The 550,177-nt window shown below is 41.5% G+C and overlaps 6 protein-coding genes across 9 annotated transcripts; 3 read left to right on the top strand and 3 right to left on the bottom strand.

Moving 5' to 3' along the window:
- The first annotated feature begins 366 nt into the window (after nucleotides 1-366).
- On the top strand, nucleotides 367-100,878 carry SRPX (sushi repeat containing protein X-linked). 2 transcript variants are annotated; one of them, XM_067722586.1, is made up of 10 exons: nucleotides 367-556; nucleotides 45,064-45,123; nucleotides 51,310-51,501; nucleotides 53,424-53,600; nucleotides 64,937-65,063; nucleotides 68,503-68,624; nucleotides 69,351-69,530; nucleotides 70,979-71,112; nucleotides 88,239-88,360; nucleotides 100,347-100,878. In XM_067722586.1, exons 1-10 carry the CDS (start codon nucleotides 460-462, stop codon nucleotides 100,528-100,530), a joined length of 1,395 nt encoding a protein of 464 aa, XP_067578687.1. In that variant the 5' UTR covers nucleotides 367-459; the 3' UTR covers nucleotides 100,531-100,878. The 2 variants fall into 2 exon arrangements, with proteins under 2 accessions (XP_067578687.1, XP_067578688.1); XM_067722587.1 differs by lacking the exon at nucleotides 45,064-45,123.
- Nucleotides 100,879-108,832: 7,954 nt separating this feature from the next.
- Nucleotides 108,833-329,822, bottom strand: SYTL5 (synaptotagmin like 5). 3 transcript variants are annotated; one of them, XM_067722582.1, is made up of 19 exons: nucleotides 329,637-329,822; nucleotides 230,141-230,619; nucleotides 198,575-198,784; nucleotides 178,187-178,302; nucleotides 176,652-176,760; nucleotides 173,349-173,483; nucleotides 161,757-161,898; nucleotides 155,781-155,910; nucleotides 154,033-154,139; nucleotides 152,406-152,498; nucleotides 151,500-151,565; nucleotides 147,612-147,790; nucleotides 145,456-145,555; nucleotides 143,695-143,856; nucleotides 135,006-135,114; nucleotides 133,331-133,466; nucleotides 130,319-130,527; nucleotides 129,244-129,388; nucleotides 108,833-109,959 (listed from the first exon to the last, which is right to left on the bottom strand). In XM_067722582.1, the coding sequence occupies exons 2-18, from the start codon at nucleotides 230,257-230,259 to the stop codon at nucleotides 129,246-129,248; spliced, it is 2,265 nt and encodes a 754-aa protein (XP_067578683.1). In that variant the 5' UTR covers nucleotides 230,260-230,619; nucleotides 329,637-329,822; the 3' UTR covers nucleotides 108,833-109,959; nucleotides 129,244-129,245. The 3 variants fall into 3 exon arrangements, with proteins under 3 accessions (XP_067578683.1, XP_067578685.1, XP_067578684.1); XM_067722584.1 differs by lacking the exon at nucleotides 151,500-151,565 and having other exon boundaries at nucleotides 329,637-329,821; XM_067722583.1 differs by lacking the exon at nucleotides 151,500-151,565 and having other exon boundaries at nucleotides 155,781-155,913; nucleotides 329,637-329,821.
- LOC137217386 (E2F-associated phosphoprotein-like) lies at nucleotides 217,823-219,219 on the top strand. The gene is given in 3 exon segments (XM_067724153.1): nucleotides 217,823-217,995; nucleotides 218,120-218,156; nucleotides 218,158-219,219. Coding segments are annotated over 3 exon segments (867 nt in total). The 5' UTR covers nucleotides 217,823-217,927; the 3' UTR covers nucleotides 218,920-219,219.
- Nucleotides 329,823-379,062: 49,240 nt separating the features above from the next.
- On the top strand, nucleotides 379,063-389,733 carry DYNLT3 (dynein light chain Tctex-type 3). The gene is made up of 5 exons (XM_067724695.1): nucleotides 379,063-379,200; nucleotides 381,649-381,690; nucleotides 386,728-386,851; nucleotides 387,509-387,586; nucleotides 387,884-389,733. The coding sequence occupies exons 1-5, from the start codon at nucleotides 379,171-379,173 to the stop codon at nucleotides 387,958-387,960; spliced, it is 351 nt and encodes a 116-aa protein (XP_067580796.1). The 5' UTR covers nucleotides 379,063-379,170; the 3' UTR covers nucleotides 387,961-389,733.
- Nucleotides 389,734-418,578: 28,845 nt separating this feature from the next.
- On the bottom strand, nucleotides 418,579-454,562 carry CYBB (cytochrome b-245 beta chain). Its single transcript, XM_067722838.1, has 13 exons — nucleotides 454,380-454,562; nucleotides 452,108-452,203; nucleotides 450,373-450,483; nucleotides 441,090-441,174; nucleotides 440,278-440,423; nucleotides 437,479-437,669; nucleotides 433,806-433,935; nucleotides 431,595-431,687; nucleotides 428,499-428,752; nucleotides 427,485-427,647; nucleotides 425,685-425,831; nucleotides 423,270-423,394; nucleotides 418,579-421,330 (listed from the first exon to the last, which is right to left on the bottom strand). The coding sequence occupies exons 1-13, from the start codon at nucleotides 454,422-454,424 to the stop codon at nucleotides 421,204-421,206; spliced, it is 1,713 nt and encodes a 570-aa protein (XP_067578939.1). The 5' UTR covers nucleotides 454,425-454,562; the 3' UTR covers nucleotides 418,579-421,203.
- A 34,712-nt stretch (nucleotides 454,563-489,274) lies between these two features.
- XK (X-linked Kx blood group antigen, Kell and VPS13A binding protein) lies at nucleotides 489,275-542,305 on the bottom strand. Its single transcript, XM_067724637.1, has 3 exons — nucleotides 541,258-542,305; nucleotides 534,022-534,284; nucleotides 489,275-493,329 (listed from the first exon to the last, which is right to left on the bottom strand). Exons 1-3 carry the CDS (start codon nucleotides 541,500-541,502, stop codon nucleotides 492,503-492,505), a joined length of 1,335 nt encoding a protein of 444 aa, XP_067580738.1. The 5' UTR covers nucleotides 541,503-542,305; the 3' UTR covers nucleotides 489,275-492,502.
- Between the last annotated feature and the right edge of the window lie 7,872 nt (nucleotides 542,306-550,177).

The following is a 550,177-nucleotide window of genomic DNA, read 5'->3' on the forward strand; positions in this document are numbered from 1 at the left end:
CCTTCTCTTTCCGTGTGACTCACGTAGCTTTCTGCACAGATGACCTTGTGGTAGGGGCCCCGGATCTGGGAGGTGTTTGGGCCACCAGTGTGTGTATTCGTGGTGAAAGGGCGCGCAATTGGGGAACAAAAAGATATTTTAGGATAATCTGGTTTGCTAGGGCACGCCCCTGGCGCGCTCAGGCCCCCAGAGCGGGTGCGGGAGTGTCAGCCCCGCTTCCAGAAGAAGCGCTGGCACAAAAAGAGGGGGGTGGGTCGGAGCCCCAGCCGCGCCAGCGCTCCGGGGAGGCGGAGGAAGGAGGGCCGGCCCCGGGCGGGCGGGAGGGAGGGAGACAGGCGAGAGGAGGAGTTTTCCAGCTTGGCCTCCGCGAGCCGCGCGCAGCCCCTCGGTCGGGTTGGTCTCCTCCCGCCCCCGGGAAGCGCGCCGCGCAGCCGAGCCGAGCGCAGCGCCGGGCGCGCCATGGGGAGCCCCGCACTCCGGCCCGCGCTCCTGCCGCTGCTGCCGCTGCTGCTGCTGCTGCTGCTGCTTCGAGTCCCGCCGAGCCGCGGCTTCCCAGGTAGGGTAGGCGGGCCAGCCTCCCCAGCTGGGCGCCGGGACCCTCGGCTCGGTCCGGAGGGTGGTGCGGGGCGCCCTTTGTTTGCGCGGACTTCGTCTTTCGCCGCCCGGGGGAGCGGGGGACGCGGAACGGGGCTCGCGTCCGGGCACCAGGAGGGGAGAGCCGACTGTCATCCCGTCGCCGGGCGCCGTGAGCTGGAGGACCCTCTGCGCCTGGGGTTCCAGGGGGACCAATCAAACCCCCGTTGGCGCTGGAGGCGACCAGGAGAAGTTTGGCCGCGGGTTACTTTCTCACCCCGCCGGAGTTTTGCCTCTCACACAGTTGCCTGCGGCCAGGGACCAGGTGGCTGGCAGCTCATCCTGGAAGGAGCCCCTACCCCCTCCAACTCGAGGCCCCAGGCCACCCCTTGGGGCTGCAGGGCACGAGCCACAGTAAAAGACTCTCGTGGAAGGCCCGGGCGGAGCCTCTCCCGCATCCCCCAACCCCCCCTGCTGGGGATTCCGAGAAAGTCTGCACCTCCGGGAGAGAGGTGCCAGCTGAGAGCGGTGACATGTGGCAGTCGCTTGGTTAGCCCCAGGGAAAGAGGACTACACACGCGGGCTCTGCTAGACAGGGGGTGTGGCTTCTTGTTGCTGGGGGGCGTGGTCTGTAGCATCTAAGGGGACCCTGGTACTTATTAGAACTCTTCTGGTGTGGACAAAACCTTCTTTGGAGATGCCCTTTAAAAAGGTCCAGCTGACTCCCTCATCCAAGAGTCTTAAGATAGCAAAGAGCTTCGGGGGAGCTGGGGAACATGGATGCACCCCTGTCGCCCCGGAGAGGAAATCCATGGACACATTTTAGTTTAGTGTTAATGGGAAAGTGGGTGACGTGGCGGGCAAATATCTGGCTTTACTTTCAACACTGTGGGTGGTTTAAGTCTGGGGTCTGAGAAACGAACCTACCGAGTTCTGGGTGAAGGATGGAGGGGGGAGGGTTCCCAGATGGCATGCGTGGGAGATGTAGGGATGGCTGCTGGAAATTCCTTGCACATCCCCTTATGAATGAATGAATCAAACGTGTAAAGTGAGGAACATTTGCGTTTTGAACTGTTGTAAGTGTTAAGCTTTTTGGTAGGAACTGATTCAGGGCAAAGTGGAAAGGAGACTTTATCCTCTGTGCCAGGCAAGGGCCAGCCCCCTGTTCCCCGGGCAGGTTAGTGCCCCCACCCCCCAAGCAGGAGTCGGGTTAATATGAAGGTAGAGGGGAGGGGCAAGCCAGTACTGGACAGGGTGCAGGGGGAGAAGTTGAGAAGCTAGAAGCAGCCTTTCCTGCTGAACTGGGAGGCGTCTCTAAGCCGCCTGTACATCTGTCTGGCAGAGCCTTCCTCAGTCAAGGGGCCTCTTCTCTCTTTCCATTTGACCTTCCTCCCTTCCCTCACCCTGCCCTCTGCTCTCCTTCCCTCAGCTTCTACCCTTATACAGCGTAGCTTGCTGCCAGGACCCAGCCACCCACAGAATCGTGGGTTTCCAGCTTGGGCGCTCACTACTTTTGGGAACTGGCCCTGGCTGGCCCAGCTCCCTCTGGCGCCAGCCTGCAGGCTTCCCCCAAGTTGGCACATCCCAATGAGGTCTTTCAGGAAATGTGCTCTGCTGGGGCTGTTGATTCCAACGGAGGGTATTTCAGTCCAAGCCAGAGGTTTCGGAAGGCTGGGGAGGGGAGACTCTCTAGGCCTGTGGGTCCTGAGGCGAATCATGTCAGCTGAGTTCACCCTAAGTGCTGTGTGACAGAGAGATTTTGAAGATCATTTCAGAGGCAGTCTCTCAGCAAGTGGACATTGTGTCTCTGGTAAGAGGCCTGGAATCAGGAACCTCTGAAAGAGGGAGATGGGGATCTAGGGCCCCATCGGCATCTCCCCTCCCCCACTTATATAAACATCTGAGATTTAATAGCAAATCTGTCAGAGAGAGAGTAAATCATTCCCATTCCCACTTCTAGAAGGTCTCTGGAGTTCTTCCATCTTTGAATCTGATGCAGCTTTTCTGGCTCTCTGATTTATTCTTTGTGGCCTAGCAAAGACGCAGTGTCTATAAAAACCCACATGAAATGTATGGAAAATTCATAGCAAAGTTGTCTGTGTTGGATTGCGTTTGTATGCCTATAAGATAGTATTCTTACTCTGTTCTTTGGTTTTGCTTTTATTGAGGTATAATTGACATATAACACATTAGTTTCCCGTGTATAACATAGTGATTCGATATTTGTATGCACTGCACAATGGTGACCACAGTAAGTCTAGTTGCTATCGATCACTGTACGTAGTTACAAAATTCTTTTTTCTTGGGATGACTTTTAAGATCTACTCTCAATACAGTATTATTAACGATAGTTACTATGCTGTACATTACATCCCATGACTTATTTATTTTAAAGCTGGAAGTTTGTACACTTTGATCCCCTTCACCCATTTCGCCCACTCCCCACTCCCCCTCCCCTCTGGCAACCACCAGTCTGTTCTCTGTATCTATGAGCTTAGGTTTTGCTTGTTTGTTTCATTTTTTAGATTCCACAGTATATTAAGTGAGATCATACGGTATTTGTCTTTCTCTGACTTATTTCACTTAGCATAATGCCCTCTAGGTCCATCCATGTTGTCGCAAATGGCAACGTTCCATTCTTTTTTTTTATGGCTGGATAATATTCCATTGTATGTGTATACCACATCTTCTTTATCCATTCATCGGTTCATGGACACTTAGACTGTTTCCGTAACTGGGCTCTCGTGAATAATGTTGCAGTAAACATGGGGATGCAGATACCTCTTTGAGATCCTGTTTTCATTTCTTTTGGATAAATACCTAGAGGAGGGATTGCTGGATCATATGGTAGCTGTATTTTTAGTTTTTTGAGGAACCTCCATACTGTTTTCCATAGTGGCTGCACCAATTTACATTCCCACCGACAGTGCACAAGGGTTGCCTTTTTTCCACATTCTTGCCAACACTTGCTGTTTCTTGTCTTTCGGATAATAGCCATTCTGACAGGTGTGAGGCGCTGCCTCATTGTGGTTTTGCTTTGCATTTCCGTTTTATTATGTTCTTAAATGAACTCTTTTTATTTTATTTATTTTTGGCTGCCTTGGGTCTTCATTGCTGCGCACGGGCTTTCTCTAGTTGCGGCGAGCGGGGGCTACTCTTCGTTGCAGTGTGCGGATTTCTCATTGCAGTGGCTTCTCTTGTTGTGGAGCACAGGCTCTAGGCGTGCAGGCTTCAGTACTTGTGGCACGTGGGCTCAGTAGTTGTGGCTCGCGGGCTGTAGAGTGCAGGCTCAGTAGTTGTGGCACACGGGCTTAGTTGCTCCGCGGCATGTAGGATCTTCCCGGACCAGGACTTGAACCTGTGTGCCCTGCATTGGCAGGCGGATTCTTAACCACTGCACCACCAGGGAAGCCCTGAACTCTTGAAGCCTCATTTACATCTGAGATTTTGGAGGTTCACTGCACCTCCTTCTGCAAGCAAGGCTGAAGATGGAGGATGAACGCTATGGCCAACTAAGAAAAGCTCCATGAATCTGATGCCTGGAGAAAACTGGTAAAGTAGTGTGGTTTCACCAGCCAGGAAAACCGAGTGGGGTTGGCTAAAAGCCAAACCAGAGCACACCAGCCAAAGCAGTCTTTTAAAATGCCACATTTGGAGATAAGTATTAGGAACTGAACACCTGGCTCAGGATATACAATTAAAGTCACATTAGGAGCAGGTTAGGCTAGATATTTCTATTTGGGTTTAAAACATGTAATCAGCTGACAAAATTCCTCTGCATTAAAAAGGAAAATGCTGGGGAGAGCAGGGCATTTTCAACTGGCATTTTCTTATTGATAACACTTTCAGTACGGTATCCTGCTATTACTGTTCCTCATTTCCCAGATTTGTGAGCTGAAAGAGACACCAGAAACCATCGCTAAAGCACCGTCTTCAGACCTTCCTCACACTGTAGTTGAAATATTGCCCTTTTCTTTTTGGTGATTTCTATAACATTCTCACTTTTAGTCTCTCTTATAGCAACTCATTCTACTTTTTATGGCCAGATACTGTTCTTTTAAGTACAGCTTTACTTCAGTACTGTTTTTTTTTTAACATTTTATTTCTAATTTTTAAAATTGAGGCAACGTTAGTACTGTTTTGATCGCATTGCTCTACTCAAAAACATAGAGCAGGACTTCCCTGGTGGCGCAGTGGTTAAGAATCTGCCTGCCAATGCAGGGGACACAGGGTTCGAGCCCCGGTCTGGGAAGATCCCACATGCCGCGGAGCAGCTAAGCCCGTGCACCACAGCTACTGAGCCTGCGCTCTAGAGCCCACGAGCCACAACTACTGAGCCTGCGTGCCACAACTACTGAAGCCCGCGCGCCTAGAGCCCGTGCTCCGCAACAAGAGAAGCCACGGCAGTGAGAAGCCCACACACCACAACGAAGAGTAGCCCCTGCTCGCCGCAACTAGAGAAAGCCCGTGCGCAGCAACGAAGACCCAACACAGCCAAAAATAAAATAAATAAATAAATTTATAAAAAAAAAACAGGGCAGCTGGCCACAGCCTAATTTTCCAGTCCTTCTCTCCTGGCTTCCTAAAATCTGGCTAAAGTAGACTACCTGTTTTTATGCACCTGGAGTCCCATTTTCCCTCTTTTTGGTGATTACTGCTTTCTGCACCTGGAATGCTTCCCCGCAGCCACATGTGTGTCTAAATTCTGCCCATTGTCCAGCGACACCCCCCAGTTCGATGAAACTTTTACTTGATCCTTTGATTGGGAAGCTTCTGCCTTCCTTTAAACACCCACGGTGTTTCATATCTCTCGTGTGATATTTATCATACATGCCATACCTTACAATGAGCTACGCATTCCTTTACGCTTGTAGATTCTGAGCTCATGAAGGAAGGGCACTGCTCTGTCTTACCCCTCTGTATTTCCCACGGTGCCTAGCCAAGACCCTGGAGCCAAGTGGATATTTGTACTTATCGAGTTAATAGTTCCTGCAATTCGGGTGACAGACCATTGGCCGGAGGAGCTGAGAGAAACACGCGTGCAGGTAAACAGGGCTTGTGCCACCATGAACCTACATACACAGGGACGATGCCTTGCTGGCTGTAGACGTTTGCTTTTAAATCCGTGAACACCCTCCCTTTGAGCAATAACCTTCTCCGCTGGGGTTTGTAAGATGAGAGACACTGCAGCCACAAGCCGGAGTTTGCATTTATTATTTTTGTTGGCCGCTTTGCTAGAGCCCCTTCCAAAGGGGTTGAATGGTTTCCTTAGTCAACGCAAATATGTGTGCTACATCAATTCCCCTTTCAGAGAATGCAACTCAAATGGGTAATTGAAAGTGAAGATCGAGTTTCACGAGAAGAAGATTGACTTGCCAGGTTGTAACGTAGTCTGAAATTCTAGCAGCCAAATTATGATCAATACCCAGGTTAAGGATTCATTTCCAAATAGCAGTGTGAATAATCGCCTTGCCTGGGTTCCAGTTCATAAGGAATTTCTCAAGCCAGCCCTTCTGTTCTTTTTTTTTTTTTTAACTTTTATCGGAGTATGGTTGATTTACAATGTTGTATTAGTCCTCAGTTCTTGATTGTGTGATTTCTTGACTGTCGGCTTTTATTGGCCATTGTTTATGGCATCTTTTAAGCCTGGATCTTTCTCTTGGATATATGAATTCTGCCTGCTCTCTTGGAACCTTGGCTCTATCCAGAGACTTTCTTTTTAAAGTGGACATGGAAGGATGGAGTGCATGGGATACTAGGATGAAAACGGTAGGGAATTCCTTCTGTCAATAGCTTTCTGTCTTGTGGGGAAATAGACACCAGGTTATCCATGGGGGTAAATATTATAACACAGATGGGTCCACAAGCCCTGTGAAGCACAGAGAGGAGCCACGCAGGAACCCTGGGCCCGGAGATTGCAGAGTGATGTTGAGCGATGCTGATGCCAGTGGTAGTGACAACTACAGGCCCAAGGAAGGTTAATGCAGGGTGTCTCTGGGCTTCCTTCTCTAAGAACATTTTGAAATTGGAAACAAAAATCTGTGTGGGTGTTCTTTTTCTGGGGAGAAGGCCCTATCCCAATTCAAAATCACTCCTCACCAGATACTTTTGTGAATTCTATGAGAGAATGTGCACTTAATGGGCACAAAAGTCAACATAGAAAGTACGATGAAGTTGCCAGAGTAGGGGAACTTTGAACCAATGATCAGGTGGCCTCCGGAATTATAACCAGCGGTACAATTTCCCATTCTCCTCATTTAAAAATTGACACCAAACAAAACAGTCCTAATCATAGGTGGTAATTACCTGCAGGTCTGGGCTGGCATCTTGGCACAGCACGGTGTCACTTAGCACAGTGTCTGGGACTAGGGGCAGGATCTTTAGTGGATATTTGTGGGTTGATTGAATGATTGAGGTAATTGTGACAGGGAATCAACACATTCTGTTTCAATATCCCTGCAGGATTTAACCAGAATTTCCAAGCTGCTAATCCCCAAAGAGAAAGAAAGGCGAGGTATCAGAGGCAATTGGCAGGACTCTGAACGAAAGATCCATTTGGACAGGCAACAAGTTGGAGCATAGTTAATTGCTGAGGCTCTTGAATTTCAAATCGCCCCAGGACAATCTTCTAGGAGACAGAAACACCAGGGACTTTGGGGGGAGGGGGCAGGATTTTTCAGATAAAAGATTTAAGGATAAAGCTTCTTTGAGAGAAAAGTCGCTGGTAGCTTTGCTGAGCTCCCAAGTTGCCCAGATGATAATTGGTTGCACGTGGGTCTTACGGGCACACTCTAGGCTCAGAAACTTCTGGAGTCATCATTCCCGAGCTGAGTGATTCACTGCCCCGTAATCCTTAGCTCATACTGCATGCCTCTTTATACGTTGTTCTCCAGGGAGAAGATAAATGGGTTTGGACATAGTGGCTTGGATTATCCCAGAGGTTTGGTGTTGTAAATTGAGTATATTGGTTTTAAAGCTTTTTTTTTTTAATGAGTAATAGATCCAATTATAGAATTTGGGGGTGGACTTTCTGCCTTGGCCTTGGAAGATCGTTGCCCTGTTTCTTCTGCCCTGCTCTTACAGTGACCTGTTGTGTGATGGGTTCCATGCTGTTCCCCCTGTTGTCACTGGCTCTTTGCAGCGTCTGCCCAGTTAGGGCTGATGAACATCTATCTCTTCCATACCGAGCGCAGCCCAGGACCCTCTGCTGAATGCCTCTGGCCTGCCGCTAGCTGTGTGGGTGGCTGAGCTGATGACCCTACCAGTCCCAGGGATTCAAGAATGTTCCAAAACACTGGTTCAATGAGGGCCATGGGGCGAGCGAGAATTGAGCCGAGCTTTGGCAGGCCCCTGGTGGAGGGGTGAGGAAGCGGTGGCCTGGCCACGTCCCCGGCCTTCTGAGACTCTGCCCCCAGTGTGGCCGTTCCCTCTAGGAACTCTGACAGACTTGTTGCCACTGACTCAGCATTTGCCACACAAAGTCTCCGGTTCCTTTAAATATCTGAGGTTGAAATCCTGTTTCCACTTCGACTCGAAGTCCGCTTTTCAAAGAGGAGGGTCATACTATTTCACCAGGAGCTACTCACGGACCCGACGGCCTCAGCCACGTGGGCAGGCACTGGGGTCTTGTTCATTCTGTGCCCTTGTGGCCGAGCAGGGAGCCTGGCCCCCGGGGGACTCTCGGTGGGTCTCGGTGAAATCTGTAAGGGAGCACACCTCTGGCCGGGACTGACCTGCTGATTGGGTGTCTCGGGCTCTATCTAGATGCCCACAGGAGCTTCTCATCCACATCCAGGCTCCCCTGCATGGGCCACCTAATTCATGTGGCATCTCAGCCTGGGAGGGCGCCCGAGACGGAACTCCCCACGTCTCAGTGATGAGTCCCTGAGGTTCAGTGAGTGGAAGGGATTTGTCTGGGGTCACACGGGGAGTTAGAAGCAGAGCTGGCCTTAGAACTCAGTCCCCCGACTCCAGGATTCCCTTTCCTCCACAGGCAGGGACAGAGTTCAGTTTCTGAGCAGCCACTACACATTAGGCATCGGGCCGGGCACCAGGGATAGGCAGGCAAGGATCAGTGGCACCTCGGGCACTCCCAGAGCCGCGCCCTGGTGTATTTCCGCGTGGTTGTTCATACCAACACTTGGCCGCAATCTCAGAGTCTCACACCCGGGGCTGCTTGGGTGTTCCTCAGGGCTCTGAGAAGTTGCTGCCCCAGAGCTAGCCCTTGCCCCGTCTTGTCGAGGTCCCAAAGGATCCCTCTCTATGCCACTTGCTTTGAGCACCCCAGCTGATAGGTCATGCTGTTTTTAACAGCATTATTGTGATATTATCCACATACCATTTCCCCATTTAAACCACTTCAGTGACTTGTAGTATATTCAGAGTTGTGTATCCATCACAGTTTTAGAACATTTTCATTACCCTCCAAAGAAACTCCACACCCTTTAGCCATTGCTCCCCACACCCTCTCCGTAGCCCTAGGCAACTGCGGAAGTACTTTCCGTCTCTAGATTTTCCTATTTTTAACGTTCCATATAAATGGAATCACACAGTATCCTTTCGTGTCTGGCTTCTTTTGCTTAGCATAATGTTTTTAAGATTGATCCATATTGTAGCAGGTATCAGTACTTGACTCCTTTTTTATGGCTGAATTATATTCCATTGTATGGACAGACCACATTTTATCTGTTCATCAGTTGATGGACATTTGAGTTGCTTCCATTTTTGGGTTATTACGAGTAATGCTGCAGTGAATATTCATATACAAGTTTCTGTGTGGACTATGTTTTCATTTCTCTTGGGTAGATCCTTAGGAGTGGAATGGCTGGGTCATATGGTAACTCTGTGTTTAGCCATTTGGGGACCGGCCAGTCTGTTTTCCAAAGTGACTGTACCCTTTTACATTCCCACCAGCAGTGTGTGATGGTTTTGATTTCTCTACATTTTTATCAGCTCTTGAGATTATCTGTCTTTTTGGTTAAGTGATGTCATGAAAGCTCAGTTCATTAACAGCATCCACTCAAGGGTTGAGTGACAAAGCAGTGTCTGTGCTGCCAGCTGTGGCAGGATATTGGCGAGAGTCATCTAAGGATGCCTGCCACCCTCTCACTGCTGGCTGCAGGGCGCGGCTAGTCCATAAGGTGCCTTTGGGTGGATTAGAAAAAGATGCCTTGTCTAGGCACGTGTAATGCGTGGGCACAGGGCTTGGTCAGGGGACAGACTTTGTGCTGAGTAGGAAAAGGATAGAGAGGCAGGCCCAGAACTCAAGACTTAAAGAGTGGAGGGCAGCACGGTGTGAGACCCCGCCTGCTCTTTGGACGGGTGTGATGGTGGGTGCTGTGGTGTAGACAACTCCCTGGACACCCATCTGTGCTGCAGTCCTGGGTGTCCGTAGCTCAGCCCCAGGTGGGAAAGAGCTGTGGGCGCCATGTGCTTTGACAGTTTGCTTCTATTAAAAAGAAAAACAAAACAAAAAGCTGTGCTTGTGTGTCAGCGGCATCCTCGCGAGCTTGAATCCTTGGGTCACCTGGGAGCCTAGCAAGCGAGTCAGAAGCTCAGGCCCCACCCGAGACCTAGTGAATCAGCGTATGCATTTCAACAAGGTCCCGCAGATGATTCTTATACACAGTGAAATTTGAGAAGGACTGGTCCGCTGGGTGAATTCAGCCCTTTGCCAAGACGGAGTGGCTGGCCTGTTTATAAGGGCCGCCAAATAGCTGTCCTCCCTCCTCTCTCCCTTCTTCCCTTGGCTTTGCCGTCATCATGGCATCTTCTAGACTTCCTTTCCTAAGTCCCCGACATTCCTGAGATAAGCGTGTACAGACTTTCGTTTTCTGCTCCCTCTTCTAACTCAAAAACAAACCCAACTCTTCGGGGTGCACTCGACTTCATCTCCTTTGAAGTCCTCCTGCCTGGAGTGCGGCCAGCAATAGCAAAGCACATCTTCGGTGATGGGTAACAGGGTCCTCACGTGCCTTTGCCCAGCAGCTCAGCTGCAGCTTAGAAATAACTGCAGCTCTTTAAGAAAGGCCACACAGGGCTTCCCAGGTGGCACAGTGGTTGAGAGTCCGCCTGCCGATGCAGGGGACACGGGTTCGTGCCCCGGTCCGGGAAGATCCCACATGCCGCGGAGCGGCTGTGCTCGTGAGCCATGGCCGCTGAGCCTGCGCGTCCGGAGCCTGTGCTCCGCAACGGGAGAGGCCACAGCAGTGAGAGGCCCGCGTACCGCAAAAAAAAAAAAAAAAAAAAAAGGCCACACGAGTGTGATTAGGGCGGTCCCTGCCTCTCTAGCAAAACCCTGTCCTGGGATTGAGAATTTCTGCAACTGACCAACCCTTAAAGACACAGGGGCTACACATCTTTGTGCCAGAGACCGACGCCGCCGGGCTTAGGGAGAAGGCAGCCCCTTGGAGGATGGGTGAGATTGACACCAATGGGGAAGTCAGGACAGCACACCCCACCCCTCATGTGAAGCCCCCCAACTCCCCCTGAACTGGGCAAGTCAGGAAGGCTGAACTGTTAGCACTAAAAGGGGGGCCCTCCCACCGTTTCAGGGCTTTGAGTGAATAAGTAGTTCCCAGCCCAGCAGTGGTATTGGCTTGGCCCAAAAGTTTGTTCGGGTTTTTCCGTAAGATGGTATGGAATAACCCAAACGAACTTTTGGGCCAACCCAATATCTGGACAGGCTTCATCGGGATTACCCAGGGAGTCTGGTGAGATGAGGTTTCCCTGATCCCCCCTCCTCTGTGTGTCTTGCTTTGGCAGACCTGGGGTGGGGAGAGCAGCAATCTGTGGTAGGGGTCTGCAAACTAAGTCTTGCCAAGCCACAGCACCCCAACTCCTGGTTTTGTATGACCAGTGAGCTAAGAATGGTGTTAAAATTTTCAAGTGGTTGAAAAAAATCAAAAGGAGCCTACTTCGTAACACGTGACAGTTATCTGAAATTTAGATATCAGTGCCACTGGAACCCAGCCACACTCATTTGTTTGGGTGTTGTCTGTGGCTACTTGGTGATAAGTGGCTGAGTTGAGTAGTTGTGACAGAGAACATATGGCCTGCAAAGCTGAAAGTATCTGCTCTCTGGCTCTTGACAGAAATAGTTTGCCAACCCCTTAATTAGGGCCTTGCTACTCAGAGTATAGACTGAGACCTGCTTGGCCAGGGAGCTCTACAGTCATGTAGAAACCAGACCTATGAAATCAGAGCCTCCCTTTAACAAGATCCCTAAGTGTTTGTGGCTCCTGCGCCTTCACCATGATGCTCAGCTCAGGACTCGTCTCGGCCTTAGTCAGGGGGTCTTTTAAGATGCCTAGGCCCGCATGCTATAACTAGCCCTGAACACATTTATCTGACAGATAACTGGGTGTTTCATTCTCTCTGTTTGAGGCTTGGTAACCTCCTGATAGCCTCTAGAAACTGGGACCGTTTATTCTCACCAATTCTTGGCCAAGGCCTAGGGTCCTGATCCAAAGCTGTAGGCAGACTGGCCTTGGCTACCTCCTGAAACGTCCTGGATGCTGCATGGGTTTCTGGACCGCAGGCTCGGGGCTCTCCAGACCTGCTGCCCTGCCACAGTCCTGCTCTATGGTGTGGCCTGAAGCCCTTCACTGCCCCTTACCCCGATCGCTGCTGAGGCTTTGACTTGGCTGTCTGCCTCTTGCTGGTGGCTGTTCCTTCAGGAGCCTGTGATCTTTCTGCTGGTCAGGACCATCCCTAGTAGAACATTTTCCCAAAGTGGCTTCCTTGAAGCGCTGCTTCCCAGAGAGATTCCTAGATGTTCTATGGGCAGCAGAATGCATGGTAAATAAGTTCCGTAGGTTTCTTTACTGCAGGATGGCTCAGGGTCATCGATATGCTAACGTAATTGTTCCCCTCTGGGAGAGAACAAATAACAAGGACCACAGAATCTGAAAGTGTGGTCCTCAGACCACCGGCAACAGCAGTACCTACAAACTTAATAGATGCATAAATTCTCATGCCCCACCCCAGAGCTGTTGAATCAGAAGCTGGGCCTGGGGGAAGGTAGGCCAGCAACCGTGTTGTAACAAACTCTCTAGGTGCTTTTGATGCCCGCTCGAGTGTGAGAACCACTGGTGTGGACATTTCCAAGTTATTTTCTCACAGCATCTTAATAGACTAGTGTTTCTTATTTGTTGTTTTTAAAGGGAACTGTGTTTTGGGTTTCAGCACAGGTCCTTTGGGAAGATGACATTGAATTGCCTGGAGCATTTACTGGTGGCAGTGAGCACTGCAGGCTATAAAGAGGGGAAAGAACGAAAAAAAAAAATCTTTGGGTAACACCATCTGTCCCACTTCTGGCCTGCTAGGCAGTTCTGTGCCTACTTGGTTAAAAGAAGTTTACTCCAGTTGAAAGCTGCCAACGTTTGGCTGTTGTAAACGTTGTGTTCTTTGCAACATTTTTGTGTATTAAAATGTGAAGAAAGCTGGGAGCAGCCATTGGGATGTATTTCTCTCCTCCTCTAAACATTGTCTCCTTTCAGAATACTCTTCTTTCCTCTTCTGCAGAATTTCCTCGTGCAAATCCCAAACCCATCTTTCCAAGTCAGTGAGGTCCAAGTGGCTTTTGCTGGTGCCCTTGCCCACAGTGAGTGGCCCTCTTTCTGTCCATGGAAAGTCTCAGGAAGCTTTCAGATCTGAGGAAGTGGTTTGTCCCCAGACAGAGCCTCTTAGCCCAGGGTAGCTGTGCGTTCCTTCTCAGAGCTCAGCTCCCTCCCTTTCATTCTAGAACTTTCTCCTTTGCTATCAGGGCCAGTGGTGTTACAGCCTTGGACCTGCAGGTGAACGCTTTTCATTTCTTTGCCATCAGAGAGTTTGTCAATGCTGTACTGTCACTTAGTTTGAAAATCCCAGTGGCAGTGAGGCTCGAGCTTGAAGGTGAGAGGAATCCCCCGAGTTCTGCTGCCCAGATCTTTTCTGTATCTTTGTTTAAATGGAGGTGAGGCAGCTTCTCGATGCGGTTTCGCCTTCTGAGCAGAATTGTAAAGAAGCAGAAGCACCACGTTTGCCAGGAAACAGAGGTGATGTGATGGCCCCCCAGTGTGAATATGGAGCAAGAGAGAGCTCGAATCCAGCCTCAGAGTCTCCCTCAGCCAGTGCCTCGATCAGGAACCTTCTGCTGAAGGCCTCGCTGCAGCCTCGCTCCCTTCTTGGATTTTGACTGTGTCTGTGTCTCAGTTGACCTCTGTGGAGGACAGTTGAGCCTTTGGAAGACCACATACGCTGTTGCTTTTGTTCCGCTGTCTGGTTTTACTTTAAAGGCTAGACCTTTTTTGGTTCTGACTGTGTTGAATGCCAACAGTCAGCCTCCAGGGCTTCGGGAATGCCCTTGGTGGGAACCGGAGTTGGCATTTGCTGAGGGCCTTTGCTTTGTGCTGATCTCCACAGAGTTAGGTGCCTTTTTCCTGTTTTGCCTCTTTTCCAGCTTTAGACAATGAGCCGAAAATTAAATAATAGAAGGAGACTAAACTGGGAAAAAAAAAATTTCCCTTGGACAAGGGTAATGCCTTCATTTATAAAAGTTATCCTTTTAACTTTCTTTTTGTTAGCCGTGTAAAATATGACCAAAATTAAAATGGCGCAAGCCACATGCTGTCTTAATTGTCTCTGCTAATTCAAGGCGGAGGGCCTGGGGACGGTGGGTACCATCAACTCTGCCTAAAGTTGTCCCTATGGGGTCTTGTGCAAAAGAGCTTGAATGGAGGATGGAGCATCCTCTCAGGTGAAGCAACTGTAGAAGCAGGGACATCTCTGAGACCTCATGCCTGGCGGGGGTCACTCTCTTACCAGTCCCCCACCTTACCACTATTATTTTCTTTTCCTGGATGAAATAAAGTTAAAAGTGGAGGAGTAGCCTTAATGGGGAAAGAAATTACATAAAGCTGAGGTTTGGATGCAAAAGAGGGAGGAAGAGTCCCCAGTAGGATGGAGCCACGGTTGCCCAGCCAGCGGTACGTTTATTGAGTTTCCTCCCTTCCCTGCCTCTCTTCCCCAGTCTGTCATTGTGAGTGTGCCTCCCGGGATGCCTCCCAAATGAACCACCTGCACCTTATCTTAGAGTCTTCTGGGGGCATTCACACAAATAATGGCTCAGCTGGAACGTAACCCAAGATTCAGAGTTCTTTCTACTGCTGAATTGATGCCTGCTGAATAGAGCTGTCTAGGTTAGGAAGCGAACTGTAAGGCAGACTTCTACGAGGAAGCTTGAGGAGTGTTTCAGTTAGCTATTGCTGTGTAAGAAACCATCCTAAAACTTAGTGACTTATAACAGCAACCACCATTTATTTGTCCATGGTTCTGCAGTTTGGGCAGGGCTCAGTGGGGATGGTTCATCTCTGCTTAATGTGATGTTGGCCGGGCCAGCTCATATGGGGCTGGCAGATCCAAGATGGCTCCCCTCCTGTGTCTGGCACTTCATCTGGGATGACCGGAATGGCTGGGCCGGCTGGGCCTCTCTCTCTACCTCTTTACAGTCTCCTATTCTCTATGTTCTCTCTCTCTCTCTCTCTCTCTCTCTCTCTCTCTCTCTCTTCCCCCCCCCCCCCCCACAGTTGCCTTTCTCCCCAGCAGAGTAAATGGACTTTTTAACATGCAGATGGCTTCCCAGGGGATGAAAGCCAAAGCTGCCAGGACACTTAAGGCCTAGGCACGTCAGTCACTCCCGTCACGTTCTATTCATCAAAGCAAATTGCTAAGCACAGCTGCTTTCAGGGTGGTGGTGGTAGTGGATAGATTCCACCTCTTAAGATGGGAAGAGTGGTATACATGTGCAGGGTGGGAGGAATTGTTGGTGGCCAACTTTGCAAGCAATCCACTACAGAGCTGGTTTGGAAGAGTGTATTGGAGATGTGAGCTTAATTTCCCAGGATGTTTCCTGGGAGCATTCTGATTAATTGCTGGACCCCAGGTTAGCTATCCAAATGTATTAGGCTGTTTAGCTACAGGATGTGGCATGCCCAGATTCATTGCAGGTCCATAGAACGGAATAAATGCGGAGTCCTGGGAATATCCAAGGTCCATTTCCCAATGCTGACTGGTACTGGCGTCACCTTTGTTCTTTACTCCCTAGTACTTCTCTCCTTTATTTTCATCAAAGGCACACTTTATTAAAGAAGAGGTAACTCAAAATAGGTCATAGATTTAAATATAACACTACAGCTATAAAACTTCTTGATGATAATGTGGGAGAAAATCCTTACAAACTTGAGTTAGACAAGGCTTTCTTAGTTATGACACCAAAAGCATGAGCTATAAAAAGTAAAAAAAAAAAAAGAAAAAGGGGGGCTTCCCTGGTGGCGCAGTGGTTGAGGGTCCGCCTGCCGATGCAGGGGACGTGGGTTCGTGCCCCGGTCCGGGAAGATCCCACATGCCACGGAGCGGCTGGGCCCGTGAGCCATGGCCGCTGAGCCTGCGCGTCCGGAGCCTGTGCTCTGCAACGGGAGAGGCCACAGCAGTGAGAGGCCCGTGTACTGCAAAAAAAAAAAAGTACTTCATCCAAATTTAAAACTTCTGTTCTTTGATAGACAAAGTTAAGAGAATGAAAAGACAAGCCACAGACTGGAGAAAATATTTGCAAAGACATATCTGATAAAGAATTTTTATCCAGAATATATAAAGAGCTCTCTAAACTCAATAAGAAAACAGGTAACCCAGTTTAAAGAGTGGGGGAAATATTTTAACAGACACTTCACCAAAGAAGATATATGAAAAGATGCTCAACATCATTATTCACCTACTAGCTGGATAAACTTGACCAAACCCGTTCCTGCTTTTATCTGCCAAATGTGAACAATGCCACCTGCTCTCCTAGGGGAGTGATCTGTAATGCACTGTGCAAATATAAGTTATGGTTAGAACTTCCAAAAAACAACTTGCATACATTTCTGTTCCTTGTAGAGGGCTGACTAGCCATTTTCTCTCTCTCCCTCACTGGACTTTATGTGACAGACACCCACAGATTGCTGACCATGACTGTTAGGTAACCACTGGCCACTAGCAATTTGAGGCAGGTCATTTACTGTAAGCTCAAGTGGACGTGGGTGTCTCCCACCATGCTTTTCCAAGCCAGCCTGGTTTTTAGGTCTCCCTAAAAAATCTCCCACTACCTACTTTTTTCTGCCCTCAAGTGTTCTTATGTCCTTTCATTTCAAGGAACTTGCATCATTTGTGCCCCTTAACAAAGAGCTTTAGTTGTTCCTTGGCACTATCAATATCTAAGAGATTTACTTTGACCTTAATTTTTTCTTTGAATTCATTTGTAATCTGAAATGGATTATTTTACATTTTCATATATTATTTTTTCTCCAGGACCTAATGTTAAATTCAATGCTGAATGCTTAATAAGGACACTGATTACATAAGGAGTAAGTAACAGAATATTTTTCACCTAGTTTCTAAATTTGGATAAAGAAGCTTGGATGAACAGCTGCAGTATCAAAAATAATTTTCCATTTCTATGAATCCCAAAGGCCCCCTTCATGCATTTAACATTCCTGAAATTCCTAAAATGAAAAAAAAAAAACAGTGAGAGGAATACACAGGTTTTGTTTTGTTTGAATTTATTTATTTATTTATTTGGCTGCGCCGGGTCTCAGTTGCAGCACGCGGGATCTTCGTTGCCGTGTACGGGATCTTTGTGGCGTGCGGGATCTTTAGTTGCAGCATGCAGGATCTTTAGTTGCGGCATGCAGGACTGGATCTAGTTCCGAGACCAGGGATCAAACCCGGGGCCCCTGCATTGGGAGCGTGGAGTCTTAGCCACTGAACCACCAGGGAAGTCCCTACACAGGTTGTTTTTTTTTTTGTTTTTGTTTTTTTAAAGCAGCTTTATTGAGGTATACTTGACATATAATAAATTCCATTGAATTCACTTTGCACATTTTTCAAAAATTAATTGGCAGGTTTTTTGCTGATTGTTTGTTCTTTATTCTGGTCCATTGATCTGTGTGCCTATTGCTTCAGCAATACCACGTTATTTTGATTACTGTAGCTTCGTAAATAGTCTTAAAATTGGGTAGTGTGCTTCCTCCAGCTTTATTCTTCTTTTTCAAAATTGTTTTGGTTAAAAATTCCATATAAACTTTAGAATAAGCTTGTCTACATCTACCCAAAAAGCCCACTGGGATTCTGATTGGAATTATGTTAAATCTATTAATCAGTTTGGGGAGATATAACATCCTTACTATTTTGAATCTTCTAATCCACCAACACGGTTATCTCTCCATTTATATAGATCATTTTTTATTTCTTTCATCAGCATTTTGAGGTTTTTTGTATACAGGTCTGGCATATGCTTTTTTAGATTTATATAGTCATCCTTTGGTATCTGCGAGGGATTAGTTTCTAGGACCTGCCGCTGATACCAAAATCTGTGGATGCTCAGGTCCCATAGTAGGCCCTCCATATCCGCAGAATCCGTATCCATAGATTCAACCAACCACAGTTCAGAAACATAGTACATGATATGGAGTTGGTTGAATCAGCCAATGCGGAACCTACAGATATGGAGGGCTGACCATATATTTATTGAAAACAATCTGCATAAGTGGACCCACACAGTTCAAACCCGTGTTGTTTAAGAGTCAACTATACTTAAGTATTTTGTTTTCTGGAGCTATTGGAAATGATATTTTTAAAAAATTCATTTTCTAACTATTCTTTGTTAGTATATAGAAATACAAGTGATTTTTGTGTTTTGACTTTGTATACTGCAACCTTGCTAACCTCAGGAGTTATTTCATAGATTCTTTAGGATTTTCTTTATAAATAATCATGCCACCTGTGGATAGGGACAAGTTTACTTCTTCCTTTCCAATCTATGTGCCTTCCTTCCTTCCTTCCTTCCTTCCTTCCTTCCTTCCTCTTGTTGCACTGGCTAGGACAACCAATATAATGTTAAATAAGAGTGGTGAGGGTGGATTATTATTTGCATTTATTTTTGCATTATTCCCAGTCACAGGGGGAAAGCACTCAATCTTTCACCATGAAGTATAATGTTAATTGTAGGCTTTTTGTAGATTTTCTTCATCAGGTTGAGGAAGTTCTCATCTCTTCCTGGTTTGCTGGGAGTTTTTGTCATGATGTTAAAATTTGACAGATGTTTCTTCTGTGTCAATTATATGATCATGTGAATTTTCTTCTTTAGTCTGTTAATGTGGTAGATTACATTGATTGATTTCTTTTATTGTTTGATTTTTTTTTTAATTTTGCGGTACGCGGGCCTCTCCTGCTGTGGCCTCTCCCGTTGCGGAGCACAGGCTCCGGATGCGCAGGCTCAGCGGCCATGGCTCACGGGCCCAGCCGCTCCGTGGCATGTGGGATCTTCCCGGACCAGTGCACGAACCCGCGTCCCCTGCATCGGCAGGCGGACTCTCAACCACTGCGCCACCAGGAAAGCCCATGATTGATTTTTTTAAACTATTAAGCCAGCCTTACGTTCACAGTGTATATGACACTTGATGTTGGTATATTATCCTTTTTATGTACTGCTGAGTTTTATCTGGTAATATTATATTGGGGACTTTTGTATCTATGTTGATGACAGATATTGTCCTGTAGTTTTATTTTCTTGTAATTTCTTTATCTGGTTTTGGCATCAGAATAATGTTGGCCTTGTAAAATGAATTTGGACATGTTTTCTCCTCTTCTACTTTCTGGAAGAGATTCTGCAGAATTGGTGTTATTTCTTCTATACGTGTTTGGTAGAATTCACCAGTGAAATCACCTGGACCTGGAGACTTCAACTACAAATTTAATTTCTTTAATATTTGGAGACTATTCAGGTTATTGATTTCATCCTGGGTGATTCGTGGTAGTTGGTGATTTCCGAGGAATTGGTCCACTTCATCTAAGTTGTCAAAGTTATGTGTAGAGTTGTACATAGTATCTGAAGTGATATCCCCTGCTTTATTCCTGATATTGGTAATTTCTTTCTTTCTTTTTCTTTGTCAGTCTTGCTAGAGTTGTATCAATTATATGAATATTTTCAAAGGATCGACTTTTGGTTTGATTGATTTTTCTCTATTGTGTTCATTGATTTCTGCTTTTACCTTTATTATTTCCTTCTTCCTTTGTATTTATTTTGTTCTTCTTTATCTAATTTGTTAAGGTGGAAGCTGCGATTATTGTTTTGAGACCTTTCCTTTTTTCTAATATGAGTGTCTAGTGCTCTAAATTTCCCTCTAAGTACCGCTTTAGCTGCATCCTACTGCACTTTCTTCTCTCCTTCTTGAACTCTGATGCCTTGAATGTTAGACCTTTTGATCTTGTCCTACAGTCCCCTGAACAATAGAGAAAAAAGCTTGAGAAAAATAAACCAAGCAAGGGGAAGACAGAGAAGGGCAAAAAGCCATGGGTGATCTCCCCACCCTCTTGAGACCACAGCTTCTCCAATAAGAAAAGTTCCCCTTACCCAGAGTCTTAGGTGCCTGCAGACCTATGTTGCTATTGCTATAGCTGCCCATTGCTACCACAAGATTACCTGGGGACTGGGACACAAGAAAACAAAGACAGCAAACAAGCAAAAACTGGAGAATTTTCCCCACTTTCTCTGAGCATTAGGAATCCTCTTTCCCACTCTTTGAACCAGAGCTAGAGAGATTCTTCTGGAACCCTCTCAGCATCCAGTGTCTACTTCTGTATTTGGGCTGACTTGAGTTCTTCCCAGGGGAACGTCACCACCAATTCAGTGGTACTTCAAATTCTGCCTTCTTCTCCACGTTTACTTTTCAGAGTCCTCAGATAGCTGTTCAATGCACTTTGTTCAGGTTTTTTAGTTGCATTTGGTAGGAAGGACGAGTTGGAGTGTGATTACTCCATCTTACCCGAAATTGGAATCTTGTGACCTGTTTTTCTAAAGTTACATGATCATTTTCATGGTGGTCAAATAGATCATTTCCTTCCTTCTTTCTGTCTCTCTTTTGTTTCTTCTTTTCTTTCTTTCCTACATTTTCTTGACTGTGGTACCAAGTAGATTATTAGACCATATAACTTATTAGACCAATAACTTTTGATTCGACTTTGTTGCAGATGGTGAAAATTCTTTTGCATGAGGTTTTATAAATATTACGATTTAGAGAAATGATTGGAATGCTTATCACTGGAAAACACTTTCTGCTTTCCAAAGATATATCTACTAGGATGAGAGAATAAAAGAATCATAATTTAAAAAGTGGAGAATACTGCTCTTATGGAGTCACACTGAAAGTGCAAAAGGATCATGTATCTGTATCTGACACAGGTATAAGTTACTTTTGTTCCTTTAAGCAAACCCAGTTCCATCCAAAGCTTTTTTTCTCATGAGGTAATGCCAACAAATATATGTTAATAATTAAAGGAACATAACCATGCAGACTGATTATGCATCCAATGCTGTGTGTCCTATAGTAGCGATTGAACAATCCTGCCTTCAGTCTGAGAAATGGAAATTGTGGAATTGGGAGAGAGTCAGTAAAACATAATCTTTCATGCAGATGAGGCTTCGGGTAAACTTTTCAATTAATTGCTTTTCTTTGGGCACTAGTATTTGTAAGCAGCTTTAAAACACAACTGAAAGTATAGACACTTATCTATAAGAGTGAAGTATGAGGAAGGGTGTGGCTTCTCTGCGCAGGTCATGTACGAGGTGGCCCTAGCACAGTAATTAGCTCAGCTTCCTACACCACCCAAGCTATTTCTAATCACAGATGAACCAGTCACACATCCTTATTTTGAGCAGATGTCTGAAAATGACTGTAGCATAATTCCTCAGTGATAGCTGAGGTTCAGAAAACAACATTAGTGTTAACATCCAAGTTCTGTTGAAAACATCCACAAAGCCAAATCCCCCAATTTAATAGGCTCTTTTGAAGTCTTGTCTTGTGAACCAACAATGTTGACATGTAATTCATCATTAGCTTAGAAAAACACTTTCGGACTATAAATCAGGCTTGAAGTCTAAGATGGAACGATGCTCCTTTCAACTAGAGCATCCAACACTGTTATCTGAGACCCTCTCTCCTTTTCTCCAGCAACTGTCATTTATCAGTCCCATCTCCCTCTTCATCTGTATCCTTTTGCCCACACTCTTTTTTTGTTTTCTTTTTAAAAATTTATTTATTTTTGGCTGCATTGGGTCTTTGTTGCTGCGCACGGGCTTTCTCTAGTTGCGGCGAGCGGGGGCTCCTCTTCGTTGCAGTGCGCGGCCTTCTCACTGTGGTGGCTTCTCTTGTTGCAGAGCACGGGCTCTAGGTGGGCAGGCTTCAGTAGTTGTGGCACGCAGGCTCATTAGTTGTGGCACATGGGCTCAGTAGTTGTGGCTCACGGGCTCTAGAGCGCAGGCTCCGTAGCTGTGGCGCACGGGCTTAGTGGCTCCGTGGCATGTGGGATCTTCCCGGACCAGGGCTCAAAGCCATGTCCCCTGCATTGGCAGGCGGATTCTTAACCACTGTGCCACCAGGGAAGTCATGCCCACACTCTTGAAATCAAGTCTTTCCCTCTGATACAATGCCTGTGTCTTACTTTGAAAATCTTCAATAGAACGCACCGACCCCACGTTTAAACAGGAAGAACCCAAAGCTCTGAGGGGTGGTGGGGCTGGCCACAGGCACACAACTGGGTGGTCGCAGAGGTGGATGAGGCTTCCTAACATCCCACTCCATTGTTTTACTCCAAGTCTTCTAGAAAGGCACTGTGCTGTTCGCAGAACCTCACCTCTCAGGACACCACATTGGATTTTTAATCCACTCACAACCAAAGATACCACACTGAGTTTTTCGTCTGCTCTCAACTTTCTTTCCACACTTTTCTTTTTTTTCTTTTTTCTTTGTTGGCCGCGCCACATGGCTTGCAGGATCTTTTTTTAAAATTAATTAATTTATTTATTTTTGGCTGCATTGGGTCTTTGTTGCTGCACGCGGGCTTTCTCTAGTTGTGGTGAGTGGGGGCTACTCTTCGTTGCGGTGCGTGGGCTTCTCATTGCGGTGGCTTCTCTTGTTGTGGAGCACGGGCTCTAGGGGTGCGGGCTTCAGTAGTTGTGGCTCGCGGGCTCTAGAGCGCAGGCTCAGTAGTTGTGGCGCACGGGCATAGTTGCTCCGCGGCCTGTGGGATCTTCCCGGACCAGGGCTCGAACCTGTGTCCCCTGCATTGGCGGGCGGATTCTTAACCACTGCGCTACCAGGGAAGTCAGGCTTGCAGAATCTTAGTTCCCCAACCAGGGATCGAGCCCATGCCCTCTGCAGTGGAAGTACGGAGTCCTAACCACTGGACCACCAAGGAAGTCCCTCTTTTCTGCACTTTTTAAGTATATGAAAGGAAGTCACCTTGTAATGGTGTCAGAAGTTAGGACAGTGGCGTGATCCATTCCTTGATCTGAGCGCTTTGACCTGGGTGTGTTCAGTTTGGGACAAGTCATTGAACTATGCGCTTTTCTTTAAATAAAACATTTATAAAAAGTCTACAGAATAGGGATGACTGGTGGTGGACAGGTTGGGAAAAGCATAAGAGGAGACCAGTAGCATAGGGCATGAGCCCTGATTTCGTGCCTGGGCTTCCAAACTTAATATTCTACTAATACCCTTTATTGTGCAACAAGTCACCTCTCTCATCCATCTTAAAAATTCATTTCCCTGGGCTTCCCTGGTGGCGCAGTGGTTGAGAGTCCGCCTGCCGATGCAGGGGACACGGGTTCGTGCCCTGGTCCGGGAAGATCCCACATGCCGCGGAGCGGCTGGGCCCGTGAGCCATGGCTGCTGAGCCTGCGCGTCCGGAGCCTGTGCTCTGCAACGGGAGAGGCCACAACAGTGAGAGGCCCGCATACCGCAAAAAAAAAAAAAAAAAAAAAAAAAAAATTCATTTCCCTCTTAAAGCCCTTTTATCCTGTTCTCCAGGGTACTTTTGCTTCCTGGCACCTGCATAATCTTTGTACCATCAGCGCTGCTGAATCCTACTTAAAAAGAGGCATTTGCTGTAGCCAAAAATCAGACCGATAATCATGCAGGGATCTTAGCCCCACCCTGGGGTTCTTGCTTGTTTAATATTTGCTGTGCACGCTGCTAACAAGCCAGGGCACATCTGGATTTATAGTTTTCCTGCACATTGTGCTCTGAGGCTCCAACAATATAATATGTGTGAGAGGCTGTAGCTTATTTTTAAAATGGCAGCGCTGACACCTCTTGTTTCTCTGCTTTTACTTTGAATCTGAGATATAGGAAATGCTTACTTGTTGAGGCTTCTGTCTCCCCCCCTTCCCCACCTTTATTTTACAGCAGCAGAAGGGGCAGGAGCCCAAGTGTGTAACCAACAGTGGATTGAAAGCCATAGATCCATCCCTCCTCCCCAGAGCTGATGGAATGATCTTTTCTAGGTGTTCAGCACTCTGCCTTTTAGTATTCCTCTCTCTTATGTTTAGAGTCTTCTTTTGTCCCTTCCTCCATCTTTCTGCCCATCCCTCCCTCCCCAAAGGTTGTTCTTCAGTGACATAGGTTGATCCGGGGATCTGTGTGGGAGACATCATTGCTGCGCGTGGGCTTTCTCTAGTTGCGGCGAGCGGGGGCTACTCTTCGTTGTGGTGCTCGGGCTTCTCAATGCGGTGGCTTCTCTTGTTGCAGAGCACAGGCTCTAGGCACGCGGGCTTCAGTAGTTGTGGCACGTGGGCTCAGTAGTTGTGGCTCGCGGGCTCTAGAGCGCAGGCTCAGTAGTTGTGGTGCACGGGCTTAGTTGCTCCGCGGCATGTGCGATCCTCCCGGACCGGGGCTCGAACCCGTGTCCCCTGCATTGGCAGGCAGATTCTTAACCACTGCGCCACCCGGGAAGCCCACAGAACCATAGACTTTAACCTTGGAAAGGGCCTTAGACCTCCAGCCTAATCCCCAGAGTAGGAACCCCATCTCACTTGCCCCACCAGCATCCTCCAGCCTTGTGGGAACATGTCCAGGCTCAGTGAGCTTTGACGGTGTCCCAAGATGGTCTCAAAGCCTTAGAAAGTCCTGCCTCAAATGGAGGTGAAACCAGCCTCTGGATAACTTCCAGACACTGTCCCTGGTTTTCACTTTTGGAATTATACAGAGTGAGTCTCCTTGTCTCTATTTTTATCCAGGAGAAATCAAATCAAAACACAAGGATTCTATTTCCCTTAAGTCTAATTTTCTTCAGGCTATAAATCTAAAGTTTCCTCACCATTCAACAAACTTTATTCTTTTTTTTTCTTCTTTTTTTACTTATTTACTTGCTATGAAAGGTAACCCACCTTGGTCATTTTTTCGGTTCTTCTTTCTAGCATCTTCCAGCACATCTGTGTCATTCTCAAGTGGCCCCAAGAGTGAACCTAATTGGTATTCCCAGTGCAGTTGGTTCAGTGTAGGATAAACTAGTCTTCTGTGGTTTAGTGTCTGTCTTCTTCCTGGTCACTGTTGCTTTCGCTTTTGTTTTAGAAGCGGCTTCACCTGCTAGCTTACAATCTGGGCAACTAGTTGACCATTCCCTCCCAAGTCTGCCAGTTCCCCCCATACTGGGTATGTAGACCTTAAAGTGGGAAGAGGAATACAAGACTTCATGGTTTTTTTGTTTGTTTGTTTGTTTGTTTTTTTGCGGTACGCGGGCCTCTCACTGTTTTGGCCTCTCCCGTTGCGGACCACAGGCTCCAGACACGCAGGCTCAGCGGCCATGGCTCACGGGCCCAGCCGCTCCGCGGCATGTGGGATCCTCCCGGAACGGGGCATGAACCCGCGTCCCCTGCATCGGCAGGCGGACTCTCAACCACTGCGCCACCAGGGAAGCCCCAAGACTTCATGTTTATAATCTCCTTGTAGGTGTCCAACCGGCTACTGCCTCTGATGATGTCTTCATCTGTCCTTTTTGCCCACCCGTATCCAATGCACCACCACCCCCGCCCCACTCAGCCTACCTGTCTGTCTTCCTGCAGCCCAGGTGGACGGTTCCCACTCTTGGGGACGGCTCTTCGCCTCAGATGTCCTTGTGTCTGAGAGGCTCTGCCTGCATGCTTTCTCCAGTGTTGTGGGAACTTGCTCAGCAGGAGGTTCTGGAAGAGTAGGAGGTTTAACAGCCCTGGGGCCAGCCCTCAGTCAAGGCAGGGCAGGAGTCAGTGGATAAGTGCCCGAGCTGCCAAGTCCCGTTGGTTGCAGTTCCCCAGAGGGTCCCCCATGGGAATGCATCCCGGTTGTCCCCAGAAACAGCCTGCTCTGTAACGCATCATCATGGACTTTTCTCTTTTTTTCTCCTTTGTCAGTTTCCCTGCTTCTGCATCGGGCTTCCTGGGATCACCTCCCCAGTGACCTACCCACGTCCTTGTCTCAGGGCCTGTTTTGGGGGGAACACAACTAAGATCCTGTCCTCTGCAGCTTTGTATCTTCTCCCAACTGTTGACTGAAAAAAAATGCACAACCTAAAAGTTGAGAATTATGTTTTATTTGGCCGATTTTTTTGAGGAGTTAAGCCCCGAAGACAGCCTATTAGATCGCTCTGAGGGACTGTTTCCAAGAGGTAAGGGAGCAACAAGGATATACAGGAGTTTTGCAACAAAAACCAGGTAGTTTGAACATCAACATTAACATTACTGTTAATGAAGGAAAACGAGCCATCTCAAGTTACTGAATTTAGCGCTTTTCTATGTATGGGAAGATGCAAGGGTCTGGGCTCATGGAAATCATTCCTTAGATATGCACCTTAACTATCTAGGGCCAGTATCCTGCTTTTCTCCATCCTGAGGACCCTCAGGGTGCACCATTGGGGGCGGCTGCAGTGGCTGAGGGCTGGAGGGCTGCACCATCCTTTGTTTACTGATATGGCAGGTGACATTCTTCATCCACAAAATCTATTCTTCTTAATTCTTCTTTCCCTCGTAGTCTACACAGAGCCCTACAGCACATCTCCTGAGTGTTACGCATTTGTGGCTTATGAAGTCCATTTAGTGGGTCATGCCAGCACTTTTGCAAAACTTAAATGGAATAGAGTAGAAAATACAAGAGGGCATCACACCTTAAGCATTGCTCTGAAGAACTTATTTTTCAGTCATACGAATGTATGTGTGTACTGACATAACATTTATTTCTTACTGTGGGTTGTGGTCAAAAAAGCTGAAAAGTCCCTGCTTTTACAAACACAGTTTATAAATGAATATTTCTTTAGGGTATTTACAGCCACTGAACATATTACCATCCAGTCACAGGGATGTAAAATGAGGGTGTATGTGTCTTGATGCAAATGAGATGCCTTATATCAGAGGAGACATTCTCTTGAGTAAACGAAGGAAATGAGGCTAACCAAACCTCATTCCAAAGTATCACCATTTAAAAGAATTTAAGAAGATACATGCACCCCAGTGTTCATAGCAGCACTATTTACAGTAGCCAAGACATGGAAGCTACGTAAGTGTCCATCAACAGAGGAGTGGTTAAAGAAGATGTGGTACGTATATACAGTGGAATATTACTCAGCCATAAAAAAGAAGGAAATAATGCCATTTGCAGCAAGATGGATGGACCTAGAGATTATCATACTAGGTGAAGTAAGACAGAGAAAGACAAATATCATATGATATCATTTATATGTGGAATCTAAAAAAAAGATACAAATGTACTTACTTACAAAACAGAAATAGACCCACAGGCATAGAAAACAAGCATATGGTTACCAAAGAGGAAAGGGGAGGGGAGGGGTGAATTAGGAGTTTGGGATTAGCAGATACAAACTATTATATATAAAATAGATAAACAAAAAGGACCTACTGTATAGCACTCAGTCTTTTGTAATAACCTATAAGGGAAAAGAATCTGAAAAAGAAAAAAAATATGTATGTGTGTGTATATATATACACACACACACACACACACACACACACACACACACACACATATATTATATAACTGAACCACTGTGCTGTACATCTGAAACTAACACAACGTTGTAAATCAAGTATACTTCAATAAAAAAAACAAAAACAAAAACCCCAAAAAATTCTTCCTATTTTTCTGTTTAGTAATATGTTCTAAAATAAAGCCTAGGGTGGAATTGGAATTTTTCATGCCTATAGTTTCCACACTCCATATTTTTACCTGTTTGAAAATTGCCCATCCTTAGTTTTTGATACTTCTTTGGTTTTCTTTATTATTTCCGTGATTGTGAGGGATAATTCCAGTCTGTCCACTACATTCTTTCAGGCCCTGAGATGTAGTTTCCCTGGATCGGAACATTTGAGTTCAGGTAAAGCACCAGTTGGGGTCTCACTGCTCTTGTTTCAAGACCCTCGTCCTAATGTGGGGCTTTTCCTAGTCTGGCGATGGTTCATCTGCATAGAGGTGACATGCACAGCAGGAGTTGAGAATATCTGGTTTTAGTCTGCTAATCAGTTCATGTTTCCACCGCTTCTCAAGTAGTGTCAAATTCATCTTGATATTCTCATCACTTTAAAACTCCTCATTTGCACGAAAATATATGGAATCTGGGCAGTTTGCGTCCTAACAGGATGAACAAGATATTGCCCTGGTCTTGTGACTCATTCGGCAATTCTGTCACATGGCTGTGGGAATCGCAGGAGAGGTGGGAAGCTGCCAGATTCCTTGGAGGCGTGACTGCGTTTAGGACTGGGGTCCTGAGAGCGCCTCAGCATCAGCAGAGGGTCCGGACCACCCACCTGGGCTCTGGGCTTGCTTGCTCTCTGCCTCACTCCCAAACTAATCCCCTTCCTGCCTTCCATTCTTGATACTCTCTAGTTCTTTTCTCTATTGTTTTTTTTGGAAATAACTTTATGAAATAATTGTAAAAGTAATACTGGGCCATAGAAAAACATCTGAAAAGACTGAAAAGCATAAAATACAAAAAGAAAAGCTGATCGCCTTAATCTACCACGTGAAGATAACCACTTTTGTTTGTTTTGTTTTTGTTTGTTTTTTTGGCCGCCTGGCCTGTGGGATCTTAGCTCCCTGACCAGGGATTGAACCCACACCCCCTGCAGTGGAAGTGGGGAGTCTTAACCCCTGGACCACCATTGAAGTCCCAGAAGATAACCACTTTGAATATAGTTGTTTATAGGCTCTTCCACATACACGTTCACACAATTAAAATGATGTTATTTATCCATCTATTTTGGAGTCTTTTTGTAAACTTAAAATTCTTGGTGGACATCTTTTCATTCCAATTAATAGTGTCAACAAAATTTATTGACAGAAATTTCAAACACACTGAGAAGTTGAAAGCATTTTTATGGTGAACCATCATATGGTACCAACTAGATTCTACAGAGAACATTTTACTGTACACGCTGCGTTGCATATGTGTCTATCCCTCCACCCATCTAGTCTTTTTTTTTTTTGCTTTTCTTTTTTTTTTTTTTTTTTTTGGCCACACCGCATGGCTTTCAGGATCTTAGTTCCCTGACCAGGGATCGAACCTATACCCCCGGCAGTGAAAGCACCGAGTCCTAACCACTGGACCGCCAGGGAATTCCCTCAATACATCTAGTTTTTAAATACACTTCAAACTTATAGACATTAGCACCCCCATGCTTTAGTCTGCAGACCAGTATCATCTCAATTACTATTTGTGTCATTGCTTTTAATAGCTATATCACAATTTATTTAACTAGTCCCCTTTTAATGGACTAGTACAGTATTTTCAACATTTTGTTAGTATTAAACACCATCACAACAAGCATCCTTGTTTATGCACACTCACCTGATTGTCTCCTTAGGATGAATTCTGGAAGTGGCTGCCTTAAGGTACATGTGTATTTTTAAGGATTTTCACGTGTATTGCCAGTTTGCTTTCCGGAAAGACCATTCCCAATTGTCCATCTGTAAGCAATATATGAGACTATGTCCCCATACTCTAACGGACACTAGATATTACGAATCTTTTAAAGTTTTCCTAATCTCTTTGGGAAAATATAGTTTCTGGATTTAATTTGTTCTTTCCCAGACTTCAAATCCCTTCTCATCCGGCTGTGGCGGTCAGTGCTTGTTGGTCCTCCTCCCTTGGTCAGTCTAGACTCAGAGGCCCGTCTTCCCATTGCAGAGATGGGAAGTTCCATTGTCTGCTTGGGTGACTTTATGGATTAGACCCTGCCTCCATCTGACTCAGTTTTGTTGCCTGAGCCCCAAGAGGGCCGTTCTTTCCACTCTGATATAGTGTCATCCCCCCTTTCCCAGGTTTATCTGACCCACACAGAAAGCTTCTCCTGAGCTCTGATCGTGGCAATGGTAGGATATTGGCATACGTAGCAAAGCAAGAAAAATTTTAAGTGGACTTTAAGGAAGAACTTTAGACCATCATAGAGATAAAAGTTGAGAGCTTCTTGATACTAGGCTGGGATGTCTACGTCTCTGAACTTTGAGTTTTCATTGGGACGCTATCAGTCCTTGAGGCTGCTCTCTGCATCAGATTGTCTTCCGAGGGCATTTCCAGATCTAAGGTTCTCTAATTTTATTGGCAAAGCATGCCTTTTAGTTGAGGCCGAAACAGTCATTCTTAACTTCAAGGACAGACAAGTTCTTATCATTGCAAACAAATGAGAAGCCAATGTAATAGAACAAACTTTTTACATCATAGACATTATAATTGCTCTGGTTTAAAAAATGTTTTAAAAATTAAACATTGAGTAGAACAAAAGAATATTTATATAATATAGATAAAGTAATAAAAAACCAAATACTTCTGTGCTTACCAGCCAGTTAAATAAGAAGAACATTACCAAAAAAGAATATAAGGGGACTTCCCTGGTGGCCCAGTGGTTAAGACTCTAGGCTCCCAATGCAGGGGGCCCAGGTTCCATCCCTGGTCAGGGAACTAAATCCTGTATGCCGCAACTAAGAGTCCACATGCCGCAACTAAAAGATCCCACATGCGGCAACGAAGATCCCATGTGTTGCAACTAAGACCTGGCATAGCCAAACAAACAAACAAACAAATTAATTAATTATAAAAAACCAAAAAACATAAGTGTTACCTTGAAGTCCTTGTTATGCTACTCCTGGATTCTAACCCTCCTATCTCTTCAAAGTAACCAATATCCTAACTTTGGGTTTATCATTCCTCTGGTGTTCTTTATAGTATTACTGGAATATGTTTGTATCTATAAAATATATTATTTACATTTGCATGGTTTTGACCTTTGTACAAATGGACTCATACTGAATGTATTCTTCTGTAACTTGCTTTTTTCACTCAATATTAGATTCTTGAGATTTGTTCGTATTGTTGCATGTAGTTATAGTTTAGTCACATTACTATATGAAATCCCATTATATAAATATGCCATAGTTTATTGATGCTACTTTTTTTTTTTTTTTTTTTTTTTGCGTGGTACGCGGGCCTCTCACTGTTGTGGCCTCTCCCGCCGCGGAGCACAGGCTCCGGACGTGCAGGCCCTGCGGCCATGGCCCACGAGCCCAGCCGCACCGCGGCACGTGAGATCCCCCCGGACCGGGGCACGAACCCACGTCCCCTGCATCGGCAGGCGGACTCTCAACCACTGCGCCACCAGGGAAGCCCTGATGCTACTCTTGATGTGCATTTGGGTTATTGCTAGTTTTATGTTATAAGAAACAGTGCTGTTGGGACGATCCTTGTTCATTTCTCTGGAGCGATGTGCAGGAATTTCTCTAGGATAAATACTTAGGAGTGGAATGGCTGGATCATAGTACATATATAACTTTGACTTTCTTCAGTAATACCAAATGATTTACTAAAGAGATTGTACCCATTTAAAGCACCAATGTGTGTTTCTACTGCTCAACACCCTTATCAGCACTTGATCTTGTCAGATTTTCAAATGTTTGCCAACTTGGTTTGGTGTGAAATGGTTATCACTGTGGTTTTCACCATTATTATTGAGATTTTAGTAATAATATAATAGTCATAATAATGTGGCTATGAATTCTCATGGGAAAGTTTTTTCTTCCTCCACTCAGTGCCCATGTACAAGACAAGAACTTATCTTTGTAACCCTGGTACACAGGATGGATTTATTTCTAGTTCATTATTTACACTGAGTGTGTAGACATTTGGAATATCAGCTTTGTGTAGGGAGATGGTGAGGGGAGTTGGGACATCTTTTTTTTTTTTTTTTAAGAAGACAATCATAGCCGCCATTTATTGAGAACTCTTTAAGAGGAGGTCTTGGCAGTCTCTCTATATAAATAAGTTTAGTTTTCATAGTTTTTATTTCTTTTAATTTTTTCTTTTATTTATTTCTTTTATACAGCAGGTTCTTATTCGTTATCTATTTTATACATATTAGTGTATACATGTCAATCCCAATCTCCCAATTCATCACACCACCCCCACCCCCGACCCCTGCTTTCCCTCCTTGGTGTCCATACGTTTGTTCTCTACATCTGTGTCTCTACTTCTGCCCTGAAAACTGGTTCATCTGTACCATTTGTCTAGGTTCCACATATATGCGTTAACATACGATATTTGTTTGTCTCTTTCTGACTTACTTCACTCTGTATGACAGTCTCTAGGTCTATCCACGTCTCTACAAGTGACCCAATTTCGTTCCTTTTTATGGCTGAGTAATATTCCATTGTATATATGTACCACATCTTCTTTATCCATTCATCTGTCGATGGACACTTAGGTTGCTTCCATGACCTGGCTATTGTAAATAGTGCTGCAATGAACATTGGGGTGCATGTGTCTTTTTGAATTATGGTTTTCTCTGGGAATATACCCAGGAGTGGGATTGCTGGGTCATATGGTAATTCTATTTTTAGTTTTTTAAGGAACCTCCATACTGTTCTCCATAGTGGCTGTATCAATTTACATTCCCACCAACAGTGCAAGAGTGTTCCCTTTTCTCCACACCCTCTCCAGCATTTATTGTTTGTAGATTTTTTGATGATGGCCATTCTGACCAGTGTGAGGTGATACCTTATTGTAGTTTCGATTTGCATTTCTCTAATTATTAGTGATGTTGAGCTAACGACTCTCTGCGGCCTGGGGGTTGGGGACCCCTGTGTTAAGGCATTATGTAAGTATGAGAGTGGATAAATGCCTTAGTTGATAGGTATTACTTTATCAAAGATTACTTTAGCAAAGATTACTTTATCAATTTTTAAAAAAATTCCTTTATTAAATCAAAGTTGATTATCAATTTGGAATCCCTAGGTAAGTCATGTAATGCACTTATTTTCAAATTCTTTCTATTGCTACCAGCAGTAAGAAATATATTTTACATCACAGTCCAGAGCACACAGTTGCATGTGCACACACACTAACACACACACACAGTATGTCATCACACCTAAGACTCCAGTGGTTGTCAAAGGCATCGTTATTTTAAATACCACTAAGAAAGAAAGAAGTGATGCCAATTAAATTACGCCATTCCATCGATTATAAAGGTCATCGTGAGTTCAGAGAAATTAAAATGTAAAAAAATGCTTTTTTAGAATCAGTGAAATATTATATATATAATATACATAATTATATTACTGAGCCAGAAGTTTCATAAACCTTTAGTATATACAGTGACTGTTTATCCTCATTCTGATCTAATGTATTTTATTAAAAATAAAGCTGATCTCCCATAAAAAGGAATGAAATAATGTCATTTGCAGCAACATGGTTGGACCTAGAGATTGTCATACTGAGTGAAGTAAGTCAGACAGAGAAAGACAAGTATCATATGATGTCACTTATATGTGGAATCTAAAAAAAAAAAGGATACAGGGACTTCCCTGGTGGTCCAGTGGTTAAGAATCCTCCTTCCAATGCAGGGGACATGGGTTTGATCCCTGGTCGGGGAACTAAGATCCCACATGCCGCGGGGCAACTAAGCCTGTGCGCCACAGCTACTGAGCCCATGTGCTGCAAACTACAGAGCCCGTGTGCCACAAAACACAGAGCCTACAGGCTCTGGAGCCCACCCGCAGCAACTAGAGAGAAGCCCGCACGCCGCAACGAAAGAGCCCACATGCTGCAACGAAGATCCCGCAGCTAAGACCTGATGCAGCCAAAAATGAAATGAAAAATTTTTTTTAAAAAAAGGATACAAATGAACTTATCTACAAAAGAGAAATGAGAGTTACAGATGTAGAAAACAAACTTATGGTTACCAGGGGGTAAGGGGGGTAAGGGATAAATTAGGAGATTGGGAGTGACATATACACACTACTATATATAAAATAGATAATTAGTAAGGACCTACTGTTATAGCACAGGGAACTTTACTCAATACTCTGTAATGGCCTATGTGGGAAAAGAACCTAAAAAAGAGTGGATATATGTATACGTATAACTGATTCACTTTGCTGTACACCTGAAACTAACACAACATTATAAATCAACTATACTCCAATAAAAATTAAAAAAAAAAAGCTGATCCCACTAAATTTGTTGAACAGCACACGAAGCTGTTTTAAATATGAGCTACACTATTGTTTTGAAATAAGGAATTGGAGGTTATGTTCTGAGACTGATTTCTTATCCCAAATCAGAGGTCGTACCATATCCTTTGGTCATTCATTTCATTCAAATGTGAACCGATGGCCTGCTATTTAAGTCAGACCTCTTGATGGTAAGTGACAGAAACCCATCTTGAACCAGCTTTGGCCAAAGGGAGGTTTTGTTTTCTGTAAGGGCAGGGGTATGCTGGTGGGCCCAAGGCATAATGGAACCAAGGGCTCAAATACCGTGAGATCGCTCTTTCTCTCCCTCTATCTCTGTTTTGTCCCTGCTTTTCTGCGATGATTTCATTCTCTTGGATTCGCATTCTCTACGAGACTTAACCTTTGTCATTGGCATATACAGGGATCATAGCTTCTTTTTACCACTGTATTTTCCTTTTACCATATTTTACGACCAGAGAAAAATCCTCTGAAGGATCTGATCGTTCCAGCTTGATTCCCGTGATTGTCCGTGTGGTCAGGGGTTAGGAAAAAGCCATCTCCGCTAGAAGCATGTGGGTAGCATGGGGGAATGGTACAGTTCTCGAGAAGGAGGGGTCCTGTCTCCCTCAGAAGAACACAGTGGATGCCCAGCACACCTAGAAAGGGGTGGCATCAGGCATTGTGCATTGGCGTTTAGCCACTCCCACGAGGTAGTACACGAGGCTTGCTGATTAGCATGTTGAAACCCAGAATTGCCATCAGTTCAGGTCCACCTTCTTTTCTCCCCAGAGTTTGAGCCTCCCAGTGAAGGTAATAATAACTGACAGCAGCCAGTGTGTGACTGTCAGTTCAAGGACACTGGGTGGAAAATCATGCTTTCAAAATCCAAGAGAGAAACTACCTGGAAGAGAAACCATTCTACTTCTCATCACAGCAGAGCACGAAAGGCTTCAAGTGAAGTCCAGGTTTTCATCCTTGGGTGATGGTGTTCCATCCTCTGTCAGGGAGCCAGAGAATGTTCCAGAAGGATGAAGCCTCAGGTTTCAGCTGAACAGGCTGCAGCCTGTCACAGACAATCCTATGATGTTTATTTAAGGGATGTTTTCTGGCAGTGTCTTTCCTCACTTCTCTCTTTCTCTCTCTCTCCCTACCCCCGTCCAGTCTGTCTGCCTGTCTCTCTCCCTTTAATCTACATTTTATCATTCTACAGCCATGCAGTTAGATGCTTGCCCTACTACCCTCAGTACACACTGCTGCAGTTTTATTTTATTTTCTTAGTATCTCTCTTTCCTGAATCCTGTTCTTCTCAGTTTTGCTACAATGTTCCAGAATTTTGTAAATTATACCACTGGTTTACTGCCAAGAACGATGTGCCAATTGCAGCTTTATTTGGGCAGCTTTTTTGAATCTTAAATACGGTATCTGTTTCTGTAAGTATAGCCTTCACTCGGGGAGATGGTGTCTCGCTTTGTTGCTGGTGGAACAGCTCCAGCAGATCAGGGGTATGTAGACGAAAGTCTCGAGGGGAAGAAGCCTTTTGAGGAACTCTGGGTGGAGCGGTGCTTTGTTCACTGAAGCTCTAAGAGAGCAAGGATGTGTCTCCCAGATCCTCTCGATCAAACAACAGACAAGAGTTTATGAGATTTGTGGATGTGGCTTTTGTCTAATGGAGTGAACTCCAAGAGGTTCACAGGAGACCCACAAAGCTCTTAATGAGTTATATATTCAGAAATATTATCAACATAACTTCCCTGAGAAGTTTTCTGTCTACCTGGGAAGACAGAACCTACACACATCTGAAACAACTTCTGAAAAATCCAAACCCGTATAAGATCAGTGCTAATCCAAAAATAGGACAGAGCATGTGATTGTGAATAGAATTTAAAGTGAAGATTAGAAAAGACCAACTTAGAGGAGCTAGGCTTTGAAATAGCTTTTAAATCAGCAAAGGGGCTGAGAGGAGGGGAAGGGCTTTTCAGGTGGGTTGTGTAAAGGCAGAGAGACAGAAACAAGAAGTTGTGAAACGGCACAGGATTTATGATCAGAAGAGTTCAATCCTTGTTTGCCTTGTACTTGATATTCATTTCATTCTCTGAGCTGACATCAGAGCATGAACAAGGTTGCAAAGGGTTGCTGCCCTCCCCACCTATACATGCTAGTCCCTGAATGATACCTCCCTCATGGGATTGCCCTAGGCCTTACTTATAGAGGCAATGAAAATGAAGGAATCTGGTGAAGGTGTCATGCACCATGCTCATGGTTTATTACCAGTTGGAGGAGAACTACCATGATCCCAACTAGAGGTTGACTATAGCAATGTTCAGAGGGGACATAATTTGAAAACATGTACTGCACTCTTCTCCCCGTTACTGTCACTCCCTTTTACAGATGAGCAAACTGAGGCTCAGGAAAGGAAAGTGGCTTCCTCAGTCAATACCATAGAATTAGTGGAGGAGCTGGAACTTAATCCCAGGTCTCTTTCAATTGCATCCTACCAGAGAGGATGGCCAAGCGCGATTGAGGAAGCTCAGTCCCTGCTTGGCGTCTCATGGGCTATAGAACATCCAGGTCCTGAACAAATCAGGGTGAAGCAAAGGCTTCCCTTACTGCCCCCAGAAGCCTTTCTCGGATAGTCAGGTATCTTCCTTTGGAGGGAAGAAACAGAATTAACTAGACAAGGCTCTTATTACCTATGGGTGTTTCAAAATATTCTAAATCACTGTTTTTCCAATTATTTTGACTAAGACCCATAAGAAGAAATATATACCGTGACCTATTATTTGGGTTAATATAGTATGTATTGTCCAATCAGAACACTTTTGAGTGTGAGGGCGTGCTAGTGATAATAATGCCGGGACAACAGACACAAAATCAGACTGTCTCATGCAAACTGGGGATGCCCTACTGCACGTACACCTATATAATTAAAACATAAGTTGCACAAAGTAGTATTTATCTTTAATATGTGCAATGAACCCTGACATTTTCAATTCTGTTCTATTTCCCTCTGAAAATACTAGTTACGACATTAAATTGGGTCAAAAGTTTGAAACGCTACTCTAGTTGATTGTTGGTACATGTGAGGGCTTTGGGCTGGTGATGGGGAGGGGAAAAGAGGAGGGTGTATAGTGAAGTGAATGTCCGAGGTGTACTGTAAACTTGTCCCATCTGAATATTTTCGCGGATGTTCTCCTCCAAGAAAAATACTGGTAATAAACATTGCCTTCAGTCTACTCCCCACGATTAGCAAAAGGTTTATTTAGATCCATCTTTCTGGATCCCCTTGTTCCACTTGGGACGGGCATCGTCTCTGTGTACTTCCGCCACCCCCTTTTCTTACCCTTGGGCTTTTATCTGTTAGTCTGCCCCTGATTTAGAGGTGTAAAGCTTCCAAGGAAGAGGGTCTCATTTACAGTATCTGGCCCTCTGTGTACTCGCTCCTATATCTTGGAGTTGAAGCGGATGCTCTTGAAAAGCTAAATTGTCTTCTCTGCTCCACTCCTTCAAACACACACATTTATACACAACTCCTGGACACCTCTCCTCTGTCTCAAAACTTTGCCAAGACATAACAGAGCAAGTCTTGCCTGCCAGTCGGGCACGTGAGACTCACATCTGGGCTTCTTCAATCAATGGTCCCCCGTATATTAGGACTAGCTAAGAAGCCCTTGCAAATTTACCCACGGAGGAGAGAAGGGTTACCACTCTACCCTCTGTCCACCCTTCCTCAGGCTCTCCCAAAATGTTGGAACGCTTGTAAGTGTTAGCAAAAGCCACAGAATGCGAGAGACTCAGAAGTAATGCTTCACAGCAGTAAAATAAGGCTCCCATTTTGTAAAGATCTTTAGGACGTGAAGACATATAGAGAAACACAGGGGTTTTCCTGCCTCAAAGGATAAACTATGTAATATCTTGAGACTGAAAGTCACTTATTCCTAAAGCAGATTTTATCACCCAGTCATACGAATTCACGGACTAAACTTGACAACAGTTTATTTTACTAGAGAGGATTGAGTATGTGGCTTTTCCTGGTGGTTATTAAATTGAATGTATATATATATTTTTTCCTAAATCGTAACTCATACAAGATGGTTTAGACAGAGGAATTTAAAAACACACAGAGAAAAATTTGGTGGCACTAAGATTCCTGACTATGCTTAATGGTTTAAAAGATTCTTGAAAAACATATTAGCCCAGATATAAGTTTGTCTTATTTTAATATTTTTACCAGAAGCTCATTTACATGCATAGCAGGTCAAGGTAGTAGAAGCCTAAAATATATACATACTAAATTAAATAGAAAATGTGATTAGGAACTATCAAATGAGAAGTTTGTAAAACAAACCAAGAATAATAGTAATTATTTTAATATAGTATTTTAGAAACATATACCTATGCCATTTAACCTTTATTTTTTAATTTTTATTTTATTTTATTTTATTTTATTTTTGTGGTACACAGGTCCCCCACCGCTGCGGCCTCTCCAGTTGCGGAGCACAGGCTCCGGATGCGCAGGCCCAGCGGCCATGGCTCACAGGCCCAGCCGCTCCACGGCACGCGGGATCCTCCCGGACCGGGGCAGGAACCCGCGTCCCCTGCATCGGCAGGCGGACTCCCAACCACTGCGCCACCAGGGAAGCCCTAACCTTTATTTTAATATAGTATTTTAGAAACATATACCTATGCCATTTAACCTGTGAGGCACGGCCAATTGGGGTATTTGAGTTTTAGGGAGATTCAGTTGCTGTCTTACCTTGGTTCCCTAGAAGCAGAGTCTGTGATTCGCAGGGGGACTGCTCTCAGGGAAAAGATGTCAGTGAAGAGGGGAAGGGAAAAAGACCCAAGGAAGGATACAGTCTCAGGTAAAATCTATCACCGTAAGGTCCTCAGCCACATAAATCCTGCAGGCTTGTACTTCTACCCACACCCCCTTTTTTGTTTTTAAAACAAATGCTGCTTCTTATATCAGAATTTGTGTACATTACAGTCTGGTCATGGCTTAGCTGGCTCAGGGTTTCTCATGAGGTTGCAGTCAAGTTGTTGCCTTGGCCTGAGGTTTAATCTGAAGGCTCGACGTGTGTGTATGTGTGTGTGTGTAGATCTTCTTCCAACCTTATTCACATGATTATTGGCAGGCTTTGGTTCCTCACCACATGCGCTTCTCCATATGGGACTCCATCAAGACTTGGCAGTTGGCATGCCCCAGGATGCGTGATCCAAGAAAGACAGTGAGAGAATGTCCAAGATGGAAACCACAGTCCTTTTATATCTCAGAAGAGATATAACATCCCTTCTGCTATATTCTTTTCATTAGAAGCAAAGTCAATAAGTCCATCCCAATACGGGAGAGTTATACAAAGGTATGAATTCTGGGAGAAAGGGATCACGGGGGGCTGCGTATCACAGTCTACCCTCTGGCACCCAGTGATCCATGTCCTTCCCACATGCAAAATACACTCATGCCCTCCCAAGGTCCCTAAAAGTCTTATCCCATTGTAGCATCAGCTGGAAGTCCAGAATCTCATCATCTCAATCAGGGCCAGGCGGGGATGAGGCGCCTTCTATGTACTTCCTTAACTGTAACTGCTTGAATACAGTTCTCCTCTATCTGTAGACCTCTATCTGTAAAACCAAAGAGGTATCTTCTCCCCACATACCCAACCTACAATGGTTGAATAGCCGTAATATAACTGCTGTAGAGATTCCTGTTAAAAATGGGGTTAAATGGGAGGCATAAAGGAGTCACTGTTCCATAGAAGTCCTGAAATCTAGCTGGCCAAGTTTTGGTAGTTCTTTCTTCAGGCCTCACAGTCTGGAAAGAATTCTTTATGGTTCTCTGCTCTATTCTCTACGCTCTTGATTCCACCCTCTAAGCAATCTTTCCTTTTCCAGGAAGGGTAACACCTATTTACAGCTAAGCAGCTCTATGAGCCTGTTTCCTGACAGTAGAATTCTGGGAGTTCAAAGGGCTCTCCTCACTCTATAATGTCTCTGTCCCCCTCAGTCATGTTGGTAATATTTCTGAATATATACCTCATTAAGCACTTTGTGGGTCTCCTGTCCATTAGACATTCTGTCCATTAGACAGAAGCCACGTCCACAAATCTCACAGACAAACTCTTCTCTGTTGTTTCTTTGAGAGGATCTGGGAGACACACCTTTACTCTCTAAAGGGACTCTTGTATGGCTGAAAGTACTCTGAAGCACCACCTTGACTTAACAAAGGATTTGACGGTCATATCCTTGGCTTTATCTGTAGGCTGTGTTTTCCTGGCAGTGCCCTGGATTTGATCTTTGTTCAGAAGCCATTCAAATGTCCTTTTGACTTTACTACAGTTGCGGTGTAGCCCCTTTGGCAAATCATTTGCTAGCACTAAATCATCTGGTTCCCGTAAATGAATACCCTGTGGCTTCCAACAGTGCAAAATACCTTTTCCTTTTTCTTAAAATTTATTTATTTATTTTAATTTATTTATTTTTGGCTGTGTTGGGTCTTCATTGCTGCGTGCGGGCTTTCTCTAGTTGCGGCCAGCTGAGCTGGGGCTACTCTTCATTGCAGTGCGTGGCCTTCTCATTGCGGTGGCTTCTCTTGTTGCGGAGCACAGGTTCTAGGCACGTGGGCTTCAGTAGTTGTGGCACGCAGGCTCAGTAGTTGTGGCTCGCGGGCTTAGTTGCTCCGCAGCATGTGGGATCTTCCCAGACCAGGGATCGAACCCGTGTCCCCTGCATTGGCAGGCGGATTCTTAACCACTGTGCTGCCAGGGAAGTGCCCAAAATACCTTTTTCTAAACATCCAAATCTCCAGTATTGTCACCGTTCAAATTTATATCCTGAAGCTATACTGTGTGGGATAAAACCATTCCAGACATACGAGCATAATGGCACATGATTTATATGTCATAAGAAACATGAGGCAGATTTTTCTCTTTTTTTCCAACATTTGTCAGCTACCAATTCTGAATCATATGCTAGGTATACAAGGCAAATTAGACATGGTTCTCACCATTGAGCAATTTAGAGACATGATTTATCTCCACAAAATATATATTTTTAAATTAAGTCTAGACCTATGCTGTCTAGTATGGTAACCACTAGCCACATGGCTGTAAAAATTTAAATTAATTAAAGTTCAATGAAATAAAAAATGTATCCCCCCAGTTGTACTAGCCATATTTCAAGTGCTTAATGGTCACACGTGGCTAGTGGCTATCCTATTGTACGGCATAGATATAGAGCATGTCCATCATTGCAGAAAGTTCCATTGGATAACAATAAACTAGAGAAGAAAGCAGTAAGATCTAATAAAGATAAGCACTTATCCTTGTTTTAAATATATTTGTCCCTCCTCTCCCATACTAAAAAGTTTCAGATGTCAAGGAGATACTGCATACTTCTTTAGTAAATACTCTAACATGCTTCATAATAAAGAATGCTGTAAAACCATGATTCTTAATAATTTTTTGGATCACAGACCCTTATTAAAATCTACTAAAAGTTAGCAAGTTTTTCCCCAGGAAAGTATATTCATGTACCAAACAGCATGTCCAATTGCAAGGGGTTCATGGACTCCCCCAAAGCGCTTCCATTGTTCCTCTAGGAGGCCAGGGACTCAAGTTAAGAATCTTTACTGCGAAGTGAGTTTGATTTTCCCATTGACTTTCAGTATAAAATTGATGATGCAGTTTACTATTAAATATGATGACTCCTGATAGTAATAAAATTATTATTAGAATAAGGATGATGAGGGGGAAAAACAAAAATTTCTGACAAAAGTTAAGAATGTATAGCTATCTTCAGAATAATTAAAAAATAAACCCAACCCTTTGAGCTAAAACTTTAACACAGAACCAGCAAACCTGTCAACTTGCATCATGTATCACAGTCAATACAGGAATGTAGTTTAGCAAATGGGCTACATCTTCCATTAGTTTCAAATGCTCCCTCTACCCACCACCGTCACAATGAAAAAACTTCTAGGGTGATGAAAAGAGCAGTCTAGCCTTCTAAATCTAAATCCCTGGTGTAATTCTAGTACATTTAATAGATATTTCTTAAGAGTGTGTTGGTTGCCTCAATGGTGTTAACTACCTGGACATACTGGATGTAAGGGTGGGATTCAATGGACCAGGAAGACCCTTCTTTGAACTTTGGAAAAAAAGGAGTGACTATTTCTTTGCTAATCTGTTGATTTAGATGAAGTTTCTGCAAGGAGAGCAGAATTATAAATGGAATTGGCTCCAGGTATGGCTGAGGGACAGAATCCTACATGGCACTGAGTTTCTGATTTCTGAGCCAATGTAGAATTTGTATTTGTGTAGAAGAAGCACTGAAGCATTCTTTCCAAAGAGTGGTAATCTGAACCACATGAGGACTGATTAATGGTTTTCATGATAAAACCTCAATTAACCAGAATTCTAAAGGGACAGCCTTTTGTAAATAAAGAAGAGTTTGTTAGGAAACCTCCCTCTCTCCTTCCCTGCCAACTTCTCTCTCTCTTTTTATTCCTTTCTTTCTATTTTAACCCTGTGGAAAATCTTCCTCTAATATGTGTGAATTTCCTTTGCTGCTTTAGTGAGCTTTAATACGTACAGTCTGCTGAACATAAGTTAGTCAGTGGTCTTTGATCTTATTGTATCCTTCATGATGTCCATTTTGTAGACTAGTCATCATTTTTTATAGAAGTGGATATATGAGTTTAGGCTGAATATAAACTGGGATTCTGGGGGAAGGGGTAGCTAATATCCGTTTATTTTGTATTCTCTTATCTCCTGTCAGTAATAGGCAGTAAATTTCCTGTTCATTTGTGAATCAGTTTGAATGCATTAAGCTGCAAGTGACAGTGCTATTCACAATGGCTTAAATTGAAAGGACATTTATTATTGACCTAGCAAGAAGTATGGAGGTAGGATGTCTAGGGTTGATTTAGTAGCCCAATAAAGTCATCACAGACCCCAGGTTCTTTTAATAGTTCCACTCTACCATCCTCAGCCAAAAACCTTTTGTCCTGAGACATCTTACCTCATGGTTGCAAAATGGCTGCTGTAGCTTCAGGCATTTATCCTTACACCATAGCTTCCAAAGCAGGAAGGGAGAAAAGAGGGCAAAAGAGTTTTCTTGTGCACTTTTCTCTTTTATCAGGGGGAAAGTCTTTTCCATAAGCCCTGTTCCCCCAAAGCAGACATATTTTTCCTTGTCACTGGCCAATACTGGGTTTCATGCCTACCCCTGGAACAATCATTGGCAAAGGGGAATTTATGACTTAGAGTCATCACAGTGCAAGATAGGCAGAGAGAGATAATGAGTGGTTGTGATCTAAGTGGAGGTGGATGGACCAATATAAGTGTGCTACTAATCAAGTTGCTAATCAAGGTAACCTCTTGAGATCATCTGAGCTGTCTGCCTTGCAGGCTCTAATTTAAGTAAAGGCAGTAGTGAGAATGCCTGGTTTGGGGTTTCAATGGGCTTTCCAAAGAAACAGCTGAGGGCTTCCCTGGTGGCACAGTGGTTGAGAATCCGCCTGGCAATGCAGGGGACACGGGTTTGAGCCCTGGTCCGGGAAGGTCCCACCTGCCGCGGAGCAACTAAGCCTGTGCTCCACAACTACTGAGCCTGTGCTCTAGAGCCCGTGAGCCACAACTACTGAGCCCATGTGCCACAACTACTGAAGCCCGCACGCCTAGAGCCCATGCTCCGCAACAAGAGAAGCCACCGCAGTGAGAAGCCCGCGCACCACAACAAAGAGTAGCTCCCGCTCGCCTCAACTAGAGAAACCCACGCGCAGCAACAAAGACCCAACACAGCCAAAAATAAAAAAAACAAAGAACTGAGCAAGCCAAAACAAGATGGAGCAATAGTTAAAAAAAAAAAAGAAACAAATGAACAGAAGAGCTGCTTTACTCTGCCAGGGACGCTGCTACCTTGGGGGTGGTGACGCGAACCATCTTTATATCTCCTTTTGACTCATTGTAAAGACTTGTCTCATGGTGTAACCAGGAGGGTTCCTCTCTTTAGGCAAACATTTACCACTCTTCAAATGACACCAGAGTTGAGCTTGTGGTCTTGAATCTGTGGTTTAACAATGCATGTAGTTTATTCCTGACGTGCCTGGTGAAGGCAAATGGAGAAAACTCAGAACCCAGAGTATAGAAATCCAGTTTCTGACAGTCGGCCCTGAACTTGTTTGTGTAACAATCCTCTTAGATGTGTAACAAGGCTTTGGCATGTGAGGACTTGCAATAACCTCGTAAAAGAGAATGTTCTTATCTGTGATGGTTGCGGTCCCTGCTGGTAAATGTGTGATCAAGATGGTGTTAACTCAACAGTCAGTGATCAGACTAGGAAGGCTAGGAGGAAAGATCTCTAAATGTAAGATTATCGCTTTGAAGTTTGGGGCCTGGTACTGCTTTAAAGATTAAGTATCTACCATTTACTGGAATTCAATATTTAACAGGTTAAAAATGAGTCAGTTCCAACTTCCAAATGAGTTTAAATTTTGAAATTAAGCACAGACTTTCTCTATGAGGCTGTTGTTTTCAAGGGTAGCAAGACTCATCACGCAATTTGACTTTAGCCATGCCTCGGTGAGAGGTTTTGAATAAACAGCCACATCATCAGTTTCAACACTCATCTCCTACAGATATACCAAGACAGCTTTATATTTCTTTGTCATTAAGATAAGACATTTGATTTTCCTCCTTATCCTCCACCCAAGTTCATTTCATACAATGGACTGATTCTCAGGTAACATAAACGCCCACTTCTACCAGGTTTTCCTTGATTGCTGGAGAAAGTCTGGGCCGTATCTGAGTTATACACATTTTACTGCGTCTCCTCTGGCATGAGACTCATAGCCATCGGCCTCTTCTCAGAGTGAAGTTGACTTTCTTTCAATTCCGAGTCGAGAATTTCAGTTGGCACGTGGTAATTCCAAAACCATTTGAGGCTCATCTTGATTGGCTCTGGTGATCTCAGCCCAGCCAGGTTCACTCTGAGAGGTCCCCTGTCCCTTCACGAATGGCCACAAAAGCTTTTACTCTTGGCTGTGCGTTCTAATAGCCCCTCTTGCATGGACTGTGCCAAAGCAGTGCTTCAAAAATATTCGTCCGTATCATGTGGCTTTTCTTGCTGCAGTTTCTGTTCTTTTTTATTGTAGGATCTGGAGACTCACCACTAGAAGACGATGAAGTCGCGTATTCACACGCTAGATATAAAGGTGAATGCTTTGCTTATGTGCTAATGAAGACCTGCTGATGCCAGGAGGACTTTCCTTTTTGCCCTGCAGAGCAGACTATAATAAAGTGACCAGACAACACATTTTAAGTTCTAATTACCTGTCGAGAAAACAAAATGTTTTAAAATTAATATGCATACGCTCCCATTTGAAAGAAAATACAGAAAAACAAATGAAAGAAAACAAAAAGCATTTGGAAATATCTGAAGTGCTGTCCTTCAGCACCCCAGTGGTCATTTTATTCTCATCAGTTTCTTTACTGTCCTTACTTCTGCAAAGCCAAGCTCTAGCTGATTAAAGTGAAAATCAAGCCATGAGTTCTACCTGATTCATACATTACAGCCAGAATCGTCCAGAGTAAACCATCCAAGGTCAAATTTGGACCCAGTGCTGCTAATGTACTGAGATGAATGAGGAATGAGAAAACTTGATTTTCATAAGCTCATTTCATTGTGCTCTTTCTGAGTCTGGCTTGGCTCCTGAAATGATGAGTAAAGTGTGTTGCCCAATGAAACTTTAATGATAAAGAACTCCACCTGTACACATTTCCAGCAATCCACCCCCTCCAGCAGGTATAAAAAGCCTAAACAAGAACCTTCTATGCAGGCTCAGGTAAGTATGTCCATAAATATTTTCTAATGGTGAGTCGTTTCTCTGAAGCTTTGGGAGCCCTGAGAAAAGTGAGGGTAAATTTAGATGATTTCTCTCTGAATTCAGTTCCTTTTACAGTTGAGAAATAATTTGAAGACCATTGATTAATAAAGTTCTATTGTGGCATTTTGCCCAGGAAATGTATCTGCGTTCCGGCAGGAGGACACTCCCCTGCTCTGTCGTGATATGTCTGAGTTATAAGAGAATCAGGGTAGTACTGGTCAGCCTTTGGTTGGAGAGAGTCCGTTGTTTTCCACACAAGTGAACAACCTTGCTAATATAATGACTGGTGTCTATGTCCAGGTGTTTCCCACCATGTTCCACGCTTGCTTATGACCTGTGAATACAGATACTCATTCCTATCCACAGCTCCTATATTACTGCCTCAGGAATTAACCAATCCAGCAAAGCACAAACTTGGTAATTAGATGTTTGGGGTAAGGTGGTATTCTGATTCCTAACACTTTTTTTTTTAACATCTTTATTGGAGTATAATTGCTTTGCAACGGCGTGTTAGTTTCTGCTTTATAACAAAGTGAATCAGCTATACATATACATACCTAACACTTCTTAATTGAGAGTTTTGAAAAATCTTTTTTTTTTCGAGTCCCTTATTGAAAAATCTTCCTAAAACACACGCGTGCACGTGTGACCCTTCACATGTCCAAGAGGGGTTATATAGTGCCCTCAGATTATTGTTCTCAATGTTCATCCTTGCTTCGCAGCACTGCAAGTGTGGAAGGTAAACCAGATGTAGGAAAATATGTGCCTGGCCTAGAGCTTACCCGGAATGTTTAAGAATAAATACTTCTTAGGAAATTGTTTTCATTGTCATTTTTTTTTAGTTTTAAAACTTAGAGGCAAACCATTGTCCGTTGGGAGATTAGTTCTAGATCCTTAGGCCCCTATACAGTGTCTGGCACATACTCAGTAAATGTTTTTTTTGAATTAAATTGATAATTTATAAAATTTATCAAAGAAAAAAGAAAGTGAAGTGTAACCAACATTTAATGTGGCAAGCATTGCTTTTGATTCTTTTACTTGGAATGCCATCCTGTCTTCACACTAATTGAGGGAAGGAGGAAGGAGCGTAGAGATATGTTGTTATTATTTACAGATGAAGGAACCGCAGAGTAGAGAGGGGAGGTGACTTGCGCAGACTCACACAGCTAGCAAACGTTATGTTTGAGTCTGAAATCCAGATGTTTTAGCTCAACATTTAGAGTTCACTCCTTGGTCTGCTACGTGACACTGCTTACCCCAGGAGCTCCACAATGGCCCAGGGAGATGAAAAATTTTTCCTGAATAATCGATTTAGATGTCTCCCTAAATAAACCCTGTCTTAATTAAAGCAGCATAAGAGCTTCCTTTCTCTAAACCTCTATGTTAAATGTTTCGCTAATTCACTTTTAACTCATGCTATTTGCATGCACTTCAAATTCAAGTCACTCACTGAATTTTTAATTCTTATCACTGCAGAGCTGTTAAAATGTCAAAATATCTTCCAAAGGTTTGTCTTGGAAAGTAATCCAAAAGAAATTCCTTTTGCAAATAAATAAAAACAAGATTTTTTTCCCTCCACATGTTGACAACAGCACAGCTCTTGGATGCGTAGGCAGCTCCGCTGGAAGGATTTGAAGACTCAAAATAGCTGAGTAAAAAAAGTCTGCTAATTGCATGGTTGTACTGAAATATGCGAATTTGTAATATATGTATATGCAGGTCATTCTCTAATGGACCTGCTGCCTTAAATATTTGTCCTGGGCACATTTGTGGAAAAGACAACCATAATGTGTGTGTGCTAAGAATCGCAGGTCTGCTGCCTCATATTAGTTTACTCTAAAATCGTGCCCCTCGGGCTTCCCTGGTGGCACAGTGGTTAAGAATCCGCCTGCCAATGCTGGGGACACAGGTTCGAGCCCTGGTCCAGGAAGATCCCACATGCCGCAGAGCAACTAAGCCCGTGCACCACAACTACTGAGCCTGTGCTCTAGAGCCCGCAAGCCACAACTGCTGAGCCCGCGTGCCACAACTACTGAAGCCCGCGCACCTAGAGCCCGTGCTCCGCAACAAAAGAAGCCACCGCACTGAGAAGCCTGCGCACCCCAACGAAGACCCAACGCAGCCAAAAATAAATAAATTTAAAAATGAAAAAATAAAATCGTGCCCCTCCTAAACTCACGCCAAAGTCCAGAAGCTGGAGGATGTGTTTTCAACATTTGAGCGAAAAACAAGTAGAGAATTGGACGCTCTTCCAGTTTGTACATCTGTGGAATTGTGATCAGGACCCAGAATGTAAAAAGGATTTGCCTTTAGCTGAAAGGTTTACAAGAGACTATCCAAAGTTATCAGTCAGAAGAAGGATTAAGGAAGTAGGCATGGGTGTGAGAGGGGTAGGAGATCAGAGAGGAATAAGAATTTGAATCATACAACTTCAAAGCTAGATGGGACCTTTTTTATTTTGACATTTTAGCACCTATATAAATATAAAATTTAATCAGAATAAAAATAACCATTGTAGATGGGACTTTGAAAATAATCTCATCCATTCCTCTCTTGTATAGACTATGAATGTGGGTCCCTGAAAATTTTTTTGAATTGTCCAGGTTACTAGGAGATGATAGATAATATCTGCCCAGGCCTCTTGACTCTGCCCAGTATCCACCATACTCCGCTAGCTCACTGTTTTCATTGTCTCCCTCTGGGTCTCCCATATTCATTCTCACCTCATCACCCTTCTGCCCTCTCCAATGGGGATTTCATTTTCTCTCTCTGGAGCCCAGTTCTCAATCAAGGATTTCACAGTTTGGCCTGTGAGATGGTGACAAAAGGGTAGTGAAGGGGACCAGTTGGCAAGAGAAGAAGAGGCTAAAGCTGGGGAAGCACAGAAGCCTTGCAGTCCAGCAGGGGAATAGGGCAGACAGGGAAACTAAGAGGAAGTGAGGCAGTGGGGAAGTTAGGAGGAAGGGGTGGGGGAGAGGACAAAGACAAAGAGGTCAGGCGACAGATGACTTTTAAGATTTAACACGGTGAGGGCTTCCCTGGTGGCGCAGTGGTTGAGAGTCCGCCTGCCGATGCAGGGGACGTGGGTTCGTGCCCCGGTCCGGGAAGATCCCACATGCCGCGGAGCGGCTGGGCCCGTGAGCCATGGCCGCTGAGCCTGTGCGTCCGGAGCCTGTGCTCCGCAGCGGGGGAGGCCACAGTGGTGAGAGGCCCTCGTACCGCAAAAAAAAAAAAAAAAAAAAAAAAAAAAAAGTGCTTCTTTGAGCTTGAAAACACCAAGTGCATTTTGGAGTTTCCTTGTGGGTGGTCTTTCCTATTACAGTTGGAAAAGAGGCAGAAAGAGAGAGGGGGAGAGAAATATACCTCACTTCTAGTAGTCATAGAAGCCAGTAGGTTCCAAATGTTAGTTTAATTTGAGTGGTAGGCATCTATGGATTTTTCCAGAATTTATCTTAAGGACTTTTGATTATAGAAGAAATATCCACAACTTGGCAGTGCTAAGCAAACATACCCCAAACTGTGATCTTGAAATCTCTTAGCTTCATGGCTTACCTGGAGCCATCACCAAAGAAAGAACTGAAACATTTAAAATTAGTTCAATAATTCTTTATAGGACTTCCCTGGTGGCGCAGTGGTTAAGAATCCGCCTGCCAATGCAGGGGACACAGGTTCGAGCCCTGCTCCGGGAAGATCCCACATGCCCGGAGCAACTAAGCCCGTGCGCCACAACTACTGAGCCTGTGCTCTAGAGCCCGTGAGCCACAACTACTGAAACCCGCGAGCCACAACTACTGAAGCCCGTGCGCCTAGAGCCCTTGCTCCGCAACAAGAGAAACCACCGCAATGAGAAGCCCGCGCACCGCAACGAAGAGTAGCCCCCGCTTGCCACAACTAGAGAAAGCCCGCGTGTAGCAACGAAGACCCAACGCAGCCAAAAATAAATAAATAAATTTTAAAAAATTCTTTTATACTTAGAGGAAAATAATGGAGATATGTATGCTGTTTTGTACTTTACTTCAGGGTCCAGATTTTTTCTCATTTAAAAATGTTAGCATATACAGACTAGATGTATAAACCCAAGAGGAAGGAAACTTTGTTCAAGGAAGGCCTGGAGGCCTAGCGTAAGCTCTTGCAAGACTGCATCCAAGAGATCAAACTTAATCAGCTGTAGGCTAAGCGTGGGGCATCACTTCTCCCCAGAAAGTCCAGGAAATACTGCTTGAGTCCTGACGGTAGCACCCACTTGAAGCTGTCTGCAAAACATTATATGATGAAAATATTAGGCAAAGGATATGTCAAAGCACATAAGTAAAAAAAAAAAAAAAAAAAAAAACAGTCCACGCACGAGACCTGGACAGAACTGTTGGTTTTCATGGCTGAGAAGCAGCCAGAAACACATCATCAGAAGAGAATTCCTGGTAAAGTCAAACAGGGGATTTCCTCCTTCTTGGCCACATGATGGCGCACGAACTTCACTCACTGTCAGCTCAGGTGCTGGGGTGGAGGGAGAAGCTGGCAGCCCTAGGGAGGGGGCTCCTGTTCAAGGCGTGGAGAGCCTGACAGGCTTGAGGGAGCCAGTCTCTGGTCCTCATTGACTGTACGGTGGCCACTGTGGGAGCTTTCGAGGAGCTAGTCTTGCCCTACTAATTTTATGGCCCTCAGCGACACCTTCCAAAGGCCCAGGGGAGAGGTTCTGCTTTAATAGTGTCATCCTAAGCTGTGCTCTGGGCAACTACGAGACCAAAATCAAAACACCCTGGAACTTTGCCATTGGAGAAGGATGTCATCTCTTACCTAAATGGGGCTTAACTGGGGACATCTGAAAAAGGAGGTCGCTTCCCAATGGGGAGAAATTGTTCTGTGACGTTAAGCCCAAATTATATCCTGTGGCAAAACCCTGGAAATTGTTGCTTCGTTCACATTGATTAGGATCGTATTAAATGCTTTTACAGCGAATATGATACAGACTTGGAAAAAAATCTAAATTAACCAATTATTGACTCCCCCGCCACTCTGTATGGATGGCTGGGGTTAAGGTTCACAATGGTAACAGTTGCTCTCAAGGGAATTACGTATCTAGTTAAGGGAAATATTCAAAAGAACAAGCATTCATTGAACGTTCACTATGTGCTAGGCACTGTGCTAGACGCTTGATATGCATTGTTTTCTCAGTCCTTGTAAGAGGACTTGTAAGAGTCCTATGACATAGGTAGAGGTATTGACTCAGAGAGGTTAAGTAACTTGTCCAAGATCACACAGCTACTAATGGAGGAACCTGGACCCATATTCGTATATGTCTGACGCCTACTCCCATGATCATAACCTCCCCACCCAGAGACAACTTAAAAGACATGGGGGGGGGAGGGTGGGGAGAAAAAAAAAAAAAGACATGGGGCACTATTTGGAGGTCCAAAATCTGGAATGCAGCCAGCCAGGGGCTTCGAGAGTGAAGAGACACATTTTCTGAAGATGTCACTTGCTAGTTCTCCTCTCCTTTGTTTCTGCTACCTGTAGATACCCCGTGGTGCTCCCCCATCAAGGTGAAGTACGGGGATGTGTACTGCAGGGCCCCTCAGGGAGGATACTACAAAACAGCCCTGGGAACCAGGTGTGACATTCGCTGCCAGAAGGGCTACGAGCTGCATGGCTCTTCCCAGCTGATCTGCCAGTCAAACAGACGGTGGTCGGACAAGGTCATCTGCAAGCGTGAGTAGCCCGGCCCCATGTTGGGGCCTCGGGGCCATTCGGGGCCAAAGTTCTTTTGCTCTGAGATCAGGGATTTTTACTGAATGCTTTGTGGTCTTTGATGAGAAAAACTCCCCTTGTGAGCAGAAGCCATGCGTTAGTTCCTAAGATATGGCGGAAGTAAGATGACACATTTCAAACAGAGGGGTGCGATCAACTGTTTGGAAAGGGGGAGAGAACAGAGGTCTGTTTAGCAAAGTGCTGGCCCCAGCAAAGGGTTTGGGGATTGAAAAACAAACAAGACACACAGGTAAAGACACACTCTGCCATCAGGGGTCCCACAGAATAGCATTAGAGACAGACGTGTAAAACCGACCATAAGAATGGTGCTCTGCCATGGACTCCTGGTAGTAGACACAAGCGTCCTCCCAAGGAGTGGAACTTAGGGAGGCAAGGAGAGAATTACCGCGGAAGGATGCTGATTCCATGAAAGGCGCTGTGCCTCGGGGGAGAAGGTTGGAAGCACATTTCAGGGGCTGACTTTTAGCTTCCTGGAAAGTCATCTCATGTGGGAAACTGCAAGTGACACAGCATCGTTGAAGTGCATTTTAGAGGCCATTGCCGTTCAAAAAAGCTATGATGGAGCGCCTGCTGCGTGCCAAGCATTTCACATATGTGCAATTTTTGCAACAGTGCTGTTGATATGGGTGCCATTACTTTATTGTTGGGAAACTGAGGTTGGGGTCTGCAGCCGTGTGATCCAGTCTAGGCAGACTACGCCTCTGGGTGACTATAGTGAACACTTTCAGTGCTTCCCCCACATGTCCCTGGATGCCCTGCTACCAGTTCTGTGTGTCCATCCCCCAGCTTCTGGGCGCTTTGCTCTTAATGACTTGCACCTTCGGTTGATCTTCTACCAAGGAAGAAGAGGCTCTGCGCCTTCAGAGGACTGCTTTCTTCGTTCTGACAGGGAGAGCATTCCCCATGGGCAGCCTGTAGCTGCCCAGTACTGACTGGTAAAGGATTAGGAAAGCCCAGCTGCCCTGCCTGGAGGCAGGGCAGACTCAGGCATCACTCACGCTCCAGATCTTCCCTGCAGAATCAGGCTGAGGCTGACTTTGCCTGAGTTGCTACCTTGCCCCGCTACCTCCCCTCCCCCGTCCTGCTTCCCCCACCCTTCACTGGTCTCCCCTGGGAGCACTTTCTTAATCACTTGCACACAAATCCTGGTCTCAGCGTCTCTTTCTGAGGAGCCCAGCATAAGACCGTGGTTTAGCTGGGATGCCAACCCAAGCCAGTCTGGTGTAAAACTTTGTGTCCCTTCTGTGTGACATGCAACCATGGTTACCAAATGCAAGTTCATGTGCCTGTTGCACAGTGAGGCCAAACAAATCGGAACATCGGAGTTTGGAGCAGAGAAAGGTTATTGCAGGACCAAGCAAGGAGAACGGGTGGCTCGAGCCCAAACCCACCGCCCCACCAACTCCTTGAAAGGGTTCAGCACAGCATTTTTAAAGGCCAGGTGAGGGAGGGGTGTTGCAGGGTCCACAATTCAGCTTGTACACAATTCTCTGATTGGCTGACGGTGAGGAAACGGAGGTTAACATTCTAGGCGCCAGAAGGTCTGGGGGCTACGTGCTCATGATCATCAAGTAGTTAATTTCTTCCATTTGGTGGTGGTTTTAGCATCTGAAAAACTCAGGGAATATGCATCAGGTGCTATTATCTGGGTCTTCAGAGAGGAGCTACAGCAGACGGTATGGGGGAGGGGTCTGCCCCGGGAAGGGCCCATAGGGTCCCGCTCGGTTACACTATCTATCATTTCTCTACTTCTATCAGTTATATTTCAATTAACTTCACCCTATGCTTTCAGAGCTTCCGGACTCTGAAACTCCGTGAACAAAATCTAAGTAATGCTGAATCTCTGGTTTTCTCTTTCTCAGAAAAGCGATGTCCTACCCTTGCCATGCCAGCAAATGGAGGGTTTAAGTGCGTCGACGGTGCCTACTTTAACTCCCGGTGTGAGTACTATTGCTCGCCAGGATACACATTGAAAGGGGAGCAGACAGTCACGTGTATGGACAACAAGGCGTGGAGTGGCCGACCAGCCTCCTGTGTTGGTAAGAGAATATCGCCAGCCCTCAGGAGGCGCCTGCTTTGGGAGGAGCAGGGGGTGTCCGTACAGTGGATTTTTAAGGAAGCATCCGTGTCCCGAATATAAGGCATAAGCACCCCGTTTTGCTTTCAGTGGTTCTCTTCATCCCTATTTCTCTGGCTCAGCGCAGACCTAGCCTCAGTCTCTACGCTAGAGTTGACTTCACGGCTCATGGCTTTCCTCTGACTTTTGTCTCTCTCTTGGATTGCCATTGAGGCAGCTGGAGGCTGGCAGAGGTACGGGGTAATCCCGCTGCTTTAGTTCAGGGATCTGCCCTGTAGCACTGAGCAGAGTTTTTGACATTGGCCGGACATTCCCGCAGAGAGCATCTCTGTGTCTTTCAGCGGGCAGACGTAGTTCCGTTGTCATCGACTCCGGTAGTCAGCAAACACTCAGTTTGTAAACTGGAAGGGATTTGGCTATTTTACCTTAGTCTGGATTTGTTGGGCAAATAGTAGTTCTTAGTTCTTTTTTTTTAACATCTTTATTGGAGTATAATTGCTTTACAATGGTGTGTTAGTTTCTGCTTTATAACAAAGTGAATCAGTTATACACATACACATGTTCCCATATCCCCTCCCTCTTGCGTCTCCCTCCCTCCCACCCTCCCTATCCCACCCCTCTAGGTGGTCACAAAGCACCGAGCTGATCTCCCTGTGCTATGCGGCTGCTTCCCACTAGCTGTCTACCTTACGTTTGGTAGTGTATATATGTTCTTAGTTCTTAGTTGTGGTTCGGGGAGCTGGAAATCTTTACAAATGCAGATTCATGGCTCCACCCCAGACCTGCTGAATCAGAAACTCTGGGGATGGGCCCCAGCACTTGGTGCTTTCATGAGCCTCGCAGGGCATTTCAAAGTGCTTTAAGAGAGAGCCGCTGATCTGAGGCAGTGCTTCTCCAACTTGGGAATCACCTGGGAAACTTGGTAAAAATGCAGCTTCTGATTCAGTAGATCTGGGGTGTAGCCTGGGATTCTCTAGGGCAAGGTTTCTGAATCTTGGAACAAGGGACATTTGGGGTCAGATAATTATCCGTCCTGGGGTCCCGTCTTTTGTACTCCAGGATGCTTAGCAGAGCCGTGGCTTTTACCCACTAGATGCCAGTAACATCTCCCCCCAACTCCCACTTGTGACAACCAAAAATGTCTTCAGACGTTGTCAAATGTCCCCTGGAGAGAGGAGAGGAAGGAGAAAAATCACTCCCCCCAACTCCTTGAGAATCACCCATCTAGGGGCAGTGGGTCCCTTCTCCCCACCCCCGCCCCTGCTACTTATTAGAATCACCTGAGTATCTTTTCGAACCTAGCCATGCCTTGGTCCAACCCTAGAGATTCTGATTCAATTAGTCTGATGTGGGACAGCTGGAGGAGGTGAGGGGCATTCTAAAAGCTTCCCAGGTGGTTTTCATATGCAGCCAGGCTCCAGGACCATTGTCTGAGAGCAGTAGATCTGGTCCCCTGATCAGAAACATCAACATCAGAAATGCAGATTTCCGGACATGCAGGATTGCTGGATTCTGATGCTCTAAAGGTTGAGAACCTGCCTTAGAAGATCAAATTTGGGAAGAACTTTAGTACCTTTTTACTCAAAATAGTGCCCAGCAGTTTCAGCACCAGCAGGAAGCCTGTTGGAAATGGAGAATCTTGGGACCCATCCGAAGCTGGCAGGTCAAAATCCATATTTTAAGAAGATCCCCAGGGGATTCCTATGTCCTTTAAACGTTGGGGCAGACTGCTCTGGGACAGTGGTTTTCAACTTTGGCTACCATTTAAATCTGAATATCTGGGGCCCTGGTATTTTTCCAAAACTCCCCCAAGTAGTTGAAAACCGCTGTCCCAGGAGACTATTTACTCATAAAGCGTTAGAGCTGCCAGGACCCACCGCAGCAGAACATTCTAGTCCAATCCCTCGTCTACGGATGAGGCCTGAGAGGTCACCTGACTGGCTTGACGTTGTGTAGAGCCAAGCCTATGTCTCCAGGCTTTCAGGCTCAAAGTCCCTGGATCCGGAGACAGCTCTGGCACTGAGGTGCCGAGGCAGCTGGCCACAGGAGCCTGGCTCCTGCCCTGCTTGGGTCTGCCCATCCTCCAGAGAGTCCTTCAGCTCAGTCTGCCCGTGTGCTTTACCCCAAGGACTCCTTCCTGACTGCTCAGAGCCTGGAGCAGATACTTCAGGAATGAGACTGAAACTCGATGCTACCCTCTGGGGGCAGTTGTACACCAACTCCTCTGGCCTTGGTCCCCAGGGTGTGTTCATGATGGTACCACTGTCCACTGTATCCCCTGGCAGCATCAGCCGTTCTTACTCTGCAGTTATGTGGTTAATGAGCTATAGCCAGGGGACCTGGCCAAGATATTCTTGCAGGAAGGGGGACCCCTTCCAGGGCCCGAGCGTGGGCTCTTGTCTAACACCCGGAAATGAGTTGTCCGAGGAGATACACGTGCTGACAAAGCAGAAGAATTTATTGGGAAGGGGCGCCTGGGAGGAGAGCAGGAGGGTAAAGGAACCCAGGAGAACGGCTCTGCCACGTGGCTCGCAGTCTCAGGTTTCATGGTGGTGATGTTAGCTTTCTGGGTTGTCTCTGGCCAATCATCTTGCTCGTGCTTGGTCTGACTCAGGGTCCTGCCTGGTGGCGCACGCATCTCTCAGCCAAGATGGATTCCAGCGTGAGGGTTTCTGGGAGGTTAGGGCAGGACATATCGTCTCCTCCCTCCTCCTTTCAGCCCCTCCCGAATTCTTCCAGGTTAGTTGTTTTTTTTTTTTTTTTGGCTGCGTTTGGGTCTTTGTTGCTGCGCGTGGGCTTTCTCTAGTTGTGGCAAGCGGGGCTACTCTTCGTTGTGGTGTGCAGGCTTCTCATTGTGGTGGCTTCTCTTGTTGTGGAGCACGGGCTCTAGGCTCGAGGGCTTCAGTAGTTGTGGCACGTGGGCTCAGTAGTTGTGGCTCCTGAGCTCTAGAGCGCAGGCTCAGTAGTTGTGGTGCACGGGCTTCATTGCTCGGCGGCATGCGGGATCTTCCCGGACCAGGGCTCGAACCCACGTCCCCTACGTTGGCAGATGGATTCCTAACCACTGTACCACCAGGGAAGTACCCAGTTTAGTTTTACAAACATACTATGGGCTGGCATGTCTTGTCCTCCCTCCTTTTGGCCCCTCCCGAATTCGCCCGGTTAGTTTTCAGCAGCAGCGCTGCGTTCTTTGTCGGGACCTCCTGCTGTGAGACAACCCAGGCAAGCGGTTGTCATCGTGCCTGGCCAAGGCAGGCAGTTTTGGTCAATGGTTCCCTACCAATGCGAGCAAAAACCTTCTACATCAGAGTCACAGCCTGGACCTTACCTTGTATCCATCTGACAAGAGCACCAGGTCCAGATAATTACTCAGATAACCGACTCAGATTTATTCCGAGCTTCTCTTTTTCTAGGATTTAGGTAGGAGTTTGAATTGATCGGTAACTGGGAAGACAGAAACCATTCTAGGTATTTCCAGCAGAGGAGAATTTAATAAGGGGCATTGGTTACAAAAACATAGGAAGAGCTGGAGGAGCAAAAGAGGAAAAACATTGTTACGAGGGATTAGTTACAGCAGAAACCCATAGCAACCGAGGGCTAGGGGAGCAAAAGTGGCCTGGTAGTGTTACCCCAAATCCAGAAGCTCATGCTGATGTTGACATGTCTGTACCTGACACCATCATGGATGGGAATGAAGCCAGGGGCCCAGGAAGCCCTCACTGAAGCCCCTACCAGAGCATAATGGCTTCCATCTTCTTCCTGCCTTCTATTCTCATGAGAGTGCCTCCCATTGGCAAACCTAGCTGGTACCCAGCTGGCAGAAGGAGTCCAAGAAATGTCATTTCGTGACTTTTAGCACAGGCAGTAAAAGGGAGATGATAGAAACACTGAGCACCAACAGAATCTTCGGCACAGCAACCATTTGCTGAGGTCTTAGACATCTCCCCGTGAATCGCTGTACTTCTCGGCAAGGAGAAGAACGCAGAGCAGCCCCGCTCAGCCAGTGCAGGTAGGATAGCGCCCAGGCTGTGAGCTCTGGACACGCTCCTTTGGAAGGACATGACTTCAGGCCAGATGTTCAGGTCAGAAGAGCCTGTCGCAGATGTTGCTTTCACTCTCTCCCCTATGACTTGGTATGTGCAAGCTAGCTCTTCGAAACAAGCCCTCCCCCCCATTTTGGACTCTCTCTTTCCTCACATTGGAAGGGCCAGAGGTGATGGGATGGGAGGAGATACACATCTTCATGCTGAGCAAGCTTTGGCAGAATCTTCTAGGGATCACACTGTTCAGATGTCCAGATTGTGTGCAACAGTGCAAAGAAAATGCTGATTATTCGCAAAAAGCAACAAGCATGTCTTAAGCCAGACCAGATGTGCCTGGAACCTTCCCAGAGGGAGAGAGAAAGAACTAAGAAATGAACCCCAGTTTCAGGGCATTTATCTTAGAGCGGGCCGGGGCAAGGTTCAGGCATCTTTGGGGGAAGGGGAATTTGTGCGTGCAGTGAGGGGGGGGTGGGTAATGGTGAAAAGGGGACCCGTGAGCCACAAGAGAGCAATGAGCTCCCAGGAAAAGGAGAGAAATGGACAAAGCAAGCAGGCAATTCTTTCTTAGATTTTGTGACAGATAAGCTGGAGCTTGTCCCCGGTGAATTTTACTGCAGGGCTGTCATGGATACTTTTGGCTTTAAATGTATTATTAAGTTCGTTTAATGACTTTGTTTGTGTGTTGGCAAGGCTCAGGGGTCCTTGAGCACAGCTCAGAGCCTCAGCCTAGTTTAGGAGCTGACACATGGTGGCCGAGCGTTTCCCAGATTTCCACACAGCCTTGAACAGTGCCTCTGGGCCAGAGCTGTACTGAGTGCTGAGGAAATCGTCTCAGTTCTCCTCCAGATCTGGAGGGAAGAGAGAACACTGGGCTTCCTTTTCACTCTGAGGTGGTGGTCTTTTCACTTTTCACTCTGTGGTCTGGCTAATTTGAAAGGACCGCAAGTTAAAACTCATTCTCTTAGGCAGCCCACACTCTGGCAGTGGGCTCAAATCCATGGTTATTTCAGAAACAGATATAGATAGAAAGCAGTCAGTGTGGGAGAGACAACATACTGCAAATTGCAGGAGGGTAAAATATTTAGAGAGCCGCAACTTCCATTGATATAAAAAAAAGTAAACCATAGAATGTAATAACTATTGTTTGGGGGGATTTTTTTTTTCTTTTTTCCATTTTTAGTTCATTTCGGTTACATTGGCATTTAGATAGAACAATGGACAGTTAGAATTACAAGGCCCCATCTAGAGACCAGATTTTGAGTAGACACACGATTTCTCCTTTAGACCAACGGTTTTTCCTAGGCCAAAAGAGAAAGAGACCAAAATTCAAGTAAGTTTAAAATCCATGGGCAATGAAAACCGAGCAGGTATCTTTGGACATGAAGGGAGCCCCATTTCGTTTTTTTAACAGAGGTCCACATACAAACCAACTTGGTTTTTGGAATTACTCTTTGCTTGTTTTATATTTCCTACAGAATAGAATAGTTGGAGAGTTAACACAAATGGAAGTCTGGAATAAAAAAAAATCTGTGATTTTAGATATGAAAATTGATGGAATACGTTTCTGGCCTCCCAATCATCTGACAGCTGGGTTGACCCAATGACCCACAAGGAAGTTTGCTGGGCTGAATGGTATTATTTCCCGAGATTCAGTTGAGGATACAGATATCATGGGGCTAAGAATAAATGTGTCAGTGCGTTGTTGTAGATGCTCTTAACTCATATTGAATTTTTCCTGGGTTGACAAATACACATTTTCTTGCAAACTTTCAGGAAGCTAGTTTCAGCTTTGCAACAAGTTGCAATTTTTAGTTTGGTATCTTGCTTCTGGTGATAGTGACTTCTAATTGTGGAGTTCTTTGCTTCTCTTCTAGACTCTTCTGTCCATTGGGGAAAGTTTTCTAATACCTCATGGTGCCAAAGAAATGGAACCACATTCCAGAGACATCCGCAAGGATTACACTCTAGCTGGGGGAGGCAAGCAATGGGGCAAGTTTTCCGTGTGCAGGTTTGTTCTGCCTCTGCTCTTTCTTCCTGTGCCCCAGGAAATGACCGCCTCCTTCCTCCATCACCAACCTGCCAAAATTCCCCATCCAAACAACCGTGAAGAATACCATGGTTGTTTGAAACCACTAAGTTTTGTGTGGTCAGTTGTTTGGATGGGGAATTTCGGCAGGGCTCGGTGGCTCACCTCTGTTCCACATAGTAATGGCTGAAGTGCCTGACTGGGGCTGGAGGATCCAAGTTGGCTTCACTCCCATGTCTGGCATCTCACTCAGAGGCGGCTGGACTGGCTGGCATTTGACTGAGTCTCTTTCTCTCTCCCTTCATAATTTCTCAGTTTCTCCACATGGCCTGTCCAGTCAGATAGTTGGACTTCCTTAGATGGCAGCTGGCTTCTGAGATAGTGAACAGCCGAAGGTGCCAGACTCTTTAAGGGCCTACACCTGGGACTGGCGTAGGGTCACTTTCCCTGCATTCTATTAGTCAAAGCAAGTCACAAGCCTGGCACAGATTCAGAGGGAGGGGAAACAGACTCCACCTCTTGCTAGGAGGAGCTGCATGTATATAAGGGGATTATGGGTGGCCATCTTTGCAGGAAATTCACCAGAGTATCCTTTGTTAGAAATCAGAGCTTAGAAATCATTAGTGATATACATCTTGGAAGATGCTATACCAAATTTGAAAAAAAAAAAAGTGTGATTTCTTGTATCCCAGTTCACGTACTGTTAACAAGGCCAAAGTCATAATGCCTTAAACAAGATAGAAGTTCTGTTCTCGTATAAATGTTTGTCCGGGGCAGCGTCCTAGACCCAAACTCCTTCTCATTTGTCCTTCCATCCTCAACTTGCAGCTTTCATCCTACAGTCGAAGATGCTGTCCCGGCTCCCCACCCCATGGACATTCAAACCAGGGTGGAAGCGGGGGTAGCCACACATACTTTTTGAAAAGCACATCACTTCTTCTGACGACCCACTGGTGGAAGCCATCCCATGGCCACACCTAACTTCAGACAAGCCTGGGAAATATAGTCTTTATTCTGGAGGGCCACAGGCCCGGGGAAACTTCTTTTGTGCTAAAAAAAGAAGGGAGATGGGAGAGCAGGTGAACACATCGACTGTACAGATTGAGAAGAAGTTGGTGTAAAAGATCAAGGGAGAAAAGAAGGGAGAAAAAGATTAGTTAAAAAGCCAGTTGGTGTAAATCAACTATACTTCAATAAAATAAAATTTAAAATTCAACAAAAAATCATATTATATACCGTATAGGTAAAAGTATTTATAGAAACAATTTGCATAAAAATTGAGGTTCTCATTGCAATAATCAGTTGTATTTAATAAAGAAAATGTATAAGATAGTTCCCAAACGTAAATCCAGTTGGAATGAGTTATGGAGGACATCAGAGAGGAAAGGAGCATTAAATGGAGTCTGCTTGCTGTGAGCAGCTGTGATGATCCTTTACATTCTTGAGATAAGAATATCACCTTGGGCTTCCCTGGTGGCGCAGTGGTTGAGAGTCTGCCTGCCGATGCAGGGGACACGGGTTCGTGCCCCGGTCCGGGAAGATCCCATGTGCCGCGGAGCGGCTGGGCCCGTGAGCCATGGCCGCTGAGCCTGCACGTCCTGAGCCTGTGCTCCGCAGCGGGAGAGGCCACAATAGTGAGGAAAAAAAAAAAAAAAAGAATATCACCTTGCCTTAGAATGAGGTGGAGGGAGTGAAGAACGCGCATCCCCACCCCAGGTCAGGCAGTCCCAGACACAAGTTACTGTTATGTTCTGAAGCACCTATTCTTCATACCTCTAACAGTCATGTTCAAACACAGGTCTCCACTGGAAAACATTATTTAAGCAAACATTTTAGGATGCAGTTAATTTATAACCTTAGTTTAAAGGGGTTTTTTCCCTTGTTATCTGTTGGCCAGAACATTGCCCTTTTCACCCTCTTTCTTATTTCCACTACCTACCACCTACCACCTACCTGGTTAGACGTGTTCAATATTCCCAGGTATATAGTTAAGCTTCTCAGATAAACAGTAGTTGTTAGAGTGCAGTATATTTGTTTCTGATATTTTTATATGCAGAGAAGAAACTAGAGCACAGAGGAGGGAGACAGTTTGTCAAATGTCTCCAGTGAGTGGGGCAGAGGCCAGGCTTTTCTGTGCAGAGTTGCACAGTTGCCACACAATAACTGGCTCTGTGGGCATCCTGACTCAACAAGGAATCATGATTATGTTTCTATAGTAACTTCGTTTATTTCATTCATGGAAATTTATAATAACTTAGAAAAAGCAATGATGGCCATGGCTGTATAATAATAGGCTTCAGTCCTGGAGCATCTGGGGAAGGGCAGGCCAGCTGGTCTCTTGAGCTGAAAGAGAGGCCATGACGCTGGAGGATGCAACAGAGTTCAGTCCTGCTGCCGCTCTTAAAGGATGTAAGGGGAAGCTGGAGCCGGCAACCGTGGAAGAATGTGTGTGCAGAGGATGGAGGAAAACGCTAGGTCAGCAGCAGGCAGACATACAGAAGTGTTCGGCTGATTAAAATAATTGAAAAAGATGCGATCATGGCTTAGAATCTCAGACCACAAAGAAATTCCAAAAGAGAGGAGATGCTTCCCAGTCTATAAATGGGGATGATAATAACAGTACTTAGTCTAGTAGGTGGTGGCGAGAATTCAATGAAATAATGCAGGGATAGTACTCCGCCTGGGGTGGACAGGTAGGAGGGTTCAGTAAATATTAGCTATTATTTTTAGTGCTTTATTTCTTCTTGTTTCTGGCTTGGAGGAACACCACTTCTGAAAAATTAGGCCAGTTTCAGCAGATCATTGTTAGCTGTCAGAAGCTGGCTTTCAGAAGCTCGGAGACTCTTCACCCAGATAACCTAATTTGGAGTGCTGTTTGCTCAGTGACAATGTCAAGTTTATAGGGAAAACAACCCAGCCTACCATCTAGCTGTTTAGTTTACATGACACAGAGGGTAAGAGTATCTCTTCACTCTGACAATGTCACTCCAAGAAAATCTGGTAACACTAAGTAATTTTACAGTGAAATCTATCTCCTCTCCTCAGGCCCTCCCTTTCGGCTTTAAATTTTTAAAAAATAAATATGCCTTCTATTATGAGGTTGCCAACTGTATTTGGCCAGCAGGGGGCAGGTATTGTACACTTGTCTTCCTGATTCAGCCAAAGCTGTGAAATGTTCATCTGAATTGTAAAGTATGTCTTCTATTACCTATCATAGTAAAACCAGAAAAAGGGGGATTATTTTTAAAAACATATCAACTGAAAATAGACACCTCTAATGTATTTAAAGCAGCTTCCATTGCACCATCACATTTATAAACTTTATCAATTCTAAGAAGCATATTTCTTTTTCACATTTTACTATCCCTGAAATTAGGATGCATCTCACAATCGATAGTGACTTAGATTCAGTAAAATATGGTTGTTATTCAATTTAGGATTAGTGTATTAGGGCTGTAAATTCACACTCCATTGAAGCATGCCATAGAATGAAAATGAATTTGGATAGCTGAAGGCAAAATTGTTTAACGAATTATTCATAATTTCTTACCCTAAATAAAATGAGAAGTTATTGGACAAGACACAGGAGAAAGTATATGAAGACTTTACTTGGTGCATTTAGTCTCTCAAAGATGTTTGTAATTCAGAATCGAATGACATTTCATTTTCATTCAGGCTGTAGTAGCATGTAAATAATTACCAGCTGACATGTAAAGCAATGCAAATCTACATGTCGTTAATTTACTCTGCCCTCTTTAAATACATTTCTCTACCTGTTCAGAATCATCCAGTAGAATTTGCCAAAGTTTGAATTCCCCCTTCTTCTGATTTCACTTTAGCTATAATAAGATGAAATCTAAGGGAGTAAGAAATTGACATCTCATTTATTTCTAGCCCTCATTATCAACACAGCCTTGATAGTGAGGGGGCAGAAATTCTATTACCAGGTAGGGAAACTATTTGGGAGGTCTTTGGAGGGTCAGAACCAAGGTAAAACTGCTGTCCCGAAATACAAAACCATAGGTGTGGTCCAGTGGCCGTTGGAGGGGAGAGTGGACCCAGACAGATCATTGTTTAAGATATTGAGGAGTATGTTGGGGATAGACATAGCCAGGAGAGAGAGAGCTGGTTCCAGGGGTAAGTGCTCTAATTTGGGCTATAATTCACATTATCATTATTTACATGCCTGGCCTTAAATAAATCGCTCTGAGCCTCAGTTTCCATATCTGTAAAATGAGAGCATTGGGTAATTCTTTTAAGCCTCCATAGCATTTACTTTTTTTTAAATAAGTAAATAAATAAATTTATTTATTTTTTGGCTGCGTTGGGTCTTCGTTGCTGTGCACAGGCTTTCTCTAGTTGCGGTGAGCGGGGGCTACTTTTCATTGTGGTGCGTGGGCTTCTCATTGCGGTGGCTTCTCTTGTTGTGGAGCACGGGCTCTAGGCGCGCGGGCTTCAGTAGTTGTGGCGCATGGGCTTCAGTAGTTGTGGCGCATGGGCTTAGTTGCTCTGCAGCATGTGGGATCTTCCCCGACTAGGGCTCGAACCCGTGTCTCCTGCATTGGCAGGCGGATTCTTAACCACTGCGCCACCAGAGAAGTCCCTATAGCATTTACTTTTATGTAGCCTGGGGCAGTGTCATTTTATACCTCGTGTCATATTTCACATATGGTAACATAATCCCCCAACAGACTGTAGACTCTGAGAAGTACATGGTTCTCTTGCCTTTGTGCCTGCCCAAACCCAGCAGTTGGAATGATGCCTTGGGGAAGGCAGGTACTCACTAAAGATTTGTTGCCTTGAATTGAATGGAACTAGATGATACCTAAGGCACCTTTCTCTAGTCTCTTATGACGCTGTCTTTAAAGCGGGAGGGACTCACAATGGCTGAATGACTTCTAGTTGAGTAACTGCCATACTGCCAAGTCAGCAGGCAGAGTTTGGAAGTCTGGGGAAGAAGTTGCTGTAGCTAATAAATTACCCCACGAGACACCTAGCAAGGCCAGCTGATTGCAGGTTTAGCAGTGCACAGGTGAGTACTCAATCTTTAAAAATCAGCAGGCAAGAAGGGGCAAGATGAAGGGAGGGAAGAGAAATACAGAGGGGTGAAGAAACCCTTCAAAAGTGGGGAGCACCTAGACCTTTGGGCATGTCAAATGCTGGGTGTTGAACCCCAGGTTGATGAGATATTCCCTGCTGATGGCGAGAATATTCTGGTTCTGTTTGCAGATATAGAACCTCCTAGAATCAAGTGCCCAAGTGTGAAGGAACGCATTGCGGAACCCAATAAATTGACAGTCCGGGTGTCCTGGGAGACCCCTGAGGGAAGAGACACAGCAGATGGCATTCTCACTGAGTAAGTGCAACTTGGCAGCTGGAATGATGCTGCCTCTTTTATGTGAGACATTCACTACCCAGAGTCAGGAAGTGTATCTATGCTGGTCAATTTATGCTTTCAGACTCAGTACAGCACTCTTTCAGCCATTCCTCATTCATTTCTTTATTTTTCTTCACCGTCCGACATACTATATTTTTCACTTTCGTATTTGTTTATTGCCTGTCTCCACTACAGTATGTTCGCTGCCATATCCCTAATGCCCAGAACCATGCCTAGCACATAGTTGGTACTCAGTAAATATCTGTTAAAGGAAAGAAAGGAAGTAAGACGATGAGGTGGTGGGAAGAAGGGAGGAGAAGAGATGGAAGGAGGAAGAGGAAGCCAACTGGTAAATTCAGGGATAGACTCACCCCCATTGCCTGCCAGGGGCCCCTCCCCAGACCTTCCTAAGCCACCACCTCACTGGGAACCTCTGTGTCTCCCAGGTGGAGCCCGATGTTGCCCCCCTTGTGCTCTGTGAGTCTATCCCTTGTGTTTTGGCACCTGCTTCTTTCAAAACATTTGATTTTTATTTTTTAAAACTTGCAACCACATTAAACACTTAAAGAAGCAGCTTAAAAAAAAAAAAGAGACGGGGGCTTCCCTGGTGGCGCAGTGGTTGAGAGTCCACCTGCCGATGCAGGGGACACAGGTTCGTGTCCCGGTCTGGGAGGATCCCACATGCCGCGGAGCGGCTGGGCCCGTGGGCCATGGCCGCTGGGCCTGCACGTCCGGAGCCTGTGCTCTGCAACGGGAGAGGCCACAACAGTGAGAGGCCCGCGTACCGCAAAAAAAAGAAAGAAAGAAAGAAAAAAGAGATGGGGTCTTCTGCCTTCTTCCTTTCCCCCATTCTCCAGGACCAACTGCATGAGTAGTTTGAGATACATCCCAAATGTTTTTAAAAATGGGTGGTTCCCTTCGGTGAAGTTCAGCCACATGTTGTTCTAATCTAGCATATGGGCCTATGCCCCTGCGGCTATTTGCTGGGCCCCCACCTTCCCTGAAGGCCACTACTTCATGTCAGCACGTTCACATCCGTGCTTTAAAGTTCACCGTCCTGCTAGACCTCCTTACCGAGTTTCCATCTGTGGGCAAAGAATACCTCTGACTTACCCCCTGGTGAGCCATACAGCAGGGAAAGACTTTCTAGAATCCTGTCAACCCAGGCTGGGCAAGAGGAAATGTTTTAAAGCAATTATTAGCCATAATAGAACATCTTCTACCAGCAAGAGCCTGAGTCTCTCACCCGTAGCAGGACATTTTGTTCCTGCAGCCTGATAATGATCTCCCTGTGCACCATCTAGCTTAGATCATAATTGTTATGTTTCCCCTTGTAACTCCTCAAAGATAAACTTTGAGTATTAAGAAAAGTATTTATTTGTTGTTGTATACACATGTCACAAACCCCTAAGGAGAAACTTTAGGCAATTGGGATGAAAAAATAAATCACAGTTGATAGAATCAGGGATTGGCTTTTAACTATTGTTGAATCTTTTGGGACCCAGCATAATGCCTGGCTAACCCCTAGCCCATAATAGGTTCTTACATTTTTTTCACAACTGTGATCGCTATTGAAATCTGGTATAATAAACACACAATATCAGGTCATCAGATGACTCTATCAAACAAGGATATTCACCTTGGCATGTCTGTGGGTAACCTGTGTGTTATGGTTAGAAATGTGACTTTTTTTTTTTTTTTTTTTTTTTTTTGCGGTACACGGGCCTCTCACTGTTGTGGCCTCTCCCGTTGCGGAGCACAGGCTCCGGACACGCAGGCTCAGCGGCCATGGCTCACGAGCCCAGCCGCTCTGCGGCATGTGGGATCTTCCCGGACCGGGGCACGAACCCAGGTCCCCTGCATCGGCAGGCAGACTCTCAACCACTGCACCACCAGGGAAGCCCAGAAATGTGACATTTTGAAGGCGCGTCTTAGTAGCCCCGACGCCTCTGTTCAGAGCAGCTGTCGGCTTCCTGAGCTCTACAGCTCAGAGCCGGCGGAGGCGTGGAGCAGGACGCTTCCTTGGGCAGAAGGAGGGGTTCAGAGAAGGCCGTCTTGTCCCCTTTTCAGCTCTTGCTTGGCCTCCTTGCTTCTCTGACATTTCTCTTCCCCATGTGTTTTGGAAGCTCCTGTTATATAGTCCCCTTCTAGGAGGGAAGGTTCTAGTGTCAGGCACTGAGACAAGTGCTTCCTGTGAGCTCCCTTAGTTACTCCTTATGACTGTTATTTGCATGTCAGATGAAAGAGTGTCTCTAAGAGGTGAGCAGCCACTCACATTGGAAGTCTGATTCCTTTCAGGTTCATCTGCTTTTAAATTGTGCTTCTTGAGGACCTTAAAGCATCTAAGGTTCAAAGTGACGCGTCTCTAATGGTGGGATTTCTGGCACTTTCCTAACACCCCTCACTTCACCCTTTTACAAGTAAACAGCTACCTTGTCCACCTATGTGGAAGGTTCTCCTCAATGGTGACAGTGATAATTTCACATGCCTGTTATTAGCCAATATTTCTCATTATTTCTAAGAAGTATAGAGAGAAGGGAAATTATCTATTGAAAAACAAACAAAACCTGGCATTTGATCATGTTGTACCTACTGATGTTCTTATCAGACAACCAAGAAGAAAGATGCAGGAGTCACCCATGCTGTGTGACCTTGGGCAAGTTCCTTGATCTTTTGGTGCCTCAATTTCCTCATCTGTGAAATGGGGATAATAATGCCTACCTCATGGGGTTGTTGTGAGGATTAAATAAACTAATATATGTAAAATGCCTAGAACCATGCCTGACATGTATAAGGTTTATGTACGTGCAAAGAACAATAATAATAATAACTTATTATTAATAATAATAACTTAAGTTATTATTATTATTAGGATCACCAAGGAATCACAGTGAACTTGCCTTTTGCTCAGGAAAGGTCTCCACCCAGATAGAAAAAGCAGAGAAAGTTCTAGCGCCCCCTGCAGGCCCAAGTTGCCAATGAGTGCTTGGACTTCCCTCTCAAATGATTTTCCTCACAGAAAATTCCTTCATTCTCCCAACAGGGAGGCAATGCAGGTCCCCCTTGGAACAAAGGAAGGAAGAGTTGGGCCCTGGGTTCTGAGCATCCCCCATCCTCTGTTCTACATTCCAACGAGAAAAATAAATCTGAACTTCCCAGGAATTGGGGACTTCCATTTTTCTGGTCTCAAACCGCTCTTCCAAAACAGAGTAAAGCTCAGGAAATTCTATTCTTTGAGAATTCAAGTAGTAAAACTGGTCTAATGGCTGTCCCTTGGAGTCTCTGTATCTTGGGCAGAATGGGTACTCAACAAATGCCCGTGATGCCCCTCTTTGATCATTACGCCCATCACGGCCCAGTTGTTGTTAGGCCTACAATGATCATCTTTGGTGTTTCTGATTTTTTTTCCCCCTTTAAGTGTTATCCTAAAAGGCCTACCCCCAGGCTCACATTTTCCAGAAGGAGACCACAAGATCCAATACACAGTGTATGACAGAGCTGAGAACAAGGGCATTTGCAAATTTCGAGTTAAAGTAAGAGGTAAGATGACTGGTTCTTGGCTTTTTTCTCTCTTTATAAGAACAAAGGGAAACAGAGCCTTAAGCAAGAACCCTCTGTGAGTGGCCACTGCCAGAGGGAGACTAGCCAGCTCTGGATTCGCCTCTGATCATGAGGCTAGGGGAAGGGTGCTATCTTAATGCCTGAATTTCACAATTCCGATCCGGATGAGGTCCAGTGCTGGCAGATTGAAGGAGTCCGAGAGAGCAGTGAGTTTGTCTCACGTGAGCCCACAGCTGGCTGTCCCAGAAGAGTATTATTCAATAACTTTTCCACCCCTGGGCTTCGGTGACCAGCTAAAGCCTGTAAGTCCTTCTACTGATATGAAGGACGTTAGGAGAACCCCCCGCCCCAGCTGGGGTCACCAGGAGACCATGTTCTTGGTGTTCTAGAACTCTTGGTCTACCTGAAAAAAAAGGTTTATTTTATGCCTCAATGGGCAGTTACTTAACTAACCATCCTTCCTCCTTATTCTTCTGAGTTCAACCTCCTCATCTGGAACACAGGGGGCTAAATCAGTTCATCTCAGTGGTCTTGTTAGTATGAACAATGACCATCCCAAGGCCCACCCACTGGCCAGAGAGCTATGCCTGCCCCCATGCCTGCCCCCTCGCTCGTTTTCTGGTGCTTCTGAACCCTCCCCTTCCCTGGTTACTTTGTGGCGGGGAGCTCAGCACTGAGCCCCCTCTGGGCTTGTGTCCCACACAGTCAGACGCTGCGGCAAACTCAACGCCCCAGAGAATGGCTACATGAAGTGCTCCAGCGACGGCGATAATTACGGGGCCACCTGTGAATTCTCCTGCATCGGAGGCTACGAGCTCCAGGGGAGCCCTGCCCGAGTGTGTCAGTCCAACCTGGCCTGGTCTGGCACAGAGCCCACCTGTGCAGGTACGAGGGCAGCCCTCTCTCCAGCCAGCAGCAGACCCTGAAGACCCTTTGGCCCAGATTTCCAGTACAGGGAGGAGGGAGGGCTTCGTTCTGTATACCGTGAAAGGTTCGGTGCCAGCCCTCTTCATCGGATGGGTGAAAACAGTCCTCGGATCCCCGGGCAGCCCACCTCACCTGCCCTCCTCCTGTGCCTCTGCCTATCTTCTGATTTCTCGCTCATGTCCTGTAAGGAGGAAGCTGGAGGTGGGAGCCCAGAGCCCATTATGAATCAGCACAGTCTGTACGCTTGTTCCTCCCTTCTACAAATGTAAGGATCTTTTTTACAAAGCCAGTACACTGCTGCGCACAGATGATAGAATGCCTGCTTTGCAGCACTGGCTGGAAAGTCCCGCAGGCCTCGGGCATTTGGAATCTTTCCTCCTAATGTCAAAGGAGGAGGATAATACTTTGCCCGCTCCTGGAGTGGTTGTAAGTATTACATGAGGTCATCTATTCAACAGTGGAATTGAGCGGGGCCTGGCACAGGGTAAACGCTCAATACCTGTCAGTTATTACTGAGGAACACAAATTGGGCTGGGTAGTGACCATCGTGTGAAATTTGGGCCAGAAAGTTCCAGACATGTCCTTTATTTCTATACTTCACTGTTTTCTCGTTTCCTGGTACTTCCTCATCTTTATGCTTTCCCTTTAATCCCAGCCATTCAGAGTTAGCTGACAGACAGAGACAGAGAGACACAGACACATAGGTCAGCTAAATGCCTGGGGCTCTTCAATTTCATACATCAAAGTACAAAGAACATCCCTCTTTCCTTCCCTGTCTCATTTCCTGAGGCAGGAGAGGAATGCCCACCCCCCAGGCCTAGCACAAATACCCACATCCTCATCCCCAGAACCTGTGAATATATTAGGTTACGCAGCAGAAGGCACTTTGAAGATGTAATTAAGTTAAGGATTTTGAGATGGGGAGAAGAGCGTGGATTATCCAGGTGGGATCAATGGAATCACAAGCGTCCTTATAAGAGGGAGGCAGACGTGCTCTCAGAGTCAGAGAAAACGACGAGGGGAGCGGAGGTCGGAGGGGAGAGAGGCTGGAAGATGCTATGCTGCTGGCTCTGAAGGTGGGGGAAAGGCTACGAGCCAACAACCTCGCCTTTACCCCAGTGAAACCCGTCCCAAACTTCGGACCGCCAGGATTGTAAGAGAATGTGTGTTTGTTAAGCCACGGGGTTTGTGGTGATGGGTGATAGCAGCGAGAGGAAACTAACACACTTCCCCACTCCCTAGCCCAGTGCTCCTTGGGAACCACCTCCCGAATAAACTAATATTTCCAGTTGAATCTTTATCTCAGGGTTTACTTCTGACACATATGGTTCTGTGTCTCATCACAGGCTGTGTTGAGTCAGAACCAGTAGAGAGTTTCTGACCTGTCTGGCCATTTCTGATTACAGCCATGAACGTCAATGTCGGCGTCAGAACAGCCGCTGCGCTTCTGGATCAGTTTTATGAGAAAAGAAGACTGCTCATCGTGTCCACGCCCACAGCCCGAAACCTCCTCTACCGGCTGCAGCTGGGGATGTTGCAGGTGAGTCCTTGCAGCAGGGCCAAGGCGGGAGGGAGACCTCTGCACAGGAAGGGCCCAGTCATTTCATTAAAAGCAAAGGCCAGATTCAGTGCCTCATCCATTTCCCGGGAGCTTCAGGAACCGGCACTTCAGAACTCCCCCATTCATTTCTGGCTCTGGGGCGTAACCTAATTAACATTGACTCCCCAGAGCTAACCCAATCGTTTTCCAACTAATGAGGTTTGGTCGTCTTCACTAATAAGCCTAATTGACATGCTGTCTAGGTTCAGCCAAAGAGCAAATTGTCTTTGCTGAACCCGACCAGGATATGACTGCGAGGGAGGCGATCGAGCAGTTGTTGGCCCTAAAGGCTGGCTCGAGGGATGAGAGGGGTCTAGGAGCCCTCAGGCCCCACATCCTGCTGCAGGGAGCTTCCCCAGCTCTCACGGAGCTCCTCAGAGAGGGATAACCATCCTTTAGAGAAGCGGTTCTCCAGGTGTGCTCTGTGAGCCAGCAGCGTCAGTATGACCTGGGAGCTTGTTAGAAATGCAAATTCTCGACCCCCATCCCAGACCTGCTGGATCAGAAACTACATTTTAACAAGACCTTCAGGTGATTCCTAAGAACTTCAAAGTTTGATGGGGGGGCGCTTTGCTAGGGAATGTGCCCTTTTTAGCTGTGTAAGTTTTGTAGCTACAGAATGAGGCAACCAGTGTCTTTTGGGGAAAAAACCAAACAAGCTAGAAACTGAAAGGATTGAATTAGAACTTGTTTGATTTCTGTCCTGAAGCGTGTTGTCAATAAGAGTGGCCAGTCTGATTGAATGCTAAAGAGGTAGGATGCTATGCTGGGTCATGGACACGGTGCTGCACATTTTGGGAGGAGTGTTTTATTCATGTATTACAGTGAATAGAACTAGGTTTTTAGAACAATCTTGGTTTAATCAAAGGCTACAATGTAACTTCTCGTTTCAGCCTTAAGACAATGCATAATGATAAAACTTTGTTTATTCTCCCCACGTACTTGGACTTCCCATGAACTCTGAAGAGCCATATAAAACATTTTGGGCTCCTTTGATAGGAACCCAATTCATCTCATCTTTAACCCCAATCCCTGCCACCTGACGTCCACCTTGTGTCGCCTCATCCCGGCTAGGGAGTTGCTCTTTGGTTAGCACAAGCCCGCACCACTCCATTGTGTGGGAAATTGGCCTTGCAGGCTCTATTTCACAACCATACGTTTCCTGACCTTTTCTTTCCCTCTCTCTTTTTTTTTTTTCTTTTGGCTGCATTGGAAATTCGTTGCTGCATGCGGGCTTTTCTCTAGTTGTGGTGAGCAGGGGCTACTCTTTGTTGCAGTGCGCAGGCTTCCCACTGTGGTAGCTTCTCTTCTTGCGGAACACAGGCTTTAGGCACGCAGGCTTCAGTAGTTGCAGCATGCAGGCTCAGTAGTTGCGGCACGCGGGCCCTAGAGCATGTGGGCTTCAGTAGTTGCAGTGCGTGGGCTCAGTAGTTGTGGTGCGTGGGCTCTAGGGCACACGGGCTTCAGCAGTTGTGGCTCGAGGGCTCTAGAGCGCAGGCTCACTGGTTGTGGTGCACAGGCTTAGTTGCTCTGTGGCATGTGGGATCTTCCTGGCCCAGGGATCTAACCTGTGTCGCCTGCAATGGCAGGCGGATTCCCAACCACTCTGCCACCAGGGAAGTCCCCTGACCTCTTCTTAGTTCCATGGAAAAATGAAAAAGCCAGACAACTTGCTTTTCCTCTGTTTGGCAAACTATGGCTTTTGTAAGTAAAATTTTATTGAAGCACAGCCGAGGCTCATGCGTTTGTGCATTCTCTATGGCTGCTTTAGCACCACAAAGGCGCCGCTGAGTAGTTAGGACAGAGACCATCCAGCCCCATGAAACCTAAAACCTTTACTATCTGGCCCTTTACAGAAAATGTTGGCTGACCCCTGCCCTAGTCTGTCCTATTCCTTCAGGTACTTGCTAAATTACTAATCAACTAGTTGGATAAGATATTTGCTACCAAGGTGTTTATATATGACCCCCTCAACATATTTACATTGGCATTTTAAGCAGAGCCTTCAAGGAAAGGTTTGATTGGCTTATGTGATTCAGTTAGAATAATAAAAATGTATATTTCTACCTTTTCTAACTTGTCTACCAATTCTGTCACCCCAGAGATATTTCAGTGGAACTGTAATAAAAACTTGGTGTTCTAATAATTCAGCAATTTAAATTTTCTTTTCCCATTTAGTCATATTCATCTTAAATTACTTTTTTGTTCCCTTACTGCCATTGGCATTCCCGATGAGATTTTCTGGCATATGGTTGAGTGGGTCACGTTCCCGAGGCTCTTGCCAAGAGCCAGCTCTGGGGGCTGGAACTTTTTTTTTTTTGCGGTACGCGGGCTTCTCACTGTTGCGGCCTCTCCCGTTGCGGAGCACAGGCTCCGGACGCACAGGCCCAGCGGCCATGGCTCACGGGCCCAGCCGCTCCGCGGCATGTGGGATCTTCCCAGACCGGGGCACGAACCCATGTCCCCTGCATCGGCAGGCGGACTCTCAACCACTGCACCACCAGGGAAGCCCCATTTTCTTTCTTTTAAAATTGAGGTATGATGGACATATAACATTAGTTTCAGGTGTACAACATAACGATTCAATACTTGTATATATTGCAAAACGATCACCACAGTAGTCCATTTAACACCCATCACCATACCTAGTGGCGAAAATTTTTTTCTCATGATGAGAACTTTCAGGATCCACTCCCCTAGCTACTTTCAAATATACAGTACAGTATTATTAACTAGAGTCACCAAGCTGTATATGGCGTCCCCATGATTTTTTCATTTTATCACTGTAAATTGTACCTTTTGACCCTCTTCACCCATTTTTGCCCAACCCCCAGCCCCCACCTCAGGAAAACACCAATCTATTCTCTATATCCGTGAGCTCAGTGTTTTTCTTTTTTTATTTTAAGATTCTACACATAAGAGAGATCATATGATATTTACCTTTTCCTCTTTTACTTCACTTAACATAATGCCCTCAAGGTCCATCCATGTTGCAGATGGCAAGATTTCACTCTTCTGTGGCTAAATAATGTTCCATTCTACCTATCACATGTTCCTCGTCCATTCATCCATCAGTGCACATTGAGGTTGTTTGCATAGCTTGGCTATTGTAAATAATGCTGCAGAGAACATGGGGATGCTTATATCTTTTCAAGTTAGTGTTTTTCTTTGGATAAATACCCAGCAGTGGAATTGCTGGATCATATGGTAGTTGTATTTTTAATTTTCTGAGCACCCTCCATACTGTTCTCCATAGTGTCTGCACCAATTTACATTCCCACCAACAGCACACAAGCTCCATCCATGTAGAGCAGCAGTGCTGTTATGTGTCTTTTTGACGATGGCCGTCCTAATAGGCATGAGGTGATACCTCATGATTTTGATTTGCATTTTTCTAATTACTAGTGATATTGAGCATCTTTTCTTGTATCTGTTGGCCTTTCATATATCTTCTTTGGAGAAACGTCTATTAAGGTCTTTTGCCCATTTTTAAATTAGAGTATGTATTTATTTGCTATTGAGTTGTATGAGTTCTTTAGATATTTTGGATATTAACCCCTTATCAGATACATGGTTTGCAGTTTTTTCCCCCCATTTTGTAGGTTGTCTTTTCACGTGTTGATAGTTTCTTTTACTGTGCAGAAGCTTCTTAGTTTGATGTAATCCCACTTGTTTGTTTTCTTCATTTTGTTGCTAGTGCTTAAGGTGTCATATCCAAAAATCATTGCCAAGACCTATATCAAGGAGCTCTTTTTCCTGTTTTTTCATCTAGGAATTTCATGGTTTCAGATCTTACATTTAAGTCTCTAATCCACTTGAAGTTCCTTTTTATAAGTAGTATAAGATAGGGGCTTTTTTTCATTTTTTTTACATGTAAATATCCAGTTTTTTCAGCACCAGTTATTAAAGAGACTGTCTTTTCTCCATTGAATATTCCTGGCTCTTTTGTCAAATATTAGTTGACTGTGTATGCTTGGGTTTATTTCTTGGCTCTCAATTCTGTTCCATTTGATTTTTTTGTTTGTTTTTAGGCCAGTACCATACTGTTTGAATTACCATAGCTTTATAGTATAGCTTGAAATTAGAAAGTGTGAGGCCTCCTGCTTTGTTCTATTCTCTAAGGATGGCTAGGTTATTTAGGGGTCTTTTGTGGTTCTCTACAAACTTTAGGATTGTTCTTTTTTTCCCTACTTATGTAAAAATGCCATTAGAATCTTTTGGCTTTTCACCACTGAGTATGATGTAAACTGTGGGAGGTACCTTCTTTGTCTACCAGAGTTTTTTTTAGTCATGAACAGAAGTTGTATTTTGTCAAATACTTTTTCTCCATATATTGAGATGATTTTTTTCATTCTATTAATCTGATGTATCACATTGATTTGTGTATGTTGAGCCATCAATGCATCCTAAGTATAATTCCACTTGGTCGTGCTGAATTATCCTTTTAATATGCTGTTGAATTCAGTTTGCTAGTATTTTGAGAGTTTTTGCTTCTATATTAATCAGGGTTATGGATCTGTATTTTTCTGATAGTGTCCTTTTCTGACATTGGTGTCAAGGTAATGCTGACCTCATAAAATGAGTTTGGAAGTGTTTCCTCCTTTTCTATTTTTTTGGCAGAGTTTGAGGATTCGTGTTAATTCTTCTTTAAATGTTTGGCAAAATTCACTAGTGAAGCTATCTGGTCCTGGGCTTTTCTTCACTGGGAGATTTTTGATTACTTATTTAATCACCTTACTAGTAGTTGGTCTATTTAGACTTTCTATTCCTTCATGATTCACTCTTGATAGTTTGTATGTTTCTAAGAATTTTTCCACCACTTCTAGGTTGTCCAGTTTACTGGTGTAGAGCTCTTCACAATACCTTCTTATAAACTTTGTATTTCTGTTGTATCAGTTGTAATGTCTTCTTTGTCATGTATAATTTTGTTGATTTGAGTTCTTTTTTCCTTGGTTAGTCTAGCTAAAGGATTGTCAAATTTGTTTATCTTTTCAAAGAACCAACTCTTAGTTTGGTTAATGTTTTCTATTGTTTTTCTGTTCTCAATTTCATTCATTTCTTCTCTAATCATTATTTCCTTCCTCTTGCTAATAACTTTGGGCTCAGTTTCTTTTTCTAGCTCCTTAAGGCATAGTTAGGTTGTTTATTTGGGAAATTTCTTGCTTTTTAATGTTTTTATTGTTGTGCACTTCCCTCTTATAATTACTTTTGCTGCATCCCATAAGTTTTGGCATGTTGTTTCTCCACTTTTTGTCTCAAGATACTTTATTGCCCCTTTAATTTCTTTGATCCATGTTATTCAGGAGAATGTTGTTTAATTTCCATGTATTCGTGAATTTCCAGTTTCCTCTTGTTACTGATTTCTAGTTTCATACCAATGTGGTCAGAGAAGATACTTGGTATGATTTCAGTCTTCTTGAATTTTCTAAGAATTATTTTGTGACCTAACATATGGTCTATCCTAGAAAATGTTTTGTGTGCACTTGAGAAGAATGTGTTTTCTGCTGATGTTGGATAGGATATTCTGTGATTATATTTGGTCTATAGTGTTGTTCAAATTTGCTCTTACCTTATTGATTTCTCTGTCTGGATGATCTATCCATCGTTGAAAGTAGGGTGTTAAAGTCCCCAACTATTACTGTATTGCTGTTTACTTCTCCTTTTATTTAGCTCTATTAGTTTTTGCTTCATGTATTGATATTTCAGTTTTCCAATGTTGGGCACATCAATAATTATAATCTTTATAACTTCATGATATATTGATCCCTTTATCATTATAAAATCACCTTCTTTGTCTTCTTTTACCGTTTTAAAAATTAAAGCCTATTTTGTCTGATTTAACTACCCCTGACTTTTTAGTTATTTGCTTAAAATATTTTTCCATCCATTTACTCTGCCTATGTGTGTCTTGAAGGCTAAAGTCATTCCTGTAGGCAGCATATCATTGAATCTTTTTTAAAAAAATCCATTTAGCTATTCTGTTTCTCGTTTGGAGAACTGAATCTGTTTACATTTAAAGTAATTATTGGTAAATAAGGACTTAGGCCATTTTGTTAATTGTTTTCTGGTTGTTTTCTAGATCCATTTTTCCTTCTTACCCTGCTTTCTTTTATTGTGTTTTGATGTTGTGAGGTACTAGTATGCTTTGACTTTAGCATATTCTTTGTAATTCAGATGTATCACTTGTTACCATGAGGCTTACATTCTAAAAAATCTTAAAATTAAAACACACTATTTTAAACTAATACCACCTTAACTTCAATAAAGTCTTAAGCTTTATACTTTAACTTCTCCTCCCTTCACATTTTAGGTTATTGATGTTACAATTTTTAATATTGTGTACCTAATAAATTACTGTAGTTTTAGTTATTTTTACCATTTTTTTTTACTAAGTTACCTTTTAAAAAATTTTTATTTTATATTGGAATAAAGTTGATTAAAAATGTTGTCCTACTTTCAGGTGTACAGCGAAGTAATTCAGTTATACATGTTCCTATTCATTTTCAAATTCTTTTCCCATTTATGTCATTATAGAATATTGAGCAGAGTTTCCTGTGCTATACAGTAGGTCCTTGTTGGTTATCTACTTTAAATATATCAGTGTGTACCTGTCAATCCCAAACTTCTACTCTATCCCTTCCCCCTACTGTTCCTCCCTGGTAACCATAAGTTCATTCTCTAAGTCTGTGAGTCTATATCTGTTTGGTAAATAAGTTCATTTGTATCATTTTTTTTAGATCCCGTATGTTAGCAATATCATATGATATGTCTTTCTCTGACTTACTTTACTTAGTATGATAATCTCCAGCTCCCTCCATGTTAGTGCAAATGGCATTATTTCTTTCTTTTTAATGGCTGAGTAATATTCCATTGTATATATGTACCTCATCTTCTTAATCCATTCATCTGTCGATGGACATTTAGGTTCCTTCCATGTCTTGGCTATTGTAAACAGAGCTGCAATGAACATTGGGGTGCATGTATCCTTTTGAACCATGTTTTTCTCCAGTTATATGCCCAGGAGTGGGATTGCGGGATCATATGGTAGCTCTGTTTTTAGGGGTTTTTTGCCTTATAAATTTATTTATTTATTTATTTATTTATTTATGGCTGTGTTGGGTCTTCGTTGCTCTGTGCAGGCTTTCTCTAGTTGTGGTGAGTGGGGGCTATTCTTTGTTGCGGTGCACGGGCTTCTCATTGTTGTGGCTTCTCTTGTTGCAGAGCACAGGCTCTGGGCATGAGGGCTTCAGTAGTTGTGGCATGTAGGCTCACTATTTGTGGCTCACGGGCTCTAGAGTGCAGGCTCAGTAGTTGTGGTGCACAGGCTTAGTTGCTCCGCAGCATGTGGGATCTTCCTGGGCCAGGGCTCGAACCCGTGTCCCCTGCATTGACAGGCGGATTCTTAACCACTGTGCCACCAGGGAAGGCCCTACTTTTAGTTTTCTAAGGAACCTCCATACTTTAAGTTCTCCATAGTGGCTGTACCAATTTTACATTCCCACCAACAGTGTAGGAGGGTTCCCTTTTCTCCACACCCTCTCTAGCATTTATTGTTTGTAAACTTTTTGATAATGGCTATTCTGACTGGTGTGAGGTGATATCTCATTGTAGTTTTGATTTGCATTTCTCTAATAGTTAGTGATGTTGAGCATCTTTTCATATGCTTCTTGGCCATCTGTATGTCTTCTTTGGGGAAATGTCTATTTAGGTCTGTCTTCTGCCCGTTTTTTGATTGGGTTGTTTGTTTGATACTGAGCCGCACGAACTGTTCATAAATTTTGGAGATTAATCCCTTGCAGGTTGCATTGCTTGCAAATGTTTTCTCCAATTCTGTGGGTTGTCTTTTTGTTTATTGTTTCCTTTGCTGTGCAGAAGCTTTTGAATTTAACTAGGTTCCATTTGTTTATTTTTATTTCTATTACTGTGGGAGACAGATAGAAAAAAATATTGCTGCAATTTATGTCAAAGAGTGTTCTTCCTGTTTTCCTGTAAGATTTTTATGGTATCTGGTCTTACATTTAGGTCTTTAGTCCTTTTTAATTTTATTTTTGTGTATGGTATTAGATAATGTTCTAATTTCATTTTTTTTTACATGTACCTGTCCAGTTTTCCCAGCACCATTTATTGAACAGACTGTCTTTTCTCCATTGTATACTCTTGCCTCCTTTGTCATAGATTAATTGACCATAGATGCATGGGTTTATTTCTGGGCTTTCTATACTGTTCGATTTATCTATATGTCTGTTTTTGTGCCAGTACCATACTATTTTGATGACTGTAGCCATGTAGTATATAGTCTGAACTTAGGGAGCCTGATTCCTCCAGCTCCATTTTTCTTTCTCAAGATTGCTTTGGCTATTCAGGGTCTTTTGTGTCTCCGCACAAATTTTAAGATTTTTTTTGGTTCTAATTCTGTGAAAAATGCCATTGGTAATTTGATAGGGATTGCACTGAATCTGTAGATTGCTTTCGTTAGTATAGTAAAATTTTTTTGAATTATTGCTTTCTTTCTTTATTTTTGGCTGCATTGGGCTTTCATTGCTGCCCGCGGGCTTTCTCTAGTTGCGGTGAGCTGAGGCTACTCTTCATTGCGGTGCACAGGCTTCTCATTGCGGTGGCTTCTCTTGTTGCGGAGCACAGGCTCTAGGCACGTGGGCTTCAGTAGTTGTGGCACACAACTCGAACCCGTTGTGGTTAGTTGCTCTGTGGCATGTGGGATCTTCCTGGACCAGGGCTCGAACCCATGTCCCCTGCACTGGCAGGTCGATTCTTAACCAGCGCGCCACCAGGGAAGCCCTAGTATAGTAATTTTGACAATATTATTTTTTCCAATCCAAGTACATGGTACATCTTTCCAACTGTTTGTGTCATCTTTAATTTCTTCCATCAGCATCTTATAGTTTCCAGAGTACAGGTCTTCTGCCTCCTTAGGTAGGTTTATTCCTAGGTATTTTATTCTTCTTGATGTAATGATAAGTGGGATTGTTGCTTTAATTTCTCTTTCTGATATTTCATTGTTAGTGTATAGAAATGCAACAGACTTCTGTGTATTAATTTTGTATCCTGCAACTTTACTGAATTCATTGATGAGCTCTAGTAGTTTTCTGGTAGAATCTTTAGGATTCTCTCTCTATATATATCATGTCATCTGCAAACAGTGACAGTCTTCTTTTCCAGTTTGGATTGTTTTTATTTTTCTTCTCTTATTGCTGTGACTAGGACTTCCAAGTCTATTTTGAATAAAAGTGGCAAGAGTGTGGGCATCCTTGTCTTGTTCCTGATCTTAGAGGAAATGCTTTCAGCTTTTCATCATTAAGTATGATGTTAGCTATAGGTTTGTCATATACGGCCTTTATTATGTTGAGGTAGGTTCCCTCTATGCCCACTTTCTGGAGAGTTTTTTATCATAAGTGGTGTTGAATTTTGTCAGAAGCTTTTCCTGCATCTATTGAGATGATCTTATGATTTTTAATTCTTCAAATTGTTGATGTGGTGTATCACACTGATTGATTTGCAGATATTGAAAAATCCTTGCATCCCTGGGATAAATCCCACTTGATCATTGTGCATGATCCTTTTAATGTATTGTTGGATTTGGTTTGCTAGTATTTTATTGAGGATTTTTGTGTCTATGTTCATCAGTGATACTGGCCTGTTATTTTGTGTGTGTGTATGTTATCTTTGTCTATTTTTGTCTAGTTTTGGTATCAGTGTGATGGTGGCCTCATAGAATGAGTTTGGGAGTGTTCCTACTTCTGCAGTTTTTTGGGAGTAGTTTCAGAAGGATAGGTGTTAACTCTTCTCTAAATGTTTGATAAATTCATCTGTGAAGCCAGCTGGTCCTATACTTTGGTTGTTGGGAGTTTTTAAATCACAGTTACAATTTCATTACTTGTGGTTGGTCTCTTCATATTTTCTGTTTCTTCCTGATTCAGTCTTGGGAGGTTGTCCGTTTCTTCCAGGTTGTCCATTTTATTGGCATATAGTTGCTTGTAGTAGTCTCTTATGATCCTTTGTATTTCTGTGGGGTCCATTGTAACTTCTTTTTCATTTCTGATTGTATTGATTTGGGCCCTCTCCCTTTTTTACATGATGAGTCTGGCTAAAGGCTTATCAATTTTGTTTGTCTTTTCAAAGAACCAGTTTTTAGTTTCATTGAACTTTTCTTCATCTCTGTTTTATTTATTTCTGCTCTGATTTTTTCTTTCCTTCTGCTAACTTTGGGTTTTGTTTGTTCTTCTTTCTCTGTAGTGGCTTTAGGTGTAAGCTTAGGTTGTTTATTTGAGATGTTTCTTCTTTCCTGAGGTAAGATTGTATTGCTATAAACTTCCCTCTTAGAACTGCTTTTGCTGAGTCCTATAGGTTTTGGATCATTGTGCTTTCATGTGTCTCTAGGTGTTTTTTCATTTCCTCTTTGATTTCTTCAGTGATCCATTGGTTGTTTAGTAGCATATTGTTTAGCCTCCATGTGTTTGTTTCTTTATAGTATTTCCTCACATTGTGGTTAGAAAATATGCTTGTTGTCAATTGTTGTCAGTATGTTGTCAATTTTCTTTAAATTTACCGAGGCTTGCTTTGTGGCCCAGCATGTGATCAATCCTGGAGATTGTTCCATGTGCACTTGAGAAGAACATGTATTCTGCTGCTTTTGTATGGAATGCTCTATAAATATCAATAAAGTCCATCTGGTCTAATATGTCATTTAAGGCCTGTGTACCTTATTGATTTTCCGTCTGGATGATCTGTCCATTGGTGAAAATGGTATGTTAAAGTCCCCCATGATTATTGTTACTGTCAATTTCTCCTTTTATGACTGTTAGTATTTGCCTTATATATGAGGTGCTCCTATGTTGGGTGCATATATATTTATAATTCTTGTATCTTTTTCTTGGATTGATCCCTTGATCATTATGTAGTGTCCTTCTTTGTCTCTTGTTACAGTCTTTATTTTAAAGTGTATTTTGTCTGATATGAGCATTGCTACTCCAGCTTTCTTTTGATTTGCATTTGCATGGAATACCTTTTTCCATCCTCTCACTTTCAGTCTGTATGTGTCCCTAGATCTGAAGGGGGTCTCTTGTAGACAGCATATATGCGGGTCTTGGTTTTGGATCCATTCAACTAGTCTGTCTTTTGGTTGGAGCATTTAATCTCTTTATGTGTAAGGTAATTATTGATATGTATGTTCCTTATTGCCATTTTCTTAATTGTTCTGGATTTGTTTTCGTGGGTCTTTTTTCTTTTCTTCTTTTGTTCTATTCTCTTGTGATCTGTAGATTTTCAGTTTGTGGTTCCCATGAAGTTTTGATACAGCAGTCTATATATAAACAAGGTTGTTTTAAGTTGCTCCTCTTAATTTCAAATGCATTTCCAGTATCCTGCATTTGTGCTCTCCTCTTCTCACGATTGCTGGTTTTGATATATTTGTGTGTATGATTTCCTACCTTTACTGTATGCTTGCCTTTACCAGTGAGCTTCTCCATTTGTAGTTTTCTTGTTTCTAATTGTGGGCTTTTCTTTTCTGCCTAGAGAAGTTCCTTTAGCATTTGTTGCAAACCTGGTCTGGTGGTGCTGAATTCTCGTAGCTTTTGCTTGTTTGTAAAGCTTTTGATTTCTCCAAATCTGAATGAGATCCATGCTGGGTAGAGTAATCTTGGTTGTAGGTTCTTCCCTTTCAGCACTTTAAATATATCATGCCACTCACTTCTGGCCTGCAGAATTTCTGTTGAAAAATCAGCTGATAACCTTATGGGGATTCCCTTGTATGTTATTTGTTGCTCTTCCCTTGTTGCTTTTAATGTTCTTTCTTTGTCTTTACTTTTTGTCAATTTGATTACTGTGTGTCTTGGCATGTTCCTCCTTGGGTTTATCCTGCCTGGGACTCTCTTCACTTCCTGGACTTGGGTGACTGTTTCCTTTCCCACGTTAGGGAAGTTTTCAGCTATTATCTCCTTTCTTTTTTTTTTTAAGAAGATGTTGGGGGTAGGAGTTTATTAATTAATTTATTTTTGCTGTGTTGGGTCTTCGTTTCTGTGCGAGGGCTTTCTCTAGTTGTGGCAAGCGGGGGCCACTCTTCATCATGGTGCACAGGCCTCACTATCGCGGCCTCTCGTTGCGGAGCACAGGATCCAGACGCACAGGCTCAGTAGTTGTGGCTCACGGGTCTAGTTGCTCCACGGCATGTGGGATCCTCCCAGAGCAGGGCTTGAACCCATGTCCCCTGCATTAGCAGGCAGATTCTCAACCACTGCACCACCAGGGAAACCCCAGCTATTATCTCTTTAAATATTTTTCTCAGGTCCTTTCTCTCTCTCTTCTCCTTCTCGGACTTCAATAATGCTAATGTTGGAGCGTTTAATGTTGTTTGGGCTGAGGTGTCCCAGCACTGGAGCCTACAGCCTGTTGTGTGGGGCCAGCTGTTGATGAGAAAATGGCGTCCTCCATGAGGGCTCACGCCAATGAGTACATCCCAGAACTACTGCTACCAGTGTCTTTGTCCTCGCAGTGAGCCACAGCCGCCCCCTCCCGCCCCCGCCTCTGCAGGAGACCCTGCAATACTAGCAGGTACATCTGGCCCAGTCTCTTATGAGGTCACTGCTTTTCCCCCTGTGTCCTGGTGAGCATGAGACCTCATGTGTGCCTTCCAAGAGTGGAGTTTCTGTTTCCCCCCAGTCCTGTGGAATCCCTGTGATCAAACCCCACTGGCCTTCAAATCTAGATTCTCTGGGGGCTCCTCCTCCCATTGTCAGACCCCCCAGCTGGAAGCCTGATGTGGGACTCAGAACTTTCACTCCTGTGGGAGAACTTCTGTTGTATAATTATTTTCCTGTTTGTGGTTCACCCATCCAGTGGGTATAGGATTTCATTGTGCCCCTCCTACCATCTTGTGGCTTTGTCTTTGGATGTAGGGTATCTTTTTGGGTAGGTTCCAGTGTTTGTTTGTTTTTTTAATTTATTTTTGCTGTGTTTGGTCTTCGTTGCTGCGTGTGGGCTTTCTCTAGTTGCAGGCGGGGGTTACTCTTCCCTGCGGTGTGCAGGCTTCTCATTGCGGTGGCTTCTCGTTGTGGAGCACAGGCTTTAGTAGTTGCGGCATGTAGTTGTGGGCTCAGTAGTTGTAGCTCATGGGCTCTAGAGCACAGGCTCAGTAGTTGTGGCACACGGTCTTAGTTGCTCTGTGGCATGTGGGATCTTCCCGGACCAGGGCTTGAACCCCTGTCCCCTGCATTGGCAGGCAGATTCTTAACCACTGCGCCACCAGCGAAGTCCCTCCAGCATATTTTTTGTTGATGGTTGTTCAGTAGTTAGTTGAGATTTTGGTGTTTTTGTAAGAAGGGGTGAGCTCATGTTCCCCTACTCTGCCATCTTGTCTCCATTGACCATGTTTGTTTTGTAACTTTTAAACTAGAGCTGTAAGTGAATTACATACCACTATTACCATATTACAGAATCCAAGTTTGACTATATTTTCCATAGCAGTGAGTTTTACACTGCCTTATGTTTTTATGATGTTAATTATCATCCTTTTTATATTTAGCCCTCAGTATCTGCAGGGAACTGGTTGCAAGACTTGCTGGGGACACCAGAATCTGTGGATGCTCATGTCCCATTGTCAGCCCTCTGTATCTGTGGGTTCCACATCCAAGGATCCTCCAGTTGTACACATAGTACATGGTCCACGGTTGGTTGAATTTGTGGATGCAGAACCCGTGGATATGGAGGGCTGACTGTACTTCCACTCCAAGAACTTCCTATAACGTTTCTCGTAAAGCATGTCTAGTGATGATGAATTTTCTCAGCTTTCGTTATTTAGGGAAAGTATTTATCCCTCCTTTATTTCTGAAGGGGAGCTTCACTGGGTGTAGAATTTCTTGGTTGACAGTTTTCCCCCCAATATTTTTCTTTAAGATTTTTTTTTCATGTACACCATTTTTAAAGTCTTTATTGAATTTGTTACAATATTGCTTCTGTTTTATGTTTTGGTTTTATGGCTGTGAGGTATGCAGAATCTTAGCTCCCTAACCAGGGATCGAACCCACACCCCCTGCATTGGAAGGCAAAGTCTTAACCACTGGACTGCCAGGGAAATCCCCCTCCCCCCTCTCCCGAGTATTTTGAATATGTCCTACCATTCTCTAGTCTGAAAAATTTCCATTACGAAATCCACTGATAGTCTTATGGAGGTTCCCTTGTATGTAACTTCTCTCTTTTCTCTTGCTGCTTTTAAAATTCTTTGACTTTGACTTTTGAAAATTTAATTATAATACGTCCTGGTGTAGCCCTATTTGGGTTCACCCTATTTGGGATCTTTTGGGCCTTTTGAATCTGGATGTCTAGTTCTCTCCCCAGGTTTGGGAAGTTTTCAGCCATTATTGACTTAAATACACTTTTTGTCCCTTTTCTCCTTCTGGAATTCCAAAAATTTGAATATTTTTCTTTGTGTACCATAAGTCCCTTAGGCTCCCTTCCATCTTTTTTCATTATTTTTCCTTTTTGTTCCTCTGACTGGATAATTTCAAATGGCCTGTTTTCCAGGATTTGTTTCTTCTGCATGGTTGAGTCTGCTTTTGAAGCTCTCTCTTTTTTTCTTCTTAATTTATTTCAGGCTGCATTGGGTCTTTGTTGCTGTGCGCAGACTTTCTCTAGCTGTGGCGAGTGGGGGCTACTCTTTGATGTGGTGCGTGGGCTTCTCATCGCGGTGGCTTCTTTGCTGGGGAGCACGGGCTGTAGGTGCGCGGGCTTCAGTAGTTGTGGCACATGGGCTTCAGTAGTTGTGGCTCGTGGGCTCTAGAGCACAGGCTCAGTAGTTGTGGCTCATGGGCTTAGTTGCTCCACGGCATGTGGGATCTTCCCGGACCAGGGCTCGAACCTGTGTCCCCTGCATTGGCAGGCGGATTCTCAACCACTGCACCACCAGGGAAGTCCAAAGCGCTCTATTGAATTCTTTGGTTCAGTTATTCTATTCTTCAGCTCTATGATTTTTTTCATGGTTTATATTTCTTTGTTGAACTCATTTTGTTTACTTCTCTAATTTCATTTAGTTGTCTGTTCTTGTAGCTCACAAAACCTCTTGAAGATGATTATTCTGAATTCTTTGAAACGTCATAGCTCTCCATTTCCTTAGGGTCAGTTATTGGCCCTTTATTACTTACCTTTGGTGGTATCATACATACTTGCTTTTTCACGATCCTTGATTCTTTATACCAGTGTCTGTTCATTTGAATAAGTGATCTCTTTTTCCAGACTTTCAGGTTTACTTTGGCAGAGACAATTCTTCACCAGTCAGCTCTGTTTAGGTTTCTGGACATGTCTGCTGGTAACATCCTTGGGCAGGTGGAGCCCGTTATTAGGGTCAGTTTGGTCAAGGCATCTGTTAGAGCTCTGAGGTTAGCGGTGGGGGCGTGCCACTGGCTGAGAGCAGCTGAATAGGTCTGCTATCTTGGTTCCCTGCCCAAATGCAGCTGTAGGATGGGCTTCATGACTGTGTGGATTCTGGTCAGGCTTACTAAATGCTTTGTACTGGGTACTACTATTCCCAGCAGTAGGTGGGGCTATGAACTAGCTTCCCTGCCCTGGCAAAGCAGCAGGACGGGACCCAGGGCCTGCGTGGCTCATTGTCTGGGGACTCAAATCAGGCAAGAGTGTGCACTGAATATTTTGGTTAGGTGAGGCTACCAGTTTTCCTTTGCAGACAGAGAAAGCCATGGGCTGTACTCTATTCAAGCGCCACCGTAAGCATGGCTGTTAGATGGGCGAGGCAGCTTCCTGTGTGTTAGGGTTAGGTTCCTTGGTCAGGTGGTCTGAAGGTATAGTATTCAGTAATAAGTGAGGTTGTGAATCAGTTTCCCTTCCTGGGCACAGCAGGAAAAACACCTCAAATGCCACTAATGCTCTTTGTTGGCGGCCTTGAGTCAAGCCAACTCGTGCCGCAAGTTCCCTGGCTGAACAGGGCCAGTTTGTTTGCCCTGGCAGCCATCAGTTCTGCCCACCCTCCTCTCAGCTTAAGAGTTGCTGGGTTACACAGCTTCCAGGTGTTCTCACAAACCCTTCCTATCAGATGTGGGCCACACTCCACAGTGCCTAGGGCTATAACTTGGGCTCCTGCCTGGGTGGCACTGGGAGGGCCCACTTGAGGTAGCTCTCAAATTTTCCCAAACAGGCTTTCTGGTCTGGAAGGGCCAGGAGCCTCAGTCTGTAGTGGGTGGGACCATGTATCACCTCCCCTGCCTGGGTGTAACAGGGAAAATCTCTAGAGGGAGAACACAAAGATGGCATCCCTGGCCTGCATTCCCCAAGGGCCTCTCTATAGGCCTCTAGATGTACGCCAAGCCTGAAACCTGCCCTTAAGTTTGATGATCCAGGACAAAAACATGAGGCCTCTTCCACAGACACTGGGGGTGTGTTTCAGTCTGCTGTCTGTGCAATGCCCCAGGGGTGGTAGCCCACCAAGAACTGTTAGAGTCGCATGGGACCCAGGAATTCCAGCCCCGCTGGTCACCAGAGCCAGGCCGTCAAGGGCTCTCCCTGGGTGGCAACCGCCAAGGCCAGGTCACCAGATGTAAAAATCCAGGGCATCAGATGAGGGTTGGAATCGCTTATCCTTATTTCTTCACCATGCTCATGTTGCGGGGGGCTTCGGGAAGGCGGGTGTGAGGGGTGAAAACAAGGGCAGATAGTGGGACACTGGAAATATTCTTTTGTCCTTGCAAAGACAAATTAGAATCCTCTGGGGGTGGTCTTGGACACTTTTTAGGAAATTTGCCTCATGCAAAGTCTCAGCCCATCTGGAGATACATACATTGCCATTTTGCTTAGGTTTTCAAAATCTCACTGCCAAGCCATTTCTGAATGATTCCTCTAGGAAGCTATTTAGGTTTTATAGCCACTAGTTGAACTCGAATTTCTCAGCTATCTTCAGGACAGTTTGGAGTGGGCAAATAAACTTCCCCAAACAGAACAGTGCTGCTCCTGTGGGTCTGTAGTTTGACATGGAATTTTCTTTAGCCATGCTCACACCTCCCTGCTTGGGTTTTTTTTGTTTGTTTATTTTGTTTTTTTTTTTTTTCCAGCAAGCACAATGTGGCCTGGATCTTCGACACATCACCGTAGTGGAGCTGGTAGGTGTGTTCCCGACCCTCATCGGCAGGATAGGAGCAAAGATTATGCCTCCAGCCCTAGCTCTGCAGCTCAGGTAGGGGGAAGTTCTGTTCTTAAGTGTTATTACCTATAAAAGTGCTTTTCTCTGATCAGGTTCCCTGATTTCTCTCTATTCAGTCTTGATTCCAGGCAACCTTCAACCTTTAATTACTTTTATTCTGGGAGTATTATAACTATTAATTGGCATGTGGCTCCTTGTCCGAATACATGATGCAGTGGGTAATTACCAGGGTTCCTTCCCCTTCCAGGTGTTTTTGCTTTGTCTTTGTTTTTTTTCCCTTGGTGGGAGTGGGACGGGAAGGGGACAGAATGCAAAAAGGACTTAAGCAATCCTTGGTCTTCTTAAGAGGGCAGGCCTCCAATTTAGCCTTTCCAGGCTTGGCCTCTTTTTCCCCCATGCTTCCAGGGCACTGGTACATAGTCCCATTTTAACAACTTTTGGTAACACTTATAAAGCCAGAATCATGGTGTTCAGACTCTGAGTAATGGTGCATTAAAAAAGCAGAATTCAACAGCCAAAAGGTAATTTCAGAGCAACCCAAATTTTTTTTTTTTTTTTTTTTTTTTTGCGCGGTACGCAGGCCTCCTACTGTTGTGGCCTCTCCCGTTGCGGAGCACAGGCTCCGGACGCGCAGGCTCAGCGGCCATGGCTCACGGGCGCAGCCACTCCGCGGCATGTGGGATCTTCCCGGACTGGGGCATGAACCCGTGTCCCCTGCATCGGCAGGCGGACTCTCAACCACTGCACCACCAGGGAAGCCCATAGTCTTTGTTTTAAAGTCTATTTTGTCTGATATAAGAACAGTGATCCAGCTTACTTTTGGTTTCCATTTGCATAGAATATATTTTTCCATTCCTTCACTTTGTGTGTGTCTTTACATCTGACGTGAGTCCCTTGTAGGCAGCATATAGATAGGTGTTTGGTTTTTTCTTATCCATTCAGCTACTCTTTCTTTTGATTAGAGGATTTAGTCCACTTAAATTATTGATAGGTAGATACTTACAGCCATCTTGTTAATTGTTTTTTGGCTGTTTTATAGGTCCTCTGTTACATTCTTCTCTCTTCTCTTCCTGTGTGATTTGATGAATTTAGTGGTATGCTTAGATTCCTTTCTCATTATCTTTTGTGTATCTATTACAGGTTTCTGGTTTGTGGTTACCATGAAGCTTACATTTATCAACTTAAAATGGACCATTATAAATATAACAACTTAAGTTTGAAGGCATTCTAAAGCTCCACACACGTTTTGTTTTTGATGTCACATTTTGTATCTTTTAATCCTGTGTATCCCTTAAGCAGTTATTGTAGTTATCTTACCACTTCTGTCTTTTAACCTTTATATTAGCTTTATAAATCCACTACTTTTACTAATATATCTACCTTTAAAATTAAAAATCTTTTTATTTTAACCATTTTTAAATTGAAGTAGTTAATTGACAATTTTGTTAGTTTGAGGTGTACAACAAAGTCATACAGTTATACACATATGTATTCTTTTTCAGATTCTTTTCCATTATAGGTTATTATGAGATATTGAATATGGTACCCTGTGCTGTACAGTAGGTCCTTGTTGTTTCTATCTGTTTTATATATAGTAGTGTGTATGTGTTGATCCAAAACTCCTAATTTTCCCCCCTCCTTTCCACCCCCTACTATCCCCTTTGGTAACCATAAGTTTGTTTTCTATGTCTGTGAGTCTATTTCTGTTTTGTAAAAATAAGTTCATTTATATCATTTTTTAAGATTCTACATATAAGTGATGTCATATATTTGTCCACCTTTGTCTTTCTTCACTTAATATGATAATTTCTAAGTCCATCCATGTTGCTGCAAATGGCATTATTTCATTCTTTTTTATGGCTGAGTAATATTCCATTGTATACGTGTACCACATCTTCTTTATCCATTTATCTGTCAATGGACACTTAGGTTGCTTCCATGTCTTGGCTATTGTAAATAGTGCTGCTTTGTACACTGGGATGCATGCATGTTTTTTTTTGTTTTGTTTTATTGGAATATAGTTGCTTTACAATGTCATGTTAGTTTCAGGTGTACAGTAAACTGATTCACTTATACATATCCATATATTCATTCTTTTTAAGATTCTTTTCTCATAGAGGTTATCTCAGAATATTGAGTAGAGTTCCCTGTGTTATACAGTAGGTCCTTGTTGATTATATATCTTATATATAGGAGTGTGTATATATTGATCCCAAGCTCCTGATTTATCCCTCCCCCCACACTTCGCCTTTGGTAACAATAAGTTTGTTTTCAATATCTGTAAGTCTGTTTCACTTGTAAATAAGTTCATTTGTATCATTTTTTAAAAAATTAGATTCCACATGAGTGATATCATATGATATTAGTCTTTCTCTGTCTTACTTCACTTAGTATAATAATCTGTAGGTCCATCCATGTTGCTGCAAATGGCACTATTTCATTCTTTTTTATGGCTGAGTAATATTCCATTGTATATATGTACCACATCTTCTTTATCCATTCCTCTGTTCATGGACACTTAGGTTGCTTCCATGTCTTGGCTATTGTAAATAGTGCTGCAGTGAACATTGGGGCGCATGTATCTTTTTGAATTATGGTTTCCTCTGGGTATATGCCCAGGAGTGGGATTGCTGGGTCATATGGTAGTTCTGTTTTTAGCTTTTTAAGGAACTTCCATACTGTTCTCCATAGTGGCTGTACCAGTTTACATTCCCACCAACAGTGCAAGAGGGTTCCCTTTTCTCTACACCCTCTCCAGCATTTATTGTTCGTAGATTTTTGATGATGGCCTTTTTGACTGATGTGAGGTGATATCTCAATGTAGTTTTGATTTGCACTTCTCTGATAATTAGTGATGGTGATTATCTTTTCAGGTACTTTTTGGCCATTTATATGTTTCTTTGGAGAAATGTCTATTTAGATCTTCTGCCCATTTTTTGATTGAGCTGTTTGGGTTTTTTTGATATAGAGCTTCATGAGATATTTGTATATTTTGGAAGTTAAGCCCTTGTTGGTCACTTCTTTTGCAAATATTTTCTCCCATTTTGTGGGTTGTCTTTTCATTTTGTTTATGGTTTCCTTTGCTATGCAGAAACTTTTAAGTTTAATTAGGTCCCATTCGTTTGTTTTTGTTTTTATTCTCATTACTCTAGGAGGTGGATCATAAAAGATATTGCTGTGATTTATGTCAAAGAGTGAGTGTTCTACCTATATGTTAGTCTAAGAGTTTTAAAGTGTCTGGCCTTACATTTAGGTCTTTGATCCATTTTGAGTTTATTTCTGTGTATGGTGTTACAGAATGTTCTAATTTCATTCTCTTGCATGTGGCTGACCAGTTTTCCCACCACCACTGTTGAAGAGACTGTATTTTCTCCATTGTATATTCTTGCCTCCTTTGTCATATATTAACTGACCATAGGTGCATGGGTTTATCTCTGGGCTCTCTATCCTGTTCCATTGATCTATATTTCTGTTTTTGCGCCAGTACCATACTGTTTTGATGACCACAGCTTTATATTGTAGTCTGAAGTCAGGGAGCCTGACTCCTCCAGCTCCGTTTTTCTTTCTCAAGATTGCTTTGGCTATTTGGAGTCTTTTGTGTCTCCATACAAATTTTAAGATTTTTTTTGGTTCTAATTCTGTGAAAAATGCCACTGGTAATTTGATAGGGATTGCATTGAATCTGTAGATTGCCTTGGGTAGTATAGTCATTTTGACAATATCGATTCTTCTAATCCAAGAACATGGTATATCCTTCCATCCATTTGTGTCATCTCCAGTTTCTTTCATCAGCGTCTTAAGTTTTCGGAGTACAGGTCTATTTATTCCTAGGTATTTTATTCTTCTTGATGTGATGGTAAATGGGATTGTTTCCTTAATTTCTCTTTCTGATCTTTCACTGTTACTGTATAGGGATGTAAGAGATTTCTGTGTATTCAGTATCCTGCAACTTTACTGAATTCATTGATGAGCTCTAGTAGTTTTCTGGTAGAATCTTTAGGATTCTCTCTCTATATATATCATGTCATCTGCAAACAGTGACAGTTTTACTTCTTCTTTACCAGTTTGGACTCCTTGTATTTCTTCTCTGATTGCTGTGGCTAGGACCTCCAAAACTGTTGAATAAAAGTGGCGACATTGCACATCCTTGTCTTGTTCCTGATCTTAGAGGAAATGTTTTCAGCTTTTCACTGTTGAGAATGATGTTAACTGTAGGTTTGTCATATATGGCCTTTTATAATGTTGAAGTGTGTTTCCTCTGTGCCCCCTTTCTGGAGAGATTTTATCATAAGTGGGTGTTGAATTTTGCCAAAAGCTTTTTCTGCATCTATTGAGATGATCATATGGTTTTTATTTTTGAGTTTGTCAGTGTGGTGTATCACACTGATTTGCAGATGTGAAAGAATCCTTGCATCCCTGAGATAAACCCCACTTGATCATGGTGTATGATCATTTTAATGTATTGTTGGATTCAGTTTGCTAGTATTTTGTTGATGATTTTTCCGTCCATGTTCATCAGTGATACTGGCTTGTAACTTTCTTTTTTTGTGGTATCTTTGTCTAAGTTTTACTATCAGGGTGATGGTGGCCTCATAGAATGGGCTTGGGAGTGTTCCTTCCTCTGCAATCTTTGGAATAGTTTCAGAAGAATAGGTAACAGAATTCGCCTGTGAAGCCATCTGGTCCTGGACTTTTGTTTGGAAGTTTTTAAATCACTGTTTCGATTTCAGTACTGGTGATTGCTCTATTCATATTTTCTATTTCTTCTTGGTTCAGTCTTGGAAGGTTGTACCTTTCTAAGAAATTGTCCATTTCTTCTAGGTTGTCCATTTTATTGGCATATAGTTGCTTGTAGTAGTCTCCTATGATCCTTTGTATTTCTGTGGTGTCCATTGTAACTTCTCCATTTTCATTTCTAATTTTATTGATTCCAGTCCTCTCGCTTTTGTCCTTCATGAGTTTTGCTAAAGGTTTATCAATTTTGTTTATGTTTTCAGAGTCAGCTTTTTAGTTTTATCTTTTCTATTGTTTTCTTCATCTCTATTTCATTGATTTCTGCTGGTCTTTCTTTCCTTCTACTAATTTTGCGTTTTGTTTGTTCTTCTTCTTCTAGTTGCTTTAGTCTCTTAGACTGTCCTCATTTCTTTTCATTTTTTATTCTGTTCCACGACAGTGATTTCCACCATTCTGTCTTCCATCTCACTTATTCGTTCTTCTGCCTCAATTATTCTGCTGTTGATTCTTCCAGTATATTTTTCATTCCAGTTATTGTATTGTTCATCTGTTTGTTCTTTAAATCTTCTAGCTCTTTGTTAAACATCTCTTGTATCTTCTTGATCTGTGCCTCCATTCTTTTTCCGAGATCTTGGATCATCTTTACTATCATTTTCTTTTTCAGGTAGGTTGCCAATCTACAGTTATTTACTTGTTCTTGTGGGTTTTTATCTTGTTCCTTCATCGGGAACATTTCTCTGCCATCTCATTTTTTATAACTTTCTGTGTTTGTGGTCTCCTTTCCACCGGCTGCAGGATCGTAGCTCCGTTTTGCTTCTGGTGCCTGCTCCCTTTGCTTCTGGTGGGTGAGTTTGGTCCTGGGGCTTATACAGGCTTCCTGCTGTGAGGAACTGATGCCTGCACACTAGGGGGGGCGGGGAGCCGGGTCTTGTCCCTCTGGGGGGCAGAGCCATGTCAAGGGGTGTGTTTATTGGTGGCTGTTGGCTGAGGACTTTAGGCAGCCTCTCTGCTGATGGGTAGCACTGTATTCCCCCTCTGCTGGTTTGTTTGGCCTGAGGCGTCCCAGCACTGGAGCCTGAAGGCTGTTGAAAGGGGCCAGGTCCTTATGCCAAAATTGCGACCTCTAGGAGAGCTCATTCTGACAGTATTCTCTGGAGCCTCTGCCACCAGTATCCTTGGTCCCCCCCCCCCCCCGCCCCCGCAGTGAGCCACAGCCGATTCCTGCCTCCCCAGGAGACCCTCCAAGACTTGTAGGTAGGTACAGCCCAGGCTTATATGGAGTTCCTGCTTTCTGCTGGGTCGCAGTGTACGTGAAACATTGTGTGTGCCCTCCAAGGGTGGAGTCTGTTTTCCCCAGTCCTGTGGAGCTACTGCACTCAAGCCCCACTGGCCTTCAAAGCCAAATGCACTGGGGCTTCTTCCTCCTGATGTCAGACCCTCAAGCTGGGGAGCCTGATGTAGGGCTTGGGACACACGTTTTTTTGGAGAAACTCTGCAGTATAATTATTTTCCAGTTTGTGGGTCACCCACCTGGCGGGTATGGGATTTGATTGTTGCAAAACCACCCCTGTTACTGTTCAGTTGTCATTTCTTCATTGTCTTTGAATGTAAAATATCTTTTTTGGTAGGTTCCACTGTTTTTTTGTTGATGGTTGTTCAGCAGTTGTGATTTTGGTGTTTTCATGAGATGAGGTGAGCTTAAAGTTTTCTCCAGTTATGCCTAGGAGTGGGATTGTAAGATCATATGGTAGCTCTATTTTTAGCTTTTTACGGAACCTCTGTACTGTTCTCCATAGTGGCTGCACCAACTTACATTCCCACCAACAGTGTAGGAGGGTTCCTTTTTCTCCATACCCTCTCCAGCATTTATTATTTGTAGACTTTTTTTTGAGAAAATAATATTCATATTTATTTTACTTAGTATAACTGGAGAATACCGGCCATTATCATTTGCATTTCTTCATACTGTTCATCTTCAATACATTTGATATTTTAAGAACTTTGCTAAGTCATGGCCTAAGAGTTTTATAGATTATAAGGTACAATTGACATACAATGAACTGTACATACTTAAAGCATAGTGTGATAAGATTTGACATATGTAAACACCCATAAAACCATCGCCACAATTAGAGAATGAATGTGTCTACACTTTCCCCAAAATCTGTAGACTTTTAATATAAATTTATTTATGTATTTATTTTTGGCTGTGTTGGGTCTTCGTTTCTGTGCGAGGGCTTTCTCTAGTTGCGGCGAGCGGGGGCCACTCTTCATCGCGGTGCGCGGGCCTCTCACTATTGAGGCCTCTCTTGTTGCGGAGCACAGGCTCCAGACGTGCAGGCTCAGTAGTTATGGCTCACGGGCCCAGTTGCTCCGTGGCATGTGGGATCTTCCCAGACCAGAGCTCGAACCTGTGTCCCCTGCATTGGCAGGCAGATTCTCAACCACTGCGCCACCAGGGAAGCACTGTAGACTTTTTGATGATGGCTATTCTGACTGGTGTGAGAACTCCTTTGTAGATTTGATTTGCATTTCTCTAACAATTAGCGATCCTGATCATCTTTTCATGTGTCTGTTGGCCATCTGTATGTCATCTTTGGAGAACTGTCTATTTAGGTATCCTGCCCATTGGGTAGGGATATTGGGTTGTCTTTTTTGATAATGTGTTGTATGAGGTGTTTGTATATTTTGGATATTAACCTTTCGTCACATTGTTTGTAAATATTTTCTCCCAGTCCATAAGTTGTCTTTTCATTTTGTTTGCAGTTTTCATTGCTGTGCAAAAGGTTTTAAGTTTAATTAGGTCCTATTTGGTTATGTTTATTTCCATTATTCTAGGAGACAAATCCAAAAACGTATTGCTGTGATTTATGTCACAGTGTTTTCCCTAGGAGTATTCTCCCTAGTGTTCTCCTCTAGGAGGTTTATAGGATTTGTTCTTACCTTTCAGTCTTTAATCCATTTTATTTTTGTAGATGGTGTTAGAAAATGTTCTAATTTTCCTGTCTTACGTGTAGCAGTACAGTTTTCCCAGCACCATTTATTAAAGAGCCTGTCTTTGCTCCATTGTATATTCTTGCCTCCTTTATCATAGTATACCTACCTTTTAACAGTGAGATTTATACTGTGATATTTTTTCTTATTACTAATGAGTGCCCTTTTCAGCTTAAAGAAGTCCCTTTAACATTTCTTATAAGGCTGGTTTATTGGTGGCCTTCCCCTTAGCTTTTGCTTCTCTAGAAAACTCTTCATCTCTCCAATTCTGAATGATTTTGTTGGGTAGTATAATATATTCTTGGTTATAAGCTTTTATCTTTCAGGAGAATAAACGGTTTCACTCCCTCTGGCCTGCTACATTACTGCTGAAAAATCTGATATTTTTATGGGATTCTCTTGTGTGTAACATGCTGTTTTTTCTCATTAGATTCTCTCCATGACTTTAAGCTTTTTATATTTTAATTATAATGGGTCTTGGTATGGGTTTATTTAGGTTCCTCTTTTTTGGAACTCTCTTGGCTTCCTGGATCTGTGTTTTTCTCCCCAGGTTAGGGAAGGTTTCAGCTGTTCCTTATTAAAATAAGTTTTCTGCTGCTTTGTCTGTTCTCCTGCTAGGATCCCTATACTGTTAGTGTGCTTGATAGTGTCCCATAAATCTCTTAAGTTATCTTAATGAAAAAACAAATTCTTTTTTCTTTTAGTTCTCTGGGTGAGTTCCACTGCCTTGTCTTTGAGTTTGCCAGTACTTTCCACTGCTTCACCTGCCCTTGAACCCCTCTAGTGTATTTTTCACTATAGTTACTGTGTTCTTCAGCTCTGTGACTTCTCTTTGGTACTTTTTTATATTTTCTCTCTCTTTGAAGTTCACCATGCTCACTCATTCTTCTGAGTTTGGTGAGCATCTTTATAACCATTACTTTTAACTCTTTATCAGGTAAATTACCTATCTTTGTTTCGTTAAGTTTTTTTCCTGAGGTTTTTCTGTTCTTTCATCTCCTTTTCCATTATAGGTCACTACAAGATATTCAATATAGTTCCTTGTGCTATACAGTAGGTCCCTTTTTATCTATTTTACTTCAGATGCATTTATTTTGCTGAGAGTGAACTGGTAATAGAAAGACATCTCATAGCATTAGGAATTGTAATTAGCTATTCCTTGACTGTCATATCCTGGAACTTGAGGTTGGCTTAGCATGGTTGCATTGTTTGGAAAGATTTGGTGGACTTATAGACCCAGGGCCAGTTTCATGGGTGTGTGACCTGTGCAAGCACACAGGTCCCACACTGAAAAGGGTCTTGTGTTTGGTTTAGTGGTGTGCTGTCACCATCTTGACCTTCTTAATTTTTTTTTTGGGGGGGGGGGCTTGAATTTTGGCCTGAGTTTTTATTTAGCTTAAGTTTTGACAATCGCCTTATCTTTTTACATTTTAATTTTATTGGAGTATAGTTGATTTACAATGTTATGTTTCAGGTGTACAGCAAAGTGATTCAGTTATATATATATGTGTGTATGTGTGTGTGTGTGTGTATATATATATATACACATTCTTTTTTAGATTCTTCTCTCATAGAGGTTATCAGAGAATATTGAGTAGAGTTCCCTGTGCTATACAGTAGGTCCTTGTTGGTTATCTTACCTGTTTATCTATTTTATTATAGAAGAACATATTCATCTGTTTCTTCATTTTACTTGGCTCTCTGTTGGTTTCTATGCATTAGAATATGCAACAGCCGCTTCTGGTCTTGAAGGAGTGGCCTCAGGTAGGAGATGAAACTTATTATCCAACCCTGCCCTAACTCTTGTCTCTCAGATCTTTGTGATTGTCTATATAGCTTATTTTATTTGTAATAGCTCCCAGAGTTTCAGGGTGTGCCAAGACCTGTTAGTGCTCCAATGGAGAGGATCAGTCAGCACCTAGATTCAGGCTGATTGGAAGGCAGACCCTCAGGCAGCAGCTTAGCAAGTAGACGCAGTCCTGAGGGTCTGCAAGCATAAGGCCTGTTGGCCACTGGAGCCAGGCAAGAGAGAGAGAGATGTAAGGTGCTGCTGGATTTAGCAAGGCAGGAGGAATGCAAGAAGATGTCTCTGCTAGATGGAACGTAAAGGTGGCAACCTGCTGGAAAAGAAGAGATTAGAGATGGTTTCTGCTGGCTTTTAGCAAGGTGGAGGGAGAGTTTGAAAACTGCTTCCACTGGCACATCCCTGCCCCACTCTGATGCTTTAAGGTTATTGAATGAGCCTATTCACATAAAGTGTGGGTACTTTTCAAACGGATGCTTCTGCACTGTGTCTTGGGGTGTTTCTGAGTTTGCGACAGCCCAGCAGATCTTGTGGGTGTGAGCCCTGTTGGTTTTCAAAGAGATATCTTGGGGTTTGTCTCTCAGGCGTGGGTCTTAAAAGCTGGAGTGCCTGATGTGGGATTGGAACCCTTTGCTCCTCAGGGAGAAACTCCAGGTTTCCAGTTCCCTCCACATGGGTGGGGGCAGTGACTGGGGCTGGATGTATTGCTAGGTTTTTGGACAAGATTGTGTCTCAGCCTCTTCTACCCACTTTGGTGCGATTTCCTTCTCGCTTGCCTGACATGCAAGAGTCCTAGTTTTTCGCTTTCTGGCAGAGAATATTGTTCCATATGTAGTTGTAGATTTGGTGTGTCCGTGGGAGGAGGAGGGTTGTATTTTTTTTTTTGTCTAGTTCTCTAGAAGATTCTCCAGGAGTTCATTTCAGTCTGACATTTGTGTAACTCTGAACTGTGGCTGGTACCACCCCTCATCCATTGGGTGTCTATCCATCCCCTGAATTTCTGTGGTCTCTTAGCCATGGCGGATGCATTTCTGTACCTGTTGGTAGCCTGCTGCCCTGACCACTCATCTCCTCTCGTGGCAGTTTTCCCTCATAATATTCTGTTAGTCAGGGCACAAAGCTCACAGGAGGAATGCGTGTGGTAGATGGTAGCACCATTGGGGGGGGGGGGTTCTATCCTGACTTAAGTACTGGACCACCCCATGCTCCAGGTCCTTTCCCACAGGTTCCAGCCACCACAAAGTTGCGTAGCCTTTTTTTCCCTACAGACTTTCCTATTTCTCTGTTTTCCTGGGTCACCCCTGCCCTAGGACTTCCCCCTTCTCCCCCTGCCTCCAAACTCTAAATATTCCTCTTCTTAACATTCTCACCTCACTTTCATGCTTTACGTTTACATGTTCAAAAACTCATTAATGCACTTCTTGAGGTCCCCTCTTCTTACCACAAGAAACCAGTGCAGACACTGTAACGCTTTTATCTCTACTCACTAGAAGTGGATTAGCAATTTAGTTTCCCATGGGGATAAGATAGAAAGTATTCCCTTCTTCCTTGAAAGTCCCTCATAAAAGGCATAAGAAAGTGTCTTCTCCAGATTTTGTTGTTCAGTTTAGCTGAGTGTGCTCTTTTTTCCCTTGGTCTCAGCTTATCTGTTTGTTTGCTTTCTCTGGCTTTTTTCATCTAAACATGGTACTGAAGTACATTCTTTTTTACAGTTTCAATTCTAATGGGGGTAGAATAGAAAAAAACAGGCCCTTGAAATCAAATGCTTTTTGAAATTGAGGTATAAAAAAAATTCTAATTAACCAAGTCCTTCAGCCCAGGGTGAAGAGCCAGTTCGATTCCCTCTATGCAGTTGTGAGCTCGATGGGCCAGAGCTACAATGTTTGGAACGTCATCTCAATCAGCTTCACCTGGGCCAGGGTTTCTCAACCTTGGCACTATGGACATTTGGGGCCTGATCATTCTTTGCTGGGGAGAGGGCTGGTCTGTGCATTGTAGGATGTTAGGCAGCAGCCCTGGCCTCCAACCACTAGAGGACAGTAGCACGCCCCCTGCCATTGTGAACACCAAAACTTGTGTTGATAACCAGTGATAACCAATGACTCTAGTGGGTATGTGGTTGTGCAAACCTAGTCTGCGAATGGGGGTTGACTCCAGTTTAATACAGAAAAATTTTGTTAGCATTGTCATACATGCCTTGGAGCACCTATTGGTACATAGCACCACTGCAGGTCTAAAGTCTTCCTGGCCACTAGACTCTAAAGCCATGCTACTCAACCTGTCACGTGCACACCAGTCTTCAGTGGCTCTTACTCATCATATAGATTCTAATCCAGTAGGTTTGAGTAGCAAGGGTCTAAAGGGTAATTCAGTCCTTTGTGGTATTAAGCCTTTCTCTGCACACAGTGTCATTCTAGGACTCTAGTGGGTCCACCAGAAGCCTCGGGGAGCCAGTTTTGACCTAGGCTTCTCTTTTCTTTGCCCTAGGCTGTTGCTGAGAATCCCACTCTACTCCTTCAGTATGGTGCTAGTGGATAAGCACGGCATGGACAGGGAGCGCTATGTCTCCCTGGTGACGCCTGTGGCCCTCTTCACCTTGATCGACACTTTCCCCTTGAGAAAAGAGGAGATGGTCCTGCAAGCTGAAATGGGCCAGACCTGCAACACCTGATGTGACGGGTCCTCTCTCGGCAGTTCCCCTTCTCTTTCTATATCCGTGCTATGCACACAGGAAGGCCTGGAAAATATCCTTGATGTACAGATTTTTATTTGTAATTTTTAAAGTCTATTTTATTATAAACTTTCTTTGCACTTAAAATATTAACACTGCTTTTTGTACTTTGAAGTATTCCAAAAAATATGAATGGTACTCTTAACTCCATCATGGCTGGTTAATTTGGCAGAGAAAATAGAACCTACAACCATACACATGCTTTCAATGCCTTTTCTACAGTGTGACACATCTCTATCTATCTATCTTTTTTATATAAAACTTATTAATAAAATATTTGGGAGCAAATTTACTAAAACTCATTTTCTTTTTCAAGCACTAGCCATACTTGCTCACTGTGGTCACAGGTTTTAGGACTGTGATTCTTGGCGTTTGTTTTAGGAATGGAAAAATGAGTCTTGTCAGGAGGAGCTCAGTTGAGCTGGGAGAGCTGAACATGGAAGGGTCAGAGAAGCCAGTTAAAGCAACAAGCCGAAAATGAAAGAGGTAAGAATTTAATCACTTACTGTGATGGCATAACCAAGAAGCTAAAACTGGAAGTTCCGTTGTATATTTCTCCATCTTCTGTTTCCTCCAGTGGACCAGTGCACCAGTTGAAGGTCACGTGGCTCACCAAAGACATGGGGTTGTTACACTGTTGAAGGAGACCCAGCTGTGGCAGTTTGATGCACCCTGGGGTCATGGAAGGGCGAGGGTCTAGGAGTGGAAAAGTACTGGATACTGAATCAGTGGGGAAAAGTGTCTTCAGATTCCCCTCTTCCTCCTATAAGGTCCCAGCACAGGAGCGTGAAGACCTCTGCCCAAGGCCTCAGAGACCTAAGAATAAACATCACGTGGGCTAGGAATGCAAATATGTGAAAGGACATGAACAGTCCTTGGCTACAGTTGCAGCCAGTGACTGTGATTCATTGACTGTATACCAGTCTGTGTTGGGAGAGCAGCTTTTCCTTATGAGACCTTCCAGGCGAAGCCTTTGTAACTGCCTAAGGTTGGGCCTGAAAAATCATAGTTTTATAACCAGGAGTTGGACTCTTTTAGCTTTGCCAGCCAAACATTGAGGGGAAATTTCCATCTATTCCTGAACAAATAACAAAATCAATGATGGAAAGTCCAAATTCCAACAGGAAGGTTTAAAACGAGAAGCAGATTTGATACTTCTGAACATTAGGCAGTGACTGCTATCCTGTGAATAGGGTTATATTTCATTTACAAATATGTTTTTTCCCCCCACAAAGCACACTAGTAGGTGCTTTGACCTCTGTCTCCCTCAGATGTATCAGATAAAAGGTCACTGACATGGTTGGGAGAGGAATGTTAACCAATGACTAGTTTGTTTCAAAAGATCATTTGTCACACAATTAAGTAAACATATCAGCCCACATTAAAGCTTCCTGTCTGTGAAAAGCCAGCTTGTGCCCTTTGGCCCATAACCTGGAAGCTTCAAGCCTTGAGGATGAGCTTATGTTTAAGGACCGCCCTGATTTCTTCAAACAAGTCTTCCTGATGAGCTTAGAATATTACAGACACTTTGCCTAATGAGATACAGACTATTTGAAGAATAAGTGTACTGTGGTATTTTAAAAAATTACATATCCAGAGCCACGTCAGCATCATGGTAACATGAGCCTTTCCTTTTTTTCCTCCCCTCTAACGTGTAATTGGACATCTGTAAACAAAAGCGCCCCTGCACAGCACACCAGGACACCCGAGAACTCCATCTATCTGTGCATACGAAAGTGGGTGGATAGGACCTCAGAAGAACGCCATCTATCTGTGCATACGAAAGTGGGTGGATAGGACCTCAGAAGAGCCTACAGAGCTAAGGGAATTGCAGAAGCAGTAGTGGCAGCACCAGCGGTGACCTCTCTAGCAAACGAGGTGAAAAGTAAAAGGGGGTGAGTGCAAGGCTATCAGTCCCTGTGGGCTGCAGCTGGAGGGTCCCGTTGCTCTTGAGCAACACCCTGCATATCTGAAGAGAGATATCAATGACTGTGGTGAGGGAAAGGGAACTGAAGGAATATATCTCCTGCTATCTGCCCTGAGATGCCAGCAAGAGGTCTGCCCATGGACTTCTGGGATCCAACCCCCCCCTCGAAGAACCCCCTACCAGGCCATGGGCACACCCAAAGCCCCAAATTTTAAGCACACATCCCCTCACACTCTGCTGCCACCTTTTAAAAAAAATCCCCCCCGTTTTTTTCCCCCATATGTACATTCCCAACCTTAGTAGGGAGTCAGCGCCCATTAAGAGAAACCAAAACGTTTGCTATAGTGCCACCTTCTGGAAAACAAAAGGAAGGGTCTTAACTACCAACCTCCTGAATTGAAGTAAACAAAACCTTACCTAAATAAGACAGGTGCTCCCTATTCCAAACGCAGCAGCAGAGGCACATTTTATCAAAAACTATGGAAAAAAACATAGTTAACAGGGTATCACAAAAAGAAAATGACAATTCTTCAAGAACTGAATCCAAAGATACAGAATACTGCAACCGAACTGATAAAGAATTCAAAATAGCTGTTAAGAACAAATTCAATGAGCTGCAAGAAAACTCAGAAAGGCAATTCAGTGAACTCAGGAATAAAATTAATGAACAGAAGTAGTATTTCACCACAGAGACTGGTTATTTTTTAAAGAATTTCAAACAAAGATTCTGGAGCTGAAGAACTCAATAAATGAGAAAAAGAATGCATTAGAAAGCACTGGAAACAGAGCAGATCAGATGGAAGGGAGAATAAGTGAGCTTGAGGATAGGAATTTAGAAATGATTCAGGTATAAGAGGAGAGAGAATTAAGATGAATGGGTATACCAGAGGGAGAAGAGAGGGAGAAGGGGGCAGAGATCTTATTTAAAGTAATAACAGGTGAGAACTACCCAAATCTGGGGAAGGAACTGGATTTACAAGTCCACGAACCTAACAGAACACCTTATCATCTCAATGCAAAAACACCTTCTCCAAGACATATAATAAAACTGTCAAAAGTCAATGATAAGAATTTTAAAGGCAGCCAGAGGAAACCCCCCATTAGGCTATCAGGAGAAACAATGGAGAGACAAAATAACCAGAAGTCAAAAGATAAAATTGGCAGTAGTAAATCCTTACATATCAATCATCACCTTAAATGTAAATGGATTGAACTCACCAATCAAAAGGCACAGAGAGGCTGGATAAATTTTAAAAAAATAAGACCTAACTATATGCTGCCTACAGGAGAGTCTTTTTAGCTCTCAAGACACACATAGGCTCAAAGTGAAGGGATGGAAGATGATACTGCAAGCAAGTGGAACCCAAAGGAAAGCAGGCTTAGCCATACTTAGACAAAATAGACTTCAAGCAAAACAAAATGGTAATAAGGGACAAATAAGGTCATTATATGATAACGAGGTCAATACATCAAGAAGATAAAAGAATTGTAAATATATATACTCCCAACACCTAAGTTGTGAAATATATTCAGCAAATACTATTATGTCTTAAGGGATAAATAAGAGTAAAGTAATAGTGGAGGGCTTCAATACCCTGCAATCAGTAAAGAACAGATCTTCCAGACAGAAAATCAATACGAAAACATTGGAAATGAACCATAGATATAGAACAAATGGACTGAAGAGACATATACAGGATATTCCATCCAAAAAGAGCAGAGTACTGATTCTTCTCAAGTGCACATGGAACATTCTCCAGAATACATATATGACAGGACACAAATCTTAGCAAATTTAAGAAGACTGAAGTCATACTAAATATTTTTCCTAACCACAATGGTATGAAACTAGAAATCAACAAGAGGAAAGTGAAGAGCTCTACAGATCTGTGGAAACTAAACACCCTTGTAAATAACCAATGGGTCAAAGAAATCAAAAGAGGAATAAAATTGTCTCGAAACAAATGAAAATGGAAATACAACATATCAAATCCTGTGAGATGCAGCAAGAGCATTTCTGAGAGGAAATTTTATAGCAACAAATGCATAATGCACTCAATCCCTTGGTATCTGCAGGGGATTGGTTCCAGGACCCCACTTGGATACCAAAATCCAGGGATGCTCAAGTCCGTTACATAAACTGTCATACTATTTGCATATAACCTCTGCATATCCTCCCATATGCTCTGGCATATCTACATTACCTATGATACCTAATACGATGTAAATGGTATGTAAATAGTTGTAAATGCAAGGTAAATGCTATATAAATAGTTGCTGGCATGTAGAAAATTCAAGTTTTGCTTTTTAGAACTTTGTGGAATTTTTCAAACAGTTTTGATTTATGGTTGGTTGAATCCCCAGATCCAGAACCCATGGATACAGAGAGCTGACTATATTAAGAAATTAGAAAGATCTCAACCTAACTTTACACCTCAAGGAACTAGAAGAAGAACAAATTAAACCCAAAGTTAGCAGAAGAGAGGAAATAATAAATATCAGAGTGGAAATAAATGAAATAGAGACCAGAAAAACAATAGAAAGGATCAACAAAGCTAATAGCTGTTCTATAAAAAGATAAACAAAATTAACAAAACTTTAGCTAGACTTAACTATGAAAAAAGAGAGTAGACTCAAATAAATTAGAAATGAAAGGAGATATTATTGCAAAGGATACCACAGAAATACATACAATCATAAGAGATTACTGTGAACAATTATATGCTAATAAATTACATAAACTAGAAGAAATACATTTTTAGAAATACACAACCTACCAACACTAAATCAGGAAGAAACAGAAAAACTACGCAGACCAATAATAAGAGATTGATTCAGTAATCAAAAACTCCCGAAACAGAAGACTCCAGGACAAGATAGCTTACCAGTGAATTCAACTAAACATTTAAAGAAGAATTAACACCTTTCCTCCTCAAACTCTTAAATACTGAGGAGAAATGAACACTAACAAAGTTATTCTACAAAGGCAGCATTACCTTGATATCAAACTAGATAAGGATACCACAAGAAAACTATAGACCAACATCCCTGATGAATAGAGATGCAAAAATTCTCAACAAAATATCAAACTGAATTCCAGAACACATTAAAAAGATGATATACCATGATCAAGTGGGATTTATCCCTAGGATTCAAGGATGGTTCAACATATGCAAATCAAAAAATGTAATATATCACATCAATAAAATGAAAGATAGGGGACTTCCCTGGTGGTGCAGTGGTTAAGAATCCACCTGCCAATGCAGGGGACATGGGTTCAAGCCCTGGTCCAGGAAGCAACTAAGCCTGTGCGCCACCAGGGAAGTGGCGCGGAGCAACTAAGCCTGTGTGCCACAACTACTGAGCCTGTGCTCTAGAGCCCGTGTGCCACAACTACCGAAGCCCATGTGCCTAGAGCCCATGCTCCACAGCAAGAGAAGCCATTGCAATGAGAAGCCCGCGCACGGCAATGAAGAGTAGCCCCCACTCACCGCAACTAGAGAAAGCCCGCACGCAGCAGTGGAGACCCAACACAGCCAATATAACATTTATTATAAAGAAATAAATAATAAATAAATAAAAAGAATAAATAAAATGAAAGATAAAAATCACATGATCACTTCAATAGATGCAGCAAAAGCATGTGACAAAATATAACATCCTTTCATGATAAAAAACCTTTAACGGACCGGGTATAGAAGGAACATACCTCAACATAATAAAGGCCACATATAACAAACTCACTGTGTGGAAGAGTGAATCTGAAATGGTTCAGTAAAAACATAAAAAAGATGTTTTTGCTGAAGAAGAAGAAGAAAGGAAAAAGGCCACTCCAAAAGAAAGCTAGTAAAGAAAAAAGAAATCCTGTCCTGATAATGTAGTTTCCCTGGCTTGCTCATAGTGGACTGTGGAGCAGGAATGGCTCTGGAGATGTTTCAATTAAAAAATATTCATAGCCCAAAAAATATTATACTCAATGGAGAAAAACTGAAAGCTTTTCCTCTAAGATCGGGAATAAGACGAAGATGTCAACTCTGAACACTTCTATTCAACATAGTGGTGGAAGTCCTAGCTAGAGCAATTAAGCAAGACAAAGAAATAAAATTCATCCAAATCAGAAAGGAAGAGGTGTCACTATTTGCTGTTGATATGATTTTATATAGAGAAAATCCCAAGGAGTCAGTTTAAACTGTTGGAACTAATCAACGATTTTAGTACAGTTGCAGGATACAAAATCAACATACAGAAATCAATCACATTCCTTTACACTAATGAAGCAGCATCTAACAAAGAAATAAAACTATCCCATTCACAATAGCATCAAAAGCAATAAAATACTTGGGAATAAATTTAACCAAGGAAGGGAAAGTTCTGTATAATGAAAACTACAAGACTTTGCTGAAAGAAACCGATGAAGACGCCAACAAATGGAAAGACATCCTGTGTTCACGGATTGGAGGAATTAATATTGTTAAAATCCCCACACTACCCTGAGCCATCTACAGATTCAGTACAATCATCAAAATACCAAAGACATTCTTCACAGAAATAGAATAAACAACCCTAAAATTGGTGTGGAACCATGAAGACCCCAAATAGCCAAAGCAATCCTGGAAAAAAGAACGAAGCTGGAGGTATCAGACGTCCTGATTTCAAACTATACTACAAAGCCATATTAGTAAAAACAGTACAGCATTGGCACAAAAATGGACACATAGACCAACGGAACAGAGAGCCCAGAAATAAATTCCAGCATATATGGTCAACTAATATTCAATAAGGGAGCCAAGAAGACCCAATGGGGAAAGTATAGTCTCTTAAAAAAATGGTGCTGGGAAAATTGGAGAAACACAAACAGAAAAATGAAACTGGACCCCTGTCTTACACCACTTGCAAAAATTAACTTGAAAAGGATCAAAGACTTAAATATAAGCCCTGATAACATGAAACTCCTAGAAGAAGATGTAGGGAAGAAGCTTCTTGATATTGGACTTGGCAATGATTTTTTTTCAACATGGTGCCAAAAGGACAAACAACGAAAGCAAAAATCATCAAACTCAAAAACTTTTTCACAGCAAACGAAATCATCAGCACATTGAAAAGGCAACCTACTGAATGGGAGAAAATAATTGCAAATCATATAGTTGATACGGGGTCAACATCCAAAATATATAAAGAAGTTACTCAATAGCAAACAAACAATCCAATTAAAAAATGGGCAGAAAATTGGAACAGACAGTTTTCCAAAGAGGACATCAAGATGGCCAACAGGCACACAAAAAGATGCCCAATGTCACTATTCAGCAGGGAAATGCAGGTCAAAACCACAAACAGATATCTCACACCTGTTAGAATGCCGATCCTCAAGAAGACAGAGACAACAGGTGCTGGTGAGGAGGTGGAGAAAAAGGAACCTTGTACACTGCTGGTCCGAATGTAAGTTGGTCCAACCCTATGGAAAACAATATGGAGGTTCCTCAAAAAATTAAAAATAGATCTATCATACAATCCAGTAATTCCCCTTCTAGGTATATACCCAAAGGAAATGAAAATGGGATTTTGAAGAGATATAGGCACTCCTGTGTTTACTGCAGCATTATTAACCATAACCAAGATATGAAAATAACCCAAATGCCCATCAACAGATGAATGGAAATAAAGATATGGCATATATACATAATGGAACATTATTCAGCTGAGAGAAAGGAAGATACCCTGCTATTTGTGGCAACATGGATAGACCTTGAGCACATTATGCCAAGGAAGATAAGTCAGAAAGACAAGTACTGCATGATACCACTTACACGTGGAAACTTAAAAAGTCAAACCTGTAAAAAACAGAGTGAAATGGTGGTTACCAGCGGGTAGGGGATAAGACTGATGTTGTTTAAGGGTACAAACTTGCAATGAGTAGTAAATAAGCCACAGACATCTAATTCACAGTATAATGAATATAGACAAAAATATATACTAAAATTATGTAAAGTCATAAATACTGCTACAATCGCAATCATGTTGCAATATATAAATATATCATAGTAGCACATTATACATCTTAAATCCACAAAATGTTACGTGTCAAATTTATTCAATAAAAAATACATATATATACATGCATGCATACATACATAACCTACACCAAAATTTGGGGCCATTTCAAAGATTAATAGGCTCTCTTCTAGAGGACTGGTTTTTCACTGCAAATCTTACAGGACTTTTCTATGTGTCTTTTGGACCCCATAAAAACAAACAATCCTCAGTTCTGCTTGGTCATACTGTTTGGTACCGCAGCACTTTTACATGTGCATGCGTGTGTGTGTGCGTGTGCGTGTGTGTGTGTGTGTGTGTGTGTGTGTGTGTGTGTGTGTGTAATGAAGCAGCAGGCAATTAAATTGGCGGAACTCAAGCTCTGTTTCGGTAGACAGCAGCTGGAATCTCAGTTCAGTTCTTTTAAACTTCCCTGGGCTACTTGGAACCTGCCCCTTACTCCCGGCCTGCACATGAGTGGTACAGTGACCAGTGAGAAATTTAGGTAGTTTATATACAAAATCTGGAGCTCCCCTTCTCTGCTGCCCATTTCTGGTTATCTCCTTTCTGGGATTTCCCTTCTGACTTTTCAGTTGCTATGGTTGCTCCTGCCCTTTCCTCTGGTTCTTCAAACCACTAAGACTATCTTCATTTAAGCCTCCTCCCCAACCCCAGCATGGTGCATATAGCAACCTGCCCTTACACAAAACCCAGCAAACCCTGATGATTCACCTAGCATACGTACCCCCTTCCAAGTGATGACCGCCCTCTGCTATCTGCCTGTTTTTTGGTCGCTCTTCAGTACCTTCAGGTAGTTGTTTTCTTTTATATTTTGTCCACATACAGTTGTCTGTGGGAGGTTGGTCTAAGAGGAACTGCTTGACCATTATCAGAAGGCTTAGTGAAGGCTAAGCCAGAAGGTGGAAGAGTCCAGGCCATTCCCAGAGAACTGCAGATTTCACCTCTACAAGCCGTCAGCTCTTGGGCTTGAACTTAGATGAATGGGGTGGGGAATAAAAAAAGGCAATGAGATCATCCAAAGCACATTGAAGAAAAGATTAATGTCCAACATGCTGGTAACTATATTATGCATCTACTTATGCATTAAAAATTACCCCAAAGCTTAGTAACAACATAACAATAAACATTATCTCTCACAATGTCTCTGGGTCATGGATTTGGGAGCAGCTTAGCTAAATAATCCTGGCTTGTAGTCTCTCATGGGGTTGCAGTCAGATGTTGTCCAGGGCTACAGTCATCTGAAGGTTTGATTGAGGCTGGAGGATCCACTTCCATGGCAGCTCACTCACATGACTGGCAAGTTGGCAGTGGTTGTTGGAGGAGATCTCTGTTATTCCCCAAGTGGGCCTCTTCACAGAGTTGCATGAGTGTTCTCATAACAAGGTGGTTGGCTTCTTCCAATGGAAGTGATCCAAGAGAGAACAAAGTAGAAATGACAATATCTTTTATGACCTAGCCTCAAAAGAAGGCGGTTACTTCCATAGAATCCTACTCATCACATAGGTCAGCCCTATTCAGTGAGGGAGGGGAGTATACAAGGGTATGGATACCAAGAGGTGAGGATCACTGTGGTGGGGGGGGGGCAGTTTGAAGACTACCTTCTACAGCATCTAAAATCTTTTATATTAGAGACTCATTCAGTGATCTTTAGGACAGGGGCAGTATGGTCGATAATGTATATAGGTTTGCTTAATATGTATTCAACCCTTTTTAGCATGTAGATGATGAAAGACATACAAACTATTATATTCCCCAGAGTCCTTTGCAGCTACAGTCTGAGAAGTGATTAAGATTCCATCAGTCAAGGGGAGGTTGGGGGAGGGATGGATTGGGAGTTTGGGGTTAGCAGACGAAAGCTATTATATACAGGATGGATAAAAAACAAGGCCCTATTGTATAGTACAGAGAACTATATTCAATATACTGTGATAAACCATAATGGAAAAGAATATGAAAAAGAATGTCTCTATATATGTATAACTGAATCACTTTGCTGTATAGCAGAAATTAACACAACACTGTAAATCAACTATACTTCAATAAAAAAATTTAAAAAGAAACAAAAAAAGATTCCATCAGTCAGAGGCACTCAAGTGTGACTTGGCTGTGAAACTAAATCAATGCGTGGAAAGAGAAGATAAATGCAGAGCATGCACATTACTGGAGGTTGTGCTTTATAATGTTGTGTTAGTTTCTTCTGTATAACAAAACGAATCAGCTATACGTATACATGTATCCCCATATCTCCTACCTCTTGCGTCTCCCTCCCACCCTCCCTATCCCACCCCTCTAGGTGGTCACAAAGCACCGAGCTGATCTCCCTGTGCGATGTGGCTGCTTCCCACTAGCTAGCTAGTTTACATTTGGTAGTGTATATATGTCCATGCCACTCTCTCACTTCGTCCCAGCTTACCCTCTCCCCTCCCCTTGGGACCATGGCTTCTTGATGGTAGCAATAATGGAGTAGTTCTACAACAAGCAAATCAAATGGTAGCTTCCCAATTTGGTAGGCAAATTCCTGATCTTATGGCTTCTTGGCAGCTCCCTTGGCAGTCCCAACTGGTTCAGGGAGGTGTTCTCCGAGTTCAGCATAAAGTATATTTCTTCAGTCTTTCACCTCTAGATAAGGAGGAAATCCTTTCTGTTTAACTCTAGCCGTAGTAGATTCTATTTTCTGAAATTAGATCTTGAGTGATACAGCAAAATAAAAAGTGTAGTTTGCAGGGACTTCCCTGGCAGTCCAGTGGTTAAGACTCCACACTTCCAATGCAGGGGGTGCAGGTGTGATCCCTGGTCAGTGAACTAATATCCCACGTGCTGCTGTGCAGTGCGGCAAATAAAAAAAAAACCTGTAGTCTTCAAACACTAGATTTGTTGGACTTTTCTTCCTTGAAATTCTATAGTCAATGGAGATATTCAAGTACCTCTTGGAGAAATATCACACAAGCCATCATGAAACCAATCAGCACAAATGACCATTTTTCTTCAGCAATGCTAATCGTCCAGGTGGAGGAAGACAGAAGGCATGTTGGAGAACTGATCTAGGGATGGAAGGTTGTGCTAAAGGTGGCAGGACAAGGTTGAGGGAGTTGACTGTAGGACTGAGAAAACGTGATGACCCAACGAGGTCCAGGATCAGTCTAAAAAGAAATAAGGACAGTAATGGGACTAACATATTGAAAGAATACAGGGAAGGGCTAGTGATCCCCAGGTGGTGGAACATTGAGTGTAATGGGTATAAAGATAGGAGGCATTTAGAAAATAGGTGGTGACAGCCAAAGAATGGAGGAAAACATCCTTGGAATTGGGATGTTAGAGACTTGGATGGGTTGTCCACATGAATGATAAGACCTCTTGGCAAGAGTTAAGGCAGAGAAGATAAATGAGATTCAAGTTCCAAAGGCTTATATAAGTGTGGAGGAGAGAACAGAATGTAGTTTGGAGGCTGTAAGGGGAGGTTGATGGAAAGTCATATGCTGGGGGTAGGAATCTCAGACAAGTCTTTTGCTTAGGTTAGGTCAAAAATGAACAATAATTGGAAAGGGCGGTGGAGAACTGGGAAGATATCAGCAGTACCCTTCAACCAAGAAATATTGGAGTATGAAAGAAAGAACAAAGGAAACCATAAACAAGACCAAAAGACAACCCTCAGAATGGGAGAAAATATTTGCAAATGAAGCAACTGACAAAAGATTAATCTCCAAAATCTACAAGCAGCTCATGCAGCTCAATATCAAAAAAACAAACAACCCAATCCAAAAATGGGCAGAAGACTTAAATAGACATTTCTCCAAAGAAGATAAACAGATTGCCAACAAACACATGAAAGGATGCTCAACATCACTAATCATTAGAGAAATGCAAATCAAAACTACAGTGAGACATCATCTCACACCGGTCAGAATGGCCATCATCGAAAAATCTACAAACAATAAATGCTGGAGAGGGTGTGGAGAAAAGGGAACCCTCTTGCACTGCTGTTGAGAATGTGAATTGCTACAGCCACTATGGAGAACAGTAATGGAGGTTCCTTAAAAAACTACAAATAGAACTACCATATGACCCAGCAATCCCACTACTGGGCATATACCCTGAGAAAACCATAATTCAAAAAGAGACATGTACCAAAATGTTCATTGCAGCTCTGTTTACAATAGCCAGGAGATGGAAACAACCTCAGTGTCCATCATCGGATGAATGGATAAAGAAGATGTGGCACATATATACAATGGAATATTACTCAGCCATAAAAAGAAACGAAATTGAGTTATTTGTAGTGAGGTGGATGGACCTAGAGTCTGTCATACAGAGTGAAGTAAGTCAGAAAGAGAAAGACAAATACCATATGCTAACACATATATGGAATCTAAGAAAAAAAATGTCATGAAGAACCTAGGGGTAAGACAGGAATAAAGACACAGACCTACTAGAGAATGGACTTGAGGATATGGGGAGGGGGAAGGGTGAGCTGTGACAAAGCGAGAGAAAGGCATGGACATATATACACTACCAAACGTAAGGCAGATAGCTAGTGGGAAGCAGCCGCATAGCACAGGGAGATTAGCTTGTTTAGATGTTTAAAAAAAATGTCATGAAGAGCCTAGGGGTAGGACGGGAATAAAGACACAGACATACTAGGGCATGGACTTGAGTATATGTGGGGGGGGGGGAGGGTAAGCTGTGACAAAGTGAGAGAGTGGCATGGACATATATACACTACCAAACATAAAATAGATAGCTAGTGGGAAGCAGCCGCATAGCACAGGGAGATCAGTTCGGTGCTTTGTGACCACCTAGAGGGGTGGGATGGGGGGGTGGGAGGGAGGGAGATGTAAGAGGGAGGAGATATGGGAACATATGTATATGTATAACTGATTCACTTTGTTATAAACCAGAAACTAACACACCATTGTAAAGCAATTATACCCCAATAAAGATGTAAAAAAGAAAGAAAGAAAGAACAATATCCTCTTTGAAAAGTGATGCAGGAGAAAGTCAGGATTTACTTAGGATCGTTCTGAAAAGATACCAAAGATATAGGAAGGTTAGCTTACTATGAAGTGTGTGTGTGTGTGTGTGTGTGTGTGTGTGTGTCTGTGTGTGTCTGTGTGTGTCTGTGTGTGTCTGTGTGTGTGTGGCAGTGGTGCAGAAGGCATCAATCACAGAAAGGTCCGGGAGAGAGTTCAGCTGGGGCCTACTCAGAGCAGTATGAGAATAACAGGACAACAGAAGACTAGTGAGAGGACTGGCAAGACGTCTCATGCTTATAACTGGAGGATTATAGAAATCAGCATGGATGAACTTGACAGGCTTTGAGGTTCCCATGCTAGGGTACAATGTTTTGGGGCCAGAACTGACTCCCTTGGTGATTTCTAAGTATCCTGTCCTAGACTTCAAGGCAGGAAGATCTAGGTCCAGCCCCCCACCCTGGTCAGAACTGGCTCTATGGTGAGGGCTGGGCCCGGCTCTTCCTGTTTCAGGGTCTAAGAGAGGTTACACAGATTATCATCATGAGTTCCACAAGAAGGTGACAGGATTCCCTAGAGAGTACAGCTGACTCTTGAACAATGTGGGAGTAAGGGGTGCTGAGCCCCCCTCCACAGTTGAAAATCTGCATATAACTTTAAAGTGGGCCCTCTGTGTCTGTGGTTCTGCGTCCATGGATTCAACCAACCTCAGATCATGTAGTTAGTTCTGTAGTATTTACTATTGGAAAAAAATCCACATATAAGTGGACCCACACAGTTCAAATCTGTGTTGGTCAAGGGTCAACTGTAGTTGGTTCCATGTATGGGGCAGGAAAACTCAAAAGGGAGCCTGAGACATCTTGTTGTTTTCAGAAGGTCAGAATACTTTCAGAGGTAACTGAGGTAATATTTTTTTTAAGTGAAGATAAGGAGCCCCTGCAAGTGAATAATAAAATACAAGTTAAAAAGTTAGCAAAAGAGGGCTTCCCTGGTGGCGCAGTGGTTGAGAGTCCGCCTGCCAATGCAGGGGACACGGGTTCGTGCCCCGGTCCGGGAAGATCCCACATGCCGTGGAGTGGCTGGGCCCGTGAGCCATGGCCGCTGAGCCTGCACGTCCGGAGCCTGTGCTCCGCAATGGGAGAGGCCACAACAGTGAGAGGCCCGCGTACACCAAAAAAAAAAATTAGCAAAAGATTGAATCAGACAGTTCAAAAAGAAGACATATGAATGCCCGAAAGCTCATGAAAAGATGTTCAACATCTTTAGTCATCAGGGAAATAAAAACTGAAAACCACAATAAAATACCTTTGGAAAAACCGGTAATTTCTTATAAAGTTAAACATACTTCCCTAAGACCCAACGATTCCACTCCTTGGTATTTACTTAAGAGAACAGAAAATAAAGCTTCAAAAAGGCTTGAAGCTTTATTCATCATAATCCCCACTGGAAACGGCCCAAGAGAATATATAAACTGACTAGATGGAACACTGCTCAGCCATAAAAATGAACAAACTACTGATATGTGCAACATAGAGATGAAATTCAAAATCATCTTGAGTGAAAGAAGCTTGACCCAAATGAATACATATTGTATATAATTCCCTTTATATGAAATTTGCAAACAGACAAAAGTAGTCTGTAGTGACAGAAATCAGCACAACGGTGGTTTCATCTACCAGGGGAGAAACTGATTGCAATGAAGCATAAGAGAAACATCATGGGGTGTTAGAATTGTTCTATCTTGATAGGGATGTGGGTTGCACGGCTGTATACATTTTTCAAAACACATCCAACTGTACACTTTAAATAGGTACATTTCATTGTAGGTAAATTATTCTTCAACAAAAAAGTAAAAAATGAAGGAATAAATAAGTCTGAAGAAAGAGCTAATAAAGGCCAACTGCTTACAGTATGAATACCAAATATATGACAACGATCTATGTCAACTGGAACTATAAGTCCACAATGATGTAAAATGGTCAAAAACCAGAAAGCATGTTTTAAAAAGACATATATAATGATGTGAATCAATAACAAAATGCAAGTACAAGCAAAGGATGTTAGACAGAACAACATCAGAAGCACATAGATAAGACAATCTAAAATTAGAATCAGTATGTGGATTGTGGGAAAATAGAGTTTCTAGAACACGGCACAGCTGGAGGAGGACATATTTTTCAAGGACATGGTATTGACTGCTCTCTCCCCACAGATGAGGACATGGCCTTGCTGATCTTGGTTCAAATATGAGAAAAGACAGTAATTCCATTTCATTTAACAGCAGTGTAGCTCATACCATACGAACTCTCCTGCTGATAATTATAAATCTGGAAAAACAACAACAACAAAAGAAGTCACCTGAGTTCACTGGAATTCAACCAAAAGCAGGCAAAGACTACAGAAGATACGACCCTCAAAGAATGGAAGCACACTGGATGAGATCCACATTTAGTGGGCTTTTCCTCAGAAGCCTCCTCCATTTGCTTGGTGAATTGGACATGGAGCTCAAGCAGAAGGATGCAGTCTTACTGAGCTAAGGATTCGCAAGACAGAGGTAGAGTGGCTAGAGAGGCTAGAAATTGAGGAGCAGACATGAGAGAAGAGAAAGCCACAGGGAGGGAGGCTCCACATATGCCTCTAAATTCAGCTCAAATCCTTAACTGACCCCTGAAGTGTGCATGTGCAGAGCAAAGTTCCAAGGAGTCCAGGGGCAAAACAACAGCTGAAAGAATAGTTGAACAGACATCTCAGTAGCTGGTCAGTGCCAGAGACTGAATCAAGCAAGGTAAAGGGGCTCTTTGAACAAGTTGGGCTTCCACTGAAAACCCAGAAATAAAGACTAAGCCTCTGGTCTAAGGTAAACTGAAATAGATCTGCTCAACAAAGCCTAAAACCAAACCTCCACAAGATCAAACTGATGAATTAGTAATTTAACTGTGCAATAGCGAAAATGAGGCTAGCCTATGTGTGTAAACATTTCCTTAAACCAGTAGCTCTCAAACCTTTGGAGGACTCCAAAGCACTTTCATTTATGTTAGTTACATCTACCAATATATACTGTGCTAGAAATTAAAACTGAGAAGAAATCAATCCCATTCACAATTGCACCAAAAAGAATAAAATACCTAGGAATAAATTTTTTTTTCATTCATGTGTCATATTTATTGAGCACGGCACCTTTTTTTTTTTTACTTGTTTAAAATTAATTTTTATTGGAGTATAGTTGCTTTACAATGTTGTGTTAGTTTCTACTGTACAGCAAGCAGACGAAGGCGCAAGGTAAAATCCCCCAAGACCAAATAAATGAAGAGGAAATAGGCAATCTACCTGAAAAAGAATTCAGAGTAATGATAGTGAAGATGATCCAAGATTTTGGAAAGAGAATGGAGGCACGGATCGAGAAGATACAAGAAATACTTAACAAGGACCTAGAAGAACTAAAGAACAAACAATCAGTGATGAACAACACAATAACTGAAATGAAGAATACACTAGAAGGAAACAAAAAGATCCTAGGAATAAATTTATCCAAGGAGGTGAAAGACCTGTACACTGAAAACTATAAGATATTGATAAAAGAAACTGAAGGCACAAGTAAACAAAAAGATATTCCATGCCCATCGACTGTAAGAATATTGTTAAAATTTCCATATTACCCAATGAAATATACAGATTCAATGCAATCTCTATCAAAATTTCAATGTAATTTTTCACAGAAACAGAATAAACAATTCTGAAATTCATATGGAACTACAAAAGACCCTGAATAGCTAGAGCAATCTTGAGAAAAAGGAACAAAGCTGGAGGCATCACACTCCACTCCCTGATTTCAAACTACATTACAAAGCTATAGTAATTGAAACAGTACGGTATTGGCCTAAAAACAGACACACAGACCAATGGAACAGAAAAGGGAGTCCAGAAATAAATCGATGCATGTATGGTCAATTAATTTACTATAAAGGAGCCACAAATATACAATGGGGAAAGGACAGTCTCTTCAATAAATGGTGTTGGGAAAACCGAACAGCCACATGCAAAAGTATGAAACTAGATCACTATCTTACACTGTACACAAAAATCAACTCAAAATGGATTAAAGACTTAAATGTGAGACCTGAAACCATGAAACTCCTAGAAGAAAACATAGGCAGTAAGCTTCTTGACATCATCTTGGCAATGATTTTTTTGGATCTGACTTCAAAAGTGAAATCAACAAAAGCAAAAAGAGTCAAACTAAAAAGCTTCTGCACAGCAAAGGATATCATCAACAAAATGAAAAGGCAACCTATCAAATGGGAGAATATATTTGCAAATCATATATCTGATAAAGGGTTAATATCTAAAATATATTAAATCATACAACTCAATAGCAAAACAACAAGCAATCCAATTAAAAACAGAGAGAAGATCTGAATAGACATTTTTCCAAGGAAGACATACAGACGGCCAATGGTACATGAAAAGATGCTCAACATTACTAATCATCAGGGAAACGCAAATCAAAAGCACAGAAATATCACCTCACACCTGTTAGAATGGCTATTATCAAAAAGACGAGACAGATAACAAGTGTTAGTGAGGATGTGGAGAAAAGGGAACTCTGTGCACTATTGGTGGGAATGTAAATTGGTGCAGTCACTATGAAAAACAGTATAAAGGTTCCTCAAAAACTTAAAAATAGAACCACCATATGATCCAGCAATTCCCGTTCTGGTTATTTATCTGAAGAAAATGAAAACACTAATTCAAAAAAATACATATTCACCCCCATGTTCATTGCTGCATTATTTACAATAGCCAAGCTATGGAAACAACCTAAGTGTCCACTGATGGATGAATAAAGAAGCTGTGGTATATACAATACAATGGAATATTATTCAACCATAAAAAAGAATAAAATAATGCCATCTGCAGCAACATGGATGGACCTAGAGATTATCATACTAAGGGAAGTAAGAAAGCCCAAGAAGGACAAATATTATATGATACCTCTTATACTTGAAGTCTAAAAAACAAACAAACCCCAAGCTCAAGAACAGACTGGTGGTCACCAGAGAGATGGAGGTAGTTGGTAAAATGCGTAAAGGGGGTCAAAAGGCACAAACTTCCAGCTGTAAAGTGAGTAAGTCTTGGAAATGTAATAACAGCAAGGTGGCTATTGTTAATAATATTGTATTTCACATTTGAAAGTTGCTAAGAGAGTGGATCTTAAAAGTCCTCATTGCAAGAAAAAAAAATTTTGGTAAATACGTATGGTGACAGATGTTAACTACACATATGGTGATCACTTCACAATATATACAAATATTGAATCACGTTTTACACCTGAAACTAATATGTCAGTTGTACCTCAATTAAGACTCAAAAAGTTTTAACTAATTTATATTTCAATTCATTTAGGAAAAAAATAAACTCATGTTGATGTAGATAGCACATTTTTTAGAAAAACTACATATGCTTCTCAAACTTTTTAAAAAAGCGAGATGTGTGGCATCATTTTGCATGATTGCAAGTCTCTTCAAAGTGCGCCATAAAAGCAGACTTCTAGATTTTCATATATGCTTTTCCATTCAGTCTGTTGCAGTATCAATGTTGTTTTGATTGAAGTATATGAAGAAAATCTGATTTCACAGAATCATATATTTGGAAAAGAGAAATAGTTTAATAGCCTTATTTAGATAACTGTGGATGGTTTTCTCTTACATTTCGCCAGAACTCAGCAAGTGGTAGTTCCTTAAAGATTAATGTCACTATGGGGAGGGGGAAGGGTGAGCTGTGACAAAGCAAGAGAGCGGCATGGACATATATACACTACCAAATGTAAGGTAGATAGCTAGTGGGAAGCAGCCGCATAGCACAGGGAGATCAGCTCGGTGCTTTGTGACCACCTAGAGGGCTGGGATAGGGAGGGTGGGAGGGAGGGAGACGCAAGAGGGAAGAGATATGGGAACATATGTATATATATAACTGATTCATTTTGTTGTGAAGCTGAAACTAACACACCATTGTAAAGCAATTATACTCCAATAAAGACGTAAAAAAAAAAAAGAAAGAAAGTACTAGACATAAAAAAAAAAAAAAGCAGGAGGAATAGGTGACACACAACGCATCTTCAAGGATATGCATCCTCAAGTACCCAGGAATAACTTGTAATAGAACACAGGAGAGATCTTAGGAAAGTGAATTTAATGAAAAAGACATTACACTTTGCACTAAGTACAGAGTGGCACAAAGCTTTGGTCTGGGGTGCATATTCCATACAGAAGCTTAGAAGTAGGCATGTTAAGTGTTTAAGCATTGCTACTAATTTTGTACTAAATGTGGCAAAACAAGTAAACAGGAACAGTAATTTGTAGCCAACAACAGAACCAAGAAAACTAGCAAAATGAATGTAGACCTCCCATTATCTCCAGGGAATTTTCTTTTTTTTTTTTTTATTTTGGCCGTGAGGCTTGTGGGATCTTAGTTCCCTGACCAGGGATCGAACCCGGGCCCTTGACAGTGAGAGCACGGAGTCCTAACCACTGGACCGCCAGGGAATTCCCAAGGGAATTTTAAAAATATTATTGTTTCTTAGATCTTTCAACCTTCTCTCCATCTCCCTCCCTCCCCCTCTCCCTCTCTCTCTCCCTCTCTCTCCCTCTCCCCCACTAAAAACAGTGATACTGTATCGTGCACTTAAAAATTTGTTAAGAGGGTAGATCTCACGTTAAGTGCTCTTACCACAATGAAAAAAAGACATAAATGAGTTACCAAGCCACAAAAAGGCATGGAGGAACCTTAAATGCATATCGATAAGTGAAAGAAGCAAGTCAGAAGAGGCTATATCCTGTATGATTCCAACTACATGACATCCTGAAAAATATATAGACACAGTAAAAAAAAAAAAAAAGGAGACCGTAAAAAAGACCGGTGGTTGCAAGAGGTTGGAGCACAGGGGATTTTTAGGGCAGCAAAATGATTCTGTATGATAATGTAATTGTGGATACATGATATTAGGCACTTGCTAAAACCCATACAACTGTAAAACACCAAGAATGAACCCTAATATAAACTATGGACTTTAATTAATAATAATGTACCAATATTGGTTAATCAATTATAATAAACATACCGCACCAATGAAAGATGTTAATTACAGGAGACACTTGCAGGGGGAGGGGAGTGGTAGTATATGGGACTCTTACTTTCTGCTTAATTTTTCTGTAAACCTAATACTGCTCTAACTTCTCAGTCTAAAGTCGATTAATTTAAAAACAAACAAAGAGATCAACTTCGTATCAGAGCAGGAGCTTAGGAGAGTAAATTGGCAGCCAAAGCAGGCGGGTGCCAGTGACAAGGCAGATATAGGTGACCTGGTCACTGGCAGAGTTTGGAAAATTACCGCTCATACTTCTTCCCAAGGAGAGCTGCCATTCCAATGTCCCAGGAACCCAGTGATCCTCAGCTGTTCTTAGGGTACTGAAAGTGTGTCTTCCCTCTCCAGTCCACTAAACCCTTGGACTCATCTTCAGGCCCAGAGCAAAACAGCCTGCCTGTGACAGCTACACTCAATCCAGGAACGGGGACCTAGCGCATTCAGAGTTGGGCCAGTTCTTGCCCCGATGATGTGGTGCCCGTCTCAGAGGTTTATTTACACTGTTTATTTTGAGGAATCCTGCCTGGTGGAAGGGATAAAGGATATCTCCAATGGAGGGGAATCTCCAGTGGAGGCAAACCCCCTCTCCCTATGTCCTTAGCAATTCATGCCTGGCCCAAGTTATATCCCCCATTCAGCAAAACAGAAACCCTGTCTCTAATCAGACCTGTCTTTCATCAACCATGAATTGCTCTTCAGCTATGGGGTCCCCTCCTCACTTATCTACTCAAGCAGACATTATTTCTTCCTGCTAATACCATACTTTTCTTGAGAGGAGTTCCCTACCTCATTACCTTTTCAGGGATGTTTAGTACCCCTTAAAATTTGACACCCTGGGAAGCAGCCAGGGCAACCCCCCTCACCCCAACCCGGCTTTGCGAATTCAGATGCTTTGCAAAAAAATGACTCTAACAGAGCTGGATTCGGAGGTGATAGGAAAGAGCTGAAAATTAATAATAACATTTCCATTAATCCAAGTGGCATAAAGCATTGAGGGCATCTCCTAAGGTTCTGGGCTGCACCCCATCAGTCAGAGGCACAATGTAAGACGATATTTAGGAATCAAGAAGGACTAATTAATTGTGGGTAGTGAAGAAGGTCAAAAGCAAGAAGATTCAGGAAAGTCTAGACATTTCTTTCTTCATATCAACTGAAAGCCAATGACCTCTCTTCAAAAATGTCAATTTATGAATAATGAATATTGGAAAGGATGGAAAAGAAAATATATTCCCAACACTCAATCACTCTAACTACAGTTCAAACATAAATGATTGACATAAACTGTTTTGTGGTGGAATGGCTCCCTTCCTTCCTTGTTTCCAAATGTGAAAGATTCAAAAAATTTTACTGTTAGGACTCATCAATTCCCATGGATCTGCACGAACAAGTTTCAACTTTCTGAAGACAAAATGAACCTCTGGCTAAGTAGAAAAACATGCTTAGAAAGAAGAGTCAGATTCCTTTCCCAAAGTAAGCAGATCTAACAACAAAGGGATAAAAAGAAAATATTTTGATTCAAATCCATATCTACTTCTCTGCTCTTCTATGGACTTTTTTTCCTCAGCAAACACCCATGATTTAAACTTTGGCCATAACTATTATAATAAAATATTTTACTTGTTTTATTAGTGTCTGCCTCAATCAGAGAAAAAGGAAAACGATTAGAGACAATTATCCTCTTGTGCTGAAATACTGGAGAGAAAAATATGATCTATTTTGTCACTTATAGGCAATACTAACTATATACTCCACCTCCCTTCTCCAAGTATGAAAGGAACCCTCTGCCAGAATAGTTTAATAAATTCTAATGTGGTAAATGAGGTCCAATTGCTAATCTGTGAAACACTACGCATTCCTCATAATGACAACAGCAGTTTGTATTTCTATAGAATTTCTTTTGAGAGGATGGTAAATTTCCTTCTGTGGATAAAAAGTGTGATTCTGAACAACATCCCTGTGAAGAAGGTAGGTGTGATCTCCCTGACATAGGGGAGAAGCAATGGGCCATAGAAAGAGACGGTCATTACACTGAAAGAACGTTAAGGAAAAGGGTGGAAAGATAGTTGGCTTATGGGTTACACAACATCTTAACAAAAAACGGACCAGTTTTTCTCTCCCTCAAATTAAACACTTTTGCAAGACTTACTATCTAATCAGATGCAGTAGGAAATTCCACAATGCGTGACATAACAAAGTAAGGGTTTTTTTTTTTTTTTTGTATTGTTGCTGTACACTGGAGACCACTTCATTGTACATAGAATGATCAAGACCTAGCCAAGCACCCAGGAAAAGAAGGGCCTAAGAGATTATGAACTGCAGATTGCTATCTCTAGATCACTAATAATGACCTTTTCTGTTTTTCACAGTGGGTTAAAATTTACAAAGCATATTCACATATATTACCTCATTTGATATCTTCAATTACTACAAGGCAGCCCAATTATCCCTATTTTACAGGCAACTAGATCAAGGCCTAGATTGGATAATTAACTTGACTGAGGTCACATGCCTGGTAAGTAGTCAAGACTTGAGCTTATGTCAATCCGAGTTCAAGTTTGGGCTCCTTCCACCTCACCATGGTTGCCTTGCAATTAATAATGTCCAAGTTAGCCAAAGCCAATCTGTCATCATGATGTAGAGTGGGTCCAAATAATAGAGTCAAGATAATTTGTCCTCTAATGCAGTCTTTCTCAAACTGTGATCCACTTTATTAGAATCACCTAAGAAGCTTGATAAAAATGATGAAGTTTTCTGGAGACTTTGTTCAGTAGGTTTGGAGCAATGCTCTGGAATCAATGTATTAAATTCATACCCCAGATGATTCAGATAATCTTTTGGAATCCTTGATGTGGCCCAATTTCCACGGCTCTTTGCTCAAACCTTGCAAGATCTGATTTTTGTTATAGTTTTGCCTATATAAACTTCCTCGTCCTATTTATTTTCTTTAATTTCAGAGGCCATAAATATACCATTGTGGGAGGAAAGCCCTTCTGCCAGCTTCTAAAAGCAATGCTCAGTTTAGGGTGAAATATCTACGTGGAAGAAAAAACAAACACTGATCACAGCCCAAAATGCCACAGTATTTCTTTCTGTGATGCTTCTGGGACTTGATATCTTCATCCACTTTGCTTCTAAAAGTGGGTTTGCCCTTATTTTTTCCACAGGTTTCTCCTCCCCCGCACAACAGAAACGTTGGGGTAGCAGGTGATGCTGCTGCTGCTATTACTGTGAATCGAGGGGGCTCAATTCACACATTAGTTATGTATCAATACTTAATGATGACTGGTCATATACTTGTTTAAATTTCTTAAGGAAAAGGACGCCAAAATAAAAAGTCCCATCAAAATATCTTTGCTGTTGGTGCTTTTGTGACCTGGAAAATCTACCTCCTGATAATTCCAATGACAGTAACAACATAAGCAAAATGAGAGCCGATTCACTGGATCTTCCACATACCCTGCGGGTGCTATTTACAAACTGAATGGATCAGGTCAGGCCTGTAAGGTTGCCCATGTCCCTTTACAACTTGTCTGATTCAACTGAGGGAAAATTGAGGGCGCTCCAAATAAGGAGTAGGATCTTCCAGGCAAGGCCATGGTCTCTTCTTCTGAGAAGCTGAGATGCTGGGCTGGAGAGCTCACTCTGCTTTTATCTATGCCAAGAGAAGCTGGAATGAGCTGTTTAGGTTTGTAACTAAAGTACTTACAGAAACGTTGCTTTTAAAAGATCAATCGGCAATCACAGTCGGAGATTTTTCTTGATCTATGTGGGTCCCAGTTTCCTTATCTGGTCTCACATTCTCTGATGTTACTTTTTTTTTTTTTCATTTTCACTTAATCCACAAATATTTTCAAATTACCTACTCTGAACTAAGCACAGGGGATATAGCTGTGAAACAATTTAAATATAAATATTGTCTCTGCCCTTCTGAATCTTACATTCTAGGGATGTGGTGGGGAGTGAACTGACACAGGCATTAAAGGACTCATTACGTGAATCATTTATGAAAATGGCGATGTATGTAATGAAGGGGAAAGAGAGGCAGGCTGTTGTGACCTAGTCAGGCAGAAGGGGGTCAGGAGAGGTTTCCCTGAGCAGGTAATGTTCAAGACCTGGATGATGAATGGAAATCAGGCCAATGAGGAGAACAAGCAAGCAGATTCCTTTGCAAAGGCCATGAGATGGAGTAAAGGCTGGCACGATTGAGAAGCAGAAAAATGCATTGCGTGGCTGAAGAGCAGGGGAGAGAGAAAGAGGCATGGCCCGGGGTGAGCTGGAGAGGAGGAAGCAACCATCTCAGACAGGGCTTGGCAGGCCCCGAGCAAGAATTTGGATTTTATTCTCAGGGCAATGGAAAGCCACGGAGGGTTTTAAGGCATGATCAGATGTGCATTTTTTTAAAAGAGCACTTTGAGGATGTACAGATAGACAATGATGAGAAAGTATAGCTAGCGGTAGAAGTCGAATTTAGGTGGTAGGTATAAGGGCTCACTGTAAAATCATTTCAACTTTTCTGCATGTTTGAACATTTAAAAATAACATGCTGGGAAAATCTGGCCACCGTATGGAGAGTGGATTGAGGGAGGGCAAGAGTGGTTGCAAAGATAGCGGCTAGGAAACCTGTAATAATCGTAGAGAGGCATAACGGTGGCTTGTACTCGGGTGGTGGCATGGAGATGGTGAGAACTGGACAGGCTTTTGAGATATTTAGGAGGTAGAATCAATATGATGCCCTGATTGATTTTGCCTCGGGGTAAGGAAGAGGCATAAATCAAAGATCACTCATTTGAAAAGATATATGCACCCAATGTTCACAGCAGCACTATTCACAATAGCCAAGGTGTGAAAGCAACTTAAGTGCCCATCAACAGATGAATGGATAAAGAAGCTGTGGTAGATATATACAATGGAAAAAGAACAAAATTTTGCCATTTGCAGCAACATGGATGGACTTGGAGGGCATTATGCTTAGTGAAATAAGTCAGAGAAAGACAAATACTGTGTTTTCACTTATATGTAGGATCTGAAAAATAAAACGAATGAACAAATATAACAAAACAGAAACAGGGGACTTTCCTGGTGGTGCAGTGGTTAAGAATCTGAATGCAGGGGACACGGGTTCGAGCCCTGGTCCGGGAAGATCCCACATGCCGCGGAGCAACAAAGCCCGTGCGCCACAACTACTGAGCCTGTGCTCTAGAGTCCGCGAGCCACAACTACTGAGCCCACGCACCACAACTACTGAAGCCTGCGTGCCTGGAGCCCATGCTCTGCAACAAGAGAAGCCACCACAATGAGAAGCCCACGCACTGCAATGAAGGGTAGCCCCCGCTTGCCACAAGTAGAGAAAGCCTGCGCACAGCAACGAAGACCCAACGCAGCCAAAAATAAATAAATAAATAAAATTTAAAAAAGAAACAGTTCACAGATACAGAGAACAAAGTAGTGGTTACCAGAGGGGAGAGGGATGGGGGGAGGGGCAAAACAGATGAAGGGAGTTAAGAGGTACAAACTGCTAGGTATCAAATAAATAAGTTACAAGGATGTAGTGTACAGCACATAGAATATTCTCAACGTTTTAGAATAACTGTAGTATAGAAATATCAAATTACTATGTTGTACAGCTGAAACTAACATAATATTGTTAAGTCAGCTATATGTCAATAAAAAAAAAGATTACTATCCAGTGTCTAGTTAGCATAACCTGGTGGACGATGGTACCAGGTACTGAGACAGGATGTACTGGAGTAGAAAGACATGGGTGTAAGAGAGAAGGTAGAATAAAGAGTTCATTTTTGAGTCTGTCAAGAGCATGTGCTATCTTGGTGGAGATATCATATAGGCGGTTGGATCCGGGGCTGAGAGGAAGGATCTGGGTTCGGGATGTGAATCTGCAGTTATAAGCATATAAGTAATCATAAAACCATGAGCATACAATACATGATAATGCCGGAGAGGATGGATAAAGGGAGGAGAAAAGAAAGAACAAGCATCAAAGAATCCAATGTTAACAATCTTTAACAGAGAAGGAAAGGGAACAATTAATGAAACAGAAAAATTAGGCATGTATGATATTGCCAAAGGCCTCTATTGAAGGGCTTTTGGGTTGTTTCCAATCTTCTGCAAGCAATACCCTTGTATGTACTCATTTCTCACATATGTATCTATCTCTGTAAGATAAATACCCAGAAATAGAATTGCTGTGCAATATACACATCTCATTTTGAATTTCAAAGTGTTTAGTTTTGAAAAAAAGATTGCTTAGAAAAGCCACCAAACATAGATAGCTTAGTTAACCATATTTAATGTGGCATTTGATAGGACTGGTTAAATAAATTTAATATATCCCATAATGTAATACCCTGTTGCCATAAAAAAGAATGAGGCTGTCAATATATACTGATACGGAAGAGGAAGGGGTAGGACTTAATTTTCACAATTTTGAACCATTTGAGTTTTATGCCATTCACATGTATCACTTAGATTAAAAATATTTTTTGTACTTCTACACTATACTTAAAAAAGAGTAACCTAAAGATCAATTTACCTTTTATTTTTAAGAGCCACACCAACGGGTTTCTGATGGACTTAGGCACACCTGGGTCTTGCGTTATGGAAATACCCAGTTAGATGTTGGATTTTATGAAGTCACGACACAGAATTGCTCTGACCGTGGCAAAGGTCTGAATACATAAAGTTCATGCTCATCTTGAGTTCGAGTTATAAATTTTGGAATTGATTAATTTTGCCACTTTTATTATTAGTGAATAAATCTGCCTCATTTTGTCGACTTTAGAGGTGTCTCCAGGCTTCACCATCGCCACCCTCTCTCACCTCCCCTAAAATGTCTCTGAAGACATACTCAGTCGTATCAAGTCTGAAGACAATTTATATTTCCAATATAGGAAGTAGTGATGATCGTACACTTTTTGTTTTCCGTTTTTAAGAAGGGCAACATAGAGATATGGGTGTGAGTTTAAAAAAATGTACCATATGCACTAAGCTACACTAGACTAATAACTTCAATTTTCTAGAATTAGAGAGGCTGTTTTTTTTAATAATAATGAATATGGATTGCTTATTCCCCTTTCTAAGAATAATGCTAAATATATTCTTAAACCTGTTTTCAAAATTCAAGAAGAAATTCAGAATATGGAACAATTAGCTAGAATAAGCCTGAAGACGATTCTAGCTTTCCTACTAGTAAAATTCAGTATCTATCCTTTTAAGGATTTTATCAATACATGAATTCGAGTGAAAAAATGAGCTGAGGGGTTAGAACATGACTCCAGAAGAGGATTGGGTCAGTTACGTTCATACACAAATAATCAGACTCTGCTCCACCTCCCTTGGTCTAGGTCCTCCTGTCCATCACGATAAGCATCGGATCACGCCAAAGACCACAGTGAAAAGAACACTGGTCTAGGGGTCACACCCTGGATTTAAGTCTGGATACACTCACAGCTTCTATAATACCTTGGGCAAGTCATTTCTGCTTTCTGGGCTGCAGATTTGGAATCTTCAAAATGAGGAACCAGGTCTGAGGTCCCTTTCAGCTTTAACTCCCTTCATATCTAAGTTTGGTGGCTAAAGTCTCTGGAATCCCAGGTGACAGAAGGTAAGGTAGATTGAACTCCTGGCCACATTCCTTCATTCCTTCCTGCATCCTCGCTCTTGCCCTGGCTTCAGTGTGAGTAGAGTATGTTCCCCTGCCTCTTGATTTGGGGCTTGGCCATATGACTTCCTTTGAGCAATGGGATATCGTAGACATTACACAAGTAGGGGCCGAAAAATGTGCATTGCTTCTTATTCCCTCTTAGTTAATAGCTTAGAACATTTTATAAAATAAATGTCTACGATGGCTAGGTCATAATTAGGGTGACTCTACCTCCCAAGTTTGCCGGGTCAATCCTGGTTTACATCTATTGTTCTGGTGTAATGATTTAGCTCTCTTCACTCCCAAAAGTGGGATGATTTACAGTAGCAATTACATAGTCACCACAGAAAAACCTCAGTTCACCTTGAAAACCTACCCGGTTAATCCACAAGTTGGCCACAATAAGAGGGCCATGCCCTTGCCCCAGAGTCCATACCCACAATGCCTTCTTTGGATCATGGGGATTCCCACTATCCCCTCTTCTTACTCTTCAAGTGGTCTACATTCCAAGTGGCCCCCTTTTCCCTCAAACCTTGAGAAAACGTAAAGCCACTCACAATTAGAAAAAGTCTGGGGACTCCCAATCTCAACTGCAGCTTCAAATAAGCACGCACCATTTCCCCTACGGTATAAAACCTATGAATCATTGCACAATTTGCTTGTTGACACGACAGTGTGGTATACTTTCTATCATGCAATCAAAAAAGCCCTGGCCCATGCACATAGAGAGGTACATGCTTTTTCACACACCCGGCAAGACTCTAGGTGTTCATAACACTGATATCTCTCCTCTCATGTCCCAATACCCTCAGGTAAGAAATGGCAGGGAAGCAGACTCCAGGTCCCAAGCCTGCTACTGGTAGGAAATAACACCCAGACAGTCCCAAGAGGCCTCATTTTGGAGAACTGGTACCTTCAGAGCTTACTCTTCCCCATGCTGGCACGGAGCATGAGCACGCCCTCTACCAGAGTCCCAGGATTGTCTACCATCTTCTGCCAGAGGCGTTGCTCTTCCCCCTGAGAGTCCATCCAATCCACGGTCTTCCCATGGCTCACACCTAAAGAAGGGAAAGGGAAGCATTACACTTTACAAATGAAACGTTTTGATCTTCTGGAAGACACCTATCAACCTCTGAGGCGGACCCGCTGACCAGAGAGCCCTTCAGTGGCTTGTTCTCACCATATCTAGTGAGTGGAGTTAGCATGGACTACATCCTTTGTAGCCTGCGTTACTCTCCTCTGCCTAGATGATGTGGAACAAACCAGGATGGCCCTAGGGGCTCATTTCTCCCTCACTTTGGTAGTTTAAGTAGAAAGCTGGCTCATCTAGACTGAGTTAACACAACAGAAGAACAGGCTGACTGGGAGTTTTTGTTTTAGTGGCAGAGCTAGTCCTGGCTCTGCCGAATCTATACACGTGCTCTACTGCTGTAATTCCCCCCACCCTCCCCAATTCGCCCTGTTAAAGCTGTGTCTTGTGGAATCAGTGGTGTGTTTCCATGACCTGTTTGAACAACATGAGACATTATTTTTTAGGGGAAAAATGGATTTCCTTTCGATTCAAGCAGTGTAATGGCTGCAAGCATGGACAAAACTGAGAAGAGGTTGAAGTCAAGTTCGTCTTGGAAGTCCTTTTCTCCCCGGTCAGAAGCATGTGCTGTCTTAGTGATCCTCTCCAGAGAAAATCCTGAAGTAAGGCTCAAGAAAGTAGTTGAAATTCACTTAGACTAAAGTGTAAATGGTATTTTATGAAAGGACTGAATATAAGCATTATACACCCCACACTTCTAGCTGAAGGATACAAAGTTACATAGTAGTAATTTTAACAATGAACCAATCCTTGGCTAAAGTAATAGAGCATCTGTGGAAATTTCGAGAGTCGGCTAAGAGGAAACTACATATATACTTAGGACACATCAAACCTGCAGGAACCACTCCCCTGCCCCATGCCAAGTCACAGACTATCTCAGGTTTACCAAGTCCCTCACCGCTTCCAGAATTCAAACGAACTCCTCCCAGAAAGATGTTGCTGGAGAAGGCCTCCTTGTCCCAGACGGTAAGTTCTAGGCAAACATTCTTTATATCCTGGGGATGCAGGCCAGTGAACACGAAAGTATGATTCCACTGAGGGTTGACACTCTTTTTTATTACCAGAGTTTTGTGCTTGGTGGCTTTGCTATCATCAGGGAGCAGGTAGCTGCAGGAGAAAACACAATCAAGCCATCAGTGAGACAGTAAAGCAGAAAAAGGCACCCTTGCGTAGTCATGTCAATTTCCCATAATTCCTCGTGTGTGTGTATGCGTGCATGCGTATGTGTGTGTGTGTGTGTGTTTATCTGTGTCTATTTGATTTTATTTCCCAGCATCACATATGCTTAAATCTGGGTTTATTTAGTGGAATGGTTTATTATTTCTTTTAAGTGGGGCAACAGTAAAATGCCCACACTCTTTTTTTAAAAATATTTATTTATTTGGTTGCACTGGGTCCTAGTTGCGGCACGTGGGCTCCTTAGTTGTGGCAGGCGGGCTCCAGGTGGCTCCTTAGTTGTGGCAATGCGAACTCTTAGTTGTGGCATGCATGTGGGATCTAGTTCCCTGACTAGGGATGGAACCCGGGCCCCCTGCATTGGGAGCGCAGTCTTATCCACTGTGCCACCAGGGAAGTCCCCCGTCCTCTACTTTCTAATCCTGTATTGGTCCTTCCCTCCTACTGAAATGAAAATACCTCCTGTGGGAGACACTATGTAATAATGTTCTGCCTCCTATTACCTTTGGCCCACCTCTGAGGTGACATGAAGCCACGATGAGCACTTCCTGGCATGTGGACAGCTTCCTACTTCAAGTGCCTGTGTCTCTTTGCTTCTCTAATTAAGGACTTTGGTGCTCTGTGAGCTGACTCAGCTTCTGTGCAGGAAACCCTGGAATTACTGGGAATTTAATGTCCCCAGGAGCAACCCTCAACCAATGAGTTTTAGAAATTGGTGGATGAGTCTCCCAGCTTCCCTGTCCCTTGAAGGGATGATCCTAAGGTACATTCCACAGAGTTCCTTCCTAAGTGGAACTGAGCCCCAGTTGCTCACAGTGGTAACCTGCCTAGTAACATATTTTTATCAGTTTCCCTCCCTTCACTGTCTCATTTTCTCTACTCTGTTTTTGATCACAGTACCTGACGAGTCAGGGAGCAGACTTTAGGGAAGGAGACTTATGGGTATGAAATTAGTACATCAAACCTGAAAAAGACCACAAATGACCTTACAATAAAGAAGACACATTATGACACTTGAGATTTCATTTCCTGTACCAAACGGAGACTGCTTACCTCCCAATTCATTCTCTCCCTATTTTTCTAAAAAAAAAAAAAAAACAAAAAAAACACACAAAAATCCTCATTTTTTTAAAGTTAGGCACAAGATTGTCCAGAATAAAGACTACATTCCGCAGCCTCCCTTGTAGCTCACATAGCCGTGTGACTAAGTTCTGGCCAATGGGATAGCTTACCTTTAGTCTTTGTTTACATATGAGAGAAAAAACTTTTGTCTTGTTTAAGCCACTGTTATGTTGGCTCACGGACAGACCTAATATTTATTGATATATAAGACTAAATGTTACACAAAGGTCTATTCTTGCTCTCTCATGCTCTTTTTCAAAAAATCTGAGGTCCCTTTAAAATCAGCTCAATGTTTAAGTGTAACTAGGGAGAGAATTCACTAGAAAGTTACTGGCCTTTAAAAAGGAAAAAAAATATATATATATATATATAAAAAACAAAGATACTGTCCTTTATTGTCTCTGCTTCATAAATGTTCAACATGATAAAGTAAAAACTATTCCGGAAGATGTTAAGTCATCCGTGCAAGCCCACAATGAGTTCATGGGCGAGAAGCCATACCCTTATCCCACCAGTGAGCAGGAAGCGGCCAGAGCTAGATGGTAGGGCTGGGGAAGCAAATTTCAACGGCAGAATCCACAGAAAGCATTTCTTCTGTGCTTAAACCTCCTGGGAGAAAGAGTCAAGGACAGATGGACCAGGATTCAGGCACACACGCTCACCAGTGGGGAAGCCCCAGACATCTGCTTCTCCTTATTACCGCCCTTACCAAAGTTAGACTGTGTGAGCATAAAGGATTGACTCATTTCCTTGTAGGAAAAATTACACTTTTCTAAGAAGGATTGAGGAGAAGAATGATACTGTCATCTGACTCAAAGAATTAACCTCACGGCTGGCATCACGGGACTTTTTTTACCTTATGCATTTTGTGATGCTCTGTGAGAGCAGGGACCGTGTCTTATTTTTGGAACTGCAGGACTTAGTGCTTGGAACGTGTGCATGTATGTGTTTGTTGCAATGAATGAAAAATATCCTGCTGGTTCTAGTTCTTCTAATTATAGGAGAAAAATCTCAAATAGAAATCAGGAGGGATTTGTTGTTTGGGTTGCCTTGAACGGGTAAGAATGTCCATTAAAAGGGCTGCATTCCCTCAAGAAACTGCCCAGGGCTCCACAAAGTGGGCACAAATGCCCAAGAGGCAGTCTTGGAGTTTCCCCAAGGCACTCTCCAGTGGGTATCTCTAGGGATGATGCTCTGACATCTCCACTTTTTACAATTTCCCCCAAGAGAGCAAAATACCAAGGATCCAATATTTTTGTTGACGCTGCATACAGTCAGCACCAAAAGATAAAAAAGCACAATACAAGTATATTACATGTAGAAAATCATACTTTCTCCTCCTGTGAGAAACTAACCTCACAGGAAAATTTGCCAGTCTTGAGGGCGAGAGTCACAGGACATCCTGAAATATGCTAGAAGCAGGCTGAGAGCTAGAATAAGCAGATCTCTCTTGCATTGTTTTCAATGTAAGCGCCAGCAGTGAAGGGGAGTTCTTTCCTAGCACACATTTAGAATAAGAACAACACGGAAGCCCCACAGCCACCGTCTCATGGATCACAGACCTTTTCATCTCCCATTAAGTACCATCGAAAATGAGCTCAAACAAAATTACCCCTTCACAAAGCTATCAGAAGTGCCTCCTGATTTCACGGCTGTCAAATTCTTCGCCTCTTTGATGAACACTTCTAGGATTCCTCCAGAGATGACAGGAGAATCCTTCTTCTTTCCTCGTTTAAAGGGCTTCTTTCCTGCATCAACCATCAGAGAAAAAGAGAGAAAGAGAGCCAGAGAGAGAGCCAGAGAGAGAGAGAGAGAGAGAGAGAGAGAGAGAGAATGAGGGAGGAAGAGAGAGAATGAAAGAGAAAGAGAGAATGAGAATGGGGGGGAGGGGAAGAGAAAGAGAAAAGAAGGGAAGAGATAGATCATGGATTCCATTTCAACATTTACAAATAAAATCCACAAAGATTTATTTCATTTTCAGAGTGAACGAGATCTTTACATTACTGTATACTTTTCCATGTAATCACTTAAATGCTTTTACACCACTGCATTCCTTCTGGATATATCTTTCAGTTTCGTTGAAAAAAATAAGCAAATAAATTAAAAAAAATTAAATACTCCCCGATAACATATAAAGGGATAAAATAGAAAACACCCCGAGAGCTGCCTGGGCCACATCCCTGCTCTCTGTGAGGAACAGCTACAATGAAAGCCACACACATGTGCCAAGACCCCCAAAGAGAAAATTCCTAACTCCCGTCTTGGATATTTTAGTCGCGTACACTTTCAACTCCATGCTGGGCCAGCTCTAAAGGCTATAGCTCACACACAATTACATTTGGGGGTGAGAGGAAACTCTTCCCGCATCACATTTTTATTCTGATGACATACGCTCGACATGAATAACGACCGCCTCCACCACCACCTTTATTTAACACTGTTCTAAGTGCTTTGTATGAATGAACCTATTCAATTCTTGCAATATCCCTAAGAAGTGAGGCAACTGAGGCTGAGAGATAGTAATTTAGTTGCACAGGGTCACAATGACAAGGGTGATAGGAAAAGAAAGATAAAGGAGGCTGCCTGTAGGAGTTGAAGAAAGAAGAAGGGCAAAAGGGATTTAAAAGTTGACTCCAGGCTTCCCTGGTGGCGCAGTGGTTGAGAGTCCACCTGCCGATGCAGGGGACACGGGTTCGTGCCCCGGTCCGGGAGGATCCCGCATGCCGCGGAGCGGCTGGGCCCGTGAGCCATGGCCGCTGGGCCTGCGCGTCCGGAGCCTGTGCTCCACAGCGGGAGAGGCCACAACAGTGAGAGGCCCGCGTGCCGCAAAAAAAAAAAAAAAAAAAAGTTGACTCCATCTGGATTTTTCCTTTGTATTTTTTGTTCCAGGTTAATTCCTTTCTCAGGATGCCCTGAGCAGCTGTGAATGTCATAAATCCAGACAGCATCTTTCTGCACCTCCCCTCTCAGCAGGCCATCCCCCATCTCCCCCTAACCCCCCCACTCCACCCGGCAGGGGGGAAGATCCTATATGTCCTGGACTTCCAGGAAACAAATCTCAACATTAAGGTTGGTCTCTAAGTATGAACTCTGTCCTTTCCTTCTAAGAATCTGACACCCTTCCCCATACACAGTGTATACTTTTCGACTCTCCTTAAACGACAGTGACACCTAAACCTTTCCATTTCATCTGTGTAATGTAAAAGTAACACAGTCCCCTGATCCCTATTTCCACACTGCTAGAAATGGAATGTCCCTGATCAAAGTCATTGATTGGTTTTCTCTACCTTGAAGCTGTCCTAGTGGAGGTGTCAGGTTCTCCTCTGGGGGTATGTAACGTAAAACGACTGTCAGCTCTCCTTTGTACTGAAGGCCGATATCCTCAGCAAATTCCACCTGGCCAAGAGGAGACAGGTGAAAAGAAAAAGTGAGAATGCTTGGTTTGTAATTTTGTAGCCCATATTTGAATGTACAGTATTTACTTGGTAGCGTAAATGTGACAATTTATTCCCATTCAACTATGTTGGCACTTACTGGTTCAAGAGATGCCTCAGGCATGAGAAAAGAGAGGCTGGAAAACTCTATGAAGCTATTTGAGTATAACATTCAACGCTAAAGGGCTTCCCTGGTGGCACAGTGGTTGAGAGTCCGCCTGCCGATGCAGGGGACGCGGGTTCGTGCCCCGGTCCGGGAAGATCCCACATGCCGCGGAGCGGCTGGGCCCGTGAGCCATGGCCGCTGAGCCTGCGCGTCCGGAGCCTGTGCTCCGCAACGGGAGAGGCCACAGCAGTGAGAGGCCCGCGTACCGCAAACAAACAAACAAACAAACCCCCAAAAAACATTTAACGCTAAAGTAAAAGGAATTTGAGAGGAGATATATAACACACGTTCGGTGAATCAATGGACACTGAGTGCCTGTGATGGATTGAGAACTGGACCCATCATTGAACATACCCAAATAATTTGGGGTATGAGGCAGGAATAAAGATGTCACTGAAAACAGCCCCAGAAGATTCTTCTCTCTGTCTGTCCTTGATGTCTCAAGGCCTTCCTAAGTGTCCAAGAAGGGGCAAGTAGGCAGTAATGTCTGGTTCATATTGGGCTGCCAGCCACCAACTATGAAAAGCTATACTGGTAATTCACATCATTAAAACTCAATGAGGAAAAACTGGTTCACTCCAACATTGCTGGTGGGACTGTAAAATGGTTCAGCCACTCTGGAGATCAGTTTGGCATTTTCTTAAAAGACTAAACATACAACTACCATACACCCTAGCGATTTGCACTCTTGGGCGTTTATCCCAGAGAAGTAAAAGACTGTGCACACTGAAAAAAAATCTGTACACACATATTTGTATCATCTTTATTTGTTACAGTACAAAACTGGAAACAACCTAGATGTCCTTCAATAGATAACTGGTTACATAAACTGTGGTACAGCCATACCATGGAGTACTACTCAGCAAGAAAAAGGAATGGCTATTGAAACACACAACAACTTGGGTGACTCTCTAGAGAATTATGCTGAGTGAAAAGAGGTCAGCTTAATAGGATACATACTATACGATTCCATTTACATGACATTTTTGAAATGACAAAATAATAGATATGGAGAATAGAGTCATGGTTGCTAGGGGTTAGGAATGGGGGTGGCAGGGGGGAGGTGGGTGTGGTTATAAAAGAGCATGAAGGATCCTTGTGGGGATGGACCCATTCTGTATCTTGGCTGTAGTGGTGAATATACAAAGCTACACATGTGACAAAACTGCACAGAAATAAATACACGAACACACAAACGAAAACCGAGGAAATCTGTATAAGATGAGTGGATTGTATCAATGTCACCACCTTGGTTGTGGCATTGCACTATAGCTTTGTAAGATGTGACCGTTGGGGGAAACTGGGTAAAGGGTATATAGGATCTCTCTGTATTATTTCTTACAATAGCATGGGGATCTACAGTCTTCTCAAAATCAAACTTAAAATTTAAAAATGCAGTGTGAGCACATACCCACAGCCTCTGTTCTATAGGTCTCCCGTTTGCCACTGAGTCAACGGAACTTTGATTTTTCATAAATAGGGTAAGAAAAGTAGTGTACTTTCCTCAGACTTTTCCTGCAGGAACTTGACTGCTGAGCAATGAGTCAAGGGCTGAGAACTGCTCTCTTCTGAGAGAGGGCAGACTGAAAGAATTCAGAAACCCCAAAACCCACAAGAAAGCCCAAGGCTGTTCAAGCCTCAGCAAAAAAGACTGATACCATTACAAAAGGAATCCTTGCCTTACTTTGCTTCCTCTTGGTGGTGCTAAAACTTATTAGTAAAGGTGGGGAAGTCATTTGAAGTATTTTTTTCAGCTATCTTGCCAGGGGCACAAATGATATTAGATGGTGGAACAGACTATCCATCTAATATTTAATTATTTTAACTTGAGTGCCTTGTAAGAGGACTTTTCTAATTGTTTTGATGGTTTCAGTAAATTTTAGTTTATGTGAAAGTCACAAATGGAAAATTAGAATGGATATTATGACAGATAAAAGAGATCAACTGCTTTTTTGGTACCATGGCTAATGAGAGGTGAGGTATTTGTCCTCTCTGGATCTGAGTGGGCTCTGCGATTGCTTTGACTAGTAGAATATGGCAGAAGTGATAACGTACCAGTTTTTGGGCCCTGGCCTTAAAATGAACGGCTTCTACTTCTTCTCTTGGAATGAATATTCTTGGGATTCTCCCTCTGGGAACCCATGATGTGAGGTCCAAGTCACATGGAGAAGCCACACGTCAGTGCTCTAGTCGGCAGGCCTAGCTGAGTGCCTACCTAGCTGGCAGCGAACATCAAGTATGAGACGGCCAACTGGAGCAACCAGCCCAGTCAAGCCCTCAGATGACTTCAGCCTCAGTCTACCATCTAGCCTCAACCGTATGAGAGACCTTAAATAAGAACCACCTAGCTGAGTCCAGTCACCCCACGGAATCAAGAACGATAGTAATAAATTGTTGTTTTAAGCCACTAAGATTTAAGGTAGCTTTCTATACAACAACAGTTAACCAGTGCAAGCTCTGTTTGCTTTCAGCTGAGATCTTTGGGTAGGAAAATATATTGGCAGAAAAAATTATATGTGCAGGTGTCACATACTAACGTGTAGTGTATTTGTAGAGATCAAAACATGCATTATTGGGATTTATTAATGTTGCATTACTTTCTAGCTGAAATTCAAATACACTGGTGACTTGGTATAAACACAGTCCTCAAATCTTGTGGGAGTAGAAAATAATAAAGGTGAAGTCTTATGGCATTATAGCCACACACGAAAGAAATCCAAAGGAGGGAGTCATCTTACAGTCTGCACATAGCTAATATCTTGGGGTATTTTTGGTACGCTTGCAAGGAAATTCCAAGGCAACATCCTGTCCTGGCATACTACCATTTTACATTAGTCAACCAACTCCTACTCAGAAAAAGGTTGCAGAATTCAATACAGTTTATTCAATTCTACCAACACATAAGGAATGGCTTCTTGTAGTAATGATTTTAAGGCATTTTGCTAAGTGCTACGGGGACACGGAGAGAGACCCGGCTTTCAATGAATTTTCATTCTATCCAGGAGATATATATTCAACGGAAGCTCTGTTCATCTGCCCGAATGCTCTCCATTCCCAGCGAAGAGCAGAATCCTCTACAAAGACCGTGCGTGCCCGCTCCCATCAGCTGAAGTGCATGCTTAAGTCAGCTGCATTAGTCCCCGAAGCTCTATGCCAGGCCTATTTGTGGCTGTAATTATATAACTGAATGTCACAAATTGAAGAGTCCCAAAAGACAGCTGCTACTACAAAAATTAGGTTGACCGACTTATCAGAACTAAAGATTTGAAAATAAATTTGCTATTGGATTATATTTGGGCTCCAAGCTGTAAAAGATTAGGAACAAGATGGTGAATATGTAGAAAGGTTTTTGCACTTGGTTGACTTTGAAAGTACTCTCAAGTTTTTGTTTCACTTTAGAGAAACGCAAACTAGCAACTGTTGATTAGGATACATTAGGGTCAGAATTTATGCCAGGAGGATATGACAGAATTGCAATCACTGAAACCATACTCAAACAAAACAAAGTGCCCGTATATTAGAAGACCTGAAAATGAATGCACATGTATTTAAGTTAAAATACATGATTAAGAAATGCACTGGGGGAGCGGGTATGTGTTTGACTTCCGTGACTTAGTCTATGAACTGACCTACTATTATTGGTCCTGATTGCTGGGAGAAGAGGGCTTCTACCACACAGCAAGCTCAATGCCAGACAAATGATGACAGTGGCTCCCAATACAAGTACAAAGAAACTACTGTGGGAAGAGAATAATCCAGAACGGGGTGAAGAGGGGGCCCGTGTCTGGTCCTTAAAGGATGGGAGAGATGATGACATACGAAGGGGGGTGGGGGGAGATGATTAGTCTGGGTTAAGAAAGCAGGATGAGCAGAGTACAGTGGGGCTTGCGCAGAATGTGTCTAAGGACTGGTAGGGAGTCAGGTGTGATCAGAACTGTGTGTGCAGGGAAGAAGCAGCAAGGAAGACGTAAACAAGCTGTCTACTCTGGGGTCCTGAGGAGACCTGAAGACACGAATTCCTGTTATCGTGTTTTATTAGGGTGGGTAGTAGGGTAGTGGGCCCACAAAGTGAAGAGAGGTTTACCAAGGTTGTGATATGAGGCAAAGTTTCATGGAGAGTAACTTTTGCTCAGTCCCACAGGGGAGCTCTGAGGATAAGACAGGTCACACCTCAGAGCTGTCTCAATCAGAGGCAAGGGAGTCACCCATCAGTTATTGATCAAGGGCTCTGCCCTCAAGCCCCAGAAGCCTTAAATACCTAGGCTCTTCTGGCTTTCCATGCCCACACTCCAAGCCCACTGCAGCAGCCTGAGGACGCCTCTCCTACACAGATTGGTAGGTGCTGGCTGGCAGGAGGGACAGCCATGGGGAGCCATGTATGCATGAAAATGGGGATATAGGTAAAGCACTGACATCTTCCTCTGCTCCAGAAGGCTTTTTGAAGAGCTAGAGATCCACTTTCCATCAGAGTAGGAAGCAGAGTTTCCACTCAGACACTTACAGGTCTAAGGTGGGGTCATGTATCATGGACATAAGTCTGCTCAAACTGCCACATAAAGAGAGAGCCCTTTAGCTAGGCAATCATTTCACGGGACCTTATATTACACTGACTCTGCCTGAAGGTGGGATGGCGAAGATTTCCTTGGAAAACCACTTAAGCTTGCTGTTGACTTTCAAAGGTCCTTTATATAATCACACCTTCTGGGAACACTCGAAAGGCAATTTATACTGACAAACTCTTCTTGTCTAACTACCTAACATGCCTTCCGGTAAGATAGCGAGTTATAGCTAATAAACAGTCCCACGTCATGCAGTAAATGGGAGTTAGACTGTGAAACTACTTTCTAGTAAGTACATCTGGCATCTTGAGTTCTTTCTCCATCTGCGTTGGCCTCCATATGGGTTGTAAGACCCAGCAAAAACAAAGGAAGGGGCTTCCCTGGTGGCACAGTGGTTGGGAGTCCGCCTGCCGATGCAGGGGACACGGGTTCGTGCCCCGGTCCGGGAAGATCCCACATGCCGCGGAGCGGCTGCGCCCGTGAGCCATGGCCGCTGAGCCTGCGCGTCCGGAGCCTGTGCTCCGCAATGGGAGAGGCCACAGCAGCGGGAGGCCCGCGTACCGCAAAAACAAAAAACAAAAAAACCCAAAGGAAGGTGTCCAGGGACTTTTCACCAACACAGAGTCGATAAGCAATAAGGCACTGTGTCTTTCCAGCCTTCCCACTGCCAAAGGATGTCAGTATTTCTGAATGTTTAAAGACTGTTAATTCCGATCGTCTATTACTAAGGAAATTGGTCCCTGTAGCTCACACTTCAGCTCCTCAGCTGGATAATCTACAAGAAGCATCGAGTCTCCAAGGCTGCCCATGCTCTAGCTGCAGCTGATGAAGTGACTCCTGCACTGAAATGACTGAGGGGCAGACGGAGAATGAAATGACAGTCCTCAGAGTCGGCTGGTAATCAACCAGAGGGAGCCCAGCTCAGCCCGAGGACGAGCCACTCACGAAGCAGGAGGCGGCGTACAGAGCATGTTTTGGTATCCTGCCTCCCTGGTTTCGGAAGGCATGGTATCTAAGCAAGTCTGAATAATCTGCAGCCTTTCCTCTGTAAGTGTCAGAGGGAGCTTGGTGGAAAAAGATGACAGGGATTAGAGACACCAGTTTCAGTTGCGCTCCCCAGAAGCCAACCCTGAGGGGAGGATTCTTATGCAAGTGACTTATTAAGCAAGTGCTCCCAGGACAGGCCAGTGAAGGGGTTGGGGAAATAGGCTGGGGAAGAGGAGGAAGCCAGGCAAAGGTGCAGCTAGATCCAGCAGGAGAGCTCTGGAGTATAACGCCTCAGCGCTTTTCCCACTCAGTAATGCAACGGAGCTTTCAAACTCCCCCATCTATCAGTTATTGGCTAAGGGTTGCCTTGTGGCAGGGGGTACATACGCTCCCAGGAATTTCTGGCTCTCTGCCTATGTGGGAAAAATTTACAATAGCCTGAGGACAGACTTGTAAAGAGAGCCTCTGGCAGAGGACCAAAGGAGTTCCAGTGCCATTAAACACCATCAGGATGTTTCCACTTTGAGCGGCCTCAGAGAGATGCTTCTCCCTTATGATAGAAAGTCAAACCACTCAGTGTCAATGTGAAGGTGATTACCATGGAAAGCTGTTGACCCCGAAGCACAGAGGATGCTTGGGAGAGGCCTGGGAGAGCTTTGATATCATCTCAGTGCAAATTCTCCAACCATTTCCAAGAAACTGACTGGAAACCCTCCAAGCTGGTTTCCAAAGAGCCCCTCTGTGCTTTCATGTTATATTTCTGACAGACAAATTAACTTCATGGACTAAGATACATGTTACTTGTCCTTCATCAGTGTCACGCATCGTATGATATGTCGGACATTTTCTATGATTCTTTGATGCTCACCCATTACACAAAAGGAAGCACGTGATAGGAGACTGTTAAGTCAGATTAATTGCTATCCTTTATGTTGAGGCTTTTCATTGAATTCCAAGAAACTTAGTACTGTAATGACCAAATATTTCTCATATTTAATGTCAGAGAAATGTTATGCTATCATGGACTTGTTAACACTGCACTTCCTATCTCTACCACATTTACGTTAGTCATGGGAATGAGGTTATTTCCTGTTTGAGGATTTCTATTTCATTGTCCATTTTCCCCATAGCCCAATTAAACCTCCTAAAGATTTTCCATGAGTTATTTACACCAAGTTTAAGGTCAACACTTATAAAATCCACTAGAATATTGTATTTAATTTCTGAGTCTCAGTCTCCTTATATAAAATGGGGATAGCTATGCTAACCCCACACTGATGGTTGTAACCATGAGACGTGAACGACGCTGCTACTGATGATGATCAACAAGTGTTACTGACGATGGTCACTTGTTTTTTGCTGTCTAGCATCCACTCACCATTTTTTTTTTTTTAGTACTACTGTACCAGGATTTCTCTGGGGGCAATACCACCTTCAAGACCAGAGTTATGTCCTGATTGTCTTAAGCCACTCAATGTATCTCACCTCCCTAGCCAGAATGATTGGCTCAGGATGGGCAAATAATGTAATGAGAATTAGGAACCAGAGCCAGGGCATTGGCTGGACTATTGGGAGGAGGAGGAACTCTCTCCTCTCCTGGACAGTGTGAGGCAAGGATGAGAGGTTTGCAGCTGTCATGGTGTCCAAGAGAAGCAGACCTGGAGCTAGTGAGGGAGGTCCACACTGCATGAAGTCTGCAAGTGAAGCTAACACAGAGAAGAGAGACCAAGAGACTCCAGGGCCTTGCTAAGATCTGAGTATCTGGATTAAGCCACGCTTGATAATCGCTGGCCCATAATTTCCTTTTATTTTTTTGAGTAGCATGAGCTGGGGTTTCTGTTAATTGCAATATAAGGACTCCAATGTAACATAAATACTACCTAGCATTTAGTGAGAAGTTTACAATGTGCCTGACACAATACTGCAAGCATCACATAGCAGGCTTCTTCAAGCCTCACAGCATCCCTATAACTGATGTCCAACTCTTTTATCACCAGTGAGAATACCAAGGCCTGGGAAGTTAAGTAACTTGCCCAAGGTTACACAGAGTCGCGAAGCCAGGATTGAACCCAGGAAGTCTGAGCTGCATCCACTATCTTTACCATCATGTTCTTTTTGCCCTTCTCTCTATAAAGAACAATCTTTCGTTACGTAAATGTGACCTTTTTTCCACCTCACGTTTGACTTCAAAAATTACTGTAAATGTAGAGATACCAATTGCATAGAGTGAATCTCAGGTACTGTTGGTTTCGTTTAGAACATACTATAGTAGCATTTAATTTCTAGAACCAGCTTTGAGATTTCTTTTTCTGACTATAACTCAAGACCTGGGTTCTGAATCTCAAAAGTAGGAATGTAGGAAACCAGATACTTTAGCTGCTGGTCACTTCCTCATGTGAGCTAAGGCAAGAGCACACCTGCTCATGTCTGAATTGTGGAGAATGAGGAAGAGAGAGAACGTTTTGAGACTGATCGTGCTCTCTGGAGCTGTTTTTGTCTATGTGAAAATGAACGCTTTCTCTTTCTAATAGGATCATAGAATGTATTCTTTTGTTTATCCATGGCAACCTTCGAATGATGACTACATTTTTAGTAGATCAAATTAATAAGATATATGACTATGGGGCTTGATTTTACAGACAGTCTGTATCGAAGAAGAAGGCTTTCCAAAAGAATGGATTTGCATTTATTATATTATTCCCAAATTAGCTGCACTAACCTTTTCAGATTATCGCTTGACAACTGGAAGCCTTCAGATTCTTTAGGCCTGTGACATCAGTTTTGCTCATTACTTGTGTAACTGTTTGACTCATCTGGAAGCATTTCCTACCTTGGGCTGAAGCACAAACCACTCATCACTTGGATTTTCGAAGTTCCATGAGTCAAAAGGAATCTCCACCTCCCCGAGGAAGCTGTTTCGTCCAAATCGATCGTAATGCCAGACTGAGAGCTGCAGAGTTCTCGTTTCCAGCTGGGCATGGCTGATGGTATACTGCAAAATCAGATTTACAACATCACACTCCATAAGGAGGGCTCTGCCCACTTCTAGGACAGGTTGAAATTTACTACCAGCAGCTTTCAGATCAAATACATTAGTAATATGAACAAAACAAACCCAAGAGAAAAAAAAATCTTCATTTTTCTTCGTTTCTGCTACACCCGAGGTTCTATTCCATAAAATCATTTTGTGTGAGCCTTAGCACTGAACCATATATCAACAGACTGTTTCGGGGGGGAGAGTCGATACATTTCAGATATTGTATAAAAAGTGTCAGGTGATGAAGCTTGTCCCCTTTTCAGTTTTACCTGCTTTTCATTTGCCTAATTATTTTGTCAACAACTACTTTGTAAGCACAATGTTTAATATATGAATTCTCTAATTTATCTGTCTTATTTTATTTATAACAAGAAGCCCCAAATCCAGGATAGTATTGACAGTGAGAAACTTGCAAATGCCAAACCTCATAAAGTTCAGCCTAAGTGCAGGGATGAATCGATATATACGTAGGTTGAGCAGAAAGGAAATATTGTTGGCGTGGTTTTGCCTTTTCCAGCAGAACATTATCCAGGGCCACAAGCCCATACACCCTCAAAACCTCCTGATTATCCTAAGCAAATGACCACCTGGGACATACTTCAGACCGACTGACTCCTGATCTCGGATTTGCGTCTACCCCATCCTTGCTGTTCCCGGCATGATTAACCTGGGCCCCCTGCTTCCTGGATCTGCCATGTCACTTTGTTTTTCTCTTCTGCTTGGGCTCATCTTTGCTATCTTGCCATGGCTGCTGGATTCACCCTCTGCCTATATTCATTCATTTTCACTTTGATCTGTTTTGATATTGGTTCCTTCTTTCACATATGACCCCGCTGACACATGCCCCAGCTCACCAACTTCCTCCTATGATGGACTCTGACTCCATCATTCTGGGCACAAGATCCATAAATTACTCTGCGACTGGCAATAACGTCTACATCCCCATCTCCCTGGATCTTTCTTACCAGGCTAGATTGGTCCAGGGTGAGAGAAGAGGTTACATGGAAGCCTATAGGGAAAAGTCATTTCTCTAGAATCGGGGCCTCGGTCATCTCTTATCTGGGCCACCGTCTCTGAGAGTTCTGGAATCCAGCCCTGCATCTCCACTGTTCACTAACCACATGCTTAAATTTAGCCAAATTCCAAAACCCTTACAAGAAACAGCACATCTTCACGCTGTGTTAGCAGAACAGTGAGTGGGTACAGACCTGCTATGTTACTGTCAAAACTGTGACAAACTTCTTTTAGGCGAAACTAGAAAAAACACAGTTTTCCCAAGGGTGAAACATACTTTTTGACAGGATGTATCAGGTCCGATGTAATTTTCCTGGATTGTCTCTACTTAGGGTGCAATTTCAGGAGCACCAGAGAAAAACAGATTAAGAGTGGTTTACATTTTTCTTTTCCAGAAACAGAAAGCCAAGGGTATCACACTAATTGATTCAAATTCTACTTTGCTAAAATACATATAAGCCTTGACATGCAAATCCTCAGTAGTTTCAATGAGGCTGTAAACTGTATCACTAAAGTTACTCTGAGAGAATATTTCCTTACCTTTAGTGTTTCATTGAATTCTGGATTGGTGCCTGTTCTGATTCTGGTCTTGCGCTTATTATTTCTAGACTTGTCAGGAAGAAGGTATGACTTGACATAACTGTAGATGGTAAAAAAATAAAGAAGTGAAAATAATTCTTGGGAAACATCTACTTTGCAAGAAATGCTCGGGGACATCAGTGAATAAAAGAGGCAAAGGGAATAGGCTAGTGAGTATAAGAGACAGAACCAAAGGGAATGTTGTCTACATAACAGGACACCTTGAAATATAACTCTGGACCTTCAATAAGAGAGAAGCATTAAAGTCGAGTGGTAAAGGGTGTGGGCTCTGGAGTCAAGCCAGCTGGGTTTGAATCACTCCAGGCCTCACTGGTTTCGGTGAACTCAAGAGCTTACGTATGGCACTGTGAAGATAAAATTAGCTGAGACATACAAGAAGCTGACATATTATACTACTCAATAAATGTAATCTATTATTATGATCAATGGTCTCACAAAATATGGGGTTATTTTCCTCTCCACTCAGATGTCACGACTTCTGATGGGTAGAGTCAATGGCCATGGATGGATGAAGAAAAATGGTGCAAAGAGGAAATGAAAAATAACAACCTGAAATCACAACAGCAATTCTACCCAATACCTTGCCTTGAGCGGTCCCAGGAGTCTCTTGGAGCGAAGCATCATGGCAGACTCAGAAATGTACAAGATTGAAATGGAAAGGATGCTACCAGAGTCCTGAAGCACATCTTCAGGATGGGCTTTAGATGATCCCTTTCCATGCTAGTCTAAATGACGGTATTGGTCCTGAAGCTCTCTGATATTTAGCTGAGGAGGTAAGTGGACCAATCTGTACTCAGAATCCATCTGTGTGTCTAATTTGGAAACAGCTTTGCTGAGTTGTTTACTGAACCTAGGTCATCTTTACGTAGAGAAAAGGTGAACAGCAGGTCTGAGACTGCTCTCCTTAGAAATGCCTGCTTATAAGCTCGGCTCTTGGCTGGCATGTGGGAACCTGGATTTCAGGAGGATTCTCGTCATTCCCAGAACAGATATAAGTGGCTCACTGTGACTAAAATATTTGTGGAAATAATATGGCTTCTGCTGAACCCCTGCTTTCCTTCTGAGAGACTGGGAATTTGTTGTTATATGCCCAGGTGAGTCTCTCAATGAGCTTCCCTGGTAGACAACACTTCACATGTGTTGGCACAATTCGTTGCTGGAGGACTTAAGCACCTTAAGCACATCCCATGTGACTCCACTGAGAAAGGATACTTGGAAGCTTAAGCCTGGATTCTTTAGAACTTTGCCACATATGCCTTTTCCCTTTGCTGATTATGTGTGGAGACCTGGGAGTCCTCCTAGTGAATCATCAGACCTGGCAGTGGTCCTGGGAAGGCATGGCATATCTCTGTACCTAGCTTCTTTCCAATGTGCTATACTCATCCTTGCCCTCCTGGGCTCGTCCCTGAAATCCTGAGAGCTTCAAAATTGCCCTCTCAAGTTGTTCAATTGGGTGAACAGCTTGGTAATTTTCTCTGGAGTGTTTCCCAGAACAAAAATTAACAGGATGCTCTTATACATCCTGGGGTGTGCCAATGTGTCAGCCCTCTATCTCAAAGAGCTGCCTCTGTGTGAACTACAAATCTGTCAGTCCTGAGTCACACTGAGTAATAGCTTTTTAAAAATCTGGAAGTTCCCTGGTCATCTAGTGGTTAGGACTTGGTGCTTTCACTGCCATGGCCCAGGTTCAATCCCAGGTCGGGGAACTGAGATCCCACAAGCCGTGCAGTGCTGGAATGGAATGGAATGGAATAGAATGGAATGGAATGGAATGGAATGGAATGGAATGGAATGGAATAGAATGGAATAGAATAGAATACAATACAATACAATAAAGTAAAATAGAATAGAATAAAATAAAATAGAATAGAAATAAAATAAAATAAAAAAGTAAAAATCAGGTAACCACAAATGCAACCATTATACATGCACATCAAAGAATATTTAGAAGTTTGGCACAGGAAGAAAGTGACGATCAACCTTCTGAATCTAGAGGAATGCTAAGACGCTTCTGAAAAAGAAACACACATGTGACAAACACACATACTCACATATGCAGTGACCGAAATAGTCTGAGGAATATGGTGTATGCTTACGCATCTGTCCTCTGTTTCTTTTCATCTCCTATGGCCAGATTTCTGCAATTCTTGACAAAAATGTAGAGCCCGCCAGTTTTGTAGCAGTAGCTGATGTGGAGAAGGATTTCCCCGCTGACCTTCACGTTGCCATAGTCTCCTGTTTCACTGTAAACACTCATCATGCTGTTCAGGCTGGTCTGAAATAAACAAGATGAAAAGAGGCATCTAGTGTTATGCTAGTGATCTCTTCACAGAGGTTACCTCCCTTCATTCAGTTACAGTTCCCATTGTCTATAACGAGCAGGGAAGTTTAGGGTGAAAGGAAGAAAGAAAAAATCGCTTGTCTTTCTGGTACTGTATAAAATCCAAGCCTGAAAAAGGACAAGAGCTAGGACCATTAGTAAGGAAGTCAGGAAGCTTGCTGAGAGGGGAAGCATTATTGTCTTCTCGGGTTAGTGAATACCCTGTGTTTATTCACTGCTTCTAATGAATACAGGGTCATTGAGGCATTTCCCATCATATCTCTTCTCCTCATCCCTGCAGCATTCTCCTTTTTCACTGGTAGACTCAAGGTCAGTCTACTTCAAGGTCTAGAATGCATTGACCAGGACAAAGAAAAACTCATTTCCTATTTCTGTGCTAGCATAAGCCACAAGCCTCTGTCTCTGACATCTACCTAGAGTACCCCATCAGTCTCTGGGAAGCCAGAACTCTAACGGAGCAAGACCCTATGGGGCCTTCCCAGGACAGACCCGCCCCCATATCCTCTGCTATAGCTCCTCTCTGAAGCACCCAGATAAGAGTATCAGATGCACACTTCCTGAGTTGTTTTACAGATGCTAAAACTCCCACCAAATTGGAAGACATTAACTACTTGATGACCATGAACACGTGGCCCCCAGACCTTCCGGAGCCTAAAGACTGCACACCTTCAACCAGTCAGAGAACTGTGCCCAAGCTGATCACATACCCTGCAACCCCCGTCCCTCACCTGGCCTTTAAAAATGCTTTGCTGAAACCCCTTGGGGAGTTCTGGGGTTTATAGAGCACCAACCGCCTGTCCTCCTTATATTGGTGCTCTTACAATCTACACTGTACTTTCCTTCACCACAATCTGGTGTCAGCAGATTGCCTTTACCGTGCCCAGGCGAGCAGACCCAAGTTCGGTTCAGTAACAAAACTGCATCTTTAACAAGGGCATGCCAGGAGAACGTCACATGCCTATAGCTGTCAGGCTCCCCCCTGAGCAGCCGTACAGCCACATGGGTAGTAATAAGACCATGGCTTTGTACGCATCTATAAAATAGCAACCCACAAAACAGAACACTGAAGAAGAAAATAACACAGCAACCAATAAATAAAATTAAAATGTAAAAAGAAACTCTATCCAAATGTACCAGAATGAATGAAGTTTCTGATGACACACTAATAGCAAGAGACATGTTTTAAATTAAATGTATCAAAATTATCCTGTAGTACCAGCAGCACAAACTCTATGTCTTAGCAACACGACTGTCACAAAAGGCCACCTGGAAGGCTTTCAGGAGTGACCCAGGAGTTTCAAAAGCCTGTCTGTGAACCACTGGGAAGGACTATGGTGAGTGCAAAGAGAGTTTAGACTTCCTACTTTTTATACTTTTTTGTTTATACATAAAACAAAAGTCATTACCTTCCTCCAATTGCTCAGAGTAGAGACTGATCAAAAAACAGGAAGTGGGTGATGTGGCTAGTATCTATTCCAAGCTTAAGTCAAGGGCAAGGGCAAACCAAGGATTCCATAATTATGTGGAGATTAAAACTTAAAGAAAGCCAGTGAGTGACCTACTTCATCTTTTTTATTCATAAAACAAAACATCAAAATTTTCATGATAGCAAGTGTCTTTGAGCAGTGCTTTGCAAACTTCCATTGCATATAGGTCGGGACTTCCCTGGTGGTCCAGTGGGTAAGACTCCACGCTCCCAATGCAGGGGGCCTGGGTTCGATCCCTAGTCAGGGATCTAGATCCCGCATGCCTGCCGCAACTAAGAGTCCACATGCTGCAGCTAAAGATCCCACTTGCCACAACTAAGACCCGGTGCAGCCAAAATGAATAAATATATATATTTTTAATTGCATACAGGTCACCTGGGGATCTCGTTAAAATGACGATTGTGATCTATTCAGTCCCGGGGGGGTCTGAGATTCTGCTTTTCTAACAAACTCCTAGGTCCACAGTTCCCAAACTGTGTGTCTCGGCATCCCAAAGCAGCAGAGCCAACTCACAGGGGCAAAGCAGGATATTTTAAAATTTCAAGGGAAACACAGCGACAGCTACCAGACACCATGCAAACTACGAACAGTGGTTCACAGTATTAACATTAAATTCCACCTTATTCTTTTCAATGAAGTCCTATCTACGTGAAGCTGAGTTTGGGGCAGTTGCTATGACAAAAAGCAAGTATTGCACAAAAATCAACGGGGAACAGGAAATGAAAATGATGCTACCCAATCAGATTCCAAGATCTGACAAGTCATGTAGTGCCCATCAGGCACGCACATCCCATCAGGGGCTATTTAAGACTGGAATAAAAATATTATTTTTCTTTCAAGTTATGTATATTATTTTTTCAAACGGCTACTAAGTTGTTAGGACCCCAGTACTTATTAAATTTGTTTTTCAAGCTAACTACTTAATAAATGGGCTAGTCAGGTATTACTTTGGGCCTAGGAGTGCTATGAAATTATCACTGAGACACTAGCGGCTCTGCGAGCTGACAGCGTTGTCTAGTCTCTGTCCCAGGTGCTACAATACTGCTGGTCCACGGACCATGCACTGAGCTTCAAGGGCTTCAAGAATAAGCCTCAACCCCCTCATGTTACATATAAGTAAAGTCTCGCTCACAGAAATTGTTGGCAGTGCCAAGAGACTGTGACATAAAATTCGTATTTTATGGCAAGATAAGAAAAATTTAAACATAAAAAATCTTCTTTACCCTTTGGCCTCCTCTCTCCCCACACTGTACATTGTGTATCTGTATTATGCATCGACCAGACCTCCCCCATTGGCAGAAATAACTGCTCAACCACAGAAAGCAACATTCTCCTAGCATCAATAAGAAACTCAGTAAAAGATAACATTCCTTCTTGCTCTTGTAAGGGGGCATGATGACACTTAGATCTGAATTGTATAAACTGTCAATAATACATCATTTAATGTACAGCCCTCTGTCTCAAAAAACTTAGGTAACTGTGCCTTGAGTTCACAAGGGTGGAACAGTTCTTGGAGCTTTTGGAGATGCTGTTTCTGGGTTATAATCCCCAATTGGGCTCTAATAAAATTTCCCATTTCTTTCTTAGACCGACTGATTAATTTTTTTGTTGACAACATAAAGCCAAGATTTCGAGATTATTAGTCTGAGGACCTCTCCACCATACCTCACTGCCTCCTTGTATCACTGACTCGTATCTACACCACATTCCTTTGTTGCCACTTCTTCAAAGAGGGTCCTCTGTAAGCACGACATCCATATATAGAAAAGACAGTTTAAGAACCCACAACTGCTGACGCTTGGGAGAAACTGAAGAAGTTACAGAAATTTTACTACTAACCAAACTTTACGCTCTTAACCAAGCCAATGCTGTGAGTTAAAGAGAGATGTTTACTCTAAAGGTGGCTTGTTCGTGGTAAATCATTTTAGACCATGTATCTTTTCACTGTTCCTGAGATTCTAATGTTTAACAAATGTTCTTTCTTTGGAATCCCTGGATTCCGATCATGTTATTTACCTTTTAAAAGAGAACCTCTGGTTAACTGTACACAAGCCAGAAAGAGATAAATGCTGGAAAAATTGCCTACCTAATTAGAGTCCCTGTACCATGAACTTTGTGAAGTGTGGTTGGAAAAAAGGAAAAGCTTGAACACTCACAGTGTCTGAGTCAGCGTCAGGCACACTTAGGTAGGTCCACTTCCTGTCAGAGCCTGCTTGAGAATTCTTTAAGGAAGCCACCCAAAGGTCAAAAGAAAAAAGGGTATTAGAGCAACAGACAGAAATCAGAGAAGCAAAGACAAGACTTGTAGGCATATAGATGGGTATAAGGACACGGGAGCTCCTAACGCTCTCTCAAAGAAGGGTTCAAACACCAAAGTAAGAAGGGATTTTATTCCGCAGGCAGTGGAAAGCTATGGACTTGATGTGTGAGTAGGAGAGAAACCTACTTGGGTACATGTTTTAGGAAAGTGACTGGCGGTAGAGTAGAGGATAGTTGGGGAGTTGAGAGAATGGTGGCAGGGAAATTTAACAGCTGAGAACTGAGATAATTCATAGGCTTCCGCTGATGAGACCCTGAACTAGGGAGTGATAGGTTTTAAAACATGGGTGAGGGGCTTCCCTGGTGGCGCAGTGGTTGAGAGTCCGCCTGCCGATGCAGGGGACACGGGTTCGTGCCCCGGTCCGGGAAGATCCCACATGCCGCAGAGCGGCTGGGCCCGACAGCCATGGCCGCTGAGCCTGTGCGTCCAGAGCCTGTGCTCTGCAATGGGAGAGGCCACAGCAGTGAGAGGCCCACGTACGGCAAAAAAAAAAAAAAAAAAAAAAAAAAAACCTGGGTGAGGAGAGGTTTTTAAAGTAGGAGAGGGAAGGAATCAGAAGCCTTAGGAAAAGCCACCACAAAATTTGAGTGAAAACTACTCTGTGCACAAAGAGCAAGCAGGAGACTATAATGACTTTTAAATCACTATCATGCGCTTTTGAAGAACATTATTCTCTCCTTTGGAAATGCACAGAAAATCACCGGAGGAAGACTCTTCCAGTGCATGCTAGAGAATTGCTTACGGCTGACAGGCCGCTTGCTAGACTGTGGGTGTTTGCAGAAAACCGAGAGGACGCTAAGTCATCAATGCCTTCTTCTGTCTCTTCCAAGTAGTCCTAAGGAAGGATGGGAAAAAATATCAGTGGTTTGGTTTCTTTCTTTCCTAGAAAGTCTTTTCACTTAAAAAACCACTTTCTTAAATACTTGAAAAATCAGATACAAATATCTAGAAATCACCCCATTCCTACGTTTTTCTCTTTTGCCTTCCACTCTGATGGTACCTGAACTGCACCATCAGAGGATTGGGGTCTCCTTCCTAGGGATGCTTGCCTTATGGAAAGAATACGAAATTTGGAATCACACAGACCTCGGCGTTCAATAACTACCTCCCTGCTCACTAAAATGATTCACTTTGAGCAATGTACTTAAAGTTATTTTTTAATTTAAAAAATTGGGGCACATTTGTGTGTGTGTATATATACCGTCAAAATGGGGAAATGTATCTTGAAAATCTCTCCAATAGAATAAACTATTTTAGATACTAGATTCTTGTCCAAAATCCCAGATTCTACTTTTCTTCTCCCACCGTTTATTTCCTGGTTATTTAAGTAATACATTTTTATAGCAAAAAGTTTAAGCAATGTAGATAAATTTCAAGTAATATAAAAAACTTATATCTCCACTAACATTAATGATCAAACTTAAAAAATTTTTGATGGTATGGATAGGATACACACACACACAAATGGATTATATCATGCATACTTTTTTTTTTTTAAATCATGGACACCTTTCTTTTTTGCTTCTCCTCTCTTCCCTGGCACTCCTCTCACCCCACATGTGAAACTAATATTTTGCATCCTGTTGGAATTACATTCTCTTTTATTTGATGCTCCATATAAGTGAGGTCACACGGTATTCGTCTTTCTGACTTATTTCACTTAGCATAACGCCCTAGAGGTTCATCCATGTCGTTGCGAATGGCAGGATTTTTCTTTTTTGTAGCTGAATAGTATTCCACTGTATACATATACCACCACTTCTTTACTCATTCATCTATTTACTGATGGACACTTAGGTTGTTTCCATGTTTTGGCTATTGTAAATAATACTGCAATGAACATGGGGGTGCAGATATCTTTACAAGTTAGTGTTTTCATTTTCTTCAGATAAATACTCAGAGGTAGAATTTCTGGAGCATATGGTAGTTCAAAATTTTGCAAATTTTTTGAGGAACCTCCATACTGATTTCCATAGTGGCTGCACCAATTTACATTCCCACCAACAGTGCACAAGGGTTCCCTTTCCTCCACATCCACACTAACACTTGTTATCGCCAATCCTTCTTTTTTGAATTTTATCTTATTTATATTTTTTATACAGCAGGTTAATAGTTATCTATTTTATACATATTAGTGTATATATGTCAATCCCCATCTCCCAATTCATCCCACCACCACCCCACCCACCTGTTACCTTTTCTAAATTATTCTTTGGCTGTTTTTGTATGTTAGTTGTGAAGACTAATAGGAAGAAATTATTGTATATCCTCACTTCACTCTCAACTCATCCTCACCTCAAAGTGGACAGGTTTGGAACAAGATTGTGCCCTTTCTTCACGATCATTAGACTCTCCCGCACCCAACTTACCAAGTCTTTGTCTGAAGTCCCAGGGACAGACTTGCTTCTTATGCTTACAGTATCCTCTAAGTCTTCTGTAAATGACCCATTCAAATCTAACTCAGATCGACTCCGGTCTGGAGGAAAGAAAAGGAAAGATGTGAATCATCTTGTTTTGTTAGAAGGGTTCGCTTTTCATTGTGAATGTTTCATCGTTATTCCAATTCTTTCTTGGCATAGGGCATAGACAGTGTCATGAAAGCAACAGAGTCAGTAACTCCGTGCTGTTTATGCTAACATACTTCCATTTTTTTTTCATACTTCCATTTTTTAACAGTATTTTGAAATTTCCTTGGACTGACTTACCAACACTGATGTGTTCATTTCTCCTTTGAGCATAGGAGGGCAAATGCTCTACTATAAAATACTAATGTTTTAAGCTGTTTAAGGTTTCTGCTTTGCTCATACACTTTGGAAAACTCTCACAGGATGGGCCCTTAAGCTTACCAAAAAAATAAAACATTAACCATTCTTTATTTAAATATTTAGAGAATCTACTGTGTTTCCATATCTGACATAAAATGCAATGAAATGATACAGCAAGTTCCTTTCACACAAAAAGGGAGTGGCTGTAGGGAAACTGAGAGGAAGTTCTATTTCTTTAGGCACCAGAACATTCTTTCATGAGCAGAATTTCTTGCTTTTAGAAATATAAAGAACAATGCAAAACTCAGTAATGCTGTGGATAGCTTACCAAGACACAGTTTATTTCCATAAAACAGTTCTATATCAAAGCACTGCTGAGATAGAATAGTGGCTTATAAATGAGAAAGACTGAAGACAGCAAGAGAGCAATTAAGTTTGAAATGATAAATGACACAGAACTGCTTAGCATAGCACCTGACACAGAGTATGTACTCCAAACACAGGAGCTATTGAGTAGAAGTAGTAGAAATGCACTCTATGAGGTTGGCTACTTTAAAATTTTTCATTTAACGGGTGAACCGATTTTCTAGTCCTGAACAAAATGCAACAATAAGCATAAACATTTAGACAACCCTTCAGAGCTACCTGGCTGGGAGAGGCTCTCCAACTCAGCACAGAGAATCCAGCCTTGGGCTTTAGGTAAATATCATCAAGTAAGTGGCAATTTCTTTCTGCTGAGGATTTTGTCATGATTTCAAATCTACACGTGGGACACAAACTTCCTAATTATGACATGTTTCTCTAAAGAGTTTCCTTATTTGTAGGTAACAAAATCGCAACATAAATAATCTCTGCTTCACAGGGTTGTTGTGATACTGAAGTGAAATGATACTTTTGAAGGTGTCATACAAATGAAAAGGGTTATTAATAATCCCTTAACGTTGCTTGCAAAGAACTCTATTTAAACCATGGAATAATGATTAATCTGTCAAGATACAGGGCACTTCTGACGCCCATATCAATGGAACTATCATCGTCTTGAACTCTGGGCATGTGTCTTTATCTTTCGTATCAAATGGCCCAGCTCTATTTCCTGCACTCCTCTACTGACATTTGGTATAGCTCGGACACCTGGCAGTGATGACTGTATACTGTATACTCCCGCCAAATCCAAGATTCATGGATTTTGCATGGAATGCAAGAGGCTTTTCAGCAGTTCTTATGGAGTGGGCCTCCCTCCATGAATGATTATTTTCTAAGGCATGAAACATCCATTTAATGCCACACAAGGGAGTCAACTCCACCCGATTTATTCCTGTTTACAACACAGTAGTCATGTGGCAAATACCCACCTGAGGAGAGGGAGGCCGTGGACACTGCTATGGAAGGTGCGCCGGAAGTTTTTCGGTGATGACTCTTCGTGTGATCCTCGGAGGTGCTTTCAGTGGCAGCCAAATCCATGGAATTTTCAAAACCGTGCTCCTTCTCACAGAGTAGAAATGAAAAAAAAAAAACACCCAAACCCGTTAGATTGACTGTAACTGACTTCCAAATCCTTCCATATAAATATATACCAGTATAACCGCATCTATGTCTATTACTCTTCAGGAGGAGCAAGCTGATATCTGGAGTCCATATAACACTAAAACTTACTATCAATAATTACTCTCTAAAATATATACTAAGAGGTTTGCTAACTAGCACAAAAGGTGTTTGAAATAATTATTCATTGACAAAATGAGTGAGTGTTCTAACATATGGTTAGCAGGAAAGTTGGTATTAATACAAGTACCTCCAAACTTAAACGAACTATGTATAAGAATCTGGCAAGCTTCATAGCCTCAGAGTAGTGCTCGGGGTTAGAACTCTGTTGGGTCCCACATTTGTCCTCACGGTCAACACGTTCTCTCCTCAACCACCCCTTCCTTCCAGCACCCCTCACTTAACAGAAGACCATGCCACCTTTCTCATCTAGTAAGCTGGATGATCAGAACATGGTCGCTTACGTCATTATGGGAATGAAATTTCATGCAAGGCACTTACTAAAGTTCATAAAAGGATAAAGAATGGGGACTTCCCCAGCTTACAGGAATAGGTGATTTATTTTATTTTTTTTGGAACCTGCTTGCTAATACACGCTTGTGCACGTGACAGAATTCAGACACTTACTTTCATTATAAAGGAAAATTCTGTCCCGACTTTGCCTGTGCCCACAGGGGCTTCACAACTGCATCATTCCAAATTTGCTTGAGTTTTGAAAAACTAATTTTGGGCTTCTGAGAACTGGGCTGAGGTTAAGTTTCCATGAAAATGATACCACGGTGTGATAATGATCGAACCTAAGAGAGACTCTTTCGTTCCCCCTTCAAAAGTCCTACAGAAAGGCATTCCCTTCTTGTTGCCCTATCTTTTCCCCATGCCTTAGACACTGAGGAGATGTTAATGAACTCATTCGGGAAAGATGGAACTCTCACTTCCTTAGCATGCAAATCAATGCAGCTTCAATACAGACTGGTTTTGATCTTTGAGTATCCTCCAACACATACTACCTGTAGCAGGAGGAATCTGGCTCCTAACTTTTCTAATTGCTACAGACCACTAAGGTTTATCAAAAGGCTGTGATGGAGGTCAAAAGGATAGGTCCGTTTTCAACACCTCTTCAAAAAGTTGGTCACACATGGATTTCTCCAAAGAAGCGAGACCAACTTGCAATTACGTTGACAGCAAATTTTCGAACTGGCACCCTGCAGTATCATTAACATTGAGCACTAACGGGCCAATTAATATTGTACAGTGATGAACATGTAACACATACCCTGAAGATTCAGGATGTGAAGCCTGAAATTAATAAGTTACATCACAGCAGAGGACAGGTTAGAGACTTTCATGTTCTAAGAGTTTTCCATTTTAAAAATGTACTTCTCACATACTAAGGCAGACAAGAACACTGAAACAAAGAGATGCTGAGAAATGGGAGAAATTGAGAAGCTGTGACCTCGATTGTCATCTAATTCTACATAGGTCTTCCCTTCATCATGAAAGAGCAAACCTGTTTCATAAAGTACTGTGCTGTATTAAGTCTATTCAACAGAAAATATTTCTCTTTGTGTCTCTTTTTGTCTTAGAAAAGACCACCTAGATCAGCTGGAATGCAAAAGTGAGATCAATATAGACACTGCCTATATATATGTATGTACACACGGTTGTAGGGAATTTCTGTTAGGGAAACCTAGGTGTTGCTTAATAAAGTATTCTTGTATTTGCAGCAACATGGATACAACTAGAGATTATCATACTAAGTGAAGTCAGAAAGATAAATACCATAAGATATCACTTATATATGAAATCTAAAATATGACACAAATGAACCTACCTATGAAACAGAAACAGACTTACAGACATAGAGAACAGACTTATAGTTGCCAAGGGGGTGGGGGTTGGGGGAGGGATGGACTAGGAGTTTGGGGTTAGCAGATGTAAGCTCTTACATATAGAACGGATAAACAACAAGGTCCTACTGTACAGCACAGAGAACTATAGCCAGTATCCTACAACAAAGCATAATGGCTATTCGGGGTCTTCTGTGTTTCCATACAAATTGTGAAATGTTTTGCTCTAGTTCTGTGAAAAATGCCAGTGGTAGTTTGATAGGGATTGCACTGAATCTGTAGATTGCTTTGGGTAGTAGAGTCAATTTCACAATGTTGATTCTTCCAATCCAAGAACATGGTATATCCGTTTTTCTTTCTCAAGACAGCCAAAGCAATCTTGAGAAAGAAAAACGGAGCTGGAGGAATCAGACTCCATGACTTCAGACTATACTACAAAGCTACAGTCATCAAGACAGTATGGTACTGGCACAAAAACAGAAATATAGATCAATGGAACAGGAAAGAAAGCCCAGAGATAAACCCATGCACCTATGGTCAACTAACCTATGACAAAGGAGGCAAGGATATACAATGGAGAAAAGACAGCCTCTTCAATAAGTGGTGCTGGGAAAACTGGACAGCTACATGTAAAAGAATGAAATTAGAACACTCCCTAACACCATACACAAAAATAAGCTCAAAATGGATTAAAGACCTAAATGTAAGGCCAGACACTATCAAACTCTTAGAGGAAAACATAGGCACAACACTCTATGACATAAATCACAGCAAGATGCTTTTTGACCCACCTCCTAGAGAAATGGAAATAAAAACAAACAAATGGGACCTAATGCAACTTAAAAGCTTTTGCACAGCAAAGGAAACCATAAACAAGACCAAAAGACAACCCTCAGAATGGGAGAAAATATTTGCAAATGAAGCAATTGACAAAGGATTAATCTCCAAAATTTACAAGCAGCTCACGCAGCTCAGTATCAAAAAAACAAACAACGCAATCCAAAAATGGGCAGAAGACCTAAATAGACATTTCTCCAAAGAAGATATACAGATTGCCAACAAACACATGAAACGATGCTCAATATCACTAATCATTAGAGAAATGCAAATCAAAACTACAACGAGGTATCACTTCACACCAGTCAGAATGGCCATCATCAAAAAATCTAGAAACAATAAATGCTGGAGAGGGTGTGGAGAAAAGGGAACCCTCTCGCACTGTTGGTGGGAATGTAAATTGATACAGCCGCTACGGAGAACAGTATGGAGGTTCCTTAAAAAACTAAAAATAGAACTACCATATGACCCAGCAATCCCACTACCGGGCATATACCCTGAGAAAACCGTAATTCAACAAGAGACATGTACCACAATGTTCACTGCAGCTCTATTTACAACAGCCAGGACATGGAAGCAACCTAAGTGTCCATCGACAGATGAATGGGTAAAGAAGATGTGGCACATATATACAATGGGATATTACTCAGCCATAAAAAGAAACGAAATTGAGATATTTGTAGTGAGGTGGATGGACCTAGAGTTTGTCATATAGAGCGAAGTAAGTCTGAAAGAGAAAAACAAATACCGTATGCTAACACATATATATGGAATCTAAAAAAAAAAAGATTCTGAAGAACGTAGGGGCAGGACAGGAATAAAGACGCAGATGTAGAGAATGGACTTGAGGACACGGGGACGGGGAAGGGTAAGCTGGGATAAAGTGAGAGAGTGGCACGGGCGTATATACACTACCAAATGTAAAATAGATGGCTAGTGGGAAGCAGCTACATGGCACAGGGATATCAGCTCGGTGCTTTGTGACCACCTAGAGGGGTGGGATAGGGAGGGTGGGAGGGAGACGCACGAGGGAGGAGATATGGGGATGTATGTATATGTATAGCTGATTCACTTTGTTATACACTAGAAACTAACACACATTGTAAAGCAATTATACTCCAATAAAGATGTTAAAAAAAAAACGTATAATGGGAAAGAATTAAAAAAAGTATATATGTATAACTAAATCACTGTGCTGTCCAGCAGAAATTAACACAACGTTGTAAATCAACCATACTTCAATAAAATAAAAAAATAAAGAAATATTCATGTAAAGGCTGTTAGTTTTGAGGGTACTAGCACATGACAAGGGTGATTCCCTCCCACCCCCATCCCGCCGATGACGGTACTTAGGAAGGTAAGCCTTGTTTTGAGAACGAACTTGACTAACTTACTAGTTACTGGACTGATAGTCTGCTGCTACCCATGGGTACAGCTGTACCAGCTGTTCAATTTTTTTAAATACTTCTGTATCAGTTGGTAAACAGAGCTACTCCCAGTCCATCTCCCCTTCCCTGTGCTCCCCTCCTCCACAACCGTAGTTCTCCCCGCAATCCAGGATACTGCACGGCATGGAAGGGCCCCCAGGATGCTGCCCAACCTTGCGCCAGGGTCTGTTCTGATGGCTCAGTGCCCATGCCATACCAGTTGCTAAATATTTTGAATACCATTCCTTGTTAGGTTGCCAAAGCAGTGAGTGCAATCACCAACTGTGCGCGCCCTTTTCTGGACGTACTGCTTGCTAAGCTTAGTATAAATATTGATAAAAGTTTAAATATGCCTTTTATCTTATCAGCAAATTTAGACTATAAGTATTTAAAGACACTTATTAATTATTATTCAATCTGTCTGAATGCCTTTTGGCTCTTCCTTAAAAATATCTATATTTGGATGCTCACAACCTCCATGTCTATCTCCCTGTTCCAAAGCTCAGTTTCTTGCCTGCAGTAATGCGATGGCCTCCTTCTTAACTGGCCTTCTGGCTTCCACTCTTATTTCCCTACAGCTGCTTCTCAGAAAAGCCCCCAGTTCCTGTATAAACAGAAGCCAGATGATCTCACTGGTCTGCTGAAAACCCTTCAACTGCCCCCGTCTTATCCAGAGTAAATGCCGAAGTGCATACGGTGGTCTCCAAGACCCTACCTGGCCCTACTACCCCTCTGAACTCATTTCCTAGTACTCCTCCCTTCGTTCACTCACAACAGCCACGCTGGCCTCCTTGTTTGTCCTTGAACACACCAGGTATGCTCTCACCTCAGGATCTTTGCACTGGCTGCTCCTCCAGGGGCATTAGAGATCTCTTCCACACTGATGAAGTAAGGGCACTGACTATGCAAGATGGAGGTCAGCCATAAAGTGACTGGAACAACCTTCCTGTAACGTACTTGCTGAATATCAGTGCTGTCCCAGCATGGATGAAAACCTTGCCCCAGACTCCTGCATGGCTAATTCTTCCACTTCCTTCAAGTCTTTGCTTGACCAGGGCTTGGCATATAGTAGGCCCTCATTAAATACTGGCTGAATCAAAGAATTGTAGTTTGTATATAAAGATTTCTTAAATATAGATGTCAGCTATATATATGGAGTTTCCTGCTTAATCAAAAAATCTAGTAGATGTTCATTCATTCAAAAGAACAGCTTATACACACACACACACACGCACACACACTATGCGATTTAAGTCTCCATTATGTGTTTATTTTAATGGATGTATAGAAAAGAAAAGGATAAAAATATTTCAAGAGTCTAGGTTTCCTAATTTTAATTGGTTTGGAAAATTTTTAGAACAGTCAAGATCTTGACAAGCAACGTGGAAGATCAAAATCAGAGACTGCTGAACATTATTTATATTTTATTGAAACCACATAGCTGTCGATACCCCCATCAAATTCCACCTTTGAACCTGCCCTTTCCCTTTCCTTCTCACTTGAGGCCTCCTGCCAGGAGCTAAGGATGCAGGAGGTTCAGTCCTGATAAAGAAGCATCTATGTTAAACAAGATAAACAACATGGTCTCAGGTACAGAGAGCTGAAGCCCAGCCATGCCATGGTGGTGAGGCTTAGTCCCAGAAGGGGGAGTGTTCCTTCACATCCGTGTACTTACTCGACTGCTGACTGAGGTCACGCTGCGTGTGCTTGGCGCCGGTGACCTCTGAGTGACTGGGGTCACACCACTGCTCCGGATACTCTTTGGAGTTCCAGGACCAGCTTCCTGCTCGTTGGAACCTGATGAACCAGTGCTTCCCCTAAGTGCGAAAGAATATTCTGACTTTAAAATGGAAGCAGAGCAGCGACGAAAGACACAGTCAGGGAAAAGCTTCCAAGAAAACAATGGCAACATGCGAACACCTTCAGGGGCTCATGTGGTTCAACGTCATTTGTCTGACTCCAGGGTCTTCGTAATTGAACTTACCTCTCCACCCTTTTTTCTTCCCACTGCTCACCAGCACACTCCCAGCCAGCCCAGGTTCCCTACAATTTTTTCAGCTTACCATGCTCGTGCTCATGCTTCCACTTCTAAGGCTTTTGCTCACGTTCTCCCCACCTGATACGCCCTATTTGCCATTCTCTGTTTATCCAAATCTTCCCCATCCTTCAAGGGCCAAATGAAGTCCAGCCTCCCCAGTCATGCCTTCCCTGTCTATCACAGGCCTTGTCAACCTCTGCTCTACTCAATTTCTGGTAATTTACAGTCTTTGCCAAACTATGTAGAAGTTGCCTACACAATGTCTTGTTTGGTCTTTAACAGATACGTGGGCGTTGGCGCCTCTTTCAACTGTGACCTCCTTGGGGACAGAGCTGATGATATATTTATCATGATATCTCTAGCAGCTTCACAAGATCTTGGTGCACAGGAAGCACTCGGTGCCTATGTAATCAAAGATTGGCAATTATATTTTCTCAGTGTTGTTTTTAGTGACTGACTCATGGCGCACATTTAATGAATGTAGGATAAAAATAATGACATTTTGTTAATGGGTTTGATTCACTTTCATGTTTGCTAAACCTGATTCAATGCCATTCAATAATGATTAATGAAAAAACAGTTCCTGCCTGGAGGTGATCACAATTTTCTTATTAAATGGAGCTTCGTAAGTAAATAAGTTTTGACAAATTAGTTTAAGAGAAGTGTTTGTTCTTCTTTTATTCTTTGTTCTCAGTGAGTACAAAATATGCTAAATGGGAAAATATAAGCCCTGATGAATTTCACTCTTTCAGTTACTATTTTAATAAGTTATAAGTGCACCTATAATAATAAACATCTTCTTGTTAAAGCACAATAGTGATTAGCGCTCACAGTTGAGCCCATAAGAGGAGAGACTTATAGGAATAAAGGAAGGGGACTTTTTAAAAAGAATGATGGCGCACGGGTCATTACTAGAAGATAAATCTGACAGAAGAAAGAATCAGCAATGACCAGCGGAGCTGTCAACCACAGCTTGTAAGTGTTTTCAAGGCTCTGCACCAGAGAAGCCACCAAAACCAAATATGTCCTAATTGATACGAGCAGCCACCAACACTCTCGATAATTATGCAAATAGCAGCTGCATTTACTGAGTATTTTCTAGGTGGTTGACACTCCCCATTCCGCAACATCCATGTTAAAAAAAAAAAGGTATTAACGTCCCTATTTTGAAGATAAAGAAACTGAGTCTTGGAGAGGTTAAGCAATTACTCCATACATGCATGCGTGTGTGTGTGCATACACGACAGAGTTAGTTTATGACAAAGTCAGGATAAAAACAGAACTGTCTGCTTATCCAAAGCCTACACTCATGCTCATGCTAGTTTCTCACATTGCTTATTCATCATTTCACCAAGATCAAACTGTCACAACCAGGCAAGTTCTACATGGACAGAATGTAGAAGGATGCTATCAAGAAGAAGATAACGAAAGGATCGGAGACCTGAGAGTCTGTTTCTTACAATTCGATTAAGAGAGCTAGGAAAGTTTTCTGGGTAGGAGTCCTTCGATCCTACACAGAAACAGAGCCTGCTGCTTCTTTCTAGAAGCAGTACTTTGAATAAATTATAGTACTGTGGACTCTGCTCAGGAGGGGTCTATGACTGTGTCTTTTGAGTCTAACAACAAGAAAATAAAATTTTGTGATTAAGGACATTGATACAATTTGAAATTCTCAGTTCCTTGGTGATTTACCTGAGTCCTCCTATCTCGGGTGCTACAGTTCTACATTTGACAACAGTTAAATATATTCATACCTTTCCCAAGTGATGCTACTTATTCTCAGAAGTCCAACTTAGAAGGGTCTTAGAGACCTACCCAGTGATCCTGCCCTGTGTTCATAGGTTCTCTACTCTTATAACAATACTACAAAAAGGTCTCTCCCTCCTGTTTTAGGTAAAATCTCCTTAAAAAATAAAGGCTAGGACTGAATCTTGCAGAAAGGAGCCCAGACGTTATGATCCAAGGGGATTTATGTGGGTATTTCTGCTTGTGTCTGTGCTGAAGGTCCTCTCAGACCCAGGTAGTTTTGGAAAAGTCCCCATCACGGATTAGCCTTGCTAGGACCCAAAGTCCTATTTATGTGGAAGCTCTGGTGGAAGTTGATTAATTGTGGTGATGACATTCAAGAGGCTATCCTGTAATAAGGAAAAAAGTCTTGGGATCATAAGCCAGCTACTGGAAATTACTGTTGCCAGAAGCATTATCTCAAAAATGGCATATACTTTCACATTTATCCCTGACATTCACTGTAAGCTTCTTAAAAATATTTTCCTCTCAGTTGAACGTTTCAGTTGATTAAACTAGAAAAGACTTAGTCTAATGAGGCGGAATATCGTAAATATTTGGGTGCCAACTCTTTTAGACATTATGTAAAATCTGACATAAAATACATGAATCTTCACCTCCTAAATAGAAAGAGGATAAAAGCTTCCTCAAGCCTAAATTAGAGAAATTTAAAGTTCAATTAAGAAAGAGCTATTTCTGATCCCGATATCTTGTTACTGATATTTAAATTAGAAGTATTAGCAATCAGTGCTACCAAACCTTGAAGCTGAACTCGGCTTAGGGGGAAACCGACAAGAAAAAGATACATTTATCTCGTTCTAATAGGGCCCGAAGTATGGGGAATATGACACTGTCTGGGGAGCTTGGAAATTCTGAGTTACTTGAAAAACACATTCCCTAGGGTAAAAAAGAGTGTCATTTACTTTAGCTTACAAGATGCTTTTTAAAAGCCTTCTGTTTTGTTATCTCTAATTTCATGCTGGCCCAAAACCTGGAAAATGGCTTCCTAGATATATCCATTTCTAGATAAAGAATCCAAGTTTAGGGGACAGAGACTCTAATTTAACGAGTCGCCTTTCTGGTTTACAGAGAAGTCTCCCAGGAGTTGGAGCCCGGAAAGAATTTCCCAGGATTCAACCTTCCCAGAGCAGGCTGACAAGGTTGAGCCTGTGCCTACCTGGGTAAATGAACGCTCCCCTAACGACCAGCCGAAGGCAGCATTAACCTGAGAGATACGACACTCGCTGGGACAATGAGGCTAGGGCGTAACATGACACAGAGGTGGCATGACATTCGTTCTGCAGTTTACGCGCTGTCCTAACTTCTTTTGGTTATTTCAGATCTGAAATAAGTATGGAAGGGACAGGCAAGGGAGGTTGTACTTAGAAAGTGACGTGAGCCTGTTAAATGGGAAAGAGGTGTTAAAAGGAGAAACAAAAGGGAAAAAAGCTGTACGTGGCTCGACCTTCCAGTTTTTGGTGATCCCCAAATGCAATGTCTTTGTCAACACCGTCGTACGTGAGCTGGGTGGCCCTCACCCTTGGTTGCACATCGCAAACATCCGGGGAGGTTTGAAACATCCCGATGCCCAGGCCACACCCAAGACTAACCACATCAGAGCCTCTGGGCACGGGATCTAGGCATCCACGTGTTTTTCCGCGGCTCCCGCGTCCCCTACCACCAGCCAAAGCTGACAAACACTGGCCTAAACTGTGGATGACTTTAAATTCATTGATCTCAGGCGTCTCTCCAACCGCCTTGTCGTTTCCTCTCACAGCACGACTTTCTTTATTCAGCACGGTGCTCGCATCAAGAGAGCGGAGCTGTCCTCACAGCTTAGATTGTGAGGAAGGGAAGGACGCTTTCTGTGTCAGTGAGTGGATGTATGGCATCAGGGGTCAGCAAACTATGGCCCCTGTATCGAACTGGCCCACCACCTGTTCTTGGAGAGCCCACGAGCTAAGAGCGGTTTTACATTTTCAAGTGGTTGGGGAAAAAAAACAAACCCAAAACTCAAAAGAAGAATATTTTGTGATGTGCAAATTATGTGAAGCTCACGTTTCAGTGCCCATAAATAAACTTTTATTGTAATGCAGGCATGCACGGTCACTTTTTGTTTTGTGTTCAGCTGCTTTCATGCGCCTGCCAACTACAAATTGGCGCTTGCCATCTGCCTCTACAAGGATGACGTCACTAACCACTGCAGCCACTGATCTCCAACACCCCCTGAAAGGAATTCAAGGTGGAGATCAGGAATGAGGCCCTCCGTGCTCTGGGCAAAACTGGCAGAACAGCTCTTCAGAGAGTTAGATATTTTCAGGAGAAGATTTGATGAGCCCAATTCTTGCATCTCTTTGTATCTAGGAAAGCACTAGAATCCTTCATGGTGACGTCTGCTCCTCGTGACTAGCAGCCAGCCTCTGCCAACATGTGTGCTTCACTGCACGTCCCCCTTCCCTAAAGTCACATAGTGCCCTGACCTTCCGCCTGTCTCTCTGCAGCACTTCCTCAGAACTCTCTGAAATGCCGTCTCCAAGACGACAGACCTCATTTTGCCCCCAGTAAAACTTAACTCACAACTCTCAGGTTGTGCACTTTTTTTCAGTCGACACTACAACAGCACAGTGAGTAGTTGAGACAGAGACCATCTGGCTCACAAAGCCAAAAAATATTAACTATCTGTACCTTTACAGAAAAGTTTGTCGGCCCCTGTGTGTGTCTCCATTTAAAAACCAAACTCTTTGGAGAGGTCAACACACCCCAAAGGAATGAATTTCTGGTACTGGGTGTGTGTGTGTGTGTGTGTTATACTTAGGCACAAATGAACCATCCTGAGAGCTCTTGAACTCTGAATTAGAGAAGCAGATAAAAATGGACGAAGTGGAAATTCATTAAGCAGTTTCTCTAGCTGCAGTTTCCTCTGAAGCCACTAGCTTTCTGTGGCTGAATTACACGTGTTTTCCTTCCTTTTCCTTTTTGGAGAAAGGACAAATATAATACAATGTGGTAGGTGCTCAGTGAAATCTTGTTCGATGAATCTTAGTGTTAAGTATGTAAAGAGGCTTTATCGTTTGATTTACTAAAACAAAAGCTGATTTGTTTGATGGTTTTTAAATGTTTACGGTTTCCTCAATGAATCTGTTTCCTTTAAAAAGACTCTCTAAAATGGAGCAGACAGTCATCATGAGGGAAGGACTCTGGGTATGAGGGAAAAGAAAATTAAGAACAGGTAGAACTCTCAGTCTGACAATATTTTGGTTGTTTACAATCACAACAAAATTCTGTTCCCATGTCTAGTTTCTAAAGAATGGCTGAGGCTTCCCTGGTGGCGCAGTGGTTGAGAGTCCGCCTGCCGATGCAGGGGACACGGGTTCGTGTCCCGGTCCGGGAAGATCCCACATGCTGCGGAGCGGCTGGGCCCGTGAGCCATGGCCGCTAAGCCTGCGCATCCAGAGCCTGTGCTCCGCAATGGGAGAGGCCACAACAGTGAGAGGCCCGCGTACAGAAAAAAAAAACAAACAAAAAAAAAACGCAGAACAAGGTCATCATTAATAATTAGAAGTTTCCTATCAGTCCTCTTTCTTCTTTAAATCATATTTCCAGTCCACTTCCCCAAAGAGCTGTATCCTAATGTAATACATATTTATGCTATAAAGTCTTTTATTAATCATTCTGTCATACTTCTATATGACAAATGCACCCATATGGTTTTAAATTCAATTTTTAAAACAATTTTCTGTGACTATAAGGTTGTCAGTATTTTTTTAAATCCTTTAGATTGAGTTATAGCTACAATCATTAATAATAAAGATACCTAGTAATAACCAAATTGCTTAAATATATGTAACTTTTGGTAAATAATTATTAAACATACCCAGTAGATTTTTGGAAATGAATCTATGAATGAGATGGCTGAGTAAGTGTATGATGGTACCTTGAGTAAAGGAGGATTTCAGTCATTAATATTTTGAATTCTGTTTTGATTTGGCATAAATGTGTCTTAGAGGAAAACAGAGGCAAAACACTCTATGACATAAATCACAGCAAGATCCTTTTTGACCCACCTCCTAGAGAAATGGAAAGAGAAACAAAAATAAACAAATGGGGCCTAATGAAACTTCAAAGCTTTTGCACAGCAAAGGAAACCATAAACAAGACCAAAAGACAACACTCAGAATGGGAGCAAATATTTGCAAATGAAGCAACTGACAAAGGATTAATCTCCAAAATTTACAAGCAGCTCATGCAGCTCAATAACAAAAAAACAAACAACCCAATCCAAAAATGGGCAGAAGACCTAAACAGACATTTCTCCAAAGAAGATATCCAGATTGCCAACAAACACATGAAAGAATGCACAACATCATTAATCATTAGAGAAATGCAAATCAAAGCTACAATGAGATATCATCTCACACCAGTCAGAATGGCCATCATCAAAAAATCTAGAAACAATAAATGCTGGAGAGGGTGTGGAGAAAAGGGAACACTCTTGCACTGCTGGTGGAAATGTAAATTGATACAGCCACTATGGAGAACAGTATGGAGGTTCCTTAAAAAACTACAAATAGAACTACCATACGACCCAGCAATACCACTACTGGGCATATACCCTGAGAAAACCATAATTCAAAAAGAGTCATATACCAAAATGTTCACTGCAGCTCTATTTACAACATCCAGGAGATGGAAACAACCTAAGTGTCCATCATCGTATGAATGGATAAAGAAGATGTGGCACATATATACAATGGAATGTTACTCAGCCATAAAAAGAAACGAAATTGAGTTATTTGTAGTGAGGTGGATGGATCTAGAGTCTGTCATACAGAGTGAAGTAAGTCAGAAAGAGAAATACAAATACCGTATGCTAACACATATATATGGAATCTAAGAAAAAAAATGTCATGAAGGACCTAGGGGTAAGACAGGAATAAAGACACAAACCTACTAGAAAATGGACTTGAGGACACGGGGAGGGGGAAGGGTAAGCTGTGACAAAGTGAGAGTACCATGGACATATATACACTACCAAACGTAAAATAGATAGCTAGTGGGAAGCAGCCGCATAGCACAGGGAGATCAGCTTGGTGCTTTGTGACCACCTAGAGGGGTGGGACAGGGAGGATGGGAGGGAGACGCAAGAGAGAGAAGATATGAGGATGTGTGTATATGTATAGCTGACTCACTTTGTTATAAAGCAGAAAGTAGCACACCACTGTAAAGCAATTATACTCCAATGAAGATGTAAAAAAAAAAAAAAGAACAAGTGGAGAAAACTGGAATGTGCTTGGGCAGGGGTTGCTGGGGGGGATATGAGAAATTGGTTGGTTATCAGAAGGTACAGGTTCCCATGGTTAAATGCTTGCCGTATCCCCCAATGTCATGATAGAAATGCTGCTGAGAAGCACAGCAGCATCCTTTATCCATTTGTTACTGAACAGAATAAATGTTCACTTCCAAGTTCCACTTTTCCTTTCTGTCTTTTAGGGGACACTACTGATGTCGCACCCAGATCCCCTCAGATCCATTGTACCAGGCTCCACACACGCATCCCTAGCTTCTGGGTGCTTTTCTGCTAATGGCTTGCACCTATGACCTTCAGAGATTTGCCTTTAGCACTGGAGGCCAAGACATGCCTTAAGGTATGCCTCGCCTGACCCTCAGTTAAATCTGAATTTCAGATAAACAATCAAGAAGTTTTTAGTATAAAAATATACTACTATTTACGTAGTATATGAAAATAAGATTTCATGAAACATGCTTTTTAAAAAGTTCTTTATCTGGAACTAAAACTTACCTGGGCATCCTGTGACATTATTTGCTAAATATGGAAACCCTGTCTAAGGGAACCTACAGACAATGGCTGATTGGGACAGAAGTGCAATGGTTCAGTTGCTCAAAATGGAAAAACCTTTATGTTCCAGAATCCCTTGCAGGATCAGGCTGTGTTCTCAAACTCAGACCTCACCTGAGATAGCACATTGCTTATCTTCCTCCGTTTCTTTATTCTGTCTTTCTTATTCCCTTACTGGTTCCTCCTGGAATCATTTCAATTAACAAATTCCTCACTTAGGAATCCTTGCCTGAGGGTTCGTTTCTAGGAGAGTAAGATTTAAGATAGATATCTCACAAATCACACCATATCGACAAGTCATCACAGCGTGAAAGGAATTAGGAATCACTGCCCTGAAGAGCATTCTGTTTATTAATTATAGTTCACACTTACATTCTTTTTAAAAAATCTCATCTGCCTCATGTGTCAAGTCCCTAGCAACCAGTGAAGAGCCATTTGCCATGTTCCTCTGAGAGGCTGCTGAGGCTTGACTAAGCCATTCACACATTTCCCTGCTTTGAAACTACTGAAAAGAAATAAACTCTAACCAGGCATCTACTAAAACATCATTTCTACTCTGATATGTTATGAGTTTTAAAAAAGGATGCCCAAGCCCAACTGCTTCAGGAAAAGAGCAACAAACTATGAAGAAACATGCACTGAGGAAGAGAAAGGGGAATTAATTGCTAAGCTAGGTCAGGTAATAGACCAAAGAGACCAGAATCTTGCAGTTCTCTTTTGGGGAACGTACTGTTCCATATTAAAAAGGATTTATAGGGAGGCTGCAATTCTGCTTGCAGAACCTAAGGAGAAAAGAGTCTGCCAGCTTTACCACTTGGCTTTGCAGAATTATTGCAGCTCCAAGCAAACAAAAAGAAGCTAACATCTTTACGTGACGGGAGTGAAGAAAAGATGGGCCACCTCCTGCCCCAACTTTTCTAAGGAATAATTTGGGGATAAGGTAATTCATCTTGCTATGGCAGTCCATTAATGAGTCATCACTGTGATAAATACATGTTCTAGGAAAAGGACATGTTGTTCTACTGATCTCCCAAACATCCTCACTCTCTTCCTTCATGCGAAAACGTTGTTCTTGGCATGCTTCAGCCAAAGCACCCTGACTGCTATATTCTATCTATAAACCATCTCGGGTATTCACAATTTAAAATATAAAATCTACTTAGGGACGACCTTCCAGTTTACAACAAGAAAACCCCTGGGTCAATGCACCAGTCTTTGGTGAAACAAGTCCATATGGCTTTATAGCTTTAACTGCATGGGTCCGTTTATACACGGACTTTCCTCCCACAGTAAATACTGTATACACAGTATACACACAGTTGGGTGAAGCCTTGGATACAGAGGAACCGTGGATAGAGAGGGCTGACTGTCAAGTTATACTCGGATTTTTGACTGGGCAAAGTGTGTGTGTTGGGGGGTGGTCGGCCCCCTAACCCCTGTGTTATTCCAGAGTCAACTGTATTTATACCCAGCAGTAGTTAAGACACAAGGAATAAACCTAGGCAGGTAGATTCTGAAAGAACGGCGTAAGCAATGGGATACTGGAGAGCATGCCCCTTACTCTTGTTGAGTAACTGTAAGACAAATTAATTTAAAATGCAATAATTTAATGTTTGTTGGGCCAGGAGACTTTAAGTGTTTTTAACGGGGGACTCCATCTTTCCTCGTTATGTATATATATTTTCCCTTTTAAATGCCAGCCTGAAATATGAACCAAGAGGGCTCCTCCACTGAGTCCCCACGAGGCTGAACAAAGATAGCAACACTGGGCCTCCCTGGTGGCGCAGTGGTTGAGAGTCTGCCTGCCGATGCAGGGGACACGGGTTCGTGCCCCGGTCCGGGAAGATCCCACATGCCGCGGAGCGGCTGGGCCCGTGAGCCATGGCCGCTGAGCCTGCGCGTCCGTCCGGAGCCTGTGCTCCGCAACGGGAGGGGCCACAACAGTGAGAGGCCCGCGTACCGCCAAAAAAAAAAAAAAAAAAAAAAAGCAACACTAAGCGAGATGCTTATCATCTCTAAATAATCTTGATCACTGTCTGAGAGTCAGGAATTCAGCAATCAAAACCCAAAATGAGCTTTTTTCTTTATATAAAGTTTTCGTGGGACACGACAGGGGGCTACCCCAAGGGAAGTCAAAGGAAATGACTTCAAGGACAAACGCAACCAGGGTTTAAAGTATTTTTTTTATCATAAAGGAAATAAATCTACATTCTTAAAAATTTGGAAAAGAGTGAATACAGTGATAATCTTTTGATAGTGGATGAGAAGTGATTTATTTTATGCTTATTTTTTTCTGTGCAGTTTTACATAAAGTGACACTGGTTTAGAGGAATGCTACAGGGCAGGGGTCCAGTAGCGGTCCGCAGCCTGTTAGGAACCGGGCCACACAGCAGGGGGTGAGCAGCCGGCAAGCGATTGAAGCTTCATCTGCCGTTCCCCATCGCTTGCGTTACTGTCGGAACCCCCGGGGAAAAATTGTCTTCCACAAAACCAGCCCCTGGTGCCAAAAAGGCTGGGGACCGCTGCTATAGGGAAAAAGGTATCAGTATAAGAGTAACTGTGCTCTTAATGAAACATGAGGGTAGATCTTTTTCTCATCGTTGCCTTTGATAATACACCGGTCGTGAAAATAAGCCTTGACTTTATGCCCCAACAGGATAAAGAACATCAAGCCTGATATGAAATGACTACGCTCTTGGCTATCCTTTCTCTCTTTACTTTTCTTGACAAGGTGATAGCTCTATGCATAGGAGATTTGAGGAGCTGGCCCACTGACAACAAGTTAGAGGTGGTGGAACTAGAAAGAAGTGGAATTTATGGAAATTCTCTGAGGCAATTCAAATGAAATTATTTTTAATTTTTTAAAAGCTGCAGGGGACTTCCCTGGTGGCGCAGTGGTTAAGAATCCACCTGCCAATGCAGAGGACAGGGGTTCGAGCCCTGGTCTAGGAAGATCCCACATGCTGCAGAGCAACTAAGCCCGTGTGCCACAACTAATGAGCCTGCGCTCTACAGCCCGCGAGCCACAACTACTCAGCCCGCGAGCCACAACTACTGAAGCCCACGTGCCTAGAGCCTGTGCTCCATAACAAGAGAAGCCACTGCAATGAGAAGCCCGCGCACCGCAACGAAGGGTAGCCCCTGCTTGCCACAACTAGAGAAAGCCCGCGTGCAGCATCGAAGACCCAACACAGCCATAAATAAAAAAATAAATAAATTTATTTGAAAAAAAAAGCTGCAAGGAATGTATGACACTTAGAGGTTTCTTTTTCAGAAGCTTAAACAGAAAAATATCAAGAAATCAATGAAAATAATTTATTTTCCTGGATCTCTCCATCTGAACTGCAGCCCTGAGTCTCAAAACATCAAGTCTCAGCCGTGCAGGTAACACAGATGATTTCAATAGCTGTAATTCCAGAAGTGTAAGTGCTTTCCATTTCAACTAAAATATATCCTCCTGGCTTTTCACATTATGCGTTAGATCTCTGAGAGGGAATACTTTACAGGTGTCCAGAAGCACTGTTTGGATGGAAATTCATCAACCTTATCCTCAGGCTATCCCATTGGCCAATCTGTATGTGTCTTACCTGTCTGAACCAGGGGCTGACTTTAAGCTCCGAAAATTTTGGCTGTCTAAGTCCAAGCTGTAGCTCCGCCCACTTTCAGTTTTTGAAGTTACAATTTCTCCTCTGGTTGCTGATCTGAACTTGCTAAGAAGAAATCTGAAATTATACATATATGTATATATATATATATTTAAAAGCAAGACAAGAAAGCATTTAAACATATCATTTCAAAAATACCATTTCTTGTACTTTCAACAGTAAATAATTCTTCTTTCAAGCAGACTTGGGGCTGAGAAATTCTGGACAGTCCCCAGGGCTTCTGCAGTAGAGTGTCAAAGGTTCTGGTAGGCTCCCAAGGCTGTACCAGTTGCTGGTAAGCCAGGCCTCTGTCCCTCCTAAGAAGACCATTGACTTTGGGGACTCGCCACTGTCACCTGAGAATGGAGAAGCAACGCCTGGGCAGAGCCTGTTTATAGGATACTGAGAAAAGGGAGCTTGAACTCACCTTGCTCAGAGAGGAGAGCTAGGGTGATCCTCTGAGACCAACTGAGGTAGCAACTTATTAGACCGCAGCTCCCTGAGAGCAGCAACTCTGTTCTTCTTGTTCCCTGCTAGGTCCCCTGAGTTTAGAGAGATGCCTGGCACGTACTAGAACCCAGACAATTCTTGTGGAATAAGTGACGGCACCCATGTCCCTGGGGTAATAAGTTTGAACAATGGAATGGCTCATACCAGATGAAATCTGATCGCATGCCCATTGCACTAAATTACTAGGAACTTAAAAAGAGCTTTTCAGAAACCAAGATTCAAGTCACAATCCAGGCTACCAAAGGCCTCAAACATGGATCTTTCCAAATGCACTTGGATTAAAAAACCAAATGCACTTGGATTAAAAAACCAAAGCTATATTCTTTTTGTGATGGTATCTGAAGAGACCAGTTCGTTTACTTTACAGGCTCCAGTTTTCTCAGGGGGAAAAAGTATTCCAGAGGTACTGGGACAATCTTAATAGAATCTGCCGAGTTGTTTCTGTTTCAAAGACCACTAGAAGAATGTCTCGTCAAAGTGTCAGAAGCTTTCATCTAACTGGAAAATTACATTTTTGGTGAGAATAGCAGTTAATATAATGTCAATTTATGCTGCTCTGAGAACCACCTTGTGCATGTCCTTACCTCTGCAGTGCTGCTTATGGTGTCTCCTCCACCTGGAATCACTGTTCCTCCTCTTTTGTTATCCTGGCCCCATCCATCTTTCAAAGTCCTCATCAAGTCCCACTTAGAATTTCATGTCTTTCCCAATGGCCCCTGTGCCCTCCCGACATCAATGATCTAAGCCACTTATTTAATATTTAATTCATTATTGGGACTTCCCTGGTAGTCCAGTGGTTAAGAATCTGCCTTCCAATGCAGGGGACGTGGGTTCAATCCCTAGTTAGGGAACTAAGATCCCACATGCTGTGGGGCAACTAAGCCAGCATGCTGCAACTACTGAACATGTGAGCCACAACTAGAGAGCTCGTGTGCCGCAACTACAGAGCCCACGCACGCTGGAGCCCATATGCCACCACCAGAGAGACGCCCGGAAGAGCCCGCATGCCGCAACTAAGACCCAGACCCGATGCAGCCAAAAAATAAATAAATAAATTTAAAATTTAAAATTTAAATTATTTATTTCCATATTCTATCTCTTGTAGTTAATTCCTTGTCTTGTTGTTTTAGAAAGGCTTTCAGGCAGCTCATATTGTCATCTTATGTTTTTCTAAAATCCTTCTGTACAAATTAACTTTTCAGGTGTGGACCTTTGAACCTTTTCTTCCCGACTAGGTGTTATATTCCTTGAAGACAGAAGCATCCCATGCCAGTTTTGAGTTCTAGCAGGGCTCACTGTTGTCTCCTAGCTCCAAGCCCACCATTCTGTAACCCACACAGTGATGCCTGGCCTGGGGTCTGTGCACTACAGCTCCTAGAAGCACTTGTGGGCTCTGAGTTTGATTCAATCAGACCACTGATTCTTTTCGATGGGCCAGGCACCATGCTGGATACTGTAGCACAAAAGCAAAAAAGACACTGGGCCAGCACTAAAGGAGCTTACGATTAAACGGGGGTGGTACTGAGCGAGACCAGTTCATTTACTTTACATTCTTGTGCAGGGAGGGGCTTTGTGTCAGAGCGCACCAAGTAACGAGTGAGAGTGACGAGTGACGCATGGGCACAAGGCACCGAGTGACGAGTGACGCACAGGCACAAGGCACCGAGTGACGAGTGACGCATGGGTACAAGGCACCATGGGAGCCTCGAGGAGTGACAAATGGGTTTAACGTGGTAGGAAGACTCAACACATAGGATGTATGGTCCCTCTAGGCTATCTTTCCCGTTCATCTCTGCTAATTAACAAAGACATGGTTAGTCATGAGTCTTTGAGTCAAATGACATTTAGGTTTCATGTCTACTCACAGTTCCAGATTCTTTAAAAAACAAAACAGAACAGAACAAAATGGACTTTCTGTAGCGACAGATGAAGGCTCAGGCACTGGCAGCCCCTCACATTGGCTCCTGCTGAGAACGAAGCCACACTACCCAGAAAGAACCATAAAGCCACTTGGTGTAGATTAGGATTCTCACTCCCTCGGCCACAAAACTGGCCACCAGTTGCCTGAGAAATGGAGACTACAACAGGCAGGGCTGTAAGGCAACAGTTTGCTTTTTGGGTCCTTATGACCTGCATTTTGGGGGCCACTTGACTCTCCCTGATGGAACCTTCTCACTCCGAGTTTCCCAGCGCCTCCCTGAATCTTGTGTCCCTGTGTGCCTCCCATTCCTATTCTCAACACTTGACACATATTTGCTTTCTGAATGAAGTCAGTGAGGTGGGCAAATGATTTCTTCCTTAAGGAGGCCCGCATTTCAAAGAGGGGAGACAATGTTTTAAGCCCTATTCATAAATCTCTGATTTGGAGGTTTCAGTTTGCGTCAGCACTCAGGTTGGGTGCGGGGGAGGTATGTTGACCCTACAACAAAGGCAGCTGTCACCTCCTTACAGACAAGACTGGCCCTAGCATGAAACCTTCTACCCAGAAGTAAAGGACCAGATATGTCAAGTGAAGGAAAAACTCTTACAGGTTCAGGTCAGAAGGGACCTTTATCTAAAACTGAAAGTAATTAAAACTGCATTTCCTGAGGAGAATGATAGGAGAAGGTTACCTCGGATGAGTCTGTGACCTTCTCTGGGTCACTTAGGTGACATTAGACTTGAGAAACTAAGGCATCTATTTCACAAGTGACTGGAACAAAGGTCAAAGATTCCCTTGAAGAGGCTGGGTCTTACCCCTTTTTCCTGGGCCCATCGTGGCTGGCCTTCCGCCCAGCAGAAAGCGAAGCGTCTGACTTTTCTGCGTTCTGGTGGGTTTGTTCTTGGCTTTGTATTTCTTCAGCTCCTCATGAAAGACAACCAGAAGACAAATTTACATATGAAGTGGCCAGAAATGAGAGCAATTTTCTATTCTTCATTCACTTTCCTACATTAGCACAGGACACAGAAGTCTAAAAAACTGGCAGTGATGTGCCCATCCATGTTTCCCGGTCACGCACTTATTTCTAATCTGTTGAGTGTTCCACAGTTAAGTGAGGACTAAGATTGGGGCTCATCTGTGGGAGTTTTGCTGAGATACGCTTTCTAGGGGTGACTGCAATGGAGCAACTATACATGATCCCTCTGCAAATATTTTTAGGGAAGGGGAGCCTGGTTCATGAGAACTCCAAATCCCTAGAGACTGAATTCTAGCATGGGATACTAGAAACGATCCCCTGGTTTTTGAACACATAAGCCAGACTTCCCGGGAGGCCAACACCTGTGCACACACCTCGTGACTTGAGAGACAGTCTACACTCTGGAAGGTGCTGAGGTTTGAGCGGAGGAAGCAGCCAGAGCTAACTGCTTACTTCTAACTCCACTCTGTCCCACTGTGGCATCAGACCTGACGTTACCCACCTGGGAAAGCCCTTCCTTGCTACTGTGACACCCAGAAGTGGCACTGGAATCAGGTCCAAGCCTCCCAGCCCTACCCGCCAGACTTAAAAATAAGGGCATTTGTCTCCAGTGTCTGAAAGGGGAGATACCCTAGGAACAGACCAAAAGACACCTGCTCCACCTTTACTACAGCATACCTGAGAAACATGGTCCTAAACACAGGTTCACTCAATATTTAACCAATTAAATTGTAGTCTCAAGGCACAGAGTAATGTTCTCAAGGGGGGGTGTTATTTGCATTTGGTGACAGTATAATTCCTCATTGAGTGAAACCGTCTTGCGCAATTTCAGGCCATTTAGCATCTCTAAATGCCATTAATTCCCCCATAGTCATTGGGACAATCAAAAATGCGCCCTTGCATATCTCAACACTCGCCTAGCTTGACGGAGGGGGGCACAGTACAAAATATCAGCCCCTGGTTGAGAATCACTGGATGAGAAAAAACAACATTTAAATGAAATCTGAAACACATCCTGTTGAAAAACCAAGGATTGCTTTCACAATGTGAATCATGTAATTCACCTGTTTTATGTCACTTTCTTAAATGTTCAGTAAAATATTGGAAGTGCCTTCAGGAAAAGACCCGTCTGTGATGAAGATAAACGCCTCCCCTGGAAATCTCCGTGTGTCACGTATATGAAAAATCACTGTGGGTTTTATTTTCTACCGACTTCCTCTTCCCTTGTATGAACTGCAGACTTAGATTTCATGCCACTGAGGTTTGAAATGACCCAAGGCATTCAGGAAATTCAACTGTTCTCATTTGCTACATAACATAGGGAAGGTATTTAGCCTGCCAAAATGAAGGTCAAAACAGTTTTGCTTCAGTTACCCGGACTTCTTCTTAAGATGGACTGCCGGACAACATCAGTGCCCAGAACGCTGACGTGCTTGAAACGCTTTGCCTTTTCTTCAAAAAACCATTCGCCAGTTACAATCCTTAGCTGCCTACTCAAAAGAAAAGAGGACAGCATTGGAATTCAATTCTTTAGCCAAATAAACTCTCAAAAATCCTTAATTAAGTAAAAAATAGCCTATAGTTATTTATAGCCTATAGGCTAAAAAATAGCCTATAGTTATTTATAGAGTCCATCTCGATCTTTGGAGTATATTATGGTGATTTTAATGGCCACTATTAGTTGCATACGTACTATGTACCAGGTATCTGCTAATTGCTCTTCATACTCAGTATACTTTTATCCACATAACAACCCTCTGTAAACATTATTATCCCCATTTTATAGAGGAGGAAACTGAGACTTAGAGCAACGAAATGATGTGTCTCACACGTAAAGCCAGGATCCCATCCCAAGCAGTCTGGCCTATAACTCAAGTTCTTTTTTTTTTACATTTATTTTATCCAAGTATAGTTGATTTAAAATGTTGTGTTAATTTCTGCTATACAGTAAAGTGATTCAGTTATACATATATATATTCTTTCTCATATTCTTTTCCACTGTGGCTTATCACAGGGTATTGAATATAGTTCCCTGTCCTACACAGTAGGACCTTGTTGTTTATCCATTCTATTTATAACAGTTTGCATCTGCTAATCCCAAACTCCCAACCCATCCCTCCCCCCTCCCTTGGCAACCACAAGTCTGTTCTCTATGTCTGTGAGTCTGTTTCTGTTTTGTAAATAAGTTCATTTGTGCCATATTTTAGATTCCACATATAAGTGATATCATATGATATTTGTCTTTCTCTGTCTGGCTTACTTCACTTAGTATGATAATCTCTAGATCCATCCACGTTGCTGCAAATGGCACTATTTCATTTTTTTATGCTATAGCTCAAATTCTTAACCACTGCATCAGTGGGTAAATAATCTTTAATGACAACATTGGGCAACAAATGAAGGTTTTGAATTATAAAGGGGCCATGATCAGACTCTGTTTTCTTTTTTTTTTTTTTTTTTTTTTTGGCCATGATGCACGGCATGCAGGATCTTAGTTCCCTGGCCAGGGATAGAACCTGTGCCCCCTCAGTGGAAGCACAGAGTCTTAACCACTGGACCACCAAGGGTGTCCCAATCAGACTCTGTTTTAGCACGATACCTTGATGTAATATAATGACTGAGTTAGAGTAAAGAGAGAATGGGACAAAGAGACAGGTTGGCCATGGCAACAGTCCAGGAGAGAGATGGCAAAAGCCGAGCTAGGGCAATGGCAAGACTAATAGAGAGGAGGAGACAAATTAAAAACGTAGGTGGTGGTAGAAGGACCTGTCTGGGTTTCACAATCAGTTGAATGTGGAAAAGAAGGACCTTTGAATAATCACACCCATCTGCAACGGTTACACAAACCCTTTACCCCAGTTACACAGACCTATTTACCATTCTCAGAACATGGCCCATGTTCACTTACTACTTGTCCCAACACCTCTATGGAGGACTGTAATGGAAAATGATGAGGTTGAAAGGTAGGATTGGGTCACATAATGGGAATCTCTGAATGTCAAGTGAAGGAGTTGGAATGCCATTTTGGAGATGCTAGGGAACTCTGGCAGTTTTTGTAAATTTCAGGTTGAATCACAGCATCTCTGGAGCATTGTAAGGGGGAGAAACCAGAAGCAGGAAGGCCAATGAAGAAGTTATTGCAACAGATAGGATAGGAAATGATGAAGATGTGAATCAGGGTACCATGCGGGCAAGAAGTGAAAAGAAAGATAAAGATACTTGGGCCACTATGAAGCAGACAGGTTAGGGGGTCCCTGGAGAAAGGGAACCAGGAATGGCTTTCTTGACGTAGAACCCATTTTGGCCTAAGCCATTTTGTGATCTGAGCCTGGCTAAAATACTTGCCCTGGAACAGGTCTCAGTAATTAATGATCTTAAGGGAGGGAATGCAGAAACTAGGGAGGAGCAGTCAAGAAACAAAAGTGCAGCCTTGGGGCAGGGTCCTGGTTCCTTAAGAGATACACATAATATCTTTGAGTTCTGCAGGAACTAAGGCCCCCACCCAGGTGGAGGATGGAATGATAATGTCGCCCCTCCTGACTTCAATCAACTGAAGCTTGGACTCTGTCAACTTGCTCCAATTCTATGCTGCAGCTCCCTCATGAGTATGCATGTACTCAGCTTAAAGCTTCCCCAGTTTTGCTGTTGGGGAGACACTCTTTTGAGAACGATCCCTGGTGTTCTCCTTACTTGCTTCAAGTAATAATAAATACTTCCTTCTTCTCCCCATCTTTGGCTTGGCTGTGTCTACTGGCTCAACACCCACCAAGAGGCAAACCCAGTTTTCAGGTAACAACTGAGGATGAAAATCAGCAAGATCGGTGACAAGTCTGACATGGTGGCTGAGGCAAAGCAGCTAGGAGTCAAAGAGAGATTTCTAGCCCTAGAGTATTATATCCATGAGATTCAGTACCTGGTTGGACTTAGAAATTGACAATTGGATCTTAAATATAAAAAAAAATCACTCCAGAAAAATATGTCAATTTGTTCTCCACAGCAATTATCCTGAACTAGTACTGAATGTAGGAAACAAAGGTAAGTTATCTATGAAACCCAGTTCTACTACTGGGAAAAAAGTGAAAATGTCATCCTTGGAGCAAATTATTCATTGAATGACCATAGCATGTACATCTCAAATTTCCTCTCAAGTGGCTAGATCATCTACTGAGAAGCAAGGATTATTGGATTAGCTCCAAAACTGTATAAAATACACCCAAACTGAATACTTGAATGGGTTAAATTATTTCTGGATACATCTTAAGTGATCTAGACTTATACATCAGTACTTATGTTGGAAATCTACGTGGTAATTGTTCAATTCTAAATTCTAAAGATGTTGCCTCTAGATTCCTGTCCCTTAATTATTCAATCAAATGCTAATGTAAGTACTGCTGTGATTGAACTTTGCAGAGGGAACTGAAGTTACCTATCAGCTGACCTTAAAATAGGGAGCTTGTCCTGGATTATCTAGGCGGGCCCACTGTAATCACTGAGCCCTTAAAAACAGAGGAAGAAGAGGAGGAAGTTGGATACTGAGATGCTGCCGAATGGGAAGTCAGACAGATTGCAAACGTGAGAAGAGGGCTCTGAGATGTAGAGGTCCATATGCAAGGATCAGAGAGACAGGCCTCTCGGAGCAAAGGCTGGCTCTTAGCTAACAGCCAGTGGGGAAACAGAAGCCTCGTTCCTACAGCCACAAGGAATCAGAATCTGCCCATGAAAATGAGCTTGGAAGTGGAATCTTCCCAGAGCCTCCTGATAGGAGCTCAGCCAGCGGACACCTTGATTTCAGCCTAGTGAACCGAGAGCAGAGAAACAAGCCAAACTAGACTCCTGAGCTACAGAACTGTGAGACTGAAACCGAGCAGGACCCTGTGGGGCTCCTGGGCGCGGAAGCCTTTCTGTTGTTTCTTGTTTGTAGGGAACAGACTACAGCCTCTGTGACCTTCCCTGTGTTCCAAAGGGCAGATTCGAACAGTTGCTAATCAGAGGAGGGAGGAGATGCAGAGACAAGGGAGGAGCAGTCAAGAAACAACAGTGCAGCATTGGGGCAGGGTCCTGGTGCCCCCTCAAGGGATACACATAACAGTATCTTTGAGCTCTTTACAGAACTAAAACCCCCAACAAATGGAAGATGTCAGCATTGTTCATTCCAGAGAAGACCACCTGAGGCCAGATTAAAGGAGGGCAGGCCCTGCACACACCCTAATCTTTTTTTTTTGTATTTTATTTTATTTTATTTTATTTTTTTTATTTTATTTTTTTAACATCTTTATTGGGGTATAATTGCTTTACAATGGTTTGTTAGTTTCTGCTTTATAACAAAGGGAATCAGTTATACATATACATATGTTCCCATATGTCTTCCCTCTTGCGTCTCCCTCCCTCCCACCCTCCCTATCCCACCCCTCCAGGCTGTCACAAAGCACCCAGCCGATATCCCTGTGCCATGCGGCTGCTTCCCACTAGCTATCTACCTTACTACGTTTGTTAGTGTGTATATGCCCATGACTCTCTCTCGCCCTGTCACAGCTCACCCTTCCCCCTCCCCATAACCTCAAGTCCGTTCTCTAGGAGGTCTGCATCTTTATTCCTGCTTTACCCCTAGGTTCTTCATGACATTTTTTTTCTTAAATTCCATATATATGTGTTAGCATACGGTATTTGTCTTTTTCTTTCTGACTTATTTCACTCTGTATGACAGACTCTAGGTCTATCCACCTCATTACAAATAGCTCAATTTCGTTTCTTTTTATGGCTGAGTAATATCCCATTGTATATATGTGCCACATCTTCTTTATCCATTCATCCGATGATGGGCTCTTAGGTTGTTTCCATCTCTGGGCTATTGTAAATAGAGCTGCAATGAACATTTTGGTACATGACTCTTTCTGAATTATGGTTTTCTCAGGGTATATGCCCAGTAGTGGGATTGCTGGGTCATATGGTAGTTCTATTTGTAGTTTTTTAAGGAACCTCCATACTGTTCTCCATAGTGGCTGAACCAATTCACATTCCCACCAGCAGTGCAAGAGTGTTCCCTTTTCTCCACACCCTCTCCAGCATTTATTGTTTCTAGATTTTTTGATGATGGCCATTCTGACTGGCACACACCCTAATCTTAACAGTAACCCCCTCCTTGAACCACTGCTATAAAACTCCTCACCAAATCCTCTCAGGTTGGGACAACAGTTCTTCAGGGGCACAAGCCTGCCGTGTCCCCCTTTTCCTGGTAAAGCAATAAAGCTAGCCTTTTCTACTTCACCCAAAACTCTGTCTCCAAGATTCAATTCGGCACTGGTGCACAGAGGCCGAGTTTTCGGCATCAAGATCATATATTTACATCGTTCTAAGCTGCTAAGTTGTGGCCATTTGTGATGGTGACCACAGAAAACTAACAGAATCATTAAACATAAAAACCTATTTGTTTTAGTATTCAACTCAGGAAATGATTTGCATGGGTTCTAAGAAGATACCTATGAAAAATTCAGAGGAAGAATAGGGCAGAGGTAGGCAAACTATGGCTTGTGGGCCAAATTCACTTCACTACCTGTTTTGTACAGCCTACGAGCTAGAGATGGTTTTTACACTTTAAATGGTTGGGGAAAATCAAAAGCAGAAGATTTCATGACATGTGAAAGTTAATATGAATTATACTCAAAAGGCAGTGTCTATTAATAAACTTTTATTGGAACACAGCCATGCTCATTTGTTTATGTGTTGTCTCTGGCTGCTTTTCTGCTACAACTGCAAACTTGAGTAGTTACAGCAGAGACCACAGTGCCCACAAAGTCTAAAATACTTACTGTCTGGCATCTTATTTTTTTAAAAGTTTGCCAACCTCTGCAATAGAACAAAGAATTGACACAAAAAGAAACAAGAGCAAGGGGAATAATACAGATCAGCGATAGAGAACCACCTAAGAGAGGCATGCCAAAGCCTCAGCTTGTATTTTTTGTTTGTTTGAGTTGGTTTTTTTGTCTTTGTTTTTTGGTATGTTCTTGAGATATAGGGTGAAGTGGCCACATCGATGGCCATTTCATGTGTGACAGGGGAAAGAGGGCCACACCAGGTCTACATGCCCCAGGAAATGGGCCTCCATATCATCTTTACCATATATGCCTAGAGCTGCCAACACCTAACACAAATAAGATCTTCCCAGAATTGTCAGTCATTACTTCTTGCTATCCTTATAAGAACAATAACTATAATCCTTATATTTGCTCGACTCAGATATGGACTTGAGTCATTTGTCGTTTCAGAACTCTGCAACATCAGAACAATCTCTTGGGATCATGCCTTTGCCACCTTCTCAAGTCCTGGAGGTAGATGGAAGGCTTAGCTGAAGAACAGGGAGCTAAGGCTGAGTCAGTGTGTACCACGCACCAAGTCATGCATTAGCCACTTTACACATGACACCTAGAATCCTCACTATAAGCCATAAAGTAGCTATGTTATTCTCAATTTGCAGATGAGGAAATCAAAGCTCACAGAGGTTAAATAACTTGTCCAAAGTTACACAGTATTATGACAAAAACAGGATTTATACCGAAAGCCCTTTATATTTGGCAAAATTGTCAGTAAAGAACTTGAAGCTGTCAGGTATGACAAGGCTTTGAGTAAGGGTGAAAACGTACAGAAGCCAAGGAATAACATGTAGCATTTCATATGATGGGCTATGATTGTGTGTGTGTGCATGTACACGTGCCTGCCAGTGTGCCTCTGTGTTGGGGGCAGAGTGACAGGAATAAAGGAGGGGTAAAAGAGGAAAGAAAATAAACATGACATCCACTATAAAAGTTATATTCTTCTCTGCCACATCAATCTAATATTTCAGAAATACAAGGCTCAGAATAGACGATGTGTTTCCTATAGGTCATACTCTAAAGAGTGAGTTTGACTGAAATTGAGTTACACTCATTATTTCTGATTAATGATTACTGAGTATTCAGAATTTGCTAGGCCCTAATTTTAACATTAAACTCATGGGAGTTCAAACTTTCACTTGTAAAGTCAAGTTAAGTTGTCCTTAGATTTACAGGGGAAAAATAGGTAATCTTATCCTAAAAAAGAAGAACAGTGACCAAAAGATTCATTTTCTTCCTTTATCTTCTACTAGTGACCAGAGACATCTGAGATAAGACACGCTTATTAGATATGCTGAAATAAGATGAGTTTCTTTCTTACTATTCATAAGGAAACTAGAATTATTTATAAATTTATGCATTACACATCAAATATTTATTGCATTCCTACATGTGTTAAGCCCTGTGCTAAGGCTAAGAGTACAGATGTGAAAAAGACAAACAAGGACCCTGGTCTCATGGAGATGATGGTATATATTTATTCCTTTCTTCCCTTCCAACAGGAAAATAAAAAGAAACCCCTAGGCATATTATGGTGAAACTGTAGAACACTACAGATAAAGAGAACATCTTAAACGTAGCTAGAGAGGGGGAAAAAAACAGATTACATACAGAGGAATGATGATTAGGATGACAGTTGACTTTCAGTAGAAATAATGAAATCCAGAAGCCAGTGAAATGATACCTACAAAGCTCTGAGAGAAAATAACTATCAATCTAGAACTGTATATCCAGAGAAAACACTGTTTACGAATAAGAGTAAAACAAAAAAATTTCAGTAAAATAAAAAGTGAGATAATTTACCATCAATAGAGTTTCACTAAAGGAACTTCTAAAGACTTTACTTCAAGAAGAGTTAATTAAAGTAGATCTGAGATATAAAAAGGAATGGTGAGGGCTTCCCTGGTGGCGCAGTGGTTGGGAGTCCGCCTGCCGATGCAGGGGACATGGGTTCATGCCCCGGTCCGGGAGGATCCCACGTGCCGCGGAGCAGCTGGGCCCGTGAGCCATGGCCACTGAGCCTGCGCGTCCGGAGCCTGTGCTCCGCAACGGGAGAGGCCACAACAGTGAGAGGCCCATGTACCACAAAAAAAAAAAAAAAAAAGGAATGGTGAAAAGTGAAATTGGTAAAACACGTGGATAAATCTAAACAAATGTTGATGTAAAACAAAAATGATAATATCTAAATTGTTGAATTGAAAATAAGGTGTGTCTAAAACATAGGACAAAAAGTATATACAAGCCAGGCTGATGATATTTGGAGTTTAAGAATACCAAGTTCCTTTTACTGATTAGAAGAAGGCCATAACTAATGATTTATAAAATTAAATATGAATGTTGTGATTTCCAGGGTAACCACTAAAAATAAAAATTCATATAATATCTACACTAGTAGAGAGGATAAAATGGAATGAGAAAAATATAGTACTTCAATCAATCTACAGATAATATAAATAAAAGCAAATATTACAGTAATTGCAATAGAAACAAATGCAAATATTGCAATTACAATGAATATAAGTAGACTAAACTATAGTTTAAGAAAAAATATTGTCAAATTAAACTTTAACAATTATATATCATATATGCATAGCAGGTATATGTAGACATTATACATACAGCATATATGTATAGCAAATATTTAAATACATATAACATATAATTTAAAATAGCAGATACGCTATACAGTCTCATCTTAATCATATGGACACAGGAAGGTTGAAAGGCAAATGGTAAAAAAATATATACCACGTAAATATTAACCAAAAGAAACTTGATATCGTTGTATGAATAGCAGACAAAATAGACCTTAAGGCAAAAGCATTTCTAGAGATGAAGGGGGTCATAAAAAAACACCTTCAAATCAGTAAAGACTAACAGCCTGATAGAAAATTTGGCAACATATAAATAGTCATATCACAGAAGAGGAACCCAAGACAGCCAATAAACCTATGAAAAGATGCTCAACCTCATTAGTAATCAGAAAAATTCAAATTAAAATCATAGTAAGATATCCATTTATATCTACCAGTTGGACAACAATTAAAATTCTTCATGATGCCAAGTGTTGGTAAGATTGTAAAGGAAACTTTTATACAATGTTCGTGGAGTTTAAATTGGTACAACGATTATAAAAAACAACTTATCATCTTATAAGGCTGAAAATGCTCATACCATTTGCTGTTCAGTTTCATTCCTAGGTGCACTCCTTACCGGAGTCTTCTCAAACATTTTTGGCAGAGGTCACGGTAAGAAACACAGCTGGTTGCCAGAGGGGAGGGGGGCGAGGGGATGAGTGAATTAGGTGAGGGAGATTTAGAGGGTACAAACTCCCAACTACAAAATAAATGACTCAAGGGGATGAAATGTCCAGCATGGGGAATACAGTCAATAATAATGTAATATCTTCATATGGTGACAGATGGAAACTAGACTTATGTTGTGCGCCAGGAACTAACATAGTGTTGGAGGTCAATTATACTTCAAAAAAAACCCCAAACACATAGAAAAAGAGAACAGAATTATGGTTATCGGAGGCAGGAGATGGGGGAAAGGGGAATTGGAAAGAAAAAAGTATGTTTTATACCACAATCCAGAAAAAAACTACACACACACACACACACACACACACACACAAGTATATATATACTTACATACATATAATTTTATATATGCTGACATTTTCTGTTTCCTTTTTTTCTTAAATGCTGGTCATGACCCGCCAATAGGTCATAACTCACAGTTTAAAAACCTTACCCAAGGAAACTCTTGTACATGTTTGTTAGGCCATATGTACAAGAACGCCATAGCAGCATTTTTTGTAACATTATAAACTAAAACAACAAAAATCTGCATCAACAAGAAAACAGATACATTATAGAATGATACAACAGTGAAGATGTACGGAATGGTATTCACATAAACATGGATAGATTTCACAAAAAAACGTTGAGCCAAAAAAGTCACAAAGCTTTTGCACAGCAAAGGAAACCATAAGCAAGATGAAAAGACAACCCTCAGAATGGGAGAAGATATTTGCAAATGAAGCAATCGACAAAGGATTAATCTCCAAAATTTACAAGCAGCTCATGCAGCTCAATAACAAAAAAACAAACAACCCAATCCAAAAATGGGCAGAAGACCTAAACAGACATTTCTCCAAAGAAGACATACAAATGGCCAACAACCACATGAAAGAATGCTCAACATCATTAATCATTAGAGAAATGCAAATCAAAGCTACAATGAGATATTTTTTGACGATGGCCATTCTGACCAGTGTGAGATGTCACACTGGTCAGAATGGCCATCGTCAAAAAATCTAGAAACAATAAATGCTGGAGAGGGTGTGGAGAAAAGGGAACACTCTTGCACTGCTGGTGGAAATGTAAATTGATACAGCCACTATGGAGAACAGTATGGAGGTTCCTTAAAAAACTACAAATAGAACTACCATACGACCCAGCAATCCCACTACTGGGCATATACCCTGAGAAAGCCGTAATTCAAAAAGAGTCATGTACCAAAATATTCATTGCAGCTCTATTTACAATAGCCAGGAGATGGAAGCAACCTAAGTGTCCATCAACAGATGAATGGATAAAGAAGGTGTGGCACATATATAAAATGGAATATTACTCAGCCATAAAAAGAAACAAAATTGAGTTATTTGTAGTGAGGTGGATGGCCCTAGAGTCTGTCATAGAGAGTGAAGTAAGTCAGAAAGAGAAAAACAAATACTGTATGCTAACACATATATATGGAATCTAAAAAAAAAAAAATGGTCATGAAGAACCTAGGGGCAAGACAGCAGTAAAGATGCAAACCTGCTAGAGAATGGACTTGAGGGTACGGGGAGGGGGAAGGGCAAGCTGTGACAAAGAGAGTGGCATGGACATATACACACTACCAAATGTAAAATAGATAGCTAGGGGGAAGCAGCTGCATAGCACAGGGAGATCAGCTCGGTGCTTCGTGACCACCTAGAAGGGTGGGATAGGGAGGGTGGGAGGGAGGGAGATGCAAGAGGGAAGAGATATGGTAACATATGTATAACTGATTCACTTTGTTATAAAGCAGAAACTAACACACCATTGTAAAGCAATTATACTCCAATAAGGATGTTAAAAAAAAAAAAGAATACACACAGTATGATTTCCATTTCTATAGAATTCAAAAATGAAAAATGAGAAAATATATTACTTAGGGATATATCCAAGTAGACAGTAAAACCATAAAGCAAGGGAATAAAAAATGCAAAACAAGAATGCTCTCATTCTTAAACTGGGTACTGAATACAGACACTCTTTTATTATTCTCTGAACAGTACATGCAGAGTGCCTTGATATGTATGACACTTCCATATTAAAAAAAAGTCCCTCTAGTTTATGTAGGTATTAAGATACTAAACCACAGTGAACAGAGCATTCTAAAAACAGGGGAGGGCTCTTGTATATGATTAATAAGTGACTGAAAATAGCATGTCAAGGCGCTCAAAACAGCTTCTTACCACCCCCAAAATCTGTGGGTCAGTGTGGGGTTACTCTGATGTGAATCTTTCCCTTGTAACTAGATTATAGAAATTTGTTAAACTAGGATTGATTTTGAAATGACTATGTGGCAACTGCCAATACCCATGAGACCAAAAGATCGCCAAGAACAAGTTGAACAAGTTGAGGTTTTTGTTCATTGCAATGAAGGAAAACACATGCCATGAAGAACCACAGGAAGTCTCAGTAAGAGGGCGTTTGAAAGGATTTAATATAGAATTTGGGGTTATGTTAGGTAATTATGGGGAGAGTTCAAGGCAACAGGGATTTGCTCTAGATTAGGTGATGTCAGGAAGTGGGGACAACGCTATGACTGGTATCTTAAGTTTTATCAAGAAGATGGGCCAACTAAAAGGCTAAAGCTGTAATTGGTAAGGAGGTAGCAGGAGATTCACATTAGCCAAGAGAGGGGGATGTCTGATACTTTGTGGCTTGACCAGTCACCTTGTTTTGGTCTATGCTTAGACAAGATCATGAAGTATTCTTATTTTCTCTCACTTCATCCTGGTTGCAGAGTGATCGTGTGGGAAGCTGGTGCTCTGAGGTCGTTTATGTCCACCAGGAGAACGCCACAGCCTGCCTGTGAGCGCCAGATCAGCTCCCAACAACATCAAGGCCCACATGTAAATGTCACATCAGTTTCCGGATGTCAGGAGCTGTATTTCTCTTCCTCCTAACAAAGCACTATATATTTCCTTCTGCACTCTCTGTGTGTATCTTCCAACCATTGGTACTATCCTCTTTTAAGTTACTGAGACTAATATTTTGTCTATTTCAGTTATATTTCATCTGTTTGCAGTAATCACTACAAATTCATCAAAAACACAACCACCAGGTTCCTCCTTTAAAATTACAAAGACTTTCACAAGGACACAGCAGCATGAAATGTCACCGCACGGCATGAATATATATAAGATCAGCTCATCAATATCATATTAGAACTATTTCATTTGGGGGATCTCTGTCATGTCACTTTTATCTTAGGGGTCTTTCTGAGTTCAACTGAGGTGCTAATTAGGAAAAATGATCATTATGACTGTCTTTGTGTTGCATGGCAACTGCCTCAGTTAACATAATCATGTGGAATTTTGTAGGTCTCATTAAGATAGCAACATGAACTAACTGGCTGTGTCGGGGATCCCTTTCATTCTATTTCTATAGAGTTACTTTTAAAACTAGACCAACAGCAACCAACTTGTTAAAACCAGACGGGGTTGGAGAAAATGTCAAGGGTTGCTCAGCCCACTGTAAGAGGGAGCCTCCCTCTATCCGTCCTCGCTGTAATCGTTTTCAGTGCTACAGCAATAAAATCTCTTTACTTTTATCCAATCCAAGGTAAATGACAATAAAGGTTGTGTTTCCAACTGATTAGAGAATGAGTCACTTTCTGACTCATTTCATCTCTTAGAGGTCACGGTGGGAATTTCAATTTTATGGTCTATTGAACATGGAGACAGCCCACTGGCACTGCAGCATTCTCTCACAACAAATAAAGGACATTCACTGCCAATAAAATATCATTCACACTTCCTTTTTGAAAACCACTCCATGAACAGCAAATAAGATACTTCCAGCACTGACAGATACTCTCTGAGACCTTGTAGACTCATAGCTGGAATATTGAAGAAATAATGGTCTCTGTTTTCAGCTTTAAAAAATGAGGAGGGATTTTGTTTATATCAAGTTAAACACTCATCGTGTAAATTTCCAGCTGTCACAGATGCTAACAACTATTAATTGTTGTTGTCAATGAGGTGTAAGAACCAATGAGAGCTCTGTTTCTTCCTCTACTTTGAGACAATAATGTAATAAACTCATCTTCCTCCTTAGACTCTGAAACCACTGAGTGTAGTCCATGTTTTATTCATCTTTGTATCCTTATCCCCTATTATACCAATAGGTTATCAATAAATGTTGTGGGATGGATGGATGGATGGGTCAAAGGATAGATCAACTGGATAAGTGGATAGTTGCATTTATTAAGTTATTGTCATACCAATAAAAGAAGTACAAGTGAGTCAGAAGTTCTGTATTGATGCATTAACATCTCCTAAGGAGGACATAGAACCTTCAATTTGTTATTATTTATTCTTACACCCTTCTGACAACAACTTGTCTTATACCTTTCAGTGACAGCTGGAAATTTGCTCTGTTCAGAAGGCAAATGTATTTGGCACGTCTCTCGTGTATGCATATGTGTGTGTGTGTGTGCGTGTGTGTGTGTGTACGTGTATTTTAATTCCATTCTCCTGACAGAAGAAAACCACATTTGTTTCATAACTTGCTTAAGCCTGACATGCTTTAAGTGGGACCCTGCCATTTATTCATTCATTCATTTATCCATTCATTTGCTTATTCATCCATCCATCTAATCATTTAACAAATACTCATTGAGTACCTGCTATAGGGATTCTTTTAGGCACTAGAACTACTTCATTGAACATTATAGATAAAAAACCCAGCCCTCATGGTTATGAAGCTTATATTCTAGTGGAGGAAGAAAGATAATAAACAAGATAAGTAAAGTATATAGCATATAAATATTAAGAGGAAAAAACACAGCAAGGGGTTATGTTAGTTTGGGTAGGCTAACTTCCATAATGAACAACTTGCAAATTCCACTGACTTAACACATTAAAAGTTTCTCTCTCTATACATAACCTAATGTTGATCTGACAAGATTTAGGGGAAATTTCGTGTGAATTAGACCCGCAGTTACCATCCATACTGACTAGCAGATGAGTTGATGGCAAAACTTTCCATTAGCAATGCACGAATACACAAGCCCCTTGGGTCTTGTACTGAAAAGAATGTTTCAGTAATTACAACTGGCATTTAGAAATTAAAGACAAAATTACTCTCCCCATACAGAAGCTTGAGGCAACTCCTGATTGATTGAAAGACCCATGAGTCACAGTCCCTAGTTACTGTTGTCTGAGCAAATGAGGGCCCAGGGTGTAGGGAAGAGGTAAACAGTAATAGAATAAAAAATGGAAATGATTAAATACTAGGGATCAAATAAAAGAATACTGTATAAGAATTGAAGAAATAGTTATTGAGAAATTCCTTAAGTCCTCAGACCCTGCGACTGGAAGGTCAGTCATTTGTTAAAATCCCATTTCCTTTCTTCACTGCCCTGAAATGGCAAACCACACCTGGGCAGAGTCTGGTGGGAAAAGAGCTGGGTGGAAAAAACAAACAGACAAACTTTGATACTTATTCAATCCAACTCTACTAACACACATTCTATCCTCTTAGTGTTCTTACTTCCACTATTTATAATATATAAAATCAATCACCTCTCTTATCTAATAGGTATATTTTGAGACCTTGTAGGACTCTTCCCTAGGAACAAATGTGATCTGAAAACAGATCTGCTCTCTCAGGGACTAAGGGTCCAAGATGGATAAATACAAAGAAAATCACACCTAGGTGTGGTATAATAACTGTTAAAAATCCAATGGAAAAGGGGAAAATATTAAAAGTAATTGAAGAAAAATATCATTACCTTCAAAGGAGCAACAGTATATTGACATCTGATTTTTTAACAGAAACACTGGAAACCAGAAGCCAACGGAATAATATCTTCAAATTATTGAAAGTTAACAACTTCTAACCAAGAATTGAATAAGCTGGCAAAAACATGTTTGGAACTGAGTGAAATAAAGCCATGCTAAGAAAAACAAAACGTGAGAGTATTTATCACTAGGAGAACTTACACTAAAGGAAATGCTAAAGGTTACCCTTTAGGCAGAGGGAAAATTATGCCAGATAGAAATACAGAGATGTAGTAATAAAGAATATAGCGCAACAAGAAGGGTAACTATGTAGTAAAGTTAAGTGAATACTGACTACAAAATAATAATATCTTGTGGGATTAAGTATGTTATAGACTGAATGTATCCCCCCCACAATTCAAATGTTGAAACATAACTCCCAATGTGATGGTATTTGGAGGTGGAGCCTTTGGGAGGTGATTGATCCCCTTATAAAAGAGACCCCAGAGAGCTCCCTTGCCCTTTCTGCCATGTGAGGACACAGTAAGACTACAGCTATGAACCAGAAAGCAGACCCTCACCACACAACAAATCTTCAAGAACCCTGATCTTAGACTTCCCAGTCTCCAGGACTACGAAAAATAAATGGCTGCTGTTTAAAAGCCACCCAGTCTATGATGTTCTGTTACAGCTGCCTGAATGGACTAGGACAAGCTATATATATCTGTAAGTATAAATACATATGTGTGTATATGTGTGTGCACAGATATAGATAGACATACAGCTATTTAAAATATACAATAGCACTAGGAGGGGAGTAAAGGGAATTAAAGAGTCTTAAGGTCCTGCTATTGTCTTGGAAGTACCAAAAGTACTAATTAATATTAGATTTTAACAAGTCAAGAATGTATGTTGTAATCGCTAGAGTAATCTTTAGATGAGTGATAAAAAATGTATAGATATTAGAGGAGATAAATAGAAAAATACTTAGACAACCTAAATGAAGGCAAATAAGTAGAGATAAAAGAACAGAATAGATGGGACAAAGAGAGAATGAGTAAATGAGAGGCAGATTTTAAGTAAAATATGTGAGTTATTTCATTACTACAAATGGAACATATATACTAATTAAATGACAGTTGTCAGACTAGATTTAAAACATGTGCATGCAATTATATGCTGCTTACAAGAGACACACGTTAAACATAAGGAAACAGAGAGGTTGAAAGTAAAGAATAAGGAGGATTTACCAAACATACACTAACCAAAGAAAGCTATTGCAGCCATACTAATTGCAAAGTAAACTTCAAGGAAAAAATCATAACTAGAGATAAGGAAAGATTTCTCATAATTATAAAGGTTTCTGTACATGTGTAAAATCTCATAATTCTAAATATTTAAGCACTCAAGACTCTAACTTCAACATATATAAAGCAAATATTATCAAACTAAAAGGAAAAATAGAAAATCCACAATCATTATTGAGAGAGGTTAGTATATATTTCTCTCAATATCAGACAGAATATATAGATAAAAAAATCAGTAGGGATATGGAAGATTTGGACAACACAGTTAACAAACATCATTAAAAGACATAACTAGGATACTCAAATCAATCCTGCAGAATTCATTTTCTTTCAAGGAAACAGGAAATATTTAACAAAACTGACCCTATTCTGGGCCAAATTTCAAATACTGAAACCACACAGAGTATGTTCTCTGACCACAGTGGAATTAAGCTAGAATTCAGTATCAAAAAGGGATACAGAAAAATCTCTAGGAAATTATAAATTAAGAAAGACAATCATAAATAATTCATAGTTAAAGAAAAAGATGATGATGGAAATTAGCAAATAGAAAGAATGAAATGAATATCATAAAAATAATTGATATGTGTGGGATGCAGCTAAAGCAGTGAAAACAGGGAAATTCATATCCTTAAAGGTATATGTCATAAAAGAACAAAGGCTGGAAAATCAAGTATCTAAATACCTGAATCAAAAAATTGTTAATCAAAAATAAATTCAAAGAAAGTAAAACAAAAGAAAGAGCAAGGAAGAAACCAATAAAATTGAAAATATACAATATGGCAAGAAAAAAAGATATAAGTATTAGAAAAGATAGTATAATTGTGCAGAAATAAAATCTGAAAGGCACCACAGAAACTGTTATAATTAAGAAGTGATTTAACAAGATTTCTGGATACAGATTAGACTACCCAAATCAATTCGTATTTCTACATATCGACAACAATTAGAAAACAAAAATTTTAAAAGCATACTATTTATAATAACATAAAAATCAAATACTTGGAATAAATATAATAATGTATAAGACCAGGAAAACTATAAAATATTACTGAGAGAAATTAAAGGCAAATAAATGAAGGGGCACATAGTGTTTGTCGACTGAGAGACTAAATACTGAAAGACATCAAATCTGTCCAAAAGTATCTACTGATGTAATGCAGCCCCTATAAAAATGCCAGTAGGACTTGTTTTCTGGAAAGCTGATTCTAAAACATATTTGAAAATACCAGAGGCCAGTAATACTCAGGGCGTTTTGAACAAAAACAAAAAAGTAGGAAGTCTAGTGGATATAAAATTTTATTATAAAGCTACAATAATGAAAATAATGTGTCACTGGCACAATGTTAGGCATAATAGAGTGTTCAGAAATGATACTTGATTTGTGAAGGTTAACACTGTACAGCAGTGAAAAATAATCTTCAGTGAATGGTGCTGGGTCAAGTAGATACCCATATTAAAATATGAAAATGAAGCCCTAACTAACAGCATATACAATCTAGTTGGAACTCATTTTTGTAAGTGTAAAGATAAAAGCTAAAATAATAACAATTACAGAAGATCGCATGGGAGAATATTTTCATCATTTGGGAGTTAGAAAAAGTTTTGTTTTGTTTTTTTAAACAGAACACAGAAAAAAAATCCCACTAATCTCATATAGGAAAAGATGAACAAATTGAGTTATGAAAACTTAGAGATTTCTATTAATCAATGGCACCAGTAAGAGAAGAAAAAGGCAAATCAGAAGTTGGGAAAAAATATCTCCAACACAAGGAACCAACACTGTTTGTATGCAGGATATATAAAGAACTCCTTCACACTAGTCAATAGAAGACTGACAATCTAATAGAAAAAAAGAGACCTGAACTAGTACTTCACAAAAAAGGATGTTCAGATGGTCAATAAACATATGAAAATATCTTCATTCTCAATAGTAATAAAGAAAAATGCAAAGTAATCTACTGCACACCCAACAAAATTATGAAAATAGAAAAACAAAAAACAGGGTTGGTAAAAATATAAAGTAATCAACTTCCAGGCATTGCTAGTGAGAGGATAACCTGGAACAACCTATAAGTTATAAAACAGTGAAAATAAGTAGACAAATGCAACAAAAATGGATGTCTCACAAACATACTGTTGACCAAAAGTACTTAGAAACAAACACACCCTGTATGAGTCAATTTATATAAAATATAAAAAAGTCAAAGTTACCCTATGGTGTTAGCAGGAGAGTATTTATACCTGGGGAATAAGAAAGGACTAGTGTTTGCGAGGAGGAAGAAGAAAGGTTTCTGGGGTGTTAGTAATGTTCTATTTCTTCACCTGAATGATAGTTACACAGAAATTGTGATGATTTGCCAAGCTGCACACCACTGCTTCTCAACCCCAAGTGACTTTTGCTCTTCAGGGGACATTTGGCAATGTCTGGAGGAACTTTTCATTGTTACCACTGGAAAAGGGCGGAGTGCTACTGGCGTCTAACGGGTAGAGGCCAGGGATGCTGCTAAACATCTTATAGTCCACAGGACAGCCCCTCCCCCTCCCTCCTCCACAAAGAATCATATTGTCCACAATATCAGTGATGTTGAAACTGAGAAATCCTGTTGTACACTTGTCATTTGTGCCCTTTTGTGTAAGTTAACTCTAGTTTTTTTAAAAAAAAAGCCATGTGCATGTTTTTTATTCATAAACAGAAAGGATGCTAGCCTCTTTCCAAGTTTTCCTCTTTCTATTCATTTGCTTCTTGTTAATTTGATTTGTTGTCCTCTAGTGGTCACTAAGGGTGGAGAGGGACAAATGCTCCTGCAAAATTGTATACAAGCAAAACTATAATTGAGGAAATTCTGTCCATTAATTATTTCCTCTATAACTCATTATTTGACTATACTGGAAGAACCTTTATATCCAACTCTGAAATGCCAAGTAAACGAAAGCAGAATTGGAGAAAGCATTATCCCACACAGAAACAAATTTTCTAGGAAGAGTCCAGGGTCTAAAAGAGCAACTTCTGCATTACTTACATGAGTCACAGATGTATCATGTTTCTTTTAAGTAGAAAGCAAAGTGCATTATTGATGCTTTTCTGTATATGTATATGGAGAAATATCCAAAGTAAATACTTTGATTTCATGGGAAAAACAGGAAGGTACCCAGGATTATTTCTGCATCTTGATTTGCAGATGACTAAACTCAGTTTAGAAAAAGAATACCAATATCAACAAAAGCTACGTTGCAACACATTATGTCAATGATTCCATCAGTGCTCATTCCCCCAAATCTGGTAAATGATGCTTGCCAATGACTAAGAGGCAAGTATGAAGAGGAATTTACGCGAGACAAAGAACTGAAGATGGTTGCTTAGGTAAATCAAAGTAATGTATCCAAAGAAAGAAATGAGATAACGTAAATGGTTCATTTCTTTAGAGCTGCTTATCTCAATGTAGTGTGGAAACATAATATGAACTGCTCAATTTATGATCAATTTTATGAAAAAGTACAGGAGAAATAACATTGGTTAAATAATGCAATCAGTGAACACAGGAGACCTCAATAGAACACAGTCGTCCTCATTCAGAGAAGTTGGAAATGAAGGTCACTCACTCTTACTACTAAACTATTCACTTTTCCTCCCAAGATAGCCTCTTAACTCCTATAAGAGAATGAGTTAGTGAGGATAAAAGATAAACCAAACCCAACCAAACCAGGTAAACCTGATGTGATGCCAGCATCCCCGACCTCAACCACAGGAAAGAGAGGTCAACATGGAGTTGCCTGGAGATGAGATTATTACGTGCCATCCAGAGCAGAAGAGATGAAGGGACCTTGGGAGGGAGAAAACGTACCAGTTGATCCAGGGTCAGATTTCTTAAAAGGATGGAGCTTGGCATGCCCAAGGAGTAGTAGAGACCTTATCGTGCTTGGACTCCAGTTCAACTGAACTTAGAAAACAATGACTCTTGATGTGCACCCTGGCTGGCAGACGGAAACCCACAGCCATGACATTCCCGCAGGCTAAACACGGAGGCGAATGATAAAGCTGTCTCCCTTCACCCTTTCTCAAGAACTAGCTTGGGAGGAAATTCAGGGGCTACTTCAGCTGATGTGAAGAGCAGGCTGGATATGTAATACTCATCTCGCCAGTCACCCCAAATGTCTAAGAATGTCTCAAGGGCAATTGTCTGTGCCTTCTGAGAAGCCATGTGGAGCCAGGTATGGCTCTAAGAGAGCCAGAGGGTGGTTTTCAGATGCAGCAAGAGACCATGTTCTGTGAGGCTTCCAGTTGTACTGTGTTTTATAGTTTAAAAAAATATGCATATTGTTCCGTTTTTGTCTGTCTGTCCCTTCCTCTCTCTCTCTGTCTCTCTCTCTCTCTCACACACACCACACCCTGCCAAGGCAGTGCTGAGCCTGTGGCTGGGCTACACTTTTAGTTCTACTCTCTATCCCTACCTTTTAAATACTCTTCTTCCTTCTTGCTTTCCCCCACTCCAAACCCTTCAGTCATCAAAACTGACTTTCCACACAAAGGCAAGAAACTCACGCGACTTTGGCACAGACGGTGCAGCGCCAGCTTCCATCAAGGCCTGAGACCCGGCACTGGCTGCACACTCTGAGTGAGCAGGCCGGGCACGGGTCTCCGCGGTCGAATATCAAGCCCAGGTTTCTCTGACAGTGAGCACAGACCCTGCTGGTCTCTTGTTGAGTCTTCCCACTTCTACGTTTTGCTTCCAAAAGTTCACTTTTCAGCTTCCTGGAAGAAGAGAAAAAAAATCACTTACAAAATTCCCCAAAAACAAACCAGAGGAGCAGAGCTATCTTCATTTAAGGGGTGTTTTCATTTGCAAGAATATTTGAAAGAATCAAGGAGTTAGAGTCAAATGACTCAAAAAACACAATTTCTCCCTCCAGAATCAATAATCCTTTGATCTCAGTAGTGGAAAAACATAATGTTTCTGTTTTAATTTGACATCTTCCACTAGCACTACTATTTTGCTATTAGTATTTATTTACATTCTACTCTATCTTCTCCAGGATATCCTTGATACCATAACATGGGAATACAACCCCAGTCCACAGGCATGCACAATACCATGTTCTCTCCTTGCCTAGATATATTACATGAGGCGAGAGTGTGAAATCAAGCTTGGCAACATGGGTACTTTCCTTAAGAGAGCCAATGAAGAGTTTGCTGCAAAGACACTGTCCATCATTTCAGGTCAAAATGCTTCCGCTTAACATAATGAGGGTTTCCAACAACTTCCACTGACCTAGGGGCTCTGCTATTAGATATGCCTTTCTTTGAATAGAGGTTCCATCATGAATTAGTTGTTCAACCTTAAACAATGATTTACCCACTCAACTTCAGTCTCTTCAGTTCTAAATTGGGAGTATTAACATTCTACTGGGACTGTTTTTTTTTTTTTTTGCAGTACGCAGGCCTCTCACTGTTGTGGCCTCTCCCGTTGCGGAGCACAGGCTCCGGACGCGCAGGCTCAGCGGCCATGGCTCACGGGTCCAGCCGCTCCGCGGCATGTGGGATCTTCCCAGACCGGAGCACGAACCCGTGTCCCCTGCATCGGCAGGCGGACTCTCAACCACTGCGCCACCAGGGAAGCCCAACATTCTACTGGGACTGTTTTTAAGATTAAATGAGAAGATGCTGGACTAGGAGGATGCGGAATTCACATCTCCGCACAACTAGGGCACCTCACAGGCACCAGTTGGGGACCACGGACACCTAAGGGGACAGGAGGAACCCCCTAGCAACCAGGTAGGACGTGGGGAGTGGGGGGTAGTGAGGGGGAGTGAAGGGGGAGGAGAAGTGGAGGCAGGACAAGACCAGCGCCCCTGAGGGGTGGCTGTGGGAGGGGAAGGGATCCCACACCCGAAGGGGGAAATTGGGGAACCACTGGAAGGGCAGAGGACCAAAAGGGGGTGTGGCCAGGTTTCCACTGCCCACTTGGGCCCCCAGGAGCCTGCTGAGATCCTCTGCCCACCAAGGCCGCCTCCAGCCACGCAGGTCCTGAGGGAGTGGGAGGGAGGGAAGGGGGAGCAAAAATAAAGGCCGGACCAACAGGACCAACACACCTGAGGGGTGGCTGGGGGAGGGGAGGAGTTCCTACACCCAGCGGGATCCACTCACAGGTTAGGGGTCCAGCGGGGAAGGAGGAGAACAGAAGGGTACGTGGGGTGGGGGGGTTAGTGGAGGAACGGAAGGGAATGCAGCCAGCGCTTTCCCTATCCACTTAGGCACCAGGGAGCCTGTTGGGCTCCGGGGCCTAATTCTCTGCTCTCTGGAGCCTCCCTCCTGCCGTGCAGAGCCCAAGCCCACCCCTACACGCCCACCCAGGGCCCTACTGCTGCACTCAGAGACCCCATCCAACACTGTGCCTAAACCCCACCCACACACCCTCACTCAGGGCCCTACCTCCCAACTCCGGAACTCCACACTCCAGAAGCCCTCCTTTCCACGTGCTGCCTCTCCCCTTCCCTGCAGGTCCTAAGCAGAGGCCCTGCCCCACGCTTGAACTTTGCCCTGCCTAGGCTCCACCCTCAAGGCCTTTTCCGGCTGTGGTCCTGAGCCTGGGCCCTGACCCATGCTCAAACGTCACCCCAGCCACCCCCATGCAGGTTCCGCCCCACCCTAGACCCCACCCCTGCCTAAGTTCCACCTCCCACCTAAACTCCTCCCGCCACAGCCAAGGCTTTTTTTCCCCCGTTTTTCCTCTTTTAGATTAGGGCTCTGTTCTACCTTGCTGATTTCTTTATATTTTTACTTTTTCTAATAAATCTTTTATTTTTCTAATTTTATTTTATTCTTTATACTTTGTTATTGTTCTGCTCCTTTTGGCTTGTTCGCCTTTTTTGGTTTTATCCTCTTTCTGTTGTGGTTTTATTTTACCTTGTTGCAATTATATTTTAATTTTTCCTGATATATTTTTTATCTTTCTAATTTTATTTTATTTTTTATTCTTTGTTATTGTATTGCTCCTTTTTTCTTTTTTCTTTTTTTTTTTTGGCATGCCACATGACTTGCAGGATCTTGGTTCCCAGGCCGGAGGTCAGGCCTGAGCTCCTGTGGTAGGAGCTCCGAGTCCAAACCACTGGACTAGCAGAGAACCTCAGACCCCAGGGAATATTAATCGGAGTGAGGTCTCCCAGAGGTCCTCATCTCAGCACCAAGACCCAGCTCTATACAACTGCCTGCAAACTCCAGTGCTGGACGCCTCAGGCCAAACAACCAGTAAGACAGGAGAACAGCCCCACCCATTAAAAAAAAAAAAGAAACGACAAAAAAATATGTTACAGATGAAGGAGCAAGGTAAAAACCTACAAGACCAGATAAATGAAGATGAAATAGGCAACCCACTTGAAAAAGAATTCAGAGTAATGATAATAAAGATGATCCAAAATCTTGGAAACAGAATGGAGAAAATACAAGAAATGTTTAACAAGGACCTACAAGAACTAAAGAGCAAACAAACAGTGACGAACAGCACAGTAATTGAAATTAAAAATACTCTAGGAGGAAACAATCGCAGAATAACTGAGGCAGAAGAATGGATAAGTGAGCTGGGAGAAAAAATGGTAGAAATAACTGCTGGGAGCAGAATAAATAAGAAAGAATGAAAAGAATTGAAGACAGTCTCAGAGACCACTGGGACAACATTAAACCCACCAACATGCAAATTACAGGGTTCCTAGAAGAAGAAGAGAAAAAGACAGAGTCTGACAAAATATTGGAAGAGATTATAGTTGAAACCGTCCCTAACATGGGAAAGGAAATAGTCAATCAAGTCCAGGAAGCACAGAGAGTCCCATAAAGGTTAATCCAAAGAGAAACACGCCAAGACACACTTTAAACAAGCTATCAAAAATTAAATACAGGGCTTCCCTGGTGGCGCAGTGGTTCAGAATCTGCCTACCAATGCAGGGGACACGGGTTCGAGCCCTGGTCTGGGAGGATCCCGCATGCCGCGGAGCAACTAGCCCCGTGAGCCACAATTACTGAGCCTGCGCGTCTGGAGCCTATGCTCCGCAATAAGAGAGGCCGCAATAGTGAGAGGCCCGCGCACTGCGATGAGGAGTGGCCCCCACTTGCAGCAACTGGAGAGAGCCCTCGCAGAGAAATGAAGAGCCAACACAGCCATAAATAAATATATTAATTAATTAAAAATGTTAAAAAAAATTTAAATACAATGAAAAAATATTAAAAGCAGCAAGGGAAAAGCAACAAATAACATACAAGGGAATCCCCATTAGGTTAACAGCTGATCTTTCAGCAGAAACTCTGCAAGCCAGAAGGGAGTGGCAGGACATATTTAAAGTGATGAAAGGGAAAAACCTACAACCAAGAGTACTCTACCCAGCAAGGATCTCGTTCAGATTCGATGGAGAAGTCAAAAGCTTTACAGACAAGTAAAAGCTACAATAATTCAGCACCACCAAAACAGCTTTACAACAAATGCTAAAGGAACTTCTCTAAGCGGGATACACAAGAGAAGAAAAAGACCAACAAAAACAAAAGCAAATCAATTAAGAAAATGATCATAGGAACATACATATTGATAATCACCTTGAATGTAAATGGATTAAATGCTCCAACCAAAGGACACAGGTTGAATGGATACAAAAACAAGACCCTTATATATGCTGTCTACAAGAAACCCACTTCAGGCCTAGGGACACATACAGACTGAAAGTGAGGGGATGGGAAAAGATATTCCATGCAAATGGAAATAACAAGAAAGCTGGAGTAGCAATACTTACATCAGATAAAATGGACTTTAAAATAAAGATAGTTACAAGAGATAAGGAAGGACACTAGGACACTACATAATGATCAAGGGATCAACCCAAGAAGAAAACATAACGATTATAAATATTTATGCACTCAACATAGGAGCACCACAATACATAAGGCAAATGCTAACAGCCATAAAAGGAGAAATCGACAGTAACACAATAGAGGGGTACTTTAACACCCCACTTACACCAACAGACAGATCATCCAGACAGAAAATAAACCAGGAAACACAAGTTTTAAATGACACAACAGACCAGATAGACTTAACTGATATTTTTAGGACATTCCCCCTGAAAGCAGAAGAATATACTTTCTTCTCAAGTGCACACAGAACATTCCCCAGAATAGATCACATCTTGGGTCACAAATCAAGCCTTGGAAAATTTAAGAAAATTGAAATAGTATTGAGCATCTTTTCCAACCACAATGCTATGAGATTAGAAATCAATTACAGGGGAGAAAAACAGAAAAAAAACACAAATACATGGAGAGAAACAGTGCCCTGCTAAATAACCAAGAGATCACTGAAGAAATCAGAGATAATCAAAAAATACCTAGAAACAGGACTTCCCTGGTGGCGCAGTGGTTGAGAGTCCACCTGCCGATGCAGGGGGTGTCCCGGTCTGGGAAGATCCCACATGCCGCGGAGCAGCTAGGCCCGTGAGCCATGGCCACTGAGCCTGCACATCTGGAGCCTGTGCTCCGCAACGGGAGAGGCCACAACAGTGAGAGGCCTGCGTACCGCAAAAAAAGAAAAACAAAAAAGAAACCGAGAAACAAATGACAACAAAAACACGACAATCCAAAACCTATGGGACGGAGCAAAAGAAGTTCTAAGAGGGAAGTTCATAGCAATTCAAGTTCTCCTCAAGAAACAACAAAAATCTCAAATAAACAATCTAATCTTATACCTAAAGGAACTAGAGAAAGAAGAACAAACAAAACCCAAAGTTAGTAGAAGAAAAGATATCATAAAGATCAGAGCAGAAATAAATGAATTAAAAACAAAGAAACAACAACAAGATCAATAAAACTAAAAGCTGGTTCTTTGAGAAGATAAACAAAATTGGTAAACCTTTAGCCAGACTTATCAAGAAAAAAAAGGAGAGGACTCAAATCAATAAAATTAGAAATGAAAAAGAAGAGATTACAACTGACACTGCAGAAATACAAAAGATCGTAAGAGACTACTACAAGCAACTATATGCCAATAAAATGGACAACCTGGAAGAAATGGACAAATTCTTGGAAAAGTACAACCTTCCAAGATTGAACCAGGAAGAATTAGAAAATATAAACAGACCAACCACAGGTAATGAAATTGAAACTGTAATTAAAAATCTTCCAACAAACAAAAGTCCAGGACCAGATGGCTTCACAGGCAAATTCTATCAAACATTTAGAGAAAAGGTAACACCTATCCTCCCCAAACTCCTGCAAAAAATTGCAGAGGGAGGAACACTCCCAAACTCATTCTACGAGGCCACCATCACCTGGATACCAAAACCAAACAAAGGTATTAAAAACAAAGAAAATTATAGACCAATATCATTGAAGAACATAGGCACAAAATTCCTCAACAAAGTACTAACAAACAGAATCCAACAATACATTAAAAGGATCATATACCATGATCAAGTGGGATTTATCCCACGGATGCAAGGATTCTTCATTATACACAGAACAATCAGTGTGATACACCATATTAACAAATTAAAGAATAAAAACCATATGATCATCTCAATAGATACAGAAAAAGCTTTTGACAAAATTCAACACCCATTTATAATAAAAACTCTCCAGAAAGGAGGTACAGAGGGAACCTACCTCAACATAATGAGAGCCATATATGACAAATCCACAGCAAGCATCATTCTCAATGGTAAAAAACTGAAAGCATTTCTTCTAAGATCAGGAACAAGACAAGGATGTCCACTCTCATCAGTATTATTCAACATAGTATTGGAAGTCCTAGCCACAGCAATCAGAGAAGAAAAAGAAATAAAAGGAAAACAAATGGAAAAGAAGAAGTAAAATTGTCACTGTTTGCCAATGACATGACACTATACACAGAAAATCCTAAAGATGCCACCAGAAAACTACTAGAACTAATCAATGAATTTGGTAAGGGTGCAGGATACAAAATTAATACACAGAAATCTCTTGCATTCCGATACACTAACAATGCAAGATCAAAATGAGAAATCAAGGAAACAATCCCATTTACCATCACAACAAAAAGATTAAAACACCTAGGAATAGACCTACCTAAAGAGGCAAAAGACCTGTACTCAGAAAACTATAAAACACTGATGAAAGAAATCAAAGATAACATAAACAGATGGAGAGATATACAGTGCTCCTGGATTAGAAGAATCAATATTGTGAAAATGACTGTACTACCCAAAGCAATCTACAGGTTCAGTGCAATCCATATCAAATTACCAATGGCATATTTCACAGAAGAAGAAATTTTACACTTTGTATAGAAACACAAAAGACCCTGAATAGCCAAAGCAATCTTGAGAAAGAAAAACGGAGCTGGAGGAATCAGGCTCCATGACTTCAGACTATACTACAAATCTACAGTAATCAAGACAGTATGGTACTGGCGCAAAAACAGAAATATAGATAAATGGAACAGGATAGAAAGCCCAGAGATAAACCCACACACATATGGTCACCTTATCTTTGATAAAGGAGGCAGGAATGTACAGTGGAGAAAGGACAGCCTCTTCAATAAGTGGTGCTGGGAAAACTGGACAGGTACATGTAAAAGTATGAGATTAGATTACTCCCTAACACCATACACAAAAATAAGCTCAAAATGGATTAAAGACCTAAATGTAAGGCCAGAAACTATCAAACTCTTAGAGGAAAACATAGGCAGAACACTCTATGACATAAATCACAACAAGATCCTTTTTGACCCACCTCCTAGAGTAAGGGAAATAAAAACAAAAATAAACAAATGGGACCTAATGAAAGATAAAAGCTTTTGCACAGCAAAGGAAACCATAAACAAGATGAAAAGACAACCCTCAGAATGGGAGAAAATATTTGCAAACGAAGCAACTGACAAAGGATTAATCTCCAAAATATACAAGCAGTTCAAGCGGCTCAATATCACAAAAACAAACAACCCAATCCAAAAATGGGCAGAAGACCTAAATACACATTTCTCCAAAGAAGATATACAGACTGCCAACAAATACATGAAAAGATATTCAACACCACTAATCATTAGAAAAATGCAAATCAAAACTACAATGAGGTATCACCTCACACCAGAGAATGGCCATCACCAAAAAATCTAGAAACAATAAATGCTGGAGAGGGTGTGGAGAAAAGGGAACCTCCTGCACTGTTGGTGGAAATGTGAATTGGTACAGCCACTATGGAGAACAGTATGGAAGTTCCATAAGAAACTAACAATAGAACTACCATATAACCAAGCAATCCCACTACTGGGCATATACCCTGAGAAAACCATAATTCAAAAAGAGTCATGTACCACAATGTTCATTGCAGCTCTATTTACAGTAGCCAGGGCATGGAAGCAACCTAAGTGTCCCTTGACATATGAATGGATAAAGAAGATGTGGCACATATATACAATGGAATATTACTCAGCCATAAAAAGGAACAAAATTGACTTATTTGTAGTGAGGTAGATGGACCTAGAATCTGTCATACAGACTGAAGTAAGTCAGAAGGAGAAAAACAAATACCGTATGCTAACACATATAAAAAGCGGTACTGATGAACCTAGTGGCAGGGCAGGAATAAAGACGCAGATGTAGAGAATGGACTTGAGGGCAAGGGGAAGCTGGGATGAAGTGAGAGAGTGGCATGGACATATATACACTACCAAATGTAAAATAGATAGCTAGTGGGAAGCAGCCGCATAGCACAGGGAGATCAGCTCGGTGCTTTGTGACCACCTAGAGGGGTGGGACAGGGAGGGTGGGAGGGAGATTCAAGAGGGAGGGGACATGGAGATATATGTATACATATAGCTGATTCACTTTGTTATACAGCAGAAACTAACACAACAATGTAAAGCAAATATACTCCAATAAAGATGTATTAAAAAAAAAAAAAGTACTGTTTCCCAACTCTCATCCCCACAGATTCTGGTATAATCGGTTTGAGATGTGGCCCATGCAATGATTTTTTTTAAAGCTTCCCTATGTATTCTAATGCACTGCCAGATTTGGAAAACACTCCTCTAGAAGAAAGGTTCACTCCCACTTAAATGCTTCACAGACATGCCATTCTTTTGTTATCCAGCTCCATTCCCTCCTTCAATACATTTCCAGAAAAAACCAAAAACAGACAAACAAAAATACCCCCAGACATCCCCGGATCATCACACACATCTCATACCACCTCCTTCTACGCTTGTGGTTCTCTGCTTTGTTATACCCAACTAGATTAGCATCTCCCCAAAGGCAGGAGCGATGGCTTTAGTTTCTTATATATACTGCTCAGGACTCAATTGTGTGGTAGATCATAAGATCCTTAAATGTTTAAAACTATTACCTCTTTTGGGCCTTCAAAGTAGTTTATGAGATATTATGAGCCTCATGTTAAAGATAGTAAGCAGTAGAGATAAAATCAGAAAGCAAGTCTTTGAATTCCTAGCCTAATGAGAGATTCATAAATGGAGAACTTTAAAAGTGAGGTTTCCAAAAACCTATGGTTCTTTGTCTCACTCATTCATCCAGTGAGCATTTATTGAGTGCCTATTGTGTGCTAGGCATTCTGTACTTCAGATACGAAAATGAGTCAAAACAGGACACCTACTAAGGACTCCCAGTATCCTTGATGTCAGTCAAGAAGAGGACAAATGATGCAAGATGATTCATCTGCTGCAACAGGCAGCCATACAGGGCACTCTTAAGTCCTCACTCTAGGATAAACAACAAGGTCCTACTGTATAGCACAGGGAACTATATTCCACATCCTGTGATAAACCATAATGGAAAAGACTATAAAAAAGAATATATATATATATATATATATATATATGTATAACTTAATCACTCTGCTATACAGTAGAAACTAACACAACATTGTAAATCAGCTGTACTTCAATTTTTTAAAAAACTAAAAGTATAGTGGCCATATGATCCGGCATTCCCATTCCTGGGCATATATCTGGAAAAGATGAAAACTCTAATTTGAAAAGACACATGCACCCCAATGTCTATAGCAGCACTATTTACAATAGGCAAGACATGGAAGCAACCTAAATATCCCTTGACAGATTAATGGATAAAGAAGATGTGATACACACACGCACACACACACACAATGGAATACTACTCAGCCATAAAAAAGAATAATGCCATTGGCAGCAACATGGACGCACCTAGAGATTACCATACTGAGTGAAGTAAGTCAGAAAGACAAATACCATTTGATATCACTTATACATGGAATCTAAAATATGACACAAATGAACTTATTTATGAAACAGAAACAGACTCACAAACATAGAAAACAAACTTATGGTCACCAGAAGGAAAAGAGCCTGGGGGAGGGATAAATTAGGAGTTTGATGTTAGCATATAGAAACTATTGTACTATATATAAAATAGATAAACAATAAGGTCCTACTGTATAGCACAGGGAACTATATTCAATATCCTGTAATAAACCATAATAGAAAAGAAAAAAAGAGTCCTCACTCTCTTGTCCAACTGAACACAAATGACCAGAACCCACAACACATGCTTTTCTAATCCCTTATTTAGAGCTTTATGGCCTTTGTGTCCTTTTTTCATGAGCAACTGGCTCCTGAAATTGAGTGTAAGAGAAGTTCCACACAATTTACTTTTGAAAACCTGTAAAGGCTACAAGTTTTAAAATAACAGGATGAGTTCTCATTTGAAGATTGCAGTTGTATTATTTGGAAGAGCATAACAGACCTTTAAACACCTCAGGGCACAGGAGAAATAAAACACTGCCTAGTCAAAACACTGCCTAGACCTTTAAACACTTCAGGGCACAGGAGAAATAAAACACTGCCTAGAAATAAAACACTGCCTAGTCAAATAAAACACTGCCTAGACCTTTAAACACCTCAGGGCACAGGAGAAATAAAACACCGCCTGTAACAATTCATGCAACAATGATAACGAAACACCGTGATCAAAATGAGTAAAACAAAGAACCATCCTAGACTGAGTCCTATCCCAGCAGGCTGGTGGGCCAAAGAATAAGAAACTGAGAACAGGAGGTATTGCAGGATACTCCAAGAGACTAATTCTCTTCCGGAAATAAATTCTATGATCAGGTGCCTGAAGTTTAACCACTTAGCAGCTCCTTACCTACAGTGGGCGAGACCACTTGGAGAAATTATGGCCATAAAGTCAAACATTTATATTGCATCTTTCTTTGTGTTCTATTCACAGGACTTTATTTAGCAATTGGGTTTCACTGAGCTCCCAGTTCTAGAGTCTGAAAAGACTTGGGACTCTGTATAAATCAGGCCACAGGGAAGCAAGAACTTCAAGGTCCAAACACACCAATTGGGAATTCCTAAGGCAATTGGTGTTAATTGTCCCACATATCCTGAGAGCTAACTCTGAGACTATGGAAAAAGCTGGGGAGAATTCCATAGGCCGGCATCAAATATTAAGCACATCGACTCAAGAAAATGCATAACCTAAAAGTTGAGAATTGTTTTATTTGGCAGGCTTTCTGAGGATTTAAGCCCAGGAGGCAGCCTCTCAGATAGCTCTGAGGGGCTGCTCAGAAGAGGGAAAGGAGGACTCAGGAAATATAGAAGTTTTGCAAAACAAAAAAAAACAAACACACAAACAAAAAACAGGTAGTCGGAACACCAAAAGTTTACCGTTAAGTAAAGTAAACCAACCAAACATCTCAAGTTAATGAATTTAGCGGTTTTCTATGTATGGGAAGATGCAAGAGTCCGGGCTCGTTGAAATCATTCCTTTGATATGCACCTTAGCTACGTAGGGCCAGTATCCAGTTCTTTCCCATCCTGAGTCCCAGCTTACTGGTTTTTCAAATCTCTGAGAAATTGACCTAATTCAATCATATCTAGGATAATTTCACCTTAAATGGACACAACGATTTTCAGACGCTCAAGAAGAAGAGAAAGGATAATGGGAGGGTAACTGCAGCCAGGAAAAGAAAGTGTGCAATTGGAGAATAAGTACCAAGGAGAAAGGGAAGTACAGGGAGCTAGGAGAGAGGAACAGGATGGAAGATGTCTCTTTCCTCTGCTTTACTAGCCCCCACTCACAAAGCAAGGTGGACCTCATTTGGTTCCTGCATTGCTGGTCCAGTCTCAGGAAGGTATCTGAGAAAGGTGAGTTTCTGGGCTGTAAGTATTAGGGGAAACACTGACTGAAACTGCCCACCCTGGCCAGGCACCACAGTAACCATCTGCATGAGTTATTTTACAACAGGAGATCCTGGTAAGGAATACAGAACAAGCCACCACCAACTGGAAGAATTCGGGAAAGGTCAAAAGGAGATGAAAGGAGACGCCAGTCCATATGTCCTACCAACCTCCCAGAATCCTCCTTGCTGGAATTCATCTTGGCTGAGGGATGTGTGCACCACCAGCAAGGACCCTGAGTCAGAATGATTGGCCAAAGACAACCCGGAAACTAAGCCCATCACCATAAAACCCGAGACTGTGAGCCACGTGGCAGAGCAGTTCTCCTGGGTTCCCTTACCCTGCTGCTCTCCACCCAGGCGCCCCTTCCCAATAAAGTCTCTTGCTTCGTCAGCACGTGTGTCTCCTCGGACAATTCTTTCCCGAGTGTTAGACAAGAGCCTACTCTCGGGCCCCGGAAGGGGTCCCCCTTCCTGCAACATAAGCACAGTATCTGTTCATCTCTCTCATCCACATAAGCTAGAAATGCTTCTGGTTCCAAGTAACAGGCTTAAAAAATTGGTTTCATTTCTTCCCCCCACATACAAGAAATCCAGAATTAGGTAGTTGCTTGTATTAGCTCAGCTGCAAAATCAGGTCATTAAGAATTCATTTCATTCTGATGGTGCCCTATCTTCAAGGTATGGCTCATCATTCTTACGTAAAATGGCCAGGCATCTTCAGCAGAGCATCCAAGTTTAAGGCAGGAAGAATAGGGAGGGCGTGTCAGTTACACCTGTATCTTAATAGAAAAGCAAAAATTGATTCAGAATTCCTTCCATCAAGAAGGACTTCCCTAATGAAGTCCTCCTTAGGTTCCCTTGACCAGACACTGTCACAGCATCACCATTAGCTGCAAGGGAGGCTGGGAAAGTGGAACAACTTGGGACTGCAGATCCCTGCCCTCCTGACATTAGATGTGGTAACGTGACTCACACTGGTCCATGAAATGTGATATGTGACTCCAGGTAAAAGCTATAAGAGCAAGTGCATGGTTTATCACAAACCCTCTTCTTTGCATGAAGAATGGCAATGTCCCAAATAGTGTGTACCCTGTAAGTTTGAGTCCTGGTCTGAGGATGCCATGAAAGAGAGTCCCTAGCCATCTTGTTATGGACATGGAGCATGAGATACAAATAAAGCTTCATTGTTATAAGGCACTAAGAATCTGGGGCTGTTCTTACAGCATCATTTCGCGTGCCCTGACTCATAAATGTATAGCCTAGTTCTTCATCTAGCTGGCTTCGATATATTCTTTTATTTCAGCTTTACTGCTGTTCCCCCAGAGTGGCTTTCTCTGATTACCAAATCTACCACAGATTCCCATCTTATTCTAACTCAGAGAACTGTGTTCTTTTTCTTTACAGCACTTACCATAATTTTTAATTGTACATTTATTTGGCTGTTTTTACTGGTTTAATGTCTTGCCAACTCCTCTGTAATCTCCACAAGGGTAAGACTGTATCTGTTTTGTTCAGCTTTGCATTTTATAGCACATAAGCAGTGCTGGGAACATAACAGCTATCATTTAATTGAATGAATAAAAGAGAGCATAAGCAAAAGCTGGTGAGTGACAGAGAAGGAGAAAGGAGGAGGGAAGAAGGGAGAAAGAAAGGGAGTGGGTGGGGGGAGAAAATCTCAGCCATACTAGGTATCACTGGGCATTCCAGTTAATCTCTCTGGGTCTCAGTACTTCAACTTCAAAATGAAGATGGTAATTCCTTTCCTATCTTCCTCCGAGGGTGTTTGTGAGAGCCAGAGGCAATTAAGCATGGTAGTGTGCTTCATGAATTATAGAGACCTTTACAATATGATGCCATTATTATTAAAAAAGAGAATGAGAAGAGAAAAATGTACAATGCTAGATCGGCTAAGAATTCAAATTAAAATTTGCTAAAACTGAAATCAAACACATTTCGAAAAAGTAATATGAGCCTGAGAAAACTACAGAATGTTCTTAATTACTTGGTAAGGATTTTTAGAACTTTTCCCATCTTCCTTAACCTCATTCCTACACTTTTGTTGACAAAGCAAAACTATTGTGATTCTTGAAAACGTTTAAAGTCTAACCATTTCCTCTCTTTGTTCTTACCTGAAAAGAAACAAAGAATACTGGAGATGGATGAAAACGTGTAGTAGAGGTAAATATGGCCCCAAATCAACTGTTAAAAAGTAATGAAGAATACAAAGAGAAAGAATATTATGAAAAAGATATTACTCAGCCATAAAAAAGAATGAAATAATGCCATTTGCAGCAACATGGATGGACCTAGAGATGATCATACTAAGTGAAGTAAGTCAGACAGAGAAAGACAAATGCAATATATCACTTATATGTGAAATCTTAAAAAATGATACCAATCAACTTATTTACAAAACAGAAATAAACTGACCGACATAGAAAACAAACTTATGGCTACCAAAGGGTAAAGGGGGGTAGGGATAAATTAGGAGTTTGGGATTAACAGATACACACTATTATATATAAAATAAACAACAAGGATGTACTGTATAGCATAGGAAACTATATTCATATCTTGTAATAACCTATACTGGAAAAGAATCTGAAAAAGAATAGATACACATATACATGTATAACTGAAGCACTCCACTGTTAATAAATGGAATATTGCCTGCCTTATCAGTAAACAAAGGATGTCACAGTCATCAGCAATTGCAGCCATCAGCCAACGGTGAGCTGTACACTGTACACCCAAAACTAACACATTATAAATCAACTATACTTCAATTTAAAAAAAATACAAAGAAAAAGAAAAAGGAAAAAAGTTGTTGAAGACATTTACTTCCAGCTAACACCAATTCTTTATTTGAGATAAACTCAGGATGCCCTTGTATTTTAAAATATCAGTTTATTCTTTATGTTTCCTTGTTGCTACACAGGTACATGTGTATTAACATGCGAACTGATGACCTATATAGAGTTGAAATCCTAAAGACTGAAGAGATGAACGATCTCAACTGTAGTTGAATGATAGAATATTTTCATTTCTATATTCCAGTGATATACTGAAATCATTTTCTTTCTATCCCATCATCAAAAATGTTCAATGCATTACAAAGACTGCTTGCTTTATCACTGCACAGACACATTCCTTTCAAATCAGGAATTGCTTTCATTAAAATTCCCGTCACTTGTGTGTGGCATTACTTTTCTTCTATTACCCTGTCTAGACCTAATTATCCTGAACACTATTTTGCATCAAATACGCTAGGAATTTTAGAAGAGAAGCAATTAGCTGCCTGGAAGAGGAAGCCACAGAAGCTTCACAAAGCTTCTTTGATTCCTTGACATCTTTACACAATCCTCAATCTCATCTAGCAGAGCACATCAAGGCTCAAGAGAAATAATGAGCAAGCGTGGACTGTACAGAGGTCCAGAGCATAAGGCTCTGAAGTCAGACTCCCTGGGTTCAAATCCTGGCCTTGCCCCTTATTTCCTTGGAGACTTTAAGAAAATTACTTAGCCTCTCTGTCTCAAGACTTAAAGAGACTTAACCTGTGTCTCGAAATATTCCCTGCGTAAAAAAAAAAAATCATAGTAGTTACAACCTCATAGGTTTCTTGGGACCATTAAGTAAGATGATGCTGTCGTGAGCATAAGTAAAGTGTGAAGCACAGCTTGGCACACAGTAGTTGTGGAATAGACCATTCTAGTATGCATCTCCAAATCTGTCTTCTCCATTTCTCTATTAGTGGAATGTTTAGCTAGGCTCATGGCCACTCAGAGTAAAGACTATATTTCCCAGCATGACCTGCAGTTAGTTTTGCCATGAGTCTAAATGTTGGCCAATGTGATGTGATCAGAAATGATACAGGCAACCTCTAGATCATGGCCCTAATGGAAAAGCGGTATCCCTGTCCCTCGAACCCTTCTTCCTTCCCAGAGGCTGGGATGAGAACATAGGGGTGAGCCACCTTGGATGAAGCGCCAAACTCTCAAGATGGTAGAACTACAGAAGACAAGGCACCCAGACCCATGTTATAATGGAGCCACCATTAACAACGTCACAAATCCGCCGAACAGCCCAGACTTTTCCATTAGAGAGCAATGTATTACGTTTCCATCTTGTTTAAGCCATAATTAAAACGTGTCTCTGTCACCCACAGCCAAACTTATTTCCCAAACAAATACAATAAGAACTCTGTAAATATTAGCTCTTTTTATTATTGTACACTTGCAAAGATGCTGCTATCAGGTTTTGCTTCAGCCTCTGCTGCAGTGCCTGCCGGCTAAATTCCTGTCTAAAGCTAGAGTTTCATATTCCTTTAAGAGAGCAAAACCATGGCGACTAACGAAAACTATTGCCCGAACCAGAAACAATGAGACAAAAATCACTTGAAATAATATATGCGGGCAGAATAATGTCACAGCAGCCTGATGCCAATGGTTGCATGCCTCCTACCACTCCTGTCTTTTGTTCACATCCAGAGGCAATGCCGTCAACACTGGGGCTATTTCATATTTGCCTAAGGAAAATCCAGATGTGACCAGACCTCCTTTCCGTACTCTGAATACAAAAATGTGACTTTTCCATTTTGATTGTAGATTCTGTGTGTAGAACCTATTATTAAGAGCTAACCATCATAAGGCTTAGCCACAATAATGACGGGCACTCTGTTTTAAGTATCATGCTCTTAAATGCTGACAGTAACCCATGAGAAAGACATTATGATTCTGATTTTATAGATAAGAAAGTCGAATCTCAGAAAGGAAACTTCACAGGGCTATTAAGTGGTGCAGTCGATTCAGATCCAGAGTTTTATTTTCCCAAATCTGTTCTTTTTCCTACACCAGGCTCCCCTCATTGCCTCTCAATGTATTAAAATATTGTTGCTCAGAAAGAACACTGTATTTATATTAAGGACTGCTATTGCTTTCCTAGTTGTGCAAAGCCAGGCTGAACACAAAGTTCAGCCTCAGTAAACATGAAGGGCTTCTTCTGCCTGCCCTGCTTCTCCCACTAAATGCCACCTGCCCAAGTCGCCTCTTATCACAAAGTCTTTCATGACAAATAATCCCCAACAGAACTGTTCCTCAACAAACACCGCTATAAACTTTATAAAGCTTTTGATTAGTTTTCAAGTCAAAGGCTATTAAAAACAATCAAGACCATCCAAGAATTGGGGAAAAATTTCACTCAGATAGAAAGCTACTTCACAGAACGTAAATAAGGAACAGAATTGAAAGAACGCTTGACTAAATAAAGAAATCTTTGGACTTCCCTGGTGGTACACTGGTAAAGAATCCGCCCTACAATGTAGGGGACGCAGGCTCGATCGCTGGTTGGGGAACTAAGATCCCACATGCCTCGGGGCAACTAAGCCCACACACCACAACTACTAAGCTCATGTGCCTCAACTAGAGAGCTGCGTGCTGCAAACTACAGAGCCCACGTGCCCTGGAGCCTGCGCGCCGCAACTAGAGAACAGAAAACCTGCACGCCACAACTAGAGTAGCCTGCGTGCCGCAACAAAGAGCCTGCATGCTGCAATGAAAGATCCCACATGCCTCAATGAAGATCCTGCATGCCACAACTAAGACCCGACACAGCCAAAAACTAAAAAATAAATAACAAGTCTTTTTTAAAAAGAAAGAAAGAAAACTTGCGATTTGTGTCGATTTAATTGTGTTTAGAAATTGTCTTGGGAATTCCCTGGTGGTCCAGTGGTTAGGACTCTGCACTTTCACTGTCCTGGGCCCGGGTTGAATCCCTGGCCAAGGAACTAAGTTCCTGCAAGCTGCACAGTGCGGCCAAAGAAAGAAAAAAGAAAAGAAAGTGTCTCAAGGAGAGGGGGCACTGTGAAATAGTCATGTCTGCAGATGATACCAAGCACTTTCCGGAAGTAAAACACTTGGCTCATAGGAACATACCAGGAGATCTCTCAAAGCCATGTGAACAGACAGGCAACTGTTTATTATCTATAGTCTTAAAATCATAGCAGAAATTGATCTCATATGTAACTATCAAACCAAGTCTTCCACCTGGGAACACCTTGAAATAAATATCATCTCAATTTCCTGGCCTGACAAGGAACAAGGACGTATTCTACTAATCTGAAACCCAAAGGATACCTTTCTTGAGTATCAAGAACAGTAGAAAACTGCTCATCATCGCTAATTATTAGAGAAATGCAAATCCAAACTGCAGTGAGGCACTAGCTGACACCAGTCAGAAGGACCATCATTAAAAAGTCTACAAATAATAAATGCTGGAGAGGGTATGGAGAAAGGGGACCCTCTAACACTGTTGGTGGGAATGTAAGTTGGTGCAGCCACTATGGAAAACTGTATGGAGGTTCCTCACGAAACTAAAAATAGAGTTGCCATATGATCCAGCCATCCCACTCCTGGGCATATATCCAGACAAAACTATAATTCAAAGAGATACATGCACCCCAATGTTCATAGCAGCACTATTCACAATAGCCAAGACATGGAAACAACCTAAATGTCCATCGACAGACGAATGGATAAAGATGTGGTACATATGTACAATGGAATACTACACAGCCATAAAAAAGAATGAAATAATGCCATTTGCAGCAACATGGATGGACCTAGAGACTATCATACTGATCAAAGTAAGCCAGAAAGAGAAAGACAAATATCATTCGACATCACTTATATGTGGAATCTAAAATATGACACAAATGAACATATCTATGAAACAAAAACAGACTCACAAATGTAGAGAGCAGACTTGTGGTTGCCAAGGGGGAGGAGGATGGGAGAGGGAAGTATGGGGAGTTTGGGGTTAGCAGATGCAAACTATTATATATAGATGGATAAATAACAAGGTCCTACTGTATAGCACAGGGAAGCATATCCTGTGATAAACCATAATGGAAAATACGAAAAAGAATATATATACATGTAGAACTGAGTCACTGTGCTATACGGTGGAAATTAAACACAACACTGTAAATCAACTATACTCCAATAAATTTTTAAAAACCAGGAGAGGGCTTCCCTGGTGGCGCAGTGGTTGAGAGTCCGCCTGCCGATGCAGGGGACATGGGTTCGTGCCCTGGTCTGGGAAGATCCAACGTGCCGCGGAGCTGCTGGGCCCGTGAGCCATGGCCGCTGAGCATGCGCGTCCGGAGCCTGTGCTCCGTAACGGGAGAGGCCACAACAGTGAGAGGCCCGCGAACCCCCCTCCCTCCCAAAAATAATAATGTATAATATCTCTTTAATAATTTTATATTGATTACATGGTGGAATGATAGCACGTTGGATATATTCGTTTAAGTTAAATATAGCATTTAAGCACAGAGTGGGCATAGTAAATAGCACTGGACCAATACTGTGCCATCTTGTCTGAGATGTTAAAAATTAGGATCACTGGGCTTCCCTGGTGGCGCAGTGGTTGGGAGTCCGCCTGCCGATGCAGGGAACGCGGGCTCGTGCCCCGGTCCGGGAAGATCCCACATGCCGCAGAGCAGCTGGGCCCGTGAGCCATGGCCGCTGAGCCTGCGCGTCCAGAGCCTGTGCTCCGCAACGGGAGAGGCCACAACAGTGAGAGGCCCGCGTACCGCAAAAAAAAAAAAACCAGGAGAGAGCAGTGCTGGAGCGCTTTAGGAAAGGGACTTGCGGAGAAAGCAGGTACTCTGCCGACGCCTGTGGACGGTATCGGAGGGGGCAGGCCGCCATGAACCGCCTCCAAGATGACTATGACCCCTGCGCAGTTGAAGAGCCTAGTGACGAGGAGCCGGCTTTGTTCCCCGACCAGGGATCAAACCCGGGCCCCCAGCAGTGGAAGCACGGAGTCCTAACTACTGGACCACCAGGGAATTCCCATGTAGTTAAATGTCTTTAAAGAGGCTTTATATTCCTGTGACAGTTGCCACTGTTCTGAAGATGAGGTGGATGTTCTGAAGATGAGGTGGAACTCCTGACCAGAAACGAAAACTTCTTAGAGAATGTCTTACTGGAGAAAGTGAATCCTCTAGTGAAGATGAATTTGAAAAACAAATGGAAGCCGAATTAAATTCCACCATAAAAACAATGGAGGACAAGTTATCCTCTCTAGAAACAGGGTCTTCCTCAGGAAATGGGAAAGTTGGAACAGCTCCGACAAAGTACTATGACGATATATATTTTGATTCTGATTCTGAGGATGAAGACAAAGCAGCACAGGTGACCGAGAAAAAGAAGAAGAAACAACACAGAATTCCAACAAATGATGAATTGCTATATGATCCTGAAAAAGATGACAGAGATCAGGCCTGGGTTGATACACAGAGAAGCGGCTACCATGGTTTTGGAATACAGCGGCCACGTCAACAACAACAGCCTTTTCCAAATAGTGATGCTGTCTTGAATTGCCCGGCCTGCATGACCACCCTGTGTCTTGATTGCCAAAGGCATGAATCATACAAAACACAGTATAGAGCAATGTTTGTACTGAATTGTTCTATCAACAAAGAAGAGATTCTAAGATACAAAACCCCAGAGAACAGGAAGAAAAGGCGAGGCCATAAGATGATGAGGTCTAACCAAGAAGACGCTGTGGAGCAGGCAGAGACAGATGTGGAAGAAATCTATCACCCAGTCATGTGCACTGAATGTTCCACCGAAGTGGCGGTCTATGACAAGGATGAAGTCTTTCATTTTTTCAACGTTTTAGCAAGCCATTCCTAAATAGCTAAGTTGGCATTTAGTTGCCCAGTACTGTATACAAGGCAAATATGGACAGTTATATTCCTCCTGCCTACTCATCTCAAGTGACATTCTCAGTGGTTATTTGAGGAAGCAGTGTTTTATCTTTATCTTTTTGAAAAAAAAGAAGGTTATCTACCTTCATCCCTCCCCTTCCTTTTTAAAAAAAATTTTTTCCCCAGCTCCGATGGGAGTCGTTATTCATTCTCTTTTTGATAGATATTTGGAAACTGGGGCTTTTTATTCATTAAAGCTCTTTAGAATTAAAATGTTCTGGAGTTACAGGTAAAAAAAAAACAGGAGAAAGTCCTGTTATCCACATGGTAAATTACTCAGAGAGAGAGGATGCGGAGACAGAATCAGTACAATAAGAAGTAGGAAACCTGCATTTGTTTTAAAAAACAAAAAAAAAGGATAAAATACTGGGCTTTTAAAGATTATTGCTATGACAATGAAAGGACAGAATTGACTTGATGGGAGGAAATTGGGCATTCATACACAAAAAAGATAATTTAAAGAGAATATGTTGCCCTTGAAAAATTCTTTAAAACTACTTCTGCTGCTGAATACAGGTTAGTTTTAACTTTTATAAAGAGATAGCTGAAGTTTACTTCTCAACTGTCTCTAAATTGAATTTGTGTAAACTAAATAATTTTAAACGCAGCAAAAAAGGAGTTACATGCACAGCAAAGGCAGTTATCAGTACTTAATTTTTCCCATTTACCTCTTTAGGTGATGCTTATGGGGACTTATATTTCCATAGATAAAGATTATTTCAAAAAACACTTTCAGCAGTTTTCCTACTTATCAGTACATGGTACAAAGAATGTCAAATCACCGTTTCTTTGACATTCATTGAGGATGAATATAAATGTTGTTTTACGTGCTATGATCTTTTTGTTAAATGCTTCACTGAAAATCACCACTGACATTTAATTGCTTTCAGAGTCCATAAAGAGGAAGATGAGATTTGTGCTGAGGAGTAAACGAATCTGATCCGTAAGATGCATGATCTTAATTGCACCCAGTTTCTCAAATTGCTGGTTGTCTCTCAACATTCCTTTTACCCTTTTAGAGCCATAAAACTTCCAAAGGTGAGTTGTTCCCATGGCCACGCAGAGTAAAAACTACATTTAAATATGCAAGCTTCCTTGCAGCTAAGTATGGCCACGGGACTACACTCTGGCCAACAGGATGTCAGCAAGGGCATCGTGAAACTTCTCAGAAATGGCCTTAAGGAAAGGGAAACTGTCTTTTTCTCTGCCCTTGTCCCTTCTCCCTGCTGCCTGGAATTAGGGCAGTATGATGGGAGCTGGAGCAGCCATCTTGGACCATGAAGTGTGACTCAGACTCTTTCCTTGATCAAACTTTAGACAGGCTCCTCTGAGGTCTCTTTTCGACTAGACCTCGTCCTTGGGCCCTGTCTTCAACCTGCAGAGCCCAGATTCAGTAAGAGTCCTACTAAATCAGTTCAGCGAGAATCCCGTGCCCCCCTTGATATCTGACATCACTCTGGCCTGCCTTCAGTAAGAATTCTGTTAAGTCAATTTAGTAAGAATTCCCTTACCATCAATGTCTCCACTTAAGTAATTTTCCATTAATTGACCCCCTCACCCTACTTACTGGCTATATGTCCGCATCTGCTTTTGCTGTATTTGGAGTTGAACCTGATCTCCCTCTCCTACTACCACAGTCTTTGTTTTTACTTTTATTTTTTCATGATAGTCTTGAAATCTATGGCAATAGTCCTGAATAGAGTCTTCCTTACCATTTTAATAAGTGTCAGAATAATTTTTTACTTTAACAGGTGTGTTAGCCCATGTTGAAGAGGGCAGAACAGCCAATTAGAAGGACCCTGGGCCTCGGATGAGCATGAAGCCACCATTACCAGCCCTGGGTTGCTTTCCTCATGACTTCATCAAGGTAAAAGAAGAGAAAAAACCTTCTCTCTTACTTAAGCCACTGTTATTTTGATTTTCTGACGCTCAGAGCTGAACTTACCCTAATTTCCATACCAATAAATAGCATGTATACTGTTACAGAAGTAGAGAAGAATGCAAATCCTGCCTTTAAAATACGAATTGTAGAGAGTCTGGCAAAGATGTAAGTTATTTGTATTTTAAATCAAATTGACATATTCTTTGTGTAAGTTATTGTGAAAGTGGAGACTTTGAAAAATCCAATAAAATATAACTTCGCTTCTGTTAAACTAGAAATTACTTCATCTCCATCTCCTATGCCTTGCACATAATAAGTACTCAATGAATTTTTGCTGAATCTTGGAAATTATTTCCCAAATATAAACTCATACAAATAAATGCTAAAACAACACTAACATCCAATAATAATAGACAATGCGAATAAAAAATCCACTTAAGAGGGAAAACAAATGGCTAACAATCATGTAAAAACACTAATAATCACATAAATGCAAATTAACATAGGACACTATCAAATTAGTAATTTATAACAATAATTCTGATGTTGGCAGTGATATAATGTAACAGTCTGGTGAAGAGGAAATGGACACATTTCTGGAAAACAATTTTTCAATTTAAAGGAAGTATAAATCAAAATATGAATCATAATATAATAAAAAATTAAGACAGAAGATTTAAGAATAAGGATGTCCATGGAAATTAGAAGTTAAAATATTGCACATCTGTGTTATGAAATCTTATCCAGCTAATAAAAATGATGCTTCAAAAGAATTTTGAATGACATCAAAAATGTTCATTAAATAACGTTAAGCAAAGATAGAGGATCCAAACTTACATATATAATGTGGTTCCAATTATGTGAAAATTACATGTACACAAAGAAAAGCAACAGAAAGCAAATTCAACAAAAGTGGAAAATATCTCTGGGAAGAGGGATCTCATGTGAGTTTATAAAGTTCATATTATATGTATTTTCTAATTTTCTATAATAATCATAACTACTTCCATAATGAAAAATGTATCAGAAGATATTAAATATTTCTTTAATTGTGAATTAAGAATTTATAATACAAAAATATTGTAGATATTGATGCCCTTTATAGATCCTAGTGCATTACTGAGTTTAAAAACTTAAAAAATCTCTTGCCATTAGAAGTTTTATCAATTTTAGATATGTGCATGAAATCTTTACCAGTTATGCTTAATTACTCTGCAATGAAATAATGATTAGAAAAATTATTAAATGCATGTCAGCCTAATCTTATTACACAGTTAAATCAATTAAACCTAACTCCTATTACTATAGGAACCTTCAGATAAACTGTTGATATACAACGGTCATATTCCTGAAATCTAAAATGTTAGAGGTGGGCTTCCCTGGTGGCGCAGTGGTTGAGAGTCCGCCTGCCGATGCAGAGGACACAGGTTCATGCCCCGGCCTGGGAAGATCCCACATGCCGCAGAGCGGCTGGGCCCGTGAGCCATGGCCGCTGAGCCTGCGCGTCCGGAGCCTGTGCTCCGCAACGGGAGAGGCCGCGACAGTGAGAGGCCCGTGTACCGCAAAAAAAAGTAATAATAAGAAGAAGAAATTACCAAACTAGAAGTTCACTCTAATAGTTCTCCTGGTGTTTTATGGGGACAGTGAGTCTACGCTCTTGAGAAGGTCAAGCCGATTCTGTTCTTGGTGGTAGTGATAAGATTTGAAAAAACAGCCCCACAGATCAAACAATTGTAGGGTATTAAGATATTGTTTCTGGCACTTGTTGGTCGCCCTTACTTGCCGGGTGAATGGATAATTCTTGAAATCGCTTCAAATCCATTTGAACCAAATATTTAGCTTATCTGCAGGATTCCAAACAGCCAATTTAAATGCACTTTCCCCTTTTGTTTCTCCCTCCTTCTCTTTCTTCCCCCATCCTGCTGTAAAATGATGGAATCAAACCCAAAGACAAAGCCATAAGGTGGATGGCAGTTCCCAGGCTGATCTCTGTGGTCTCTTGATGATACTGACCTCTGGTTTGCTTGGTGGCCCGTCTCAGCTGGGCTAGCTGTGTGGAACGAATCATTATACGCTTGCACTTTGGTTCTCAGTCAGCATAAAGGGTAGAACAACATAAGGAACTCTTGTCAGTTTTTATTGTGTGAGAGCAACGCTTCAGTAAAAGTCGTAATAACTTTGGATAGTGTTATACAGCTTACAGGTCAGAGCTTTCAGTAAATACCAGGCTAAAGAAATGTTTTCTCTTTTGTTCCATTTCTCTGACAGCTATTAGTAAAGCTGTGGGCTTTCAACAGGGTCGGAATGGGTGCAGTTACCGCAGAAGCATCCCAGCACAGAGGAAAAGGAAGCAAAATGGAATGAGAGAATCTCGGCTCTCATCTTTACCAGTTGGGCAAATTATTTAATCTAAGGTTCAGTTGCCACAGCTATACTACATTATAATAGGACATACACCTCAGGGCTGACATGAGGCTTAAATGAGTATCCATTTGTGAATTGAGTAATCCATTCTCCGGCGTGAGGAAGGCTCTGGGGAGTTTGACATCTCTTTTATTCTAGCCCCCCTGAGAGATCAGATATATCACTCAGAAGTTAAAAGTGACCTAAGAGTGGGGTGTGAGCTCTAGAGCCAGACTGTGGGGAATGCAAATCACAGTTCTGCTACTTAATTACTAGCTGTGCGATCTCGGATGAGTTATTTAACTTTGCACTTCAGTTCCCCCACCTATAAATAGGGAAATTAATACTTCTTACCTCATTGGGAAAATGGAGTTGTAATCTGTCCCTTGCAATTGTGCAGAACCTCCTGCTATTTCTTGCTATTTTCTATACCTCCAGATCATTTTGTTGTTCTTCTACAGAGGCAATGAAATACATTGAAGCTGTCCAGCATGTGAGCCACTACAAATTGGGTGAGGTATCAAAATCTCCTAGAGGTGGAAGGACGCCTTGAAATCATCTAACCTCCCAGGCAGAAGCCCATGTTCTACCTCTATTAGCTGACGGCTTCTAGTCCAACTCCATCTTCTCTCTTAGGCTATAAATGTCCTGCTTCTCCCCAAGATGGCTTATCAAGCTTTCAGGTGTATGCAGCTATTCCCAAGGCTAGAACGTACCAAGGTGTTGTTTTCAACACCAAAGGTCAGCAAACCACAGCCCTTGGGCCAAATCCAGCCCACTGCCTGTTTTTATAAATAAAGCTTTATTGGAACACAGCCACATCCACTGGTTTACATATTGCTTCTTTCACCCTGCAAAGGCCGAGTGAAATAGTCACAACAGAGAGCATATGCCCTGTAGAGCCTGAAACATTCTCTATCTGGCCCTTTACAGAAAGTTTGCTGATCCTTGGTTTATACCATAGATAAAGCCTGATCCATGACTGCGAACTATTTTATGTTTATGGATCCAACAAGCATTAAGATTGTGTCCCTGCTCACCTCCATTATTCTAACAATGGATACAGAGTGCTTGGCTCATAGAACACGCTCAACAAATGTTGATTACTCCTGAGTTCTGGGGGTTGTAGGATGCTTTTGGCTGCACGTAACAGAAAATCTGATCCAAACTGCTATAAATAACACTGAAATATATTATATTGCTTAAAGAATAAGGCCAGAAGTGTGGCAGGTTCTAGCATATCAGGATGCTGACAATAATTTTCTGCCAACCTATTGGCTCCGCTTCATCATTGTGCTGGCTTTTATACTCAGCAGCAACCAGGATGACATGGTTCATTGAACCCATCCAGTGAGAAAGGGAACCTTCCATAAATTCAGGCCATATATGTCTGAGTGGGTCATCTTCGGTCTCATGTCCACCACCAGACCAATAATAATTGGCAGAGGAATCCCAGTCAAGGGACCGTCCTAAAAAATTCAAGGGACTGTCCTAAAAAATCCATTGCTGGAGCTGAGCAAAACTGAGTTTTGGGTAGGGATGAAGAAAAGAGAAATGTACGCAGTAAGACAACCAACAGAGTTCACCACTGACACAAGCCCAAGAAGAGGTGCCAAACAGAACATAAGGCCAGATACGTTTTCCTGCATTGCGGCTAAATGGAAATGACAGCCTCTGAGTGACAATACAGCCCACAGATGAACTGCTGAAATGAACAGCTGTAACAGGGAAGAACAAAATCTGACTCCGGGCTGGAACTGTTTCTTCTACTTTAACCTTTGCTCTCTGCTGCTTTTTGTTACTATAATCACCAAAAGGATGTTGTCTATAGCTATTAGCATACATAATGGCCTCCCTTGGGGAACCGTGCCCCTCTGCCTGAATGTTAAACTAAAGTAAAGTGCCTTTGTTCAGCTCACAGGGAAACATTCTGACCCTGCCCACCTGTGAATGGCTCCAAGAAAGAAGAAATAAACACATCCCCTCTCTGAGGCTGGCCAAATCAGGAGATGTTTTGCAAGACATCCTGTCTATGGCCTTTTTACATTACTTCCTCACCTCCTCCCCCTCTCTGTTCTATAAAAGAAACTGGCATCCAGACCCCGATAAGATGGTACTCTGGGACATTAGTCCACCATCTTCTCAGATGCCCAGCTTTCCAAATAAAGTCGTCTTCCTTGCCTCAACACCTCGTCTCCCGATTTATTGGCCTGTTGTGCGGCGAGCAGAGTGAGCTTGGACTCGGTAACATAGTCACTTATAAGTTGAAGATTTCTTATATATAGTCCAATACCACAAAGTAGACATTGAACAGTATTTGTTTTTAGGTGTGAAAAATCAAGTAGGGTAAGAATTTTTTAATGAGATACTATATGGCATATATACTATGTGGCATGTATTCATATTTGTTAGGCTGAGTTCTTCCAAAGTTAGAAAAACCTAAGGAACAAAATGATCAATAAAGATTTTAATTTTGTGGTTCCAAATGGTCGGTATTTTTTTCCATTTGCAATTACTGTTGATAGCTCAATTTTCTTTGCATCAGTTCCTCCCTCTTTCTTCATTGCATTAAAGCCATCAATACATCTAAGTGATTTGTTCTTCACAGAGAATATCTTAAAAACTTACTTTCTAATAGTTGAAACCTGTGTCTAGATATCTCCTACCTCTTTTTCCTTCTTAGTCGGAAGGAGAAGAATAAATATATTTGAGCCTCTTGGATCAACCTAGAACGCTCTGGTAGTTGGCAAATATCTCTTCCCAGCCTACAATTCATGCCTGGAGGTAACTATCAGACTTTTCATGTGCCTTTGGGTGCAAAGCACCTTCAGAAGCACCTAGAGGTCAGTCCCACTGAAACCGAGCAGGACTCTGTGGGGCTCCTGGGCACGGAAAGCCTTTCAAACAGTTGCTAATCAGGGAAGGGAGGGGATGCAGAGACAGTTCAAAGACACAATAGTGCAGCCTTGGGGCAGGGTCCTGGTTCCCCCTCAAGGGATACACATAACAATATCTTTGAGCTCTTCTGCGGAACTAAAACCCCCACCAAATGGAAGATGTTAACTACTTGATGAAGCACTCTTCGTTCCAGAGAAGGTCACAGTTCACGCATCATCACCTGACTCCAGATCATCTCTGGATTGAAGGAACGCAGGCCTTGCACGCACCCTGCTCCTTATCAGCAACCCAGCCCCCCGATTATAAAACTCCTCACAAACCCCCTATCCTCACCCCCTGCATTGGGACACACAGTTCTGAGGGCGTTAGCCCGTAGTGCCCCCCTTTGCAATAAAGCTATTCTTTTCTACCTCACCCCAAACTCTGTCTCCGCGATTTAATTAGGTGTCGGAGTACAGAGGCCAGATTCGGCTTCACCACCTTAATTAATGCCACACACTTCAGTGGCTATACGGACTGTGGAGCACAGTTGGGCAACAGGCCTAAAATGTTGATTCGATACCATTTTTACACTCTTTCATTGTTCTATTTTCCTTATCTCTAAGGACAACCTACTCAAGCAAATAAATATACAAACAAACAAGAGATCCACTGCTTCCCAAACTCCAATGTACTAACTTTCCAGATCAGTTTCTTCTTAGTAATCATCATAATTCTTAAAAATTTTCTTTGGCTTCCACTTCCTTCTGAAACTTACTAGCGGAATCTGAAGGCAAATTTGTGGGTCATGGTAAACAGCTGAAACACAGTTGATCTATACTCGCCAATGTCAACATCCTTTTCCCATTTCAAGGCTGAGCTCAAATGTTAGCTCTTCTGTGAAACCATTCCTTCAATTTCTATCTTATCCTTAATAGCTTACTTATTCCTCCAGACTCCCACAAAATGTCAACCTACACCACTGTAGCGTAGTGAAAACAATGGCTGTAATAGCAAGCACGAATGTTTACAGCTGCAGTAAAATCTGCTACACCATAAATTCTTTGTGTTGATGATTTTGGAGGATATCAAGGAAAATGGACTAAGTTCACTGACTGGTCTGCCAGATCTCCTGCTTGGGCTTTTGAGAAGCTAACTCAGAGATGTAGACACCTGTGCAAGTGATTTCTGAAATGCTCTCAGGAGGAATCTATAAGGGAGTAGGGGAGGCAGGAAAGGGAAGAGAAGGGGGACTAAGGAAGACTGTGATTTTTACCTGAAGGCCAGTCTCAGCATGATCCCATGGGGAGCCCTGAAGCAGAAGTTGCACTGTAGAGTCGGTCTTGCATTCAGGCGAGGGTTTCTGTACCCATCAGCCATTGGCCCGGGGCGGCCCAGTAGGGACAGAAACTCAAGTTTATCTGGCATTTGTGGCTCTCTACTCCTATGGGCAACTCCAGCCACCCAAAGGTAGTCCTCTAAAGAAGGTAGTAGGTGCCAGTGTTTAGAAGTAAAGCACGTGGAAACTGGGAGATGAGAGCACAGATCCAAGAAAGGGGCTCAAAAGGATCGGAGTGGAGCACTGATGGTATTCACAACAACTCATAAATCAAGAGCAACACAAACCAACAATAAGCGTAATGATGTTAGCCAGCGACTATTAAGTGCTTACTGTAGGCCAGCCTTGTTCTAAGCTCTTGGTAATATGAGCTTATTTAATCCTTACAACAGCCTAATGAGGTAGCTAATGTTATTATTTCTGTTTTGTCAAATGAGGAACCTAGATCTATGGAGGCAACTAGTCTAAAGTGACACGAAGACTTCATGGTGTAACTAAGATTTGAATCAACGAACGTAGATGGGTGATTCAACAGCAACGCACTCTAAACCCATGCCACCCACTTTGGCGTGGCTTCTCAGTACAGGAAGCTGTGAAGAGTGGCAGAGCCTTGAGTCATTTGGCCTGGGATCCTGTCTTGGTAGCTCAGAACAAAATGAGACAATGCAGAAAAAAAATGCACGAACTAAATATTAGTCAGTGTTGTTATGAAAGAAGGGAACAAGACATTGCCACTTTCAAAAAAGAATCTATTTTCTATAAAAGTATCTCTTAGATCTGTAAAAAGCCTTTCTTCTGCTATCCTCTAAATGTTTAAAAGAGCCAAGAAATCAACAGCTTTATTCTTGATAGCTCTATTGTATATGACACAATTGTTACAGAGAATAAGGAAAGAAGGCAAGGGAAGATAGAAAAAGGAAGAAGGAGTGTAATAGATTATTACTAATAGTTATTGAGAATGACAGGAACAAATATTCTGAACAAAGTCCTGTTCATTGTACTTCAGTCTTTCCTGGGATCTGGTTATTAAATTGTTTTTTCCTAAACAGGGTGATTTTGAATTCACCTGAGAATGTTATCAATAATTGCTTTGTACCTTGCCTCCCATAAACAACATAACTTTTTGCAGCCCATTAGAAAATTCAGTCACTTTTCATGACTGGACTACCAATGCCAAAAATATTACTGATTTCTTGAAAATCATTAACTGCATTTCATTGCCACCTGAATTCTAAGCACAGAAAAAGTGCAATAATTTTAATCAAAGCCTTTAAGATTGGCGGAATACCTTGAAATGATGGAAATAAAAATTCTGAGCTCTTCACTATGAAATAAGAATATTTCAGTATCTTTCCAACTCTAAGGATCCTAGTTCCTTTAGGCACGTTGAATATTTTTGCAACATGTGAAGATAATCTTATGATGAGTTTTCTCCTCAAGTAAAACAAACATAAGCTTCTGATTGCAGTTTTGGTAGACATGCAATATACAAAAGCTACACGTTGCACAGTAGTAGGCAGTGACTGAGGAGGGAACTCTGTTTATCTTTGCTCCTCTACTCAGAGTTGAGATGTAATAACCAAATATATATATATATATATATATATATATATATATATATATATATATATTTGCAGTACGCAGGCCTCTCACTGTTGTGGCCCCTCCCGCTGCGGAGCACAGGCTCAGGACGTGCAGCCTCAGCGGCCATGGCTCACGGGCCCAGCCGCTCCACGGCATGTGGGATCTTCCCGGACCGGGGCACGAACCTGTGTCCCCTGCATCGGCAGGCGGACTCTCAACCACTGCGCCACCAGGGAAGCCCTAACCAAATATAGTTAACAAGCAGGACACGACAGGCAGCAACCAAACAGAATGAATGTGGCAACCAATCAGAATGATGCTCTGATCATTCAGAACAGATGACGTAACCAATCAGAATGGATACTGGCTGAAAGACAGATGAGGTCACACCTGGGGATTCAGCTAAATATCAACCCTGCCTACAACGGATGTGAAACTCAACGCTGCCCACATTACTCAACTTTCCTCACACAGAAACTTATTTCAAGAAATTCAGATGATTTCTGGGATACAATGGGAACTTCTCACTTTCCAGATCCCCTTCCTCTCCCAGCTCTGGTCAAAGCAAATTCCCACTAAGACTGACCTAAGAAAGGCGTTATAAATAAATAATAGTTAACATTTATTGTGCACTTAAGTACCAGGCACTACACATTATCTTCCTTAATCTTTGCAACAACCCTATAAGATGAGTACTACTATTCTCCCTGTTTTATTGATGAGGAAACCAAGGCATGGAAAAGTTGAGTCACTGGTTCAAGGTCACACAACTAGTACATCCCAGAGGTGGTTCTCAAACCTGAGCAGTCCTTCCACTTACCTATGAGTTATGATGTCATTGGCAAATTGACATTCTCATCAACCTATTTACAGCTCAATTCCATCCTTCCTTCTAGATAAATGATAAAATGCCAAAGATGTTTTCTAATATTTGTGCTACTGCTTGCAATCTACGAAGTCACTGACTAACACGTGTCACCAATGTGGTTGCAGTTGCCCCATTTCTGATCTAAATTGCTTCAAACAGAAAACAGTCAAGGAAGGCAGACAAAAGAACATTACCTTATTCTCTTGTCCTCTACTTTTTTCAAATATTCATCTCTCTTTAGGACTCCCAGGATCATCTCCTTCTCATGATCTAATAGAAATGACAGGTTGATGAACTCCGAGTTCTTAGACATGGTATTTCAGCAGTAGCTCTGAGTAGCAGTGGTTGAATCTTCCAGGTGAATTGATATCCACAATTCTTAAGGTCTCCCCGAACAGCCCAGAGTCATTCAGTTGCTTGATGTAGAGAGGCTTTTATAAGGTCTCTGAAGAACTGCTGATGGTAGGTAGGGATTCTTCCAGGCAACACAGAAAACAAGCTCCACTGGGATTACATTTCAAGAAAATCATTCTTCTTTTAACTGAAAAGATCTCCAAAGCCTTCGTGGTGGTGTACAGTCCAGTGGTAGCTGAGTTTCCCTAATGATGCTCAACGTCAACCCAGAAAGTTACAGAGCAGGAAACAGATCCGCTGGGACAGAATCCAGAAAACACTGCAAAGGTGGAAAAAACAAAGGAGAGGAAAATTAGGCCATTTTCCTCAGAGCACTTGTAAGAGTGTCTAATTTTTGAAACAGTGATGTGCCTAACTCAAAAAACACTTTTTAATCAGTAAACATGCATTTATGAAATACTTATTGTATTTATTACCATCAAAGAGTACTTATATTTAGTTGATTCCAGGTTCTCTATGTCAATTCTGCTTCTTCCATTATAAAGAGCTTCCTCTACCAGCCAGATCCCGTTTACCACCCTTGCACCTGATCCATGGGTCACCGCTTTGGGACTCTAAGAGCACAGTCTGGACTGTCAACACAGGACAGGTCCCTTGAGTGGCTCCATCACGCCTTCCCTCCCTCCCTCCCCAAAACTAGGACCACGACATAAAAAAGCATCACCGGCAAAACAAATATGAATCAGTGCTGCACATATCAACCTAAATCTCTCTCACAGACATGTTGAATGCAAAAACTTAAGTTGCAGAAGAATTCATGCAGAATAATAGCATATGCATGAAGGAAATAATTTTCAAAGACATTACGTCTAATTTAGGACCACATACATTTGGAGTATAAATATAAGGAAATTCATGGGGAATTCTGAGAGATGCAATCAGAGAGGAGAACACAGGAACTTCAACTACTGGGTGATGTTTTATTCTCAATATAGGTTTATATCTTACGATGTACATGGTTGTTCATGAGTTAGCCCAGCTCTGTATTAACACACCACCAAATAGATGTTTTAAAACTATCCCTTTGTCAACATAAGCTCACCAGGCCCTCTCCATCATATTAACTCTTGGGCACATTCTTTCATTGGCTTGCTACCTGTATTCTCTCTGCGCATCCCCTTAAGAACGATGGCTCTTAGTGTGACCTACGGGGTTTTGTGATTTGGCATCATCCCACGACACTGTTCCTCAGCTTCCCTTCAGGTCTCTGAACTACAATCCGTATGCAGGTTACACTTGGTTTGGTTGGTTCTAGCCAGGTTTCTAAGGGTAATGAGATATTTACTCAAAGGTTGCTTTGGGACCTCCCGGTTACCATAAGGTCAGGTTGACTCCAATTCTCAGATCTGAAAGGACAGGCTCTAGTCCAGGGCCTCTCTAACTTTCCAAAGTCCCTATGTGTTTGTTCTCTACATTGTATAACGAAACCAGAACTTTGCTGAAATGACTCAGAACTAAACTGCTTCCTACAGACCAAGAGCTATCCGCCTTGGAGGAAACTGGCTAGGTCTCAGAGAGTGTAGACTCTCTAAATATACTCCAGTCCTTTCCTCCATCTCCAAAGTTCTAGAGGCTACAGGGCCCAGAGGACCCCAAGATTGACATGAAGAGGAAACAACAAGGTTAAGAGTAAAAGGGGCTCTTCAGAAAGGTTTGGAGTTTTTGTTTTGTTTCTTTTTTTTTTAATTGAAGTATAGTTGATTTACAATGTCGTGTTAGGTTCAGGTGTGCAGCACAGTGATGCAGTGTGTGTGTGTGTGTGTGTGTGTGTGTATTCTTTTTCAGATTCTTTTCACATATAGGTTATTACAAAAAATTGAGTATAGTTCCCTGTGCTACACAGTAGGTCCTTGTTGGTTATCTATTTTATATATAGTAGTGTGTATATGTTAATCCTATCCTCCTAATTAATCCCTCCCCCCGCCCCTTCCCCTTTGGTAACGGAACTTATTTAACAGAAATAGACCCACAGACATAGAAAGGTTTGGTTTTTACATCACTGTCAATTGTGGTCTCTCTCAGATAAAGACCACAGCAGTTTTTCTAACCCTTGTGTGTCTCATCTGGTTTCATGCAGAAATAGAAAAAGCACTTGGTAACTCAGTTAATGAACATCTTATCATGACAGCCAGGTTCACTTAAGACATATTTTGTATTTGAAATGTCAGATTTAGAATGTCCTGTGTGAATATTCTATAGAGTTGTATTTAGAATTTATTTAAAGGGTTGGGAGCTATAAAATACTTGACTTGAAGCTTCTGGTTTTCCCTGCCTCGGGCTTAAGTTGATGCAAGTCTGCCCTCTAAAATTCCAAGAGTCTACTCATGAGGAGAATAAACGGAGGGGAGTAGTGACACCACGGGGGTAGCACAGGAAGGTGACAGAGAAGATGGGAAACGAAGCATGGATATAAGAAAAATGAAATTAGTCAGTGAGAGCTTAATGAACAAAATTAGCCCTAAGTGGATTTTTACCCATCTATACCTGGATTGCTAGAGATGATTTATAAATGAGTGACCAAGGAGATCAGAAGTAGCTAAAATTTTATCAGGAAAATCAGGATGTTTCCTGCATAAGCCAGGACCGGACTGTGAGTATACTTTACTAACATGGAATGGACATGATGGTCATCCAGTCCTTCTGGAGAAATACAGGGTGGAGCAGAGGAGACAGTAAGCTTGGCCAGAGAGAGAGGAGTTCCAGGGAGCTAGATGCTAGATCCAGACTCTGACCAGAGCAGAAGCATTTGGGCCTCAAAATGAAAATAACCTATGTATTCCTGGTAGTACACGTTCCATGTTGGGTGATGAGGCTTCAGTCTGACAAATTTTCATGTCATGAATCACTCAGAGCAGACAACTGTTTCCTCTTGCTTGAGTTTTACTTCCTCCTGGACACTTCTGGTTTAAGTTGGCTTCCCCTAGAGCTCTCCCTTCAGGGAATGGATGTCCTGGTCCTGCAAATGGAACCCTCTGTGTCTTTGAATCCATGTCTGATCTGTTCTCTGTATGCTGACCAAATCACATTTCTGAGCCTTTGGAGGACCAGCATCTGGGTTGTGATGAGCTTACGTAAGTATGCACCTTTTTTTTTTTTTTCCCCGGCATGTGGGATCTCAGTTCCCAGACCAGGTATTGAACCCGTGCCCCCTGCCTTGGAAGCTTGGGATCTTAACCACTGGACCGCCAGGGAAGTCCCAGTGTGTACCATTTTTGGGTGCCTGTTTTCAGCTAGTTCATAGCCCCTCCTGTTGAATCCCTTACCCACTATGTACACACTTTAATCAAGTGAAAAAATGAGTGAAAATAATCACGAGTGCATTTTATCTAGAGGTGAGTCTCATTCTTTTAGTTAAATGTACCCAACACTAGTCAGGAGAGATGAGTTCATTTTTGTTTTATTCTTCAAAACCTTCACTTAAACAGATCTCTCTCCTTTAACATTTCAGATACAGATTTTTCCTTCTCTGGCCAGTAGCCTTGCCGAACTGAGCTAAAATATTTAAAAAGATGATAAGATGGTTTGCATTCTGCCGCCTTTCAGCATAGATAGCTCAGGACAGGTCATTAAGTCTGCTCGGTGCCACTCAAGATGCAATAATCAAAAATTCTCACAGCACCACACAAAGACATAAGTTTCTTAAAAAGCATCTGTTTTGAGTAACGTACACCTAAAATTAATAGAGGGCTGGTATTTTAGTCAAAGGAAAGGGTATATCTGAATGTATCGCATTATGGGGTACTTGAAATGCAGCTTTAAAAATAGTGAGTTTTACAAATATAAAATGGGAGTACCTGATATTCTGGATTGGCCAACACATTTCCAAGTCAATGATATAAAAAAAAAGAAGATGATGGAGGAACTATTGTAGATTAAGAGACCAAAGAGCCATATAACCAAATAACTAAATGCAATACATAAACCTTGATTATTTAGATTAGATCCTTTAGAACAAGAGTTATAAAAAACATTCTTAGGACAATGAGGAAATTTGAATAGGGACCGGATATTAGATATTATGAAATTACTAGCTCTTTTAAGTATGACAATGATATTGTGGTTATTAATAAGAATATTGTTTAAAATGTTTTTACTTAGAAGATGCATAATGAAGTATTTAGTTGATAAGTGTGATATTTGTAACTTATTTTCAAATAATTTCAAAAGTATTAACTATAGAGATAAAGCAAATATGGCAAAATGTTAACAACTGCAGAACCCAGTCGGCAAGTCCATGAGTGTTCACTGTACTTCTTTCAATATTTCTTTATGTATGAACATTTTCATTAAAAAATTGAAAGGAAACACATGGGGAAAGTGATAATGGTAAATGAAAGCCTTCAAAATTATATTTATGACAACTACACTGTGCACTATAGACATTATGTGTCCCCTCAAAATTAATATGTTGAAACCTAATCCCGTATGTGATGGTATTTGGAGGTGGAGCCTTTGGGAGGCGATTAGGTCATGAGAGTGGAGCCCTCATGAATGACAAGAGCTTCCTCCTCCCTTCTGCCCTGTAAGGACACAGGAAGAAGTCAACATCTAAAAGCCAGGAAGTGGGCCCTCACCAGAACTGTGAGAAATTAATGTTTGTTGTTTAAGCCACCCAATCTATGGTATTTTTGTTGTAGCAGCTCAAACATACTGAGATACTGTGTATCATTTTCTACAGAAAAATGCATTAGAAGTTAGAATATAAAGCAATTATACTCCAATAAAGATATTTAAAAAAAGGGAAATTAGAATAACTACAAATTATTTTTTAAATGACTGAATAACATTTCCTAATCTCAGGTGGGTAATTTATATCTCAAGACCTCTAGGAAGGATGACATGTCACAAATGATCCTCTATACATTTTATCGTCTTCACAAAATAACCATAAGATACACAGTGATAACTGCTAAGGAAGCTATAACCCAGTCTTATCCCAAGATTTATCTTTGTGAAGAATGTTTTTAGCTATGCTTCTTCCATCATTTAAGAAGATTATGAGACAGACAAAAAAAAATTCATTGCACTGTTACTTAGTTATAAATTCAGCTAGTCACAAAAAGACCCCACAATAACATGCTCATTTTAAAAAAGGTAATGCCGGGCTTCCCTGGTGGCGCAGTGGTTGAGAGTCCGCCTGCCGATGCAGGGGACGCGGGTTCGTGCCCCGGTCCGGGAAAATCCCACATGCCGCGGAGCGGCTGGGCCCGTGAGCCATGGCCGCTAAGCCTGCGCATCCGGAGCCTATGCTCCGCAACGGGAGAGGCCACAACAGTGAGAGGCCCGCGTACCGCAAAAAAAAAAAAAAAAAAATGTAATGCCAGAGGGACTATAATAGTTATGAAACAGAGACCATGATAACTTAGCTCTTTTGCAGGCAACTGTTTCTAATGCAATATGAAGGACATTAACTCCAAGACTTTTACCACTGGAGGTGATTTGGCAACATGTATCATGTTTTAAAATGTGCAGGAACTGGACTTCCCTGGTGGCGCAGCAGTTGAGAGTCCGCCTGCCGATGCAGGGGACACGGGTTCGTGCCCCGGCTCGGGAGGATCCCACATGCCGCGGAGCGGCTGGGCCCGTGAGCCATGGCCGCTGAGCCTGCGCATCCGGAGGCTGTGCTCCACAAAGGGAGAGGCCACAACAGTGAGAGGCCCGCGCACCGCAAAAAAAAAAAAAAAAAAAAAAAAACTGCAAAGTATTTTAAAATCCACCACAAAAGGGCAGGAACTTAACCCACCAATTCCAAGTATAAAATGTACCCTTAGGAACTAGTAAGACACTTGCGAGATTTGCCATAGCACTGCTTGAGAGCTGCAAATTAGAAACAATGTCAGATAACAGGAAATAGGCACACCGATATAACTTAATATCTTTATTAAGGTGGAAATATGCATACTATATGTCAAGTTAAAAAATCAAGTTATTGAACAACGTGTATCATACAATCCTTTAAAAAAATAAAACATGCTTACATACCAACTGAAAAAAAAAATAAAAATAGAATGTTTCTGAAAGTGCTCTTAGGATGAAATTAATACAAATAAAATTAACTTCCTGTTTGCCTGTTATTGTGTGACAACACAACAGTGAGATGGATTTTCAGCACATTTATAGGAATGTTCAGGATGCTTAGAAAAACCAGCTGAATAACACATGCAAAATTCACTTGGGAGTGCCTTTCAAATAGGTGAGCAGGCAAGACTACACATGTCTGTCAAGCGGCGAGAACTGCCAGAGGGATAAAGATGCTGTGAGGAGAGAAATGAATAGTTCCTTTGCTATGAATCCCAAGCTGAAACACTCAAAGGCAGATGCTACAGAATTGCGGGTATTTATTTTCTTTTTTTATAAATTTATGTATTTATTCATTTTTGGCTGCATTGGGTCTTCGTTGCTGTGTGCGGGCTTTCTCTAGTTGCAGCAAGCGGGGGCTACTCTTCATTGCGGTGCACAGGCTTCTCATTGTGGTGGCTTCTCTTGTTGCAGAGCACGGGCTCTAGGCCCGCGGACTCAGTAGTTGTGGCTCGCAGGCTCTAGAGCGCAGGCTCAGTAGTTGTGGTGCACGGGCTTAGTGGGCATGTGGGATCTTCCCAGACCAGAGCTCGAACCCGTGTCCACTGCATTGGCAGGCAGATTCTTTTTTTTTTTTTTAATTTATTTTTAATTTATTTACTTTTGGCTGCCTTGGGTCTTCGTTGCTGCGCGTGGGTTTTCTCTAGTTGTGGCAAGCGGGGGCTACTCTTCGTTGCGGTGTGCAGGCTTCTCATGGCAGTGGCTTCTCTTGTTGCAGAGCACGGGCTCTAGGCATGCGGGCTTCAGTAGTTGTGGCACCTGGGCTCAGTAGTTGTGGCACCTGGGCTCAGTAGTTGTGGCACATGGGCTTAGTTGCTCCGAGGCCTGTGGCATCTTCCCGGACCAGGGCTCGAACCCGTGTCCCCTGCATTGGCAGGGGGATTCTTAACTACTGGGCCACCAGGGAAGTCCCTGGCAGGCAGATTCTTAACCACTGCGCCATGAGGCAAGCCCAGGCATTTATTTTCAATAGAGCAGTTTCTTCTCACGTGGACAAGTCTGTGTGGCACATTCCATGGGAGTGCAGTTGAATTTTTTTTCAAAATGGTATTGATTCTCCAAACAGTAATAGGAAGCTCAACTAACAATACCATCAGCTTTATAGTGATGCTCCAGGAACAGCATCCTCAAAATGTCCCACAACAGCTAATACTTAGATAATTCAACTAATCCTTACGACCCTCTCGCAAAATAAAGTCTAATACCCCCATTTTATAGATGAGAAAACTGAGACAGAGAGAAATGAATGAACAAGCCCGAAGTCATACAGTCAGTAAGTAACTCACGACAGTCTGGTTTCAAGGACCCTGCTTCCAACCATGACAGTGACTGCCTCTCAGGGCCTCCATGGAACAACAGAACCCCACAACTTCTCAGAATCTTTAATGCTCTGATGCTCATTGTGAATTTTCACAGAACCCTCAGTCTGGAAAAAGATATTTACCATTATTGGTTCTTAATCTTGGCATCATGTATTTTGATATTTTTAAAGAGAAGACTGTCTATCTTAAAATAAAAAAACTGGTTAGGAAAGAACCTAAATAAATTCAAGAGAGAAAGACTTGAAAGAAAAATTCGAAGACACACTTAGATCATAATATCTGGTAGTTCCCCTGCATGCTTTTTAACTATCGAGACCTATACAATTCTGTATTTCTGAAAAAGTTTCACAGAACAGACCATATATAAATTGTAAATATCTGTACAAAGGAAGCCAGTATAAATAAAGTGAAAAGAAACAAGAGACAAGCTGGGAGAATAAGATTTGTTCCATATAAACCAGAAAAAGGATTAATATCTAGAAAATATAAAGAGCTCCTACAAATTACAAGAAAATAAACCGGTAAAATAAGGGGCAAAAATAAAAACGTGTAACCCACAGTATTAGCAATTCACAAGCAATTCACATAAACATGAAAAGATGCTTATTTAGCTCACTAGTCATTCAATGCAAATTACAAGGAGAACACTTTTTAGTTTTCCTATTAGGTTATGAAAATGTAAAAAACAAAAATCAATTATCATCCAGTGTTTGGTGAGGGTGCGTGGAAATGGGCATACTCATTGCTCCATTGGTGGAAGTGGAGATAGGTTCAACCCTTAGCTGAGAGAGAATTCTCCATGGGTTCCTCCATATTTACATGTCTTGTGAGCAGAGGCACTAAATGGCCTTTTGTTCCGGACAATCCTTCCAGAAATGTTTGCAGAGCGACCAGTAAAAGACATAGTATGTCTCTCTCTGGAGCAAAGGGAAGATCTGCTTACAATTTGTTTAATAAAGCAAAACTCTCCCTCAAGGGCAGACGGCAGATTTGCTTGTAGTCCACTGTAAAAAATTTGGATACATGTTCAGGGTTCTTCAGCTGTTATGCAAATTCACTGCATGCACAATTTTCACCTGAGCACTTGCGGGCAAGGGGAACCAACACAAATGTGAAGCTCATGAGAGTTGCTGTGAGGAATAAAATACATTGTATATGACCCAGGAGTGTGTGTCTTCAATCACCAAACATAAAATAGTGACAGGCCTACTTCTTAGCTTGAAAGTAGGGTAAAATCTCACAGCCTTTATGGTTCCTGTCAACCTTTTTAGAGGATGAATTGAATTTTTCAAAATTGGTCAAAGGGTACAAGATTTCAGTTATGCTAGATGATTAACTCCTAGGGGTCTACAGGACAGCCCAGGGCCCACAGCTAACAATACGGTGCTGTTTACTTAAAACTTTGCTACGTGTTAGCGTAAATACACGATACATACATACATACATAAATTGGATGTGGGAAAACTTCTGGAGGTGATGGATATGTCTACGGCATTGTGGTGATGGTTTCATAGATGTATACTTACCTCCAAACTCATTAAGTTGTATACATTAAATACGTACAGCTTTTTTATGTCAATCGTACCTCAATAAAGTTTTTTAAATTAAGTTTTGAATGTTTTTGACCACTTAAGAATCTATCTTGCAGAAAAATTGATACCTGTGTGTACATATGAGGATAATGTAGAGATATTCATTGCAGCGTAATCATCGAGAGTGAAAATTCGGAAATAGCCTTAAGTTATAGTAATATCATGGTACCACATTGAAGTGAGGTATTTAAAAATATGTATTGACATGTAAATAACTAAGCTACATTGTTAGCTGAAAACAGAAAGATATTTATGCTTTTAAATGCATACGGATGTAATGTACTGCGGTCAGTGTACACACATATAATACACGTAAATGTATAGGTAAAGGCACAGGATGATACATACTGATCTGTTAATCACGTTGCCTATAAAGATGGTAGCTGGATTGTCAAAGGTTGGAGAAGAGATGAAAGGGGGCTTATTGACATATTGTTTTTTATTTTATACATGTTCATATAATCATATATTATTTATGTCTCTAAGATTTTTAAGAAGCGATAAGGTGTGGTTAGAAGCAAAACAGAGAGAAGCCAAAAATAATTTTTTAAATGTGATCTTAGAAGAATACAGGTGACACTGCCAGCAACAGGGAAGTTGGGGAGATGTGCCGGTTTGGGTGGGTGATAATCGATTTTGGTTTTAGACATATTGTGAAATAGGTGATACCACCCTGACTCTTCAGCATCACAGTTTCCCACCTCCATTCTCGCTCTCCTACATCAGATTCTTCCAAAACACAAATGAGACCATTGTCACTCCTATGCTTAAATCCTTCAGTGTCTTTCCTTTGCCCTTAAGAGTTCAAACTTGCTTAATATGGTTTAAAAAAAAAAACCCTTCAGGATCCGACTCTTGCCTATCCCTCTCTCTCATATCTATCCTTTAACCACACTCAACACTTCATCCTCTAAAGAAGCCATGGTCTTCTTCACCTCCAGATCTTCCAATTTGCAAGACTCTCTGCCTGGAACACTTTCCCCCTCCCCTCATCTTCTAACTGCTAAGCATCCACAGGTATCTGCTTAAATGCCTCTTAGTCTAGCTCAGGTATCTGTGAGAGGCTGAATAATGGCCCCCAAGATGGTCATGTCCTCGTCACTAGAACCTTTGCATATGTGGCTAGGTCAAGGATCTTGCGATGGGGAAATTATCCTAGATCATCCAGATGGGCCTAGTGTAATTACAAGGGTCCTTACAAGATGGAGGCAGTACAGTTAAAGTCAGAAAAGGAAGTGTGATGAAATAAGCAGAGGTCGGAGTGATGGTCTTCAAAGATGGAGAAAGGGGCCATGAGCCAAGGAATGCAGGCAGCTCCTAGAAGCTGGAAAAGGCAAGGAAATGGATTCTCCCCGGAGCCTCCAGAGGAAATACAGTCCTGCCAAACCCATGATTTCAGCTTTATGAGACTCATTTCAGACTTCTAATGAATGAGATGAAAAAAATCAGACATTTTAGAAGGAACACCTAAAATAAAAATCTCAGCGTGAGGTGATGCTGTATGCCAAAATGGAGTGTAAAAAAGAAACTAAACTCTGGGCAGATGCTTGAGATGAAGAAGTTGGACAATATTCCAGCTCTGTGGCAGCCACCGCACTGCTAGTGGATTTAGAGTGGAATGTACTACTTGACATTATGGTGGCCTCCTTGCCATGGATGCCTTCTTGTTAACCTGTGGTAGTTTCTCTTTAATCAGACAAAGAGTTAACCTTCTTCTAATAATTCTATGTTACAGAATTTCATTAAATATTGCCACCCTTAGAGCAGATGTATGGAAAATAAACAGAAAAATATCTGTTTTAGTCAATTAAAAAAAAATTACCGGGGAGAATATGAGGACAAGAGAAGGCTCCATCATACAAAATGTAGGAAGAAGACCAATGATCGGCATTTCCTTGGAAACCTTCGATGAAAGTGGAGTTTATTAGCTCCAAATACAACATGTACAATCATTCCTTCATGTTTGTTAGCTGATGCTCAGTAACAAACCACCCCCAAAACTTAGTAGCTTAAAACAAAAACTTATCTTTTTACAGTTTTGTGGATTGACTGGGCTTAACTGGGAAGCACACGTTTGGTATCTCTTACGAGACTGCAGTCAAAGGGCAGGTGGGGCTGAAAGTCACCTGAAGGCTGGACTAGGTGGGATGTTAAGGATGACTTACTCACATAACTGGCAGCTGGCGTCAGCTACTGGCTGGGAGCACAGCTGGGGCTGTTGACCACAATACTTATCTCCCTCATGGTGGTCGCTGGGTAGTCAAGACTTTGTACATGGCAGCTGTCTTCCCCCAGAGCAAGTGTTCTGCCCAAGCAGAAACTGCAAGATATCTTAGGACTTACCATTATTTCTGCCATCTTTTATTTGTCAAGTCAATCACAAAAGCCATCTCAGATTGAAGGGGGTGAATCAGATTCCAAAGGAAGGGGAGTAGCAAAGAATTTGTGGCCCTTTTAGCTTCCCATGTCTTACTTCCTCATATACAGGATATGGAAGTTTGTGGTTACCAGGAATTTGAAGACCAAGGATCACGCATTCTTCCATTTCTTGATGGGAATGGAAAAACTGCATGTGTACCATGACTCCCTATTTTTTGTTAATGGCTCAGTACAAGTGTAGGCACTTTTAGCTATACGAAGAGAAGCAAGCAGGGTTTGAAATGCTCAGCTGTTCAGACCTAAGGACACAAGTCATTATTATTTTACACACACAGATGCATAAATCAGTGAAATGGTAGCACAGTCAGCAGAAGTGTAAATTATTTGAAACTCTTCTATAAACAGTATCAAGGGTACTGGTGGGTATTGGGAGAAAACTGGTTCCAATGGGTTCCAGGGACTCATGAAAGGTTAATAGAACAAGAGAGGAGAATGTTCTCAATGCAAGCCTCCTCACAGTATTTCTGCAAGACTTGTGGATGCCCCATTATTTGCAGTAGAGACTCAAACTTTTTTGAGGGACAGTTGATACCTTAGGCAATCAACAATGACTATAGGAAAAAAATATATATGTTCTATGTTGAAAAAATACATATATTCTAATGGACAAAGGGGTGGGGGTAATTTAAGAGATTCATCAACTGTAGTCACCAGAAGATTTTACAGTCCATGGGGTAAGCAATGCTAATACAAAGCCCTCAGAATCAAAGGCTGGCTCTATGTAGCCTCTCAGAGTTGGTGTTGTAGAAAACATGGGGCTTTGGAAACTAATGGGATTCATTCTACTCGCTGAGAGGATAACATAGACAAGCTATTCTAAGTTTTTGTTATCTCAGTTTATTCATCTGTAAAATGGGAATATTAACATGCACTTCCTCGGTTTGTTGTGAATCTTAAAATGAATTAATGTATACAAAGTGCCTAGCACAGTATCTGGCACCTAACAGATGCTCAAAACATTTTAGACCTCTCCATCCTTTCTGTTCTTACACTGAAATTAGCAATGTCATTAAAAAAGATCAGTAAAAACATATCTCCATTCCCTTCAATTCACAAAATTCCCAAAGGTCTCTCTCTCTGGCTTCCTAGACTTTCTATTAAGAATTTACAAACTTCTTAGCAATCGCTTAGAAATGCCACAATTTTTATTAAAATAATAAGATTTTTAATAATGCTAAGATTCTTTGACATATGATAACATGCTGGAAGGTTCATAACATGAAGGTAAGTGGAAAAACTCAGGACATAAAGCTACTTATACGGTATGATTCCAAATGTGCTAAAGGAAATACCTACACAACTAAATATTATAGAAAATAGAATGAGAGGAAATAAGTCAAAATATTAAGTTTATCTCTGGTTAGTTATATTATAGCTGTATTTTAGATTCTTCTTTATAACTGTCTTCATTTCCATGTTTCCACAATAAATACATATTACTTATAAAATCAGTTTAAAAAACAGCAAATGTCATTGCTGTCAAAACTATATTCTAGCCATATTAGCTCAACTTCATATGCCATGATACACAATGCATATATCCACTGATCATGCTTCACTGCTGAACAGGGGAAAAAAAATCAGTGGTAGAGTCATACGGCTTTGTGGTTAATAAATGTATATTTAAAATAACGCTTAATTCACTAAGGCATTTTCAGTCTGGAAGAAAACCAAAGCAAAGAACAGATACAAAGGGTTACAAAGCATAGAAATGTTCGTGCAATAAACTGCTGGAGCTAGGGAATACATAGATGAAGAAAGCATGGGCTCTGTTCCCAAAGAGCTTGTCTATTTTGTAGTGGAGACAAAAACATTAAAAAAACAAAACAAAAAAACACAGTCATAAATGCCAACTTGGCTTTGAGAACGCAAAGAAAAGGACAGTTGGGAAAAGGAAAGTGGTCATTGTACAATGTGAAGAGAGTAAATGTGAAAAGTCACAAGTACACATGACTAGTCCAGGGAACAGTGAATCATCCCAGGGCTGGGGCCTGAGTTCACGGTGGAGAGGTGAGAGGAAGGGCTGCCAGCCAGGGAGGAATTTTGTTTCCAAATAAAGCACCTGCACTTTATCCAGTGTTTTCCAAACTGTCTGTGGGAATGGTTTCTTAGGAAACACAGCAAGGTAGGTTACATGGCCAAGCCTGTGACGCCGATCCCTGCTTCAAACAGAGCAGCCCTGCTTTTATCTGTTCTATCAGTTGGATTTCCTGCCAGGATTTTATTTGAAGAAAGAGCTCCATGACCTTAAAAAGTCTGAAAACTGCTCGCATGCCATCAAACTGTTGAATGCTTTTAAGCCTAGGAATAGCACAGTCAGATTTCTCTTTTAGATGTGTGTTTTGAAACACATCAGTACTGAGTGATTGCCTGAGAGAGTAGAAGTTATGGGGACAGTGAAGAGACTTGAGCAGGAGGGCCAGGGAGAGATTGGGAACTAAAGCTGTGTTAGTGGGAAAGGAACGAAGGGTCATTTTGCAGATATTTGGGAATGATCTAATAAGGTCCAGTTACCAACGGGATGTGGCTGATGAGGAAGAGGGAATAGAGTGACTGAGGTTTCTGGCATGGAGAACCGCGAAGAGTCTTACATTTTAGTGTACATAAGAACCACCTATGGTGTTTGTTCAAAAAGAGATTCCTGAGGTTCCATCTCCAGAGATCCTGATTCGAGAGGACTGGGGTAAAGCCTAGGAACGTTGATGGTAATGCTATTCACAGAGACAGAGGATACAAGATAAAAAAGGTTGAGAGGAAAAAAATTAATTAAAATTTGAAGATGTTGGCGTCCAGGAGCTTAGGAGGCAAATATCAAAACCAAAGACCTGTCCAGAAGGGCACTGGAATATGGAACTAGAGTTTATCAGAGAAGTCTACACTAGAGGGGTTTAATTGAGAATTACTGGTACCTACATTATGGCTGAAATCATGCAAGTGAGAATACACAGGAGGAGAAGAGGGCCAGGGATAAGATCATGAGGAACAATAATTTTTAAAGAAGAGGTAGAGAAACAAATGAGCTGATGAAAGAGACTAGGGGGAGGGGATAATCAACAGAGCGAAAGACGCAGTTGAGTCTAATGAATTGGGAGTCAAGTCTATCACTCAGAGTCAGTGGAGGCCACCATTATGTTCACATTTCAATTAACCTCTCAAGTAAACTGTTACAAACACCTGCGGCTACATGACTTCCAGAGTTTCTGGGCACCACACTAAACCCAGAAACTCTGGAAAATGCACCCTATCCGTAAATTCAGCCCAATCCAGTGTTATATCACATCTTCCTTGGCCCTCTCCTAATTTCTAATAATATAAATTAGTAAACCTTGCAATTATTTGGGGGGATAATCTAATTCCTTCAAGGTCATACTTTGTACTTGTCCCCCCCAGAGCATATTAAAATCTGACCACAGTTATGGGCCTTGTGGTAACAAGGATTATTTGCAGTGAGTGTTGATTATTGGACAAGCTCTTGCATCCAAAAAAAAAGGTAGATAAATAGCCTGAAAATCAGCTATCTGTTAGGAGATCTACAGTTGTCACTGACCAAGACCAAAGGGAGCAGTAGTTCACGATGGACATATGGGAGGAAGCTCTACAATAGGTTATGGTGTAGGAAACCACTTGAAGCCAGCAGAATTTTGAAGAGTCATCTATGTTCTAGTATGAGTGTGGCGCAGGTCTTTTTCACAGGAGCCAAAGTGAGCTAGTGTTGGAAAATAAGCAGGAATATCATATATATAAAATGCACGGTCGAATAGCTCTTGCAAGTTCAGAGCTCTGAGCAAACCCCTTCGGTGCCAAGCAGCTTTAAAGTTGGTGCAAGAAGAAGCAATATTCTACCCATACGTTCAGCTAACTGTCACCCAATTAACCAAACTCTATAGGGATGGCAAATTACTCCTAGGGCATCCTGCTTCTAAAATCTTATTCACATGACCTAGCTGAGAAGACACTGGGTCCTTTGTGGAAACTCACCCATGCTACTCAGGCAAGTAGCTTGCAACCCAGGAAGATCTATTTTTAAACTAAACCTGAAGCTGATTCTCACAGGCCCAGATGGCTCCCCTGGGCGGGGGGAGGGGGGGTTATCCGTATATACAGCCAGCTTGTTGCCCCTCACTTTTCGGATTCCTATCAGTCTGATTGTTAATGCCAAGTCTGAAAAATGCAGTAAGGAACCGTGGAGAGTAAGATGAACAAGATTTATGCACCTCAGATGTGGCCTTACACCATGCTCCACGCTAGGGGTTGGGAAACTTTCTATTGAGGGCCAGCCAGTAAATATATTAGGCTTTTTGTTACAAGAGGCAAAGTCATGGCTATACTGTAGTTACTTACATAACAAGAAAACAAATGTCCACAAATATTTTACTGACAAAATTCAAAATATAATAATAATGATTGAATACAGTTGTTTTGAGGGTTTTTTGATAACACATATCTACTAATGAGAAGAATGGGATTTTAGGACAGATAACATTTCACTTAACTGGGATCCAATGTTAGTACTCCTATAACCAAAGTGATAAAAGTAGGCCTGACCTCACCCTAGACCTACTAAATGTGAATTTTTTTTTTTTTTTTGGCTGCGTTGGGTCTTCGTTGCTGCACGCAGGCTTTCTCTAGTTGCAGTGAGCGGGAGCTACTCTTTGTTGCAGTGCCCGGGCTTCTCATTGCAGTGGCTTCTCTTGTGGGGCACGGGCTCTAGGTGCACGGGCTTCAGTAGTTGTGGCGCACGGGCTCAGTAGTTGTGGCGCACGGGCTCAGCAGTTGTGGCTCGCGGGTTCTAGAGCACAGCCTCAGTAGTTGTGGCACATGGGCTTAGTTGCTCCACAGCATGTGGGATCTTCCTGGACCAGGGATCAAACCCGTGTCCCCTGCATTGGCAGGCGGATTCTCAACCACTGCACCACCAGGGAAGTCCCTGAATGTGAATTTTAACAAGAGCCCCCAGTGGTTTGTGTGCACCCTAAAGTTTGAGAACACACTGGTCTAGTTTCTTAATACTATCTGAGCTGCATTTCTATCCCTTTAAAGAAGAAAATGAAAGCTGTGGATCCTAGAAAACATTCTCAAACCGTCTGAAATCCATTCAAGAACTCTTACAGGGTCTCTGGCCCTGAAGTGAAGATTCCAGGGGCTCTATTGCCAGATCCACCCCAGGATGAAAATGTTCTGCAATTAGATTGTGGTGATGGCGTTTAACCTGTGAGTATACTATAAAACATTGAATTTTATACTCCAAATGGGTGGATTGTATGGTATGTGAATTATATCTTGATAAGGCTATTTTTAGAAAATCAAATTAAAGAATTTTTGGGTTTAGGAGCGAGGCATTGCATTTTTAAAACTTCCCATAGTTTTCCAGTAGACAGCTCAAGTAGAGAATTGCAAGGACTCCAGGTTTTGGAGTTAGAAAGCTCTGAGTTCAAACACCAGCTTTGCTACTTATTGTGTTACAGAAGCTGAGCTACTTAACCTCTCTGAACCTCAGTTTCTTCTTCTGTAAAGTAGAGATAATAACAATACCCATCTCATGGGGTTTCTGGGGGGATAAAAAGTAACTGCTAATGCAAAATGTCTATGTGACACGATGGAATGTCACAGACATCAAATACAAAGCCAAAAAGAAATCATTACGTACTTCACATCATCCAAGTCATAGTTAACCATACCTGTTCTATTGTCCATGTTGTATTATATTTTATAGTGGACTGAATATTTCCTGCTCCATTATTATACCTGCCTTAACTCCTTTTCCTTATGGCTCACGGTAATAATGACTGTAGACACCCACGCAGCACTCATGTCCACGTACCAGGCCCTGTTCTAAGGTTGCTTTATATATATTAACTCATTCAATCCTCACCTCAACCCTTTGAGTTATTTTTGCTATTCCCATATTATTACAGATAGAGAAAATAAGGCAGAGGAGATTAAATAACTTGCTCAGTGCCACAAAGCTCAAAAGTGGTGGAGCTAAGATTCAAACTAACGCAGTCTTCCTCTAGTGACCATGTTTGTGATCATCATACTGTACCGTAGAATGAAATATATACATTTATAAACATACACACACACATATATATACATATATAACTATATACTATATAACACACAGATGTATGTATACACATATGTTCTTTTTCTTCATATATATACAAAATTTATATATATATAAATTTTGTCTTGGTCAACCTTATACCAATGCCCAGCACTCCTGCTTTTGGAGGGTACATATTTGTGCACCAAAGGACCATACAAAGCTGGACATACAGGCACACCTGCAGAATGAAAGATGGACTGCAGTAAACACAGATCCTTTTGTTCTTTTTTCCCAAGAAAGGAGGTCTCTAGGACAGTGCTACTCTAAATGTGGTTCACGGACTGGTGCTGGTCATAAACTGTTGGTTATTGGCCTGCGGCAAGATGTGTGCAAAATTGAGAGCGTTTATGAACTTTCATAGGAATCTGACATTGACACGACAAAGGAGTGTGTCATTGTGGACTCACCTCGCTGTACAGTGAATTTTACAAAAGTATTAGTTTGAGGTGGCTTGGAAAATTAAACACAAAGAAACTGGTTCTTTAGCACAGATAGTTTGGGGAACAACACTGGAAGGTGACCTGCAATATGCTTTCTTTCTCTTCTGATGTTCCTCAAACTATGTGTTCTCTCTGCCAAGAACAAAGCTTGGAGGCCTGAATGTTGAGTTTTATTATGGGAGTGTAGAGAGGAATATAAGAGATGACACTGGGGCGGCTTCTCCTGGCTAAGAAAGGACATGAAAGCTCCAGCAGTGGTCAAGGTGTGCAGAGAGTAGAGGAAAATGAGGTGAGGAAGGGCCTGATGCTACTTGGGCTCCTGCAAGGATGGTCTGATCAGCTCAGCCGGGAGAGGGGAGTTAGCAATGGCTGAGGGAACCGGAAGTGCTGAGGGGCCAGCAGACCTAAGAGCCTTGAGTAATGATGAACGCAGCCTCCCCCCATCCCCACCTTGACAGAAGGTCACAGAGATGATGACAACCCCTGAGACACTAGCGCACAGGGCCAGATCAGTGACAGTTTTATAGATACCAGCACAGATTGTGTGAGCCTGTGAACCAGGGAGAAAGGTAAAAACTGGGGCAGCAGGAAAAAAATATCCCAGGGAAATGCCTTTAGAAGTTACTTAACTTGACCAAGGTAACTCTGGCACAGAATAGGGACTCTGGTTCAAATCCAGGCTCTGAAATTTGTTAGACACCGGATCTTGGAGACATGACTGAACCAAGACATGATCTTGGTTACATGCAAAGGAAACCATAAACAAGACCAAAAGACAACCCTCAGAATGGGAGAAAATATTTGCAAGTGAAGCAACTGACAAAGGATTAATCTCCAAAATTTATAAGCGGCTCATGCAGCTCAATAACAAAACAACAAACAACCCAGTCCAAAAATGGGCAGAAGACCTAAACAGACATTTCTCCAAAGAAGATATACAGACTGCCAACAAACACATGAAAGAATGCTCGACATCATTCATCATTAGAGAAATGCAAATCAAAACTACAATGACATATCATCTCACACCGGTCAGAATGGCCATCATCAAAAAATCTAGAAACAATAAATGCTGGAGAGGGTGTGGAGAAAAGGGAACACTCTTGCACTGTTGGTGGGAATGTAAATTGATACAGCCACTGTGGAGAACAGTATGGAGGTTCCTTAAAAAAACTACAAATAGAACTACCATACGACCCAGCAATCCCACTACTGGGCATATACCCTGAGAAAACCATAATTCAAAGAGTCATGTACTGTAATGTCCATTGTAGCTCTATTTACATTAGCCAGGACATGGAAGCAACCTAAGTGTCCATCGACAGATGAATGGATAAAGAAGATGTGGCACATATATCCAATGGAATATTACTCAGCCATAAAAAGAAATGAAATTGAGCTATTTGTAATGAGGTGGATAGACCTAGAGTCTGTCATACAGAGTGAAGTAAGTCAGAAAGAGAGAGACAAATACCGTATGCTAACACATATATATGGAATTTAAGGAAAAAAATGTCATGAAGAACCTAGGGGTAAGACAGGAATAAAGACACAGACCTACTAGAGAATGGACTTGAGGATATGGGGAGGGGGAAGGGTAAGCTGTGACAAAGCGAGAGAGAGGCATGGACATATATACACTACCAAACGTAAGGCAGATAGCTAGTGGGAAGCAGCCTCATAGCACAGGGAGATCAGCTCGGTGCTTTGTGACTGCCTGGAGGGGTGGGATAGGGAGGGTGGGAGGGAGGGAGATGCAAGAGCGAAGAGATATGGTAACATATGTATATGTATAACTGATTCACTTTGTTATAAAGCAGAAACTAACACACCATTGTAAAGCAATTATACTCCAATAAAGATGTAAAAAAAAAAAAAAAGAAAGTGTTTGAATAGTCCTTAGGTCATAGGAAATCCTCAGGAAGGATGAAGAGTTACTATTATTATTGGTGGCAGTACTGGACCCACATTTTATGTTTGCTGACCCAGGTTCAATAGTTTTCACACTATAATCAATCACATACTACCACTGGATTTTATCTTCATTGTTCAGGAACCTATTCTGTAGATCTGACTGGTGCTAATATTTAGTTATATCCTACTGTGCTTAAGTATAAAGCCATATATATAACTATTACTCATAAAAACAATGAGACAAACAGGAATTCACTTGAAAGAAAATCAATAGCTGTTTCGTTTGTTTTGTATAACTGATTTAGAAATAACCTTCCTGTGTTTAGAGCTCAAACTCAGTAATAGCCAACAAAATTAGATGACAGCTGTGAATGGTTTGAAGTAGGTTAAATTCTTCCTTCTGGAACATGGCTACTACAAAGAGAACATCCCAGTCTTTTTTTTTTTTTTTCCATGTTACTGACAACTTCCTCGTAGTTAAGTTACTTTTCCTGAGCTGGTCTCTCAATTAGAGGACAGTGATTCTTTGTCACAAAATATGTTTTAATACATTTCTAGTTCCAGCCAAAATTTATAACTTAAAAATTATGCATTTATTTATAGGTACAGATATCTTTGAATACACCATTATTTGTTGAAAGTTGGGGGAAAATGCCTATTTTGTATCAGGCCCTTACTACTTTGAATATTCATCCTTGATATCGTATCACTTGATTTATTTTTTTCTTAATTAATTTTTTATTGAGGTATAGTTCATTTACAATGCTGTGTTAGTTTCAGGTATACAACAAAGTGATTCCATTATACATATATATTCCTTTTCAGATGCTTTTCCCATATAGGTTATTACAAAATATTGAATATAGCTCCCTGTGCTGTATAGTAGGTCCTTGTTGTTTATCTATTTTATATATAGTAGTGTGTATCTGTGACTCCCAAATTCCTAATTTATCTCTCCCCACCTCGCAACCCTTTCCCTTTGGTAACCATAAGTTTGTTTTCTACGTCTGTGAGTCTGTTTCTGTTTTGTAAATAAGTTCATTTGAATACATCCTTGAATACACCATTATTTGTTGAAAGTTGGGGGAAAAAAATGCCTATTTTCCCTTAGGCCCTTACTGCTTAGAAAATTCATCCTTGATATCATATCACTTGCTTTAAATGAAATTAACTTCAAATTTTTAAATCATATGTTAATATAATTTCACACTAGGAGACTAAAATCTATTGCTCTCTATACACAGATCTTGGGAAGATATATCAATGGACTTGTCTATATTCTGACACTTGAATTAAATAAATATATTTCATATGCTCTCTCTTGGTCTGTGTTTACCAAGTGGGCTGTTGCTGAACTTTGGCTTTTATAATCCAGATAAAAGTATGTTTAGATTTAAAGTCTATTTTTGAACTCTGGAACATCATTATTTGATGGCTAGATTCCAAATATGATTTCTCTACCCATACACACCCCTCCTCCCACCCCATGTCAACTATATTTTCTGGTAAAATCTTCCATTCTTAGAAGACACTGTCAATGTTAAATAATTTTTTACATTGTTTGGTTTTAAGGATTTTGCTTCCTTTAAAATGAAATATATCTTCAAGTGGTTTTTTTTAATCATTATCTTAATTTCCCTCCAAGTCCTGATTCTTGGAAATATTTTCTGACTGCACAACACCAAAAACAAAAATGCCACCAAAGTCTATTTTCATAAACCAGAAATCCTTAAATGAATTGGACGTGTTCATAATGCAGGAACAGAGTGTTTCCTGGCATTCGGTTAGAAAGATTAAATCAAATTAGCCTGAATAAGTCAACTGTTACAAGGACTGGAAATTGCTAAATTAAACTTAACAAGAGTTACAAATGGTACTGTGCCTACTTGGAAATGAATAAGGTTATTAAGGGGTTCAGGGAAGGTAAGTCGGATTTTAATATTTTTATTCAGTGAAGAAGAAAATTATTTTTGTAGCTGATAATGCTTAGAGAAAATTGTTTTTTAAAAAAACGAAGGTGAGAGAACATTTACGTGTACAAGAAGTAGTTTCAAAAGGAAACAGTGGCAACTCTAAAAATTGAGCCTAAACTTTTGTTAGCAAAAGCAAAGATGGGAACTAACGTGCAAGAGAGCATCCCCACGGCAGAAGCAACAATGAAGTACAGTGCAAAGTAGCTGTCAACTTACAATTATTTGACAACTGTGGTGCTCACGTACAGAATCATGCGTGAGAAAAATCAGACTCTTCTTGAACAGATAGGGGAATACCTAGTATAAATATTATTTTTATATATTATGAAACACTATCAAACATTTAATACCAGTTGTCAAGGAAAATTGGAACTGCAACATTTAACATCTGCCCAGGACACCACAGCCTGCCCTCTTGAGCCAGACGCTAGAGCACAGATGTGCTGAGATGATAGGGCACAATGCCTGAGAATACGGGCTCTGATTCTGGGCTGCCTGGGTCTGAAGCTGAGCTCAATTGCTCATTAATTATGCATAACCTCTATGATCCTGTTTCTTCTTCCGTAAATGGGGTGAGGATGATGATACCTATCCCATGGGGTTCTTGTGAAGATTAAATGAGTTAAACAATCTAAAGCACTTAGAACCACCCCTGGAATATTCTAAGTGTTATTTGTCCTTTCTTAACATGAAAAAAAAATCCTCATTCAAAGTGAATACTGTGTGTTAGTAAAAATACATACTCTGGCCAATGATCCTATAAATTGAGAGGAACAGAATTTCTAAGGTCCCTTGCACTCTGAAATGTTTTAAGCCTATGCTTGTTAAAGAAAGAGATTTCTAGGGGCTTCCCTGGCGGCCCAGTGGTTATGACTCTGCGCTTCCACTGCAGGGGGCACGGGTTCAATCCTTGGTCAGGGAACTAAGATCCCGCATGCCGTGCGGTGTGGCCAAAAAAAAAAAAAAAGAGAGAGAGAGAGAGATTTCTAGAATACAGAGGATAAGTCTGTTTTCTTAACATTTGGATACTGATACTTTGATTCCATGACATATCACCATATTTCATGACTCTATAAGGGCAAACTACTTACCATTCTTTTCTCTTTAATAAGAACAACAAAAATGTGCCTGAAACACCATTCTCCCCATCCTTGAGCCCCGAATGGCTGCTCAGAATGTTCCTATCTCCTTATGTGCATCTGCTCAGTTCTGCCTCAGATGGCAGGGCCATTTGTGATGTGAATCACGAGGGATTCAGCCAGGTATAGCTGTCCACTCCACGGCTCTGCGCTTCCATCCTTGATACACCTGATCCTCACCTGGTGACTCAGTTCTAATAACTCGCTCCCACCTTATATCCACATGCTGCCCCACTGGCTGCCAGCACCACCTTCCACACTTTTGGAGCAATTATTATAGGCCAGGCACTGTTTTTTTTTTTTTTAAGTATTTTACATCTATTAACCCTTTTAATCCTACAACACCCCTATGAGTACAAACTATTATTACTCCCGTTTTACAGATGAAGAAACTCAGGAAAAGAGAAGCTAGATTTTCTCAATTTCACACAGCTCGTCAGTAGCAGAGCTGGGATTCAAATTTAACCCTACACTATACTGCCTCGGTAGTCAAGACCCAGGACCTTGGTCCCTGCTCCTGAGTTATTCTTTTTCATGTATTTTTGGCTGTGTTGGGTCTTTGTTGCTGCGCATGGGCTTTCTCTCTAGTTGCAGCGAGCGGGAGCTACTCTTCATTGTGGTGCACAGGCTTCTCATTGCGGTGGCTTCTCTTGTTGCCGAGCACGGGCTCTAGGCACGCGGGCTTCAGTAGTTGTGGCACACGGGCTCAGTAGTTGTGGTTTGCGGTCTCTAGAGCGCAGGCTCAGTAGTTGGGGTGCACAAGCTTAGTTGCTCTGCGGCATGTGGGATCTTCCCGGACCAGGGCTCGAACCCATGCCCCCTGCATTGGCAGGTGGATTCTTAACCACTGCACCACCAGGGAAGTCCCCCTGAGTTATTCTTATATTAACAAATCTTACTGTAATATTTATATAATGCTTCATAGTTTTAAATGACTTCACCTCCATGAACTTATCTTCATGTGACCACTATGTGAGATAGGATAAGTATGAGGAAACAAAGGCTCACAGAGAGATAAAGTGTAAAGGAGGTAGTGGCTGGTAGAATCAGAATTTAAACCTGGGTCTTTGGCTACCAGAGCCTGTGTTCTTCCCATCACTCCCAAGATTTTGTTCTGAAGGTTTCGAAAAAGAAGATACCCATAAAATAGGGACTTTCTGGGTAGAGATTTTCTGATGGAGCTGGGGTCTAACCAAGACCTTGAATTCTAGATAACTCTCAGGGAGGAGAGGATGAGAAAATACAGAATAAAAGAAAAAATAACAGAAAAGGGAGATGAGAAAGGATAGATGCTAGATAGATTATCATGAAAGAAATAAAAGGCCTTGGTAATGGCTTAGGTATTGAGAGCAAACGAAAAGTTAGATGCAAAACTGGTTCCTAGGTTTCAAATGTGAGAAACCAGGAGATCATCAATGCCATTAGCAGAAACATGGATGAAAGAGGAAGTGGTTTCACATAAAAGACAGTGAGTTTGGCTCCAACCATGAAGAACATTTGGTGACAGTTGCACTTGGAAGTACAAGTGGGAAAATATACAGCAGACAGAAAAACCTAGAAATGGGTATCTTGGAGGCATCCACTGGGAAGTGATATTTAAAACTATGAGTCGATGAGAAGTCACAGGCAAAGGAAAGAAGTAATACATTATGGTGCAAACGCTAAACTTTGGGGGAAACCATCACTTAGGGAAGAGAAGACGAAGTAAGACAAAAGGGAAAGTGGTAGAAAAGTAGCTGAATAGATTGTAGAGAGTCACAGATAACAAGGATGGAGAAAATTCAAGAAGTAGGAAGTAATCATGAATGTCACATAAAGCAAAGGAGTCAAACAGAACGAGGATTTGAATAAGTATACTTCACAGCACTTATCACAATTGTAATAAATTATTTGGGTAAATTGACATCTTTCCTAACTAGACTGGAGGTACTTAAAGGCAGACCTAAGTGTTTCCTACTGTAACTTCAGTGCCTAGCAGTGCTCATGCACAGTTGTCACTAAATAAACAGTTACTGAATGGGTGAATCAAAAGATGAATGAATGAATGCAACTAGATTCCCTAAAAGCACCACAAATGACCCTTGGAAGTACAGTATCAATAAAGCGATGGAGGTAGATGTCATGCCACAGGGCAATTTAAGGAAAGTGTGATTTTAAAACAGAGAAAGTGGGTAGTAGAACAGTACGGGCAGATTTTAGTAACCATTTCTTAGAGATGTGTTTTTGCTGAAAAGAGAGACACACCAGATCAGGTGGATTTCCTATCCTGGTACACTATATATTTACCAGATTTTGTACCTCTAAAAGCTCTGCCTGACTTCCAGAGGACCTTCAAGAACTTACGGCAGCCACTACCGTTGCCAACTCTACAAGTGATGGAAGCAAGGGGACCTACCTGCTTTACTAGCACTATCGTGAGTAGAATCAGATGTCCATGGGTTAGGCATGATGGAAGATGGGAGAAAGCAGGGTAAAGAAACAGAGGTCAAAGGAAGTGATGGTGCTACCCACAGAAAGACGTCGCCAGGAGTGGACCCAGGTTCAAGAGAAGTTAAGTCCTGTGAATGTGTGTGTGGGTAAATGTGTGAGAGTGAGAGCATACACATGGGATGTGTAAGCAACAGATGGGATGTACAAAAACGTTGCTACAAGTAAATTCTAAATAGAAAGGATTAAAGCTAAGTGTTTACATATGCTGGCAAGACAGGCATAACATATGCCATTGCATAATGAAGCTTATAGGTAAAACAAACTGCTCATTTCACAAATTAAGGCTGCATTTCCTTTTCCTTTTCTTAACATACTAAATGATTATAAGAAAATGATTTCAAGAGAAATACTAGATGTGCCTCCAGGACACAAAGAAGTAGAAATAACTATTTCATTCATATTATTTTATTCCCTAAACCTATTAGAAGACTTTATCAAACCTGAATAAGTTGAATGACAACACAGCTAATTCCCAAAGGCTGGCAGAGCATTTCAGAAATCCTAAGTACACAGAATAAATATGATTTGACAACAAAAAGACATCTTCTCACCTCTTCCCTTATCTGTTTCCCTGATTGTCCATATGTAAATATATATGTATACGTGTATTTATACACTCAGGGATGTAGGGATCTATTTAAGAATCTCACTAGTGTCCAACTGAATGTCTTCATGCACTTAAGCCATGGGGTTTAAATTATAACAGTCTTGTGTTTAAGCTGTTGTCTAAACAACATAAAAACAGTTTATTATAAAGTGAAAAAATTAAACACTCAATTCCTATGCTTAAAAGACATTTTAAGGAGGCCAAGATTTTAAATATATTATCATATATAAGTAATATTTTCTACTCATGACTTTGAATGCTTTAAATAGATACCTCCTTTGTTCTCCAAATGGTCTGATATGCAAAATGTATTTTTCACTTAAATGAGGAAGACAGCATTGCTAATTAAAACAATCTATATTAAAGAGAAATCTTTTAAAACCTGACTCATCTCTCTAGTGTACTATATTCATATTCACAGTCAGTATCTCATCTTCCTGTTGTGTTAAAAACATCATGTTCATGTTGAAATTATTCCGGGGCTTTCCAACTTTAGCAATCCTTCTACTAAAATATATATCCATACTAGATATTTAAACATACCGAGAATAGGACTGAGTGCAGAAAACAATTCAACAGTGCTAAATAAAGCCTGACTTTTCTAACAAATGAAAGAAATTCAGAGCAAGATGACTGCTGTTTGACACTCTACTTCTGCTGTGAACTTGATTTCTTTATGTCATTAGGATACGTAATTGCTCCTTTGTTCAGTGGGATCTAGTGCCATATTTCAATGTGTGGATTAAATTAAGTGCTAATAACAAGAAGATATCTATATTTCCCTCCTCAATCCATCAAACTTATATAGCAGCCCAATGGCCAAAACGTTCCTTCTGTATATATTCCTTTCTTTCTCCTTTTAATCAAATGGTGAAAGGAGTCTTTCATTTCCTGACAAGCAAACTCCACCCCACAAACACACAAAAATACAAAAATCAAAAAAGCAGATGCCACACTGAAGACCCCTAGACACATTCTTACCTCAATCTGATGGCTAGAACATTTTTGTAGGCTCACTTTTCTTTCAGACACACAAACTGTAGAATGCTGGACTACGTGATGCTCCTGGAGTGCTAGGAGCAGAAACTTGAAAAACCAGCCTCTTGTGTTCCCACAAACTATTTACACAGTGAACACACCCAGTAGCACACAGTAATGTTTGCTTGTGCTGGATAGCTATTCCGAAGAAGCAGGTGGTATCTCTACTTTCAAAAAGGAATGCCTTTGTTGATCAACAGGCGAAAGGTAATAGCTGTTTTATCCTCTAAAGCACATTTAGGAAGATTTTTGATATGAGTTACTGTTTAAATCAATGTTTTAAAGATGACTCATTCTCTTAATATTCTATTCCCCCAAAACACTTATTATTAAAGGATCTGGGAAAAAATATATATCTAATGGTAACAGCCAACACATACATGCCAGGTGCTATTCCGAGTGCTTTACATATATCATTTCTCACAATTTCCAAAACTTATTAGGTATGAACTATTATTATCCCCATAATACAGATGAGGGAACTAAGAAATTTGCCCACGGTTACCCAATTAGTAAATGGTACAGCCACAAGTTAAATCCAGGCACTTCAGCACCACAGTTCATGTATCTAACCATGACACTGCACTGTGTACTTATGACTTTTAGAAGATAATTATAACAGGATGTGGCTGCTCAGCTAAACATTAGATAATGAGTGAAGTTTTCTTAGTACTTGCTACATCATAAGTTGAAAAATTTTGGAAGATTATTTCCCCAAGATGAGTATCCATTTATATTGTCATAGCAGGCCTCTTTATAGCTGCAGTGGCCCTTTGGGGTCCTGGGGAATTAAAAACAACAAAAAACAAAAAAACAGGAGTCTAGCTTAAAGTACCAATAAAATGATTACTTCCGTAAGTTCAAAGAGTCATACAGGAGAAGCCAATACAATACCTTTAAAAAGTCTCAAGGATAAATGTTTTGTTCTGTTTTTCAGATTAGATAATTCCTACTAATCCATCTTCAATTTCACTAACTCTTTCTTCAGCCACGTACAAGCTGCTGTTGAGCCCATCTGGTACGTTTTATTTTGGTGATTGTAAGTTCTCAATTTCGATTTGGTTATTTACACTTTCCATTTGTCTGTTAAAATTCTCTATCTGTTCATTCATTAAGACCATATTTCTTTCATTCATTGAACATACAGTAAGTCCCCTACATATGAACGAGCTCCATTCCGAGAGCGTGTTCATAAGTCCAATTTGTTCATAAGCCTAACAAAGTTAGCCTAGGTACCCAGCTAACACAATAGATTATGTAGTACTGTACTGTAATAGGTTTATTATACTTTTCACACAAATAATACATAAGAAAACACAAAAAATAAAGAAAACATTTTTAATCTTACAGTACAGTACCTTGAAAAGTATAGTACTGTAGTACAGTACAACAGCTGGCATACAGGGGCTGGCATCGAGTGAACAGGCAAAAGAGTTAGTGACTGGAGGAGGGAGAGGAGGTGGGAGATGTTAGAGCTGAAGGATCGTCAGCAATAGGAGATGGAGGGCAAGCTGCAATTTCACTCACACCTGATGTTGATGGAATGCACGTTCGCATTTTTGAAAGTTCGCAACTTGAAGGTTCGTATGTAGGGGACTTACTATATTCTTTAGTTCTTTGACTATAGAATAGTTGTTTTAAAGTCTTTGTCTAAAAAGTCCAACAATGGGCCATCTTAGGGCTTTTTTCTATTGACTTCTTTTTCTTGACTACTAACAGGCCGTATTTTCCTGTTTTCTGCATGTTGAATATTTTTATTGTATATTGAACAATGTGGATGATATGTTTAGAAACTCTGGGTTCTCAAGAGTGTTGATGTTTGTTCTAACAGGTAGTTCAATACGTTTGGTCTTATGCTTTGTTAAAGTAGATATGCAGAAAGTCTAAGGTATTTCCTAAGCCTGATTACTTTTGAGGAATCAGCCTCCAAATTCTATCTCTTCTACAGATTTTGTAAGGGTTGGGTTTTAGGATTTTTAAGGGTGAATCTATTATAGGCCTTACACTGGGGCATGATGTTTACTCCTAAGGCTTCTGGTTTCTCAGCTGGATACCCAGCATATTATTATCAAGGTATTATCAACGACTCATCACTCTTGTTGCCTGGATCTCCAACACCCCCCAGCATGGATCAACTGGTAATATCTCTCTTCCTCTCTTAATCCTGTACCCACTGGTCAGTCTCAGGTAGTCTTGCCCTGTGAATATGCAGCCCAGTCCTCAGCCAAAGACTCTTGGTAAACCTCCAAATGAACTTTTGAAGACCTTCCTTTATATAGCTCCCTCTTCTCTGATGGCCTGTCTTGCAAATTCTAGCTTCTCTAGGTCTACTGAATTCTGATTTCTACCTCATCAGCCCAGCAATACCCCTGTGTCTTGCCTAGATTCCAGCTCACTGTGCCATTGGGATGTTTTCCCCAGGCAGAGAACTGGAGCAATGATTGGGCTACCTCGTGTGCTTCCTTTCCCTCTGGAATCACAACATTGTGCTGCCCATCGTACAATGCTCAAAAACAGTCAGCTCATATATTTTGCCCATTTTTGTGATTCTTTTTGGCAGAACGGCTACTCCACTACCAGTTACTCCATCATAGTCAAAGTGAGTCTCCCAAGGAGATTCATCTTCGATCAAATTTAAGTTGTCATAAGAAACCTATGTGTTCTGTTTAGTCTTAACACAGTCTTGCACAATTTTACGCCATCTCAAAACATAATCATATGCATCATATGACAGGAAGGTGGCGGGAAACAACTTCAAGGGAGATGGGATAAATTAACTGGCTGCTGCATCCTTTACCCTCACCTGGCATCTTAGTTTGGGTTCCGTTAGAAGCAGATGCTGAGACATGGATTCAAGTAAAAGTACTTTATTTGGGAGGTGTCTTAGTTTCCCATGGCTTCTGTAACAAATTATCACAATCTTGGTGGCTTAGAACAACACACAATCATTGTCTTACAGTTCTAGAGGTCAGAAGTCTGAAATCACTTTTATTGGGCTAAACTCGGGTATTGGCAGGGCCACACTCCCTCCAGAGGCTCTAGGGGAGAATTTGTTTCCTTGCCTTTTCCAGCTCCTAGAGATGCATTCCTTGTATTCCTTGCCTGTGGCCCATTCTACCATCTTCAAAGCCACTAGTACAGCATCTTGCTTCGGTGGCCACAGTGCCTTCTTCTGTGTCAAATCTCTCCCTCAACCATCCTCTTATAAGGACACTTACAATTACACTAAGGGCCCATCCATAAAATCTAGGATATTCTCCCCATCTCAAAATTCTCCACTTAATCATATTTGCAAAATCTCTTTTGCCATATAAGGTAAACTTTACAGGTTTATGGATTAGAACCTAGATATATTTGGGGGTCTAAGTCCACACTCTGGCCCCTAGAGATTCATGTCCATCCCACATGCAAGATACATTCACCCCACACTTCGACCCCAAAAGTCTCAAACTATTTCAGAACTAACTCAAAGTCTAAAATCTCACCATCTAGATAAGGTATGAGTGAGATTCTCAGGCAAAATTGTGCTCCATTTGTGGACTTGTGAAACTAGAAAACAAGTGGTCTACTCTCAAAATACAACGGTGGGACAGGCATAGGATTATAGTTATGCATATTCTGATTGCAAAAGAGAGAAAAAGGAAAGGATCACTAGCCCCAAGCGATTTCAAAATCCAGCCAGAAAGTTCCATGAAGTTTCAAGGCCTGAAAATACTCCTCTGTGGCTTGAAGCTCTGCCCTTGGCCTGTGGTTCAATGCTTTGGGACACAGTCTCCATCATAGCGCCTGTGGCTCTGACCTCTGGGCACATTTCAATATTACTGAACAATATTCTTGTGTCTGTTCTTTGTATTGTTTTTAAATGGTTATAACATCTGCTGGTTCTCTCAGGACTCAAGTAAAATCTCTTAACATGTGTTCATTTCACATCCGTAAGAACATCATGATTTTATTTTGTTCTAAAAATTATCTTTTAGACAAATTTAATATAAAGAAATCAATTGCATTTCTATATACTAACAACAAAGTATCAGAAAGAGAAATTAAGGAAACAATCCCATTTACCATCGCATCAAAAAGAATTAAATACCTAGGAATAAGCCTATGTAAGGAGGTCAAAGACCTATACTTCAAAAACCTTAAGATGCTGATGAAAGAAATTGAAGATGACACAAACAGGTGGAAAGATATACCATGTTCTTGGATTGGAAGAATCAATATTGTTCAAATGACCATACTACCCAAAGCAATCTATGGATTTAATGCAATCTCTATCAAATTACCAATGGCATTTTTCACAAAACTAGAAAATATAATTTCAAAATTTGTATGGAAACACAAAAGACCCCAGATAGCCAAAACAATCTTGAGAAAGAAGAACGGAACTGCGGGAATCAGATTCCCTGACTTCAAACAATATTACAAAGCTACAGTCATCAAAACAGTATGGCACTGGCATAAAAACAGACATATGGAACAGGATAAAGAGCCCAGAAATAAACCCACACTTACCAATTAATCTCTGACAAAGAGGCAAAAATATACAATGGAGAAAAGACAGTCTCTTCAATAAGGTGGCTTCCCAAGACACCGGCATGCAGCCTGGCACATTATATCCCTGTGATCTAGTCCCTCATTGGTCAGGGAGCTGCCTTTGTGACATCCTAAACTTTGGGATGTCACTGGTTCCCACTGTGCCCTAATCAGGCCTCAGCCAAGACACACCCATGACAGGAACCTGCTCACCCTGACTGGACCCTGATATCGAGGGAACTGTACTTGACGTTAACATTGTAGAAATAAATTTATGCTTCAATGGCAAACTTTTCCCTGCCCTTAGGACACCACACCACGTTATCTGATTCTAGCCTTGTACTGTCTTTGAGGTCTTTTACGACCTTTTGTTAGTTGTACATTACTGATAAACATATAAGATATCCTGTATAGTAGAGATTAAATTGTCCCCTTCTCATGATGTAATGAAACCAGTTTTGCTTTCATGTACACATTCATTTAAATATTCTTGATCAATATTCCTATATCTAATGTTTGGATTCTCATTTTCCCACTCCCTCATTAAGTAAAACAGAATCTTTTAACTCATGTTCGTTTCATGTTTACTATGAGTGTCTTGATTTTATACAGTTTGAAAAATCTCTTTTGATCATTTTGGAAGTTACAATGAGGTGCTCAATGGATTCATCTATCAGAACCAGGTAAATATTGTAAAGAGAGGACGAAGTGTACTTGGTGCTCAGTTTAAGCCCAGATGTGTCTCTTCTTGGTTGTCCTTGGTGAAGCCAAAGCACCAAGAGATGTTCCTTCTCTTTTTTTTTCTCATTTTAATTTTCCTCTCCTCTAAGTTTGTGTTTCTGCTTTGTTTTTGTTCATTTACAGCTGATAACAGTTACAGCCATTTCCATTCCAAAAGAGAAAGTAGAAAAATGGACTCTCCGATTCAAGCAATTTCAATATCCAAGCAGGCAAACCTCCATAGGTTTCAAGGCCTGGGAATAATCCTGTGTGGCTTGAAGCTCATCCCTCTGATTCCATGACTTTACCCATGACCACAGCTCCGCCCCCTAGGCCCTAATCTCTGCCTTCGGAAGCATCTTGCCTGTATTTTGAATGGAGCACATGTTTGCCACTGAGTACTATTATCAGCCTGCTTTCTGCTTGTCAAATTTTGGGAGTCCCACAGCCTCCTTTCAGTCCATCTTTTATTCCTTCTTTCAGTTAGAGATGGCATTTTTAATGCTGACTTAACATGCTCAAAATCGTGGTCTCCCATATGTGTCTTGGGGAGTTATGCCTTTAGACAAAAGCCTCATTCAGAGAGTCCCTCCTGGAAAATCCCATCTCTATTCTTTGCTTCTGCTGAGATGGCTAGGGTCATCCATGATTCACAGCCTATTTTGCTTCAAGGAGCCCTCTGTTTGAATACTCTGATATTTTGATCCCGTGGAGGTACTAGCAGAAGAATGTCTAGCTACATCCTTGATTTTATCTCTACAGGACACTTTCCTGACAGTGAATCCTTTCATTTTAATGTACTTTTGCAAACTGGATAAGCTGAGAATTTCTCATATATACAAGTCCTCTTTCTTTTTTGCTTAACAGTTCTTCCCTCAATTTATGTCTTTCCTCTAGTATTTTTACTACTGGTAGCAAGAAGAAACAAGGGCATGCCTTCAACACTTTCCTTGGAAATCTGCTCAGCTAAACTTTTAATTCATTGCTTACAAGTTCTGCTTTCCACATAACTGTAGGACACAATTCACCTAAAATTTATACCACTGTGTAACAAGAATCCCCTCTCCTCCAGTTTCCAAAATCATGTTCCAAATTGCCTTCTAAATCATCACCAACAGAGGGTGTGGACAAGAAGGAACCCTTCTACACTGTTGGTGAGAATGTAAATTGGTACAACCACTATGGAAAACAGTATGGAGATTCCTTAAAAACTAAAAACAGAGTTGCCATATGATACAGCCATCCCACTCCTGGGAATATATCTGGAGAAAACCATAATTTGAAAAGATACATACACACTTATGTTCATCGCAGCACTACCTACAATAGCCAAGACATGGAGGCAACCTAAATGTTCATCAACAGATGAATAAAGACGATGTGGCACATACATATAATGGAATATTACTCAGCCATAAAAAAATAAATTAATGCCATTTGCAGCAACATGGATGCAACTAGAGATTATCATATTAAGTGAAGTAAGTCAGACAGAGAAAGGCAAATATATGATATTGCTTATATGTGGAATCTAGAAAAAAATGATACAAATGAACTTATATACAAAACAGAAATAGACCCACAGACATTAGAAAACAAACATGGCTACCAAAGGGAAAATAAGGGGGAGGGATAAATTAGGAGTTTGGCATTAACAGATACACACTACTATATATAAAACAGATAACCAACAAAGGCCTACTGTATAGCACAGGGAACTATACTCAATATTTTGTAATAACCTATAAGGGAAAAGAATCTGGAAAATAATATATATATATATATATATACACACACACACAGAACTGAATCACTTTGCTGTACACCTGTAAGTAACACATTGTAAATCAACTATATTCAATAAAAAATTAAAATTTTAAAAAGAAAAATAAATCTTCACCAGCCACACCTGTGACATTCATATTTCTATCGATAGTCTGTTTATGATGATTTAGGGATTCTCTATGACAACACAGGCTTTCTCTACTGTGTTCCTCACTTCCTTCTGAGCCCTCACCAGCAGCACTTTTAACATTCATATCTTTATTAACAGTCAACTAATCTAGAATTTTTCTGTCATGCTCCTCAAAACTATTGCAACCTATAGCCATTATCTAATTCCAAAGCCACTTCTACATTTTTAGGTGTTTGTTATAGCTGCAACCTACTTCCTGGCACCAAAATCTGTATTAGATTCCCATGGCTAAAACAAATTTCGTAGCTTAAGCCAACACATATGTAGTCTCGTACAACTCTGGGGGTAAGAAGTTCAGAATGGTTTCACTGGGCTGAAAACAACTTGCCAACGGGGCCATGCTCCCTCTGGAGGCTCTAGAGGACAATCTGTTTCCTGGCCTTTTCCAGAACCCAGAGCTATACATTCCTTGAATTTCTTGTCCCCTTCCTTCAACTTCACAGCCAGCAATGTAGCATCTTGCTTCAGTGGTCAAATTTCCTCCTTCTGGATCAAATCTATCTCTGCCTCCCTCTAATAAGGACATGTGTGTTTACACTTGGGCTCTGTCACATAATACAGAATCATCTTCCACCTCAATATCGCTGACTCAATCTGTGACTTCTCTCTTGCCATATAAGGGAACATCGCAGATTCATGGGATTTGGACCTGGTTATCTTTGGTGGCCACTATTCAGCCTATCACAGGAGGTATTCCCAGGAAACTCTAGTAGGGAAGTGAGGAATTTAGACGGGGAAGGGAAGGAAACGAACAAAGTGTTCATTATTAATCAGCTTATGATCATTGAAGAACTTTCGGGAACACTAGAAAACACACTTTCCAGGGGAAGACAATGCCCCAGCATTCTGGACTATCATGCAATTGGGCAGGGTGGGCTCACAACCTAATAAAAACCCTCACACAAAGAAATACAGGTTCTGACATTTGAAAGTCAGGCAAATATGCTTCTAACTGGTATAGGCTGTGTACCTCCTTATAAAGTATTTTCTTTTCTCTTTGCCTCCTGCCTGCTCTTCCTTCCTCCACTTAACAAATGTTTATTGTGCAGCTACCTGGGATCAAGCACTGAGTTAGATGCTGGATATTCAATGTTAAACAACACAGACATTATCTCATCCTTATGGAGCATCCAGTCTAGTAGGAAAGGCAAATGTTAAACAAATGCCCAAAGAAATATATGATTCCAAATTGTGGTGCATGATCTAAAGCAGAGTTTATCAACCTCAGCACTATTGGCAGTTGGATAATTCTTTGCTGTTGGGTAGGAGGACTGTTCGTGGCATAGCAGGATGTTTAATAATATCCTTCGCCTCTAACCCACTAGATGATAATAGCACCCTCCAGTTGTGATGCCAAAAAGTATCTAGAGACATTGTCAGATGTCCCCTTAGAGGGCAAAATTATTCTCAATTGAGAACTACATTACATTAAAAAGTATACATTACAAATAAATTACTTTAAGATACAGTAAGGGGATGTAACTTAGATGGAGTAATCAAGGAATAATTCTCTGAGGACGGGACATTAAAACTAAGAACTGGCACAAGAATAGGGAATGAGGCAGCAAAGTGGTAAGACAAAGAACATTCCAGAAAGGCAAATCTCTAAACTGGTAAAGTACTTGGGGTGTTTTAAATAAAAGGTAGTAAGTGTAACTGAACATGACTGCAAGAAAGAGGGGAGGTTGAGATGACCTTGTATCCACCCAGAAGCAATAAAAAATCTGGACTTTAATAGACTTCCTGGCACTTAGATCCATTTCTCAAATCTGGATAAACAGAAACACAATTTACATATATATATTTAAATTAACTAGTGTGAAAACAGAAAAAGGTCCTAAAAAAACAAGGAAGTGGGGGCTGAATGGTTGTAATACTGTGTAGTAGACTGTTTGCAGAAGTGGCCACAAGTTTCCTGTGTGTGTGTTTGTGTGTGTGTATATATACATATATAAAACATAGTTTATGAAATGCTTTCTTTAAAATATAATAGCTAGGGGCTTCCCTGGTGGCGCAGTGGTTGGGAGTCCGCCTGCCAATGCAGGGGACACGGGTTCGTGCCCCGGTCCGGGAAGATCCCACATGCCGCGGGACAGCTGGGCCCGTGAGCCATAGCCGCTGAGCCTGTGCTCCGCAACGGGAGAGGCCACAACGGTGAGAGGCCCACGTACCGCAAAAAAAAAAAAAAAAAAAAAAAAAGTGATTCTCAAAAATGAGCTCTACTGGAAGAATCTGACCTATGGAGAGGCTTAAGTGAAGCTTAATTCTTTAGGCAATAAGAAGTGGCCAATTATTTACTGCATTACAGGAAAAAAAATACTCTCAAAATTCACAGTGGCAAGCAAAACAGTAAGATTGAAGATCTGCTTGTAATTAGAAGGAGCCATCGCTGCATTTAAAAGCAACACTGCATGAAAGCTGAACTTGCAAAGTGAGATCCTCCTTCTCCAGACATTTGATCAGGTCTGACACAGAAAGCGAGAGAAAGAAGAGTGGGTAGTGTCACATCTAAAAACTTCCTTGCTTTACTTCCAGAGACAGAAATACCGACTACCTAGTGTACTTCAGCCAAAACACAAAGAAAATGTCAAAATCACTGGACAGGAAATTGATCACATCTAACTATCAATAGAATCTTCTAATAAAGATAACTAAAGAATCCGACAACACTGTTAGAGGATTTTTCCATCACAGAGTCCCTTTTCTTGACCTACAAGAGCACACATCCCTGGGGCCTCATAGTCTAGCAGCTGACTTCTCTGCCACAACATATCCACATTTTTTAAAGAGCAAAATCTGCATGGTGGATATTAGCCAAACCTATTGTAATCATTTTATCATATATGTAAATCAAACCATCATGCTATATGCCTTAAACTTACACTGTGACGTATGCCAACGATTTACTCAATGAAACTGGAAAAAAAAAAACCAAACCAAAACTTGCAGTTCACTTTCTGAGTCCTTGGGAATTCTAATTTTTGATCTATAAAGATCTTTAATTACAACAACTGAAAATTTGAAATATCTATCAACATGTCAAAATTTTCAAATACAGGCAAGTCACACAAATTCAGGCAATCCCACTTGCTGACCTCTGGGGCCTAAGTCAAAAGAGAAGCCAGCAAGCCCAATGCTCAGAAACTGACAGTCTGAGTTGCCGGTTAACAGATTGCTATGGCAGGAACAGTCCCAAAACACCAGTTTCAGGAAGTAGCTTCAAAAATCTCCAATTTGGTCTTTCCTAAATGCAAGAGACATTATACGATATATTTCCTACATACAGATTTCACTGCAAAAATTTCACACAGAAGTTGTGCTCATAATATATTAAGTTAAATAATATATTAAGTTAAAATATTGGGTCATAAGCCACAATGAGCGATATGATCTCAACCTTAAAATGTGTATCCTTCCGGGGCTTCCCTGGTGGCGCAGTGGTTGAGAGTCCGCCTGCCGATGCAGGGGACGCGGGTTCGTGCCCCGGAGTGGCTGGGCCCGTGAGCCGTGGCCGCTGAGCCTGCGCGTCCGGAGCCTGTGCTCCGCAGCGGGAGAGGCCACAGCAGTGAGAGGCCCGCGTACAGAAGAAAAAAAAAAAAAGTTAAAATGTGTATTCTTCCTTATTCTCCTATACCTCCACTCTCAAGCTCACTTTCTCCCACTTTTATGGTCAGCAAATGTTCTTAAAATAATCCTCAAAGACCCACATAAAACATTACTTCCTCTTTGAAGCTTCTTCTCACATTTTTAGACAAACTTTTTCTTGTATTTGGTCTCCAATGTCCCTCTCTAGAAAATAATACACTAATATGATGTTAGTTACCATTTCCACAGGGAGGGACTATGGGGCACTTATATTTTCCTGTTTATACTTGTCTATATTCCATAATTGTTTACATGAAACATGTATTACTGTTGTAATAAGGAACGATAAACGTTCCTTAGAAAAAGAAAAGGGGATCATGTTCAGTTGGGCTTCGCAGAGGAGCTTCACTTTTTGGGGTGCGGTATGGGGCCACCGGTGCTCAAGATGACCCAGGAAAAGGCAGAGTCTGCGACTACTGTGGTGCATTTCTCAAAGGATGGCCATGACATTTCAAAACACATGAAACAACTCCTGGTCTCCTTCCCACCCCGTCCCTCCTCTCATATCTCCTAGTTTTGTTTTCATTGTTTCCCCAGCTGTACAACCAGCTCTCAAAGTCATCCTGGAGCAGCCTCTCTCACTCACTACCATGTTCATTGAGTACCAGTCTCAACTCTTCCTCGGAAACATTCCTCAAACCATCCTGATTTGCACTGTCACAGTCAGGTCATCTTGCCCGGCGATTTGTCATCGGCTCCTGCAGGTTCCTCTGGTCTAGCCTCATCCTTTTCCAAGTTATCTTCTTACTGTTCCTGTTTTTTCTTCCCCCGCAAATCTAACAGCTTTTAAGCCTCACCCCACTCCCTTCTCCTCCTGTCCCACAAATGGGCAAGCTTATAAGAAAGTCTGGGTGCTTCTTCCTTGGGTGCTAGTTCCCCATGCGTAGGAACCTTTATGCTGACCCCACTCCCTCCTTAACCACCGTAAAACCCCGAGCCAGCCTTCTCTCCCTGCTCACTCGCTCAATCCATTTTAGGACCTACTTGGGAGCTAGCCTGTTCTGCCCAGAGAGCCTCATTACATGAGTGATGCATCTTTTCACACCCTCTTGGGGGGGTGTGTGTGTCTTGGGGAGGGGGAGGGGAGGGGAGAGGAAGAAGGGGAGGGGGAAGGGAGGGGGAGGGGAGGGGAGGGGGAGGGGGAGAGGGAGAGGGAGGGGGAGAGGGAGAGGGAGGGGGACAGGGAGAGGGAGGGGGAGAGGGAGAGGGACGGGGACAGGGAGAGGGAGAGGGACAGGGACAGGGAGAGGGAGAGGGAGAGGGAGAGGGAGAGAGATCACTGATCTCTACTTTGTAACCAAGTTTGGGGCAGGAGTCCATCTTGTATCTTAAAGGTGGCCACAGAAGTGCCCCCCTACTGTTCAGTCCCTGCTGCCCTGCATTTAGAGTACAAAGCTCTCAGCACATCCCTCAGGGCTCTCCGCCATCTCTCCCCAGCCCACCCCTCTAGCCTCTTCTGCCCATCTCCTCCTCCACACACAAACCTATGCTTATCTATTTCCAGAATATTCCATGGCCTACCGTGATCTCTGATTTTCATCTGCTTTTCCTTTTGCCTGGAATGTCCTTCCTACTTCCACCTCCCCCTTCCTTTCCCAACTCCCAAGCTATCTTCCTTCTCCCGGATGTCTACAAAATGTTTTCCCTATCCCCTAAGACCAAGTAAAAACGTGATGCCCTCTTCGAGTCTCCACTAAGTTCTCTAAAGAGATTTTCTCTTCTGTTCCCAGTCTACGATGGCACTTCCATCACGATTCCTGCTTGCTTACAGGGCTCTCTTCCCCTGCAAGGCTCTGAACGTTTTGATGGCAGAAATCTTCTTTTCTTCACTTAATATGCTTTGTCTCTAGCACACGCTTATGAATATCATCAGTGCTGAAAAATACTGTGTGAAAAAAATTAAAATGAACAAAACAAAAATCCAAAATATTGACTGAGTGAATAAGCAGTGATTTTTTTCCAAAGTAAAGTGGAAATCTTGTTAAGAATGAAAGAATGTTGGTAAACAAAATATGTCGAGTTCTTTGAGATACAACAAGAAATAGAATTTTCTATATTTGTCTCTAGTGTTATATGCAAATAACTGTTAAGACATTGTTGTGTGACTAATGAAAAAACTAAAATAGTTACAATCTAGCCACTAAAGACCTTTATTTGGGGGGAGTAGCAAGGTGAGATGAGTTATTTATCATTCCCAGATCATAAACATTTCATCGCTACTGAGTTACATTCCTTGAGGCCTAAATGATGTTTCTCTGTTAAATTTAATAGCCACAGAAGAAGCAATGTGACTGCTATGGCTCAGTAATCATGAGATAATTAGTTAACAAAATGAAATTGACTCTTGTGGCGCATTCTCCCCTCCCATAAAAACAAATTTGGAAACTAATGGGTTCAGTGCTGTCTTCCATTTTGGCCAGTTTGCTTATGGAAGAGTTAAGAAAATCTTCTCACCATGATGATGGCAACTATCTCCATCTTTCCTTGAAACCACTTTAAGTCCATAGTTGCTAACTTACTCTAAGAAAATGATAAGCTTATCATGACAAGAGGGACAGTTAGCACATTGGATCACATTTCCTTGTCACTCAAAAAATGTTAACTGAGCTTCTGCTATGAAACCTCTATCACAGCACTCAATCCACTGTTCCCTGCTTCTCTCTCTACAAGTTCCTGTCCCCCTGCAAGTCTCTGAGCTTTTGACAGCAGGGATCATCCTATTTTCACATAATACCCACTACTATGTACTGGGTTGGCACATAGATCCAGCGCTGAAGGAGATATGGCCTCATTACCCTGTGGAACTTACTGATATCTAAAGACTGCAAACCCTGAAAGCAATGGAATGATACAGATATAAATTTCTATACTGAGGTTTGCAAAATCAACAGCCTAAATACGTAAGAAAAAAACCAAGCTTGAGAGTACTTCATCTGAAAAGACATGAGCTACTGCTCTTGTAGTCCAAAAGCTCAGTGAGATGTGCTCATAGGTTTATGCAGTTGCTAAGGAAAATAATATAAGTCAAATACCTGACTCCTTTCACAGCCTCTATACATGACCCACCGTTATGGCCATGGGAGGATTGATACGGTGATAAATCCATGGACTCCAACCTTCACCAAGTTTTCAAGCCTGCATGGCAATCGTGGCAATCAATCACACGTTCCCTAGTTGGTTCCTTTGCCCATTCCCACCGGTATCATTTTTGAACTTCCATTCCTCTCTTCAAACCTTGTTTTCCCTCACTTCCTATCCCATCATAGCAGATGTTGTCAGCTCCTGCAAATAACCCCTCAGCCCCCACCATTTCCAGCTTGTGCCGGCTTCACCCTACTGCAGCTCTCAGGAGATGAGAGATGGCAGTTGGGGGACAAATGTCTCAGTTCTCTTGCCCCTAGGATGGGATGATCCTGATGCATGTTCTGCACTGTTTCTCAGCTTTTCCCAGAAGGACCGAGTCCCCGTTGCCCACGGCAGAAACCTATTCCGTAACACACATTTTATCGGCTTACTTCTCTTCCCTATCTTGATTCCTTAACTAAAACTAATGGTGATTCTTGGAATGAACTTCCAAATAAACACTTGCACACAAACCTTGTCTCAGGGTCAGCTTCTGAGGGTACAGAGCTAAGGCACTTCCTTTCAGCAAAAGTACTCACTTACTCTACAGAGAGAGAACAGACTCCACCCGTCTCAGGCACAGGTGGTCTTATGACCCTGGAGCTCCAGTTACAAACTTAACCTAATCCACATTCATACTTCCCTCCCACCTTTTAACTTCGGTGGAAGAGTTGTAGATTCTTTTCCTTAAGATTAATCCCCTGATTCGTTATCTACATTCATTAGTCTTAAAGCATTAAAAAAAAAAACCCACAGTTTATTTTGAAGTAATTTCAGACTTATAGAATTTTCTTTTTAAGTACAAATAATTCCCAGATACCTTTCAACCAGGTCTCCAAAATGTTAACATTTTACCATGCCTGCTTCATCATTCCCTCACTATTTTGTTTTTTGTTTGTTTGTTTTTGTTTTGTTTTTTGTTTTTTTGTTTTTTGCGGTACGCAGGCCTCTCACTGTTGTGGTCTCTCCGGTTGCGGAGCACAGGCTCCGGACGCGCAGGCTCAGCGGCCATGGCTCACGGGCCCAGCCACTCCGCGGTATGTGGGATCTTCCCAGACCGGGGCACGAACCCGTGTCCCCTGCATCGGCAGGTGGACTCTCAACCCCTGCGCCACCAGGGAAGCCCTGTTTGTTTTTTTAATAGTGGTTCTCAAACTGTGACAAAGGACCTTTTAAAAAACTATCCAATCCACTGAGGACCAATTTTTTGTCTTATGCTTTTATAAAACATAATAAAAGTGAATCACTGCAAAAGCAGAAATGACCTAAGAAGGATATACAACGTACATGCTACTAGTTTTTAAATATTTATATTCAATAGGTATCAAATGACTGTGTCAAAAAACTATTAAAATTTCTAAATGTTTATTTTTCATTTCCATATTTATTGTGTCTCAGGCCACTAACTCAGAGTTCATGGACTGGCATGGGTCTGTCAACCACAATAAGCAGCATTACTGTAGATAACAAAATCTACTGTCAAGGTTCTCACTCTCCAGCCATGACATTTCAACCTCCCCCTCCACCACAATAGCCTTTTCTTTCATAAGCATGCTCAAATATTTTCCTTCTTAAAACAACAACATGGACAACTCACAGTACCATCTCCAGGTACCACCTTATCTTTTTATCCTTATGAAAAAAGATTTTCATGTCCTATCACTGCATCTTGTATATACTACTTGGTGCCTTTTAATCTGTCTCCACCAGTTCAGAAAACTGCTTCTGCCATGGACCCAGTAACCTTCCAGTTACTAAGTCCATGAAATACATGGAGATCTCCAGCCTGTGAGAAGTGGGCCACTCCCTCCCTTTCCTCAACGCTTCTTCTCCCTCAATTCTTGGGATATGATCTTCTCTGCGTTTCCTCTTACATACATACATACATCTTTTCTCAGTACTTCTCAGTTCCCTTTCAAGGATTCTCTCCCCACAGATCTCTATTTTCATTCATTTTAAACAAACACTTCCATTCACATGTTTCAGTAAACATCTTTTACTGATGATTCCAAAATATATATATATCTGGAGTCCAGACCTGTCTTGGAGCTACCAATGTTTGTCCCACCACTTGGCCCAAACTAACCTCATTCTAACTCTGCCACCTGGTAAAGTCACTTTATTCATGTTCCTTAATTTTCTCTAATTTTCAGTTTTTGTATCTATAAAATGGGAATAATACCTGACTCAGAGGACTGTTGTACAGATTAAATGATACAATGCACGTAGGAACATATAGCAGTGCCTGACCACGGTAAGTCCTCAATACACATTAGATATTATCATTAACGACTTCCTCCTGGATTTTCTTCTCACGTCAGTCCCTTATCATATTGAATGTGGTTAATGCCTTATCAGATTACTTTCCCTCCCTCCCTTCCTTTCATCCTTTGACAAACATTCACTTAGTGCCTGCTATATGCTAGGTACTATGTAAGGTGCTAGGGATAAAACACTAAGAAAGACAGTTCCAAGCAACCTAAATGTCCATCGACAGATGAATGGATAAAGAAGGTATGGGTGTGGGCACGTGCGCGTGCACGCGTATAAATATATATATACACACTATATTCCATATGTAGTGTAATACTCTCTCTCTCTCTCTCTCTATATATATATATATGTATATATATATATAATAATGGAATACTACTCAGCCATAAAAAGAACAAAATTTTGCAATTTGCAGCAACATGGATGGACCTAGAGGTTATCATACTAAGTGAAGTCAGACAGAGAAAGACAAATATCGTATGATATCACTTATATGTGGAATCTAAAACATGACACAAATGAACTTATTTACAGAACAGAAACAAACTCACAGAGAAAACAAACTTATGGTTACCAAAGGGGAAATGGAGGAGAGGAATAAATTAGGAATTTGGGATTAAAATAGACACACTACTATATATAAAATAACCAACAAGGTCCTACTGTATAGCACAGGGAACTCTACTCAATATTCTTTAACAACCTGTAAGGGAAAAGAATCTGAAAAAGTATAGATAGATATATACAGATATAACTGAATCGCTGTGCTGTACACCTGAAACTACCACGATATTGTAAATCACTATACTTCAAAAAAAAAAAGTCCCCACACCCATTAAGTTTATATTCTAGTGGTAATACAGATGTTAGTTAATTCACTACAGTGCAGAAACTTGGATGTCATCTTCTTCTTTCTCTCCCCTTACCCTTGTCCCATGTGTTCTGACTTCCATCAGTGATGAAACCCTTTCCATTTTTTTCTCCTTATCTCTGAAGTCTATTCCTTCCTCGAGCTCTGTGCCGTCCAATACAGTAGCCACTAGCCACATGTAGACATTTAAATTTAGATTTACAGTAAATAAAATAATAAAATTAAAAATTCAATTCCTTTGTCTCACTGGACACGTTTCAAGAACTTAGTAGAAAAATGCAGCCAGTGGCTACCGCATCAGACAGAGCAGCTCTGGAACATTACCATCATACCAGAGAACTCTACTGGACACCACTGTTATAGCTTCAATGCCCTAAAGCAGAGCCTTACCATCTCTTTCCAAGATTACTAAAACAGCCTAGGTGTTAGTCTTTCAGCCTTTGTCCTATCCCCTCAATCTATGCTCCACTTGTTTCCCAGAATGACTTCCAGAACGCAAACGTAACCATGTTACTCCCCTGCTAGCAATTCTTTAATACTCCTCCACTGTTTGGGGGTCAAAAGCTTTGTAGCCTGACTAATAATACCCTGTATTATCTGGCCTCAGCCTAACTCTCAGTCCTAATCTTTTGCAATTACCTCTACAGCTCAAGTCACAGCGACCTAGAATAGCCAAAACAGTTTTAAAGAGAAGAACAAATTGCAGGGCATACATTACCTGACTTTAAGTCTTATTATAAAGCTATAGTCATAAAGACAGTATAGTATTGGTGAAATGATAGACACACAGAATTAAACGTCCAGAAATAGACCCAAAATATATGGTCAGTTGATTTTCAATAAAGTCACCAAGAAAATTCAATGGAGAAATGATAATCTTTTCAACAAATGGTGCTTGCATAATTGGATATCCATATGGGAAAAATGAACCTCAGCCCTTACTTATAATTAATTAATTAACATCTTATCATAATATAGTGTGTGCATATATATATATCATATATAATATAAACTAATATATATACATACTAATATAATACATATAATAATTATAGTATTATAATTATATATTTATATATTAATATAAAATGTGTATTAGTTTTTATTATATTATGTGATATATACACACATATATTAGTTTAGATATTATGTATGATGTATATAATAATGTACTGTGATATATATAATATATAATCATAGTAATATATGACATTTACATATGATGTACCATAAATTAGAAATGGATCACAGACTGAAACATGAAAGCTAAAACTAGAAAACTTCTAGAAGAAAATAGGAGAAAATTTTTGTGATGTTGGTTTAGAGAAAGATTTATTAGTAAGACACCAAAAGCATGAACCATTAAAAAAGGATAAATTGGACTTTATCAAAATTAAAAGACACCATTAAGAAAATTAAAAGGTAAGCCAAGGAACAGGAGAAAATACAATATACATATGTCTGACAAAGAACTTGTATCTAGAATATACAAAACTATGTTATGCTTCAAAAATCAACCCAATTAAAAATGGGCAAAAGACTTTAACAGGAACTTCATAAAAGAAGATAACAAAATTGGCCAGTAAGCACATGAAAAAATATCCAACATCTTTAAAATATATCTGGAATTTTAGGGAAATGCAAATTAAAACACGAGATACCAGTACATGAACACTAGGATGACCAAAATAAAAAGTCAACAGCAACAACAATATCACGTGTTAGAGAGGATGTGGAAATACTGGAACTCTTATACATTAACGGTAGGAAAGTAAAATGGTAAAACCACTTTGAAAAATTTTTGTCAGCTTTGTTAAAAGCTAGACATTGGGGCTTCCCTGGTGGTGCAGTGGTTGAGAGTCCGCCTGCCAATACAGGGGACACGGGTTCGTGCCCCGGTCCGGGAAGATCCCACATGCCGCGGAGCGGCTGGGCCCGTGAGCCATGGCCGCTGAGCCTGCGCGTCCGGAGCCCGTGCTCCGCAACGGGAGAGGCCACAACAGTGAGAGGCCCGCGTACAGCAAAAATAATAATAATAATAATTTTTTAAAAAGCTAGACATTTACCAAACTGCCCAGCCATTCCACTCCTAGGCATTTTCCCAAGAAACATGAAAATATATGACCCCAAAAAAACTTGTACATGAATGTTCGTACAAGATTTTATTCATAATTGCCCTAACCTGAAAACAATGTGAATATCCATCAACAAGTGAAGGATAAACAAAATGGGGAATATCCATACATGAAATACCACCCAGCAATAAAAGGGAACAAATTACTCATAGACACAACAGTATGAATAAATCTCAAAATCAGTGAAAGAAGCCAGACACAAAATTGTACATGCTGTATGATTCCATTTACATGAAATTCTAGAAAGTGCAAACTAATCCATAGAGACAGAAAGCAAATAATTGTGCTGGTGCCAGGGGTGGAGGGAGGGATTGACGGCAAGGGGCCCTAGGAAACTGGAAATATTCTGTAAATTCATTGTGGCAGTGGTTTCATGGGTGTATACACGGATCAAACCTTATGGAATTTCCTCATGTTGAAGCCCTAGTACCCAATATGATACTATTTGGAGATGAGGCCTTTGGGAGGTAATTAGAATTAGACGAGGTCATGAGGGTAGGGCCCTCATGATGGGGTTAGTGCCCTAATAAAAAGATACACCAAAGAGCTTGCTGAGTCTCTCGTTCCCCACCATGTGAGGACACGATGAGAAGGCTGCCATCAGCAAGCTGATCTCAGCCTTCCAGCCTCCAGAACTATGAGAAATAAATTTGTTGTTTAAACCACCCAGTCTATGGTAACTTGTTATAGAGGCGCAATCTGACTAGTATGTCATTCATGATCAGTGGAATGCAAATTAAAATGCCGATGAAGTACAATTTAATTTCATACCCATCAGATTAATAAACATTTAAAGGTTTTTATAAAGATAGTAATGAGACAAACTCCTAAACAGCCATTGGCCAATGTCTTTAAATGTTGAAGATCTTCACCCCCCTATGACCCAAGAATTTTACTCTGTAATAAACTATCTAGAGAAACTCCTGCACACAGGCACAAGAACTATGATAAATATGTTTGCTACCACACTGTTCGATGTGGCAAAATATCTGAAACAACACAGTAGTTAATTCTTCAGAAATAATAATTAAACAGTGGTATGTTTATACTGCGAAATTTTATGTAGCAATGAAAATGAATAAACTCTTCAAACCCTTCCCCATCAGTGGAGAACCATCTCCAGAGACCAGTGATGGCCACTTTCATTTACTACTCATTCCTTCACATTTATCCTTAGTGCTATATATTTTTAGGAAAGTATGTGGGAAAGAGTTCCACACTCAGAATCAAAGGAATTTCATTTTAATTACAACTGCCCTACCTATGAATTTCTTGGCCACAGACAATTTATTAAATTATTCTGAGTCCATGGCCTTATAGTGAACACAAGATTTTCTGTTATCTGTAAGTGATGAAAAAAAGTTGTAAAGCCTGCTCACATTTCATCCTGGACAAGAAAAAGAACTATTTCCATTAAATTTAGTGGGATAGTGATAGAGAAAAATAAATTGGCTTTAATGATTACAATCTGAACCTCATTTGATCAATGTCCTCATTACCAATACATTTTCAATCCAAGTATCATGAAAATATAAAGGGGAATGCTATATTATTTTTCTTGTTGAAATCCTATGAAAGAGGTTGAGTCAGTATGGCTTTATTCAAAAGAGACTGTGCACCACAATGTGAATATACATAACATTACCAAATTGTACACTTAAAAATGGTTAAGATGGTAAATTTTATGTGATGTATTTCATACCACAATGTAAAAAAAAAATCAGCGAACTATACACTAAAATATGTGCATGATATTATAAATTTCATCACAATAAAGTAAATTTTTAAAAGCCTATCAAATTGTATACTTTAAGTGGGTGCACTTTACTATACATAAATTATATCTCAATAAAGTTGAAAAATTTTAAAGAAGTCATACTGAATCCTTTCTTGTTGCTTAAACATGGCACGTTCTCTCTCATCTCGGTGCCATAATAAATAGTGTTACTTCTCTTTAGAACGTGCCCTGTTCCTCACCCCGATTATCCAACTTTGCCTGCTAACTCTTCCTCTGTCTTTGCGGTACGCAGGCTTCTCACCGCTGCGGCTTCTCCCGTTGAGGAGCATAGGCTCCGGACGCGCAGGCTCAGCGGCTGTGGCTCACGGGCCCAGCCGCTCCGCGGCATGTGGGATCTTCCCGGACCGGGGCACGAACCCGTGTCCCCTGCATCGGCAGGCGGACGCTCAACCACTGCGCCACCAGGGAAGCCCCTCCTCTGTCCTTTGATATTAGTTCTAATGTCTGCTGGATCTAGAAAACCTTTTCGCACCAAATCTGGGCTAGCTGCCCTCCTAATTGTTCCCACGGCATTCTATGCTTAATTGAATCAGCACATGGAAAAAGATAAAGACGTGCATGTTCCATGTAGCAAGGTCAGAGTGGCTTGTCCCAATGGCTCAGCTACTGAGATATGTGCTAGAGTGTTAGTCATGACACTGATAAGCAATACCTCAAGGAGTCCACCCTCAGCCCAGGCTCAGAAACTTGATCCCTGTCAGCACACTAAAAGTGTGGATCAGGGATCTACTGACACTAAACAAGTTCACAAAACACAATAAGGAGAAACTATCCCGGGAACCAGAATACTGCAAATTCAGACACCCAGCAGATCTTCGTTCCCTGCAGGCCAAGAATTCTCTTCAATTCATACTTGAGACATAGCCAAAAAGCATTTGCTCAGTTAGTAAAATTCTATGTTGCTTCAGGGACAGAATTAGGACCCATAAGTAGAAGTCACAGGTATTTGAAGTTTGCTCATCATTACCATGACAGTAGTTTAAAAAAATGGAACGGACTATCTCAAATATTATATGTATCTTCTGTCACTGAAATTGCTTGAAATAGTTGACTGGCCTTTAGAGCCGTGAAATGGCAGATGACGTAAACCATCCTAACATAAAAGGGTCTTACGGTCATTAAAGTTCCAACTTCCAGAGCCTATGCATTTTCACATCTCACATAGCTGTTCACAAGATGTTATATGTTAATCCACAGTACAAGATAGAATTTGTTCCTTCAGTCTAAATTTCCATACTTTTTAAGCCCTAGCTGTTACTCCAATTTACTTTGTTGGTGTTTTGTTGGCTTTTTTCTCTCTCACCTTTTTTTTTTTTTGTTAGGATTTTCTTTTTCGGTGTGAAAAGCCAGGCTGGAATGATGGGGATCCACGAGCTCAGACACTGGGAACAGATATCTCCGATATGTCAGGTTGAGCTTCAGCCTAAACCTGTGTTCAACCTCAGCCCTGCCAACTCTGTAACTTTAAGCAAATTATTTAACCTTTCTGATTCTAAGTTTCCTTATCTGTAAAATTTGCAGATTTATACCCTTCTTTACAAACTGGGGAAAAATTAAATGAGATAATATATAAAAAGCATGTCGTTATGTTAAATATTTAATAACTATTCATTCTCTTACTCCTCAATTTACACAGGAAAGACAGCTGATGAATAGAATATCCATGTATCAATTTCAAGTACTTCTCACTCTACCTCTCAGTCTGGTTTCATATTCTTCAAAAGACCAAGAGCCCTTTGAGGTTGGGTCAAAGTTATTCATCTTTGAATACCTAATGCCAAGCCCAATGCCAAGAATTTACTGGGTTCTCAATAGTGTCTGCTAAATAATTAAATGGCCCAGGAGATCCTGGTTGGGTGCCTTTCCCCAGAAGATCTGGATGTTTCTTCAACTCAAGAAGCTCATGTTGGGGACTTCCCTGGTGGTCCAGGGGTTAAGAATCCGCCTTCCAATGCAGGGGATGCAGGTTTGATCCCTGGTTGGGGAACTAAGATCCCACATGCCATGGGGCAACTAAGCCCGTGTGCCGCAACAACTGAGCACACGGGCCACAACTAGAGAGCCCGTGCACCACAACTACAGAGTCCATGTGCTCTGGAGCCCACATGCCACAACTAGAGAGATGCCCACGTGCTGCAATGAGGAGCGCACGTGCCACAACTAAGACCCGACACAGCCAAAAATAAAATAAATATTTTTTTAAAAAAGAAGCTCATGTTTTCCATTGGGTAGTTCAACAATAGCCCCAGGAAAAACAAATAGCCAGGAGGCCATTTTAGGAATATGGGTAGTGAAAACACTTATACAGTCAAAGTGGATCTTATCAAGATCAAGGGAAGTAGGGAGAGGGAAGGGATGGATTAAATCCAGGAAACGAGGGCAAAGTCATTCTTTGTCATTGTGATCACCAAATAATCACACATCTGTAAAGCATTAGTCACCTACAAAAATAAAAAGTGTACTATGAGTCATTCAATCCTTTATGATATCATTTAAAAGGCTGCCTTTTACTGACTTGAAGCTCAACCCAACATATTTACAGTAAAACCCCACATCACGTCCTCTCTGGCTATTGTGGCAACACCTGGAGTTACAATTTGATAGGAAAAACAGTATCAGTGAAGTGAGAGTAGTATAGAAAGTCAGAAAAGATCAAAAGAGATTATCTGAAAATGTTCCCCAAACTAGAAATGTTATTTAAAGCTAAAATGAGGGACTTCCCCGGTGGCACAGTGGTTAAGAATCCACCTGCCGGTGCAGGGGACATGGGTTTGAGCCCTGGTCCGGGAAGATCCCACATGCCAAGGAGCAACTAAGCCTGTGCACCACAACTACCGAGCCTGCGCTCCAGAGCCCACGAGCCACAACTACTGAGCCCACGTGCTGCAACTACTGAGCCCACGTGCTGCAACTACTGAAGCCCACGCGCCTAGAGCCCGTGCTCCACAGCAAGAGAAGCCACCACACTGAGAAGCCCGTGCACCGCAACAAAGAGTAGCCCCAGCTCGCCGCCAACTAGAGAAAGCCCGCATGCAGCAATGAAGACCCAACACAGCCAAAAATAAATAAATAAAATTTAAAAATATATAATACAAAGCCAATTCTTTAAAAAAAAAAAAGCTAAATTGATACTCTTATTACCTGAGCCCATCAAGACACAGAATTGCACAGTGCAGATTTGTACTTGTTTCAAGTACTTGTTTAAGAAATGGTAATGACAAAGATGTAATTTGACAGATGACATTGATAAGTGATTTTCCTTAATCATAAGCCATTATAGCTCCATTTACAAAAGCTAAATACAATTTTTTTAAGGATGCTAACTATTCTCTAGCATTCATACGTGACACGAGAAGAATTTTTATGGAGGTCCTATTGTAATTCACATTTAGATATATCTAATAATGCAAAATAGGGGGTTTTGTTGTTGCTGTTCATGTGGTAGGACCTAAAATGAGGCAGCCCTTCAGTACATCAGTTCTAATGTAAAAATCAAAGACATATCAATTCATCAAGAAACAAATTATGGAGCACCAATCATGGCTCTTCCCTCCTGGGGTCTGTGAGAGGTTTAAACAATTATAGGCTATAGAATTAACCTTCAAGTACTTTATACGAAAAGTTCAGAATAATGTATTGCTTTCACTTCATCAACCTTGTCTTTCCTATCTCAAACTGAAAATAACCAGTGCACATAAGTGCCAAACTGTACTATCAGGAAAGATTAGAAGAATTGAAAACATTTAGTCTAAAAAGGTGAAACACCCATTCTCATCATTTAACAAATTATAATTGTTTTTGGACTAACCTGAACTGTTCTGGGTAAGAAAGCAGGCAGTCTAGAGATTAAAAGCATGGCCTTTAAGCCAGATTGCCTAGGTTTGGTTCCCAATTGTTATTAAATGTGTGACCTTAGCCTTATTATTTAAGTTCCTGGTGCCTCAGTTACTTCACCTCTAAAATGGAAATGACAGTACATGCAGCTTTGGGTTGTAATGAGTTAGTGTTTGTGAAACATTTATGATAGTTCTGCTACATAATAAGTACCACACATGTGTTCGTTAAGTAATAAGAGAGGAAAAAGGGTCTATGACTTTTGAACTCTGATTATCTAAATAAGTTCAATGATTCCAACCAAGTAACAAAGTTATAAAACAGATACAGTCAAACTGGCAAATCACATGTCTGAAGAGAATTTATTTCACTAAGAGAATATAATTGTTGAAATTGTTACAACTAGTTACCCACATGGATGATAAACTACAAAATGTGATTATGACACAGCGGAGAATACTCAGAAACTGCAGTGAGAAGGCTTGGGTTTGAATTCTAGCCCTACCACTTATTATCTAGGCAACCTTGCACAAATTTCTTCTCTGGGCTTTAGTTCGTTCAAATAAAGAAAAGTACAGATCATAGGGTTATCATACATATTAAATGAATTAATATTTGAAAGTACTTAGTGCCTGGCATTTGTACTGTTATTATTACATTTTAAGGTACTGGTTTTATAGCCAGATACTTACTAGGGTAGTATAAAGATTAGAAATTACATTGGCAAGTAAAAATAAAAGTTAAATATCATAGATAATATTGATATTATATCTACCTATCAAACTGCTAAGCTAAACCAACAGTGTTATGGAATTATTGGAGTGACCACCCACCAAATATTTATGGGGCCCTAATGACACCAGAGTAACTCTCCTGGTTTCGCCAAGCTTGGTTCCTTTTCTATTCCATAATCATGGGGGATCTTCTTAAAAACATAAACTAAAGCATGCTACTTCCCTGGTTAAATCTGTTTAATGACTCCCCATCTCTCACTCCCCAAATCTATCCTACATCAAACAGCAAATTAAATATTCCTTACAATCATAAACAGTAAGCTCTCTGAGAGTTCTTTTCATTGTCTCTATTTTATTACACTTCCAGCACTGTTTTCCCACCCTTAATCTGGCTTTGCAAATCAGTCTTTCTAATAAGCCTCAGGTCTGTTTGCTCTCCCTAGAATTCTCCTCTGAAGTTCCAGATTAGGTTAGGTCTCTGTTAATACACAGCACCCTGTACTTCTCTTAATACTTATTCTACTTGCAGTTAGTAGTTTGGCTTCTTTATTCTCACTAGTATGTCAGCTGGAGGAGGACAGGAACTGTCTGTTTTGTACAATGTTGAATCCCTAGTTCCTAACATCATTCCAGGCATATTGGAGGCAATCAATAAATATTTGTGGAAGGCTGGAGAGTAGAAAAATCACCTATGAATGCACTAGCCACATTTTTCCTGACCTAATCCTATCTCCTTGTTGATCCTACACCCTCAACACGTTTCACCATTATCACTGAACTTGGAAAACCAGATCCTTTTTGTCGCCCCTTATGACCCAAACTCTGCTCTGTCATCTGCATCAATAGACAAGAACCACAAAGACCTGATTTTTGGTCTCCCTAACCAACTGCGTTAGATAATGGACAGATCCCTTCCTCACCTGGACCTCAGGGTCCTCATCTATACCATGAGGAAATATGATTAGATGATATTAACACTCTGGCATTCAAACACTCATCTCTGCAGCGCCCCATTTTGTTGACAGTTTACCCCAGTGAGCACTGGAGCGCTACAGCTAGTTTCTATGGGCTCATGAGAGCCACATGTGTATATCTCTTCTCAGTCTCGCATTCAGTGACATATTGGTAGCATGAAATCAGCCATGGTGGGAGTACGAATACCACAGTGATCAACAAAAGCTATAAGTGAGGGACGTTTGGTGGCGGGGACTGGTTGTTAAACATTTACCAGGACACTGCTGACTGTAAGCTCTGGCCGCTACTGTGGGACAGTGACCAGCCCTGGATTAAAAATGAGCCTTAGCGCTACTGGAACAAGAAGTGTTGGTGTGGATAGTCCCTAAGCGGGTTTTAAGTAGTCTAAGTTCAGGATGCCCTCAAAGGAGACTCTGAGACAAGAATTTGAGTACAAATGGGAGGTGATCCCAGGGAATACCAGTAGTGAGTCAGAGAAGAGAAGAGAAATCAATGCAAGATACATAAACCAAGTGGCTTCAGCTATGACCAACTGGGGCTCAGTTCCACTGGAGATATCTAGGAGAATGCATAGAACACGCCTCAGAATTATCTCCACTGAAAGTGAGGGAGCTGGAGTTATTTATTAACAAACTCCTACCTATCATTGGTTGAGCTTCCTCCATAGGCTTTAAGTCCCTGGAATCTTTTTTTTTTTTTTTTTTTTTGCCTACCCTTTTATTCCAAAGCACATATCTATAGCCAGAAAAAGTTCCCAGGCAGAGTCACACATGCTTACAATAAGAAACTGTCAGCCTGTAGAGGAATAAGTATTGAGGTTTTATGGGTGAAGCATCAACAATATATACTAAGGAGGGATAATAACATGACAGAGAAATTAACAGCACTGACTCAGCATTGGAGAAGACTTTTTTCTCAGTGGCATTCCACCTCAAATTGTTCTTTTCCAACAAAAAGCCAAGATGTACCATCATACCTCTCTACCATCCTATTAGAGTCAAGAGACTGAGATCATTCATCAGTAATCCACTTCAGGTGACTCTGAAGGGCAAAGAGCTTCATTAAATTTAAACATTAGCAAACTTACATAACAATATGCTAAGAACAACGTAGCTATAACAATACATTACAGTGGGAGAGAACAATGGACTTCAAGTTTGAACTCTAAGCAATTACGGAGACGATGAAAATCCTCTACCACTGAGAGAAAATTCTTTATGCAGAAGCAGTACAGTGGGAGTTGGTGGTGGGAAGGGGGGCGGGGGGAGGTTGGCTGACAGCAGAGGATCAGTAGATGACTTAGAATACAGAAGACTTAAAGAGAAAAAAATCCTAAGATGTACCAAAGAGACATTTCACATACACTTTGTCGGTTTCACCCATTTTTAGCACAGTAGGATTGGAAGTTAATACTAGAAACCATACTGTATTATTATTTTTTAATGTATATTTATCTTTGGCTGTGTTGGGCCTTCGTTTCTGTGTGAGGGCTTTCTCTAGCTGTGGCAAGCAGGGGCCACTCTTCATCGCGGTGCGCGGGCCTCTCACTATCGCAGCCTCTCTTGTTGCAGAGCACAGGCTCCAGACACGCAGGCTCAGTAGTTGTGGCTCACGGGTCCAGTTGCTCCGTGGCATGTGGGATCTTCCCGGACCAGGGCTCGAACCCGTGTTTCCTGCATTGGCAGGCAGATTCTCAACCACTGCGCCACCAGGGAAGCCCCATACTCTATTATTTTAAATTTGTTTTATCTAAGTCGTGCTCAAGTTATTTAGTACACAACATTTATCCCACAATGCGTGTTTCTCTTTTTCAAATTAATCCTTCAGTTATCACTATAAAGCCTGTCCCCCACAATGGAGGAAGGAACCAGAGCTGAATGTGGGGCAAATAATAGTGAACTGGACTATCTAAATGTTAATTTGCTTCCATTCATGAAGAAATTAAATACACAAGTTCTATGGCATCAGTTCTCAAAATGTTATCCAAGAACCCTAGGAATCCCCAAGATCCTTTCAGTGAGTCAGTGAGGTCAAAACTATTCTCATACTAATACCAAGACTTATTTGCCTTTTTACTCTCATTTTCTCAGGAGTGTACAGTGGAACTTTCCAGAGGTTATATGACCTGCAAAGGTGCCATCGCTCTGACAGCTAATGGAACATGTGCTTTTGTATTCTTATGTTTTAAAAATGTCTCAGTTTTAATTTCTAATCTGGGAAATACTGACGGATAGAACCCAGATAAACAAAAGCTCTTAAGGTCCTCCATCATTTTTAAAAGTTCAAGACCAAAAAGTTTCAGAATCACTGTTCTGTGGTATTCTTCAGTAGTAATATTAATGTAAGGCATCTACTATAAATAAAGATTTAGAAAACAGTAAAAATAGAGTCAAACTCAAAGAATTTTAGATATAGAAGGTCCTTTAGTTGTTGTCTAATCATCTTTTTAATAGATGAAGAAAATGAGGCTCAGAGATATTCCTGCTCCAAGTTACACAGGTAGTAGTGAAGGGGCAGGGTTAGAACACAGGACTTCCGAGTTCTTAGTAGTTTTTTGCTTTTCTTTTGTTTTGAATCTCAGAAAGGCCCAAATAGACCATCCACTTCATCCTTTAACCTTCAGGTGGAACCACACAAATGTTCAGGGGATGTAAGAGTCTGTTCCGGACACAGCTTTCTAAATGAACTGACACATTCTGAATCAGACAGGTTAGAAGTAAATTTAATTATTCCCTCTCAATTCCCTCTCCTATTATTTAGTCAAGAAGCTGAGTATACTCATTTCAAAACAACATAGGGAGGTGACCCAGTAAAGTGATTGCAAAGAAATTGATCTTGTCACTCATTCCAAGGTCATCTTATCAGATTCCTTTTCTTATTCCTGAAGAAGACATTTCCTAAATTCCCCAATGTCTTTCTAACATTACTGGTAAGCTGCAAACTTAACTTCATAGAAAAAAACCAATGGCAGCATACAAATCATATGCGGATATGATACAGCTTTATGAGCAGGAATGTATGATATAAAAGTTGTGATGATTATAATACTATCTTCTGTTTGGCTCAAAAACTGGTTTCAGATCCATTTCTGAGACATTTTGGGATTTCTGTGAGCAATTATGACGCAGTAATTAAGAGTACTCGTTCCTCCAACCTAAGTGTCCCTCGACATATGACTGAATACAGAAGATGTGGTACATACACACAATGGAATATTACTCGGCCATAAAAAAGAGTGAAATTTGCAGCAACATGGATGGACCTAGAGATTATCATAGTAAGTAAAGTAAGTCAGAAAGAGAATGACAAATATCACGTGGTATCACTTATACGTGCAATCTAAAATATGACACAAATGAACTCATCTGAGAAACAGACTCACAGACATAGAGAACAGACCTGTGGTTGTGAAGTGGGAGGGAAGGTGAGGGAGGGATGAATTGGGAGTCTGGGAATTAGCAGATGCAAACTAGTATATATAGAAAGGATAAACAACAAGTTCCTACTGTATATATATATATGTATAATGGAACCAATTTGCTGTACAGCAGAAATTAGCACAACGTTGTAGATCAACTAAACTTCAATAAAATAAAATTTAAAAAAAAAGAGTGCTCGTTCCTCCATCAAACAAAGCTAGATCCATGCCCTGTCTCTACCACTTACGGACCATGTGATCTCACATTTCTCATGTATAAAATGAGGGTGATAATAAAACTTGCTTCATACACTCATTGTGAGGATTAATGAAAGTCAATGTAAAGTGAGGCGAACAGTGGATGATAAATGCTATTTAAAGTTAGCTTACAATATGCCTCGTATTACTGTCATAACTATTGGAATGAATGCATCACCACAAAGCCAGATTTCAGAGACTGTTGTGGAAAAGAAGGAATGTGTCGAGAAATTCTCAAAGATAATCAGTGGCATATTGAGAAGGGAAGCTACACATAAGAATTCTTCAGTCTTGGGATGGGGTAAGGGAGCACCATTCCTGAGATTAGAGAAAACTGGTTTGAAACTCATACGTATCAGAAAAATTGAAGCTGTGAAGGGGTAGGATTTGGGCCCCCATTAGAGTCAGGAAATACTGAGATGGAAACTATGAAAAGTTTTAGGCTTTCTTTGCTTGTAAGACCCATCCTTCCCAAGGTTTTCCACTCTTCCCAGATGCATATCCTGCTTCCAGTATGTTACTAAAGTCTAGAGTGAGTAATTAAATGAGGTATTAGCTGACTAGGAGTTTGTCCCTGTGGCATTTACATTTCAAACAAGGCTCAGAAGGACAAATAGCTTTCATGCCCAAAGGAACGTCTTTGTAAAGGGGAGATGTCAGGCTAAATGTCACATCATGACACTTTCTATAATATCTTGAGCAAGATATAAAAGACACTTAATATTACTTGTTGAGAAATACGAAATGAAACAATCAACGTTGCCTAGTAACTAACTGCCCGTACACTCAATGATGATAAGTTCAGCACCTCTTTTTATCAAGGATACAGTACCATATTTCAAACCCTGATGACTGACAACACTTAATTCAGGGTAAAGTTAATTAACAACTTAACCTTCCTGGATGAAGCCAGGCAATGACTATAGCATCGTGTTTAAATTAAGGGCTACCCTCATTCTCTCTGCCATTGATCATCTGTGTGATATTGGAATAGTTACTTTCGTTCCTAGTTCTGTTCCATGATCTAAAGAAAGGATAATGGTAGTATCTGCCTCATAGGGTTGTTATGAACATTAAATGAGATAATACACGTTAGCATTTAGTACAGTGACTGGCATATCCTAATAGTTATAATCTGTTTTTATTATCAAATCAAAGAACAGATTCCAAGAAGAAAACCTTAACCAACTAGTCAAAATTAAACTATCCATGCTATCAGGAAAAAAGTTGACATTGGTGTTATGTATCAGTACTAGACAACCAACAAGGTAAGAAAATTAGCTTAGCTTTTATAAAAATAACACTAATTACAATCATATAGGTTAAAGATTTAATCTTTTAACCTATTTTCTATATTCTACTTATTGAAATTCAATAGATATGTATTGGATGCCTATTATGTACCTAGTATTAGCACATAGAACATATAATAGGACACAATCCTTGCCCTCAAGAAGCTCATAGATTACTAGGAAAGACACATACATTATTATATTATCATTATTATAATTACTATGGACAAACAATTATAGTACATTATATATTCAATGACAGAAATATATATGATACAGACTTAGCACAGAGAACAGTGTAAGCAATATGGTGGCGGTGGTGAAAATGGGTACTAACAAATTTTTCACAGCTCAGAAACTATCTTACATGTATACCAAGGACCTAGAGAGTCCAGAAATAGACCCTCCAACACGCACACACACAGACGCACACTCAACTGATTTGGCACACTCAAATGTGCCAAGGTAATTCAATGGGGAAAGGGTAGTCTCCAAAAAATGTTGCTGGAATAATTACACAGCCATTTGGAAAAAATTTAATCTCAAACTTTACATTATACCGTATACAAAAACTAACTTGAAGTGAGTAATAGACCTAAATATAAATGCTAAAATTATACTTGTAGAAGAACACATAGGAGAAAATCTTTGTGACCCTGGGTTAGACAGAGTTCTTAGGGCACGAAGAGCATGAACCACAAGAGAAAAAAACACTGATAAAATGCACTTCATCACAACTAAACATTTCTAGTCTATGGAAGATACTCTTAAGAAAATGAAAAGCCAAGCCATACTGGAAGAAAATACTTGCAAAATATATACCTGATAAAGGATTCTTACCCAGAACAAGTGTTTAAAAAAATCTTAAAACTCAATAATAAGAAAACAAACAAACAACTTCTTTAAAGGGGCAAAAGGTTTGAACAAATGCTTCACCAAAGCTATATGTACGCCCAATAAGCACATGACGACATGCTTAACACCATCATCTATTATGGAAAAGCAAATTAAAACCATAATGTGATGCAACTACTCACCTACAGGAATGGCTAAAATTAAAAAGACTGACTATACCATATGCTAGCAACTGAATTCTCATACATTGCTGCTGAGAACGAAAAATGGTAGAGCCACTTTGGAAAACAATTTGGCCGTTTCTCTTAACGTTAAACCTTACTGTTACCATAAACACACAGAATCCCACTAACAGTTATTTTCTAAGAGAAATGAAAATTATCGAATATGTCCACAGAAATACCTGTAATCCAAATGATCCTAACAGCTCTATTCACAGTAGCCCCAACCTGGAGACAATCCAAATGTCCATCAACTGGTAAAGGGATAAACAAATTGTAATACATCTGTACAACAGAATATTACTCAGCAGTAAAAGAGAACAAAGCTACTATACAAGTAACAGTATGGATAAAACTCAAAAGCATCATACAAAGTGAAAGAAGCCAGACACAAAAGATTACATAACAATATGATTCCATGTATATGAGATTCTAGAAAAGGCAAAATATGCAAGATACATTGGTCAAAACTTTCAAATTATACAATTTAAATTGGTGAATTTTATTGCATGTAGACTAAACTTCAATAAAGCTGATTTTTTTTTAAAAATTATCACTTACAAATTGTATCAGGACAATTAAATTGGCTGATTTTCTTTAAAAAATGCAAGTTTTAGTGCAGTGAACCTTTAAGATGTTACAATTCTTTAAAAAGAAGCGGACATTCAACATTGCCGTAAAGCCGGTTGTGAATAAACTCAGTGTAAATTGCCTTCAACATAGTCCTAAAATGAGCATCTATAGTTAAAAAACAAGGAATTTATGAGCACAATTTCACTGTAACTTACAAAATGGACCATTCTTTATAGATAAAAGAAATTCCTCTTAATTCAAATATAATAATAAAAATGATAATAGAGGTACCTTAAGTTAAAATTACTTATCTAAATGAAAAAAAAATCTTCATTTAAGAAAACCTGATATATGAACATTTGGGCGGGACTCCCCTGGTGGCGCAGTGGTTAAGAATCTGCCTGCCAATGCAGGGGACACGGGTTCGAGCCCTGGTCCGGGAAGATCCCACATGCCGCCGAGCAACTAAGCCCGTGCGCCACAACTACTGAGCCTGCACGCTAGAGTCTGCAAGCCACAACTACTGACCCTGCATGCCACAACTACTGAAGCCTGTGTGCCTAGAGCCCGTGCTCCGCAACAAGAGAATCCACCGCAATGAGAAGCCCGCGCACCGCAACAAAGAGTAGCCCTCGCTCACCACAACTAGAGGAAGCCTGCGTGCAGCAACAAAGACCCAACACAGCTAAAAATAAATAAATAAATTTATTTAAAAAAAAAAACATTTGAGCATGCAAATTAAGTGATTATATATATACTTTATAAAAAGCTTCACACTCAGTTTACTTTAACAATAAACTTCTCGGGCTTCCCTGGTGGTGCAGTGGTTAAGAATCCACCTGCCAATGCATGGGACATGGGTTCGAGCCTTGGTCCAGGAAGATCCCACATGCCGCGGAGCAACTATGCCCGCATGCCACAACTACTGAAGTCCACACATCTAGAGCCCATGCTCTGCAACAAGAGAAGCCACCACAATGAGAAGCCCGCACACCGCAACGAAGAGTAGCCCCCGCTCGCCGCAACTAGAGAAAGCACGCACGCAGCAACGAGGACCCATCGCAGCCAAAAAATTAATTAGTTAATTAATTTAAAAAAAAAACTTCTCTATTTCATTTAATATGACTTGATTTAAGCATAGATTTTCAGGAAAGTGCCCCCAATTATACTAAGCATAAGCAAAAACCAGCAACTCTAAGCTCTCTAGCTACAGTCATATAATTTCCTCTCCTGGGTCTCAAAATGAGATTTTATGTTAAATAAAAAGCCTGACTTGGAATTGCAAGATTATGCCACACACTCCTATTTTTCTCTCTCTCCCGCATAGTTCAAGCAGCAGAGTTGGTTTAGGAGAATCGGTAAAATGTGTGTGTGTTCATTTCTAACATGATTCCCCATAGGAAACAGGCTACCAATAAATGACTAAATTCTGCATTTGTCTCCTGTTCCTCTCATAATCACACTACGGTGATACCCAAGAAACTCCAAAAAATACAAATGTTCAGGTTGCAAACTTGGGATTCAGTGTAGAAGAGTGAATGGGTCCTTACCAAAGCCTGACCTTGAACTCAAGTCCCCAGGTAGGAAATAGGTATTAAGCCATTCATAGACTCCTTTGAGGGAAGGTAACCATAAATCCACTTACTTAAAATCTGAGACCTTCCTTATACCTACTGGTCAGGAAATCACTGGATAAAGGTGAATTCCAACTAAGAAGACATGAGCAATTCCCCTGGACTTAAAAAATTCAAGGCTGTCATCTCTTAATCCTAACGATAAGCACAGAAACAAGTTAACAGATGTCAGTCTAGTTACGTTTCCAGGATAAAGAGATACAGATGGTGCTGACAGATAATTCCAGTTATTCACCTCACTAATTTTGCAAATACAGTAAATGGTTTGAATCCTTGTCTTTGCAGTCTTAAAATCTGTTACATAAATTAAAAGTATGAAGCATTTAGATATTTTTAAACAAATTTTCATATAGTGTATAACCAATTTATACTATGCCTCCAAGTTCACTGGAAAGAGACCAATGTGTCATCAACAGTTTCTAAATAATCCATGCTATGGTGCCAAATGAATATAAATATGATGTCAATAAAAACCTATTACTCAACAAATTATAATCTCACTTATTATTTTTAAAGGTTTTTGTTACATTCCCTCTTTGATTTTTTTTTTTTATAACCACACTGTAAGGTATAAAAGAAGAAACTGTAGTCCCAATTTCACAGAGAGAGGAAAACTCATCTGCCCTGGATCTCATACTGCATTTGTGATCAACAGATTCTGTGTTCTTTACGCTATGCTACAAAATATTTCTAGCTATTGATAAGACTTTGCTGCAATGACCTCTAAGACTTGTAGTATCACTAAATAAAGGTTTATTCGTTACATTGTTTTAAATTGAAGTAAAGTTGATTTACAATGTTTCAGGTATACAGCAAAGTGATTCAGTTTTATAAATATATATATATTCTTTTTCAGATTATTTTCCATTATAGGTTATTACAAGATATTGAATATAGTTCCCTGTGCTATACAGTAGGTCCTTGTTGTTTATTTTGTATATAGTAGTATGTATCTGTTAATCCCAAATTCCCAATTTATCCCTCCTCCCCTTTTTCCTTTGGTAACTGTAAGTTTGCTTTCTATGTCTGTGAGTCTATTTCTATCCTGTAAATAAGTTCACATGTATCATCTTTTTTAGATTCCACATATAAGTGATATCATATGCTATTTGTCTTTCTCTGTCTGAGTCACTTCACTTAGTGTGATCACCTCTAGGTCCATTCATGTTGCTGCAAATGGCATTGCTTCATTCTTTTTTATGGCTGAATAATATTTGAGAGAGGGAGGGAGAGAGGGAGGGAGGGGGAGAGGGAGAGAGAGAGAGAGAGAGAGAGAGAGAGAGAGAGAGAGAGAGAGAGAGAGAGAGAGAGAGAGAGAGAGAGAGAGAGAGAGTGTGTGTGTGTGTGTGTGTCTCCCATCTCCTTTATCCATTCATCTGTTGATAGACATTTAGGTTGCTTCCAACCTTCCTCCTTTTCAAATCCAGTACCTTCACCTCTTCTTCCTCGACCTTATCCCCTCATCCCTCCTCCCCTCATCCCTGCTCCATGACCTTGTTCCAGCAAACATGCTCTTCTTTATCTTAAATCTCCAATTTCACTTATTCCTAAACCTTACCCTGTAAACAAGTCTAAAATATGTACACTGTTGGTCAATCTACTGCACAGTTTGTATCTTCTTCACATTTACTAAATTTATTGAAATGCTTGTCCTCAATTTCTGTGTCCAACCCACCTCCCAGTCACTTCTCAAATTGCTGTAACCTGACTTTTATCTCACTGCTCTCCTGCAACTGCCCTAATGAATCCCAATTGTCAAATACAATAGGACTAAGTCAGTCTTTATATTACTGCAGGTGGAATAATTGACTGTAGTGACTGTTGACTGCATTTGAAGTTGTATTTAATTCCTCTTTCTTAAGACTTCCTGGTCCCATGACCTTTGTGACTCTACTCTCCAATCTCTATCTTGGAAGACATCAGTTGTTTCCTTCCTCCCAGGGCATCTTCCTTCTCTTCCCTCATTCTTCTGATAACAAGACTCCCCTTTCTTGTGGTTCTGGTGGAGCTGCCAATCATGGCGCCTGGCCACAGTGATTGGTACAAACATGGGCATGTGACTTATACCCGGCCAATCAGATTCTTCCTCCACGATTATTTTGCATTTGGAGCTATCAAGGAAAAGCTCTTTTCTTTCTGGTTTTGGAGCTAAAAGAATATATGAGCCTAGAGCTGCCTGAGACCACAGCTCTAGCCTCACAGTCTCACCCAGCCTGAAAAAAGCCAACATATATAGAGAGTCTGAGGAAAAAAAGACATGACAGTGTTCAAGTTGGTGGTTTCAATCACACCCAAAGCCAGCTCTCACCCTGACTGTCCTGATATGACTATTTGATCCATTAAATTATCCTCTTTGGCTGAAGCCAAATTCTTATTTGTTCTCTTCTCAAGTCCCTCACCCATTATCTACTACAACCTTGTACCCTCTTCTCATTCTACTCATTTCACTCTACATATGCTCCTTTGGATGATTTCAACCAGGCTCATGCTCTTAAACCTTGAACTAGGTGCTGATGACTCCCAAGTCTCTATCACCAGATCAGACCTCTCCCTTGTGTTTCGCACTTAAGTATCAACTTGATGCTAAATAACTTTATCTTGATTTTTCACTATAGGGTGAGTATCAACCGGTCTTCCTGAGGTCAGTCTCAGGACAGGACCCTTATGGCATAATTATTAATAGTACTCTTTCACATTCTCAGAAGTGTGCTGGTTTGGATGATAAAGTACCTGATCATCCAACCTCAAACTCGATGTTTCCTAAACTGAACCCATCATCATTCCTCCGATGCCCCAGTCAGGCAAACTAGAAGGCTAGTGTCATCCTTGACTCTTCCCCCTGAACCTGGCCTTGATGTTACAACAATATCCACTCTTTGAACCCTTCTCAAATCCACCATCCCCTCTCCTTTCCTACTGCCACTGCCCTGGACTCCTGTCGCCTCTGAAGTACAGCAATAGTCTCCTAACCTCCAGTCTTGTCCTCCTCAAATACATCAAGCACATACCCATCAGGGTATTAAATTATCAGTCTGAATTCTTCACCCCTCTCTGTATCCATGTCCTTTGCCATGACTCTGAAGCTCCTCCTACCATATACTTCCCTGTCCCTTGACTTTGGACTTATCCATATGGCTTACTTTAACCAACTGAATGTTTCAAGATATAACTCAAGCAGGGGTTTGACATGTACTTGCGTGGCTGAACTTGGGCTATTGCATTTCTGCCCTTGCCATTAAAAGAACATGCCGGGCTTCCCTGGTGGCGCAGTGGTTGAGAGTCCGCCTGCCAATGCAGGGGATACGGGTTCGTGCCCCGGTCCGGGAAGATCCCACATGCCGCGGAGCGGCTGGGCCCGTGAGCCATGGCCGCTGAGCCTGCGCGTCCGGAGCCTGTGCTCCGCAACGGGAGAGGCCACAACAGTGAGAGGCCCGCGTACCGCAAAAAAAAAAAAAAAAAGAACATGCCTTGACTAGCCCATAGGTCCTAGAAGGATGAAAGCTGGGTAAACAAAAACTGGACCCAATCTGCGACTTGGAGCCAAGTCCAGAGAAGCCCAGCTTAGAACAGTAAATCCCAGTCAAGTGCAGAAGGATGCGGGGGAAGAAATAATTGTTTTAAGCCACTGGGTTTTGGAGTGGTTTGTTATTAAACATTAGCTGATTGACACAACTGCCCCCTCCATCTTAGCTGGTAGCACTGAATTCACCAAAGCAGAAACCTGAAGTCATCCTTAATTCTTCTGCCCCACTTGCACCTGCATATTCTAACAGTCCTTAGGTCTTGCAAATCTATGTTTTACATGTGTCTTGAATCCAAAACCCCTCTCTATTCCTGTTGCCGCTTCCCTTCATATATATTGGTTCTGTTACTCTAGAGAACCCTGACATCCTCTAAATCCTATCTCCTAAATAGCTTCAAAATCTCTCCATTTCTCTTAATTTCCAAAAGTTCTAAGGTTGGGAGTTTGTATTTACTTTCACATCTAAACAGGTATTTCGTAAGAAGAGAACTGGGCCTCTTACTTAGATGCCACTTTTCTTTGGTGTATACTGATGTTCCAAACTTTTAAATTTTTAATTCATCACAACCATTTTTCTTTTCATTAATGGATCCATGACTTGTTTTTATGCTATGAAATTCTTTCATCCTCTAAGATCTGATCAACCTGTACCTATTCAGTTTTTTCCATTGTTATTGTTCTACTCAGGCTCTTTACCTCAGAGTCAATTTTGGTAACTGCTATAAAAGTAAAATTAGTAGTACACGTTGGATGGATAATATCCATCATATGTACCACTAATTAAACAATTCAAAAACTTCAATTCACCTGACAATGAACACACATATCCAAGGTATGTTTCCAAACGTCTTTATACTTTCATAGCCTAAAAAGCTCTCAGAAAAAGAACTTATTTTGTTTGGTCAAAAGCCAATATTTAGTACAATTAAATGACTAACTTTTGAAATACAACTATTCTTGAGTAAGCTATTCTAAATGACAACCAACTGAACACACATCACACATTAAAGGTAATTTCAATAATTATTAGAACCACCAAAAAAGCAACACAATGGTCTGAATTAGGAAAGCATTACACATCTCCTGGTTATAAACAGAATTCCAAGTACAGCTTCTGAGGACTGAACGCATATACGAAAACTTCAGAAAGGTAAAAGTAAATGAAGATCTCCTCTGCTTTACATGCTGAGTGTTCCTGAAATGCACTACAGTTGACCCTTGAGTAACATGGGGGTTAATCTGCACATAGCTTGCCTGCCCTCTGTAACCATGGTTCCTCTGCACCCGCTGATTCAACCAACCATGACTCTGCAGTACTACAGAATTTACTGTTAAAAACATCTGTGTGTTAAATGGAGCAAGGAAGCTCAATCCCACATTGTCCAAGGGTCAACTGTAATTCAAATATGTTTTACCAAATGATATTTGAAAGTCCTCCTACATAAAAGAGCTCTTCCGAAAATACTCTGAGCAAGTAATTATTCCTTAAAAATACATACACATGGGACTTCCCTGGTGGTGCAGTGGTTGGGAATCCATCTGCCAGTGCAGGGGACACGGGTTCAAGCCCTGGTCTGGGAAGGTGCCACATGTCGCGGAGCAACTGAGCCCGTGAGCCATGACTACTGAGCCTGCGTGCCTAGAGCCCGTGCTCCGCAACAAGAGAAGCCACCGCCATGAGAAGCCCATGCACTACAATGAAGAGTAGCCCCCGCTCGCCGCAACTAGAGAAAGCCCGCGTGCAGCAACGAAGACCCAACACAGCCATTAATTAAGTAATTAATTAATTTAAAAAACCAGGAGGTAAAGGGAGAGAGGGAGGGGGAAAGAAAGACACTGAGAATGAATGGACACAGATGGAAAATTCTTATTTTGTGGGTTAAGGATCCAGTTCAGCTCCACGGATCTTCAAATTCCTTTTCTATTCAAACCAAAGCTTTAAGGCATTTTGACCCTATGAACAATGGTGAAATATAAAAGAATGAAAAATTCAAGGCAAAGAAGGGTTTGCTGAAAGCCGGCCTTTAAAGTCAGCCATGGGTTGATTCATGCGAAGATGCAAGATGAGGCTGTTACTACTGGTGAGAGCCAGCACCTGAGAACAGAAATATTTTCGACTTTGGTGTGGCTGCAGAATGACCAACAATGAGATGTTTATCACCTGTGCTTGGTACAGGGACATTTTCAATGAGGGAAAATTTCACAATAAAGGATATCCCTAAATAAGTTTCTCTACTCACTTTCCAAAGAAGTCTCCAAAAACATGCACAAAAAGGTCTCCCTAAACAAGTCCTTCAAATTCTGCAGGCTCAGTAAAAGATACCTTACCATCACTTGCTGCTTTAAAAACGAAGTGGAAATTGTACACACGGATTAGGTAGGCCCTTCTCACATACTCACCCAATCACTTGTCAGAAATATTGTGTAGAAAAACCCAGGCAGGATTATAACCCAATTCCCTTCCTTAATGGAAGACAATGTTTTGAAACAATAGTAAAGCAAACCCATATCACATATGTGAAAATCATTAAATCCATAGATTTTCCATTTGTGTCAGGGAAATCCCTGAATTTGTGATGCCCATCACAGATACCTTTCTAGTGCGTTATAGCCAACATCCAGTGTGTACCTCATTCATGTGATCGTGGGAGGATGACGAGAAATAACAGGAGTACACTGGTACTCAATCCACTGTATTCATTTTCTATGGCTGTTTAACAAATTACCATAAACCGAGCCTATAACAACCACCATTTATTACCTCACAGCTCTGTTAAGTCAGAGGTCTGGGTGGACTCATATGGGTTCTCTGCTCTGGGTTTCATAAGACTGAGATCATGTTGTGGGCTAGGCTGCGCTCTTATCTAGAGGCTCTGGGGAGAATTTACTTCAAACTAAAATTCATTTACTTTGTTGGCAAAATTCATTCCCCTGAAGTTGTAGGACTCAGGTTCCCATTTCCTTTCTGGCTGTCAGCTGAGGATCTCCCTCAGCTCCTGGAGGCCACCTGCATTTCTTATCAAGTGGTCCCCTCCATCTTCAAGGCTAGGAACAGTGTGTTAAATCTCTCATGTTCTTCCCCAAAAAACTAAAAGTAGGGCTTCCCTGGTGGCGCAGTGGTTGAGAGTCCACCTGCCGATGCAGAGGACACGGGTTCGTGCCCTGGTCCGGGAAGATCCCACATGCCGTGGAGCGGCTGGGACCGTAAGTCACGGCCGCCGAGCCTGCGCGTCCGGAGCCTGTGCTCCACAATGGGAGAGGCCACGGCAGTGAGAGGCCCACGTACCGCAAAAAAAAAAAAAAAAAAAAAAAAAAAAACTAAAAATAGAGTTGCCATATGAGCCAGCAATCCCACTCCTGGGCATATATCCAGAGAAAACTATAATTCAAAGAGATACATGCATCCCAATGTTCATAGCAGCACTATTCACAATAGCCAAGACATGGAAACAACCTGTCCATCGACAGATAAATGGATAAAGAAGATGTGGTACATATATATACAATGAAATATTACTCAGCCATAAAAAAGAATGAAATAATGCCATTTGCAGCAACATGGATGGACCTAGAGATTATCATACTAAGTCAAGTAAGTCAGAAAGACAAATATTATATGGTATCACTTATACATGGAATCTAAAATATGACACAAATGAACCTATCTATGAAATAAAAACAGACTCACAGACATAGCGAACAGACTTGGGGCTGCCAAGGGGGACAGGGGGTGGGGGAGGGATGGATTGGGAGTTTGGGATTAGCAGATGCAAACTATTATATATAGAACGGATAAACAACAAGGTCCTACTGTATAGCACAGGGAACTATATTCAATACTCCATGATAAACTATAATGGGAAAGATCATGAAAAATTATATATATATATATATATATATATATAACTGAATCAGTGTGCTATACAGCAGAAATTAACACAACGTTGTAAATCAACTGTATTTCAATAATTTTTTAAAAAAAATCTTTCTCATGTTCTGACCTCCCTTCTGCCCTCCTATTCTACCACCAGCTGAAGAAAGTTTTCCGCTTTTAATAGCTGATGTGACTAGATTAGGCCCAATCTGATAACCTACCTTTTTAAGATCAACTGTGTCTTATAACACAACAACAGGAGTGACATCCAAATATATTTACAGGTCCTAGAGACTGAGACCTGGAATCTTGGGGGCCACTTCTACCTACCTGCCTATCACATCTATCAATGTACACACTGACACATACCGTCCCCTTCTGGGGACAATTCACTAGTACAACATAGACTATTTCCACTGTTGGGTAAGGAACAGCATTTCAAATGTCCAATGAAGGAAGCCTCAGCTTCCTGGAAGACCATAAAAATATGCCCTCCATAATTTGGAGGATACTCAATCATCCACAGCCCTCACAATACCTAGCTATCAATACATGGTATCCAGACCTCCAGGGGAAGGCAGACTGATACAAAAGAGATGACCAACCTAGACATAAGGGTGCTTTCTTTTTAAAGTCATCTGAACTGTATACACTCTCCATTGCCTCAGCCTTTAGATGCTAATTTGGGCTCAATAAACAATCTTGAGATTTGAGGGGTAATCAGCCCATTAATTTTCACAACATATATCTAAATGAGAGTTATTGGAACAAGATAATGTGAATTCTAAAAGTTGTGTAATTTTCCCCGTTTTTAATATATGTGGATGTGGCAGATTATGTTTTCTAAAGATAGCCACAATGATACCTCTGTCACATATGCTCTTCTGTCAGTTTTTGCTTCATGTATCTTGGGGCTCTGTTGTTAGGTGCATATATGTGTTTATAATTGTTATATCTTCTTGGTGGATTGAGACTTATCACTGTAAAATGTGTTTGTCTGTTGCTACAATTTTGTCTTAAAGTCTATGTTGTCTGATATTAGAATAGTTGATCCAGCTCTCTTTTGGTTACTGTTTGCATGGTTTCGCCATCCTTTAACCTTCAACCTGTTTGTGACTTTAAAGTATGTCCCTTGTAGCCAGCATACAGTTGGATCATTTTTTTATCCATTCTGCCAATTTCTGTGTTATAATTGGAATGTTTAATCCATTTACATTTAATGTGTTTACTGATAAGGTAAGATTTATTCCTGCCATTTCACTACTTATTTTCCATATGTCTTATGTCTTTTTGTTCTTCTATTCCTCCACCACTGCCTTTTTTGTGTTAAAAGATATTTTTTAGTGTACCATTTCACTCCCTTGTCATTTATTTTACTATATTGCTGAGTTATTTTCTTAGTGGTTGCCCTTGCAATGACAATTATCATCTTAACTTAAAACAATCTAGTTCAAATTAATACCAACTTAATTACAATAGTATACAAAAACTGCTCCAAGGACTTCCCTGGTGGCGCAGTGGTTAAGAATCCATCTGCCAATGCAGGGGACACGGGTTCAATCCCTGGTCTGGGAAGATGCCACATGCCGTGGAGCAGCGAAGCCCATGCACCACAACTGCTGAGGCTGTGTTCTAGAGCCCACAAGCCACAACTGCTGAACCCACACGCTGCAACAAGAGAAGCCACTGCAATGAGAAGCCCGCACACTGCAACAAAGAGTAGCCCCCGCTCGCCACAACTAGAGACAGCCTGCGCACTGCAATGAAGACCCAATGCAGCCAAAAATAAACAATATTTTATAAATAAATAAATAAATAAATGCTCCAATTTTTCTCCATTCCATTCTTCACCCTTTGTCCTGTTATGGTCATACAAATTACAGCTTATAAATTGTCTGCCCGTCAACACAGAATTACAATTATTGCTTTATGCAACTGTCTTTCAAATCAGATATGGTAAAAGAGTTACAAACAAAAAATACATTTACATTGTCTTTTACACATTTACCTATATATATATTTATGGGTGCTTTTATCTTCCGGCTGTGCCGGGTCTTAGTTGTGCCACACAGGATCTTTAGTTGTGGCATGCAGAATCTTTAGTTGCGGCCTGCGGGAATCTTCAGTTGTGGCCTGCGGGATCTTCAGCTGCAGCATGCAAACTCTTAGTTGCAGCATGTGGGATCTAGTTCCCTGACCAGGAATTGAACCCAGGCCCCCTGCATTGGGAGTACGAGTCTTAGCCAGTGGACCACCAGAGAAGTCCTACTGGTGCTCTTTATTTTTTTGTGTGGATTTGGGAAACTTACTAGTGTCCTTTCATTTCAGTATGAAGGACTCCCTTTAATGCATCTTGTTGGGTAGGTCTGGTACTGACAAATCCTCTCAGGTTTCCCGTTATGACTATGTTGGTTTGCTTGGTGGGGTCCCACAGGTCTCTTAGGCTCTGTTTATTTTTCTACTGTTTTTTGTTTGTTTTTGCTCCTCAGACTAAATAATCTCAATTGACCTATTTTCAAATCCACTGATTCTTTCTTCTGCCTGCTCAAATCTACTGTTGAGCTCCTCTACTGAATTTTTCATTTGTTATTGTCTTTTTCAACTTGAGAATTTCCATTTGGTTCTTTCTAACAATTTCTCTCTTTATTGATGCTTTTTCTTTTTGGTGAGACATTGTTCTCATACTTTCCCTTAGTTCTTCAGATATGGTTTCCTTTAGTTCCTTGAATATATTTAAAATATCTTATTACAAGTGTTTGTCTAATAACTCCAACGTCTGGGCTTCCTCAGAGATAGTTTCTAATTACTACATATTTTTCCCCTGTGGATGGGCCATACTTTCTTCTTTCTTTGCATGCCTCATAACTTTTTTGAAAAACTGGAAATTTTAAATAATATAATGTTGCAACCCCAGAAATTGATTTCTCCCCTCCTTAAAATTTGTTGTTGGTGACTTCTGTGAACTTAACTCTGTGAAGTCTGAATTCTTTGTCATATGTTTCCACTAAAGTCTCTGCTTTGTTAGCTTCGTGTTCAGCTAATGATTGGACAGAAATTTCCTTAAATGCCTACAACCAATATGTCTCCTAATCTTTGTTGAGGGGCTCTGTGCACATGTCAGGCATGCCTTCAATACGCAGCCAGACAGTTTACAACGTTACCTTAGCCTTTATTTCCTGTTTGCACATGACTTAAGATAAGTCAGACATAAGAGCGTAGAGTTTTCTCAGGTTTTTCCTGAGCGTGTACACAGCCCTATATATGTGTATGGCCTGAAGAATTCTGACATACTCAGAATTTTAGAAAAGTCCCCTATGGACATCTCATGCCCCAGTTTTTCCACTTAAGTTATTTGGTTATTAGCCTATTGTTTGCCCCAAGTTGTTGTCTACCATGTCAGGTAGCTACAAAGTTCAACAACTGTCTCTGATTTTTTTTTTTTTTTTAAGCAAATGCTCTGAAGAAAAAGCTTTGCACACTGAGCAAGCTCCAAGTCAAATCAGGTCAAATAAAGACAGCCTGGAGAGTGGAGTCTTCTAGGCAACTACCGCACAGGGCAAATAATGATAATTCGCTGGGAATGTAACTCTGTAAGTGCTCCAACTCTGTTCTACGCTTTCTGGTGGCTGCCAGGATACTGCTTTTCACTCTGATTATCACCTATTGGTTTTCAAGGCTACTATGGAGCTGAAGAGAAGGGAGTAGGAATATGGAAAATTAAAATACCACAAAGCTCACTGTTCTCACTGAGATTCAGGCATTGTTCTTGAATAAACAATGTTCTTGAATAAACAATCCCTCCCTGGATTGTTGCAAGCCTTTAGTTAATTGCCGGAGTCCTGAAAAAGTTGATTCTGACGATTTTTGCCAGTGTTCTCATTGCTTTTCTGGAGGAGATTTTCAGAGGTCCTTTCTCTGCCATTTTCACTGACATCTTTTCCACAGGCTCTTCTACAATGTGATACTGACACTGCTCCACTAAAAGGCGGAGTCTGTATCTCCACCCCTTTGAATCTGGGCAGGCCCTGTGACTGCTTTGACCAATAGAATCAGTGGAAAGAATGCTATTCCAGTTCCACTTGTAGGCCTTAACTGGCCAGGAAGCTCCAGTTCCTGCCACTTAGAAGTCGGCCACCCTGTAAGAAGAGCAACTACCCTGAGACCACCGTGCTGTGAGAATCTCAAGTTATATGAAGGGGCCTTGAAGAATCATACAACATATGGAAAGTGAGAGGCCAAAAACCACTAAGATACTAGACATGTGAGTAAAAAAATTCCTTCCTGGAAGCCAATCTTCCAATCCCAGCTATTCCAGCTCATACCACCTGAACCAGAGACAATTACCCTGCTGAGCCCTTCCCAAATTCCTGTCCCACAAAACAATAAGCAGAATAAAACAGTTGCTATAGATACATGTGTATGCATAACTGAAACACTTTGCTGTACCCCTGAAGCTAACACAACATTGTTAATCAACTATACTCCAGTATAAAATAAAAAGTTAAAATAAAATAAAATGGTTGTTTTAAGCCACTAGCTTTTGAGGTACTTTGATATGTGGCAGTATAACCAAAGTGGTGGATAACTAAATCCAGAGACAGGCAATTCTGCTGTGATGGAAACCACAGACTCTGTGACTGCCACTGCTGCTATTCCAGCACTCCCAGTGGGTGCCTTCATTATGAAGCCTTTGACAATTACTTATATGCTCCACTTTTCAGTGGATTTATAGCAGGAATGTCACCATGTTTTTTCCTAGATATTCTCCTTTTTCCTCCATAATTCTAATGTCTTCCCGATCTTCAGGTTTTCCGAGAGACAGTCAATTTCAGTTTTGAAGACATGGAAAGGTTTATCCATCATCTCTTTAAAATAGAGCCCCCTACCTCCTCCATTTTTCCTCAACCTCTACACTTCCTGTGTTACACCATCATCATTCCCCCCAATTACAGCAATACCAGTGTCTCCTTACTCTTTCCTTCTCTGGGAATCATATGTTTACTGTTTCATGCTTCCCCACATGTGCATTATAAAGACTCTGTGGAGACAATGTGAGAAGCCACCGCAATAAGCAGCCTGTGCACCGCGACAAAGAGAAGCCCCTACTCGCCACAACTAGAGAAAGCCCACGCACAGCAAGACCGAACACAGACATAAATAAATAAATAAACAAAATTACCCAAAAAAAACCCTTGTTCTGAGACTTTTTTTTTTTAATTATTTTATTTTTGGCTGTGTTGGGTCTACATTGCTGTGTGTGGGCTTTCTCTAGTTGCGGTGAGCCAGGGCTACTCTTTGTTGCAGTGTGCGGGCTTCTCATCGCAGTGGCTTCTCTTGTTGCGGAGCGCACGCTCTAGGTCTGCAGGCTTCAGTAGTTGTGGCACACGGGCTCAGTAGTTATGGCTCGCGGGCTCTAGAACGCAGGCTCAGTAGTTGTGGCACACGGGCTTAGTTGCTCTGCGGCATGTGGGATCTTCCTGGACCAGGGGTCGAAGCTTTGTCCCCTGCATTGGCAGGCGGATTCTTAACCACTGCGCCACCAGGGAAGCCCCGAGACTTCTTTTTTCTAGAGCCCACAGGTCACACCCATTCCTAGGGGTCTCATACTGACCTCACTTCCTGTTTATCCACTCAGCATACCCCTGCTGTTGAGGACGAAAGCCCCTTTCTCCTCAGATTAGAGACTCCCTCTCCTGCTTTCTCCCACAAATTCCTGGGCCCATAACTTACTCCCTTTAAAGGAAGCAAAAGGAGGAGAAAAGTCTATTAACAAAATAATAATCCTTCAGAGACACAGCTGTGCTCCAAAGAAGACAGCATTTTACATTTTTATGCATAATAGGATCTGGGCCTTGCCTCTGAATAACCAAGAGATGCATTAAAGTGGTATTTTTTCCCCCCATACACAAAAGCTCAGGTGTCCCATGATAAATTCTGTCCTCGCCATGGAAGTTACAAGCACAAACTGCAGGGAGCTTTTAAAGCAGCAATCTTGCTCTGGCTTCATGTATTCTAAAGCACCATTTGATTGTTAGGCAGGATGACGATACTGTATCATGGTAACTTATCACTTAAATTCTACCTTCCAAATAAGAAATAAGATGGCTAACCACACACACAAAAAAATCACTAGCTCTAAGTTAAGGTTTGAGCCAGACCTCAGCATTTGCATTGTGTCTTCTCTGAAACTATTTTTGAAAGTATTCTAAAGTTGTTTAAAGGATTAGCCATACTTTTAGACCTTTTTTTTTTTTTCACTTCCAGTAAAAGTCAGGATGACACAACCAACGATGGGAGGTGGAATCCAGGGGAAGCAGAAGATAACACATAAGGAGTACTGCTGAATTAATTCTGCCCGTTTTGTAAAATTGCACACAATCATCTTCCCCATTCACATCCAAACAGGTATCAATCTCCGCTGTCTTTGTTCACCTGCTTTGGTCTCTCATAAGGATCAGTAAGACAGGCGGATCAGTTATCCTAGGAAGAGTTGGAGCAAGGGAACAGTTCTGTTAGGGAACCATTGACTGAAACCGCCCGCCCTGGCCAGGCTCAATAATAACCGCTGGCATGACTTATCTCACAACAGGAGGTCCCGATAAGAAACACCAAGCTGCCACCAACCAGAAGAATTCGGGAGGGGCCAAGAGGAGGGAGGAGACACCAGCCCATAATATGTCTCGCCAACCTCCCAGAAACGCTTATGCTGGAATTCATCTTGACTGACAGATGCGCACGCCACCAGGAAGGACCCTAAGTCAGACCAAATTTGGGCACAAGCAAGATGATTGGCCAGAGACAACCGGAAACTAACCGCATCACCATAAAACCTGAGACTGCGAGCCACGTGGCAGAGCAGTTCTCCTGGGTTCCCTTACCCTCCTGCTCTCCCCTTGAGCGCCCCTCCCCAATAAATTCTTCTGCTTTGTCAGCACGTGTGTCTCCTCGGACAATTCATTTCCGAGTATTAGACAAGAGCCCACTCTCAGGCCCCGGAAAGGGCCCCCCTTCCAGTAACAGTTCCACTGCCTTTCACACTGGCATGCATTTTCCTCTGCTTGCCTTCCCTTGGGAGTTTCTAAGGTGAGGGAATAAAGTTGAACAGTTAGAAATGTTGGAACTGAGTTCTAATAGTCCATCTCACAAACCAGGTTATTTCTGAGACTCATCAAAGAATTCAAGGGTAAGGGAGAATTTAAGGATTTAACTCTTCTCATAGGAGTGTCAGATATTAAAATGAAGAGTTCTGTTAACCAAATGGAAGTTCGCGTGCCCTACACACAGTGAGGCCAAACAAACTGAAACGTCGGAGTTTGGAGCAAAGAAAGGTTTACTGCAGTGCCAAGCAAGGAGAACAAGTGGTCCATACTCAAAACCCCTGAACTCCCCAAGGGTTTCTGGGGAGAAGTTTTTATAGGCAAAATTTGGGGTGAGGGTTGCAGGGCATGTGACTTTCTTCTGATTGGTTGGTGATGAGGTAACAGGGCGGTGCTCCAGGAATCTTGTGCTCAGCCTGAAGTTACCATCCTCCACCTGGGTGGGAGCCTTAGTTCTGCACAAGAACTCGAAGATACTGTTATGTATATTCCTTCAGGAGAACCAGAACCCTGCCCCGAGGATGCACTATTGTACCTTGATTGATCTTCCTTTGTTTCTGCATTCCCTCACTTCCCTGATTCGAAACTGTTTGAATCTGCCCTTTGGAACTCAGGGAAGGTCTAGGAGGCTGAATGAAGCCTATTTCCTACAAAGAAGAAATGGGGGATACAGAAAGGCTTTTGTGCCTAGGAGGACTCCACAGGGTCCTGCTGGGTTTCTGTTCCAGAGTTTAAAAATATCCTTGGCCAGTCAAGGAACACATGCTAGTAAAGGAATTCACTGAATATTTCACAAGAGGGTTAAAATCAGTAGTTTTTAAGAGCTAGGTTTCTTGGCGGTGTATGTTAATTAAGGATCAAATCCAAAAGCAGCACTAGGGATAGGACAGAATAAGTCTTTAGGTCTAGATACAACTGTTTAAAACGGGTCCCATTTTTCACTGGTCAATGAAGAGATTTCAGTCAGGTCAAGTAATGGTCTAGTATTCTAGGTCATTTGAAGTTCATATTCTTTGAACAGAATGCGTAGGACCACTTGTAGTGAAACAACATTTAGTTTTGATCTCTCCCAGGCAAATGCTACTGTCAATGGAAAAGTTTGCTTTCACATGCCCCACTCATCTAGGGCAACTATACATCTCAGTTTGCCTGGAATGGTCTCAGTATATGCCTATCTATCATGCTGGCATAATTATTAACAGCAACCCCTATCATTCTTTTAAGTGTCCTGATTTGGTTGAGGTCACCTAACATTAAACTATTCCCCCAAACCAGAGAGCCTTGAACAAATCTCTCTAAAACTAAGATGCAAACTGGTGTAGAAAAAGAAAAACATCGCCTACCATTTCAGTCAACAAAGGATGTGCGGCCATCAAGCCCTCAGCCACTGCAGCTACCCACCAGTGGTGCACCCTGAGGGGATTCAGTATGGAGAAAAACCAGATACTGGTCCTAGATAGTTAAGGTGCATATCAAAGCAATAATTTCAATAAGCCCAGACTCTTGTATCTTCCCATACATAGAAAAGCGCTAAATTCATTAACTTGAGATGTCTGGTTTTCTTTAATTAGCAGTAACCTTTCGATGTTTAACTACCTGTTTTTTTTTCTGTTGCAAAAACTCCTATACATCCTGGCTCCTCCCTTACCTCTTGGGAATAGTCCCTCAGTTATCTGAGAGGCTGTATTCTAGGCTTAAGTCCTCAGTAATGCCCCCAGTAAGACAAAATTCTCAACTTTTAGGTTGTGCACTTTTTTTCAGTGGACACTGGGAACCGTGATTGTGAATATTTTGGTAAGTAGTCCAAATGCATGGAAGAGTTCCTTGAACATTTGGGAAATGAAATGGCATAATTGCTTTTGAGGTTGATTTAAATACACCTTTTAAAGCTTTACAGTGTGTAGACATATCCATCAGAAAGATTCCATAAAGAATTTGCATTTACTTATGTGAGGATAAATGGTGTCAGAGACTTCTGTTCACACTATTTACAATAGCCCAGACGTGGAAACAGCCTAAATGTCCATCAACAGATGAATGAATAAAGAAGGTGTGGTACATATATACGATGGAATACTACTCAGCCATAAAAAAGAACAAAATAATGCCATTTGCAGCAACATGGATTCAACTAGAGATTATCATACTAAGTGAAATAAGTCAGAAAGAGAAAGACAAATACCATATGATATCACTTAATATGTGGAATCTAAACTATGACACAAATGAACCTATCTACAAAACAGAAACAGACTCAGACGTACAGTACAGAATTGTGGTTGCCAAGGGGGAGGAGGGCGGGGGAGGGATGTATTGGGAGTTTGGGGTTAGTAGATGCGAACTATTACATATAGAATGGATAAACAACAAGATCCTACTGTAGAGCACAGAGAACTATATTCAATGTCCTATGGTAACCATAATGGAAAAGAATATATAAAAAAAGACTATATATGTATAACTGAATCACTTTGCTGTACAGCAGTAATTAACATTGTAAATCAACTATACTTCAATTAAAAAAAGACATCTTAAATTTTATTTGATAAATATTATATGAAGAGACTTCTAATATGGAATAACGTTCCCACCAGAATTTTTTAAATTAATTTTTATTGGAGTATAGTTGCTTTACAATAGAGGGACTTACTTCCCTCTATATGACAGTCTCTAGGTCCATCCACCTCACTACAAATAACACAATTTCGTTCCTTTTTATGGCTGAGTAGTATTCCATTGTATATATGTATCACATCTTCTTTATCCATTCTTCTGTTGATGGACATTTAGTCCAACCAGAATTTAAATCATTACATTAAATCTAGTCATTGTTATTACTCTCTAAATATTTACCCACTGAATTTTTATTTTCAAAACTTTAAAAGGGAACACATGAAACCTCTATTTGAGACTCTTCCTATATCTGGTAGAAACAAGGATAAGATTCTTAGGGATACATTAATATTCTAAATCTTGGCATATAATACAGCTTTAACTTTTGTATTACTGAAATATTCATCTTGAAAGTGCATATTTTCCACTTAAGTCATCTAATTTAAGAAACCACACCTTTCATCTTACAAAAAACTTTAAAATACTACACTCACTTTTATATTATTTTTACTTTTGTGTGCCTTTTCCAAAATAGTTTTTGGCGATTATGTTGGCACAATAAGCAGGAAATTGATTTAATTTTTTCTGAAACCATGTAAATATAGTCAATAAAAACTCTATTATCTACTTTAAAAGAACAATGGAGAAAAAAAGGAATACAATACCTCCAATTATGTCATCTTTTATAGGTCAATAAGATTCAACCCAGGCTTCCTACAAGCAGAGAGAAGGTTTTGTGCTTTCTGAATTCTCCTCAAAAGAGAACAGTTTCCAGAAAAAGAATCCTCCATAAGTGGTAAATCTGTCTCTGCAAGTCATATCAGATACTGGCACCTACTGGTGGAAATGTGACAGACCACCATCACACAGAAGCCACTGAGCCCCAGAGAGAGAAAATAAACAAAGATGTAGAAGTTACAAACATGAAGTCAGGGATACCCCTGGCAGGAAATAAACCACCAGAGTTGAGAGAGATTCATAAGTTTCAAGGGTAGAGGGGGTTTCTGGAGACAGGCAGATAGCACGCAGGAAAAAACTGTAAATAGCTAAGAGATGACCATTACTGCCAGACATGATGGAGATGCAAAACCTCAGTATCCAACGTACCCATGATGCCAACTCACTTGCCAAAAAGTTTTCGACGTTATCACAGAAGCCAATGAAAAGAAAAAGAACCAAATTTACTTTAAAATTTGTTTTAATCCCTACATTCATTCATCTAATAAATATTAATTAAGTGCTGGCTATATGCTAATCACTGTTCTAGGCCCCAGGGATACAGCAGTGAACTGAATGGCAAAGCCCCTGCTCTTGTGGAACATACATTCCCTAAGGGGAAGGGGGTGGACAGCCAGTAAATAAACAAGTAAATATATAATAGTTCAGATGATATGTGCTAGGGAGAAAATAAAGTGGAAAAGAAGTTAGGGGTACTATGTTGGTATTTTATTTAGGGCAGTCAGGGAAGACCTCGTGATAAAGTAAATTTTAAATATGTCATAAAGTTTTTATATCCTCAGAATGGAAGCTGTGACTTCCCACTTCTTTGGCCTATCCAATACATATTCATACATTAGGGCACTTACATCTATTTGGTCTGTTTATGGAGCAACGGGAAAGAAGACACCTGCTAGGCACCTACCATGGACCAAGTACTTTATATGCTGTACGTGTCATCTCATGTAATCCTCACATCACTCTCTGAGAAATTATTGACCTCGCTGTATAAACGGGGACACTGAACTTCACTGAATATAAAGGAACACTCCAAGGTCATACAGTTGTTACGTGTCAGAGGCAGGATTTGACCCGAAGTCTGTTGAGATCCGAAGACATGCAAATAAAGTGGGATGCCCTAGGTAGCTACTAGAAGGTGCCAATCAGAAGAATCATACTGATCTTGAATATTAAGTGCTGTAAATGGACTTTTTATCCACACCTCTCTTAGGGCACTCGCGACCTTCTACCTTGTGTTTATTTACATATACAATATGTATGTTGATTCTCCCCAGGAGGTGATGTAAGCTTTTTGAGAGTGGGATCTGGGTCTGAATCACCTCTGGTGTCTGGTAATATCTGACCCTTAGCAGGAACCTATTAAACACATGTCTAAAAACTGGACTGAGAGGAGTTCCCTGGTGGCCTAGTGGTTAAGACTCTGGGCTTTCATTGCCATAGCCCAGGTTCAATCCCTGGTCAGGGAACTGAGATCCCACAAGCTGCACAGGAGGGGGAAAAAAAAAAAGGACTGAATGAAACAACCTGAAAAGCTTAGAATTAAGTCTTTCCTCAGACAGTAATGTTTTTCAAACATCAAACTAAAAAAAAATCCATATAGTAACTAAGAATGTCACTTGCTTCCATCGGGTAATTAACAAAGAGTTAAACCAGAAGCACTTAAAAAATAGCACCTGCACCTGAAATTCACAGTATTGACTAAGTGGGCTTAAGTGTTCTCTGAATCAAAGTCTTGATTGGCCCTGCTGGTGGATTTGATTTTGTTTTGTTTTGGAACACATGGAACTCCACCTACTGAGAGGCACATGAGTTCTGTGAAATTTGGGGGAATTAGACCCATAGAGTTAGGTCTCAGGTGTCCTTGAGAAGGTGCACAGTGGTTTGTTTTTATAGTTTAAGTTTACCTTTCTTCCAGATTCCATCATAGTCATATTCACCCTTTGTAAACCACTGGACAAGGGGACAAAGAAAATGCTGTCTTTGAACCCGTAGCCGTACGTACTCTTCAGAGTAGAACCCCGAAAGTGTTTCTTTCCTTCTTGAAGACAGTACTTTGGGGAGTGTTTGTAGCCAAGCAGGTGAGAGAGTATGACACGCATACAACTGGACAAGTGGGAGAAACCCAGGAGCTGATGATGGACAACGGTGTTTTTATGATCCCCATTTGGCAAAGCTCATGATGATCGTAAAGGGCTTTTGCTTCTGGCATGGAGGAGAAGAAAGGATCGAGGATATGAAAAGGATGACTCTCACGGAAGGGGCACAGGTGGGCCTCTGCAGCACAGATGCAGGACGGGAGGTAAGCAGAATGAAGGGGCAGGGCCAGTGGACTAAAAGCACAATATGGCTGATACCCAGTTGAAAATTTCCTTTCTGCATTGTACTCCCCTGAGGTTATCTCCAAGCCTTAAACAAGACAGTTTTCTGGGAGCAGGGTTTTCAGAAAGAGGCCCTTGTCCACAGTGTGGGGATGGGAGGGGTGAGAGACAGGCAGCAGCATGGAGACTCAGTCACTAGGCAGCAGAGGTGACTGGGAGAAAAGCTGATACGTGTGATCAGCTAAGTGAGGGGACAAGACACAATCAGGACAAACTTGTGATACGTGTAATGACACTCAGGGCTCCTGCAGCATACCGGAGGAGAAAACTGACTCCCGGCATGGCAAATAACATGTTTCTGGCTTCTTAAAGGGAGAGGCAATGCCATGCCTCCGCCAACCTCTGAGGACTGAAGAATTTAGACACATTTGGATTACATCATAGAAGAGGGGCCTTTGGGTAATAAAGGCTGTTGGCAAAACGCACATGATGTAAGAATAAATGTGTACAGGTGGAAAATGGATTCAGCAGTCCCAGGTAAGGCACAGTACAAAGTGGAAAAAGATTTTGTATTTAAACACTCCATAAAGTATATCCGCACTCAAAAAAAAAAAAAAGGACATCCACACTTTCCCTAGGCTAATATTTACTTACGTTATTACTTCAGACTCTCCCCTTTGAAATGGACCGTCAACTGTCAAATCCTTTAACCTAGAGGCTCTAACCTAGAGGCTTTCCACCCAACATCATTTTGGAAAACTTTGGAAATTTGATTTTTCGTGTTTGAGATGATTGATGAGGTGTGTTTTGAAGTGAATGTCTCAGCTATGAAACTCACAAAGCCAAAAAAGGATTGTTGTTCCCCCCATGAATAAGAAATGACAGCAACAGGAAACAAGCAACAGCCATAAAACAATAAATTAAAACAAATCCTAAATTGGTAGTTCACTGTCAGCGTGACTCACCCCTTTTCCTTCCAACTACTCATTGTATTAACAAAAGAAACAAAGTAACCCTGACCATCTAGACTCTTGGGGATCCATTTTTTCATCATCACTGTTCCTTCTCGTATTTACTAACATGTCTATTTAATTCCATGAGGTGGAAGCAGGCAGCTTTCCAATCGACATAAAAGCTAGTTACACTGTGCTCTGTCATAAGGAAAGATAAAGGGCTAAGGAAATATTATGGCATAGAAATAACAGCTAAAACTTTAGTATTTACCAAGTGCCAGGTAAGAGAGGTAAAGTACCACACTCATGTTCTAACCAATAGAGGGCAATAGCAAAATTCCAACCTCTGTGCTTTACTCAGTGTGGACTCACATCCTGGCTCTGCCTGTACTTATAGACCAGATTTGATCTTAATGACATGGATGTTTCTGAAGTCCTATATGTTGTGGCCTTAGGGGAATATCATACTTATACTCCTCCCACTTAATTCTTCCACCAAGAGGATGTTCTGAACATCTCGGTAGCACAGTGAGAAAAACAAAAGTTGTTCCTGGATTAGCAATCCCTTCCATTTGCTGCTTAAACTTTCTAACTAGGGAAACGCTGAGGTTTACAGGATCATGTGACGGTCACCAAGCGGGCATCAGGAAAGGCAGTGCAGTGCTGAGGTTGACAGCACTGACTTGGGAGCCGGAATGTCCTAGTGTGAATCTTGGCCCCTCCATTTCATAGCTTGTGACATAAGGTTACTTCATTTCTCCCTGCCTCAGTTTCCTCACCTCCAAATAGGAATCATAATGGCACCAACCTCCTAGGGCTGGTGTGAGGATGAAATGAGATTATCAGCCAAGCCCACAGGCCAGAGGCCACACCGCTTTGGTACCCCACACATACAAAGCATTATGACTGAATATACAAGGTCATATGGACCAAGCAGCATCTTGCCAATATCACAATATCTTTTGATCCTCCAAGTAAATGTCCTGGTCGTGTTGCCATAGCTGGGAATGTTTATAGACTATATGCTCTTCTAAAGCATATATATATATATACACACACACACACACACACACATATATATATATTCCTATACATATATTCCAATTCCTACTTTCATTGGTAACTAGTCAAGGATCCACATATTGGCTATACAGCTAAATACTTCATTTTTCACCCAGGTGTACTAAAATTCCCCCTTACAATACTGCACAAATGCAGTATTGTTTGGTATTTGTACTGTTAGCAATAGCATGGTTTTGCCTATTAAATTAAACCGCAAAAAGGTCACCAAAATGTTTCAGCAAATATTTAGTTGGAATAAGGTCTTCAGAGGAAAAAAAAAAAAAAGAACAAATAAAGGTTTCATGTGGGCCAGTCTCACAACTGGCACTTAACAAATAAATACACCTACACCCAAAGCCTTCTCATTTAATGGAAATGTCTTCTATCAATCAGTTAATGCCACGTGACCCAGACCAGACACTTGAGAGGGCCATTTTAGCTTGTGGTGGAAGTGAAGTTGGAGGGCAAGGGTGAGCTTCAAATCCATCAGTCCACCACTGTCACCCTTTGGGTATTTAGGATACTTAGGTCAAAGGAATTGGCATATGAATATAGGGTATGGACAGAGACAGGGATACATTTCTTCCTCAACATCTTCTCTACACGCGAGGACGAATATGCTTTTCTATATGCCTTTCCTTTCAACTTTCCACTTATTACAGGGAAAGCGAAATGGGGTCAAACTCCTTGTTTACAGTATCCAATGTAATTAAAATATTGTTTTACCTGGAGTTATTCACGTGCTACTCGCCCTGCCAGATGCCAAGGGAGGAAAAGGCAGGGAGTACCTTCAGTCAACAGTATCAGAACCAAACTGCTTTCTGAGACCTAAGACTGCTATAGCAAGTCTGGCGTAGAGCAATTAAAGGGTCCAGGGCTCCTCCCCTCATAATTTCAAGTCCTGGGAGTGTTGAACCTTGACTGTCCCTATGAGGTGATGGCAGACAATCAGGGGATCAGGATGTTGAGTTCTTTTCTCTATGCCTCTGTGGCAGATACTGGAGAGTGACTCATTCACACTTACTCCAAACCCCTTCTAGCAGGTCTTCTTGCACAGCACAGGCTAGAAAACTTAAAAAAACACGTTTTCCAGACTCCCTTGCAGCTAAGGTTCCAGGTGTGATTTAGATTCTACTGGTCAGATGAATCCACAGGAGGACTGGAATGAGGAAGTAAACTTTGTGAGGAATAGCAGTGATTCTTGAAAGCAATGGTTGGAGGCATTTGGTTCCTCTAAACAACACTGGTAAAGGTTCTTTCTATTCTATTCAGGTGCTGAATACTACAAGGCAGCAGGAGTGAAGTTTCTGCTAGAAACATCCTGGGTGTAGTTGGCAGTTCTCCTAGTCAAATAACATCCACACCAGGTTCTCTGGACCTCCTCGGGATTCTGTAAACTACTGTATCAGTTATTCATTGCAACAGTAATGCTGCATAACAAGGCCAAAATTTCAGTGACATACAAAAATAAGCATTTATTTAGCTCATGAATCTGTAGGGTTCAGATGGGCCAGACTGGGCTTGCTCATATGTCTTGTGGTCAGCTGCGCTTCAGCTCACCCACATGTCTGGGCGTCAACTGGCTGAGAGCCCATCTAGGATACCTTTAACTGAGACAACCAGAATGACCTAGCTCTGCATCCCGTGTGTCTCATCCTCCAGTAGGCAAAGCTTGGCATGTTCTCTTGAAGATGGCAGAGGAACAAAAACAAAAGTATAAATGTGCAAATGCTTATTCAAGCCTCAGCGTGCATCATGTCTACTAACATTTCATTGGTCAAAGCAAGTCACGTGGTCAACCTCAGACTCAAGGCACATAGAAATAGCCTCCTTGAGTGAGAAAAAACTACAAGGTCACATGTCCAAAAGGCCTGGGTAGAGGTGGAGAGAATTGGGGCCAGAAACACCATACCACCTAATACCTTCAAATAAATTCTTCTGCTTAAACTAGGTAGAGAGGACTTGGTTGTTTTCAGCTAAGAAACTTGCCTGATACAGCTACACTGCTTGATAATCAGGGGTTAAAATGCACAAATGTGGCAAAACTCCACAAGAAAACACCTTGGAAAAATGAATTGTTTTACAAGCAAGTAGAGTGACTGAGTTAAGAATTCTATGATTGACCTAATCACCTTTGGTCTGCTCCTACCCTCGCCTTTCTTATTTCTCTTTCATTACCCTGCTCTCCCTCTCCTGACCCTTTGCTTTAGAGTCTAAAGAAGCTAAATAATAGAAATATGCTAATACATGTATTGAAAATCTCTGAAAAATACCAGTGACCGTTAATAGGAGATGCATCTGAGAAGGATACATGGATATGGGGTGGGAAGTAGTCCTAATTTTCTCTGTGTGCTCTTTGATGGTTGAATTTTTTTTAACCACATTACTGAATTGTTCTTTTGGTTAGATTTTAAACCAAAAATCTGACCAATAAAAGGAAAGACACAAAGAGTGAAACAAAATCCATGTGTAACCATTGTTTTACTCTTTTTTGTGTGCCTAAAAACTATAGGCCTAGCCATAGTTTGGTACAGAAATTCATGCTACTGGCCATAAATAAGATTGGGATCATGTGATTAAAAATTCATTACCATGACTCCATACTGATATAAATAAATGACTGAAGAAACAAGTAAGTGGGAGAGAAGAGACAACTTTCCCATGCAGAAGAATTCTAAATAATTTATATAGAGACCCCACCCTCAAGGAGATGGAACATAATTCCCCACAACTTAAGTGCGGCCTGCACATAGTGGCTTCCTCCCAAAGACAACAGTATGGTAAAGTGGGAGAAGGGTAGCTTTACGGTGGAGAAACCCGACAAACACTCCTTAGCCAGGTGATCAAGGTCAATATCAACAGCGATAAGTCATGATGACAGTATGTACTCTTGATATGATGAGATGAGAACAGCACTTCACCTCTACAGCCTTCATCCCCAACAGAAAACCCCAGTCTACTCATGAGAAAAACATCAGACCAATTCCAACTGAGGAACATTCTATAAAACACCTGAGCAGGACTCCTGAAAACTGTTAAGATCATCATAAACAAGGAGAAGTCTGAGAAACAGTCACAGTCAAGAGGAGGCTAAGCAGACATGATGACTAAATGGAACGTGGGATCCTGGAACAGGAAAAGGATATTATGCAAAAATTAAGGAAACCGTATAAAGTATGGACTTTAGTTAATGATAATGTACAATACTGGTTCATTAACTGCAACAAATATACCATACTGATGTAACATAGTAATAATAGGAGAAACTGGGTATAGGTGTACGGAAACTCTATACTAGCTTTACCATTTTTCTGTAAATCAAAACTATCCCCCAAAATAATATATATTAAAAATCATTACTACATCAACTGTACTCCAATAAAATTTTTTTAAATAAAATTTAAAAATCATTACTACATATACACACTACTATATATAAAATAGAGAAACAACAAGGACCTATTGTATAACACAGGGAACTGTATTCAATATCTTGTAATAACCTATAAGGGAAAAGAATCTGATAAAGTATATACATATATATATACACACACACATATATATACACACAAATATATATGTGTGTGTATATATATATACATATACACACACACATATATACTTGTGTGTATATATACATATATACACACAAGTATATATGTGTGTGTGTATATGTATATATATATATATAAAACTGAATCACTTTGCTGTACACCTGAAACTAACACAACACTGTAAATTAACTACACTTCAACTGAAAAATGGTAAAAAAAAAATCACTACTGATTCTGGAAAAATCGTTAAAATAATCAATCAGTGAATCAGTCAATTAGGTACTGTGGAGGATACCAATGACAATATCTAAGTACCCAATCAGAATCCACCAAACATAAATTTCACACTGAATCCAGGTGTTAGTGAAGCTCAGAGAACAGACATTAAAAGGTCTATGGGGAGGGGGAAGGGTAAACTGGGACGAAGTGAGAGAGTGGCATGGACATATATACACTACCAAATGTAAAATCAATAGCTAGTGGGAAGCAGCCACATAGCACAGGGAGATCAGCTCCATGCTTTGTGACCGCCTAGAGGGATGGGATAGGGAGGGTGGGAGGGAGGGAGACGCAAGAGGAAAGAAATATGGGGATATATGTATATGTATAGCTGATTCACTTTGTTATAAAGCAGAAACTAACACACCATTGTAAAGCAATCATACTCCAATAAAGACGTTTTTAAAAAAAAAAGGCCTATGGCTCAGTAATGAGCCCATTTGAAAGAAGCTGTGGGATGAATAAGGAACTCTCCTTGATCAGCATAATAATTGCAGAGTGCAAGCTTCACTATACATTTGAACAGCTTTTTGATTTATGGGGCAGTCAGGGAAATGCTTCTGTTTCCTTCTGTTTTAAGACTGGGCTAAACCAATAACCCAGTCAAAAAATAGGCAGAAGATCTAAACAGACATTTCTCCAAAGAATACATACAGATGGCCAATAGGCACATGAAAAGATGCTCAACATTGCTAATTATTAGAGAAATGCAAATCAAAACTACAAGATATTACCTCACACCAGTTAGAATGGCCATCATCAAAAAGTCCACATATAATAAATGCTGAAGAGGGTGTGAAGGAAAAAGAAACCCTCCTACACTGTTGGTGGGAATGTAAATTGGTACAGCCTCTATGGAAAACAGTATGGAGGTTCCTTAAAAAACTAAAAATAGAGCTACCATATGATCCAGCAATCCCACTCCTGGGTATATATCCAGAGAAAACCAGAATTCAAAAAGATACATGCACCCCAATGTTCATAGCAGCACTATTTACAATAGCCAAGACATGGAAGCAACCTAAGTGTCCATCAACAGATGAATGGGTAAAGATGTGGTTCATATATACAATGGAATATTACTCAGCTATTAAAAAAGAATGAAATAATGCCATTTGTAGCAACATGGATGGACCTAGAGATCATCATACTAAGTGAAGTAAGGCAGAGAAAGACAAGTCTCACACGATGATAGTTGTGCTTATATGTGGAATCTAAAAAAAAAGATACAAATGAACTTATTTATAAAACAGAAATGGACTCACAGACATAGAACACAAACTTACGGTTACCAAAGGGGAAAGGCGGGGGAGACGGATAAATTAGGAGGTTGAGATTAATATATACACACTACTATATATAAAATAGGTAACCAACAAAGACCTACTATACAGCACAGGGAACTCTACTCAATGTCTTGTAATAACCTATAATCGAAGAGAATGTTAAAAAAGAATATACATATTTACGTGTGTGTATATGTGTGTGTGTGTGTGTGTGTGTGTATAACTGAATCACTTTACTGTAGACCTGAAACTAACACAACACTGTAAATCAACTATATTTCAATAAAATTTTTTTTTTAAAAAAGACTCAGCTACCTCTGAGAATAAGTGTTTTTACTGGGGAGTTAGGAGGGGCACCCACACGTGCTCTGCTCACTACAGCTCACCATGGTGGAGAGGTCTTGAAGGAGAAGAGACTCAGGGAGCCAAAGCCCAGCGTACATTGCTGTCGGGTCATCACTAGAGAGTTATTTGAAGGTGGACAACCCTGAGTGGGGAAAATAGAGTGGAGAAGGGAGACGGATGAATCAAAAGGTAAGGCCGGGCTTCCCTGGTGGCGCAGTGGTTGGGAGTCCACCTGCCGATGCAGGGGACACGGGTTCGTGCCCCAGTCCGGGAAGATCCCACATGCCACGGAGCGACTGGGCCCGTGAGCCATGGCCGCTGAGCCTGTGCTCCGCGATGGGAGAGGCCGCGACAGTGAGAGGCCCGCGTACCGCAAAAAAAAAAAAAAAAAGGTAAGGCCAACTCCTCTGAGAAGAAGCAGGACTTTCTAAGGGAAGTATGGAGGCCTGTCTGCAGGGACAATGAAGAGGAAGTTCCTCTCAAAGAAAAGGTCTGTGAGATCCCAAAGGCAATTGCTATGCATTGTGCCTCTCCTGCCCCCCAAGAAGGGTTGGAGTTAAGTGCTTTCCTTGTGGACTACGATTTAGATAATATTGGGTATTCCCTTTAAATCATTTCCTTCATCGGTTGTAATTTCCTTTGTTTCGCTTACAGCAAGTTTCTCAACCTGGGATCCACGGTCCCCCAAGGGTGTATGGATAGACTTTAGAGTGTCCATGAATTTGGATGGAAAAAAATTACATCCTTAATATTCACTAATCTCTACCTGAAATTTAGTATTTCCTTCAAATATGGATACAGGCAACAGACCACAATAGTATGAGCATCTGTGACTTTGTCACCAATAGAAATCACAGATATTTTGCATGTCGCATTAGTTATTGATATAGTGAAACATCCTTTATGTTCATTACCACTTTAAAATTTGGGTGGTCATTAGGCCCACCGCTAGATCCTGTTGTGTAGTAAGTTAATAAAGAAGTACATCACAATTTTTTTTAATATTCTGATAACTGTATTTCAATATAATTTGTTGCCTTTGTAATCCAATCCGCTTGATTTTATGTATTTAAACCACTATTCTGGTAAAGAGTCCATCGCCTTCATCAAAGGGTCCATGGCACAAAAATGCTGTAAAGGTTATAAACCCTGGCCTAGAGTTTAAAATCTGGTACAACCTTACAGCTTTGTATGTAGTGCTGTCAAAGAAAGCAGGTTTGAAACTAGAGAGAAATGTCACGTTAATAGCCTCATCACTCCTTACCATGACACTGCCTCCCAATACATACATACTCTCTCTCTCTCTCTCTCTCTCTCTCTCTCTCCATAGAAACAAGTGGGACTGCAGCCCATGAGTGCAGTGCTGAGAGCAGGAGTAAAACGACAGTTGGATGGTGTACAGCAGAGAGCAGGGAGGAGCCTCAGGACATACAGAAACCACAGGCAAGTGGATGATGGAGCAGAGGACACAATAAACTGTTCTTTTCTAAAGATACTAAAGGACGTAACCCTTAAGGGCCATAAGGAAACTGAATCTTGTGCCCTGCCATTCTAACTGATTATAATACACTTGGAAACACAAAGGGAAGAAACACATCACATGATGAAGAACACTGACTCTGAGAGCCATCAGCTCAGAGTGAGGGCTAGAGCAGGCTTTCACCAAGGCCGTGCTCTGTTAGCACAGCATCTTTGTAGGTGGTAGTTGTATTTTTTAAAAATTATTATCTGATATATACAAAATAATCTATATCACTTATAAATAAAGTATAAGGAATAACGATAAATGACCTTAATGAACCCATCACCCAATGCAAGACCTAGAACATTCTGAATGCCAGTGCATCTACTGTATGTTCCTACCTCTCCCATCCCTGTCTCCCCATCAGAGGAAAGCACTAGCCTGAATTTGGGATTTACTTTGCTTTATAGTTTATCATGTATGTATGATTCCTCCCAAGGTATTGTTTATTATTGTTTGTTTTCGAGCTTTATAAAAATTATGCCCAACTGCATGAAGTTTTTGGTAACTTAGTTTTTCATTCAGTATTTTGTTTCTAAGAGTCAGCTATGTTCTTGCATATAACAGTGGTTAGTTCATTTTTATTCTATTGTGAAATATCAAACTTTTTAATTTATCTATGTTCCCATCAATGAACAATTAAGGTATTCCAGTATTTCTGTATTATAAGCCATGTTGCTAAGGACATGCCTCAGGAGATTTCCTGGTTCACATGCAGAAGAATTTCTCTAGGGGTTATACCTAGAAATAAAATTGCTGGGTCAAAGAGTATATGTGTGCTCGACTTCACAAGACGGTGCCAAGTTTTATTTTCCAAAATGATTTCACCAAATGTGCACTCCCATCAACAAGGTACGTCAATTCCTATTGATCCGTGTACACAGCAGTACATGATACTATCAGTTTTCATAATGTACTGTTGTCTTTGCACACTAAAGATAGTACACTGCTTCATCATGTAAGGGGCATAAAAGTGTCAGCAAGTGCCAAAGTTTTATCAGTACAGCTTAATTCAAGGTTATACAATGTCTTAACCTGAGTTCTCCCTGAAATGCAGAGCCTGAGACAAGGGTTTGCAGGCAAGTAATTTATTTTGGGAATTGATTTCAGAAAATAGAATTAGGGAATTTGGGAAATGGAACCAGAAAGAGAGAAAATCAATACAGGGGCATATTTTTGAGTTGGCCACAAACTGTAGGCAACTGGGGCCTTCATCTTGCTTAGACCCTCTGAGAACCTCTTAGAAGCCAACAATACTAAAATGCAGCTCCAAATTATCTAGCCAAGGATGGGAGAAAGGAGCGTTTATCCCTGGCTCCCAGCCCACATTAGTCAAGGAATGACTCATGGGCCTTTGACACCGTCACATTCCGTAATACCCATGTGGGTGCCAGGCGGTTCCAGCAGGCCTCTGTGTTGAAACGTCAAAGAAGGCTTGGCGTAGAAAGTGAAATATTCACTGTGAGGCTCAGGCAAGGTCCTGTCTGGTTACACCCACATGAAACTGGTTACTGGATCAATGGCTTGACTGAAAGGTAGGCTGAAAGGATGCAGAGTGAGGCACAGGATGTGCCCAATACACACTGTGTGCCCAATACACTAGCTGTGTAGCTAGTGAGTGGCAGAGATGGAACGCAAACACGTGTGTTTATCACAGTTCAAATATCAGGCATTTGGCACATAGTGCGCAAACGCTGTCCACTGCCTACCCAATAGCCATCACTACCTTTCTTCTCTGCTGAGAGAACACTAATAGTTTCAGGAAGCATGCAAAGATCTCTGGAATGGAGCTGGCACAGTAGCTGCATGATGCCATCACGAGCCCAGATTCCTTCTACTTTTCTATTCTGACAACTTCACTGCTGACATACATCCAAGACATCACTCTAGGGTCCAAGCTGGCTCTAGCCATCATGCCTGCATTCCAGGCTAGCAGCTGGAGGAAACAGGAAGTATGAAAAGGGCCGTCCTCCCAGCCAAGCCAACTCTCTTTAGGCAGGCTTCCTAGAAGTCCCCACACAACGTAACAATTCTATCTCACTGGCACAACTCAGTCATAGGATCACACCCTGGTGCAAGAGATGCTGGGTCACAGAGAATGCTCACTGGATGGACTGCCCCCAGGAATAAAACTGCATTCTGTCCCTAAGGGAGAAGGCGAGAAAGGATATTGAGAGGCGATCAGAGGTCTCTGCCAAAGTACCCCTTTAATGTGGGGCAAGTTTTTAATCTATACTTCAGTCTTCCCATTTGTAAAGTGGAAATAAAAGTATTACCTCACAAAGTTGTTATGAGGACCAAATGAGATCATATAAATAAAACTGCACAGTTGCTGGTATGCAGAAAATGACTAATAAATGCTAGCTGGTATTAATTCACTTTGGCAAGGCATCATCGTCAGGCCTGGCACTGAGCAGTACAAGCTCAGATAACTGATCTTATCAGCGTCTCCGCATTTATCAGGCTTGAAGGTGCTGGATGCCGACTCACCTCTATAACGCTCATAAGTGTTTAAAGGCAGAGGGGCAGCTTAGTCATTTACAATGAGAAATATAACTTTCACGCAGACCAGACAGCCTGACCAGGCTGTTCGCTCCCTGAAGGCAATGGACACGGAGAATCATAAGGTTGATTGCCGAGCATGAAATCAGGAGAAACAGAATTAGTTATACAATTCAACTATTTAATGGCATTAGGCTCAGACAGTCTATTGCATCCATCTCCACAACTGAGCTCATCTAACCTGGTGGGTCAGATGATGAAGCTGAAAATACCACAGGTAACAGTGCTGGGAGGTTTTACCAACTGTTGGCAAAATTCACCAGGTAAATGTGTGAAAACCCTGAGGGTAAACTCAAAACACTTATGGCATCAGCAAATTCATTCTGAATAGAGGCCCTACACACGTGGTATAACTTTGAAAAAGTCATAAGAAAAGGAAATGGTTTAACAAGACCCATTCTTCTGATAACAGCCCCAGAGCAAATGGGGGCAGGATGAAACCTTCTTTTATCTTTAAGATCTACGGGATTACAAGTTGAGTCCATTTTTTTGTTTAAATGGAAATATTTTAGTTGCTCCATATAGAGATAATAGAGAACATTTATAAAAATTAAAAACATAAAATGCTATAAATTGAGCAAATAGAAAAATATTATGTATATATACATGTGTGCATAAAATCTCACTTGTAACAAAGTACAAAGAATTTTTTTATCTTCTAGGCTGAACATATACCTTCTCTTGAAGCAGTTTTTCTGTAAATAGGGTACAACAAAAAGTAGGAGAGAAATGTGTTATAAAGGAAACAGCGTTACGGACTTCCCTGGTGGCGCAGTGGTTAAGAGTCCGCCTGCCAATGCAGGGGACACAGGTACGAGCCCTGGTCCAGGAAGATCCCACATGCTGCGGAGCACCTTAGCCCATGCACCACAACTACTGAGCCTGCGCTCTAGAGCCCGCGAGCCACAACTACTGAAGCCTGAGCGCCTTGAGCCCGTGCTCCGCAATGAGAAGCCCGCGTACTGCAAAGACGAGTAGCCCCCACTCGCCAAGACCAGAGAAAGCCTGTGCACAGCAACGAAGACTGCAATGCAGCCAAACGTAAATAAATAAATAAATTTATTAAGTAAATAAAGGAAACAGTGTTAAACGTTGGCATCAAAGTTGCTTTTGAGTCTTGGCTTCCCCTCTTGTAAGTAATGTGATCTGAACAAGTTATTTAATGTCTCTGAACTTTTTTTCCTCTGTGATAGACTGCAAAAAATAGCCCCTGTTCTTTACCCCCTCTACATCCATCTCTTTTGTCATATAACTTTGTAGGGCCCTCCCACTCTGACTCTGGGCCTAACCATGGGGCTTGCTTTGACTAACAGGATAAGGTGGAAGTGATAATATGACAGTCATGAGTCTAGGCCTCAAGAGCCCTGTGTATTTCCATTTGCTCTTCCTTGCACTTCTGCTGCTGCCCTGAGGACACGACTCAGGGTAGCCTGCTGGAGGATGAGAAACATGTGAAACTGAGTACAGGCACACCAGTTGCTCCATTCAAGGTTAGTCTAGGAATATTACTCAGTCATAAAGAAGAATGAACTAATGCCATCTGCAGCAACATGGATGGACTTAGAGATATCATACTAAGTGAAGTAAGCCAGATGGAGAAAGACAAATATATATGATATCACTTATATGTGGAATCTAATAAAAAATGATACAACTGAACATATTTACAAAACAGAAATAGACTCACAGAACACAAATTTATGGTTACCAAAGGGGAAGGGGTAGGGAGGGATAACTTAGGAGTTTGGGATTAAAATATATACACTACTATATATAAAATAGATAACCAACAAGGACCTACTGTATAGCACAGGGAACTATACTCAATATTTTATAATAACCTATAATGGAAGAGAATGTAGAAAAAAGTACATATATATATATATATATAAAACTGAAAAACCAGAGTTAGCCTACATCAGCCAATACCCAGGTAACCCTAAGACATGTGAACAATCCCAGCGAAGGTCAGCAAGACAGTCTAGCTCACCCCCAGCTGACCTAGACACATGAGCTTATAATACACACTTACTGTCATACACTACTGAGATTCTGTGGTTGCTTGTTATGCAGCATTATTATGGCAGTAGATAACTGACACACACACATATCTGATATATTAGAGGTTACAATGGTTAAATGAGATACTATAGGTAGAGTGACCAGCACACCAAAGAAATATATAGCTATTTGGGGGATAGGTTTCTACTTTGTAAAATACAGTCATATTCTTGAAATTATACCCAGGTCACTAGCATAAGTTTTGGATGTTCCTAAACCATTTAGTCTCACATTTACAGACAGTCTGCTGTTTTACTCTCGCAACCGAAAGCCCACATGCAGCGACGAAGACCTAACGCAGCCAAAAATAAATAAATTTAAAACTCAATTAAAAAAAGAAAAGTCTAGGGGTCAGCCCATAAATCTGGATTTTAAAAAGCTCCCCGGGTGATTTTTAAAGTGCACCAGTTTGAACCACCGACAGTCTACTTCATTCCTTTGACTGGTGAGAAATCTAAGACATAGGATTCTGCAATTGTTAGATCTCAATCTCTTGCTACTTGCTTAGCTGAGCTCCCATCAATCAGTATGTCCTCAAACCTGGTCCTTCTGTAAATATATCAGGACTCCTACTGGGAAAGAGTCAAGAATCCAAGCTGGCAGTGATATATGCTCTCTTCTTTTTCTGCATCAACTTAAACTTCTTCGTGTGCGCTAAGAATCATCTTAACCATTTTCTGCAGTACATCTTCCACAGTAAGGAATAGAGCAGGCTCCCAAAGAAAATCGGTCGCCCTAAATTGTCAGTATCTACTACTTCTTATGTTCGTCTTGCCCCTCCTCTTAAGTTGCTCTCCAAACTCCTAAGATCCAAATTAAAGACTCTGGGTTTGTGTAAGCCAGAATTTCAGGGCATTGGTGCGAAACCACTAATTTTTTTTTTATTATTATTGGTAAACCCCTTTCCGCTTGTCCCTGCGAAGTTGTGAAGCTCCCAAACTCAGTAGTCTACTCACAGCACAACTATTTGCTGAATGTTTACTCTGTGTCAGGAGCTGGAGGATCTGACCCACACTTACTATAATGCAAACCATACAAGCTGTATATATATATATTTTTCTATATATAGAAATATATTTTTCTCCCTGCAGTCTCTAAAAGTTAACACAATCTACAAAAGTCATTTAGCACCCTTAAAATACCATACCCTAGGGGGAAAATAATCCTGTTCTGAATGTGCTTTTGATTAATATTTAATGCTTTAGTTGGACCAATCGGTAATATAATCACTGATTAAAACAGAACCATTTTCTTTCATGAGAGTCCGGCAGAGTTGCCGTTAACTCTCAAAAGCCATCTATAAAGCCCCTCTCCCCAACCTCCTTCCCACTATACAAGCTAAAAAGCCAGATACTCACTTTCCTGGCCTCCCTTGCCACTAAGGACTGTTATGTGGTCCAGCTTTGGCCAATGAAATACAAGGGAAATTCTGTTGGGGAATTTTGGGGAAAGCTATTTCTTCTCTGATAAGAGCAAGTTGCATGAGGGAAATTATTCTACCCCTTTCTACTCCGTTTTCTGCCTTTGAACATGGGATAAGGATGTAAATGTCTGGAGCTGTTAGAGCCACATCTTGAAACCATGAGGGTAAGGCATTGACCCAGAACCCTGACACTGTTGGACCACTGAGCCAACTCCAGTGATCACCTGCTGTCACCCTTCTCTAATTTGTTAAAGCCACTTTCAGTTGACTTTTCTGTTACTTGCAGCAAAAAAAAAAAGTCACAATTAATACGTAAATGTTTTCCATATATGTCAAACTCTTATTTATTCACAACACAGTGCAGTCTGAGGATCCACACTCTGAGAATCATTGAATTCGAAGGATTATCTTCTAGGAGTGAAGAAAAAGCATGCCCAGGTGGTGGTCAAGGAATGGTAAACCCTATCTAAACTTCCAGATTCATGTATTCATTCATTCATTCAGACCCCCCACACACACCAATTTAATAGGCTCCAAGGATACACAGATATTACCCTGCCTTCCAAGAAATTTTGTTATCTTGAGCAAAACTGGTGTGCAAACCAAGAGTCACAAGATACAGAGGAGAAGAGTCACATTATCTGAAAGGTGGGAAACCTAACTCAGCTTGCGGGGCTCCCTGGGAAGAGCTTTGGGAAGAAAGGATCATCGCAGCTTCCACTTAACTCTAAAAAGTTACCCCTGTGAGCTAAATGTCTCAGGTTTTATTGATTTTCTTCCAAGGGGGGAGGGGGGATGAAGGTTCATTTCTATAATCACAGATTATAAACCAAATGATAATTCAGGAAAGAGCAATTTAGGAGGGGCCACCCAATCAACTGCCAGGAATGCTGCTCCCACCGTCTTTCTCTCTCTCCCAAAGCTAGAGAAAGACTTGGTCTGGTGGGGAGCGAGGGGGCATATTACTTTCCTCCCATATCAGCAGGGTTGCTCATCTAGAAGAATTGTGCCGTGAATTAAGACCACCTGTTAACACTGCATCCAACCAAACAGATGATAAAGCAATCAGCCGTCAACAGGAGCCACAAATGCACGCGTTCTAGGTTTTTCCTCTGCTACTTTTAAGCAATAAACGACAGCAACAATTGGTACCTATTTAATAGTCACAGAAACACTTGCGCTTAATGGTAGAGAAAGGGGAAAGCACCCTCCCCGCTGTGATTTTTTTCTAAAGGCAATTAATGGAAGCATTCCCCCTCCCACGCCCCCGCCACCCTCAGCCACACGCACTGGCAGAGGAAAAGGAAAACTAACATATAGCTTTGCATTCTTATAAATCCTTATAAAGAAAGAGTGCTCATTGATTTTCTTGCAAAGGAAATAACAGGTTTTGAAGCACCTCAGAAAATAAGACCGGCGGTAACCTCCTAAAATTTTCCTGGAATACAATACATTCAAAATAAAATATTCAAGAGAGTCCTTCAGTGAATTGTTTCAACATGATCGTGGCATTCACATTAATTGTGCCTCCGGAACACTGTGATTCGGTCAATGGTGCCGAGATTGATATGCAGCAACTGCGGTTACCTTACTGCTCTGGCACGTCCTGGGCTGGGGAGGCTTGTTCCAAGATCCCAACTCAGGCTACAGTAAAACATCTGCCACCTCGCCGAGAATGAGGAAACCGCCCTGGCAAGGGATTCCAGCTCACCCTTCCAGCTTTCTTGCCACCTCCGCCCCCCAAACGCCACCTCGGAGAATCACCCAGGAAGAAAGTGGGGGAGGAGGGAGACACAAGAAACAAATAGAACATTCCTAGCCCCATAAACGCCGCATCCGGACATTTGAAGATACCCGGGAAATTAAGAATATGGCCCCAGAGTTTGGCTTGTTTGGGGTCTGGGCATGGATTTGATCTTCTCTGTTGGCGTTTTAAAAATCGAACTTTCAGTCTCCAACGGAGAGAACCAGAGGGTGGAAGCAAAGGCAGACCGAGACACAGACTGGGAGACCCCCCCCCCCCGAGTCACCCAAGCATCCAAAGACGAGAAACTTACCTGACCGTCACCTAGACGGAAAGGCGGCTCGTCCAGCCTCAGTAGGGGGCCGGGATTCAGGGGTGAGTCGCTGAAGCTGGAGATGAACGCAGACCCCAGGCGGGAGGCGAAGTCCCGCTCCGAACCCGGGTGAGCCGAGTGACTCACGCGCTCGGCGCCCGCCTCTTGCGCCGCGCGCCCCTTGCGCCGCCCGCCCCCGGCAGGTACCTGGTCGGAGCGCTGGGAGGCGTCTCCAGCCGCCCTTAAACACAGCGCCCTCTGCCCGACGCCCCTAGGCGGCAGCGCCAGAGCCCACCCAGCGGGAGCCGCGCCAGGCACAGCCCACCCCTCGAGACGACCGCTGCAGGACGAGCGCCTCCGTCGTGGGTCTCCCCTCTCCGCCGCCACCCCGGGACCCGCTGCCCCTGGGCTGCCCATCTGAGCTCAGCACACCGCCCGTGTGCCATCTGGACACGGCATTGCCAAGGCCCTCCCCCAGGCAGTGCCGGCCGGCTCCGGGGACGCACCACCAGCCCGGCACGGCCCCCCTACCCTGCCCTGCCACCCTCGGTGTCCCCACTGTGGTGGCGCCAGAACCCACCCAGCCCAGAAACGAGCACAGCTGGCGCCTCAAGATCCCAGGTGTATCCTTTCCTTTAGGCCTCCCCTCTCCACGGGCCCTTATCTTGCCCCCAGGGCCGCCCATCCCACACACTTTCCACCTGCCGGCTGGATTTGGCAATGCCCAGACCCTCTCACAGGTGGTGTCTATGACTGGGGACCCCCTACTGCCCACCACAGCCAATGCACAGATGACTCCCATATGCTTGGAGTACCCTGCCTTGCAGACGTGGCTATGAACCTCTACCCTCTCAGATCCTCCAGGGTCCTGGAAGAGCGCAGGGGCGATGATGGGACCCTGGTGCAAGGGGGCACCCTCCTATTCTGACTTGGGGTGGGAAGAGCAGCTTAGGCCCTACCCAAGCTTTGTTGGGACAGTCAAGGTGCCACATAGTGCCAGGACTTATAGAAGTAATATTTCTGGCAAATATGGATTGGAAATTCTGCCTTGGGGCCTGGCATTTTTCTGGTAGAGGTAATCTTGCTCTGCTGGGTGGAGGGGGGCGATGAGACCACAGTCCCGCCTCCATCATATCAAAACTGGGAGGAAGAGCATGTAGAATAAGAATCCCATTAGTATCGGCAAGTGTGAGGGATTATAGAATTGAGAGAGAAAGAGACAAGAATGGGGAGAGAGTGGCACATTTTCCCAACTTAAGGACAGCATTTCAGCTGCCATACTTCCTACAACTCTGGTCAAGAATGGAACGTTGCTGCCCATTCAGAAAAGTGGGTAATCTCCCCCAACACACACCCCTTCTCATCATCCCACTGCTTTTTTTTTTTAACCACCATTATAAACCTACATCTCCTCCACAATGGGCAGAGACTATGACATTCATTTCAATGTTCCAATAACCCAGCATACAGCCTGACACTCAGTGGAAAACAAATTTTTACTGAAAGCTCAAAGGTCTAACATTCAGGACCTTCCCACCCCTGCCTTCCACCAACACCTCTATACTTTTCATCTTTTCCCAACTATTTCCTTTTACTTTTCTTCCTTATCTATACCTACTTTCCTGAATAATATCATCCCTCAGCTTCTCTATCTCTATTCTCTAAGTTTATAAGGTGCTGTTTCTTTTCCAACTTTATTTTTTCTCTTCTTCCAAAGTGTCCCCTACTCTGCATTCTCCCTTGCTATCTTATTTTCAAGGTTCATCTCAATGAATTGCTTTTTTGTTTTAAGCTATTAGGTACCTGGATCAAAATTCTTACCTATCATAAATCCTATATTCCCCTAGAATGTGTGCGTGTGTGTATCTAAGACAATGTCTCTTTTCATGCAAGATGATCAACCATAAGCATTACTAGAATCATAACGTCATCCATTCAATTCAACTCACAGCTACTATGCACCTACCATGTACTAGACATTGTGTTAGGTCCTGGGCTTACAGAGATGAATAAGGCAAAGTAACTAATGTCAAGAATGCCATACACTATACACCAAAGGGTGGGGGAAGGGAGAGCAGACAATAAACTCCCGCAGCAATGCTATAAGAGGGATGTGTACAAAGTGGTGTGGGCATGAGAAGGGAGCTCACAGCCCTCCGTGGAGGAGGTGCGGTGGCCATGAAACATTTCACCAGAAGATAATTGAACTGAGCCTTGAAGGAAGACTAGGAGTTTTCCAAGAAAATAATGATGGGAGAAATATACAGAAGTTGAATAATTTACTTTGAATGCTTAATTTGTACCTCCTTTCTCTTGTGATGGCATCTTCTTTAGGCAGATAATGTCCAAGACAGCTCCAGAGAGGAAAGAGTTCTCCTTCCTAATAGCTCCAGCAAAGCTCCAGGGATTGGCTCTGCTTGGGTCATGTGTCAATTCCTGAACCAATCACCATGGGCCAGGTAGGTAGTGTATTCTGATTGGCTACCCTGGGTCATGTGCCCATTCCTGTCAGTCTGTTTTGGAGAGGAACGTGATGGATAGATTGATAGCCTTACCTGACGAGGAATGTACAGTTCCTAAAGAAAAAGATGCTAGGAAAGATGTGGACAAAAATAACATGTCCTCTACATGTATACAATCATTGCCCTGAAAAATCTCTCATTTTGCAAAATAACACACTAATTAACAAGGCTTCTAGGAAAAAAAAAAAAAGAGTTAGGGGCAGATCACTCAAAACTTATGCAACTTTATTAGCAGAGCACTAATAAAATAAAAAAATGAATATCTCAGACACACAGCTTGGTATGGCCAGAGGCTGCCTCAGGGGATATTAAAAGTGCAAGAAACCAAAAGAGAGGAAATTCTGACTTGATAGAGCTGAGACAGCGCACACGGAAGTGGAGCTCGAAGACATGAGGCTACCATTAGGGTAAGCACAGGAGGAAGTGCAATCTACCTGGAGCAAGAACCATGCAAGGATTCCTTAGGGAGGAAGCCCTTGGTGCAAACTGTCACTTTTCATTTTCTTAAAGTAAAGCTAAGAAGGCTTCTGACTGTGCAGCAGCCAAGTTAAGTCCTTTTTCCTTTCATGCTCAAGGCTATGATTATACTCCAACACAATTTCCGCGTTATACAGACACTGTTTCCCTATTTGCAATTGCATATAAACAATTCTTATAGAAAATGTGTTCTACCAGAAGAGATAGTGTATATTTATTTATTACCTATCAAATATTTATCAAGCACCTGTGATCTAATCCAGGCTTGTGTTTTAAAATTCCAATTATTTGCTAATAACGCCCATATTTCTATCTCTGGTCCAGATATTTCCTCTGAATTCCAGACACTTATCCAGCAACCTGCTTAACATCCTCACTTGGATGACGAATAGGAATCTGGAACTTACCTTGTACAAAATCCAACTCTTGATATTTCCAACCAGATCTTCTCCTGTTGAGGTCTTCCTCATATTGTCGAATGGCAACTCCATCCATACTGATGCCCAAGATAAAAATCCTTAGATCATTATTTTTCCTCTGCAATCAAAGAAAATTTTTTTTTATTTTTCTAAATTTTATTGGAGTCTAGCTGATTTACAATGTTGTGTTAGTTTCAGGTGTACAGCAAAGTGATTCAGTGATATATATATATATATATATATATATATCTCCATTCTTTTTCAGATTCTTTTTTTTCTAATTTTAAAGAACAGTAGGTCTTTTATTTATTTTTTTTATTTTTTTTCTTTTATTTTTTTAACATCTTTATTGGATTATAATTGCTTTACAGTGGTGTGTTAGTTTCTGCTTTATAACAAAGTGCATCAGCTATACATATACATATATCATCCCCATATCTCCTCCCTCTTGCGTCTCCCTCCCACCCTCCCTAACCCACCCCTCTAGGTGGTCACAAAGCGCCCAGCTGATCTCCCTGTGCTATGTGGCTGCTTCCCACTAGCTATCTGTTTTACATTTGGTAGTGTATATATGTCCATGCCACTCTCTCACTTCGTCCCAGCTTACCCTTCCCCCTCCCTGTGTCCTCAAGTCCATTCTCTATGTCTGCATCTTTATTCCTGTCCTGCCCCTAGGTTCTTCAGAACCATTTTCTTTTTAGATTCCATATATATGTGTTAGCATACGGTATTTGTTTTTCTCTTTCTGGCTTACTTCACGCTGTATGAAAGACTCTAGGTCCATCCACCTCACTACAAATAACTCAATTTCGTTTCCTTTTATGGCTGAGTAATATTCCATTGTATATATGTGCCACATCTTCTTTACCCATTCAGCTGTCGATGGACACTTAGGTTGCTTCCATGTCCTGGCTGTTTTAAATAGAGCTGCAGTGAATATTGTGGTACATGTCTCTTGTTGAATTATGGTTTTCTCAGGGTATATGCCCAGTAGTGGGATTGTGGGGTCATATGGTAGTTCTATTTTTAGTTTTTTAAGGAACCTCCATACTGTTCTCCATAGTGGCTATATCAATTTACATTCTAACTAACAGTGCAAGAGTGTTCCCTTTTCTCCACACCCTCTCCAGCATTTAGTTTTTCAGATTCTTTTCCCATATAGGTTGTTACAGAATATTGAGTAGTGTTCCCTGTGCTATATAGTTTACCTATTTTACATATAGTAGTGTGTATATGTTAATCCCATTCTCCTAATTTATCCCTTCCCCTCCCCTTTCCCCTTTGGTAATCATAAGTTTGATTTCGAGATCTGTGAGTCTGCTTCTGTTTTGTAAATAAGTTCATTTGTATCATTTTTTATTAGATCCCACATATAAGTGGTGTCATATGACATTTGTCTTTCTCTGTCTGACTTACTTCACTCAGTGTGACAATCTCTAGGTCCATCCATGTTGCTGCAAATGGCATTATTTCATTCTTTTTTATGGTTGTATAATATTCCATTGTGTGTATATATACCACATCTTCTTTATCCATTCATCTGTCGATGGACATTTAGGTTGCTTCCATGTCTTGGCTATTGTAAATAGTGTTGCAATGAACATTGGGGTGCATGTATTGTTTTGAATTATGGTCTTCTCTGGATATATGCCCAGGAGTGGGATTGCTGGATCATCTTTGACTTCTCTTTCTCACACTCCGAATCCAATACATTAGCAAACGCTGCTTATTCTACCTTCAAGACACATCTAGAATCCAGCCACTTCTTACAACCTGCACTGCCACCATCCTAGTCCAGCCACCATCATCTCTGCTGTGTTGTTACAAACAGCCCAAGTGGTCTCCTTGCTTCTGCCCTTTGCCCCCTCTAGTCTATTCTCCCACAGTGGCTGGAATGATCCTTTAAAAATACAATGCCATGGGGCTTCCCTGGTGGCACAGTGGTTGAGAATCTGCCTGCTAATGCAGGGGACACAGGTTCGAGGCCTGGTCTGGGAGGATCCCACATGCCGCTGGAGCAACTAAGCCCATGCGCCACAACTACTGAGCCTGCGCGTCTGGAGCCTGTGCTCCGCAACAAGAGAGGCCGCGATAGTGAGAGGCCCGCGCACCGCGATGAAGAGTGGCCCCCGCTTGCCACAACTAGAGAAGGCCCACGCACAGAAACGAAGACGCAACACAGCAAAAACAAACAAATTAATTAATAAACTCCTACCCCCAACATAAAAAAAAAATACAATGCCATGTTGATAGTACATATGCTTGATAGTATATACAAGGGTATTGATAGTATATGCAATATGACCTATCGTTGTTGATGTTGACCTTGGTCACCTGGCTGAGGAAGTGTTTGGCAGTTTTCTCTACTTTAAAGTTACTGTGTTTTCCCTTTTCATACTGTATTATTTGGAAGAAAATCACAACCCACACTTTTTTTTGGCCTTGCTGTGCAGCATGCGGGATCTTAGTTCCCTGACCAGGGATCGAACCCGCACCCCCTGCAGTGGAAGCATGGAGTCTTAACCACTGGACTGTCAGGGAAGTCCCACAATCCACACTTGCAAGGAGTGGGAAGTTATATTCCATCTCCTTGAATGTGAGGCATCTGCATAAATTATTTGCAGTTTTTCTGAACATGAAATTTGTCTATTCTCTACAATTTATTAATAATTCAATCCTTGAGTTATTAAAAAATTAAAATTCTTCTCTACAATTTATTAATAATTCAATCCTTGATTTATCAAAAAATTACAACTCCAGGGCTTCCCTGGTGGTACAGTAGTTAAGAATCCGCCTGACAATGCTGGGGGCACAGGTTCGAGCGCTGGTCCGGGAAGATCCCACACGCCACAGAGCAACGAAGCCCGTGCGCCACAACTACTAAGCCTGCGCTCTAGAGCCCGTAAGCCACAACGACTGAGCCTGCATGCCACAACTACTGAAGCCCACGTGCCTAGAGCCCATGCTCCGCAACAAGAGAAGGCACAGCAACGAGAAGCCCGTGCACCTCAATGAAGACCCAATGCAGCCAAAAATTAATTAATTAATTTAAACAAAATTACAATTCCAAACACGTCATTTATCTGTTCAGAATTCCCCATTGCCTCTCTGTCTCCCTCAGAGTAAAACCCCAATTCTTGCAATGGTCACTAAGTCCCTACATGATCTAAGTCCTGCCATCTTTCTAAACCTGTCCTCTTCCACTGTCTCCCTGGTTTCCTCCACTCTGTTCATACTGGCCCCCCTGCTCTTCCTTCCACATGTGAGGCTGGTGCACTGACTGTTCCCTCTGCCTAGAACTCTCTTCCCCCAAATATCAGGGCTCGCTCTCTCAACAACTTTAGGTTTCTCTTCAAAAGCTCCCCGAGGGGCTTCCCTGGTGGCGCAGTGGTTGGGAGTCCGCCTGCCGATGCAGGGGACGTGGGTTCGTGACCCGGTCCAGGAGAATTCCACATGCCACGGAGCTGCTGGGCCCGTGAGCCATGGCCGCTGAGCCTGCGCGTCCGGAGCCTGTGCTCTGCAACGGGAGAGGCCACAACGGTGAGAGGCCCGCATACCGCAAAAAAAAAAAAAAAAAAGATGGTTCTTCCCTCTAAGTATCAGGAAATGATTTCTTATGACACCAAATGCTAGAGCACCATCATCAAGTGGGGAGGTATTGAATTTTCCCACTTGAGTTCCATTATTCCTCTTGAGGGTCTTTCAATCTTCTAGCTGTTCCCACTACCACTGTGGCCCCCAGAGGCTCACTGTTCGCTCATTAAAATTTTGGCATGTGCTGTACAGCTGAAACTAACACGGTATTGTAAACCAACTACAGTTCAATTTTAAAAAAGTAAAAGAGATTTTAAAACATAAAAGATAAATAAATACATGACTTAAAATGAAAAAAGAAAAACTTTGGCATGGGGTAGAACAGTTGTGACAATGTGAAATTTTAAGTGAGAATCCTATAACATACCAAGAGAGAAAAAAATAAAAAGTATTGTAGAAAGAATCAGTGATCTCCAGTAATAAAGAAAAAAGCATTAATCTAGTATTTATTTATGAAGATTTTCACATGTGTCTTTGATATTCCTCTTAGCAGCCTTAAAAGATAAGGTAGGTATTATTGTGCCCATTTTACTGATGATAACACTGAGGCTCAGAATGTTTAAATGCTTTGTCCATGGGCACATAGCCAGTCAGTGAAACAGCCAGAATTCAGACTAAGGTCTATTCTTCTACAAGTCTGGTGCTTGTATCAATTAGTCCTAGCCATGTGACCACCTAGAGGGGTGGGATAGGGAGGGTGGGATAGGGAGGGTGGGAGGGAGGGAGACGCAAGAGGGAAGAGATATGGGAACATATGTATAAGTATAACTGATTTACTTTGTTATAAAGCAGAAACTAACACACCATTGTAAAGCAATTATACTCCAATAAAGATGTTAAAAAAAATAAGTCAGTGGCTTAAAACCAGAATCGTTTACTCTCACGTATCTGCAGGTTAGATGAGAGTCAGCTAATTTAGGCTGGACTTGGTTGGAGGTGACTCTGCTGCATTGAGTCTGTTATCACACCGGACTACAAGGCTGGTGCCTGCATACTTTTCTTATGGTAATAGTACAAGGGCAAGACACAAGAGAAAACTTGCAGAGTCTCTTGCCAGGCTCAGAACTTGTGCAGCATCATTGCCTCCTCATTCTCTTGGCCAAATTTTATGTTATAAAATCCTTTGGCTGAACTCAAAGTCAAGGGACAGAGAAGTGCACCCAACCCAGGAAGGCACCGCAAAGTTAGATGGCAATGGCCATCTATATAGGAAGGGACAAGGAACTAGAGCCATCAGTGTATTCTACCACAATGCTCTTCCCCACGGTACCAGGCAACTTCTCCACACAGGTTTCTCATCCACATTCGAGCTCCCTACGGCTGACACAGTAGATGTCTATTCTGTCCTCAAACTAGAGTCAAAGGACATATTCCTGCTTTGCCACCCAACATGGCTCTCCCACTGCATTTCTCTCTGTCAGTCTTGTCTGGGTTATTAATTCAAACTATCATCTCACCCTTCCGGGGAGACCTACCTCCAAAACACAGGGGAGTGGTCTCATCTAAGTTCACCCTGTGCACATTTACAGCATAGAAACCCCTACAAATCAGCAGAATCATAAAATTCACACGATAAGATTCCTATGCATCCATTAGGAGTAGATTTCAACCCTATGTATTTAAACTCTCCTAGCTGGACCCTTATTCTCTGATGCCTAACTCTTCATTCATCCATCCAATGCATTTGGCAATTTTTTATTGACCACATACTGTGAGTCAGGCATTGCGCGAGGTAATGCAAAACTGAGCAGAGTAGCCGCAGGCCTTGCCCTCACCGAGCTTTGTTTTTTCCCCTGGTAAATTAATAGGTACTGATGTATGTTAATGAATTCATGTCATGTTATGCTTACTCACATTTGCATAAATTATTTGCATCTTAACAAGAATATTAACCCAAAATGTGACCCATTTTTGTCATGTCTGGCCCTGATGGGGTAAGGAACACTTTCTGAGCAGGAATGCTTTTCAGCGGTCTGTACATCACACCCCCTAACTTGTCACAGATAGTAAGTTCCTAGAATGAAACCTCTCTGCCCACAGTGGAGGGAGGCTGGCAAAACCCTGTCTGGATGGTGAAGGCCAGGTGATCACCCCAGAAAGTAATTTTGTGGGTACTTAGCACTCTTCAATGAAAAAAATACACAAGTATCTTTAAGTACCTTCTCAGTGCCGGGTCCTGAAAGAATGTAGGTTTTGGGGTGAGATTGTCTGGGTTTGAGTCCACACTCCACCCTTTATTAGCCATGTCACCTCTCTGGCCTCTGTTCCCTCATCTGTAAAAATGGAGATAATCAGAGTAGTTATTCATAGAATTATTGTGAGGTTTAAATAAGATAATCTACATAAGCACTTAGCACAGTGCTTACCACATTACAGACACTGAATGAATATACTTAGCTGTTATTATCGTGTCCTATAAGCACAGCTGGATAGATAGATGAAGGATATGAAACAAATTGAAGAAATTATTCTTGTCTCAATTTCAGACAATCCATTTCAGAAGAAAAGGCGCATATTAAACAACAAGAGAGAAATCACAAAATGATTGCATTAGTTAAGGTTCTTTCATTTGCAAGCAACAGAAATTAACTTTGTCTTATTTAAGAAAAAAGATTGAGAGTCAGAGCAAATTCACTGTAATGATTCAGGGCTGTTCCACAGCCTCACAAACAAGTTCAGCTCCTAAACCTTGACATGGACAAGCAAGCCAGCTCTAGAAATTCAACAGCAAGATCTGGGTGTGGACCCTGGGTCTCCTGAGTTCAGCAAGTAAGGTAACTTCAGCCCTTAACACCTCCCAATCTTGGGTTCCTGTGTCCCAAGTTTCAAATTTCCAGGCGGAAGAACCTGGTTGGCCCAGCTTGTGTCAGTTCTCTTCCTCTAGACTGATTCATTAGCGTGGTCTCCTATCAGACATGGCAAGCCACAGGGGTGTCATGTCCTATATATTGGAAGGCTCTTCCCAGATGTCAATAGGGAACTCCGGGAATAGTTGGCCTCCTGTTACCTCTTTGCCCTCATCTCCTACAGTGCTCCAGATACTCTGATCTTGCTTTTCTTCAAAACAGCCAGACACGTAGTGCCTCAGGAACTTTCTACTTGCTATTTCCTTTTCAAGGCATGTTATTCTCTTAAATAACCCCATGAGTCACTTCCGTATCTCCTTCATATGTTTAGTCGAATGTTATCTGCTCAGCAAAGCCTTCCCTGACAAAGTTACTTATTTTATTTTTCAAGTTAAAAAAATTTTTTTAGGCCACGCCACGCGGCTTGTGGGATCTTAGTTCCCCAACCAGGGGTCGAAATGGGCCCTCGGCAGTGAAAGCACAGAGTCCTAACCATCCGACTGCCAGGGAATTCCCAGCAAAGTTATTTAAAATGGCAACATATCCCCTCAGACATCCACATACACACTTCTTTTTTTTTATTAACATCTTTATTGGAGTATAATTGCTTTACAATGGTGTGTGAGTTTCTGCTTTATAACAAAGTGAATCAGCTGTACATATACATATATCCCCAAATCTCTTCCCTCTTGCGTCTCCCTCCCACCCTCCCTATCCCACCCCTCTAAGTGGTCACAAAGCACCGAGCTGATCTCCCTGTGCTATGCGGCTGCTTCCCACTAGCTATCTATTTTACTTTTGGTAGTGTATATATGTCCATGCCACTCTCTCACTTCGTCCCAGCTTACCCTTCCCCCCTCCGTGTCCTCAAGTCCATTCTCTACATCTGCATCTTTATTCCTGTCTGCCCCTAGGTTCTTCAGAACCATTTTTTTAAAGAATTTATATATTTTATTTTTATTTTACATCTTTACTGGAGTATAATTTCTTTACAATGGTGTGTTAGTTTCTGCTTTATAAAAAAGTGAATCAGTTATACATATACGTATGTTCCCATATCTCCTCCCTCTTGCGTCTCCCTTGCATACGATATTTGTTTTTCTCTTTCTAACTTACTTCTGTATGACAGTCTCTGACTGTATGACAGTCTCTAGGTCCATCCATGTCTCTACAAATGACCCAATTCCGTTCCTTTTTATGGCTGAGTAATATTCCATCATATATATATGTGTCACATCTTCTTTATCCATTCATCTATTGATGGACACTTACGTTGCCTTCATGTCCTGGCTATTGTAATAGTGCTGCAATGAACATTGGGGTGCATGTGTCTTTTTGAATTATGGTTTTCTCAGGGTATGTGCCCAGTGGTGGGATTGCTGGGTCATAAGGTAGTTGTATTTTTAGTTTTTTAAGGAACCTCCATACTGTTCTCCATAGTGGCTGTATCACATACACACTTCTAATCCCTCTTTCTCTGCTCTCTTTCTCTCTCAAGTATTTAAAACCTGCAGTACCAGTTAGCTACTTCTGCATAACAAAATACTGCAAACTTAGCAGCTTAAAACAACCGCCATTTTATCTAGGTTGTAGACTGTGGGTTGGCTGTGCAGTTCTTCTGGCCTGGACTGACTCAGCTGACCTCTCCTGGGTTTGCTCATGCGTCTGCGGTCAGCTGGCAGGCCAGCTGATGGCTGCACAATGCGGAATGGCCTCATTCACATTTCTAGTGGTTGGCAGGCTGAGGGACCTCTGTTCTCTTCCATGTAGCTTTCTCATCTTCCAGCAGTCCTCCTTGGAATCATTCACATAGTGGTTTGAGGGTTCCAAGAGCAGTAAGGGAGTAAGCCCCAGTGAGCTAGCACTTTTCAAACGTTGCTTGTGTTTGTGTCTTATTTGCTAAGGTCCTATTGGCCAAAGTAGGTCACGTGACCAGCCTAGATTTAAGGGGTTGAGAAACAGACTCCAATGCTTGATAAGAAGAGCTGCAAAGTCATATCGCAAAACAACATGATAAAAGGGTGTACAAACGGGTGGGAAAAATCCGTGGCCATACTTGCAATCTACCACATCTTCTAACGTATCATGTAATTTACTTATTATTTTGCTTACTGTAAAAATGAGTCTCCATTCATTCGTGAATCCCTGCCACAAAAGTAACCCTGGGTGGGGAGAGATTTGTGTGGAGTAATTAGTTTCAGTTTCTTTGCCCACACTGGAGAAATGGAGTCTATTTACGTGAGAAGCTTTCCTTTGAGTTGGGCGCATCCATTGCCACATTTGTGTGTTACAAATTCTGAACAGTCTTCTAAGTGTTTTAATAGCACATGTATTAACTGCTCTAGTAATTTACACAGACAAAATCAACATCCCACATGAACATTTAAATGAATGCAAATCAACCTAATGGCCTCTCCTGGGGGGAGGATTATCATGCAGTGAACATTTGCTCTAACTCATATTATATATGCAGATGAGATTTTAATTTTGATATACTTCCACATGGACGTATTTTTCAGTTCAATGCAAATCTACTTATAGTGTATCATTAAGGCTGAATCAGTCTCTTTTCTAGTGTGTGTATGTGTGTGTTTAATGTTGATATAGACAATGAGGCTTAATTTTCAGAATATCAGATGTTCTATTCTGCTCACCACTTCTCCACCCCCATTGTCATCATTATTATGGAGAACTTTATATTTTTAATGGGGACGTGATGTCTTACCCGCCTACATTTTTTTTTTTTTTTCGGTTTGCGGGCCTCCCACTGTTGTGGCCTCTCCCGTTGCAGAGCACGGGCTCCGGACGCGCAGGCTCAGCGGCCATGGCTCATGGGCCCAGCCGCTCTGCGGCATGTGGGATCCTCCCGGACCGGGGCACGAACCCGTGCCCCCTGCATCGGCAGGCGGACTCTCAACCACTGCACCACCAGGGAAGCCCCCTCCTACATTTTTTATTCTTTTCTCATCTCCGGCCATACTCTCCCACTTTCCCCAATGTCACCCTATACTTGTGTGTTTGTTAAGATTATTACATGGGCACAATGCTGTCATCATATCAACTCACTTAACCTCTCAAAGAAGAAGAAAGGAAGGAAGAAAGGAAGGGAGCTAGAATCAACTGAACACTTGCTCTGTGCCAGGCATTAAAACCCTAGACTAGGGACTTCCCTGGTGGTCCAGTGGTAAAGAATCTGCCTTACAATGCAGGGGACACGGGTTCGATCCCTGGTTGGGGAACTAAGATCCCACATGCCGCAGGGCAAGTAAACCCATGTGCCACAACTACTGAGCTTGCGCACCTCAACTAAAGCCCGCATGCCGTAAACTACAGAGCCCGCATGCTCTGGAGCCTATGCGCCACAATTAGAGAAGAGAAAACCCTCATGCCACAACTAGAGAGAAGCCCACGCACCACAACAAAGAGCCCACACGCTGCAACGAAAAGATCCCGCGTGCCTCAACAAAGATCCCACATGCTGCAACTAAGATCCGACACAGCAAAAAAAAAAAAAAAATTAAATAACTAAATAAATAAATCTTTTAAAAAAACCCAAAACTCTAGACTAAGCCTGTGAGATAGATATTATTGTCCCCATCTCATAGCTAAGAAAACAAAGGCACAAAGAGTTTAATTTACCAAAGGTCATAAAACTACTAAATGGCATATCTGGCATTGAACCTAGGTCTGTGAGAACAAAAGTTTTCTCAAATCTCAGCAGAGGTAGACTGGAGTAGAACTTTTTGAGGATGCTATTAACAATCTCTCCTAGGAAGTATTTACATTTCTGATAAAAATGTTTGAGCACTTTTCTGATAAATGTTGATTAGATTTAGAGCCCTGTCCGGGAAGTTAAATTTATGCTCCCAATGCATTAACCACAGAACCAAATATCTTTCTTGTGTGTATCCTAGAACCAGATCTTCTTTCTATTACTTAGTTTAACATCAGCATCTAACCACACTCTTACTCTATTAAAAAAAAACACTTCCACTGGTACTCTCAGACGTTGCTGGAAGGAGTATAAGTATGTACCTCCACTTTGGAAAACTGGCAGTTTATCCAAAAGCTATGCTTATGCAAACCCTATGAACCAGCAATTCCACTCCAGAGTATGTACTGAAGAGAAATTAGTGCACATTCCACCAAAAGACTTGTACAAGAAGGGTTACGACTGCATTATTTCTAATAGCCAAATGCTAGAAACAACTCTAATGTCCAACAATAGGTAAAGAGACAAGTAAATTTTGGTATATTCATACAGTGGAATACTACACAGCAATAAAAAGGAATGAACTAGTGCTGCACATGAAAGCACTGTTGATGCTCACAGGCATCTTTTGTAGAGCAAAAGAAGGCCAGGCAAAAAAGAAGACATGTGGTATGATTTCATTTATTACAAAGTTCAAGAATAAGCAAAACTCATCAATGGTTACCTGGGTGAGTCAAAGTAGTATTGACTGGGAACAGACATGAAGGAGCTTTCTGGAGTGGTGGGAATGTTCTGTACCATGATCTGGATTGTGGTTACACAAGGGTAAAATTTCATCAAGCTGTACACTCAAGATTAACATATTTAACTGCATGTACGTTATACTTCAAAAATATATATAAAAACTCCAATTCCACAAAGATTCTTCACATTCACTTGTTGCAAGTTTGAATAAAACCTTTGACACATACTGGCAATCACTTTGTCTGAGAAATTGCTTTAACATGGACCAGCTCCAATGTCATGTGCTTTAAATGCACTGAATAAAATTGTACCTTTTGCTGTTATTTATCTACCCAGAGGGCAACCTATTCTTTACTGCTCTGCTTAAACTCCCCCTTCATCCCTGGTACATCTATGGCTTGTACTACATTTAGCGCTCAGATGAATAGTTGACGTCCATCTATTCATGCACCATCAACCAGTTCGACAGTACTTTCTCTGTCTTTCATGTTATTGTTTCCCCACAGCTCCTGCCTCACTGCAATGCTGATTAAGGAGCTCTAGTATAGTTGTTGAATTAAACCGCAGCATAAATTGCTTCATCTATTTCACTCACATCTTACTTCTCCAAAGAGATGAACAATTTGGGACAAGTTTAGCATGTATACTTTTCTCCCTAAGCATTCTTTCCTCCAAGATTTCCTTTTCCCTACATCTATCAGATGCCCAGAAAAAGTAAGGTGATGCTAAAAGACTGTTGCGTATTATTGCCAAGAGGCCCATGAAGGAGAAAGAGAGCCATGTCATTCTTTTTTATATGTAAATCTGTGATATTTGCCTTAAAACATATGTACTCATGAGAAGCCCTTTGTATTTCCATATACATATGTCAGATATATGTATATATCAGATATATTGACATATCATGAAACGCACCCATTAAAATTTGTTTTTGGCTGTGCCACGTGGCTTGTGGGATTCTAGTTCCCCTACCAGGGATTGAACCCAGGCCCTCAGGAGTGAAAGCACGGAGTCCCAACCACTGGACCGCCAGGGAAGTCCCAAAATTCACCCATTTAAAGAATACAATTCAATAGTATTTAGTATATTCACAGAGTTGTACAACTATCACCACAATCAAGTTTAGAATATTTTCATCACTCCAAAAACAAACCCCATATCCATCAGCAATCACTCCCCATTTTCTCCCAATTCTTCAGCCCTAGGCAACCAATAATCTACTTTCCGTCTCTACAGAATGGTCTGTTATGGGTGTTTCATAAATGGAAGCACACAATGTGTGTTCTTTTATGACCAGCTTCCTTCATTTGGCATAATGTCCTCAAGGTTCATGCACGTTGTAGCATGTGTCAGTACTTCATTCATTTATTTTACTTAGTAATATTCCATTGTATGGACATATCACATTCTACTTATCAGTTTATAGACGTTTTTGGTTGTTTCTACTTTTTGGCTCTTATGAATAATTCTCCTATGAACATTTATATGTAAGTTTTTGTGTGGACATATATTTTCATTTTTCTTGGGTGTCTACCTAGAAGTGGAATTGCTGGGTCATGTGCTTAACTCTACGAGGGTGAGGGTGGAACCCTATGAGGGTTCCAATTTCTCCATATCCTCATCAATATTTACTATTATCTTTTTTTTTTAAATTATAACCATCCTAGTGGGTATGAAGTAGTGTCTCATTGTGGTTTTGATTTACATTTCCCTAATGATTAGTGATGTTGAGCATCTTTCCATGTGCTCATTGGTCATTTGTATGTCTTCTTTGGAGAAATGTCTATTTAGATCCTTTGACCATCTTTAATTGGAGTGTTTGGGGATGATTCTTACACAGAGGAAAATAAAAATATGAAACTTAAGAGGACGCATAGTTAACTGAAAAAACTGTACAACTTCAAAGTTGAGAATTCTGTTTTATTTGGCGGACTTTCTGAGGACTTCAAGCCCGGGAGGCTGCCTCTCGGGCAGCTCTGAGGGACTGCTCGGGAAGAGGATGGGTAGGAACCAGGATGTGTAGGAGTTTTTGCAACAAAAAACAGGTACTTAGAACATCAAAAGATTAGTGTTAATGAAAGAAAACCTGACATCTCAACTTAATGAATTTAGCCCTTTTCTTTGTATGGGAAGATGCAAGAGTCTGGGTTCACGGAAATCATTCCTTTGGTATGCACCCTAACCATCTAGGGCCAGTATCCGGTTCTTTCCCATCCTAAGTCCCCTCAGGGCTCACCGTCAGGGCAGTGGTAGTGCCTAATGGCTTGACTGCCTCAGCACCCTTTGTTTGTTGATATGGCAGGCAACATGTTTCATTCACACATGATTCGCTTTTAATTCTCTCTCACAGTGGCAAGGCCAATATACACATAGGTTTGGGGATATCAGGCATCAGTATAACACAATAAAGATAAAATAATGCAGAAAAAATCTAAATGAAGTATAATTGTGATATATTTTTATCACATATATTTAAAGTGATATGTTTTGGAAAACAAGTTAAATCCAGTCTTGCAAGACTGCACACTTACCTCAAGCATTAACAGCACTCCACTTATTTGACTTTGTTTCAGCTAAAAACCAAGGAACTGTTAAATTGCCAACAGGCGTTCATTTTGTCAGAGTAGAGATTAAAGCATTCAAGAGAAGTTAAAGAAATTCTTTTCTACTGGGTGGGCTATTATTAGGCAAATTGTACTTTGCTTTTAAATGTTTCTAATAAAGAGTCTTTGTATGATCATCCCCCAAACACGAGCCTATCCCATATCCAGGAGTTGTTTGGCTTCATATAACCTTATTATGAAAACATTAAAACCTATGTGTCATCTAAAACTATCTCTAAGATTAACAATATCTGTAGTAGAAGAGACAATTTAACTTTTCTTTCTTAGTATGAACCTCCAAGAAAAAAAACCTAGATAGTTGTCTACATTGGACTGCTCAGTAGAGAGCTCTGGCCACACAACACAAGGGATTTTTATGGTAACGAAGAATAATTCCACTACATAATATGCAACAAGCCAAATGATGCAACTGGAAGTCCCACGGGGCCTGATGGTGTTCCACCACTTCACGGTGAGTGAAACGGAGCAGGACTCTATGGGGCCCCTCCCAGTACAAGTCCTTTCCCCCATTTCTTGTTTATAGGAAATAGGTTTCATTCAGCCTCCTAGACCTTCCCTGAGTTCCAAAGGGCAGATTCAAACAGTTATTAATCCGGGAAGTGAGGGAATGCAGAAACAAAGGAGGAGCCATCAAGAAACTATAGTGCAATGATTAAAGCAGAATCCTGGTTCCTGCTGAAGGAATATACATAACAATATCTTTGAGTTCTTCTGCAGGAACTAAGGCTCCCACCCAGGTGGAGGATGGTAACTTCAGGCTGAGCACAAGATTCCTGGAGCACCGCCCTGTTACCTCATTACCAACCAGTCAGAAGAAAGTCATACACCCTGCAACCCTCCCCTCAAATTTTGCCTATAAAAACTTCTCCCCGAAAACCATCAGAGTTCGGGGTTTTTTTGAGCACAAGCCACCCGTTCTCCTTGCCTGGCGCGGCAATAAACCTTTCTCTGATCCAGACTCTGACATTTTGGTTTCTTTGGCCTCACTGTGCGTCGGGCACACAAAATTACATTCGGTAACAGGAGTATTCTCCAGGTCACTTACAGTTCCTGTTAGTAACTCTGCAAAAACACTCCCACTACCTGTCTGCTTACTACTCTTGGCTGCTGTGGTTAATTCAGTATCCTCTGCAGCCTAATGTCTTTCCTTTAACATCTAGGCCATTTAGGTTTCCCTTGATGCCACACTGACAAAGGAATCAGCAAATATCCTCTCCCATTCTGCTCATAACTCCAGCTTTTTCAGTGGAACCAACAATCCTTTCAATAAAGTGTCTGATTAGAGATTTTTGTCTCCCAAAGCTTCTCTACTTATGGTATGATTGCTAGGGGAACCACTGACCGAAGTTCCCACCCTGGCCAGGAAAGATAGTAACCACTTGCATGAGTTATCTTACAGCAGGAGGTCCTGGTAAGGAATACGGAACTAACAAGCTACCACCAACCGGAAGAATTCGGGAAAGGTCAAAAGGAGAGAGGAAATGCCAGTCCATAAGTCCTACCAACCTCCCAGTATGCTTCTCGCAGGAATCCATCTTGGATGAGCGATGCACGCACCACCAGGAAGGACCCTGAGTCAGAATGATTGGCCAGAGACAACCCGGAAACTAACCCCATTACCATAAAACCCGAGACTGTGAGCCACGTGGCAGAGCAGTCCTCCTGGGTTCCCTTACCCTCCTGCTCTCCGCCCAGGCGCCCCTTCCCAATAAAGTCTCTTGCTTTCTCAGCACGTGTGTCTCCTCAGACAATTCATTTCCGAGTGTTAGACAAGAGCCCACTCTCGGGCCCTGGAAGGGGTCCCCCTTCCTGCAACATAACTGCTTCTGAAAACTAAAGAAATTCACTCTGGAATAAGGTCAGGGTAAACCTCTCCCTTTTCTTTCTAAGAACTTAGAATTGAAGACTGTCAACCAAGAGGGTCAGACCTGGCTTCAAGCTCTAGATCTTCCTGTTACTGGCTGTGATGCTGTAGGCAAGCTTATTTGATAGGTTCTGGGATTCAAATTTCAGAATCTAATTAAGCAGAAAGAGAATTGTAAATGAATATGAAAAGCTCACAGAATGAGCTTTGGAAGAGTCGGAGGAACAGTCTCTATGCTGAACTTCTTGATAACACTCCCAGGGCACATGGCAGAGCTGCCCTCTTCCACCACCTAGGCTAGCAACACAGCTGCCCCACACACTGACTTTCTATTGGGTCCAAAAAGTTCATTCGGGTTTTTCCATAAGATGGCATAGCGAAACCCGAACAAACTTTTTGGCCAGCCCAATATCTTCTATCTTGACATTTATAATAGAGAAGTGTTTATTATTGTGCAGTATAGTTTGCATTACAAAATACAGCTCTATTTGACAACATTAAAAAAAATAAAACTAACAGAGAGCCTGCCACATCTTCTGTCTTTAATAGCCTGTGAAGATGGACATGTAGAATTGATTGGGGGCACAGTGGAATAAATATTGGATGAGACACCAGGAAATCCAAATTCCATACCCAGATTTGCCAACTCATTCGCTGTGTGAGCTGGGGCAAGGCGCTGAACCTCTCTGACCTCAATAACCTCATCCCCAAAATGAAACAATTGGCCCAAACAGTTACTAAAACTGGTTCTTAAATCCAGTAATCCTAGCAGATTCAGTTAACTCTCTGAAGATTATAAAAGTAGATCTCTTATTCATATTTAATTTTTAATGAAATTAGTTTTCTCATGATTTTTTAAATTATACACTCTCACTTTTAAAAGCTAGAAAACTATAAATAAAAAATAAACTACTTGTAATTCCCACTACCTTACATTTTATCTTTCTGGTCTTCTTTCTTAGTAAGTTCCCATTCTCTTTCCCATCCATTACAACATTAATTTACCTTAGAATGCCCAAGGTGAGGTATTATTTTTTAATTGCATTTCTAGTATAAAAATCCTGGATTTTGTAATGTCCAGTATGAACTGTTAAATCTGAGAGAAAAAAAGTTAAATCATTTATGCTATGTGTTTATGTAATGGAGCAGGACTTTGTGGGGCCCTCCTGGGCACAAAAGCCTTTCCCTGTCCCCCTTTCTTATTTGCAGGATAAAGGCTTCAGCCCCTAGACATCCCTGAGTTCCAAAGAGCAGATTCAAACAGTTGCTAATCAGGGAAGTGAGGGAATACAGGAACAAAGGAGGAACAATCAAGAAATGACAGTGCAGGATCCTGGCTCCTGCTGAAGGGATATATCAATACCTAATACCTTTAAGTTCTTCTGCAGGAACTATGGCCCCCAGCCAGGTGGAGGATGGTAACTTCAGGCTGAGCACAAGAGTCCTGGAGCACCGCCCTGTTACCCCAGCACCAACTAATGAGAAGAAAGTCACACACCCTGCAGCCTCATCCAAAATTTTGCCTATAAAACTTTTCCCAAAAACCATTGGGGAGTTTGGATTTTTTTGAGCACGAGCCACCCGTTCTCCTTGCATGGCCCTGCAATAAACTTTCTCTGCTCCAAACTTCAACGTTTCAGTTTGTTTGGCCTCAGTATGTGTTGGGCACATGCACTTGCATTCAGTAACATTTGCATCTAGATTTGAAACTTCTATTTCAATTATAGTAAATACTTTTTTAAAATTTTATTTATTTATTTTGGCTGCACCAGGACTTAGTTGTGGCATGTGGAATCTTTAGTTGTGGCATGTGGGCTCAGTTGTGGCAGGCGGGCTTCTTAGTTGCGGCATGCAAACTCTTAGCTGAGGCATGCATGTGGGCTCTAGTTCCCTGACCAGGGATCAAACCCGAGCCCCCTGCATTGGGAGTGCGCAGTCTTGCCCACTGGGCCACCAGGGAAGTCCCAGTAAATACTTTAGTATAAGGCTGTAAAGGCATTATTTGAACAACCCAATGTCAATTTTCTTTCTTTCTTTTTTTTTTTTTGGCCACACTGCATGGCTTGTGGGATTTTAGTTCCCTGACCAGCAATGGAACCCAGGCCCTTGGCCGTGAGAGTGCAGAGTTCTAACTACTGGACCACCAGGGAATTCCCTCAATTTTCTATATACTTAGAGAGTAATGCTCTGAAAAGTCAAATTGAGAAAGTTTGTCCATTTATCACATAAGGATGAAAATAGGACTGGAGAAGTGAGATGGGGGGAGAGTTATTGTTCAAGTAGAAAATTGGTACTATTCTTTAAAGCATAATTAAATATGAAATGGAAAGATTAAACATTGGAGTAATATGTTTAGCTTTGTCCTCAAGAAAGACCTCTGTGATATATTTGAAAAAGAGCTTCCCCTTCCACCTCCCCAGCACTATATGTTTCTGTGCTGAAATCTTACCATTCCGTTAGGCGTCAAAGCATACTTAATCTTTAGAAGTCCTCTATATAAAGATGCAACTACCTGTTGGAAGGAAGAGCAGGTTTGTAGCAACTAATAAGTTAGAGAACACGATTACAGTGTCGACTGAAAAAAAAATGCACAACCTAAAAGTTGAGAATTATGTTTTATTCAGTGGACATATTGAGGACTTAAGCCCAGGAGACAGCCTCTCTGGCAGCTCTGAGGGACTGTTCTGAAGAGGTAAGGGTGGAGCCAGGATGTATAGGATTTGCAATGAAATCCAAGTAGTAGGAACATCAAAAGAATGGTGTTAATGAAAGAAAACCAGTCATCTCAAGTGAATGAAGTTAGCCCTTTTCTTTGTATGGGAAGATGCAAGAGACTGGGCTCCTTGAAATCATTCCTTTGATAGGCACCTTGGCTACCTAGGGCCAGTATCCAGTTCTTTCCCATCCTGAGTCCCCTCAGAGTGCACCCTTGTGGGTGGCAGAATTTTTCCCGTTTATTCTCAGTTAACGTGGCTATTCTCACCCCTTGCTTAAGGCCCATATTGTAGTGGAGTGACATCCAACACAAGCAAACAAACAAAACACGTGCAGAAACCCCACACGTCTGATTCTAAAAAGCATTGTAAAGCCGCAAAGGCATTTCCTGATGTCTCTTCACGAAGCAGTAAAGAAGAACTAAGCTTCACCAGGGAGCAAGACTTCCCCAAAGTCCTTTTTGAAGGCGTGAGTCTGCTAGTTCCTTTGTGGTTGATTTCCTCATGCTCTCTCCTCACATAAATCTCCCAGGTGCCTTTCTCTCACAGATCGCCAGCCTTTCCAGACTATTCTCATCTTCTGGGAGTAGCTCTATACCCTTTCATGCGTAAATTAACTTAGTGTTTTCACTTTTTCCAATTCTTCTCTCCACGTCATACTCTAGCATCAGTGCTCCAACAACCCAGGATTCTCAAAAGGAGAAAGTAGGGAAAAGACTGGAAATACGCATACATTACTAAAATTGCTTCCCGTCAGAGCTAAAGGCAACACTGCAAAGTTTTTGTGGAAAATTGTCTGTTCAGTCCTGTCTTCTCTCCCTCCTATGCTCATTCAGCCCAATTAGGGAAAAGCAGGCTTATTACAAAGGATTTCTCTCTCCCTCTAAACTAGGACATTCAGGCTGTGCCCTTTGAATACTGAAGAAATTGTGGAATTCTAGCTCTCTTGCCTAGTATTCCAAATCCCCCAACTTGTTGAGAAAGATAGCATCTGTTCTAAATGTGGGACAGTCCATAAGTACTTGCTGTCAATATTTTTACAAAAAAATTGACCTGAAATGTCTCTCTTATATTCTGCTCTAGACTGCAAGCTCCTCGAGGGCACTGTTGTGTTTATTTTACGACTTAGTGGCACTTTATATATAGTAGGTGCTCAATTAATATTATTACAAGTATGTGTCCAATGATCAAAAAATAAGAAATACAATGATAAAAATGAACTTATTTACAAGACAGATTCACAGTCTTAGAGAATGAACTTATGGTTGCGGCAGGGGGGAAAGGTTGGGGGGAGGGTTAGATCGGGAGTTTGGGATTGACATGTACACACTAATATATATAAAATAGATAAGCAATAAGGACCTACTGTAAAAAAATTTTTTTTAATAAAAACAATTATTTACTCCTTAAAAAAAAGAAATAGATAAATCATTTGAATATAATTTTGTAATTTTATATTTCTTCCTTCCAGAATCCAAATGCCCAATACCCTAAAGTATTGTTTATCTGTACAGCCTTTTCCAGCTCTGTTAAATCCATAGACGCGTTAGTCATGGAACTTATCATCAAAGCCCAAGAATTCATCCATAACCCTGTAAAGGCTTTTCTGATCTCCTGTGGAAAATGCTGCTAAAAACAGACACCTACAATTTTTTATTTTTTGTGAGGAGGAAGAAAGAAGTTTAACATCCATCATCCTGGGAATCTTTTTACTTCTGTTTTTTTTTGTACTTGGTTCTAACATGATTTTAAGGATAAAATGTTTGGATAGAATGCTCATTTAATATAATTCATGTATGCATAAGACAAGTCTCTGACCATATTCCATAGTCCAAATATCCTCATTATACTTTAATATAGAAAGAGCAAACAGCTTGCATGAATGTTTACTCTGCAAGCAAATACCCAAGATAAGCACTGCACTCAGTCGCTCATCATATGTTTTCTGGCCTTAGGAGTCTCTATTGGGCACTAAATTGTAGAGCTTGGTATATTAGCTGAAATAAAATACCCCCAGACTTCAAACTTTAAAACAAGATCTGCCCTTTATAAGAACACATTGAGAAAGGAAGAGGCAGGGGCTAGGTACCTCCATATATCCCAATTCCTTAGCAAATCAAAAGTACAGACTTTCTTTTATTCCAGAGTATACTCAATGTCTTAACTTGGATTTCCCTGAAAGTCGTTCTCTGTGAGTGGTTTCCAGTTTTCAAAGTGCTCCCATCACTTAGGCATATTTTGGGTTTTAGGTACATTCTTAAATCCTACATCATCTTTCTTCATCTCAGTGATTCCTCATAGTTTCTGGAGGTACAAAGGGTTCACTTTCTTGTTTTCTGGCACATTTATACATTTATTTATACTTTAATATATTTTTTGCATTTTCTGGGAACAGGATACAGGACAAGGGAGGCTTGTCTTATGTGCTCAGTCTACTATCATAAACTGAAATTGCTCCCCTCTCCACTAATCCTGTGATGGTGAACTACACAAGCACTAAAATCTCCATTTTGAGTTTATTACCATCTCTACAAAGAACTACTGATGGAGTGCATCTCAGTTCTGGAAACCTGACCAGAGTTTCCTCTTCTACATCAAAACACGAGAGAGCTCATGGTCTTCCAATATGCATTCTCCACTTCCTCCTTGTAACAGAATCCCTAAATTATAGGTGGGCATATGGCCACCCAGTTAGAAACTGCATGTCCTCGCCTCCCTTGTAACTAGGTGTGGCCATATGAGTAAATTCTGGCCAAAGAGATATAGTGGAAGCAATTATGTGTTGGTAAATATTTAATCACCAGCTCTTGGGTGTAAGGGAGGAGAAACCCAGATTTGTAGCATTTGCTGATTTCTATGTTGTGAATACTCCCACCATATCTGATTGAAAGCTACAATGTCACTGAACGCACTTTGGAAATGATTTGCAATAGCATTATATTGTATTCTCACTGTATGGATTCATAGATGCAAATAACATCAATTACATAGAGAATTGTAAAGTGCAGTAAAGTAACTGAGAAGAGACAAGCTTTGAGTATTTACTTTTTCAATACAATTTGTTTAATGGTAAATTTATATATTTAATTTTTTACAATGGCTATGTTTAACAACTGGCTAACAAAATTCTTGAAAATTTAACAATTGCCTCTTGTGAGCTTGTGCAAGCTGGTGCGAGGCAGCTCTGGTACACCATTAAGTGGAAGTACAGCTGACCCTTGTACAACACGGGGGTTAGGGACGCTGACCCTCTGCGCAGTTGAAAATTCAAGTATTACTTAGAGTTGGCCCTCCGTATCCGTGGTTCCACATTCAAAGGCTCAACCAACAGCAGATCGTATAGTACTATAGTACTTACTACTGAAAAAAATCCACGAGTAAGTGGACCTATGCAGTTCAAACTGTGCTGCTCAAGGATTAACTGTAATGTGTGAGATCTCTGGCACATTCTTAGAAGGAAGCTTCTTGCATTCCACTCCCCCTTTTCCAGTTTTTGTAGTCCAGAGCACAGATCAAGTAGTGGTGAGCCAATTTTAACCAAAGAGGTGAAGACAACATCCTTGAGGATTGGTATAGCAAAAAGAGAGAAGAAAGCTGGGTCCCTGGATGACTTTTATTTATTTAAATTTTTTTAAATTAATTAATTTATTTTATTTATTTTTGGCTGTGTTGGGTCTTCGTTGCTGCACGTGGGCTTTGTCTAGTTGTGTCAAGCAGGGGCTACTCTTCACTGCGGTGCGTGGGCTTCTCACTGCGGTGGCTTCTCTTGTTGCGGAGCACGGGCTCTAGGCGTGTGGGCTTCAGTAGTTGTGGCACAAGGGCTCAGTAGTTGTGGTGCAAGGGCTTAGTTGCTCTGCGGCATGTGAGATCTTCCCGGACCAGGGCTCGAACCCATGTTCCCTGCATTGGCAGGCGGATTCTTAACCACTGCACCACCAGGGAAGTCCCTGGATGACCTTTAAAAGCAGTTTCCCTATTCCTCAGTCTACCTTCCATGTCAGACTTTTCTGTGAGAGAAAAATAAACTGTGTATCTTTTAAAAAATCATTTTTGTCTGATCTCTGCTAAAGCAGCCAAACAAACTAACATGGAGTTTGCTACCAGGAACAGGGCTGACGTAACAGAATCTGAAATACGTGCTATTTGCACATTTTGGGCAGCAGGCAGTGAGGAAACACATCATGTGGGCTGGATAGATGGTGACCCTTACTATGTCATAGCAAACATCTGGTAAACCTATTGTCAGTGCATTTGAAAGGAAGGCCATTTGCCTACTGAACTTGTAACTCATGGGGAAGTGGTTACAAAAGTCATTTGGTTGGCATATCTTGGCTTCTTTTAGCAAAGTACTACAGTTAAGAACTAAACACAGGCAAGAATTAACCAGTTTGCAAACAAAAACGGAATGGAATACAGTTATATGAACGGATGCTTTCAGCCTGTAGCCGACAATCTAAATTGATTGAGAATCTGACAATTTAAGGTTTTGCACGTTTGGAAAAACCAATTGCTTCCACACTCCCAACACCACAAAGAAGACTGTGGCTCCCAGCCTTTCTCCAGAGCATCTCACATGATTGTTCTTGGCCAGGCCATAGGAGTCAGACCAGCAGGAAAATTCAGATTAACATGTTTTACCTTCTCTGCTCATTGTTTTAGGTGCCTTCAAGATAGCCAGCATTGTACTGAGGAAGAAGAAACGTAATTGAGGAAGAGGACAAGAGTTGAGCACAGAAGTTAGTAAATAAAGTGTTGGCAAACTTAAAACTACTTGTCCCTGTTTATTTTTACACGGAATTGATTGAAATCAAATAAACTAGTAGTTTTCTAACTTTTTGGTGGAATTATAATGCCAAAACCTATTTAAACCCTAAGACAACCCCTAGTCCCTCAAATCTGTACCAGTAGGAATTAGGCTATAAAAAACTGCACAACCCCCAGGAAGGGTACACTTCCCAATACGTTCCAAATGTGGCATTCCAGTAACAAGAGAGTTACTTCCAGAGTAGAACCCAGTGGCACTCCACTGACAGGAAAGAACTTTTCACAATTGCTGTACAGCAGAATCTGATAACTGCCGTGGACAGTAAGTATCATGTGTTTCCCATTCTTCCCTTTTCCAAAAGAAGAGCTTTAAGTATGGTTATCCTATCCCTCCTCAGCACGGTGTATTAGATGATGAGAAGGCTGATGATTTGTCTTTAAGTTCATAGGTCGCCAGACCATGAGAAGTCACATCCAAACATGAAAGTCAGAACTGTGCATCACCAGGAGACGCTGGGTTCTGAGTCAGGTAAAGTAACTGCCTGGCCCTTTGGATTGTTTCCATAGGGGAAATTGGTATTCATGGATTTTTGGTGACCAGAGAGTGGACTGTGGCTTTGAGTGCTAAATGTCCCCGATATTCATTCTTTCTTCTTCTTTTTAGTACTAGAAACCTCTACTTTTAAGCTGGGTAGGTAGCCACCCAGCTAAAGACTACATTTCCCAGATGCCCTGCAGCTAGGTGTGGCTACCATGTTCTGGCGTGCAACTCTTGGGTCACGTCCCTAAAAGGAAGATGCCTGGCTTCTACTTCCTTTTCTTTTTCTTTTCTTTTCTTTTTTTTGTGATGACGATGAGCTTCCTTAGGCTCCAAGGATGAGGAAAATATCCTAGGGGCTGGCAAAGCAACAAGAAGAAAGGAATGATAACCTTTTGGTAACTTTGCTGACCAGAGCTTCTTTATTCTTTTGTTCTGTCAGCTTAGACTTTCATATGGAAAAGAAATAAAACTTCCTTCTTGTTAAAGCCATTGTTGTTTAGTCTCTGCTAAAACAGCCAAACCGGTATACACAGACTGCTTTCTTAATAATTCCAGTTGTCTCAAATAAGACACTAATTATAATGCCTTTGCTAGAAACCCTCCTCCTCTTTCAAAATTAGCTGCTTATAAGTTACCAACCTATTGAAACATGTAAACCAACACAGTTTTTCTCTTGAAAGTCATGTAGTCTCATATTGCTTCTCAAAATATGTTTTAATTGTTGGCGGATATAATTATGGTGAAAATTATTTTATATGTTGCTGAAGGTTTTCAAACAGTATGCTATCTCTTCAATTCAGCCTGAGAAATTTTTATTGACCTATCTTCTAGCTTACTGATTCCTTCCTCAGCCGTGTCCAGTCCACTAATGAGCCCATCAAAGGAATTTCTCATTTCCGTTAGTGTTTTTCATTTCTAACCTTTTTTCTCTTAAAACTTCCACCCCTCTACTAAATTACCCGTCTGCTCTTCTATGTTGTCTATTTTGTCCATTTAGAGGCCTTAACATATTAATCATAGTTATTTTAAATCCACCGTCTGATAATTCAGATAAGTGTGGTTCTGACATTTGTTTTGTGCCTTCAGACTGTGACTTTTATTGCCTTTTAACGTAGCTGGAGTTTTCTATTGAAAGCCAGACATGATATATCAGATAATAGAAACTGCGGTAAGTAGACCTTTAGTGTGAGGTTTCATGTTAATCTGGCTAGGAGTTGGGCTATGTTATTTTGTTTGTTTGTTTCTGGCCATGCCGCGTGGCATGCGGGATCTTAGTTCCCTGACCAGGGACAGAACCCGTGCCCCCTGAAGTGGAAGTGTGGAGTCTTAACCACTGGACCGCCCGGGAAGTCCCTGTGCTATGTTTAATATTTGCTGTAGCTACAGGTGCCAGAGGCTTCACATTCCTCTAGTGTCTTGGTTTGCGCCTCCCCTGTTGACTTTGGGCTAACCTAAGTACTCCTCCTCCGAGAGGGTCTTCATTGCATTTTGCTGCTCTTTTGATGGGCTTGTGCCCCTGGGCTGTGACTTTCACAAGCATTTCTTAGCCTTAGTTTTCCCTTTTTTGGTGAGAAAGGAAGGTTAGAGGGGAGTAGAGTAGGGGAAAGTGCCCTTCCTCAAAGTGGGATAAGTCTCTGGTAAAGTCATTTCTCCCTGGAGAGTAGGCGTGTCACGGAGAATACTCTGGGCACAGTTCACAATGGTTAACTCTTCCTTTCTCACTGTCAGAACTACCAGGGGATCTTTTCCAGCTCTTTTTTGCCATGAGAACCTGGAGGGGATTTTAGAGGTAATTCCCAAGAAAGTACTGCCACCCCCGACCCAACAAGACTGCATCCCCCAAGAGTTTTTCCCTCTCAACCTAGTTCATACTCAGCCTCCAGCAATTCCTCAAAATCACTATGAAAGTGTTCCTACCAGTTTATGGCTCTAATCACTTCGCCAGGTAAACAGGTCTCAGCTGTGACTCCTTGAATGTGCCTCTCTCTCCAGGTGGTGGTTTGCCCTGAAACCTCCGTTCTCTGATGGGTCCAAGAAAAATCACTGCTTTTTCAGTTCAGCTTTTTCTTGTCATAAGGATGAGAGTGACAACTTCCAAGCTCTTTACATGTTGAAGCTGAAACCAGCAGTCCAACAGTCCACTATCTTCACTTTTTTTTTTTTTTTTTGCCGTACGCGGGCCTCTCACCATTGTGGCCTCTCCCGTTGCGGAGCACAGGCTCCGGATGCGCAGGCTCAGCGGCCATGGCTCACGGGCCCAGCCACTCCGCAGCATGTGGGATCTTCCCGGACCGGGGCACGAACCCGTATCCCCTGCATCGGCAGGCGGACTCTCAACCACTGCGCCACCAGGGAAGCCCTATCTTCACTTTTAATAGTATGTTTAAGTGTTATATGGAAATTGCAAATTAGTTTTTTTATTTGAAACTTGGATGTGGCCAAAATGATTCTTCACTCCAATAGTAGGGAAAAATCTCAGTCCCCAGAGGATCCAAGATGTTCCAGTTTTCTCAGAATAAGCAGCCTGTGTTAATATCTCAGTCCGCTGTTGACTTGTACGGCTTCACTGCCATGGACTCATTCGTTCAATATTCCCATCACAGCCATATGCCGTTAGCACTCTTGGTTTCTCTTTCTGTGTCTAGCAAATGATCGAGCTCTATTTCCACCCACCTGCTCTCCTGTGCTCTGAGAGTGGGGATATTTGCACTAAAGAGAACCTGTCAGTGCTAATTAGGGAGGAAAGCCTATGTGGCAACGTGTAGGTTTAAAAGACAAGAAAAATCCCCCCACGGAGATTCTGAGGAACACTTTGGAGACACTGACAAGTTAATAAAAAGCTTGATTCAGTGATATTTTTAACACACTGGCATGGAAAGTACCATTGGAAATAAAGTGACTTTCAAGGGACAGATTGTTTCATTGAACTGAGGGAAGAGCTATTCTTGCCCTTAAATCTCGTCTGTTTCATGGCTCCTGAAGTGACGCATCAAAGAACAACTGGTGAGGGAGTTGTGGCCTCAGGTCCCACAACCTGACAACAGCTTCTGTGTGGCACTCGGGAGTGTCACTATTAGAGAAACTCACTCATCCAGAGAAAGCAGGCTGAGTGTTCTGCTTTTATTCTTTTCCAAACCTGTATTCACATAGAGCGAACTTGGAGAGGGGGAAAGGGAAGAGAACGAGCCATGCTGACACAGGTAGATCTGTGTGTGATCGGGATGGGGGCAAACAGTCAGGGGAAAATCTGTGGTCACAGCTTTCAGCATACTAGGCTAGCGGTTGTTTGTTTCGGATGTGTGAAGGATCACTGGATTTACGAGAAGTTCTCTTCCTTTTCTCCTACGAAAATAGTAGGAAGTTATTACTGTCTGCCTGAGCTTCACCAGTATAACAAGTTGCTGAATAAATCAGGCACATGATAGCCAAGCAATTCAATGATGAGTCCGTATGTCATTACGTGGCTGGCGAGATGAGGATAAAGTTATTGAAGAAAGGACAAAAGACCTCAAGACGCATAGTAGCTACTAGGGTTAGCAATACAACCTGGAGTAAAAGAACCATTCCAGCTACTAGGTGGCTTATATCCATTCGTATTTATGACTACCAACTACTGACATTTCAAATCATCTCATGTAAGTAATCTAAGAGAAACCACTTAGTCAAGCTGTAAGCATTTATGCTTGTTTTCATGAAGTAGATATCATGATTTACCATACCATGGTCTTGAATTTCAGTAAATGACTCAAAAAAAAAACCAGCAATGTGGTCGATTGATAACAAAAATGGCTCCAATTCTTCCCCTCCCATATCTATACCCTTTGCATTATATTTCAGCTCCTCCCACCAAGAGGTGGAGTCCTTTCCCCCACCTTTTGAATGTGGGCCAAACTGTGCCTTACTTTGGCCAACACAATGCAGAAGAAATAATACGGTTCCAATTCCGAGCCTGGGTGGCAAGAAACCTTGCACACTTCTGCTTTCTCTCTTGGACTCTTTCCTTTGTGTGAGAATAAGTCCAGGCTAGCCTGATGGAAGATGAGAGGCCACGATGAGCAGAGTGTAGTCATCCCAGCTGAGACGATCCTAGACCAGCAAGCCACCAGCTGACTTGCCATCTAAACAGAGATGTACGAATGATCCAGGCTGAAATAAGCTGAGCCCAGCCCAAATCAGCAAAACCCAGCTCACCCAGTCAACAGACTTCTGCTTTTCTATGTATGGGAAGATGCAAGAGTGTGGGCTTAATGAAATTATTCCTTTGATATGCACCTTAACTATCCCAGGGCCAGTACCCTGTTTTTCTCCATCCTGAATCCCCTCAGGGTGCACCATTGGGAGTTGATTGCAATGGCTGAAGGCTTGATGGCTTCAACATCCTTTGTTTATTGATATGGAGGCAACATTCTTTGTCCACAGTGCCTCCCCTTGGTCATACATTTGACCAACATTTGAGAGGCATTTCATGACCAATTTTGTCCCATGGCACTAGGAAGGCTCCTTCCTAGATCAGGCAAAGATTCTGCTGATAAGACACACAATGTGCTAATTTTTGGATCAGGCCCTATTGATAATCTAAAATTATCTGGATTTGCCTTTCTTACTGGTCTATTATGATCCAGGAAATGTTTTTTCTTGTTGCTTCTTCCCATACCTAGAGTTGCACTATTACGATTATTCTATGTGTGTGTGTGTGTGTGCATGTGTGTCTGTGTGTGTATGTAGATAGATAGATAGATTGCCTCAACATGTTTAACCATCATTAATTTTGTTGGAGGCCCGGTTACACATTTGGTAATGTAAGAGACAACATTCTTATAAAATAGACAGGATATAAGTAATACAGCTAGTAATGTTAATAAAGTCATAGTACAGCAGAGAGAGGCACCAGGCATAAATAATTTGAAAATAAAAAGAGAGAACAAAGTGGAACAATGATTAGTATAAGTAGTTGTTATCTAGTCACAATAAGCTATCAAGACCACAGGGGAGCCAGCTGGAGAAGCCAAATTCTGGAGGGAGCAGGCAGACACAAAAAGATAAATGTTTCACCTTTGTTTACAAAAGCTATGCTTTATCAACTTGTTGTAGGTCATAGTTAGCATAAGAGAAAAGTTTTTCTGGAAAACAAAGATTAACAGCCAGTATTTTTCAGAGAAATAGTCATAAAGTTTTATAAATATTTATCAGAACATTCAGTCCCCTGTAATTAATTTCTGTTGATCTGGATGAAGTCATCAGGTTTTCCATTAGAGTTTTGTTATTTCTTACCCAGTACAGTGGTATGATCTAAAAGTTAACAGAAACTTATATTTGTCAAAAAGTCTCTTTTTTTAATCTTCTTGAAGATTTTCATTTTATAAAAGCATCAGAGTAAAACAATGATTATCTATAAATGGCGAAAGATTTAAAATAGCATGGTCAAAAAATAAATTAATTAATTAAAAAAATAAATAAATAAAATAGCATGGTCAAAGATCTGATTACAATGCCATTGACAAGAAACTTGGATAGTTCTGTGACATACAACACTTTAAGATAATAACTAGAATTATGACTGATAACATTACACCAGGACATATCAGACTTTCAGGAATTCCATATAACTTCAGGAATATCTATATTCATGACATTTCCCCATACAATATAACCTAAGAAGGTTTATCTCCGATTACTTGACAATGCTTCTAAAGTAATTTAACATACCAAATAAGCCTAATTAGTTTAACATTCCTCTCTGAGAGCCTCAGGGTTTCTTCAAGTATGAAAAGAACTTCAGTTAGAATTTGGGAAGTTTGTCAAACATATCAAAAAGGTTTCAAAGCACTCGGTCAAATAGGATCATAGGTCACGGTAAAACAATACTCATTCACTTAACCAAAATGACAAAAGATTTCAAAAGCAAATATAGATCACTTAAAAGCAAAGAAACTCACACAACCTGCTATCAAAAGCAGTATTCCAAGAAAACTTTGCTCTCATACGAGAGAGGAACCAAATCCAGTCCTACACCAGCCTACTTTTAATAACAAAATCCATTTACCTAATTAAATTTAATCTAATCCCAGCTGACCATGCACAAAACTCCTTTTTTTCAGGACTCCCTTCCACAACTTTCTGTATTCATATTAGTTTGCCCTTATTTTTCCATCCAGAAACAACTACTCTGTTTAATTAATATTTCCTGAGGGGCAGATTTATATGCCCTGTCTTGTAATATCAAGCACGGGAAGCATTCCCCAGTGAAACATATCTACCCCACAATATAATTAGGCAAAAGAGATGTAACCATCTTATATAAAGCCTATTTAAATATACCAGTTTATATAAGCTTTCATCTCAATTCTATCAACTTACATACGTTTAAGTTTTGTTTCTATTCGGACCCCATCAGGAACCTTTGTTCTTACAAGGAGTCCAGAAACCTTTCTTTTTATCCTGACCATTTAATACTTGGAATCCCCAATGAGGGTTGAGCCACAGGACTCAGGCCTTTTGTTAATTTTTTTAAAACTTGATTAATTGGCCTAACTGTTGCCCCAAGCAATTGCTGGTCAGGTATCTCAGTGTAATTGTCTTGCAGTCTTTTAAAAAAAAAAAAATATATATATATATATATATATATATATATATATATATAACTGAGGTAAATAGAGGTAAATAGAGGTAAATAGAGCAGACTTGTTTGGGGCCCTTTAATGTTGGGAACCAATAAGGGGTCCCTTCGGCCCATCCAACCTTAGGTAATGTTGTATCAAAACCTTTTGTTTTAATCCCATTAATGCCTGTTTTACTTATCCCATTTTTAAATAACCATCTAAAGATTTCTTTATCCTCTTGGGATGAGTCCCTTTAAAATTTCTACCTTGTTGGGAAGAAGTCTCTAGAATTTCCTTCAGTTTTTTCTTATTTCTCTGTTAATCAACCTAATTAACATTAATTATCCTAATGTTTTTATTACTATCTGTAGACTCATTGTGGGAAAACAGAGACCACAAATAAGCCTTCCCAAACCAGTTTTTTTTAAGTTGTTTTAAATTAAGAGAGTTCTTAGGTTAACCATTACATATATTTTTTCCAACTTCTAATTTGTTTTTTCATTGGTACCAATAAAACAGCTGTTTATAATGAGAGTTTTTAAAAATTTACAATTTAGAAGTTTCTCCAGTTTAAAGGATCCATTGTCTGGCCATTAACGAGATATTTCTTAATAGTGACTCAGGGACTTCCCTGGTGGCTCAAGGCTCTGTGCTCCCAGTGCAAGGGGCCCAGGTTTGATACCTGGTCAGGGAACTAGATCCCACATGCATGCCGCAACAAAGAGTTTGCATGCCACAACTAAGGAGCCCATGTGCTGCAACTAAGGAGCCTGCCTGCTACAACTAAGACCCAGCACAACCAAATAAATAAATAAATAAATAAATAAAATAGTGACTCAAACCAATAAGATGTAAGAGGCGGCCCCACAAGAGAGTGTGAGGTTGCCACCTATACAAGATCTAGAAAGTATTCTCCCGAAAATAGTCTAAGTACAGGCTGACACAATGAAGGTTAAGATGGCAAAAGCCCTTGAGAGTTGGCACAATCAGACAAGTGTGCTGAGAATCTCAGTCTATTTGATTGGCTGCCAAATGTACACCATATGTGTACCTTTTGGTTGGCAGAGACCAAGCTCTCAGACCACACACACACACACACACACACAAGAAAACCACCTAAGAAGATCAAGTAGAACATTTACATCTCAAAGACACAGGGAGAGAAATGCAAGTTCCCCCTAGAAGGGCTTTTGTTTCTTTAAGGTCAGAATTCTGAAAAGATGTTTAATCAAGCCGGCTTTCTCTAACTTAACTGCATATGCAATAAAAGAGCCCCATACTGGCCATTTTCAAGGCGAGATTTCCTTTAATTCCCATTTAAGAACTTTTTTTTTTTTTTTGCGGTACGCGAGCCTCTCACTGTTGTGGCCTCTCCCGCTGTGGAGCACAGGCTCCGGACGCACAGGCTCAGCGGCCATGGCTCACGGGCCCAGCCGCTCCGAGGCATGTGGGATCTTCCTGGACCGGGGCACGAACCCGTGTCCCCTGCATCGGCAGGCGGACTCTCAACCACTGCGCCACCAGGGAAGCCCCCAATTAAGAACTTTTAAGTGTACGTTATGTAAGTACATAAACCTGGCTGGGGTGTTAGTTGGAGGCTGGCCTTCTGACGCCCCTCATTTAGGAAAGATGTTAGACCAGCCTCTTACCCAATCAGCCAGTCCAGAGGGCTCAGTGTTTCTCAACTAAGCAACTCCCAGGGTCTTTCAGCTGGGCTCTTCCAGTATCTTTCACCTGCGGAGCCAGGCACCTGTTAGACACTGCCAAATAAAACTCTGGATCATCAACCAATAATCAGGAGATTTGAAAGCCAGGAAAGACTCACCCAAATTCGTCTGGACTCTCCAAGGAGGAGGACATGCACAAAAGGCCTCTCCTTGTACCAAGGCTCAGGTTCCACGTAGTGTTCAGGCGAAGGAGAGAAGCCTGCCCTGGGTCCCTTCATTGTCCGTCAAAACTGTCAATTGAAAAAAAAATGCACAACCTAAAAGTTATGAATTACATTTTATTGGGGGCATTTCTGAGGACTTAAGCCTGGGATACAGCCCCTCAGATAACTGAGGGACTATTCCAAAGAGGTAAGGGAGGAGCCAGGATGTATAGAAGTTTTTGCAAAACAAAAACAAAAACAAACCAGGTAGTTGAACATCAAAAGATGACTGCTAATTAAAGAAAAATCATACTTCTCAAGTTAATGAATTTACTGCTTTTCTATGTATGGGAAGATGCAAGAGCTGAGGCTTAATGAAATTACTCCTTTGATATGCACCTTAAATATCTAGGGCCAGTATCCTGTTTTTCTCCGTCCTGAGTCCCCTCAGGGTGCAGTCAGGTGTGGGAGCAGCAGCTGATGGCGTGGTGGCCACAACACCCCTTATTTACTGATATGGCAGGAGACTTTCTTTGTCCACACCCTCACAGGGTTTATACTTGCATGAAAGTTGCACGCAGTTTTGCAGTTACAATAAACCCTAGAAGGAGGGGGATTATAAACAAAGGGGGAATTTTAAAAAGTGTCTTACCATAGTCTGTAAGACAGAAAGAATAAACATCAAAGAACTGGTAGAGAGATAACCACTTCTCTTATAAGAGAAGCAAGGAATAGCTTGGCTTGCAGGTGTGTTCTTACGTTAGGTGGCAAGAAGTTAAAGGAGGTCTCATGTGATGGATTCAGTTTCTTGGTGAAGTGGGAAGCAATCTTCTGATAATTCTGACAGGAATGTTCTGGAGTCAGAGGGTCGGAGAGTGGGGAGAATGTTTGTAATGGCCATGATGGAGAGCCAGAGCTGAGCCGACCAGAGAATAATACAGAGGTTTCCCCTGCTTTTCCAGAAACCCCACTGTGGATGGAAACCACAGAGTTATAGAGGCCCCACTCCGTTCACTGAAGGGCTTTCCCACCAGCCTGGATTTAGGTAGAGAAAAGGCAGATGAGCTAGATCATTTGAAGCATTCAACTGTGTTAAACGGTTAGTCAACAAGGAATCGAAACCATAGCTTTCTTCACTTTGTGATAACTTCTAAAAGAAACAGCCAAAGCCAAATTCTAAAGTGACTCCAAGAGAGACACCTCTAGTAAAAATCCCCCAGTGAGGGCCTCCTTCACATCTGAACGAATTCCTGCCACGCTGGCCTGATGTCCTTGCCATAAAGGCCGGCATTCTCCAGGCTCTGAATCCTACATTCTATCAAACGTTAACTAGGGGCGAAACAGAGTTAAGACTACGTGGGCAGAAAACCCTTTATAAACAGCTTTTATTGTACTCTATGCACTTGTCTTTGTCTGGAAGGAGACAGCTGAACCCTGAACATTTTAATTGGTGCTGATTCCTAATTTTTATATCTTGGAATAAAGGAATGAGAAATGTGTTAAATCATGCTGCTGCAGTGCATTGTTCAACATCTGTGTCATCCATGTCTTTACCTAACGAGAATGGAATATAATGATGATCGTTATCATGAGAAATCTACCCACAGCAACATGAGTGGACCTAGACATTATCATACATTATCATGAGGGGACCTAGACATTATCATACTAAGCAAAGTCAGAAAAAGACAAATACCATATGATATCACTTATATGTGGAATCTAAAATATGACAGAAATGAACATATCTACAAAACAGAAACAGACTCACAGACAGAGAACAGACTTGTGGTTGTCAAAGGGGAGAGGGGGTGGGGGAGGGATGGATTGGGAGGTTGGGATTAGCAGATGCAAACTATCATATATAGAATGGATAAACAACAAGGTCCTACTGTATAGCACAGGGAACTGTATTCAATGTCCTGTAATAAACCATAATGGAAAAGAATATGAAAAAGAATATATATATGTATAACTGTACTTTGTACAGCAGAAATTAACACGACACTGTAAATCAACTATATTTCAATAAAATTTAAAAAAAAATCTAGCTGATCTCCCTGTGCTATGCAGCTGCTTCCCACTAGCTATTTTACATTTGGTAGTGTATATATGTCCATGCCACTCGCTAACTTCGTCCCAGCTTACCCTTCCCCCTCCCCGTGTCCTGTGGGATAGGGAGGATGGGAAGGAGATGCAACAGGGAGGAGATATGGGGATATATGTATATGTATAGCTGATTCATTTTGTTATACAACAGAAACTAACACACCATTGTAAACAATTTTACCCCAATAAAGATGTTAAAAAAATTAAAAATTAATAAAAAACAAAACAAAAATCTATCCACAATCCCTTAAGGTCGACTGAGGTCAAACTATATATGTTTATATTTGATTATGCATTTGAAAACCAGGCTGTATGATGTGTTGAATATATATGTGTGATTAGTACTCGTGCTTAGCGAATGCTTTATTATGTGGAAACCGTGACACAAATGCTCATTTTGTTCATATTCAGTGTTATTTTCTCCCTGTACAAAACTTGTTTTAAAATTAACCACTTTAAAAGTTCTCATCTGGCCTGCGAATAAATATTTATAATGCGCTTTGCCTATGAAGAGGGTCATTAGCATGTAAGCTTGGACAATGAATGATTTCCTGCAGAATTTTGATGAGCAAAATGACTAAACTTAATGAAGGCATTTTATCCTTGCAAATACTGTACTCCAAGCCTTCAAAATCATCAAGAAATGTACTTCATGAGACATGGTTCAGAAGAATCACAGAAATGAAGGGCTGGGTGAGACTTAATTGGTCTCTTTGCACCTGTACTTTCCCTAAATCAGTACAGAGCAGATTCATGAAGCACATTTATTTTTTAACCCGTTTATAGTTCCCATCAGTGCAATAAAGCGCTATAATAGACAGCAGGGTCAGGCTATAGACCCTGAATGAAAAGGTCAGCCTTTCTTCTCACTAAAAGACAATAAGAAACAGATTATTTTTCTCTGTAATGGAAGGAAATATTCTGAGTCTTTAGATTTGTTTCAACTTTGCACTTTGTGGATGAGATGGGGCATGGATTGCCCATGACATACACAAAATTTTTAGTTAAGAAAATGTTCAAAAGTTACTACCTTCGCTAGAAATGGCAGGAGCAGGAGGGAGCAAAACATACAAATAAATGAATCCTCCAAACCTTAGCCCCCAACATTCTCATTGTTGTCATGAAATTGTGAGGACAAGCAGAGCATACCAGAGACATAAATGTCATTTCACCTTTAGCTACATGAACAAGTACTAAATCATAATAAAAATTCACACAGAGGGCTCCCCTGGTGGCGCAGTGGTTGGGAGTCCGCCTGCTGACGCACCGGACGCGGTTTCGTGCCCCGGTCCGGGAAGACCCCACATGACGCGGAGCGGCTGGGCCCGTGAGCCATGGCCGCTGAGCCTGCGCGTCCGGAGCCTGTGCTCCGCAATGGGAGAGGCCACAGCAGTGAGAGGCCCGCGTACCGCAAAAAAAAAAAAAAAAAAAAAAAAAAATTCACACAGAGACAAGGACAAGAAAAAGAGATCGACATCTCATATGGAATTTATGAGTTTGGAGGAGAGGATCAACCTGTATGGAAAAGTCCTTCTTTTTCTTCCCTGGTGCCTGCTTACTCGCCCCGCCCGGCTCGCGCCACTCCTCACAGCCAATGCGCTCAGAACACCCCATATATACAAAGTTTCTGTACTCCTAGGAATCCCCCTGTCCCCTGGCTTCGCTGCCCACAGTGGGCTATAAAGGAGGCACCAAGTAAGAGAGGCTCCTCCTTGCTCTTTAGATCTTGGCCTCAAAAGGTTTTATTTTCAATCATCTGAATTTCTGACCCTTACTCTCTTTCTTCCCATCTCACTTCTTCTAGAACCCTCACCACAGTAATTCTCTGACCCCATTTGGACCTTGAAAGCAAAGACCCTATCACTTTTCCTCTGTCCATCATTACTTACCCAGCCTAGAATCCATGAGCTATCTGCACAGTCTCTTCACTGAAAATGCCTTCGGATCCCATGTGCCACTCCTTCTCAATTAGAATGACCTGGAAAAATCCACCCCCTCCTTAACGCTACTCTTCTGCACCTGCTTCCAAGAGCTGAACGTGGCTAGAGCCCCGTAACTTCAATAATTGTTTTCACTTGGAAATAACGACCACAAAGCCCAATGGAGCGGCCTTAAGTCTTATCATATTTTCCTAATTAATTATTTCTCACTCTCTGAGAAAACACTAACTTCCAGTTTCTAATCTAATTTCGAGCCTAATTCCCAAGTTCTCATCTAACTTCTTGACATGCAAATGATTGCTTAAACATCATTTTCTCAGAGGAGCCTTCCCTCATCACCTCATGTAAAAGAGACTCTCCCCAATCACACTTTATTCCCTTACTTTGCTTAAATCATTTTTGTAACAGTTTTAACAAACTACGTGACGTCATACACAGACACACACATATATGCACAAAATATATAGTATTTGCATATTGGCCTGCTACTTCCACTAGATCATAAACTCCAGAGAGACAGGGACTTTCTCCCATTCACCCACATCTAACATAGGATTTCTCAACTTGAGCACTATTGATATTTTGTGCAAAATAATTTTTGTCGTGGGGGTGGGTTGTCCTGTGCATCGTAGAACGTTGAGCAGCAACCCTGACCTCTACTCATTATATGCAGTACCATCCACCCTAGTTATAACAATCAAAACTGTCTCCAGGGCTTCCCTGGTGGCGCAGTGGTTGAGAGTCCGCCTGCCAATGCAGGGCACACGGGTTCGTGCCCTGGTCCGGGAAGATCCCACATGCCGCGGAGCGGCTGCGCCCAGGAGCCATGGCCGCTGAGCCTGCGCGTCCGGAGCCTGTGCTCCGCAAGGGGAGAGGCCACAACAGTGAGAGGCCTGCGTACCGCAAAAACAAAACAAACAAACAAACAAACAAAAAACTGTCTCCAGATGCTTCCAAATATCCCTGGGGTCCAAGAGGGGGCAAAAATCACCCCTGATTGAGAACCGCTGCTCTAACACAATGCCTAGCACACAGTGGGTGCTAAGCAAACGTTTGATGAATGAAGGAATCACCAAACCATAGGTCACCAAAAAATCCCAAGAATTAATGTTATTGTCCGAACTTCCAGCAAAACTGTATTTAAGCCTTATCGGCAAAAGTGAACTTACCTTGTTTTAATGACATGGCGGTGGGGTTAAAATTGATTTTGTACCAAGGGTTCTCAGCCGTGACTGCATGTTATAATCATCTGGATGAAGGTTTTGAAAAACTACTGATGCCAGGCCCTTTCTTCAGAACAATTAAATGAGAATCTCGGGGGGTGGTGTCCAGCATAGAGACTTTTAAAAACCTCGTCCTGTGATCCTGATTTGCAGCCTGGGTTCAAATCCTGTTCTTTTCAATCCTCCGAAGACCAATTTCATAGCATAGCAATCCTCATAGATAGGGCATTTCTCCTCATACATCTGCATTATTGATCAGCGTTTTTGGAATGGAAGAAAGCGTATGTCAGCATAGTAACTTCCTGGGCCATTTGTATCTTCTATTCCCTGCCCCATTGTTGATCCATGTTCATCCTAAGTAAGCCAATTTAAAAATTAATGTTCTCCAAGGCTTCCCTGGTGGCGCAGTGGTTGGGAGTCCGCCTGCCGATACAGGGGACACGGGTTTGTGCCCCGGTCCGGGAAGATCCCACATGCCGCAGAGCGGCTGGGCCCATGAGCCATGGCCGCTGAGCCTGTGCGTCCGGAACCTGTGCTCCGCAACGGGAGAGGCCACAACAGTGAAAGGCCCACGTACCGCAAAAAAATAATAATAATAATGTTCTCCAGATGTAGAAAACAAACTTATGGTTACCAGGGGGTAAGGGGGGGGAGGGATAAATTGGAAGATCGGGACTGACATATACACACTACTATATATAAAATAGATACCTAATAAGGACCTACCGTATAGCACAGGGAACTCTACTCAGTACTCTGTAATGACCTATATGGGAAAAGAATCTAAAAAAGAGTAGATATATGTATATGTATAGCTGATTCACTTTGCTGTTCACCTGAAACTAACACAGCGTTGTAAATCAACTATACTCCAATAAAAATTTTAAAAAATTAGTGTTCTACTCTTGATAATTAGTTCTGGTAATGAGAAAATTTGTATTACCTTGCAATTTTCTTTTATGATAATGGCTTATGCTATGGAAGAAAACTTATTCTGTCATATTGGGACCAGATATCACAAAGGCTTTAAAATACTATGATGTGAAAGTGTTCACTTATAGTGGCTTACATACTGGAAACAAAAGGATTATAGAAGCAGATATCCAAAACAGAACCTATAGGGAAGCAGGGTTAGTATTGCAAATTGGAGAGTTCCATCTATTTACATAACATATGATGCTCTACTAGTGAGAACATTAATAACTATGATTTTAAGTGTCTTATCCAGTATACAGAGTTTTTCATTCCCAAAGTGGTAACTAGTGGCTTGAAAAATGAACTCTGGTTCTCAAAGATGAATAGCTCTGAAGTAAAATTAATATTTTCTAATCCTAGAAAAGGTTTCTTATGGGAGTATGTGTTTCTCCGATTTGAAATCGAAGGACCAAAAGCTACAAAACGGCATAATATCTATCACCATATTGCAATCATTGTTCATAAAAATTATGTTGATTAAATTCCCCAGGCAAGATAATCTCGTTCTTATAAAGTTCTGTTTGTGTTTCAAAAGAATAAATATTCTGTGGTTGTTGCATTGCGTTCTACATGTCAATTAGATAAAATGTATTCATCATGTTGTTTAAATCTCCTATATTCTTTCTGATGTATATTTTTGGCAACTTGTTGTGTCACCTATTGAGGGAGCGGTATTAAAATCTCCCATACGATTATGAATTTATGTATTTCATCTTTTAATTCTATTAATTTTTACTTGTGTTTTAAGGCAATTTGTTAAGTGCATACAAATGTAGGACGGTTATGTCTACCTAGTGAATTGACTCTTTTATCATTGTGAAATGTGTCTTTTCCTCAAGAAATGCTTTTTGCCTTAGAGCCTCCTTTATCGGATATTAATTTATATATGCCACAAATATATTATTAATATATAGTATACGTGTATATATATATTAATATATATATGATAATGTTTCATGGTATATCTTTTCCATCATTTTACTTTCAACTTTTATGCATCCCTGATATTTTTTTATGTGTCACTTTTAAACAGCATATAGATGGGTTATATTTTGTTTTGCCTCTGGTCTTTTAGATGAAACATATGATCTAGTTATATTTATCATAATTATGATATATTGAGGTTAAAATATATTATCTTATTATTTTTTTTATTTTTTATTTTTTGCAGTACGCGGGCCTCTCACTGTTGTGGCCTCTCCCGTTGTGGAGCACAGGCTCCGGACACACAGGCTCAGCGGCCATGGTTCACGGGCCCAGCCACTCCGCGGCATGTGGGATCTTCCCGGACCGGGGCACGAACCCGTGTCCCCTGCATCGGCAGGCAGACTCTCAACCACTGCGCCACCAGGGAAGCCCTCTTGCCTGTTTTGAGGTGAGTATTTTTATTATTCCATTTCCCCACTCTATTAGCTTAGTAGCTATACGTCTCTTTTTAACTTTTCCTTTATTGCTTATCATATACAAAATGCATCCTTGACTTGTCAAAATACAACTTGATACTTTTACCCACTTCCCTGACAATGAAGGGGTCTTTGAACACTTTAACTCAATTTTGTTTTTCCTCTCAACTGATATTGTTATCTTGTATTTTAATTTGACCTATCTGCTAAACTTTATAAGACATTATCATTATTGTTTTATAGAGTTGATAATCATTAAATTATCCCCAAATTTACTCCTTTGCTCTTCATTTCTTTCTATTTTGCCCAGATTTATATCCAGGATTATTTGTCTTTTGCCAAAATAATAGATTTTTTTTTAAGAAGCATCACGTTTTATTTATTATTTAAAAATTTTTTTAAAGGGAACTTTATTTAGTTATTTATTTTTGGCTGCATTGCATCTTTGTTGCTGTGCACGGGCTTTTTCTAGTTGCAGCGAGCAGGGGCTACTCTTTGTTGTGGTGCGTGGGCTTCTCATTGCAGTGGCTTCTCTTGTTGTGGAGCACGGGCTCTAGGCACGCGGGCTTCAGTAGTTGTGGCCATGGGCTCAGTAGTTGTGGCTCGTAGGCTCTAGAGTGCAGGCTCAGTAGTTGTGGTGCACGGGCTTAGTTGCTCCACGGCATGTGGGATCTTCCCGGACCAGGGCTCGAACCCATGTCCCCTGCATTGGCAGGCGGATTCTTAACCACTGTGCCACCAGGGAAGCCCCCAAATAATAGATTTTTGTATTTTTGGAAGTGTACTTCTGCTGGTGACTAATTTTCTCAGTTATTTGCCTAATTTTTTATTACTTCATCTTCATTTTTGAAGGTTATTTGTGCTGGGTACACATTCGAAGTTCACGGAATTTTCTTCAGTATTTTGAAGGTGTCAAAATGCATTATCATTGAAGGCAAATGCATTGCCTTTGGTTTTCTATTGTTTCTGTGAGCAGTTAGATGTCAGTCTTCTTGTTTGACTTTTGTAGGTAATTTGTCTTCTTTGTTGGGAGGGGATGCTACTTCATAATTTTTCAGCTTCCTTTGGTTTTCAGTCATTATACCGTGATGTGCCAAGATACAGGTTTTATTTTATTCATTCTGCTTGGGGAATCTTAGGGATTCTTAGACCTGTGGCTTGAGGTCTGTGCTAGATATTCTCTGCGTCTCTACGTCCGTGCTTTGACCCCTCTGCCTTGAGAACCTGACCTATATGGATTACAATAGCTCCCATGCCCTTTGGTTTCAAGTTGAGTGCAGCCAATGAGGAGCATTAGTAGGAGATCAGCGGGAGGGTGAAGGGATCGGGGTAATTATTCCTCTGGCTCCCTTTTCGGGAGGCACCCTGGGTTTGCTGTATCCCTTGACAAAAGATTACTGCTCCTCTCAAAGTGGCCTTCTCTACATGATTGTTTAAGCCTCTCTTTCCCCTTAAACTTTTGGGCCTGGAAGTGGTGACAGCTCCAGCATTGCTAGCCCCAGGTTCTTGTAATATCAATAGTCATTCACCTGCCCACACCTTTGTAATTTGTCCCTTTGTAAATGAGCCCACCTCAATTTATGCCATTTGGAGTGTGCCATCTTCTTCATCTTGGCAACCTGACTGATACAGTAACTAGTACCAAAAGTAGCCTATGATGGTTAATCTTAGGTGTCAAGTTTTCTGAGCCATGGTGCCCAGATATTTAGTCAAACATTATTTTGAATGTTTCTGTGAGGGTATCTTTGAATGAGATGTACATTTAACTCAGTGGCCTTTGAGTAAAGCAGATTGCCCTCCATAATGTGGGTGGGCCTCATATAATCAGTTGAAGGACTGACTAAAACAAAAGGCTGACCTCCCCCAAGTAAAAGAGAATTCTCTAGCAGACTGCATTCTGATTTCATCTGCAACATAGGCTCTCCTGGTTCTACAGAAGGCTGCCTTTGGACTTGAAATGCATCTCTTTCCTGAATGTTCAGGTTGCTGGCATTCCCCACCAGATTCTGGGCTTACCAAGCCTCCACAATCGTGTAAGCCAATTTCTTAAGATAAATTCCTTTCTCTATATACACACATCCTATTGGTTCTGTTTCTCTGGAGAACCCTGACTAATACAGGGTATCAGGAATTAGATCCTCATGAAATAAATCCTTCAATGTTCATATTCTGAGGAAGTTCATGGATCATCTTCCTGCTGAGAATCATGAGGCATGAGTAGTTCATGGCATGAGGTGACATCATGATTACTCACATTATCACCAGAGGGTGAAATGCATGTGGAGGGCAAGGCATTGGGGGTCAAGTTGTTGTAGCATAGTACAAAAGTACTAATAAAGATTGGAGAGTCACCTGGAATCTTATTGTAACTTTGGAAAGCACATATAGGGAAAACAGAAATTAAGAGTTATGAATATAAAATTTAAAACATGCACTAAAAAATTAGAAGGCCTCCAGGGCAGGTTTGCCGGAGTCCCTCATTTTCCATAATTGTACAACATCACATTGATCCATGACATTGGTGACATTACAGTGGTAATCACTAGGTCTATATAAATGCAATAGATGTGCAGTTTAAAATGTGCTGCTTGGGCTTCCCTGGTGGCACAGTGGTTAAGAATCAGCCTGCTAATGCAGGAGACACGGGTTCGAGCCCTGGTCTGGGAAGATCCCACATGCCACGGAGGAACTAAGCCCGTGCACCACAACTACTGAGCCTGCGCTCTAGAGCCCGTGCTCCGCAACAAGAGAAGCCACCGCAATGAGAAGCCTGCGCACCTCAGCAAAGAGTAGCCCCTGCTACTAGAGAAATCCTGTGTGCAGCAATGAAGACCCAACGCAGCCAAAAAAAAAAAATTATTTTAAAAATGTGCTGCTTAACACATAGAGATGACCCATCAACTACGGTATCATTCTAATGTGAGAACAAGTTGGTCATGCAACCACCTGAAACCAAAAACATTAGCCATAATTTGTGTCCTATATATAAGATGGTGGAGTTGGAAGAGGCTCAAGTAACATGAAATAGTTGTGATAGTCTCTGCCTCTGTAGCTGGTCAAGAGGATGAATGTTGAGGCCAAACGTGGTAGACTGTTATCAGGTTCCTGAACTATTCATTATGGATTCCCCTGTACCCACCTCCCCAACACACATCAGTGTAAATAAATCCTTACTGAATTATTATATTTTGAGTGTTCCTCTGCTTCCTCTAGAAGATCTGATTAATAAGTTCTTCGATCATTTTTGGAAGATTTTCAGCTATTATTTCATCAAATATTGCTTCTGTCCATTCCCTCTCATCTCCTTTTGGAACTCCAATTTTATGGGTTAAACATTCTCATGGTGTTCCTTTTGCCTCTATGATTTCTTACATATTTTATATTCATTTATGCCCCATTCCAAATATTTTCTTGTGACCTGTTTTTAAAATTTCACTAATTAAATCTTCAGCTTTGTCTAAACTACTACAGAACCCATCCTTTAAATTTTCAATCTTGGTTATTGTGTTTTGCACTTCTAGAAATTCCATTTGGACATTTTTCATACTTTCCAGTTCTTTGAGGAAATTCTTAATATTATCTCACATACATTAAGACACACATTTTAAAGCCTATTCTGATAATTCTACCATCTAGATCCCCTGTTGAGTTGTTCCCATTGTCTGTTGATTTAGGATAATGCTGTTTTGTCTCTGTATGTGCCAAGTTATATTTTATTGTGCATCCGATGATATACGTGAACAATTATGTATCTAATTTGAGGCCTAGGATGATGTTTTCTTCCTCCAGAAAGAATTTACATTTGCTTCTGGGAAGTTGGCTAGAGACATTAGCAATGCCAGATCACCTTAATTCAATTTCAGGAATTGAAGTGATTTAAAACTGAGCTTCAGTGCCTGCAAGATCAAGTTTTATTGTTTGACACCTTTTCCTAGGGTGTAATCCTTGGATTCTCAACCCACAATATGATTGTTACCAAAGATCTCCTCCTTGGCAGGGCATGGAACCTGGTTATATTACCTCTTGGCTCATAAGCAAAAGGCTTTGCATCTTCTACCCCCACAGGGGGAAAATATTTGTCCCAAATGCTCTGCTCGTGCTTCTAGGTTGCATGCTTCTCCAGGTCTTAGATGCATAATTCTTCCCCATATTATTAAAACTCCAATTCCTTTGAGCAAATGCTTATTATATTTTGCACAACTTTCCTAACTGGCAGTGAAAGGGTTAGTTCTAATTACTTAGACCACCATTACAGAAGCCCTTAAATATAATTTGAATGGTTTATAAAATGGGTCTAAATGTTTTATCAGTTACTTCTATGAAGAACACTTCTCAACAATAGAATCTATTAAGATTTGGAGGAAAAATAGTTATTAAAATGTCTCAAACAGAAATTGCATATAGCTATTTTAAGCATAAATCCAGATATAAAATATTATTCATGAAAGCAAGACTGAGGGTCTCATTAAAAGATTTGAAAGATTTCATTTGGAAGTTTTTACAAATTAAATTTTTAACACTTTTTAATTTTATTTTTTCCTTACAATTATATAACTTAAAGAAAATATTTTTTAATTAAACAACATAAAAATACCCCAAAGCCCCTCTAGTTCACTCCAATGTATCATGCAAATATTACTATCTTTTATATATGGACCACAGCATGAAAATAGTTGGTAAGGACTTTCCTACCAACAATTATGTCACATCTCTTTTTCCTTTCCAGTAGCACTCACTTTTCACCATTGAAGGTGAAAATACCAAACATGTGTTTTCCCATAGGTTTTGCCAAGGGAGGAATCACATGACTGAATGTTGGCAAATGGGAGGGACCTCAGGAGAAGACTCCACAGGATTTCAAGTAAAGATTTGCCTTCCTAAAATAAATTGATCAACCCAAGTCAATGTCCATTTTCTTCATTGGATGTGATACCTTCATTCCTTGTGATACCAGAACTGCTGCAGCCACGTGTGGCCATGACTAAATATTGCTGATATGCTGAGGATAGTAGAATGGAAAGACGGAAAGCACAGAGACGCCAAAAAGTTGTTGAGCAACTGAACCAACGTGGAACATCTCTACCTCTGTATTTCTGGCTATGCCAGAAAACAAATGTCCTTAGTATTTCAGCTCATCGTACTTGAATCTTCTGTTACTTGCAACCAGGATACTAACTAATAAAGCTATGGTGGTTTTTTTTTTTTTTTTTTTGCGTTACGCGGGCCTCTCACTGTTGTGGCCTCTCCCGTTGTAGAGCACAGGCTCCGGACGCGCAGGCTCAGCAGCCATGGCTCACGGGCCCAGCCGCTCCACCGGCATGTGGGATCTTCCCGGACTGGGGCACCAACCCGTGTCCCCTGCATCAGCAGGCGGACTCTCAACCACTGCGCCACCAGGGAAGCCCAGCTATGGTGGTTTTAAAGCATGGTCCCCAAACGACACTTGTGCCGTTGAAAGGTAGGCCTCTTCTAGAAGTTGGAAAAGGCAAGGAAATGGATTCTCTTCTCGAGCCTCCAAAGGGAACGTACTCCTGCAGACTCACTTTAGATTTCTGACCTCTAGTACTGTAAAACAATAAATTTGTGCTGCTTTAAGCCACTAAATTTATGATAATTTGTTACAGCAGCAATAGGAAACTAATACAGTGATTGAGAACTTGGGTGCTGCTAGCTGCTATCAGCCTCCTTAAGTTTAAATCCTTCTTCTACTACTTACTGGATATATGACCTTTGGCAAATAAACTCTCTGTACCTCAGTTTCATCTTGAAAGATGGGATGATGGTAACAGAACCAAACCTGCTGGGTTCTCACGGGTTTAAATGAGAAAATCCTTAGGATTATCTGAAACTTCGTAATTTTTAAATAAAGGTAACCATTGTTCTGCTAATATTTATAATTTGATTTAGTATATTTGTACCTTCTCTCCTACAAATTAAAGTTCTTTTGTTTTTTGGTTTCTTTTACATAGTCATGGAGGAGGAGGGGTGTAAGAGCATCCGCTTCAGGAGTTGGAGTACATACAGCATCTCGTTAGATCCTCACAACCAGCCATGAAATAGGTGTAATTTTGTTTTCATACGAGAAAACTGAGGCTGTGGGAGGTTAATTTTTCCAAGTGACATAGCTAGTAAGAAGACAAATCAAAGCAGCTTGTTCACCATTGCGTTCACTACACTTATTTGCTGGATTATGATGCACGAATATGTGCATATAACCATGGCAGTGGGCACTCATAAATACTGCAGAGTTTAGACGGACTGACGCTAGGTCACTCCATCTGACCCACACCGGCACAAATCCCAGCTTTTTAACACCCAACCCTCGTTTCCAGAAAGGTTGGAGGTAACAGAGAGTCACTTCCAGTCGCAGGAATCCTGCGGGAGGGTGGGATGGGAGTCGGAGCGGGGGTGGGGGGGTGGAGGGGTGGGAAGGGCAGGAAGGGCAGGAAGGTGGTAACGCTGTGACGCAAAGGCGGGGCCTGCGTGGGGAACGCCCCGGGCCATAACCGGGGGGCGGGGCCTCCCCGGGGCCAGTACGCGGCCGCGTAGCTAGACCTGCCCATCCCTCAGCCCCCTAGGAGAGCTGGCGCCACCATGGAGGAGTACCATCGCCCGTGCGACGAGGTACCGCCCCTTCACCGCCCGCGAGCGACCCCCGTCCGCCTTGGCGCTTAGTCTTGGCCGGGTGGTCTCCCGGCACCCGGCGGCCCCGAGAGTTGGGGTGCGGCGTCCTCCGAGCCCGGGTCCTCTCCTCGGGGCCCGGGATCCGCCCCGCCCATCCTCGGCTCCCCACCCCGAGGGCCTGAGGGTGGGCTGAGAGTCGGGGTGGCAGGGGCTGCTGGGAGCACAGGGGGCTGGCAGTGAGGTCGGGGCCGAGGGGTGGAAGGCCTGACTCGGGGTGCGTGGGGTAGGGATGGGGTGGAGGGAGCCGCCAGTCTGCAGGGCGGGCCTCGGGAACCGGTCTTCCTGGCTGCTTCCTCCGCCCCTTGGTGTCCCAAAGCAGGTGCCGCATCCCCGCCAAGCGAGGCCCTGGTGGCAGAGCCGGTCCCGCTCCCGGGCACTCTCGTCTGGGTGGTTTGGAAGGAGGCGCCTTATGGATTAAGGAGCCCTTGCTTACTGACTCAGGCTTCCCGAAACCTCACCAGAATCCCGTGATGTCATCTGTCATCTTCCTGTTACTGATGGGGGACTCTGACTTTCATGGCGGCTAAGTGACTTGCCCAAAGTTAGAACTGCCAGGAATGACAGATGCTCCATTTGAACCCAGACCTCTGACTACACAACTACAACTCTGGCTTCACTTTAACCACGATGAGGATGAGGCCTGTTGGATCCCAGAATAACCCGTGACAGGGCAGTATAAACAAAGACATCTTCTGTCCAGTGGTAGCCACAGGTGAATGGTGCGGTGAAATAAAAGTAGGCAGGCACGTGGTGGAGGTGCAGCATAAAATGGTGTATCATTAGACCCCTGAAAGGGGCTTCTGAACCATTCATCTCTAGGATGTGGGCTTCTGCAGAAGCTAAGACCACATTTAAATTCATTACTTCTATGCTGCAGGTGGCATACACACCTCAAGGTTAGTGGTAAAGTATTCTCATTTTAGAAATTGAAGCACAAGCAATTTCACCCTCAAGAAGCACTAGTCTGCTGACTCCTAAGAGGTTCTGTACTGCAGTACCCCCTAAATACCTATATTTAAAAAGAAAATTACATGCGTTACCATGGCCACCCAGTACAACCTGATTATCGGGTGACCTTCCAAATTGAAGTGGAATGGACATCCCATTTAATTTGTAGACCACTTTTGAAAATAGATAAGGACCTTATTTGAAGGTAAAATGACCATTTTAATAGGGGCAGTTGTGACACCTGTTTTCATGATATTTCTGATTATTTAGGGTATTTTTATTCCTTTGTTGTTGGGGAATTATCTGGTGTAATTAAATGAGTTGAAAATATTTTAAATCTGTACTCAAGATGGTACTTATTTTCAGAATTTACTTGGTTTTTGAACTGTTTTGTTGTATAGTGGGATTTACAAACATGCTGATGTCATACAGCACCTAAAAACGTCTCTATGGAAACAAATCATGTACTACCTGAAGTGCTTTGGTTTAGATTGCAATCTTATCACGTAGCCTAGTTCTTGACTCTAGGACATTTCCTTGTCATTCATGGTTGCTTTTAACTCAAGATTGTATCAAGCCACTCCACAGGAAAGACTAAGTTGCCAGACCTGTTATATTATAGGTCTATATAGATTATAGGTCTAACATATTATTTATATGTTATAAAGTGACATTAATTTGGAATGATCAAGTATTTTCATAACCTTTAACTCAGAAAAGCCACATTTTTGCCAAGCATAAATTAAAAACAAACTTGAAACTTATCTATTCAGCATTCTTTTCTCACTCCCCCTCATTTTCACTTAGCTGCAACTATTTCCTGTGTACTGATAACACATCCTTATACCCACCTCCTATTTCCTGAGCTTTACAATCCAATAATCCTCAATCTCTGGTGTTCATCAGAATCACCAGTAAAGCACTTTTTTTTTCTGTGCTGTCCATATCTATTTAAAATTTTTTTATTTTATATTGGAGTATAGTTGATTTACAGTGTTGTGTTAGTTTCAGGTGTACAGCAAAGTGATTCAGTTATACATATACACATATCTATTCTTTTTCAGATTCTTGTCCCATATAGATTATTACAGAGTATTGAGTAGAATTCCCTGTGCTATACAGTAGGTCCTTGTTGATTATCTGTTTTATATATAGTAGTGTTATATGAGTAAAGCACTTTTTACAAAAACATAGTTGCCCAGGCTCTGCTTCAGAACTAATCAAGATCTCCATGGAGGTAGGTGGGGAAAGCATTTTGCGATTTTAAAGATGATCAAGGTGGGATTAGTAGCCTCAGTAGACTTAATGCCCCTTTTCACTGTGGTCTCCTGTCACTAAAACCTGTCTAGGCCAGCCTAGGTTATTCTGTGTAGCATCATAGCTACCAGGAAAAGGAAGTCTGTATTGAAAACAACTTTATCTTTTGTTTTCCATCTTTAGGTCGGCTTCAATGCTGATGAAGCCCACAATATCGTTAAAGAGGTGAGTTACATATCTTGTTCATCTTGAAGATTGATGCATTGGTTGAAATTTTAAAAAGCTGTGTTTTGACTTATGGCACAAAGTTAGAAACCTTCGTATTAAAGCAAGATTTTTCATATTTATTCACTAATTCTTTATAGGGGTGCTTCTATGTTTGTTGTGTTGGATGCTGTCAGGCATCTTGGGGCTTACCCTGAAAGGGATAAATATTGATCTAGAAAACTGGCTTGCTGTTTTCTAAACTGATTCTCTGTCTTTTGAATAAAAAACTTTTATTCCAATGGGGCCAAATATTATTTTAAATGTTAATGCCCTAAAAGTATATAGGTAAATTATATGTATAGTATAATAAACATATAATTATAGTATATACATACATATATATGTATGTATATATATATATATGTGTGTGTGTGTGTGTATATATATATATATATATCAAGTAAATAAAAGACCCTAGAAATATCTGCTTTGGTTATTGTATGCTTTTTTTTTGCCCAATATAACTGGAAAAATAGGGACTTCCAGTTGTTAAGACTCTGCACTCCCAATGCAGGGGGCACAGGTTCGATCCCTGGTCGGGGAACAAAGATCCTGCATGCCTCATGGCACAGCCGCGCACACACACACACAGATTGGAAAAGCAATCACTTAATATCTTTTAGACACTGATATGACGGTAAATCAAATTCTTCAGAAAAATATTTGAAATATGATATGTGGTCCTCGTGTTAGGCAAATAGACAAGAAGTTCCCTTTGGGACTCAGTGTTGGCAGAGGAACTTTAATTATTCTAGTGGTATCACATACAGACGAACTGTGGGTAAGGTATTTATGAACACTTTTAATAGTCCTGAGTCATTTTTAACTGTGCCAAATCCTAGAAAAAAATAAGCTGGCCTGGAAGGTAGGCTTGTATTGTGGGCATGGCTGTTGCGGCCCGCGTCCTAGCAGCAGGCCCCAACTACCTTTAGGTTTGGCTGGATTGGCTGGCCCTCTGGGCACTGAGCACCATCTCAGTCCTGAGACGATGCCTTACCTGCCTGAATGCTTAGGGCACGAACTCACCCGGAACTCACCCAGGGCTGGCCTCGTAAAACTAGGATCAACGTGAGGTCTGAGAGAGCTGGATAGGCACCTGAAAATCCCGCCATATTTTAATAGTTCAAAATCATGTATTAGAGCTTTGTAGCCAGGAATATATCATTATTATAACAAAATGCAAATGTTTTCGATACCTTGACAATGCAAAAGCACAAATGAGGGCAATGGCGGGGGGTGGAAGAAGGGATGGAGGTCATGGGAGGGCAGGAGTGATAACAGCTTCAAAGTGGAAAGTCAAGAGAGACTGTCCTTGGTGGATGGAACATGAAGCAAAGGATGCTGGGGTATTAGAGGAATCTTTTAAATAGTACCTTCTTCTTTACCCACATTATGAACCATATGAAAAGACCAAAGAGTTAGTAGAAAGAGAACCAAATATCACCTTTATTATTGATAAAAACTGAGTTGGAGATTGGAGCTTGTTTTGCTAACTCCCTACCTGTTCAGTTCAGACCTTGGAAGAGGCATCCAAGGGAAAGTTAGAGTCAGCAGAGAGAAACACTCAACCAGGCTGGTGCCTTTCGTTGCTCTGGGTGAAGAGGGAAGGAGAAACCAAATAGCGAAGTCCAAGGCATTTGGGAGATTGGCCCTCCCAGATGAGAAAGGTACCAACCAGTAGCTCACTCCACCTCCATGGGGAGGAATAATAACAGGTGGGACGAGAGGCCAGGGATGATAAGGAAAAAATCCTCTGCGTGGAAGGAAACATCCAGAGTAGAAAAGAAACTTGCTTCTAATAATGTAAATATATTGAAGTAAAAATAGCAAATTCATTATATTGAGGGATGTGGGGAGGGGGGGCAGGAGGTGGCAGGTGGTCCTAGGGAACTAAATTTTCATCTGTCATAGCAGGAGCTCTAGGGATGTTGTCTAGAATTCATAAATCAAGAAATAGTTATATAAACATTATTTAGACATGTGAGTGACCCTTAAGAGATAAAAAAACAGTTGTACCCTAAAAGTGTTTCTTCTGTGGAAGGGGGCTGGGGATGGGAAAGGGTGGGGAGGGGATTCTTATTTTTCATTGTAAGCTCTTCTGTTCTGTTGGATTTTTAAACCCATGTGCATGGGTTACTTTGATGGTTTGTTCAGTTAAAAGAACCATGCTTCTTAAAATGAGATACCCATATTGAGTGGTGGCTAGGAGGTTCTAGAAGCCGCTGGGTACATTTTTTTTTATTAAAAAAAAATTATTTATTTATTTAGGCTGTGTCGGGTCTTAGTTGCGGCACGTGGGATCTTTCATTGTGGCGCGCGGGCTTAGTCGCCCCGCGGCATGTCGGATCTTAGTTCCCCCACCAGGGATCGAACCGGTGTCGCCTGCATTGCAAGATGGATTCTCAACCGCTGGACCATCAGGGAAGTCCCCACTGGGTGCATTTTAGAGCATCAATTTTACTTCCATACTTGCAAGAGGGAGTTAAGTAATATAAATAATTTAACACCATTTTCAAATGAAAACAAACTGATACATTATGGAGTCAAAAGCAAGCTTCATTTGAAATTTTCATATAAAATATGAGACTCGAAAGACATCTCAGGTTTGCCACAGCTGGCTTTCAGGTACCTGTGTATCCTCTTCCCTCCCCCTCTCTTCCCATGAGCCAACTGTCTTTGCCATTGAGGTATTTGAAAGGTGATGGGGGGGGGAGAGAGAGAGCACTATTTGAAAACATTTCAGCACTTCCCCGATGATTATACAGTTTCAGCAGGCATTTCTGTTTTTCTTATCTTTTGCTGATCTCCTTATTTTCTTAGAGTCCTTCCTCTGAGTCCCTATGCTAATATATTTTTCCTGCTGAAGTCTTAGAGCCACTCACTTACTGGTGATATACATGTTTTATTTATTGTCAGTAACAGAATTTGCCCACAAATTTTCATATAAAAAGTGAGTTACAAATGGAATTAACTTGGAGCTTAATCTAAAGTATATTTGATTCAGGATGCCCAGAGAGTATATCAAAGCCAGTATTACTTCAACAACAAACATGTATTGAGTGCCTGCTCCCTGCCCGAGTTCTGAGTTTGGCCCTGGGAATACAGAGCAGGTTAAGGACCTCATTATCTAGTGGGCCTCCTGGTTAAGTGGTAATGAAGAAGGCTAAATGTTAATTAATAGTAATTAGCAGGGCTATTTACAGTGGCATCCACATGCCCCTGATATTTCTGTTGTTTGGAGCAGAACTTGAAGCAGCCCTATTAGATAACCTGAAAGTAAACAAGGGCTGGTAGTTTCCCATTAAGGTACAGCAGTCTAGGGAGAGGAAGAGGTTTCCCAAAGGCCGTCAGCTTGGGTATGGTAAAGTCAGGATTAATCTCTGTCCCCGTGATCCTTGGGCCACTGACCCTCCTAAGTCTTCATGTTACATTCTAGGAGAGTAATTTGAGGTACGTTGTTACTTTCTTCAACCCCTCTAAATTTAATTTCTCTTCTTGCGTTTTATGATTAGTGAAGAGTTTATACTATTCAGCTTAAGATTCCATATTAATTAGTGCCTCTACTCTAGTCCAGTTGTAGTAAAGGAAAGCTGCAACGTGCACGTGTGTGTCTGTCTTACTAAGCTGGATTCTATAAATGAATTGAATGAGTGCTTTATTCTCCAGGTCCTATCACTTGAATAAAAAAATAATAGCAGCAAAATAAGTCAGAGAAAGACAAATACTGTATGATCAGACCAATATGTGGAATCTAAAAAAATCCAAACTCATAGAAACAGAGTAGGATGGTGGTTGCCATGGGGTGGGGAAAATGTCGGTCAAAGGGTACAAACTTCTAGTTATAAGATGAATAAGTTCTGAGGATCTAATATACACCATGATAATTACAGTTAACAGTACTGTATTGTACACTTGAAGGTTGCTGAAAGTAGATTTTAAATGTTCTCAATACACACACACACACACAAACAAAAGGTAAGCATGTGAGGAAGTGAATGTGTTAACTAACCTTATTGTGGCAATCATTTCACAATATAACGTGTCAAATCATCACATTGTACACCTTAAACTGACACAATGTTGTATGTCAATTATATCTCAATAAAGCTGGAAAAAATAAGATAACAGCAGCAATAATTATAATGATGTAATAATATCTGTCATTACTTATGTGTTTACTCTGTGGCAGTCACTGTGTTTGAGCACACGGCTTTCCTTATCTCACCCCATCCTCACAACAACTTGATGAGGCTGTTATCCCTACTTTAAAGATTAGGAAAATAAGGGGTTTCAAGAGATTAAGTCACTTGTAGAAGGTCACACAGGGGTGGCTGAGGTGACCTTAAAACCTAAGACTGTGATACTAAACCGGTACTCTTAATCAAGTATCAGAAGTGGATGCACGTAAACACCGTGGAAAATTAACTTTCTCTTTTTAGAGTGCCTAAAAACTAGCGTTTGTTGATGATTTACTTTTAGTGGCAGGTGTGCTTGTTGTTTGATAGCTAAGCCGTTACATAATATGAAATAGGATATAATTATTGTACATGAGAAATATATCTTTAAGTTGGTCTCATCCTTTGTTTCTAGCATCTGAAACCTAGTTCAAATCCCAGCTGTTTCAAAGCCATTCTTTAACCAATTGATATCACCCTTTTAAAATCTCCACCCCCCCATAATGACTTACCACCCTTGATTAGTCTTCCTTGTATTATAGAGTTCTTTTAGTAGCTTCTCTGCTAGACCGTTAAGTTCTTTACAGTAGAGGCCATGTCACATTTATCTTTATATGGCCTGTAATATCTCACAGAGTGAGATGACGCATGCGGAAATGCTTTGAAAATTCTACAACAGTTAGAGATGATGCATAATAAATACTTAACAGATGCATATCTTGTAAGATGTTTTATTAGGTTATAAGTGTATTTTATGTTTTGAATAAATTTTTTGATGTGATATGTGTATACTTTGTTTAATTGTCCTCTGCCCTTTTAGTGTATAGATGGGGTCTTGGGAGGTGAAGATTATAATCATAACAACATCAACCAATGGACCGCAAGCATAGTGGAACAATCCTTAGCACATCTGGTTAAGCTGGGAAAAGCTTATAAGTATATTGGTAAGTATCGGTGTCCTTCTTCACTAGTTTACTCACCTTTGTTCCTGTGGTTTTTCTCTGAATTTACAGAATGTAAATGAATGAGAGACACTCAAGTTGGATACTAATAGGGGGTGAAGGACTTCTGACTTATTCATCACAAAAATAATCTGTGATAATACCTAACAGATGGAGATCTTTCACAACTCAAAAGCAGTGTGAGCTCCTGCCAACCATCTACTTGTCTTGGTAGCATCATCCTTTACATTTGCATCGGTTATCGTCAGTGAGATTCCCTCAGCCCTACTGTCTTCCTTTCATCAGTGCCATGCCTCCTTACGTGTAGGACTGTGAAGTACCACACAATACTTGTAAAGTGGAATATTTTCTTTCTTTTTGTGTCTGAATTATGCCCATGGGACAAGGCACATAATTTCACCCAGATTTTTCCTGCAGTGCCCGTCACCATTGGTTATGGCACTGGGCAGCAAACAGACTGGACCCAGTGGGGTCAGAATCGTGCTGGTAAATAATCAAGATGAGACTTATTTTTTTCAATCCATTCGCTGAATGCTTTGTTTTCTGTTATTTTTTATAGCTTTTAGAACTCCGAACTCAAACACTCAGGTACGTTTTCCTTCGTTTGTAAGTGTTCTTACTGTGCAACTTTATTTTTAGTGACCTGTGCGGTGGTCCAGAGGAGTGCATATGGCTTTCACACAGCCAGCTCATGTTTTTGGGACACCACATCTGATGGTAAGAGACTTTAAGCTGATTCAAACAAAATCCAACTTCTAGCAAAGTCAAATAGTGTACTTGTTATCGAATCCTTATTTATCTCTAATTAAATTCCCACAAGACTTTATCAACAGAATTGCTTTGTACCTAGTGACAAGTATGCCGTCAGACAAATAGGAAATATGAAGATTGAACAGATTGCAGGAAATGTGATATTAAAACCTATGAAAAATGTATATATATATATTTTTTTTTTTTCCTGGTAATTCTGATGTTTTGCTGGTATTTCAAAGTCCTTTTGTTGTGTATTTTCAGGAACCTGTACTGTAAGATGGGAAAACCGAACCATGAACTGTATTGTCAATGTCTTTGCCATTGCTATTGTCCTGTAACAGGCTAAAAATGTTCGGCCAAAACCATTAACAAGAATTTGTCACTGTATCCTTTCTAAAAAGAGTAACAGTTACTTATTCGTGTGCTAGATGACAAGTGTGCAATATGCTTCAAAACTATCAACAAAAACTGAATAGTGCAAGCAAGCAATCTCATAGGAAGTTGGCAGATTATCTCATATTCCTACAGCATCATTTGAATAGGAAAACCTCAACATTAGCAAAAAACAAATACAGAAATATGGCATGACATGAAAATACAATCTTATATTTACACTGGCTTTTCACTAATAATATGTACCTAAGAAGATGGGGAAAACCATTCAGATAATTAAATTCTCTTTCAGCTAGAAAAGTTAACAGGGATAAATATATGAACAAAAATACTGCAAGGATAAATGTGGAGAAAATGATAATAATTAGTTAACACTTCTTAGTTTTTTATTTCTCCTTCTTAGTTGTACATATGATTTAGTGGAAAGTAATTCCATTCTTTTTCTTTTTGGCCGTGCCACGCAGCTTGTGGGTTCTTAGTTCCCTGACCAGGGATTAAACTCGCACCCTTGGCAGTGAACGTGCAGCGTCCTAACCACTGGACCGCCGGGGAATTCCCTTAAATCAGCTTTTTAAATTTCAAATTCTTATTTACATTTGAAGGTGAATTAAATCAGGTAAGGTAAACAAAATTAGTTACAGTGTATGATGAAAAGTATATGACTCTAACAGCTGCCTTACACTTCATTCATTCCATGTGTTACAAACATTTACTGAATGTCTGTTATGAGCTATTTCTCTGCTAATTATAGTTATCAATATGCTGTTCAAATTCTAAGTTTCTTTTGGTACCTATTCAGTTGGACAACTGACATTTATGTTTGGGAAGAAAAAAAAAAGAGTTGTTTTACAAGAGAGGAAAAAAGTGAATCTGGTTATCCAGGTAGAAGTAAGCAAATGAAAAGCACTTATTGCTGACAGAATTATAGATGTAATTTTAAGAATTGCTCCTAACAAGCAAAAAAATGCATAAAATATGCAACTCTTAGTTAAAGGCCTTATTAGCAGTATAATATACAAGTAGTAAATTTTGTCATTGCTTTAGTTACAATCATCTGTAAATAACTTTAAATACTTATTATGTGAGGTTCAAATTGAGTGGGGTAAAGTATAAAACGTATACAATCATTAGCAGGTTATTGAATATCTCAGGGCTTATGAAATATAGTTAAATTTATTAAGAAAATAAAAGATGAAAAATTAGAGTACACAGCTGGCCACCAAATGCGAAGTCAATTTGCTATTTAACCTTGAAAACAAAGTCAATTTTGCATATTACCACTAACACTAATATATATAGGGAGTGGAACCATGATTCATTGAATTCTGGGGGGAAAGAAAAGCTTAATGTTGACAATATTAAGATAGTATTCTTCTAGGAATACTATGTGCATGTTTGATATTTTGCTGAGTAACAATAATTGTTCAGTGTGTAAGAAGAAGATGAAGAAAATACAAGGATGGAGTTTAATGCAGTGATCTACATTTTGGGCACGTTAAAATTTATCAGTCATTACCTTTATGTTAGTTTACGCTGCTGGCTTTTGTGCCTTGAAGATTATAATAGTGACCAAAATACATCTGTGCGGTTAAGGCTTGCTTTTGATTATTGTTATTGAAGCCTGATTTTAAAAGAATAATAATCAAAAATACCTCGTGAACTTGCTGTCTGTTCTGTTTCTAGTTAAAATGTAATAAAGATTATCTTCCTGCACTGTACGTTTGCTTCTGGATGTTCACTGAATAGTTAAAGAAATGGCATTGTCTTTAAGAAATTCTAAATAACAGGAATGAGGAAGAGAAATGAATGTCAGACCACATAGATACATTGTACAGAATAAATGCCATTAAAATAGCAACCCGAACCCAGTGTTGACCATTACAACATAAATAACAGCTCCTATTTCATGCCTTTTATTATTTTTAATAAAAAGTTATTTTAAAAAGCAGTATATGGGCTTCCCTGGTGGCGCAGTGGTTGAGAGTCCGCCTGCCGATGCAGGGGACGCGGGTTCGTGCCCCGGTCCGGGAAGATCCCACATGCCGCGGAGCGGCTGGGCCCGTGAGCCATGGCCGCTGAGCCTGCGCGTCCAGAGCCTGTGCTCCGCAACGGGAGAGGCCACAACAGTGAGAGGCCCGCGTACCGCCAAAAAGAAAAAAAAGGCAGTATAAAATATATTCTATAACTATTTATTAGCTTTAATAACTATTTTTTGGCAAGGAATTTTGTCCTATTTGTCAACTTTCAATCGAGTTGTTGCTGTTTTTTCTGTTTTTAATTAAAGACTTTAAGTATGTAAAGTTAGGGTATTCAGATGTAAGTACTAACTCGTAGTTTTGTAAAGCTATAATTTTATGTTTGTAAAGTACCTGTATACAGCCCTAAATGATGGCAACATCTCATTACATTTTCTGTGGTAAAAAGTACTTTTTTGCTCTTCTTTCCACGTTGGATGTTATCTAATTATGAGTCACTGAAAGCATTTTCACCACCTACAGTCATCATCACATTTTAAAGGTAATCTTACGATGCTGCGGATTATATTTTTAAAGCTTGAGTAAAAAACCTTGTCTATCCTTGATAACAGTTTTTTAAAAGCGGGAGAAAAATCTGTGATTTTTTTTGTAGCAAAGGAACTAGGTCTTTTTTTTTTTTTTTTTTTTTTTTTTTGCGGTATGCGGGCCTCTCACTGTTGTGGCCTCTCCCGTTGCGGAGCACAGGCTCCGGACACGCAGGCTCAGCGGCCATGGCTCACGGGCCCAGCCGCTCCGTGGCATGTGGGATCTTCCTGGACCAGGGCATGAACCCACGTCCCCTGCATCGGCAGGCGGACTCTCAACCACTGCGCCACCAGGGAAGCCTGCAAAGCAAAGTTTGAGAGATGAATTGAAAATTTCACTCCATGTGCTACAGTCTACCCAAGGGGAACTTGTTTTATAATCTAGAAGGTGGAGCTATACTTGTGGCTAAAGAGGCTTATAGTTTCAATGTCTAATAATTCAGTAAAATTGACCTTTGCATATTTACTAAATTCCCTATAAAAGGATCTTAAGCATTCAGCCTTTACAAGATTTAGATAGCCACCATCAATATACATTAACCTCAGTGGTCCAGGAGATTCTAGCCCACCTTGTCTAATTGCAAATCCTGTATTTCTCACTGTGGTCCCAGTCAATGTCATCCCATGTCATCCTTGGATATGTAGGATATATTGACAATCCAGGCCTAATTAGAGATGGCCCCTAACTGCTTCATAAAGAGTATCTCTTCCCAAAATGGTTTCTAAGGATCTCAGAGATGAAGCGGGAACTTTGTACAGACACTCACAGTACCACCGGGATGGTATGTATCTTCCCTATAGGACACAAAATGTGGGCAACTATCCCCACTCTGGGATGCTTTAACGGTGAAGCCTATATGGAGAAGTTTCTTTGTAGTTCTGCCTAACCAGGTCAGGGAATTTGATGCCTGGGCTTATCCAGTAATGTATATTCAACTTTCTTCATGCCAAAATAAACCTTTTTATTTTACTGAATGCTGTGTCTTTTTAGATATTTTTATGTATGCCCACTTCTAACTTGAGATATTTCAGTCTGGGTTTCTCAAGGCAGAGTTTTACATGAGGCAGTATTATTACTTAATGAAAGTTCTGTTATTTTCATCCCTAGTGAAAATTAAGATTGTATCATGTACCAACCTTTCCTTAACCTGTAATTTTGTAGGCTAGGAATTTGGATTAAGCTGCATGAGCTAACATAGGCTTTCACGGTTAATGCTCATATAGAATACCACCCAAAATGATGAGGATTAGAGTAGTGGTCTCTGAATAATTAAATTAAAGCAAACTTGTTCTGTAAAGGGCCAAAAAGTAAATATCTGAGACATTATAGGCCTTTGCAACTACTCAAGTATGCTGTTGTAGTTTGAAAACAGCCCAGGACAGTATGTAAATGAATGGGCACGACTGTGTTCCAATAAAACTTTATTTACAAAAACAGGTGGCAGGCTGGTCATAGTTTAACAACCCCTGTATTAGAGTAAGAGGTGTTTCCTAGCCACTTAAAAAATTATACCTTAATAATTTGAGAACTTTTTTCTTTTTGTTGTTCTCAGTTATAAACAATGGAACACAAAGCACTTTTATATGTTATGTTTTCATTATCTTGGACTCAGAGGCCTTACCAGTAAACCAAACTTATACTCTCCTTATTAAAAGAAAGAAGGGCTACAAATCAACTTCTCCAAAACTAAAGTATTCCTTTTTTGATGTATATCACCTAACTTTTCACAAGTTTACAGATAATTTTATATCTTATTATATTGGAGTTCATTTTACAACCTTAGTTAAAGGGACGTTATTATAAAAAGGTTAATGTTTTGTTATTTACTGATTTTTGCTTTTCTTGTGGCTAGGATGGACTCTATTCTACCCAGAGAATCACCCATGCATACTGGACATGGCAGTCGCCCATTCAATGCCTCCTCTTAGAAATCACTCTCACACACACACACACACACACACACACACACACACACGAAACTGCACAGCCCACAGATGAAATGACCCTGCCCCACAGTTTGGGGAAGTAGATGTTCTTTACCCAGGAATGGCTACATATTGCACTAGGCATGAGCACCTGACCCAATGATGGCTTATCCATAGATTGATTTTTAATCCATAAGGTGGCTGGGATACATTAAGCTAAGCAAAGTATTGATAGTTCTCTCTGAAGTTTGGATCAGAGAATAAGGAGAGCATTATTCAATAGGAGAAAACGGGGGGAGAGAAAAAGAAAAGCAGAAGTCTCGTCAAGGACTCATCCAAGTTTTCTTATTAGCAGAACTGTCATCACAGCTGCCCTCTCCTCTCGCTACCACCCTCCAACCCAGGGAAGATAGACCAAACTTCCAGTACCAGCGACACCAGCAGCAGTGTTGAGAATGGTGTCAGCAGCAAATGTGGCAGAGAGAGTGGTGTGTTAGGCAGGGAGCTGGTTGATGGGAATGGTCTGGTAGATGGCTTAGAATCACCAGCATAGGGTGATTAAAAAAAACAGAACAAAAACCTGTACACAAACGTTCATAGCAGTGTTATTAGTAACAGCAAAAAACTGGAAATCACTTTGACCATCAATGGGTGAATGCTTTAACAAACTGTGGTACATACGTGGACTATTACTCAGAAAACACACACACAAGAAGTTGTATGAATCTCCAGAGAATTACGCTGAGTGAAAAAGCCAATCCTAAAAGAATACTGTATGATTCCATTTATATGACGTGTTTAAAACAAAAGCTTAAAAAATGAGGTTGGAGATAGTGGAGGGGGAAGGAGGGAAGGGGGCAGGAGGGAGGGGGGGTGGTTATAAAAAGCCAACATGAATCCTTGCGGTATTGGAACTGTTCAGTATCTTGGCTTTGGTGGTAGATACACAAACTTACACATTATAAAATTGGGTAGAACTAAATACACACAAACGAGTACAAGTAAAATTGGGGAAATCTGAATAAGGTGGGTGGATTTATCAATGTCAACATCCTAGTTGTGATATTGCAGTAGAGGTTTGGAAAATGCTTCCATTGGGGGAAATTGGGAAAAGGATACAGGAGATTTCTCTCTACTATTTTTTACGACTGTATGTGAATTTATAATGATATCAATAAAACTTTCAATTAAAAAATGAAGATGGGGGCTTCCCTGGTGGCATAGTGGTTAAGAATCTGCCTGCCAATGCAGGGGACATGGGTTTGAGCCCTGATCCAGGAAGATCCCACATGCCGCCGAGCAGCTAAGCCCGTGTGCCACAACTACTGAGCCTGCGCTCTACAGTTCGCAAGCCACAACTACTGAAGCCGCAGGCCACAACTGCTGAGCCCACGTGCTGCAACTACTGAAGCCCACACACCTAGCGCCCATGCTCCGCAACAGAGAAGCCACTGCAATGAGAAGCCCGTGCACCGCAACAAAGAGTAGCTCCCGCTCGCTGCAACTAGAGAAAGCCCACACGCAGCAATGAAGACCCAATGCAGCCAAAAATAAATAAAATAAAAATAAATAAATTAAAAAAAAATGAAGATGGACTAAAGACAATTTCATATAAAAGAACATAAAAAAGCAGATCAACTTTTGGTCGGTTTTATTGTCTATAAATTCTCTACAATGTGCCCTCTTATTGCTTGCACCCAGGGAAGACCACTCCCACCATTGCCCATGATATACCACTGGATAGAGACATAATAAAAGAGAAAAAGTGAATTGCCAGAAAAGCCAAGCTCTTCTGTAATGAGTTGATCTCTTAATCTGGAAAATTCTATGCCTTGACTCTCTTAAATGTGAGCTTCTGAATGATTCATTGTAGCAAGGAGAGAATTACACTTAGACCAAAGAAGTGTTAGTGTTCCCTAAAGTATATCAGAGATATGGAAGAGGGCTAAATATTTCAGTAAAAATCAGGGTACTTTTTATAGTTATTTATCTGTTTATCAGTCAGTGGACATTTGGATTATTTCTCATTTTTCACTCTTCTGAAAAATGCTGCTATGAACATTTGTGAACAAGTTTCTATGTGGACATACGTTTTCATCTCTCTCGGGTATATGCCTAGGAATGTAATTGCTGGGTCACATGGTATGAAAGGTGAGGTGACTATTGGATGCTGGTAAGTAATCAACAATGCCCACTACACTCCCACAAAGAAATCCTCTCACGTAATTACTGAAATAGATAGTCATCTTGATCTAGTTTCTGTTTTCCTGTTTGGGATAGATATGGATATAAGAAATACTTTACTTTCAAGTCAGAAGGAGAAAGACAAATACCATATGATATCACTCATATGTGGAATCTAAAATATGGCACAAATGAGCCTATCTACGAAACAGAAATGGACTCACAGACGTAGTGAACAGACTTGTGGTTGCCAAGGGGGAGGGGCAGTGGGGAAGGGATAGAGTGGGAGTTTGGGGTTAATAGATGCAAACTATTACATACAGAGTGGATAAACAACAAGATCCTACTGTATAGCACAGGGAACTATATTCAGTATCCTGGGATAAACCGTAATGGAAAAGAATAGAGACTGTGTATAAATGCATAACTGAGTCACTTTGCTGTACAGCAGAAATTAACACAACATTGTAAATCAACTACACTTCAATTAAAAAAAAAGAAATACTTTACTTTCTTGTTAACTTTTGTATTAGTTTTCTATTGCTGCTTAAACTTGGTGGCCTGAAACAACATGAATTTAGTCTCTTACAGTAAGTGTTAGAGGTCAAAATTCCACAACAGTCTTACTGGACTAATGTCAAAGTTTAAGCAGCGCTGCATTCCTTCTGGAGGCTCTAGGTGAGCATTCATTTTCTTGCCTTTTCTAGCTTCTAGAGGTTACCTACATTTCTTGGTCAGTGGTTCCATCTTCAAAGCCAGAAATGTAGCAATTTCAAATCTCTTTCCTCTTTGACCTCTGCTTCTGTCATCTCCTCCTTTGACTCTGAGCCTCCTGCCTCTATCCTTCCCTTTATTAGGACCCTTGTGATTACATTGGGCCCACCCAGGATGATCTCCCATCCCAAGATCTTTAATCTAATCACACCTGCAAAGTCCTTTCACCATGTAACATATGAAGTCTCAATTTCAAAACCTCAGTTCTTTTCAGCATTGGTGTTTGGACCTAGGGGGTCTCATAAATAGTACACCTCTTCCCTTCCTGAGTTCTGAACAAATTAAGAGGCAAGGAGAAAGACAGGTTAAAATCGAAGTATCAGCTTTCTGAGAAAAACAAATATCGTATATTAACGCATATATGTGGAATCTAGAAAAATGGTACAGATGAACCGGTTTGCAAGGCAGGAATAGAGACACAGATGTAGAGAACAAACATATGGACACCAAGGGGGGAAAGTGGGGGGAGGGTGGTGGGATGAATTGGGAGATTGGGACTGACATGTATACACTAATATGTATAAAATAGATAACTAATAAGAACCTGCTGTATAGCACAGGGGAATCCACTTTGCTGTACAGTAGAAACTAACACAACATTGTAAAACAACTATACCCCAATAAAAAAAATTTTAAAAAAAAGTATCACCTTTCTGAGAAAAATACCATATGATATCGCTTATATGTGGAATCTAAAATATGATACAAATGTATTTACAAAACAGAAACAGACTTACAGACATAGAAAACAAACTTATAGTTACCAAAGGAGAAAGAAGGGAGGGGAGGGATAAATTAGGAGTTTGGGATTAGCAGATACAGACTACTATATAGAAAATAGATAAAGAACAAAGACCTACTGTACAGCACAGGGAACTCTAGTCAATATCCTGTAATAAACCATAATGGAAAAGAATATGAAAAAGAATATATATATAAAATATACGGATATGTATAACTGAATCGCTTTGCTGTACACCAGAAACTAATACAATGTTGTAAATCAACTATACTTCAATAAAAAAAAAAATTTTTTTAAAAATCACCCTTCCGTTGGAGAATGGGACTGAGGGAAACTGGTCTTTTTAATATTGACCCCCAGAATTAGAGTTACCGCCCAGTCATAAGCAGAAACATACTCTCTGATGAATCAATAAAGAGGAAGGTAAGAAGAAGCCACTCCACTTCCCAAGGCGGGAATGAGTGAGAGAGTAAAGAAAGATCAGGAATGCTCTGTGAATTGACGATTCTCCACATGGAGAACCATGTGAAATCCCTTTCATATGAAATCCCAACAGGAGTGGGGATGAAGCACTGCTCCCTTAACACTTGTCACTGATTCCGATTTATTTTTTTAAACACTGTGTAGCCTAACCTCGTACAGGCCAAAGAAAACATGTCCGTGGGTTAATGTGGCCCATGGGTCATTAGTCTGCCTCAATTTCATGGTCTACCAGCCTCTACCTTCCCCTCCCACCCTATCCCAGTCTCCTCCACCGTTCGCCTGATGTGGTCGGGCACTGTGATCGTTCTACACATGGTCAACAGGCAAGGGGAAGAAAATTAAGTCAGCTGTTGTCTGGCCTTAAGGCCAACGCAGTATGTCTGGGAGCAGCTATTACTCTTGCACCCTTGATAATACTAACTAGAGAGTTACCACAGAACTACTGTTCTGTGAATCAGTATGCTCTTTGGGGAGGGCACTTTGGCAACGTCTATCAGTTTTTTAAGTGTTATATCCCATGAACACAGTTCTTAACATCTATACAACAGAAATAATAACATGAATGGATAAAAACAAACATTTTCCTTGCAATACTATTTGTAAAAGCAAATTAAACAAACAGAAGAAAACAACTAAAATGTCCACCAATAGGGGAAGAGAGAAATTACGGAGAAGAAAAGGGGAAGTATCACATTTCACTTTATGTATTATACGGTTAGAAACAGTTAAACAACTATACATTACTTTTTAAAATGTAATTTAAATTACACAATACATGAATGCATTTTTTATGCAAAGCTTTTCCATATAACAAAAGCTTAACAAGCCCCTTGCTCCCTATCTTATCCCCTTTTGATCTCCCATCTTGCCATCCACTCCCAAGGGTAATAGGAGGTAATAACTGCTATCATTTTGATGTATATGAGTCTAGGGATTTTTCCACATTTATATACATGTACGCATGTATTATTTGAAAAATGTATATAACATGTTATTCTGCAGCTTGCTCATTTCAGGCAACGGTATGCCTTTGGGATTTTTGTTCATGTCAACATATACAGAGCCACCTTGTTGAGTTTAGCTGCTATATTGTATCACATGGTATGGATGGGCCACAGTTTATTCCATTTCTTATTGGTGGACATTCCACCAATGTTCCACTCTTACAAGCAATGCTGATATGAATACCTTTGCTCAAAGCTTCTTGTGTCCACGTGTGAATGTTTCTCTAGAACACTTTAGAATTGGAATCATTGGGTTATAAGATGTGTACCTTTTTAAGTCTTAATAGATCGTATTTCTTCTGTAATTTGTCTTAAGAAGAGAGAAAGTAATTCAGACTCTTGAAAACAGCAAGCAGATATATTTGTACATGGGAGGGAATTTCCCCTCCCGTGTGCAAATATACATGTATACACATGGCTAAAGAGACCCTGTGCCAGCCCTTAAAATGATCCATTCTAATGGGATTCATCGGGAATCACAAAGCACAAAAATCATACACGCTGGGCCTGCTCTTCTCATTCCTAGGATATCTTACCCGCCCAAGTCTTTATATGTGATTATGTGTATTTGTGTGTGTGTGTGTGCTGCATAGAACTTGCAGTAGGGTTTCTTCTGCATGACTGTCCTGAACCACAGCAATTGCTGTGGAAGTAGGAGGGAAATGTGTAAATGTAAGAAATATAATGGAGTTTGAATTATCTGGAACTCATGACTGGTAGGTCTAGGGAGCCAAGCAGAGAGAAAAACTAAGGATGCCATAGGGTTTGGTTTCTCATCGGTTGAGCTGAACAAGGTTTGTTGAAGTATCTAAAATCACACGGAGCACCATTCACTGGGATCAGCTTCGTTAATGCCCGTAGCTTTGCCTCTTTGCTGCCAACAATGGCATTTGACTGGGAGTAAGAAGGCCTCCATTTTAGTTCTGGCTCTACCTCCGGTTGGCTATGTGATCTTGAAGTAATCATTTCACCTTTCTTCAGCTGTACTTTACTCATCTGTACAATGAAGAGGGCAGGTTAAGCCCTTTTATTTTATTTGATTTTTAATGTATTTTAACAGGTAATACATTTTATTTATTTATTTTTGGCTGCGTTGGGTCTTCGTTGCTGGGCGCGGGCTTTCTCCAGTTGCGGCGAGCGGAGGCCACTCTTCGTCGCGGTGCGCGGGCTTCTCATGGCAGTGGCTTCTCTTGTTGCAGAGCATGGGCTCTAGGTGTACGGGCTTCAGTAGTTGTGGCATGTGGGCTCAGTAGTTGTGGCACACGGGCTTAGATGCTCCGCGGCATGTGGGATCTTCCCGGACCAGGGCTCGAACCCATGTCCCCTGCATTGGCAGGCAGATTCTTAACCACTGTGCCACCAGGGAAGACCCAGGTTAGGGCCTTTTAAACTTTAGTATCATGGACTAAAAAAAAATCCAAACCAAGAGTCTTCTCATCTAACAGATATTTGACACGACATCAACCATTTGCATCTGTCCAGAAGCTTCTCTGGTACTTTTTCCCTCATAATATGTTATAGGGCTCTACAGAACTAAAATGGAACAAATAGAAAATCCAGTGTTTTAGACTGGCACCAAGCAAAGGAGCAGGTTCAAGCAACAAGCCTGGCTAAAGCTGGCCGTGATCCAGAAACAGGAAAGACAGACGGAGAATGAGCAGCAGCTGAGGCCAGAAGGCTTTGCAACATTGGACGATATTGTTCTCCAAGTCGGCCCACAGGACATATCTTATGAGAAAACCCATATCAATTCTACGTATGATATTTACAAATTTTTGACTCTTTGGCTTTAATGGTTCAGGGCAGTGTCAGAGGAGGGGCCTTAGAACCCTGTCTGTTCTATTACCATTTGGGCCAGTATTCCCCAAGTGTTGTCCATAGACCAACCACCTACAGTGGGAAGACTGGAAGTGCCAGCTAAAAGGAAAATGCCCAGGCTCCGTGCGTGCTTGATGTGCTGAATCAGAGGTAGAGGGTGAGGTAGGGGAGAACTGGAATTCTCCATTTTTGACATTCTCCTCTGGTGATCTGTATGCATGTTAAAGTTAAGGGAACCATTAGCCTTGGGAGTCCACTATGTTCAGGACACATTTTAAACATAAGATCTCCAGTCACACAAAAACAAGAGTAAAACGTGTGTTGCTAGGCAGAGGTAAGATGTAAACAGTGAAGAATACAAGGGGGATGGAGATGCCTCCGGCAAGTGAAAGTCTGAAGTGGGAAGGTTAGGGATGGCTGGACTCATAGACTCTTTTTCTTAATTTTTTTTTTTTTTCCGGTACGCGGGCCTCTCACTGCTGTGGCCTCTCCCGTTGCGGAGCACAGGCTCCGGACGCGCAGGCTCAGCGGCCATGGCTCACGGGCCCAGCTGCTCCGCGGCATGTGGGATCTTCCCGGACCGGGGCACGAACCCGCGTCCCCTGCATCGGCAGGCGGACTCTCAACCACTGCGCCACCAGGGAAGCCCCGGACTCGTAGACTCTTGATAGAAGGGAGTGGAGTGAGAAGGGCTCATCATGAAGTCATACAGAAATCCTTCCTACAAGCACATGTGGCAGACGGTTATGAGAGGAGGTTGTCTACAGCCTGGATTAAGGGGTGTGTTTTACATCAAAACTTAGCTGTCGGGGTAATGTCTTCCATTAAAACCAGTCCCCTGGGATGCTGAAGTCATGTGGGTAAGGAAGCATGGTCAGGTTTCAGGAAGGAAAGACACTGCGAGATCTTCATCCCAGGCAAACACACATGTGCACACACTTCTGGTGGCTACAGGCTTTGAGAGGGAGAACCCTGGCATTTTTGTTTTGCCTCTCTTCTTCCAGGCATTTGTCTTCCTGTGCAGGTTAGCTGTGCTGCCACCAGGGGACAGAAGGACGCCACTGATTGTGTCCTGAAGTCTAAGCTTCAAAATCTCTGCTCTCCCTGAGATTCCAAACCATGGCTCTCTGATGGCTTTGATCACTTACCCAAGATGGATAGTCAGAGATCTCCAGCTTTTCCCATAAAACATATCCATTTGTTCAAATGGCTAAAATATGTCAGAGTTTAAACCTATCACACTGGAACCTGCATTTCCCAGGCCTCTGAGTATAAGTAGGAGAAACAGAGTAGTTACTGGTTTGTAGCAACTCGTCCTCAGAGAAATCACCAGAATTCCAAATCCTTCTGTTTCATTTGCGGTCTCTGGGCTGGGTGTCTCATTTGTATTCCTCAGTAGCCCTTCTGGGCCTCCTCTTGCCACACTCCCAAGACCTACTTTCCTTCCCTAGTCTCTTCCCACGTACAGCATGAAGTCAGTAATTCATGCAGTAAACATTTACTCAGGGTTGATTACGTGCCAGACACCATTCCAGGCTCTGGGGAAACGAATGAACAAAACTCTCCTGTCGTGGAGCTTACATCCTATTGGAGAGGCAGACGATAAACAGGTATGTTCAGGGGGTAAAAGGTGCCATAGAGAAGTCATAATAAGTAAGAAGTTACACTGGCCAGGGGGTGATTCAGGGAGGGGACAGTGGCAGGGCTGCTGTCTCAGATGGGGTGGTCAGAGCAGACCTCTCTCATAAAGGTGACATTTCATCTGAGAAGGGAAGGAGGTGAGGGAGTGGATCACACAGATTCCTGAGAGAAGGCGCCTTCCAGGCAGACGGAACCATAAGCGTAAAGATCTTGAGGTGAAACCAATCTTGGTATGTTTAAGGGACAGAAAGTGGCCAGTGTGGCTGGAGCTGAGTGAGAAAAGGAGGGACTTAATTGGAAATAAGACCAAATAGGTACCAGGGGACTTGATCACATGGGACCACTTCTGCGTGAGATGACGTTGCGCTGACATTTTTGAGCCGAGGAGGGATGTGATCCCCATGGCTGCTGTGTTGACAGTGGACAGTAGGCCGGTGGGGACAGAAGCAAAGAGCCCCATTAGCAGGGCCACTGCGGTAGTGCAGGTGACAGATGACAGTGGCTCAGACTAAGGTAGTTATGGTGGACGTGATGAGAAGCAGAGGAGGTCCGATTCTGGACATGCTTTCAAGATACGGTCGAGAGGACTTGATAATGAACTGCCTGTGGTGTGTAAGAGAAGAGTAAAGGGCAGGCTGAGGTTCTGGGTAAGGAAATGGAGTCTCCACACACTGGAGTGGGAAGGCCTGGGGGACAGGCAGTGTAGTCAGAAGAAAATGAGAAGAGGGTGGGGTCCCGAAAAGTCCAGGGAAGAGAGTTTCGCAAGGAGGGAGGGTGTGATCAGTTGTCATGCATGAAGGAGGTGGATGGCATCCCTTGTGGTTGCAGCTGTGGTGACAGTTGCTGCCCACCCCACAATCTCACTGATATCAGTGGACTTTTCTGTCATGTCCAACACTCGCTAGTCCTCCTTTCCCAAGTGTTAGAGACAATTTTCATACACGACCGCAAAACACGACTGTCCTCTGTGTTCCGTTCTCAGTTTCCTGTTTCTTGGAGCCCCACTAGATGGTAGACAGCTGAACTCTCATCCCGCAGCAGGAGACAAAGGGACACATCACTCAGAGCTCCTGTCCAGCACGCCCTGAAGGAAGTCTGTAAGAGGAACCCAGTTTTCTCCATTCAGGGTGGTTCTTTTCCACCTAGAATGCTGCTTCGAGTTGACCATCCACAGAGCACCTAGGGCTTCAAGCAACACCAACCCCTTCCACAGCCATTCACCTCTCACATCCAATCTCCCCAGATAATCACAGGTACTCCAGGACCCACGGTGGCCCTAGATCTGGAAACCATACTGCACTATATTCAAGGATTATGCCTTAAGCATTTTGTCAAAGTAAATGGAATTACTAAAATAGGTGCACGTTATTCTTACTCAATGGTTAACTGTTTACTTAACATCATAACCTAATTTCGCTCTTATATATTGTCACTAATTAAACTTCTGGGTTTGAAAGTAGGATTCTCTTCCAAGATCATCTTTTTTTTTTCCATTTTTCAACTTTTAATTTTGAAATAACTTTCGACTTGCAAAAAACAAAAAAAGTGAGAAAAATACCACAAAGAATTCCTAAATACCCATCCCCTAGTTTACCCAAATGTTATCATTTTTCACGCCACAGAGAAATGATAAAAATAAGAGAGTTAACATTAGCAAAATACTGTTATCTGATCCACAGTCCTTAAGTTCATCAATTGTCTGACTAATGTTCTTTTTCTGGTCCAGAATCCAGTCCAGGTCCACATGTTGCATGTAGTTGTTTTGTCTCCCTTAATATGGAACAGACTTTCAACGTCTTTGTCTTCCATGACCTTGACATATTTGAAGAGTACCTGCCCAGGTATTTTTTAAGAATGTCCCTCAATTTGGGTTTGTCTGATCTTGACTGAATTCAGGCTATGCATTTTTAGCAATTTTAGCAAGAATACCATAGAAGTGATTTTCCAAGTTCATCTTCTGAGGTAAACTCCTACCCTCTATCCCAGTGAACGCCAGTATCTTCATTCATTTACCTCGATCCTTCGTCATTATTCTATGAAGATCCAGGGTAGTAGTTAAGCTTGGTGGGAGACACACCACCCAGATTCAAGTCCTAACTGCTTTGTTTCCTAGAGGTATGACACTGGGAAAATTGCTTAATATCTCTATGCCTCAATCTCCTCCTCTGAAAAGCAGGAATAATAGTTGTGAGGATTCAATGAGGTGAAGCATATAGCATCTTTAGCACATAGCAGAAGCAAGAAGATGGAGTCTGCCCCAGCCTGGGTCCTTATAGGAGGAAAATGTTGAACAGTCTCCCCTCACCCCCAGCCAACATGCAATGGTCATGTAGTATAGCAAGAAGTAAGCTTCTATTGCTTTAAGTTGGTAAGATTTGGAAGTTGTTTGTTACTGCAGCAGAGCCTAATCCTGACTTACTGACATAGAAACTGAGATCAGAAGTAGGGCATACTGTGACAAAACCTAAAATAGGCCTTCCCTGGTGGCACAGTGGCTAAGAATCCACCTGCCAATGCAGGGCACACGGGTTCAAGCCCTGGTCCGGGAAGATCCCACATGCCGCGGAGCCACTAAGCCCATGCACTCCAACTACTGAGCCTGCACTCTAGAGCCCGCGAGCCACAACTACTGGGCCCACGTGCCACAACTACTGAAGCCCGTGTGCCTAGAGCCCATGCTCTGCAACAAGAGAAGCCACCGCAATGAGAAGCCCGCGCACCACAATGAAGAGTAGCCCCCGCTCACCGCAACTAGAGAAGGCCCGCAGGCAGCAACAAAGACCCAACGCAGCCAAAAAAAAAAAAAAAAGGAAAACTTAAGAGAAAAACCTCTAAAATAAATGACTTTGACATAGCGATCTGTTGGTGAGTGGCAAAAAAGCAGATACTGAAGGCTGAAAAAGTGAAGATCTTTGTTATGCAAGAGGCAAAGCATTTGTTAAAAATGTTGCCTGTAGTCACTTGTATCTAAAATCATGTATCTATTAAGCCTGTAGCTCTAGGAGGGAAAGATGGAAAACTTAATGTTGGCAACGTGCTCTTGGCTGTTAACTGAGAACTGACTGGCTTGCAGGTAGAAATTACAGTAACTCCTGGGTATCAACCAACATTCCTGGGCTTTGAGCTTAATGCTGTGACAAGAAGGGAGACCTTTGGGGTTGTCAACCTTCTGCAAGGGCGGAGCGTATTTTGTATACAAAAGGACCATGAACTACTGGTGCTCTCCACAAGTGTCAAGTATTACTTGTAGGCATGTGGCAGGATAGCACTTTCCAGTTCCCTTGATATTAGGCATAATATCAATATTATTAGGTACAAAATCAAGAAGTAAAGAAGTGAAGCCAAAGAAGTAAACACAGTCCCTTTTAAGTCACATTAAAAAGTCGGGGCTCTATTCTGAAGTAGTAGGAAGCCTTGAAAGTTTTTCAAAAGAGGAAAGACATAAGATGGACTGACCGGGATTGCATTTCCCACCGAAATTTAGAACAGGCTGAAGTTTTGTAAGCAATATCTATGCATGAATCTGATCATGTGAAATCTGATCAGAATATCCAAAAAGTAACATAACATAACATAACACAACACAACATGGAGCAAAAGTGAGAATTCCCTTTCACCTAACCCCAAATCTCTCTTACTTCCTCAGATTATCGTATCATTATTTTGGTGTGCATCTTTCCAGAACTTTTTACATATACCTAATTCTCCTGTGATTTGTCTACAGGCAGACCTCAGAGATATTACAGTACCAGACAACCACAATAAAGCGAATATCTCAATAAAGCGAGTCACACACAGTTTTTGGTTTCCCAGTGCATATAAAAGTTATGTTTATACTATACTGTAGTCTATTAAGTGTGCAATAGCATTATGTCTAAGAAAACAATGTACATACCTTAATTAAAAATAATGCTGTTGGAAAAATGGTGCCGACAGACCTGCTCCACACAGGGTTGCCACAAATTTTCAATTTGTAAGAAAACACAGTATCTGCAAAGCACAATAAAGGGAAGGACAATAAAATGACGTATGCTTGTAATAATTCTGAAATCAGAAAACCAATAAACAACATTTACGTTATTATGACATTATAACATTATACATAATATAGATCATTATTTTTTATTAGTATTATTATCTTCGAGCTGAGTTGTGCTAGTATTATTTTTCCTTGTCTATGGATCTAATGTCATGTCTATACCACTAAAGAGAGAATATTCCTAGAGTGACGTCTGAATGGATTCCTTTTTTTTTTTTTTTAACTCCCATCAAATGCTTTTCCCACATGCTCAAGAAACCCAGCTCTCTAACACTTTACTTATTCCATCAACTTCCTTTATTTCCTGGAAATCATTTTGGAGCACTCTTCTCCTGCTTCTGTCTGAAACAGCTGCTCAGCCTGAAATACACCACAGCCATAATCCTGGGACATTTTTTCTCTGTTCTCCTGGGTTAGAACAATTGCTTTCTAGATCCCATTTCCTCATTTGTTTTAGATTACTTCCTCATTTTTCAAAAATACAGCCTCAAGTGACTTCTCAGGAAAGAGTTACGGGAGGTTAATTTTAGTGTACCTAAAAATCTGAAAATGTCTTAGAGTTCCAATTGCTCCATGTACCCACTAACACCAAAAGTTTTAATTTTAGCTGTATTGGTCGATACGAGGTAGGATTGCCTTGTGATCTTAATTTGAGTTTTCCTGATAATATTGAGAAATTTTCATGTTTATTGGCTATTTAGATATATTTTGTTGAGAAGTGACTGTCCAAGTGTTTTATTCATTTTGAATTTTTTTGTCTCTGTTACAGATCTGTACAAGTTCTTTATATATTTGGAATATGAGTCCTTTATGGATATATGTATTGTAATTATCTTCTCCCCATCTGTGACTTGTCTTTTTACTTGCTTAATGATATTTTTTGATGAACCGAAGTTCCTAATTTTATAAAGTCGGATTTTTAACTTTTTTCTTTTATGGTTAGTGCTCATCATATACTGTTTATGAAATCTTTGCCTACCCCCAAGATCATAAATATAGTCTCCTATGTCTTATTCTAGAAGTTTTGTTCGTTACCTTTTCCATTTAGGTCACTTAGGTCTATGCTAATCTCTAATTTTGGTAGAGGTCAAGGTTTATATGATTCCATATGGATGTAGAATTGTTCCAGCACCATTTATAGAAAAGACCATCCTTTCCCTTGACTTAATTGCAATCGTACATTTGGTTTACATCAAGTTAATATATTAACTTGATTTATTAATATATATTAAGTTGAATATACATATAAACTTGAAAAAAAATATATAGCTTATTTTATATCCTTGCCCTTATACCACACTTTCTTAATTATTATACCTTCATAGTGTGCTAGTAAGTTATAAATTGGGACAACCACTTTGGAAAAGTTCGAAAGTGTCTATTAAAGCTAAACATACACTACTCAGGGACTTCCCTGGTGGTCCAGTGGTTAAGACTCTGCACTGCCACTGCAGGGGGCATGGGTTTGAGCCCTGATTGGGGAAATAAGATCCCGCATGCTGCACAGCACAGCCAGGAATTAAAAAATAAAAATAAAAAATAAAAACCTTCAAAAAATACACTATTCTATGATCAAGGAATCTGACTCCTACATATATGCATATGTCTACCAGAAGATATATAAGAATGTTTAGAGCAGCTTTACTCATGATAACCCAAACTTGGAAACAAACCACATGTTTATTAATGGAAGAATGGATAAATGAATTTCAGTGGCATCACACAATGGAAGATTACACCACCATAAAAAAGAAGAAACTTCTGCTGCACACAACATGGATGAATCGCAGGAAGATTTTTGAGCAAAAGACACAAAACTGCATATACTACAGGATTCCATGTGTATGAAATTCAGAGCTTGCAAAAAACAACAAGTATATGATATTAGAAGTCAGAACAGTGGTTACCTCTAAGGGGTAGGGGATTGACTGTCAAGGGGCATGAGGGAAATCGGGTTCTGGAGATGTTCTATATCGCGATCTTCATGGTGTTACACGGTGCCTACATATGTAAAAAATTCTCGAGTTGTACAGTCAAGATTAGTGCTCATTATACAACTTGCTTTACATATATTATATGTCAATAAATAATTCGAGGGAATTCCCTGGCTAACTGCTGGCGGTCCAGTGGTTAGGACTTGGTGCTTTCACTGCTGAGGGTACGGGTCAATCTCTGGTGGGAGAACCAAGATCCCGCAAGCCACGAGGCATGGCCAAAATAAATAATTCAAAAAAAGGAAAATGGAAGTCAGAAAATGTCTTTATTCTGCCTCACCATGGAGTGTTTAGCTGGGTTATGGGATATAAACTATGTGCTTCTTTCTCTCGGATTCTCTCAAATGCCTCCTTTCTTTCCCTCTTGGTCAGAGCCCCATCTGTGTGGGCTGGCTCCTTTCCTCCCCACACAGACTTCAGTGAAATGTCCCGATGCAGAGTATGATGTCTTCCTAGTTCCTGACACGTCACTGAGGCTGGACGATGCAACCCAAAAGTGTGACCAATATTCCAACACCAGCTGGGTGTCCTACAATTCAATTCAGTTCTGACACCATCTACCTGGAGTTATCAACAGATTACACAAGTTAAAGGCTCAGTCCCACAAGATGGCTCCCATTTCAGATGCCAATCACAAGTCCCAGGTTGTCACCTGTACTTCTGACCCACGGGCTATAAATTGGGGTTCCCACAATCCCCTCCTCAGCTTTGATAATTTGTTAGATCAACTCACAGAACTCAGGAAAACATTTTACTTTCTAGATTACCAGTTCATTATAAAAGGATACAATTCAGGAATAGCCACATGGAAGAGATGCATAGCTTGAGGTATGGGGGAGGAGCCGCAGAGATTCCACACCCTCTTGGGACGTGCCACCCTCTCAGCACCTCTATGTGTTCAGCAACCTGGAGGCTCTCCGAACTCTGCAGTTCAGAGACGCTTACGGAGGCTCCATCACACAGGCAGGATCAGTTATTAACTCAATCACCAGCCCCTCTCCCCTTTCTGGAGGATAGGGAAGTGGAGCTGAAATTTCCCTGCTTCTAATTATGGCTTGGTCTTTCAGGTGACCAGCCCCTATACTAAAACTCTCTAGAATTCTGTCCACCAACAGTCACCACATTCGAACCAAAGATGCTCCCATCACTCAGGAAATTCCAAGAGATTTAGGAGTTCTGTATCAGGAACTGGGGTCAAAGACCAAATATTAGAACAAAAGATGTTCCTAGCACCTATATTGCTTAGGAAATTACAAAGGTTTTAGGAGATCTGGCCAGTAGTCCGGAATATCTATATATCTTATATTGCAACGTCATAGGAGGTTACAGTCCCATGGAATGGATCTTGACCAGTGGAAAACAGACAAGAGGAATACACTGGCAAGATAAATTCCCACCCCTTTCTTTCTTGGACCACTTGGAGGTGCAGTGCCTTTCGAAGGCCTTCGAGAGAAGACTCAAGCACTGAGCATACACACGTAATGAGTTTGGGGCTCAATGTGAATCGGTGGTCAGTGCAGTGATGCTTAACATCTGGTGCTTCATACTTCCTTGCCTCACTTCCCCTGTTCCTCACCCTCACCACCCTGGGCTTATACCTAGCAAGCAAAGTATCACCACTTTAATCTTTGCTTTAAACTCTGCTTTTGAGAGGCCCTACTCTGAGATAGCATAGAATTCAAGGTTGAATATAACTTCCAGCAAAACTTTGAGGGCCTTAGTTCATGGTCTTCTAGTTGCCAGTGTTGGTAGAAACAGTTTGAGTCTTTCTGCATTATGGGTTAACTGTGTTTTGATTTGTTTGATTTTGCTTTAATTTTTCTTCTCTGTAGGCTATTGCCATCTTGCTTTAACCTGATATTCTGAAATGTTGTAAAATTGTGTCTAGATGTGGGGATGTGTTTTCAATGTACTGGTTACTCAGTGGAATCTATCAGCGTGATGACTTGTGTCATTTAGCGCAGATAAATTATCTTATCTCTTTGATGCTTTTCTCCCACCTGCTATCTCTGTACTCTTTCTGGAACTTTCATTGGTTGGATGAGGGATTCTACCCTTGTCAGTCACAGTTGTCACTATTCTCCTTCTTTATCTCTGGTATCTCCATGTCCCTAAACCCTCTGGCATTCTTCAGGATAGGTAGGCATCTTCCTAAGCTTTAGTCTCCTCCTCACATAATTCTGGTTTTGGTTTCCTCCATCCCAGTTCATGAATCACCATTCCTCTACCAATTATCCAGCTTCTAGGAATATGTTGAAATCTTTTATCCCTTGATGGTCCTCTTCTATTCTTTTTGCATGGGTTATACTATTATTATTTTTAAATGTGCTTTATGAGTCTTGGGAGAAAGAGAAGGACAATTGCTTAGGGTCAGTTCACCATCTTGAACTGTAAGTGTCTGAATTTTTATTGTGTAGTTCAATCTGTCTTTTCCATGTGACTTGTGGGTTTCATGACTATTTAACAAGGCTATGTTTTTTCTAAATGCTGGGTATGCTTTGGATTCATTTTCCCAGTATAATCTTCACTTAGAGAAGAGCTTATAAGTTCTCTGCCATCTGAAAGCAATCAATACCACCTTCAGCAGAACTTTATCCAGCAGGTCAAAACTTCCTCATTTCTGAAAATAACTAATTTTGTTTTTAAATACCAGTAAGAAAGTGAAAGTTAAAAGAAAAAACTTTTTTTAGTATATTCTGTATTTTTCACTTTCAGCAGAAGATTTAAGGAATTGTTTTTATAAGCATAAAACTACTTTTCTTTTTCAATGCCTTAAATATCATGTAACTGTTTTCCCCTCCCCACTTTTAAAGCAACCTAATCCTTGATTTTTATCTTTAAATTAATTGTAAACAAAGTTTATTTTTTTAAGGAAAACCTATACAAGTTCTCCTTCCCTTTCTCCAAGAAATGTGGACATTCCTGTACTGGAAATTAGACATACTAACTTATTATTAGACATACTAATAATGCAAAACTTAAGCCGTCTAGGAACACCCTGAAATGAGTCATTCTCAATATCTGCACTTTCCAGATAACTGAAAATTTACCGTTTAAACATAGGCAAAAATCTTAACCACTGTGCATGAATATTTAGCTGACTCAACATGATTTAACTCTTTTGTGAATGGAGGATTAAAAACATCATTGCCATTACACATGTTATGGTGTCAAATTGTAGGTTCTAATGAGTATTCCCAGCCCTTTAGGTTCTGGCCAGTACACTGACCAGAGAAAAAGTTCAGTGTTTATAGCATTTGTTGAATACGAATGAATGAATGAATGAAGACATACAGTACCAAAAGAAAAAAAAAAAGGAATACAGTACCATGATGCCTTTAAGTTCTGTTGAGGTATATGGACCTCTTTGCCCTTACACTAAATGACCCCAGATTGTTGTGCTTCTGAGTTACGGGCCTCTCACTGCTGCGGCCTCTCCCGTTGCGGAGCACAGGCTCCGGACGCGCAGGCTCAGCGGCCATGGCTCACGGGCCCAGCCGCTCCGCGGCATGTGGGATCTTCCCGGACCGGGGCACGAACCCGTGTCCCCTGCATCGGCAGGCGGACTCTCAACCACTGGGCCACCAGGGAAGCCCACTTCTGAGTTTTTGAGTCTGTTTGTAGCATTTCTTTCTTTGTCCTTTCTTTAGGTTCTCAGATGTCACTTGGTACCATTGTGTGTATACCTCTAATAATTCTTCTCTCTTCTTTTAACCCTGGGACCAAGATCACGAAGCTTGTTATGGCAAGTGTGAAAAAGCTCTGACTGAATTTCAGATTGTTTTTGGCAGATTTGGTTTCAGAGTTTAATGTACTGTTTGTGGATTTTAGTTCTACTTTGGCAGCTCAGACACTTCCTCCTGCCCTCATCCCCAGTTTTTAGTTCTGTTTCAGACAGTAAGATTGCCCGATAGCTTATTTCTACATAGAACAACATGCAAGTCATTTGGGTAGAACTGTCTAAAATAAATTTCCTGTATTTTCTACGTGGCAACAATTTGGGATCCATGATCCCAGGGATTTTCAAAGCAAGTAAAACTCCACATAAGTCATGACAATTCAAAGGATATAGTGTTTTTACTCATAGTGAAGCCAACATGTTCTTTATGGCAAGCCCCAGAAAACTTTCCCAGGCAATGTGAGCATGAATATAATCACCTTCAACTCTCATCCTGGACCCCTCCAGATTCGGCACTACTAGGTCGAATCTGCTCCATTCTACATATTTCACCTTTGAGCAAGCCAGCCTGGGCATACTACCATGGAAAAGGTAGACGAGAAAAAGAGAGAAGAGAAGCATGCCAGGTTTCTTGAGGTCTAGACTCTAGAACACACACATCAATTTCACTGCATTCTATTGGTCAGTGCAAGTCACAGGAATAGCCCAGATTCAAGCGGTGAGCAAATACACTCCTCTTGATGGAAGAAACTGTGAAGCCACATATCAGAGGACATGGATACAGAGAGAAGTGGAAAATCGGGGCCACACTGCAATCAACTGAAATGTTATTTACTTTTTTTAAAGCAAGGAAAAAGAATCACTCCATTTAATTTTAATATTCCCTATTTTGTTTCACTCCGTCTCATTAATGCTGTATCATCTAGTGATGTTTCATTTTTTCCCTATTTCCACCTCCACTCTCGATATACAATATCTTAAAGAGGAAGATTTCTCAAAATGCATTTTTCTACCTACCAAGTGGAAAGTAAAATTTGCTGAATGTTTTCTACAAAGGAAAAAAGTGCAAAAAGTCATATTCCTGAAAGGAGTTTTACAGTCTACTTTCATTGTGAGTTGGATGTGGCCTTTGATCTCAGTAAAGTCACAGGCACATTGGCCCTAGAAGAATGAAACACCGAGTAATAAATGCACCAGGAAGTTGACAGCAGAGTTGCCTGAGTTTAATACTTTAGCCCTGGATAGGTGCTGCAGAGGTCCCAACTGGAAAACAGGATCATCAGATAGGTGTGCTGACCTTCATTAGCTACATATGGAATAACTACCATGTGAATCGTGTGCTCTGGTGATTTTCAGCCACTACAGGTGCGTTAACTAACCCCAGGTAATGCTTAGATAGCATGATTCTTTTTTCTTATCAACCAATGCAAGGATATCTGAAATTTGCTCTAAAATCTCAGGAAAGACAAAGGTGATTCCTTCCTTCTGCCCTGAATTCCCCACCGTCCCCCATCTGATCTGAAAGAGTGATGTTTAGCTTCTATGTGAGTGGGAGGGCTGGTGATTTTCTTGTTACTTAATTGGGAACTGCATGACTGGAAAGAGGAAGCCATGTTTAGTAATCAAGTGATCTAACACAATGGTAAACTTGGTGATTACTTAATATTCTAATGTAATTCTGAAACTTATGAAGGTCTTTTGAGCCTAATTTTTAAAACATAAGTCAGATTAACTGTATTTGGAGTAGTCTTCTCCGAAGGATGAAGTTTCAGAATATAATACTTTGGGCTGTTTCCAGAAATCAGACAGGTACAGTTCTCAGAGTAAGATCAAGAAAATAAATTCATAGCGGCCACTATTCATGTCTAATGTTTCTTAGTACTTCCTTTTGTCCACAGAATGGTATATACACAACAACATTTAGAGTTGAGAAATTGTCCTTTTATAACTTAGCTTCTTCCTCATGCAATTTTACTTCATAACACACCCACACCCCCCCCCACACACACAATATTGACGATAACTGGCCTTTTCTGTCAGATAGAAATCCTTTATGCACAAAATAAATATAAAAATGTAGATTACATAAATATTATTGAGCCACTCTGAAGGCTTCTTTTCTCCAAGCAAAATCACTCCATTTCTTAATAGGTCCATTCGTAAGTGAAAATTAGGTTACGGGATAGTGACGTAGGAGAACCCAGCTTCCTGATCTCCCTACAAAGATTAATGACTGGACACTCTCCCTGAACAGAAACAGCTCTGGGAGACCTCTAGAGTCCACTTAGGGACTTTCAGCAACACCGTGGAACAAAAAACCTGAGAACAATCACACACAAAGAAAAGAAAAACGAATTCTTTCGGCCCCCATCACCCCTCCACCCCAGCCCCTGCAGCTGGCGTTGTTCAGGGCTAAGAAGGAAGCTCCCAGTTAGAAAGAGTGCCCCTCACCAAAACTTACCCCCTCCTTAAGAGTGGGGTGAGTGACAGCGTCCTCAGCTTCCTGGGACCCCTCACGAAGGTTCTGCTTCAGTTTCACCCCACCCCACCAGCAAAGCTGAAATGTCAATACAGCCAGCTACGAGCTAGGAAGGAAAGCAGAGGCTATTATTAGCAGACACGTAGTGGGAGAGAGCGTGATTCACAGAGACCCGCCCTGCACAGAAACTCAGGTTTTCCCACTGATGAAGCCAATGGCCAGCACAGCTGCTGCAGACGCGCTGCTGATATCTCCAGCTTTTGCCCCACAGGTATTCTGTTCAATGACGCTAACTACCTGAGTCTCTCCCCGCTCCCCACCTACTGCCACCCCACCCACCAGAAGCGAGATCACACCTGCAGCCAGTGAGCTCTCTGCGGCTGGGCAAGTGTAAGAGGCCAGCCGCCTGAGTCCCTCCCCACCCCTATCAGAGCCCTGGAGCCATGCTCACAGCCGGGTGGAGCTTCTGCAGCTGCCTAAGTGCAAAATCCCAGCCTACCCCCCACCCCTAGGTGATCCCACGGCCTGCTCTGGAGGCTAGCCCCTGTAGCTGTGCACCACTGCAGCCTGCAAGCCCGGGGGAGGGTGTGTAGCCACGGGTGAGTGAGCAGCCATGGGTGAGTGCACGCACAACCACAGCTGCTTGTGGGCCCAGATCAGGCCGTGTCTGTCACTGGCCAGCACCACCCTGCCCACCTGTGCCCACCTCCGGCTTTGCACCTGCACGCCCCCAGCCTGACCCCATCACCAGCCTCCACTGCAGGGTGCACACCCAGCAGGGGAGAGTATGCAGCCACAGGAAAGCATGTGAACAGCCAGGTCCCCTGCAGCTACTAGAGAGCACACAGTTAGCCCGACCCTTGCTACCTGCCCTGGTTCCCATCACTACGAGTGTGTCTGCAACTAGCCTCAGTCACTACATGGGCACCTGCAGCTGGCCTCCACAACCAAGTATATGTATACCACCAGTTCTGGCCACCCCCACCACCTACACTAGCTACTGGAACTGGAGGTACAGTTTAGGATCCTAACAGCCCTTGCAGCCACTGCAGACTGCCCCCAGCCCCCGCCCCATGCAGTACTCACCAAGGACCACACAGCGGCCTGAGCTGAAGAGACACTGCACTTCTCCAGACCACACTTGGCACCCTGCACCAGTAGACCCAGGGTCACAACATGATCCAGTATGCCCCCTTCTGCAGGTAAAAGGCTTCCCTTACAGCAGTCAGTCCATCAAGTCTGGAAGAAATGACTGCTTCTTCAAATATGCTGACATCTATTGAAGGCTACAGGGATCATGAAGAATCAGGGAAACATGTCTCCACCAAAGGAATACAGTAACATTTCAGCAACTGGCCCCAGAGAAATGGAGATCCAGGAATTGCCCAATAAAGAATTCAAAATAATTATTCTACATATGCTCAGAGAGCTACACGAGAACACAGATAAACAATTTAATGCTATCAGGAAACAATACAATAACAAAATGAGAAGTTCTAAAAAAGATAGAAAAAATTAAAAAGAACCAAACAGAAATTTTGGAGCTGAAGAATACAATAACTGAACTGAAGAATTCAATAGAGAGCTTCAACAGTAGACTTTAGCAAACAGAAGAGAGAATCAATGAGTGCGAAGATAGACCAATCGAAATTATCTAATCAATGAGCAAGAAGAAAAAAGAATGGCAAAGGATGAAGAAAGCCTAGGGGAATTATGGGGCACCATAAAAAATAATGTATACATCATTGGAGTTCCAGAAGGAGAAGAGAGGGGAAAAGGAGAAGAAAGCTTATTTAAAGAATAATGACTGAGAGCTTCCCAAACATGGGAAGAGATTTAGATATCCAAGTTCATGAGACTAATAGGCCACCTAAAAATTTCAACCCAAAACAATCTTCTCCAAGAGATGTAAAACAAAACAAAACAACAACAACAACAACAAAAACTGTCTAAAACCAAAGAGAGAATTCTAAAAGCAGCAAAAGAAAAAAAAAACTCTCGTACAAGGGAACTTCTATAAGGCTATTAGTGGATATCTCAGCAGAGACCTTGCAGGCCAGGAGAGAATGGGATGATATATTCAAGACGCTGAAAGAAAGAAGCTGACAGTCAAGAATACTTTACCCAGCAAAGCTGCCTTTTAGAATTGAAGGCAAAATAAAAACTTTCCCTAATAAACAAAAGCTGAGGGGATTCCTTACCACTAAATATGCCTTACGAGAAATGCTGAAAAGAGTTCTTCAAGCTGAAACAAAAGGATGCTAATTAGTAACATGAAAACATGTGAAAATATACAACACACTGGTAAAAGTAAGCATAGGGTTAGATTCAGAATACTGTAATATGGTGATGTGTTGACTACTTAACTCTATACAAAGGTTGAAGGACAAAAGTATTAAAATGGCTATAGCTTCAACAATTTGTTAACGTCAATCGTTACACAATATAAAAAGATGTAAATGGTGACATAAAAATATAAAAGGGCGTAGTAGAAGGATTGAGTTTTTGTATGTAATCAAAATGAAATTATCAGTGTACGATAGACTGTTATATATATGTTTTATGTAAGCCACATGGGAACCGCCAAGCAAAAATGTACAGTAAATACACAAAAGGTAAAGAGGAAGGGTACCACTAAGGGAGGTAAACGTAAAGCATACCACTAAGGAATTCCTCAATTTACAAAGGAAGACAGCAAGAAAGGAATAAAAGGAAAATAGAACTACAAAATGGCCAGAAAACAATTTAAAAGATCTCATTAGTTAGTCCTTACCAATCGATCATTACTCTAAATGCTAATGGATTGAATTCTCCAATCAAAAGGCAGAGAGTAGCTGGATGGGTAGAAAACAAGACCCAACTATATGCTGCCTACAAGAGGCTTACTTCAGCTTTAAGGACACACACAGGCTCAAAGTGAAGGGATGGCAAAAGATATTCCACGTAAGTGGAAACAAAAGAGAGCAGGAGTAGCTATACTTATACCAGACAACATAGACTTTAAGGCAAAAATGGTAACAAGAGACAAAGATGGTCATTATATAATGATAAGGTGGCCAATTAGTCAAGAAGATATAATAATCATAAATGTATATGCACCCAATATTGGAGCACCTAAATGCATTAAGCAAATACTAATGGATCTGAAGGGAGAAATAGACAACAATCCAATAATAGTAGGGGACTTCAATACCACACTCTCAACAATGGATAGGTTATCCAGACAGAAAATTAACAAGGAAATGTTGCACCTGAAACACAATTTAGACCAATGGAACCAACAGAAATATACAGAACATTCCATCTAACAGCAACAGAATACACATTCTTCTCAAGCACACACAGAACATTCTCTAGGATAGATTAAATGATAGGTCAGAAACAAGTGTTAGTAAATTTAAGAAGATTGAAATCATAAGTATCTTTTCTGACCACAATGGTATGAAGCTAGAAATCAATAACAGGAAGAAACTGGAAAATTCACAAATATGTGGAAATTAAACAACATGTTCCTGAACACCAATGGGTCAAAGAAGAAATCAAAGATAAATCAAGAAATATCTCAAAACAAATGCAAATGAAAGTGCAACATGTCAAAACCTGTGGGATACTGCAAAGAGTATATCTTAAATGTTCTCACCACAAAAAAAGCGATGGTAATTATATGACAGGATGGAAGTGTTAGCTAATTCTATCACGGTAATCATTTTGCAATATACAAGTGTATCGAATCAACACATTGTATATCTTAAGCTTACACAATGTTATGTATCAATTGTATCTCAATAAACCTGGGGGAAAAAGAAATTGGCAGATTATTGAGGTTTAAGAATCCGGATATTTTGTAACCATCATTATAAAAATTGGTTCAGTGTAATTTCATCAATGAAGGCCAGAACGAGACTGGGTGAAAGACAATTGGAGAAAATGATATTTATACAGTCAGTACATATTCCCCAAATGCTAATTACTAATTACAAAAGTAAAATAATACCTTTACGTTTATAACAGAAGAATCTGGTGATGAAACTTAATACCACTAATAACAGGACAAACTGACAATACCTACCTCCTAATACAATGCACTAAGGATACAATGTCACCTATACGTAGACTATATAGTAAATGCTAGTTTTGTATCAGTGTTAAATTTCTTGGATTGGTTCATTGCATTGTGGTTATATAAGTGAAAGTTGCTGTTCTTTGGAAAAACATTATTTGGTGAATCATCATGCTGTACGCTTTAAATATCTTATAATTTTATTTGTCAGCTATACCTCAATAAAGCTGAAAAAACAACAGAATAAATAAAAGTAAAAATTAGCATGAATCCAGTTAACGAATGTTTCTAAACTAAGGAACCAAGATACTTCGATGGCATAAACCAGAGGTTTATACCACCACTGTTACCCAGCTATTCTTGGTGCAGAATCTGTACCTAGCACAATAGCTTTAAAAATATCCTTGGTTACTTATACCTTGTCTAATCTGTTAGTGTGGTGTAAAGAACATGGGCTTTTTAGCTAGAAAGATATGGACTTAATTTTGACACAGTCACCCAGTAGTTGTGGGATAGTTTGAGCCTATCAGTTATCCTCTCTCGGCTTCAGTATTTTTGTTTGTTTTTTGTTTTATCAACGAAATTGGGATAAAATGACTTACAGTGTCCTGAGGGATTAGCTGAAGTGGATGTAAAATGTTTGGCATAGTAGGTGTTTATTAAACATTAGCTATTTCTATTATTGACATTTATTTCAGTTAATGACCTTTCCCCCCCGTGGCAGCATATGCCCACACCTCTATCCCTTTCCTACATGGGGCAGGGGGTCATAACTGGTTGACTTGCTTAGAACAATGACCAGTACAGAACCATGAGCACATGATGGCAGCTAATTGCAAAGTTAGAACCGAAAAGGTGAGTGGAAATGAAAAAAAAAAAAGGTCTTACACTAGGACTTCTTTGCCTTTGAAATTCTGTCTGCAATGTCAGGTGACACTCCCTTGTCCATTCCCTTATACCAGTGCTGTGAGGGTCACCAGGACATTAGTACAGAACTCAGTACTCAGTTTTCCCTTCTCAATCCAGAAATTGTGCAGTGTTTGACATATCTACAAAAACACAGAGAATCTCAATCCCACTGGGGCAGAGAAAATCTTTGCCACCTGAATCCACCCTTGAATATGAAGATCAATAACACAGACACAGAGAGAGCTCATTCATTTTAATAATTGAGCACAGTTTTGATAGTTCTTCCCAAGAATTATCTCCCAGGGTCCCCCCACCCCCCGTAAACTATTCACACACAACATCTACAAGTATTCAAATTTCATAAATGCAGTGTTGCAAAAGCAAAAGAAATAAGAAAAGCCTTCATAGCCTTGAGATTAAAAACAATGCTTAATCGTGTTCTCACTACCTGTTACTAAATACTAAATGCTAAAAAAGCTGTGCGGGCAGCCGATGGCTGGGGAGAAGGATGGAGAAGGAAGCTCTCATAATGACAAGAGCTTTCACACTCATTTTTCATCTCATAACCAGGATAACACAGGGAAGATCTATTTTGGTAAGTCTGTTGGTGTCAAAAATAGAAAACCCTGGGGCTTCCCTGGTGGCGCAGTGGTTGAGAGTCCACCTGCCGATGCGGGGGACACGGGTTCGAGCCCCGGTCCGGGAAGATCCCACATGCCGCAGAGCGGCTGGGCCCGTGAGCCATGGTCGCTGAGCCTGCGCGTCCGGAGCCTGTGCTCCGCAACGGGAGATGCCACAGCAGTGAGAGGCCCACGTACCGGGGGAAAAAAAAAAAAAGAAAACCCTGGAGAAACATTTTCAGAGCAACAAATGGAGTTGGTTTTACTTACGCCACACAGGTGAGCGAGGGCCCGGATTCTCAGACTACTTATTAACTCTGGTTCCCCCTCTGGCTCACACTTTGGTGTAAAGAACTGAAGCTATCAACACAGAGCCTGAGTCATAGTAATAACACAATAAAAGTTTGTTGAATGAATGAACTGATACCTGGGGTGCAGTGTGAACAGGCTGGACCTAAGTTTCTCTTTGCAGAAACAGTCTTGGGACATTGTGGGGAGGTGACATTCTCAAAGCAAGCCTGACTTGTCAGGACCGACCCTCAGTGCCCGGGGTATCCTGGGAACCCAAAGGGACAACTGAGTTCTTACTAGTTCAGCCCAGTCCCCTGAATATGCCCACTCAGCATCAAATTCATGGCCAGAATTTCAGATTCAATACCATATGTTATCAAAATAAAATGAATATGTGTGTACCTCCTGCAATTACATTCAATACGTATAAGACTTTAAGAAATCTGGGGTAGAAAGTGACCCCCTTCACCTACCATTCCCTTTTGCCTTTTTTCGCTTTCTCTCACTCTCCTTCTATTCTCTTCCCCCTTCCCTCCCCTTTCCTCCTAACCCCATCTTCTGCCCTTCCCCCCTGCTCCCTTCTCTTTCTTTCTCATGATCAAAGTTGAATACTTCTAAATATCTGTGGCCCCAGAGGATATAACACATAAAGCTGTTTTTAGTTCCCAGAAGTAGGAGCAGTCCTGAGGCGGGAAAAAAACCTTTCTGGCCACATTAACAATGATTTAGAGACTCTCAAACTCACGGATATCCAGAACATTCTACTGGGTATGAATCCAATACCTACACAGTAAGCTAGGGATTTTAGTTTCTGGGATGTAAATTTCATCATGATCATGATGATAGAACAATAAATCGTTAGTTACACCAGTAAGATCTCTTTAGCTTGTGTATTTAAGTAAAACAAAGTGTGGATGCTATTTAAAGCAGATGGGCATATCAGATACATATTTGTCACCATTCTTAATTTCAGATTCACAAGTGCTGGCTGGAGGAGACTGTTTCCGGCAATAAATCAGTTTGCATTTCTTTCATAGCATAAGGAGCCAGCCAGAGTTAGGACAGGAGTTCAATTCTCTGCCTCTATCTCCCTTTCCTGCATGTTTCAAATAAAAATGTTTGGACAGGCCAACCTACTGGTTACTAACCTTAGCCTGTTCTTTACCTTGAAGAGAATCAGGTTCCTTTGATCAACAAGAGTCTCAGAAGTGATTTCCTCAGATAATCCTGTTTAAAGCTTTCAATTAGTTCTACCCTGGCATTGTATGGTTTTAAAGGTCCTTTCATTCATTCATTCATTCAGCAAACTTTCATTGAGTATCCACTCTCTGCTGGGGCATACATTAATTCCAGTCAGTCTAATATTCTTTTGTAGGAGGAATCTCTGACCCAGTTAGGCTGCTGCATTGGTAAACTGGAGTGTGCTGTCACCATTAAGTGATGAATCACTCTCAACATATGTTATCTCTTATTTGGAAAATTTCCTTTGATAGGACAATAATGATAACAAAGATGACACAAAAGGGAATATGAAAAGTTACTCCCTGGTTTGCTTCTTCTTTTGGGGAGTATACAAACCTATTTCCAGGCAGCCTGGTATTGCTGAAAGATCACCAAACCTAGAGTCAGATGGTCTAGAGCCAGTCTCAGCTTTAATCTTAGGGAAGCTACTTCACCATTTTGAGCCCCCATTTTTTAATCCTGAGACCTGAGTCTGAGAATCCTTGCCCTACCTCTCTCTGGAATTACTGTGAGGAAACAAAATGAAAAAATGTGTATATAATTGCTCTGAAAACCATAAAACCCCATACAAATGCAAATTTATGACTGTTGAACAATCTTTGACATTCCTTTCAGGGCAAATCATCACATTATAGTTTCTCTTTCTCTCTTTTTCTTGAAAGGAGGGAACTTATATTATCAACTAGCATTATTGGGGCATTTGGCGGTACAACCCACATTTATTTCCTCATGGAAGAGACCAGTTAGAAATTTTCCTTATTGAAAATGAAATGCACTCCCCTGGGGCCAGAGTCGGAGTTGGAGATGCACTGTTTATTGAGGGTTTCAGCCAACGCTTCCGGTCCACAGAGGAAAACTCCTATTCTGGTACTTTTGGGAAAGAAAGAAAAAATACAGTTTCAGGCTTTGGGATGGGCTCAATTACAAAGCACATGGGGGGATTTCCTATTGATTTCAGGCCTCAGAGCAGAGTCCCCTCTGCTCCTTTGTCCTTCCGCAAATGACAGAGTTCAGGTTACCATGAGGGAGCGTGGCTCGGCCCTGTTTGCGGGGCTGGGAGGGGCGGGCAGCTGGCTACTTCAAAAGGCAGCTGACTTCTCTGAAAAAATGACATGCAAGCAGGGTTTGCGGAAACTTCTACTACAGGGAAAATGAGGGTGAATTTGTGAGCCTGTGGGCTACTGCCCTTCAGGGCTCTATGTCCCCAAACACTCCAGCATCTTAAAATCAAGGACAAACCCGCTTCAGGAACACCACCTCTGCCAACAGCTTCGTGTGACTTCATCCCTCAACATTTTAGACTTTAAAGCCTTGCTCCTCTAGCTCTGGTTCCGGACCAGTAGCCTCGGTGTCAGCTTTTTAAGAATGCAGATTCTTAAAGTAGGTCAACTGTGTTTTTAAATTGTTATAACTTCACACCTTTTTGAAATCTGCCCTACAAAATTGGTTTGGCTTAAATGTCAAAGCCGTGACAATTTGTTCTTTGATGTGATTGTATTTCCAATTTCTTGTTCACGTAAGATTTCAGTAAAACTCAAAAATCTATTCAAAACCAAGAATGTAGATGCTTTGGCCCTACCCCACATATACTAAATCAGCGTTTCAAAAAGCTTCCCCAAGTGATTTATATGTTCATCAACGTGTAAGAAGCAATGGCGTAAAGAGTGTATTTATGGTGATAATTCTTGAGTTTGTCATGTGTTCTAGATTTTAGAAATGCAGTTTTCAGACTCCTAGCCCGCCACGATACACAAGAGAGCATGAAGAGTGGAAATGGAGCCTGAAGCCAAGAGACAGGTAAGTAGCACTTCTCCTCTTGAGCTTCATTGGAAGTCTTAGTAAACTAAGGCAAATAAAGGTTGCCTGGAGATGTTCTGAGAAATGTTTGTGACTTTAAAGAAGAAAAGGGAGAATCTGAAAATCTAGAGAACGTAAGAGGATAAGCTTGCGAGACAAGCAAGAACTGTAGTGCTTCCTTTGCATCCTGTTTCTTTCTTAAGCTACTTTCCTTTACCAATCAATCTATTCGAGAAACCAACCAAGCCTCGTTCACTCTAAAGTGTAAATGACTGATAAAGAGTTTCAAGAACAGTCAGTACAGTAGGCAGGAAAAACTTAGAAATACCAAGGAATAGTAGCACAATGAAAACTGACCTAAAACAGTTTCTCAACCTCAGCACTACTCACATTTTAGGTCAGGGAATCCTTTGTTGTGGGGAGCTGTCTTTTATATTATAGAACATTTAGTTTCACGATGACCAAAGCTTTAGTGAGGGCAGGAAGGACCTGGAATATCTGTCAACTTATGATCTTGGACCCAAAAACTATAAATGAAAGTGGGGACAGTGTCTCCTTAGTAATAAATATAAATCATAGAGAATTAATAGAAGTAGATACACGACTGAAATTTAGGAGGTGAAAGAAAAGAACTGAGTTATGGGCCTATGTGGGGGGAACAGGCTTCAGAAAGTCTGAGGTGGGGCCTGGGAATCTTTGTTTGGTGTGATTTAAAGACTTCCTCTTAAAGTCAGAGATATCTAGAACCTTTTATGGGTGTGAATATGGTAACCTAGGTATTTTAGTTTCTGCAATACATAAATCTAGCCATGTTTGGAAGCTGTTGCTTTCTGTAGACCATGAGCCTCAAGAACACCTTGGCAAGAGGGAAGAGATATGGGAACATATGTATATGTATAACTGACTCACTTTGTTATAAAGCAGAAACTAACACACCATTGTAAAGCAATTATACTCCAATAAAGATGGTTAAAAAAAAAAAAAAGAACACCTTGGCGGGGGAATTCCTTACCTGGGGTGTTGACTCCCAATGGTCTTGAACTCATTATCCCAGTTGGGCCGTCCATACAAGGTCTTTTGTTTCAGGCCTGTGATCACATCTTTCTCCTCGTCATGGTGCACAGCAAAGTGATTGGCCTGCAGGAAAGGACATGAATTCAGACAAAAGAGGCATGCTGTATAAACACACACAGATATACTTAGATATCTCACAAACCAAGCTCTAATTACCGTTCTAACTGTATGTATTTGGGGCAAGGCACCATGCTGGAAGCTAGAAGGTCAACACTGAAGAAACCAGTTCTCAAGTAATTTACAGTCTAGAAAGGGAGACCATAGAGGAGGCACAAACATCTCCATGAGGACAAAGAAGGGAGCACGGGTGGAAGGATATGGGAAGGTTTCAGGGTGGCCACATTTGCGCCAGACTTTGAAGTGTGGGTAGGATTTAAATTCTCTATCTCACTGTTTTTCTCTCTGCAGTACGTCTGACAGTCTCTTCTCACCCTAATATACTCCCGCTCCTTTGGGAGAATCACTAAGAATTAAGACAACCATAGACTAAAATGTATTCATATTTTGGTAATGTAATGAGACATCAAACCAAGCCTAAAGCTACTCTCTGTGTGTGTGTATGTGTGTGTGTGTGTGTGTGTGTGTGTGTGTGTGCAGTCATGTGTTGTTTCCTGTGACCATTCTAGGGGGCCTCAGTTTGAACAACAGGTATTTTTTAAAAATAAAAATGGTTAATTACATTTATTTAACAATCAAATCAGATTTTAAATTCACTGGACAGGGAATGGATGATGGGGATGGAAGAGGTTAAGAAGGGTAGTTACCCCGGTTTGATAATCCTGTAGGGACAAAGTTTTGCAAAGCAAAATAACTAGTTTTCAATGCAAAGAGATTTCCCACTTAAAAAACTATGTCTGGCTTTTGAAAAAAACAAAACTGCAAAGCAATTTATATATTATACATTTTTTCCCCTGGGTTTCATTTTTATCAAATTTTGTTGTTGTTGTTTCATTTTTAAATTGCAGAAGTGGCATCTTAAAAGCACTTTTTCTGGAGCAGCAATTTTCATGGTGATGTGTCCCTGGACCTACGTTTGCAACAAGCCTTTCCTAAGACTTGGAGAACCTATGATAAGCGATATGCCAAAACCTAAATGAGAAGAAGTCGGTTTTTGCAGGGACCAGGTGCCTGTGAAAACTGTCTGGGCTGAGGAGCCATTGTGTGGGGATGGCCATCTGAGGCAGTGGCCAGGAGTGGGCAGAGACCCTTGCCTTACCCCCTCACTCAGGGGGACAGTCATGCTGCTTCCAGGCCAAGTCATTAATGTTTGCTTATTTAGAAAGATGTTACCCCCTAGGAATCATTAATTTGTTTCTGAGTTTCTCAGTCTCATCACTTTGGACATTTGGGGCCAGATAATTCTTTGTTGTGGGGGGCTGTCTTGTGAATTGTGACTATCTTATCAATAATTGTAATTAACTGTAATTGTCTTCTCAATCGAAAATTCACATTTCCATTGCTAAATGTCTCAGGAGGGAGAAAGCATATATACATATATACATATACACATACTACACACACATATATACATATACACATACACACACACCCATATATATATATACATATATATCACCTTCATTAGATATATATTGATTTATTTACAAATGATAATCATGAACTACTGGGAGTACTAAGAGTGCAAGTTCTGGAGCATTTATTACTCGGATGCCCTTGGACAAATGACCTAACCTGTTCTGGGCCTTGGCTTCCCCATCTGTGAAATCTGGAAAAGAATAATAGCTACTTCATAAGGTTGTTGTGAGGATTTAATTAGACAATCTATGTAAACACTAAGAACAATACTTGGCACAAGCATATGCTTAATAACTATTGCCAGTTATTATGACTCCTTATTAAATGTATTATGTATAGTATAAAACATGCATAAACATAAATTAAAGGAATATATACACATATATATGCATGTGTATACATATATATGTATATGCATGTGTATATATAAATACAGACAGAGAGAGAGAGAGAACGAGAGAGAGCTGATCTTTTCTCTATTTTCTTCCCATAACCCCGTAGATCATCTTGTCCACCTTGTCCACAAGGTTCAAGTAACCTTGTACCCTGGTGGAGGCATTGCTCTAACAAGGTCAAAGTCATGGCTCTGATTCCCTGGTAGGCTCCCTAGCTTTGACCCGTCCCACAGATACCAACTTTGAATCTAATATCAACCGTCTGAACAAATGGGGATACTGAGTCAGAGTGAATGTGTTGGATCACCTGAACCCATCGACTGTTCTTAAAAACAGTACACAAGACATTCCAATAACCAAGGGGAAGTCGGTAAGCCCTGGGCACTGTGGGAGGGACCTGAGATTGGGGATCTTTTCCTCACCTGAGACTCATCCCAGCCAGTGAGGTAGATGTTGTAGCTGAGGAAGCCGGCGTTGTCCTTCTCCTGCATCTGGGTCTCCAGCAGCTGCAGCAGGTCTGCAAACCACTCAAAGGCATGTGTGTCCCGGCACAGCCAGTAGAAGTAGATCTGAGAGGGGGACAGACCGTGAAGCAGATTATGTTTCTTTTTTTATTTTTATCTTTTTTTGAAAGATAGTTGATGTATAATATCATATAAGTTACAGGTGTATAATAGAGTGATTCACAATTTGAAAGGTTATGCTCCATTTATAGTTATTATAAAATATTGGCTATATTCCCCATGTTGTACATTATGTCCTCGTAGCTTATTTATTTTACACATGGTCGTTTGCACCTCTTAATCCCCTACCCCTGTCTTGCCCCTCCCCACTTCCCTCTCCTCACTGGTAACCACTAGTTCTTTCTCTGTATCTGTGAGTCAAGCAGATTATATTTAAATAGGGACCTATCAGCATTGAAATATGGATTTCTACCCTCCCCACCCCCACTTTTCCCTGCTGCTCAGAATGCCTGGAAACATGGGTTTTCAGAAAGCTCTAGATATCTGACAAACTAGCTCACATGAACCTGCTCTGGCTTTCACACGGCAGGGCAGAAAATAAATAGCTTGTTCTCAGAAATCCGTAGCTTAAGAAGAAAACATTGGCCCACAACTTTCCCCCTGGGTCTGCTCTTGCCCTCCCAGGATCCCCGGCTTCCCTTGACCCTCCTCTCAGAAAGACCAATAGGATCTAGACGAGCCATGGCTGCCACCGCACTACGTCCCTACCCGCTACTGGCAGACTTCCCTGAGTTCGTAGGGGAAAAAGTAGTCCTACCCACACCTCCTCCACATCGAAAAGAGGGGAAGGGGAGAATGAAAAGTCAAGGTAAGCTCAACGTGCCTGTTAGAGGTTATCTCTACAGCTATTAGAATGACTCAAGCTTTATTAAAGATGTCCTTTATTGGGCAATGAAACCAAACTTACATGTAACCAAAACATCCCCCAGGACTTTATTCTGAGGAGACAGCCATAAGAAAGGAAAAAAGTAAAAGTGTCATGAAAGGACATGTCTCCTGCCCTCCCCCTGCAAATAAATGTGCTGGGGGCTGGAAATGGAATCCATGTCAATATCTAATGTAAGATGATAGAAAAATTATTCTATCCTCTCAGTGGAACATGAAAGAATCATCAAAAATGATTATCAGCAAGCTTGTGACAACACTGAAAAGTACTATATGTTTTAAAAAGAGCAGGACGTGAAATTGTACATACTCAATATATACAGCTTTCTAAAAATATGTAAACATGTTGGAAGAGAATTTACAAAAAGTGTAACTATTGGATTGGGGTTGTGGACACTTTCTATTCCCAACTCTCTTCTGACTTTCCAGTAATGCTACACAAATACAGTATATTTGTACTTTCAATAATAGGCTTGCTTATAGAGAACCACATTTATTTATTTGTTTGTTTGTTTATTTTTTTGGCTGTGCCACGCATGGCTTGCGGGATCTTAGTTCCCGGACCAGGGATCAAACCGGCACCCTTGGCAGTGAAAGCGCTGAGTCCTAACCACTGAACCGCCAGGGAATCCCCAGAAGCACCTTTGACTTATCAAACAGGCCTTTTGTGCAAAGCCTGCCTCTCTGAAACTACCTAGAACTTGTCTCCACTTCCGCCAGTCTCTGCCAGCCTCTGCCCTGAAGGCTCTTTGAGGCTTCACTTGGCAGACTGTGGTGAATGCTCCAAGCCCTCTGAAAAAGAAAAGAACCTACCTTCTTCAGCCTCAGATTGGGGGCTTTATTGCAATACTTGTACCAGATCGACTTGAGAATGGATGCAAAGGGCGTGACCCCGATCCCTGCTCCCACCAACATCACCACCTCATAACTGAACACATCTTCACTGGCAGTGCCGAAGGGCCCGTCAACAGCTATCCTGGAGGGAAGCATGGGGGAGATAGTTACACGGACACCTTGCTCTTCAGAGGAGGATGGGGCACACATTATCACTGCAGGTGTGCGACACGTCACTTCAAACTGGGACAATGTATTGATGTGACACTTTGTTCTGTGAGATAGCTTTCAAGTAACCAACTCGGTGTGAACATCGGGGTTGGAAGTAAGAAGAGGAATTTTTAGCTAACTGAAAACATTTGGTAACTCTCAGGGGTATTTTTTTCATGTCCCCAACCCCGTTCACTCACTACGCACGTGCGCGCGCGCGCACACACACACACACACACACACACACACACACACACGTCTGTGTCTCTTGCCAGGTGAGCCCACACTTGAAATTCCTGCTTACACTGTACATTAAAGTGAGAATTTTCCATGTCATGATATCTTATAAATTTAATATCTCTACTTTTTGTTGGTCTATTCATTGAGTTATTTGACATACTTTTCTTCAGCATCTACTAAGTGCCTGACACCATGTTAGGCGTGTGGGAAGAAAGAGGCCAAGTGAGTAACATCTGGCATTTACCCTCAAATAACGTACACCAATGAAATTTTAAGTATAGCTTTGATTGCAAGTTAATATACCTTGGTCTTGACCCTTACAAATTTATAGGCACTGGGGAATATCCATGATTAATATTTGATTCAAACATTTTATATTTCATATAAGATTTATACATATATGCATAAGCACAGCACACGTATAAAACGGGGAACACCGAGATAGCTCCCTATAGAATCCGTATGTTTCGTCAGACTCAGGAGCTAGTAGAGTGACATTTTTCCTGAACTGATGCACCTTTGTAATAGGCGCTTTGTACTCACTTCGGTAGTTTCCAGGCATCTTGAAACTCCTGCTTATCACAGCCACAAGCTTTGAACAGTCCCTCCGTCCAGTCCCCCACGATGCGGATATGGATGCTAAAGAAGTCTTCCTCGGGGGCAGAGGTCAGGGTGAAAGGGTGCCACTCCAGCCTGGACACCACAGGGCACTTGACGAAAATGTATTGGCCCACCTCCATCTTGAATCCTTTTTTCTTCATCTGTAGCTCGATGGTTTTGAAAGGGTGAGTGACCACCTATGGAACAAAATGTGTCTCTGGAAATGAACCTTTCCCCCAGTACTTGCCTTTTCAGTATCTGTATGGATAAAAGGCTGAGCTAAGATGCCCCACACAGGTCCCTTCTTCAGGGCCAACACAGCAGTTCTTCCAGCAAACCTGCCTCTCACTGGCAACTGCCCTCGGCTGTCGCCCATGGCCAACAGTGAGCTGGGGAAGGGATCCAAAGGCCTGGCCCTTGTCCTCACTTTGGGACAACTCCCAGGGGCCATCGCAGCTGCAGCACTTCCTGTAGGATCAGCTGAGGCTGCAGTTGCAACCACTTCGGGCCAGCAATTTCCTTCCCCCAATCCTGCCTTTCTTTTCTTTTACAGGTTCATCTCCTGAGAACATGCCCCGATAAGACTTCTGCATGCAGTTCTCTGTCTCAGAATCTTTGCCAGGGAATCCAACCTAAGACACCAGCTTAATGTGATTTTCTTTTTCTCTAAGAAGACAAGGCAGTTGCTAGAAACAGGAAGAAGAGATGGTTTCCTGCTCAGCCTTCCTATCTCCCCAAGGGATGATCAAGAGCCTTAGCAGCCGGACAGAAGCAGAAGGAGACCCCATTGGCTAATAATATAGCAACATCGCCCAAACCAAGCCTAAGGTGCTGGTCTGTCTTTGTCCCAAGTCCCACCTTGAACCTGCCTGACTCCATGCATTGTTTTTACATTTCTCCCTACCTGGGGAATACACCATCCATCTCTCCCAAAGCCAGGCCCCACCCGCCTGTTGCCATCCTCCTTCTCCGTGTACCTGAATGTTCATAACAGCTTTGTTTACAATAGCCAAAAAATTGGAAGCACTCCAAATGTCCATCAACTGGTAAGTTGGTAAATAACAAAATGATTTCATTGTAATATACAAAGTAATATGTTTCTTTGATGATTCCTGAGATCCTAGAGGGACTTTATATGTGCAACTGAAAACAAACCAAGGGACATCAAAGGAAAGAAAAATCAATAGAAACAAAATAGCAGATTCCTAATGTTGACTGATATACACGAGCTTTTCTTTTCACCCGTGAGGAGTAGGACAATAGGAAATCCTTTTAAGAAAAATTGCCAAGCATTTCTAAAACTTGTGATTCAAACTTAAGTTATATGACAAGGCTGTAACCAACTTCCCTTCATCACTGAAATAAGGAGGTGGAGAGCTTCATTTTGAAACAGAAAATAAAAATGGATGAAAATGAGTTTGAAAATTATGTTGCTCATGTTGCAATTTTGTGTGGTGAGAATGAGTTCCACCATATTGCAATTTTGCTACCACAGGGAACATCGGGATAGAAGGGAATAAAATGCACTAGTGGACAGCGTTGTCACCAGAATACTTTTGGATAGTACCTTGTTTCTTATGTGTGTTTACATGAGAAGAAAATGAATACTTATTTTCTTCACAGGCAAACAAGTTTGCCTTAGAAATAGGCTTAGAGGAAATACTTGTCTGGTTAGTTCATTCTAGTCTAGTACGGGAAATTTTGTGGTGGTTCTTTTTGCTGATCTGTGGGCTTTTTCTCATAGTACAATATAAATATCATAAAAGGAGAACTGTTGTGGCTTCCTATATTTCAAGGTTTCCAATGTCAGCTGGACTAACTTTACTATGACCTTCCATAGATGCCAAGAAAGAAGAGCTAGGGTGGTGGAGTGGAAGATTTTTTGTGTTTTGCAAAAGCAACCCATGGTAAGCTTTTGGTAAATACTTTCTGAACTGAACTGAATTAAATTTTATTTGATAAAAATAGTCCTGTCTGATGTTTCCTGAAACTATAATAAGGCAATTCCGTTTCTATTTATTTAGTTGGATATTTATTTATTTAATGATAAGAAGCAGCATAGACGTGTGGGGAAAAACCACTATATACTTGAAGTTAGCGGATTCAATTCTAAATGCAGTTTAGTTATTAGCTCATTTGAGACTTTGAGTACATTAACTCTGATACTCTGTGACTGTATACAAAGCACAGAGACCCGCCCTTGGTTCCCTGGTTCTTTTGGCATCTGAATATTTTAAGGCTCAGTGCATGACCTTTTGAACTCACCTCTTTTGCTTCTTTACTCTTTTTTTTTTTTTTTTTTTTTTGCGGTACGCGGGCCTCTCACTGTTGCGGCCTCTCCCGTTGAGGAGCACAGGCTCCGGACGCGCAGGCTCAGTGGCCACGGCTCACGGGCCCAGCCGCTCCGCGGCGTGTGGGATCCTCCCGGACCGGGGCACGAACCCGCGTCCCCTGCATCGTCAGGCGGACCCTCAACCACTGTGCCACCAGGGAAGCCCTGCTTCTTTACTCTTAACTAATCACATCATCTCTCTATGCTCCTCCCCTCTACATACACACACACACACACACACACACACACACACACACACACACACACAGGGATTCATTTACACAAAACATTTGGGTTCACTTTTCAACAGAAAATGTTAACTTCTAGTCTCCCCAATTAAAAGGCCCAATCGGCTTCCCTGGTGGCGCAGTGGTTGAGAGTCCTCCTGCTGATGCAGGGGACACGGGTTCGTGCCCCGGTCCGGGAAGATCCCACATGCCGTGGAGCGGCTGGGCCCGTGAGCCATGGCCGCTGGGCCTGCGCATCCGGAGCCTGTGCTCCGCAACGGGAGAGGCCGCGACAGTGAGAGGCCCGCGTACCGCAAAAAAAAATAGGTACATTGAAACAAACTGTAGGTCATCTCTCTGCCCTAAGTTTAATCAAAATAAACTGAGTAAAAGTGAGATCTGACAATGATATAGAGAACTTGGATAGACTTGTCCATGATATAGTTAGATAGTATTAGTAATTCCTAACCCAGCCAATACCTTGGTGATGACCACCTTCTGTTGAGATCGCCAAAACCGTACCAACCTCTCACAGAGATACAGGAACATGGGACCCACTATCCATTTCCAAGTCTGTAATCAGAGCAAACAATGAAAAAAGGATGTGTTAAGGGGCGGTACTTGATAAAAGATTCATGGGGACAAAACATTTTAGAAGTTCACCTTTTTTGGTTTGTTTAAATATTCCATGATAGACTAGTAAATTTCTTCTAAAATATCTAAAGTTAAAATAAATTTTTGAGCCAGTAAAAATGAACATTCTCCTTGCCCACATTGGGGAACTATATCTACAGTATGGAACTTTCCCAAGAGGAACTGCCCACAAGAATGGGATTTCCTCCTATTGTCGCAATAGGAGTTGCAATAACCCTACAGCAGAGTAAGGTTGGTTTCAGAATTAACATTTCTCTAAAGGATAGCATTTCAACAACATCATATTTTTAATGCAACGTTGCAATTACTTTCTCTTGGTCACGTAGCCAAAGCTTCATTCTTTGCAACATGAGAAATTCCACACTAGAATTTAGCTCTTCCTCCAATATCCTGGCAAGTTCTAGGAGCTATGCAATGTACTTTCTCTAGGGTGCTCTCTTGTCAGAATCTGCAGTGTTTCAGAACACTGGAATTACCCCGTGGCACTACTGGCTATACAAAACCATTTAGGCCAAACAGATCCATCCTGGGATTCAGTCAGTTAGGTTCCTAGATGAGTATCTGAAGTAGCAAAGAATTTTAGAAGTCGATATCATCTAAAATACAACATTCCAGAAGGGATTCCAAGAGGGGAAAAAAATCCCAGAGTGCTTCCCATAGTCTCGCCTATGATCTTTCTATGAAAAATTTTAAGAAAGTTATTGTTGGAAGTTGAGAGCACCCAAATGTCCCTATCTCCAGCCTAAGTTGAAGAATATCTGCCCGGAAGTCATAAATGCTCTGCTACTGGCCTTCATTTTCATGGGACAGTTTTTTCAAACGGTCTAGCATCATCCATCTATGTCCTGGCTGCCACCTGGGGCCCCATTGAATGGAGCCAGGTCTTGGACATCACTTCTAATCTCCCCAGAAACCCAGGAGCTCCTCTGAGGTAGATGCCTGTGAAGGTAGCAGCGCTCTGACTTAGCTGTCTTCAAGGAAATGTGCCTTCCCCAGCTCATAAGAGGACCTGCAATAGAGTTCCCTTTTAATCCTTTCTATTGATGTCTGCATGTAGTGGGGGTAGTTCACTGATGTGTCTGCTTGCTTTCATTAATGAGCAAGGATGCTGAAAGATGTTGAGTCTGCAGACAGCATGCTGTTTCTAGAGGAAGAGTACTCCTATATTATGAGAGTCAGAAAAAAGGAAGGAGAAAATGGGATGGGAAATTTGCCTTTATATTATACTGTGCTTAAGGACAAAATAATCATCCTGTTCAGAAGCCCTGTACAAAAGTTGATTTTTGCTTAGTTTTATACCAATGGCTAGCATAATAACCAATAAAGTATATTGCTTGCCAATGGGGGAAAAGGTATGAAGATCACATCGTCCACTGCTCACTCATGGAACGGAGATATTGAGAATAAACAAAACGGAGTTCTTCAGAGCTCCCAACAAAAGGTAAATATTTCAGCATCTTTTCCCTTGGTCATCCTTGCCACACTCCTGCTCTACCATGAAGTGCCGATGGCATGACCCTGGCTCTGCAGCCTCCTTTATGCCTCATAGACGGGACCTCCTGATACCTAATGGCAGCCCTATGTGCCACCTCACAAATTTCCTTCCCAGCTCTGAAAGCTGTATAGAAAGTCCTACTTCCTGGAATCTGAAGAGGCTCCTGCCTCCTTATAAATCGTAATCTGAGCTTTCCAACTCGGCTCAGGATGGAATCCCTCTGAAAGTCATTAACTGGTATTATTGTGGCCATCACAACCAGAAGAGAAGAGGTAGAACTTCTTGAACCCAAAAGCACTTTAAAAAACAATACTTTTCCAAGTTTTATATCAGGATGTTCATAACAGACTAATGTAAAGCTTACTTTTCAAGAACTAATTCTAGACAATAAGCATAGCAGAAAAACACTGGATACTTATAACATCCTAGCAGTTCCGTGACATTCATAACGGACAACTCTATGACATTTGTATCTCTTTCTTAGACACAGTTTGAAGATTGTTGGTAATGAAACTATAATAGCTACAATGAATTGTACATACCATAGGAGGGTTCCCAGAGAACTCTGGGATTGGGCAGTCCTTTATTTTTCCCCATTGTGAGATGTTTTGATAACATTCTCTTGGCTTGTGTTTCGACAAACTCTCTGCGGTCTGCCCACGTACAATTCGCCTGAGGAGGAAATGTAAGTCCAGACCATTTAGAAACAAGAGATTAAATTCTTAGTTTTCTGAGATTCTGACATATTTTTATTAGTATTCTCATATGGTTCCTATACTTTTCACTTAAAAGTAATACTTCTTGCCCCCTCCAAATAGATTAGAGGAAGGGAAAGAAAATTCATGATCTTTAGCAATAGAAAAAAAAAAATGGGGACTTCCCTGGCGATCCAGTGGTTAAGATTCCACGCTTCCACTGCAGGGGTTGTGGGTTTGATCCCTGGTCGGGGAACTGAGATCCCACATCCCACATGCCCTGCAATGTAGCCAAAAAAAAAAGAAAAAGAAAAAAAATATGTACAGTGGCACAAAGGATATTTATATGTAACATTATAGAGGGTAAGTTTTGGATCATCAGTACATGTTTTCTGAAAGGCAACATTTGTGCTTCTGTTTCAAGTATTATTCTCATTTATAAACAAACAAATAAAAAGAGAAAAACTGCAAATCCAACAGAGCAACCGCGGGCCCATACAGTACCATTGTGCAAATTAGAACAAGATGCCCCCTCTTTGAGGACAGCTCTAGAGGCAAGAGCTTGGCCAGCAGAGCATGGGCTAATTTCTTTCCCCTTGGCCAGGCACCCTTATGTAGTTGACAACCCATACAACCATATACAGTAGCCCTGAGGCTTAGTACAAATCTTTTATTTGTTGTTTCAAAATTGTCTAAATTCAACCAAAACGTTGAAATCCACTCAAGACGACTTAATTTTGTAGAGATTATGCCATTCTCACAGACATCAATGCTGCTGGTGTGTCCCTTGAAGTGCTCGGAGCCCATTCACTTCAATTCAATAAATATTAATTGAGCAACTACTAAAACATAAGACAATGCAGGTTGAGTGGGAACAGAGGGAGGGAGGCACAAAGTTAAGTCATGTCCCTGACCTGAAGGAACATAAATGACAAGGTCTTCAGAATATATAATAAGAAGAGACACAGAAGGCCCTTTGCTTGGGGGACCTAAAAGTTTGTTTGGGGGACCTAAAATTTATTATGCCAGTTGGTATATTCAGAGGATGTTTTAATTCAAGGTCATTAACCATCGCTTTCTATCCCTAGGTCTTGGGGAAGAGAATTACCATGTATTGAGCATCTATCACATGCCAAGCCTGGGAAAGCCACTGTACACAAATTATTTCAGGTAATTCTCATAACAGGCCTGAAATGTAAGTATTAGTACTCTCATTTTATGTATGAGGACACCAAGGCTTAGAGAGACCAAGTAACTAGAAGCAGAATGATTTGGTGAAAGCAATTCTGGACCCAAGCCAGACAGCCTTGGTTTCACATCCCGCGTCCACCCCTTGCTAATTTGGTGGCCTTAGGCAAGTTATTTAACTTCTTTTGAGCCTCAGTTTCTTCAGCTATAAGATAGGTATAAGTGCCTCATTAAAAGTTCGTTTTAGTAATCAACTGGCATGATGCATATAAAACGCCAGACACAAAGTCAGCGTCCAACAAATGATAACTATTAAAGTTCTTAATGTTCAAGTTTACTTGGGGAGTAAGTGATAGAAAAAAAATCGGATTTTCTCCTTCTCTTCTCAATGCCATGACCGGAAGTCAGTTTTAATCCCAGTTCAGCTGCTACCTAGCCAGGAGACCGAGCAACCAGCCCACCAGCATAAGTAGCAGATTCTCCTCAGATGGAGAACGGGGTACATATATCTCCTCTGCCGGCTCCAGAGGAAAATACATATCTATGAAACTATACAAACGTAAAGTGGTGGAATTACTAAGCTAGAGAGGGGAAGAAATTCAGTTTTGTTTTTTTTTCTCTAGGATTTTCTGAAACAGCTGGATGATGACCGAGTCCCATTTAAAGATACTCAAATGCTTTTAGGAGAGTTAAGAGAGTCTTTGTCTACACAGATTTTTCAGTGCTTAGAAAGAGATGACCAGGCGTCAGGGTCAGCAAGTTGATCAAGAATGCACTTGAGGACAGGGAACAATATTCAGTATCCTGTACTAACCTATAATGGAAAAGAATATGAAAAAGAATGGATATGTATAACTGAGTCACTTTGCTGTACACCTGAAACTAACATAACATTGTACATCAACTATACTTCAATAAAATAAATTTAAAAAAAGAATGCACATGAGGGGTTGCCACAGGCTGCTTCTCTCCACTCTTCCCCTTTTTAGGTCTCAGCCACTTCCAGGCTGACTTGACTCAGACCAGAGTCATTGAGCCTTGACACCTACTTCCTCCACCCTTAGTTATCTGGAGCCCCATACCCACCGGGGAACTTCCCAGGTCTGCTTTTTGCGTGCAGGTGGGAGGATCAGCTAGTGTGAAAGAGTAGAAAAAGGAAGCCTGGTATGAAAGAAGGGTCCCAATAAGGCAAACTCTCCCAGCCACACATCCAGGCACCGTGTGTCTCTATGAGAGCATTCATCATGGCCTGCCTTAGCCCATCCAGTCTCCAACCCCAGCTATGCCACGGATAAACTGGTAGTGGCTTGGCTACACACTTTACCTTTTTTGGTCTGTTTCCTTGTCTACAATTTCCCCTGGAAATGGGGATAGTAAGGGCATCTCTACCTTTTGGAGATTAAAAGAAACATTTCATGTCTGTAACAAATGCTCAGTAGAAGCTAGCTTTCCCCATTATTATGTTAGGATGCTTGAAGGCAATAACCGTGTATTTCTCCTTCTAGTATTCCCCACAGTGCTTGAGATAGGTCCTCATACACAGTAGGCAATCAGTGAATGATTGGCTTGAATCAAAACTCATTGAACGGGGACTTCCCTGGAGGCTCAGTGGATAAGAATCTGCCTGCCAATTCAGGGGACACGGGTTCGAGCCCTGGTCCAGGAAGATCCCACATGCCGTGGAGCAACTAAGCCCGTGTACCACAACTACTGAGCTTGCGCTCTAGAGCCCGCGAGCCACAACTACTGAAGCCCTGAGCCCTACAGCCCGTGCTCCACAACGAGAGAAGCCACCGACTGCAATGAGAAGCCCGCACACTGCAAGGAAGAGTCGCTCCCGCTCGCCACAACTAGAGAAAGCCCACGAGCAGCAACGAAGACCCAACATAGCCAAAAATAAATAAAATTAAACAAACAAAAAAACTCATTGAATGACAGCAAACCTTTCACCTGATTAATCATTAACCTCTCTGGTTTGGGAGCTTGTCTAATTTTCTAGGGATTAAGCCACAGGAAACATCATTGGAGACATCCAAGACCCTGCCAGCACTCTCAGCGTGCTTTCTATATGCTTGCAAAGATATTCAAAACTTTGGTGTATTTTTCCAGCTTGCTATAAATAACCGCACTATGAATAGTTATGAGTCGGGTACCAGAAACTAAAGTGGTGCTGAGTGGTTTCTATCAAAGTGACTTCTGTTTTCCCCTCATATTCCCTCAGCAGACAGGCTAAGGTCACACAAAGACAGGGAGGTCACTGTGCCTCTAACAGAGCATCACATCTGGAAACTGAGGGACATAAAATACTTGGTCTTGGAGTTTAAATACTCACTCAGCTCCATGGATGGCGAGACCAATGAAGAAGATCACAAAGAGATGGTGTGTGTACCAAAACACTTCAAAGTAAGACCTCCTGATGGTTTTGGTGGAGGAGGTGATAATTAATATGAGGCAGAGTGTGATGACAACTCCAGTGATGCCTGCCAACCGAGTCACAGCCACGTACAGGCCTCCTTCAGGATTCTGTAAAACACACACACACACATTATTTGTAGGCTCTCAAAAGCAGGGCTACCTATTTATAAAGTGTCCAGTGAATAAGGCAATAGGCATTTTCATCCCCCCTTTAGATTAGCCTAACCATCCCCCCAACAGAGTGGTATAGAATTGGAATAGATATTTCCAAATTTAAAAAAGTCTTACATCTTCTTTACCCATTCATCCGATGATGGACACTTAGGTTGTTTCCATCTCCGTATATACAATGGAATATTACTCAGCCATAAAAAGAAACGAAATTGAGCTATTTGTAATGAGGTGGATAGACCTAGAGTCTGTCATACAGAGTGAAGTAAGTCAGAAAGAGAAAGACACATACCGTATGCTAACACATATATATGGAATTTAAGAAAAAAAATAATGTCATGAAGAGCCTAGGGGTAAGACAGGAATAAAGACACAAACCTACTAGAGAATGGACTTGAGGATATGGGGAGGGGGAAGGGTAAGCTGTGACAAAGCGAGAGAGAGGCATGGACATATATACACTACAAAATGTAAGGTAGATAGCTAGTGGGAAGCAGCCGCATAGCACAGGGAGATCAGCTCGGTGCTTTGTGACCGCCTGGACGGGTGGGATAGGGAGGGTGGGAGGGAGGGAGACGCAAAAGGGAGGAGATATGGGGATATATGTATATGTATAGCTGATTCACTTTGTTATAAAGCAGAAACTAACACACCACTGCAAAGCAATTATACTCCAATAAAGATGTTAAAAAAAAAAAGTCTTACATGGTTGAGGTATCATAGGAAATATCAGTTGATACACAGAAAGAGTTCTAAGGGAGCATCAAATAAAGTATCAACTATATGTCCTAAAAGGCTCTGAAGCTCTTTCTCCCTTTGATTTGAAAAGTGTCATAGTGCTTAGTTTGTAAATGTATTCTGTGCATGCCTAACATCTTAGGCTGCGTTCCTCCGAAGCAGATCCTGAGATGAGGATTTAGAAAGAATGTGCTCCAGAAGAAGCTGGTAAGGGGATGGTTAATAGGATAGGAAAGAGGAACAAGCCAGGTAAGAGGACGATCTCGGGCCAAATCTTCAGCCTGATGCTGCAGGGGAACTGTGGAGGGTAAATTACACCTTAGAGTTTATCCTGACTCAAGGCAAGGAAGCTGGGTTTTCATGGCCTGCACCCATCAGTTATTGGTTAAGAGCAGCTCAGCGAGATAGCTATCCAGGCCCTTTCAGATATGGGCAAAGGGACTTTGGGCAAAGGGACTCCAGTAGCCCCAGGGCAGTCCTTTGAGGAGCAAAAGCAAATAGAGGAAATTGAAAGTGAAAGCACACAGAAGGGTAGGGGAGCGCAGACATAGTAAAAGTGATCTGAAGAGATCTGGGCACAGCACTGCAGTGTCAGCTCACTCGATATGTTCACACTGCCACCCTTACGTATCATTGTACAATGAACAAGTAAAAGAAAAATTATCCAAGACATTATAGAAAAATAATTTCTATTTTATTTGATGTGGTTTAATTCTGTCCCTAGATAGACCAGGCACACTTTTTTATATCAGCCTGAGGACAATTATTTCTACAAAATCATGGAACTTTTCTTGTAATCTATTCTAAACAGACAAGGAAACATGTTTGGAATTCGGTGTATAGTGAGTGATGTGATTTGGCTATCCTCCCAAACCACTGGGCACATGAAGATGACTTAGAGCTTCTCCCTCTGAGTGTAGAAAGCCTCAGCAGCTGCTGGAAGGGAAAAAGTCCTTGCCTGACGATTCCCCAGATGGCTGCCCCTGGAGCAATTAGCAGACACAGGCCACCTCTCAGATGTTGTAGGCAAGAAAGAGGAAATGCACTGCTGACAGATGTCAGCTGGTGGCTGACCTGGTATTAACACCTCAGCCAGAGGGTTCCCTATTTCACATAAACAAGTTCATAGAACACCAACATCAGACAAGGTCATTCTGTCACTGTGATGGACTGACACAAAAACGAGACCACTCTGAAATCTTATCTGAGCCAAGACAAAAACATGGGTGACTGCTGCTTCTTGACCTATTACAGATTTAACCCCATTCTTCTGCCTCCTAGAAAAAAAATTATTAAGATACCCAACGCTGGAACTGTCCCCAATTCCTGACCATGCCTGATCCAGAGGAAATGCTTGCTTCCTGAAACCCCTCCTGAATCATCTAACACAAGTCCCACAGCAAGCCCTTCTCAACACCCTCCTGAGATGCCCCCAACTTCCTCATAGTGTGAGGTCTCTTTGCTGCAGTAAGTAATAAACCCAACTTTGTTTGACTAGACTATGTTCCTGGCTTTCTTTGACTGTTGGGCATTGCCATGGATAAGCCTGTGTTACGCCAGGCTCCACGTATACACATTCTGATAGGTGACTTTAAGAAACTGGAGAACATCTAGTGACCCTCTACATATGGGATCAGGAGTGTGGGAGATATTTTCTCTGTGGCCACATTCTTAGAACCTACAGAATTGTCCCTCTGATAGTCAACTTTTGTCATTGTTCTGATCAAGTAGAATTCTTCACTCGCTGAAATCTAATCCTCAGTTTTAATGTCTACAGAACATCTGAATCAGGAAATAAGAGGCTTACCTTAATTCTCTGTCGAGCAAAATTGAGGTAAGTTTCACCAGGCTTATCTCCAATGTCAGAGAGTGCTATTGAATAAGGGTCAGAATTGTTGACTCGGGCATTGACACACCACTCCACATTAAATAGGTGTGCAATGGTGTGAATCGCTGAAGAGGGCACAGAAGAGAAACAAAGAGGGTGAAGTGTGTGTACAATTTTATTTGTAGCTGGGTTTCTGGCTGCAGCCCCTGACTCTACGGTAAGTTAGTGGAGATCTGATAAGGATCCCTTCTTACACCACCACCACCCCCTTAATAATTATAATAATAACACAAAATATACATAAACACATGAATACTATCATATATACATATGTATATATATATATAAACAATAATAAAAAGAAAGTGTTTAGCTAATAAAGGCTATCTTAAGAAACTCCCAACTTATGGGCTATGGCCTTTGTAGGATTATTGCAAGAAATCCATGAATTACATGTACAACCAAGTATTTAAAAGATGAATGAATAAAAGCTCTCATATGTGGACTAACAAACAATTTTGATGTTAAAAAGTGTATAAAAGGGTGAATACACTGGGATTTTATCAGAAGAGTCTAAGGGGAAAAAGTTTTAAGACCTGAAGGAATAAATCCTAGTGTTGGGATAGCAGAAAGAGGGGTGAATATTTTTTCATAGAACTCATTCAAAAAGTACACATCCAATCACCACCTAATCTACCTGCAAAGGCTGATCCCTTATTTTAAAAATATCTTAGAGGGAACACTCTGGTTCCAAGTTTCCTTTGCAATCTCAAATATCTTAATGAACATACCAGTGTGAAGTGCAATCATCCATGCCACCATTTTATGAAAGGTGAGGTTCCTGTCCAGCTGTCTTCGAATTCTTGTTGAGCAGCACTTTGGATTAAAGGGAAAAGAATGAAATCGTAATTGTTAACAAGAAAGTTTTCTCTGTGCCAGGCATTAGACACATATCATCTCATTTAATTCTTATGACCACCCTAAAAACTACATCATTCTACCCATTTGACAGATGAGAACACTGAGGCTCAGATAGATGTAGTCATCTTCCCAAGGTCAAACAGCCAATAAGTGGCATGGCTGGCTTAACCAATGTTTTAGGTTCTCGTACTATTAACATAAAAAGCCTCTCATGGAATCCATTGCTTAATTGTATAAAATATGAATTTGGACAGAAAACATCTAACTACATAGTTTCTAGTTCAGATTAATTTATTTAATAACGAGGGGATATAGAAATTTTAAAAGGACAGGGCTGCCCTCAAAGACCTGAAAGTCCATGGGGATACAGACAAGTGAACAGTTCTAGAACAAGTGAATAGTTTTAGAAGAGCACCCTTCCAGGACATAGACACTATGAGAGGAGAAAAAAAGTGTCCACCTGCATATGTTGATAGAGACAACATAACAAGGGAGATCATTAACAAAATAATCATAGCAAAAATTATAATAGTACTTACAAAGAACTTGTGCAAGGAGCTGCTTTAAGTGTTTTTTTTTTTATTGTTTTTAAAATTTTTGACCGCACTGTGCAGCACGCAGGATCTTAGTTCCCTGACCAGGGATCGGACCTGTACCCCCTGCAGTGGAAGTGCAGAGTCTTAACCACTGGACCGCCAGGGAAGTCCCTAGGAGTTGCTTTAAGTGTTTTACATGCATCGACTCATTTCATTCTTACATTAATCCTATGTGGGAGGTACCACTATTATCACCACATGACAGATGAGGAAACAAAGGCATAGAGAAGTTACCTTCCCTTAGGTTGCATAGTTAATAAGTGACAGAGCTGAGGTCTAAACCCAGGCTCTCTGATGCCAGAGATATCAACATTCTGATATTTCATACCTTTTATGATTACCTTGGCATTAAAATGGCATTTTGGTCAACTGGTTAGTGTAATTGTCCTACCGACATATGTTAGAAGATGTGGGTTTGAATCTGGATTCATGTCAATTCCCAAAGTAGAGGAAAAAAACAAAACAAAACCTGGTTTCTGGTTGAATCAGACAGAGCTTTGTTCTCTGAAAAGTGGTCAAGTGCTCGCTCTGGATGCTTTGTTTCCAAGGCTAGATGTACTGCCATAGAGATTCAGAAAACTTCTAAGGAGAACAGAGTGAAGTGCAAAAAACCCCCAAAACAAAACAAAAAGCTCAGGTATTTTAAACACCTGGTTCCAAACATTCAATTTCAATATACGGGTGTTAAATATTTGGCTTATTTATTTTTAATAAAATGTTCTGGTTTTATAGAAAAATAGAATTGCATAGAAAATTGTGCTTACTCCACTACCTCTGAGTTAGCTACATCTAGGGAGGGCAGGCTGTTTGGATCATGAAAGCAGGTTCCTGGAACTGCAGAAATACCAGTAAGGAAGACACTGAAGACTTCAGAGAAAGGAAAAAACATTTAGGCTTTATTGAGTGACTTCTGTGAGCCAGGCAGTTTACCCATAATCATTGCCTCATTTAATGTAACCAGATAAGTATTACTGTCCTTATTTTACAGATAACAAAACTAAAGCTAACTCTCACATTGGCTGGGATCCAGGACGATTTGTCTTTAAGGTTCATTCCCTTTTCCATCAAACCAAATGTAAAGATACAGTCACTATTATTCTACATGTCTAAAAACCAAGACAAGAAGTTAAGTGAAAGTACTCTATCTGGAAAGTGAGGTTAGAGGGAGTAAGTTTGGGAAGGGAAGGAAACCAATAAAGGGTGTATTAGCACATCAACTACCACTACCATATCTTATCAGCGGGCTCTCTGATCAGGGAACTCTGGGAGACTGTGTAGGATACGCCCCCAGAGGTTTGTTACCTGAGGGGTTAGGAAACTTGGGTAGTCTCTACCAACTCCTATCCATCATGGGCTGAGGGCTCTTCCCAGGGCATCAACTCCCTGGCATTTCCAGCTTGTCCCAGGAGAGGGCTGAAAGAAAATCCTCAGGCAGAGAATGACCTGAGCTGGCAGAAGACAGCTGCCCCATGTACTGGAACTGACAGTGCAGAGGGAATACGGGTGGAACCCTACCAGCAGCAGCTACAACAACCTGTTCACCGGTGACTCAGGCTCTCAAAATAAGGGTTTCCTGGTTGAAATCACTTCTTTTACACTTCTGTGGGTGAAGAATTGACTGTCCTGTTTTCTTTTATAGCCTCATTGTCTTTTGTGTTTATTTCAAGCGCCGTACATTGTTTTACTCCTTTGTAGTTTTTACAGTGTTAAGGAAATATCTTTTTCCTGTTTCCTGATTGCTAGGTTCCTCCACAGCTTCGTAGAGTCCTTGTGGTAGGCAGAATTGTAAGATGTTCCCCAATGACCTTATATAATCTCCTCCCCTTGAGTGTGGGTGAGACCTGACCTATAACTATGATAGGATGACACTCCTGTGATTTCGTTACCTTATATGGAAAAAGGGATTTTGCAGAGGTAATTAAAATCCCAAACTGACCTTAAGAGAGAGATGATCTGGGTGGGCCTGACCCAATCACACGAGCCCTTTAAATCTGAGTCTAACAGTCAGAAATCTTAGGTGCAAGAAGTATTTGATACGCTGCTGCCGGCTTGAAGATGGAAGGGGCCACATGGCAAGGAATACACCTCGGATCTGAGAGCAGCCCCAGAGTAACTGTCAGCAGGAGACAGGGACCTTAGTCCTGCAGCTGCCAGGGACTGGATTTTGCCAACAAGAATGAGCTTGGAAGATTTTACCCAGAGTCTGCATATGAGTATTCAGCCCAGTTGACGCCTTGATGTCAGCTTTGTGACACCCTGAGCAAGCAGGATGCTGGACTTCTGCACAGCTGTGAACTAGTAAACGGGAGTTGCTTTAAGCCTCTAAGTTTGTGGAAATTTGTTACACAGAAGTAGATCATTTAATACAGTCCTCATTGGAGTGATAGATGCAATTGGAGTCCCAAGAATGAGAGAATGGGAATTAGTAGGGTCAGAAAGCAATTTGCCATCAGATATATCTGTGCTGGACCCCAGCCCTACCACCTAGCTGTGTGACATTGAACAATATGCTCAGTTTCCAGCTTTCTCACCTATATATTTATCATAATTATTCCCTTGTAGGTCTGTTTCATAGATTCATTGAGAGGTATTTAATAAACACTCGCTTTTTTTTTGGTATCGTTATTTAACTTTTCAGCTAGTATGGCATGGCTCCCCAGCTAGAGGGTAAGCATCCTGTGTGCAGAGCAATATATCATGTATTTTTAACAATCCTTACATAACTATTTGGTTAAATGACATTTTCACTGTCCTAGAACCCAAGACAATTATTCTAAACCTATAGAGATGTATTTGCCCACATATCTATACATGCCAAACGATTTTCTTTTCTACTTCCAGACAAATTGTTTTGAAACTTTTGGGGGAAAAGATACTTGCTCCTGCATGCTGAATTTGAAGAAAAGGAATGTGGTTTCCTCATGGTCTCTACACTGTCTCCATAGTTCTACCCTTATCATCATCAACATGGATCATCAAAAATATGAAACAATAGATTTCAATGTCTCTTATCAGCTTGAGCAACAAACTGTTAGAGAAAAGTTAACTGAGTGCCAGAAAAATGGAGAGATGTGCTTGGGAAACACAAGGTCCATTCAGTAATAGTCTGATCTTAATAGGTGGTTTAAAAAATGCTATTTAGTATGAAATACATACATTTTATTAGAAGAAAAAACGGAGACTCTTAGTCACTAATGAGTTAGTAGAACTAACTAAGGTCCTACCAGGGCACCAATCCCTCATTTTTCCAAGCCACCCTCTATAGTGTGGTCAGGAATGGCAAACACATCCAAAGAGAAGCCGTAAGCCATGATTATACAGGGCTTCCAGATATAATTTCCTCATCATTTCCTGACAAGGTGGCAAGATGGCTGGGTGGGGTAGAAAGGAGGGCTTTGCTGCCTGTGACTGCCCAGGGCTTTTTTCTCCCTCCCTACCATGCAGAAACCATTTTTATGCTTTTGAGTCACTTGTGAATTACCGCCAGCCACCTACCAATTACCCAAGCTGCCATCATGCACAACAGCTTCCTCACCGAACAACTGTTCTTCTTTTTGCCATTGACTTCTAAAGGGAAGTTCCTCTGTTACTGTCAACTAGAGCCTTGCCCAATCTCAATAAGCTAACATTCAAGTGCAAGGGAGATTATTGAGTTATCTCGGCAGCTTGCTATGCTCGATTCAAATTGTGAGAGCAAAAAAATTCAAAGCATTGAGAAATGGAACAAAGAAGTGCATATTTAATGGGGCAAAACATTAGCTTCTGTAACATGAGTGTTATGGAAACTTTAAAGTTCTATTTTATGTACACCTGGTCTCGCCACAGGTGCCATGAATGAATTTGAATTAGATATTTATATGCAGTTTGAGAGAAATTGCAAAAGCCAGCCTTGAATCTACAGAACTCAGGCAAAGAAACTGACAGTAATGTTGAAACCTGGTGGCAGTAGAATATGTGATAAATACGAAGAACACCACTGGATTTGTACAGCACTGCCTATAATTTTGAAATTACATGTTTATCTTCTATCTCTTCCATAAAACTCTAAGCTCCCTGAGCTCATGGCTCATCCATGTCTTACTCTCTACTCACTCTACGTCCGCTGTGCTTAGCATATAGTTGGCACTCAACAAATATTTGTTAACTGACAACTCATTAGTTGACAGGCTTAGTCCATTAACACACTTTTAGAATATCATTCATATTCATTCTTACACTTGCATTATCTCACCTGCTTTTTAGCTAAAAACAACAACAAAAAGAAAAACAACAACTATGAGACAGGAAGTCCAAGAGCCTTGCCCTGGACCACATGGTCAGATATAGAGCTATATCGAGGGCCTCTGACCCCCAGGCTATATAAGGTTAGAGAAAAGAGCTCACTCTCTTGCCTTCCTGTTTCTTTCTGATCTTCAGACTAGAACTTCCATCCAAGTTGAGGTTATTAAGGCTTCTTTGGGGACTTCTGTATGCTGAGTCCCACCATTCCCCATTTCCCTCGACAGAGCAGGCTCAGAGTCTTTACCCCTAGTTTTCCTGGGGTGGGCCAACCCTGTGGTTTTCTTTCTTTCTCCAGTTCTGTGACTGTTAAGTTTGCATAAAGGCCTACTAATAAATCCTTGAAGTTACAACACCCCTGTCACTTCTAGCCTAGGTTATTCAGCCTGCCCAAATATTCATATATACATGATGGCCTTTCTAAGACCGTAGGACCACCACAAGAGAGTTTTTTTTGTTTTTTGTTTTTTGTTGTTTTTGCGGTACGCGGGCCTCTCACTGTTGTGGCCTCTCCCGTTGCGGAGCACAGGCTCTGGACGCGCAGGCTCAGTGGCCATGGCTCACGGGCCCAGCCACAAGAGAGTTTTGAGTTTAGGTGGCATGCAGGAAAGTGAAGAGGCTCTGGAGGCACAAGCACCTGGGCTGGAATCCCAACACTCCCAATGAATTTCATCCCCACCTCACTGGTCTGACATGCAGATTTCACGAGGTGAGGTCCAGGAAGACTCAATAAGTGGCAGGTGTTATAATTTCCAACATTAGTCACAGCATGTGTACTCATTTTAATCCCAATCAGAATAGAAGGTTCTTTGCCCAGTTAACATTTCAGATTGGGAAATCTGGAGGAGGGACACACCCCATCTGTAAAAGAATCTTACTTGCTGCTAATTTTTAAAAATATTTTCTTTGACATACAGGTCTCTCTGGTTACAGAGTTGAGTGTCTCTGCAATTTGAAGAGCAGCCTCATTTCACCCTGTCTTTAGAGACTCTCATGAGGATCTTCCCTCCTTTTAGGCCACAGGAAGCCTAAAAGTGGCCATTACAACATGTGCCACTCATGGGGCATGGCCACGCAATGGCATCGCAATTTGGGCCTGTGGGGTAACAAGGATTTCTTAACAGGCTGTCCTGGCGAAAACACTGCCTGTTTCTCAGGGTTTACTTCCTCTAAATAGAAAGTATTTGAACAGGGGGTGGGGGGAGAATAAAAAAACTACAGTCCCCGAACTTCATTTAGCAAATGTTCATTGGGCACCTGCAATATACCAGATGTTGTACTTTACAGGTGGTTCATCAATAAAACTTTGCAATTACCCTATGATCCAGCAATCCCACTCCTGGGCATATATCCGGACAAAACTCTAATTCAAAAAGATACATGCACCCCAATGTTCATAGCAGCACTATTCACAAGAGCCAAGACATGGAAACAACCTAAATGTCCATCAAAAGATGAATGGATAAAGAAGATGTGGTACATATATACGATGGAATACTACTCAGCCATAAAAAGAATGAAATAATGCCATTTCCAGCAACATGGATGGACCCAGAGATGATCATACTAAGTGAAGTAAGTCAGAAATAAAGACAAATACCATAGGATATAACTTATATGTGGAATCTGAAATATGACACAGCTGAACCTATCTACGAAGCACAAACAGACTCACAGAGAGAACAGACCTGTGGTTGCCAAGGGGGAGCGGTGTGGGGGAGTTTGGGGTTAGTAGATGCAAACTATTACATATACAATGGATGAACAACAAGGTCCTACTGTATAGCACAGGAAACTATATTCAATGTCCTGTGATAAATTGTAATGGAAAAGAATATAAAAAGAATGTATATATATGAATAACTGAGTCAATTTGGTGTACAGCATAAATTAACACAACATTGTAAATCAACTATACTTCAATTTAAAAAAAAGAAAACTTTTCAATCAAATGGAATTCTACCTCTGTGGTTTCTTAGGTTAAAAAGATGATTTTGGAAATCCTTGTAATCAATGTCTACTGTTAGTTGTAGCCTGCTAACCCTATATTAGTAAATCAAGTATTGTATATTCTCAAAGAAAAAGAATCTCCTTAGGATCAATGTGAATTTAGTAAGACTAGAGAAAATGAGGCAGAGCTCAAGGCAAGTTTTGTTATTGGCAGTTTAGATCACTTTCCTTCACACACTTAGTCTTCGATTACCAATTAAGTATTAACATCTCAGCTATACATTTAAGGTCCTAGTTTACCAGCAAAGCTCCAGCCTGACCTCAGACACCTACCCTTTAAAATCCCTACACTCCCATCAAAGTAGATTGCTTGCTTCTCTCCACTATAAATGACCTCTACTTAATAGGTAATTTTTTTAAAAGCTAGTTAATATAAAAAGAACATCTTATTAAAAGGAAAAAGAGAGGCTACTAGTCACTAATGGGCAGTGGAATGGGTCCCACCAGGGTATCAGTCCCTAACTTTGGAAGAGCTGCCCTCTATGGTGTGGTCAGGAATGGCAAACACATCCAAAGAGAAGCCACAAGTCATGATCACACAGGACTTTCAAGGATATGATTTCCTCACCATTCCCTGTGCTTTTGCCCATACCGTTTTCTCCATGTAGAATGTCTTTCTCTCTCCTTTACATCTCGTACAGGCTTATTTTATCCTTATATGCCCATATCTGATGCCACCTTCTCTAAGAAGACTTTTTCCATCCCCTGCGCCACCTGATATAATTTCCCCCTCCTTTGATGGATTCCCTGTGGCTCCTTATTTGTAACATTTTGTGGGACCCATCATATTTTGCTTTGTATCGTATTAATTTGAGTACATGTGCAGATTCCAAGTTCCTCTTTTCTCATCTTTGTATAACAATATCAATAAGAAATTCGTATACCATTTTATAGATTACAAAAGCTCTTCCTACATAATCATTTTTTTCTTCTAGCATAGTATATTAGGGGCTCTCTGGATTGTTGAAGTGAGGGTGAAAGACCCCGGGCATTTAGAAAGCTCTGAACTCCTCAATTCCATGGACATAACACCTGTCACATTCATTACATAGTGACTCATAGCTCATTGATCCCATCTTCTTTGGATATTATCCACAAAAGAGATTTTCTCTGACTTAAAAATTTTGAGAAACATGGCACTGTGAGATTAATTCCCAAATTTCACGTCAGTCTCATAAATCTCTGCTTATATACATATACATATGTCATATGATGTATGTCTGTGTGCGTACATGCATATGTACTTTATTGCTATTGTTGAGGTATATGTTGATTGGTTGTTGTTTACTTTTTGTTTGTTTGTTTTTAATGTCTGTTCCAGGTTAAATGGCTATCCCAAGGAGCTCCACCAACAAATAATATAAAAATAAACTAGAGAATCAAGCATTGCTTGGCTTGTGAATATTGTACAGAGGTTGGAATCCTCACAAACTCTTGGTTTGCTTTCCCTATTGGTGCAGCCACTATGGAGAACAGTATGGAGGTTCCTTAAAAAACTAAAAATAGAACTACCATATGACCCAGCAATCCCACCACTGGATATATACCCTGAGAAAACCATAATTCAAAAAGAGTCATGTACCACAATGTTCATTGCAGCTCTATTTACAATAGCCAGGACATGGAAGCAACCTACGTGTCCATCAACAGATGAATGGATAAAGAAGATGTGGCACATACATACAATGGAATATTACTCAGCCATAAAAGGAAACGAAATTAAGTTATCTGTAGTGAGGTGGATGGACCCAGAGTCTGTCATACAGAGTGAAGTAAGTCAGAAAGAGAAAGACAAATACCGTATGCTAACACATATATATAGAATCTAAGGGGAAAAAATGGTTCTGAAGAACATAGGGGTGAGACAGGAATAAAGACACAGACCTACCAGAGAATGGACTTGAGGACATGGGGAGGGGGAAGGGTAAGCTGGGATGAAGTGAGAGAGTGGCATGGACATATATACACTACCAAATGTAAAGTAGATAGCTAGTGGGAAGCAGCCACATAGCACAGGGAGATCAGCTCGGTGCTTTGTGACCACCTGGACGGGTGGGATAGGGAGGGTGGGAGGGAGACGCAAAAGGGAGGAGATATGGGGATATATGTATATGTATAGCTGATTCACTTTGTTATAAAGCAGAAACTAACACACCACTGCAAAGCAATTATACTCCAATAAAGATGTTAAAAAAAGTGGGGGGCGGCATTGAGCTTGATGGCCTTCGAAATTCTGAGGAACTCAAACTTTGTAAATGTTGGTTCTTACCGCACTGGAACCCCTGAGGGAAGACAGTAGATTTCGACAGACTGGCAGTAGAATCAGCATGCAGTTGAAATTCAGGCAGGCTGCAGGGGCCCTGGCCAGTGCCAGCGCTGACTGGAAAAGGCAGGATAAGAAGCAGGGTGACTCTTGTGCGCCCAGGACACCGCCCGCCCCACTTGCCTACACCCACTCCCCCAGGCTTCCCAGCATGAGGCCCACACTCCAGAGATATCAAGTTATAGGGGCTTCCCTGGTGGCACAGTGGTTGAGAGTCCGCCTGCCGATGCAGGGGACCTGGGTTCGTGCCCCGGTCCGGGAAGATCCCACATGCCGCAGAGCGGCTGCGCTCGTGAGCCATGGCCGCTGAGCCTGCGCATCCGGAGCCTGTGCTCCGCAACGGGATAGGTCGCAACACTGAGAGGCCCGCGTACCGCAAAAAAAAAAAAAAAAAAAAAAAAAAGAGATATCAAGTTATCTGGGAAGGAAGGTCCTTTAGAGCCAGGGCTCTTCTTCATCATAAATGAATAAAATGTTGGGGTGGGGAGCAAGGGCCAGATTAAAATAAATATTATGAATATTTTCAAACATAAAGAGAATTTGAAATAATTTCACAATGAATACCTGTTGATTCATCTCCAAGATTCTACCTTTTACATTTTACAGTGGTTGCTTTAGCACATGTCTATTCACCTCTCCATCCATCTACCCATCCCTCTATCCATCCATCAATGCATCTTATTTTTGATGTATTTCCAAGTAAGTTGCAGATATCAGTTTACTTCCTCCTAAATATTTAAGCATGCATATCATTAACTAGAGTTCAGTATAGAAATTAGGTCTTTGTAAAGAAGATTTTCTTAGCACATAGACTAACCTCAACAGTAACTAAGTTCGTACGGTATAATTGTTCTTTGTAATGCCTAAAGAAGTTGCATATTTTGGAGGAGGAAAATGCAAAGGGAAATCATCCTTTTCAGCATCAACCTGAATAAGTTAACAACAATTATAATAATGTAGTGTAATTATATGTTATAATTATTTATGCATATGATGTATAATACATATTATAATTAGTATTATTAAGTAATGGTTTCAGTATGATGTAACAAATGATATCCTCTGGGGGCAGCCGTAATTGTACTTATTTTCTTATTTTCATTTATGATGAAGAAGAGCCCTGTCAGTTCAAGGAAACTGAGAATGTTATTGGACCCAAGAAAAGTCAGGGGCCTTTGCTCTGCCAGTCGAGTCAAAGAACGTGATCTTTGGGCAGGTTCCTCAAAGCCTCCATATGTAGGGAGAGGCTTATTTCCTGAAGAGTATTTCATAACATGTCATTAGGAGCAGGGTTTTTCATGCACAAAAGTTAATAGGAATCGGATGATTTAGAGAATATAGGAAGTCCCACTTGTGCCACCTGTGTCACCCCTGGATCGATCTTTGCAACCTGCCCATCCATTCCGGAGTCAGTATTAGATTTCTCCTTCAATCTAACGGTAGCACAGTAGTTCTTGGGAGGGGAAGGATGCTGCTGGGACCCTCTGCCACACTTCTGTCTGTCCCACACTGGAAGGCCTAAAGACTCTTGCCCAGGGGGTTGCAATGGAGGGAGTGAGGCCGATGGTGCTCTTTGGGTTGGTCAGAATATTTCTTTAAAATGTTAAAAGGAATAGGAACAAGAATCTCTGATTAGACATGGGAGCCAGTCAATACTGAGGGAGATGGAACTTCTACTTACCCCAAGAAGTTTTCGAGTGTAGAAGAACTTATCTGGAATATCATAAACCCGGTAGTACCAGACAAAGAGGAAGACGTTCATCCCCAGCCATACCAGCTGCACAAACAGAAGTGGTTGCGTGAAGTTGTCATGTTTCAACAGGTAGATTTCACAGCAGTTTAGAGTCAGACCAAGGTCAGGACTTCCCCAAGTACAGCCTTTGATTAAGGTGGTTACAAAGCCAGCTCCTTCCTGCAAGAGTATCACTACACTTCTCTGTAAGTAACCTTTCCTCCCTGTGTTGTCCCCCGTGATTGTTATACTACTTGGGCCGTATGCCGAGTTATTATCTATCTCCCCTCCTTTCTTTCTCCTCCTTTTAGATTGATAGATGACAGCAGGTGACTCTTCTTACAAAGAGAAGGGAAAGGAATCTGTTCCTATACTGTCCTCTGCACCAGCAGGACTTTGTGTTTGATTCTCACAGGTGTGATTACCTCTCTCCGCCACACAGCATCCCGCCCCAGCTAGTGGAGGTCTCATCAGCTAAAATGACAAGGCTTTAATTCTACTTGATAAGTTTTGCTTCACTTTTTAATTTTTTTTTTTTTTTTTTTTGCGATACGCGGGCTTCTCACTGTCATGGCCTCTCCCGTTGCGGAGCACAGGCTCCGGACGCACAGGCTCAGCGGCCATGGCTCACGGGCCCAGCCGCTCTGCGGCATGTGGGATCTTCCCGGACCGCGGCACAAACCCGTGTCCCCTGCATCGGCAGGCGGACTCTCAACCACTGCGCCACCAGGGAAGCCCTGCTTCACTTTTGAAAGAGGGACTATTCAGCATCAATGAGGGAATGAGAGGCATGGGATTTTTTTTTTTTTTAAGGGAGATCCTTCTAGATTGTGACTGCTCATTTCATCCCAAGCACTGATTGCATCAAACGATGACTCTACCCAGTCCTCCACCTTCAGCTCCACAGTAGCAATCTGTTCTTAACTGTGCTTTGAGGCTATTTGATGTCCTTCGATGCTTGAGAAGAGTCTCTCTTTATAAAGAAGAAGGTACTAAAACCACTTCTCCATTTCCTAACCTTGTCATTTTTACTCTTGCCTTCCAAGCTGTGGGTTCACTTTCAAGTACATGAGTGTATAATTTAGACAGAGGTCACTTCCCTGGGAAAACTGTGGTAAGAGCTAAAAGTGTTTATACTTGAACTTATTTTTTAAAGGAGTAATCTGTTCTTCAAATGGGGATAAGAAATCAACTTAACAGCTTGGAGTCCTCAGAACAATTCTGTATTGCATTAGAGTGTTGATTTGGCTTAATTTTTTTTTAAATGACAAAATATTTGTGATTTTTATTTTATCTGTGCCACTCATTTCTCTCTACCTCTACAGCTCAAAGAGTCATATTTACTTCATGATAAATTCTTTCAAAAAATTCATACATAAGTGTTCTTTTTAACATCTGGGTAATACTTTAGTTGGCTATTTGGAAAAGCTACTTATAAATCACATTTCTATCTTCCCAATTGTCTGTGATTGCTTTGCTGAGACCACCATCTTAAAAAAATAGTTGATCTATGTTATGTTAAAAACTAAAGAAATCATCATGTCTGTTCGAAAATTAGCCATATCTTTACTTACAAAAATTGTTTCTCAAGACAGACTATATTGATTTATATACAGCTAAATATAATATATATCATATATACGCTATAAATATGTGTCTAGATAGTTTTTTTTTCAATTCCCTTCCCTTAAATTTTTCAAAACCTCACAAATAACTAAAGTTTACCTCAGAGAAAAGAAGACACTTTTTTAAAAAAGAAAATTGAGAACTTCAATTATTTTTGGTGTAATTACTGAAATAAAGGCCAATTTCCCACACATGAGCCAGTCTTGCATTTGTTAATTGGAAAACTGTATAAAATTTCAATTGCCCATTTTTAGGTGGTATAAATACATTAAAAGTAGAGAAATTTGCCTCTGAGTAAACAAGGATCATTAGCATGAAATGTCTCCTACTCCCACTGTGAAACGCTGGCTAATTTATTACTCCTAAAAACTCCAGAAATAAACTAGGTGAAGTGAGTCCCCAGATACATTCTTTCCATGAATAAGTTTGGAAGAATGGACTCACTCTGCTTACAGATGGATGCATGTTCACATAATAAATCAGTTTCAACACAATTTCTCAAACAAAACAAACAAAAAAGCTTTGCTCTATTTTCATTTCCAAGAGAACCCAAACAAGTCGGAGAATTTTTCATTTCATTCTCATGGGTACTTACAATGACGAAGATGGACAGGCCCTCATTCACAAACAAGTTCCCCATGGTGGCGGAGGTTCAGTGCCTTGAGCGTGCGCCTTTCTTCTCTGCTATGCTTCTTCCTCCCATGAGGAAATGAAAACAGCAGCCTTGGGGCAATCTGTTTCCTTTTCTATGATCAGAAATTAGCTAATCATTGGTCAACTGAAAAGCTTGTCTCCATAACAAATTTAAATCTTTAACCACAAAAAAATGACAGAAAAAAAGTCTACAATGATCCAATCACAACTAAACATAGTGTGAAATGAAACTAATTTCTACAACTGAGAGGCAAATAACAGTACAATTCATGGTGTTTTACACTGTGAATTAATTTTTGGACTGATCAGTTATCAAGTGTCAATTTTTAAAAAGTCACCCAACTAGTCATGACTTTGGGCTAGGTAAAAAACATTAAATAGATGTGGTATCTTTTGATAGGCTGGCGCAGCATTTAGAGTCTTGTTGAGAAAAATTATAACAGGTGTGATCGCTGATATTTATAGAATGCTTACTTTGTGCCAATTTTCTAAGATATGTATGTGTGCATGTAAATACATGTGTATGTACATATATACATACACATATGTATATATGAGTTGATACATATCTTATGTGTGTGTCTACACACAAAGACACCGATACACACACATACATAAATTCAGTATATAAATAAATTAATTCGATACTAACAATTCAACACTATAAAGTACTTTCTATTATTAGGATTACATTTACAGATGAGGAAACTGAGACCCAGAGCCGTTAAGTTACTTGGCCAAGGTCATGCAGTTAGGAAACCATGCAGTTGGGATTTAAAACCCAAGCAATTTGGCTATACTTTTAGCCACGATACCAGACAAAAAAGCCTGACAGTGGCAACCACATCCCAGATCACTCCTAATACAACCATGGGAAAAGAAAACATAACAAATAGACCAAAATGTTTGAATGACTGTAGTATTCCCAGGCGGACGTGACATTTTTCTAGGCAAGGTAGGTAAACAGGGTCAGAACAAAGGTATGTCAGATGTGGTAGATGCCAAAGGCAGATTTAGCATTTTTTTTTTCTCTGACTCCCATCCAGTCTTTAGGACATGAAAGAGACAGAAGGGTAGGATGGTAACCCCTGATTGCATCAGGGTGGTTGTACAACAGCTAGAGTGAATAGAGAGGTAAAAGAAGAAACTGAAGGAGCGAAAGGGAACAAGAGGAGAAAAAAGAGGAGAGGCCTGAACTCTTTGGGTTATTGTCTATGAAGCACTTGAGACAACCTGCAGAATTATGACCGTGAGTAAAATAATATTGTTTTTCACTTTTTAATATTTAAGGAAAGGTACTCCACTGTGACTTTCTGCATGGCTCTTGAGTCATAGGTAACCCACATAAAAGACAGTCGGTTCCCTGGTTCAGTTACACACAGAGATGAGTTCAAAGACACACAGTTAGACCATCAAGTTATACGCCAGTTATTTGCCTCTCTGCTCTGGGACTTATTCCTCAGCCTTTACTCGCTCTGTTCTGTTTCAGATGAGGAACAGAGGGTGGAGGATAGGGACACCCCCCGCTTTCTGCTTCAAGTGGCATCTTGGAAGTGGCTGCCTTTCCACCGGAAGCTCCGGCTCCCACCGGCCAGCCTTCCCCACTGTGGCCTGAGCTCCTACTGGCCGTCACCACCGTAGTTCCAGCTCCTGCCACAGGCCCTGGCTTCTGGGCTTGACTTACACAACCTCCTCCTGCCAGGTTTCGTCCAACCCGGAGGGCGGTCACCACTTCCTGTAGTTGTTAATCTTGATGTTGCCTCTGCGCCCACGTTGGGATTCTCCACTTTCCCATCATCCGTGTAGCAAATCCCTGGGGTGAAATTCCCTCTGCTGAGATAGGGTGGTTTCTGTTTTCCTGACTGGACTTTACCTGATACAGAAAGGAATTCAGACCTGTACTCATTTTCTGGTGGAATTAAAGAAGTGAGGCATATATGCCTAATGAGGAATAAAACACCTTAAAATCTGCTCTCCGTCTGTCTGTTACTCTCACATTCTTTCACAGGGATGACTGCGGCTCCATCAGCCTCTTTGAAACTTAGCAAAGTCTTCCCCTCCCTACCCCTCCTCTCTTTTCTCTTTCCCAGCCTACTGGGAAAGCGTTGATCTTCCCTTACTCTATCTTAATCTTCAAGTCTCTCCCACATTTTTTCATGTACCTCCTGAGGCCCGTGCTCTGCTGGGGAAGAAATGGAGAAGGGACCCTGGATACTCATATACTAGGAAATAATGTTCCTCGAATATTTCCCAACTTCTTTCCCCTCCCTCCGCAGTTTGAGAAGAAAATTCAAAAAAGAAAGAATATTTTTGTGGGTGATCAACCATTCCCTCCTATGGCTTTTTTTTTTCACCTTTATAAAAGTAATCACAGGGCTGTGAGTAGAGCTGTCTTACGAGCCTTAAGAACTTCAATCAGTTTCACAGCTGGAGGAAGAGAGCTCAGTTGCAATGAAGAGTAAAATCTTTCTTTTATGGAAAGTAACTTCCCTTTTGAGAACACTGTTCCAGTGAATTTCAATGTCCTCTGCTCTTGAAAAGACAAGCGGAGGGTTTGACAAAGGAGCAACAGGTACTGGTTGACCGGTATGGACTGGACACCAAGAATGAAGAAAATTGAACCTCTGCATTAGCTAACCGTCTATCTTCTCCCAGTCACTTCGGCTTCCACTGCCTCCTAAACTGTTAATGTCAAGTTAGACTGTGATGAATGTAAGGAAGTATTCACCCCTTCTAGCAGGCAGTAATGACCAACACCATCAGGCTTGTGATTGAAATCCTAGACGCCTCTTGCAGAGGGAAAAAAGAGAGAAGCAGTCCCAAGTCTCTAGGAAACCCCCTGATTTTGCATCGTGACAATAATTCCCTCTTGATTTGTCAAAGTAAATAAGTAGACTCTTAATTTCTTCCAAGAAGGATGTATGGAATGCTGAAGAAAGGGAGGTGTGTTGCCACACCAAGATGCCTGATGAATTTTGTTCCTGGTGATGATGAAAAATGGATTTGTGTTCCTTTTATCGCTACTGTGCATGCTATTCTTTTCAGAACTGCCATGATTCCACTCTCTGTGCATCCATGAGTTATGTGGCCCCAGTTTCCTTGCTTAAGGATGACAAATGAGAGGACTTCATCTCCCTTGATACAGTGATTGTCCCAGGGGTGGGCATTTGACCCAAACGAGGCCAATGAGAGTTTTATTTGCATGAGGAGGGAGTTGTTAGGGACTATGGAAGAGAGTGGGTGATGCATGCCTGCTGCTGCCATAGACCATCTCTATTACCTTGCGCTAAGAAGCTGCATAAGAATTACGCCAACACAAAATCAGATCAGTAGCTGGGGAAGGATTGAGAGGTTTTGAGACAAATACAATGACAAGGTTTGCATTCTTGGGTCTGATCTACCTGAGACATTTGGACATCTCAGTTATTCTTACAGATTGGGTTCCCTGGAAGTATACTCTGAGGTGGAGATTAGTGTTCAGAAGTTCTATCTGAGAGTGTCCTTGGAGGTACACACCCGTGGAAAGGAAGGAAAGATAAGAAAACAGGAGCGGGCAGAAGGAGAAGTTGAATTATCGTGTGGTCACAAGAAAGGCCTCCGCAATCCTGTAGGCACCACTACCATTTCCTGCTATAAAAAAACTTTGAGTTGGCTTTCTACCACTTATATCTAGAAGGGTTCCTACTAAAGCATGGTGTAATGAAACCCACTTTAATTCCATAGCCATGGTCTCAAAGGTTAGTGGAAGTTGAATAAGGCAGCTGGAATGGGATCCAGACGTTCTATTTCCTGTTTGAAGGAGAAAAAAACAAAGTGAAAGAAGAGACGGTCAGGGAGGAAGGGGCAATTTTCTGATGTAGGTGAGTAAAGGCATTAAGAACATGGTTTTACCTGGTACTGTATTTATTAGAAAGTGAAAATGTCTGGTGGTGAGGATTTAAAATTTAGCTCTTTAGGTTAAATGTGATTTGCATACATTTATTCATGAGAATAAGGAAGAAAATGAGGAAAGCTTACATATTTTCTCCTACTAATCATTGATTTGAATTTAAAACTTCCCAGTATGCTTCCTGTGTAAATTATTTTCTCTTGAAAAAAAATCTATTTTTACAGACTTATCTTGGTCTTAACAACAGCCAACATTTGTAAAGCATTTTACACACGCCCAGTGCCTTATGTGCTTTATCTCATTTACTTTTCATGACTACACTATAAGGTGTGCAAAATTACCATATGTATTTGAAGTAGGATGAATATTGCACCCCCCACCCAGAGATGTCTAGGTACTGATTCCCAGAACCTATGAATATGTTACTTTACATGGTTAGAAGGACTTTGCAGACATGATTAAGTTAAAGATTTTGAGATGGGGAGATTATCATGAATGATTCCGGGGGGGCCAGTGTAATCACAGGGGTCCTTATTAGAAGGAGGCAGGAGGTTCAGAAGCATTGAGAGAGGATGTGAGGAATGAAGCAGAATTCAGACAAGAAAGAAGATGCTATGCTGCTGACTTTGAAGATGAAGGAGGAAGAGCCATGAGCCAAGGAGTGCGAGAAATGCAGCTCTAGAATCTGTAAGAGGCAAGGAAGTGGCTTCTCTTCTGGAGCCTCCAGAAGGAATGTAGATCTCCTGACACCTTGATTTCAGCCTGGTGAAAGTGATTCCAGACCTCTGACCTCCAGAACTGTAAAAAAGTAAGTTTGTGCTGTTTTAAGCTGGTCATTTGTGGTAATTTGTTACAGCAGCCATAGAAAACTCATACACTTTACAGACCAGAGAGAAGAGCTGCAAGGACAGAAAGTAGCTTGCCCAGAATCACATGGCTGCCTGACACCAGAGCTGAGATTCGAATCTGTGCAGTCTGATGTATCACTGCTTATTCGAGCCACCAGAATCATTTTGTAAAGCTAGGGCTTCATTGTCAATAATGAAGTCATTTTATGAGCATCAGCTGCTGTCCCAAGACCCCTGGATTGAACTCTGCTATCCTGCTGTCGGTTGGCGACACATATTATAGCTCTTCCCCACAGGACTGATCAGAATAGCCCTTGATTTTCAGCCTCCTTCTGACAGCCTATGTGTTGCTGACAGCTTCCTGCAGTAACCATTGGTGTGCAGAACCAGCTCGGCCCAAGAAGCCTGAAGTTTGCTGAGCCACAAGTGTTAGGTCCCTATAACCAGTTTCTGCATATTTCACCTTGACCTGAAGCATGAAAGCTCTGTCTCTGTGTCTCCACTATCACTTTTCCTTGCCCCAGGATGTATCTGAGCTCTCATAGCCCCACTTTGGGCAGTTAGCCAGGGCTCATCCTGGTGAAGGTGTTAACCAGTCACTTAAGCGTTGGCCACGTGAAAGAGTCAAGTGTCGGTTCTTGTAGGAATGCCGGCATTGTAATAGGATTCTCTCCAAGAGAAAAGGCATATTCCTTTCACACGATCCTCAGGTCTAGCTCCCTTGATTGTTTCAGCAAATGATATCTAGCCTAAGAAAACCAATAGTGTCTGACTGCTTGCTAAGGAGAAGTTGAAGATGTTTCATGTAAACACGTGTAGTCACATATATAGCCACAGTACAATTATCAAAATTAGGAGCTATAACACAAATACAATATTATTGTCTAATCTACAGTTCATAGTCAGAGTTTACCGACTATCTTAATAATGCCCTTTTTGTGATTGTTTTGTGGTTGTTGTTTTTGTGCTCTAGAATCCAGTCTAAGATCATGCATGGAATCCAGTTCTCATGTATCTCTGGTCTCCTTTAATCTGGACCAGTTCCTCAGCCCTTATCTTTTTTTTTTTTCCTGATTGTGGCATGCTTGAAGAATATAGACTGGTTATTTTATAGAATGTCCCTCATTTGAGGTGTGTATTGTATTCATGACTAGACTCGGTTATGCCTTTGGGACAGGAATATGCTAGAAGTGGTGTGTGTCCTTCTCAGGGCATCACATCAGGAGGCACATGATGTCAGTTTGTCACATTGCTGGTGATGACCTTGCTCTTAGGAAATACACACAGAAATATTTAAGAGTAAGTGTAGGCAATTTATTTTCAAATGGTTCAAAAAAAATAATATGGAGGGAGAATGATCACGGAAATCTGACAAATGGTAAGAGTTGATAAATCTGGGTCAGGAGCACACTGGATTTCTTCGTCCTATCCTGATAACTCTTCTGCACGCTTGAAATTATTTTAAAATAAAGCAGTTAAAAAATCTGACATATTAGAAGCTGTCTTCAGTGTACAGATTGCTCTGGCAGCTGGGGAGCATTAGTTTTGGGGGGATACTGCTCTTTTGTTGGGGAAGGCACTTTGATGGGCTTTTTGGCGATTCAAAGGCACTGCCTGGTCTAGGGGTTAGAGGTGGAGTCAGAGAAAAGCTAAGCTACTCAGCACAATAAAAGGAAAGGATGATGTCCTCGGGTGGAGAAACTTACAGTGTTACCTGATCTGAGGCTCGCACTGGAGACTGTGAAAGAGAGCGTCATGGAGGATAGATGTGGCCCCAGAATAGGACAGAATGTCTGGCCCAAGAGAGGACATGGGCAATCAGGGACTTTCCTGTTCGTGGTGATGATCTGAGAGAACAGGGCCACACACTAACGATTGTCGGTTTTCCCTTTCCTACATTGTAGTTCCTTTATGTTGTTTCTATGTCTTCACTAAAGCTGACTGACCAGCACAAAACAGCATCAGCCTTGCATTAATGGTCATCTTGAGGGATAAGGCGGAAGCTGGCCGGAGGGTGAAATAGACTAGAAGGGCCTGAGGCAGCAAGGAGAGAAAAATGATGAGCTGATCAGAGGTGACCCAGAGGAACAGCAGGAGACATCAGGAGGATACCAACAGTCTGAGAATCCCTGGAAATATCTGGGAAGAGACATTGGACTTCTAGGTGTTCTCTGGCGTTTGAATTGTAGTGATTTGGATATTAAAGGGAAGCAGACTGCAGAACTCTGGGGAACTTCATCATATATAGGAAAGCAGAGTTCAATTGCCACATATGGGTTGCATACAGTAAATGGTTAAAAAATATATTTCAGTGGTTTACTCTAGTCCAAAGGAAGAGTTGGTGTGCCTACCTTCTACTGCAAAAAAAGCATCAGGAGAATAATGATTTTGTTAGGCAGAGTCGTCCATGGCAGATGAGGTGGATCAAGAATGAGAATTTTCCTCTGTGTGTACTTTCAAACTTTGCTAGTTTAGGGACGATAATAAGATAGATAATGAATACTTATTTTATTTTAATGCAGTGAGATTATTAATTTGTGGTCACTTGTGAGATTTACTGAACTGCTTTCTTGAGACTGAGATCTCGGGAATTGAAAAAGTCTAAGAAACTCAACCGGCAAGAGTTCAAATGAATCATAAGGTTTTATTTTCTCACTGATGTGAGAAGACATCTGCACACAATGAACTTGAAACTACAGGCTAAAAATGTGAATATTGCTGTCAGTTCAAAGAAGTGAAGATAGTCAGACACAGCCCAGACTGTTCTATAATTCAGAGACCACATCCATTTCCCTTATTAAACTTCCCTGGACTCAATGGATTAATGATTTTGAACAAAGGCAAACATTTTGCTGGAAATGAAACCATGATTTTAAAAAAAGATTTGATGACTATGGATGACACTTAAAATTTATTCAGTTGCCTTGGAAATTTAAACGTCTATATCTATACACATATCATTGGATGAATATCAGTCCTGTCAGTGTGATTCAGTTTTAAATGTACTGACTGGGCTTAAAAATAAAACATGCCCATAAAAACGGATAGTGTCCGTGGAAATATAACAATATGTGACTATAGATGCTAAAACTCTCATAAAATATCTAGCAATATGGTGCAATGATGAACAATGCTTGGGTCTTAGGTAACTGTATAAAATTGCTGTCATTAATGAAATAGCTGAAATCAAAGAGGCACCATGAGCCATGCAAGCCCAGAGTCAAAGTGAGGTACTCTCTAGCTCTATCCACTTCACATTTCCCCAGGATGGTTTAGCCTGTTAAATACCAGCACAGCAGGCACTGTTTTTCATTACTCTAAAGATTTTCTTAACTCCCTTCTCGTCTACTGCCTCCCAATATAGAGGATGAAAAAAACAAATACTAGGTCTCCCGAAGTTCCCAAACTTCCTTGCAAGTAGCCTTTTAAAAAAATCTTCCAGGAGGATGGAAGATAAAGCATTACGGGAAAGCTTTTTCTTTTATTGAAAAAGTAATAATAAAAATAAAGTCAGGGATGACGTCAGTGAAAGTGGTGACGTTATAGACTGAATTGTGTCACTCTAAAATTCATCTGTGTTTTTTTTTAACAGCTTTATTGGAATATAATGGCTTTACAATGGTGTGTTAGTTTCTGCTGTATAACAAAGTGAATCAGCTATACGTATACATATATCCCCATATCCCCTCCCTCTTGCGTCTCCCTCCCTCCCACTCTCCCTATCCCACCCCTCTAGGTGGTCACAAAGCACCGATCTGATCTCCCTGTGCTATGCGGCTGCCTCCCACTAGCTAGTATTTTACATTTGGTAGTGTATAAAAAATAATAATAATAAAATAAAATAAAATTCATCTGTTGAATCCCTAAACCTCAATGTGACTGTATTTGGACACAGGGCCTTCAGGAGGTAATTAAGGTTACATGAGGTCACAAGGGTGGGACCCTAATCTGATCGGACTGGTGTCCTTATAAGGAGAGGAAGAGACACCAGAGGCCTGTCTCTTTTTCTCTGTGTGCACAGAGAAGAGACCATCTAAGCATACAGTGAGAAAGCAGGAAGAGAGGCTTCACCAGAAACCAACCCTGACGGCACCTTGATCTTAGACTTCTAGCCTCCAGAATTGTGAAAAACATTTTTCAGTTATTGAAGTCACCCAGTCTGTGGTATATTGTTGTGGCAGCCTAAGCAGATAAATACAGGCAGAGTAAGGAAGTCCAGGAGGTTGTCCATGCCCAGAATCATTGAAAAACTGGGGGAAAGACTGTCAGAAGCCTCATCAGAACGCTGGACGATAATGAAATGTTTACAGCAACAAGTGAATGCTTAACTAAGAGAAAGGCCATGAGAACACAGTAGGAGAACTTTGTGGCACTTTAACTTACCTTGGTCCCATCCCTCTCTGCAGGGTGGCAGTTGACTTTGAAGACGGCAGCCTGAATTCCCATTGTGGGCACCTGGCTGCAGAGGAACTAGAGCAGACCTTAATCCCAAGGAGCTGCGTTTGTCTGTTTTGATCGGTCTGGGGGTTCCCTGAAGGACAGGCACAGGGTGCTTGATTTTGTTTCCCCCAAGTCAGAGCTCTCTCAGGGTGGAGAAGGGGCCATGCAAAGGTCCTCCCTCAAAAGCATTGAAAGGAAAGCCAGTACCACTTGGGGTAAAATATAACAATTGGGGCAAATGATAGAAACACTGACAGCCTGGCAGGAAAAGCTAGGCATGAGATTCTTTGGGCAATAAGGGTTTTGACAAGCTGCCTGTAGACTGGGGAAACTAGAAGGCCACACACATGTCCAGAGCAGGATGCATGCTCAAAAGAGACCTGAGAAAACCATAAATTTCCACATCTAGCTCATCTTTATGCTTGGAGTAAGTAGGAAGTGAAGGTTAAGGCAGAGTTGTAAATGGTATGACTAAGGTGGGAAGGATTGCGCCAACAGGGAGCCAGTCTTCAAGGACCTGGAAAGTACATTTTTCTTTCTTTTTTTCTTTCTTTTTTTAAAATTTCAATCAAGGCATTTAAGGAAATCTCTGTCAAATGACTAGCTGACCACTGAGCTAAAGGAACAGAGACCTCAAATACCACTCATTGCAAAGAAGACAGTCTTTACAAAAGTATTTTAGAAAAGTCACTAAACAAACAACTACGACCCAAGGCAAGCAACAACAAATCCCGGAGGTAGAACAAAGAATCTAAGTTACTACATGATAAGATTCAGAATGTGCAGTTTTCAACAAAATATTACAAGGAACATAAAGAAACAAGAAAGTATGGCTCAGATGAATGGATAAAGAAAATGCGAGCAGGCTTCCCTGGTGGCGCAGTGGTTAAGAATCTGCCTGCCAGTGCAGGGGACACGGGTTCGAGCCCTGGTCCGGGAAGATCCCACATGCCTGGAGCAACTAAGCCCACGTGCCACAACTATTGAGCCCATGTGACACAAGTACTGAAGCCCACGCGCCTAGAGCCCGTGCTCTGCAACAAGAGAAGCCACCGCAATGAGAAGCCCGCACATTGCAATGAAGAGTAGCCCTCACTCACTGCAACTAGAGAAAGCCCGCGTGCAGCTGAAAATAAATAAATAAAATAAATAAATTTATTTTACAAAAAAGAAAATGTGAGCTATATATATGAGTTGGTGGTCAAGGGGTACAAACTTCCACTTATAAGATGAATCAGTTCTGAGGATCTAATGTATAGCATGGTAACTATAGTTAGCAATACTGTATCATATACTTGAAAGTTGCTAACAGAGTAGATCTTGAATGTTCTCACCACAGAAAAGAAATGGTTTGTAGCGAGGTGGACGGACCTAGAGACTGTCATACAGAGTGAAGTCAGAAAGAGAAAAATAAATACCGTATGGTAACACATATATATGGAATCTAAAAAAAAAAAGGTTCTGAAGAACCTAGGGGCAGGACAGGAATAAAGACGCAGACGTAGAGAATGGACTTGAGGACACGGGGAGGGGGAAGGGTAAGCTGGGACGAAGTGAGAGAGTGGCATGGACATATATACACTACCAAACGTAAAATAGCTAGCTAGTGGGAAGCAGCCGCATAGCACAGGGAGATCAGCTGGGTGCTTTGTGACCACCTAGAGGGGTGGGATAGGGAGGGTGGGAGGGAGACGCAAGAGGGAAGAGATATGGGGATATATGTATATGTACAGCTGATTCACTTTGTTATAAACAGAAACTAACACACCACTATAAAGCAATTATACTCCAATAAAGATGCTAAAAAAAAAGAAATGGTAATTATGTATGGTGATGGAGGAGATAAGTAGTCTTTTTTTTTTGACATCTTTATTGTGGCTTAAAATAACATCCAATATTATTTCAGTGAGTATGTGGATCAGTTGATAGATGACTTATCTACGCTGGGCAAGTTAGGAGTCAGCTGATCTAGACTGGGTTTTTTATCCTCCTCCTGGGAACGGTGGGCAAACCTGGGCACATCCTTCTCTTATGGACGGAAGGGGTGCAGGAGAGCAAGCCCAAACAGACAGGCTCTCTTTCAAGCCTCTGCTAGCGTCATGCCTGCTAACATCCCATGGGGCAAAGCACACCACCTGGCTGAGCTCAATTTCAAAGGGGAGCAAATACATTTCACCCCTTGATGGGAGGAGCTGTAAAGTCACATAACAAAGGGTGTGCATATAGGGAGGGCTGAAGGATTGAGGCCATTCATGCGTTCTACCTGTCATGTAGGATTCTGTCCATCGTGATGCAATGGTGGCCTCCAAGTACACTACCAGGCAAGCTATATAAGAGGTCACAGAAAAGAAAGACCTCCTGACCACATGAAAAAGCTTGACTCACTTAATCAATAAACCTTAGAACGCACAGCAAATGGCAAGGGGAAAGAGATGGGGACACTGAATACAGGGTCTAAACAAGCAGAAGTACTACACTTTCTGAATCCAGGAACACGCAGCGGACGAACATCCGCCCTCTCTCTGTCTCTGCTGCATCAGCCTTCCCTGCCGACGGGGTGGTTACAGGCACCAGAGCTGAGGTTTGAGCCAGGGGTCTACAGACAGAAGGGGCCTGGGACCGAAGGCACATACTTCCTCTGAGAGATGCAGGGACTAGCACAGCTGGCCGCAGCTGTAGCCTGTCAATAAGTCTGCTGAAGTAAGGGTTTATTCGTATTTCTTAGGAAGAGGACACATGGGGCCACGATGGGTGTCACCAAGGCGTGGCTGAATTAAGACTCCAGAAGTTTGTAGTGTTGCATAATATCGACATAAAAATAGTCTGCCTCATGGACCTCACGTTTATTTATCATATAGAGAGAGAGTATTAGTGTTTCCTTGGTCCTCCCATCCTTTTCTATCTATAGGTACACAAATGTGCCTTACTTGCTTTATTTATCTCACATGTCTTCTAGGTCAATAACTCACTTACTGCTATGAACTGAATTGTGTCCCCCACCAAAATTCCTAGGCTGAAGCTGTAACTTCCAATGTGAGTGTATTTGGAGATAGGGCTTTTAGGAGAAAATTAAGGTTAAATGAGATCATAAAGGTGGGGTGTCTAATCTGATAGGACTGGTGTCATAAGAAGAGGAAGAGAGAGAGATATCTCTCTCTTTCTCCATGCACATACACTGAGGAAAAGTCAGGTGAGGACGCAACAGAAACACAGCCATCTACAAACCAGGAAGAGAGGCCTTACACGAACTTGACCGTCCTGGCACTTCCAGTCTCCAGAACTGTGAGAAAATAAATTTCTGTTGTTTAAGCCACCCAGTCTATGGTATTTTGTTATGGCAGCCTGAGCAGACTAAGACACTTATCTATGTCTAACCCATCTGAAGAGTTCCATGCGTCCCATTTGTTTGTCTTTTACAGCGGAATTGAATATTCTCCAACAGTACAGCAAATGTACACTATTCCACCGCTGTGAGAGATGGTAGTGATGTGAATTAGACTAGACTAGACTAGAAAGGACAGCAAGGGAGAGAAATGGAAGGATTCAGAATTCGCACTGCCAGCATTTGTTGCCTGAGTAGTTAGTTGCATGAGACTGAGGGACAGGAAGGTTGACCCCAGGTTTCTGGCTTGGGCAGCTGCTCAATGGTGATGCCATCCCCTGAAGAAAAGTGCCGGAGGAACAACCATTGTGCGAAGAGGTAAGGAATTCAGCTTTGCACGGGCCTGAGTTTCGGTGGCGGGGGAAGGGGAGACGAGGTCTCCGAGGAGACGTGCTGGCTGGCTAGTCGGATGTGCAGTTGGAGTTCATGACCGTGGTCTGGCTGGAGACAGAGGTGTACGCGTCAGCAGTAGAAGTTAAAGTAGAAAGTTACAAAAGTTCACGGGAGAGGGCAGCGGTAAGAAAGGAGGAAGCCCCTCGACAGATGCTTCTTGGAGACCTCGGTTCGAAGGAGAGCAGAAGATGAGGAGACTGAAATGGAGAAGAGGAAAGGCAGGCGGAGAAGCGAGGCCACACCTGCAACGATGGGCCTCGGCAGCCACTGGAGTCCCAGGCACCAGTCATCTGCTGCAAGTGTGATGCAGACTAATAAGTGACCTGGATTCGGCAATGAGGAAGCTACTATGAGTGACCTCAGTGAGAGGTCTCTGTGGACAGCAAGGATGGGAGCTAGATGTTAACGGGTTGGGGTGAGGGGTGGCGTCACCTCAAAATGCTGCCTGTGATGGCGAAGAGAGAGGCTGGCTGGAATCGAGAAGACATGTGGACACCACGTGGAGCTGGTTTCGATTCGTTTTTGAATAAGAGCTTGTGAGTGTTGTGAAGAAGGAGCCAGGACAAAGAGAGAAGCTAAACACGGGGGTTCTCTGATAGAGCCAGGCACCTGGGCCCACGGCAGCAGGGAAATGGGAGCAGCCCTTGTCTTGTAAAAGGAGGGGCGGAGAGCGCAGATGCAGGAGCGTCTGCAGGGCGGTGGCAGGAAGCTGAGGGACTTCCTCTCTGTGGTTTTCATTTTGTTTGTGAAAGAGCAGAAAAGGTCTTTTGTTGAAAATGAAGTGGTAGGTGGGTGTTTCAGGACAATGAAGAAACTTTTCAGGTTTTGTGTCTGCTGTTCCTAAGTGGGGCTTGACTACAGAAGCCCAAATGGCTTCCAGAGACCTGAGAACCCAGTTGAGTCCATGCTCATAAGCCGATAGTGGTCTGAAGCTGTGGGTCACTGTCCCCGCTCTCCTTACCAACTCGTGTGCAGGTGTAGAGGAAGAAGGCAGTGCAGGTGATCGTCTTGGGTTTTGCTGGCAGAGGGCACAGGAGGACAGTGTGCGAGGGGATGCAGGACACGTGCAGGAGAACGGCGGAAGTGACGGATGGTGGAGTCTACGACGGGCGTAGCACCAAGAAGGGAACACAAGAGGGAAGCAGAGCCAAAGGGTCGAGAAGAAACCAAAGGTCTTGATGAGGTTGCAGGGCAGTCATCTTGGGTGTGAATGAATGAGGGACAGAGAGGAGGTGGTGTTCCGAGGGGGCACATCTGCGATGGAGATTTTAAACGTGATGCACTTCCGAGAGATGATGCGGTTTAGAGTGTGGCCTTGGCGGTGGGTGGCTGAAGTGGAGGGGGAAGATTTCTGAATGAGAAGGCAAAGGAAGAGTGAGGCAAGGTTCTGGAGCCCCTCAAGTTACCCAGAAGGAAGGCCCTCCTCTCATTGCAAAGGGGTTTAATAAAATTACATAGAAATTGTTTAAATCCTGACCTTCCACTTACCAGCTATATGACCTTGGGCAATCTACTTAACCTCTCTTAGTCTCAGTTTCCTTATCTGTATAATGGAAGAGAGGTATTCATACCTATCTCATTGGGCTGGTGGGAAGATGAAGGGTACACAATGCACATAGCACAGTGCTTGACACACGGTGGCTGCATGATGCATGAGTTCTACCTCCCTTTTAATGTTTTAAATTTTTAATTATTTATTATTTATTTTTGGTTGCACTGGGTCTTCGTTGCTGTGCATGGGCTTTCTCTAGTTGCGGCGAGTGGGGGCTACTCTTCGTTATGGTGCGTGCGCTTCTCATTGTGGTGGCTTCTCTTGTTGTTGAGCACGGGCTCTAGGTGCGCGGGCTTCAGTAGTTGTGTCACATGGGCTCAGTAGTTGTGGCTCACGGGCCCTAGAGCGCAGGCTCAGGAGTTGTGGTGCACAGGCTTAGTTGCTCCACAGCATGTGGGATCTTCCCGGACCAGGGCTCGAACCTGTGTCCCCTGCATTGGCAGGCAGGTTCTTAACCACTGTCCCACCAGGGAAGCCCTACCTCCCTTTTAAAATGTGGTCCAAACAAGAGGAAAATGTTCTAGGTGCGGTTGGACTGGTCAAGAGTGAAGGGGAATCCTGACTTCCGTTGTTTTGGAGATAGCATATCTATGGTGTAATCTTAGATCAATTGTGCTACCCTTTCAAAGACTTGCCTCACATTCTTGGCTCACACAGAAGTGTGCAATCACCTTAAACCACGAGAAGATTTTAATGTAAACTGCAGCAATTTACTGGGGTAGCTGATAAAAAATATCTGGCCGGTATGATCCAACAATCCCACGCCTGAGCATATCCCCAGACAAAACTCTAATTCGAAAAGATACATGCACCCCTATGTTCATAGCAGCACTATTCACAATAGCCAAGACATGGAAACAACCTAAGTGTCCATCGACAGAAGAATGGATAAAGAAGATTTGGTACATATATACAATGGAATACTACACAGCCATAAAAAGAATGAAATAATGCCATTTGCAGTAACATGGATGGACCTAGAGATTATCATACTCAGTGAAGTAAGTCAGAAAGAGAAAGACATAACATATGATAACACTTACATGTGGAATCTAAATTATGACACAAATGAACTTATCTACGAAACAGAAACAGACTCACAGACATAGAGAACAGACTTGTGGTTGCCAAGGGGGAGGAGGGGTGAGGGAGGGATGGAGTGGGGGTTTGGGGTTAGTAGATGCAAACTATTATATATAGAATGGATAAACAGCAAGGTCTTACTGTATAGCACAGGGAACTATATTCAATATCCTGTGATAGATCATAATGGAATAGAATATGAAAAGGAATATATGTATGTATAATTTTTCCTGTACAGCAGAAATTAATATAACATTGTAAATCAACTATACTTCAATAAAATTTTTAAAATATTAAAACATTAAAAAAAAAGAAAACTACAAAAAATATCTGGCCAGGTATATATAAAGTGAGAAGCCTCATGGGAGGAAAGTTGCCCAAATTTGCTCGGGCTGCCATCATGAAGTACTACAGACTGGGTGATTTAAAAAACAGGAATTTATTGTCTCACAGTTCTAGAGGCTGTAAGTCCAAGATCAAAGTTTTAGCAGGGCTGGTTTCATTCTGAAGCCTTTCTCCTTGGTTTGTAGATGGCTGTCTTTTCCTCTGCCTTCACATGGTGTTTCCTCTGTGTCTTGTCTGTGTCCTAATCTCTTCTTATAAAGAAATCAACCATATTGGATTACAGTCCACCGTCAGGGCCTCATTTTAACTTAATTGCCTCTTTAAAGACCCCATCTCCCAAAACAGTCAAATTCTGAGGTTCTGGGGGATAGGACTTCAACACATGAATTTGGAGGGGAGGGGGACATAATTCAGCCCATATCAGTTGTAAATGAGAATTCCATTCTTAAAACAGTGCAGATTTGTCAAGGTTTCTGGTCATAGAGTAAGACACATTAGAAGCACAGAAGTAAAAAATGTTGAGAGAATATAAGTTAAGTTTTAATAAGATAGGATAATATTATATAATAATATACCAAAAGGGAAAATCGCTGAAGAACTACTCACTGAGATGCAAATCAAAACTGCAATGAGGTATCACCTCACACAGGTCAGAATGGCCATCATCAAAAAGTCTACAAATAACAAATGCTGGAGAAGGTGTGGAGAAAAGGGAACCCTCTCACACTGCTGGTTGGAATGTGAATTGGTTCAGCCACTATGGAGAACAGTATGGAGGTTCCTTAAAAAACTAAAAATAGAACTACCATACGACCCAGAAATCCCACTACTGGGCATATACCCTGAGAAAACCATAATTCAAAAAGAGTCATGTACCACAATGTTCATTGCAGCACTATTTACAATAGCCAGGACATGGAAGCAACCTAAGTGTCCATCAACAGACGAATGGATAAAGAAGATGTGGCACATATATACAATGGAATATTACTCAGCTGTAAAAAGAATGAAATAATGCCATTTGCAGCCACATGGATGGACCTATACTTTATCATACTAGGTGAAGTAAGTCAGAAAGAGAAAGACAAATACCATATGATATCACTTATATGTGGAACCTAAAATATGATACAAATGAACATATCTACAAAACAGAAACAGACTCACAGACCTAGAAAACAATCTTATAGTTACCAAAGGGGAAAGGAGGTAGGGGAGGGATAAATTAGGAGCTTGGGATCAGCAGGTACAAACTACTATGTATAAAATAGATAAGGAGCAAGGTCCTACTCTATAGCACAGGGAACTATATTCAATATCCTGTAATAAACCATAATGGAAAATAACTTGAAAAGGAATATACATATATACACACAACTGAATTCCTTTGTTGTACACCAGAAACTAACACAACATTGTAAATCAACTATACTTCTGGGAATTCCCTGGTGGTCCAACGGTTAGGACTCTGCACTCTCACTGCCAAGGGCCTGGGCTGATCCCTGGTTGGGGAACTAGGATCCTGCAAGCTGCACTGTGTGGCCAAAAAAGGAAAAAAAAAACCACAGAAAACCAAAAAACACTATACTTCAATAAAAAAAGAATTACTGGGAATTCCCTGGCAGTCCAGTGGTAAGGACACTGTGATTTCACTGCCGAGGGGCCCGGGTTCAAGCCCTGGTTGGGGAACTAACATCCTGCAAGCCGCACAGCACTGCAAAAAAAAAAAAAAAAAGAAACAAAAAAGAAAGAATTACTCACTGAGGGGAGAAATAAATAATGCATCCTGCTCCCTAAGGATAAAAGTATAAACTTGTTGAATCAAAGAAACAAATCAGGATAAAACCAAAAAAAACCTTGATGTGGGTAGGTGGTCTTTTTCTATATCTAAGGGCTGAGCTGGTATTTGGATATGTGTTTCTTCTTGGAAACATGGACATAAATGTTTCTTTGGAGTTTGAGCTATGGAAGAAGCTCTGCTAAAGAGCTGCAGTGATGGTGTTGCTGCCCTGAAGATACATCCTTGGAATTGATGATAAAGATGCAGTGTAAATTACACTAAATTATCTGAATTCTCTCATCCAGTCCTTATTTGGAGATCACACAATTTCAGGATGGCCACATAGGTATGGGAAGGAAACCAACATTTCTTGACATCAACCACTGGCAGGGTCTGTGATAGGTGGTCTGTATTCATTAATTTAATACAGTCTTCATATCAAGATTAAGAAGTATCTCTTCTCATCCCCATTCTACAGATGAGTGTGGTGAGGATTAGAAAAACCAAGTATTCTACCCGAATTCTTACGGTGGTAGTAACAGAGGTAGGATTCAAATTTAGGTTGATCTGAAAACAAAGCATTATTACATGTGATTATACCAAGCAAGTGGGTCTAGACCAGTATTGTCCAATATGGTAGCTACTAGCCACATGTGGCGTTTTAGATTTAAATAATTAAATTTAAATAAAATTTGAAATTTAATATCTCAGCTACACTAGCTGTATCTCAAGTGTTCAGTAGCCACATGTGGCTAGTAGCTTCCGTACTGGACAGCACAGATGTACAACACTTTCACTCTCACTGAAATTTCTATTGTCCAGTGCCGGTCTAGAACTAGTAGGCTCTGACATAATTGAATTTATAATTACTTCTGTGAATGTTTCACTGACGAGATGTTTTCCGGCAAGTCATAAAACTAGCAACTAATAAAAATATAGATTGAAAGGTAAAAATTTGATCACTGTACTTTTACAATTTTTTTTAAACTATGAAAGATGAATACCTAGAAATGCATATAACATAAACATATAATTTAACTAACAATGTTAAAGTGCATTCCCATGTAAGCACCAGCAGGGCTAAGAAACAACATGGTCAGTCCTCTGGTTTCCCCCACCTGGTGTCCCTTCGCTTCTGGGGTAACCATTTGCCTGACATGATGTAATGATCACTTTTTAATAATTTTACCACCTATGGATGTATCTGTAAACCGCAGAGTTTAGTTTTGCCTTTTAAAAATTTTACGTAAGCTGAATCATAAATTACGTACTCTTTCTCATCTTGCTTTTTATGTTCAACATGATGTCAATATGTTTCATCCATGTTATTGTTTATAGCGATAGTTCATTCACTTTCTTTCCCGTATACATAATATTCCCATTGCATAATTATGCCACACGTTATGTAGCTCTTCTACCTTTGATGACCATTTGGGTTGTGTCCAGTTTTGGACTACTAGGAATGTTTTTCTCCTCCGAAAACAAAGAAGCAAGATTTTCCCTTCTGTCAAGATGAGACTCAGGTTAGCAGCAGTTTACAAGCATTTGGGACCTCAGCTACAACAAGAGTCTGTTTTATACGGCGAGTCACTACACTCATAAACGTATAGAACTGAAACAAAAATGCCCCCAGAGAATAACTGACTTGACATATGCAAGGCACTCTGATATTTTCCCTTGTATTCAATTCTAGTCTATTTCTTTTTTTAAAAAAAAAAATCTGGTTGTGACCCAAAATTGATTTTGGGATGCATTAATGGTTTATACCTACAGGCGGAAGAATTCTGGAAGCCGCGTTACATAAGACACGGACGGCAACACAAGGCTAGTAGGGCCCTTCCAGAGCAGGCCTTCCATGGTTTCCATGACTACCCATTTCTCAGGCCAACAAAATCACCCATGCAGTGAACCAAAACTGTCACGGCAACCTGCTCCTTCCTCTCTTCACCAGCACGGGGATGGGAACGCAGCACCCAACTACAGCAGCAGGAATGTGGACTCTGTCACCAGCGCTCTCAGAAGGAATTTCGGCCTGGCTTTGTAGGAAGCCTCATGGCCCAGAAATGGTTTGTCAACGCATCCCACCCAGGCTATGGAGGCGCTGGCCCCTTCCCTTATGTCGGAGGAGAATTCCTCCATTCAGGAGCTGGCCCCTCCGTAGGGTGTGGAGGAATTCCTGGTGACCCCGAGAAGCCAAACCTTAGCTCTGAATCAGAGGACAGGCCTCCTCGTAGGCCTCCCTTTGTGTCCCCCTCCTTCCCAAGTTCACGGGCCTCCTTCAGCACTGCAGACGGTGAGAGTCAGCTCCCTCACCATGTGGCCAACTACCACTGCCATGGGGCTGCCCTGCCCATCTGGGCCTCACATCTGGAGCCGGGATCCCTGAGTGAAGGACCACAGCCTTTCCAGAGGGCAGGTCAAGTTGCCAGGGCTGATTTTTCTGCAGAGTCATGAGCTGTGGGTGATGAGGGGAAGGCAATCTGGGAATTGTGGGTGTGGGGTAGGCGTGAGGGTGGTGGCCTTTTTCCACTTTTAGCTGCTGAAGCAAGAACATGTGATGTCCTGGGGGACCTCCAGCGAGTCGCGGGGCGGGGGTGGTAAGAGCGAGGGTTTTCAAGTCAGTGGCCTGGACTCAACCCCAGCTCTTCCACTTCGGGGCTGCGTGACTTTGACCAATTGTTTAACCTCAGCCATGGCATCCACCAGTGTAACCGCTACAGCTCAGCCCTGTTCTGAAGATGAAATGCGATGATGCCTGTGAACCACTGAGCACACGGAACAGGCTCACTGGAGGTGGCTGCTGTTATTAACACACCCCTCCATTCCCCCGTCGCAGGCCAGTGCTGCCTCAGAGTGACTAGGGACAGGGTCAGCCACATGGAAGTGCAAAAAAAGCCCACTAATGTGCATTTTAAGGTATGGTTATTACTCTCACTATAATTATATAGGAGCAGTTTATTGAGGACCAGGTCCTGTTCTGTGTGCTTTACATGAATTAAGTCATCTTAATCCTGATCACCACCTGATAAGCAAACAGGCACAGAGAGGTTAAGTAACTTGCCCAAAGTCACACAGCTGTCAAGATCAACTAGGGATTTGAATGTAGACCGGCTCCAGAGTCTATGTCCTTAACCTCTTCCCTCCCTGCATGAGGCCCCTTACCCTCTGCACGCTCCCCACTTCTCTTCTTGAGAGACACAAAGATGAAGAGCTCCCAGAAAACATGCTTTGAACATGGGAGGCCCATGTTATTAACACCTTGCTGTTGTCGTCATATGGGGTGGGGGAAATGGTGCAGAGGCCTAGGCAGTGGCTCTGGGAAGCAGCTAAACGCAGGTGTAGGGCCTGGGAACTGCACACACACTACACTTGAACCCAGAAGCTTGCTCTACCTGAGACGGCAAACACGGGTTTGGCTTGCTCTTCAAGGAGAACGGTGCTGGGAAGGACTCTGAAGCCATGGAGAGTGTCAGGGTGGCCACCGAACGTCAGGATTGGTCACCGTGGCCCGGACGTGGGCTTGGAGTGCAGAGGAGGGGAGAGACTGGAGTGGGGAGACCAGGGGGGCACTTGCCTTTCTTGCCCCTTTAGTGATTTACTATTTAGTGATAAAACCTTTAATCTTCCAGGATGTTCAAGGTGGCTCTTTAAAAAAACATTATTTCTGGTCAAAACCTTGCTGGGTGGTATGGAAGCCTCAACCATATTTCTGCCAGGCCACAGTCTGCAAGGTGCATATTTGAGGAGGCCGTCAAATGTATAATGGAGGTGGGTCAAACAGTAAAGAGGAAAAGAAGAAGGAGGAAAGAAACAGCCAGCCACAGGACAAGGAAAGTAAACAGGAGGGAGAAAATTAGAACATGTGTAACTTCTGAAACAGTGTCCTAAACTCATGCCAGGTCCCAGCGTAAGGCAACTGCCAATAATCTGTACCTGACTGAACAACACTGCCACCTGGTGGCCAGGACAATGTGACCGTCGAGGGGGTTCCTTTGAAAATCACACACAGTATTGGAAAAAAGTGAGGAAGGTTCCCCAGGCTTCCCTGGTGGCGCAGTGGTTGAGAGTCTACCTGCTGATGCAACGGACGCGGGTTCGTTCCCCGGTCCGCAAACATCCCACATATTGCGGAGCGGCTGAGCCTGTGAGCCATGGCCGCTGAGCCTGTGCTCCGCAACGGAAGAGACCACAACAGTGTGAGACCCACACACCGCTAAAAAAAAAAAAAAAAAAAAGTGTGAGGAAATGGGTGAACGGATAGGAAATTTAAATTCTTTAAAATATTGTGTTTTGTCACTTGCATGTAAATGTGTGCTACAACTAGAGGGCAGCATAAGTGAGACTGTAAGGTAAATGAGGAACATGCACCCATTTTTTTTTTTTTTTTTTTTGGCGGTACACGGGCCTCTCACTGTCGTGGCCTCTCCCGTTGCGGAGCACAGGCTCCGGACACGCAGGCTCAGCGGCCATGGCTCACGGGCCCAGCCGCTCCGCGGCATGTGGGATCTTCCCGGACCGGGGCACGAACCCGCGTCCCCTGCATCGGCAGGCGGACTCTCAACCACTGCACCACCAGGGAAGCCCGCACCCATTTTTTTATAGCTGACATTTATTGAACGTTTACGACGTGCCAGGAGCTAGTCTAATTGTTCAATGCGTATTATCTCATTTACTCCTCATGCCAACCTTATGAGATAGTGCAGTTATATCCCCATTTTCCATTTGTGGAAAATGAGGCATGGAGGGTGAATGCATCTAGCCCAAAGCCACTCAGCAAGGAACTGGCAGTACTAAAATCTCAACCCAGGCAGTTTAGCACAGAGCGCAGTGCATATATTTGAAATACAAAGGAAGCCAGAGATTGAATTTAAGTTCCAAAGATTTGAAGGGTAAGCAAGTAGAGATAATTTATTTTTTCCTAAGTGAATCAATATACAAATATGTACTGAGCCCCTTCTCTGTGCTCCCTACTGTGCCCCCAAGTTGGGGAAATAAAATACACATGTAGGACACAATCAGGAAACAATATATAATCTCATCAGAACATGTTGTCAATTGTGCAGGGCCTAGTATAGTTGATGAACAGAAGGAATTAGGAGGCAGTCATGAGCGAGGCTAAGGAGTGAGGGTGGAAACATTTTATAATAAGCCAAACTAGGTTAATGGAGGTGTCTGGAATTCAACAGCGCCTGAAGCAAGGACTTGGACTCCGCAGAGACAGATTATATACTGCTGGGAGGGAGAGTTTTAATGATGGATAATAAACCCAACTGAATTGTCTTCCTGCACATATATTTACTTTTTAAATATTGTATTCCAGCTCCTTCCAAAAAGCATTTTGGTAATGAGATATCCTGGGCCTCTCATGTCCAAAGCATGTTTTCTGGGAGCTCTTCATCTCTGTGTCTCTCAAGAAGAGAAGTGGGGAGCATGCAGAGGGTAAGGGGCCTCATGAAGGGAGAGAAGTTAAGGATATAGACTCTGGAGCCAGTCTACATTCAAATCCCTAGTTGATCTTGACAGCTGTGTGACTTTGGGCAAGTTACTTAACCTCTCTGTGACTGTTTGCTTATCAGGTGGTGATCAGGATTAAGATGACTTAATTCATGTAAAGCACACAGAACAGGACCTGGTCCTCAATAAACTGCTCCTATATAATTATAGTGAGAGTAATAACCATACCTTAAAATGCACATTAGTGGGCTTTTTTTGCACTTCCATGTGGCTGACCCTGTCCCTAGTCACGCTGAGGCAGCGTTGGCCTGCGACGGAGGAATGGAGGGGTGTGACTGAGGCTAGCACCTAAGAGAGGAAGGTAGTGTTGCCATTGGAGGTTGGCAAAAAGAAGAGTTTTTTGAGTTGTAGCCATGTTGTTGAAAGCCAGGCTTCATTGTGAGAACCATTCTCCAAGTTCTTTGGTTCTCACTGAGCACATCAAAAGCAAATCCTAGAGGGCTGAGGCCTCTGGCAGAGCAGAAAGGACACTATTTCAGCCTGGGTCACCTAGAACAGACTTGCTGTTCCAGAGAAAAGTGGGCCGTGAGGGAGAGGAAGTGGGTGGCGGGCCCGCAGGGGGAGCTGTGGGAAGAGGGCGTACCCCTCATCCTCAGCCTGCGAAGGGACATATGGAATCAGTTGAGAGATTAGCGGCTTGCTTGTGCTTCTCCGCATTGGTGACTCTCTGAGGGATACTTGTCCAAGGCCCAACCTAATCATGAGTTATCAAGGAGGAGGCGAGGTCAGACAGAGGGCAGGGACTTGCCCTCCGGTGTGGCCTTAGGGATCCAGAAGCCCTGCCTTGCCGGGGAGGTGGGATGTGAGGCTGAGGCCGAAAGCCTTCAACGTACCCTCTGTGGAGCAGCCAGGTCGCAGGCCCTGGAGGAGGGAATGGTGCTGGCTCTGGGGTCTGTAGCTCGCGGTGAGCAGAGGAAGGCCAAGGAAGGCAGCAGGGGATGGGTCTCACCAGCTTCACACGTGGGCAGCAGAGCCCAGCAGAAAGTGTAGGGCCCAGGTGTGAGCTAACACTGGCCTGACCTGGCCCCAGGACCAGCCTCAGGCCAGAAGGTTCAGGTGCCCCTCTGCCATGAGGTCGGTTGCACACAGTGTCTCTCCCACACACAGGAGTACCACCATCTTAGTAAAGGAGGAGGGCAGGGAAGGCATCCTGAAAGACAGAGTGTTTTATATATGGGCAGAAGACCTAAATAGACATTTCTCCAAAGAAGACATACAGACGGCCAATAGGCACAAGAAAAGATGCTCAACATCGCTAATTATTAGAGAAATGCAAATCAAAACCACAATGAGGTAGCACCTCACACCAGTCAGAATGGCCATCATTAAAAAGTCTACAAACAATAAAGGCTGGAGAGGGTGTGGAGAAAAGGAACCCTTCTACACCGTTGGTGGGAATGTAAATTGATACAGCCACTATGGAGAACAGTATGGAGGTTCCTTTAAAACCTAAAAATAGAACCACCATATATGATCCTGCAATCCCACTCCTGGGCATACATCTGGAGAAAACTCTAATTTGAAAAGATACACGCACTCCAATGTTCATACCAGCACTGTTTACAATAGTCAAGACATGGAAGCATCCTAAATGTCCATCGACAGAGGAATGGATAAAGAAGATGTGGTACACATATACAATGGACAATTACTCAGCCATAAAAAGGAACAAAATTGGGTCATTTGTAGAGACACGGATGGACCTAGAGACTGTCATAAGTCAGAAAGAGAAAAACAAATATCATATGTTAACTAATATATGTGGAATCTAGAAAAATGGTACAGATTAACTGGTTTGCAAGGCAGAAATAGAGACACAGATGTAGAGAGCAAACGTACGGACACCAAGGGGGGAAAGTGGGGGGGAGTGGTGGTGGTGGGATGAATTGGGAGATTGGGATTGACATATATACACTAATTGTATAAAATAGATAACTAATAAGAACCTGCTGTATTAAAAAAATAAAATTAAAATTAAAAAAAAAGATGTGGTATGTATATACAATGGAATACTACTCAGCCATGAAAAAGAAGGAAATAATGCCATTTGCAGCAACATGGACGGACCTAGACATTATCATACTAGGTGAAGTTAAGTCAGACAGAGAAAGACAAATATCACATGATATCACTTATATGTGGAATCTAAAATGTGACACAAATGAACTTATCTACGAAACAGAAACAGATTCACAGACATAGAGAACAGACTTGTGGTTCCCAAGGTGGAAGGGGGGTGGAGGAGGGATAAATTAGGAGTTTGGGATTAGCAGATACAAACCACTATATATAAAATAAACAACAAGGTCCCACTGTATAGCACAGGGAACTGTGTTCAATATCCTGTAAGAAACCATAATGGAGAAGAATATGAAAAGAGTATATATGTATATGTATAACTGAATCACTTTGCCCTACATCAGAAATGAACACAACATTGTAAAACAACTATACTTCAATAAAATAAAGGTTAAAAAATTAAAAAAAATGAAAGACAGAGCATGTCCAGTTATTCCAAAGAGACTATTCAATTAGCCCAGATGGAGACAACCGGCTTAGCAAAGTTTTGTTTTGTTTGGGGTTTTTCGGTGTGTGTGCACCAAATGGGGATGGGTAGTCCATTCTAGAATATAAAGAAGCTCCATTTTACTTGGCTAAGTGTGAGGAAATCAGTGATTCTGTTACCTTTCGACACATATATCTGATGAAATATTCATCTGCTGTTAAGCCCCAGACACCTGCCTTTCTTATACAGCAAGATTTCTGGAATGCTAGAGAGCCCAGTTGCATTGTAATCATCTGGTGGAACTTTAGAAAAACCCTGATGCCCAGGTCACACTCCCACACTTTACCTCTTAAGTAGTCTGGGGTGTAGCCTGGCTTCAGAATTTTCTAAAGCCCCCAGGTGATTCTAATGGGCAGCCTAGGCCGAGAACCACTATACAGGAAAACATGGGCCCCGTTGTTCAGGACGCTCTGTTTGAACACAGAAATAATAGAGTGAGGACTACCTGTTCTTACTGCAAATACAATTTTCCTGGCATGAGGGGAGGAAAATGATATCCAAGAATGAGACCTGGCTGACCTGACATTTTTGTGATGCACTTAGCATTCTTCACAGAAAAGCAAGGCTTCAAGGCATCCAGCTTTCCAAACGTCTAGAGCAGCACCGTCCAACAGGACACAAACCACAAATGCCAACCGCATTTGACATTTTAAATTTCCTAATAGTCACATTAAAGAAGTAACTAGATGGGGTGAACCAATTTTAATAAATCCCATATTTAGCCCAATATATCCAAAATATTATCATTGTAACATGTCAAACATAAACATTATTAATAAAAAAGTTCTATGTTTTTGGTACTAAGTCTTGGAAATCTGACGTGTGTTTTACATTTACAACACATTTCAACTCAGACTAGGAACATTTCAAGTGCTCAGGAATCACACGTGGGTAATGGCTGCCACACTGGTTTAGAAATCGTGGCATTCACGAGTATTAGATGCTGAATCAGAATGCTATCCAAGGAGATGACATTTTAGCATAAAATTTATTTCCCTTTGGAAATACCTCGATGATATCACGGCCCTGAGAATGTAATATTTGTTTCCTCCTGTAATCCCAGGTAGCCCTGTCAGGTTACGGGGTCCTGCCTTACCTGAGGAGTTCTTTGGGACCTAATAGAAAGCTTACTTATCTCTTTCCTTCAGAATCATCTCTTCAGAGAAAGTAGAGAATGAATTCAGTCTGGGAGGTTAATGTAAAGCAAGTCCAAGAAGTTCTAAGACCAGAAAAAGTGAGGTCAACATTCAGGCAGGGGAATTGGGATCTTTTTCTTTTCCTGTAACTCACGGTACTAGGAGAGAGGTTATGACCCTGGTGGCTGAAGAATACCACTCTGCCTCCTTTCACAACTCTTGGGACCTTCTCTCTACTTTAAGATGCCCAGAGCTGACTGGTCTGATTGCAGGGCCAGGATTCATCCGCTTAATTAAGCCCTTTACAGGTGAAAGATGTACCCTCTGGCACAGGTGGTGATTTCCCTCCCATTTGTCCTGTAGTTCCAAGAGTTGAGTATTGGCAGTAACACAAAATCCATGGGGTAGGTCTCACAGTCTGCTGTGGAGAGAAGGGTTCTTCTAGATGTGTCAGACCAGCTACATCAGGCTTGGGGGAGATAATAAAAGCTCTTGCTTCTTTCTCTCAGGAAACACTGTCCTTGGGGACTTTGAAGAAAGAGGTGAATGGTCTGGGTCAGGACTGAAGTCTTTCTTGGGCCCTGGCCTGACACCGTCAAATGTCACTATGACCCCTTAACCAAACTCTTCCTCTACAATGTAAGCACTTAATAGTCTCCCTCCTAAACATCAGTTTGAAGAAAATATTTTTTTCTCATTTATCTACTTAAGCAGTGTTAACTTCTTTGGTTCCAAAGAACAAAAAAATGACTTGATAAACCAGGTTTTAGGCTCACCTGTGCTGTGCCTCACTAGTTGGCCTTGAGAAGTTCTATCAGTTTTTCTGGGAAAAGAGGACAGTGGCCCTGAGCAGAAATGTTGTTGTAGCAGAACAGGACTTCAACCCAGAGTTCTTTCCTCTGGGACCCTCATGGTTTCAGCCCAGTGGCCCCGTTAACGCTCTTCGGAGCAGGGCTCCAGTGCTGGGAGCTATGGGGGATACCCTGCCTCAGCCCCGCTGCTGAGGCCCCAGCAGAAACAACTCCTCCCTACTGAGTAAGGGCTGCCTTATACGTACTCTGCCCCTTCATTCCAGGGTACCCCGGGAAATGCCACCAGGCTTGCTTCTTCCCTCGGTCTCCAGCATCTGCCAGACTTAACCACAACTGCAGTTTGGGTAAAGTTTAGGAGTCAGGAGAGCCTAGTGATTAAATGCTTGAGCGTTGACACCAGACACTGTTGAGCTTGAACCCTAACCATACCACTTACTGTGCAACCACAGGAAAGTTCCTTTATCTCACTAGTCTCGGCTTCCTTTTCTGTAAAATGGAAATCATTGCAGTAACAGTCACATAGGATCATTGAGAGGAATCAAAGTGGTCATGTGGATACGATGCTTAGCAGAGTACCTAGCTTGTGTCAACACTATCATTTTGTTCTCCCTCTCATGATGTGGCCCCTGATCCAACCTCCCCTCTCTCCCATGTTCCAGCAACACTGACCTACAAGCTGTTCCCTGATTATAAATGTCCTTTTTACTAATTCTGGGCTTTTGCACATGGTGTCCCCTTTACCAGGAATATTCTTTCCACTGCCTTCACCAGGCAAACACACCTACTCATGTTTCAGATCAGAGCTTTCATATTCTTCCCCAAATCATCATCTTAACTGAACCTTTATTTTTTAAAAATGACAGTGAAATGTCAGGTTGCCCAGCAAATGGCTGTTTCCCCACTCATTTTTGTCTGCAGAACCCTATTTTCGTGGGTGTTCTTCCTCCCATAAGCTAAAGGATGGTGGCCCCTTTGCCAGCCCCAAGGGGTGAATGCTGTGTAGTCAAAGGAAACCATGACAATGTCATTCTCCTTGCCAGAGACAGCTTTAGAGGTAAGGATGTGACAACTCCAGCCAATAAGAAATTTGGGGAATTCTGCTGGAGGGGGCTGGTGGCTTCTAGGAAGAGATTTTCCTCCTGAAAGTACAGAGATACCCAAAGGGAAATCCTTTTTTCTTATTTTGGATTCAGTTGTGTAAATGTGACGCCTGGAGCCCAGACTGTCATCTTGCAATCATAAAGAGACAATGTGAAGATGAAGCAACAAAACTTGCTAGGTCAGATAACAAAATCCTATTGTTTAAGCCACTTCTAAGCAGGTGTTCTACAAATTGTAGCTGAAAGCACCTTGATAGAATTTCTGATAAGGCCAAAGAGGTGAATCGGGAGGTGAACTGAAGAATGTCTAGAAATCATTTCATTATTTTGACAGTTATCATGATTTTTTTGTTTTGTTTTGTTTTTTGCAGTACGCCAGCCTCTCATGTTGTGGCCTCTCCCGTTGCGGAGCACAGGCTCTAGATGCGCAGGCTCAGCGGCCATGGCTCACGGGCCCAGCCGCTCTGCAGCATGTGGGATCTTCCCGGACCGGGGCACGAACCCGTGTCCCCTGCATCGGCAGGTGGACTCTCAACCACTGCACCACCAGGGAAGCCCTATCATGATATTAATATACATTTTTTAGTGCTTGGAAATTGTAAAAGCATTTCACCTTAATGACATAATTGACTTTCTGAAGGTAGAACACTCACCAATTCACATTACATTTTTAAAGTAAAAAGAGTTTCTCATCTCTTGACTCAAGCTGGAAATGAGAGGTGCCAAACGATTTGTGTGTGAACAAACCTCATTTCAAAAGGAAAAGAATACGGCTTCCCTGGTGGCGCAGTGGTTAAGAATCCGCCTGCCAATGCAGGGAACACAGGTTCCAACCCTGGTCCGGGAAGATCCCACATGCTGTGGAGCGACTAAGCCCGTGCGCCACAAATACTGAGCCTGTGCTCTAGGGCCCATGAGCCACAACTACTGAGCCCACGAGCCACAACTACTGAAGCCCACATGCCTAGAGCCCATGCTCCACAACAAGAGAAGCCACCGCAGTGAGAAGTCTCCACAGCACAATGGAGAAGCCAAAAATAAATAAAATTTTAAAATTAAAAAAATAAAAATATGTTTAGCACAAAAACAGAAACATAGATCAATGGAACAGGATAGAAAGCCCAGAGATATACCCACGCACTTATGGTCACCTTATCTTTGATAAAGGAGGCAAGAATATACAATGGAGAAAAGACAGCCTCTTCAATAAGTGGTGCTGGGAAAACTGGACAGCTACATGTAAAAGTATGAGATTAGAACACTCCCTAACACCATACACAAAAATAAACTCAAAATGGATTAAAGACCTAAATGTAAGGCCAGACACTATCAAACTCTTAGAGGAAAACCTAGTCAGAACACTCTATGACATAAATCATAGCAAGATCCTTTTTGACCCACCTCCTAGAGAAATGGAAAGAAAAACAAAAATAAACAAATGGGACCTAATGAAACTTAAAAGCTTTTGCACAGCAAAGGAAACCATAAACAAGACGAAAAGACAACTCTCAGAATGGGAGAAAAAATTTGCAAATGAAGAAACTGACAAAGGATTAATCTCCAAAATTTACAAGCAGCTCATGCAGCTCAGTATCAAAAGAACAAACAACCCAATCCCCAAATGGGCAGAAGACCTAAATAGACATTTCTCCAAAGAAGATATGCAGATTGCCAACAAACACATGAAAGAATCCTCAACATCATTAATCATTAGAGAAATGCAAATCAAAACTACAATGAGACATCATCCCACACCAGTCAGAATGGCCATCATCAAAAAGTCTACAAACAATAAATGCTGGAGAGGGTGTGGAGAAAAGGGAACCCTCTTGCACTGTTGGTGGGAATGTAAATTGGTACAGCCACTATGGAGAACAGTATGGAGGTTCCTTAAAAAATTACAAATAGAACTACCATATGACCCAGCAATCCCACTCCTGGGCACATACTCTGAGAAAACCATAATTCAAAAAGAGTCATGTACCACAATGTTCATTGCAGCTGTATTTACAATAGCCAGGACATGGAAGCAACCTAAGTGTCCATCAACAGATGAATGGATAAAGAAGATGTGGCGGGCTTCCCTGGTGGCGCAGTGATTGGGAGTCCGCCTGCCGATGCAGGGGACGTGGGTTCGTGCCCCGGTCCGGGAGGATCCCGCGTGCCGCGGAGTGGCTGGGCCCGTGAGCCATGGCCGCTGGGCCTGCGCGTCCGGAGCCTGTGCTCCGCAACGGGAGAGGCCACAGCAGTGAGAGGCCCGCGTACCAAAAAAAAAAAAAAAAAAGAAGATGTGGCACATATATACAATGGAATATTACTCAGCCATAAAAAGGAACGAAATGGAGTTATTTGTAGTGAGGTGGATGGACCTAGAGTCTGTCATACAGAGTGAAGTAAATCAGAAAGAGAAAAACAAATACCGTATGCTAAACACTTATATATGGAATCTAAAAAAAAAAAAAAGTCATGGAGAACCTAGGGACAAGACGGGAATAAAGATGCAGACCTACTAGAGAATGGACTTGAGGACACGGGAGGAGGAAGGGTAAGCTGGGACGAAGTGAGAGAGTGGCATGGACATATATACACTACCAAACGTAAAATAGCTAGCTAGTGGGAAGCAGCCGCATAGCACAGGGAGATTAGCTCAGTGCTTTGTGACCACCTAGAGGGGTGGGATAGGGAGGCTAAGAGGGAGGGAGACGCAAGAGGGAAGAGATATGGGAACATATGTATATGTATAACTGATTCACTTTGTTATAAAGCAGAAACTAACACACCATTGTAAAGCAATTATACTCCAATAAAGATGTTAAAAAAATCTGCTGTATAAAAATAAAATAAAATTTAAAAAATACATTTAAAAATAAAAGGAAAAGAGTAGACTGTAAGTACACTTGAGAAAATATTCTGTCAGTGAAAAAACTTTCTAGGGTAATAATCCCGAACAGGAAGGGATAAATTTGGAGATTGAGATTGACACATACACACTACTAATATGTAAAATAGATAACTAATAAGGACCTACTGTATAGCACAGGGAACTCTACTCAATACTCTGTAATGGCTTATATGGGAAAGGAATCTCAGAAAGAGTGGATATATGCATATGTATAAGAGATTCACTTTGCTGTACACCTGAAACTAACACAGCATTATAAATCAACTATACGCCAATAAAAATTAAAAGAAAATAATTCCCAACATTTTCAATTACAAAGGACGTCTTTTAAGGTGACTTCCCACATGATGGTGGTTGAATTTTTAACACCTGTTCATGGTAGGGACTGGAGGGGTGATGACGAAGTTACTTTAAATACAGTGACACTTTTAATCAGTCCTGTTCTATCACTCACAACAGCATACCCATGGGTGTGAAAGACAATTGTACAAATGTGTGCCAGACATCTCTGGATAGTGTCAAACATCCCTAGTTAGTGGAGAGGAACACAGTGCCTCTGCAGTTCTTGGAGGTCTGCAGCTCTACAGCTGGGCATCGTTGTTCTAAAAAATTCTGCCACTCCACTCAAGAAGGTCACCTTGTCAGGAGAAGGCGACACCAGGGAAGCAGTCTCCTCTGCACTGGGGTGGTGGTGGGGACGATCCTGAAGCACCACTCCAAAAGAGAATTTCTAAATCCTGTTTTGTTTCTTGAGTGCTATCGCTCCTGAGAACCTGACTCATTAACTGTCGAATTTAGGTAATTAAAATAGGAAGCCGACTGATAAGAAATTAAACCAGTATGCATAATGCAGATATCTACGGAGGATGATATTCCCAGGGCTCTAGGAAACGGGCTAATCAGGCTTCAATCAGGAACTCATCATTCGGAGAGAGAGAATTAATTCAGGATGGGAGGCAGGGAGGGAGCAAAAGCACAGGCAGAATCTCAAAATCTCTCTGGATGAATCTCTCCTTGGCAGGAGGCAAGTGCTGAAACCTCACACAGGGGAGTCTGGGTGAGAAGTTTTCTGATAACCTGCTGCCAAGAGATGCTGCTGCTGCATCCTGCTGTATACTCCTCAAAGATGCTCTGGGTACCAAACCCTGCTTAAACCTGCACTGTTTTATACGTCCTTGTTCTGATAATTTCCAGAGAAACAACCACACAGAGAGGGTGACAGGGAGGCGTGAGGCATCCCCTCAGGCAGGCTTCTGCAGCGGACACACCTTCTTAGCAGGTTAGGGACCTAGTCTGATAGGGTATCTTGTGCGCTGGGAAAGAAGGGATCAGGGATGTTTCTGAATTCTCAGCTCTGTAGAAATCTCTTCTGATATGAAGTGCCTTTTTTGAAAAAGAGAAGAGGCTCAAAACATCACTCATATAGTGTAGAGTTGGTATTTCTGAGCCCTTTCCCAGCTGCAAAGATGTTCATAGAGAATACAGTCTCCTGGAAGGGGGCACCCGGAGAAATATGGTCATGGAGGAATAATATATACTGTACTTCCTTCATCCCCTTCCAAATCTTTACAAACTTGGGCCTGAACACTGTAAAATGAACTATCACAGTGGGGCAGGGGCAGGGTGTGAGCTACAGGTCCATATATTAAGCAGTCAACACTTGGTGGTTAAAATGGAGATTCATGAAAAAGAATTACCCACAGTTTGCCAGTAAACATCCCAAATTTATGCTTTTAAGCCATTACTACTGATAACATGCATGTTTTCTTCAAATAGATTTTCAAAGTCTGCTATAGTTTTCAGAGCATTCATAGGGAAGTTAAAATTTACTCATACCTTTAAATAAAGAGAACCCATAAAAGAGGGCTGAGTAGATTCACATTGTTAGGGAAGCTTTGTGAAAACAAATGAAGTAATGGGTACAATTGTTAAATGGAATATGAACTCTAGATTAGATACTAGTATTGTATCCATGTTGAATTTCCAGAATTAGATCATCATTCTGTGGCTGTGTAAGAGGATGCCTTTGTTCAGAGCATAAGAGAATACACACTGAAGTATTTAGGAATAAAGGGTCAAAAGAAGGAAAGTAAGAATTATAAAGCAAACATGACAAAATATTAATAGGTGAAATTGATTGAAGGATAAATGAATTCTTTGCACTATTCCTAAGGCTCTTCTATTAGCTTGAAGTTATTTCAAAATAAAACATTTACAAACACCAAATGAAGTAATTTTACATTGACCTACTTAAACACTACACTTGTTGACCTTCAGTTTTCTCAAGGGGTTGATTTAATACCAAGAGATCTCTTTCAAAACATTTCTCCTATAGCCAAGTCTTTCCAAATTGCAAGGTCACCTTCAGAGGAAAGGAAATTATTGCAACAATCCTTGTCTATCTCATGCTCCGAAATAACCCCTTAAATAACTGATTGTTTTTTAGATTCCACATGTAAGTGAAATAATATGGTATTTGTCTTTCTTAAACAAAAAAAAACCCTCATAGATACAGAGAACAGACTGGCGATTGCCAGAGGGGAGGGGAGTTAGGGGGGTGGGCGAAACTGGTGGAGGGGATCAAGAGGCACAAACTTCCAGTTATAAAATAAACAAGTCATAGGATGTAATAAACAGCATGGTGATGGTATGGTAAATAGAATTATTGCAGTTATCATTTTGCAGTGTATACAAATATTGAATCATTATGTTGTATATCTGAAACTAATATAATGTTATATGTCAATTATACCTCAATAGAAAAAATAAGGCCTTTGGACATGCAGAAAAAACCTGATATTTTTTCCAACCACAGATCGCCATTTACAATTTGACTATTCATTTATGTTAATATCAAGTCGCTCATTTGATATTTTATGTTTCTGGATCAGTATACCACTTATGTTGGAGCAGAATTTTAGTATTGAGCGGTGCAGCTTTAACAAATGGAGTAAATGCTTATCAAACAAAATTTTCAGGTGAGGTTACAAAATCATAATTAATCACAACAAAACCATTTGCAAATTTGTTTCTAAAATAGTCCCTGAAGTCAAAAAGCCATGAAAGGACTGTATAAGGAATGAAAAGCAAGGAGAAATGGAAAAATTAATTTATTATATGAAGAAACATAAACAATATTTATTAGAGTGAATGGCTGCAGAGAAGCAGCCTGCAAAACTCACATCCGCAATGTACTGGCTGAGGAGTACTGACACATACAGTCATAACCCATAGCACTAATGTTCTAAGGAGGTTTCCAAGAAAATGCTGTATTTGACAATCAATTTTAAACTTTATTTTTCCCATTTACAAGGCAGAAAAAATTATACCCACATTCAATTAAAGTCTAGCGGGATCAGGCATTCAAATTGTAAAGAAAAATTAACAAAAGAGGCTGCTATATCCTTTATGAAAGATGACATACAAAAATGATAAGCTCATTTGTTATCAAAAGCAATTTCTCAGATTTCAGTGGGTCTTTTTCCTCCAAGTACCATATGTTTGGGTGCTAATTTTTTTTTTTTTTTTTTTTTTGCGATACATGGGCCTCTCACTGTTGTGGCCTCTCCTGTTGTGGAGCACAGGCTCCGGACGCGCAGGCTCAGCGGCCATGGCTCACGGGCCCAGCCGCTCCGCGGCATGTGGGATCTTCCCGGACCGGCGCACGAACCCGTGTCCCCTGCATCGGCAGGCGGACTCTCAACCACTGTGCCACCAGGGAAGCCCTGGGTGCTAATTTTTATAAGCAAATGATGGTAAGAGAAAGGGCAACTGTTGAGTTCTCTCCAAGAGTAAAGGCCATTTACACTTGCCCTTCTGTAAGGCCAAAGGCCGACATATTCACTTAAGACACTCATGTGAATGATGCTACTTGTTTCTTCTCTAACGGTAAAAAAAAAAAAAAAAAAAAAAAACCTGTTATGGATTTGAATAACTATAAAAACAACTCCTTTAAACATGCATGGCACTTCAAAAATATTTTCAAAGCATTTTCACACCTATTATTTAATTTGTTCTTCTGACAACCTTGTGAGGTAGTCTGGGCAAGTATATCATGCAAATTTTGTGGGTGAGGAAACTGAGGCATAGAACAATTAACTAACTTGCAGGGTTGGACAGGGAGATGTCAACCTCTACACTGCACTGTCTCCAGTAATGAAGAAAGTCTAAACATATTTGATGATCTTATTTCAATATATTTCGAGGAAATACTTCACCTCCATCCAGCCAAATGATAATGAATCAGTTGGAGTATCTGTTGCGACAAGTTATGGTATGTAATTAATTAGACAAAGCACGGAGAGTTTTAAAAATTGGAATTATTACTGAAAAAGACATTTTAACTCTCAAGATAGGAGGAAATTTGCTGGTTTGTTTGTCTTTAGGGCAACCTAGTTGTGCAGTCTGAGCTATAATTTTGCCATTTCAGAGGTATAATACAAATAATTTAAAAACAAGATTTCTCAGTTCACTATGACTTAAATTGTGGCCATGAAGAAAAAAAGCAGTGGCTTCTCTTCCCCAAAGTGACTAGACGTATATGGCCCCAAAGCAGGGGTATCTGCATATCAAGAGTTAAAGATGACAAAATGTCCAATTTAGTTACCAAACCTCTTTATCCTTTTAAATGTGGCTTATAATTGGGCTTTAGGAGTGTGACAGACCATCACTGTCAGTTTGGTTTGGGGTCACTCAATAGGCTTACCTACATTCTACCTTAAAATGATTTTAAATGTATTTGAAGGCCCAGATTTTGTAGTGGTTCTTGAGACAGGCTTCTAAACCAAGGCTGGGGAAGTACCAGTCTCTCCATCCCTGGCTAATTCTGGCCACAACTCCTACTCAAACTCACCATTTTAACCTGTCCCCTGACAAACTAGCTGTTAGAAACTCGATGGGTCAGAAAGTTCAGCCATTATGAGTCCTAAGACTGTCAACCCTGATCGACCTGCAATGTCCAGCCTCGTCAGTGACGTCACCTGCTCCCAGGTGTTTCATCATCAAGGTTTTTATGGTAGAAATAATGGTACTAGATCTAGGCATTTTTCCAAGACAACTGAGGATATTCTACAAATCCTTTTATGAAAGAAATATGGTTCCAGATCAAAGGAGAAATTATACTGAAGATAGGAGAGTGTAGGAGGGTAAAATTGAAGTTCTTATTCAAATTAACTCATAATCATACCAAATCAAAATGCATTCAGTTAAAGATAAAAATCTTCTGGTCATGTTAGCTGTTTGCAAAATTTAAAAGTTTCTGAAGTCAACATCTAACTGAAGGTGGGGAACCCTTTTCCTTCAAATAATGAAAATTAAAATGGCCTATATACATATGCTAGGTGAGAAATTTCTGTGTTTTCTAGAAGAACTTAGGTTAACCAAGGTAACTCTTGTCTAAAACTTTCCTGACAGGCAAGGAAGAGGTGGAGTAAAGACTATGGGTTTTATTTTCTTCTTTCCTAAGAAGGCAAATCCTAGCAAATTCTACTAGAAATTTCCCAGAACTGTAAGACAGGACTCAACCTTGATGAGGTTAAGCCTACCTTCTAGCAGATTCATCTTAAACTACCACAAGAAGGTAAGAACTCTGCTTATAAAAGCCTACAAACACTTTGATATTTTAACAACCCTCTTGATCCAGAATTTCTTCAACATATTGAAAGAACACAACTTTTCTAAAATTCTAGGGCTTCCATAACCAAATTTAGAATTCAATTTTGAATCCATGGATCCTTGAGAATAAAGTCTCCAAGGCTGCTACAGTTGGTTGTGTACAAAGAGCCCTGATGAGATGAAAATGGAACATCTGTCTATTCAAAAACCAAACTTGAACAGCCCTCTCTGAAAACTCTGACAGGACTGTTGTGGCTGATGGCAAAACCCCAGTAACCATCTGTGGTCATCAGATAACTCTTGGGTGAAAACTACGTTCAGGGATAATAAAACATTAGGCTACCTAGACCAGCAGTCCAGAAAACTAGAAAACAAGTAAGCCCCTGCCCTCATTCTACCTGATGGATCTAACCAGCCCAACTCAGATATCATGGGTACTTTGTCAATGAAAAGGCCAGTAACGTCTGGGAGAACATGGTCAACTGTGAATGGTGGTGCCTTAGGCTGCCCCTGCAACGCTCAGGGGTTTCCCTGGCTTCTCTCCATGGTTCCCACATGCCCACCCGAGAGCTCTCCGAAGGGGAGAGACTCACAAGGAGTTGAGAGATAACTTCCTGCTTTGTTAACTGTGCAGGGCCCATCACTTGTATGAAGAACAGGGATCAACCCAGCAAACAATACATCTGTGCCTCAAGAGACTCAGGTCCCATTAAGCAGAAAAGAGCTCATCGGCATTCAAGATCTGGCTGGGCATAGAACTTATTTTACTGCTAGAAGGGGTTTCCTCTCTGTCTGCGGATGACCTTAGATCCGTCTTTTCTGCAGACTCAGAGGATTTCCGCCGCCTGCAGTCACAGCAAGCACACTTTAGCCACTCCTGAAAGCTTTCAGAAACACTAGAGGAAAAGAGCTTTTTGCAAGGGTGGAAGAATTGATAGAACACGATCATGAATAGAATGGCCGTGCAGTACCCAATGAGCAGCTGCAGGATCAGCAGGGGTGCGCACACATACATGTAGATGTCAGTCTTGTAAAGATACCACATGAGGAGGAGGAAGGCGTTCTCGATGAATCTCAACATGTAGTACACCAGCAGCTGGTACCAGTTCTGGGACTTGCTGATGAGGTCGGGGTTGTTGATTTTCAGCTGTACCGCTGACCAGCAGAACATGTTGATCCCGGCGTAGAGTAAGGTGAGGAAGCACAGCACGATGGTGGTGCCCACCCGACTGAGGGCCTTCTCGATGTTCTCAGGGAAGGGGGAGCCACTGCACCAGAAGAGGATCCAGGGGTAGAAGAGGAAGCTGAGGAAGTTGAGGAGTATGTCTATCACCACCCAGGTCTTCAGGACAGAGGTAAAGAGGACCAGGACAATGACTCGAGTGGCAATCTCAAAGCTCCTCCAGAGGAAGATACAGACATAGGCCAGGGGCTTCACTTTGACATCATATTCATCGTATTTGATCTTGATGGCGAGGATGTTACAGCGCAAGGCTCCATACACGATGGACAATAGGGAGAGGACCATGAAGAGACCTGAGGAGAGAAGAGAAAGAGCGCTCTCAAGTCTCACCTACACCAAGAATCCTACTGTGGTGGCTGCTGGCAGTCCTCTACCCATATTCCTTGGACCCCTCTGTTTCATGTGCACGGGCTGGCTTCCAGCTATCAGCGTCTGCTCACTGCACCTGAGGGCTTTTCCCAGGGCTGCAGAAGCCTGCTGTGCCCAGGTGCTGGGCAGGCTGAAGTGCCCAGGAATTAATACCCCTGGGAGAGCCCTTCAACACCCCAATCCTAGCCCTGAGAAGAGCTGGAATATAACGAGCCCAGTTCCCCTACCGTTTGGGTAGAGTAACTCGGAGGTGTGTGTTCTATACTGTTTACCGGTGTTTCCTCATGAGATTACTTTCTAGTCACCCACGGTGACTGTTGTCTAGTAACGTTGTCACCTTTATTGGCCGCCTTCCCTGTCTCACTTCCCTTCTCCCACGCTTCTTATACCTTCCTCCAGACAGACATGCACTCAAGTGCTTGTCTCAGGGTCTGCTTCAGGGTCAACTGAAACTAAAACACCTTTCAGACCCCATCTGCTCTGTCTGAATATGTGGAGTCCTTTACACGGTGCGTTTTGTTTCCTCAATCAGCTTACAAGCTCCTGAGGAGTCACGAGTGACCATGTCTGATATTTCTTCTTGATACCCTCAACATATACCAGTGTAGAAACTGAAACAGAAAGCACTCAATAATAAATTGTTCATGAGTTCCTCTCTATCTGCAGGACCTTTTAAATTTATATACTGACTACAGATTGCTCACTTTTCTTTGCTCTTCAGTTATATTCTTAAATTCCATACAGTGCTGAAGAAATGAGAACCTCACTGTTACTGAGTCAATCTGTCTTGGTCTAAAAGGCCTTAATGTTTCAAGGGGTCTCAACTCTAGCTGTTTATTTCTTCAAATGACTGACGGCTAATGGGTTTACCCGGTTTATACCGAGCAGCAGTGTTAGGGGACAAGATGTGGCTCATTTGAATGGAGCATGGTACTATGTTTCAGAGCATGACACTGCTGGCTGTGAGTTCTATTATCTAAAAAATGTACTGCCAACCCATGAGCACAGACTGTGTGGTCAAATCTGAAATACAATCACTTACTGCAGGCTGCCACGACCTCCAAATATTGGAGCAGGGAGGAACCGAGAGTCTGGCTGGGTTCTGTTTTCTTGCCCATAAAATTGAGATAATACCTTCCATGCCTACCTCCAACGTACATATAACAAAATTGTTTTTACTTATAATTTAAAATGCATGGGAATAAAGGGTTCATTTTCTTATTTAAGTTCTGAATCAATGGAAGACATCTACATTTGATGGGCATAAAAACTCGGAAGCTTGGGTAGTTAGTTGCCTGGGAGAAGCTCAGTTTTACTCAAAGCATCAACTCCTCTCATAGCCTTTTGGCACTGATTTAAATCATCGATATCATTCTCTGGAAAGACTGCCATGTACTAATCAAATTTAAAAGACAGAAATACTATCACAGGAGTAGCCTGGGAAGTAATTGGACTGAGTTATTTTTTCTGAGAGGCTAGTTCAATGGAGCATTATAAAGCAGTACATATTGCTGATACACTGTTTTTATTGAAATACAGTTGATTTACAATGTTCTGTTAATTTCTGCTGTACAGCAAAGTGACTCAGTTATACATACACATTCTTTTTTATATTCTTTTCCATTACGGTTTATCCCAGGTGATATACTTTTATATGTATTACACATTTCTACAAACCTTAAGAATCTAGTATTGGATCCTTTTCTTTTAGTCCTTCTGTTTTTTCTACTACAAGAAAAATAACTTCAAATGTAGAATATGAGCTAAGCGTAAATTACCATATAAATTATGTATTCATACACATGCAGTATTTACACTGTTAAATTTACGGTACTTCATCTCCAAGTTACTTATTACTTTTAACAATGCAATGACCCAAACAATTTTTTAACCATCAATCCATTTTTCTCATTAGGTCAATTATTTCCAAATTACGTTTTTTTCTCTGTCAAGAGAGTTAGCCAATTATTACCCAATTGCTGCTTAGTAGGAATTAACTGCTAAGGCCTTCTGAGAATGCAAAGAAATGACTGTGAAATCACTAACTTCAATTATCATTACCAATGTTGGGTGCTCCCTGCTCCCCAAGAAAGGGGCCAGGAAGAGAGAGATACTTGGGAGACAAGAAACTTGAACAAAATGCTTCGAATGTATATTTCTACCTCTAGAGTTAAGTTGTTATCTAATGAATAGCTAGGATGATATTTATGCAAATATCTACTTATTCAGACTTAAATGGAGAAAAGTTCCTGACATCATTTCCCAACCTTCTCTTCCCAGAGTCCACACAACAGGGGATCCGTTGGTGGTCCTGACCTTTTAAGTGGCATGTCATAGAAGTCTAACAGCCCCCAATAATCTTTTTTTCTAAACATCTTTATTGGGGTATAATTGCTTTACAATGGTGTGTTACTTTCTGCTTTATAACAAAGTGAATCAACTATACATATACACACATCCCCATATCTCCTCTCTCTTGCGTCTCCCTCCCACCCTCCCTGTCCCACCCCTCTAGGTGGTCACAAAGCACCGAACTGATCTCCCTGTGCTATGCGGCTGCTTCCCACTAGCTATCTATTTTACATTTGGTAGTGTGTATATGTCCATGCCACTCACTCACTTTGTCACAGCTTACCCTTCCCCCTCCCCGTGTCCTCAAGTCCATTCTCTATGTCTGTGTCTTTATTCCTGTCCTGTCCCTAGATTCATCAGAACCATTTTTTTTTTAGATTCCATATATATGTGTTAGCATACAGTACTGGTTTTTCTCTTTTTGACTTACATCACTCTGTATGACAGACTCTAGTTCCATCCAACTCAATACAAATAAGTCAATTTTGTTTCTTTTTATGGCTGAGTAATATTCCATTGTATATATGTGCCACATCTTTATCCATTCATCTGTCGCTGGACTTCAGGTTGCTTCCATGTCCTGGCAATTGTAAATAGTGCTGCAATGAACATTGTGGTACATGACTCTTTTTGAATTATGGTTTTCTCAGGGTATATGCCCAGTAGTGGGATTGCTGGGTCATATGGGAGTTCTATATTTAGTTTTTTAAGGGACCTCCATACTGTTCTCCATAGTGGCTGTATCAATTTACATTGCCACCAACAGTGCAAGAGGGTTCCCTTTTCTCCACACCCTCTCCAGCATTTATTGTTTGTAGATTTTTTGATGATGGCCATTCTCATTGGTGTGAGATGATGTCTCATTGTAGTTTTGATTTGCATTTCTCTAATGATTAGAGATGTTGAGCATCCTTTCATGTGTTTGTTGGCAATCTGTATATCTTCTTTGGACAAATGTCTATTTAGGTCTTCTGCCCATTTTTGGATTGGGTTGTTTGTTTTTTTGCTATTGAGCTGCATGAGCTGCTTGTATATTTTGGAGATTAATCCTCTGTCAGTTGCTTCGTTTGCAAATATTTTCTCCCATTCTGAGGGTTGTCTTTTCATCTTGTTTATGGTTTCCTTTGCTGTGCAAAAGCTTTGAAGTTTCATTAGGTCCCATTTATTTTTGTTTTTATTCCATTTTTCTAGGAGGTGGGTCAAAAAGGATCTTGCTGTGATTTATGTCATAGAGTGTTCTGACTAGGTTTTCCTCTACAAGTTTTATAGTGTCTGGCCTTACATTTAGGTCTTTAATCCATTTTGAGTTTATTTTTGTGTATGGTGTTTGGAAGTGTTCTAATTTCATTCTTTTACATGTAGCTGTCCAGTTTTCCCAGCACCACTTATTGAAGAGGCTGTTTTTCCTCCATTGTGTATTCTTGCCTCCTTCATCAAAGATAAGTTGACCATATGTGTGTGGCTTTATCTCTGGGCTTTCTATCCTGTTTCATTAATCTATATTTCTGTTTTTGTGCCAGTACCATACTGTCTTGATTACTATAGCTTTGTAATACAGTCTGAAGTCAGAGAGCCTGATTCCTCCAGCTCCGTTTTTCTTTCTCAAGATTGCTTTGGCTATTCGGGGTCTTTTGTGTTTCCATACAAATTGTGAAATTTTTTGTCCTAGTTCTGTGAAAAATACCATTGGTAGTTTGATAGGGATTGCACTGAACCTGTAGATTGCTTTGGGTAGTACAGTCATTTTCACAATGTTGATTCTTTCAGTCCAAGAACATGGTATATCTCTCCATCTGTTTGTATCATCTTTAATTTCTTTCATCAATGTCTTATAGTTTTCTGCATGCAGGTCTTTATCTCCCTAGGTAGGTTTATTCCTAGGTTTTTTTTTTTTTGGCAGTACGCGGGCCTCTCACTGTTATGGCCTCTCACGTAGTGGAGCACAGGCTCCAGACGCGCAGGCTCAGCGGCCATGGCTCACGGGCCCAGCCGCTCCGCGGCATGTGGGATCTTCCTGGACCAGGGCACGAACCCGTGTCCCCTGCATTGGCAGGAGGACTCTCAACCACTGCGCCACCAGGGAAGCCCTATTTCTAGGTATTTTTTTCTTTTTGTTGCAATGGTAAACGCGAGTGTTTCCTTAATTTCCCTTTCAGATTTTTCATCATTAGTGTATAGGAACCCAAGAGATTTCTGTGCATTAATTTTGTATCCTGCTACTTTCCATATTCTCATTTCCTATGTGAGTGTGTGGAGTGGAGGGGCGAGGTCGGAGGGCATTTTGCTGTTTTTATCTTTTGTTAGAAGGTAAGACATCACTTTGGGTAAAGCTGAAAGGAAGGCTTTGGCAATATTCCAAACCCCTGCCACACTTACAAAGTTTCTTCCCATGTAATTCCAGCCAAACGAACTCCTTCCAAAGGAACTCTTCCTATTTCACAGAGAAAATAATTGCTATTAGGAATGAACTTGCTAATTTCCTGACTTGACATCAAGACCTTAATCTTTGTGTTAAGTGGTGGAGAACATTTTATTGCTCAGGATTCCTCTTCGGAGGGGAATTCTGTTTGTAGGACAAGGCAAGCACTTTCTCTGTGGCTTATCCTAGCATTCATTATAATAGCCTCTCAATTTTTTGTATGTAGGAAAATTTCTATTGATATAATAATGCTAAAAGGAAGAAAGGAGGGAGGGAAGGAAGGAAGGAGGGAGGGGAGAGAGGGAGGGAGGGAGGGAAGGGGGAAGGAGAAAGGAAAGAGGAAGGAAAAAAAGGGTGAGGGAGGACCCTTCCCTTTACCCTACACTCCTTTCTGTCTACTGCCACACTCTCTTTCACACTTTTCCTCAACCCTCTTACCACTAATCGAAACACTCGTTTTCCAATCCTCAACTCCTTGCAGTCTGGATTCTAGTCTTGCTCCTTCCTCATCTCTCTGCAACATTTGACATTGTTCATTCCCACTTTCTTGAAACTTCTTCTGTGGAAGTGATCATATCATTTTCTCCTAATCATCCTCTCACTTTTCTTGCAGTCCCTTCTCAATTTCATTCATAGGCACATCTTTCTCTTCTACTCAGGAACCATGGTCTTATTTTTCTCCTTCCTACCAGATTTCTCTTCCGAGATATCTTTATAGGTGCCTCAAAACAAAACAAAACACAAAACAAAACTTATATTTCCTTGAAAATCTCCTCTTACACTCCCTCTAGCAGCTCACAACACCATCACTCCAGATCATTCTATCCAGAAATTTACATGTTAATTAGGACTTTTCACTTTCCTCTCCCATCCCACTCAAATAGATCTCTAAGCTCTTGTTACTCAGTGTGGCTCATGGATCAGAAGCACTGACATTGACTAGGGGTCAATGAAGTGCTCTAGCTTAGACCCTGAAATTCTGAGTCAGAGTCTCTATTTTAACACGATTTTCCGTTTTTCTCAGGCTTTAATGTATGACCATTAAAGTCTGAGAAGTACTGCTCTAAGTTCATTTCTTCCTCCCTTTCTGGCTGTGTCCGTTGTTAACTCTCATAATGGCTCTTACCACAGGGTCCTAACTCATTTGTTTCTCTGCCACCAGCCTTCCTCTCCTCTTCGTCTGCCTGGATAAACCCTACTTGTTCTTCAAGGTTCAGTTAAAGTGTTACCGCCTCAATGATGCCTTTTCTCGGCCTTTATTCAACTATATTTATTCAGTTGTGCTAAATGCTTCCAAGACTCTTCTAAGCTCAGTTAACTGCCACTCTATTGGGAACTCACAGTCACTTAACGCATACGTCTCTTTCCTCACTTGGTACCTTTGGTTTAGTGCAATCTCCTAGAGGCAGCTACTGTTTCATACAGATTTTTATTACAGCACCTAGCACAGTGACTGGCACAAAGTTGGTAACTGATATGTCTGTTGAATAAGTGAAATAAAGATTGTACAATCTGTGACCTGCCCTTTTTTTTTTTAACCACTGAATGAGTAATTGAAGCTCCAAATCTCTCAGAGACACGACTGAAGTGAGCCATGAGAACTCTCAAAGCCCCTTCCCAGATGGTGACTTCTGGGGTCATGGGCTTCCTATGCAAATGCATCTGCTTTATGTGCCTTTCTCAATCAAGAAGTTGCACGTGTTTCCAGCACTTCCAGAGAAATAGGCTCCAAATTAGAAAAGGTCTTTGAGATTTAAGTTTACACTCTAAAGAAAACTCTTCTAGGTATATGAGAGGCTTGCAAAGCAGGGAGATTTAGGAACAGTGCAGTACTTTCTGACCACGGGAATAACTAAGGAAGGTAAGTCCTGCTTCAGGATGTCGGGCCCAGCCAGGATTAAGACAAGTCTGGATTATCTCAGCAGTGTTATCTTCCTGGTCAGTTATCCAGATCACTGCTCTTGCTGGATTCCATGACTTACTCTTACTTGAGTTACCTTTGACCATGTATTACAGGACCCAGGGTTCTGCTTTAATTCCACCCCAGGCCCTGACAACTGGTCAGCAAACTTTTTTTTTTAACATCTTTATTGGAGTATAATTGCTTTACAGTGGTGTGTTAATTTCTGCTTTATAACAAAGTGAATCAGCTATACGTATACATATATCCCCATATCCCCTCCCTCTTGCGTCTTCTTCCCACCCTCCCTATCCCACCCCTCTAGGTGGTCACAAAGCACCGAGCTGATCTCCCTGTGCTATGTGGCTGCTTCCCACTAGCTATCTATTTTACACTTGGTAGTGTATATATGTCCATGCCACTCTCTCACTTCGTCCCAGCTTACCCTTCTCCCTCCCCATGTCCTCAAGTCCATTCTGTACGTCTGCGTCAGCAAACTGTTAATGAAGAGAGTGAAAATGAGAGAGATCGTCAACACCATGAGCTTGTATCCACATCTGTCACCTTCTCTCCCCAGTTGCTATCATAAATATTGCTTTGGTCCTTTATTGTAACAGCTTTATTGAGACATAATTCGCATACCATACAATTCACAATTTAAAGTGTACAATTCAATGTTTCTTTTTTGTTAACAATAATTTTATTATCACAGTTATTACTGAATAATTATGATGTCCCCAACACCACGCACTTTACATATATGATTACATTTAATCCTTATCAGTTGGTTCTAGTTTATACCCATTTTCCAGATGAGAAAGATGAGGTTAAATAGCTTTCCCAATGTCATACAGCTAGTAAGTGGTCATGCTTGGATTCAAATTGAGAACTGTTTGTCTCTAAACTCTTTCTTTTTTAGTTGGAGTATAGTTGCTTTACAATGTTGTGTTAGTTTCTCCAGTACAGCAAAGTGAATCAGCTACACATATACATATATCCCCTCTTTTTTGGATTTCCTTCCCGTTTAGGTCACCATAGAGCAGTGAGTAGAGTTCCCTAAGGAGGCAAGAAAATACAATGGAGAAAAGACAGTCTCTTCAATAAGTGGTGCTGGGAAAACTGGACAGCTACATGTAAAAGAATGAAATTAGAACACTCCCTAACACCATACACAAAAATGAACTCAAAATGGACTGAAGACCTAAATGCAAGGCCAGACACTATAAAACTCTTAGAGGAAAACCTAGGCAGAACACTCTATGACATAAATCACAGCAAGATCCTTTTTGACCAGCCTCCTACAGAAATGGAAATAAAAACAAAAATAAACAAATGGGACCTAATGAAACTTAAAAGCTTTTGCACAACAAAGGACACCATAAACAAGATGAAAAGACAAACCTCAGAATAGGAGAAAATATTTTCAATGTTTCTCTAAAAGCAGATTCGCAGATATGTGTATCTACTTTTAGTACGTTTCATCACCAGAGTCACATTTAGTACGTTTTCATCACTTCAAAAAGAAACCCTGTACACTTTAGCTCTCATTCCTCTACCCCCCTCCCCCACCCAGTCCTAAGCAACCACTAACTACTTTCTGTCTCTATAGATTTCCCTATCCTGGACTTCTGTATGAATGAAACCATATAATGTGTGGTCTTTTGTGACTGGTTTCTTTCACTTAGCATAACATTTTCAACACTCATCTATCTTGTAGCATGCATCAGTCCTTCATTTCATTTCATGGTCAAATAATATTCCATTGTATGGATATACTACATTTTGCTTATCCATCCATCAGCTGATGAAAATTTGGGTTGTTTCCACCTTCTGGCTATTGTGAATAGTGCTTCTACAAACATTTGTGTGTGATTTTTTTTTTTTTAATTTGGCTGCATTGGGTCTTCGTTGCTGCACATGGGCTTTCTCTAGCTGTGGCGAGCAGGGGCTACTCTTGGTTGTGGTGCGTGGGCTTCTCATTGCAGTGGCTTCTCTTGTTGCGGAGCACGGGCTCTAGGCACGTGAGCTTCAGTAGTTGTGTCTCACGGGCTGTACAGTGCAGGCTCAGTAGCTGTGGCACATGGGCTTAGTTGCTCTGCAGCATGTGGGATCTTCCCAGACTAGGGCTCAAACCCGTGTCTCCTGCATTGGCAGGTGGATTCTTAACCACTGCACCACCAGGGAAGTTCCTATGAATATATTTTTATTTCTCTTGGGTCTCTAGGAGTAGAGTTGCTGGGTCATATGGTAACTTTGTGTTTAATTATTTGAGGAACTGCCAGACTGTATTCCAAAGTGATTGCACCATTTTACATTCCCACCAGCAGTGTATGAAAGTTCCAATTTCTCCACACGCTCACCAATGTTTGTTATTATCATTAAGTTCAATTTTTATTATAAGCTTTTGATTCTAGTCATCCCAGTGGGTGTGAAGTGGTACACCTTTGTGATTTTGATTTGCGTTTTCATGATGACTAATGATGTAGAGCATCTTTTCATGTGCTTATTGGCCATTTGTACATCTTCCTTAGTTGCTTTGGTTCTTAACTATAGAACAAACTCATAATAGATTTCACACTTTCTCATATGTATCCCAAAAACTCTACCAGAATTCAAAGGCCAGATTTGCATAGACTTATTTAAGGACAATATATTAGCTTCACCCTCAGGTGTCAATGAGCATTTAAAATGAAAAAGAGAGAACAATTCTGATTTCTCGTGCTTTTTAACGTCCCTTAAAAAGGCATTAAAAAGCAAAAAAGAGGATTTCCATGCTGACAATGGCAGATTAGTTTGTTTTGGTTCAATATTTCTGCCAAGAGCAACTGGACAAACACCTGTTTAAAGGCATCAGAGATCTACCAAAGAAAGCAGTCAGTACTTTCGGGCCAAGATCTTAAAGAGAAGAAAAGTCCTAAGACAAAATTCTGAAGCTGCTCTTCCCCTTGAGACATATGCCCATATGATACTGGGTACAGTATTATGGAACATGAACACAGCTTTCAGCAGTCTCTCAAATCTGGTGGGTGTGGGAGCAAATATTGATATTGTGGCCCTATAATGGTCCTGGAGACAGCCAAAGCTTTCTGGTGGGAACCCCGAAGACTAGACACTGGGAGTAAGGGTGACCAGAAATAGATAATCCCTCATAAAGGCTGAAGTACACATTTCAACCAACTCAAGTTATGACTGGATCAATTCAATCTATATCTAACCCAATTACCTGCCATAAACAAAAGTAAAATCTTCCTGGAGAAAGAGAACTCATCCAGAGACTCAAAGTATCTCTCTTTTTTTTTTTTTTGCTGTACGCGGGCCTCTCACTGTTGTGGCCTCTCCTGTTGCGGAGCACAGGCTCAGGACGTGCAGGCTCAGCGGCCATGGCTCACAGGCCCAGCCGCTCCATGGCATGTGGGATCTTCCTGGACCAGGGCACGAAGCCGTGTCCCCTGCATGGGCAGGTGGACCCTCAACCACTGCACCACCAGGGAAGCCCTCTTTTTTTTTTAATATAAGCATCTGACATTTAATTAAAAATAACATGGCAAGCCAACAACAAAAACAAAAAAATAATCTAAATCCAAGAATTAAAATATATCCATAGGAAATAGAGATATTGTAATTATCTCACATGGACTTAAAAATATTCATAATTACCCTGAGGAAACCATAATTCAAAAAGAGTCATGTACCACAATGTCCACTGCAGCTCTATTTATAATAGCCAGGACATGGAAACAACCTTAGTGTCCATCGACAGATGAATGGATAAAGAAGATGTGGCACATATATCCACTGGGATATTACTCAGCCATAAAGAGAAATGAAATTGAGTTATTTGCAGTGAGGTGGATGGACCTAGAGTCCGTTATACAGAGTGAAGTAAGTCAGAAAGAGAAAAACAAATACCGTATGCTAAAGCATATATATGGAATCTAAAAAAACAGTACTGATGAACCTAGTGGCAGGGCAGGAATAAAGATGCAGGTGTAGAGAATGGACTTGAGGACACAGGGAGGGGGAAGGGTAAGCTGGGACAAAGTGAGAGAGTGGCATGGACATATATACACTACCAAACGTAAAGCAGCTAGTGGGAAGCAGCTGCATAGCACAGGGAGATCAGCTCGGTGCTTCGTGACCACCTAGAGGGGTGGGATAGGGAGGGTGGGAGGGAGACACAAGAGGGAGGAGATATGGGGATGTGTGTGTATGTATAGCTGATTCACTTTGTTATAAAGCAGAAACTAACACACCATTGTAGAGCAATTATACTCCAATAAAGATGTTAAAAATATTCATAATTAATATGTTTAAGAAATTATGACAAGATAGAGAATTTATCAGAGACTGGAAACTATTCTAAAAACTCAAATGAAAATTCCAGAACTGAAAAATACAATAAGGGCCATTAAGAAATCAACAGATGGGTTTAATAGAATAGAAATTGCTGTAAAGATTATTAGTACTAAGCAGAAGGCAAGTCAGAAGAAAATGGAGAAACAAAAAAGCATGAGAGACTTACGGCAAAGTGAAAATGTTGGAGAGAGAGAGAAGAGAAGAAAAAGAATGGGTCGGAACCAATACTTAAAGTGATAAAGTCTAAGAATTTTCCCAAACTGCTAAAATATCAAACTAAAGCCCAAGTAGGATAAATACGAAGAAAACCTCAACTAAGCATGTTAAAACTGCTGAACATCAAAGTCAAAGTGAAAACCTTAAAAAGCAGTTAGAAACAAACGAACAACCAAAAATCAGATGAATTTCAAAGGAGCAACAATAACAAGAACAGCTGGTATCTCAACAGAAATAATGGAAGCCAGAAGACAAAGGGATGGTAACCTCAAAGTGGGAGGAAAGTAACCACTAACCTAGTCCTCCAAACACAAAGATGAAGGTAAAAGAAAGACATTTTATGACAAAACAAAAATGAGGGTATTTTTCACTAGTAGATCTACTCTAAAGAAAATACTAAAGGTAGCATTTCAGACCCAATGAAAATGCTCCCACATGGAAGCATGGAGATACAGGAAGGTCTGAACAGGGACCAAAAGGATAAATACAACTCAATTTTTATAATCAGCCAAAAGACTTGCATGGTCACTTGACACACACACACACACACACACACACACACACACCCCCCAAAATGGTCACTAAAAACACGAAAAGGAAGTCAAGCTCATTAGCCATCAGGAAATGCAAATTCAAACTAAAATGAGACACTACTACACACACCCACTGTAATACTGAAAGTAACAGCAAGTGTTGGCAAGGATGTGGGGCAACTGGAACTCTTATACACTGCTTGTGGGAGTGTAAAGTGGTATAATGACTTTTGCAGTTTCTACTAAAGCTAAACATAGGCATTTCCTGTGACCAGCAATTCTACCCGAGTATAGGTGTAACAGAACTGTATATATATACGTATACTAAAAGGCACGTACGAGGATATTTTCAGCAGCATTATTTTTAATCCCAATCTGGAAAAAACCTAAATATTAATCAAGAGAAGAATGTGTCAATTCATTGTGGTATATTCATACAATGGAATATTACATTACACAGCAATGCTAAAGAACAAAGTTCTGCTACAAGTCACAACATGGATAACTCTCACAAATATAATGTTCAATGAAGGAAGCTAGACCTCTGATTCCATTTATATCAACTTTTTAAAAACCAGGAAAAATTAATCTGTGATGTTAGAAGTCAGCTTTCTTTTTTAAATTTAATTTTGATTGGAGAATAGTTGATTTGCAATGTTGAGTTAGTTTCAGGTGTACAGCAAAGTGAATCAGTTATACATGTACATACATCTATTCTTTTTCACATTCTTTTGCCATGTAGGTTATTACAGAGTACTGAGTAGAATTCCCTGTGCTACACAGTAGGTCCTTGTTGATTATCTGTCTTATACATAGTAGCGTGTATATGTTAACCCCAACTTCCTAATTTATCCCTCCCCCCACCTTTCCCCTTTGGTAACCATATATTTAGTTTCTAAGTCTGTGAGTCTGTTTCTGTTTTGTAAATAAGCTCATCTGTATAATATTTAAAGATTCCACGTATAAGTGATATCATATGGTATTTGTCTTTCTCTGTCTGGCTTCCTTCACTTAGTATGATGATCTCTAGGTCCATCCATGTTGCTGCAAATGGTATTATTTCATTCTTTTTATGGCTAATATTCCATTGTATACATGTACCACGTGTTCTTTATCCATTCATCTGTCGACGGAGATTTAGGTTGTTTTCATGTCTTGGCTACTGTAAACAGTGATGCGATGAACACTTGGGGTGCATGTATCTTTTCAAATTATAGTTTTCTCTGGATGTATGCCCAGGATTGGGATCGCTGGATCACATGACAGCTCTATTTTCAGTTTTGTAAGGAACCTCCATACTGTTTTCCATAGTGGCTGCACCAATTTACATTCCCACCAACTGTGTAGGAGGGTGCCCTTTTCTCCACACCCTCTCCAGCATTTACTGCTTGTAGACTTTTTTTTTTTTTTGGCTGCGCTGCATGGCATGTGGGATCTTAGTTCCCCAACTGGGGATTGAACTCGCACCCCGTGCAGTGGAAGCACAGAGTCTTAACCACTGGACTGCCAGGGAATCCGCCTGCCAATGCAGGGGCATGGGTTCGAGCCCTGGTCCGGGAAGATCCCACATGCCACGGAGCAACTAAGCCCATGCACCACAACTACTGATCCTGCACTCTAGAGCCTGCGAGCCACAACTACTGAGCCTGTGCGCCTACAGCCCGTGCTCTGCAACAAGAGAAGCCACCACAGTGAGAAGCCCACGCACTGCAACGAAGGGTAGCCCCCGCTCACCACAACTACAGAAAGCCCATGCACAGCAACGAAGACCCAACACAGCCAAAAATAAATAATTAAAAAAAATTCTAAAAACATATAGGTGCATTACTACTATACTTACTAGGCAACTCAATATATTTGTATTAAATTGAATTTTTTTAAAGGCAAAAGACTACACTTTCATTATTGTAATGAAGTTATTTCAGGAATAGTTTCCTTGCCTACCCTGGCAAAATGCCATGGAGAAAACAAAACATACTATAAACACCTACTTGAATCACTATAGCAAAACTGGTTCTACAGATGTAACCAGGATGACATCCTAATACTGTAAACTCTTAAACTTCTAGCAACTAAGACCTTACTGTTACCAAAAGGCCTCTTGAACATGTTCCAGTTTACCAGATGTTTAGTCAGAAATTGAGGACTTTCCTTTCAATACATAGTTATATCCTGTTTAGTATTCAGAATTGTCAGAACAAATTATTATGGCATGTCAATCACAGTACATGTGATGTGATTATTACTGTTTACAATCCCTAAAGAGCCCGAACGATTTTTGCTATTTTTCTCCCAGACACATTTCAATTTCTTACCTAAGGAAACTGGGTGATAAAATCTCTTCTGGCTCATCTCTCTTACGCTGAAAAAAATTACTGTAGTCTTCTCATGCCAGGGACTATTGTAAGCACGTTACAGGTACTAATCACTTAATCCTAACAATTCTATAAAGTAGATACTGTAATTATCCTCATTACGCAGATGAGAAAATAGAAACACAAAGATGCTAACTAATTTCCCAGAAATCACTCAGCTAGCAGAGTTGGAATTCATACCTAAGCAGTCTTGCTCTAGAGTCTTGGTCTTAACCAATAGGCAATTCTGGCTAAATAAATATTAAATATAATGAGGCCTATTTCCCTAGCAGTGGTCTTTTTTTTTTAAACATCTTTATTGGAGTATAATTGCTTTACAGTGGTGTGCTAGTTTCTGCTTTATAACAAAGTGAATCAGCTATACATATACATATATCCCCATATCCCCTCCCTCTTGCGTCTCCCTCCCACCCTCCCTATCCCACCCCTCTAGGTGGTCACAAAGCACCGAGCTGATCTCCCTGTGCTATGCGGCTACTTTCCACTAGCTATCTGTTTTACGTCTGGTAGTAGATATAAGTTCATGCCACTCTCTCACTTCGTCCCAGCTTACCCTTCCCCCTCCCCGTGTCCTCAAGTCCATTCTCTACGTCTGCGTCTTTATTCCTGTCCCCTAGCAGGGGTATTAGCTCTACTTTTTACCTCTTTTATCAATGGGAGGCAAGGAGCAGGAGCCTGCTACCCTTGAATCTGTCCAGGGCCTCAAGGAGTCTGGAGAATCTCCCCCTACCCCCTGCCTAGAGTATTTTGGGGAGTTGCCCAATTCTTCTTTACTCCACCTGAGCCCAAATTTAGTATCTATTTTCTATTATATGAGTAGTCTATATATAAAAACTTCTTGAAATCATGCTGTCTAGGTACCTAGGAGTTGGTAAGCCTCACTGCATTAAGCTGGTTTCTGGGAATCACCTCCCAAGGCACAACCGATGATCAGAAAGAAGAGGGGCAGGCTCCCCTATCTGCCCTCCCAATGTTCTTATCATCCTGCCTCAGGCAGAGAGAAGAGGCATCAGTGAGTTGAGCTAGAGAAAGGAACACCCTTGTCCTCCATAGCCAAACAAAGGAAGTTAGTACCTGACCCATGTGCGGGACCCTCTATCAGGTTTTCTAACAGCAAAATAGTTAGCAGGACCACTCAGAACCCCAAGGCAACAGTTCTGCATTCTGCTGCAGATTCTTACCTCTGGCAAGGCAGAGCAAACCTTCTCAAAACACAGTCACTCATGTACAGTGAACTCTGTAGATAATCAGGCACAGCCACTTGAGCCTCCACAACTGAAATAATCTCTTGTATTTTCTGCCTTCGCCAACACTTGAACCATAGACACTCACAAACATTTGCACACACATCCTTACCTCCACTAATCTTTTCTAGTATAATTTTTTCCCCAAATCTATCTTCCCTTCCCTCTTTTCAAATGCTTTATTCTATTCTTATTTAATAGTCTTGTTTTATATGCGTTCATAGCTATATGCAACATGAAAACTTAAAAAAACGTAGGAAATAAATAATTTTAAAAATGGATAAATAAATGGCTTGGAACTTGCAAAGAAGACCTCAGTTCTCCTGTGTATGACTGTACCTGTTCAACACGCCCGATTCTAAGCTGCACCACCAGGACCTACTTACTTTACAGACATGAGTGAGGAATCAGAAGGTCCTATGCTAGATTCTTCAAACATGCGCTCTAGAAGTAAACGTGAGAAGCTACATAAGCAGCACTGCTAGGCTCCAGTGAACCCAAGCACAGCCTTGACAATGCACTTACATGCAGGGTGGGGAGGAGTGTGTGTCTCCCCACTGAATAGCATTAAGTAACTTCCACTGGCTTGTGGCCACAGATTCCAGAAAAGAAAATCGGAGCCTATAACCAGGCAAAAGCCAAGCCTGAATGAAAAGTGTTGGTGGTATACAGAAGCATTTTTCCCCAGTGCATTTGGGGGTGAGTTCGGTTTCGGAGCCATGGATATGAACTCACCCACAAGTCTTGCACGCTTCATATTGTCTTACACACTGACATCCACCATTACACAATCATATAGACCATTGTTTAGACTGCTATAGCAGTTATGTATACTATACTGAGTATAGCTGAAAATGCTCTTTGGTATAGAAAAAATTAAATAAACAGTTAATATTCAACTATATATATATATATATATATATATATATATATATCACATCGTTCTTGGATTTGTAAGAGTCAAATAAATTCATCTGGGTGTACAGGTAGATGAGAGCAGTGTGGGATCCAAATCACAGACATCTAACAAGGAGTAGAAGTCTGAGAAACTTTCATACTGGAGCAGTCAACACAATATACCTAAATCAACCTTAGGGTAAGAAGAAAACAAACTACAGTAAATTATTTTACTGCTTAATTGAGCTATAATTTACATACAAATAACTGTACATATTTAATGTGTACAGTTTGATGATTTTGGACACATGCAAGTAAAATTTTTAGAAACTGAAATTTATTTTATTTTATTTATTTCTTTTTTTAAACATCTTTACTGGAGTATAATTGCTTTACAATGGTGTGTTATAACAAAATGAATCAGCTCCACATATACATATGTTCCCATATCTCTACCCTCTTGCGTCTCCCTCCCTCCCACCCTCCCTATCCCACCCCTCTAGGTGGTCACAAAGAACCGAGCTGATCTCCCTGTGCTATGCGGCTGCTTCCCACTAGCTATCTACCTTACGTTTGGTAGTGTATATATGTCCATGCCACTCTCTCACCTTGTCACAGCTTACCCTTCCCCCTCCCCATATCCTCAAGTCCATTCTCTCCTAGGTCTGTGTCTTTATTCCCGTCTTGCCCCTAGGTTCTTCATGACCTTTTTTTTTTCTCTTAGATTCCATATATATGTGTTACCATAGGGTATTTGTTTTTCTCTTTCTGACTTACTTCACTCTGTCTGACAGACTCTAGGTCCATCCACCTCACTACAAATAACTCAATTTCGTTTCTTTTTATGGCTGAGTAATATTCCATTGTATATATGTGCCACATCTAGAAACTAAAATTTAAAATAATCACAAACTTCAATTTGCCCATATTTAACCAAATTTCCAATTAACCAATGCTCTACTTTTAAGTAAAAGAGAAATATTCATATCCCTAACAGAATACAAGCTCAATACAAACAGAAATTTTGTTTTATTCACTGATGCCTGGTACCAAGTACAGGGCCTGGCACACAGTGGGTCTTCAATAGATATTGCTGAATAAGTTAATTGATAACAAGGAGTTATTATTAAATTTTAAAAAACATTGTATTCAAGCCAGTGTTACACAGCTTCCTCATTTACCAAACTATATGCTACAAACATGTTCCAAATGGTGCACCTCAATCATTGAAGAATGTTTCTAATATTTATGGGCTCTTCTCCAAAGAAAGGTATACAGATAACAAATATAAGGCTGAAAAACACACAAGCAAAATATACTTTTGGATGGCCTATGTTTACCAGAAAATCAAATGCCCAGAAATCTCCATTCCCTTTGGATTGTTTAACTGAGTTTCATGGCACATTTGACACATTTGTTCTGCCAGTCACTTACTTTGAAAGAGAAGAAATTGGATAACTAACTCTCTGCTCAACGTATTATCATCCTTTTTACTAAGCATTCACTAAAATAATTCAAATGTACTTCTAAAAGGCTTAAAGATGAATAAGAAAACTTTGAAATCAAAGACTAATAAGCAAGTTTTCTAGATTCTTTCTAGGTATTCATCACTTTACACACACACACACACACACACACACACACACTTCCTTTAATTAACCTTGTCATTTGGATCCTGGTCCACATACAAAAGAACAACTCAGAAAATGTTTACAGAAGCAAATGATAACAACTGCATGTCCTTAAGTAGCCAATTCTCAGAAGGTCTAAAGTCATGAATTTTATTGTCTTACTTTTTCCTCAACATAGTGAACATATACCATTGTAATAACCTTGTTATAAGATGCTTTCAATTTATGTTTAACATTATCTTCCCTAGAGAAAATTCAATTTCATTCTATCCACTGAGCCCAAATTACTTTTTGGTCTCTTGAGGCACAATTAGAAATACCAGAAATAGCTTCCGACCTGAAGCAAGCATTAAAAACTACTTATCTCTGGAAATATAAAGGTTGGCTATCTAAATCTTCTTTCTCAGGCTCTTAAATGCGAAAAAACTGCAGAATCAGCCTTAATAATGAAAGGCCAGCAACACCAATGACTACTACCCATATCATAATATAGCTGTGAGAGCCAGTCTGACCCTTTCCATGTATTCCCCTTGTCCATGGGCAAATCTGCAGCCCTTAGCCAACCTAAGGGTAAGGCGATCTTTAACTGCAGAGGATGTGGAAGGATCGAGTACGTCACATCTGAGAAATGAAAATGTGAATTCGGTTCAACTTTTTAAAAAAGCCTTTAGTATGTCCACATGCCTGACACCAGGCTAGGTACTATTAACCATGTGTTTAAGGCATTAAAAAAGGTGTTTGTAGTATGGTATGAGGGATGCTATTATTTATGCGTATTTTTCTCAAATTAAAGTTCCCATTTTGGGATAGTTTTAAAAGTAGACATACGAAGGTTGATTCTTTGAAAAGATCAACAAAACTGATAAACTCCTAGACGGACTAATCAAGAAACAAAAGACACAGAATGAATTATGAATTCCACAAATGAGGGAATAGCATTACAGTCCTAGACATTAAATTATATAAGGGAATATTACTAAACAACTGTTGCCAATAAATTCAGTAACTTAGGTGAAATGGAGAAATTGGTAGGAAAATAAAACTTACCAAAGTGACACAAGATGAGGTTAAAAATCTGAACAGCCGTCTAGCCATTAAAGAAATTAAATTATTAGCAAAACTTTCCTACAAAGAAAAATTAATTCATCACTGCTTTGCATCAAGACCAGAGAAGGTGCTGAAACACCTAATCCAAGCTCACCTTACTCATCTTTTGTAAGGTTACAAGTTTCATTAAAATCCATTCAAGTTACCAGTGCTATACAAAAAAAGAGAAGAGTAGGCACATACTCCTTGTGGACTTGCTGTCTAGTGCAGGGACCCTCAAAGGGGACCCTCTGTAAGTAAACAATAAATTATAGTAATTAACCTCCATAAGTAATATAGTAAATTAACCTCTAATGAGCATTTCACCAAGGGTCTGCACCACATACCAACATTTTTAGCTCATCATGTTTAATTTTCACAACAATCCTGTGAAACCCGTGTTGACAGATGCAGTTGTGATAGATGAAGAGGCAAAAGGTCTGTGAGGTGAGACTGGTCACACTGCTATTCGGTGGCAGAACAGGCCATCTGCCCAGACCTTAGTCCAGCACATTTAAACAAAGTAACAGCTGTGTTCCACTAATAGGCTGCCTAGAATGAGAGTGCGTCCTGAATTTCCCAGCCACGGATGCCCCAGAGCTGCAGAGAAACTGCCAGCAAGAACGTAACATTATACACTTTGGGCTCAGGCCTCCCCAATCCCCCATTGCCTGATAGTGTCTTCCCGTGTGTCTCTGCCACCTAGATTTCTCAATGAGCTCCCATATTTCTTCATGGAAATTCAATTGAGAGCCTACATAGGCCAGCAAAAAGGAAGGAGGAGGAAGGAAAAAGAAAGAAAAGGGAAGTGAGAAGAGAGGGAAGGAATAAAACAGCCTTTAAAAACAAAACATTTCAAAGCACTTTCATATCCATCATCTGCCTTATCTTCCTACCCTCCTGAGGAAGCAGGCAAGACAATCATTCTGCTTTATAAAAGGAGAACCTGAGACGTAAAAAGCCATATATATCAAAAGGAGGATGGAGAAATAGTGTTAGAGTCAGATGGTAGAACAGGGGTTGGCAAACTAAGACCTATTTTTGTACAGTCCAAGAGCTAACAGTGTTTTACACATTGTTAAAGGGTTGTAAAAACAAAAACAAAGAAGACTGTGACACAGACCATAGACGGCCTGCAAAATCGAAAATATTTTTTATCCATCCCTTTTAGAAAATTGTTGCCTGCAATAGAATACTTAGCCACAAAAAGAATGAACTAGCACTACATTCATCAGCATGTATAGTTCTTAAAATATTATGTTGAGCAAAAAATGCAAATTACATAATGATAGCTGCAGTATGAGCAAGTTTAAGACCTACGAAACCAATATATATTACTCATAGAGACGGTGCATATGTAGTTAAGTTATAAATCATGCATGAGAATGATAAACTCTGAAATCATGACAAGGAAGGGTCACGGGTTGGCCCAGCTGTACTAGTAATGTTTTGTTTCTTAAAGAAAAAAAAAGATAATTCTGAAGCAAACATGTCATGTGAATATTCGATAAAGCAAGCAAGTAGGTATATGGGTGTTTGTTATATTATTCTTCATTCCTGTCTACATGCTTTAACATTTCATTAATGTACAAAGAAAACATCTGCAGTTAATAAGTGAAGAGATATTATAGATATCGTGTGTGGTTTTCAGCAAGGCCTCCAGAAAAAGCCCAATAAACCAAAAAAAGCCCTCTCATGATGTCCTTGTGAATGAGTCAGAGAAAATGCATACGCTAATATGAGTGCAGTGGAGATGCATTTGCAACTGGATGTGCAATCTGCTCTCATACGCTTCACTACGTCCTTTCAGGCTGAAGGGCAATTGTCAAGGCGTCCGCAGGGCTGTGGTTTTGGGGCTGTCCTAGTCTCACTTTCTTGTTAACTACTGCATGAAGACATAAACTTATAGTTGGCATAAAACTAGGAAGACAAGAGAATCATGATTCAAAATTATCTGAACAGGCTGATATCCTGGGCTTGAATCCAAGAAAAGGAAATATAACAAGAAAAAATATCAAGCCCTACCTTTATATATGTAAAACTATACTGAGCAGGTACAGGATGGGTAAATCTTGATTTAGCTGCTCTCAGTATGAAAAAAGAACTGGGAGAATTTATAGGACCATCGATCAATATAAACCAACTGTGTGATTCAGTTCTTCCAAAAGCTACATTTGGGCACATAAATAAAATCACAGAGTTCAGATTAAAGCAAAAATAAAATAAAATAAAACATAGTCCCACTGCTATAAGCTTATCAAAATAAGTCTGCAATGTCACATGCAATTATGAATGCCACGTGTTAAGAAAAAAGTGACAAGTCAGATTGTATCTCAAGTACAGCGACCTTGGTGGCTACCAAGCATGCCATTAGAGAAATGACTGGAGGGTCTGGAGATCGGAAAAGAAAAAGAAGACAGGACAGTTGTGAATATGTGCATATTTGCAGATCTGCCATATGGTAAGGGGAAGTAGTTGTGTTAGTGGTGCTTTAGCAGGGAAAAATCAGGTCTAACCAACAGGTTGAAGACTAAAGGAGGCTAATTTCCATATAATATAAGTGAAAATGCTCTACTTAGTAGTGTCACCTTGGTGGGGTACTATCACGAAAGGGATTTAATTTTCTCCCCCAATCTCCTCTCAACTGTGCTTTGTGGAAATAGAATGTGGAAGAAGTGACAGTGTCCCAATTCTGAGCCTAGACCACAAGAGGCTTTGCACTGCACGCTTTGACTCTCTCAGAGCCCTGCCACCACCAGGCCAGCCTGCACAGGAAGTAATCACTTGGAAGAGAGCCATTCCAAGTGCAGCCATCCTAGACCAGTTATTCCCAACTGACCCACAGGCTGAGTGTGAACTCATAGGTAAGCTCAGTCAAGATCAGCCTAGCCGGACCCAGACCAGAACTGCCCAGTTGACCTGTAGACTATTGAGCAACAATAAATGCTTATTGTTTAAACCACTAAGTCTTGGGTAGTTTGTTACTCACAATAGCTAGCTGATACAGTGGAGACTTCTCGTCCCCTTTCCAGGCACATGGCACCATAGTCTCTCCTCACCCAGGCTAGTCACTCAAGTCTCCCTCCTTCAGAAACCTACAAATGAGAAGCAGGCCTCAATCTCTATGATCATGAATGCTCCTAAACTCCAGGGTACCCACAACAAGCTATTTCTGAGGGAACCAGCCGTGGGTTGGACCTGAGGGCTCCCAGCTTAGAAGGCGGGGAGTCAAGTGCTTGGCTACCCATGTGGTGAGCATCCTCCATCTTGGAATCTCACTTTAGGCGGCTTCTAGGAGGGCAGGGAGTGGCCTCTACCATAGATAGCATATTACAGAAACCCCTATTCTCTCACCCCTTCCCCCAGGTATTTCCTTATAGAATCTGAGAGTGGGGATGCAGGGGGTTGACCCTGGTAGGGCTGGTTTGTCACTCTTGGAAAATCCTGAAAAAAGGAATCTGGCCAATTCTTAGTGGCATTTTTTTCTGAATGTGGTGTATCCAGCACCTAGGACTGATATCATTTTTTGGTGGAAAAGTCTCATTTAACTTACTATACAAGGAAGAACATTCTAACAAGAGTGTTTTGTCAATGGAACAGTGAATTTTGAGTACTGAGAGCTCTACTATTGAACATAATCAAGAAGAGAGAGGCTGGTGGACCAACTTTGAGGGACACTAAGGAAGGGATTTCTACAGAGAGTGCAAAGTCAGACATGATGACCTCTTAGATCCCTTCTACCTCTTAACATTCTACAACCCTGTGCAAAGCAGTGTTGGTTAAAAGAACTAGCTGTGGGTCAAGCATCCAAAAACCTGGGTTTGGGTCTCAGCTTTAAGTTGGGCCCTTAAACTTCTTGAACCTTGGTATTGCAGATACTATGGGCCTTCCACTTAATTGGTATCCTTTTTCCACTCTCCCTTGAAGGCAGAACTCTAATTGTGATTACATGCTAACCCTCCCATGTGTTCAAAAAAAAGATGATACAAGGTTCAGCCCCTGGAGTAAATCAAGATTTGTGTAAGACCAGTCTCCTATTTTTTTGTGTGTCACAAATAGAAAAAATGATACTTGCATGGTGTATTCACTGGGTTAATTGGATGAAGTCGATCTATCCATTCTGGGCCCTATCTATACCTTAGAGGCCTCTGCATTCTACTTTCTATCCCTGTGTCTGGGGATCAGTTTAGCATGCACCTGTGACCCATGTCTGGCCAATGGAACCTGAGTAGAATTATGCTGAAGGAAAAGGTATTCATCCCCACTAAGAAGAAGTATACAGGAAGAAACCTCCCTCTTCTTCCTGACTTGGTCATACCTGCATATGATGTCTAGGCCTATAAAGACCTGTAGGTATTTTAAAACATGGCTCCCCAAATTCTTTACTATTCCTCCCATCAAGAAGTAGAGTTATGTCTCCTCTTCTTGAATCTGAGCTCTTTTGACTGCTTGAATGATAGAATATGGCAAAAACGACTGCCAGTTTCTGGGCCAACGTTATTAAGAAACAAAACTTCCACTTCATCTCTCTTGGGACACTTACTCTTAAGACCTAGCTGCCATGCTATGACGAAACTAAGGAGAGGCCCACATAGAAAAGAACCAGCTAAGCAACCAGGAGGAAACACAGTACCAAACTGTCAGCCATGTGAGTAAGCCATCTTGGAAGTATCAATAGATTCTCCAGCCCCCAGTCAAGATGCTCCAGCTGATGCCACATGGAGCAGAGGTAAGCTGACCCTGACAAGACTTGTCCAAATTACAAATCTGTGGGCAAAAGAAATGACTATTTTTAATTTAAGGCACCAAGGTTTCTGGTGGTTTGTTATGCAGCAATATATAAAAGATACACAGTCTTCTTGCAATCATGAGGGGAGAAAGACACAAAGATAGAAAATGCCTAGGTCCTTGATGATACTGCTGTGCTGATAAATGAGCCGATCGTGGGTTCACTCTGCCTCTGAATTTATTATACAAGGCAATCATTTTTTTAAGTCCCTTTTAGTTGGGTCTTCTATCACTTGCAACTGTGATATCTTAAATGATACCCTGTTTTTTCATCTATAAAAATGAGATCAATATAATTGCCCTGCTTGTTATTTTTCACCATTCACTGACCATACATTGAGAACCTGTATGTGTCAAACTAAGCATGCAGAAATCAGTAAGACAGAGACCCTCGGCTAGCCCCAGTAGCTCATGCCTGACCATCCTCCCTGCCCCCAACAAAAACTAACAAACATTCATTGTGGAAACATGAAAAACACAGATAAATGGAAAGCAGAAAAAAATAACCCATAACCTCTGTATCCTAAGACAACAACTAATTGACATTTCGTTTCTGACTATTTTTGAAGTTTTATATTTTGTGTATGTTTCTGCATATGTGTACACACATGCAAAAAACTGAGATGTTGTAGCAGAAGTTTATAAGCTTATAACATGTAGAGCAACACACATGCTTGTGCACGTGTACACACACACACACACACACACACACACACACACACAGAGCTATCCTTCAACTTCTCTCTCAATGGGCCTCTGAGAATGTATGAATTAAAGCTATTATTTTTTAATTAAAAAAATTTATTTATTTTTGGCTGCATTGGGTCTTCATTGCTGCACGTGGGCTTTCTCTAGTTGCAGCGAGCGGGGGCTAGTCTTCGTTGCGGTGTGTGGGCTTCTCATTGTGGTGGCTTCTCTTGTTGCAGAGCACGGGCTCTAGGCGTGCGGACTTCAGTAGTTGTGGCTTGTGGGCTCAGTAGTTGTGGCTTGAGGGCTCAGCAGTGTGGCTCGTGGGCTCTAGAGCACAGGCTTAGTAGTTGTGGTGCACGGGCTTAACTACTCTGCGGCATGTGGGATCTTCCCAGACCAGGGCTAGAACCCGTGTCCCCTGAATTGGCAGGCAGATTCTTAACCACTGTGCCACCAGGGAAGCCCTAAAGCTATTATCTTTAGATTAGTTCATAAACTGCAATTGGTTCTGGAAACAGGCAACACATTAAATGTTTTTTTCTGAAGCTAAACAATGTGTCTGGCCAAGGTGTATCTTGGAGCAGTAAACTGAGTAAAAGAAGGCAATTGTGTCATGTTACCAAAGTTAAAAGAACTGTATTATAAATTTAGACTTCTGACTCCTAGCCTATTCAGCCTTCCCTCAAATACAGGAGAAATGAAACAGTAGGGATGAGTTTTTAAGAGTGCTTTCCTAGAAATCCAAGATGCAAGAAGCACGTCTGAAAGCACTAATTGAAACACCCTATGCCAACTACCAACTTCTACACATTCAACTCACTTGTCTAAGAACTACCATAATTTTTTAATATCCTTATCAAGCCCTCAAATCAAACGAACCCTCTATTTTCCCTCATCCAGCTAAGAATCCTTGGTGCCCAACTTCATTCAATCTGTTACGCAAACCTCTCTATTCTTGCTCCTCTATTCTTTTGCAGCCTCCATCACAACGTGTACCCTGGAGGAACTTAGCTGCCTTTTCCACAGCTGCACGTGCTGGGCCTGCTGTGACTCAAATGACCACCTCCACTCAGATGACTACACTAATGGCAGAGCCTGAGACAAACATTTGGATGCAGGCAGTTCATCTGGGAGGGGAGCCTAGGAAACAGAGTGAAGGAGGGAAGGAAGCCAGGCTCATAAATACTACATACACTATTAAAGCTGGTTACCACTGTGGCAAATGGGCCTCATTCCCACTGGGGATCCACAAAGGACCATATATACCGGACCACCACAGGAGGGAGACCACCTCCTGTGGTGGTCATGGGCCTTGTTGCTTGCCAGCTCCAAGATCCAGGCTGTCAGGTCACAGATACACACGCAAAATGCATTATCCAGTAGAGGTTCAATTGTCTTCCCTCTCACAATGTAATAAAACCAGTCTTATTTCCAATTACACACTTTTTTCAATATTCCCACTCAACATTCCTTTGTTCCCTTTTGAACTGGTTTTAGCATCTGTCCATTCCCTCATGAGTAATAAAATCTTTAATGTGTCCATATCTATATGAGCGACAAGATTTCATCCTTTTTGAAAAATATCTTTTAACCGCTCTGGAGCTCACAATGAGATACCCAATAGATTCACCTGTCAGAGCCAGGTAAACACTGTTCACGGAGAAGTGTGCCTTGTATGCAGTTAAAGCCCAGTCGTGTCTTTTCTTGGCTCTCCTGGGTGAAGCGAGAGCACGGACAGAACTGTGTTGACTCTGTGTTCCTCTAACTTTAAATTGCCTCTCTACTAATGTCGTGTTTCGGTTTTGTTTTCTTTCATTTATGGCCATTAAGTTATTCCACATCGTTGGCAGAAATGGATGGGGATTTGGTTTGAGGGTCTGACCATCTGGAGCCCTCTCTAAATGGGTTCATGGTTTAGAGAGATTCAGGTCCATACGATTCAGGTCCCTGCTAGGTGTGAGGCAACAGAGAATCTGGTTTGTCAGATTTATTTCTCAGTCCATTTGTTAGTTCATATCAATTTAAAATTTCATGCCCTTTGGGAAGAAAACAGCTCTTTGAAATCTGGACTGGGGAGATTTTCTGTTTGTGTTTACTCTTGATCTGTGACTGAAATTGTAGAACTGAAGCTATTTCTCTGTGGCTGTATGTCTATGTGTCTGTAATTCAGAAATTTCTTCATCTTTGTGTGAGTATGTAACATTTTCCTACCTTTGGATAGTATTAATACATTAGATTATAAAGTCTCTTAATTTAAAGGACCTCTGTTCTGATTGGCATATCTAAATAAACAATTGCTTATATAAATTGAATATAACTAAAATTTCCTAAAATACAAACACTGAACGTGGATGCATCTAGAGACTGTCATATAGAGTGAAGTAAGTCAGAAAGAGAAAAACAAGTATCGTATATTAACTCATATATGTGGAACCTAGAAAAATGGTACAGATGAACCGGTTTGCAGGGCAGAAATAGACACAGATGCAGAGAACAAATGTATGGACACCAAGGGTGGAAAGTGGCAGTGGGGTGGTGGTGGGATGCATTGGGAGATTGGGATTGACATGTATACACTGATGTGTATAAAATGGATGACTAATAAGAAAATAAATTAAAAAAAAATTGAACGACTAGTATTTTAAATGTGCTAGATTTTAGAATACTTTAATAGTTCAAATTTACATAATTTATGTAAATCTTTGACAATGACGACTAGTATAATATTTTGGGTTTAATGACACCTAGGTCCTCTCTGATTCATCAGTGTTAAGTATAATACAAGCATACATTTTTAAGCCTCTTGGGTACATTTTTCTTAAATTTGTATAGGTTTATGATCAAATGAGCTAGAATTACTCCTACTGAAGGTCTAAGATTATGAAAAAAAGTCAATTTATGTTTAAGCAAATCGAGTCATTGTTCTGACAAACCAGTATTTTCCACAGTAATGAGATTTTGTAGTACGTCCCCTTGAAGAGCATTTCCAAAGTCTTTAGATAGCTGAAGTCTCTGGACTGATATTATGAGATAATTTATAGAAATTCAATGGATGCCTAGAAAATGTCTAAGAAAGGATACTAAAACACTGATTACTAAGTATAATTTGAGTTTATATACTTTTGCTTCTTATTTATATATTCTACAAAGAGGCTATATCTTTGGGTTTGTAAATGAATATGTTCATTTCTGCCATGATGTGAAACTATAGAAAGGAATTGCGTGGCTGAATAAAGCTGGGTTGAATGTATTCATGAGTTCTACTAAAATGACAGAAATTTACAGCGATCAACCCCCTAGTTTGCGCCATGAAATACAAGTGAGTGCTTAAAAGTTATACTTAATTTATGTAAATGAGACTCTACAAGAATGAGTCTCTACTAGGAGTCTGAAGATAATGAGACACTTTTAAAATTAGGGGCAAAAAAGGGAATGTTTCTGTCCTGAAGTAAAATGACTTGTTCCAGAATGGAAAAGAGGAAGAATGGTGAAGAAAAAAACCTGAATGAATACAGAAAGCTGTAAGTCTGTGGAAAGAGAATCTGAAAAGTAACACCTATCTGTGTTAAAAGTTTGCCAAATCTGCCTCAGTTTTGATGGGTTTACTTGTAAGATTGTCAAAAAGAGATTGTGGGTCCTTTAAAATGAAATATTACATTGAAGCAAACCTAGAATTTATTTGCTCTCTGTGAAAATGAGGAAGTTTTTTGGAGTATTGGTCTGCTCCTAATAAGAGGTTACTCTGCACCTGTATTAGTTTCGTATGGCTGCTGTAACAAATTACCACAAACTTGATGGCTTAAAACAACACACATTTATTCTTTTACAGTTTTGGAGGCCAGAAGTCTCAACTCAGTTTCTCTGGGTTAAAATCAAGGTGTCATTAAGGCCATGCTCCCTCCAGAGGCCCTAGAGAAGAATCCATTTCCTTGACTTTCCAGCTTCTAGAGCTGTATACCTTGCATTCCTTGGCTAGTGGCTCCTTCCTTCATCTTCAAAGCCAGCAGTGTAGCAACTCGCTCCAGTCCTCACATTATCATCTCATTCTGTAATCAAATCACCTCCTGCCTCTCTAGGGACACTTGTCATTACATTAAGGGCCCACCTGGCTAATCTACAATACTCTTCACGTCAATCTCTTTATCTGGATAGTCCTTTTGGCCATATAAAGTTCACAGGTTCTGGGGATTAGAAACTAAATATCTTTGGGGTCATTAACCAGCCGTCGACCTCACCTTCTACGTAATCTGTCCAAATAGCAGAGATTCGATATCTCACCACAATAACGCTTTGCTATGACTTTATCATGCCCTTGATTATTCTCTTTAAAGTAAAAGAAACAATAGAAGTTCTGCATTTACCATTGTGCTAATGATTTTTTTGTATTTAATTAAATGCTATATTGTCACTTTATTTAATAAATAACCAAGCTATAATCATTCATGTACTCAGATACCCACGATCTTATCTTAATTCTCAAACCTCCTGGAAATTTTTCAATTTTGCCTTCCAACACTGAATCCAAAATGAAAAGTGAAATGAAACTTCACAACATCTTTTGGATTTAAAACTGTCTGAGATTTCCCAGAGGCCCCCAGAAAGTAAAAAAGATTTGTTCCTTCACCTTATAAAAAGAGAGGTGTTAGAAATAATTGGCTTCATTTCCTATGTTAGTATTGATTAGTTGCATGAAAAAAAGTCAAATCAAAAGAGGTATTAGCCTTCCCTAGATTAAATGTGAATAGGGAAATATTATTAATATCAATATTTCAGAAGTTTTATGTTGTAAGTGACGTTCTTGGATATTTGTCAGCACCCTTACTGTCCATTATATGTTTCTAATTATCAGAGCCCTGCTGGTGCCTTCCCTGACGATGTTAGGTAACAAAATTATAGTGTTTTTGGTCATATTTAAGTAAATTAAAAAAATAGTCGGGCACACCTTTCTTCTTAAATTTTACTAACAATTTCTAGACCAGTGCTTTTATATATATATATATATATATATATATATATACACACATATATATATATATATTTTTTTTTTCGGTACACGGGCCTCTCACTGTTGTGGCCTCTCCCGTTGCGGAGCACAGGCTCCGGACGCGCAGGCTCAGTGGCCATGGCTCACGGGCCCAGCCGCTCCGCGGCATGTGGGATCTTCCTGGACCGGGGCACGAACCCGTGTCCCCTGCATTCGCAGATGGACTCTCAACCACTGCGCCACCAGGGAAGCCCTAGACCAGTGCTTTTAAAATGAGGAGGCACATCAAACCCTTCTATGGAGTTTTATTAACATAAAGATGTTTAAAATCTACTCTAGACTTCATTGGAGACAGGCTGAATCATTACATTTATAGATATTTTCCCCATACCTCTTTTTTTCTGGATTGGCTTTATTATCCTATTTTGCATGTTACAAAATTTTTCCTCTTCAACTGTACCATTTTCATTATGCATTCGTACCAGACTTTTCACCTGTGAAAATTATCACAAGTCATAAGTGACCCCCAGACATTTAAAGTCTCTGCTATCTCCAGATACATTTTTACTAACTCTGAGGCTACCCTGAAGGCCCTACAATCAGCTACAGGACAGAACTCTTGTCTTCAACAAAGCAGGATCGTCTCAGAACTCTGTGGAAAACGACAGTAACTCTGGTACTTCAAGAAAAGGCTGTTGAGCACAGGCTTCTGACGTCATCACATAATCCCCTTTGAGACCACGTCAGTGGACAGAGTCAGAATTTCAAGAACACCTTAATTGAGAAGGAAATGGATTCATCACACGGCTCTCACACTGTCCAATGGAACAAGGCCTAGGTATACAAAGTCTGAAGACCTGTACTATAAAATCAGCCCTTTGATCCTAATCTGTCTGGCCTCCAAATAAAACACAAGTGGAAGTTCTTGAGAGTGAATTGTTGAGAATGTTTTCCTAGAAACCCAGGACACCTTGACACCTCTACACTGAAGAGTTTGGCTTCTTTTCCCCAGGGGAGACCATTAAACCCTTTCTATGTCAAGACCACCCATTTCTCAGGATACAGCAGAGGAGGCTCAACAACAGGCAGCAGGGCTGGGCTCTCGTCCCTACTGTGGACCCACTTGCCACGTGACCTTGGGAGAGCTGATCGGCATCTCTGGGCCAAAGTGGCCTCAGCTGTAAAATGGAGACCCTAAAACCAATCCCTGTCCTCTGTGCCCCACTTTCAGTAGAGAACTTTCCTTAGGAAAAGATCACAGACTGGTAACTGTACACCTCGAGCAGATCTTTGAGATAATTCAGTCCAACCTCCTCATCTTATAGCCATGGAAGCTGACGTGCCCCAAGTAAACTACACTTACGGGAGACCAGAAAACAGTTTCCCCCCATCTTCTTTCACTATTTTGCACTTTTGTGCCATGAAGACTCTCTTCCACAGTCCAGTTGGTGAATTCTTCTCATCCTACATCTCAGAACCCAAGTATCTCACAGCCGCATTATCTAACCTGTCTCTCTGCTGCAAATTGGTTTCCTTTAGTAGATTTTGCTTTAACAGAAGTTTAGACAGATTTTCCCCACCGCGATTCTACAACCCTAAATATCAGAGAAACCAATCTTCCGTGTTCACGAAGAACTGTAGAGAAATACTAAACGATACAAAATGAAGTTCCTTAGATTTAAAACCATACCCCTAAAAGAATAAAATAAAATAAATTCATTATCTCAATCTGTTTGAACTGTGGATTGCGGACTGGTACTGGTCAAGGAACTGTTTGTTACTGGCCAGCTCCAAAAATGGAAATTGAGAGTCAGCATTTAGGAACACAGCAATCTGGCTTCACCCCAATATTTAAGGGAGTGGGCTCATCCAGTGAATAGGGTCTACACCAGTCCTGGAGATGTGGTACTCCAGTGATGAGTCAAATGTGAGCTGTATATCAGTCATGCATAATAGGACCTCCTATCAGTTCATAAGGAATTAGAACAAAAAGAACAGATAATACTGGCCCTACACTAAAGGCAGTTTGAGAAGCCCTGTACTATAATACATCATCAAATGAGAAAATTGATCCTTCTGAATACTGTGAACTGAGAATTAATCTGTGGTGTGAGTAACAAGTTCAAGTCTCTGTAGTGGCCAGTTACTAGAAGTGAGTGAAGGGGGTGAGACATGAAATCCAAAAGAGACAAGTGGCAGACCAGAGGCCTGACCTTAATGGGAGAGCATCTCGTATCTCCAGTTCACTGCAACCACAGGGACACCCAGACATTTTGATTTCACGAGAGAAGCCAGAAATCCAGATATTCAGGGAAAAAGTCTGTGATTTTAAATGTCAGCAGCTTATGAATTTTCTTTCAAGACGTCTGTGTAGGACTAACAAATGCCATCCAGATTAGGTCTGTAAGCTGCCACTGTGCAGTTTATGCTTTAGGAAAGGATGTATTAGAGGTTACTAGAAGGTCCCTCATTTTAAAATTCTAATTTGGGGCCCCAAAGTCCTGTTCTAAAGAGTCAGAGCCACATGACTGCAGGACCTGTCAGACTCGGGGACCAGGGGAGCCTGGGCCTTCAAAACACCTCTCTTCTCAGAGGTTGTCTTCAGTGGGAGGCCAGCCTAGGTCCCAGGCCTTGTGTTCATGCCAACAGCAAACCGACGTTACTCTCCAAGATCTTTCCAGGCTCGACTCGGGGGCTCATGCCGTCCCACACGTGATGTTTTCCCGTGTGTTGACCTGTGTCTGGTGTCTGACCCTGGCCGGCCCTGACACTGCTTTTGATCACAGACCTCGTTTGGCAGCCACACCCTCCCCAGCATCTGTCCCTACTCACTCCGGTTTTAGTTTTCCCACTCCCAACAGGGCACTGGTCGTCACTGGTGTTCTCTCTGCAGGGCTCGCATTAGAATAAATCCCTCTTCACCATCCCCCTTCCCACCTCTTCAAAATGTACAAAAAGCCTAAACCTGGTTGCCTCATGCTTTCCCAGGGGCAGTGGTTCTCACCCTCTGCCTGCCCTCCTCCCCTGCGTGGACGATTCCCGGTCCCGTGTAGGAGGGGATTTGGCAGGGGGCGCAGTTAGACTGATGACGTGCTGGCCGGGGGCCCCATGTCTCCTGTTAAAGCCACAGGCACAGCTGAAGCACGATTCTTAAAGGGATGGTGGTATAGCTCTGCCTGATTCTCCCATGTCCAGGTGACTCTGCAGAAGGTTTGCCAACACGAGGTCAGTAAAGCTCAACCTCCAAACTCGGACATCAAACAGAGAGTGTAAAAGAGCTCAGGAAGCCTGGCTCCCTGCAGGTGTCCCGGGGACCACTACTGCTGACTACGGCATGGACTGTAAGGGGACCCCCGAGCACACACACCTGCTAATCTGATGTGGCTTACCCACCTACTATGACTTCTCTGGCCCTTAAGGAATTCCTCTGGTGTGACTTTTTTTTTTTTTCCACATCTTTATTGGAGTATAATTGCTTTGCAATGGTGTGTTACTTTCTGCTTTATAGCAAAGTAAATCAGTTATATATATACATATGTTCCCATATCTCTTCCCTCTTGCATCTCCCTCCCTCCCACCCTCCCTATTCCACCCCTCCAGGCAGTCACAAAGCACCAAGCTGATCTCCCTGTGCTATGCGGCTGCTTCCTACTAGCTATCTACCTTACGTTTGGTAGTGTATATATGTCCATGCCTCTCTCTCGCTTTGTCACAGCTTACCCTTCCCTCTCCCCATATCCTCAAGTCCATTCTCTAGTAGGTCTGTGTCTTTATTCCTGTCTTACCCCTAGGTTCCTCATGTCATTTTTTTTTCTTAAATTCCATATATATGTGTTAACATATGGTATTTGTCTTTCTCTTTCTGACTTACTTCACTCTGTATGACAGACTCTAGGTCTATCCATCTCATTACAAATAGCTCAATTTCATTTCTTTTTATGGCTGAGTAATATTCCATTGTATATATGTGCCACATCTTCTTTATCCATTCATCCGATGATGGACACTTAGGTTATTTCCATCTCTGGGCTATTGTAAATAGAGCTGCAATGAACATTTTGGTACATGACTCTTTTTGAAATATGGTTTTCTCAGGGTATAGGTCCAGTAGTGGGATTGCTGGGTCATATGGGAGTTCTATTTGTAGTTTTTTAAGGAACCTCCATACTGTTCTCCATAATGGCTGTACCAATTCATATTCCCACCAGCAGTGCAAGAGGGTTCCCTTTTCTCCACACCCTCTCCAGCATTTACTGTTTCTAGATTTTTTGATGATGGCCATTCTGACTGGTGTGAGATGATATCTCATTGTAGTTTTGAGTTGCATTTCTCTAATGATTAATGATGTTGAGCATTCTTTCACGTGTTTGTTGGCAATCTGTTTATCTTCTTTGGAGAAATGTCTATTTAGGTCTTCTGCCATTTTTGGATTGGGTTGTTTGTTTTTTTGTTATTGAGCTGCATGAGCTGCTTATAAATTTTGGAGATTAATCCTTTGTCAGTTGCTTCAGTTGCAAATATTTTCTCCCATTCTGAGGGTTGTCTTTTGCTCTTGTTTATGGTTTCCTTTGCTGTGCAAAAGCTTTGAAGTTTCATTAGGTCCCATTTGTTTATTTTTGTTTTTATTTCCATTTCTCTAGGAGGTGGGTCAAAAAGGATCTTGCTGTGATTTATGTCATAGAGTGTTCTGCCTATGTTTTCCTCTAAGAGTTTGATAGTTTCTGGCCTTACATTTACGTCTTTAATCCATTTTGAGCTTATTTTTGTGCATGGTGTTAGGGAGTGATCTAATCTCATACTTTTACATGTACCTGTCCAGTTTTCCCAGCACCACTTATTGAAGAGGCTGTCCTTCCTCTACTGTACATTCCTGCCTCCTTTATCAAAGATAAGGTGACCATATGTGCGTGGGTTTATCTCTGGGCTTTCTATCCTGTTCCATTGATCTATCTTTCTGTTTTTGTGCCAGTACCATACTGTCTTGATTACTGTAGCTTTGTAGTATAGTCTGAAGTCAGGGAGTCTGATTCCTCCAGCTCCGTTTTTCGTTCTCAAGATTGCTTTGGCTCTTTGGGGTCTTTTGTGTTTCCGTACAAATTGTGAAATTTTTTTTCTAGTTCTGTGACTTCTGGTCAGGCATCCAGGAGACTATGCTTTGTGCTAAAACAAGCCACGGCCAGAAGCCAAAGTAAACAGCTTTTCCTAATCAAATGCTATTTAACCAACATGGCAGGATTTGAGTATCATGATCGATTCCCTGGCACCACCCACCCTGGAGGCATCTCCCTGTTGGCTGAAGGTCACTGGAAGATGAGGAACCATGCCCTGGAAACCAAGAGGCTCCACTTCAGGGACGGGGTGGCACTGTTGGTGCCATGATGTGACCAGCTGAAGGTGACTCTCCACCTGCAGTCGCTGGGGAGAGGCCTGCTAGCCACTCATGTGAGCAGAAGAGCAAGAGGGGGGCTTGGCGGAGGCCAGGAGGCCTTCACGGCTCTTCTAACGAATCACAAATTTGTGCGGTGGACATCTTGGCAATGAGGCTTCTGTAAATGTTTGGCTGAATGAGCACCAGGTGTCAAGAAAAGTTTCCTGGATTAAACAAGCACCTACTCCACTGAGCTCTAAGCACACCCGACATTGTTACTCTAGATAATGCTGTGAAGTTGGCAAAGGCTCAGTCAGCTCCAAGCTTTATTAGATGGTACAAGGAAGCAGAGACGGTGAGTCACCGGGCAGAGGGGAGCAGACAGGGCGAGGGCTGTCTGGTTCCCGGATGCAGCCCTGGCTTTCCCCCTGCACAGGAGGCACTCTCACTCTTGTCCCCCCACGAGCTTCGAGCTTTGGCAGGCCGGGGTTTTCACAGCCAGAGGCCCAAGCATCCAGCAGTCACGGGAGAACCAGGCCTGGCAGCACCTTGGGGAAACCTGTCTGAGCATCTGGTACACGGGGAGGGAGACACAGGCAGCCATCTGTTAAGGGCGTGCCCTGTGCCAGGCTCTGTGTTAAGCCGCGGTTTACAGGCACACGGTGACTTAGTCTTTGGGAAAATCCCAAGATGGAGGAACGCTGATTATCCCCGTTTTACAGGTGAGGAAGCTGCTGCCCACAGGAAATAGATGAATGTCCAAGATCATGTAGCCAGAAAGTGGGGAACTGGGATGGTGAACCCAGGTCCACTGATGCCACAGTTCAAGCCAGCTGTGCAGCCTCTGATCAGTCCTTTATGACAGGCCAAGAGGCAGCAGACGGTGGCCCTTCAGCATATGATGAACAGGAGAAAATGCCAGATGTTGACATGGCTAGGAGAGCAATTAGATTTATTCTTCACTTGATGTGACAACTCCTTTTTTAACCTAACACAGCACGTAGAGTGTTTATAAGAATTGTGTGTACTTTTGAGTCTATCACTTGGGACAGAATTTATATACTTATACATCTTAAAACATGTATTCAGCCACTGCTAACTCTGTTCCTCTCTCAAATAAATGATCATAGGTTAGGTGTTTCATCTGAGAATGAGATTTATAATTGTGTTTACAATGGGATACATTCAAAAATAAGTCCAGTAATATTTAGTAATCACAAGAACTGCTTGAATTGCAGATGGTAGGTTTATATAATATTACTATTTAATTTACCAGTGTCCACAAGAGAGGACAGAAGGGTATCTTCCACAGAGAGTATCACAGAACTAGCTAAAAACCCCTGTCTCAAGTCCTTGTTTTGTAATGAGGCAGGATATAACGAAATAATATATGTCAGGAACCTGGGAACCATTTTTGACATCTCTCTCTGCCTCACCTTCCCATTCAATCAATCATCACCTTGTTCCACTTCTACATCATTAATATGGCTCCAATAACTCATTTCTCCTGTTCCAGCCCAAGCCATTATCATTCTCAACTTGACCACTGTAGCAGCCCACTTCCTGGCCTCCTTGTTTCTCCCCTCACCCCTTCCAATCCATTTTCCAGAGTAATCAGCTTCTAAAACTAAATCTGATCATGATACTGTGTTGTTTAAAAATCATCAATGGCTTCCTCTTGCCTCTGGGATAAAGTGTGAAATGCTGGGATGCCCTTTCTTGCTTTTCCTTCATTTGACTTCTCCTCATCTACCAGATTTTGGTTTCAACTTAAGTTCCTCTGGAAAATTTTCCCTCATCTCCCAGACTTGGTTAGATTCCCCCAATAGACCCTTACACAGGACTTTCACTTTGCAGGATTGACCTGAAATAAAATAAGTATATGACTATCTGTTTCATGTTTCTCTATCATGTTCCAAAAGGATATGTGCCGGTCCACCCTGTTCACCACTTTACCCTCATAGCCCAGCACAAGGTCAGGAACACAGGACGTTTTCAATACATATTCATTGACTTCATGAATGAATTCACATAAATCTAACCCCAAATCCTGCCTCCTCTGGTAGACAATGAGTACAATTTCCAACTTTAATAAGATGGAGGTAATCAGATCTATCTCACAGGGATGCTGTGAACATGAAACACAATCATGCCAATCACAGTGCCTAGCACAAAGCAAGGATCTGAGAAACAGTCATCATTACTACCAACAGGACCACCTTGACTGGAAGAGACAAGGGCACTTTGAGATCCAGGCAGGCCAAATGGCAGGACGCGGGGGCCTTCACAGAGCACAGTAACCTTGGTGCACTCACCTGGGCCTCAGACCAACCTATCTTCCAAGGTCCAGAGACTTGATCAAGCCCCTGAGAGCTGACTAGTCTCACGCAAAGACTGAGGCTCATAGACAGTGTCCATTATTCACTGACTATGGGAAAAAAACTCTCCAATAATGTATGATTTCATTTATATGAAATATGTACAATAGGAAAATCCATAGAGACAGAAAGTAGGTTAGTGATAGCCAGGGTCTGGGGAGGGGAAATGAGGAGTGACTGCTAACGGGTATGGGATTTCTTTTCTACGTAAGGAAAATATTCTAAAATTAGATAGTGGTGATGGTTACACAACACTGTGAATATCCTAAAATCTACTGAATTGTACTCTTAAAATGGTGAATTTTATGTTATATGCATTATACTGCAATTAACAAAAACCTCTCCAGTGGACCACGTGGCCAGCTCCACCTCCCCTTTAAGCTCTGCCAAGGCCAAATTCATCAATGTTTGCTCAGTGAGCATAGAATCAGAGAGGAGGGGTTATATAGACTTTGAAAGTTGAATGGGGTCAGGTTCTGATGGACTTCATGTCCCTCTCCTGTCAAGAATGGACATTTCTATCGGTCTGGACACAAGGTGTGGCAGATACTGTTAGCTGCCCACTCAATATCCATTCCTCCTCTTAGTTTAAGAAAACATAATTTCCTTGTGGGTGGCAAGGGGCCCAACCCTGGGCAGGTTATGACTAGTCTAGTCCAGTGTTCCCAAACTTTGCTGAAGATAAAAATTACCTGGAGCATTTATTTAAAAAACAAAAGAGAAAAAAATCAAGAGACATATCGTAGGCTCCCATTCCATACCCAGCAAATCACAATTTCCAGGTTATCTGTAGATTTTTAACAGCCCCCCCCTCCACCTCCTGTGACTCTAATCAACGTCAGCAAAGTTGAAGGAATGCTGCTGTAAGCCACTGGTGGCAATCATTTCTATGCCCAGCTTTCCTAGCATTTCTTGCACCGAGGTGACCATGTGACCAGTCCTGGTCAATGAGACCTAAATAAAGTCTATTAGGGAGGTTTCTAGGAAAGCTTTTCCTTACTAATAAAGGAAGAAAGACACTCGCCCTTCTGCCTTCATCCCTCTTCCTACCTTGAATGCAGCTACGATGGATTCTATGCAGTAGCAACCCAAAAGAAAGACCAGTGGAACTTCAGGAACATCAACTCTACCATTGTGAGCAGCTGATATAATGCCAGCAACGGCCTAACTCCAACTTCATCTTAGATAAGCAAAATAATGGGTTGTTTAACCTTGTAGTCAAGTGTTTATTCCTTGCACCAAATGCATTCCTAATCATATGACAGATATTGCCAATGTTTGCCTCTGTGACACACCCCAGCCTGTCCTCCAATTACAACTGCCTTTCCCCTTCCGGGTGAGGGATCCCTTCCTCAGATATGTTAAGGCAGTGATTAGGGTTAGTCAAAACCTATACAACTGGCAGTCATCTACATTTTTAAGAGGACCATGCCCACTTCCTTTCTCTCTATATATTTGATTGATCATTTAATTCTCAGAGGACTTATTCCAAGTTCTTGGGGGGCATGTCACAGATATTCTTTGTGACACTGACATTTTATGAGATATCTCATATTTTATGAGATAGACATTTCATTTTCCTGAATAGAATTCTATCTGAAAAACTGTAACTAGGGTTGGCAAACTTTCTGTAGAGAGCCAGACAGTAAATACTTTATGCTTTGTGGCCCATGCTTTCTGTGTTGCAACTATTCAACGACTCAACTCTGCTAAAAAAACAAACAAACAAACAAAGCAGACATAGAGAACAGGTAAATGAAAGGGTGTGACTGCATTCCAATAAAATTTTATTTACAAAAACAAGCAGTGCCTGATTACACCCATGGGCTGCTGTTTGCCAACTTCTGAACTAAAAGACAATCTTCATTTTCAATAACTTGAGAAAAAAATTGAATCTACTTGTAAAAATCAAATAGGTTATCACCACATCTGGTCTCTTGCTGTGTTCCTGCCACATAGAAAAATAATGAACTGGGAAAAGGGTATAGTGGCATGCAGAGGACTCACCTTGGTCAATGCCCATTCTAGTTATAAGTCCTTAGAGAACAAGGATGCTGCTACATTTATTGAGCACCTACTGTCTACCTGTGGCTGTGGGAGGCATTTTCACATAAATGTTAATCCACCAAGGTCCAAGATCTCAACCTAAAGTCCTGATATATCTTAAGAATTACAGTCACTCTGAGGTAACCTGGATAAGGGATACAGTTGTAACATGCAAATATCCTGTGACCCAGCCATAAATTAAAGTCATTTTACCATCCAGCCTAGATTATAGGCAGAAAGAGGATAATACTGAGGGAAGTGAGATTAATGAGTGATTTATTTTAAAAGATTCCAGTTTCAGTGCTGTCTTAAATATGCATTTTTTCAGCCTAAGGCTTTTAACTCACTTTTGTTTATCTATATAGCAAAACTTACCAGAATATCTGGTTTTCATTTACTAATAATATTAATATTTGTGAAGGATTCTTTCCTCTTTTCATATGAAGGTTTTTCACTTGTGTCCAATGCATGTACAGGTTTTTTCTTTAAAATATGGCTTAATCAAAACCTGCCCTCAATTTGATGATGCGAGAATAGCCCAAAGGTTAGAGAACTGTGTTCATTTTAAAGCTGAGATACCTATTAGAACTTCAAGAAAACAGGACAGTGCTCTTGATTCCCTCATTCACCGCAAAAAAGCTGTTACAACCAACTGTGTATCAGCTGGTTTACAACTATCACTGAATGACAGAGGCAAAAACCAAAGAGGCCCAGCCTCTGGCGGCTGTATTTTCAGCCTACGGCAAGTTGTATTTTCCAAAATGGTCACAGCAGTGAACTTCTAGAACTCTGCCATTCCCCAACAAAAGTCAGAGATTTCTTTCCTCCCTTTCCCTTGAACCTCTACAGGATTCCTGACTGCTTCAACAAAGAAAATACAGAAGTGATGCTGCATGACTTCCAATGCTGGATCACAAAAGGGATACTCTACCACCTGGCCCTCTCTCACTCTTCGGATACTTGCCCTTGAAAGCAGCCACCATGCTGTGAGGAAGCCCAAACTAACCTACATGGAGAGATGAAGTGGGGAAGATCTGAAGCCCCGAGCAACAGCCAGCATCGACCGTAAGAAATGCGAGTGAATGAGTCCTCAATGGATTCTAACTCTACATCTTTGATCCACCCCGGCTAATACACAGTGGAGCATAGGTGAGCCCTGCCTAAAGGGCAGATTCATAAGCAAAATAAACGTCGTTATTATTTTACTTCACTATGTTTTGAGCTTAGTAACTGGAACACAGACTTAGGATTGGATGCACATATAAACGAACTTCGCCAAAAACAAGATAAACCTTATGTTTTGCTCTCCACTTTGATTCCCAAATGCAAATAGAAATTAAAAAATATACATACACCTTCCGATAGTGACATCCTGCTGCAGGGCGGTTATATACAGCTGCAGGGTCAGTTGAGGGGCTGAGCCCAGGAAAGCCTGGATCACTGATGCCCGGCTGAATGCAGATCGGTGGGTGAATAGCTTGCCCTCTGCCTGGCCCACTTCCTTCTCAATTTCCTCTGAGAGGCCATTTTTTGGCATCTGTCGCTTCTTGGTGATGCTGACATAAGGCTCTTCAATGTGGTTTGACTGACAATAGATGCAGAAGACTTCAAAACACCTGGAAACAAACCAGCAAGTCATGACAATCAGAGGCAGACAGGATTCTGTCTTTTCTCAGTTACCCTGCTTTCACTTAGCCTGATTCTCAAAGCCTTGACTTGGTTACTCTGAACCGTAGCCTCTCCTCTAAAATCATCCTCTCTAAGGACCAGTTCTGAGCATGCAGTCCTCTTGAGGCCCTCCACCAGGCCAACTGGCCTGAGTGTGAACCAAATTCAGAGGTGATACCGAAGGCCACTGAGGCAAGGAAACCAAGTAGAGAATGGAATAGGAAGTGGTTCAGGCTCCAGAGCCACAGAAAAACATTCCATTTCCCTTCCTGACACATATTAGCTGTGCAGCCCTGGACACGTCATTTAACCCAAGCCCTTTCCCTCAATTACAAAGCAGAGATAAAACCTACTTTGCTGCACTGTTATGGAGATAATACAGTATATGGGTATGTGTGTATGCATGTATATACACACACACATATATTTGTGTATATATATAGATATATATATATGCACATATATATTTTTCACATCTAATAGATGTCCCAAATCACCTCAGTTAAAACAGCAGCTACGGGACTTCCCTGGTGGCGCAGTGGTTAAGAATCTGCCTGCCAATGCAGGGGACACAGGTTCAAGCCCTGGTCCGGGAAGATCCCACAGGCCACGGAGGAACTAAACCTGTGCGCCACAACTACTGAGCCTGCGCTCTAGAGCCCTTGAGCCACAACTGCTGAGCCCACGCACCTAGAGCCCGTGCTCCACAACAAGAGATGCCACCGCTCGCTGCAACTGGAGAAAAGCCCACGGGCAGCAACGAAGACCCAACGTGGCCAAAAATAAATAAAATAAAATAAATAAACTTATATATATTTAAAAAAAACAGCAGCTATGGTTGGAAGATCCCCCAGTAGTTTCCCATCTAGAATTCCCCTGGAAGACCACATTACCATCTCTGCTCTCTTAAGCTTTTACGGGACATGACTAAAGTCAACCATGCCTGGAAGCCTGCCAGCTCTGTCTTATCTATGGAGTTTCAAGCCTGCCCTAGGGATGGAGCCTTAAGCAGTCACCTTTCTAGACTGATAGAGTACCTGGCTTTTAAAATTGGATTTCCCTCTTTAGGTAATGATATGGGTATCAAAGAGAGGAAGAGTACTGACGTATACGATTTATACACACACACTCACAAATGGATTGAGGGATTGATATAGGAATGGACAGATGTGTGAAATAAAACATTAACTGTAGAATCTAGGTGACAAGTACTTGGGTGTTCACCGTACAATTCTTTCAAGTTGTCTTCTGTATGTTTGTAAATTTTCATAACAAAATGTTGGGGAAAAGTATTTTTTTCCTAGGAATAAGAAAAACGTTCATGGCCTTAGGTTTAAAAATTGTTAAAGGACATTTTTTTCCCCAAACGTGCATTTTTATAACAACCTTATAATGCTGCCAGAAGATTTTATGGCTTCGTTTATTTTATTGAGTATTGTTAACTTTGTTCTCTCACCTCGAGGCAACCAGGGCAACAAGAATACACGCATAATTTGAAAGAATAAAACCTGATGTAAGAAACGAAATGCAGGAACTTCTTTAGTGAATACAAACTGGATATATTTTGTGATTATTATCCTTGTTCGTTTGTTCCTGAGAGAAAAAAAGGTACGTAGTAGTATGGGGGGAAGGGGAGGGAGAGTGACAGGCAATTATCTGCTACATTTTGTCCACTGGGGTCATGGACACTTTATTACATGAAAATATGTAAAACAGTGTGGACCAGCTTGTTCAGCTGAAAACAATGAAGTTCAAGGTTTTGAGTTCAAGTCCAGCTTATCCAACTGAATTTGTTCTGAGGAAAAACTCAAATCTATGACTGAGGACTGCTTGAGGCCTAGCAACTTTACACTGTTGGATCACTGACCACAACAAGGACTAGAAGACAGAATAAACTGACCATCTTCTTTATTCTCAAATATGTGATGAATGCAGATGCACTCTGCTAAGTGCTGTGGGGAATGCAAAGATAGCTGGATACCCCGCCTCATTCAGAGGTGCTCACAATCTAAGCAAGAATATGGGACCTATACATAATAAGGATAATAAATAATTAATACAACTAATATTTATATAGCACTTTCAGTTTATAAGATATTTCTCATATATTTCCTCACTTAGAAAGAAAGCCTACTGCAAAAATTTGAATCATACCATTATTTGTAATAGCAAAATTCTGGAAATACTCTAAAGGTCCTCAAATAAAACAATGATTAAATAAATCCTAATATATGTATTCAATGAAATATTATCCAGTCCTTAAAATTGACAGTATACACATACATATACTGATATATAAAAATGTTTCCTATATTTGGTAAGCAAAAGGAGTAAATTACAATGGAATATATATAGAAAATTCCATTTTTAATAAAAAGAAAATTACATATATATACATACACACAAATCACACACACATACACACCTATACACGTAAATAGTAAAGTGCCTGAGCTGGCTCATACTGACTCATGAGACAATTAAGTAGTTCGGAATTTTTTTTTTTTTTTTTTTGGCTGCATTGGGTCTTCAATGCTGCACACGGGCTTTCTCTAGTTGCAGCAAGCAGGGGCTACTCTTCGTTGCAGTGCACGGGCTTATCATTGTGGTGGCTTCTCTTGTTGCAGAGCATGGGCTCTAGGCACACGGGCTTTAGTAGTTGCAGCATGTGGGCTCAGTAGTTGTGGTACGCAGGCCCTAGAGCACACAAGCTCAGTAGTTGTGGCTCGCAGGTTCTAGAGCACAGGCTCAGTAGTTGTGGCACATGGGCTTACTTGCTCTGCAGCATGTGGGATCTTCCCAGACCAGGGATTGAACCCACGTCCCCTGCACTGGCAGGCAGATTCTTAACCACCATCCCACCAGGGAAGCCCAATAGTTAGGAATTTTGTGAGCCAGTTCTTAAACAACTTCATAACTTGAAATAGGCCATAATGGAAATACTTAAATCACAGAAATCAGCAAATACTACAAATCAGGGCTTCCACTCCCGCCCTGCCACCCCCAGACAGTTTACGGTTTACCAGCTTACCACTGTAAAAATATTAGTAAGGATATACAACAAAACATTAAGAATTGTTTTCTTTAGTTAGCTGGATTAGAACTTTAAAATTTTTTTAGTTGTGCTTATCTGTTTTCTGCCCTTCTGTTGTTTCAACAACAAATATATTTTACTTGAATAATAAAATCAAGCTCAGAATTTTTTTTTTTTTTTTTTTGCGGTATGCGGGCCTCTCACTGTTGTGGCCTCTCCCGTTGCGTAGCAACAGGCTCCGGACGCGCAGGCTCAGCGGCTATGGCTCATGGGCCCAGCCGCTCCGCGGCATGTGGGATCTTCCCGGACCGGGGCACGAACCCGTGTCCCCTGCATCGGCAGGCGTACTCTCAACCACTGTACCACCAGGGAAGCTCAAGCTCAGAATTTTTAAAGACTAAAACAAACAAACAAGTGAAACACCAGCACATGTTAAGAGCTGAATGAATAAAATGAAGGTTCAGAGGAAAAAGCAATTCTCTGGATGCTGAGGAGGGGCTGTGTTTAATGGAAAGCATTTGCAGTCTACCAATGGAAATGAAAGAAGGTCCCAGAAGGAGCTAATCACAGAGGTGGCCCTGAAACCCAGGCGTACCCCCTTGCAATCCACTGTTCTTCCCAACTAATAAAAATCTTAGCACAGAGTTTCACATGTAGTAGGTGTTTAATAAACTTGTGAAAGGCCCTAAGACTTCTGCTATTTGCCACTACTGGTTAAGAAAGCTGATAAGAAACACACTCTACTATTCTTCTTGGAATTCTGCAAGACTCATACAATTACTCCAAACGAGTTTTGTTTTGTTTTGTTTTGTTTTACTTGAGAAGTTGTCTAAATGTAGCCATAAATTAAGTATTTTCATCAAAATCATTCAAGGTAGTTTTTCAGTATTGTGTAGACCAAGGTTTGGCAAACATTTTCTGTATTTACAAAGAGTAAATATTTTAGGCTTTGCAGGCCCTGGTCTCTATTGCAACTACTCAACTCTGCCACTGTAGTGCAAAGGCAGCCACAGACTACACAGAAATGAATGAGCGTGGCTGTGTGCCAATAAAACTTTATTTACAAAAACAGGCCATAGGGGGATTTCACCTGTGGGGCATAGTTTGCTGATTCCTAATGTAGGTAATCAGCAGGTTGATCTATTTTTTTTCCACTTTATCCCATTTTCAAGCGCCATAGTGGAAAGAGTTTATTCCTTAGCTGAAACCATGCATGTTGGTGTCAGCACAAATAATCTGTGGTACCAGAGACCCTCTAAGGTAGTTAATAAAAACACGTTTTCAAAAGAAATACTGATTATGATTTCCTATACGCCACGTTATCTTCCTATGACACACATGCTCTGAGAAGCTACACAAGAACCAAACTGGTTAAAAAGAAAGAAAAGCCACTTGCATAATCTCACTGAGCCTCAGTTCTCAACTGTAAAAAAAAGATAATGACAGTTAGCTCACAAGGTTTTACAGTGGATGGAATTAAATACTGTATGTAAAAGCACTTTGCAAGCAACAAGAAAACTCTTCAAACTTAGGCCATTATTATTTTAAAGTCTTTTGAAAGTTTACTAAAGAGAGAAGTACAATGGTGAATCATCTTGCAATGTTCTATAAAAAATACTAGACTCACAGATATAGAGAACAAACTAGTGGTTGCCAGTGGGGAGAGGGAAGGGGGAGGGCCAATATAGGGGTAGGAGATTAAGGGGTACAAACTATTAGGTATAAAATAAGCTATAAGGATATATTGTACAACATGGGCAATATAGCCTATATTTTATAATAACTATAATTGGAGTATAACCTTTAAAATTGTGAATCACTATATATTGTCCACCTGTAACTTATATAATATTGTGTATCAACTATACTTGAATAAAAAAATTACTAGAACTTCTTAGCTTTTACTTTATAAAGCCAGATTTTTATGTGCCATTTTTCCTCATTATACCAGTGAAGAAGAATGGGGGAAAATTCCTAGAACCTGTAACTCATTTATATTTACTCCTTCTCCCAGTTAATTTAAAAAGTTAACATAACTGTAAAAGAATGATAAACAAATTTTTCTGTTGTTAAGAGGTGCTTTTCCCCACTCTGGTTTTCCAGAGTATCTATTATCATTCACAGTAAGATTGTCCTTAAAATAGAAAAAAATAAATTCAAGACATTATTCAATGTTTGTATTGTTCCAACCTAGGCTTAATGAGGAAACAACCCTTCAAATTGCAACTACAGTTTTAAATATAAGACTGATATAAATGAAATATGGTGCTCTCCCAATGCCTCCCTGAAGAAGGAGCGGGGCCTAGTTTGCGGTCTTTAGCCCATAATTATTACAGTGTAATGTAATGCAGCTGAACTGAGTGAACTCAAAAACATCATCTCACCTAAAAAGAACATGAGTTTGGTTAGTTAGTACCCACCCCAAATTAAACAGAGCTAAATTATCCCAAAACAGTTTTAAAATATTACTAAGTTCAATCGATAAGAAGGGAAGAGAGACTCTCCTTTGTTTGGGGGAAATAATTTTGATCTTTATGTGAAGCTGATGTCTTAGAGTTAGAATAGAAGCAAACAGTCAGCAGGAAGAACTTGCAATAAGATATTAAGTCACACTAATACACAACATCAAGTTGCTTTTCTTTTCATCTGGAAGCTAAGAGGCTTGGAACCACAGTTTGCGTATCTCAGCGTGGGTCCAATATCTTCTTGAAAGAAATCAGCTGCATTAGAATGAAAGCGCCCTTGTTAACGGAAGCGGGTTGTTTATTCCTTTGTTTTTTATGTTTTATTTTGCTTTTCCCCCAAAAAGACATTGACCCGTTCAGAATTTTCTGGAAATAGGTCTCTTTATGGTATTGAAACTTTATTTATAGTTGAGAAGTTATCTCTCCAAAGCACCATGAAACATGTAGAAAAGTATAATAAAAGAGTAAATGATGCACTTTTCTATATTTTTCAGGAGAAAATGAAAATCACCCATAACTCCATCATCCAGAAATTACTACTCTTGCGTCTCTGGCCTTTCCACCTCTTCCAATTCTTCTACCACCTACATCTAAAGTTCAGTATTATAAATTTGTTTCTAATCCAGATAGAAACCCTTTGTTTTGCTTTTCCTACAGAGATGAAAGATATCAAAACGACACATTTAAAACTCTCTTCATGGTCCTTAGATAAGCCAAACTCTACTTCATTACCAGGGATTTCTTTTTCTACTTGCTTTGTGTTAATACAGTTTAATTTCCAGAAATGTCACTAACAGTTTTTCTCAACGCCCAGCAAGTGTTGGGGTCTTCATGACACTTGTGTTCCAACTTCACTGACTGCGTTTAGAAGGTAGGCAGGGCCCCGAAGACATTTCTACAACCCCGTGTGTTACACATCCGAGAGAAAAGAAAGATGCGTGGATTTCTAGAGTCATGTATGTCATGTATGAGAATTACGTAAGTTAATATTTGTAAAAAGTGCAGAACAGTGCCTGGCACACTCCACGTGTTTGATCAATTTAAATTCAATCAGCCGTATACACTTCTACTCTAACGGCCATTTAGAACCCACTTCCTAAGGGCCCGTCATGACACAAACTCATCCTGCCAGATCTCACCTGATCTCAGGGAAAGCATGTCTTTTATGAGGTCGAAGTGTATAAAACTGACCTTTCTGTTCGTCAAATTCAGTTGACTATCAGCAATTTCCTACGCTCGCCCCTAACAGGAAGGCTGTACGCCCCGGCTCGATTCCCACTCTCCCAGGTTCCTGTCGCATTCCTGTGACAGCAACGGTGGAGCTCAGGAGCCGAGGGGCCGGCGTGGGCCCGGTCCGCGACGCCGGCCACCTGTCCCCTCCCCCGGGAGGCCCGACCCCGCCGCCGGGGGTCCCGCACGCACCTGAACAGTGGCCCGAGCTGTAGCAGGTGCAGCAGCAGCACGAGCGGCCGGTCACGGCTGAAGTCGCGGTGCACGAAGAGGAGCGTGAGCTGCACAAGGGCGCAGGGCAGCAGTGAGAAGAGCAGCGTCAGCGCCTGCCACATGCCGTCCCCGCCCGAGCGGTAGGTGCTGCTCAGGTACAGCGCCGCCGTCGTCTCGGCCACGAACAGGAACACGGACGCCAGCACCGAGCCCGGGAATTTCATCTCCGCGCGTCAGCGGCGCGCACCGGCGACAGACGCGGTGGCGGTAGCGGTAGCGGTGGCGGCGGCGGCTGTCCCGGGGGCTCCCGGCATGCCCGGCCCCAACTGCTCCCGCGCTACGCGTTGCCCGCCAAGGGCGCGAGACCCGGGCCCTGGAGCTGGGCCTGGGGTCAAGCAAACCCGCGGGGCTGGGGCGGGGCGCGCGGCCGGGTCGGGACACGCCCACGCGCACCGTGCGCCGCCCGCGCGCCTCAGTGCCTGCCGCGTCTCTGCGGTGACGAACCGTAGGCAGGCCGCGAACCTGCGCCCAGCTATAGCCCGCGCCGAGCCCCACAGGAGGCGGCGGGTCCCGCCGGCCCCGCGCGCAGCCGCTGGGTCCTAGAGCCCTTTGGTCGGCGCTCGCGTGGGAAACCGTCACATCCCTTCGAAAACCCGCAGCCCATGGGGCCCGGAATCGGGGTCAGGATGACTTTCCAGCCCAGTCTCTATTTTCTGGACCTAAATAACGCCTAATTCCTCAAAGAACCAGCGTTTCCGGTCACTTAAAAATAAGCAGACCACACAGATGCTTTTCAAAGTACAAGCACCCAGGATGTACCTTTTCACTGGGCCAAGTCTGAAGCATTGCTTCCAAGGTGAAAGAGCATCAGTGATAATCCCTAAGAGCCAACGCTCTCTTTCCCAGAAAAACTGCCTTCAAAATATATTCCTCAGGGCTTCCCTGGTGGCGCAGTGTTTGAGAGTGCCGTGGGCCATGGCCGCTGAGCCTGCGCGTCCGGAGCCTGTGCTCCGCAACGGGAGAGGCCACAGCAGTGAGAGGCCCACATACCGCAAAAAAAAAAAATATATATATATATATATATATTCCTCTGTGGGCTTCCCTGGTGGCGCAGTGGTTGAGAATCTGCCTGCCAATGCAGGGGACACGGGTTCGAGCCCTGGTCTGGGAAGATCCCACATGCTGCAGAGCAACTAAGCCCGTGAGCCACAACCACTGAGCCTGCGCGTCTGGAGCCTGTGCTCTGCAACAAGAGAGGCCGCGATAGAGAGCGGCCCGCGCACCGCGATGAAGAGTGGCCCCCGCTCACCGCAACTAGAGAAAGCCCTCGCACAGAAACGAAGACCCAACACAGCCAAAAATAAAAATAAATAAATAAGTTAAAATATATATATATATATTCCCCTGTAACTGATTAAATCAGCCAGGCGAAGACCAGGACCTAATAAGGAAACGGTTTTCTAGCCCATGCCATATCTCCCTCTACTTGCTGCTGTGTGCGAGCTCCAAGACTAACACAGTTCCTTTTCACTTTTTGGAACTGTGACAATCTTCTGGACATCAGGATGGGGTCAGCCCACCGTTGTCGCTCAGAGCTTGAGCAGTCACTAAACCTCTCTACAACTCGGGTTCTAACTGTTCCATAAGAAACTAGACTTGAATAATTGCAAGATACCTTTCCCGGCTGAAATTAGGTGATTTCCTCCATCTTCAGGCATCTCTGGCATTTTTCTATTTAGGAATATGATGGCAACACAAATAAAATGTGAAGATTCAGTAGGAATCAAGACAAAAATTGCAGAGAGAGAGCACATGAAGGGCTGTTTTTCTTCATTCTTCTGTGGCATGGGAAAATCTATTTATAAGAGTTAAGGGGAGGTATTTAGCTCACAGCTAAGTGCCAGGCCCATTCTCTAAAAGGATTACTAATATCTATTTATAGAACCCAGCAGGTCATCATGTCCTGGATCAAGATACACACACTGTCACAAGAACAGAATAGGCAGCGACACTCCACAGAGTATTCGTGTAATATTTTATTTGACACTGTCTTAAGTGTTAAAGGAAAAATTAATTTGTAGCTTAAAATTATTAGAACACACTCAATATTTAGCATTAGATTTTATTTTTAAGGCAAAGGATTATCACAGGTTTTATATTATTAAGTAAACTACATAAATATGTGGGGGGCAATAAGCCAATAAATAACGTTGCTTGAAACACTACAGAGTCCAGTTTCTGGCGTATTATTTTCTACAGTACAAAACAAATATAGAAAACACATTTGGAAAGATCACAGTGTTCAGAACGTTGTAACAGCAGTTTTAAAGACAGTGAGGTGCATCTCTAAGCTTCTGACTCAACCCTGCTTCCAAAGAGATTTCACTATACCATGCACTGTGAGCAAGTCCCCTACCTAAGGGGAGGCAACATCAACTGACTGTAGCACTTCCCCTTCCAGGAACAATCAATAACAAAAACTCTGACGAGCACTGGCAAGTTGATCCGTTTCAATCTGCACACCAGCTAACTTGCCCCAGTGACTATGTCTTTATGTATTCTCGTTTGCCATTTTGTTCTTGAGAATAATGTATACATTCAAGCTTAGGATTGCTAGTTTCCCTGTCAAATACCTAAATGGATTTTGACTAAAGATCAACTGAATGTCACGTATTGCATTATACTTTCTTGCTTGGACTGAAATACACATTATTTTCTTAAAATATTATATACACAATAACAGACAGCTAGAAAGTGGTTTTTTGGTATAATAATATGTAATATATCAGAATACTTGAGAATTTGGTTTTATTATAAAATACAGTACTACAACATTTTGTGATATGGCAAAGTATCTGACAGAATGTTCTGCTCTAAATTTAGATCTAACTGCTACAGATACGTCTTTGAAAGTGCTTCAAAGTACCCCTAAAGAAATATAATAATTAGCGATAGGTCGTAGAACCTGTTTTTGGCAAAAAAGGCATTTTTGAAGAAGCCTCTCATTTTGTGTGCAAGACTTTCAACATTTTAGTTATATACAACACATAACTGGTGTGGGATTTAATGCTATTGGAAATTAGAATTTTAAAGTCATGATAACTAATCTGTATTATTTGGTGTATTTTAAAATAAATTTATGTTTTTAACTGCATTTGTGCTGAGGCAAATGTAAAGAGTACAATTTTATTAATAATACGAATTTATTGAGCAGTTCTTCAAAATTCAATAGTACTTTAAATAATAGTATATATTCATTTCTAAATACAGTTAGGAATAAGCAGTTATATTCTATGGACAGATTATTTTTTTGCATCCCCCCAAATAATTAAGGAATTACACTAGTTTGCTAGTGAATGTGAAATGTATCATTAGAGAGGTGAGCTTTTTTTTTTCTCCAGTGATACAATCATATTTCTGTAAGTATTGTGAATTATGCAAAAAAATCTTTTTGGTGAAGTAAATTCTATTCACTTGGGAAATGCACATTCCAAAACTAGCACGTGGTGTTTGGCTATTCCCCAGTATATGGCTTAGCTAAATGATTTCCCCTAATAGTTGGATTCTACAAAATCCATTTAAAAAATTTGTGTTAATTTAGCGCCATTAAATCCATGAGATTAAAATTCAGACTTCTTTTCCAAGTAGAGCTCCCCGAGACGTTCAAAGTTGGGAAGGCTGTTACCTTTCTAGGGAATGGGCTGCCCCTCCTAATCAGACAGATTCTAAAGCCAAACTTTTGCACTTAGAATGTTCCACTCCTACTTCTGGAAAGCCTATATGAAACTCATGGTATAATTTGCGTTTTCAAGAGCGAAGGGATTCTACTGCTACTAGAGTCTTCAGAAGACATCTCTAACATTGAAATACTAAAGTGCTAAAAAACAGAGACAAAACAGATCATTTAAATCAATCTTATTTAAATACATCCACATATAAGCATTACTACAGTCAACTTGGACCAAATTCAGCGATAGAAGTTATTTAACTGGTAATTGCCACTTAAGTACAGATCGTAAAACAAAACTTACGGGGGCAGCGTCAGAGGCCCCACTAAAACAAAGGCAAAGAGATCATTTGCTAAAGATTGACAGTTGTCAAGTATAGTGTATATCTTCTTCAAACTGATTGCTATCACAACTACTTTACACACTTTACAATAACAGTACACATTAAAGCATGTAAATTAACACCACACACAAAATATTTTTTAAAAAAGCATTAGCAGGAACGGTATTACTCTACTTATGAAACTATTCCGTGTTTACACAGATACACATTCAGATGTTTCTCCCCTCATCTTTGTAGAGTGCTCATCATTTCTGAAAGAATGAGAGGAAGGTGTGTATTTGGGTACTTTCTGAAAATCTGTGTCCACATACAAGACATTACAGCCATCTGCCGGTTTCAATTTAGTAGGTGGTTCTAGATCAAGAAGACATATCTTGGCTCTCGGGTGATTCTGAATACAAAGAATAAGTAGAGATAGGCTCTGAAAAGGCTGGAGGAAGGGAAGACACAGTTTTCCTTACGCAGAGACACTTGTGGCAATTTCCAGAATTCTTGTTCCCAAAAGTGTAGTAAAGAATGACCTCAGGTTTTTGTGAGGGCAAGATAATTAATAGGGATAAATACTCAGGGACAGAACCATTGTTCTGGTATCTTTCATGGGCCTGGCAGGGTAAGCGCGGGGGAGGCAAGGGGTGTTAGAACACCTCGGGAGGAAAAAAAATATTATAAGCATACCATAAATGTACCATGCCAGACTAACCATGTTGTTATAGTGGTAGCTGGGTAACAGTCACACTCAGGAGGTGGAACCTTACAGACACAGAAGCCAACTTCCAATAGGCTCCTTTACCCAAGAGAGTTTTCTCAGAGTCTGTGCTATGTTAGCACACCATGTAAATCTCCAAAAGGGGGTACTAGAATAGAACCTTCCTAACTTATTTCATCACCGAATCTATTTTTCCACAGGGCCGCTCTTGATCCTAGTGTCCTACACTTGGGGAAACACCGCAGTACTCAAGTAACATGTAGCGTTTGGTTTCCATTTTCTCTTGTAACAACGAAAATACACATACGCTGTAGGTGGACCTTCTCAATACTGTGAAGCGGCAGAGGGATGCTAGCCCTGCTGTCCAACGCAACAGCCAACCCACATGTGGTTCTCGAGCACTTGAAGTGTGGCTAGTCTGATTGGAGGTGTGTAGTAAGTGTAAAATATACACCAGATTTTGAAGAGTCAGTACCCGAAACTGTCAAATATCTCATTAATAACTTTATATTGATTACATGTTGAAATGATAATATTTTGGATAGACTGAGTTAAATCAAGAGTCACATCATTAATTTCACTTTTTTTGCACTTTTAATGCGGCTGCTAGAAAATTTTAAAACTACATCTGTGGCTCACATTTGCGGCTCTATTTGTGAAACTCACATCTGTTCTCTTCTACAAGATGGCTACTAATAGCTTTAACCTGGCAGCAGAAGTTTTAATGACAGTGAATGCTTAAGATAGATAACTCGAAGTATAACTAGAGCCCTCATTAAATACGTGGTAATTTTTTAGAGAGCAGTTAACACACAATGAAGAGCCCCTCATTCATGTTTACGCTTGCATATATCTGTTCATTCAGATACATCTCCGAGCTAAATATGGGGTTTTATTTCATATATGATTCTGACTCTCAGTCAGTCTCTCTCCCTCCCTCTCTCTCTCTTTCACACTCACACAGACACACACACAAACTATTTCCTATAGGGACAAAAAAAAAAAAAACCCAAACAGGAAACAAACAGGAAGTCCTTGCAGACTGTTTTCACGGTCTTTGGCAGTCAAGGCTTGTGTATCTTTTTCCCTCTCTCCCTCTCCTTCCTGGATATTGTGTGTGGAGGAGAAAGGCAAGGAAAGAAAGGGTCATCTGCTCTTTTAATCATGCTATTCACCAACCCCCACCCCTGGCAAAGAATAAAAATATGGATGATTTGGTTTTCATTTTAAATTATTTTTTCAAATTCAGTTCAGGGGGGTAACGGGTACACAAACGCAAAAGAGGTGCAGGAAATTCTGCAGATAAGGGACTTTGCCATTTGTGGAGAAGTCCACGTGGAAATGACAAGCTTCATTGAGAAAATAAAAACAAATATATTTTCCACCCCACAGGCACCATCCATCAGGTCTCAATTCATTACCACTTGCAATTAAAGAAACAAGGAGAGAGAGGGCACCCTCCCTCAGTATGAGATTTATGATAATGCAGGAGGCCCAGATATTTAACGTAGCATCAATTTTTTTTTTTATTTTCCCTACAGCAGTACAAATAAAATGACCAGGTTTCTTTATGGAGGAGAAGCAGGATAAACACAGCCGCTGTTCTCCTCTCCTGAACAGCTGCACCCCGGCTAGCCTGTCTTGGACCTGTGATCTGACTGCAGAATGGGTCCAACTCCTTCTGCTGCTGACCTTGAGATCGGCCCTTCCACCCAGAGGGGAGTGCAGCCTTCCTGAGCCTGGAGCTCTTAGCTACCAACTGACATGGATGGAAGAGATAAGGAGAAAGCCTGCCCTCCCAGGTGACAGGAGGTCACATGATTAAGCAGACACAGAAAAAAAAAATCAGAACCTACTATTTAAGAGGAGAAGGACAAGAAGTTGCTGAATCAGGGGTGGTTTGGGATTAGTGGCCCCAGGAAGCAATAAAACCCATGACTAAGATGACTTTTTTTTTTAACATCTTTATTGGAGTATAATTGCTTTACAATGGCGTGTTAGTTTCTGCTGTATAACAAAGTGAATCAGTTATACACATACATATGTTCCCATATCTCTTCCCTCTTGTGTCTCCCTCCCCCCCACCCTCCCTATCCCACCTCTCTAGGTGGTCACAAAGCACCAAGCTGATCTGACCTGTGCTATGCGGCTGCTTCCCACTAGCTATCTATTTTACGTTTGGTAGTGTGTATATGTCCATGCCACTCTCTCACTTCGTCCCAGCTTACCCTTCCCCCTCCCCATATCCTCAAGTCCATTCTCTAGTAGGTCTGTGTCTTTATTCCCATTTTACCCCTAGGTTCTTCATGACCTTTTCTTTTCTTTTTTTTTTTCTTAGATTCCATATATATGTGTTAGCATACGGTATTTTTCTCTTTCTGACTTACTTCACTCTGTATGACAGACTCTAGGTCCAACCACCTCACTACAAATAACTCAATTCCGTTTCTTTTTATGGCTAATATTCCATTGTATATATGTGCCACATCTTCTTTATCCATTCATCTGTCGATGGACACTTAGGTTGCTTCCACGTCCTGGCTATTGTAAATAGAGCTGCAATGAACACTGTGGTACATGACTCTTTTTGAATTATGGTTTTCTCAGGGTATATGCCCAGGAGTGGGATTGCTGGGTCGTATGGTAGTTCTATTTGTAGTTTTTTAAGGAACCTCCATACTGTTCTCCACAGTGGTTGTATCAATTTACATTCCCACCAACAGTGCAAGAGTGTTCCTTTTCTCCACACCTTCTCCAGCATTTATTGTTTCTAGATTTTTTGATGATCCCATTCTGACTGGTGTGAGATGATATGTCATTGTAGTTTTGAGTTGCATTTCTCTAATGATGAATGATGTTGAGCATTCTTCCACGTGTTTGTTGGCAGTCTGTTTATCTTCTTTGGAGAAATGTCTATTTAGGTCTTCTGCCCATTTTTGGATTGGGTCGTTTGTTTTTTTGTTATTGAGCTGCATGAGCTGCTTGTAAAATTTGGAAATTAATCCTTTGTCAGTTGCTTCATTTGCAAATATTTTCTCCCATTCTGAGGGTTGTCTTTTGCTCTTGTTTATGGTTTCCTTTGCTGTGCAAAAGCTTTGATGTTTCATTAGGTCCCATTTGTTTATTTTTGTTTTTATTTCCATTTCTCTAGGAGGTGGGTCAAAAAGGATCTTGCTGTGATTTATGTCATGGAGTGTTGTGCCTATGTTTTCCTCTAAGAGTTTGATAGTGTCTGGCCTTACATTTAGGTCTTTAATCCATTTTGAGCTTATTTTTGTGTATGGTGTTAGGGAGTGTTCTAATTTCATACTTTTACATGTACCTGTCTAGTTTTCCCAGCACCACTTATTGAAGAGGCTGTCTTTTCTCCACTGTATATTCTTGCCTCCTTTATCAAAGATAAGGTGACCATATGTGCGTGGGTTTATCTCTGGGCTTTCTATCCTGTTCCATTGATCTATATTTCTGTTTTTGTGCCAGTACCATACTGTCTTGATTACTGTAGCTTTGTAGTATAGAAGATGACTGGTTTTTAGCAGCATTAAACATGCCTCCACAACTCACGCTGAGATGCTGGGCTGAGGCAAGCTTTCCTCCACCCACCCCCTTGCCTGCCTTCTCATTTGCTTTCCTTGCCAAGTTTATACCAAAATCACCTGGCCTTGGCGAATATGAGGCTTCGTCATTTTTCTGTCGATTTGGGACAGTGTTTCCTTCCACGTCCCCAAAGGAAGGCCTTATATGCCGTGGAGAGTATATTTCTATTGCTCTATGTCATGCAGTTCTGAGGCCTGAATTAAAGTGCAGACCAAACTCAACCCCAAATTACTTTATTTCCCAGTTCATGTTTTCTCTGCAGACCTGGCCTGCAGCTCCTTTTCTCAAGTTACTGGCACTGTAATCCTTTGTTTCCAGTGAGCAAAATAAGTATTTCCATTAAAAGGAGCTCCCCAGCGAACCAGCCTATTCTTTTTACTCAGCCCCAGTGAATCAGAACTTTCTGAGGCACAAATGCTATAGTCAGGATTGGTTCTAGAATATAAAGAACATACTTTGTTTTTACCCATCAAGTGATCCAGACTCCAAGCTCTGCATCCAGACAGGGAGATTCCATTTGGCTGA

This window comes from Pseudorca crassidens, chromosome X, assembly GCF_039906515.1.
Source record: "Pseudorca crassidens isolate mPseCra1 chromosome X, mPseCra1.hap1, whole genome shotgun sequence".
In the NCBI taxonomy this organism is placed as follows: Eukaryota; Metazoa; Chordata; class Mammalia; order Artiodactyla; family Delphinidae; genus Pseudorca; species Pseudorca crassidens.

Coding starts and splice junctions, on each gene's coding strand:
- XK (XM_067724637.1), bottom strand. CDS start 541,502: ATGAAATTCCCGGGCTCGGTGCTGGCGTCCGTGTTCCTGTTCGTGGCC. Junction 534,285..541,257: donor CAGCTCGGGCCACTGTTCAG/GTGCGTGCGGGA, acceptor GTTTGTTTCCAG/GTGTTTTGAAGTCTTCTGCA. Junction 493,330..534,021: donor GGATGTCACTATCGGAAGGT/GTATGTATATTT, acceptor TTCTCTCCTCAG/GTCTCTTCATGGTCCTCTCC.
- CYBB (XM_067722838.1), bottom strand. CDS start 454,424: ATGGGGAACTTGTTTGTGAATGAGGGCCTGTCCATCTTCGTCATT. Junction 450,484..452,107: donor ACACTCGAAAACTTCTTGGG/GTAAGTAGAAGT, acceptor TGCCTTTTCCAG/TCAGCGCTGGCACTGGCCAG. Junction 433,936..437,478: donor CTCGCCATCCATGGAGCTGA/GTGAGTATTTAA, acceptor TTTCCTCCTCAG/GCGAATTGTACGTGGGCAGA.
- SRPX (XM_067722586.1), top strand. CDS start 460: ATGGGGAGCCCCGCACTCCGGCCCGCGCTCCTGCCGCTGCTGCCGCTG. Junction 53,601..64,936: donor CCGACCAGCCTCCTGTGTTG/GTAAGAGAATAT, acceptor TTCTGTTTGCAG/ATATAGAACCTCCTAGAATC. Junction 69,531..70,978: donor CACAGAGCCCACCTGTGCAG/GTACGAGGGCAG, acceptor TTCTGATTACAG/CCATGAACGTCAATGTCGGC.
- DYNLT3 (XM_067724695.1), top strand. CDS start 379,171: ATGGAGGAGTACCATCGCCCGTGCGACGAG. Junction 379,201..381,648: donor ACCATCGCCCGTGCGACGAG/GTACCGCCCCTT, acceptor TTCCATCTTTAG/GTCGGCTTCAATGCTGATGA. Junction 387,587..387,883: donor TTGGGACACCACATCTGATG/GTAAGAGACTTT, acceptor GTGTATTTTCAG/GAACCTGTACTGTAAGATGG.
- SYTL5 (XM_067722582.1), bottom strand. CDS start 230,259: ATGTCTAAGAACTCGGAGTTCATCAACCTGTCATTTCTATTAGATCAT. Junction 133,467..135,005: donor TCCACTAGGACAGCTTCAAG/GTAGAGAAAACC, acceptor TGGTTGATGCAG/GAAAGAAGCCCTTTAAACGA. Junction 130,528..133,330: donor TCTGATAGCTTTGTGAAGGG/GTAATTTTGTTT, acceptor TTTCTCCTGCAG/CTACCTGCTCCCTGATGATA.